Source organism: Lepidochelys kempii, chromosome 11 (genome assembly GCF_965140285.1).
Source record: "Lepidochelys kempii isolate rLepKem1 chromosome 11, rLepKem1.hap1, whole genome shotgun sequence".
Taxonomy (NCBI): Eukaryota; Metazoa; Chordata; order Testudines; family Cheloniidae; genus Lepidochelys; species Lepidochelys kempii.
The window spans coordinates 73,711,117-74,284,822 of record NC_136390.1 but is presented as its reverse complement, the minus strand read 5'-3'; the positions used below and the strand labels follow the sequence as shown (position 1 = coordinate 74,284,822).

At 42.5% G+C, this 573,706-nt stretch overlaps 1 protein-coding gene and 1 pseudogene across 11 annotated transcripts; both read right to left on the bottom strand.

Annotated features, from left to right (window-relative positions):
* Nucleotides 1–91,253: 91,253 nt before the first annotated feature.
* Nucleotides 91,254–93,712, bottom strand: LOC140895268 (uncharacterized; annotated as a pseudogene).
* Nucleotides 93,713–94,867: 1,155 nt separating this feature from the next.
* Nucleotides 94,868–563,217, bottom strand: HDAC4 (histone deacetylase 4). 11 transcript variants are annotated; one of them, XM_073306834.2, is made up of 28 exons: nucleotides 562,478–562,569; nucleotides 509,104–509,353; nucleotides 449,192–449,286; nucleotides 394,592–394,663; nucleotides 317,491–317,735; nucleotides 277,590–277,740; nucleotides 261,523–261,643; nucleotides 246,168–246,289; nucleotides 212,568–212,699; nucleotides 202,347–202,459; nucleotides 196,311–196,427; nucleotides 196,026–196,224; nucleotides 190,137–190,375; nucleotides 184,586–184,843; nucleotides 175,616–175,802; nucleotides 169,222–169,355; nucleotides 163,897–164,017; nucleotides 152,068–152,114; nucleotides 137,204–137,311; nucleotides 136,599–136,654; nucleotides 134,203–134,290; nucleotides 132,592–132,711; nucleotides 129,193–129,290; nucleotides 117,779–117,897; nucleotides 113,822–113,955; nucleotides 102,436–102,520; nucleotides 97,200–97,341; nucleotides 94,868–96,539 (listed from the first exon to the last, which is right to left on the bottom strand). In XM_073306834.2, the coding sequence occupies exons 4-28, from the start codon at nucleotides 394,602–394,604 to the stop codon at nucleotides 96,500–96,502; spliced, it is 3,189 nt and encodes a 1,062-aa protein (XP_073162935.1). In that variant the 5' UTR covers nucleotides 394,605–394,663; nucleotides 449,192–449,286; nucleotides 509,104–509,353; nucleotides 562,478–562,569; the 3' UTR covers nucleotides 94,868–96,499. The 11 variants fall into 11 exon arrangements, with proteins under 11 accessions (XP_073162935.1, XP_073162930.1, XP_073162929.1 ...); XM_073306829.2 differs by lacking the exons at nucleotides 449,192–449,286; nucleotides 562,478–562,569 and adding an exon at nucleotides 563,105–563,217; XM_073306828.2 differs by lacking the exon at nucleotides 449,192–449,286.
* Between the last annotated feature and the right edge of the window lie 10,489 nt (nucleotides 563,218–573,706).

Below are 573,706 nucleotides of genomic sequence, written 5' to 3'. Positions count from 1 at the left end.
CAAATCCTGCATGATTTGTTTCAAGTAAAGTCTGGATTACAGATTCTGCTCTCCATACACCCATCACCTCTTCCAATTGCTCCATGATTTGTTACAGCTCAACCCTTTGTTAATGTTTCATTTTCTGTTCCAGTGTATATGTTGCTTATTTGTTTTATTTATTGAGATATTTTTTAACAAGCTAAGAGACTGCAATGTGGCTGTGTATACTGCTTCTCTTGCCACTAAAAATAAAGATGTCCTGCAGCTACCGGAGGTATTTGATTTACTTTGTGATTTCACCGTCCAACACTTAAGCAAAAAGGACACTAAGTTCTTTATTTGTTACTTTCACCTTGTCTACATTTAAACTGCCACACCAGTCACTAAAATCAGTTTCACAGGTTATAGGGCTTACTACAGTGGTAATACAGTGAAATTCTATGTCTTGTGTTATGTAGGTCAGATTAGATTATCTAATGGTGCTGTCTGACCTTGGAATCAATTAAACCAGCACAAACCTCTATGTTTAATTGATTTCAGCCTGTCTTATATTTGGTTACTAACTGACTTAAGCTAAATGGATATAAGCCAAATTTAAACCAGTTTTAGAGTGTCCTCCCAGGGGTTTGCACTAGTTTAACTAAACTGATTTTAAATCATACCTTTGATGCAACTTTTATTAAAGTCAAATTCTTTCTTAAATAAAATATAATGCCACTTAACAGTGTATCTATTTCTGAATTACTTTCGCTAAAAATGAGCACTTCTTTTTTTATTGTGTACTATCTATATGATGGTAGTACCTAGAGGATTCTGTCAGCTAGGGGCTGTACTTAGTGGGTGAAAGTCCCTGCCCCAAAGAGCTTACACAGAACACATACAGATAAGTGAATTGCCCTGGGTCACAAAGCATATCAGTAGATAAACTAGGTCTGTTAACTGCCAGAGCAGTGGATTATCTCCCAGACCTTGGAAGTCTTCATGAACTATGTGTGTTTGGGAAGGCTAAGGCAGTAGTGGTGTTTTGCCAGTGAATGTCGTAATCATCTCTGTAAGTAGCAGGTTGACTCCAAAGCTAAGCTGCTTACAGGGAGGCTTAGTTCATCAAGTCGGTCACAAATTTTCCAATTCAGTATCAGCTCACAGTTGTTAGTGGTTTTTGCAAAAGCAATATTGTGACGTTAAATTATTGTACAGAGACCCAGGTCCCTGTCCTGCAAAGACTGGGTAGTCCCATTAACTTTAATGGGATGTCTAGTATGACCCAGTGAAAGAAACAGGCAGTTCCAACATAATCCAAAGTACTGTTAGCCTCTATTGTCAGATGGGACAACAAAATGCATACCATGTTCTATCATGTTGGTTCTTGTTACTACTACACGTTATGGCTGCTAAAAAAAACCCCACAAAGTATATTTCACAAAAAAACAAAAAATATTAAATTTTTTGTCTGGAATTTCCCGTAATTTTTTTTTTAATTTTTCAAAATTGTCTGAAAAGTTTTGTTTAATTTCAATGGGGCAGAAAAAAACTCACTTCCTTTCACTTTTTGACTTTTTTCTGTGTAAAGTAAATGATAAAAATGTGAGAGAAAGTGTTTTTTCTCCATCAAAACAGATTGAATTTCATTAAAATATTCAAAATTTTTCATTTCAAAAATTTTTTGTTAAAAATGCAAACATACTGAGCAAAATAATATTTTCTCAATTTTTTTTGCTGTGATCAAAGAGATATATTTCATCAAATTTCAACCAGCTCTACTGAACACCTATATTTAAAATAAAAAGGTATGTAGGAAAATTACAATAAAGTCACCTATTTTGGCTTTGGAATCATCATTCATCCATCCACATACACTCTATCTGAGACCTTTCTCCCAATTCGTGTTATCTACTCATAGGACCCGCATCATTATAGTATCTCAGCATCTCACAAGCTTTGAATGCAACCCCTTGCAAGGTAGGGAAGTGCTGATCTCCCATTTTACAGATAGGAAACTGAGGCACAGGAAGGCTAAATGACTTGCCCAATGTTCCACAGGAAATCTGTGGCAGAGCAGCAACTTGAATACAGATCTTCCAACTTCTAGATTAGTGCCCTAACCACTGGACCATTCTTCCTCTCAATGCTCCTATTTAGCTAAAGACTGTTAGATAGAACCTTGTGGAGCCAAAGCTGTGTGGATCAGAAAAGGTGTACTTGTCAGCATTACTTATACACTCTGTCTTCACATTCACCTTAGCACCAAAATAATAAACAATAGACCATAGATAGGGCCACTTTACCAGAGACTGACCTTCCTTTTAGCATCACTCAGAGGCTCTCTGTCAAACCTGTTGGTGCTACAGACTCTGAAGCAGAGTTTCCAAATTCCAGGCCATAAATAATGTGCTTAAGAAGAAATCATTCTGAATGGGAATTCCTTTAAGAAACATTCACCTTGGATTTGAAAACAGGGATTAATCATCAAAATTGACTGTTTGTTCTTATGCCCTAACTAACAACACCCCCAGTTGATTGTGCCTATTTGACAGCATCTGGATTGAAGTATTCAGAGACAACACAGGTGCCTGAGAGAAATTATTTTAGATTGATGAAATGGAGGGTCTCTAATAAAGGCAATGTCTGAGGCGCAGTGCTCAGTGATGGCAGTATCAATTCATTTTTGCAAAGAGCGAAAAGATAGCCTCCTACGAAAGACTGTGTTGGAAACAGACACCTACAACGTGTCCAAAAAAGATAGAAAAGGATGCTTTACTATGGTAAAAATAATTCTGTGATGTTTAAAGTTATTTAAAGCAGAGTCCATCTAATCTTCCTTCAGAGAGAAGTGTTTCTACACACTGGACAGAGAACATACATATGTGCATCAAATGCATTATTTGCTTGGTAGGTTTTAAAACCGTAATCCCAAATGTTTCCAGTTGCATGGAATAAAACAAACCAAACAATTAAAAGTCTTTATTGCCTCAAAAGGTAATTGACATCTCCGTCTGCATTCTGGTATCATTCAATAAGGTGTATTTAACACAGGTCATGCAACAGTGTAGTGGGTAGATTTTCACAGTGGGTGTCTGGTCTTAGATTTCTCACAACCCACGCACCACTCATCGTCATGTGTGCCCTTCCTTTCGCAATTGCTCTTTTCATGATGCTCAAAGATAAGTTGAGTCCAAATCTCAATGAAGCAAAATATTAGCCTGGGGGTTCTGATGAGCTGGGCATGGCTGGATAAGGCTGTGAGCCTTATCTGTGGAAAACACAGCTAAGCAGACGGATTTTCACAAGTGCCTCAACCCTGAGCTACAGGGAACACAGCTCGGAGTAAAAGGGTAATTCATTCTCTGTGCACATCCAGGCCAGGAGTCAGCCAAACACCCAAGCACATGCTTGACTTCAGTGAGACTTAAGCACATACTGTAGTTATTAACCACGTGCTTAAATGCTTCACTGAATCATGGCCTCAAACCTACCCTCTCTGCTAAGACTGCCATCTAATGTTACCTTAGCTAATGTTACCAAGGGGCACAAGTGCCCAATCCATAGCTCATGGAACCCAGTGGAATGGAAAGTTCTGTATTCTGCAGTGGGAAAAGACTTTTAAAATCAAATCATCCATGTTTTGCAGTTTTTTTCTGATGCTTTGGACTCCACGTTTCACAGTGATGTGCTCAAGTACACCGAATGACGGATTAAAGCTTTCTCTGTTTGTAGGACATACCACTTTTAAAAATCTATTGTAATTAAAGCTAGGCAAATAGTGAGAATAAATACTCACAAACACCCATTGGTATGGACTTTTCATGAATTTTTGGTCAAGTGAAGGTTTATTCACGTGAATATTCATGGAAAGCAAATTTGGGGCCTGTAGCCAATATTTATTTAATCATGAAACTAAATCAATATAATGATTAAACAAAATTATAAAGACCTTTTTCTGCCTGAAACGAATGGTTTGGTCATCCAATGAGAAAACAGAAGAATGTCATGTGATTTAAATACCCATTCCTTGATATTGAGTTGTGAATATCAAACACCCCAAGAAATACTGCCAGTTTGGGAACTGAAATTTGTTCATGTAAAACAATTCTGAGTAGCAAATATATTTGAAGATTAACTGTCAAATGACAGCTATTTTAATTAACAGAGAAAAAGGGCTACATTTGTCTAAGAAATTGTTCATTATGAATTGTAACTATTCAGTCAGCACCATGTATCAATTACAAACAAGTAAGCAGAAGCAACAGTCAAGGTGAAATAATGAACCAACAATACAGCTTTGTCCTAATGTGCTATAACTAACCACTCACATATTTTGTGTTCATTTTTATTTATAGTTTGTTTTTGATGCTCACTGCCACAGTCCCTGCTCCATTCACAAACATGAATGCATTTATCATCACAAACACGCCTGTGAGGTGTAAAACAAGGCAGAGAGAGAGATTGAGACCGAGATCCTTGAAAGTATTTAGGTAGGATGACCAGATGTCCCATTTTTATAGGGACAGTCCCATTTTTTGGGACTTTTTCTTATGCAGGCGCCTGTTACCCCTCACCCCCGTCCCATTTTTTCACAAGTTCCTATCTGGTCACCCTATATTTAGGCACTTAACTCCTACTGAAATCAGTGCAAGCTAGAAGCCTGAATACCTTTGAGGATCTCGGCCTAAGTGACTTTCTCAAGACAAAATCTATAGCAGAACATGGAATCAAATCCACATCCCATAATGCACTACATTAGCACTAAGCCACAAGACCATCCTTTTTCACAATAGTAAGTCCTTCAAGCCACCCTACACACACATCCAGGGACTGTCTAAATATTATCGCCAAACCGGTCACACACAAATGCAAGACTACAGAAAACATTCAACATGCACAGTAATGGGCTGTGAGTCTACAAAACAGCAAAGTAATCTTTATTCAAAAGCCGCCTTTCCACAAAGATTTACTGAGTTTTTACTCAAACCTTACTCAGGCAAAGGCCCACAAGAGCCTGATTTTCCAAAGGGAAAAGAGTTTTCAGACTCAAGTTCCCAGCTCCAAACCAAAAAAAATAACCCAACAGACTTTCCCTCAAAAGCAAAATCTTCTAACCCTCTCCCATCCTGAATTTTGACAGTGTGAAGAGACTAGGAAGGGCGTGCTCAGAATTGCTCAGTGATACTTATAAATGTCTAGCTCTTGCTCTGCTGAGACCACTCAAGTGACATTTCTGGAAAACACAATCAATCCCCATTAATATTTGACCACGAATAGAAATAGTCAATTTGCTGTTTATAACAAATGGTTAGCATTATTTATATAGCACTAACAATGTACTAAGCGCCGGGACGGCTCTACCAATTTTGCTGCCCCAAGCAGTCGCTGTCGAATTGCCGCCACCGCAACAGTGGCGGAGCTGCTGCCGAATTGCCGCCGTGGGACACGGACTGCCACCCCATTCAGACTGCCGCCCCATTCGGAATGCCGCCCCAAGCACCGGCTTGGAAAGCTGGTGCCTGGAGCCAGCCCTGCTAAGCACTCCAAAGGCACAGGGGAAGATGAAGCATCTGGTCTGAACAGCATACAATCTAAGGACCTCATCCTGCAGGTTGAGCTGCACTGATTTCAATAGGACTGCATGCAGGTGAAGAGGCATCCCTGCAGGCAGCCAGTTGCATGGTCGGGTCCTAAGGGTAAAACTCCCATTAACTTCAAGCCTTGGATGAATTGGAAGCTCATTGAAATTAAAACCCAACAAAAAGGAGAAAATTAAGGTGTATTCTGCAGTACAGCTACATACTGGCCCTTGCTCAGGGCTGGACATAAAGGCTTAATCTAGTCTTAAATCAGCAAGCAGAGTGGGGGAACATAGGTGTGGTATCACTCACTGCCGAACAGAAACATTGCACCCAGATCTCAGGTAAGAAGCCTGGCAGTTGACTTGAAATCTCAGCTCATTCTTTAAATCACATTGCAGTTTTAATTAAAAAAACATAGAAAGCTTGAACTCCTGTTCTTGCAGGTAGGCATTGTAACCACATGCGTACTTTAGAGGGAATCACAGGCATACACTCTGTCGCCCCATGGAACTTATCAGCAGGCTCTGAACCTACTGCCTGCAGAGTCCACGAGAGACCTCTTCCAGCTCAGCTAAAGTAGGAACCAGGCACCCACCTGACCCCGGTGCTACTAATGGTACAGTAGCAACCAGCGGCACAAATGAGATGTTCTCCATTCTGTGAGACAGCCCATAGAGGGAAATAATGCAGCCCTTCCCCAAGGTGTTGGTTTAGCCTTTTCTCTTTTCTCTCCCAGGTGCCTGTGATCACCAGTCTTTGGAGTGCCTCTCCTCTCTCCTTGCACATGGCAGGTCCTGGGTTCTTTTTACTTGGCACCTGGTGCCTCCACACAAAGCATCTTCCCACTGTGCCAGATACCCAGGGGTTGTGGCCTTGAGAAATCAATGAGAATACTACAAGCTGTCAAGGAGTGTAAAGCCCAGTACACTGGGGACAATAAATTAAACAAAACAACCCCTAGAAAAGGAATAAAATAACAGGACCACAGAGGGAGTGACTTTACTGAGAACAAGAACATAGGGTCTGGGGAAGTAAAGGGCTACAAGTTAATTAATATTTAACCAATATCTATAAATGAGTTAATTCCCACCTCTTAACACACTCAAACTCCTCCTACCTCAGCTGCCTTCCTGAAGTGGATGGCACTGTTGAGGTGGCATGTCCTGAGACAGTGTTACAGCAGTGTGGCATCAACTGGCTTAACCAAAAGCTACCTTATTTTCTCTTCAGGCCAGAGTCCTCTTCTGACTCCAGCTAGGCTCTTGGGTTTCCTGGTCTGGAATCTTCCTGGGGTGTTGGCTGGCTCTTGGTAGCCAGAGCTAGGTGGGCTTTCTCCTTCTCTGGATACTAGCTCCAGCATTGCAGTGACCAGAGTCTCAGAGCAGTGTGAGAACTCCCTTTGTGGGCAGTAGGCGCATAGCTGGGATGTCACGTGCCAGGTGGTCTCTCTCCCAGCTTCCAAACCAAAACCAAAGCAAAACTCTTTCTCCTTTGTGTAGTCAGGCTGTCCCCTAGTAGGAAGGGGGTCTGCACAGCTCTGACTTATCATTGGTCCAGTGGACAGTTCATCCAGATCACACCATGAAGAAAACTCCTTATCAGCCCCAGCAGGGGTTTCTAGTTCCTTCTGTCACCAACCCTGATTCCAAGCATGCTGGGAATGGAGTCAGACACTTTGGCAGCCATCTTAACTGGAGTCCTTTTGGTAAGGCCCCCTACATTCTCAGACCAGAGCTCCAGTAGCTGGGATTCAGAAAACCCCCAGAGGGATTTCAATGACATACAACTTGCCAGTGGGTTACACAGCAACTGGTGAACCAACACTGGAATGTTGTGTTTCAGAATTCCTGGCTCTGGGAGCAGAGTGTGGTCAAGTGGTTACAGATAACTCAGCCAAGCACATACTTTGGCACATACCTTCTTCAGAACAACGTGACAAAGCAAGACCAAGGCTTGGCTCTGCCATGTTAGAGGCTGGGATTCTAGTCATAGTGCTGCTTAACATGACCTGCAACTTCTCAGTTGTTGTCTCTGCAGGTGAATGCCTACTCTAAAATAAGAGAGAAGGCCTTACTTAATAAGCATTATGGACAGATGCATTAAGAGCAATCAACATAGAAGCTGGGACTAGAGTGCTTAGCCTTTTGGCTTGAAGCTCACTGAATACTCCCCTAGGCTACAGGCCATTGTATAATGGAGGAGCTCTCCCAGTGTCTTAAAAATATCTGACATTTTCCGTGAGAAGCAGGTAGGGTGACCAGATGTCCTGATTTTATAGGGACAGTCCCAGTTCTGGGGTCTTTTTCTTATGTAGGCTCCTATTATCCCCCACACTCTGTCCGATTTTTCACACTTGCTGTCTGGTCACCCTAGAAGCAGGCCAATATGACAGACCTGCCAACTGCATGAGTGTCAAGCGAGATACATGATGCTTAACAGGTCATCCTGGGGAGAGGGGGAGCCAAGGCTCACCCTCCTCTCCCCCCACTTTCCCTGCAATGCACTGGCCTACAGCAAAAGTGAGCCACCATACAGTAGCACGTAATCTGTGCCATAGGTTTTTCTGCTCACCGAGGCCTACCTACATTCTTTCCTATGGGTGTCTCCCAAATCAGGGCCCCCAAATGTAGCGTCCAGTTTTGAAAATTTGGGCCTAGGTTCCTTGAACTTTGGCGACTGCGCTTCAAAATGTCAAACAAGAGCAACAATTTACATTTTTGGTCATGAATTATATAGAGTGGCACACCCCAATGAAGTGTTGCCATTGACTTCAGGGACTCCAGATTGGGCGCCACGGGATTGGCCAACGTAAGCAGTGATGCACACCCATGAATCTCAGTGGAGAATCAACCCCTACAATGCTAACTGACCTGCTGCACAATGTTCAGATAAACCTAGTTTAAAACTGTTCCGAGTCTTTCAGTGAGTGCCTGAAATGAGAAATTCTACCAGGAGGTACAATAAGCCAGAGTGCAGTGCAGTGAGCTGTGAAACTATCAGAAGACTATTCCAGACCAGTACTTTATTATTTACATATGCAGTCCTCACAAGGTGGTAAAAGCTGCCATGTAATCTCTCATCAGTAATAATTCCCCCACTTTATAGCATAGCAGGAGACAGCTGTTTTGTAAGCCAAGTGAAAGGAGAAAATTGCATGTTGCACCAACGGTTTGTTCAGAATTCGAATGCAATCATTCCAGCTTAGTCAGGATTTCAGCCATGTCTTTACACTGTGATTTTAATGCCCTTTCAGCCTCAGTCTCATAGTCTCAGAATTTGTTTTGAATATAGTAAAGTGCACTAAGCCTTTTTATGATTTCCTGTAGTATTTCAGAGCCTTGGAGTGAAAGTGCCTTCTAAATCTTTTTCCAGGACTCTCCTGTGACTTTAAATATTTGCAAGTATGTTGCCAGTTTCAAGGTAAACCTTGAAAGAAAATGATGCAGTTAAAAGTAAGATAGGTGCTTGATTCATATTTAAATACAGATCTATCCGTTCAGCTTTGGTTTCTGTGGCAAAAGATCCAGAGCAGAGATGAGCTTTTTAATGTTCTTATTCCGGGTGAGACCAGATTTCAACTGATCAGCACCCACAGTTGGGGTCAGACTCTCAAAAAAATTCAGTACCCAAGAGCTCCTGCCATGCACCCAACATGCTGAGCTCTATTGAAAACCTGGCTAAATATTTTAGTGCATAAATGGGATTTGGGCTGTTTTGTCTTTGAAAATTGTGCCATTTAAGAATAAAAGCTGTGATTTCCGGAGACTACCTGGATTTAGGAGCCCAACTCCCACTGAAAACTCAGAGGTCTTAGGTCCCATTAAAAATTTCAGCCACTGAGACTTTCATGGGGTCTCTGGGGTCATTAGAGTGGAAAGATGATCCTGTGATTGGGGCATTAACTCGGGATTTAAGAGATCTCTGTTCTGCTCCTGGCTAAGCCACAGATTCCACGTGTGATGGTGGGAAAGTCACTTAACCTACCTTGTTCCACACTGTTCTGTCTGTAATGTGGGGAGAATACTTCTCTCTCTCAAAGGCAGTTGTGAGGCTAAAATCCATTCATGGTCATGAGGTGGTCAGATTTGGTGGAGGTGATGGTCACATAATTCCCTAGCTAGACAGTACAACGTGTGGTATCTGAGATGTCCCAGATTTATGTAGTAAGGGGTGACAAAAGTGAACCAGGAACTGGACAAAGGTCTTCACGGGATTTGTAAATTTTCTAAAAGGATATATAGATGCATTCCTGTGTTGAATACTCATCGCAGGCAGGTTAGCAGGAGCATTCTGTCCATACATCCTTGCTTGGCTCAATTTTGGGGTTTCCTTTCCTGTTCACCTTTAAAGTGTGAATCCTCTTCCAGTAGAGACCTCATAGACTGACTCAGGTGAAAGGTATATCCTTAAATATATTGAATACTTTCATTTTTGTCTTTTCCTACTCAAGTGCCAGTTGTCACGAATGGGAAAAGCCTGCTAACGCCAAAGGCTCTGAATTTGCCAAAACTCAAAACAAAATAAATATCTTTCTGCATGAAGCGTTTGCTGGAAAATGATTTATTTCTCTAAGACAGTAACATGGCCAACATTCTAAAAATGTTAGACTTTTAAATCTATATTTAGGCCCTGATACTCAAAAGGCTCACTCAATAAGTGAGGTACTAAATCTTTATGTTTCAGAGGCTGTGGATCTTCCATTGGCTCTCTCAATAACAGAAGCAATGGGTTCATTGGTAACTTGCAGTTCATGATATCTTTCATTTGTTTGCTTAGTTATTTGAAGAATCTGTCCAATTTAATATGTGGCCACCAGATATGGATGAAATTCCCTAGTGCCCCTTACTCTCCCTAACAGCCTTCTCTTGCCATGCATCCTTTTAGATCCAGCCAGTGGCAGGACACAGGGCTAGGCTGTGACTTGAACGACACTCCCACACAAGGAAGAGGTGGGCAGGGAGTGTGCGGAGAGGGTTGGCAAATAGGCTAAGCCTTGGCTCCACATTCCCATACTCACTGGCCAGTGCAGCCAAGCTAGCACGGGTACATACTCTGATGTGCTGTTGGCATATGCCAGCAGCAAATTACCCCTCACCCACCCCAACGCAAGGAGGAATCACGGAGAGAATTGAGATTCAGTGGTGTGTCTAGTTGCAGCCTTACCTTGGCCTATTCCTAGGATAAGGAGGCTTAGACCCCACCCCTTACTCAGCGCTAGCCTAGAGTCATCCTTTTGCAATAGCATGTACTGAAAGTGGGGCTTCCAATCTCCCCATTTGTTTCTGTTCATAGTTTTTCTCCTTCCCATTCATTCATTCCCTCATAGAATCATAGAATATCAGGGTTGGAAGGGACCTCAGGACGTCATCTAGTCCAACCCCCTGCTCAAAGCAGGACCAATCCCCAACTAAATCATCCCAGCCAGGGTTTTGTCAAGCCTGACCTTAAAAACCTCGAAGGAAGGAGATTCTACCACCTCCCTAGGTAACGCTTTCCAGTGTTTCACCACCCTCCTAGTGAAAAAGTTTTTCCTAATATCCAACCTAAACCTCCCCCACTGCAACTTGAGACCATTACTCCTTGTCCTGTCCTCTTCTACCACTGAGAATAGTCTAGAACCATCCTCTCTGGAACCACCTCTCAGGTAGTTGAAAGCAGCTATCAAATCCCCCCTCATTCTTCTCTTCCGCAGACTAAACAATCCCAGTTCCCTCAGCCTCTCCTCATAAGTCATGTGTTCCAGACCCCTAATCATTTTTGTTGCTCTTTGCTGGACTCTCCAATTTCTCCACATCCTTCTAGTAGTGTGGGGCCCAAAACTGCACACAGTACTCCAGATGAGGCCTCACCAATGTCGAATAGAGGGGGATGATCACGTCCCTCAATCTGCTCACTATGCCCCTACTTATACATCCCAAAATGCCATTGGCCTTCTTGGCAACAAGGGCACACTGCTGGCTCATATCCAGCTTCTTGTCCACTGTCACCCCTAGGTCCTTTTCCGCAAAATTGCTGCCTAGCCATTCGGTCCCTAGTCTGTAGCTGTGCATTGGGTTCTTCCGTCCTAAGTGCAGGACCCTGCACTTATCCTTATTGAACCTCATCAGATTTCTTTTGGCCCAATCCTCCAATTTGTCTAGGTCCCTCTGTATCCTATCCCTGCCCTCCAGTGTATCTACCACGCCTCCCAGTTTAGTATCATCCACTAATTTGCTGAGAGTGCAATCCACACCATCCTCCAGATCATTCATGAAGATATTGAACAAAACCGGCCCCAGGACCGACCCTTGGGGCACTCCACTTGACACCGGCTGCCAACTAGACATGGAGCCATTGATCACTACCCATTGAGCCCGACAATCTAGCCAACTTTCTACCCACATTATAGTGCATTCATCCAGCCCATACTTCCTTAACTTGCTGACAAGAATACTGTGGGAGACCCGTGTCAAAAGCTTTGCTAAAGTCAAGATACAATACATCCACTGCTTTCCCTTCATCCACAGAACCAGTAATCTCATCATAGAAGGCGATTAGATTAGTTAGGCATGACCTTCCCTTGGTGAATCCATGCTGACTGTTCCTGATCACTTTCCTCTCATGTAAGTGCTTCAGGATTGATTCCCTCTCCTAGATCAAACTCCTCATGGTTTCTGTATGCTCCAATCGCATGCATACCTGCAGCACTTCTAACTCAGTCACTGAACGAGTGAGCCCAGGTTCTGCTTTTGCCCTGCACATAGACAGCAGCACTGTTGAAATCCTACTGCAGTGATGAAGTCGCGCAGCCCCAGTGACAGTGCTCCTGTGGAGAATGGAGGCATTTTGAGCTGAGAGGCTCTTTCAGGCTTATCATCATCTGCTGGAGATGGATGGCATGCTCCAACGGGTTCCCAATACGCAGGCAACCAGGAAGTCTGCCTGGTGGGCTGTTTTCTGCGTGATCCAAGACCACTGAATTTGGATGCCACAAAAACATGCTTAAAGGATTTGGGAACCAGAGCTGGAATGCTGTGTCTTGGCAGCAAGGGAGGGGAGAGAAATTGGCTTTCATCTCCCCTTCTGCCGCAAAAGACAATAAATAACCAGGAAGCTTCAAATAAATTTAAGACTGAAGAATTTCTGCATCCTCCCGATCCAGGAACATTTCAGGGATTTCTCCTGCAAGGCCTCTCTCTCATGTACTCACTGGGAAGGTCTTTTCCTCCCCTTTTTATAATAATGGGTCAGTCTGCTTTTCTAGAACCTTGGGTGCCTGACCTGAGTCTTGATCATCTCAGCCATAAAGGAATATTAATTTCATTCCAATCTGCTTGTTTTGTATAGGGGATGATAAATTATGTGGGAGGAAGTGGTTGGGGAACCATTTTTCATGAACTTTCAGCTAGTGCTCCCATTTGACTATCCAGGTTTGGCTCACTAGACAGACAGGCCTCACCTTCCTGTTCTCCACTGTAAGAACAGCAAGGAAGCTGCCTTTTGTAAGGGCCATGTTATAACCTCATTCTGTGAAGAGCTCTCATTGATATTGACCATAAGCCCAACTCCCTCAGGCCCAGCTCAGCCAGATTCAGAAATTCCTCCTCAGATTCTACTTCCCGTGTGACCTTTGGCCAGTTACCTAGGCTGATGTTTCCATAGGAGCCTCAGAGACTCAGTTGTCCAAGTCCCATTGACTTTCAGTCTCAATTTCTCTGCTCCATATCCCCAAAGGTATTTAAGTGCCTAACTCCCCTGAAATGTAGGCCTCACTTGCCCATTTGCACAATGGGGGTAATACTGCCTGTCTGACTGGTGTGTGGCAAGCTGTTCAGATACTACAGAGATGAGCACCCCGGCAAAGCCAAAAAATCAATAGATTCCACATCAAAGGTCTTTGTTGTTACTGCATCTGGGCAATAAATATTGCACAAGTAGGCTCAGAAATGGAACCCCCCCGCTCCCCAATATTGCCTTTCCCGTGAAAGGTTCTCTTGATAGACCCTACATAAGATTCTCCTGATAGAGTTACACCCTCATCATCCTATGGGGATAGGAGGGTTGTCCCTTTGGAGGAATAGACCTACTCAGTCTCTGTCCCTCCCAGGGCTTCTGGCAATGTTGCAATACATTCTGCATTGGCTCCCAGGCTGGAGGGAATGGTGCCATAGAGGCATGGAGGGGCCCCTTGGCAAACTGAGCAATGATCCTACCCATTAGCAATATGACTAGATGGTATTCACTACTCTCGCATAACTCTCCCACTGCCTACTCTAATATGAAGTACCACTAATTCGGTGGTGGCTGAGTGCTAACTGTTTTTGCCATCAAATGGAAACATGTGTCTTTCATGCATAAAGCAAAATAAGCGGCGTGGAGGAAGAAAAAAAGTAACATCCAAGACAGAGGGAGGGTAAACAAAGAAACTAGACAGACAAGTTCTATCGACAGACCCATTTTACTAAAGAGTCACTGTCAGGTTAAAAAAATCATGGGCCAAATTCTCTGCTGGGGTAAATTAGCATCGTTCCATTGACTTCACCAGAGCAACACTGATTTACGCCAGTGGAGTATGTGCACTCATATTTTTTTAATGGCCCTTACCTGTGGGTAATAACAATAACCTCAGATTATCCCAACAAAAATATTGCTAAGGCTCTAGGTTTTGTTGCAAATGCTGCAGAGAAGTGGTTCAGCTGAGGGCGTAATACATTTTTAAAAGAGTCTTGAGAACATGTATTAATATTGGCTCATACTTTCAGGGGCCCTGTCACAGTTACAGCCTGGCTGCAGCTCTGACCCCCTCTGGTCTCTCTAAGTGTCCCCCTCACATGTCCTTCCTTTGTGTCCTATGTCTTCCCCTCTACCAAGGTGGACTCCCATGATTCTCCCACCCTTACACTGGACCCTGGGCTACAACACCCTGTGGTCAACTGTACTTACCCGGCAGGTCTCCCTGGGTATTTGCGGTTCTTACCACTGGGAGCTTGTGACCAGTGATGGATACAGAGACCAGACAGCCTTCTTAAACCCAAGGATTGTTTAATCTTAACAATAGGAAGAAGGCAAAACCTATGAGAAAAATAATTTTAACCCAAAAAACAGTGTAAATGCATGTCTATCATACAGGAGAGTTACCCCGCCTGTGAAGGGATCCTATGAAAGCCTAGCTCCTTCTGACACCATGGTGGGTGTCAGCCTGTTTCCCCCAACAGCTCACTGACCCCTGGCCATAGAGAGTCCTTTTAACCTGCCAGAAGTCCCTCAGACTCTGAGTTCGGGGCCTGTTGCCTAACACCAGTTTGGTGAACACGATGGGGGGGTTGAGCCATCCTCATTGAGGCTAGTTGCTCTCCCATTCTCTTGTAGCACCCCTCCACAATTTGGTAGATTAGCCGCTATCCGAAGGTGTTGTACTCTTTCCTGCCAGTCAGCCTCTCCTTGAAGAAACCCTCTGTATCTGTAACCCTTCCGCCAAAATGCCCCAAACTGTCAAATAGCTGAAATGCAAATGGGGCCTGGCCCATTCAGTCCTTTCCCCTTGTTCCCCAACAGATGGGTCTTTGATACTGTAAAAAATGACAACAGGTTTCACAAATGTGGGGCCAGATTTTCAGATGTGCTCTGTTCCCAACATGGAGTTTGGCCATTGACTTCCATGGGGCCGGGATTTCACTCTGGTCCTTACGTGGCCCAGATTTTCAAAGTGGCACATGCCAGTCAGGTTTGCACAGCTAGGAAGGTATTTGTACAGGGGCTCTGTGTTGGACGTGGGCTTGCTCTATCTTTATTTATGAATACTATATGTTCTGTATATTTGTCTTTTGGGTTCGAGGGTTGTGTGACTATGTAAGCCCTGTTGCCTGAACCCCGAGAGAGTTGGGAACTCACTGTTGACACCTGTTGGTGAATAGGGAGAAGAGTGGCCCAGAGCTGCTTGAGAACTGCAGATGGCCTGGGGTTTTGTTGGCGGAGGGAGCTCTCTGCTGCCATCTGTTGGGGGACAAGAGGAAATGACTGAATGGGCCACACAACATTTACATTTCCACTATGTTACAGTTTGGGGCATTTTGTGCTCGCCTGTCACCACTGCATCTCCAGGTGGGTAGGGGGAGCTGGGCAGAAATGCAGAATTTTAAAAGCAAAACCTCCATTAGCCAAGGCTGACATGACTGACAGGAGAAAGTAGGCTATTGATTGCATTCCCTCCACTGGGCTCCTCAGGTCCTGCTAGGGACAAAGCAAGCCAAGAACAATTTTGGGAGTCTGATCAGCAAGCAGTCGCTCAGCCCTCCCTGGGAGCTGTTACTGTTCTCAGCTCCGTCCTGGTATTCCTTTGCTGTGCTGTAATCAGCTCTCACCTTACCAAGCCTCATGCTGGGACATGTTTATATGACCAGGCCTTTTCCCCTTCATTAGTACCAAGGTCAGGAGAGATCAGAGGTCAGGCCCAAGCTGGATGATTTCACTTTTAAACAAATCCAACACCTCCCCCTGTCCTTCCCCTCAAAGAGGCTGTCACATAAATTTTCATTTTGTACCACTAGTTTTTCCTTTGCGTTAACAAAGGGGATATTTAATTCACTAAAACCATCAGGTCATTCCTTCTTTATTAATCCTAGAGTATTTGTGTAGCTCTTGTCAGTGCCCGGCTCCTGCACTTAATTTACAAAGTGTCAATGAGGAACTCTGTAAAAATAACAGTGGCAAAGGTTTTAAATACAAATACAATATGATCTCCCATCCTCACATACTGCAACGATTTTAAACTGAACCAGCTGGAACTCAGCAACCCAGAGATTCCTGGCTGCCCAATTTTATTCTCTCCCTCAGCTGTTTCTGTAACATAATTGCAGGGAGTAGCAAAACTGGTGCTATTAGAATTGGGATGTTTCAGTGAGCAACAAGGTAAAATGCAACAGACTCGTTTCATTTTCACTAGTTTCACTCATCTGAATCCAAGAGTTTGAGCTAAAACTTAGGTAGAAGTCTCTGAAAACTAAAGCCACTAAAATTTTGTGCAGCTTCTGAATGCTTCTGTGATTCTCCCTGGGAAAGAGTGATTGCAGGAGAGGAAAGAAACCTACTGCTAAACATTCTCTCTGAGAAGCAGGACACAAGGTTGCTGTAATGTTGCATTTCCACAGCATTATTCCTTTTTCTGGACTCTCGCATTCCACCTTTTCAAACATTCCAGGCAAGCAATTCACAGCGGGCACTTTGCTAGCAGTGCCCCCTGCTGTTTAAAAGGAAATTTCAAAGGCCGTTTGACCTGGGAAAAGAAATTAGCCTTCACCATATGTTGGGTTAGGCGATTTAGGTTGCAATTGCCAAAGGAGTTTAAGGGAGTTAGGTGCTCAAAGCCTACTCAAAGTAAAATTCCCTTGGTCTTCCTTGAAAAACCTGATTCTTCAAGATGCTTAGTGCACTGGAGGTCTGAGTTCAAACCCTGCCTTAGGTCACAAATGGAAATGAATTCTGTGGTTCCAACTTAGTCCCTAGTGAACACAAGTGCCATGGCACAGCCCTCTGTAGTAGGAAGAGAGCCTGAGACATAAGCCCTTGTACCAGGGGCCTGGTATAAGGCAGGACCTCCTCACAGAATCTGGCAAGATCAGGGCTGATATTGCAGAAATATACATTCCTAAGAAGTTCTAGTTACAGAGTACTCACACAAACATCCCGATACCAAGGATGGTACAAAAACATTCCCCAAGGATAACAGGAACACACTGACCCCTCCTAAAAGATAAGGTCAGAATGACAGTATGTAATAGAGATGTTTTGATCAAACCAACATGTACAAGGTGAGGGGTAATAACTAGCCATGTCAGGGGGCAGTAACTAACTATGTCAGAGGGGTAGAACTAACTTGTTTGTATTGGAATATAAAGATGTATCTCAGAGAGAATCTGGCCTAGGGAGGAACGGAAAGTCCCACCGTTCACTGAGTTGGTACATTGTTATGGGCATACGTGTATTAGTGGTCCGGTAGAGTCTGCAGGATACTAGTATTATGCTTCGTCGACAATTAGTGTGGCTGGGTGCCTTCATCCCTTAACGAATCTTGTGGTCATTGGGCGGTTCACTCGAGGTCTGCAGTGCCAGCTGTCCATGCAGGGATGGGGTAGCACACAAAGAGAACACACACACAGCCAGACATCTATCAACATGTAACCACACCACCAAGTTCCACTCAAGAGCACTGGAACAGGGCATGCATCTTCTGCTTGACATTTGTAGTTTTGTAACCACTAGTATAGTAATGCAGGTGAAGAATGAGGCCCAGGTATAAAGTTGGGAGCATACCACTTCCCCATGCCTGCTCACGGTAGGCCCAATTTTAGCTGTTTTTATTAGCCCTCCGTCTTCAAAAGCAAGCAACCCAAACATTACCTTTAAAAAGTACTCCAGAGAGAGCATTTCTAATCCAAATTACTTTTTAACAAAGTCCTTTGGGCTCTTCTGAAAATCCCAGGCTAAATCTATAACATTCAAATAATTCTAATAATAATAACTCTAATGAGGCAGGAAATAGAAATATACCCATCGTGTCACAGGCCAAGCGATCTTGCCTAATTTCTGTACTCCAATTAACGTCTAACTCGGGATGGCCTGCCTGTGCCTCAGACTCCACACAAAAAATCCAAAGGTCTCTCACTGACCTAAAGATGAAGTGCAGTCAGAATTAAGCTCTCACCAGGCTTGGCTTCTTGGCCAAAGGCAGAGGGAGGATCCTTCCACCCAACCGTTGGCTTTACCCAGAACTGCCCCCCTGATAGAAGCAGACAGCCCTTATCATCTGGCCTACTGAGCCCTAATTGGCCTCTGCCTGCTCCCACCCCTTCTAGCCTCTGGAGGGCTAAGTCTTCCTGACCTTGGGAAGCCTTTCTAGGCAACCCCTGGAGGTCCAAACTCACTGCCCTTCTTTTTCTTAAAGGGATGCTTCTGAAGACAGAGTGTGCTGAGGTAACAGGATCTGGCCGGGACAGTGAATGCCTGGCACATCACATTACCAATTAACCAGTCTTAGGAAGTGGCACTGTTTAGGACAAGACTTACCTTTGATAATGGCCTACAAATTGTACCTTATGTTGCTCATCTTCTTTTACTGACCTTTACTTTTTTACTCTTAGTAAAAAAGATATTGCCAGTGTGAATCGAAATCCTCTGTGTGTAACCATCAACATGTCAAAGTCAACTTGTATCTAAATATAAACTCCACACAGGAATATATGTATTAAAAATTACCTGATGCAATGTCACACTCATATTAGCAATGCTGGGACTTTGCTTTTATTCTCTGTTACACAGTTTGAATCACTTCATACCAGGGACAATCACAAGAGTGTTGTGTAGTACACACTATACAATCATTATTCTGTTCCCTTCTTTTCTGGTCTCCACTAGGGAATTGCATGGAAAATTCTCCACCAATGCTACCACCAGTGTAACTGCACATATCTAACAGGAACAGCAGAGACAAGAGGAAGCAAGCTAGAAAGTGACATGGAGACAGACAGTGATTAGTGTTGGGATATAGATATTCAGGCCTGCCTGTAAAGGCCTATACTCTAAGAATGTAGGTATATGTTTATCATTTAGCTAGTTATAGAGGTATAAAAGAAAGAATCTGTGTAAGGGCCTTCTCTCACTGTGACAGTCTGAGGCCCTGTTCTTAGGCCAATGCCTTTGGCTAAGCAGCAGAGGCAGCCATAAGCTGGGAAGCGACTGGTCTCATCCTCACATTCCAAACTAGTCAATATGGGGCTGTTAGGAAGGTGATCCGATCTATCACCTCCAGAGAAAGGGAAGAGCCTAGAAGATGTAAAAGGAAATTTAATCTGATAGTTTTCTGTCTGGTACGAACTCACTTATCAATAGACACAGCTGGGAAACCCTTATGTCTTTATAGAGGTAGTTGTGAAATCCTCACTTCTGTATTGTTTTGTCATTATAGTTCCTACTTTGCTATTGTTTATTTGTCTGGTTCTGTGATTGTTTCTGTCTGCTGTATAATTAATTTTGCTGGGTGTAAACTAATTAAGGTGGTGGGATATAATTGGTTAGCTAATCATGTTACAATATGTTCAGATTGGTTAGGTAAATTTCAGTAGAATGACTGGTTAAGGTATAGCTAAGAATATTACTATATAAATTAGGGGCAAACAGAAAGTAAGTTGGGATTCGAAAATAAGGAAGAAGGAACTTGGATTTAAGCTTGCTGGAAGTTCACCCCAATAAACTTCAAATTGTTTGCACCTTCTGATTTTGGGTATTGTTGCTCTCTGTTCATGCGAGAAGTACCAGGGAAGTGGAAGAGTGAAGGAATAAGCTCTCTAACAGTTAGGGGTTGTGTGAGTCATTCTCTGTATCCAGTTTCATTCATTATGATGCTGAGACTCTCTCCTTCCTCCAAGCAATTTCATTAATAAAAGTGATAGAAATGCCAGGAGCCACCAGAGCCTTGTCTACACTAAGGCACCTCCCATCAGATCACTTGTGGGACTTCTCCCCTACAGATACACAAGGCCTATGCAGTGACACAGGCTCAAACTCAGATCTTGGTGTCATGCTAAACTAAGCTCAAAAGGTTAAGGAGCTCACCCTTGTATAACTATCCAAGGTTTTTTTGGGCTGGAAACCTCACAGGAACATACTACCTCTCTCAGGGTTGGCAATGTTTCCTGGTTTCTGAGCAGGAAAATATTATTTTAAATGTTAAACAACCTTTTTTTAACCTTAGGCTAGACTCAGTTATAAGTTTTGTTCAGTGGTTCAGGCCAGTTCTCAGCTGCCAGAGCCTTGTTCCTCCGCTGGAAGCACATGCCAACACCATCCTCCAGTGTCGTCTCAACACCAAAAAGCAGCTAACACCAACGATTTACAGCCCATCGTTCTAAAAATAAATAGTCTGCAGGGCCCAGTCACTCCAGGGTCAGCTGGCGTGGAGGACATGGGGCCAGCCCCTTCTCATATTTACTATGAAAGATCACATGCTTCCCCCTCTCCTATTCCAGTCCAAATCGGAAACTGAGCCAAATGATGAACAGGGAAATAGTCGGTAACTATTGTGCATTCAAAATCCCATTCCAAGCCATACTCAGTGGTGCCTGAGGGAATTAGGTGCCGCCCACTGACGGTGGCAATTAGGCACCAACTCCTTTGAATATACCAGCCTTCAAGACGAATCCACCCTGACTCATCATTTCTCTCTGAAGAGGGTGATTGTTTTGGTTCTCAGAAGACTGGAGGGATGACTAAAGCCAGGCACTGTTCAAGCTCATGGCGTCCAGCTCAGTCAGCTCTGCCTTAATTCTGACCTCCGGCATTTCCCACACACACCACCTGCCCACCCCCGGTTTTCCTTCTCCCAAGCTATTTTGCCAAGGATTTTTTATTCTGGCTTTGTAACAGAGCCCGCAGGATATGAAGAGAGTGACTTCCAGCTGAGAGGAGCCTAACACAGCTCTGGCTGGGCCAGGGGAGGCAGCTTCTTAGCTCTAGGAGAGCTGGCCACGTGAGCCCTGGTTTGAATTAGCTGAGAGACGGTGCAGAGGGAGCACATGGCAGTACCACAGCCATTGCCTGTACATGAGCGGCGGGGAGAGTTTGCCAACAAGGTGCCTGCTCACGTGGCCTGGCCACCAGAAGTAGGTGTCACATGGGCAAACATCCAGTAGGAAATAGAGTGAGACCTCCAGTCTGTAGGCCCAATCATGCAAATGCTCACTCAGGGGGGTAGTCCCGTGGCAACCGATGGGAATATTCACATGAGGGAAGACTGACAACACAAGGGGTGCTGAGTCAGGCCGCAAGGGATTAGATGATTTGGGAATGAGTTTGTTAACTAATGGTGTTATTATTGCACCCTGCATTACCGCCCACAATCAGAAAGTTGTAGCCCATTAGTGAGCTGGAATGGTGTAGAAACAGTTTTTTCACAATATACATCCCATTACCCCAGAGAATTACTCAGCCTCATTGATGACCAGTCTTTGCTGTTTCAAAGTAAATATTTCCAAATGCTGCACACTGAATATGAATGTATTGCATTTTTCCCATATGTCTTTGACCTATGCAATGAACAGCCCCCACAATTAAAAAGTTACTGCCAGCTACTCTATGGCTTCATTTCTATTTCTTCAATGTTTCCCAAACCCCTTTAGAAGCTTGAAGATAAAGGCCCTGATTCGGGAAAGCATTTCACCACGTGCTTAACTCTGTCCCTGTTCAGGGTAACATGTAAGCACATGCTGATCTCTAAGCAGATGCTTACAATTAAGCACGTACTAAAGTGCTGATCTGAATTGAGATGTTTTCCTGAATTGAGACCAAAATTTCTTTTCCTCTTCATTAGTTCCTAGATTTTCCAATGCCACCCTCCGTTTTTGCACTAACAATTATTTGCAGGTGAAATTTCTCATGATGATGTTGAGCTACCTGATTGCAGCCATGAATGAGGTACTTCAATAACTAAGGGTCTGATCACTAGATAAGAGCTAGGTAGGTGGACAGGAACACTGGACTGGGACTCAGAAGACGGATTCTATTTCTGGCTCTGCCACTGGCCTCTTGGGCAAGTCACTTCCCCTCTCCATGCCTCAGTTTCCTCATCTGTAAAATGTGGATAATGATACTGACCTCCTTTGTAAAGCACTTTGAGGTCTACTGATAAGAAGAGCTAGGTATTATTAATAGTTATTATCCATACAAGTCTTTCATTGACCTCAGTGGGCTTTGGATCACATCCCAACTGAACCAAAGTTGTGCCTTGAGAAACAGATGCCTCCTTAAGGATGGGATGAACATATGGCTCTTATCTCTTTGTAAAATGTTTATTTTTCACTCCCCACATGCTTCAGAGCTGAGCAGAGGCATATATAGATGGACAAGAAGTGCAATATACCAGTTCACTTAGCAGGGAGGGTAGAGACCGTTCCTCGCGTGTCTGAAAATCCCCTAGCAGTTTGGAAGTGACTAGAGCAGTGGCAGCTACAGCTATAAAAAGGAAATGAGACCCAGTGCGGGTGTGAAGCCCTAGATTTCAGGAACAGCGTGGATGGAGTGTGTCAGCTATGCAGCACCCAGCACTAGAACTGGTCGCAGTTTTTCAAAAACTTCCACCCAACAATCTATGTGAACATCTCTAATTTGAGGATGAAAGTCCTTCACCATTTTTTAAACCAGCTCTCCCCCCTGCATGACAGGAGAGGGAGGAGCTGGCCGGCAGGCAGGGGGCACTGGGGGAGAAGGGAGCACTCATCTGCGGGGCTGCTGGTGAGAGCTGAGCACCCACTACTTGTTTCCGTGGGTGCTCTAGCCCCGGAGCACCCACTGAGTCAGCACTTATGCTTGCTCACATTTTTTCACTACAGCCTAGAACCCAACCACTGGTGGGGCAGCTGAGGAGCCTGCATGGGTAACACTGTGAGAACACCCCTTTCGCAAGCACACCTCCCTCTGTCACAGTAATGCCCCATCGGTGCCACCCGTTCCAAGGACACCTGGGCAGCTGAGCATATGCGGCAATGGAAGGTAGACTCCAGCTGCCCTATACACCGATGAGGACTGGATTCCAGCTGCCCTATACAATTATGGAGAGTAGGGAGGTAAAAACAGGGCTCTCTGACCTGTACCCAGGCTATCCTGTAGCTAGGTCCTGGATCAGGCCTTTAGGCCATATGGAGAGTCAGGCATAAATAGCAAGTGTTTGTACCCCCCAGGCACTCAGGAAGACACAACCTAGGGCATGTGCTCCGCACAAGACAGTGGCTGCAGCTGGATTGAACACCCCAGTTGTGCACTTGTCCTAAGAAGAGGGCAAGTGCATGTTCTGGCTTTTCATGTAGAGCCAAGACACCCTGCCTTCATCTCCCTTTGGTCATGTTCCTGCTGCCTGAGAACCACCTCCACAGTTTGAAGATGGACTACAGTGAAAGCACAGCACACTGACCAGGAGTCCCCCCTCCGCAGCCAGGCCACAGAGCAAGAGAGCTAGTCAGAGCTGAGTGCAGCCTCTGGAATGCAGTGGCTGGCTGGAATGACTGTAAGCAGAGCCCTGCCAGGACCAAGCAAGAGAAGCATGTTTTTATTTAAAAGCCACATGCTGGGGCGTATCAGCCAGCCCATCAAAGCCCTCCTCGGTCTGTGGATACCCAAGGCCTTGGTGAGCAGATGCTCTCACTGAGTCATGCTGATATCACCACCCTGTCTCACCTTCCACATAAGCACAGCAAGAAGACTCGATTTCTGCTCTGCCCCGGCCCAGAGGGCCATTGACGAAGTTCAAGAGCCATGGGCAAGAGAAACACTGTTAGCTCCTGAAGGTGTTTAATGACTGCTGACCCCGGGAAGGAGTGCATGGCAGCTCCGCCGCACAGCCACCGCTTTCCCAGCCAAAGAGAATGCTATGTTTGGTGAAGCTGTAGAAGTCTGCAGGGAAGGGCTGTCATTACTTGGAGTAACACCACCATGTTTATCCTTCCACTGAGGATAATGAGGGCAGGAGTTTAATTTTATATACTTACCTATTGTTCATTGGATGCTTTGTAATGCTGAGCTGTTTGGACAGCTTAGTAAATGCTCAGAAGAAACAAATCACTAAATTCTCACTGAAATCAGAAGGTATTTTGTTAAAGGGAAAATACCAGCAGTGGGAAAGCAGCCAGCATTTAATCCATTTTAAAGCCAGAAGTGACAGTAATGATCATCACTTCCGACCTCCTGCAGAACGTAGGCCAAGGAACTGTTGTAATAATTGGGGCCTAACAGACCTATCCGAAATGTGAACTCAGCTGTTGGAAAGTGGGTGAAAGTTTATAAAATGTTCCCGTCACCTATTACAATCAATGTCGATGGGATAAATTCCAAAAGGGAGACAGAAAAACTGAATGAGTCCAAACAATGGACACAATGCACGGACACGTCTGGTGAACAAGAGGAGAACGGAACCGGCAATGGATGAGCCAAAATTGGTGTGTTGGAAACTAGGCCTAACTGGTGGACAAAATAATGAAAGGATGGACAGTTCTGCCCACCACCTCGCCTTGGGGTCCTGAAAAGAGAGCCTTTGTGGGGATCAAACGGGGAATGGATTCCTGGCAGAGTCCCGAGGGACAGGCTGCCAGGCCTCTGCTTCACTACAAAGAAACTGTCCTTTGGCCACGAGTCTCGCGGGCAACTGTGTCATTGTGACACACAGACCTCAGCATGCCCATGGTTAGCCTCAGCTAACCATCACTGCTGCACCCACAAGGACCCCAGCCCAATACATGTGGACGTGTTATTGCTTGACTTTAGCAAAGCTTTTGACACGGTCTCCCACAGTATTCTTGCCAGCAAGTTAAAGAAGTATGGGCTGGATGAATGGACTATAAGGTGGATAGAAAGCTGGCTAGATCGTCAGGCTCAATGGGTAGTTTTCAATGGCTCCATGTCTAGTTGGCAGCCAGTATCAAGCGGAGTGCCCCAAGGGTCGGTCCTGGGGCCGGTTTTGTTCAACATCATCATTAATGATCTGGAGGATGGCGTGGATTGCACCCTCAGCAAGTTTGGAGATGACACTAAACTGGGAGGAGTGGTAGATATGCTGGAGGGTAGGGATAGGATGCAGAGGGACCTAGACAAATTAGAGGATTGGGCCAAAAGAAATCTGATGAGGTTCAACAAGGACAAGTGCAGAGTCCTGCATTTAGGACAGAAGAATCCCATGCACCGCTACAGACTAGGGACCGAATGGCTCGGCAGCAGTTCTGCAGAAAAGGACCGAGGGGTTACAGTGGACGAGAAGGTGGATATGAGTCAACAGTGTGCCTTTGCTGCCAAGAAGGCCAATGGCATTTTGGGCTGTATAAGTAGGGGCATTGCCAGCAGATCGAGGGACGTGATCGCTCCCCTCTATTGGTGAGGCCTCATCTGGAGTACTGTGTCCAGTTTCGGGCCCCACACTACAAGAAGGATGTGGAAAAATTGGAAAACATCCAGCAGAGGGCAACAAAAATAATTAGGGGACTGGACACAGGACTTATGAGGAGAGGCTGAGGGAACTGGGATTGTTTAGTCTGCGGAAGAGAAGAATGAGGGGAGATTTGATAGCTGCTTTCAACTACCTGAAGGGGGTTCCAAAGAGGATGGATCTAGACTGTTCTCAGTGGTAGCAGATGACAGAAAAGGAGTAATGGTCTCAAGTTGCAGTGGGGGAGGTTTAGGTTGGATATTAGGAAAAACTTTTTCACTAGGAGGGTGGTGAAACACTGGAATGGGTTACCTAGGGAGGTGGTGGAATCTCCTTCCTTCGAGGTTTTTAAGGTCAGCCTTGACAAAGCCCTGGCTGGGATGATTTAGTTGGGGATTGGTCCTGCTTTGAGCAGGGGGTTGGACTAGATGACCTCCTGAGGTGCCTTCCAATCCTGATATTCTATGATTCTATGTGGGATCCTTCTCAGTCTTCCCCTCTCTCGGGTGTTCCTTTCCATCCCCCACTAGCCTCCTCCTGGTCCTCTCTCTCTCCTGGCTTTTCACCTGATGCACCGCATGGCATCAGCACAATGAGATGAAATGGCCCATCCAGCTCCGCCCAGCCTGAGAAAGATCAGTGAAGGCGAGGGACCTGATCACAGGGGCAGTGGGAGCTAGTGCCCCTGCAATGGAAATACTCTTGCGGCTCTGCCGCTGCATAAACTCACCTGGAGGTGCCTCTGCAGCACCCAGGATCAAGCCAGCGAGCAAGTAAGGCTGCCTCCCCTAGAGCCAAGTTTTCTTTGCTCCCCATCCTGTCCTTCACTCCCCATTCACAGCAAGCTTCTGCCTCTCCTGCCTGATCAGACCAGACAGTTGGTGTCCCAAACTGGGTCTAGCGCAACAGCTGCTGTGGCCAACCTCCCAGCCCAGAGCACCCATCTGTGCCTGACTTGTTGGCCAGTATCCTGAGCACATCAGCAAAAGCCGTACTTCCCCCTCCATTACAACCCTAACTCTTTGTCCCTCTTATGTCTGTCTGTTACATCCAAGGCAGGGAAGGGACTGTCATTCACAACTCAGAACTGAACAGAGCTAACCTGTTCCTTCCCACCCAGAAGGACCCGGGTAGCTAGCTGAGCAGGGGCAGAGTGGGAAGTAAATTGCCCAGGCAAAGGGATGGCACTTATTGTTTCCTTCTGGAGCAAGGGGAAGCATGGCCCAAATTGTGAATTACAGTCATTATTCAGCCCCTGCTCTGTTCCTGGGGCAGCGCAACTTCCTGATTGTAATATGCCAATCCATCCATATGCATTTGCACAGTGCCTAGCACAACGGGGCCCTTATTTCAGTTGGACTCTCTAAGCACTACTGTAATACACGTACATAATAACAATACTAAAACAGTGCTGTGAAGGTGTCGCCATACACCCCACAGCCCCATCAGTTATCCTACTCTAGGAGAGTACCCAGCAACAGGCTCCAAGGGGTGTAACACAAGGGAAAATATCAATACGCATATCAAGCCAATTCCATGTGATTGTACAAGAATTCATCCTCACACCATGAGTGCCCAGAGTAAAGAAGTGCTGAAGCAGAGTTTGGGCTAGCTAGAAATTAGAAGTATTATCAGATCTTACATTGTCTACATAACATAAAGCAACAGCAAACCTAGGCCCTGACTTCTGTTGACTCCCAAGTCACAGTATCTAGGGTAGCTAGTAAGAACGTAGACTTATCCTGCCACTGAAGGTAATGTCTGCAGTTTGAATACCATATCCAAGTTAACCAGCACCAATGGAGAGCAGCCAGAAACAGTGGAAAGAAATATAACGTCACGCACTTTCTTGTTTATCTTTCTCTAGATACTTAACCTCCTCTCCTCCTTCTCTGCTGGTTCCTTCCCAGCTCCCAGACTCCCACCATGGGGTCATGGAATCATAGGGTTAGAAGGAACTGCAAGGGTCATCTAGTCTAACTCCATGCCAAGATGCAGGATTTGTTGTGTTTAAACCATCCAAGCCTGATGGCTATCCACCCACCTCTTGAAAACCTCCAGTGAAGGAGCTTCCACAACCTCCCTAGGCAGTCTGTTCCACTGTCCTACTGTTCTTACAGGTAGGAAATTTTCCTGAGATTTAATCTAAATCTGCCGTGCTGTAGTTTGAACCCATTGCCTCTTGGCCTGTCCTTTATGGCAAAAGAGAACAATTTTTCTCCATCTTTTTTATGGCAGCCTTTCAAGTATTTGAAGACCGCTGTCATGTCCCCGCTTAATCACCTCTTTTCCAAACTAAACATACCCAGTTCCTTCAGCCTTTGCTCATATGGCTTGTGTTCCATCCTTTTGATCATCTTTCTCACTCACCTCTGAATCCTTTCCAGTTTCTTGACATCCTTTCTATACAGTGGTGACCAAAATTTGACACAGTACTGCAGCTAAGGCGAAACCAACTCTGAGCAGAGTGGTACTATCACCTCCGATGACTTGCATGCTATGCCTCTGTTAATGCAACCTAAAATTACATTTGCTTTTTTTTTTTTTTGCAACAGTGCTGCTGCCAAGCCAGTTATCCCCCACTCTGTATTTGTGTATTTATTTTTTCTTCCCTAACTGTAGCACCTTACATTTGTCTTTGCTGAATTTCATTGTGTTGTCTGTAGCCCAGTTGTCCAATTTATCAAGATCCCTCTGAATTTAAGCTCTGTCCTCCAAAGTGTTGGCAAGCCCCCTCAGCCTTGTGTCATCTGCAAGTTTGATCAGTCTGCTCCCTGTTCCTACATCCAGATCATTAATAAAGATGTTAAACAACACTGGACCCAGAACAGATCCCTGTGGAACCCCATTTGAGACCTCCCTCCAATCTGACATCATTCCAGTCATAAAAAAAAGGAGGACTTGTGGCACCTTAGAGACTAACAAATTTATTGGAGAATAAGCTTTCGTGAGCTACAGCCCACTTCATTGGATGCATGCAGTGGAAAATACAGTGGGGAGATTTTATATACACAGAGAACATGAAACAATGGGTGTTACCATACACACTGTAACAAGAGTGACCAGGTAAGGTGAGCTATTACCAGCAGGAGAGCAGGGTGGGTAGGGGGGGAACCTTTTGTAGTGATAATCAAAGTGGGCCATTTCCAGCAGTTGGCAAGAACGTGTGAGGAACAGTTCATAGTTACTCTTTGTGATTGTTTAACCAATTATGTATCTACTTAATGGTACATCCACCAACCCCACATTTCTCCATCTTACTATCAGAATGTCATGTGGGACGGTGTCAAAAGTCTTACTGAAGTCCATGTGTGTTATGTCCACCACATTCCCCCATCCACCAAACCAGTTACCCTGTCAAAGAAGGAAATCAAGCTGGTTTGGCATGATTTGTTCTTAGCACGACTCTTCACAGCTTTCTGCCTCCTGAGCTTATGACATTTGATTATCCCTGATAAGTGTAAATTTCCCAGCCACCTCATCTCCCAGCACTAGTTTACTAACCAAATATCAAGGCCTGGTGACAATTTGGGGCACTGAGAGGCAGAGATGACTGGCACTTTTCCAACAGAACGTTTTTCTCTCTGAAAATGCTGATTTCTCAAACTGTTACATGAAAATACATTAACTTCGACAAAAAGTACATTTTGAAAGAAAAATTGAAAAAACCCCAACATTTTGACATTGAATGTTTTGATTTTCTGTTTTGAAACAACTTTTCATTTCAATTTTTTTAAAATTGCATTAAATATTATCTACAATGAAGAAAAGTCAAAGTCAGAACAATTCCTTGTTATCATAACAAACCATTTTGATCGACCCATAACAACAAATTTGTATTTTGTTTTGGAGGAAATGTAAAGGTTTGTTTTGTTTCAGTTTTGTTCCCTTTTGGAATAGGAGTTTTCAAAACCACAGATTTCCTACGAAGTGAAAAATCCAGTTCCTACCCAGCAATATTGAGCAGTTAATGTAGCACACACACACACCCCAGAGGAAAAGAAGTTATTAACATATGTGGGAAATGGAGCTAAAGGGGAAAAAAGAGCAGAGGGAGAAAGAGAGGACAGAGGCTAGAATTGTCTGTGTGCCAGTGGAGAGTGACTTGGCCGGAAGATGGTTTTTACTGCATTTAAATGTGTAAGATATATTTTGATTAATTCTACTAGACTACACCAGCCATCCTTACAACTCCCAGTGCACTAATTAAGGAGAAGAGGCGGACAGTGACTCATGCTGGAAGAAGCCCAGTAATAAAAAGAGGAATCTCAGTACTCATACAACTGAGAACATCCCCAGATCAGCACAGCTGGGAGAAAGGTCAGACTGATAATGGAGGCTCTTTGATAATGAAATGTTCCCAAGGAAGGCTGGCGCAGGAGCTCGGCATGGCCCACACAGGGACAAAACAGGGCCCAGGTTTGGCTAGATGGCCAGAATTTTGATCGACTCAGCTGAGTTGTCTTATTTATTCTTTGTGGGTTTCTTTGTCCTACGAACAACTAATTGAGCTGATTATACACAAAGATTGGGGATGTGGATGGGACCCTGGCTTTCAGCAGCCAACCGTATCTGGCATACAGCCAGCCATACCTGCCTTGGAGATGTTCTGGTGGCTTGGTTCCTTCTGACCCCCTCCTCTTTGCCTCCCTGCCTGGGAGAAGTAAGTTCTTCTTTTGCTCATCCCCCCTTGGAGCCTGATGGGAGATTTACCCTTTTGGGGGGAGCCCAGAGAAGGCAATGGAGAGTTTGGATTGGAGCCTGTGGAGATAGCACAGTAGGAAATTTCTCTTCCCACATGCCATAGTGAGGATATGGGCTCAGGACTAACAGCAGAAGTCTTCTTCCCTGTCCTCACTGGAGGAAGTAGGGATCTATGACATATAAAAGAAGTGCAGGGGAGAACAGATTGCAGGGGCGGCTGCTTTGATACGCTTCCAGGGGAGGGGTGAAATGGGGCTGGGAACTACAAACGGACCTCCTGCAGTTAAGCGTACGTCTACACTGCAGCTGGGAGCATGCTTCCTAGAGCAGGGAGGCAGACACGTGCGAGCTCTGCTCAAGCTGGTGCACTACTATTAGCAGCGTAGCTGGGGGTAGCACGAAGGGCAGCTCAGACGTACGTTCTTGGGTGGCTAGCCCGATCTGCTGCCTGCACTAGCCCCAGTGAGGCAGCTACATGTAGGTGCTGCTCGAGCTGAGCCAGCATGGCTCTGTGTACCTGGGCTGAGAAGCACGCAGCGTAGAAATAGCTTCCTAGGCACATCAGCACTGTGAAGAAAAACCCTCAGCCCTGTGTCTCAGAGCCTGGGACTGTTGACTTGGGCTCATGGGGTTCAGGCGCTGAAACCTGTCCAGGGTGGGGTGTCTCAGAGCCCAGGGTCCAGCCTGAGCAGGGATGTCTGCACTGCTCATTTTAATCTCCCAGCCCGAACACCGCCAGCCCGAATCAACTGACCCAGGTGCTCGTTCAAATGACTGAGACTCAGTGACACAAGTTGTTGGTTTTTTTGCAGTGTAGACATACCCTAAGAGGAAGGCACTCTTACCATGTGTCATTGAAGCCCACTACTGCTTTGTAAGGCAAGGAGATAAAGGATCAATGGAAAACTCATGCTGCAATGGAGACTGGTTTCTGGCCACCCAATAAGGGTTTCATTTTAATAGGGCTGTTGATTAATCGTAGTTAACTCACACAATTAACTCAAAAAAATTAATCACGATTAATGGCACTGTTAAGCAATAGAATAGTGAAATTTATTAAATATTTTGGATGTTTTTCTACATATTCAAGTATATTGATTTCAATTACAACACAGAATACAAAGTGTACACTGCTCACTTTTTATTATTATTTTTGATTACTAATATTTTCACTCTAAAATGATAAACAGAAGAAATAGTATTTTTCAATTCACCTCATACAAGTACTGTAGTGAAATCTCTTTATTGTGAAAGTGCAGGAGTGGGTGGGTGAGATTCTGTGGCCTGCGTTGTGCAGGAGGTCGGACTAGATGATCATAATGGTCCCTTCTGACCTTAGTATCTATGAATCTAAATGTAGATTTTTTTTGTTACATAACTGCACTCAAAAACAAAACAATGTAAAACTTTAGAGCCTACAAGTCCACTCAGTCCTACTTCTTGTTCAGCCAATCACAAAGACAAACAAGCTCATTTACATTTGCAGGACATAATGCTGCCTGCTTATTGTTTATAATGTCACATTTGTATTTGGCATTGCAAGATATTTATATGCTAGATATGTTAAACATTCATGTGGCCCTTCATGCTTCGGCCACCATTCCAGAGGACGTGCTTCCATGCTGATGATGCTTGTTAAGAAAAGAATATGTTAATTAAATTTGTGACTGAACTCCTTGGGGGAGAATTGTATGTCCCCTGCTCTGTTTTACCTGCATTCTGCTATATATTTCATGTTATAGCAGTCTCGGATGATGACCCAGCACACGTTGTTCGTTTTGCAGGAGGTCAGACTAGACGAGCAGGAGGTCAGATTAGATGATCATAATGGTCCCTTCTGACCTTAAAGTCTATGATTCTAAGAATATTTTCACTGCAGATTTGATAAAACTCAAAGAAGGTACCAATGTGAGATTTCTAAAGATAGCTATGGCATTCAACCCAAGGTTTAAGAATCTGAAGTGTCTTCCAAAATCTGAGAGGGTCAAGGAACATGCTTTCAGAAGTCTTAAAAGAGCAACACTGACACAGAAACTACTGAACCCGAACCAGCAAAAAAGAAAATCAACCTTCTGTTGGTGGCATCAGACTCACTTGATGAAAATGAACATGTTTCGGTCTGTACTGCTTGAGATCTGTTTGGGGATTGGTCCTGCTTTGAGCAGGGGGTTGGACTAGATGACCTCCTTAGGTCCCTTCCAACCCTGATATTCTATGATTCTATGATCATTATTGAGCAGAACCCATCATTAGCATGGACATATGTCCTCTGAATGGTGGTTGAAGCATGAAAGGACATATGAATCTTCAGGGCATTTGGCATGTAAATATCTTGTGATGCTGGCCACAGCAGTGCCATGTGAACGCCTGTTCTCACTTTCCGGTGACATTGTAAACAAAAAGCAGACAGCATTATCTCCTGCAAATGTAAACAAACTTGTTTGTCTGAGCGATTGGCTGAATAAGAAGTAGGACTGAGTGGACATGTAGGCTTTACATTGTTTTATTTTTGAATGCAGGGGGTTTTTTTACATAATTCTACTTTTGTAAATTCAACTTTCATGCTAAAGAGATTGCACTACAGAACTTGCAATGGAGGAATTGAAAAATACTATTTCTCTTGTATTTTACAGTGCAAATATTTGTAATAAAAATAAATATAAACTGAGCACTGTGCACTTTGTATTCTGTGTTGTAATTGAAATCAATATACTTGAAAGTGTAGAAAACATCCAAAAATATTTAAATAAATGGTATTCTATTATTGTTTAACTGTGCGATTAATTGCAATTTTTTTTAATCACTTGAGAGCCCTAAATTTAAAATTTCAAAAATTGTTCTAACTGAGCCTTCATCGATAGAGATAGGCAACATTTTTCCAACCAAACTTTTTTTTTTTTTTTTTTTGCAAAATGTGCAGCTTAGGCAAGACTAAAAGTTTTCATGAATTTGTGTCAATTTCACCGAATCATTTTGTTTAAAACAAAACAAAAATCTGAAAACAGTCAAACCATTTTGTTTCAGTATTTTGCAAATGATTTAAATTTGATTTTTTTAAATGATTTTTCGTTTCAAAATATCCTGAAAAAACGTTTAAAAATGATCAAAATCAAAATGAAACATTTTGTTTTAAGTGAAACGAAGTGTTCCATTCAACCCAAAATTAATATTTTTTCCAGCTTTTTGGTTCACTGACAGTTTTGAAAAGCTTCCTTTTTGTTTTGACCCAAAATGATACTTTTCCTCTTTTTTTTGGCATTGCCAGCAAACTGAAAAAAATTCTTATTCACCCAGCTCTAAGTCATCGGTACAGAATTCTCCGGAGTGGCCCCTTCTCAACAGCTCAGTAATTCAGCACCAGATTAATTTTCAGTTCATACCACTGCCCTATCAATGGGACAGGGTCTGCTTAGCTTTAGAAGCCAACACTGACTGAAGTGTTGCGGCCCTTAGGAGGGGGGTCTCTGAACAACAAATTGAAAAAGACTCGCCTGAAAGCCATGGAGAGTTCAACAGCTCGTAAGTGGTGTCACTGTCAATTGCTTGCCTCAGACCTCCTGTTAAACAGACTCTGTGCATAAAGTAAAAAATATTGAGGCTTTGAAAATCTGCGTCTGAGTCTGGAATGCACACACATCTGCACTGCATACAAATGGTACTGCCTAGATTTGATCCTACAGCTACTTTATGCAGCACAGCAGATTCCCAAGGAAGGCATTCAGTTCCCAGGAACAAGGAGGTGCTGATGGTTTGGGTGGGAGTGGAGAACTGGGAGTTTTTCAGTCCCATGCCTCACTTTCTTCTCTTCAATTCAAAAGTGAAATGAGCGTGGTAGGTCCTAACGTAAGCCCAAGTGGGGATTTAAACATTAAACCACAGTAGCGGTTGCTGCAGGACTCTTGCCTCAGACTGGACTAGTACATGAAGGTCCCACCTGAAATGGTCTGGCAATGTTGTCTGTAGACACTCACAGACCCTGTGTTAAGCCTGGAGCCAGCCAACATTCTCAGTTCCCTCACCATCAGGAGCCTATACAGTTCTCCCAAATGTTCAGTGAGAAGGAAATGCACAAAAATGGTTGGTTTGTTTGTGAAACACAGAGTGCAGCCACTTCTGAAACTTCTCTTGGGGCTACAGGAGGAAAACAAAGGAAGCTACTTGCATGATACTTATTATTCAGTCACCAGTGCAGAAGGCTGTATTCTCTCATAGTCATTTTAACTCCCGGGGGAACTGAGAGTATTAGAAACCTTAGCCACAGCATCAGATTAACAACATCATTCTCCTCCATTCTTTCTTCTACATGTCAGAACTATTGCACCACTTTTAGAATACCAAACATTCGGATTCAGCTAACTTGTATCGGGGGGGTGGGGGGGTGGACCCTGTTGCCAATTCCAATTTAATTTCTTTGGGTTCCCTCTTTAAACAAATCTAATTCTTGGCACTTTTGCGTTACCATGTAAGAAAGGAAGCTGCAGGGTGTGACTTCCCTTCTCCCCCACACCATGTCACAGGTCAAATTCAAACTTGGCAGCAGTGAAAATGCTCTGTGTGTGTCCACCTCAAAACTAAATAGACTCCAATCTCGCAGCATTCATACACCATTAACAAGTAACAACCCATTATACAACAGGATATTATTTTCACTTCCCCCTCTGTGGTCATTGACACAAGTACGAGTATCAGCTACTGCTACATACCCACTAGGGGGAGTTAGAGGGTAACTTGTTGCCACGCTGATTAGTATTGTAAACATATGCTTGGAAGGATTAATTTTTTTAATTGGTAAACATGGATTTCATGGTGCACACACAAACCAACACAAATATTTCCATTGATAAAATCAAATTTTTCAGATAGGCAAAGTAAAAAAATGCTGCTGGGGAACTTAATAGAGTTTGATTTAAGGATATTCACTTTATATCGTTTGACGTGATGGTGACAATTAGTGTTTTAACAGTTGTAAAGCTTTAACTTTTGGAATCTCATCATCTACTGTCATTAAAGCATTAAAGTCTCCCCCCCCACCCATGACTTCCCGCAGCTCTGAACATTTACATTGATAAATGTAAATACAAATGCTTAAAACCCATAACTTTGTGTTACTGTGAAAATGTACATTGATAACATTCTTAAAAAATGCTTAAAAATAAACACTGAGATTAACTATTGAAGTGATTAAATTCTGCCAAACCTATGTAAAAGGCTCTAGAGGCATAAGTAAGGTGCTCTCAGTTCAATACCTGGACATTTTCAGCATACGTTTCTATATAAAATAAGCTTACTTGGAAATTGCACTAATATTATTATTTAGTTGTAGTCCGTGACACAAACACATAGCAAACCAGGGAGCTTATAATATGTGGACATGAAGGCTTCCCCATACCAATGAGCACTGTTTATAGACTCCGCAGGAATCTCATCAGATCAGCATTCAACCTGGTGGAACTGGCATTCACTTCTCACAAGTTGAAGTGTCCAATTCTAATGTGAGTGGAGAAGATCTAACTAGTTTCAGGGGTGGGTGGCAGGAAAAGGGTGGTGGTTTTCCATGTTGAAGAAGACAACAATGATCTGATTTGGGCTGCGTTCTTTTGAAGAAGTCAGAACGACAAAATAAACTACAAGCTGGAGGGGCTGTTGAAACAGGCTTGAAAGTCAAAGAGAGGATAGCAAGGGTGGCACAAGGAAGAGTTGGCCTCTGCTAATTCAAAACATGTGTTTTTTCCCCTGACTGGATTCTGCTGCTCAGAGACAACAAGGGGTATTTCAGTTCCACTCAAGCAGGCATTCCTGGGCAGAAGGCTTGTGGCAGCCATCTTGGCTCCTGTGAAGATAAGTATCAAGCTAGTCAAGCAAGACTTGTGTTTTGGGGAGGTCAGAGAGGCAGAACAATTTCTGGAGAGATGTGGATGCTCCCTCCAGGCAAGAGAAATCAGCCAGAACACTGGACTATGATGAAACCTCAACTCCTGCTTGGCCAATCTGTAGCTGGCTGATTCTGCTGGAAGTCCCACACAGCCCATACATGGTTTACACATTACACATGAAGGGTATTTTCTAGGGCTGGCCAAAAATTTTAGAAGATGCCATAGTCCCGCCAGTGTTTGAAATATCAAGGCAACTTGAGCTTGCCCTCCCCTCAACCATCTTATCAGTGTGCTTATGCTGGGAGTCTAGACCCAATCACTCTTGTAAAAATAAGGTTCACATTATTACATCTGGTGATTTTTCGGTATTGTTTAGTTGTGTAATGTGCTTAAAAATCTGATAGACACCCACTGGGGGCAAACTGCTCACCCCACAGTAAATGAGTTTTGGAGTAGCTCATTCCCTAAAGCCATTATTGCATATGGGGAAACCTCCCAGAATACATCCAACCAGAGTTGGTAATGCTGCCTGGCCAGACTGCATATCCCATGATGCGCTGCAGTCTCTCACTGTGATTGAGCCGTTGCCTTGCCTCATGGGAGTACATTGGAGTGGGAGTACATGGGAGTCTGATTGTAGAGAAGGGCCATAGGGAAGAATGGGGTACGAAGAATCTGGAAATTCAGCTCCATGAGAGCTCCATGAGGCATGAGGGCAGTAGGCAGATGCAGAAATTAATGTCAACCTGACCAAAAATGAAACATTTCAACTTTACCAAACGTTAAAACTATATAACTGATATACTCATATCATTGCAGTTATTATGCTATTTTTAAAAGAACAAGCAAAGGACAAAATATAAAATCCCAACCTTGTAACGGTAGAAAGGCTCAGTCTCTGCGTTACCTTGTTTTTGTAAAAATTGTCTTTTTCACCCCATCACCCTGAACAGTTTGTTACACCCAGTTGTCATGTTACATTGAAAATGAACTTTTTGCAGGGACCGTTTACACTGTACAGTGTATAAGGGGGCACTGTTATAAAGAATATGTAAATAGATAAGGTTTTATATGAAAATTCTTTGGTATATCCATCACTGCACATATTGTTCACTAAGTGTGAAATCCTGGCCCCAGTGAAGTCATCAGGATTTATGCCATTGATTCAATGGGGCCAGGCCTTTACCCTAACACTGGTTCTCAAACTTCATTGCTCTGTGATCCCCTTCTGACAACAAAAATTACTACACGACCCCAGGATGGGGGACCAAAGCCTAAGCCCCACAGCCCCAGGTGGAGGGGGGCAAAGCCAAAGCCCAAGGGCTTCAGCCCCAGGCAGGGGGCCTGTAACATGAGTCCCGCTGCACAGGGTTGAAGCACTCTAGCATCGGCTTCAGCCCTGGGTTGTGGGGCTTGGGCGTCAGCTTCAGCCCCCAGAAGTGGGGCTTGGGCATTGGCTTCAGCCCCAGGCCCAAGCAAGTCTAGCACCAACCCTGGTGACCCCATTAAAATGGGGTCCCGACCCACAGTTTGAGAACCATTGAGTTGTCTATGGTATTAGCAGGAAAGATGAATGGGAAATGGTTTTCCCATCCCAGGAGAATGTTAGAAATTTTGAAAAAATTTCCCATCCGAAATTGGGACAAAAATGTGAAATCTCCGAAGTTTTCGTGAATCAATAATCTGAAAAGAAGTTTCAGATTGGGCCAGTTGAAATGTTTCATTTCAATAATTTTGGAATGATTTTTTTGGGTTTTGGCCTTTTAAATAAATTCACCGTTTGTTAGCCTACATTAACTAAAACTTTGAAACGAAAAGGTGCTTCCAACCAAATGTCGACACATCCTGTTCTGACACTTTAAAAACTACATTTAAACCTGTTATGAAGCAGGAGATTTTGCCAAAGCCAGCTCTTGGCTGCAAACAGTTTCAGTTTCAACAAATCAGGATGATTTCAGCAGGCGTTCAGTACCGAAATACCTTGAGGATCTGGGCCTCAATGTGAAGCTATCACAATCTGGTCCAATATTATTCAGTGTACTGTAAAGAACGGCTCCAAGAATAACCAGTGGATGTATTGAGCTCCATCTTGTAGTTTCCAGGCTGCCTCCTCAGGGATCCAGAGTTACTATGAGTGGAGAGAGACACTGGGGGCAAGGTGGGGATCTGGACAGGCCACAGGTGACCAGGGATGTGCAGAGGCAGTGAGTGCCAGAATGTTAACAAGAGTCTGACATGTGGCAGTACTGATGAGGGACCAAACTTTGTTTCCTGGCCCCAGCCATGGGTGAGGGTTACAAATGGTTAGTGCCCTGTCCCTGACTCTAGTGGCGGTTATTACAGAGCCAGGCTTTGGAGTGGAAAGGGCACGTGTAGGAGGCCCGGAGGAACGAGGTTTGGTGTTCTGTGCAGGTTGGAACTTTCTGCAGTAGTCCCGGCAACCTGGGGACTGAGGTGGAGATTTTCAAAGGCACAAATAGAAGTTAGGTTTCCTAAAACTGCTACCTTGGTAGCAAAATGCTCGTACAGCAAAATGCCAGCAGCCAGTCTCCACTATTGCAGCAGTGGAACTATACACACTGGTGAGAGATTTCCCACCCAGGATATAGGCAAGTTATTGTTACTGGCTGGGTTAAACCACAACTGGCGAGTGTAACAGCCACTCTTCATTAGGGATAAATATAAGAAACAATGACACTCCTTTATGGAACCAGATGGCCGAAACAATAGGAGTCTCCATCTACAACACAGACTCGTGCAAAACTGGAGTAGAAGCCAATCTGTGTGACCCACAGGGTTTCCCTGAGGATTGAGATAGTAAATGCAGGGGCAAGGGCATAGACCGGTGGATTTCAGCGGGTGCGGGGGGGAGAGAAGCAGAAGAAATCCCAGAGATGCTGAGAAAGAAACATCAGAAAGCCAATGATGTAGTTAGGAGAAGCATTGGGAACATGACCTGAGAAAAACCAAGAGAGAGAGAGAAAGAGAGAGAGAGATTTTGGGCTAAGTGTTGGCTGGAAAGTGGCGTGGAACTGTGATGAAGGAAATTGTTTCCTGTTGTTCAATTCCTGCCATGCTCAGGAAAACAGGACATTGTACATTCATTGTAACTAAACAGGATTGCATCAAAGTAACATCTGACTTTTATGACCGATTTCATCTCTTAACTGAAACAATCTGCCAGATCCTGAATTTTGGCCAACCTCTCAGGTCAAAAGGGGTAACAATATTGTGCTCATGCTTGTCATAGTTGCAAATACTTGTGGGCTAGATGGACGCAGTTATGTGTAAGTCTCCATTTTCTTCACCCAGGTGATGCAGGTGAGAGGCCAATGACCTGGAACTCAGGAGGAGACCTGAGTTCTAGTCCCAACTTTGCCACTGACCACAGAAAAGTCACTTCTTTGTTTCTCTCTCACCAGGTGTCTGTCTTGTCTATTTAGGTTGGGAAGTCTTCAGAACAGGGACTCTTGCAATGTATTTGTACAGCACCTAGCACAGTGGAGCTTGTAGATAAGGCCAGTAACAACACATCTAGCCTTGTCAGATGTTTTCCTTTCAGCTGGGAACCTCTGAGTGCAGGGGGCCAGCCATTAAAGGAGAAGCCCTCTGCGCTTTTAAGAAACATGATTTTCTCCTTCACTGCCTTCCTTTTTAATCTTCTCTCCTGTTTTTTCTTCTTGCTGTTGCAGCTGGGTGACTGAATGCTGATGAGACAGTATTAGGTCCAAACCCAGACAGCCATTTCCCAGTAATTGGTTCAGGTTGACAGAGAACTGACACCAATGTTTGCTTGGGTTATTGTTGAGTAAGGTTATCCCATCAGCCACAAATATTTTAGAGGAGGAGTGTGACTGTGGTATGTCTGAGGTATCGACTTGTGTGGAGATTGGAGAAACTGCTGCCCTGTGCTGGAATACGGTATGCTGCTTAATGTAGCAGCTCTCCAGCATCTGCTGCAAGAAATGCTAGTTCATCCCATTGATGTTATAAATGTCCGGGCCAGATTGTGAACCCCTTACTAACACTGGGGATCAGGCCTGTCAAGAGAAATTTGGGGCCACCATACTCCATACTTGCTGTGGCTTACCCCCTTCCATGTCACTCCTGTTACTGAGGTTTTTGGGGTGGGCCTGAGCTAAGGCCCCCAGTATAGTTGTCCCCCCCACCCCTGCCTTTCCTCCCCATATCAATCCTGCTGGGGATCAGTTACTCATATACGTAGCCTCGCTGAAGTCAGTAGGATTACCCCTACTGCTCATCAGTGTACAGGATTCACAATCTGGCCCTGATTTTCCATGACACCAAGGCCCCTTAATGCCAGAGTAGGATAAAAGGGGTCTCAGCATAAATGAGAACTGGGCCCTGTGAATTCGAATCTCCCACTCCCTTTGGAATTCATCTGATATCTATAAGGGCATGGCTCATCATGCAGTACGACATTCACATTTCAGACTTCCTGTTTCAATAACACTGCTAAGCTCATCTGCACTTACCTCGCAGTCTTTTTAAATATTTGAAAACTTAAAAAAAAAAAAAAAAAGCAATACTTTCTACTCATTGTTAAAATATGAAGTATGCCACTGTTGATCATGCTGCCCCAGAGATCACATGGTACAGTCTAATTTCTGTAAATATGTCAGGTTTCTGGGGTCTCTCATTAGACACAGTATGAAAGCAGTAAGTGACTGTGGTGGCTGGATAAACACTTTTCTGCTTGAGGGATGTAACAGGCAGCAATATAGCTTGTATCACTACAAATGCAGCTAGGAATTTGGGGTCTGATTCTTCTCTCTCACATACTGGGATAAAAATCTGTTGACTTTAAAGTTGCTACTCCTGATTTACACTGCCAAGAAGACTCGGGGCCATTTTGTCTAAGCTGATCTGAAACAAAAGCACTCAGAGAGATGTCAACATGTAGCTACAAAAAAGGTTTCCTAGTTTCAGCAGTTTTCCTTTTGCCCTCACTCTCCCGTCATGTAAAAGATTCCTCCTTTTGTTTTCATCATTACCATTACAACATTTCTTAAAACCAACCAAAAACAAGATTAGATGTATGCCTGGTAAGAGCAACTTTCAAACTATAAAACTGAAATCAGAATTTAAACTGGGAAAAACCTTTCCCTGTTGACCTTGTTGTTGCTGTTGTTGGCATCTCCCGTCACTTGACGGATGAGTGTTCAGCTGATGTTGACTTAAGTTCTGGCTTTGTTTCTATGGCTTCTCACATGGGAAGCGAGTCTGATCCTGGATTTGCAAATCATAGAATCATAGAATATCAGGTTGGAAGGGATCTCAGGAGGTCATCTAGTCCAACCCCCTGCTCAAAGCAGGACCACTCCCCAACTAAATCATCCCAGCCAGGGCTGCAACTTGAGACCATTACTCCTTGTTCTGTCATCTGCTACCACTGAGAACAGTCTAGATCCATCCTCTTTGGAACCCCCTTTCAGGTAGTTGAAAGCAGCTATCAAATCTCCCCTCATTCTTCTCTTCTGCAGACTAAACAATCCCAGTTTCCTCATGTAGTTGTTACTAGGGGGAGGGTTTGAGTAACTGCCCATACGACGTGGTCTCTTCTTCTGCAGAGACCTCAGACACCAATCCTCACAAACGGACATAGTCTCAGGGCACAGACCTCTTCATGTAGGGCTGTCCAGTGTAACGAGTCCACAGATTTTAATGTCTGTCTTGCATGCTTTGAGGTTGGCCTTCAAGGTATCTTTATATCTGAGGATGGGTTGACTCTTAGAGCAGGTTCCCACTTTTAGTTGTCTGCAGAGCACTGCTTTCAGCATACAGGAAACCTCCGCTGATGGGGGGGTCTATTCAATCTACAGCGACTCAGGGCCCACACCAAAGTAATTGAACAGCTATGAAGAGAGCTCCCATTTGCTGACGACTCTGCTCTCACACTCGAGGACATTCAGTTTATTGTGGACTGCTTTGCCTATGCCTAAAAATGCTTCAGTTTTACAGTCAGCCTAAAAAAATTGAGTCTTGTACCAGTCAGCATCGGCCCACCAGTACTCCGAGCACCATGATCCCATAGTCACAACTGACAAAAATCTCCCTCAACTTGGTCAGGAAATTCTGTTCTCTGGCTAACGCACTTTACAGCTATGCCACGTGGAATAAGACCATTCAGCACTTGGCAAAGGCCAGCTTGGCATTGGTCACGCTGACCCACAGATTCTGGAGGGAGCGTGGAGTCTGATAAAAACCTACCACGCTTTTGTACTCACTCCAGGGACGCTGGAACGGGGGGGCCACAGGGGGCCATAGTCTCCCCACTTTTTACCAGTCGTAAGGGCAAGCAATGGGGGCAGAGGGGGAGGGGTCTTGGGGGAAGAGGTGGCACAGGAACGTGGCCTCGGGGGAAAGGGGCAGCGTGGGGGTGGGACCTCGGGGGAATATGTGGCACAAGGGCAGGGGCTCAGGGAGAAGGAGCAGCATGGGGGCCGGGCCTCAGGGGGAAGGGGCAGTGCTGGGAGAGGCGGGGCCATGGTTCAGACGCCGGTGCCCCCCTCCCTCACACACACACTTTTAGAGACTTTGAGCTGGTCCTGACTCACCCCTCTCCTCTACGGCGGTGAGACAGGGATACTTTACCAAAGCCACATCAAACGGCTGGATAGCTTCCAGCTTCGCTGCATAAGATCCATCTGCAACATCAAGTGACAGGGCAGGATCCCCACCATTGAAGTCCTTGAGTGGCATCAGATCTGTGGCATCAAGAGCATGCTCCTCAGGGCTCAGCTTCACAGGGCTGGGCATGTGGCCCATTATTGATCGGCAAGGTCCGCAAAGAGACAAGGCGGGGGAGGTAATGTCTTTTATGGGACCAACTTCTATTGGTGAGAGAGACAAGCTTTTAAGCTTACACAGATCTCATCTTCAGTCACTTCAGAGCTCTGTGTAGGTTCGAAAGGTCTGTAAAGTAAGGCCTGGTTCTAGAGAAGCATGTACGTGAGTGCTTATCTTTAAGCACTTGGAAAGTAGCATGTTTAGTCGATAGATCACTGAACTGCAACTCCCATGACTGGAGGGCTAGACTTGACTCTGTCACTGACCTACTATGTGACCTTAGACAGCTGACTTTATTTTTAGTTCCCTACTCCACTTTGTTCGATTGGACTTTAAACTGGTTGGGGCAGTGACTGTCTCTCACTGTATGCACGCATTATTGATATTTAATAACATCTAGCTCTTATAAAGCATTTTTCATCAGTGGATCTCAAAGTGCGTTACACAGGATGTCCATGTCATTATCCCCATTTTACAGATGGGGAAACTGAGGCACATGGAGGTGAAGTGACTTGTTGTCCCAGGTCACCCAAGAAGACTAGTGTCAGAGCTGGTAATAGAACTCCATTCTCCTGAGTCCAAGCCCAGTGTTGCCTGTCCACTAGAGTATACTGCTCTGATGAGAAATGAATTTGTACTGTCCTAGGTGCTGTACAAACACAAGACAGTCTCTGCCCCTGTCATAACCATACAGCTAAAGGTAGCCTAGAATTCCTCCTTACCTGTAAGGGGTTAAGAAGCTCAAATAACCTGGTTGGCACCTGACCAAAAGGACCAATGGAGAAAGAAGATACTTTCAAATCTGTGGTGGGGGGGGGGAAGGCTTTGTGTGTGCTCTTTGCTTTTGTGTGTTCTCTGAGGAAGCAGAGAAGCATCAGGTCAGAAAACTCCTCCTCCTAAAATCATCCTAAAATGAGTCTCAATATTGCAAAAAGAGTAAGTAAGAGTAAGGCAAGACGTGTTAGATTATCTTTTGTTTTTAGCTTGTGAATTTTCCCTATGCTTAGAGGGAGGTTTATCCCTGGTTTCTGTAACTTTAAAGTTTTGCCTAGAGGGGAATCCTCTGTGTTTTGAATCTGATTACCCTGTAAAGTTACCTTCCAGCCTGATTTTACAGAGGTGCTTCTTTTATTTTTTTTCTTTATAATAAAGTTCCGTTTTTTAAGAACCTGGTTTACCTATTTGGTTGGTATATTATTCTCAAGCCTCCCTAGGAAAGGGGGTGAAGGGACTTGGGGGGATATTTTAGGGAACAGGAACTCCAGGTGGTCCTTTCCCTGAATCTTTATCTAACTCACTTGGTGGTGGCAGCAGTACCCATCCAAGGACAAGGAAGGATTTGTGCCTTGGGGAAGTTTTTAACCTAAGCTGGTAGAAATAAGCTTAGGGGGACTTTCATGTGGGTCCCCACATCTGTCCCCTAGAGTTCAGAGTGGGGAGGGCACCCTGACAGCCCCAAAGAATTTTCAAACTAAATACACTAGCACTGTGGGGCCCAATCTTGATCAGGGCATCTTGGTGCTACTGTGGTGAACCGTATTCGCTCAGTGCTTAAGGCACTTCCAAGAGCTCTGCTTTGTTCTGTGTGTGTCCAGTTCCAGCCTGGCAAGGGCAGCCCCGCCAATATCACAGTTACCATAATTAAAAAAATGGTTTCCCAGTCTGAGCCTATCTGAGGAAGTGGTATAGGCTGGTATGTTCCCTGTTAGTAATGGTACAGAACGCAGAGCAGAGCTGCTCCTTCACTCATGGCACCAGTGACTAGTTTTGTATTCCAGAGGAATGGCATTTGTGTCAGTCATTAGTGAAGCCCAAAATGGGCCCAAGGTTCAGCCCAGACAAATTGCCAAAAGTTCTTATTAGAACTGGGTGGATTTTTTAAACTGGAAAATGCTTTTGTTTCAAAATGGCCTTTTGCCAACATTGAAATCTCCCATAAAGATTATTTCTTAAGTTTTCCATGCATTTTTTGCACGTTTTATGAATTTTTTTTGTTTTCAATTTCTTCGTTGCTTTGTCATTTTCCATTTCCAATATAAGATGTTCAAAGATGGGTTTTGAAACATTTTAATGTATCTAAGCTGCCCCCAAAGATTTCTTCTTTTGAAAAGTGTTGAAGACAAAACAGAAATGGCTTTGAAATGTCTGAAAAAAGTCACAGCACTAGGTCTTATGTGAAATGGATACTTATATCACCAAACACAAAGGGACCGTAATGTTTAATTACTACTGATATGCCTCAGGTAGGTTGATATGCCCCTCCCAACAATCCTGCAAACAAAAAAACGTTTGTGATGCTAACAGGATAATTTTTCACTATGTCTTAGATAAGAGCAGAGTAGGAAAGAATGACCTGAAACTGAAATATTTATCTGACACTGGACTAGAAAGTCAGATCACCTTAAATCCACATCCCTGAGCAACGTACTTAAGCCAACTTAAGTTCCCATATAGAGAGCACTAGGTCTTCTGTTGACCTAGCTACCACCTCCCAGGGAGGTGGATTACCTACACCAATGGGAGGGGCTCTCCCATTGATGTAGGTAATGTCTACATTGTAGCATGTAGGTAATGTCTACACTGTAGCATTTCAAGTGTAGACAAGAGGTTTTTTTCTTTCACTTGGAGCTGTGGTCAGATGTTGGCTGCATGTGTATTCATTCAGCATGCTGTCCCAGCTCTGCGCAGATAGCGGAGATAGCAGACTCGGTTTTCAGCAAAGGCACCCAACCAGGTTTATTGTCGGTGAAGCAGGGTAATAGTACCTGGCAGGCACTCCGGAGAGAGTAGGACACGTATGCTCGTGACAATGGATGCAGCTCAGTCAGTGGCGGGACTTTCCATTCCCCCCTCGGCTGGGCAAAGACACTCCCTCTGAGATACATCTTTATACACCAATAAGAATAAATGATGTATTTCCCCTGATGTACCAGGGTGCCACCCTCTGATGTATCAGGGTGCCACCCATTGTCTGGTATATGTTGGTTTGATTAAAACATCTTTATCCATCATGCTGTCATCGTGACCTTATCCTTACGGGTGGGTCAGTGTGTTCCTATTCTCTTTGGGGAATGGGCTGGTTGTGAGGTGTTTTGGTACCACCCGACTGGAATGTGATTGCGTGAGTGCTCTGTGCCCAGCACCTCTTAGGAATGTGCGTTTCTGCAATATAAGCCCTGTGCTTGCCAGATGCTCTGAGCAGGGCTTGCCTCTTGCTCACAAACTGACTTTGCTTCATATCAGCAAAGTTTTGACCACTACTTTAGTTCAGGTCTCAGGCCTCATACCAGGCCTCTGATACAAGGGCTTATGTTTCAGGCTCTCTTCCTACTACAGGAGCAACCTGTTAGCAACAGCACCAGCACAGAAACGGTTGGAACTAAGGCCTGGTGTACACTAGGAAGTTAGATTGTTAACCTAACCCAACCTAACCCCCAGCATAGACAGCATTAGGTTGATGGCCGAATTCTCCCATTACCTAGCTATCGCCTCTCCGGGAGGTGGTGTACCTATGGGGGAATCGGCATAGGTAGTGTCTTCACTGATGCACTGCTGTGGCACGGCTGCAGCATTTTAAATGTAGATAAGCCCTAAGACGCTGTGGGAAGGTGAGCGAGAAGAAGGATGGCTCAGTGGTTCGGATGCTACCGGATCCATGGGTTCAAATCCCTGCTCTGCCACAGGCTTCCTGTGTGACCTTGGGCAAGTCACTGAAGCAAAGATTTTCAAAAGTGACATGATTCTGGATTCTCAGCCTGAGCACCTTTAGGGGGTTGGATGAAAAGAAGCGGTGAGTTCCCAGCACTTTCTGAAAATCAGGCTTAGAATCATAGAATCATAGAATATCAGGGTTGGAAGGGACCTCAGGACGTCATCTAGTCCAACCCCCTGCTCAAAGCAGGACCAATCCCCAATTAAATCATCCCAGCCAGAGCTTTGTCAAGCCTGACCTTAAAAACTTCTAAGGAAGGAGATTCAACCACCTCCCTAGGTAACGCATTCCAGTGTTTCACCACCCTCCTAGTGAAAAAGTTTTTCCTAATATCCAACCTAAACCTCCCCCACTGCAACTTGAGACCATTACTCCTTGTCCTGTCATCTTCTACCACTGAGAATAGTCTAGAACCATCCTCTCTGGAACCACCTCTCAGGTAGTTGAAAGCAGCTATCCAATCACCCCTCATTCTTCTCTTTTACAGACTAAACAATCCCAGTTCCCTCAGCCTCTCCTCATAAGTCATGTGTTCCAGACCCCAATCATTTTTGTTGCCCTTCGCTGGACTCTCTCCAATTTCTCCACATCCTTCTTGTAGTGTGGGGCCCAAAACTGCACACAGTACTCCAGATGAGGCCTCACCAATGCCGAATAGAGGGGAACGATCACGTCCCTCGATCTGCTGGCTATGCCCCTACTTATACAGCCCAAAATGCCATTGGCCTTCTTGGCAACAAGGGCACACTGTTGACTCATATCCAGCTTCTCGTCCACTGTCACCCCTCGGTCCTTTTCCGCAGAACTGCTGCCTAGCCATTAGGTCCCTAGTCTGTAGTGGTGCATTGGATTCTTCCGTCCTAAGTGCAGGACCCTGCATTTATCCTTGTTGAACCTCATCAGATTTCTTTTGGCCCAATCCTCCAATTTGTCTAGGTCCCTCTGTATCCTATCCCTACCTGCCACCATATCTACCACTCCTCCTAGTTCAGTATCATCCGCAAATTTGCTGAGAGTGCAATCCACACCATCCTCCAGATCATTTATGAAGATATTGAACAATCTTGCCTATGATGAATTTCTTGCCTAGCTTGCCTATGATGAATTTCTGCAGATGAAAAGCAAGATGCTGCAAGGAACCTGGGTCACCTGATATCCCCTATTAGAAGATTCTACATCACCCAAGACATGAAGAAGACTCTCTTCTCTGCCATGCTGCAGGACAGGGAAAGAGACAGAGGCCCAGGGTTTCCCAAGGGCTTGTACCCTTGGGTGAAAGTTTAAATACATATGTCTTTGAACATTAGTTTCCTCAAAGGAAAATGAATCAGTAAATATCTCCCAGGGAAATACAGGTTCCTTCATTCTATTCCAGAAGGTCACAGTTTAAAACGAACATTATGTCAGCAGGAGTGCACAGGTTTCATTTAATTATAATAGGTGTCTACAGAATGTGTTTTTACTGCATCCAACTGCCTGTATGCAAATTTTTAAACCAGTTCTGAACCTAATGCAATGATAGTATTTCACATATACATACATACCATAGTTAATTCCTTCGATTTATAAAATCACAATGCCCCACAACGTGTATATGGTTTGGAGGTAACTAGTTTGACTCTCAAAACGGAGACAGTCCATGCTACAGCTGCCAAGTGGATGAAAGAATTCAGGCTCTGAATCTGGCAGCTTTAATCACTTTAAAAATCATCTGTTGCTGCAAAAGATCTCCATTTCCTTTCACACAAGCTCCTAAATCAATTTCAAGTGCCCTACTCTCAAAGCTGAAGTTACTAGTGTACACAGACTTTGGGATCCTGCTGGTTGCGTTGGACTAAGTGCATCTGTTTTAAACTGTAATCATCTGGAATAAGGAAAATTAAATATATCATAAGGATCTATTTTTTTACATGTTGACAGGTTTAGGGTTATGAGTGAGGAAATGAGACCTTCAATGGGAGCTTATATAGTAGACAGAGGTGAAGTAGTCCAGTTAACACTGGTATCTAGCTTACCTGTTTCCTTTCCAAATGAAGCTGCTAGTGCCACTCCGTAAGATCACACATGAGTGTGTTTCCTGACATGTCTTCAGTCCTGATTATGCAAGGACTTATGCTCCCCTTGCACAACCAAGTAATTCCATTGACTTCAATACGATTACTCTCAGGCAGCCGGTCAGCAGCCTTTACGGGATCTGTGTATGCGTACGTGTATTCTCTGCTAGATGGGTAGGCACCATTTTTCCAAAAAGTGGAAAGGAGAAACTGCCTAATCCTGAGAGCCATAAGAGAGATGCCAGAGATGGCATGGTGCTGCACAGCAGCGGCCCACCGGGTCAGGGCTGGACAGCCCCAGTGGACAATGGGGACCACGTCCCAAACAATGGGAGCTCAGTCCTGGGCAAAGCTCACTTACCCCTGAGAGATGTCTCTTTCTTACCCTTTGGCAGCACTTGTGTAGCCTGGCATGTCTTGTTCAACTCTTACACACACACACTTTTGCACTGCTAGCTACACTTGCACCAAGACAACATGCCCATGCAGGCATATACTCATGCTGCCTTCATTGCCTGTCCCAGTCCCACCTGTTTTTGGCCTGCCCACTCACGCCCCTTGCACCTCTTACTAGTGAAGGAGTCCAGGAACTGCTGGCTAAATCCCACGTTACAGCTACCCTGACAATAACAGTCCACAAGCCAGAAACACATCATGTACTAGCTCAGACTGACAAAGGCTTTCACGCCCCGCCCCCATTTCATTCCTGTCCCATCCATCCGTCCGTCCCCGTGTCCCCCCGGTAAGGAGGAAAGCTGGCTCTCCCCCTTTGACTCTTGCTTTTCAGCCACCACACCAGAAACCAGCCAGGGAGTTCTGCAGGCCCCAACGTGGGGTGCTAGAATTTGGATCTCTGCAGCTAGACAGTTATCATTTGTGTGTGAGTCTGCACACTCCTTCTGGGTCATTGTAACTTCTGGCCATTGTTGGACTTTCAGCAGGGCTCTTAAGGGTTGCTGGCTCATCTGCTTGTTTGTTGTTATTCGAAGCTGCATCTTTCCAGGCTGTAGTATTTATTACCTCCCCAAAAGTGCCTTAAGTCTTCTTCAGGCAATCAGTTAGGATTCCAGTCTAATCACACAGTTACCCTTTTATCTCTTCGAGATCTAGCCAAGTAGCTCTGGAGTCTGTTAGCCCTCTGATGTCATATCTTGGCCCGTAGTTTGCATATTTGATTTTTGCCAGTATTAATCCTGTAAACATTTGCAAGAAATCACAGAGAATCCTTGGGGAAGCACTTCCACCCCTACCCCCCCCCATCCCGTTCCAGCAGATTCTGCCCATGCTTCACAACTCATATGGCAAAAGCCTGCCAGAAAAGGAGAAGAGGAAAATAAGGGGCTGAAAGGAACTGGACACAGGCAAGAGCGGAGGGGCATTACCCTCTTAATGCAGCAATGTCTAAATGACAATGAAAGATGAAGCCAGTCAGGGATTTGTTCCTAGAGTGACGGACCAAAGAGACAGCTTTAATATCTATGGAGATTAAACAAACCCAAGAATAAGGGAGTGAGCTATTTTCTTTCCAGTCAGTTGATTTTCACAGGGTTTGTTATTGGTTCATTTTATTTTTTGAACATTCTTTTCCCTGCTGTTTCAGAAGCCTTACAAAGCACAAGACAGACAATGCCTGGCTGGGGCCCACCAGTATTGTTTGTATACAGTAATGCCTAGCGGCCCCACTGAGATCTGGGCTCTGTTGTGCTAGGGAGCTGTAAGAGGCAGTCCCTTAGACGCTACATTAATTCTTCAGCTCCAGGAGTAGCAACATATGCTTTCCAAATTCAATCCCCACAGACAACCCAGGCCAGGGAGTTGTTACAAGTGAGTGTCTGCTGGGGACGTGAATTGCTGGGCATTCCTAATGCTCCAACCCAGGTGAGGCCAAAGTGTGACCCACATGAATACCAGGGTGAATCTATATCCCTGCTGTAGTGGATCACATGTGTCTCTGCAATTTAGGCCTTTATGAATGGACCGTGGTCTTTATCTCAAATAGGAGAGGCTCAAGTTTTTGCAACCAGAGCTGCCAGGCTCATTTCCTGCAGACAACCCCAACCAGAGGCATGGTTAAAAGGGGTGGTGGGAATACATGGGATTAAACCTCACACAGACAAGCCCACCAAGACAGGACATGTTAGCATTTGCATTTACAGATGGGAAACTGAGGCACAGATTAAAGTCTGTGGCAGAGCTGGGAATTGAATCCAGGCCCCCTGTCTCCCCATCTGGTACCTTTCCTGCAAGACCATCCTTTCAAGAGAGAAATAATTGAAGCAAGCCTACAGAACACGTGACTACCTCCACACCCTCCCTCCGGCCTGTGTGTCAAGCTACATGGGATTGTCCTGCAGGGAGGGAGGGAGAGAGAAATACTCTTCGCATTGTAAAGATTTTATTATAAACAAACCCACCACAGCACATTGGAATTTGTAGTGATTAAAATTCTTTAAGGAAGGGGGGTTGAACACAACACCCTGTTGCTGGTCCCACCTTCTTGTCTAATCCCTGGTGTTGCCATGTGGCTGATTTACTGGACCCAATAATGTCGCTCCCACTAATATAATGAGAAATCGCAGGCTGCACCGTATTTCCTCATGCATTTCACATCCCAGCCAGAGAAGTTCAGGGCTGGGTCAGATTTCCCCCCCACACCCCCCTTCAGCTGATTTCCCACCCCCTTTCTCGGAGCTGGGGTTCTGCTTCGTCCCAACTGAGTGTAATTCATAGCTCAAGAATCAAAGGAGCTGAGGATACCTTGATTGCAAGCAGGAGGAGGCAGCTCCCTTTGGGTTCTTTTCTGAGTCTCCTGGGTCGTGCTCATGGACAGTGCAGCCAGCACATACCACTTTGCACACAGCACAACAGAACTATAAGTGTTGCACACTGAAGTCTGCACAGCCAGACTGCCCGCTCCCAGCCACTCTGCGACCCACGTTCACCTCCATTTAAAGCAGGGAATGCTAATTCAATCAAGTAGAGCTCCTGCTTAATGACTTCAAAAGGAGATACAGCAGCTTTGGACTTCACATTCTTTCTCCCGCTTCCATACATGGCCCACTTTCACGGGTCAGGATCAGAAAGGGACATGCATTGGATAGGACATGCATTGCATTGGCTTAAATCCCTGCATTCTGCACCGCTGTCATGCTGATTTATCTAACCCTAAACTCCACTATGGGCGGCTAATGGCAGGCTACTGAAAGCCATCCACGGGAGATTTACAGGCCATGCCTTGTCATCACGTGATCGTGTCTCAGCGAGAGAAGATTTTGTCATAATATCGAGGGGGAGGGTTGAGGGAACAACAAAACCAAGCTCTGAAGTATCTTTACAGGGAGACATGCTTTTCCCAGTGGAGCTATTCCCCGGGGGAACAGAAATGATACAAAATGACAGTGACTAGGGTTAGTATTATTATTTGTATTATAGTAGCACAGTCAGGATCGGGACCACTTTGCACTAGGCACTGTACAAACATATAGTTAGAGCTGGCCCCTGCTTTAAAGAACTTACAATCTAAACAGACAAGGCAGAGAAATGGCATTGTTATCCTCTCATTAAAGATTGGGAACTAAAGCATAGAGGGACTAAGGCCCAAATCCTCTAAGGAATTTAGGTGCCTAACTCCTACTGGAAGTTAGGAGCCTAAAAACCTTTGAGGATCTGGACCTAAGTGATTTGCCCAAAGCCACACTGGAAGTCTGAGCCAGAGTCAGGACTTCAGCTCAAATTTCCTGAGCTGCTGCCCAGTGGTTTACTTCAATACTTCAATCGGCAGCCTCCTTGCCCCACCCCCGCGCCCCGTGTTCCCTTTCCCGTCACTGCAGCTTTTTGTGTCTGATTCAAATGTCCCTTCCCCTGCAAACAAAGCCCACCTCCCGTTTGATCTTGATGGGATGCTGCAATTACCAGGGGTTCTCTCACTGCAAGCAGCTGTCTGGTCAAGCACTCAGCATCGTGACTTCCCTGAAAACGAGGCAAAGCTTTTTAAGAAAGCCCCATGTCCCAGGTAAACGGAGTGACTCAAAACTTGAGACATTTCCCCCAGAATGGGAAAAATTCAAGTCTGTTGAGATATGGCAAAATCTAGTGTTATTTAGTCATGAAAAGGAGAAGGGATAGACCCACGAGCAGAACACTCTTCACTCCTGGCACGCTGCATGGCCATCACTGTCTGCTGCTCTGTAGCATCCTGCAGGATCACAAGCTTAATTGATTACAATGGTTACACCGCATGTGGTGAGGGGTCAGATCAATCTTGTTACAAGGACCCAACCTCCCTTGCAGGTGGCCATGTTATGGGAGATTTTCGCCTTTGGAATATCAGTCATTCAGTCACTGCCAGAAGCCAGGCTCTGGACTTGGTGGGTCAATAGTCTAATCTGGTATGGCCTGTTCCTATGAAAATCCTTCTTTAACACCATCAGGCCCATAGATTTGCACTAGAAGGTGTGTAGCTACAGGGGTGGGCTGGACAGGTATAGAGTCACGCAGCCAGTAGACTAACTACATCCACCTTCTGCAGCTCTCCCAGGCAGCCTGAAAGGGCTGAGCTGGAGCCTGACTGTCAGATCTCTGTCCACCACTCCTGTTGGGTTCATTGACTGCTGCTGGAAGCTTAGGGGTGTGACTTTAAGCTCCCAGTTTTGAAAACTTTGCCCTCATCCAGGTGACACATTCACATTTAAAAACACAGCCTCAACAAAATCAGCCCAGCAAAAATCTTCAGTCAAAGTCCCATTCTGGAAGAGATCAGGAAGCCAGATGCCAGGTCTGGCCATCGCTACAGGCCGGGAGCACTGTGTCCCACCTCTGGGCAGGAAGGAAGAACTCCCATCTTTCTACTGTGACTCCTCCAGTCATCTTTGTAATGGGGGAGCCAGCGCCAGATCTCCATCGCTATGACCAGAAGAGCAATAGGACTGAGGGCTAGGTTGTGTGGAAGCAGCAATTAAACTAGCAGAAACCCTCACCCACTAAAAGGGGTTTGGACAACACACAGCCGCAGGACAAAAGGGAAAAAGACTATCCATGAGTCTCAGTTCAAACCAGCCCAGCTATAGCAGAGACACAGCTCACACAGTGGCCTGAGCTATATACATTGATGCTTAGATTTCCTATATCTAAGTGCATGTGTAGTGTGGGACTGAGGTATGCAGACTCCCAATGCACATCTGCAAGCTAGGTTTGCACACACACATCCCGACATGCCATGCTCAGCCAGGGGATTGTGTCCCTCTTGGGAAACAATAAGTCATCTTCAGTTCTCATAGCTTCCCCCCCACATCCAAAAAAAATCAACTATATTTCCTCCTCCCCATGCTTTAGAACAATAAACAAAGAAGCTAGAAGCTGACATAGGTTTCCTTTCCAATTCCCCCACCCCATCCCAATCACAAATGTAAACATGAGCTTTGTTAGAGTACAGTTGTTCATAATGGCTGAGCTATCCCCATTGGTTTTATGTGTTTAATTCGAGAAAGAGAAGTGTTTGGCTGATTTTACAGGAATCCTATGTAACAGAGATGTAGCTGTATGTATGTGAGTATATGCAGACAGTTAATATAAAGTACGCCATCTACTGGTACATAAAACTCTCTAAGATTGTTCATTTGTAGGATCAATAAAGCTATTGTTGATGTGCCCTGCAAATGGTTTCCATGTTACACAGCTCTTAACTGTGTGACATGGATTGTCATGTCTGGTTGAGATGGGTGAAAGGATACTGCTACCCAGGCATATTCTTGTTTGGGGGTTCTATTATTCACAAACATCAATATTCTTTCCCTTATCTGCTCCCAAGGCAGATCAAATAAGCCTGCCTAAACTATGCTGCCCACTTATAAAGGACGTTTCCAAGAGTTTTCCCATTACAAACATTAAATGTACTGGCAATCTTAATGGTTAATATTTTCCAAGTTTGTCTCTCTGTGTGATGTCTATGTGGGGCTTTTTGTTTTGTTTTTCTGCTTTTTTAAATAATGGGCACGGCTCAAACAGTTTTAGGAGACAAAGGTTTGTGCATCTTACTCCAGTTTCTTGGGAAAAGGCAAAATCCCTTGCTGCTGAGTTTCCTTACTAATACGTGTTAGGATAATGCCCAGAGGCTCCAGCTGAAATCAGGGCCCCACTGAGCCAAGTGCTGAACAGACACATAGTAAGATAGAGTCCCTGTTCCAAAGAGCTTATAAACAAACAAAGACAAGCCAAATCGAAAGCAGGCGAGGAAACAGGTGCAAGAGGTGAAGTGGGTTGTTCAAGATCACACAGCAGATCTGGGACGAGACAGAGACAGAATACAGGGTGAAATCCTGGCTCCATTAAAGTTAATGGCAAAGCCACCATTGACGTCAGTAGGACCAAGATTTCTCCCCAGATCTCTTAACTCTCTGTCTGCTAGACCACACCACATCGCTTACCACATCACATTGAGATGCTATAGTTAAGGTGACAGTATGTCTGAAATAAAAAATAGGGACATCTTTTAGGGTCATGACTTACTCATCTCAAGATCAAAGTATGCTTTTATTTAAAAAAAATACATGCTGGTGTCACCACTGCCAACTTCTGACTCCACAACAGCACGAGTATATTTATCTCCCAGTAATCAGGGCCCTTACTCTCAGAAGTATTTAGGCACTGTACTGCCATTGAAATCCATGGGAGTTTGAATCACAGAATCATAGAATATCAGGGTTGGAAGGGATCTCAGGAGTTCATCTAATCCAACCCCCTGCTCAAAGCAGGACCTATACCCAACTAAATCATCACAGTGAAGGCTTTGTCAAGCCTGACCTTAAAAACTTCTAAGGAAGGAGATTCCGCCACCTCCCGAGGTAACCCATTCCAGTGCTTCACTACCTTCCTAATGAAAAAGTTTTTCCTAATATCCAATCTAAACTTCCCCCACTGCAACTTGAGAAAATTCCTCCTTGTTCTGTCATCTGCTACCACTGAGAATAGTCTAGAGCCATCCTCTTTGGAACCCCCTTTCAGGTAGTTGAAAGCAGCTATCAAATCCCCCCTCACTCTTCTCTTCTGCAGACTAAATAATCCCAGTTCCCTCAGCCTCTCCTCATAAATCATGTGCTCCAGTCCCCTAATCATTTTTTTTGCCCTCCGCTGGACTCTTTCCAATTTTTCCACATCCTTCTTGTAGTGTGGGGCCCAAAACTGGACACAATACTCCAGATGAGGCCTCACCAACACTGAATAGAGGGGAATGATCACGTCCCTCAATCTGCTGGCAATGCTCCTACTTATACAGCCCAAAATGCCATTAGCCTTCTTGGCAACAAAGACACATTGTTGACTCATATCCACCTTCTCGTCCACTGTAACCCCTAGGTCCTTTTCTGCAGAACTGCTGCCTAGCCATTCGGTCCCTAGTCTGTAGTGGTGCATGGGATTCTTCCGTCCTAAGTGCAGGACTCTGCACTTGTCCTTGTTGAACCTCATCAGATTTCTTTTGGCCCAATCCTCTAATTTGTCTAGGGCCCTCTGTATCCTATCCCTACCCTCCAGCGTATCTACCTCTCCTCCCAGTTTAGTGTCATCAGCAACGGTGAGGGTATAATCCATGCTATCCTCCAGATCATTAATGAAGATATTGAACAAAACCGGCCCCAGGACGGACCCTTGGGGCACTCTGCTGCCAACTAGACATGGAGCCATTGATCACTACCCGCTGAGCTCGACAATCTAGCCAGCTTTCTATCCACCTTACAGTCCATTCATCCAGCCCATACTTCTTTAACTTGCTGGCAAGAATACTGCGGCATTTAAAGTTAGGCATTTAAATACCCTGGAGGTTCTGTGCCTTACTGTATCTATGTATTTATCATGAAACACTAACAGAGTCTTAACATTCATTTTGAGCAACAGAATAGGATCTACAATCATTCAGCTTCTCTCTACACTCCAAACACTGGTCATTACACTGAACTGTGGCTCCTGATCAGCCCAGAGCAAATTCTACTCCCTCTAGCTATACATCTTGTACAATTGTTTCTTAGTTATAAAATAAATTCCCCAAAGTTCTGATTCAATTCAAAACTGGAACATTTCCAAGGTCCCAAATGATGTTCCCAAGATACAGACATGAAGGACTACAACAGTCCCATTTGAACAGTTACATATGGTCACCTTAATCAGGGTGGCTTAGAGACTCCTAAAGGACAGACAAATTGATTGCTATGAAGTACAACATTAGAAAAGACAATGCATCCGATGAAGTGAGCTGTAGCTCACGAAAGCTCATGCTCAGATAAATTGGTTAGTCTCTAAGGTGCCACAAGTACTCCTTTTCTTTTTGCAAATACAGACTAACACGGCTGTTACTCTGAAATGGTCTAGAAGTGGCCGAAGCAACCAATATGAGTCACTTGTAATATTTTAAGCCAATGAATTTACACAGTCCTGAGATAGGAAATCATTGTTAAACAATTTAGACAGTAGTATTATTATTACTGCTAATTATTTGTGTTACATTAGCACCCAGAGATCCCCCCATCATTGCTAGTGCTCAGTTGTGCTAGGTGCTGTACAAACATGCACTAAAGATATGGTCCTGGAGTCATGAGAAAGGCTGATACCTCCTCCAACTTTAACCAGTCACCTGCCTCCCCAGTCTGGCCTCGCTGCTTCTTTGCCCTACAGGGATTTTCGGCATCCTGCAGATTATTTCCTGTAGCATGCCAACAGACCAATGGAGGATTGGGTTGTTTAGTGTCTCTGCAGGAATGACCTTCCCTTTCTACATATTTATTTCAAATCCATTAGATCTCCCTTTGTGTGAGACAGGATAATAATTAGCCAATAGATTTGATAGCCTTGAGTGATAGAGGATTGAATGTGGGTAATGAAGATTTTGACACAGGAGCAAAGCAGGGAAACATTCTCAGAAGGGTGTTTGATTAGAGCTGGCTGATGGAGTGACATAGATCAGAGCATCAAGGAGAAGACAGTAAAGGAAAATACATGGCTAATCATCACATGGCCCTCTCCCCCAAATGAAAGACATCCATCCCCTCTGACCTGCTCTGAATCGGAAACATTAAGCAAAGCTCCAAGACTAAGGGAGTTGGTGCCCAATGCTATCGACTTTCCATGGCTCTAATTCTCCCATGTCTCCTTACTGAGAGCAGGGCTGTGGGCCATGTCAGCAATGGGGTGGACCTACAGGCTCAAGATGTGCAGAAAAACAAATGAGAATAGGAAATGTCACTCCCTGATTGGCTAGGATTGATATGACCTATGTGTGGGGGGCAGGGGGGTTATAAAAGACATTTTCTGGGATAGTTATGGCATTACACATTTCCATCAGTTTAAACTCCTTGGATACGAGCAAGGCACTGTTTGTTGGTGCAGGGGAGGGGAGGTGGGCCTTGCTTTATTTAGATTTACTGTCTCTGTGAACCTCCAGGAACTTGGTAACAGAAAAAAGGAGAAAAATTGGCCCAATTCTCCAGCTTTGCATGGCTCTGCGAGCCCAAAGGGGCTGCAAACCAGATGGATCCGACCAGCTGGGAATTTCCCTGGTGTAGGAGGAACGTCCAAGCTCATGCCAGCTGCACTCCTGGGCTTCTAGTTTAACGGACATGGCCCGGGCTTGTCTGTACTTCCTGCTGCTTCCAGCTACAAGAATGGGCCATTGAGGCCATATGCAGACAGACATGTTCAAACAGCCCTGAGCTGTGCAAATGATCTTAATACTTGAGTACCCCATGCATATAGACTGTGGCTCTCTGTTCTCCCCTAGTGGTTAATCCACATATAGGGGTCTATGAGTCTGCAATAGCCTTTCAGCTGCAGAACATGGACACAGAGAAGGGACATGACATACCCAAGGTCACATGTCAATAAAGCACAGCTGGGACCAGAAGCCAGGTTCCCCGATTCCTAGTTCCCCTCTGTAGCTGCAGTAGCTTCTGTTCATGGGAACAATCTGGATTTGAAGATTAAATGAATCCAAGCCACCTCTAAACTGGAAACCTGAACTGAATCATTTAGAAAGAGGGAGAAAATGTTTATTGTATCCAAGAAATTCCGGCTCCCCATTACCTAAAAGAGAGAAAGAATCTTTAGTGAAATATAAAGCTCTACTTCTGAATGTGTTGCTGGCCTGGGGTGCTTAGTCTGGAAGAGCCCATAATTCTTTGACAAATGTATTAGAGAACAAGGCTCAAGCCACCCAGTCAGGGCCTGTACTCTAAGCAGTCTTTACCACAACGTCAGAGACTGTTTATTTTCAATGTACTTCATTTTCCATGTCATTAATCTCTACAGTCTCTGGTTCCAGGCAAACGACAGCCAAGTCCCACCAGACAGGTTCCAAGTGAATCCAAGAATTTCTTGTCCGGAAGTCTTTAACAAAGATTATGGAAGCATGGGAACTCAGAGCTGGTTCTAAGAAAACTCCAAATGGGGCAACTGCAAGTAGCTTGAACCTGGCTGAAATGTTTTCATTTGAAATTTTTTTTAGATGAAAAGTGGCTTTTCAAACAAAATTATGTATTCTTTTGCAGAAAAATTTCATTTTGGCTTAAATTCTTGCTCTCTTTTAGAGGATAAAACGAAAACCAAAAACTTTGGTGGGGAAAATTCTCAGTTTTCAGTAAAGTGTTTCATGTTACCAAACCAAAACCTGAAAATTGTAACCAAACATATTTTTTTCAGAGGAACAACAGAAAATTCCCATGGGAAATTAAGAATTATTTTAGTTTCCCCCCAAAAATAATTGGCTGTTTTTGAACAGCTCTAACCCCCATTGAGCAAAAAACGCCACTACTCATGTTTGAAGTAAGTGATGTGGACTGTATTTGTATCAGTGTTGCTGTAGCCCTGTCAGTCCCAGGGTATTACAGAGAGAAGATGGATGAGAGAGGCAAGCTTTCAAGATCATACGGAACTCTGTATAAGCTCAAAAGCTTGTCTCTTTCACCAACAGAAGTTGGTCCCAATAAAAGATATTACCTCACTCACCTTGTAAACGATATTTCTCTTTTAAATAAGACTGGTGAAAGCCTCTTGAGGAGGACAGGTGAGCAGCCAGGTTTTTCTTGTGGGGGATTGGAAATACTGGTTCTTTTCTCTTTATCCTCAGTAATTTCACACTTCCTCTAATACTGTAATGCTGGCACTGTCTGAAACTTCTGAGATTTCCCCTTGGCTAGGGCTGGTTCATCTCTGCTAGCAAGGATTATGTTCTGTGCTGCAGAAATAAACTCTAGTCTCTAGCTCTCTCTTTCCAGTTAATCCCAGCTGTGTGTGTGAGAGAGAGAGAGAGTGTGTGTGTGTGTTTCCCCCCAATCAGTGTAAATCAGAGGAGGTTTTGTACGTGTGGTCATTTGTCATCATGAGATCATTCATTTGCTCTCAGCTAATTCTTTACAGGCATCTCCACCCCCAATTTTCTATCCCTCCCTTGGCTGCTCAGCGCATGTTGACATCTCTTCGTGCTCTGTAATTTCAGCTGGCAGGGCAAACACCTATTTAGGGAGGGCCGAACCAGCTACCTGCTGGCTGACCTGTTAGTGAACTCAGGAAACAAGCTACTCCAGATCCAAGACAAGAGTCAAGACTTCATATTTTTAGACTAGTGGGAGACTGGGAGACATGAGGTTGCGTGTTTGTGTGTTATTTTCCTCTCTCCAGAACCAAATGCCTGCAAAGTTTAACTAGAGGAGTTTTATGGCACAACACTCGGAATAAATTGCTAAACAGACTAGCAGCATCAGGACTTTGAACATGGATTCTAAGAAACAAGGGCTCTGACAGACTGGACCATGATCGATTGCATCACCGTGCCAGCTTCCTTTAAGTGAATGTGAGATGGAATTCTAATGAAATCTGCAGATACTTTACTGCTTTGGTTGTTTTGCACCCCCTCCCCCACTTCAATGCATATCTTGGAAACAGCCTGTGATACTTAAAGATTTAAGTCCTGCCTTTCTCAACTCATAAAGGGAACCAAAATAAATTGTTTTGAAATAACAGTTCAAATCAAATTACCCATTATAGATAAGGGGGACAAAGGTCAAATATGAAAAGGCTTTAGATGAAAGAAGAATTAGCCTGCAACCCACAAGGAATAATTCAATTCAAGTCTGGTTTTCAGCACCCCTAGAATCTGGCGCAATGAAGGTCCCTAATGAAACCAAAAGATAAACTTGGCCAAGATCATATGTTATACTGCAGACGCAGAACCATTTCACCAACCACATGCTAAGCATCAACAAGCCCATAAAATGGTAAAAGTGTATTAACAGGTTAGAATCTACTATCAATCATCAAAGATGACATAGAAGTCACCAGGCTGCAAGTTGGGGTTGTCGGTGATGACAGTGTTGGGATTCGTTGAGCTGATGCTTGTGGAATTTGGCTCGCTGGTTGGATCATTAGCTTCCCTGACTGCTATCAGGTACTGGCAGGTGGTGTGATGAGGACACTGATCCATTCATGCACACAGAGTTACCATGCCCACCTGAAGAAGACAGCAGCTAAAGTTAATATGCACAACAATCTTCTTAGCAAACTGGTAGGTTAGTCATGGGGTGCCCGTGCTCCAACTTTGTGGATATCAGCTCTTGCCACCTCGTATTCGGTAGCGGAGTACTGCGCACCAGTCTGGAGTCGATCGTCACACACCAAACTGGTGGATACACAGTTACATGCCACCATGTGTATCATCTCCGGCACCCTGTGTCTGACTCCACTCCCATGGCTTCCAGTTCTGAGCAATATTGCTCCTCCTCATATCAGACGAGAGGTTGCCACTGGCAAGTTACTGGAGAAAGTACTCGCCAACCCAAGCCTGCCGCTGCACAATGACCTTTTTAAACCGCCAGGTGCACATTTGCCATCACGTCACCCATTATGCTTTCATTTGCCACACCAGGGTGTTAGGGCAGAAACAGTCTGGAGAGAGGGATGGATATCTGTTATAATCCCCAACCAGTCCCTCATCGCTGACCCCACACTTTGCCCTCCTGGTTTTGACCTGCCCTGTCACCAATGGTCCCTTTTGAACAGGTTCCGGACCAGGCAAGATCTCTGTGCAGCCAACCAGTATTGCCGGGGCCTTTGTGACAGCCCTTTGTGCAACTGCGGCGCAACACAGATGATGATGCACATTGTCGATGAATGCCTGCCGACTAGGTTCAGTAGAAGTGGCCTAGAAGAACTGCATCACGCCAATGAAGATGTCATCTCTTGGCTAGATGACTATGCACACGCTAAATAAAATATATTAAAGAAGAAACTAAAAAATACTGATTGGGTTCCTACCAGACCTATTTAGCATTGTGATTTGGACTTGCAGGGGTGTCAATCACCTTTGCTTTTCCACAGGCCCCACCTGGTCTCCAGCTCCTGAGTTTGGCTGTGAGTTTGGAGTATAAGCAAACAAAATTCCAAGTGAAGTTGGGTAAAGACAGTCTGGTTCTGCATGGTTTCCACGTGGGAGCAAACAATCCTCTCCTCCTTCTTACACTCGTTGCGTTCTTCAAAACTTACCCAACGCCACAGAATCTTGTCAAACCTTCTGATGAACCAGGGACAAACCTTCTGTACCACCCAAACCACAACTTCATAGAAGCTGCAGCTTTACCAAAAACTTAGTAATCAGTTTGTTATAATGCTAGTTCTCCAAATAGTCAACAGAAATCAATTTCTTAACTGAGATATCCTGGGATATCAAAGTTGGACAATAGTTAATAGATTTGAAGGCCAAACTGACCGCTCTAATCATCTAACCTGACCCCCGACCTCAGGCAGGTCCTACAGCTTCACCCAGTGATTCCTACAGTGCTGAGAATTCTTCTTCCTTAACACTTAAGTGAATGTCATTGAGCCCAGTAACACATATGTTAAGTCTGAGTTGACTTTTCTATTATGCATGGGGGTTGGGATGAATTTCAGAAATTGTTATATGTAGTGAAGAGGGGATCTTAAAAACATAAATCTATATAATTTAAGGGTCAGATTTTTTGGAATTGCCCATTAAAATGAATGGGAATTGGGTGACTAACGCCCATGTGCCACTTTGAAAATCTCACCCTCAATCTGTTATTAGTGATAAAGCTTCAGCACAATTACAGCTGGCACTTGGATTGTAAAATATTCCAAGAGCCATGCCACAAAAATGTGTCCGAAGTTTGCAGGCACCAAATCCTTCCTCCTATTCTCTTGTGGCTTAAAAAAAAAACCTGTCCAAGATATTGAGGGTAAAGTTTTCCTCTCGCATCCACGTGGCAGATGCTAAGTGAGATTCTGCTCTGCCGATGCATTCAGAACTCCTGCTGTGAGAAGAATGTTCCTTTCAGCATAGTTATTTTAAAAAATCCACATACTCTGTTAAAGTCCCTGGCAGGTTTCTAAGACAGCAGTGACAAATTGCAATATGGACAACTCTTACACAGCCAGAGATCTGATTAGCACGTATACTTTGATGATTATTAGAGGTGGTCGGGAGATGTAGTTTTTCCCCTGTGGAAAATAAAAACCTTTGTGTTTGTTTTCACTGAATTTTTTTCAGGTTTTCATTTAAAAAAAAACAGCTACACACACACACCCCAAAACAAACTTGCTCAGTTTTCTGAAATTGCAGCCCAGGGGAGTGGGTTGTTTTTTGTTTGTTTGGGATTGGAGGGGGGGTTGTCAGAGAGCTAATTTTTAATCAAACTTTTCTCAGCTCGCTCTGGTTACTATTGATTTCTATTGTGATAGAATCCAAGTAAATGATCTGGAGGATGGTGTGGATTGCACCCTCAGCAAGTTTGCAGATGACACTAAACTGGGAGAAGAGGTAGATATGCTGGAGGGTAGGGATAGGATACAGAGGACCCTAGACAAATTAGAGGTTTGGGCCAAAAGAAATCTGATGAGGTTCAACAAGGACAAGTGCAGAGTCCTGTACTTAGGACGGAAGAATCCCATGCACCGCTACAGACTAGGAACCGAATGGCTCAGCAGCAGTTCTGCAGAAAAGGACCGAGGGGTTACAGTGGATGAGAAGCTGGATATGAGTCAACAGTGTGCCCTTGTTGCCAAGAAGGCCAATGGCATTTTGGGCTGTATAGGTAGGGGCATTGCCAGCAGATCGAGGGACATGATCGTTCCCCTCTATTTGACATTGGTAAGGCCTCATCTGGAGTACTGTGTCCAGTTTTGGGCCCCACATTACAAGAAGGATGTGGAAAAATCGGAAAGAATCCAGCAGAGGGCAACAAAAACGGTTAGGGGACTGGAGCACATGATTTATGAGGAAAGGCTGAGGGAACTGGGATTGTTTAGTCTATGGAAGAGAAGAATGAGGGGGGATTTGATAGCTGCTTTCAACTACCTGAAAGGGGGTTCCAAAGAGGATGGCTCTAGACTGTTCTCAGTGGTAGCAGATGACCGAACAAGGATTAATGGTCTCAAGTTGCAGTGGGGGAGGTTTAGGTTGGATATTAGGAAAACCTTTTTCACTAGGAGGGTGGTGAAACACTGGAATGCATTACCTAGGGAGGTGGTTGAATCTCCTTCCTTAGAAGTTTTTAAGGTCAGGCTTGACAAAGCTCTGGCTGGGATGATTTAATTGGGGATTGGTCCTGCTTTGAGCAGGGGGTTGGACTAGCTGACCTCCTGAGTTCCCTTCCAACCCTGATATTCTATGATTCTATGATTCTAAGTAGCCATTCAGGTTCAGGCCGTCATAGCATAGCTCGTGTGCCACGCTATAGGGAGACACAGTCTTGGCTCTAAAAAATGTACAATGAACTATTTACTTCTTGGGCTTTTTCTCAAGCTGTTTTTACATAAGAAGCCAGATCCTTAGCTGGTGTAAAAAAGTGTAGCTCCATTGACTTCAACCTGATTCACTCTCACTGCTGATCTGGCCCAAGATGGAGGGAAAGGAAAATACAAAATACATATGTTAAAATAACATGAAGGTCAGATCCAAACCAGTACAGACAAGGATGTTGTGGTTTTGAGTCCCTGGCTGCTGATGCCCCTCAGTCCTAGTCCTTATATATGTTTTATTAGTGGGGCTCGGAAGGAGTCAATGTGGTCATGATTGCTTCAGTCAGCAGGTGGATCTTAGTGCTGCCTTAGACAGACGAAGATGTTAGATGCTTGCGGAATGATCCAACCCCAGTTGATGGGATAAGTGGGGAAGAAGAAGAAGAAGAAGAAGTTGCTTCACTACATACATACAATGTAGTGAGTTAAGGAGAGCATAGCTGCAAAAATCTGTAAAGAGCAGCTGAGACAAGCTCAGCACAAGTGCAGAACTTACTAACAAGGGTCTCCCGTGTGGCTTGCCTGTACTTGAGCTTCTGCCTTGGGAAACAGGATGCCAATGTGTAGTGTGGCGGAGTGAGCCGATGGAACTGCTGCTGGCTATCTACCCAGGGGAAACGGAGGGGACCCAAGTACACACCGAGGGGAGGGGAGGAAATGACCCAGGGACAGAAGACTCTAGTCTGGCTGTGTTGCTGTTAGAAAGCTGGTCAGCATGTTGCGGCTGGATTCCCCGCTGACCCAGCGGTGGAACACTCCGCCACTGTTAGGGCCCTGGACTGGGACCGGGTGGAGTCAGGCGGGCCCAGGTCCCTCTACCTTCTGCCACCGCACCAGTGGGGTGGCAGCCTCCCCACCTGAGGCCACAAGGCCCGCATTTGCTTGCCGTCTACCTGAATCACGATGTCAGGCAATAGACTGCCTATGGCTCTGCCCCACCTTAGAGACCCAAGGTAACAAATTGCTCGTTTGCTCTGTCTCTGCCTGAAGGTCGGAGCTCACAGATTGCTCGTTTGCTCTGCCCCTGCCTGCAGGCCAGAGCTCACTGAGTGCTCATTGTCCTGCCCTGCCTGAGGGCTGGAAGCTTCGAGAGGGTTTGGTGCTCTGCCCAGCCAAAGGCCTGAGCCATGCACCTTTATGGCTCTGCCGTGCCTGAGGGCCAGAGCTTATGATTGTTTACTACTCTGCTAATTCCCTGACTGTGGGCAAGGCAGAGTGGCCTCCCACTGACTCAGAGGGGGAGGCCCCACCGCTAACCCACTGCCCAATGGAACGAGTCTCAGCTGTGATAACATGCAAGACGCACATGCAGTAGGAGTTTCTCCGCAGCATGGGGACAAATGTTTGCTTGTCTGTCACCAGCTGTCCAACAGCAATGGCAGGCAGGAGCTGAGCTAAATCAGAACCTGGCACCCAGGACCAGATTTTTAAATGCCGTTAGGCACCTAAAGATGGACATCCAATGGGATTTTCAATGGCAGTTAGGCACCCAGGAATTTTTGAAAACCCCACTTGCCACCTATCTACACAAGTAGGCTTCTGAAGGCCTTTTAAAATCTTACCCCCCCTTTGTTTGCTTTAGCCGCTGTGCTTCCTGACAGGATGGGTTTGTTCCTTCAAGAGGAGACTTCCCAGAGCAGCCATTCATTATGAGTCTCATGCAGCAATGTTCCAGCAGTTCTTCCCATAGTTGACAATAAACAGCCCCTGCTCCTCTAGAGTCAGTTCAGCCATTGAAGTGGGACCTAGGGTAGCTCCGAAGCAGGAGGAGTAATATCGCAGTGTGACATTTCTTCCTGTGCTCTGTCGTCCCCCAAGCTCATTTCATCTCCATCGCCATCTGTTTTCCTTTCGCAGATAAAATCTATTTTGAGCTGAAAGTATGTGCTCTGCGCTGCCCACAATCCACTCCTCCAGGAGTGGGAAGAGACTTGTGACTGTGGGTGGCTGCAGCTGCAGTTTCTTTTGCTCGGCTTAGTCTGCATCTGTGCAGGGGTGGCTGATAGAAGTACTTAGGAAAGGGGGGGGTGCTCTGCTCCCCTTTACTAGACTGGCAGCAGTGACAGGGAACGGACATTGCTCCCCCCCCCAGCAATATACTCTCTTGGGTATAAATTAAAGGCTCCATCTTGCTGTGCAGTGTGTTTTGCCTGAGCTCAGCACACAGATCAAGGGACTGTGCTGTGTTATTATTTGGCATTAGTCAGCCAGCAGAACTCTCACCAGGGGGTCCCTGCTAAAACCTACCAAACTTGGCACCACACCCTGCTTCCTTCTCCCTCGCAAACGGTCAGTTGTAACAGCTCCATTCAGGTTACGGGTAGCGGCACCGGACTGGCTGTGAAGCATTACACTCTGCACCCCTCCGCAAGCCACGCTTCTCCGGCAGGAGCATCCCAAACAGAGGGTGGAGCAGTTTACTCAGCTGTGTGTCAGTCTGGGCTCCTGAAGGGCTAACGTAAAGCTCAAATCCATTAGGAACCTGGAGGAACTCAAGTTTGAATGACAGCAGGGCTGCAGCCTTGTGGAACTCTTGTTAGCAGAGGCCCTTCAAACACAAAAGCCCTGGAGGCTATTTTGGGAGGAGAGCTATGGGAGACTGGTGTTATGCCAGCTTCTTCCCCAACCCAAACTTCCTGGAAGATCCTCCAGGGTCACCCCTCCCCCAGACCTTCATGGCATCAAGTAGGTACAGCTGGATGCAGTTTCCTCTGGACCCCTGTTGTTACTGCTCCTGAAAAGAGCAGATGGGACCACTACAGCACATGAAGCACTTACCCCCAACCAGCCTGGAAGGGAAGTATTGTGTTTACAACGTACACACAGAGAAATTGGATACACACAAAAAACACTCTTGCTGGAAGGTGGCACTGTACTTGTGTTGTACACAGTGCTTATTTTGTGTCAGGGCTGAGCCCCGGCCCCTCTGGGCCTGGCAGCTCAGAGCCCCGGCCCCTCTGGGCCTGGCAGCTCGGAGCCCCGGCCCCTCTGGGCCTGGCAGCTCGGAGCCACGGCGCCTCTGGGCTTGCTGCATCATTTATGAATGTAAAAAAAGTTGCTTGAGGCCCGGCACCTCTTTCACTATATATAAATTAAGCACTTGTCGTACTGGAAGTCCCCTAGGATGTGCAGAGATGCCAGACTTCCAGTCCACTGTAGATCCACTGCCTTTGGTTTGCACTTAGACGCACTTAGAGCCCCGGGCTGGGCAGTCAGAGGCTGCAGCTACGTGGGAGCAGTAGGAAGTTTTGTTGCCTCATTTGTGTAGCTAGTTCCTGTTCATAATAAAGGGTTTATCTTGACACTGGATTCGCTCGTCAGCGAGACTCTAGAGTGGAAGGCACTGATTGCTGGAAGGCCCAGTGAGAAGATCACATGCAGTGCCTGCTACAGAGCCTGTGCAACTGAGAGCAGCTCCCCCACCTGTGATTCTGGGGAAGTGCTGAACATGCCTGGAAACAGCTCAAACAGCAATGTGAGCTGTATGTAAATAAGGCCTCCTAGAAGTCTTTGGCAGAGTCCAGGGCAAAATCTGAAACTGAGGCCCCCAGTTCCAAAATAATTGCCATGGAGGTGAAAGAGTTTGGGGAGAATAAGACATGTATAGAGTACCTAGCACAATGGAGCCCTGACCTAGGAGAAGCCACAATACAAATCAAGACCACCACTTTTGCATTATACCTCAGTGTAGCGCTCTGCATTTAAAGGACAAGACAAAGGAGATGAAGTGGCTTGCTGATCTACAATATACAACAAGAACAATTCACCAAGTGGCCGATCCGAGTTTGGAAAGAAAATACTCAACTTCTTCTCAAAAAAGATGAGGCAAAATCTCTATGAGCCATAAGGCAAGCTATGGGTTTCCACAAGTGACTTGGCCAGAGACACAATATACCACATTTGGGGCTATTACAGTTACCTCATGTTTTTCAAAGAGAGGAAGAGTCCTATTCAGAAGTGTTGTCTGTCACACAGATCGATTTTCCTTATGCCATGCACCAAGTCCCCACTTGCTTAAATACAGTTAAAAATACTTCCAAATAGACTCCTCCTTTCAACTAGCCCAATATGTGACATGTGGAAATGACTACAAGTCAGGCAACACAAAGGTAAACCTGCCAGAAGAGAGAAAGACAGATATGTGTATTTTCAAGCTGTATTCAAAGGCTCCTTCTGTCGGTAAGGTAAGCATGAGCTCTGCAGAGTCTCATGGAAGAGTTTAATAACAAGACAGTGCTTTCAGCAAACACAAGGAAAGAACTTAGCACAAAATTTGACCTAGCCCTTTGAGAAATAATTAGCTGCTACTGACCCTCAAGTTCCTCCAAGTTCATAAACACACTCCTAATTATCCTGGTTATAATTTACTATACAGAAGAATAATTATGCCAGACTCTGCAGCCATTTTTCAATGTCCACTGTTTCCCTCCCCACCCTCTGTGCCCCACATCCAGCCCTGCTCCTCTGCAGTGAGTTGCCATCACAGCATGGAGCTGGCCAGGCACTTCCGCCCCACCAGCTGTGGCCCAGGCTCTCCTTCCACCCATTCCATCCCTCCCCCTGCAATGTACTTCCCGCCAGACAAGGAGAACAGCCTTGTTTTCTCCCTCTCACACATACATCCCTAAACCCATATGCCTCCCCCTGCATGCTTGGTGCTCTCGACCAGTGTTCGACACCCAGAGCAGCTGCCACAGGTTCTGAGAGGCAGAACAGGTCAACCGAGTTCCTTCCAAGCAGGAGGTCCCATCCACCATGCTCCATACCCCTTAAGGCTCCCCCACCACGCCAAGAGGAGCTTCCAAGGTGGAGTAGGACCTGGGTGCTGACCACACTCCCAGCCACATGACATGTGTGGAAGCATGCACACAACTTAAAAGGGAATGTGGTCACAAAACCCCACAATCAAATTTGTCCCAACCATCCCCTATCATTTTTGGAGCCCTCTCAAACAGGGCACAAGGGGCAAAATGCTCCTTTTGCCTTACACCCCTTCTGGGCAGCCCTATATATGACAGCCACAAGGGCAAATAAACTAGATATGAGCAAAAGATTGCTCTACTCTTAACACTGGCAGGCACAGAAGTCCTAGATAAGTAATGTGCATGTCATACAGATGCTGGAGGGGAGAGAGGAATGCTCCGCAGAAATAACAAAAACGTTGGAGGATCATTGTGTCCCCAGAAAAAATGTTACTTGCAAAAGATATATGTCGAGATGACATGAAATGAGAGCACAGAATGAAGGGGAAACAATAGAGGAGTTTGTTACACACTCAAAACTACAGAGTCAGTCCTGTGAATATGGACTATTAAAAGGCTCTCTCATTAAAGACCAGATTGTCCTGGGATGTAACAATAACAGAGTCTATGAATGACTACTGATAGAGATGGCTCTGACACTAGAAAGGGCAATATGTATATGCAACCTGCAAAACAAACAGAACTACAAATTAAAAGCTTAGCAAAGGGCACAGAGCATAAGACTGTGAGTAGCAGAGTTAAACCACCAAGTGAAATGTTCACAGAAATTAAGTTGGCCAGGGACAGATGCATGAAAACAAGAAACACCGCCCCAATGTGGCAACCAGAATGATTACTGGAAATGCCCAGCATCCAAGTATAGAAACTGTAATAGAAAGAAAGAGGGAAAGTGCATGTACTATGTGCAAAAGAGGGTTCCTCAAGTGAAGAGGCAGACCTGTTCTTACACACAATCATGGAGGAGGCTGAAAACTCAAAAGCTTGGCTCATTAAAATGTGCACAAGTGACACTTGTATGGCACAAGGTAGATGCTGGGGCACAAGTAAATGTAACAACAGAAACTGAGAGAGAGAGATGTAAGGCGCATATAAAAGTGGATGAGTCAAAAGTATCTGTGAAAGACTATACTGACAGAACAATTCCATGGGAAATTGGGAGAGTTCACAATGACACTTAAATACAAAGGGGAAATGATAAAAGAACTTGTGGTGGTAGACACGGGCAAGCAACCAGTCTTGGGCCAACACGCACGAGGTGCTTAGTCTTAAGTGAATATATGCCGTAGAGAGACAAAAAGATGACCTTGAACCAGATATGAAAATATTAATAGCATCATGTGAAGATGTTTTCCCAAGAAATGGGAGCCTCCCACTAACATGCAAGGTACAGGTAAGAGAAGGTGCAGAACCTGTAGTACGCGCTACTGAAAATGTCCTACCAGCTTTCAGAAAGAGCCTAGAACTGGAAAACGTGACAGCAAAGGGTGTCCCACAGAGACCAGAAGAACCAACCTATTGGATTCAGTCCATAGTAACTGTAGAGGGAAAAAAGGAGGGAGTCTATGGCTGCATACAGACCCTAAGGACTGTATTTCCCACTTTATGCATCCGATGAAGTGAGCTGTAGCTCACGAAAGCTCATGCTCAAATAAATTGGTTTGTCTCTAAGGTGCCACACGTCCTCCTTTTCTTTTTGCGAATACAGACTGACACGGCTGCTACTCTGAGACCCTAAGGAGTTGTACAAAAACCTAAAAAGAGAATACCTCCACTTTCCCACAAGAAGTGAAAAGTTGTCAGATATTGCAGCAGCCAAATTCTTCAGCAAATTAGATGCATCGGCAGGATTTTAGCAGATCCCCTTGGACACGGAGAGCTCCTAGATCTGCACTTGGACCACACTATTTGGCAGATACCGCTTCCGAAGACTGCCTTTCCAATTACGTTTGGCTCCAGAAGTAGCTCACCATGTAATGAGCCAGATGCTGGAGGGTCTAGCAGGCGTGAAAGTGTACATAGATGACATGATAACTTGAGGCAGCACTGCCCTTGAACATTAGGAATGAATGACGAGAGTACCTAAAATTGTAAGCGCTAATAACCTTAAACTGAATGAAGCCAAGTAACAATGGAAATAACATACTCAGGAGAGAGACGGGTCTCAAAGGACATCTTGTCCAATGAATCAAAGATTCAGGCAATACTGAAGATAAAAAGGGCATTCAAAGACTGCTAGGCATGTTGAATTCTGTGAGCAACTTCATACCTAACTATAACACTTGCACAAGCCACCGTAAATCTCTCCTCTACAAGGTTACCAAATGGCCATGGCTGCCTGAGCATGGAAGACAGTTTGGTGAGTTAAAGCACATTCTAACATCAGCTCCAGAGCTGCCACTTTTTGACTCATAGAAACTCTCCACAGATGCCTCAAAAGTTGGGTTGAGAGCAGTACTATTACAGAGCCAAGGAACTGATTTGTTAGCAGGCTCATATGCATAGACTATGAGGCCTAATCAGCGTGGAGTAGAGTGGAAGAATTATTTCTTGTGCGTGCTTACAACACTCTTGCTAATACATCCAAGAACGTTTGCTTTTTTTTTCGCAAAAGTGTTACACTGTTCACCCATATTTAGCTTGAGAATTTGTCTAGATTGGTACTGGCCACTCAAAGCTACCGTGCTCAAAGAGGACTTACCTCTCTCATACTCAATTATCACACACAAAAGGTAAAATCTTACAAAGGAATGATGAGCATCTGCTCCAGATACCTGACAACTTGGCCAAAGACAGTGAAGTGAGAACAGACGTACACGTTGAAGGCAATTCACAGACTGACCATGTTATTGACTGTGATAGGGTGTACTCCCCACACTGGCCCTGAAAGAGCTAAATTAGGCCAAGTGGGCCTAATCAGCCAATTAGATTGCAAACTGGTAACATTTAGGCTGAGGGAAGCTCAGCTCTGAGGGACAGGTGGGGATTCTACAAAGCCAGGAGGCTGGCAACAGTGTGAGGGGCTGCAACAAGGTAGTCTGCAGTCACTCCCTCGGAGAAGGGAGATGGGTTTGGGGGCTACAGAGCCAAGGTAGCCTACAGTCACACTCCCTGGGAGGAAGGAGTCTGGGCTGGCAGACCCAGAAGAAGGCTCTGGGAAAGGCAGCTGGGTTCAGTAGGGAACAGACTGATTAGAGGGTTCCTGAGCTGGAACCTGAAGTAGAGGGCAGGCCCAGGTTCCCCTGCCAGTCACTGAGGGAGGGGCACCCCTAGGACAGTGAATGGGAAGACTGCCTGAGACTGCTGGAGAGAAAGGATTTTGATACACACCCCTGGAAGGGGAAACCACGTGGTGACCTGACCGGATGGCTAAGTCACAAAGAGTAGGCTGCAGTTCCTAGAACAAGAGATGGGCTGCAGACAGGAAAAGAAACAGAGTTATGGAGTATAACCACTGGAAGGAGCATTGGCCTGGCAGAGCTAATGGCCAGGAGTAGGCCTGTGGTGAGTAGAGTATTTAATCACATTGATCATGAGATGAAATAGTCTGTTACAGACAAGCCTAAACAGGATTTTGCAATACAGCAGATCAGGAAGATTGCTGAGACATGTTCATGTTCTGTTGGAGCAATTTAAAGAGGTGTTAAATCAGCTATTATATTTGTAATAGTTTTAGTTTCATTTAACGGCATTTTAGTTCAGTAAACAAATTTAGAAGGGACCTAAAAAGTGGAGGATGTGCTATAGAGTAAATCCTCCAGGAAATGCAGAGATGACACATTTCCTGTACACTCCAGATCCAGTCTTTGGTTTCCAATGACACTTCCTGCAGGGGCAGAAACAAGAAGCCTAGCACAGGGCAGTTCCCGGCTACTGCTACAAAGAACAGCAGGAAGTCTGTTGTCTCATAGGAACACAGTTTCTATTCATAATAGAGGGTTTATCTTCTTGACACCAGTCTCTGGTCATCAGTGAGACTCCACAGTAACACGGCTTTATGTCTTAGAATTCAGAACAACAGATGAGCTCAAAAACAGAGAGACAAAACAGACTGCTCCCTGAGGCACAGAGCTTACCCCACTTTGCTGTAAACTGGCTCTTTCCAGACTGACTGTGCTTGCATATTTTGCTATAGAGACCTCTAGCCTGCAAGTAGGACTAGGGACCTCCCCCAACTCTTGAAGTGTTAGCTTGCAGTTCCAACACAGTCCCCAGTACACCACAGGAAGGGCTATGTTGGAGGGCATGGTTCTGCTCTCTCTTACGCTGGTGTATATCAGGAGTGACTTGGCACGATGCATTGGAGCCAATGGAGTTGCCCCAAATCTCTAATGGTGATCCTCCACTTGTAAGGCAGTGTGTTTGCTATCATCTACGCACCGGCCTGACCACATTTACCAAGGGCCTGGTGTGATACCCTAACTCATGCCGCATAGTACCTTGCACCAGGCATCAGCCCATCAGGATCACTCCTGGTCCACAGTGCTACGGAGTGTGAGTAAGAGCAGCTTGGAGGCAAACATCTGTGCAGTCCAGAAGGACAAGCGGCTGAATTGATACACATCAAGAAGACAGGAAGGAAAGCTGAGCCCTGGTTCTCATGGGAGACTTCAATCACCCTGATATCTGCTGGAAGAGCAATACAGCGGTACACAGGCAATCCAGGAAGTTTTTGGAAAATGTAGAGGACAATTTCCTGGTGCAAGTGCTGGAGGAACCAAGTAGGGGCAGAGCTCTTCTTGACCTGCTGCTGACAAACGGGGAAGAATTAGTAGGGGAAGCAAAAGTGGATGGGAACCTGGGAGGCAGTGACCATGAAATGGTGGAGTTCAGGATCCTAACACAACGAAGAAAGGAGAGCAGCAGAATACAGACCCTGGACTTCAGAAAAGCAGACTTTGACTCCCTCAGGGAACTGATGGGCAAGATCCCCTGGGAGAATAACATGAGGGAGAAAGGAGTCCAGGAGAGCTGGCTGTATTTTAAAGAACCTTTATTGAAGTTACAGGGACAAACCATCCCGATGTGTAGAAAGAATAGTAAAAATGGCAGGCGACCAGCTTCGCTTAACAGTAAAATCCTTGCTGCTCTTAAATACAAAGAAGAAGCTTACAAGAAGTGGAAGATTGGACAAATGACATGGGATGAGTATAAAAATATTGCTTGGGCATGCAGGAGTGAAATCAGGAAGGCCAAATCACACCTGGAGTTGCAGCTAGCAAGAGATGTTAAGAGTAACAAGAAGGGTTTCTTCAGGTATGTTAGCAACAAGAAGAAAGTCAAGGAAAGTGTGGGCTCCTTACTGAAGGAGGGAGGCAACCTAGTGACAGAGGATGTGGAGAAAGCTAATGTACTCAATGCTTTTTTTGCCTCTGTCTTCACGAACAAGGTCAGCTCCCAGACTGCTGCACTAGGCAGCACAGCATGGGGAGGAGGTGACCAGCCCTCTGTGGTGAAAGAAGTGGTTCGGGACTATTTAGAAAAGCTGGACGTGCACAAGTCCATGGGCCCTGATGCGTTGCATCTGAGAGTGCTAAAGGAGTTGGCGGATGTGATTGCAGAGCCATTGGCCATTATCTTTGAAAACTCATGGCGATCGGGGGAAGTCCCGGATGACTGGAAAAAGGCTAATGTAGTGCCCATCTTTAAAAAAGGGAAGGAGGAGGATCCTGGGAACTACAGGCCAGTCAGCCTCGCCTCAGTCCCTGGAAAAATCATGGAGCAGGTCCTCAAGGAATCAATTCTGAAGCACTTAGAGGAGGGGAAAGTGATCAGGAACAATCAGCATGGATTCACCAAGGGCAAGTCATGCCTGACTAATCTAATTGCCTTCTATGACGAGATAACTGGTTCTGCGGATGAAGGGAAAGCAGTGGACGTGTTGTTCTTTGACTTTAGCAAAGTTTTTGACACTGTCTCCCACAGTATTCTTGCCAGCAAATTAAAAAAGTATGGGCTGGATGAATGGACTATAAGGTGGATAGAAAGCTGGCTAGATTGTCGGGCTCAACGGGTAGTGATCAATGGCTCCATGTCTAGTTGGCAGCCGGTATCAAGTAGAGTGCCCTAGTGGTTGGTCCTGGGGCCGGTTTTGTTCAATATCTTCATAAATGATCTGGAGGATGGTATGGATTGCACCCTCAGCAAGTTTGCAGATGACACTAAACTGGGAGGAGAGGTAGATAGATACGCTGGAGGGTAGGGATAGGATACAGAGGGACCTAGACAAATTGGAGGATTGGGCCAAAAGAAATCTGATGAGGTTCAACAAGGACAAGTGAAGAGTCCTGCACTTGGGACGGAAAAATCCAATACACCGCTACAGACTAGGGACCGAATGGCTAGGCAGCAGTTCTGCAAAAAAGGACCTGGGGTGACAGTGGACGAGAAGCTGGATATGAGCCAGCAGTGTGCCCTTGTTGCCAAGAAGGCCAATGGCATTTTGGAATGTATAAGTAGGGGCATTGCCAGCAGATCGAGGGACATGATCGTTCCCCTCTATTCGACATTGGTGAGGCCTCATCTCGAGCACTGTGTCCAGTTTTCGGCCCCACACTACAAGAAGGACGTGGAAAAATTGGAAAGAGTCCAGTGGAGGGCAACAAAAATGATTAGGGGACTGGAACACATGACTTATGAGGAGAGGCTGAGGGAACTGGGATTGTTTTGTCTACGGAAGAGAAGACTGAGGGGGGATTTGATAGCTGCTTTCAACTACCTGAAAGGGGGTTCCAAAGAGGATGGCTCTAGACTGTTCTCAGTGGTAGCAGATGACAGAACAAGAAGTAATGGTCTCAAGTTGCAGTGGGGGAGATTTAGGTTGGATATTAGGAAAAACTTTTTCCATAGGAGGGTGGTGAAGCACTGGAATGTGTTACCTAGGGAGGTGGTGGAATCTCCTTCCTTAGAAGTTTTTAAGGTCAGGCTTGACAAAGCCCTGGCTGGGATGATTTAGTTGGGGATTGGTCCTGCTTTGAGCAGGGGGTTGGACTAGATGACCTCCTGAGGTCCCTTCCAACTCTGATATTCTATGATTCTATGCTTCTAGATAATACTTAGTCCTGCCTTGAGTGCAGGGTACTGGACTAGATGACCTCTTGAGATCCCTTCCAGTTCTATGATTCTATAATCCTTCTCCCGATACCTCACATAGTCTACTTTATATGCAATATCACTATTATATATAAATAAGGAGCATAGGGGTTACAGGGTGCTCCCCCAAGATACAGAATGTCATACTCTACATATTTTTCTGATTCTGTGAGTGTGCAAGAGCAAAATGCCACTGGCTTCCACTCAGAGCCACACTGTGACAATACACCACCTACGCCAGAGTTGCTGGCATGCACACTGACCATCGTGGCTTTGTGCACATCATAGGACTTGAGAACTGGAGTTGTTGAGATCATTTCTTTTACTTTTCTGAAGGCAATTTCTTGATTTGCCCCCCCCCCCCCCCATAGCCAAGATATGTTGGACTTTCACAGTTCATTCAGTGGATCTGTCACTTGTAGGTATCCACCAAGGTAATTTCCCATTCCCAGCACACGCCTCACTTCTAGTACATTAGTTGGTGCATTGAATTCTTGAATTGCTATGATTTTCTCAGGGCTAGGACTGATTCCATCTTTATTCCAGCTTGATCTGGGTTAGGCAGAACACACATTTTCCCTTGTTTAGCTTCAGTCCAGACTGACTGATTAGGCTTAGGACTTTGTTGAGGGTTTTGTTGTGTTCTGGTATTGAAAATACATGTATCACAATTCCATTTGTGTTTATTAACGGTTCTACCATCTTTCCCTGGAAAGTTTCTGGTGTACTACTAATCCCAAAAGGTGACCTTCGAAAGCAAGATTTCCCAAAGGATGTGCTAAATGCAGTCGGTTTAGCACTTTCTTTGGCTATAGGTTGGGCCCTATCAAATTCAAAGCCATGAAAAACACGTCATGGATCATGAAATCTGATCTCCCCCTGTGAAATCTGGTCTTTTGTTTGCTTTTACCCTATACTATACTGATTTCACAGGGGAGACCAGAGTTTCTCAAATTGGGGTTCCTGACCCAAAAGAGAGTTGCAAGGGGGTCACAAGGTTATTTTAAGGAGGTCGCAGTATTTCCACCCTTACTTCTGCATTGCTGCCTTCAGAGTTGGGCTGCCGGAGAGTGGCATCGCTTGGCCGGGCACCCAGCTGTGAAGCAGCACCCCACCAGCAGCACCACAGAAGTAAGAATAGCAATTCCAGACCAGGCCTTCCTTCCTTCTGCGCTGCTGCTGGCGGCGGCGCTGCCTTCAGAGCTGGGCTCCCGGCCAGCAGCCGCCACTTTCCAGCCGCCCAGCTCTGGAGGCAGCACCCCCGCCAGCAGCGGCACAGAAGTAAGGGTAGAAGCACCGCACACACCCCGCCCCCAATAACTGCAAATCCCCCCAACTCCTTTTTGGGTGAGGACCCCTACAATTACAACATCATGAAATTTCAGATTGAAATAGCTGAAATCATGAACTTCATGATTTTTAATATCCTAGCACCATGAAATTGACCAAAATGGACTGTGAATTTGGTAGGACCTTAGCTATAGGAATTTGCCAGAATCTACTCAAAGCATCCAGCTTGGAGAATACTGTAGCTCCTTTCACGTTGGGGAGGATATATTTTTTTCTCTCACAATGTCTTCAATCCACACAGATAACATATTTTTACGTTTTTCTTTATAACTGGTACCACTGGGGCACACCATGCTGTTGGCTCAGATTTTTGTAAATATGCCAATCCATTCTATTCACTTTAACACAATTCCCACTTTATGAAGAAACGGGATAGGAATCCTGCAATGTGTATGTACACTGCCTGGGTCAGCATTGTCTTTTAAGGTTATTTGTACTGGATCTCCTTTCAAAAGTCCAATATCACCAAATATTCCATTGAGTTCTTCCACCTTTCTAGCTAGGCCCATGATGGCTGCCTCACTGGGGTTGAGAAGGTTGTTGGTCTGTGGTCTTTTGACCCCATGCAGTCTGAATACATAGCTTTCATCTTTGTAAGTTGTTTCTGTGGTGAACTGGCCCATACAATTCAGAATACCTCCAGGGCAAATCAGAACGGTCTCAGGTGACTTTAGCTCCAGGAAGGGGTTGAAGGTTACCATATGTCCCTTCTGAGATGACTGACATCAGCCCCTGAGTCAATTTTAAAGTCAATGGTCTTTCCTTGAATATTCAGTTTCACTCTCCAGGCAGGCTCTATGTCATCACAAATGATACATCCTAGAAACAATGGCTATTGATTGTCATATGAGTCAACTCACTGACTGCTTTCATCTGGTAAACAGCTGCAAAATGTCCATATTTTGGGTATTTATTACACTGTGTGCCTCTGGCTGGACATGCATAATCAGCCAATTGGGTATGATTTTTTCCCCACACCTTGTGAGTATAGGCTGGAATTTGTCTCTCTTCTAGGGTTGCCAGGCGTCCGGTTTTTGACAAACCGCTCCCCAGGCCGTTAAAAATAACGTCGATAGCTCAGCGGGGCTAAGTCAGGCCCCCTGCCCGCCCTGGCTTTGTGCAGCTCCGTGGAAGTGGCTAGAATGTCCAGCCCCTAGGCGCAGGGGCGGTCAGGGAAGCTTTGCATGCTGCCCCTGCCCCCAGTGCCCATTGGCCGGGAACCATGGCCAATGGGCGCTGCAGGGATAGCGCCTGCAGATAGTGCACAGAGCTGCCTGGCCATGCCTCCACCTAGGGGCCGGACATGCTGGCCACTTCTGGGAGCAGCATGGAGTCAGGGCAGGCAGGGAGCCTTCCTTAGTCCCGCTGTGCCACTGACTGGGAGCCACCTGAGGTAAGAGCCACTCAGTGGGAGCCCGCAACCCAAACCCCCTGCCCCAGGTCAGAATCCCCTCCCGCATCCTAACTCCCTCCCAGCCCCCGCACCCACACCTGCAACCCAAACCCCCTGCCCCAGGTCGGAACCCCCTCCCCCACCCTAACTCCCTCCCAGACCCCGCACCCACACCTGCACCCCAGCCCTCTGCTCCAGGTCAGAACCCCCTCCCCCACCCTAACTCCCTCCCAGACCTGCACCCCACCCTCTGTTAAAGGGTCTGGACTACAGCACAGATGTGTATTAAAACACCCAAAGGACCTCTGGACAGCCTTCTGCTTGGCACAATAGACGATCCCTTCCTTCACTGTCTGCCTGCAGCCAGTCAGCAAACATTCCCTGATCCTAGGTTGGAAAACAAGCTGCAATGTGGGGCAGTCTTACAGCTCTTGCTTACATTCTAACCATAGCGGCCAGGCATGGGGGATGCATACATTCCTGTCAGGGGTCCACCCACCACTAGGGCATCTCCCCCTGGCTGCCCTGGGGCTTAGCTCCACTCATGTCTGATACCCACTTCTGCTGCTTGTTCGTACACCTTGCCACACCCCGTCGTGCAACTCGGGGTGCTCTCTCTTCGTAACTTGGCCCTCCAGCCAGGTCACTATAGTCCTCCCCTTCTGGGGTATTAAAGTCCCACAAGATGAACCATCTCAGGCAGTCTCCAATTCCACTGTGCCACTTCTCCAGTGGCTGGTAGGGGAACTCGGGTCTGCCCACTACTCCAGCTTTCAGCAGAAAGGCCTCAGTCCAGCAGTCATGGTCTGCTTATTCCCCGACCCTGTTGCTATTTCCCTGTGTACCTTCCTGTTTGTCTCCTCTAGGTATGCCCTTCCCTCAAGGCCAGGATCTCAGAGCTTCATCTCACTCCCTAATGCCCCAAGAGGGGCTGCTGAACAAGGAGTAATGGTCTCAAGTTGCAGTGGGGGAGATTTAGGTTGGATATTAGGAAAAAAATTTTCACTAGGAGGGTGGTGAAACACTGGAATGTGTTACCCAGGGAGGTGGTGGAATCTCCTTCCTTTGAGGTTTTTAAGGTCAGGCTTGACAAAGCCCTGGCTGGGATGATTTAGTCAGGGATTGGTCCTGCTTTGAGCAGGGGGTTGGACTAGATGACCTCCTGAGGTCCCTTCCAACCCTGATATTCTATGATTCTATGAAGCCTGCAGTCACTTCCCCTTCTGCTGTCAACTTCCTGGCTTTATCATAGCCCCACCTAGGCCTTCTCCACTGGGCTCTAGTCCCACTCAGGGGTTGCTTATTCATCTTAATTCTCCTCAGGGGTGGCCTATTGAGCTAATTGGCCCCCTTTGCAGCCTCATAAACCCTTTCAAGGCTGGTGTGGGGTGAACACCCCACCACAAATCCCTAGCTGTCTGAATGCGCTTTAGAGCATACCACAAGGGGGTCAGACAGGCACTGTTGCTGACGGAAAGCTTCCACTCAACAGAGGCCCATATCCCAGCCTGAAAATAGGACACCGTTGGCACCGCCTTAACAAAGGCCCCCTTCATACATATTTTGTATTGGACTTAGCATTGGACCTGGCTATTGTTCTCTCCTTGTAATGTTGCTACAAAAACGCTCATTTAAAGCAAAGCCATAGACTCATAGAATATCAGAGTTGGAAGGGACCTCTGGAGGTCATCTAGTCCAACCCCCTGCCCAGAGCAGGGCCAATCCCAACTAAATCATCCCAGCCAGGGCTTTGTCAAGCCTGACCTTAAAAACTTCTAAGGAAGGGGATTCCACCACCTCCCTAGGTAACGCATTCCAGTGTTTCACCACCCTCCTAGTGAAAAAGTTTTTCCTAATATCCAACCTAAATCTCCCCCACTGCAATTTGAGACCATTACTCCTTGTCCTGTCATCTGCTATCACTGAGAATAGTCTAGATCCATCCTCTTTGGATCCCCCCTTCAGGTAGTTGAAAGCAGCTATCAAATCCCCCCTCATTCTTCTCTTCTGCAGACTAAACAATCCCAGTTCCCTCAGCCTCTCCTCATAAGTCATGTGTTCCAGACCCCTAATCATTTTTGTTGCCCTTGACTGGACTCTCTCCAATTTCTCCACATGTGTGGAGCCCCAAACTGGACACAGTACTCCAGATGAGGCCTCACCAATGTTGAATAGAGGAGAACGATCAGGTCCCTCGATCTGCTGGCAATGCCCCTACTTATACGCCCCAAAATGCCATTGGCCTTCTTGGCAACAAAGGCACACTGTTGACTCATATCCAGCTTCTCGTCCACTGTCACCCTAGGTCCTTGTCTGCAGAACTGCTGCCTAGCCATTTGGTCCCTAGTCTGTAGCGGTGCATTAGATTCTTCTGTCCTAAGTGCAGGACTCTTCACTTGTCCTTGTTGAACCTCATCAGATTTCTTTTGGCCCAATCCTCCAATTTGTCTAGGTCCCTCTGTATCCTATCCCTACCCTCCAGCGTATCTACCACTCCTCCCAGTTTAGTGTCATCCGCAAATTTGCTGAGGGTGCACTCCACATCATCCTCCAGATCATTAATGAAGATATTGAACAAAACCAGCCCCAGGACCAACCCTTGGATCTTGATTTTTTAACCAGATCGAAACCAACTCTCCCCTTCCCCCCCCCCCCCGCCCATAAAAACTGCTACATAAAGCCAACAAGGAAGTAAACCTCCTCCCTGCAGGACTAGATTCATAGATTTCAAGGTCAGAAGGGACCATTGTGAACATCTCGCCTCAGCTCCTGCACAGCACAGGCCACAGCACTGCCCCAAACTAGAGCAGATCTTTTATAGAAACATCCAATCTTGATTTTAAAATGGTCAGGGATTGAGAATCCACCACAACCCTTTGTAAATTATTCCAGTGACTAATTATGCTCACTGTTAAAAATGTTCACATAATTTCCAGTCTCAATTTGTCTAGCTTCAGCTTCCCACCACTGGATCACATTATACCTTTCTCTACTAGATTGACAAGCCCATTATTAAATATTTGTTCCCATGGGAGTACTTTTAGACTATAATCAAGTCATCCCTTAAACTTCTCTTTCTTAAGCTAGATAGATTGGGTTTATTGAGTCTATCACTATAAGACATGGTTTCTAATCCTTTAATCATTCTTGTGGCTCTTCTTGGAACCCACTCCAATGTATCACTATCCTCCTTGAATTGCGGAGACAGTTTTCCAGCAGCAATTGCACCAGTGCCAAATAAAGAGGGAAAATAATTTCTCTCCTCCTGCTCAAGATTCCTCTGTTTATGCATCCAAGCATCGCATTAGCCCTTTTGACCACCATGTTCAGCTGATTATCCACCACTGCCCCCAATCTTTTTCAGAGCTCCTAGTCATTTTCAAGCAGCATCAAGCTAAAATAGCTAGGACTTTTCTTCAATCTAAATAGACTCCCTTAACTCAGTATTGTTGAAACACAAGGCAATGGAGATAACAGGCATGCTGGGAACTACTGTAAATATTTTGTGGTACATTAATTATGGCACAACACTATTTTCTTTGGGACTAATAGATTTCTGGCTATAAAAATTCCATGGCTAAACAAGCAATTATTTAAATATTTTATTTCATGCTGAAATCCCAGCTCTGGTGCCAGTGGTGTTTAGTTCATTCCTCCTGAAAGCAGGAGTCAAAAGGACAGGCACGCCAGTTTCACATCCATGCAGTCAAACTGGAACAGAGGAGCATCAGGTACAAGGTCTTTTAGTCAAGGTTTGGCAGGTATGGATTGGAGATGCATGTGTGTTTGTAGACACTCAACAGTACATATACAATTAAATTAGTACATTCCCCAGCAGGGTGTATGCCCTGGAGTTTACAAACACATTGCAAGGGAACTCCCCTTTTGAATACACAGTTTTGTATTCGCAAACATGTTGCTGCAAATATGTATACCCAAAGATGGTAATTCTCGTTAAGGATCCCAAGCGAGGGCACGATTTGTCACACCATGCCACTCTAAATAGCATCTGTGCCCGCACATTGTTAACAGCATCTCTGCTGCACTTGGCAGGTGTTAACTCTTTTGACCCAAGTGACTAGCCAAAAATTCAGGATCTAGTAGGTTGTTCCTGTTAGGAGGAGAAATTGGTGATCAGTATTTTTTTGATGCAGTTTTGTTTGCAAAAAATGTACAAATATCAGGAAATGGTTTCTTTTGCTCACCTCACCAAGAACACTCTTTTCAGCCTGCATCCTGACCCAAAAACCTTCTTCCCAGGCTTCTTCCAGCATCAGCCACTTTGCTTTCAGCTGCTCCTTTAGCCTGTATCACCCCCAGTCTTTTCTGTCTGCTCTGCTTTCCTTTTCCCCATCTACCCAAAACAATACTCAGCAAAAGCCCTTGGGCAGGTTCATATGTGTCTTTTGTCTTAGATGGGACTTATGTTTACCATTATGTTAATTGAAAGGTGAGTTTGCACTCATCAGTCTCAATGGGGTTTTATCAGAACTCATAACAAGGTTCATATAGATTCATAGATTCATAGATATTTAGGCCAGAAGGGACCATTATGATCATCTAGTCTGACCTCCTGCACAATGCAGGCCACAGAATTTCACCCACCACTCCTAAAAAAGACCTCACACCTATATCTGTGCTATTGAAGTCCTCAAATTGTAGTTTGAAGACCTCAAGGAGCAGAGAATCCTCCAGCAAGTGACCCGTGCCCCATGCTACAGAGGAAGGCGAAAAACCTCCAGGGCCTTCCAATCTGCCCTGGAGGAAAATTCCTTCCCGACCCCAAATATGGCGATCAGCTAAACCCTGAGCATATGGGCAAGATTCATCAGCCAGATACTACAGAAAATTCTTTCCCGGGTAACTTGGATCTTACCCCATCTAAAAACCCATCACAGGCCATTGGGCCTATTTACCATGAATATTTAATTACCAAAACCATGTTATCCCATCATACCATCTCCTCCATAAACTTATCGAGTTTAATCTTAAAGCAAGATAGATCTTTTGCCCCCACTACTTCCCTCGGAAGGCTATTCCAAAACTTCACTCCTCTGATGGTTAGAAACCTTCGTCTAATTTCTAATCTAAATTTCCTAGTGGCCAGTTTATATCCATTTGTTCTTGTGTCCACATTGGTACTGAGTTTAAATAATTCCTCTCCCTCTCTGGTATTTATCCCTCTGATATATTTATAGAGAGCAATCATATCTCCCCTCAACCTTCTTTTAGTTAGGCTAAACAAGCCAAGCTCCCTGAGTCTCCTTTCATAAGACAAGTTTTCCATTCCTCGGATCATCCTAGTAGCCCTTCTCTGTACCTGTTCCAGTTTAAATTCATCCTTCTTAAACATGGGAGACCAGAACTGCACACAGTATTCCAGGTGAGGTCTCACCAGTGCCTTATATAACGGTACTAAAACCTCCTTATCCCTACTGGAAATACCTCTCCTGATGCATCCCAAGACGACATTAGCTTTTTTCACAGCCATATCACATTGGCAGCTCATAGTCATCCTATGATCAACCAATACTCCAAGGTCCTTTTCCTCCTCCGTTACTTCTAGTTGATGCGTCCCTAGCTTATAACTAAAATTCTTGTTATTAATCCCTAAATGCATGACCTTACACTTCTCACTATTAAATTTCATCCTATTCCTATTACTCCAGTTTACAAGGTCATCCAGATCCTCCTGTAGGGTATCCCTGTCCTTCTCTAAATTAGCAATACCTCCCAGCTTTGTATCATCTGCAAACTTTATTAGCACACTCCCACTTTTTGTGCCCAGGTCAGTAATAAAAAGATTAAATAAGATTGGTCCCAAAACTGATCCTTGAGGAACTCCACTGGTAACCTCCCTCCAACTTGACAGTTCACCTTTCAGTAGGACCCGTTGTAGTCTCCCCTTTAACCAATTCCCTATCCACCTTTCAATTTTCCTATTGATGCCCATCTTATCCAATTTAACTAATAATTCCCCATGTGGCACAGTATCAAATGCCTTACTAAAATCTAAGTAAATTAGATCCACTGCGTTTCCTTTATCTAAAAAATCTGTTACTCTCTCAAAGAAGGAGATCAGGTTGGTTTGGCACGATCTACCTTTTGTAAAACCATGTTGTATTTTGTCCCATTTACCATTGACTTCAATGTCCTTAACTACCTTCTCCTTCAAAATTGAATAATGTAATGTAAGACTATTAATCTTTACACACCGCTTTGCAGTTAGAGCAAGATAGGTGACTTTTTTAAAGGATGAATAATGTTTACCAACTCTGAAAAACTAAAATTATATTTGAAAAATGCTTTTTAGTGACTTTAAGACCTGGGTTTGGTTTCCTTGCTGTTGGATTTTGAGAGCGTGCTGGCTTTTCGTGCTCCTTTCATTGCTGACTCCCGCCTTTTCACCGATTGTCTACGTGATAGTGAACCCCGAGTCTGATGCTATTCTTGCCTGCATGCTCTTGCTAAAATAAAACTAAATAAATGTGTGTTTTCACTTCTTTGGAGGGCTGCTTTCTGTTAGGAGCTGATGTAAACGGCTGCCCAAAGGAAGCCACACGTGCAGCACAGGAAGAATTGCTTTTTTGATGCCGAAGGATGACGCTACCTCTTCTTGAGCACCATCTCCTGGCAACTCAGATTAACTAATTTTGACCTGTATGCAGATGAAGCATACTCCCATAACACTTTACATTTAAATACATTATTGGCCAAACAACGCCAGGCCCTACATGCAACTCAATGGTATGACGATGACAGGTTAATAAGACTGGGACTTCTCAGATTGGAAAAGAGATGACTAAGGGGGGATATGGTAGATGTCTATAAAATCATGACTGGTGTGGAGAAAGTAAATAAGCGTTATTTACTCCTTCTCATAACACTAGAACTAGGGGTCACCAAATGAAATTAATAGGCAGCAGGTTTAAAACAAAACAAAGAATTTCTACACAGTTGACCTATGGAACTCTGCCAGAGGAGGTTGTGAAGACCAAGACTATATATAATACGGTTAAAAAAAAACCTAGATAAATTCATGGAGGATAGGCCCATCAATATTAGGCAGGATGGGCAGTGATGCAAAACCATGCTCTGAAGTGTTCCTCACCCCCCTTTGCCCGAAGCTGGGAATGGGTGACTGGATGGATCACTTGATGATTCCCTGTTCTGTTCATTCCCTCTGAAGCACCCGGCCCTGGCCACTGTGGGAATTCAGGATACTGGGCTAGATGGACCATTGATTTGACCCAGTCTGGCTGTTCTTATGTTTTCATTTCTCTGTCTGTTTGGATGTAACATGATAACCTCTGAGGATAGGACAAGAAACAATGGGCTTAAATTGCAACGAGGGCGGTTTAGGTTGGGCATTAGGAAAAACTTCTTGATTGTCAGGGTGGTTAAGCACTGGAATAAATTGCCTAGGGAGGTTGTGGAATCTCGATCATTGGGGATTTTTAAGAGCAGATTGGACAAACACCTGTCAGGGATGGTCTAGGTAATACTTAATCCTGCCTGAATGCAGGGGATTGGACTAGATGACCTCTCGGGGTCCCTTCCAGTTCTATGATTCGGTAACTTCCAAATGCAGCTTCCAATCAATTCCAAAATGACAGGGAAGGTTCTAGGCATCAGTGGGCAGAATCCTACTGATTTAGGTGAAAACTGAAAAACCAGAAAAGTCATTAGCATTTAAAAGGTTGGTCCCTTGCTCTCCTTGCTGAAAGCTGCCTAACAGCTATTGGGTGGGTGTTCAGTCAGCAAGGGGAGACAGAGGGTGAAGAGAGTGAAGGAGGCTTCATTCCTTCCTCCCGATGTTAGACGGACAGAGAGACAAGTGAGCCAGCAGATGAGTAAGTGAAACCAGGTGCCCTGTTATTCACAAAGGACAGGGATTTAGAGGACCCTTATTTCCATAGGATCTGAACATCTCAGAATGGTGTTTCCTTTCACACTTATGGGTGATGTAAGGATACCTTTATTAAAGAGTCTATGTTGCTCATTCGGTATGCAGATCAGGGTCTCTAAGTTGACAGAAAGTAGGGCAATGTTTCCAGTCCTACTGGAATCCTCAAGCATAAAGTTAAGGTTGTGTGGTTGTCTTGCATGATGGACGACCTCACCTGTGAAATTTCGAATGTTCTGACATTTGAGGTTCCTGGCGGGGAACTGGATATACAAAAGCCTTACCTTAGCTGAGCATTTCTCTGGCTTTCTGACTTAAGTTATGATTGTGAACTTCCAGTTCAGCAAGGGGTGGAAGTCTAGCCTGTCCAAGTCCTCAAAAATAATGAGTTGAGCCCAAAGAAATTGAGAGATTCTTTTTAAAAGAAATCATGAGATTTAAATAAACTTGAGGGTTGTTGTTTTTTTTTATTTGCCTTCCAGGTTTAGCCTTTTAGAAGTTGCATTTTCAAGCTCTTCCCTACTATCATGAGGGCCAGAAACTTACTTTACAAAAAATGCAATTCTCAGAGTCACATGATTCCAGGAACTGGGGCTTTAAGAAAATACACCAAATAATATCGCAAGCCTTTTGATAAAATCATGAAAGTTGGTGACTTGGGTAGCAATCTTAAAGTTGCTTTCACAGGGCAGCACGACAACAGCACCAGCCATTCTCTGCAGCATGAGCCAGTCTTCCTTTCCCAAAGCTGCACCTGCTGAATCCCAGAAGGATCTAGACTCCCCACCCTTGCCCTTCATTCTACATTAAACTGTGTAGAAAGCTGGTGGGAGTCCATGGACTTTGCTGTCAACCCCACCTTGATGACACCTGTTCCAAAGATTAATCAGCACCACCACGATGCCTAGATGAGATCAGCATCTGGCTGAAGAACAGCTGACAGAAAAACAACCCATACAAGTCCAAAGTGAAGCTGGTCAGAAGGGGAGAGTGAAATTATCCGGAGAAATGGCCATTTTACAATCTCCATGCCCACACTCCACCTTCCACTGGGGGCATCTGTGAAACTTCCAGGTCCTGTTTGACTTCATACCAAGCTTACAAGAGCAGGTAGCTTCAGTGGTGATGAGTTCCTTCTCCTGGCTCCAATTCCCCAGGAATCTTCACCCCTACTGTTCAGCAGAGACCTGGGCCCAGTGATCCAGGCATTAGAAACCTCCAGACTGGACTGCTGTAACTCTCTGTATCTGGGTGTGAAGGTGACTGCAATGCGGAGGCCCCAGCAGCAGTCCCTGTCCTCAGTGGGATTGGCCACTGTGAATGCAACAGTCCTGTGCTGTCAACCCTTTACTGGCTCCTATGCCTAGCTCTTAGTCTTCATCTTCCAGGCCATCAACAGATTACTACCCAGCTCCACCAATGACTACATCTACATGTACAACCCGCTACTAAAGCCAGCTCCACTGGGATAATGCATCTTTCAGAGCTCAAGGTGAAACATGAGAACCAGAGAGGACATTCTTGATTGATGGGATTGGGCTATGGAACAATTTTCTCAAGAAGATTAGATTAATCTAGAGCCTGACCACTTATGGGCCACGGTGCAAAACCCTCCCACCAGAGCCAAATTTACTGGGGGGGGGGAACGGGCACATGGAATACCCCAAGCAGAGCCTCATCTACCATGGAAGAGCAGAATCCACAAAAGGCCTGCTAGGGACTTTGCCATGCAGATCTAATTTACCTGGGGGGCACTTATGTAGTGCAGTGATGGGCACTCTAGAGAACTCTGAGATAGATTATGCTCTCTTTGAAGCTTTTCATTATCTATAATCACCATTATCACCTGCTTCATGCCTCATTCTGGCATGTTTCACACTTATGTGGTGAAATGATGTGTTCTGTTTTATTGTAGCTGATGCAGAATAACCTCAGAAGGCTGCATGATGGTGGTAAAGATGCAGAATGAAGTCTTCTCACATGTTAAGCACCCACTCGTGTATGAAAATAAACCTTCGGGTCATAAACTGTGAAAACCTCAGACACACTATATCTACTCCCTCCCCCCATCTTCAACGAAGCCCTCCATCTCCCAGAACTTTGTCTTAGAGAAATGCCACCTTTAACACCATTTGTTGTGTTTCTGCTCTGTTTCAGATCTCTTCTGTAACCCCAGAACTATAGCTTATGGCCCCATTATACCCAGGAAAAGGAAAACACTTTTGCCTCTTTGCCCATTAATTTCAGCAAGATTTTTTGGGTTTTGAGAGCACATCCATTCCTTATTGGCAGTTAATGTTTTTGTAACATTTTAACGCTGCAGCAGGCTTCTTTAAGAACAATTTTAAAATTATTGTAAGTCTATATAAGTTGTTTACACAACTTGTTTGTATGTTTGCATACAGTACACACATGATTTGTTAAAATGGGGGAAGTTAGTTTTCTGAGTAGCATGTATGCTGGTTGTATTCATTTTCCTCTTCTTTTAGATTTGCACAAGAGATCTGGAAAGACAGACTTTCTAGCTGAAAATGTTTTGGGAGAAAATTAAGGCCCTGATCCTGCAAACACCCATACATATTTAACTTCATGCACTGTGAACTCAAGATCTACAAGATCTCTGTCAAGCTTTCTTACAACTACAATACCCACCTGCAGAAGTAAAGAAACAGATTGATAGAGCCAGAAGAGTTCCCAGAAGTTACCTACTACAGGACAGGCCTAACAAAGAAAATAACAGAACCCCACTAGCCGTCACCTTCAGCCCCCAACTAAAACCCCTCCAACGCATTATTAAGGATCTACAACCTATCCTAAAGGATGACCCAACACTCTCACAAATCTTGGGAGACAGGCCAGTCCTTGCCTACAGACAGCCCCGCAACCTGAAGCAAATACTCACCAACAACCACATACCACACAACAGAACCACTAACCCAGGAACTTATTCTTGCAACAAAGCCCGTTGCCAATTGTGCCCACATATCTATTCAGGGGACACCATCACAGGGCCTAATAACATCAGCCACACTATCAGAGGCTCGTTCACCTGCACATCCACCAATGTGATATATGCCATCATGTGCCAGCAAGGCCCCTCTGCCATGTACATTGGTCAAACTGGACAGTCTCTACGTAAAAGAATAAATGGACACAAATCAGATGTCAAGAATTATAACATTCATAAACCAGTCGGAGAACACTTCAATCTCTCTGGTCACGCAATCACAGACATGAAGGTCGCTATCTTAAAACAAAAAAACTTCAAATCCAGACTCCAGCGAGAAACTGCTGAATTGGAATTCATTTGCAAATTGGATACTATTAATTTAGGCTTAAATAGAGACTGGGAGTGGCTAAGTCATTATGCAAGGTAGCCTGTGTCCTCTTGTTTTTTCCTACCCCCCCCCCCCCCAGATGTTCTGGTTTAACTTGGATTTAAACTTGGAGAGTGGTCAGTTTGGATGAGCTATTACCAGCAGGAGAGTGAGTTTGTGTGTGTATGGGGGTGGGGGGGATGTGAGAAAACCTGGATTTGTGCAGGAAATAGCCCAACTTGATTGTCATGCACATTGTGTAAAGAGTTGTCACTTTGGATGGGCTATCACCAGCAGGAGAGTGAATTTGTGTGGGGGGGTGGAGGGTGAGAAAACCTGGATTTGTGCTGGAAATGGCCCACCTGATTATCACTTTAGATAAGCTATTACCAGCAGGACAGTGGGGTGGGAGGAGGTATTGTTTCATATTCTCTGTGTGTATATAAAGTCTGCTGCAGTTTCCACGATATGCATCCGATGAAGTGAGCTGTAGCTCACGAAAGCTCATGCTCAAATAAATTGGTTAGTCTCTAAGGTGCCACAAGTACTCCTTTTCTTTTTGCGAATACAGACTAACACAGCTGTTACTCTGAAACCTGTGAACTCAATGGAGCTACTCATGTGTGGATAGTTAAGCATGTGTATGAGTGCTTGCAGGATCAGGGCTAACATTTTGAGACTAACTCAGCAAGTGCCATTCCGTGGCATCCATTGTTCCGAAGTCCTTACACAGTATAAATGCTTAATTTATTGCCTCAGTGGTATAGTCTCTTACTGATGCGCATACAGATATTTTCATTAACATCTTTTGGGGGGTATATACCTCTTAAGATATACAGCAGACAATTGTGGGTTTGACCTCAGAGAAATTTTACATTCAGTTCACTAGTAATAAGAAATGTGCTTAAATGTCTACAGATTAAAATGATCAACCTATTGCTGCTAGCAGAATATCAGAACTTCTTTTGTTAGACCAAGAAATATTTGGAAAACATTTAACCAGGCGAACAGTTATGAGGCCTCTGATGGTCGGGCAACAAGACTGATCCAAGCAATTAAATAGGAGACATAAGCTATGAAGAAGATCACTAGCAGAAACAAAGACGGTATTATAATTAACTTTTTCTTTTTATTTACACCACAAGAATAACAAGTTGTCATAATGTGGTACAAAATACTGGACTCCTAATAAAGTTGAAATTGAAATTGGTACTGTCGGAGAAAGACACCATTGGCCAGTAAAAAAACAAAACCAAAAAAACAAATAAAACAAAAACAAGAATGAGAAAAAAAAATTCCAACTCCACCAAGTAAAAGAAAGGACCATCAGAAAATTTTAGCACAAAGAATGCTACCATCACTTAAAGTAGGGTCCATACAATAAGAGTGAAATTGTGTCTAAATTACAGAGTAAACCGGTAGCTGCTACCAATGGTGACATCATACTGAGCATGTATAGGTATAAAGTAGAATATAATATAGTTACAACTTTGATACTACATATCTGTAATAAGCTCTTGGGTGAATAATGTTCAAACCCACCCCCCCCCCTTTTATATATATATATATATATATATATATATATATTATATATATATAAGTTTGTCATTCTCATAAATTGGAAAATAGCGCCTCCACTATGGAGCACAGAAAAGTGTTAATTTATTTTCTTTCAATAGGATACTTTTTCATCAATATCAAAGTACATGAAGCAGAGCTGAGAACAAGCCCAGCTTCGTCACAATGAAGAAACATTTTTATTCCTTTTGATGTAAAGTCTTATTTTAAACCACAGTGCTTGCACAGTACACGACTGTTTAAAGTGAAATCTAGTGAGACATTTCAAAGTAATGAAAAAAGTTAACACAGCTGTGCTGAAGACTTAACCCTTTAAAATCCTTTTTTCCCCTCAGAATGAATGATTAGATGTGTTAAAGGAATGAGCCCAACTCCCCGCCCTCCCAGCGAAGAGAAAAACAAAACAAAAAAGTCAACAAAAAGAAAAAACCCAACCAAATTTTTGTTTTAAAATGACACAGGCAGTTTACTGTGTGTGTTCTGTGTAGTTTCCCTAAAACACTGTTTTCCACATAAATACAATAAACTCTATTATTGGTATGTCACAAGTGCTAGATAAAATTTTTCTTCTTAAAATGAGAAATGTATAAGTAGTCCTTTTTATTTATCTTTTTACAATAAAAAGCACAATTTCTTAAGTTCAGTAAGATGCAATTCCCCCCACCCCCACTCTCCTTCCTTTTTTGTGTGTGTTTGACAGAAAATTGCCTCAACCTTTGTCTCTGCAAATCCCATGAGAGGGGAAATTTTGTTTTTCAAAGCTGCCAAGTTTGGCGTGCAAAATCTGTAGACAATATAAAGACATGCCAACCTTACAGACCATGCAACCTCAAGGTGTAGGAAACTTAAAAAAATATATTCATATATATTTATATATATATATATATTTATATATATCAATGCCCATAAAACACATGGGCCCAAAAAGTTTACAAAAAGGAAGAATGGAATGAATACACGACTGCGACTAATAAAAAAGGAATGTTTCGTATTGAAAGTAAAAAACAAAATGATCAATTGTGTACTGCAAACTGGGACTCGCTTCTCTGCAAAACAGTTTGAAGATGTTGCTTAGTTTCCAAACAGGCAAAAGAAAAGAATTATTATTGTACTGGGCTACCCCAAAGGCTTGGCTACAAAGTGATGCACTGTGTTGCTGGCACAACTTCTGGTCTCTTGCTGGTGGAGCTGAAGTGCATCATGTTTGGGTTCAGGAGGGGAAATAGTAAGGAAAGGGAAGGAGTGCTCATTTAATCTACCTGCAATGCACCTCTTTGGTGGCTACTCCAGAGAGTTTGCTAGCATTCCCCTCAGGACTGGATGCTCACTGACCCAGGGCTGAGCAACATTTTCTTAGAAGGCTACTGAAATGAAGAGGCCAAAAGCTCAAGAGGTGAAAAAATGGTGGTCTCCAAAACGAGGATCTCCAAAACAAGGACCTCCTTTCCCTTCTATCTGCACCAGTCAAGGTCAGACAGGCCACGGAGCACCCAGACATGGCCTGTTGAGTGAGTGTAGCCAAGTAAGGTTTTAGCCAATCCAAGTGATCTAGACTTTGGAGTAGACTGATGAGTTGTAAAGTCTTGGTAAGTCTTTCCATTGATGGCAATAACTTAATGAAATGATTTAAAATAAATGAACAATGCATCTTGAAAGTGACAAGATGGAAGTGTACTGAATATTTCAGACTATTGCCAATCATCTAATTTTAAAGAAATCAACTCAATCTGTCAGCAATTGTTCACAAGGAAAGAGGAACACAAATATTTTCCACAAGTGATACCAAGATTGTTAATAAAAAAAGGGTTAGGACGGTCTGGATACAAATAGGATCGTGTATATGTTGATATTGCCAACATTTATGAATGGGTAAATGATTTAAAATATGAAATCACAGGATTCCACAGCCAAATTATGTTTTAGATCACAGCAGCAAAGTGGTCATTTAAAAAACCAATGCATACACATATTTTGCATTTTTATATTTGAACCTTACTGTTAGAATATGCTGAAGACAGTTCTAATAACCAAAACATTTCATAATTTTAAAGGTACTTGGGTTAGCAAAAACTCAAATACAGTAGTGTCTGTTTTTTAAATTGCATTGTAAAACAAAGCAAAGAACCCTCTTGCGCTTGCTCACTTGTATGGTATGTTTCAAATTCTTTCCACAAGCCTGAATTCAGTATGTTCTGAATGGAATGAAAAACCTACATCAAGAACTGGAAAATAAGTTAATACAAAATGACCCTGTCAGTTGTCATAATAATAAAAAAAAATTAAAAATACCCTTGGTTGTTCAGATAAAGGATCTGTACTATCCTACTCTGCTTTGAAAAGGTACATGTGTCAATTTGGTCTCCTTTAGTCACTTAACTCCACAACTCAAGGATTATCTGCTTATACTGAGGGCCAGCTCCGAAAGGCAATAGGGAAAAAATCAATGGAGCTGAAGATTAAAACTCTCTCACCCAACAATGACTTCATCTTAAAAATAAATTTGAAAAAAAAGTTCTTTGGAGGACTAAAATTACAATTCTAGCAATGGTGGTTCAGAAAGATGCTTAGTGTGCGTGAGTGAATGCTAGTTGCCTCAATAGTGTCTGGCAAGCCTTCAATATGGTAGCTACTAATGCCATATATAATCCTCACCACAATCCACATGGAGGATATGATACATTACCCATTGTAATACTACTATGCTTAAGGTAAAACTCCTTATTTTCTTTACACAGCTTCTATCACAGAACTGAGGAAATATACAATCATTGGTATCATACAAAAGAGACCATTGGATTCCCCTCTTTTAGTTAAATGCACGCTTTCTGAAAATAAACTCTGACAATCTGCAACAGTTCCTTACATCTGTGAAAAGCTGCTCACTGTACAAGAGACTTAAAAAAATCCCCACAGAAAGTAATGTACATGCATGAGATTAGGGAAGAAAAATGTTGACATTGTTACCATTCAGAAAAACAACTGCCCAATGTAAAATAAATGTAAGATTCACACAAACAAGGCTTCTTTAGGGTTTTTGTGAAATATCAATATAAAAATTAACAGGAAATTCATAATCTTTGCTTAAAAACTCATTTTTTTTGATAGAAAACCTTAAATTAAAATACAAATGTTTAGGGTAGTTGCCCAGTGGCTAATGTGTTGGTGTTCTGAAAACTTTCCAAACTGTAGTTTGAAAATGCTCAAGTTTCAAACTAGATCCCTCTCCAAAAGCACCTTTACATTCCAATTAACAAATAAATCTTTCATTAGAGACCTTTCAATGGCTACTTTTATAGTCTGCATTTATTATATATATTTTATATAAATGCATTATAAATATTTATCAATAATTCATAAGAATCAGATTTTTAAGCTTGGAATACATTTGTTTTATTTATATATATATGTATATATATATATATGTATGTGTGTGTATATATATATATATATATACACACACACATACACACACTCACACACACCTAACAATTTAAGCAATATCTCATGCTAGTTGCTTTTAATGAAAAGCATTCCAATCTTAAAACTGCAGTTGTGTCTATTGCATGCTTCAACAACCAGATTGGTAAATTCAATTTCTACATAATGTCTGAGAGAGAAATGTTTGAAAATGTGTTTTCAATATTGGTTGAATTTCAAAGATCCAACAGTATTTGCCACTTCCTTGGCAACTACCTTAATTTTTTTCCCCACAGCAATAAAACAAAACAAAAAAAATCCAAACTTCAGACAGTTTTGGAGATGCTCTATCCAGCTGATGCCTGCTTCCAGTAATCATGCCAGCACAAACCAGTCTTCCTTCCCAATGGCAGTTCTTGGCTTTCCCAGAGGAAATATGTTGACAAACTGCTGCTGTTCTTTTTCTTAAGGCATTGTTCCTCAAACTTCAGAAAATCCAGCTGCACCAAATCCATCAGCTCAATTAAAAAAAAAGGCACAAACTCATCTTCAGATGGCTTTGGAGTTACTAAAGCCGACTCCTTCTGAGCTCCATTTCCTCCTTTTTTTTTTTTGTATTTTTTTTAAATATATATGTGTGTGTGTGTATGTATATATATATATATATATATATATATATATATATATAGACTAGTCCTCTTTCCCCCACCCTCCCCATTAAAAATACACCATCTTGCATTGGTTCTGGTTTTGAAGAGAATGTCCGACTCACAGGTAGGCGAGAGCCATTTAAAAAAAAATCCAAGAAACAAAACTACAAGATGGGTTGAGTGGTTCAAACGGAGATTGCTGAATTGTGGGTAATCAAACTTTAAGCACCAGTTTTAAATGAAGTTTGTTTGTTTTTGTGTTGTTGAATCTTTAATTATTATTTTTAGAAAAAAATTGACAACTTTGCCAAAGACTTTCATGGGCTTTGTTCCCCTTATGGCTTCCATTGAGGAGCAGAAGAAGAGTGCCCAGCATACATGCTTGTCTTCAACACTGCTGCTCTTCACCAGCATTTTTCCTTTTCTGTATATACTGTATACGTGTGTATATATATGGAGAGATTTTTCTGTTGCTGTGTTTTACACCTGGTTGTCCCTTCTGTATTCTGTAAGAAAACCATGACAGGACGCAGGAGTAACAAGAGAAAGCTTCTTGGCAGAGCTTCAAGACAAAGACGAACAAACAGGAGAACTCCAGTTCAAAGGTGAATGCTACAGGGGAGGCTCCTCTTCCATGGGTTCATCATCTGGTCTGTAAACAATTTCACCCAAAGGAGGCAGGATGGGTGGAGGGAGAAAAAGAAAAAAGGGGAGGGGCATGACAAGGATGAGAAATTCACAGTGTGCTGTGTACAAAAGTGTTACACTTTCTCTTCCGCACTAATGTGTGTTTTACCCAAAATGCTCACTAACACCCAGTTTGCAAACCCTCCCCTACCAACCCATGTAAGTTTTACTCACCCAGTCTGTTAAGAATTAAACTGTCTTTCAAACTTTTTGGAGAGTCTGCTACAAGTGGAAAGAGAAGCATTTCTCCAGGTTTTCTAAAGTTCAAGATCATCACACTGAGGAGCTGACACCCCTCCAGTCTTGATGAACGCGTGTGCTTGGCTGCTTTGGACCGGACGAGACAGTGTGTGCGTAACATATTAAGATTCAAGACATGGTTGGCACTGTCAGCATTGTTCTGGCTAGTCTGAGGGGGTGTAATAAAACAGAGGGGCAGGAGCCACTTACTGTTGAAATAATTACCCTGAAGATACTGGGAATGTGTCCAGTTAAAAGGAAATGACAAAAAAATGAAGTCAGACTCTGCACTGCATCACCAGATGGTTACACACATCATTGTCCACCCTACTAACGGCTCCTATCTCTGAGAATTGTTAGATGGATGGAAGTGAAGGGAACTCACCTCTTGTCAGATGGCTTCACGCCCACTGACAGAGATGCCATGGCTGTTACTGTTTCTGCTTCTTCAGTCTCACACTTCTGTGCCTCGATCAAGGAATACCCCACCGTGGAGGAGTAACGCTGGAGAGAATGCCAATACTTGCCTAAACGAGACATACGAAAACAGACGGTTAGGCCAGCTGTTGCACCACACAGTTATGATGTTATGAGTTATTATGAAAAGTGAGCAGACTTGGGGCTTGGTCTTTTAGTGTCACCACAGTCTTGCACTCAGATTGAGCCTGATACTTGAAACCTTATGGGTGAGATTTTCAAAGCACTCAGCATTGGCCTATCTGAGATCCCATTGAAGCCTCTGCTAAAACTCCCACTGGTTTTTCAAAGCCAACGCTGGGCACTTTTGAAAAACTCTCTCTACACATATAGGAATCATATCACCTACCAATTAAATGCAACCACATCTGAGGATGTCTCATCCCTTCTCTCCAGAGCCTATGGAGGGCTGGGGTTTGTGTGGGGAAGACACATCCATCCTTCCTCCTCAAATCCTATGCAGCTTACAAGGAGAAGTAAATACAGCCTGAACCTGTATTAATTTATTACGGGCTCCCCACTCTCAGAGTTGCAGCTGGGAGCTGCAGCCTGGTGGTGGGGTTCTTGAGGAGGTGGCACTGGAGTAGTCTTGGCTAGGGTTACCATATGCCCGGGTTTTTCCGGACATTGCCTGTTTTTTGAGCCTTCGTCCTCCGTCCAGGTGGATTTTTCAAACAACAGGCAATGTCCAGGGGGTTTTCTGAGCAGACACTGCAATTTAGACAGGTTTCAGAGTAACAGCCGTGTTAGTCTGTATTCGCAAAAAGAAAAGGAGTACTTGTGGCACCTTAGAGACTAACCAATTTATTTGAGCATGAGCTTTCATGAGCTACAGCTCACGGCATGCATCCGATGAAGTGAGCTGTAGCTCACGAAAGCTCATGCTCAAATAAATTGGTTAGTCTCTAAGGTGCCACAAGTACTCCTTTTCTTCTTTCTACTGCAATTTAGAAAGAGCTTCGATTGGTTCGCTTCCTGATTTGTCCCTCCCCCGCATCGACAGCTGATTGGTCCATTTTCCTGTAGCCACAGTTGTCAGATCCCACCCACTCAGGCCTCCAGCTTGCAGCCCTGGGGCGAGGGTCCCACAAGGAGGCACTGACTGACAGATGTCACTGCATCCTGGGCTTGTGCCAGCTGGTTGACAGGGATTGACACTCTCCCTCCGCCCCACCTCCAGTGAGTACCCCTGCTGCAGGCACTTCCTCCAGCTCCCCCAATGTACCCCCCCACAATGCTCTCTTTTTGAGAACCTGAAATATGGTAACCCTAGTCTTGGCTGATGTGGGAGGATGCAGAGACCCCAGCAAGCCATCCACACTCAGTGCTCCTTCCCCGAGCTGTGGACTGGGAGCAAATGCAACCGAGCTCCCCTTCCACGGCTCCCCTCACACATGGAACATCTCTTGGCCTTTGCCTGCTCCATTTAGCCGAGTTGATCATGCTGAGTTTGGGGCTGAGTGCGGGGGAGGAGGGGGGAAAAGGGACACAGAAGGAAGAGGCTTAGTGTTGTTCAGTTCAGAGGATTATCCATGAAAGAGTACCTTCCCCACAGACTGGGGATGGGATGAAGTGGAGGATACTACTCCCTGCTGCCCCTAAGTTTGGCTTCCAAATCCAAGTTAGCAACAGATAAAGGCAGGAGTGCTGAACCACTGCTCTGTCTCCATGGCCAGAGCCAGAGAAACCTTTGGCAAGGTGGCAAAACATCCAGAGACCCATGGATAAGTCTGAGCTGCCTCTAGTATTTGCCAGCAGAGCGGTACAGCCCAAATGTCTCAGACAGAGGCAGAGGTCATGGTTCAAAAAACAGAACAGTTCATCAGCGCTTTTAATGTATTTGTTCATTTGCTTTTATGGCTCACAACACAGTGAGGGGGAAAATACCATAGTAATTTTGCAGCCCTGGATACATGAAGACTGGAATACAGACATGGTTGTAAAATCATCACTGTGACCAATTTAGTATCAAGAGCTGCAGAAAGGAATCTGGTACATGAGTGCTCAGTCTGAAGATCTGGTTATCCGATAAATATGCTGGCCAATCTGAGGTAACGATGGCCTCCCAAAGCGAGAAGCTGAGGAGTTCTCCATATGGAAAAGCCAGTGGACTTCTACATGGTAACTATGATGATTCACAATGATAAACAGTCTGGCTAATTCTACAGCAACAGTACAGTTATTAGCTGAATATCTGGCATTAGTACCATGCTGCTTTGTTAACATATGTTATCACAGCGGTGCTGTCATAATAAAGATCTGTTTTTAAATAAGTGTTTACTGTAGCTATGGAAACCAGCATATAATTAGCACAAACAGTTTGTTTGCTAAGACATTTAAAGTATTTAGAGGCAACAATTTTTCACTATATCTGAACTTTACACCTGGGCACAGCACAATGGATGCAGAAGCAGTTTTAACGAAGCAGTTTCTTGGAAATCGGGGTAAAATCTTGGTGCCACTGAAATCAGTGGGAATTTTGCCATTGGCCTGGGGGGGGAAGAGAGGGTCAGGATTTCACCCCAGTTTGTCTCCTTCAGACAATAAGGTGCATTTAAAATTAAAGTGGAATGAAGAGGCTGATATGTCAACACAGTCCAAAGTCAGAATTACTGTCCGCCAAGAACCCTGGATTCTGTGGCCATTCAGCACTGGAAGAAACATGTGAAAACAAACTTCTGCCCTGCATTGCCGAAGACTTTGTTGAATATGCTTTCCCAGCATCCTTCCAAGCAAACTCTGATTCAGCTCTGGTTCTGGATCCACTGGTTGTGAATGAAACTGCTCTTCTGCTTTGAACGGCTAAAGACAGGTGGAAGATACTAAATGGAGAGTTCACCTGCTTTTGCTGCTTATTCCTCACCTGAAGCCCCATGGCAGTTTGGAAACCTTATAATTCCTGGTTGTGAAAAAGTTTAACGTCACCAACACCTGAGCTAGGTTTAGGTGAGGAAGCAGCAGTGACAGTTGGATTCTTAAAAATCCTCAGAAATTTAGAGCTAAGGAACAAGAATACAGAAAAAGGAAAGGTTGTTTTGTGGTTAAGGCACTGGACTGGAGAAATTGGTTCAACTGCTGACTCTGCCACAGACTGCCTGTGGGACCTTGGGCAAGATACTTTGGCAAACTTTTCAAAAACACTCAAATGATTTAGGAGCCTAAAGTCCATTTTCAAAAGTCACTTAGGTACTTAGGAGCCAAAATCCAAGTAACTTCCAATGTGACTTAAAACTCCTAGGTATCTTACTCACTTCTGAAAATTTTGCCCTTAATTTCTCAGGTCCTTGCTTCCCTACCTGTAAAATGGGGACAACACTTTCCTTCTCCAACTTGTCTTTTCTATTTAGATTATAAAATAATCTAGGAATAGCTTCTTCTGTGTGTATGTGTTTGGCATATTGGAGACCCAATCTTGCTTGGGGTCTCTTGAAGCTACAAATAAACAACACCATTAGCAGAAGAGTTCAAAATGTTCCATGCTGACACGGCAGCATTTTACTGTTAAAAGCGTAGGCAAGCCTATGATTCCAGTACTTCTACCCAATGCTGGGTTTAAGTTCTATTAATGTTCGTTCGTAATTAGAAGCTGTAACAATTCCCAATTCCACTTCTTTAATAGCCATGATAGGCTGTACATAAGCACTACGGATACATCCCACCACACACAGCACAAGGAGGAAACCTGATGTTAACCTGTGTTTAGTTCCTTTAACAAATGGCCTCAACTTCAATTTCTTCACCAACAGCAGGACAATTTGCTTTATGTGTACGATTACTAAGAGAAATGCATCACTTGGGTTTACAGTTGGTTTTGGGTTAGGGTGAGAGAAAGGAAACCAAAAGATAAACCCATCCTCCTCCAGTCTGACCTCATGTCTGAACACTACAGGTATGTTTCACAGCCTGGGGCAGCAAGGCAGGCTTGTGCTATCGTGGTAAGAAAAGCTGCGTAGACAACGCTTTGAAGTTGTGCCTTAAGCCTCCCAGTCGATGGGTGATGGATTTCAGAGCCTGGGCTCCAGCCTGAAGCACAATGTCGACACAGCCCTTTTTAGAGCTATCATAAATATAAAGGGAAGGGTAAACCCCTTTAAAATCCCTCCTGGCCAGAGGACAAATCCTCTCACCTGTAAAGGGTTAAGAAGCTAAAGGTAACCTCGCTGGCACCTGACTAAAATGACCAATGAGGAGACAAGATACTTTCAAAAGCTGGGAGGAGGGAGAGAAAGAAAGGGTCTGTGTCTGTCGGTACGCTGCTTTTGCCGGGGATAGACCAGGAATGGAGTTTTAGAACTTTTAGTAAGTAATCTAGCTAGGTATGCGTTAGATTATGATTTCTTTAAATGGCTGAGAAAAGAATTGTGCTGAATAGAATGACTATTTCTGTCTGTGTGTCTTTTTTGTAACTTAAGGTTTTGCCTAGAGGGATTCTCTATGTTTTGAATCTAATTACCCTGTAAGGTATCTACCATCCTGATTTTACAGGGATGATTCCTTTACTTCTATTTCTATTAAAAGTCTTCTTGTAAGAAAACTGAATGCTTTTTCATTGTTCTCAGATCCAAGGGTTTGGGTCTGTGGTCACCTATGCAAATTGGTGAGGATTTTTACCAAACCTTTCCCAGGAAGTGGGGTGCAAGGGTTCGGAGGATTTTGGGGGGAAAGACGTGTCCAAACTACGTTTCCCAGAGTTAGAGTTTGGTGGTGGCAGTGGATATTCCAAGGACAAAGGATAAAATTAATTTGTACCTTGGGGAAGTTTTAACCTAAGCTGGTAAAAGTAAGCTTAGGAGGTTTTCATGCAGGTCCCCACATCTGTACGCTAGAGTTCAGAGTGGGGGAGGAACCTTGACAAGAGCACTGGTGCGAGCCCACATCTATCAGCCTGTGCTGGGAGGCTTGCTGCTGTGAGCTGTGTAGCCGTACTCTTTACAGTCGCGCAATTCTGCATCTTGCATGTTCAGCTCATGGCTGCACAGGGTATGTTTACTGTACACTGACCATCAACAAACCAGCTGAAGTAAAGCTAGCAGACCTTGGGAGAATTTATTTACTATAATCATTAAGATGATGGAGGTGTCAAAACAGTGTTGCCTGAGACAGCTCAGAGGAGAATTATCTGAGTCAAGCTTATATATACTCACTGTGTATCTCAATTACTTTTTCCATGGAATGCACTGCATTGGCATTTGCCCTCTGCTGCAAGACGTTTTCTGGAAGAGGATCAAGCTGAAAAAAATGGAATAGAAATAGCAGAGAATTTTAAATTCACATTACTGTATGTACTCTGTATCCAAGTGGTCTTCAAGACACTGTATATACTGTAATCTGTACTGAGTGCCCAGTCCCTCCTTTGATTTCCATGATCTGACCCTACTTAAAATTCTGGATATGAAAACTTCCTAAATGGTCTTCTCATTATTGTACACTTCAGTTTTGCGTGCGCACACACCCAGAGCCTTACAGATGTACTAGATTTAATGAATGGAAGCTGAATAGAAAACTTGGGGAATTAAATTGTTCACTGCCATGAACATGTAGCAGTACTTTTTGAAAAGTTTAGGCTCTGGATGAGAGTTTCCAAAGTCATGACCCTTCTATCAGCTCCCACAGAAAACTGTATGTGCAGAATATTAAAAAAAGTTACGAGCTCCAGTCCAGTTTAAATTTGAGTGACTCCTTCCTCCCAGCCTATTCTCTAACCTCCTTCTCACATGACCACATCTTATACCAGATCTCCTCCTACTTCTTCCAGAATACCTGCCCACTACTCCCCCATTGCCATGAGCCATCGTGTGGCCCAAGGATGCTGCCGGCCACAGAATGTGAATATCTACATGCCTCCTAAGGTCCACAGGATGAGAGCTCCACTAGTGTCCAGCTCAGAAATAGTGCAGGACAGAAGCAGTTTTTAAGGATCTTAGAACATGTGTAACTGGAAAGGATGCCTGAGCTTTGACAGTCATAAGCACTCTTAGAATAGCTACTCTGCTTTGGTGAGCTAGGCAGAGCCCTGTTCTACAGTCTTCCCCACCTTTCATTTGTCAACCAACCTATTTCATTTGTCAGTCATTGTAGCGCAGAGAGAAATATTAATAAGGGAGAAAGTGGATAACTTTACTGTTTTTTTTAAATAGCCTGTATATAAGATGTAGATCTATTTCTATGTAACGTTTGAAGTGGAAAAACAAAGCCGTATATAGGTTAAAGGGGCCTCAAAAAAAAGTTAGATACCAGCCAAAAGAGAAACTTTTAAACGGCTTGGAACTCCTAATCCAATGAATGTATTTACTTGTAACTTTCCCCAAAATAAAATTTGTGCCCTCCGAGTAAATGTCATAATTTTGGTTAGGATAAACATGACTTTTCGTCCATTACAAAGGAACTGAAACCCCGCTTAAACTCTAAACTGCACAAAACCTTAAGTACAAAGCCACCAGTAGCGCCTCCATAATAAGGAGTTTTTTGTAGCTCTTACTATCTGCTGGGTCAATCTTACCAGGGCAGATAAAGATTAACATATGGATTTAATGCCTATGAAATTTGTGCTGAAGTTACTGTGTGTAGAGAATTGTGTTATCAACCTTATTCTCTGTGATGCTGGGTTCTTTCCCATCCTCCTTAAATAGCGAGAAACAATGAGAATAATGTGACAGAATTGAAATTGCAAGTTGAAAGGTGATACAGAGCTTTTAAAAAGTTCCTAGATTTTAATTTATACTATGTCCACATAAGAATGTCTTTTGGGGCTCAAGTGTCTTTGCATTCTAAATGCACACAGGACATGAACTGCTTGTCTCTGTTCTTATCCAAAGTCACACCTCTCAACCCTGGTGATAAAAAAAAAGTTCGTTAATAAGTTCCTGAGGAAAGGGAACATCTTTTTTTCCCTAAAAAGAGATGTGTGTATGTTTAGCAACGAGAGTAACTTAAAGAAGCTTTTCTGACACCTTGTCTGTACTAGTTATACTGGCAAAACCATCCGGGGTGGATGCAACTGAATCAGTGTAAATGTACTGATGCAGGCGTAGCTTATGACAGGTCCCGCAGAGAGCATAAGTTATACTTTTGGCTAGGTTTATACTATGAGTGCTTTTTGATATAGCTACACCAGTATACTATACTGGCAAAGTGCTCCTAGCGTCGGCACAGCTCATATTGGCAAAGATGAGCTTTTGCTGGCTTAGCTTATTTCAGTCTTCTCCCCTCACCAACCTGAGCAAAATAAGCGATATCAACAAAAGCTCCGTTTTGCCATTATGACTCCATATATAACTAGAGGCTGTTGGTGGCACAGCTCTGCTGGTCACAAATCACACTTTTTCACACCTGTGACCAACATCGATCTGGCTGGCAAAAATCTGTAGCGTAGACCTGGTCTGTATAAGCACAGTTATACTGGTATGATTGCATCTATGCTAGGGATTTTAGCGGCATAGCTGTGTTGGTTAAAACAAACAATCACCCCCTAACTGGGCAATAATTCTTAGCTCAGGCCTCACAGAGAACAGCAATGTTTAGAATCTAACACAATACAGTGCCAACAAACTCAAACATAACATAATTCAAGTTTAAACATATGCAGGCTGTCCTACTGCATAGGGCCCGTAGCCATCTCCCAAACTGTGGGTAAGTATATTGCAGATGTTACAAGGGGCCAGATTTAATTTGGTGCATTAGTGAATAGTGAATTTCCATTAACAATGCATTTGCTGTGAAAAAGTTCTTGAGCACACCCTTTAGAAGTAAATGGCACACCGTGTACAGGCCATTTCACTCGGCACGCACAGAACCTTTGTGGCACTTGGGGGTAGGGGAAGGAAAGACTGGAAAGGGAACATGGAAACCTCCCCTCTAAACCTCTCCCTTGATTACATTTCCTTCTGTTTTTCTGGAATAGATTTTCCTCATGTCAGACAAAAAGAAGGCCAAAACTGTTCATTGTAAAGGAATTCCAAACTTTCAAATGAGAAGCATGCCATGAATATGCTGACACTGAGAAAACCACACTATTTCACTCCAATGTGTGGGGAAGGGGAGTCAGCAGACCAAAGACAGCAATATGCCCATCAGCAGGACTTGGAAGCGGCATTTCAATTAACTACATGGTGGGGGGGGGGGAAGGAGGAGGACCCAGCTAGCACCACAATACACTGCATTCTGTAGTGAAGAGCCTCTGTAATCCAATTGTGGCATGAGAACTAGCGTGATCAAAAACTCTGCTCGTATCCCGTTCTGATCCTGCAGCCTTCAACCAATAAAAGAAATTTTAAAAAACCCACATTAAACTGTTTAAAGCGATACTCTTTTTCCTGAGGTTTTCATATTATTTGTTTGGGCGTTGAAAGACACAGAGAATGAGGTTGCGGCGATTTGAGCAACAGAATGTCAAAACCCCTCCTTCTCCCGTGTGCACAAATCAAGAACAAATGGACTTCTGCCAAAGGGTTTGTTTAGCCAAAGAGTCTGGGCAGGAAGTGAGAGATGCAGCACTAACAAATCTCATTTTGTTCAAACAGCCCCAGACATTGCCAGGGACAACAGTACAAGGGGTTTTTTTTGTATACAGAGGGGCAAAAACTTTTTTCTGGATAACATTTTATGCTGAGTTAGTCTGTTCAGGATCAGAAAACTGCTCCTTAAAAGCTATGGCATCCTTTCCCTTTTAATAAAGTCAATCAAGGCATTTCAGTTACTACTGTTATACCTATAGCACTTGCTTCAGTTTCCATTAAGACTGATTTCAGAGTAGCAGCCGTGTTAGTCGGTATTCGCAAACAGAAAAGGAGGACTTGTGGCACCTTAGAGACTAACCAGTTTATCTGAGCATGAGCTTTCGTGAGCTACAGCTCACTTCATCGGATGCATACTGTGGAAACTGCAGAAGACATTATATACACAGAGACCATGAAACAATACCTCCTCCCACCCCACTCTCCTGCTGGTAATAGCTTATCTAAAGGGAGTGAGTTTGTGTGGGGGGGCGGAGGGTGAGAAAACCTGGATTTGTGCTGGAAATGGCCCAACTTGATGATCACTTTAGATAAGCTATTACCAGCAGGAGAGTGGGGTGGGAGGAGGTATTGTTTCATGGTCTCTGTGTATATAATGTCTTCTGCAGTTTCCACAGTATGCAGCCGATGAAGTGAGCTGTAGCTCACGAAAGCTCATGCTCAATAAATTGGTTAGTCTCTAAGGTGCCACAAGTCCTCCTTTTCATTAAGACTGAAAAATCCTGCTTCAAAAAAACCCCCAACACATTGTGATAAGAAAGGCTTTTTCTAGGGAGCCATGCTGCCAGGTGAGTAATCTTCACTTTTATCTTCAGATACCCCAAGGTGCACACTGATCACAGGGGATCTGCCAATTCTGGGAGTGTCACCCCTAGCCTCTTTGGCCCACACGCAGGAACGTTACAAATATTTTAATACAGCATATCCATGATTCTGAAAGGGGTATGTTAAGTGTTCATGCTACATCAGGCTAGCAGAACAGTATGTCCCCTCTGGAAGAGAGATCAGATCTGGAGTATATTACAGGGGAAAATAAGAGTTTGGTTTGTCGCTGTTCTTTTTAACTATAGTCCCTTTGTAGGTATTTGTTCCCTTTATTATTATTTAATATTAATTTTGTGGTCGCACAAGACTACAATGCCATCTAGCTCAATTCACAACACTACTCAAACGAGAACTGGAACAACAGGGGGCTACTTGCTAGGATCAGGCTGTACAGGCAGAACCGCACCTGGGTAGCTTGCAGTGCGCTATAGATATTATTTGGCTTTCCTTCACATAAGCTCTAAATGCCCTGACAACTAGTTAAACTCCCAGGCCGAGGGTTTCAAACAATGCCTGCCATTTCAGGTGCCCAACTTGGAACACCCAGTCGGGGCTGGATTTTCAGAAAGTCCAACCACTGAAAAGTAGGGTCCTTTAACATGCCTCAGGCCGGGCACCCACAAATGGGGGCACCCATGCTCATTAGCCATGTCTGAAAACCTCGGCCACCGCCCAGCAACGTAAAAAACAACAATTTAATCAGCCACTAAATCATAGTACCACAGCTTAGCCATCCAAAGCCCTGGCTTGTGACTATTTGCTTGCCATTTGTATGGTACTTCCATGAGCACTGGAAACCATTTTGTCCCAAATTAAAAAAAATATTAATGAGACAAGGTGGGGGTGGTAATATATTTTATTGGACCAATTTCTGTTGGTGAGAGAGACAGACTTTTGAGTTTCTCAGAATTCTTCTTCAGGTCAGAAAAATTACATAATTTAAAAATCTGCCTACTAGAAATGATACAGGCTGAAACAATTTATATTTGATTCCTGTCTTATGTCAAGTGCTTGTTTTTTGACTCTGGGAGAAACTATTCCTCTTCACCTCATTTGTACAGAACTATACTGAACTCTTTATGAATACCCTTCAACTTCTCTTGATGTAGCAGTGCACTAAGCATTATCAAAGGCAGTGCTTGACTCTGAGCTGTAGACTAGCGGCTGCTCTGTCTGTGTGGTATTCTTTATGATGTAACTGCTGTGAGCAGTGGAATTGCTTATTGACAGCTTGTTTGTAATGTTCAAAACCTTTTATTTTAAGGGGCATGACTACCAAAGCTGGCACTAGACTGCGTGCTTGTGGTCTGAGGACCGGCCCAGGCACTCTCACTCTGTTACCGGCAGCCCTGTTTTCTAGGATGATTGACATTACTCCTTCTTCACTGGAGTTTTCTTCCACAATACCAATGACGGTTCCATGTCAGATAATGAGCTGTGGGACAAAAAAGGCTGACGTTCACACGGTTTATTATCCTATGTGCAAGACCTCAACCAAGGTTCCCAAAGCTGGTCAGGACCTTTCGCCTTCATGATCTAGAGTGTAACATTTACACTGTCTTTTCAGAGACTGGCACAGACGTATGTATTAACAGCATTGCTGACTGTTGTTTTCAGGAGGAGGTTTTAGCAGGTGGTTGAGAGGGGTGGCCAGAGCCCACAGCGAAGCCAGGACAATCATGGCCTGGAGGTGTTTGACAGGAGTGGCACTGAGGAATGCCCAAAGGTATTCATGGCCATATCAGGCCAGCTCTGAGCATTTCATTCAATGTAGGATGACCAAGGTTCTTGGGAGTTTTCAGCCAGTCCCCCTCACCAAGTAGAGCAGTTCACTGCTGAGTCTGAGAAAGACTACCTCACTCATTCCCTCATGCAATACCCGGATGTGCTGAGGTGGCTGGTTACATGAAGCCATGTTGTGTGGCTGGCTTGCTGTTCAGACACCTGCTGCGGATTCATGGTGTGGAGGATGCAGGGGTGTAGGTTGGGTGCCAAACCCCTTGTTACAAAGTATTATATAGCTCTGGCCAGACAACTGTCTTGGGGACACAGGCTCTCCTCTCTCAGGCAATCTTCTCTGCGGTCTTTCATGGTGCACTGGGGATGGTGAGCTGGTGACTAGGGCTTGAAGCAGGCCTCAGCCTGGCAGTCTCCTCATGGATGATCTCTCTTAGCCCTGAAGTTTTGGCCTGCAACAATGTTATTTCAAAATGAACCAAGCGGGTGTTGGATTGTTGGTTCCCCTGTGGCAGGTGCTCAGTGAGCTTGCCCTACTCCAGCCATCTCAGGCCATAGCATCCCGTAGACGATATCCTCTTGTCTCTGCTTGATAAGTCTACTCTTCCCCTCTCCCTTCCCCGTGGAGTACTAACACTTTGCTACTTTTAGGGTAGAACTGGCCTTGGTGAACTCAGACCACAGAGCACTGAGATCTCTTTTATTCCTTACAGGTATCACTGCCCCTATTGCTGGGGCTAGGCTCCCTAATCAAGATGCCCAGGAACTGGATGGGAAGTGTTCTGCTAGGTTCAAGATTACATCTGACAGGACACAGCGTCCCCTCTTCCAGATGGGTCAATCAACCCTTCATACTTATCTGTCTTGGCACTATCATTTTGCATCCTGGCTGGGACTCTGTGCTTGCATTTTCTCCTAACCTTGGAAGGACTGTTTCAGTGGATTAAGCATCATTCACCAGGATTAAGCATTCACCAGTGGATTAAGCATCATTCACCAGGTACATTAACAAGCAGCTGTTCAGTACCAGCAATCACAGCTTGGCTTCCCTTTTGGACAGAATCCAGTTTTAAGCAGAGCATCTGGTGGTGCATGCAATGGAATCGGTGGATTACCATCATGTGCAAGCTCTGGCTATGACGCCATCCCGACCCATTTGATTGTGGGTAAAGCTCAAATTATGAATTTGGATTAAGTGATATTGGATTGTACTGAAACACAGCCTTGAGTTTGTCCTGGAGATGTGCCAACAGATTGGTGGACCATGCAAGGAAAGCCATCAACTGGGAATGGAGTGTTTTTGTGCTTTCTTTTATGGAAAGATGCTGAAGCATGAGTGCATTACTTATGACCATCCAGCCTCAGATGTGACCTATAACACTGAAATAGGTAGTGTACTGAAAATTGGCTGGGTGAGTTGCAGGTGGAATATACCAGCTACACTAGAGTCCAGTGCATCAAAGGTGGCTTCCCAGGTGAAGGTTATATTCAGCGGGGATAATGGTGGTTTGATTTCACTGGAGTGGTTGGGAAAGGCTGGTACTTCAAACCCTCAGATCTCATTGCAACATCTGATGTTTCCCAGGTGCAGTAACTTGCCTAGTATCTAAATCATGTAAAAACACAGGCTTTGAAATAAGGTGGCCTGGTAGAGCTTGGATAGTTAGCATGTTTGGTACCTAAATACTGAAGGTAGAAGGAGGCCAGGTGTCTGTTCTGTGCTGCTGTTGCCTCCCCTGATTTTCAGAGCTGTTAGCACATGCTGCCTTTAGGCGTCATCCCACTATGCTATTTAATAAAAGCTGCAGCTTGTTGGCCATAAGTTACATAAATTTAAGAAGTCCTCAGTGGATCCTGCCCTCCACAACCTTTATTTTTTCCAAAAGAAGTCAAATTATTTGTAGTGGCTTTGAACAAATCAAAAAATGATAACTAAAAAAATATTAAAAAACTTCTGATGCTGCTAAATCATTTTACATTAAAATATTCTGAGGTGCATAAAGCTTGCAATTATGTTTTAATATCCCTGATACTTGGGAATCACCCTGGGCACTAGGCTTTGCAGCCCCACACAGACATTTTCTTAAAATTAAAATTTTTATTTCAGCTGATGAATTTAATTTCAGCTTGTGGGGCCTGCATTTCCCCCTCATTTCCTTCTGTTTCGCTATATAATTTAGTCATATCTTAAGTTAGCAAATTTCCCCTGCAGCCTGTTGCTATCCACAGCTGGCTGTCCATGTGCGTGCATGCAAAATTGTCTAACACACTGTATATCAAACTTCATCAAAGGGCCCGCAGGATACAGCAACGGTGGCTCACTCCAACTTCCTTGCATTAAAAAGATTTTATAAAAGACCTTGATAAGACCAGTGTTTCCTGCTTTTTGATGTGTGTAAGTAAAAGAACATCGTCATGGTATCTGCACAGTCTTATAATCAGCTTAACAAAACCAAGAACAGGTCCATCCTTAAAAGCTTTTAAGTTCTTTACTGATATTCTGATGTAATTACAAAAAGAAAATAAAACCCACCCAAAAAAACAAAACAACAAATCGAATGTTCCTCTTTAAATTGTCTAAATATATGAACCATTTCAACTTAGCAAAGTGATTATTGGCAAGACATAATATAGGTAAATAAAATCTTTGGAGCACTTAAACTCAAAAAGGTGTGTGTTATGAAAGATGATTCCAACCAAGTTTATCACTGGGGAATAATGCTTGTTCAGAGCCTTAAACTGCGTGTTCTGCAAAGGTGGGAGGCTGCAGAAGAGCAGTTTTGATCCAAGGTTTGGATGAAGCCAAGGAAATCGCCTCTGATTATGAGGGGTCTGAGAGTCTGTAGTACAAGAAAACGAGGGGCTCTGACAAGCATCATACCACTGAACTGGGTGGTATGCCAGTGTCGCTGGTTCCCAAGTTACTGGGGGCCAAAAGAAGGACAGAGCTCCTTGGATAGAGACTGGTTGGCTCAGTCACCCACATTGGGGCATGTGACAAATCTGCCAAGCCAAAGCTCAAGGAATCAACAGCCTTTGAAGGCTCTGGTAGAGGGGAAGTCAGAGAATTCGGAACAGGCATTATGATATCCTGACTATTCTCACCAGGGTCCACTGGATTTATTAATAAGATCTTCTCCAGAATCATCTTTCTCCCAGCAGAAATGCCCTTAATGTTTTGGAATCCACAGCTATGGAGTTGGCTGGAGCAGTCATTTATCAGCTATAGGTTGCCCACGCTTCTATGCAGAATCAAACCCAGCACTGGTGACTTCTTGGACAAGAAAAAAGCAGGTTCCTTGTCATTATATTGCAGCTCCACATCAAGGAGCTTTATGACTTGTTTATGGTTCAATATCAGCTTTGAAGTCATGGTTCTCAACTTAGACAGCTCTAGAACCGAAAGATTACTCTGGTTTTCCTCTGTATGGCTGTGCACCTGGAGGCTTTTAACCCTATAGTCCTCCACCTGTTGCCTCCATAGTCTCTTCAGCAAGGAGGGGTGACAAGAGAACAAACTCTCTTCCTCCAAGGAATGCAAAGACTCCTGAAGAACTCCTCATCCTCCTTCATCTGATGGGCAGTCAGACTTGCTCTCTGGGGAAGGTGAGGAAATGGCCTTCAGAGGTGCTCCTCTCTATATTATCCCACGAGACTGTCTTGATTGCTTCCTTTTCTCCTCTACGGGATGTCCGGGCCTTTCAAGATTTGCTTGAATTCATTACATATTTGTCTGGATGTCTCAGGACTCACTGAACTAGGGGCCTTCATGTCATCAGTTTGCAGTTGTATTGAGCATGGGTGAGTAGATCTGCCAAGCCCTGCATGGGAGTTATCCATGCATATCCCATGCAGAATGACAAATAGATCTTTGTGTTTAAATACACTGCAAAGTATGCATGGTGATCCTTTAATCGAAAAGACAGCCCAAAATAATTCACACAGCACACTGATTCAATCTGTGATGATATCCCACTTTAATAGCATAGCTCCAGTTTGAAAATATATCTAATCACTTTCACATGCTGCTGCAAGTCTCAGCTGTGTATGATACAGGCAACGAATAGAAGTGACATTGCTTTTCTTCACTCATCTTCAACATTTATGTTTTGAAAGGCTCTTGAGAGCTTTTGCTACAATGACATCTTCTGAGCTAATAGTGGATACTTCCTATTCCAGTCTGACCTGACTTGTGCTTTGCAGCATTAAGCCCAATTTTCTTAAATGGAAAAGTGGCGTAGTACCGTCCTGTGCATGCCATTTGGAGTCTGGCCACACATTGGAAAGGCATTTAGTATACCATGAGGCATGTGGGCGTTCAAAAGGGGATGAATACACCAGAAAAGCTGGGTGAAATCAAGTTGTTCATAAAGCCTATAGCTAATTCCCAAAATACAACTTAAAACTGACCCTGGGCAGCTTTAGTATATGCCACAGGTACAAACCTGTCAGGTAACAGAGTAGATGATTTACCTGTGCAGTATGGGATTATGTTGGCTGCACAATTAGTTCTTGTTTAGATTTGCTGCATAATTGTGCATTTGAATCTAAGCTTTATCAGGTGTTGACTATGAAGCCTAATGATGATTCTAATGTTAACTAGTTCATTGCTGATAATTTTGGTAGAACCAGCCCACTATAATGTACCTATTTCTTGTTGCTGGATGCAGTGGCAGGGGGCAATAAGGTTGCCATCAAAGGTTGCAGGGGTGGGGAATGAAGAATTCAATTCCTTCCTTCCATATGCTTACCACCCCTGCCCACAACAGAAAGGAAAGTGGCTTCCCCATACCAAAAGGTTCAACTGTTTCCTGGATGTCAAGAACTAGACCTGCTTTTCACACTTCCATGGGGCCCAACAGCTTAAATGGTCCCTAATCCAGCTATCAAACCCTCCAGCCTTCCGCTGACAACTTTCACAGTACAGGTAGGCACTTTCAATAGAGAAATCTGCAGCACACTGAAAAACTGAGGGCAGCAAAAAATAAAACTGAACGAAATACTGAAACAAACAGCACAAAGGACACTATACTGACTGCACTGGGTAAGGACAGCAATGAGGAGGAAAGGGGTTGGAGGATGGCCACAGACACACATTTATTTGGATGACAAATTTGTTGTCCTTGTCCAAGATGAGGAAAATGCAAAATACAAACAAGTGGCAAAAACAAATTTTGCTTTTAAAATTCATTCAATTCTTATTGCGTAATTTGTTATAAGAGTGGCAAGGTATGCTTTTTAAAAAACGCAACTGTTCTCTACACTAATACTGTTCCTTTAAAGGAAGGACTAAAAACGAAGACCAATCAAAGTTTCAGAAGTTTAGGAACCCACTAATCAATGCTGGCAAAATGCACTTGGATAATTTTCAGTTTTGCAATATAGTTGTTGAACTTGTAGCATCTTAAATTTGTCAACATACAGCCATTCACAGTGCCTTTAGTTTTTTGTATACCTCATTTCCCAGCAAAGCAGAAACACATGCCTCAGACGCATCACAAATGGCTGTCAGGTCATGACCTCCTTCGAGGGCCAGAACAATTCGACCTCCGGCCAATCCCATCAGCTGCTTCGTCAGGTACCCAAAGCCTGTAACAGGGAAACAGGAAATGCAATAAAAGGGCAAAGGTTGACAGAGGAATCAGACTCCTGGCAAAGGATCAAAGAATTATAAAAGGAATTACATCATATTAAAAAAACCACAGGGATCTGGGAGGACTAAACACATAATATAAGCCAGGTTTTATTTTAATACATTTGTTTCAGAATTTCAGCTATGGCTCCCCTTTGGATCCGATTACATGTATGCATTATGGGACAGATTCTGATCTCACACGGGTGAAAATCTGGAGTACCTCCATAAACTCCACTGGAGTTACTTCAGATTTACACCTACGTAACTGAGGTCTGAATTTGCCCCATTGTGTTTTAATGCTTTGAATTATAGTAGCAAATAATCACACTGGGAAGGAAGGAAAGAGACTAGAAGGAGGTCACTTGTACCTTATTTGACCTTTATGTTATATTATATATGATATGCTCTCCAGAATTAATGCCGTACAGGAGACAGAGGAAAAAAAAAACAACCACCTGTGGCTTGTGCTTCTATTTGTGGAAAAAAAATGGATTATATTGTTCCACAGGAACTGATGGGCAGGATCCCCTGGGAGATGAGGGGGAAAGGAGTCCAGGAGAACTGGCTGTATTTTAAAGAATCCTTTTCGAGGGTGCAGGAACAAACCATCCTGATGTGCAGAAAGAATAGTAAATATGGCAGGTGACCAGCTTGGCTTATCAGTGAAACACTTGCGGATCTTAAACACAAAAAAGAAGCTTACAAGAAGGGGAAGATTGGACAAATGACCGAGGAATATAAAAATATTGCTCAGGAGTGCAGGAGTGAAATCAGGAGGGCCAAATCACACCTGGAGTTGCAGCTAGAAAGAGATGTTAAGAGTAACGAGAAGGGTTTCTTCAGGTATGTTAGCAACAAGAAGAAAGTCAAGGAAAGTGTGGGCCCCTTACTGAAGGAGGGAGGCAACTTAGTGACAGAGGATGCGGAAAAAGCGAATGTACTCAATGTTTTTTTGTCTCTGTCTTCACGAACAAGGTCAGCTCTCAGACTACTGCACTGGGCACTACAGCGTGGGAGGAGGCGACCAGCCCTCTGTGGAGAAAGAAGTGGTTCAGGACTATTTAGAAAAGCTGGACGAGCACAACTCCATGGGACTGGATGCGCTGCATCCGACGGTGCTAAAGGAGTTGGTGGATATGATTGCAGAGCTATTGGCCATGATGTTTGAAAACTCATGGCGATCAGGGGACGTCCCAGATGACTGGAAAAAGTCTAACGTGGTGCCCATCTTTAAAAAAGGGAAGGAGGAGGATCCGGGGAAATACAGGCCTCACCTCAGTCCCTGGAAAAATCATGGAGCAAGTCCTCAAGGAATCAATTCTGAAGCACTTAGAGGAGAAGAAAGTGATCAGGAACAGTCAACATGGATTCATCAATGGCAAGTCATGCCTGACTAACCTAATTGTCTTCTATGACGAGATAACTGGCTCTGTGGATGCGGAGAAAGCAGTGGATGTGTTATTCCTTGACTTTAGCAAAGCTTTTGACATGGTCTCCCACAGTATCCTTGCCAGCAAGTTAAAAAGTATGGGCTGGATGAATGGACTATAAGATGGATAGAAAGCTGGCGAGAGCATCAGGCTCAACGGGTAGTGATCAATGGCTCCATGTCTAGTTCTCAGCCGGTATCCAGTGGAGTGCCCCAAGAGTCGGTCCTGGGGCCGGTTTTGTTCAATATCTTCATTACCGATCTGGAAGATGGCGTGGACTATACCCTTGCAAGTTTGCAGATGACACTAAACTGGAAGGAGTGGTAAATACGCTGGAGGGTAGGGATAGGATACAGAGGGACCTAGACAAATTAGAGGATTGGACCAAAAGAAATCTGATGAGGTTCAACAAGGACAAGTGCAGAGTCCTGCACTTAGGACAGAAGAATCCCATGCACTGCTACAGACTAGGGACCGAATGGCTAGGCAGCAGTTCTGCAGACAAGGACCTAGGGGTTACAGTGGACGAGAAGCTGGATATGAGTCAACAGTGTGCCCTTGTTGCCACGAAGGCTAACAGCATTTTGGCCTGTATAAGTAGGGGCATTGCCAGCAGATAGAGGGACGTGATCATTCTCCTCTATTTGACATTGGTGAGGCCTCATCTGAAGTTCTGTGTCCAGTTTTGGACCTCACACTACAAGAAGGATGTGGAAAAATTGGAAAGAATCCAGCAAAGGGCAACAAAAATAATTAGAGGGCTGGAGAACATTACTTATGAGGAGAGGCTGAGGGAACTGCAGAAGAGAAGAATGAGGGGGGATTTGATAGCTGCTTTCAACTACCTGAAGGGGGGTTCCAAAGAGGATGGATCTAGACTGTTCTCAGAGGTAGCAGATGACAGAACAAGGAGTAATGGTCTCAAGTTGCAGTGGGGGAGGTTTAGGTTGGATGTTAGGAAAAACTTTTTAACCAAGAGGGTGGTGAAACAGTGGAATGCGTTACCTAGGGAGGTGGTGGAATCTCCTTCCTTAGAGGTTTTCAAGGTCAGGCTTGACAAAGCCCTGGCTGGGATGATTTAGTTGGGTATTGGTCCTGCTTTGAGCAGGGGGTTGGACTATATGATCTCCTGAGGTCCCTTCCGACCCTGATATTCTATAATTCTATCTGACATCTAATGCTCAATATCAGGTTCTTCACATATGCAACACGCTATAAAAATCTCTGGGGCACCTGGGCTTTGATCATTTGACACACAGTATATTTAATTCTACTTTAAAAAAAACCCCGCAAGGATTAAATGACAGATTCAGAATCTGAAAAAAACTCAGTGCATCACCTCCTCCTTCAGACTTCTCTATTTTCTGTTTTACTAAGTAACATAGGCACCTCTGCAGCAACAATATTGTATGTATTCTATTGTATGTATTTGTACTGTAACGTATTAATTAACAGCCTTGGGACAAAACCCACTGACTGAACCAACTATATAATAATCCCCCTTAGTTCAATTTTACATATTACGAGAGCAGTATAAAATTAGAGAAATTCCACAAAAAGGCAAACAAGGTATCACCATTTACAAAGTGTTTGTGGATACCTTTAAATAACTTGTCTTTTACAGCTCTCTTATTTCATTTAAATCTTTTTATTAAAGTCATGATTTCTACTTCCTTTTAAAAGTTTTTAAAAGGACTTTTAAGGATGTATCTTAGATAATCACCTTTCTAACAGACAGACATCAAAACCCTAAAAATTCCTTCTGATTTTTAGAGACTGTGAGTCAAATCCTGTTTTCTGCTGAATTACATGGAAAGAGTCCAGATTTACACCAGCATAACTGGGGAATGCATCTGTGCAATGCACGTTGTGGATCCAAAGGAAAAAGAATGAGATCTGAATTATATAACCTTTTGACAAGGCAGAGTAAAATCATCAATCTAAATTGTTTACAAGTCTGGGAGGAAAGAATGGACAGCTAAACACTCTCTCCTTACTTTTGACATTTTGCTTTTCTTTATTTCTGCATGAACGAAACGTAACACATATTGTTATTTAGCATGTATCTTTTTCTATATTTAGAATAGAGTATGAATGGTGTTTTATAAGAATAAGATGCACCAACAGACGAACAGAAGAAGAATTTTTCATGTTATTTTTTTAGGTGGTCTGAAACAAATACTACACAAGTAAATAACAAAGGTACAAACAGATTTCTGAAAATGTTTACATTTAAAGACCAAGGGACAGAACCCCGGTGTAAACTATAATAGCTCCATTGAAGTTAATGGGGCAATGACAGTTTACACCAGTTTAGGATCTGCCCCCTTGAAAAGCTGCAACTTACATTTTGCTGATAGATTATATCCTCCAAGAGGCGTAGGATGGCCTTCCACTGCATCAAAACCAGATGACACCAGCACAACATCTGGGGCAAATTCATTGGCAATTGGCATTACTACCGTTCTGCAACAAAAATGTAACAATGGCAGACTGATTACTTTGTCTGGCTCTTCAATGAACTGAGGAACATTGAGATCACCTTGAGCAAACGATTATAAATTGCACTATTTTTGAAGTTGGCTAAGGTCACATCCCCTTTTCTCTTCTCACACGATGAGAACACTAGGAACTGGTTAACAGAGCACACTGGTATGTTATATCATGCAGTTCTATTTTAAAGTCAAAGCTTGTTTGTAATGTTGCTTATTCAGTGGGGTTGATTATTTCAACCACTAATAGTATAACAATCCAAATACGGAAATAGCCCACCATGCAATAAAGTTTAGATTTCCAGGCGTGACTGACTCTTTGTTTGGTCATCTCAAATCTTTTGTTCTTTGTGTACTGGAGGTGAAGTTAGAGATGTGGAGAGGGACAGAAGGGGAAAGGATAGGGTAAGCTGGCAGAAACTAACTGAAAAAGCCATAATTTAATAACCTCACTGCGTGGCATTTGTCTCCCTAGATACAGCAATGATGCTTCTCCAGTATTTGCAAAGGCACTTATTTTTTCCATCCTACAGCTTCATTAACCATAATTAAAGGCTGGCATGCAACAAGGACTATTGAGTGCAGAGCTGTGTGTGGCTGGGATGGAGGAAAACCACAATGTCAATTTTTCCCTTTATGGAACTCGCCACTCAACTAGTAATAGAGTAAAGTGGCTAATACATGGATAGACCAAAAGGAAGCTTTAATATTGCTGAAATTAAAAAAAAATATGTCTTTTACCTACTTTTATATACAGACACAAAGCAACTCAATCCATTTTAAGGTGGTACAATGTCCGAGAGGAACAAGAAATAAAACTAAAATGGAATATGGAAAATATTTTATGTGCAAGTAGGTGTCGACACACACTAATCTCAGTGTTGTATTCCGTAGAAAGGTATCATCATATTGGTTTATCTTTTTTCCTGCCCCCTAAAAAACTACCCAACCTTAGTTCCTACTCAAAATATACTCTAGATTGAAAAAAAAATTCAGATGTCATGATGCGAACTAGGCAAAATGAGCTGCTGAATAGGGAATAAAAAATTGCAATTTATGCCAAGCTCACTATTAAAGGCATTGCAGAACTGAAAATATCCCATTTAAAGTTTTAAAACAGAGAACCAAAGCTGCCTCAATAAAAATGTTACAGACCCACAAAATCCTGTGACTAGGAAAGCTTCCAGAAAGTATTCTTGGATGAATGCCTTCGTAAATGGTACAGTTCGATAGTACACTCACTTTGTATTCGGTGTACAGTAAATGAGCAGACACACACTCACAAAACTGTCTCGAGTGATTGCACTCATCCACAGCGTCACTGGTAAGTGACATGAATGGTAGGAAGGATACATAAAAGGATGGATAGGATACATAAAACCTACATTCCCTATAAAATAGGATTTTCCAGTGCCTGCTCCTGTTTTCTGACGAGATGTAACGATTACTATGATGATTAAAGAATCCAGGACACTCCTGGAATGACTAGAGGAAACTGGGTAATGAAATTCCACCTTTCTGAAGTCTTATGTCAATTAAACTGGAGATGGCAGTACTCTATTTCCAGTTTCTAACTCTCTCTCCTAATTAGGAAAACCCTTAATAGCCAAGCATGTGATTTTACATTTTGTGTAAAATAAATGTTAACCCTCTCTTCAAAATATGCACACAAAGGGACCGGTGATCATATATATGCACTTATATTGGTTTCCTTAAAGCTTTTTAAGATATTACTGTATTAGCAGTATATACTGCAAGCTAGCACAATGAACTGATGTCAAATGCCAATTTTCATAGGTCTTTAAATAATGTCTGCCATGTCAAAGGGAATCCCAATGTATACCAGCTAAAACTGGGGATGGTCCTACTGGGATCCAGGAAGTGGGCGGGCAGAAGGGTCCCGTCCGCCCCAGCCTGATGGGGGGATCCACAGGACCTGGAAGCCAAGTGATTTCGGGGGACACCTAATAGAATAACAGGAACAGGAGTGCGGTCAAAGGGTCAAACAAAGGGAGCCTGACAGGGACACCGAGCAGAGAACCCTGGACAGTGCCCACTGCTCCTCGAAGGCAAGGAGTCAGTGGACACTGCCCAGAGGAACTCTGCCCAGATGCGTGAACGGACAGAGGATCGGAAATAGGCCCCACAGTCACAGGAGTCTCCATCGGCCAAGCTCCTCTCCCTGGTTTGGTCACTAAAGGTGAACAACATGTGACATTCTTGCACAGGGAAAGATAAAAAGTTTCAGAATGGTGAAAGAAAAAAACTGAGTAGTGTGTGGTCTGACAAAAGTCTTTTGGTTTCATTTCCTCACATAAGACTGCCACGGTAATCTAAGGAGCTCCTACATTTATTACTGGTGGTCCATCAGCACTGTTATAAAGACATATAGAAGAAACTACTTCACCCTCCTTACTCTGTCAGAAAAAACAATTTTTTTTGCAGTGGTTGTGGGTCAAAGTTCTAATTTAAGCGATTGCAGTTTGCTGTACTGCAGAGGGCTTTTAACGGCGGTCATAACTCCAGAAAGACCAGATTTTATTTTTTTCCTCAATGTATTTATTGCCGTGTAAACTTTTCCTCCACACACATTATTATTTAATAAAGCCTTAGTAGGACTTTTTGCTTATGACTTTAAAGCCAAGAAAATCTTTTTACTGAAACCCACAGACATTCTAAGTAAAAACCACCTCATTCACAAAGAACTTAAGCAGCAGTTTCGAAGCAAGTGCATGTGGCTAAGTTTTTTTTCTATGCTTTGAAGTACTGCTGAGCTATTTAGTTTCTAGCCAAAGGAAAACTGCTAAACTCATCAGATTTTTTCAGAGCTAGGTTATTATATTTTGAGAGTTGCTAGTATCTGTTCCTGCTGTGTGGTATCACCCCAACTCCAATTAAAGTGAAAACCAAAATCAACTTTGAATTGTGTAATATTATAGTTTTGAACAAGCCAATACAAACAGTTGATATGACCAATGATTGACAATTATTTTCTTTTTTATGCATCACTGAATACTACACCCTGTTGATTTCCAAATATTAGCATACTGGAGTAATATGAAATAGCAGCTAATATCAGGTGAGCAATACACACAACTTACTCACATCAACAGTGGCATTCAGCAATCACATGCAGACCAGACAGAAGTTAAAAGATACCCTCTAGTGGCATGAAAAATACATACACCCATATGAACTGCTAAGAGTTTGTTGAAAATTAAGAACGTGAAACTTATTCGAACACATCGAAAAGAGGACGCACCGTGGTTACCCTTAAAACGTCAGTATTTGCCAATCACACACAGGTATCTGAGATCCCCAGTTTCTCCCTTTATTTAAAAAAGGAGATTTCTTGTAACAGTATTGTAATGGTTGGCAAATGTAAGATTTTTAATGCTACTACTGCATATATGTAAGTGTTTTAAAATGTAATTAGCGTTGCTCAATATTTGAAATAACATTTCAGATGATGATTAAGCCCTCAAAAGCCTGAGAAATTTGAGCTGCAGATGACCTGGCCAGGGCAATCAGTGTAATTAGAATTGGGCCAGAAACACAACTATGAGTTTGAACTACCTGTCAAATCTGAAGGCAGGGTTCAGATGCAAATCCTAGGATCTAAGCCTCCCTCCCACTCCAATTTTGGTTCTAGGCTGATCCAAAATTTAGAGTGGGTAGATTTCCCACTCAGATGCAGCTGAAATCTCATGCAAAAAGCCCAAGGTGATTTAAATAGGATGATCCAAGGAATGGAAAACTTGTCTTAGGAAAGGAGACTCAAGGAGCTTGGTTTGTTTAGCCTAACCAAAAGAAGGTTGAGGGGAGATATGATTGCTCTCTATAAATATGTCAGAGGGATAAATACTGGAGAGGGAGAGGAATTATTTAAACTCAGTACTAATGTGGACACAAGAACAAATGGATATAAACTGGCCACCAGGAAGTTTAGACTTGAAATTAGACGAAGGTTTCTCACCATCAAAGGAGTGAAGTTTTGGAACAGCCTTCCAAGGGAAGCAGTGGGGGCAAAAGATCTATCTGGCTTTAAGATTAAACTCGATAAGTTTATGGAGGAGATGGTATGATGGGATAACATGGTTTTGGTAATTAAATATTCATGGTAAATAGGCCAAATGGCCTGTGATGGGATGTTAGATGGGGTGGGATCTGAGTTACCCAGGAAAGCATTTTCTGTAGTATCTGGCTGGTGAATCTTGCCCATATGCTCAGGGTTTAGCTGATCGCCATATTTGCGGTCGGGAAGGAATTTTCCTACAGGGCAGATTGGAAGAGGCCCTGGAGGTTTTTCACCTTCCTCTGTAGCATGGGGCACGGGTCACTTGCTGGAGGATTCTCTGCTCCTTGAAGTCTTTAAACCACGATTTGAGAACTTCAATAGCTCAGACATAGGTGAGAGGTTTTTTGCTGGAGTGGGTGGGTGAAATTCTGTGGCCTGCGTTGTGCAGGAGGTCAGACTAGATGATCATAATGGTCCCTTCTGACCTTAGTATCTATGAATCTATGAAATAATCAGAGAACCCTAAGCTAACAATGCCTGATCAAACCTGTGCAAAATTCCATGAATCCAGCGCATGAGATTTTAGTGCACTGTAATCCAGACTTGAATCCTTTCCTTGCTTCATGTCTCAGGTCCAAAACTCTAGCCCAAGCCTTAGGTCAGCTGTTTTTAAATGCATTACTCCCTTCATTACAGTAGTGCCCCAAGACTCCAACAGGATTGAGCCCCATTGCACTACCTGCTGGATAAACACATTAGGAAGACAGAATCTCTGCTCCAAAAGTTCACAAACCAGACGTGACTGGCGTGACAAACAAGAGGTCTAAAATATTGCTCTGGTGCTACAACTGGATCTAAGCAAGCATATGCCAGCATGTCCCAGCAAGGGCACCGGTCTCCATCCACATTGATCTGACTGCAGGATTGGGGCCTATGGCACCATCCACATGATTTTGGACTGTACTAAGTGTACTCTATGGGTATGTCTACACTGCAGCTGGGAGAGCCTCTCAGCCCAGGTAGACAGACTCATGCTAACGGGAATCGAGCTGGAGTGCGAAAGAATAGCAGTGTGGATGTTGTAGCTCTGGTGGGACTTGGCTAGCCAGGTGAGCTCGGACCCAGGGGGAACCTGAGCCACTGCCCAAGCTGCAGTGTCCACACTGCTGTTTTTAGAAATTGAGAGTCTGTCTACCCTTCCTGTGAGGCTTGGTCCCAGCTACCCTCTGTTTAAACACCCATTGCATTCTAACCTCTTATTTTAACTCCCCAATAATGCTCTCAAAAAATTCCTTAGGCTAAAGTTTTGTCTGTGAACCTTTTTTAAGGTTTGAACAAAAGCAACAGAGCAACTGAGCTGCATTTCTAATGCTTTACTTGTTGACAACATTTTGTCAGATGCACCCAACATACTTGCTCTTTTCGGGAAATTAAGTACATGGGGGAAAATACTCTTTTGTCTAAGATTGAGCGTGAACCCCAAAAGAAAATGCTGGAGAAATCAGAAGTGATTCCTTGATACTGTGATGACAGGTGCATTTTGCAAAGGCCATAGACAGAAAGGTAGGGGAATAAAACCAGCAGTTTTATATGGAATGGGCTCTGTGTGTGTGGTGGTCGCTGGGATTGTCAGAAGAACCTAGAGGATTGCAACCCAGATTGCTTAGAACCTTAAGTATTTTTTTTCAAATGTTGTGGATTATATAAATTACAAGCACTAATTACACTTTTTAAGCAACACTTTTCTTTCTTAAACCTTTTCAGTTAATCTTAAAACAATCACAAATAAGCTGAACAGTTATGCAGCAGTTAAAATTCACTGTAGTAAATCTTCAATTAATGATTTCACTATTGTTTAATTTGAAATTTTGATAATTTCTTTAATTGATTTAATCTATCTACTTCTGCAACTTTTTTAACCTATTAGCACTCACCTCATAAATTAAAGCACAATGTATAATACTGTACAATTCACTGAAAAGAACACTTACATTTTCTAACTGGTGAACAATGCTAAAATCTTTAGGGCTATTGATGCCTGCTGGAAAATGATGCATATCATTTTATTTTATTTAGAAACATTTCCCCTACTGTTGGCATCCTATAACAAAACATCATCTATACCTGCTGCTAAACTCTCCCTGGAAATCATGCCCTCCATTTATAGCAGTAATCATCTCTACAGTAATTTATTATGCCAAATAGACTTCGGAATTTAGCTAAGAAGTAAGTACACAGAGCACATAAAATTTAAAATATAAAGATGACATTTCTATGGAAAAAGTTTTAGAACAAAACCAAACCAAATGCAAGAAGTACAGTTCTGCATACCTCTCATATACATTTTTTGCATAAATAGATGATTTTAAAAAACCTAGTTTTCTATATGTACGTGAGTCTTTAAGAAACCTAGAACAAGGAGAATCTTCCAACAAACAATACTCATTTGACTTATAATTTAAATTAAAAGGTGAATAACATTAAAACAAAATTATACATAGAATATTAATGCTCCAGGAGATCACTGTCACGTAGCCAAGGTAAACCAAAGACAAGACAACACAACTGCTAGCGCTCCATTGGGGATACATTCTTACAGTGAATTACAACATGTGCTAGAAAAACCTTATTTCATGTATTAATGGTAATTGTTCTATCCTTGTAATAAGGACCTGAACACAATCTTCACATTTTTACTAAGGTTTTCCTTGCCAGGTTTGTGTCCCGTAATTAAACATAACCTTTTAAAATGTTATGAGAGTTTAAGGAACAGGAACATTATTTCCTCTTATAAAACAAGTTAGGAAACAACAGACACTGGTAAAACTACTGACTGAACTTTACAAAAGTTTGTTTCTATAACTATGTAACAACAACAATGGATTCCAATAACATTTTGATAATTTAAGGAATTCTTTTAATTATATGCCATACATTTTATACATTAGAGTTTAATACATTTCCTCATAATCTATGAAATCTGTATTGGACAAATACTTTGGTGGTGAATTCAGCTGTGGAATGTTAGTGCAGTACATGGTTAGCTAGATTATAATGTTATATACTGTTTTAAGCAAGCATACCCATTGTTACAAAACCATGGAACAGTGCCAAGCACTCAGAGAAATACCAAATCAGTTTTGTCATACGGAATGTCCATTGGTGGTTGAAGTGATCTCTTTCAAAATTTATCAATAAGGATGTCACCCCAACTTCAGAACAAAGTGGAAACTACTCATGTTCTAAACAGTCTGTGATTTCAGCCTTCAGTTATGGATAGTACAAATGGATAAAACAGTTCTGCCATTTTTAACTCTTGCTTTTGAAACAACTCAAACACAATTATTTCCACTTCCCAAGGTATTAAGATGTCTTGGCTCTTCCTCTAACACAAACTTCTAGCTCAAACATGTTGGTTTATTTTAAGGTTATTTGTATAATGATCAATAGAAAACCCTAACCCTAAATTATTAATCTCCCTTTGGAACTAGGAAAATGGTACTATTTGAAATGCTTTTTGAACCTCAAGAAAACTAGGGATTTAATATGCAGCTATTGGGTTTATCACAAGGAGATTCCTTTATGATGCCAACTATCCCAATTACTTCCTCATTCGAACGCACGCTTTTATCAAACCTGGGCACATTTTTCTTCCTCGTGTTTTTACATAGAAATACATTTCTATTCTTAACATGGTGTAGTCAAGAATCGTAGGAGTTAATGTAGAAAAAATAGTGTACCAATATCTCAGCCTAGCTCAAAGGATTTCCACTGATTCCTCTACAGACTTCAAAGCTTCACAGTTTGGCATTTGGACTGGTTTGAATTAAAGTTCAGTTCTCCGCTGTGAGTTTCCAAGTTCATGGTGAAAGTGCCTGCTGCTTCTGGATTTCATTAGGGCCAATTTTCTTATCTTTTTTTCATCTTAGGTTTGATCCCCTGCAAATGCAACGTGGCATTCGATGGGTCGGAATAACAAGGTGCTGCCTTCAAGGCATGTATTGTCTCATGGGGCTCACACACACACACAAGGATATATGACCCATTCCCTTCTCTTGTCTAACTTTCAGGGGACTATAAATTTTAAACTTCAAAGCATTATTTTACATTAAAATCAATAAAAAAAGATTCAGGAAAATGTTTTTCAAAGAAGCTGGATAAGATTTAAAAAGGTCACTTGATAATGTATTATCATGAACAAACTTGGCATAAGATTAAAAAGGTTTCCAATTTAACTTATATGCTGAAGGTGTGTGCATGTGTGTATATGGCTGGCGTTACTATGTATAAGATTGGTCAGGCAAGGAACTTTTCTTCCAACAGCACTTGCAAAATGATGGCCAAGACCATGTTTGGTGTATGTACCCTGAATAGTTGTATTTTCTGGTCAATAAGTGTCGGCATCAATTAGGCAATGGTTGGGTATGTTCTTTTTTTGAAGATTTCTGAACAATTTTCCAGTAGCCTTGAAATTCAATTAAAATGTAATAGCAATTTGCCATTCAGCTCTGGGCTACAGGTTTTTCCTAGGATGAAAAGATCAGTCTTGTTTAGTGCTAGGATAAAAAGACTTCCACTTTGCACAATAGTATAACACCATTGTTTTCTTGTAAGTAGAGGAAAATGGGAAGATAAATGACAGTTACTTAATTATATATTATTGTAAATTATATAAATTATTTGTAATCTTTTAAAAATCTATTGAGTTAAATCTCTATTTGTTAGTAAAATACATTAATATTTTTAGGAGATAAAAATGTGCACACAATGAATAAAGGAAATAATGTTCCTGGTTCCACTCGATTGAAAAGATGCAATGGAACCTCATGAAGCTGATATTCCATCTGTGTATTTTCAAAAATGTCCAGATATTTGCATCTCATACTTTGCATGTTTATATCGCCCTAAATTATGCAGACATTTGCCAGAAGTCCATTAAACCTGACTTGAAGTCAGAAAACCACATCAACAAGATGCAAATAGGGGAAGACAGAATGATCTCTGGGAAAGATGAAACCTACAAATACATCAGATCACTGACCTTTACATATTTTCACATGGAAAGAAACTAGTAAAAAGATTAAGAAAGGACTGTGTTGTCTCACACACGGTCGTCTACGTACCTGTATATTATGTAACACTTTAGTCAAAGTTGGTTGTCCTCATTTCACCCTGTTATTCCACAGTTTTGACAGTACCTGTTATGCTTTCCTTTTATGCTGCCCACATTCACAAGGGGAAAGTGCATTACTACAGACTTCTACTAAGCTCTAAACTAAGCATCAGTGACGTAGCATCAGCCTACCCTGAGCTTTCCCCTTGCAGCTCAACAAAGCACTATTGTAAATCTTCAATACAGTTCCAGAAAGGTGCTACTGGACAAAAATTCTCTCAAGTGAAAAAGCTCCAGTATTCTGTGCATCCCTTCCCACAATATGATAAAGTCAAGACTCTGAAAAGTCATTTTCTACCATACTGCACAGCCTTGTTCTGTCTTAATCCTTTTATAAACGGTAAGAGCAGAGCAAAATGAATGACCCAGAAAGTCTCCTGTGTTAAAGAGAGAACATGAATGGAAGAGAATATTTCTACAAAAGAGCTGCTTCCCATAGTTACATAAACACCAAAGGCAGTGGTGAGAGACTTATTTTCAAAGTCAGACAACCCTGAGCTAGTGACAATAGTCTGCAGCTGTGGCTTCCTGCAGCATCATAGGACTTGTGTTGATACAATTATCCTGCCTGCCTGTCTGATGCTACTAGAGCAGCAAGACTGACCAAAATGCAGCCTTACAGTACTCCTATGGTGACAATGGAATAGAGCTACAAAAGACATTTCATGGGTGGCCCAGGTATTGACCTACAAGTACAGCTGATTCATGTGGAATCACATGTCTCTCTGGTTTCTTGCGTTGTTGTGGTGGGTGAAGATGGGACTAATGGGAATGGAAAAGAAGAATCTGCTCACAAACTCCGACCCAAGAACAAAAGGCAGTTGGAAAACTCAGTAATTTTTATAATATATTATAAGGTTGTGTGTGCCTGTGTCAGCCACTGTGTGGAGAGCAGTGACTGCACCTGGTCAATTCAAAGGGGTTTGAAGACTGTCGGCTCTTTGGGGCAGGGACTGTACTCTGTGTTTATACAATGTTTAGGACAATGGTAGCCCAATTTTGGTTGGTCCCCAGGGACTACCCATAATAAAGGCCCAGAGCATTAAACTAGTCAAGAAATTCCCCACAGACCTGGCAAGGGGTGAGGCTATGGAGAACAACTCTCTCCACAATCCAGAGGGAAGTCAGAATGCATTAGCTTTATCTGAATGGAAGGGGATGAACACAACAGATGGCATACTGACTCAGCTCCCTCTGACAGATTAGGATCAAAGGAGCAGATTTTTTGCTCTTATTCACTCTGAGGTGAAAACTCAGAATGTGCTAACATGACCCTGAGTACCAAAAGCATATATTAGATGAGAACAATATGTCACCAGCATAAGGCCAAGCAAATATTAACAGCAAGAGAACTGCAGAATAATTCTCAGTGTTACAGAATGGGATACTCACCCCTGAAATAGTGACCACATGGGGTACCCCTCTGCTCCATTCTCCCATTCCTGTGCTTCCTGTCCCACTCTTCATTCTCGCTGCCCGCATGCCCTATCCCTCAAAACACTTCTAACACAGCTCCTACCCCTTGCTAACTCCAGCTGTATGAGATGGGCAGGGTGAGGCGGGAGTGCTGCAGTACCAGTGTTGTGGGAGCTGCATGAGCAATTCTCCCACACCAGGAGAAGGAATGGCAGTTGAACAGACTGGACCAGAATAAACTCCCAAAATTTGATTGGTCTCAGCAACGGTAACTCTAACGGCATCTCAAAACTCCTACTTGGAATGACTTGGCAAAAAGCCTTTCTGGGTCCATCTCCCTCTAGAGTGGCTTGTTCATGATGAGACAGAGAGAGAGAGAGACCAGAGAAGAGCTTATTCATTAAAGCTTACTGTAATTTTGTACACCAGACCAGCACAGCTTTTGCTGAGCAGTAAGTGCCAGTCATTCGGCACCTTGCTCACACAGATCCATTGCTATGTGCAGGCACACCCCTCTCCTTTCTTTGCATTGGCTTTCAGTCACAGAACACTCAAGTAACTGCAATCTTATTTTTAGTTTACTAAAAAGAAAAGAGATTTCACTGCAGAAAGATCTGATTTCAGCCAAGATGGGTTTTGTGAAAGGAAGGCTTGAATGTTACCTGAAAGCAGTCAAATATTCTGTGTCTCCCATCGGTGGTTCGAGGCCACCAGTGAACGCCATATTAACATTGAAACCAACACCTGGTCCTGTGCCGACCTGAGAAAAGGGATGAAGGAGTGGACAAATATAATGTGTTAAATTCATGGACATTTTGTTGATGCTGGTAATATATCTTTGTAGCCAGCCATTTCTTTAAATCCCATCGATTTGCTCTGCTCCTGACTGATTGATCTATTTAGAATGCATTGTTGGGATGCTTTCTTTTTTTCTAGAGCTTTTTGGGTCCCCAAATGGAGGCAGTTATTAAAGCTTTCATATTCTCACAAGTGCTGAATTCTATGTGAGCACCCACAAATATCTGACCACTGGTAGCCCAACAACTGCGTGTTATCTAAGCATGTAGTCCCATCATTAATATACCAGCACCTTTTCCATTTTCAAATGGACAGACTGCCCTACTGAAAGAATAGTTTTATATAATTCATCTTCAGCTTTATCACAAAACTCAGAAGAGTACTTTGTAGTCTTGCTTTATTATGTGAATTTTCTTCACTCAGCTACAAGGGCAGTTTACTCAGAGTGAGGGCCCCCTCTGCTGGTGGAAAATATGACTTGCAACAAATAGTTACATTGAGCTAACTGGCTATTGGTAGTATGGGAATCATTATGTGCACATTTGTGAACATTGTCACAGCGTGCATGTACCTTTATTAGAGGTGACAGCTGAAAAATAAACACATGACATTTACGGTAATTAATCTGAAGAAAAATGTGAATCTCCTTTCTATATCATATCTAAAGTGAAGTGCTGGTATACTGTTGCTACCTAAATACAACCAATCTGGAGATTCAATTTAGATGTACTATACAACTACATAAATTGCTATATCAGTTTAAATAAATTGCAGAATCTGGGATTCAAACTTTTCTTTGGCTGCCTTACCATAAATACTAGCTACTAGAAAACAGTCTGTCCATCCATCCGTTTAATTTTAATACATATTCTACTATTATTTCCTGTATTAAAATTTCTGTTTGGCAGAACTGTACTTTGTAAATATTCCTGCGAGAACATCAGGAAACCGCACCACTTTATGCTCCATATTTTACGAGTTATATTCTAGTGAAGAGTGAATGTCCTTCCAATCCCATATATTTATTTTTAGACAAATCAATCACTACATTATTAAATTATTTTAAAGACTCAGCATGAATATAAGTACAGCAGAAGTCTATCACTTTGTACTCCTTGTCCATCCTGCAGCATCAGTTAAATGCTGCATAAATGTTTGGTCATTGGCTATGATTATAATACACAAACAAGGTACTAGAACAAGGCTGTGCTTTATATTCTTTAGACACTGGAAGGAACATCAACATTTGCAGAACAGAAAGGGTAAAACTGACAGGGCAAGAAATTCTATGGATTTTCAAAATTATCAACATTTCAAAATAAATATAGTTAATTAGTTAAAATATTTTAATTGCCCTTTGAATCATGTATACAGATTTTTATAACTGCATCTCCATTAGAAATGAACTACTTTGTTCAAATCAATATGAGTCAAAACTATGGAGTCTTTGTGATAACTTTACTAATTACCTAAATTAAACACAGCAAAGTTTGGTTCATTCATGACCTTTTTTTTCCCCTTTCCATTTACATCTGCCAAAACAGAACTCATTTGCAGTTCTGTGTAGAATTTATCAATAGGGATAAATAACCTACAAGCAAATTGAAATAATCATCTGAGTTAACAGCAAACATTTTCTGTTAGCCCACTCTGGTAAATCAAACATCCGGTCTTGTGTAATGAAGTCAGCTAACAGTGAGGTTGGGAACCACTGTGCTATAGGATTCAGAGTAACAGCCGTGTTAGTCTGTATTCGCAAACAGAAAAGGAGTACTTGTGGCACCTTAGAGACTAACCAATTTATTTGAGCATGAGCTTTCGTGAGCTACAGCTCACTTCATCGGATGCATACTGTGGAAACTGCAGAAGACATTATATACACAGAGACCATGAAACAATACCTCCTCCCACCCCACTCTCCTGCTGGTAATAGCTTATCTAGCGTGATCATCAAGTTGAGCCACACACACACACACAAACTTGATCATCACTTTAGATAAGCTATTACCAGCAGGAGAGTGGGGTGGGAGGAGGTATTGTTTCATGGTCTCTGTGTATATAATGTCTTCTGCAGTTTCCACAGTATGCATCCGATGAAGTGAGCTGTAGCTCACGAAAGCTCATGCTCAAATAAATTGGTTAGTCTCTAAGGTGCCACAAGTCCTCCTTTTCTTTGTGCTATAGGATTCTGTGCAAAGAATGACTTCTGGCTTGCTTAAGATTAAGATGGGCAAACTAACGTCACAGGTATTTTAAAACAAAATTGACTTTTTCCTGACAGCTGTTTTCTTGTGAAAACCAGTAAAGGGTCCATAAGACAAAGGCCACAGGCCCTTTGTAACAGAATAAACAATGGAAAGGAGAAATAGATGACAGGTATGCTTTCAAAGGAGAGGTCTATGATCAGCTTCTTGAAGGATAAGGCTGAATGTAGAATGAAAAAAATAGTACTTGATGAATGTGTGTGTCCATCTGTGTGTCCAAATAGAATGCGTGTGTCCAAATAGAAAAATGCTTCCATTCTAATTCATATGCTTTGTCTGTAGAAGGCTTATGGGATTCTAAGAGTATGTTTTGGACATTGTCCAACAGTTCTAATGAACATGTAGCTAAAAATCCAATATCCAAGCTTTTGAATGCAGGAAAAGCAGGTCTAAATGCAGCACTTGTTCCTCTGAGCAATGACAGGGCATGGCCAGCAGAAAGAGATGGATCCCAAGCCTGCACCAGGAGATCAGAGGATTGGTGAGCCCATGGAGTAATTGTAAAACCATGGGCACCCTCTTCTTGTTTTGTCTCACAAAAAGCTTGCATTGTTAGATGGAAGGAAATGCACATGAAGTTGTGTTCTCCAATGAAGAGAAGACTTTAGTCTGTTAAGCAATGGGGTCTGTTTGAACAACTGTCCAATAATGACTTATGAGAGACTAATCATGTTGATCCTGATTCTTTGAATAAGATGCTCTACCAAGATGTCTCTTTTCCTTGCCACGACAAAATGTAAATTTTACGGTATTGCTAGAACTTTAGAAACACACAAAAATGGGTTCTTAGAGAAGCATTAATAGGCATTCATGTGAGCAAGGGCAGTACAAGCTTTCCTATAGTGCCCTGTCATTTCACTTCTTGACCTATGGAAGTCCCCCCCAATTTTGTCAATGCATCTCACTCTTGACCAGCAGCAGATTCTACCAATAAAATCCTGGGGTGCCAATCATAGTAATTATATGGAGGGCAGGTATCCTGCTTATTTATGTTCTTACCTCATCAGGAGCTCCACTGCCTGGGAAGAAGTTTCCATCATCATAGCGATGTAGTGAAATATAAAGAACGTTAGGATCACTGTAGAAAGCCTGCTGAGTACCATTCCCATGGTGCACGTCCTTCAGGGACAGAGATTGTATTAGATAAGGAGGATTAGTACACTAGTAACAGTCCAGATGAAAAACATCAGGATGGTTCTTTCTAACCCAAGTGAAGCAGTTTGTTGAAAACTAAAATGGATTCACACAATACTAAAATTAGCTTTGTTATACAGTACAATCCTTATTTTACTAGTTAGCTGGGGACTGAGGAGTTAATGAAATTGAAGAGTTCATACAAATAACCTCACAAAACCACAGTTGGTATGGTGCGTAAGTGGCAGCAGGATGGTGCACTGCCTTGCTTACTTTACAGTGGTTTGAAGGACAAGAAGAAATCTCCAATGTACTGACCGTATCGGAATATGAAGGGATGTCGACTTGTTTTTCATCTGCACCACTTTTGTTATGTGATTCTCCCCCCACATCATGAAATAAGGTTTGAATACAACTGGCTGTTTGTAAAACTGAGGTTCTACTGTCCTTTCAGTTCAACATAACTGGGTAATTAACTAACCTCAATTATACACCTGAATGAAAACAGGATGTTCTCTTGGACAGAACTTGGAGGAGCTATGTTAATCACCATAAGTCTGACCAGGCAGCCTGTCTGCAGGTCAAACACCCATTTAAGCTCTGTGCAGGAATGAGCCCCTATGAATGAAATTTAACAGCAGTGCAAAGAAAACAAAACACAATGATCTCAATCAAACAGGCCAATTCCCCTATCACCCAGGTACTGAGGGACTAATACAGCTTACAAAAGGGGACATTTCTCCAAATTGTCCTTTAATTTCTGCTACAAAAACCAAGTCATTGAGAAGGGAAGAAGAGTAAAATGAACTCTGAGAAAAGTGATGGACCCAAAGTGGAAAACTTTCCTGAATATTTTTTTTTAACTTAGATAGATGAATGAGTCACATCCTGATGCTGAGAAAGCAATCAGACTTCCAAAAAGGAGTATTGCAAGTTTGTTAAAATTTTAGCTTCTCTGTTGAGTGACCCACTAGTGCTGCTGGGTTGCCCAAATGTGAATAATGTTGCACCATCCCTCAAGCAGGTTACTGAAATTGTCCAGAACGCTGCTCAAGCCAAGCCAGTCAGGGACCCTGTCAGTTTCAATACTCTGTCAGCTTATGAGAACAGAGTTGGGATGGACATAATGTTCATGCCCAGTAATCTCAACCAGCGCCTGGTGCAGTCACCCATCTTGAAGTTTGGATCTGATCTGTGTTACAGGTTTTGTTTTGAAGGGTTGATAGCTTCTTCAGGATTGGGGGGAGGGGAGGATGGGGGGAAATGGAAAAAATTAGGTAAATTTAGTGCTGTGACTTTAAATCTTGATGTTGCCCTTAAAGAAATGTTTATTGTATATAAACCACTTTAAAGTGAATTTCAGTTCTGAGCTTCTATAGTCAGATTGTGTTCACTGAGTTATAAATAATGGCTCTCCTCTGTGAGGAATTGACAGAGCTTCCATTGTTACTTTGGTGAAAATAAATGTTTACTCACCCAGTCCACTATAAGGATTTTGCTAACGTTGAGTCTCTGTTGGAGAAGCTTGGCTGCAATTGCCACCGAATTAAAATAGCAGAACCCCCTGGAGGTAATGAGCGAGAGAGAGAGGAAAAAAGGGGTGTTAATTATAGGTTCACCTCGGTCCTAACATATATATAATTTGAAACATAATACAGTAAGTAGGAAGAAATATCTATTGCTTTGACTATTTCTTCCTCCCTAACAGATACATATGTGCTCGATTACACACAAAAAATAACCACACGCCAACAGGTGACTCAGTGATTTCATGGGAAATGGTGAACACTATTATATGTTCCAACACTCTTTACTGTGAGATGCTGCTGAAGTATACAATCTGCCAGTCAGTGATTTTTAAAGTTTCAGGGCTCTCACAAGTGAGGGGAATGGGGGTGCAGTCAGAGAGAAAGAAAGGGATTTTAGCAATACAGATGAAATCATCTGAAACACAGGGGACCAGTTCGGAGAAGCTTCAAAGAACTCTGCTTATTCAAATCTGGTAGTAAATACTCTCTGATCTCACACCAACCAAGTATCAAGGGACCAAAGGATCTGAGCATTGGTCATGAAGCCAGGCACGTACTAGTTCAAGAAACAAATTATATCCAGGGTTGAGGGAGATGCAGTCATTAATATGGTTTATTACCCTCTTACCTTTTGGGAACCAGAGTTGAAATCAGCCCAACCCAATGTGGCCAAAACATTTTCAACTCTAGGGGAATAAAATCCCAGCAAAGCTAAATGAGTGGAAGATTTGACTTCAGTTTCTGTTTTATGAAAAAAAAATGCTTTTTATAAATTGGTGTTATATTCCCAAAATATAATACTATATCAGGCATAACTTTTATAAGTGGCATATCACTGTTCTTCCATATTAACCCCCCCCCCCCCCACGGTGTACCTAACTTACAAACCACTCTTTATCCACATAAACAATAGATGTGGATGATGGAATTAATAGAACCAATGTAGCTTTATAAATAGACGCAATCTCTAAGCATGATTCTAACACAGACTGTATTAAACAAAAAGAGGACTGGAAACTTTCCTGCTTCTAAAGTATTAGACACGGTCTCCCATAGTATTCTTGTCAGCAAGTTAAGGAAGTATGGGCTGGATGAATGCACTATAAGGTGGGTAGAAAGCTGGCTAGATTGTCGGGCTCAACGGGTAGTGATCAATGGCTCCATGTCTAGTTGGCAGCCGGTATCAAGTGGAGTGCCCCAAGGGTCGGTCCTGGGGCCGGTTTTATTCAATATCTTCATAAATGATCTGGAGGATGGTGTGGATTGCACTCTCAGCAAATTTGCGGATGATACTAAACTGGGAGGAGTGGTAGATACGCTGGAGGGGAGGGATAGGATACAGAAGGACCTAGACCAATTGGAAGATTGGACCAAAAGGAATCTGATGAGGTTCAATAAGGATAAGTGCAGGGTCCTGCACTTAGGACGGAAGAACCCAATGCACAGCTACAGACTAGGGACCGAATGGCTAGGCAGCAGTTCTGCGGAAAAGGACCTAGGGGTGACAGTGGACGAGAAGCTGGATATGAGTCAGCAGTGTGCCCTTGTTGCCAAGAAGGCCAATGGCATTTTGGGATGTATAAGTAGGGGCATAGCGAGCAGATCGAGGGACGTGATCGTTCCCCTCTATTCGACATTGGTGAGGCCTCATCTGGAGTACTGTGTCCAGTTTTGGGCCCCACACTTCAAGAAGGATGTGGATAAATTGGAGAGAGTCCAGCGAAGGGCAACAAAAATGATTAGGGGACTGGAACACATGACTTATGAGGAGAGGCTGAGGGAGCTGGGATTGTTTAGCCTGCAGAAGAGAAGAATGAGGGGGGATTTGATAGCTGCTTTCAACTACCTGAAAGGGGGTTCCAAAGAGGATGGCTCTAGACTGTTCTCAGTGGTAGCAGATGACAGAACGAGGAGTAATGGTCTCAAGTTGCAGTGGGGGAGGTTTAGATTGGATATTAGGAAAAACTTTTTCACTAAGAGGGTGGTGAAACACCGGAATGCGTTACCTAGGGAGGTGGTAGAATCTCCTTCCTTAGAGGTTTTTAAGGTCAGGCTTGACAAAGCCCTGGCTGGGATGATTTAACTGGGAATTGGTCCTGCTTTGAGCAGGGGGTTGGACTAGATGACCTTCTGGGGTCCCTTCCAACCCTGATATTCTATGATTCTATGATTCTATTACCAACAGCTTTGAATTTGATGCTCTATTGTACATCACTCAGCAAGGAAGTCTATAATAAATCAAATAATTAATTTTCTAGCTTCCAGCTCCATATCACGTACAGAGTTCTCTTAATTAAGGCTATAAACACTGAAGCAAACCAATTAAAGCACACACATACTTACATGGGTGTACTCTCTTCAGCATGATGACCTGGAGGTCGAACAACAGCAAATCCATTCTACACATAAAAACCAACAAGAATACAGAGGGGAGATCAGACAAAAGAACATTGGTAGCTCACAGAGTGTGCTCAGAAGCTGCAGTCAGAGTTGCTAATTCAGTTTTGTAATTATTCGTTAGTTCTTGATCACTCAGATGAGCAGTCTTTGCTTCCACTCAAGCCCTTAGCAATGTGTCAACTTTCCTTTCATTTTTAAGGGACAAAGGCAGCCTGCATTTTTTGGAAACTAATATTTTTAACTGAGAGTTTCTGGTAGAGCATACTTTGAACAACTGTATTGAACTCTGGCCCTGTTGAAGTCAATAGCAAACTGACTTGAGTGGCATCGGGATCTTATCTGAGGTTGATTTTTTTTTAAAACCCATCCTTAAGGTTAGTAAATTTTGTGTTCGCTTGCTGATGTTCATAAGGGCCTTGTCAACTAAGGCAAGAAGGGACCATTACAATCTTCTAGTCTGGCCTCCTGTATAACACAGGCCATAAATCTTACCCTGTCATTTCTGCACAGAGCCCTATATCAGAGCTGAGTGTTACTGCTATACCAACCTTCAATTCTCCTGTGGCCACTTTAAAAACAAGTTCAATGAGACAGCCCACAGCCAGGCGAGCAGCACCAGATGAATGAACTTCATTCCAAATTGTGTCACTGTCAACCTAATGAAAACATATGAACAAATTCAGTTTTCAGAAACAATGAGAAGAGCCTGCAGTTGGACTCCCTAGATTTACAAACCAGTGAAATGTATAAAATCTGTATCCATAGTGATCACCCCAATGACCATGTTAAGAGCCGGAACCACTGGGGCCTTACATACACATATGTACTAGTGCTGGCTGCTAGCATCACTCTGCTCTGGTGGTGGCACACCTGTCTCCCCATGTGAAGAGAGAGAAACTATGACACCGGTGTTGGAGCTAATGTCACAGTAAGTTCATATCTATCCATATTAACACCACTGAAGAGACAGGATTTCCAGTTGCTCTGTGGTGCTGAGGGATTAGCAATAGGAAGGAGGAGAGTTTGATCCCATGCAGTGTAAACTATCATGGGCTTCCTTCTAATATTCTTATTTGAGTGTTTTCTCTGTATTTCTTTTTCCCATCGGGGTAAAAACTGACCCAAGATCAAACGAAAAGCTTTAAGAAAATGTAAAACAAAAAAACTACTAAAGAGGGAATAAATCAATGAAGAATCATGTTTAAGAACAGACAATTCTCTAAATCCTTGTCAAATCTATTTTGGCTAGATTTACACTGAAATTACTCTGCTAGAGAATGAGAAAATAAATTTTAGCTAGCTTAGGCTCAGAATGGCCCTACAACATCTAGGTGCTAACTGTGGACATTTAGTTTAAATGCCAAATATTTGACAGAATTAGAAACAAATCCCTTTGACAAAAATGTAGACCAGACAAAGGGAGAAAATTTCTTTCTTTCTTTTGAAATTCTCTGGCTGCTCGTTATTGTACAAGATCATGTTCTCATTTAAACAGAAAGTGTGGAATGTTGGCTTTTACCACAACAAGCCCAACAATGGCACAAAGCAGGGATTTGGAGCAATCAAATTTTTCAATTGCTCAACTCCAGCTCTGCTCTGACTCCGCTCCGTGCTCTGACTCAAATTAATTTTTAACTAAATAAAAAAGTGCATCCTGTAATTTTGAAAAAACATTATTTTTATTCAGACTTTTAAAACAATTTAAATGTCATCAACAATGATACAAACTAGAATCATTCATAATTCATTCTGTAAAAAATTATTGCAGCAATCAAGTCGTCTTTCATAGCCTGCCGCAAATCATTTAAAATTAACTTTAAAGCTGAAAACAGTCACTCTACACTAGCTTGAGTTGTTGGCATGCTCGAAGCAATTCTCGAAGCAGCCTGAATGCGGTGTGAGTAGTTGTGAATGGCCTCAAAAACAGACTTAACTTTTAGCCTACCAATAGGCTCCATTACCACACAATCTTCCTGAAAGTTTCTCTTGAATAATGCTTCATTACAATTATGAATCGCAGAAACTCGCTGGTATCTTTCTTGTTTATCCAATTCCTTTTTGAAGGCATCATCTTCTGAAGAATTGGTGCTTGAATTATCTCCATTTCCCTGTGATGGTTGAAGAGGTCTCAGGGATGGACGCTCGAACAAGTTCAGAGTGGAGACGGAAGTTTGAGAACAGCCTGCTATTTCTGAAGGATGTGAACTTTCCGAAACCACAAATTCGATTGTTGATGACTCCTTTGGTTGTAAAGGAGTACTTGTGGCACCTTAGAGAACAAATTTATTTGAGCATAAGCTTTCGTGAGCTACAGCTCACTTCAGCGGATCAGCTGTAGCTCATGAAAGCTTATGCTCAAATAAATTTGTTAGTCTCGAAGGTGCCACAAGTACTCCTTTTCTTTTTGCGAATATAGACTAACATGGCTGCTACTCTGAGACCTGTCCTTTTGTTGTGTTTCATTTTCTTCAACCTCTGTCACCGAGTTCAAATGTAGCAATAGATTTTGTTTTTCATGTCATTGAGCAATATCAAGGAGCCCTTCCTTTGTCTTTGGTATTTCCCTTGAGGTAAGAAGAATCCGATACCGTGGGTCAACAAACTCCAGCAAGGAAAGGAATATTGTCAAAAAGCTTCTCATCGTGTTTCTGCATGAAGAACAGAATTCCTTCTACAATTTGTCCACCATTTTCTTGCAAGAATTTTCACAGTTTTCGCCATTCCTTCATTAAAACTCCTGGGGTTACATCAACAGCTTGAAGATTCACGGTTGTTGGTTTGGCTTTGCCAAGAGGTCTCGCAGGTTCTTCACTTCGTCCCATTCAGCTTTTGTTAACTTGAGTTCTCTTGTTTCAGCAGCAGCCCATTGTTCACAGTAAGATTGAAAAACGAAAAGCCGATCAATCATCGCAAATGTTGAACAGCTGTGAGTCACAATATCCAATGATTGAGTTACCCCATGTAGATCAAGCAGAACACTTTGAATACTTGGGGTTCGTAGTTTGACAACAACTTGTCGAATTTTTGCCAGAAATTTCTTCACATGTTCTTTGTTCAGTCCATCCCAGTTTGCCAACTGAAGAGTGTGAATACCACACCTCATCAGTTGGACTTTTGAGTTGTCCTCATGAAGCCATGTTGGAAGTATGAGGCTAGGGTCATTAACCCATCGCACAGCAGCATCCATGTTGAGTTCGATTTTATCCATTCCTTTAGTTCCCTTCATCAGGTAAAATAGCTTCAGTTCTGTCCACATCCCTGTTCTCAGAGGTAGAAATGGTTTCATTGTCCTCGCTGAAATTTTTGATGGCACATGTCATGTTTGCTGCATTGTCAACGCAGATGCTCAGCACTTGCATTTCACTGATCCCATTTTTTTCTAAAATAGTTTTTACTTGACTTTTTACATACAAAGAATTGTGACGCCCTTCAGTGTCGATTATGTCCAAGGTTTTTACCACAGCTTTATCTTTTCCTTCTTCGTAGTACTTACTGATCATTGATTGCAAGGAAATTTCTGTTTCCATAGAATCACAGAATATCAGGGTTGGAAGGGACCTCAGGAAGTCATCTAGTCCAACCCCCTGCTCAAAGCAGGACCAATCCCCAACTAAATCATCCCAGCCAGGGCTTTGTCAAGCCTGACCTTAAAAACTTTGAAGGAAGGAGATTCCACCACCTCCCTATGTAACGCATTCCAGTGTTTCACCACCCTCCTTGTGAAAAAGTTTTTCCTAATATCCAACCTAAACCTCCCCCACAGCAACTTGAGACCATTACTCCTCATTCTGTCATCCGCTACCACTGAGAACAGTCTAGATCCATCCTCTTTGGAACCCCCTTTAAGGTAGTTGAAAGCAGCTATCAAATCCCCCCTCATTCTTCTCTTCCCCAGACTAAACAATCCCAGTTCCCTCAGCCTCTCCTCATAAGTCATGTGTTCCAGTCCCCTAATCATTTTTGTTGCCCTCCGCTGGACTCTTTCCAATTTTCCACATCCTTCTTGTAGTGTGGGGTCCAAAACTGGACACAGTACTCCAGATGAGGCCTCACCAATGTCGAATAGAGGGGAATGATCACGTCCCTCGATCTGCTGGCAATGCCCCTACTTATACATCCCAAAATGCCATTGTACCGTTGTTGCCAAGAAGGCCACTGTTGACACAGTTCTTTAGCCTGAAGGTAGTGATCGGTGTTGAACTCAAGCAAACCATTTCCATCAGCCCTTCATGGAAAGTATTGGCATCCATGGTGACAGTAACCTTTGAAGACTTCAAATCTGAGTCAAGTTTTGTTTGCTCAATTTTGGGTTTCTTTTCAGATGAATTTCTGCAAAAAATCTTTTCTCCAGGAGTTTTCAAAGAGCCAGATGAATGTTGTTTAGCCGCGTCAGCTTTCTGTTTTGCCTCATCTTCCTGGAACCTTTTTTGTAACCAGAGCTGCATGGTTTTCAGGATGGTTACATTTTACATGCCGCCAAAGGTTGAAACTTTTCATGGCACTTGCTTCACTTGTCTTGAAGCTACATAGTTTGAGCTTGCCATTCACTTCCTTTTCCACCTTGCACATTGCCGATTTCTTCTTTGCTTTTCCCCAAAGCCCAAATTTGGGTTTTTCAAATTCAAAAGTAAAGACGTCGTTGAGATCCTTTTTCGTAAATCGACTATCAATCATGGGAGGGAGGACGGCAGATTTGATTTTTTTGTTGAAGCCATGACCAAATCTTCTTGTGTTGCTACCACATCCAAATGTTTCTTGCTATGATCTTCGAAAAGTAATGAACAAAAGCATTGCATTTTTTTATAATGTACCTACTTGTGATATCTAAATTACTTAAGGTACTTCGAATTTATTTTGGATTTTCTGGACAAAAATGATCACATTTTCTTTTTACACAGAATTATTATTAAAGTATATTTTAATATTTTAACATGTTTCTTGCAGTTTTAATGATGTAAGAAGTATTTTAATATACATAATTAATATAAATTTTTATTTATAAATTGCAAGTTAGTTTTTCTTATGAAATTTTGCGGTAAAAACATTCAAAATATTTTCCAAGTTTTTAATTAATATCTCAAAAATGCTTTAATATAGATATATCAGTGAAATTTGGTATGTGTCGTAGTGTTAGTACGTGCTATCGCTGTTCTACAACATTAATTGTTGAGAAGTAATGAGGCTACACGTTACAAGGTTGAAAATAAATTTTAATGGGAAAGCGGATTCAAATTGCAAGCACAGTCCTTTCAGTAAAGAGAGCAAATTTTTGGAAATATGTTTTTGCTTCATCAGCCTGAATAGATTATACAAGATAGAGCAAATAACAGGTTCTATCCTGTACAATGTTTCCAGTAGCAAATACTAACGCTAAGACACAGACATAAGGTCCTTACTTTATATTAAAGCGTTTTTGAGACATTAATCGGAAATTAACTTTTCATCACCTCCTTGAAGGGACTGTAGCTCCCTTTAGGAAGAATTTTAGGACACGTGTTCACAGGAACGTTTTTTCTATAAAACGACCTAAGGATTCATCCCCAAAGTTGTGTTGGACATTTTCCAATCATTCTGGATACATCACAAAAATCACTCCTAATTTATGCAAAAACTTTTACTGTATATTTATATGCCTGCTGCATGCAACTTTTTCAGTAAATTTAAAATTACAAACAATGCTACCAAAAGACTTAATGGAACTGTTCCAAGCTGCGGGTAGTCTAGCTAGCCGGGACAGGCTCAGAGTAAGCATAGAGTATTTGTTGATGTGAAGAACTGTCAGATTTTATTTCTAAAGTAAGACTGACTGGACCTGAACTGACCACTGTTGTGGGAACAATATCAGAAGGGGACTGAAGAAAAGGAACATCTGTATTGCTTGGTTTTCATCAAATTTCACTTGCAGAGTTTTTGATAGATATAAACCAATGTGAGATCACAGAATCATAGAACTGTAGGGCTGTAACGTATCTCAAGAGGTTATATAGCCCATACCCCTACACTAAGATAGGGCTATCCCTAGACAGTCCTTGACATGTGCTTGTCTAACATGTTATTTAAAACCTCTAATGATGGATCCATTTCTTTTATGGCTGACTAAAGCCAGTGGACTCACAATCAACGAGGATTGTTAATGCCTCCTGTTATAAGGGTGAGTTGCCAGCCACATTGAAACAAGCAGTGATTATGTGAGATCCTAGCTGAAGAAGTCCCTTTTAGATAATGATACCAATAACAACATTGTCTCAGTCAGCTACTGGGACTGAGAGTATATTGAAAGTAGAGCTCCTTTTAGTCATACGCAGTGGTATCAGGAGTTGTTATGTTGCTTGCATTGGGCCTATCACCAGCTATTAATATATCACTCACCACAAGATACGGAGGACTCACCATGGGGACGTGGCCCTTCATCTCCAAGAGATCCCAGAGGGTAATGAGCAAACTGGCTGTCCTCCTTGTCAATCTGTCCATATTGGGCTCTGCAAGGTTCCATCTTTTTGCTTTTCCTTCTCAGTGTTTATGTGAAGCCATTAGAGATAACCAAGTTGTTCTGGGGCTGCAGTGTTGTCACTATGCTGATGCTCAGTGCTACCATGCCTTTTCATTGAACCCAGAGTCTTTACGGCCTCATTCTCCCAGTGTCTGAATGGGGTGGTGATATGAAGTAAATATTTATAACAATGAGGGAGGTGGTGGCTCTCCACCTATGGAGAATGTCTACCAGTCCTTCTGCTCAAATGTTTAGCAGCCTCAGCATCTGCCACGATTCAGCACTACCCTGGATTCTCAGATAACTGATGGAGTCCATGTTAGCAACAACCATCTACTTAAGGCCATGAGGCTACTGCCATTCCTCTTTAGTGCGCACCACACAATGGTCACTCATGTTTTTGCTACCTCCAGACTTCATCAATGCAGGGTGCAACTGCAGCTGCGCTCAATCCTTGTCAACAGCCCCTTATTTGCTTTTAAGTATAATATAATTTACCGTATTTGTAGTGATCCTTAAGGACCTGAATGCACTGGGACCCCAGTTGATGAGTGACTGCCATCTCCCCTCTATTACATGGCTTTTACTGTTGACCTGACTTTGCAGCTGGTGGCAGTTCTCACAGTCTGTCCCCCAAGGAAGCCCATCACAACCAGAATCAAGTAACTCTCAGGACACAAATTAAGGCTCATAAGTTTTAATATCGGATGGCTTTTTAGCTAATTTGTGTTTTAATATCTGTGACTGAAGAACCTAGTTGTGAGCGATATTATTGAAAGTTGTACAAAAAAAAGACACTGGATCTTCAGAGATCACAATGGGGTATTTGATGCAAGCCCGCTTCTTTTTCTACTGTAGATCAGGTAGAACCTGTGCAACACAGTCGGTCTCCCTAAGTTGCCAGTTTTGGCTCTCTTCTCCCAAATGCCTGAAAATTCTCACAAAATGCCTGAGCTGAATGCTGCTAATTGCAGGCGCTTTAATGCCACTACAAGCTAGGCTCACGGTGGCAGTGTTTCAGGAAGAATTAGGTGGGGAGGACAGAGAGGTTTTAGAAGTTTTTATTCCTGCAGAGAGAATTAAATACTTAAAAAAAAAATCTTTGTGCAATTTGGAAGCCAATTTCCAGGATGTTGCCGCATTCTCCAAGCAAGAGAAGGATTTAACCACAGGGAGTCTGCTGCTGTCTGCTACCTTCTGCATCTCTGAAACAAGGATTTAACACAGCCAGCCACCTGTTTGCAGGGTGGCCGGCTGCAAACTATTAGGCCCTGATGCAGCAAAGTGCTCAAGCACCTAACTGTAAGCGCATGAACAATTCCATTGATGTGATCTGGATTACTTTGCTGTATCAAGGGTTTATACTCTACTGGGATGGCAAATGTTACTAGCGTGGCCATGATCTGGACTCCTCTTCTATTCTGAAGTTGCTGCTGTTGGTGTATGGGCTGCTGTTGACCCATTCATCATTCTGGATTTATGAAGTGCATTACTGAGCAGATAATATTTGGTCTCCCTACCTCTCCTTCCCATGAATTCTCTGGTGGCCATGAGTGGAGTTGTTGCTGGGACTGCACATCAGCCCTATCCTCTGGAAGGATTTTAAGGAGAAGAGAAGTATATTTCTTGCTCTTTGATAATACATTGTTGGGTTTCTCTCTTTTTTCTTGGGTTGGATGATGTTATTGTACTAAGAGCAGTTGGACTGCCTTGCTTCTTTGAATCTGCTGTTGTTGGCTTAGGAGAAGTTTCACCGTTCATCACACTCGTCTTCTTGAGAACAATATTTGCACTATTGGCATTTGGTCCCCCCTCTCCCATAAAGTTGCTGCCACTGCTGTTCCACAAATTCTTGGAAGATCTGAAGGACTTTATAAGAGTAGGGAAACTCAATGCTCCTTGACCCTCAATCACACATTTGAAGTTTTGCAGCTCCTATGAATCTTTTTGTTGGCAGAGAAGTATGGGCAGTGTGAAGGTCAGAAGTCTGATACTACCTTTCCTAAGAAGTGATACTTGTGGGACTCCGAATGTAGCGTTGTTTATCCCTTATGTAATCTGTTTTTTAAAAATTAGGATATATCACAGGGTTACTACTGGCTCCAGGCGAATCAAGAGAAAACAGGTCTCACTAGGGCAACCGATGCTTGATATTATCAAATATTCCTATTTAATTTCATTCTGTTTTTTATTTAAGGGCTTTTTTTTTTTAAGTTTTAATTTTTCTAGGCTTCTTTTGTCAATCAGAAATTGAGATGTCTTCAGAGAGTCAGATATCCAGTTAGAAATTTTCTGGGTGGAGATGTCATGATCCCTGACTCACTCTGCTATCATAATAAACAGTCCCTGGGACTTTCTGATTGGTCTTGTTCTCTGCAGGTAAAGGGCCAAAATCCACTGCACATTGAAGGAATGGGGTCTATGTTCTTCCACTGATGGCTACAAGGAAGGCGACCTTCTTGGAGAGAAAGGACATGGAGCAAGTAGCTAGAGGCTCAAAGGGGGGGCCTTGTTAGTGCTGCGAGAACAAAGATTCAGTTCCCACTGGGGCATGATCTTTTGAGGACGTGGAAAGGTACTTATGAGGCCTTTCCAGACTCAGTTGATTAGTGGGCTTGCGAAAATGGAGTAGCCCTCAATAGGATGATGGGATGTGCTAATCACCACTAGATGGCCTCTCAGAGAGCTGAGGGAGAGACCATACGTCTTTACAGACAGGATATAGTCTAAAATGAGGGATATGTCTGTGGCTTCTGGTATAATGCCTCTTAGTGTGTCCAGGAGGAGAAGAATTTCCATTTAGCCAGGTAACATTCTCTAGTAGAGTCTTTTCTGCTATGAGAAAGGATGTCCCACGTGGCCGAGGAGCATGCCCATTCAAAAGACAATGCCCATTCAAAATCCAAATACCGTGCCCTGAGGTGGAGGGGTTGTGGATTAGGGTGTTTGCACTGGATCAGGAGGTCGGGAAATGCAGGATGGTAATCGGTGGACGAGACAACGTGAACAACAGGTTCAGGAAAGAAATGTATGGGACAGAAGGGGCTGATCAGGATGACCGTCGCCTTGTCTTGTTGGATCTTGTGCAGCAAATCCATGGTAGGAGTGGTAGTGGAGGGAAAGCATATTTGAGCTCATCTGACCAGGAGCAAAGGAGAGCATTGCGCTGGGGGTGATAATTTAGGGATCCTCTGGAGCAACAGAAGGCACACTTTCTGTTAGTATGAGAAGCAAATAGATCTCTGGTCAGGGTTCCTCATTGCATGGAAATGTTGTGTAGCACGCTGTTGTGGAGTTCCCACTCGTGGTCGATTGCAAAGTGTCTGCTTTGGGAGTCTGCAAGCACATTCTGCTTCCCTAGTAGGTAGGCTGCAGATAGAGTGATCTGATTGGTGGGGCACCAGTTCCAGAGATTGACTTCTTCTGTGCACAGGGAGGCAGACTTCGCTCCCTTTTGCTTGTTGATGCAGAATATGGTAGTAGTGCTGTCTGACATTATCAGGACATAGCAAGAGTGGATGAATGGAAGAAAGAACTCAGATGCCTTCTTACTGCTCGAAGACATTGATGTGCATTCTGAACTCTCGAGATGGCCAAGTCCCTTGTCATGAGGTTGTCTATATGGGCTCACCAGCCTATTAGGGACGTGGCGGCAATAATGGGTTCTGTCCGGAGAAGAGGGGACAACGGGGACTCCCTCCAGAGGATTTGTCCACCACAGGAGGAAAGACAGTACCCTTGGTGGGAACTGCGAGCGGAAGGTTCATAGAAAGACAGCTTGGTGAGCATGCCGACTGTAGCCATGCCTGAAGACAACAAAGATGGAGTCGTGTGAATGGAGTGATGTAAGTGCAGGAGGCCATGTGGCTGAGTATGGACAGACATGTCTTGGCCGTTACCTGAGGAGGATAATAGGAGCTATGATAAAGTTCATAGTCCAGAATCTGTCTGTGGACTCTTGTGGTGATACACCCTTGTGGTGATAGAGTTCAAAGTTGCCCAGATGAAATCCAAAGACTGCATGAGGGTGAGGATGGACTTTTCGATGTTTACACTGTGAGGAAAGGAGGTGGAGCATTACAGAGGTCAGTGCAGAGGCCTCTTGGTGGGAACCTGGTGGTGAAGAGCAACTCATCGAGGTACTGAAAAACAGGGAGGCCATCATGACTGACATGAACTGCCAACCCTGAAAATACCCGGTTAAAGACTCTGGGGGTGGTAGCTATCCCAAAGGATAATATTCTGTATTGGAAATGGTCGGATTCCACCATAAATCTGAGACAACATCTGTGGGCGGATGAATATCGACATAAAGCAAGCATCTTTCATATCAAGAGCCATGAACCGCATGCCTTTTTCTAACGATGGAATTATCGCTGCCAATGTGACCATGAGAAATTTGAGTTTTCAAATGAAGTGGTCGGGGTGATGGCGGTTGATGACTGGTCTCCACCCACCCCTCTTCTTGTGTATTAGGATGTAGGTCAAGTAAAAACCTGTTCCGTGATATAGTGGAGGAATGAGTTCTATTGTTCTTCGTGGCAGTATGGAGCTCAACTCTTGGGTGAGGATATTATTGTTAGAGTGGTCCCTGAAGTGGGATGGGGGTGTTTTTTGGAGGAGGTAGCGTTACAAACTTGATTCTATAGCACAGTGGATGACTTTTGGCACCTGCTTGTCCATTAGCATCGCAGTCCAAGTGTCCAAAAAAAGAGTGCTAGCTGACCCCTGAATGGAGTAGTGGGGTTGTGAGGTGCTAGGCTCAGTGGTTTGTGGCTTTTGGGCTCACGTCAAAAATATCTTCTGATGAGGGGTTCAGATTGAGATAGAGGCCAATGGGGGTAAAAGGAAGTGGGACCTTTGAAACTTCTGCTTTTTGCATGGCGGTTTGTAGGGTCTCTGGCAGTGTAAGTGTTGAGACCTGTACAGCAGTGTGGTTGGCAGCCGATGAAACTTCATCTTAGGTGCAAGTGTGTAGATGCCCCACAACCGAAGGGTAGCCCTAGCCTATAGGGTGTCTAGTGACACATTTGTCTTTTGTTTGAAGGGATGAGATTCATTGAAGGGGAGGTCCTTTGTGTTCTGGACCTCCCTGGGTAACGCTAAGGCATAAAGCCAAGACAGTCACTTTACATAACAGTGGCTGTAGCCATGGCTCTAAAGGAAGTATAGGCCACATTGACTGCAAATTGGAGGGCAGTTCTCGCTATTAATTTACCTTCCTCAATGAGAGTTTGAAAATGGGTATGATTATTTTATGAGTGGTTGTTGGTGAATTTCTCGAATTTAGTATAGTTCAGAAAATCATATTTAGCCAACAGCGATAATTGGCTATCCTCAACTGTACCATGGAGGATGAGAAAACTTCCTCTCCTGTAGATCTAAGCGTCCTTTGTTTATCTGCAGGTGTAGATCTACAATGTTGCTGCTTGAACCTTTCCGAAGCAGCCTGAACCACAGTTGGGAGCTGGCTGCAAGAATAAAAATTCTGAGCCCTTAGCTGGCACATAATAGTGCATCTCCACCCCTGTGGGGGTGGGAGCATAGATGTGTGTATGGAGGGGTGCCACACACTCTTAACTGGCTCCAGTATGGCCTTGTTCAGAGGCAGGGCTATTCTTGTAGACCTGAGGTGTGGAGGATGTCCAAGAGCTTGTGTTGGGAGTCCTGGATTTCCTCTAGTGGGATCTGAAGTTCCCTGGTGACTCTGTGCAGAAGTTCTTGGCACTGCTTGAAATCATCTTGGGGGGGGAGGGGGGGAAACGGGGATGTCAAAGCACAGTGGAATACAATTGGGACCATCACTTGAAGAAGAATTAAACCTTTCATCCTCAGACTAAAGGACCAATGGAGGAAGAAGAGTCCAGAACTGCATCTTTAATGAAAACTCTATGCCACCATATCTTTCTTTTTGAACTAGGGGGCTATTACCTTATGCACCTCTGAAGATCACAACTGCAGTAGCAACACATAATGAAAGAGGCAGTCAAGTCAAGGCCCACTCATTTGGGGTCATATGCTCCAAACTAACTCCTTAAACCCCACTTGGAAACAAATCAACAGCCCTTGCCCAGTACAGATCACCAGTGTAATGTGCTCTCTCTTTGTGGAAAACACCTCTTAATAAGAAGGCAGACGCATTTTCTGCAATAGGTTAAGTTCCTTGGTGGGCTCATTGTGTAACCCCATGTATGGTCACTGCAGTAGCCTAACTTCAAGGTGACAAAGGCACAAATCCACACCGAAAGGGAAGATTTATTCAAGTATGCTTCGCCATTACCTGGGCATTCCGGAGCAACAAGGAATATAACACAACCCCCAAATTGTGAACCTACATTACAAGTACTGGGCGCACTTCCTTAATCAAGGCTACTGCCATTTCTTCTCCCAAATTTTCTTCCACCATTATCAGAGGCTTGCGTGGACTGAATCTCAGACTAGTTCTCATTCAAACCCTGATCTGAGCCAGTTACTCAATTGTCCTAGTAAGGTCAGAAAAGATGGAGACAGAGCTTGGTGTCATCACCACACTGAAGGCTGTATAATGCATTCCTCCTTACAAACCTTCCTAACAGCCTTACAAAAGGAAGAATGACAGAAGCCTCAGGGCAGTCAAGCAATTGTCTAGTACTGCGCATTTGATCTTCATCCATCACCAGAAAGACACTAACCAGAGCAGTTTCAGACCCAAGCCTGAAATCAGACTGACTTGGGTACAGAGAACCTGAGGCCTATAACAGTCTTGCTTCATCGCAACCTCCCCAATTATCTTTTCTCACAAACAGTAGAAATGACATCAGTTGATATTTCACTAGATTATTCATGTCTGTACATGTCAACAGATGATTTCTGAACAGAGGCCCTAGGAGTGCTGCCTCACTGAGCCATACGAGCCAATACTGAAGCATAGAAGCTTTAGCATTGTTGCGATGAGACTCTGTTCTACAACTTTAGTGGCAGACAATATAGTCAGGATCCAAGATATTTTATTTTTTAAAAAAATCAAAAACAAAAAAACCTACATGACAATGCTGGGTGGAGGGGCAAATCCCACACTTCTACGTAATCAGGGGTTCTCAAACTGTGGGTCGTGACTCCTTCGGGGGTCACAAGGTTATTATGTCAGGGGTCACGGACAGTCAGCCTTCACCCCCCAAGCCCCATTTCACCTCCAGTATTTACAATAGTGTTAAATATTTAAAAAGTGTTTTTAACTTATAAGGGGGGGTCGCATTCAGAGGTTTGCTGTGTGAAAGGGGTCACCAATATAAAAGTTTGAGAACCACTGATCTAAAGGGAATTCATACCGGAGAAAAGGAGAACCTATTTTTCTGTATTAAGAAAGGAAGTGGCAAAGCTACCCAAACAACAGGCTAATTATCCCAGAAAGGGATTTGTTTAAGGCATATTTTTAGGAAAAATCTTAGATGTCAGCTTGATGTTGATAGATAGCTATTAAAGCAAATATATTCATCTTGGGCAATCTATACACACTATTGTACCATCAGTATGTCTGAAACAGTAAACAGATATAAAAGATACTCTGAGAAAACTGGCATCAGGATGTTAACTACATGAGTACAAATACTGCACACATCATCCATGGAATAGTTTCAGTAGTACCAACATCATGGGTTTTTGTTTTTGGTTTTTGTTTCAGAACTTAATTCCTTCTGTGTTCAGCCCAGTTGCTGTCTCTGCTAGTTACCATTCATTTTCCATTTGCAAATGATAATTTTTGCTTTGAATGGCATGCCTGGCTGCAGGGCAGAGTAAATCCAAACCTTTTCAAGTGCAGCCAAAAATTTGCCATGAATTAGAAGACTGCAGTATATTTACAATACAAAATAAAATATCTCTAGGAGTGCTTGATGGTGGTGACGATGGTATGAATAAATGCAGATTTTTTTTTTTGGACAGGATAATTTTCAAAGGAGCAATTTTGCAAAGACTCAGGAAGAAAACAATTTTGTTTCATTTCCATAACAGAATCCAGACCTCCAGATTCAAGCTCACGAGCTATAATTATGTATAAGAACCACCAGTGTGAGGTTTCAAACACAATGCCTTTTCTTTTCTCTTTTCTTTTCTTCCAGATTATTTTCTGTATTGTCACTCTATGCAAAGTCTTTATAGCAAAAATATTAGCTTGAAAGAACTCTAGGCTTTAGAGTTTCATCTCACTGTATCTATATGTTAACATTATGGGAGCAGGAAAAAATCCCTTTATTCATATGCAGTTTTGACTGCTGAAAACTGATGTTCAGCTGTTCATGAGGGATGGAAATTTTAGTCACCTCTTTCATAATTCAGGCACGATTGTCCTAGACTCCACACTGAAGGATGCCAGATGCTAAAAACTACAATTCTCTTCTGCAGTGCAACTTGCAAGACATTTCACTCCAGAACAGTCAGGTAGCCCAGAAACAAAACCAAACTACTGCTTACAGCAACATCTAAGATATTATCCTTCAACCACCATTGTTTTAATAAAATATTTTCCACCTGTAGCACTATGTAGGCAGCTCTGAAGCACAAACAAACCACCTACACAGTCTGAGTGACACAGAAAGTACATCTTTCTTTCTCTATATCTGCAGCACGTTGTTGATAGTTATTTTAAAATGTAGTCATCTAAACCTTAAACATCACTGCTTGGAAAATGAGGTTTCTCTGTTAAACAGTCAGAGACAAAGCATGCATAATAGATTTCAGTGCTCAAAATAGTTAAAACTCTCACACTGCTTTTGAAGCAACACATGTGAGGCTGTCACTGCAATCCCACACCCCAGAAGGACCCTGTTTATGGATAACATCTGGTAGTAATCATCTGCCTGGCAGAAAACAAGGCAACAATTTTTGTTACCATTGGGGCTCAGAGAACAAACAGGGCATTATTTACTCATTAAAGAAAATACTTACTCCAACACCACCACAAGGGAGCCTGACAAACATTGATGTTATAGAACCTGTGGAAAAAATTAGAGCAGTAAGTTATCAAAAAGACAGAGTTCACAGGTTTGGTGGATGATTTTTATGGTAATGCTGAAACCTTTTCTAACACAGTGACATGCTTCAGTTTTATGACTCTGTGTTGAAAGGGACACAAAAAAGATGATATTTCAACATGTGCATATATAGAATATACAAGAGTATGAACTATACATACCTGCATGGACAGTTCCTAGATTTCAACCAATCACAGTGAATATAAATAATGAGTCTGCTGAAGTCTTGTTCATAGAAATAAAATTGGTAGCAATAGTAGTGACTGCTAATAGTGAATCCTGAACACGTCTGCTGAGACTAAGGCTGCAGTGGGGACTTGCTACTTTAAACTAAAGGGGAACATCAAAGCATGAAAAACCTAATTATTAGCTGATTGCACTTGTTTATTCAGAACTCCATAATATGAAAATTAGTCAATATAGTACAAGAGATTTTTGGACTGTATTAGACACTTTCAGACAGTGCTATTAAAAGAGACAAATACCATAAAATAAATAATTAGCCAGCAGAGAACATGAGTTGCTTAAGACAGAAAGAGGGAAACCACTTTAAGAGTTCCAGAAAAACAGAAAAAAGATGCTGGGAAGACATTGTGAACTGATGAGAATCGCAATGTTATTTTCTCTGCCCATACATCAGCGATAATATTCTTTGTGCCTCAGAATACTACATCATGATGGAATGTAATCTCGATAGCTGTAATATGCACAAATCTTGAACAAAAAGTTCTGAACAGAGAACATCTGTATTACAATTCATTACTATTATATATACAGTGTGTATAGTTATATCTATATACACACGCATATACAAACACATGGCAGGAAGAAAACGTATATAAATAGATACACCCACACACATTAAAACCCTTGGAGCGATTTGCCTGATATTAGTTAGCTCTGACTACATTTAGGTACATCTCAGCCAACAGTGAAATAAGTTTGATGGAAATGTTTTCACCAGATTGGGTTCTTGTTATTCTAGTTGGTCTATATTGAAATAATACAATGGAGGAAGTTTCCTTAAAATGCAAACAAACTCCTTTGTAGATCATGCAATAACAGTGATGGAAAGCACACTTTAGAGTCTGAGAACCATGCTGGAGTGAAACATATCTCAGACACTGCTACATAAGTTTTCCCCTTCAGCTGAAAGTGAGGTTAATACTTCCACAAGATTCATTGTTTGAGGAGATCCATATGGAAGTACTCACATAGCCTTGCCTGAGATCTCCGGCCACATCTTCAACTGGTAATCCACCTATTATTTAATATTAATTGTTCTGACAACATTTTATGTTTTCAGTGCATAGATTTAAAGTAGCCTTATTCGCCTACATTTAAAAGCTGTTCTGCAAGTTCCATAGCATTAAGCTATCAGATAGCAGAGGTGCCTATATATTTCATCCAAAACTTTCAAGGGTGGTAGAAACACCTAAGCAAGTTTACATATCCTGCCAGGAAAGCCACGAACTTGTCACAGCTAACCATGAACTTCAGACACCATCGGATAAATTGTATTTCTAACATAATAAAAATATTCAAATTTTACCAATTCAAATGTCAGTAATGGATTTAAATAGGTTTCTTCCATGTTAACAGAGGATTGCAAAGTCTTTTAAAATTTGTTTGAATCAATCAGATTCAAAGATGATTCAAGAATAAAGCAGTTTAAAAGTACAATTAATTTGTACTAGACTTCTACAACATTTGAAAGAACCTGTTTATAATGCTGAGAAAGTTGAGATGCAGACTTCCTGGTTTCTCTGAATAAATGCTGCTAGAATAAATGACATCATAGCCATCAAGAACATATGAAAAGTCATTCCATGCAAGCCCCTTGTTTTCCTTCTCTCAGCTTTCTAAATGGCTCCCTTTGGGCTGAAATTCCCAACTCCCAGACCTATTTCAGGAGGAAAGTTCAAACAAAATCAGTTGGTCCATTTTAATGGCGTGAATGGTAGTATACACATCTCTATTAACAAAAGTAAAGATTCTCTGCATGCAAGTAATTCAAACACAGGTTTGTTTTTAAGCTTCAAACTTGCTGTGGGTTTAGTCCTTTGATATATTTTAAAAAACTTGGGTCATAAATTAAGAAAGCACAATAAGCAGAAATGGGCTTGCTTTCAGGAATATTCATCTGATTATAACTTCTCAAACTGTTTTTTTCAAACACATCGAAGACAGCTGTTCTCATTGTGAACTAGATCCATCCCAAAAGTAAACTCTAAACCAATGCTGGGTTGTTAAAGACATTCTCATCCTCTCCATCCCTGCTCCAAAAAGTGGCTATCTACACAGGGCTTCTGGAAATGTCCCCATTCCAAAGTTATGTCCCAGCTAGGCTTATGAAACCTGCAGTTTTCTCCCCCCTACAACCCAACCCTGTGCATCCGTGGCTGCCAGGTCCTCAATTTAATTTCTCTCTGCAGGATGACTGGCAGCCACATTGTGCTGTGATGTGCCCTTTTCCTTTGTCTCTGTGGTTATTGCTACAAAGAATAGTAAATGCTGGCAGCTACACGTGCAGTGCATGACAGAACCATGACAACAGCAGGAGCTCCACACTAGGAGAGGCCAACCAGGTAGCGTGGGCAGGTGGTGATAACATATGCAGTAAAGGGCAAGGATAGTCACATGGCTTGGGAATGAGCCACACATCCATGGCACCGCACAACTCTGGGCTAAGTGAGCAGGGAAAGTAAGCTACCTGGCAAGGTGGGAATTCTCTTGTAAGCTCAGTTAAGCCTCTAAACTACTGGTGAGCCCCTCCCAATGGAGGTCCCAGGGGCCCTCCCATGGGTGCTGCATGCTCCAGCAGGGCATTTAAAATGGCTCCTTAGAGAGTTGTGGTACATAGCTAGAGTACACAGTACAGCACCACATGGGCTCCAATGTTATCCATGAATATTATTCTTACAATCAATTCTCATTCCATCAGAAACATTATCCCCATCAAGCTCATCTCTCATTCACTCTTTTTCTGTTTGCTCAACAGGGGATTACTGATTTGCTTTAATGAAAGATTTAAGAGTTGTATTTTTCTTGCTGTAAGCCAAGAGACGCCTAATGTCATTGGAGCCTAAAATGGTCCCATGGGTAGAAATCCCATGTCACTGCACTCTTCAGCTTGGGGTTCTTTGTTTTATGGGGGCTGGATTGTGTTAATATTAGATTTAAAATTTCCGTAACTCTGAACAAAGTGATGAAAAAAACCGGTTACCTACCTTTTGTAACTGTTGTTCTTCGAGATGTGTTGCTCACGTCCATTCCATTCTAGGTGTGTGCACACCCATCTGCGCAGTTGGAGACTTTTACGTTAGCGGTATCCGTACGGTCGGCTGCAGCGTCCCCTCGAGCACCGCGCTCATGTCAGTATATCAGGTGCCACCGACCCTTTGCCTTCTCAGTTCTGTCTTGACGGCACCTCTGACAGAGGGGCAGGAGGGCAGGTAATGGAATGGACATGAGCAACACATCTCCAAGAACAACAGTTACAAAAGGAGGTAACTGTTTTTTCTTCGAGTGCTTGCTCATGTCGATTCCATTCTAGGTGACTCACAAGCAGTATCCTCAGAGGTGGGCTCGGAGTTCACAGTCTAGGAGCTTGCAGTACTGCTCTACTGAAGCCAGCATCGTCGTGGGCCTGCTGGGTAAGTGCGTAATGGGATGTGAACATGTGGACAGATGACCAAGTTTCCGCCCTACAGATGTCTTGGATAGGCACTTGGAGTAGGAAAGCTGCGCATGAAGCTTGCGCCCTTGTTGAGTGGGCGGTGACAATCACCGGAGGTAGCACTGTCACCTGGTCAGAGTAGTAGCGAATTGAGGCAGTGATCCAAGAAGAAAGTCTTTGAGCGGACACCAGACGACCTTTCATTGTGTTGGCCACGAACACCTGCGTAGATTTGGGGAATGGCTTGGTCCATTCAATATCAAAGGCCAGCGCCCTTCTGACATCTAGGGAATGCAGCAGACGCTCCTCCTCTGACTCATGCGGCCTTGGAAAAAAGACGGGCATACAAATGTCCTGGCCCATATGAAACTGGGAGACTACCTTGGGCAGGAATGCTGGGTGTGGACGCAGTTGGACGTGGTCCTTGTAAAAGACCGTATAGGTAAGTACCCGAATCTCAGAGACCCTGTGGGCCAAAGTGTGCAGGCCCAAGGACTGGAGGGTAGCACGGGAGTCTTTAAGGCCGTGGAGCTGTGCATCAGTCTGCTCCAAGAAGAGCCCTGCCCTCTCAAACGGGAGATCGTGGGGGTAGACTGCATCTCCTGGGACAGTGCGGAGGACTGTAACCAGGAGCTACGCCTCATGACCAGTGCAGAGGTGACCACTCTGGCCACCAAGTCTATAGCATCTGAGGCCATCTGGAGGGCACCTCTCGCCACCGCTTTACCCTCTTCCACCAAGGTGGCAAACTCCTGGGCTCAGTTCTGTAGAAGGCCTCATTGAATTTGCTGATGGAGTCCCACAAATTGAAGTTGTACCTGCCAGCAGGGTCTGATGGTGAGACACCCGAAATTGCAGGCTGGTGGTTGAATAAATTTTTCTGCCAAATAAGTCCAGTCTCTTGGAGTCTTTATTTTTGGGTGTGCCACTGGCCTGTCCCTTTTGTTCATGGCAGACACTACCAGAGACCCTGCTGGAGGGGGGGGGGGTGTACTGATAGTCAACTCCCTTTGCTAAGACATAATATTTCTTTTCAGCTTTCTTGGAGGTAGGCAGAATGGAAGAGGGGGTCTGCCACACAGACTTGGCACTTTTCAGGACCCCTGGTTGGACAGGCAACGTGATCCAAACTGGAGTGGAGGCATGACATTGAAGAGGTCATCAGACTCCTTCGCTAGCTCCTTGACCTCCAAGCTCAGATTAGCAGACACCCTTTTGAGCAGTATCTGGTGCTCTATGAAGTCGTCGGGGAGCGCTGCTCGCTTGCGAGGGGCCCGCTACTGGCTCGTCTGGAGATGATGAAGAAGACTGTACCGCAGGAGAGGCGTGGCTTTCCCTTGCCTGTCCAGGGATGGCTCCTTGGGTGTTGGGGCCCGCTGTGCCGCACCTGCATCGGACTCAGCACCATGCTCCTATGCTGGATCTGACTGGGCTGGAGGCAGTTTGTCTGATGCGGCCTGAGAGGAATGGTGGGAATACGGGACTGGCATGACAGGTACACCCCATGGGCTTCAGTACTGCCACTGAGTGGGCCACTGCCCCTCCTGCCATGCCACCACCACCGCTGGGACCATGCTGGTCTCACAGGCCATCGGTGAGGGGCTGAACTCTCCCTCCGACTCAGACCAGTGCCCTTCCGGCAAGCAGGGAGGAGCATAGATACCTGAGTCTGTCGGCTGACCCTTGTCGGTGACCGGTAAGGAAGGGGTGAGGAATGGTGCCAGCCCAAAGAGCGGTACTGGGCAGTCAGAGACTGGTGCCGTGACCGGGAACAATCCCGCACTGAGGGGGATTGACGCTGGGGGGACTGCCTAGGAAATGGGGATCTGTGCCGCAGCGATCTCTGGCAGGAGGCCTTGTGGTACCACGGGTACAGGGAATGGCATCATGACTTGGGTCCATACCCTGGGTCTTCTAACCAGAAGCCAAGGCTGTGGTGAGGGGGATCAACGCCTGAAGTCCGGGGACTCTCCATTGCTTTAGAGGGAGGTCCCATAACTGGCTTACCCTTAGGATCTGGGCCTTAACCGGGTCCATTGCCTGGCTTGGCATCTGTGGTGCCAGCCAGCCTACTTGGTCCTTGCCTGCCAGGGCTGCCTTGGGTACAGGGGTCCCCTGCCGCTCCCGGGAGTCGGATCCCTGGCTGGGTTAGGGGGTCCAACCACAGTGGTACTCGTGTGTAGCTCCGGGGTGGGCACGGGGCCTAACACAGGTCCTTTGCCTGAAGCCTCCTTGTCTTGCGGTGCCAACGGGCCCTTGGGCTTCAGCTGCTTCTCGGGCACCGACGAGGGGGAACGGTGCCAGGTGGGTTCTGGTGCCGAACCCAAGTACTAGATGTGGAGTCCGATTGGGAGGGTTCTGAGGCAGGACGAAGCGCAGCCTCCATGAGGAGGACCTTCACGTGGAGATCCTGCTCCTTCTGAGCTTGAGGGCGAAAGGTTTTGCAGATCCTGCGCTTGTCTTTTCTGTGTGATTCCCCCAGGCACTTCAAACAGCTCTTGTGGGGGTCACTAATGGGCATTGGCCAGGTACACGATGAACATGGCTTAAAGCCTGGGGAACGGGACATGCCCCTCTCCAAAGACCCAGCCAGGACTCTAACTAGTAAAACTATTACCTAACACTTAATGATCAAACGAAGCACCTAACAACTAACTATAAAGGAGACAGAACAATGGGCTGAAAGAACCGCTAACACTCTTGCAGTGCAAGACAAGGTGCTCCGACCAACCGTCAGGGGCGGTAAGAAGGAACTGAGAGGGTGTAGGGTTGGCAGCGCCTGATATACCAACTCATGAGTGCGGAACTCAAAGGGGCACCGCAGCTGATCCTACGGATACCACTAAGGCAAAAGTCTCCAACGACTGTGCACGTGGGGGTGCACACACCTAGAATGGAATTGACATGAGCAAGCACTTGAAGGAGAACTAGCTTTGTTAAAGGAAAACAATATCCACTAGAGAATATGTAAACATTTTTTTGGTTGGTTGGTTTGGACTATAAAACATACCACTTTGATAACATATTGCTGAAGGATAATCTCTTCAGCCATTCATTCTGCTATTCATTTACTTTCACGTCATCTCCCCTATTACTTCCTTTCCCCATCTCTTTTCTTTCTCTCTATCCTACTTTACCTGTGACCTTTTGCCTTCCTCTAATTTTCGTAATTTACTTATAAGTATTCGCAATATTTTAATCCTATCTCTTCTATTTCTCTGTTTTTCCCTGTCTCCACTAGAGAGACACTATTGTCTCACGGATGTCCTCCCCACCCCTACCACAGCCTCCTTCCAAGCATGTATGTCTGTGGAATCTCTATTCTTTTCCAACAGCTACTTATGAGTCTTTTCAGTTAAACGCTGTGAATGTGACCGATCACACACTTCTAAATTGTGAATGTTGAGGAGGGATGTCTTTCATGGTTTACATTTAAAAACTGTCATTGTAAAATGGTTAAATCTAAGATCATAGAATCCTAGAATATCAGGGTTGGAAGAGACCTCAGGAGGTCATCTAGTCCAACCCCCTGCTCATAGCAGGACCAATCCCCAATTTTTGCCCCAGATCCCTAAATGACCCCCTCAAGGGTTGAACTCACAACCCTGGGTTTAGCAGACCAATGCTCAAACTACTGAGCTATCCCTCCTCCTCAAGATCTCCCTGGTAGTTTTAAAATTTCAATCAAGAAACATGTACAAGTTGGCAAAATTGTCCAAATTGTCAGAGTAGGCGAGTTTCAGGCCGGAAGGGACTGACAGAACAGAATGGAAGTCAGTAATTGTCAAGCTATCCTCTAAACAGGGTACAATTTTAGAGATGTGACATGCTCTGTGTTTAGAATTATGTGTTTCTGAACTGAAAAAGCAAGGATTTTTTTGAAAACAAGTTTTCCCTTTTCTGATTAGTTTATACATGTGGGCAAAGAGAGACTGTTTCAAAGTCCTGTCTAATTGGTGTTTGCTTTTAACTTATATTTGTGTATTTATTTTTTTCTTTGCCTTAAAATTACTCTGAAGTGTTTGGAAATTTTGATTCAGAAACTTTCTTCTGAATGCGAAGTAAAATACACGGTATTATATGTTTGGTTTTATGGGGCTAATTATTTTTGAGGTATGATTGCAGGATATATCACTACTTTTGCCAAATCAGGGCCACTTTTTCCTCTTTTTCATTATGTGGAAATCCTGTGGCCACAACCGGGATTTCTATATGAAGACAAAGGGTAGTACGCGTCCCAGTGTGAACGTCAGGTGTTAGGGTTTTCAGTAATAAGTACTACTGCGGCAGGTCACTGTGGGGTGGTAGATTAGTCTCTCCTTGGCAATGTGGCAAAATCTAAAGGTCTAATATTCCTGACTACTGTTTTTCTATGGATTGCAATTTTCTATGGATTGCAGCTGGCAGGGGCAGCTATAAACTTAAGTGCAGGTAAAGGGATATAAGCAAGTATCAAATACACAATGAAGAATAGCAATAATGATAGTTTTTTGGAAGACAACACATGGATTGCTAAATATTAATAAAATATTTATAGTGGCCTACTTTGGGGCCCTTCTAATACCAGTGTCAAAGATGATTGATTCAAATCAAAACTATTTACATAATCAAATTTAATCAGTGTTTAAAATCAGTAAACAGGAAACTCTGATTTAAATCATCAATTTTAATTCTTGTTCTACATTTGTACTTTTTTAGTTACTTTCCTAAAGAAAGATAGATTCTCACTTGTTGATATAATTTGGTACTAATTTGCTAACCAGAAAAATATAGTATATCTATACACATTTATTTAAATTATATAAAACTTAATATACATTTATTCAGGGTCTTGATTTTTTTTTTTTTTTACACTTTTTGTTAGAGAAAGGTGAATGACATTTCTAATTTACTAGATAATGATTATCTGGTTGAAATAAAAATTTGATTTTTTTTTAAAAGGCTGATTTTTATCAACCCTTTGTGTTGATAAAATACTTTATATCTGTCAGGAATCTTAAGACGGCATCATGTTTCTGAACAGTCAAAATGTGTAAGTGTGCCCATCATGAAAACAGACATCTAAGTAAAACATTTAAAACTATTTCTTTTCACAACAGCAACGAACTTAGAGAAAAAGCAAACAGCATCCGTAGATGGATTTTACACTGCGTGACTCGCAGGACAATTTTCCAGCAGGGAAATGATGAAAGTATAGAAAATGGTGAAAAGTAGATTGGGAGCTTTTGTTCTCCCTGTCTTGTACCAGAAGAACAAGAGGACATTTAATGAAACCAAAAGGTGCCAAATACAAAACTGTTCAAAGGAGATACTTTTTCTGAAAGTGCATAATTTGACCATGGAACTCATAGCTACAGGAGATCATCGAGACCAAGAATTTAGCAAGATTCAAAGAGGGAATTTTATAATATTTATAATAGTAAATTGACAATGTACAAATGTGATATTTATAATAGACTACCTAAAGACGATTTGGTATTTACATGCATAACAAGAATATCCAGTTATAATAACCTGTATGAAAAAAGTAGATTGGAAAGGATATTAAAACTCATGCCTCAAAGTTTAAAACAATCTCTAATTATTAGGGATTAGAACGAGACCTTTATGGGAGCAGATTAACCCACATCTACCTACTGTGCAGTTTTTTCCATTTTCCTCTGAAGCCGCTGGTGCTGGCCACTGTCATAGACAGGATACCGGACTAAATGGACCATGTTTCTGATCCATTCTGGCAATTCTTATATTCCTATGAATCGTAAGTGCTTGGAAAATGCTTGGATTACATCACAGACCTCAAGGCAATCCAGACCTCAAGGCATATGGGTGGGGCATAGGCAGCCGTCCTTCGCTTCTGTACTACTCCAAGTATCAGATACACCTTTGGAATAGCACTGTTCTACCTAATAAACACCACCCCCAGCTGCCCACGTTTTTGATGGCATGCTCGGTTTCATTTAAAAAAGGTGGCAGTCATGATCCAGTGGGGGAGAAGATGTATATGTTGCTTATTTGTCTAACACAGAGCAAGAGTTTTATACTGTCAAAGACATGACGTTTGACTTTCTTTACAGAGTGCATGTGCCACTCACACAGCCAGAAGTTCGCAGCTCAGATTTCTCTGGATTTTGAAGAGGTGGTAACTGTCTCAAACTTAGCAATAACCACAGTGCTGGCTAGATTTTTAAACACCTGCTGTATAGTTTTCCTCTTTGGGGTTTTTACGTAGCTACTGAACTTGGAGCAAAGCCTTGCCAGCTCTCTTACTGTGAGTATTAGCTCCACTGAAGACCATCAGGTTAATCCCCTTTTCACACCATCAATCCCAGCTATGGCTTTCTCAAACTGCAGATTCCAGGACCATGTCTCTTACTCTGGACTCCCAGATGAGAACTTCCAAAACTATTATTCAAACCTATCACCTGATGCTGGTAACAGGCACTTGAAAATTACAAAAGAAGAGAAGGTGTCTGCATGAGTATACTCAGGTAAGACGTTCATTTAAATGTGACTTGGGTGTTACTGGTACAGTCTTTTTCTGAGCAGCAATCCCTAGTTTGTACAGTAGGAAAGAGGGAAAGTCTACAGTCTATGACTAATATACTCTTCCTTATTCAGGAAGGCTCCAATCTTCAGAGGGAAAAAATAACCTCAGAGGATCCACTATATAATTACAATGAATGCTTTGCCACTCAGCCAGTAATACTTGGAAAACAACCTAGCAACAAGCAGTTACTCTGCAGATCTTCCTTTTCCCACCCAGCTCCCAGGAACTAGCTTGGTGAAATGAGCACTCTAACAGGGCTGCGTAATTTTAATATGATACATATCACATATAATACACACAAAATTCATCCACTTGACAACAATGAAGCATGGGACCATCAGAAAAAGATGAACATGGGACTAGATGGGTTAGGGGACTGGTAAGGGGATACAGAACCTCTCTCTTTTAGACCAGTGGTTCTCAACTGGGGTACTTGTACCCCTAGGGGTACACAGAGGTCTTCCGGGGGTACATCAACTCATCTATATATTTGTCTAGTTTTACAACAGGCTACAGAAAAATCACTAGTGAAATCAGTACAAACTAAAATTTCATACAATGACTTGTTTATATGGTTCTATCTACTATACACTATATGTAAGCACAATATTTATATTCCAATTGATTTATTTTGTAATTATATAGTAAAAATGAAAGAGCAAGCAATTTTTCAGTAATAGTGTGCTGTGATACTTTTGCATTTTTATGTCTGATTTTGTAAGCAAGTAGTTTCTGAAGTGAGGTGAAACTTGTGGGTACACAAGACAAATCAGACTCCTGAGAGGGGGACAGTAGTCTGGAAAAGCTAAGAGCCCTCTTTTAGATCACCATTTCAAATCTGCCTGCGGTCACCATCTCTCACCATCTGACAACTGTTTGATGGTGTGAATCCGGTTCTTAGGGGGACAGGACCAGCATCACAAATTCTATACACCAGCTGGTATCCTGTGACAAGCACAGCAGAGAGTCCAAGGGTAAAATGGGTATGGAGACTAAACTACCTTCTCCTCCTTGGTGGCAGTCCCTCTAGGTCTTTGGCACTTTAAATAGAGGAAATAAAGGTATTTCTATATTGCAAAAAAAACAAACCATGGCAGTGAGTCTCAGGAGTCTGGGTCAACTGACTCGGGCTCACTCTACAGGGCTAAAAGTAGCAGAGTAGACATCCCCACTCGGTCTGGAGTCGGGCTCTGAAACTCAGTGAGGGAGAAGGATCTTGGGCTCCCACCCGAATAGGAACATCTACATTGCTACCTGCAGCCCTGAAGTGCTGGCTGAAGTCACCTGACCCAGGCTCAGAGGCTCACTGCCATGTTTTTTTCCCCAGCATAGATGTACCCTGGAAGGAAGAGGAAACCAAACACTCTATCACCCGTCCCACTGAAGCGCAGCAGAGATGACCTGTGGCATTCAGAGTGGTGTACACTCAGTAACTACCGGGGTCAGTGTTATAGCTAACTACGTTACTTTATGAATATAGGACCAAAGAGATAGTGAAGCACGATCCCCTGCTGTACCTAGAAGTTTCTTGCTGTCCAGTTTCTGTCTGTTCAAAGGGTTTGTGCCATACAGCAGCGTATGCGCCTCCGAGTGAACTGTCTGTAGCTCTTCTAGAGTTGCTTTTCTTCCACGAATACACTGCAGGGGGAAAGGAAAGAAGTGGTACAATTATATTTACTACAATTGCCTAGCTTGTCTCTTTATTTCCCTTTGGCAAAAAGGAATTACTGTTGGAAGTTATATTGCACTAAGGGTTTGTTTTATTTAAATTACAGGTTAAAAACAATTTTCTGCTGACAAATATTTTTATTTAACTGATGCAAAAATTCTTATTTTGTTTACTCACAAAGATACATTTTTAGTCATGAGAAGGATTTCTGCTTAATCCCATTAATTTATATGTAAAATAACCTTTTGGACTTCTTAAAAAATACATGCGCCAAAACCTTTGCTGAATTGCACAGCAGCTATTCTCATATTGATGTGTCAGGATTTAGTAGTACAAATCATTTCCATGAATAAGAGGCACCCACATAAGCTGCTCCCTGATGGAAGAACAGTGTTCCAAACCTGCACAAAGAAATCCCACCACAACTAATAATAGCTGAATGGCAAAGACTTTGGGGCTTCTCTTCAGAGGAGCAACTAAGGATTAATCAAAATCTTTTTGCTCTAAAAACTGGGCTGGAGATCATGCAAGGTCAGACTTGAGATTCCGACCTGATTTAGGGTATGCCAGAAAAAAAAACAGAACAATGTTTCTCCTCCATGCTCTTATTTACAGCTGGAACCAGCAAGTGTAGATGAACACAGAGAATGAAATCCTGGCTTCAGCGTAATCAATGGCAAAACTCCCATTGACTTCAATGGGGCCAGGATTTCACCCAGAAGGTTTTACAACTTGGACCTTTTCCCTAATTTCAAAAAAAGTTCAGTCTGCATTCCGGGCAAGGCTTAATGTTTAACTCATTTTCACTCAGGTCTAATTGCTACGACTGAAATTCACCTCTGTGCAGTGGGCCAGCAGAAGGCCTGTGCAACAATGAAGTGCTATTTTGAGGTGTGGAGTGGGACTTAAGCAGTGCACAGACTTTGGCCTGATCCCCGATATAAGAATGAACTTTACCCAACATGAAAATGGCATTTGGATTCTCTCTCATTCTAGGGAAAAGGCAGTAACTTTCCAGAGCTAAGGAAGTGACAGACTTTCCATTTTAAGTAGGGGTTTGTAACCTTCTCTAAAATGTCACAAAGGAAATACACAGCTTGGACAAGAAAGCGTTACGTTTGGTGATGTGGAAACGAGAATTTTTGGGGGCTAAGTGTGCTGCAAAAGTTGCTTTGTTTATGAAACATATGAGTGTAAAAACACAAGTGTTTTAGGTGGTTCAGAATTTATCCTAATGTGCTTGGGGTATTTTTGGTCACAGTGTCTCTAAAATGAGTTATTTTTTTTTGTGTGGCTTTCCTTTAGAATAGAATGAACTTTGGCATTTTCCTGACAGCATGATTTGTATTTTCAATATACTAATATGAGAATTCCTGTATCAGTGTGCTCTGTTCGCAGCATGTGGAGGTCCCAGGAGCACCAGAAACTACGGAATACTCTGCCAAAGGATTGGCACACTGGAGACATTCACAAGGCCGTTGTGCACACTTTACAAAGTGCTCAGCAGATTACACACCTCTTCTACAGACCCACTGCAGCCTAGACCAAGAAGGGACAACTTATTAAAACTCCCATAATCCTGCCTTTTAGCATTATATGTCCAAAATGTACAATTTAAAAACTTCCTAGAAGAGAAAGGCAGAACTTCCTCTAAAGATAGGGCCAAATTGTTCCTCGCAGTCCTGAAGAGATGCATATGGGAGCACAAGCCAAGGATTATCCCTACTGTTTTGAAAGGACTGCCATGAAATATCTTTAATTTTACATGAGGGCAGTCATCAGGACTACAGAAACTGGAAGGATGTGGTTCACATCTCATTCAGAGCACAGCAATACTTCCAACAATTCAGCACCTGTTCTAGTGCAGAAGTCTCCCCACTGGCTGTGGGCTCAAAATCTTGGGCAACTACAATGTCTGATATTCCAGAGAGGAGTGCACTACCTAGTGAGCCACACTGACACCTGTTAAACTGTACAAAGGCAGCATCTTCTTTCAGACAACATTGTAGGGCATAATGCTGGTACACAAATCAAGCTAATCAGAAGGGATGTCTCAAATCCGTGGTGCAAGCCGTATTCTGGTGTTTAAAAATGTATTTGCACAGGAGGTAGTTTTATAAAGTCCTTAAGCCTTAAACCAAGAAAACAAAGCATAGCAGGAAGCTTCTTCCACTCTCATGATTTGAGTCACCTGTCCAGTTAAGTTCGGCTTTTGTTTTTATTTTCTTTAAACTCTACTGCTAAGATTTTCTGAGGATAAATGCTGATGCAAAATACACAGTCATGTTACAGACGAAGTAGCTGCAAAAACACTAGCCCCAACGAGTTTGAAAATAACCTCCAAGAAAAAATTCTTTCCCCTCTTTTCTGCCTTCCCTTCCTGCTCATGATCAATCTGTTTCAATTATTCCTTTATCCCTTCTCTCTTTCGTGTTTTCCCCCTGCCTAGATGCCGTTCTTGTTCTCTGGACAGATGAACTGACTTGTCCTCAACTGCTGCCTTTTTTTTTTTTTTTTTTTTTAAGATTTTCTGGAATAATACATTGTGTTAGTTGTATTATCTGACTATGCACAAATAGAGGAGAATGGTAGCAGTTCTCCAAATCTTCATCTGGAAAACAGCTGCATCTCTGCTGATTTCAAAGGAGAACTACCATTAACACCAGTGGAGGACTTGACCCTACATGTGTAATAAAAAAGTAAAGTGAAGCTCTGAGTGTGTTTGTCTCCCCAAAGTCTGTGCCCAATGGGAGGCTAGAAACACCACTCTCTCTTCTAAATAATATCATAGTCTTCTTAGATACTGTAGATTTCATGTTGTTCAAACCTTTTTTCTGTATTTCCAGTAAAACGTATTTTATTCTTCTCAGGAAACACATAGTTGTACATATACTTTGTGGAGACAAGCACACCTCAGAGCTTCACTTTACAACCAAAACATCCTTTTAATGTAGAGTTTTTGTATTTAATAAGTATACAACGTGCCTAGGAGGAGCTTTCTATTTCCAATGTCAGGAATGAAAAATCAAGCCAAACTCTAGGACACTCCTACCAATTCCTCTGGGCCATTCAAGTTCCCTGACATAAGACCTATAGATGAAGCTTGATATCTGCAAGAGTTTGCAGTGCACCCCAGCCTTATGGGGAAGAGAAAAGGGTTATTTAGAGTCAGTGCAAACAAGGGACAGGCAGACTCCAACATGCCAGCACAAGTCACTCAAACCTGAAAATTCTTCCTCCCCAGTCACCTGTTATAGACATTTTGCATCCTGCATTCTGATATTGCCTAAATACAAAACAATATATTGTATACATAGTCTTAACTGCACACCAGTGTGTAACCCTTTACAGAGCTAGAACCTACTGGAGAGTTTTAAGAAGAGATGAAGAGGAAGGATGTGACTCAGGGGCTTGGAAGTTCCAGAGAGATGACTCAGTGGGTCAGTACAACTTAATGAGTGATCCCAATTAAAGTGGCTCAGAGGGGAGGAAAAGAGGAACTCCAAGATTAGGAATGAAGTGAGTGGGTGGCAAGGAGGCAGATGAGCCAGGAGATGGAAAAGGGGGAGGAGTCCAGGCACCATTTTGAAGACAAGGAAGGGGCTGTGAGACGGGTTTGGAGAGAACTAGGAAAGCAGTGGAGAAGAAAGAGCAGGAAGACCATTGGAATCTGGATGCTGCAGTGGAGTCATAGCATTCTGGGCACCCGGAAGGTTACAGACTAGAGACTGAGGAAGATCGTAAGAAAGGACATTGTCAAAGGAAAGACAGGATGTGATTAATACATGGTTAAGGCTTTCAGGAGAGCAGGGCCAAGATGAGGTTGTAGGCTACCAATGTTCAGAAGATAATTACAGACCAGGGAAATGTGGGAGGAAAAATGTTGAGTGTCAAACATAACTCCCATATTTCCGCTCTTGGGAGCAGTGTGAAGGGCCAAATTAAAGTGGGTAACAGTTGTTTAAACTTTACAGATCAAAGCACTTTATTGCCACGTGGAGACTGACTGCGATACAGAGGTAGGAGATGAGGCAATTAATACCGCATGGTTTAAGCATTGCTCGTAAAAAGCTGACCTAAATGACAATAGTTTGTTTGTCTTGTGTATATTTTTCAAAAGAGAGAGAGAGAGAGAATAATCCCAAAGTTCCATTCAATTTGACTTTTTAGACACAAACCAGTCTCAACTCTTTCTTGTTCTCTATATAAAGATGCAAGCACTAGAAGTATAGCTAATGACAATGCTGCCCCCAAGTGGTTAACCTTCCTTACTGCTCAGAAATTATTTCTAATCAAACTAGCTTAATCAGAGGAAGCTGTGCAATATGCAGTTTCCTCAAGATAAACCAATATTATAGGAATTTAGTTACATCTGTGTGCCTTCGTTAGTCTCCTCCTGGTCTCCACAGCAGAGATGGACAACTAAATTAATACAAACCATACTGACTCTCTGATCTGCAGGACCATAAATCCCATTAAAACCCCTTCTTCTTTTGCAGGACATCAATCTTAGCTAGACCATCAAGTTCACCACAATATTAAAAGGAAAAAAAATGCCACAGAAGCACTGGAAATAGCAAATTAAGGATCGAGTTTAACCAATAACTCCTGTTATTATGGCCTGGGGTTAAAATACAAAACTTAATTTACAATAGCAATAGATATTGAACTCCTACAAGAGTCAATGCTATATAAGTATTTCATTTTAGTGAGAGTAATACCAAAAAATTACACGACTGACTCCTACTGCAAATATTGCAATAACTGTTGGCCAGACATACACTATGGAGTTCTATGAATTCTGTGATTGTAAAAGTCACAGTAATGCAATGAAAGTGGACAACCAGAAAAGCATTCATGGCAGATACAAACAGACAAATAGAAACAGTTATGTATGAATGGGTTAAACATAAGACACATTTGGAAGAACCCAGCCTGCAGTCAGATCCATGAAAATCTAAGAACAGAATCTGGTACTAGTTTGTGTGCCCATGTGGCAATCAGAGATCCAAGTTGCAAATTCAGGATGCTGGTCTTTAAAAGCAGAATGTTGGAGTCCCTTAAAATGCACACATGAAAACCTGCAGCAGAACCAAAATGCCAAGTCTGTTCTCTCCCTCCCAAACACATGACAAACTACATGTCTGCCCATTCCTGTGGCAGTACTTATTACCTCACACTTGCCACGGAGGCCTGTTTCTTGAAGCCGGGACCAGATGCTCTGGATTCTCCCTGCATGCTCTGGGTGGCTGTTTGTGTTTCCACAGGTACACTGGTGTTTCAGCATCAAGGTGTCATAGACAAGGCCTGCAGCAGAAGTTACAAAAATTGCTTGCAATAAAGAAACTATCTCGTGAGACATGAAAAAAAAAACCCTCTGCTGTGGACTAGAGCACATTGTATTGAACAGAAACCCTACACAATGGAAATATTCATTCCACAAGCGGATGAAGAGCATTAGGAAAACAAAATTGTAGTAAAATTGTGGGGACTGGAGTCAGTGATCCAGGATTCCAGTCATAGTATATATATCAGGGTTGGAAGGGGCCTCAGGAGGTCATCTAGTCCAAACCCCTGCTCAAATCAGGACCAATCCCAATTTTTGCCACAGTCCCTAAATGGCCCCCTCAAGAATTGAACTCACAACCCTGGGTTTAGCAGGCCAATGCTCAAACCACTGAGCTATCCCTCCCTCTCTCTGTCCTGTGTTCTTAACTTCTAAGGTGGCATTGTATTATCAATCATGCACTGACTTCTCCCTGTTGGAAATTCTCAGTGTATTTGGAAAAGAAATGAATCATTAATACTAATAGAGGACGAATCTGTACGGTTTATAAAAGCAGATGTACAAATGAAAGCAGGTGAAAGCACAGATTTAGGCAGACATGAGTATAAGAAAGCATTATAAAAGGACACTACATTTCTATGACTCTCACATTAAGTGCTATTACAACTGCTGATAAAATGCTTCCAGGTTTTTGGATTAAGGAACAAGCGGATACATCCCTGGAAGGGTCTTTGCTCCATAAAATAGTTTGCTTTAAAGTCTTCACATCAAGGTTACTTGGCAACACAAGATTCAAGGTACATGGAAAGCAGTTTATTAGCACACACTTAGGGATAACTATTCAATGTGTTACATGGGAATTTAGCAGTGTTATTTCCTTTAAACATGGGAGTCAAGAGGCTGAATCCCTGTGAAACAAGATTTATCCAATCTCAACAATGTAGGTGACTCTGATACATGTTACACTTCCACCCAGTTACACTTCTGGACCAGGATTTGAGAGTTTAGGTCAAATACACCACTGAACAAAACTACCAGTTTTTCCACAATTGTGTACTTTGGGGAATAAAGGATGGCATTTTTTGCTTAAACAAAACGGACATAGTGAAAAGTTTAGTTCTAGCCTTCCCTTAAGTCAGAGATAAGTTTATGTTGGGGAGCACCCAAAAATCTTTGAAATATCAGGGGGTCCAGAGGATGCAGGATAGATTTGCTATTAGTGTTGCTCCTTTGAAAGCCAACCAGTTTGCCAAAGCTGTCTTTCCACTGTGCACGGGGGCCAGTGCTGACCCTTTCAGCCATTAGGGGAAGTTGTCTGGCAATTCCTCACTCTGCTCCAGGTTTTGGAACCTCTGAGTGCAGGAAAACACACAGTACCGCTCCAGAGGACAGAATGGAGCTCTCGTTAACTAAATGATTAAGTTAACCAAAGTTCAATTAATCAGGGCTTTACAACAAATATTTATAAGAGTGCCCACCTGTCTGCTTCTTTCTGAATTATTCTGCTCCATTAGGAGCTGTTTGGGCAATACCAAGCAACACAAACTGAAGTTGAAGAGAGGATGTGGGCTAGTATAATGGTTAGCTATTGTTTTTGACTTCAGCACCAGGAAAGAACACTGGATTTTGCTCTGTCTCTATCTCAAATATATACCTATTATATATAGGGGACATGCATGTACATATCACATGGGTGTGTGCTTACGGATAAAAAACAGATGGTACAGTATTTTATATAGATAAATTCATACATTTACAGAAGAGGTGATGGTAGGATGGGCTACATATTCTCCTTAGGTAAGTTTGGAGAGGAACCATAATTCAGAAAAAGTCCAATCTAATTCAATTCTAAAACTCTTCCCACCCCTGGTTAAACAGTGACAACAGCAGTAATTCACTGAAGTTTATCTTGTATAGTATTTATGCATTATTCCCCGTTTTTAACATCTATAGCTACGGGAAAGAGTAGGACTGAACTTCCTCTAATTGAGGACACTGTGTTGCACAGAGAAAAAGTAAATGCTTGACCATTTAAATTTAAAATACAAAACTACTTTGGCCATTACAGGTTCATTGCTGGAAAAATATTCCCCAAGGTGTGGGAACAATCATTTTTAAAGGTCAGTACTAAAGCCAACCGGCTTTTCTTGGCAGGATAAACATATGATTTGAGGTTCAGATCATTATGTTGCTTCTGCAGAGAAGAGAATAAATGCCCTTCATCAGAAATAAAAAAATGCTTTAACACAGAATATTAGAATAATTTATGGAATTCATCTTCACAGGAGATCAGAAGCTGGATAACTGCAAACCAATGGCCCAACTCGGGAATCCTTATTCAAGTGAGTAAAATTGTACATGCACCAGAATTCCAATTAATGTCAATGGATCTACTTGTGTTAGCAAGAACACAGGGTCAGACCTCTAATGTAACCAACCTTATGCTAGTTGTCATTTACCCTTGTGCAAATGCAAACTACTGCCATTCCGAGTTTGCAGGGTTTACATCTACTTTCCTCTCACATAGCGCAAGTACAATGTCATGCTTCAGGACATGAAACTGATTGCCTGCAATAAGCAGGAAGGGTTGTTTTCAATTTCGTATGTACTAATGCAACACACTCCTCAAATATGCAGTATGCACCGCACCCCTCCCCCCCCGCATATTTTCCCTGCAATATACCCTTCAAGCATTAGGAACTGGTTACTGCTAGAGACAGGATAATGAAATAGAAAGACCCAGTGATTTGATTCTGTACGGCATATCGATGTTCCTAACTCTCCCAAGAAAATGCATTAGAAGGATTTACTATACACTTTAGAAATAAAAGTGATAAAAAATTAGAGGCAATTTTTAATTCATTTGCTTAGTTTACACGAGGCTGATCTTTTAAAGATGCACTATTGGAGTCTGTTGACCTCTTTGGTCAGTTTGGTTAGGACCTCAAACCCAGATTCTCTTTTCAAGCCACTTCTTAAAAAGTGGATTATTTAAAAATTAATTTCAAATCCTAATTTACTGTAAAATTCAAGGCACTTAATTACAATATTAGACTTCAAAAATAGTCACCATTACAACTGAATCTTTTCCAGTATAACTATGGCTGTGTGTATGAGACCATGTTGTGACAGAATGCCCTAGAGCTTTTCTCTGTTTGTCCTTACAAATATCTTAAAAAATTTTCATTCCCCACCCTCCAAATCAGTATTTTCTATATCAAGTGGGCAGAACTTCAATTCAAGAAAGTAACTCTCTGTACCAAATCTAATCGGGTAAATCTCTTCTAGAATGTGAATGGAGTATGTCTGAAACATTTTGCTTTTACATTCTGTGACTATCTCACTGAAATATTAATGTTTTAAAATCTGAAAGCTCTTCTGTTACTCTGAGCTGCAGTAATAAAATGGAACATTCCTTTCCAGCCAAGGTAATAAGATATGTACCAAAAACACTTGTCTAAAAGATTCTCCCTCACCCCCGCTCAAGAAAGAAAAAGAAAGAGTCACAATTCGAATAAGGGCAGAGGAGGATTTAAATGCACCATTTATAATGGTATAAGGAAAAAACAAAAATATTCCTTTTCCTCAACATTTTCTATTACCCAATTGCAATGGTACAGATAGCAGGATTGTGACTCTCCTTGCACCTTATGTTGGTTGTCATCTGTACTTGTGCAAGTGCAAAATGCTGCCATTCGAATTTTAAAGGATTTTACACCCCACTTTCCACTCATTGCATGAGTATAAATGATGCACAATGATGCGCAATAATGAGCACAATGTTCAAGGTAGCGGAGAATCGGGCCCCTAGAGTTAAAAACATTTCACAAATTAAATGTTGTGAAAAGGATATTAACCAGATAAAATACATTAAGTACTCTGCACATTATTGTCTTGTCACAGTATTGTGTGTCTCATACAATGTAAAGGTAATGTGGGTTTCTTCTCGTTTTAAGCAATTTTTTAATCCTACCTGAACACTTATTTTCTTTAATTTGACGTCTACAATTGTAGAATTTTGAGCAGATTTATTTACAGTTTTCAAAATCACTACTCTTATTGTTCCACTCTAATAGATAATTACAACTGAAATTACGAGGCACATATTTAAGTAAAATGTAAATCCCATGATAGTAAATGTTACTGTACAGTCAAATTTTGTAGAGATTCACATGACTGATACTGCAACTTAAATGATGAAGCTGGAAACAGATAAGGGCAAGTCATGACTCAACATCTAAAATGTATGTAGGATCCATAATCTTGAAGACTGGGATTTTCAAAGTGGCCGAAGAGAACTAGGTGCTCACTGACCACTGACCTTCAATGGGGTTTGGGTGCCTAATTCCCTTAGGATCCTTTGAAAATGCCAACACACACTATTGTATCCTTGCCCTTTCTGGTGCCACTACTGACTGCTTATTGTTGTTTCCATTAGAAATCCAGGTATGCAGACATTATAAAAACTTGACATTATAAGGCCTGATTTTCAATAAGCAGGCAACTGCTTGAGCATGTGCACTGCTAGACATGCATACCCAAATTCCCAGCCGGCATGCACAGGCACCAAAGGCTCACACTTTACATCTAACTGCTGTTATTAATGTAGGCCAACAAACTTACAGACCAAGCTGATTGTCTTTCCTGGTGTGGGAAAATACTGGTTTATCCACTTAAAGTTATTTAGCACAAAGAAAAGAAAAACAGGAATTGTGATTTGGCCTGAGACTTTTTTGCACACAGTCACATTCATTAACGGCCTTTGGTACGTTGGGAAGAAATCAGTTACAAAACTCTTTGTAACTACCTAACATAGGAACTGAAAAACTCCATATAATGACAGATTACCCAAAACAGAATTTACCAAAGAAAATAGAATGGTTTCAGAGTAGCAGCCGTGTTAGTCTGTATTCGCAAAAAGAAAAGGAGTACTTGTGGCACCTGAGAGACTAACCAATTTATTTGAGCATGAGCTTTCGTGAGCTACAGCTCATGAAAGCTTATGCTCAAATAAATTGGTTAGTCTCTCAGGTGCCACAAGTACTCCTTTTCTTTTTTCAAAGAAAATAGAATGCATTTGAAAGGATTTTGATGATGGTCCTTAATGGCTTAGGAAGGAGCAAACTTTTCTTTCTTTTGGTCTCTGGGGGAGAACAGCATCCTACAAATATTTACACACTTTGGTAGCTGATCCAAGAATGAGGAATTGTGCCTACCTACCTTCCATGATGGGGCTAGTTTGGACTATAACAAGAAAACAATATTATAAAATGTTATAAAAAAGCCCATTATTGCATATTTACAATTTAAGCTCAGCTGCCAGACCACTTACAGTATGGACTGAATATTTTTCTTTTCTTTCTCTCTCGCCCTCTCTCTTGCAATGCAACAGTGAAATCAAACTGTAAAAAATCTATTTAAAACCAATGTCTCTCTCCTACACAAATATCCATTCAGTGCAGGAGGGTCAGGCCATCAGGTAATCCGACGGCTATCCTACCTTAAGACAACTGGCTACCATATGCCATCTCTAAAGTGATCTGCCTCTGACATACCCCCTTCCTGCTCCTTATACCAGGGAAGAGCAGGAGCTGATTGGCAGAGCTAGCTCCTATGTCAATGATACAACAACTGAGAGTTTCCCACGTCCCCGGGAGGAATTCACAACTAGGCTGCTGCAGCCAGACCACAGCCTCTTTGTGACACTTAGGAGGTGCAAAAGGGCTTGAACTGGGGCAGAGAACATGGTCCAAAATCTGCTTGGAAGTAAATTCAGAGTTCAGGCTAGAAGCGTTGCTTGGTATATTGTCCTTTATCAATCATGCTGTGCTTCTTCCTTCCTCATGTTTACATCAACCGCCTGGTTTAGTCTGAATTGGCCTTGTTTCTGGGAGTGTACAGTCATAACACTGCATCACTTTCACTTTTTTTTTAAAGCTTATTTAAAATACATATATAGTATTCTCCCTTTTTAGGATCTCTCCCTTTGGTGATGGAGGGTGTGGACTGGGGGAGGGGAAGAGGATGGGGAAGAAGGAATATGATGTATAATGACTGACCCAGATTGTTCCACCCCTACTTAGCCACAGATCCTGGGATTAGCCACAGCCAGAATAATGTCCTGGCCTCCAACTGATAGTTGGGAATACACCAGGTTTGGGGGTGGCTTTTTCACGGGAGGGCAATCCTTGCCTCCTCCAACGATGTGTTAGTGTTACCCATTCCACTTCTACACGGTCACAGCCACATCCAATCACCCTCCAGTGCCCTGAAACATTACCTGTTGTGAACCTTGGCTTAGTGGGTGGCTCCTGTACGGACATGGGGAAGGTGGCAGATGCAGGTGAGGACTGTGCACGAGACAGAGGCCGATGTCCTCCAAAAGACACTGGGATGCCAGCTGCCTCCATTGATGCCTGGTAGTTTCTCAGCTGGTGAATGCGTTGCTGCTCCAGTAGAAGGGCTTGCTGTTGGGGAGGATGGAAAGGAATATAAGGGGACGGTTCATGCAAATATCACAATAAAAAAATGTTGGCGCAGAATTTTAAAAACAATTTTGTTTGGAGTTTTGGTTTGTTTCCTGGATACAGTGAACACACACATACATTAAAAAAATATATGAAGGTGTGCTAAAATAAAGGCCTGATCCAAAGCCCAAGGAAACAGTGGAAAAGGTCCCATTAAATTCCATGAGCTCTGAATCAGGGACATAGTACACACTCACTCACACTACAGAGTCTACGCACCCTTACACAGCTATTCAAGTGCAGCTTTTAAAAAGCTCGAATTTGCTTTTGGATACAAACCCACATGCTGACTTTGCAGCCTTACATGATTTACATTTTTGCTACTCAAGACCAACACTCTCCTTCTGAATGTGTGTAATAGTTGAGAGCTGCACATGAGTTATTACCCAGAGGCCCTACCTGTGAATGGATCAGGGCTGATGGCAGAATGTTCCCAGTGGAGGACCCTTCACTAAATGGCTTTCCCATATTGATCTATCAGACAAGGGTCAGGACCAAGGCAGTGCCAAGCTCATATACTTGTGCGGACACCCAGAAACAATTAAGACAAATTAACTGAAGGTGTTAAGTTAAATCACATTAAAACACTGCATAGACTGTCTACTTTAGAAATAGTCAAAGAATTTAAGGTGAGTGTCACCTTCTGTATATCACAGGCCACCAGGACGACCCGACACGCACACACTAAACCCAATAACTGAAATTAAACCAAAGTATTACAGACATCAGGAGACCAAACTATTATGTGCCACATGTGGAGAATAGGGGGTACTGAGGTGTACCAGTGCCTGAGGTCTTTGCAATGGCAGGCAATTACACAAGATACATCCAGATGATCCCAGCAAGAAACCTGCAGAGGAAGGCAAAATTTACCTCAGGACCCCTGCCAAGCTGACCTAGGGAAAATATTCCTTCGCTACCACTGGGCACTGGGTGGGACAACCTTTTCAGTGCTGTGGGCTGGATGCCAGTTGTGGGGCACCTCTGCAGTCCACATACAGAAATACATGGTGTAGAACATGGTGTCCTCCATGCAGCATAATTGTTCACATACAGCATATGAGATTATGCTGCGTGGATGATGCCATTTTGCAGAGCAGGTGTGCTGTGGGGTGGGACGTTGGGTGTGTGTGGACGCTTCTGATGGCCATATGGAACCGCACTGCAGGCCAGATCTGGCCCACTGGCTGCCAATTAGACCACTGTTAGACCAATCCTGTGCATGTGGCAAGAACCAGCCAGCAAGCACCTGAGGGAGAGAATGTCCAGTGCAACCTCAGAGCACTGACTTTAGTTCCCAAAGTGGATTAAACTAAAATGAACTAAGACCATTTTACTTCTGAATGAGAGTGTCCACATGGGAGGTTAATAAGTTTTGAACTAATGCACTTTAACTTCATATCTTTAGTTAATTCCACTTAGCTTTTCGGAGTATCCCCATATAGAAAAACACTCAGTCTTTGTCTGAACGGTGAAGGATGTTTTCTTTTTAGGGTTGCTCAGGTAATTGTCTGTGATTAATACCTTATGTCTATATTTTTATTATGGTGGGGGAAGCTGTACATTTGGGAAGGATTCTTGCAGCAGCCAGTTGTTAGCACCATGATGGTAAATGCTTCTTAAGTATGTTTTATTAATGCAAATGTGCCCAAATGGTCAGGCAATAGGCTCATGTTTGTGTAAATCAAATAAATAATGGGCAACAGGAAGCATGGCTGCAAGCTGAAATCTAGAACGTAACTAAAGAACTCAAATGCTAGAAAAAACAGAAAGCTCTTACACTGGTCTCTGCAGCTCACCAAACCTAGGTACTGGCAGACTGCAAAGGGGAAGAAGTTCAAAAGCACAGAACCCTCATCTAGAGGGCAGACAGCAAGATCATCCCCGTCAATATGAACTGCCATGAGAGGGAATCTTCCAAGTAGCCAGGTACCAGCACTCGCACACTAAAGACTCTCAAACATCTCACAGTTGCAAATTAAAAGGAAACCAGTGCAGAGCTTTGAGCACAAGTACTATGCACTCAATGTGGCCCTCATGCTTGGAAGGGCAGACACACTCTGTACCTCTGAGTCAGGACTGTCCAATCTGTGGCCTTCAAGGCTCTAGACTGTGACCTGCAAGGGTTTGAGAAGATAGCATGGATGGGATGATGAATTGAAAATATGCTCCCTGATTTTTATGTTGAAGTGTTCAAATCAAACCCAGCACACTGGGGAGAAGTCAGGGGGCAGCTGGACTCAATTAGTTGCATGGAGCAATTGATTTGCATTTGACTCACAAAGGGCAGAGGGGCCCAGCCACTTGCCCTCAAACCCTTTCCTGGTCTGCAGGACATAGATGAACCTGGGCTAGGTAGGCTCTGGAAACATTAGGTTGCTTGGGATTTAAGTACTGAAAAGTGAGTGGGGCCAGTAACACAACTTGGGTCAGCTGACACCTTCCCCCTTTTTACTGCTGCCAGGACATGATGCCTTTGGGAGATATTTGAAGGTAATGATGTTACAGCCACTTGAGCCTCATTTGGCTCCCTGCTATTCGTAATGCACAGGTCTCGCAGCATTTCCACAAGGTCAACAAACTTCTGCTGTGCTAGTCCTACAGAGGAGGCTGCTTCCAGGGCCGAGGATTCCGTACAAAAAATACCCTTCCTCTTCCCCCTTCAATCTGGGGCTGACAGCTCGACTTAAACAAAATCCTCAGCCTGCTAACATCTACTAATCAAAGATGTATTTGTTTATTTTAAGTTTCAGAGTAACAGCCGTGTTAGTCTGTATTCGCAAAAAGAAAAGGAGTACTTGTGGCACCTTAGAGACTAACCAATTTATTAGAGCATAAGCTTTCGTGAGCTACAGCTCACTTCCTCAGATGCATATCGTGGAAACTGCAGCAGGCTTTATATATACACAGAGAATATGAAACAATACCTCCTCCCACCCCACTGTCCTGCTGGTAATAGCTTATCTAAAGTGATCATCAGGTGGGCCATTTCCAGCTGGAAATGGTGGGCTGGAAATGGCCCACCTGATGATCACTTTAGATAAGCTATTACCAGCAGGACAGTGGGGTGGGAGGAGGTATTGTTTCATATTCTCTGTGTATATATAAAGCCTGCTGCAGTTTCCACGATATGCATCTGAGGAAGTGAGCTGTAGCTCACGAAAGCTTATGCTCTAATAAATTGGTTAGTCTCTAAGGTGCCACAAGTACTCCTTTTCTTTTTGTTTATTTTAAGAGACTCACTTTTTCTCTTATATAGGAGGAGTAAAAGAGGCCCACAACTACAAACATGTGCACTATATTTTGAATAGCTAATACAGATTCAAAACCAAGGTGAGGTGAACTTTAACAACACTTTCAACTGAGCTTTCACAGCATTTAGCTCCATTTTAGTGACTGCTTCCCACACCACACCTTCTGTTAGTGGGTATTCTATTGCTGGATGTGGCCATCTATCTACATACACAAACATACTTTAAACAGCATCCACCATACTTAAACAGCCATGCAGGTCAGGAGGACAGTCCTGCATGCACCTTGCACAAGTTTTCCCCACTCCTAGCCACTTTATGCAATGTTTATTAATATATGAATATGTTTTTTTTTCTGCCCAAGTATGGTGACACACTGAGAAGTTACTACTATTTTCACAGATCATGGCTTTTTCTGTGGGCTGGACCATAAGACACAGATTTCTGGAGTTAGGAGGCAAAAGAGTATATATTTTATCTTTAAAAACCAAACTAGAACTGTACAATGCCAGAAACACACACAGCCTCCTGATAAAAATCAGTGATTTACAACAAATGTTACCATACTACAGCAGAAAAGAAAGGACCAGAGCCTCAACTGGCGTAAAGCGGCACAGAATCACTGACTTCAATGGAGCTACATCAATTCTCACCAGTTGAGAATCTGGCCAGTTATATTAGCAAAGGGAACAGAGAAGCAGAATTATGACAAGTGACCACTGGCAGAGATGTCCAGGTCTCGAGCACAGGCTTACGTAACACCTACTCTGTTTACATTCAAGGCCTAACATGATACCAAACAAGTAAATGAACGCTGTTTAACAGTCACCTTTGGAATTCTAGGTATTCCTGTGCAGAAGTCACAATTTATTTGCCTGTATTATTCACAGTTTACAAGGCTGATCTATTTAATGAAGGCATCTCAGGATTTTTTTTTCTAACAGTATTAAGTATTTTTCTGTTTTCTTGACTTTCTAGGTATGGATTAGATACAATCAGGCACTTGTTTCCTTCATCTTTAATCCACAGACCTGGCCTACAAGGTATACAGAACCCAGTGCAAAATACTCTATGTTAATTTATATATCCTAATTGTATTGCATGCAATGAGCATCCTGTGGTCTGGAGGCTGCTCTCCTTAACGCTCAGGGCTGCTCCTGTAGCTGTGGATCAGCTAACCAAAGGAATACATCTGTGATGCCGCCTTTCTGTGCTGCATGGAGGGGAGGTAGCATAGGAGCAGTTTTAGCACAAATATCACCTGAAGATTCCTTCAATTAGGAGGAATCCTCGAGCAGCCAGATGCCCTAGCTTTAAGATTGTTTTGTGCTGTCAGAGTGGCGCAAACCAGTCACGCAGGAATTCCACTTTATTTTCTAAAGAAATGACATTTGTTTCCTAGGGTTGGCACATTGTTCTTTAGTGGACAAGTCATGTGTTGATGGTACGGCGGAGAAGGCTGCCCTACAGTGTCTGAATCTGACAAAAGCAGGGGCATGGACATTAGAAATAATCACTGTTTTCTTTCTGCCTAAATACAGGTCCAATTTGCATACTTTCAACCAAGCTAATAAACCTGGAACGATGTGTACTGTGTATAAGTCGTTACAAGGAATATACAGTTTTGCCCTGATGTTTCGCTTCCCCCCGTCAATCCAGCCACACTTCCTGTATGCAACGTCTGCAGATGACTTGGTATGCTGGCCAGCAAACATCTCATGGTGAAGAGTGTTGTGTTCCAGCTAAATCCCAAAGGACATGGAAATGTTTCCAAAGGTTGCATCATGCTGCAATTACAGCTAACATTTTCCACAGGCAATGGGGATTCACCAATTTGTAACATACCTCTCAGTTGCTTTAGGTAAAGCCCATGGAAGTCAATGAAAAAACTCTTATTGACTTAAATGGACTTTGGATCAGGTCCTAATTGCATTGTCTTGTGACAGTACCTCCCCTCACTCCCCGCTTGTACTGAAGCACATAATACTATATTCATAAAATTCAAGTGCTCTCATCTCTGTGGACCATACATAGGTGCACTGCTGTCCTTCCTCCTCTTCTAATGGGGTTCAATATACAGCCATGTAATGATACCTCTAACCCGTCTATCTTCTAACCATATTTAGACATGGCAATGTGATGATGCTTATTGATATATTATTTAATTTCTATAATTCTAAGGATAAGTACTTCATTATTCTTTGCTTATTAAACTTATTAGATGACTGGGTTAATTTTAGAAATGCTTTCATAGAATCATAGAAGATTAGGGTTGGAAGGGACCTCAGGAGGTCATCTAGTCCAACCCCCTGCTCAAAGCAGGACCAACACCCACTAAATCATCCCAGCCAGGACTTTGTCAAGCCGGACCTTAAAAGCCTCTAATGATGGAGATTCTACCCCCTTCCCCCACCCCCAGGCAACCCATACCAGTGCTTCACCACCTTCCTAGTGAATACGCTTTTCCTAATATCCAACCTAGACCTCTCCCACTGCAACTTGAGACCACTGCTTCTTGTTCTGTCATGTGCCACCACTGAGAACAGCCAAGCTCCATCCTCATTGGAACCCCTCTTCAGGTAGTTGAAGGCTGCTATCAAATCTCCCCTCACTCTTCTCTTCTGCAGACTAAAGAAGCCCAGTTCTCTCAGCTTCTCCTCTTAAGTCATGTGCCCCAGCCCCCTGATCATTTTTGTTGCCCTCTCTCCAATATGTCCACATCCCTTCTGTAGTGGGGGCCGCAAAACTGGACACAGTACTCCAGATGTGGCCTCACCAGTGCCAAATAGAGGGGAATGATCACATCCCTCGATCTGCTGGCAATGCTCCTACTAATGCAGCCCAATATGCCGTTAGCCTTCTTGGCAACAAGGGCACACTGCTGACTCATAACCAGCTTCTCGTCCACTGTCACCCCTAGGTCCTCTTCTGCAGAACTGCTGCTTAGCCAGCCGGCAAAGTTAACGTAGTTCATGTAGTTAATCAACATGTACTTCAAATGTATACCAATTATAAATACTCTGACAGGTTTCAGAGTAGCAGCCGTGTTAGTCTGTATTCGCAAAAAGAAAAGGAGTACTTGTGGCACCTTAGAGACTAACAAATTTATTTGAGCATAAGCTTCCGTGAGCTACAGCTCACTTCATCGGATGCATTCTTGTTAGTCTCTAAGGTGCCACAGGTACTCCTTTTCTTTTTATAAATACTCTATGATTCACACATACTTGTCCCTTTAAAATCAATTATAATTGTACAGTAAAAGTTTTGTTATCCAGCATGTTGGGAGAATGGGGGTGCCAGTCAGTCAAAAATTCCAGTTAACTAAGTTATCCTTACCAATGGAATAACAATTTTCAAAGAATTAGAATACAGTAAAATGAATAAAGTATAAAAGAGGAGACAGGTACTCACCAATCCAGGAGTAGTACTGCCCTGCAGAGTGGTTGGTTTCTTGAAGCACTTAGGTATATACAGGTAAAGTTTTCTATACAGGAGGGTATCTTATGACACCACATATCACTATGGGCCACGCCTGGCATATACCCAGATCACTAAAAATACATTTAATACTAAAACTATATTGAACACAACTGAATCTTCCTTTGATGATTCAGAAGGCACTTCAGGATCTTGCAGTGCTCAGGGTCGTCATTATCAACATCAATTATCATTGTAAATATAGATGGTGTAGGAGATTGGGCTGAATCTGTCTGTAATGACCCTATGACACACCTGGAAGCGGCTTTTTTGAATCAATCCCTGATATCAGCTTGCTGACTTGTCTTCTGCCTCTTTTCATAGAATCATAGAATATCAGGGTTGGAAGGGACCCCAGAAGGTCATCTAGTCCAACCCCCTGCTCGAAGCAGGACCAATTCCCAGTTAAATCATCCCAGCCAGGGCTTTGTCAAGCCTGACCTTAAAAACCTCTAAGGAAGGAGATTCTACCACCTCCCTAGGTAACGCATTTCAGTGTTTCACCACCCTCTTAGTGAAAAAGTTTTTCCTAATATCCAATCTAAACCTCCCCCACTGCAACTTGAGACCATTACTCCTCGTTCTGTCATCTGCTACCATTGAGAACAGTCTAGAGCCATCCTCTTTGGAACCCCCTTTCAGGTAGTTGAAAGCAGCTATCAAATCCCCCCTCATTCTTCTCTTCCCCAGGCTAAACAATCCCAGCTCCCTCAGCCTCTCCTCATAACTCATGTGTTCCAGTCCCCTAATCATTTTTGTTGCCCTTCGCTGGACTCTCTCCAATTTATCCACATCCTTCTTGAAGTGTGGGGCCCAAAACTGGACACAGTACTCCAGATGAGGCCTCACCAATGTCGAATAGAGGGGAACGATCACGTCCCTCGATCTGCTCGCTATGCCCCTACTTATACATCCCAAAATGCCATTGGCCTTTTTGGCAACAAGGGCACACTGCTGACTCATATCCAGCTTCTCGTCCACTGTCACCCCTAGGTCCTTTTCCGCAGAACTGCTGCCTAGCCATTCGGTCCCTAGTCTGTAGCTGTGCATTGGGTTCTTCCGTCCTAAGTGCAGGACCCTGCACTTATCCTTATTGAACCTCATCAGATTTCTTTTGGCCCAATCCTCCAATTTGTCTAGGTCCTTCTGTATCCTATCCCTCCCCTCCAGCGTATCTACCACTCCTCCCAGTTTAGTATCATCTGCAAATTTGCTGAGAGTGCAATCCACACCATCCTCCAGATCATTTATGAAGATACTTTTGCATAAAAGTAGAGTGCAGAATGTGCAGTTGCATAACGTGCTGGGCAGTAAACTAGTCCCGGTTACTAGATTGAAAATTTGCATTGGGGGATATCAGAAATGCCAGTTAAAAGAGCTTTCTGGTTGATAAAGTGACGGATAACACAGCTTTTACTGTATATGATCTGAATACAGCACCAAGTTATAGTGTGTACAGCAAAATGATGATAACACTGCTACCGAGCAAGCAGTTGGCTCAGTCCTCAAAATGGATCAGACCATCGTATGGTACCGCCAGGGCTTCAGTCCTCTGCCCACTACTGCTCTGTCCTACTTCGAAGGGGACCTATCCAGCATGCAGCTCACTGTGCTGTGGGGTTTTCCCAGGCATCTGTGCCCTTCACACTGCTGGGGATGTTTTGGCATGCTGGCAAATATTAAAAAAAAGCAGCAGCTCAGCACTACTTCTGCCTCCACCAAGAGGAAGATAGTCTATATCTCTCTCATTGAAACACCCTGCTGAGCTATGCTAGCATACACTGCCCTTCTAGCTATTTCATTATTACTGATATTAATCCATATTACTACCTCTGCGAACTTATCTCAAATACCCCATCTTTCTTTACATAGCCACAAAACAGGTACAGAGCAGACGGTGGCAGCAGAAGCTTACCAACAGTACAATGCCAGTCTGCTTCCATCCTATTCTAAGAGACCACTTTGTAGACACATTCTCACTCGGTTGTATCTTACCTGACGGAAGAGCAGCTCCTGTTCAGCTTGCCTCTGCCCTGGCTCTACTTCCGGTGGTGGCTCTGTTTCCTCTTCATCGCTCTCAAGGGGCTCTTGCTTCACCTGCACCATATTGGCCAACCCTTGCATCTCCTTTTGGCTTGAGACTCGGTCACTGTATGGCTCCTCCAAAAGCGCTTGGTGTTCTCGTAACTCCTCTTCTGTCTCCTCAGGGTGGCTTTCATGCTGGCGGGCTGGCTCGTTCGGTTTTGGTATCATCTGAAAACATCCCAGAGGTTAACTGATAAATAAAGTGTAACACATCAGAGTTAAAGCTGACTATGTTCTCAACTAAAGAATCAGCTTAATGAAAGCAAAATAAAAAGTGACTTAGTATTTCTTACAAACTAGCTCCAAAACAAAAGGATAATTATAGTAAAGAAAAAGACTGGGTTAGCCTATTAATCTCTTATCGGGGAAACAATGTCCTAAGTAACAATGATCCTCTTTTTTTGTTGTTTGATTTTTCTCTCAAGAAATTGGAATCCCCTAAAGCCTGTATGCTTTGCAGGCTGCTCCACTTCATTCAACGTCCGCAAGGAAACAACCATTTGGCAGTAAAAACCCAGAAGCAAACGAGTGACAGATTTGTTCTTGTCTGGGTTTCCTGTTTCCCTGTTTGCCAAGCCTCTTTCTGACATACTCATAAATTGCATCTTACAAAATGAAGCTGAAGTCGAGTATTTTAGTTGCTATAGGAGAGAAAAGTTGTGCTTGGTGATTTGTACCACAACTACAAAAATAAACACCAAGATTCGTGCTGCCCTGTACTTTGTCAAGTGCTGCTAATAAGCTTGTTTCCTCCAGCTGTCACACTCGCTTTGCAACCTCAGTTCCCAAATGTTTGGGAGTCCATGTGACTGTGACCTGAAGAGCCCCTCTGTACCAACTGGCAAAGGGTTTCCTGTTCTGTCAGCAACTCCTACCACGCCTGACAAATTCATTACACCTAACACACTGCTGTTGCAGAATCTAGCTATAAAGAATATCATGTGAGGTGTCAAATGGAAGTTGGTGACACACGGGTCACTAATATCACTGTGAAGTTTATGTACTAACACTACATGAGAAATTAAATATACAAACTAATATTAGGCTTTAAAGTCTGTAACCAAATAAAGGGAGAAACAAGTTTCTTCCAGTTCAGAGGCAAAGTAGTTATCTCTCTGTGTTAGGCAGATTAAGCATTGTGAGCCAAAAACAATGGGAGCTATACTGGCATGCAAAATCAATAGGGAAAACAAACTGATGGGAGGGGGGGAGAAATGTGAGCACAATATGGCAGCAGTACACCGGGGAACAACCATAGGAATGCATTTCAAAGGGCTACTGGACTATAACAGGGTTCAAGGAGAAAATCATTTCACTGAGCATGCTATTGGCAGGGGAGGGAGGGGAGGGAGGGAGGGGGTGATTCATGAAGGAATGGATCCTGGATTGACTGAAAACCAACAAACTCTGCAGAAAGACTTCAAGGGTGAGAAACTGCTTTAGACAAGGGTTGTAGCCTATTAAGTCAAGTCTTAGTGCTGATCTACACTGGAAACTTACATTGACAGAGCTATGTCTCTCAGAAATGTAAAAAAATCCACACCTCATAGTGGCGTAGTTAAGCCTATTATGCAGATGGGAACTGGGGGGTCTGGGTGCAGGAGGTGAGGCTTGATGGGATGGGTGTTCCGAGTGTGGGGGGTGAGGCTTAGCCGGGGGGAGGCTGGGAGCGGGCGGGGGGGGATGGAGGGAGGGGTTGTCCGGGATGCACGTGGATTGGGTGAACAGGGGAAGCAGTTCCCCGTACAGTGACCCCTCCTCGCACCTGGAACCCCTCAACCAACTCTGCCCCCCGTATCAGGAGCCCCCTGCACCCAGAACCCCCTCCACCAAGCCCTCTGAACCCCCACCCCACTGAGCCTCACCCCCTGCATTGGGAGCCCCCTTTACACTGACCCCCACCCCACTGAGCCCCAACCAGTTGCACCCTGACCCACCAAGCCCCACTCCCCCAGCCTCCCACACTGAGCCCTAATCACTTTCACCTGAACTCCCCTGCAGAGTCCAATTCCCCCTGCACCCAACCCCCCCTACCGAGCCCCCGTGCATCCAGATTCTCTCCTCCCCATACCCAGACCCCCCACCGAGCTGCCTGCACCCAGATTGCGCCAAACAGAACCCTGGTACTCTTGAGGGAATTCTGCGCCAAAAAATTAAACATTTTAAAATTCTGCATATTTTAGTTGTTCAAAATAGCACAGTAACACCATAAAAATATAATCACACCTTTTTCAATTATTTTGGTAATTTATTTCAAAATAGTTGTCAGCAAATGATTGAAAATGGTGTGATTATATTGTCTTATTTTGAAAAATAAAATATGCAGAATTTTAAAATACTATGCGCAGAATTTTTATTTTTATTTGCACAGAATTCCCTCAGGAGTATCATATGCATAAAGTGGGTGAATTAAAATTGCAGTCAACTTTATTTCTAGCATTTCCTACCTTCTGAATGCTTGACTTTGCAACCTTAATGTTCTTTTAATTTACATTTTTGTGTGTAATTTCCAAGTATCACAGCAGAGACAGGCTCACTGCTCTCAGTTCCAGTGCTCAGCACCACCCTGATTCTGAGCAATCATTACAGGGAGAACATGGCTTTGCTCCGTATCCCTAGAATGGAGCACGCACAGTCACTCTGTGGGGCAGGCACAAGCATTGCTTCCCATACACAGGAGCTGTGAGGAGATGGTGCATGCTCAGCTGCTCTGTGAGGACGGCACATGTTCAGTCAGTGCTAGGAGCTGTGAGGGGATGGCATGTCTTCAGCTGGGATGGCACATGCATAGTCTGGTCATCACTAGGAGCTGTGAGAACTCACTCCATGAGGACTGAATCTTTGGAGATTTGAGCAACTAAACTCTAAGAAGTCTCCACTGAGCCTGTACAAATGGCAATTTTTGAAAGTTCAACTTGGCCAATTTGGGTGGATTTTCATGGGGATGGCAAAAGGCACATCTGTGACACAAAGGCCACCTTGCATTCAAATGTCAAGTCCCTGCTCCAAAGGATGGGGGACTAGAAATTTTAAAGAAAACATTGTCAGAATTTTTTTAACATCGGCAACGCATGTTTTTTCCCCCCAGCCTTGTTCTCAGAAAAGTTTGAACTATTTTGGCAGAAAAGTTTCCTCAAAATTCAGCCTGAGGCAGACATCTGACATGCAAAATTTGAAAGCAAATTGTAAACGTTTGGCAAAACCATAAGCAACTGAAAACAGAGTGCCATGAGCCTTGCCTATAATTAAAAGACAATAATCCATTACGTGATTGTTAGTTATGCTGCTACGCTACATAGAAGGGCCCTAACATATCTGAGTGTTCTGAGAATACACTTTTCCATGTCAGCATTTGGATGTTATCCGATGTGATAAAACTGCCCCACACGCAGTATTTTAAAGCATTTTAACTCATTACTTTAACAAGTAAAACAAATGGAAATTGTCCTCGTTGAGCTATGTTTTTTTTTCCTTTTTCCATGGACATGACACATCACAATTTTATCTAGGTCTGAGTTCAGGCTACTGAAAGAGGCATCAGTCTGCACAATATCACACACGCACGTCAAACTCCTGGGAGGTCTAAATGAAAGCCTCAATGAGTTCAGTAGGTACGTCACAGTGAAGTCTTTGGACACTTACAAGTGTTGGCAAGGGAAGTCTTTAAAAACTCAACAAACAAGCCACTGAAGTGCAAGTTACTTACTAACAAAGAAACTGAACCTACTGCCTGCTTCCAGCAATCCTGATTTTGAACTTCACTACACAAAGCATGTTTAGAGTGAGGTAAGGGAAATCTCCACAGCAACAGCAGCTCCACACCACATCAGTACGCTAGCCTGAATGACATCCAGGGCTGGCACATGCACAGCGAAGTGGCAAATATCCAGAAGTACAAGATTGACGTCAGTAGCTTGTGTAATCATCCCAACTCAGCTTTAGTCTATAAACAAAGTGTTTGGGGGTTAAATTGTGACTCTCTCTTTTACTGGAAAGATTTTATATGGGCCACCACTCAATGAGGCTAATCCAGCTTCTAGTAGTTATATTTTCTCATATAACTGGAACAGTGAAAATATTTGGAGAAATGTCCACCCGAAATCTAACCACAGCACTCTGAAAATCAAACTGGCAGGCTGAGTTTTCTTTCAGAATCTGTCAGTGTGGGGGGATTTTTTAAGAAACCGCAACTGGGGCTCCTTGAGAATTTTTTTTTTATTTTTAATACTAGTACAACTATGACGGTCAGAACAGAACTAAAAATAATTATAAACATTTATGATCTATCCCACACTCAAAGCAGCTTTCTTTTTATTGTAATGACTAGCTGCTGACTTTACCTTCCAAAGAAGTGGGACAGATTAGCAGATGGGGTAAATTGCCATAGCTCCACTTACACCAGCTGAGATCTTCCTCCATGTGTTTCAAGGACAAGTTTTAAATTCAGATTCTATCCTCACGTATGAGAACCATTTTGTCTTTGAAAAAACATACCTGCACAACAAGTTGAAATAACCTCTTCTTTGCTACAGATAATCTATCTGTACACCATAATCTATCTGACCTGCAAAGTGAATGCAATATTTGTGTACTGGTGAACAGCTTTGTGCAACATACGTATACTTTTCAGCTGTTCTCCAGGTGCTTCATGGAAAGTGAGATAATACTTAAACACAGATAGCACTTTCCATCTTCAAAGCACTTTATAAATATTAACTAATTAATACTCACAAAACCCCTTTGGGCTAGGAGAAGTCCCCATTTTCAGATGGGGAAATGGAGGCAGAGAAGATAAATGATGTGCCCAAGGCCATAGGTGGGGGGGTTGGCATTGGAGCTGGGAATGGAAGTCAGGAGTTTCTGGCTCCCACTCAGGTGCTCAGTCCCATTACTCTCTCTCAGAAGATTATCCTGGTGAGCAAACCTTAAATAACTCTGAACAGCCTCAAGTAGAAACACCCTTTCCCCAATTAATTTTTAGTTTATCATCAATGGAATCTTTTACTTTACTTCTATTATAGTATACCGCTTTATACTACATTCTTTCTCCTCCTTCTTCAAGCAAAATATAAGTACAATATATCCATTTTCCCCTATATTCCTTGACAGCATTTGTATGCTCTCCTCTCTAGAGCTGGATATGATGCTGATGTGGATGAATGGCAGCATAAAGAGTTTTGAAAATATGATTGGAAAACCAGTAGCTTAAATTGTACTTCCTTTCCCAGCATCTGCATCAGAGGTATCATTTCTTACCTAGATGATAATATGAATAAACCACTGTATGTAGCCTAATATATTTCACAAAATTATGAAAAAGAGATCTAAGGATGAAGAGTAATTGATTATATTGTTAGAGGCCATACATATTATAGTGAGAGAAACCATTATATAAGAACGTTAGCTAAAGGCTACATTAAAATTGCATGAGCAAGAAAGCATTTACAATCAGTTTGCCTACCTTGTTAATGTGAAGTTGCTGTTGCTGGAATTGCTGTTTGTGTTTCTCCAGGAACTGTTGATGCTGTTGCTGGATCACTAACTGCTGGAGGGCCTGGGCATTCTGGGGAAGGGGAGCAGACTGCGTGCGCCCCAAGGGGCGGTGTTGCCGGAGTTTGTGTATTGAGGGGGAGACCCGATCTGCACCAACCAGAGACTGTGCATGGAGGGGCAGTGGCCCCAAGCCTGAAAGATACCAGTCTGAAGATAATATGGAGGAAAAAACAGCAGAGAAGAAAGGAAGAAAGGAAGGGAGAAAATGGCTATTGAGTAACTCTGATGGTGACAATAATATACATATTGTTAAAACCAACCACCTTCAGTTGTCATTTGCAGCTGAAGTATCATCCCTTAAAAAGTAAACAAGAACAGAAAGTATTAGAAAAAAGAATGTTTGAAATACTCCTGTGATATATGTATATATTTTAGTGCTTCCAGGGAATTTATACCAGCTCTGGGAATTAACAGTGAGATATGAAGCCTTTCATCTCTAGACCGCTGTTTAAGTTAAGACCAAGGAGTTAAAATGTGACAGCTGAACTATGTGAAATGACAGGGTTTTAAGCCTAGTTCCACATGAAAAAGTTTCATCACAATACATCACAACTGGTATCTGCTCACTTTGTTGGGCAATCTGTAGGGATAGAAGAGACATGGAGATGGAACTACCTTCTCACCCCAGATCAGGGTTACGCACACTGGGGAAGCTTGCATTGAAGCTGCTGTGGTGTACCTACTCTAGAGAATAAACTGGAGATGACAACTTCCAGTATGGTAAACCCAGCACTTTCCATGAGCATTAAATACAGTGGTTGCACTGTCAATCTAGCCAATTCTGCCTCTGATAAATAATTATGGTCACCTCAGTATGATGCATACTTGGAACATGGAATGCAGTGCATATTGAGTTAAAATTATATAGTTAACTAAGGCAAAAATTTTAAGATTGACCACTGTATACTTTAGGAGGTGGGGAAGATGTTTAAAATATGTTTACAGTTTTTAGTTTAAACTACTATTTAGCAGTAATAGTGCTGATGAAATTAATGACAGGATTTCCTGGTAAATATTATTTAAGGTTATATAAAAATCTTGGAATTCATTAGCATTTTGGACAGTTTATCCTAGTCTGCATTACTTATGGACTTACAGTTGCTAAATCATTCCCCTGAAGCACTTCAAGAATATCAGAACTACACAAATCTAGTACAGTTACTGCAGTTAGGAAAAAAAAATGAATTACTATGGGGCAGACTGTCATGGCTAAACATGTAATGGGATTTCCATTGTAATCCCATGTATTCATACACATCTTCATGAAATAGTCACCTTTTCGTGTGGAAATGTTCACACTTGGTTTTTGCCCAACAGGGGATGTTTTTGGAAGATATTAGCAAAATTCTTTTAGTTATTTTCTTATGAGAAGGGGAAAATATACACACATATATACTGTAAAATATCTAAGGACACTTGTTAAAAAACTACATCAGAAACAGCCTAAGCATAAATGAACAGTTGCCTTTCTTTTGTTTTATTTTAAATGCTGCTGCTTTTGATGTAACACCAATATAACCATTTGAAAACTGAACACTGAGCATCAGCAGTAGAAAAATGTAGACAGCTCCTAGGGGGACAAAGAATGCCCTTAACACAGGGGATCATCACAGTGCCTGGACACCATCAGCCCATCCTTCACGCTTCCCCTGTGCTTACTGCTCTAGCCTCTTCTCCATTCGTCTCCCTCACAGATCTTTCACTCCCAGACTCAGCAGAGGGCCTCACTGGAGAACACTCTACTGCTAACTCCCTTTGTCTTTTAAATCAGTGGTTTCAACGTGTGGTCCCCCCTCAAAGATTTTCAGGAGGACCCAAACCTCCATTTGAAAATGTTTAGGGGTCCGCAAATGGAAAAAGGTTGAAAACCAATGTTTTAAATCAAGAAGTCATGCCGATGAGAGCTGCAGCAGCATGGCACGGGGACAGAGGTGCTCAAGTTGGGTAAGTCGCAGGCTATGTAGAACTTTATAAGGAAAACGCTACGCTGTAAATCCCACCCGAAATCTGTCCTGCACTCCCAGTGACCAACTCAGAACAGGCTGCTGCCTTTTGCACCAACTGACACTTCTTGGGTCCACTTGCCTGTGCAGAGAGGAGAATGTGATTCCCCGCCTAATGACTCAGAGGGATGCTGCTCCTTCTGCCACCTGGAAGGGACTGCATACACAGCAGACCTGGCAGCCAGTCTGAAAGGGGCCTTGGAAGCTTTTGCAAACTCAGTTTTGGCTTGCTGGGTATTGTGGTGCTGCTCCTGGACAATGGAATGCTGTGACCTTTGGTGACCTCTTTGTTGCACGGGAGGGGAGAGAAAGGATGTGGTTGGGGTTAAGGGGGGAGATCTAGCAGCTTCAAAGAAAACCCTGTACACAATATTGGAGGTTTTCCTCCAGTTCCAAAGGGGAACAATTTCTTTTGCTATGCTCTGGAAGAGCACAGGACAGACTTTTCTTCTCCTCGCTGAGAAGATGTGTCATTTTTGAATGGTGGTCAAGACACCAGCAAGGAAGAGCCATAGCAACACTTCAGAAAAACTGATCAAAACTAAAATCCAGCAAAAATTGGAGCCAATTTGATTAAAAATGCCTTGAGTCCAAACTGCAGCAAAGTTAAGGAACTCTGGAGGGAAAAATTAGAGGGTTCCCTGTCCTCCTGCTCTGTAGCAGATGGTGTCCTATCTCCTGCAAAATTCTGGAAACTGAACAGACTGGACAGCTGGTCAGTGGAAAGGGCTCTGCCTGCCCCCAGAGCAGCAAGGTCTATTGAAGGCCCATTGTTACAATCTACATACCTGCCTGAGAGAAAGAATTGCCAAGTACTTAGAACCAAAACCTCCTGCTGAGCTGCTCATGGCAGAGAAGGGACTAGGGAAAGGATATGTGGATAAGGAGAAAATGGCATTAATGCTAAAATAGGAAATCACTTGTTTGTTCTAGACGGGTAGAATATCAAGGATGTACCAATATAACAACAGTACATACTAATTTAGAATTCTGTGTTCCGATGTTGATAAGCATAGAAAAGTACATTAAGCTTCATAAAATGTGTACATACTACTAAATCTCATGAAATTGATTCCCTCTGAAGCACTATGGAAAATCACTATCTCTGCCTCAGCTTCCCCACACATAAAGGTTTATTATCCTGACACATTGGGAGTTGTGGGGATTAAAACGTAGAACACTGTCTATAAGGGGCAAAATCCTGAGACTTCGATGTGAGGTTTTGATAACCAGCACCGTTAAGGATTTTGCTTTTCAAATTTAAACATCATCCAAGATATAAAAACCAAAGTTTCTCAGCAATTTAAGTACCACTGCATGCTTTCTTGCATCTTCCACCTTAGCCCGATATTGGAAAGCATAGACCAGAAACATGATTCAAAGGTGGCCACTGCTTTCTATTTACTCTTCTTAGAGCAAATATGTGTCTCCAGTCAACCACTCACATAAGAACATAAGAATGGCTATACTGGGTCAGACCAAAGGTCCATCCAGCACAGTATCCTGTTTGTCAGCAGTGGCCAATGCCAGATGTCCCAGAGGGAGTGAACCTAACAGGTAATGATCAAGTGATCTCTCTCCTGCCACTCATCTCCACCCTCTGACAAACAGAGGCTAGGGACACCATTCCTAACCCATCCTGGCTAATAGCCATTAATGGACTTAACCTCCATGAATTTATCCATTTCTCTCTTAAGCCCTGTTATATTTCTAGCCTTCACAACCTCCTCAGGCAAGGAGTTCCACAGGTTGACAGTGCGCTGTGTGAGGAACAACTTCCTTTTATTTGTTTTAAACCTGCTGCCCATTAATTTCATTTGGTGGCCCCTAGTTCTTATATTATGGGAACAAGTAAATAATGTTTCCTTATTCACTTTCTCCACACCACTCATGATTTTCTATACCTCTATCATATCCCCCCTTAGTCTCCTCTTTTCCAAGCTGAAAAGTCCTAGCCTCTTTAATCTCTCCTCATATGGGACCTGTTCCAAACCTCTAATCATTTTAGTTGCCCTTTTCTGAACCTTTTCCAATGTCAGTATATCCTTTTTGAGATGAGGGGACCACATCTGTACGTAGTATTCAGGATGTGGGCGTACCATGGATTTATATAAGGGCAATAAGATATTCTCCATCTTATTCTCTATCCCTTTTTTAATGATTCCTAACATTTGGTTTGCTTTTTTGACTGCCACTGCACACTGCGTGGACGTCTTCAGAGAACTGTCCACGATGACTCCAAGATCTTTCTCCTGATTAGTTGTAGATAAATTAGCCCCCATCATATTGTGAGTATAGTTGGCGTTATTTTTTCCAATGTGTATTACTTTACATTTATCCACATTAAATTTCATTTGCCATTTTGTTGCCCAATCACTTAGTTTTGTGATATCTTTTTGAAGATCTTCACAGTCTGCTTTGGTCTTAACTATCTTGAGCAGTTCAGTATCTTCTGCAAACTTTGCCACCTCACTGTTTACCCCTTTCTCCAGATCATTTATGAATAAGTTGAATAGGACTGGTCCAAGGACTGACCCTTGGGGAACACCACTACTTACCCCTCTCCATTCTGAAAATTTACCATTTATTTCTACCCATTGTTCCCTGTCTTTTAATCAGTTCTCAATCCATGAAAGGATCTTCCCTCTTATCCCATGACAACTTAATTTATATAAGAGCTTTTATATAAGAGCTTGTCAAAGGCTTTCTGGAAATCTAAGTACACTGGATCCCCCTTGTCCACGTTCGTTGAGCCCCTCAAAGAGCTCTAATAGATTAGTAAGACATGATCTCCCTTTACAGAAGCCATGTTGACTTTTGCGTAACAATTTATGTTCTTCTATGTGTCTGACAATTTTATTCTTTACTATGGTTTCAACTAATTTGCCAGGTACTGACGTTCGACTTACCGGTCTGTAATTGCCAGGATCACCTCTAGAGCCCTTTTTAAATATTGGCGTTACATTAGCTATCTTCCAGTTATTGGGTACAGTAGGTGATTTAAAGGACAGGTTACAAACCATAGTTAATAGTTCCGCAATCTCACATTTGAATTCTTTCAGAACTCTTGGGTGAATACCATCTGGTCCCAGTGACTTGTTACTGTTAAGTTTCTCAATTAATTCCAAAACCTCCTCTAGTGACATTTCAATCTGGATAAGTTTGAGAGTACAACACAGGGCTCAGATTCAAAGGGATTATTGACAGTTTTTGAAATCTTAATAATGAATATGAAACACCACTAATTTATTATCTTTTGAAATTTAACAGATTTAGTTACAATTGAAAGACTTATTATTATTAGACAGACTGCTTTTAATATTACATTTTAAAATGAAAACACGCTTTTGGTTTTGTAAAAAGGATAGCAGCTATGCAGTAATTGTAAGTACTAAACACAGTAAATTGTAAAAAAAATTGTAATTTTTGCTAAGAAAATACCTTGTCACTGTTACTTTGATCAAACTGGGTAGGGTTCTACTATTAAAATACTAACAGATTTATATTTATAAACTAGTTTATCTTAATCCTGCCAAAATGACAAACAACGTTAGCCTCCTCCTATCTCTTAAAGATGTGTAATTTGGCCAATCACAGACCTTTTCCAATGTTGTAGGTGCCCATGACATCAACAATACATGCTCCATGTCATAAACATATATGATTTCAGAGATAACTGGTATTCCCTTATTCCTTTCATGAAGAAGACTGCAATAAATTGAAATGGATTGTACCACTCCCCCAGTTAGGAGCTGCATATCTTAGCCTTTGCACACGAGCTTTGGTATGCTCACCTGTGACTAAGGGAGTTTGTGCAGTTGGTTGTTCCAGTAAGACCATGTGTTGCAGAAGAGAGTTATGTGAAGTTCCCCCATCCCTTTCCAACGTCGTAGTGCTCAAGTAAGGAGTGAGGTGAGTGCCAGGAAATAAGGAAAGCCGCTGTTGTAGGGTTGGAATAGCAAGTCTCTCGGCATCCTGCTGTCCTGATCCCCCCTGCAAATATACAACCAGTAAAGTGTTCAGCTTATGAACGAGTCAGTGCAACCACAATCCCAAAGACAACATTAAACATCACTTACACTTGCAGGTCCAGTTGCAGGCAAGCCTAACGTTATGTTGGGCAAGGAAGGAGATGTGTACAGAGGAAGCTGTGTTACTGAGCCTTCACGATTCACTAGTCTGTGAGCCAGGCTGGTCTGGAAATTGAATTAAGAAAACTGGAACAATCAGATAATGTAAAGAGGATAGACAGGAGCCACATTATAGTCTGCCTAATTCGTGAATCACCTTAAGTATAAAGCACATCAGAAAAGGGAACAAGAAAGAAAAATAGAAGGCAGACAACTTCACTTCTGATACCAAAAGATTCCGAATGTAGGGGCTAATCTGTGCCCAGTACCCAGCCCAAGTAGATGGGATAGGCATGGGGTGGATTCACTTATGGATGTGTAATCCTCCCACAAAGGTAGCAGAGATGCTCTGATAGGGCTAATCCAACTGAATGGCTACAGTAGCCTCTGACCCATTCATAGCCCCAACATGAGCTGAGAACTGGAAGATCCATGCAGCAATGGTTTCCTCCCACACGCTGGAACACCTTTCCCACCCCCCACAAACTGCTCTACATGACCCTGGAGAGGGTGTGGGGATCATCTGTGCATCCCTTCCAGAATCCTGTTTTCTTTAACCCTTTGTGCAGGAAACATCGGTTTGTCTATCAAGGGAGCCTCCATGGCTCTTTTGTTCCTTGAACTACATGGCTAAAAAAGGTGTTTTTAAAAAAACAAATTTTACGTTACACAGGATGGATGTTCTCGTCAGCCAGGCCAAGGACAGTATGAAATGCATCATTCAGCATCAAGTTGGTTTAAACACAAGGTAAAGCTCCATTAAAGAGCCAGGATGTTCGTCTTAGGTGGATATTTTTTGATTTTCAGGGAAGGAATGTGCAATTAACTGGGAGGATTACGTTATAGCCAGCTAATGCGGCACCACGGAACTGTAACAGTTATTTTTAATTTCACAGCAGTGATTGCTTACAAATACAGACTAAAATATTTATTGCAAATATTAACTGTAGTTATTGAAAAGTGTCTGAAGCCCTGATTAGAAAATAGTTATGTTGATGGCAATGAATTATGGAGTGGATATTGTTTACAATCCTAGGAGTTTAAACAAATATATAAAAAAAGACATTTTCTATAACATTTCTCATGCAGTGACAGTTTTTAACTCTGATGCTTAGAAAAACAGGTATATGATGGGTACAATAAAGTATTTCATCATTCTATAGATTGATACATGTCAGCATGGCCATGAAGGGATTTTAATCTTCTGGAGTTTTAGAGGTTGTTGCCTCATATTATGCCTGATTCTGTAGCACCGAAGTCAATAGGAACTTGCAATTGACTTCAATGGGTGCCGGATTAGGCCAATTTTGGATGATGAAAAGAAAGCTAGTTATCTTTGAACTCCATTGAAGGAACTCGCACTGAACTTTGCAAGATAAGGTAATGATGTTGCAATCCACAAAAGGAAGAGTACATGTTTAACATTTACTATTGAAAAGCAAGTCTTCTATATAGAAATATTCTCTAAAAGAAAAATCTGATGTATTGACGAATGAAACTGGAATTGCTGAAAACAGTAACATTAAAGCTATTCCTGTGAGAGAGGATCATAGACAAGTGTAGCAATGATATCTTTACAAGATTGCATTTGCCATCTTTACAGCCAAAGACTCTGCATTTCCAAATAAATGGTTTAATTTGACATTAGTCAGTTATTCATTTCCTTAGTAGTAAAGGTATCTAGTTCTCACATATGCTCAAGCTAAGTTCAATTTGCCAAGTGAGGTTCTTTCCATTTCTAAAGTCTCCTCCTGTGTAATTGCAATCTTGTCAATCATAATTATTAAAAACATGTTGAAGATCAGATCTATCACAAAGGTCTTGTCATTGCTAATTTCTCTGTAGTTGTTAAATATTTCCACTGGCACACACACGAACACCAAGGCAAAATCGTAAAAAACTTGTTTGTGTTTCCACTCACTTATTTGCCAGGGTGATTTTGAACACTTCTTAGAAATTTTGCTTAAAGCGTAAATGCAACGTTACTGCACCACATGCTGAAAATTAGGCATGTACTGTGGGTGAGGTACTGACATCTTTTCCTGACTTTTACGGGGTACTGATCTCATAAAAGTAACAAAATTACATCAATTTACACTTTAAACAGTCAAATCCCCATTTAGTTGTGCCTCAAATAGTCTCGGGGGGTTTATTTGTATTAAGCACAACTGAATGAAAAACACAACAGCTTGAAACTAATTGCGCTCACAAAATTTCAGTTCCATTATCATCATCTTAAATATACTGAATCTGTCTATGAATTGTACATAAATGCGGTAGAAATACAGAGCAGAGCACACACCCAGCAGCTACAGCTTTTGTCTACTCAGGCAGCACTTTTTAAAGCTTTATGTGAAATAAAAGGTCAGTGTCTGTCAAATAGCCTCGCACAGGTGGAAAAAACATTGTTAAATTTAACACAATATTTAAAAAATAAATGCTATTTATCCACTGTGAACAGAATGGAGCTGTATGCTTTCTACACTTGAGGCAAGTATTTTAATTTAAATAATATAAAAATGATCAGTTTTCCCATTTGGTATGGGTCCAGAGATGAATCTCTGATCAACTGATATGCAAATATACACATTTCTCATTTAAAACCAAACACTCAGGTAAATGTGAAACTATCATATTAGAAGATTAATTGCTCAGAAATTGTTGACTATTTACAATATACAAAGTGGAAATGGGTCTGATTTATAGGAGACAGTCTGTTATTTGGGGTAATACAGAAATTGGAGTCTGGTGTGTGCATTACATTGGCCTTTTACAAGATACATGGAAGCAAGCAGTAATTGGGTAATGTTATTTCCTGATGTATACAAGCTTCATTTGAAAGGAAATATCTGCATTTAAAATGCTGTCTTAATTAACTGCATTTGGATAGCCCCTGACAAATGCATGCAGAAAAGTTTAGAGGAATGGCTCAGTTACCATCATGAAATATCCAGTGCTTACAGAAAAGAATTGGTAACGAAGGGCATGACCAGTTTTCGGCAGATGAGAATGTTGAGGATAGGGAAGATTTAATTAACAGAATAAATTTTAAGATCTGTAGACTGCAAGAGAGTTAGTGCAATAGGTTATCAAAAATGATGTGTCATCCATTAGTGGGTTGTGAGGTTTCCTGTGGACTGTGGTCTCAAAGATCTAGTGGACTAATTGTTCATATCACACCTACTTCTAAAATCACTACAGCACCATAGCTTGCAGACTATATTCTTGCTCTCTTCCATAAAATCATAAAACAGGTGAGAAAATTCTGGGTGCAATTTTCAGAGAAACAGCAGAAGAACATTTTTTACTTTTCACATAGGTTGCTTTGGGAGGCTACATTAAAGCGTTTCAGTTTAAATTAATTCATAGATCACAATGGAATTCTTCTCACATGAACTAGGACTAAGGTGTAGAAAAAATTAATAGAAAAGTGTTATTTACCTTTTACACAATACAAAAACCAGGGATCATTTGATGAAATTAAATAGTCAGAAGGTTTAATACAAACAAGACAAAGTACTTTTTCACACAACACAAAATTAACCTGTGAAACGCATTGCCATGGGATGTTGTGAAGGACAAAAACATAATGGGGTTCAAAAAAGAACTAGATACATTCATAGAGGATAGGTCCATCAATGGCTATTAGCCAAAATGGTCAGGGATGCAACCCTATGCTCAGCGCGACCCTAAACTTGTGATTGACAGAAGGCAGGAGTGTAAGACAGGGTGGATCACTTCATAATTACCTTGTTCTTTACACTCCTCCTGAAGCTCTGGTACAGGCCACTGTCAGAGACAGGATACTGGGCAAGAAGGACCGCGGTCTGACCCAGTACGGCAGCTCTTATGTTTTTATGAATGAGACACTGTAGTAAAACTGTGAAACGGGTGGGGGAAAGAGACAGGTATCTTCACATGTCTGGAGAACTGTTTTGGCAATAGACAGACTTTACATGTCTGGCATCACTCATGCCTCAATCTTAAAATTATGACTTCACTGCTTTACAAGACGGAATAGGTAGTCACTGAAACTGGACACCAAATGCTTGCAACAGCATGTGTATCTAAAAGATTTTTTCTGCAGACCTTACTAACGACTGGAATTATAGCCTTGGTGAAGTAATACATTCATTTGCAAAAAGCAAAGTTATTTGGAGAGAGTGTTGCCTCTGCATATCCACACTCGTGGGATGAGCCCTCCCAGAACACTGATTTTGGGGAAGCTGTGCCCTTTGGAACAGTGCAAGCTTTCCTGTGCAAGACTGAATATTTGTAGCTGAGGTTATGAGTCTCTCAGCAGTCCCCAACTGCCTACGCTCCTTCTGCTAAAGATGCAATAAGAGCAGGACGCTGAGGGGAAGAAGGACTGGCTGTAGTAACAAGTCATTGTTATTACTTTCACTCCTGGGAGCAGTGTAGAGTGAACAAGTGAAGTGTATGCCTCTACTAGCCAAAGGGCTACAAAGACACATGAGCCCAGAATCCAGCAGTGATTCAACCACTGATACTGGTGAGTCTGACTTTTGCTATCAGAAGTGAAACTTCAGAGAGAAGGGCAGCTGGATTCTCTTCTGGTTCACATATCAACAGAATTGGTAGCTCAGTTCCATTTGGGAGGATACCAAATCCTCCGGCAGCTATACTAGAGCAGTCTCACTGAACAAAGTCAGGAGCAACTGAAATGAGGGTTTTGTCATGGAAACGCATACAGTATGTAGCCTTAAGTAAAGCTGTTGTTACTGTGGATGCTATAATTACCCTTCCCCATGCTGCCAGAGTTCTACGAAACACATGAAATAGAACTATTGTTCCTTTTATAAAGCCCAAACCAGAATCTCAGCCAACCTCTTTAGAACAGCCGTGGTGTATTGCGTCAGGCGAAGTGACCAATGCTGTACTACATGAGTGACTGTGTTATGAGGTCCATGATATATTTTGATTGAAGGTTTTTAAAACTGTGTGTTATGCAGTATTAGAAATGCTAATTGAGCCAAAGTCTGTACAAACTTAGAAAGCTCAAATAGCTTGGATTTATGCTTCAAAAAACACCTTTCCACTCTCCAAAATTACAAGTTGGAGGACAGTGTGATTAAACCAAAATTCTGCTTTGTCAGGAAAGTTTATAAATGTAAATGCATGAATAATATTTAAGGGAAACAGCAAATGTGAAGCCTGCAATGCGAAATACAGCAGCAGGGTCTGGATAATTACACACCACCTTTCCAAACGTGAAGGTTACAAAATGACAGAGAGGGTCACATATTTTCAGATTCAATAACAGGGACGTAGGAATTGCCAGACTAGATCAGACCCAACTCTAGTCTAGCATCCTGTCCCTGACAGTGGCCAACACCAGATGTTTAGGAGGATGGTGCAGACACACTGCAGTTTAAGGGATTATTTATTAATAATAATCAGTTTTGGAAAGATGCAATTTAAAAACAAAGGTTAACAAAAGCTAAGATTTAAACTGCATAAAGGTGGGAGGATGCTAAAATTTGGTGGCAAACGTCAACACACTACAGGAAGCCTTTGAGTACTGAGCGGGGGAGAAGGAACTTAAACCAGGTAATATTATATTCCTCCATCCCTGTAATTGAACAGTGCTTGTATTAATCCCCTGTATAAAATGAAGTTATTCAACATTGTAAAGCATGAAAATAAATATCCAGCATTTTAAAATACTCAAGAGAGTTGGCAACCTGTATTTGAGAAAGGAACCCTCTTCAAGATTTCCCCCCAATGTTCCTTTCCTTTTTTAAATCTATCAATCCATATTATGGCTACTGCCAGTTACCCCAAGCACAGATATTTATGAGCAAATGCAGACTAAGCATGTTACGTTTCCAACACATTCAAATCTTCACTGGTTAGGAGAGTAGCCATCCAACTCAAGGTTCAGCTTTCCCTGTATATTTTATAGCTCCCACAAGTTCATTGGAAGCACAAGTGTTAAACCCAAGGTAAAGAGCAGTTCTGTACCTCTGCTTGAATACTTGTGACTGATCCTGTAATTCCATTCTCAGCACTTATATTATTAGAGCTGTTGTTTGGAGAACTGGGACCAGATCCAGGAGCACTGTTGCATGCAGAGTCTAAAACACATTCAAAAACAACGCTTAGAAACAGTACAAACTATCTCTGCAATGCTATTTGGAGAGATCTATCAGGGAAAACAAAAACCCTGAAGATGTAATAAAACATTTCTATATTGAGAACATACCAACAAAGATGTACTTTCAAACAGAGTGTCCAAATACTTATATCTTTTCTCTGCAACCTTTTTTTGCATAGTGTGTCAAGAACTTTAAATATGATTAAGCACACAATAAACAATTTAGAAAGCATGAACAAGCCAAGTCAGTCTATGTTAAACTGTTCTACTATAGTTTTATGAAGTGCCTCCTCCAATCCACTTTAGCATTTTATCTTAATCATGCTCTCAGTCTTGCACAAGTAACTAACTTTCTGAGCTTTGACATTTTCCCATGCACTTTTCTTGTATATTTGAATTTATTCATGTTTTAAATGGAAAGATACTTTCATTACTGACCCTTGACAGCTTTTTCACACCAGCACCAACGTTCACTTATACAAAAAGTGCCCCAATGAATATAAGTGGTCATGCCCTTAGTGGTTATTTGTTAAGAGCTGACGGTGTGCTCAGCATTCTATGAGAAACAGTTACTTTCCTGAGGTGCTGTCAACTACAGAATTGTAGCTTCAGCAGCACACAGGACCTTAACACCAATCTGGAGCTCTGGTCCAGTACTGAGTTAAAGGGAACAGTACTAATTAGATAATTAATACCACTTCCCACAGCACCTGGGTTTTCCTTAGAAGTCTCCCATCCAAGTACTAGTTTCTTTCCATTCCCAACAGGGAAGCGCTAGGAAAGGGCTGGAATCAGAAGAGTGTGAGCAGGTCTCCAGGATTCCAAGTGAGGAAATAATGAACACAGAGGGTGAAGTCTGACTTTCAAGTATACATTTTTTTTGCCCCTGGATTACTGGTAGACGCCTCCATGTGCTGCATTCATCCCAGGACAGAAAAATGGGAGGATAATTGAGAAAATAAAAGGCAACCTCATAAGAGTTGTTTTGAGTGTCTCCAAACATCGGTCTCTTTACACTTATTGTCCTGCAGCACTAGCTGGACAACTCTTATCATCATGAAAACGTGCAAAGTTCCCAGATATTACACTAAAAGTCCTCCATGTAGACAGTGGTCAAAGTCTCTCAGAGGTAACAAAAACCCACACAGAGTTTGTCCCTCGGGAATCCTAGTCTGTTCTGGCCACTCACTAATTACTGATTGAGCTTTCCCTTCCCGCTGTCTCACTTGCAGCGCTTGTCCCAGGCCTACACATCTAGAGCTCTAAGCCTCTAGAGATGGGTGTTCTCTTGTTCAGGGAAACTGTCTTTGAGGCCTTCCACACCCACTTTATATTATTATTCCTTCCTAATTACGTACAGCTTGTTACTTCTGACAGGGATGGCAGGATAGGACAGATAAGTCCCTGTCTCTAGGACAGTTTTTATCTTTGAAAACTCATGGCGATCGGGGGAAGTCCCGGACGACTGAAAAAAGGCTAATGTAGTGCCCATCTTTAAAAAAGGGAAGGAGGAGGATCCGGGGAACTACAGGCCAGTCAGCCTCACCTCAGTCCCCGGAAAAATCATGGAGCAAGTCCTCAAGGAATCAATTCTGAAGCACTTAGAGGAGGGGAAAGTGATCAGGAACAGTCAGCATGGATTCACCAAGGGCAAGTCATGCCTGACTAATCTAATTGCCTTCTATGATGAGATAACTGGCTCTGTGGATGAGGGGAAAGCAGTGGCCGTGTTATTTCTTGACTTTTGCAAAGTTTTTGATACGGTCTCCCACAGTATTCTTGCCAGCAAGTTAAAGAAGTATGGGCTGGATAAATGGACTATAAGGTGGATAGAAAGATGGCTAGATTGTCGGGCTCAACGGGTAGTGATCAATGGTTCCATGTCTAGTTGGTAGTCGGTAGCAAGCAGAGTGCCCCAAGGGTCAATCCTGGGGTCGGTTTTGTACAATATCTTCATTAATGATCTGGAGGATGGCGTGGACTGCACCCTCAGCAAGTTAGCAGATGACACTAAACTGGGAGGAGTTGTAGATACGCTGGAGGGTAGGGCTAGGATAAAGAGGGACCTAGACAAATTAGCGGATTGGGCCAAAAGAAATCTGATGAGGTTCAACAAAGACAAGTGCAGAGTCCTGCACTTAGGACAGAAGAATCCCATGTACTGCTACAGACTAGGGACCAAATGGCTCGGCAGCAGTTCTGCAGAAAAGGACCTAGTGGTTACAGTGGACGAGAAGCTGGATATGAGTCAACAGTGTGCCCTTGTTGCCAAGAAGGCCAATGGCATTTTGGGGTGTATAAGTAGGGGCATTGCCAGCAGATCGAGGGACATGATCGTTCCCCTCTATTCGACATTGGTGAGGCCTCATCATTGGTGAGACATTGGAGTACTGTGTCCAGTTTTGGGCCCCACACTACAAGAAGGATGTGGAAAAACTGGAAAGTGTCCAGCGGAGGGCAACAAAAATGATTAGGGGACTGGAACACATGACTTATGAGGAGAGGCTGAGGGAACTGGGATTGTTTAGTCTGCGGAAGAGAAGAATGAGGGGGGATTTGATAGCTGCTTTCAACTACCTGAAAGGGGGTTCCAAAAAGGATGGATCTAGACTGTTCTCAGTGGTAGCAGATGATAGAATGAGGAGTAATGGTCTCAAGTTGCAGTGGGGGAGGTTTAGGGTGGGGGACATTAGGAAAAACTTTTCACTAGGAGGGTGGTGAACCACTGGAATGGGTTACCTAGGGAGGTGGTGGAATCTCCTTCCTTTGAGGTTTTTAAGGTCAGGCTTGACAAAGCTCTGGCTGGGATGATTTAATTGGGGATTGGTCCTGCTTTGAGCAGAGGGTTGGACTAGATGACCTCTTGAGGTCCCTTCCAACCCTGATGTTCTATGACCCCTTCCTACACTCATCCAGTGTGGAATGTACACAACCCATCACAACACAACCACGAGGATTTTGTACTTAAAATAAAACTTCACTTTATAATTCTATTGCTGTAAACCCTTATTATATGACCAACAAAATGCCCACAACTTCACATATGTTACCGCTATGTTCTTAACACCCCCTCTTCTAACCAGGGCAAGTGGGACATCCGACCTGAACCCAAAACTTTTTTTTAACAGCCTATAAAGCTGCATTTCCCAGCTCCAGTGCAGCACTGCAGATTAGTTGATTTCGCGGCTACCAGAAAATTCTTCTGGAGCACAGAGCAGGCCCATAGGAGCCTCTTATTTTGCATATAGCACAGTTTTCAGTGTTTCTCTTTTTATTATCTAAGAAGTATGCTTGGCAGAATTCTGCTGTGTTATTTTTTTATAATTTTGACACATGACATATATGTTCATTTTTAAACATTTTTATCCATGTAAATTTTCACTGTTGAAGGAAATTGTATGAGCGGGGGGAAAGGAAGTAGACTATAATTAAATGAGAGCAGCCATTGAGATTCAAAAAGTTAAAGCTTTATAACTGTTAAAACACAAATTGTCAGCATCACACGTCAAACTATATAAATTAAATAACCTTAAAATCAAACTCTAATAAGTTCTCCAGCAGCATTTTTCTTATTTTGCCTATCTGTAAATTTTGACGGTCATCACTCAAAATACTTTTTTTTGTCAGTTTGTGGTTGCACAGTGAAATCAATGTTCACCAACATTTACCAATAGCAATCTAAGCCTTCCAAGACTAGTTAGAAAGCAGCAATCACTGCGACCTTTTGACAGCCACTCCAACTATGAGAAAATAGGATTTGGCTGACCCCAGTATAATTTTCAGGTAGTTTTGACATAACAGCCTGATGTAATCTGGGACATTTCACTGGGATGTCTCCGTGGAAATGGAGCCAACTGGTATGACTTTGGGGACATGAAACAACTTTGTTTTAGTTATTTAATTGCTGAAACCCCCTTAAACTGGTTAGTGGAGTAATTCGGCACATATTATGGTAGGAGTAGAGTAAATAAGTAGATTTTACTGTCCTCTATAATCAAGAGAAATTTAAGGATTAAGTAACAATCTAAAACTGACTGCCTACCTAGTAATCAATAGACGTCACATACTCAAAGGTATTTTCTTTCTATAAATCTGCTACTAATCTGATTATTCCAAGCACTATGCATTTTACCTATGTGACTCTATAGGCTCTAGTGGATCGACATCCATTTGCTACCACATGTACCAGCCATGAAACTATGGAACCGTCTCTGAGCTTCCGCAACTATCTTCTCCACACCCTCCAAACAATACTATGACTTCTCAAGTCATGCTTCCCAATACACTTGTGAAGAATGAGAAGCCAACAACATGACTTATTTGAGTATCTATATGTAATAACGACAGACCCTGGTCGTCGGTGGGTGGGATTGAACCGGGGACCTCTGGAGCTTAGTGCATGAGCCTCTACCACATGAGCTAAAAGTCAACCGGCTGGGAGATAAGGCTGTAGAGCAAACACACTTATCTCTCTCTCTCTTTAAGTGGTCTCCATGCCACTAGATGGGACAGAAAAACACATACATGTATGAGCATGCTTACTGAACAAACAGGAGAACCTTTTTCCGCTGCCCAAAGCCTTATTCTTGACATTGTAAGCAAAAATTAGTACTCAGCACTATTCCTTCCTATATGAAGTTAACCTACAAACAAAAGGAAATTCTTTTCATCCATGGACTTGCCCAAAATAGCAATGTATTTTCTATTCTATTGCAAAGATATGAGAGCTATGACATTACCAAGATGCTCATTTAGTTCAGTGATGACACTGGAAGTGGAGAAAGGCTCTTTCAAAGTGACTATTGGAGAGTTGGAGAAGAAATTAACCAAAGACTTCTTTTTAAAATGCTGATCAAGGATGTGGTTCCTCCTTAATTAGACATGTGACCATCACCCCAGCTGACAGGAGCGCAGACACTCAGCAATCAGAGCACTGAGGCAGAAAATCCTCCTTTTTTTCCCCCCAACATCACTGTGCTTTGAAATAAAATTACTTTCTGAGGTTGTGAGATCTCTGTAGCACTCCATAACATACTGCTTTATTCATGAATGTAAAGCCGGCCTTCATACCTTTAGAACATAATTTTGGAAATAAAAGGTGATTCTGTGTAAAAACAGCCTCATTACTCTTTCTTGTGCCTTGCCTCCTGCTGCCAGTGTTGGTCTTCCTCTGTCCAATTAAGTGAGCACTAAGCACCAACATTTTGAGTGAAGAAAATCCAATTAACCTGAAGTTTCACTACTGCCCTTCAACTTTCTCCACAATGGGCACATGTGGCTCTTAATGAAAACCTAGACTTTGTAGAAAGAACATTTTGGTTGGATAGAAAACACATGCACTTCTGTAAGTAACAGGTCATAAGCTATGATTTATTGGATTCCACGTTTATTACCTAAACAAAAGAAAAACATGTGGCACTCAATTTATCTTTGTGATACATTCAAGCCTTAATTTCATCCAGGGATATTCTCTGTGGATTAAAAGTACACTTTTCCCCTGAAAAGTGGCTGTAAAAATGGCATTTTCAACTCAACACATGAACTCCGTATTTACCTAGAGTCTGACCCGCTGACTGAAATGACCAAAATAAAACGTTCATGCTTTTCATTCCTATTAGTGCAGCAGGAACCCAGGCAGCTAAGAGCGTAAGCAGGAATCTATTCCTGGCTGTTGATCAGCCGCCTCTTTTTTTGTTTTTTTTCAAAACTTAATTCCAGTCAGTTACATCTGTAGACACCCAGCAAAGACGGGTGTGCACAGGTGTCACAGAGGGCACCATCTGAAAACAATGAAGTTGCACAAGTGTTACAAAGGCCCTAATTTGGCCTGCAGAACCTTTGTAACAGGCAGTAGCATAAGAAGGAAAGAAATAAGCATGCTTCTCAGCTCTGTTGTGGAGTTTGCAGGGCTGCTGGTTAGAAAAAGCATCTCCTGCTTGTAAACCAAGAACATTTGGTAAGGAGATAACACACCCACACATACACTCATGGAACCCATGATGCCATTTCTACTGAGCCACTTTTCAGAGCAGAGCTGAATTTTAAGCTGCATGAATTGTGACACTGTGCTCTGAAGTGCCAGGGAGGTCTGAGAAAAGCAAAAAGTGGTTGTCTAAATATACTTACACACAGCTCTCTCTAGATGGTGCTAAAAATTAAACTTTATGATAATCTAGAATCTTACCTAGTCTACCTCCTAATATGAAATTTCTCCAAAAAAGAAATGTTGATTACTTTTTGCAAGAGGTTGTGAAATAAGTAACTTCTGAGTATATCATCATCTATTGTAAAACAACACATAGCGTGTTTTTATATTTAAAGTAGGACTGTCAAAAATCGCAGTTAACTCAAGTGATTAACTCAAAAAAATTAATCGCAATTAAAAAAATAATTGCGATTAATCACACTTATAACAGTAGAATACCATTGAAATTTATTAAATATTTTTGGATATTTTTCTACATTTTCAATATTTATTTCAATTACAACACAGAATACAAAGTTTACAGTGCTCACTTTATATTATTTTTTATTACATATATTTGCACTGTAAAAATGATAAACAAAAGAAATAGTATTTTTCAATTCACCTCATAAAAGGACTGAAGTGCGATCTCTTTATCAAGAAAGTGTAATTTACAAATCCAGATTATTTTGGTTACATGACTGCATTCAAAAATAAAACAGTGTGAAACTTTAGAGCCTACAAGTCCACACAGTCCTATTTCTCATTCTGCCAATCGCTAAGACAAACATGTTTGTTTACTTTGACAGGAGATACTGCTGCCTGCTTCTTATTTATGTCACCTGAAAGTGAGAACAGGCGTTCACATGGAACTTTTGTAGCTGGCGTTGCAAGGTATTACATGCCAGATATGCTAAACATTCGTATGCCCCTTCATGTTTCGGTCACCATTCCAGAGCACATGCTTCCATGCTGATGATGCTCGTTAAAAAAAAAAAATGTGTCAATTACATTTGTGACTGTACTCCTTGGGGGAAGAATTGTATGTCTCCTGCTCTGTTTTACCTGCCTTCTGCCATATATTTCATGTAATAATAGCAGTCTCAGATGATGACCGAGCACATAATTGTTTTAAGAACACTTTCACAGCAGATTTGACAAAACACAAAGAATGTATCAATGTGAGATTTCTAAAAAATAGCTACAGCACTTGACCTAAGCTTTAAGAATCTGAAGTGCTGTCCAAAATCTGAGAGGGACGAGGTGTGGAACATGCTTTTAGAAGTCTTAAAAGAGCAACACTCTGATGCGGAAACTACAGAACCCAAACCACCAAAGAAGAAAAATCAACCTTCTGCTGGTGGCATCTGACTCAGATGATGAAAATGAACATGCATCAGTCCACACTGCTTTGGATCATTATCAAGCAGAACCCATCATCAGTGTGGAACCATGTCCTATGGAATGGTGGTTGAAGCATGAAGGGACATATGAATCTTTAGCGCATCTGGCATGTAAATATCTTACAACATCAGCTACAACAGTGCCATGCGAATGCCTGTTCTCACTTTCAGGTGACATTGTAAACAGGAAGCAGGCAGCATTATCTCCTGCAAATTGTAACCAACCTTGTTCGTCTGAGTGATTGGCTGACCAAGAAGTAGGACTGAGTGGACTTGTAGACTCTAAAGTTTTACATTGTTTTATTTTTGAATGCAGTTTTTTGTACATAATTCTACATTTGTAAGTTAAACTTTCATGATAAAGAAATTGCACTACAGTACTTGTATGAGGTGAATTTTTTTGGTTTTTACAGTGCAAATATTTGTAATAAAAAATAAATATAAAGCGAGCACTGTACACTTTGTATTCTGTGTTGTAATTTAAATTAATATATTTTAAAATGTAATAAACATCCAAAATATTAAAAATAAATGGTATTCTATTGTTGTTTAATCTCACGATCACAATTAATTTTTTTAATTGCTTGACGGTCCTAATTTAAATTAATTGTTTGATGAAGAACAATGGAGGTCTGCATAAGGCCCAAAATAATATGGCGTCAAAAGCATTTATCATTGGAGTGGTACAGTTATGAATTATGCTTAGCACCTGGATCCATGGACATTAGTAGAAATGCCTTTGAGACATTTCATGCTGTATTTCCCAACAACCCGTAATTTCTACCATCTTGAAATACTGCACTGGCACCATATCTATATCTGATTAACACAAGATTAAAAACTAGAGTTGTGAAACAGAGCCTGTGGACTTGGAAACAATGCCTTCATTGATGAATGTCCAAGGACTAAAGGGTTAAGGGTGCCAAAGGGAGTACAGAAATCCTGACTGAAGAATTAATCAGATATATAAACAGGTTTTAAAGCTGGGAGCCTTCTATAGAATGCGACAAGAGGCATGGCTTTCAGTTGCTTATCCAACAATTACCCAAAATTGGAATTAATTGAGAAACTTAACAGTAACAAGTCACTGGGACCAGATGGCATTCACCCAAGAGTTCTGAAAGAACTCAAATGTGAAACTGCGGGACTATTAACCACGGTTTGTAACCTGTCCTTTAAATCACCTACTGTACCCAATGACTGGAAGATAGCTAATGTAACGCCAATATTTAAGAAGGGCTCTAGAGGTGATCCTGGCAATTACAGACCGGTAAGTCGAACGTCCGTACCGGGCAAATTAGTTGAAACCATAGTAAAGAATAAAATTGTCAGACACATAGAAGAACATAAATTGTTACGCAAAAGTCAACATGGCTTCTGTAAAGGGAGATCATGTCTTACTAATCTATTAGAGTTCTTTGAGGGGCTCAACAAATATGTGGACAAGGGGGATCCAGTGGACATAGTGTACTTAGATTTCCAGAAAGCCTTTGACAAGCTCTTATATAAAAGCTCTTATATAAATTAAGTTGTCATGGGATAAGAGGGAAGATCCTTTCATGGATTGAGAACTGATTAAAAGACAGGGAACAATGGGTAGAAATAAATGGTAAATTTTCAGAATGGAGAGGGGTAAGTAGTGGTGTTCCCCAAGGGTCAGTCCTTGGACCAGTCCTATTCAACTTATTCATAAATGATCTGGAGAAAGGGGTAAACAGTAAGTTTGCAGATGATACTAAACTGCTCAAGATAGTTAAGACCAAAGCAGACTGTGAAGATCTTCAAAAAGATCTCACAAAACTAAGTGATTGGGCAACAAAATGGCAAATGAAATTTAATGTGGACAAATGTAAAGTAATGCACATTGGAAAAAATGACCCCAACTATACTCACAATATGATGGGGGCTAATTTATCTATAACTAATCAGGAGAAAGATCTTGGAGTCATCGTGGACAGTTCTCTGAAGACGTCCACGCAGTGTGCAGTGGCAGTCAAAAAAGCAAACGGAATGTTAGGAATCATTAAAAAAGGGATAGGGAATAAGATGGAGAATATCTTATTGCCCTTATATAAATCCATGGTATGCCCACATCCTGAATACTGCGTACAGATGAGGTCCCCTCATCTCAAAAAAAGATATACTGGCATTAGAAAAGGGCAACTAAAATGATTAGAGGTTTGGAACAGGTCCCATACGAGGTGAGATTAAAGAGGCTAGGACGTTTCATCTTGGAAAAGAGGAGACTAAGGGGGGATATGATAGAGGTATAGAAAATCATGAGTAGTGTTGAGAAAGTGAAAGTTATTTACTTGTTCCCAAAATATAAGAACTAGGGGTCACCAAATGAAATTAATGGGTAGCATGTTTAAAACAAATAAAAGGAAGTTCTTCTACAATCAGCGCACAGTTAACCTGCGCAACTCCTTGCTTGAGGAGGTTGTGAAGGCTAGGACTATAACAGGGTTTAAAAGAGAATTGGATAAATTCATGGATGTTAAGTCCATTAATGGCTATTAGCCAGGATGGGTAAGGAATGGTGTCCCTAGCCTCTGTTTGTCAGAGGGTGGAGATGGATGGCATGAAAGAGATCACTTGATCATTACCTGTTAGGTTCACAGGCACCTGGCATTGGCCACTGTTGACAAACAGGATACTGGGCTGGATGGACCTTTGGTCTGACCCAGTATGGCTGTTCTTATGTTCTTATGTTAACATACCTGTGACATCCAGGGGACGCTTCTTCAGAGCAGTAACCACTGGGCCATCTTTCCTGCGTAACAGGGGACTGCTCCGTCTTTCAGCAACTTTCTGCTTTAATCTGGATCGTAACTTCAGGTTGGGTTCAGATGCTGTACAAAGAAAGGAAAAGTCATCACTGAATGCAGAGTTCCATTTAACATCATCTTATTCATCGTTTTCTGCTAACTATATTGGCTAATCTTCAGTGAAGTATTCCACAGAAATGTAAGGGAAATTAATTATATGACATAATAATTGGAATGAAGCATTATCAGTATAATGAAAAAATACCAACAGATACCTTCTGCACTAGTTCTGTTAAAACACTAATGATCAGGATTAATAGTGCTTTTTATAAAAAAGCATGTTACAATGTTTTACCTATGGACTGGAGATAATGGTTTGCAGTATGATTTGTTCTAAAGTTCATGAGATCTAATACAAAGTAAGATATTCACCTATAATATATTTATAATCACTCCACTGCTGACTACTAAGCTTATCACAAAGGCAGAGCCTTGGAATGGATATTCTATAAATTAATAAATCAATGGGCCTCTATAGCGGATAACAAAAGAATAATTATCTTAATTTCCCAAGCATAGTTCAAGGATTGTCGTATGACTAACACACACACAATACTTCAAAAGTTTATCTTAAAATGTGTAACTACCTTAAGGTCATCAGGACTGCCAAGAGGTTTGTGGCCACAGGAAATTTGTAAAATTTGAACCCCTTTACATCATATGATACACATTTTAACTATCCCCTTAAATGAAAGTTTCAGGCATGGGAATGTTCCAAGACGCTATATTCATCAAATGGAAGAGTCAGGAGATGTGCACAGAACCCTCACCACACCCTCCTAAGTAGGAATCAGAGAAGAAACTGAACTGCCAGCACTATGTGTCTCATATAAATATTTTTCAATAGGTAAGGAAGCCATGAGAAAGGGAAAAGATTCCCACTGGAAGACATCTTTTTTTGTAAACTTTGTGCTCTCTTGAGTATGTTTGAAATATTTCCTTGAGTGCTTCAGGGCTCCTAACATTTACTGGATTTGTAAACTTACCCAAACTTTCTCCTCCTCCACTCTCCAGCAATTCTGCTGTCTAATTCCTTTTACTGGCAAGTTCTATGCTCTCACCACTAAATACTGATACACTTGATTCTTTGTGCCCAAGGGTTGACAATGTAAAACTTCTTCAGCAGACTTGAAGTCGGATTTACAAACTGATTTTGTTTAACAAAGTCTGGCTACAGATTTATTTCCCTCTAGAGTGTGTAGAATGGCAACATAGAATGTTTTAATTGAGAACAGCACACAAATTGGAAGTTGACGACTTCATGATCAAATGCTTAAAAGTTCTCATCAAAACTGTTCTCTGATGAGACTTTAGAGAAGGAGCTTTTCATGAATATACCATGGACAGAAAAAAATGTCTACCTAAATTTGCTTTAAAAAAAGATAAAGGAGATACTTTTAAAAAGTGTCAGGCTCATCAAGATGATTTTAAAATTCAATTTGAAATCCATTAGTGAAGGGCAAAATCACGTTATAGGCCATTTACATAAAGACAGCAAGTGGAATGAATATAAATCTGTTGTTTGCCAGAAGGACAAAATTAAAGAGGGGGCTATTTAAATATCAATTGCACTTTCTTCCACGTTAGTTCAGAAAAAAAAGAGCTCTGCTTTAAAGGGAAGGATCTAATATTAGTTTAAAAGTAGACAATAGACATGAGAACACTCAGAGCCTCATGGTATAGTCTTTATTCTTTAAGGTAGATAATTTACAGTTACAGCCAATTTACATTTTAAATAAATTAATTGATTAGATGTTTGGGTCTACACTTTAAAAAAAAGTAAAGCAATGTTTCATATAAATGTGGCTATGTATATTGTGCATATATATGGAGTATCTACATATGCATGCAATGTATGAAGTGAGCTGTAGCTCATGAAAGCTTATGCTCAAATAAATTTGTAAGTCTCGAAGGTGCCACAAGTCCTCCTTTTCTTTTTGCGGATACAGACTAACACGGCTGCTACGCTGAACCATATTCTACAGTTGGTTAAAGCATCTGACTTCTGACAAAGAAAAATACGACAATATAAATTACATTAAAATGAGGATTTCATTCATATTATTTATTCTTGTATGGTATTTGTCTGAATTACGTTTTGTGTTTGGAATAGAGAAATCACTGTATTTTAAAGGTATAAAATGAAGAAAGTGTCTAAGTATGAAACACCTTAAAATGGAGAAAAAAAATCAGGGTATCATAGATTAGCTAATACAGGAACTCCTCACTTAAAGTCGTCCCGGTTAACGCTGTTTCGTTGTTACGTTGCTGATCAATTAGGGAACATGCTTGTTTAAAGTTGCGCAATGCTCCCTTACAATGTCGTTTGGCAGCCGCCTGCTTTGTCCACTGCTTGCAGGAAGAGCCGCCCGTTGAAGTTAGCTAGTGGGGGTTGGGTGGGTTAGCTAGTGGGTTGCCAGGGTGGACCGGCAGCGCCCCATCAGCTCCCTGTTGTTCCCCTAAGTTCCCTGTGCCGCAGCTGCCCAGCAGGCTATCAATTGCCAGCAGTTCAGCTGTCCCTCCCCCCACTGCCATGTGCTGCTCCTGCCCTCTGCCTTGGAGCTGCTCCCCGGAGCCTCCTGCTTGCTGTGCAGGGGGTGTGGGGTGGGGTCTAATGTCACAGTGTCCACCTCCCCCTTGCTCCTGCACCCCACTTACCCAATCTTCCATAGAGTGGGGGGGGGGGAGAAGGAGAGGGAGAGGGGAGGACACAGGACAGGGCTCAGGATGGAGGGAGCTTCCTGGCAGCAGCTGCCATCTCAGCTTGCAGATTAACTTAAAAAGACAGTGAACTTAGAGTGGGCTCAGCGAATTTAAAGGAGTAATGTGCAGCTCTCTCTCTCTCTCCCACACACAGGGTGTGTGTCTCTGTCTCCCCTCCCTCCATTCATGCTGCCTTGTAGAATGTGAGGCTACATTAACAAGTTAACCCTTGAAGGCTCAGGCAATTGCTAGTTCATCATTTAGCAGTAAGGCATTCCCTGGGAAATATCCCACCCTCTGACTTCACTACCTCAACCAAGCTTCACAATCATCATCGCTGTGTACCAGTATTAAATTGTTTGTTTAAAACTTATAGTGTGTGTGTGTGTGTGTGTATCTATATATCTACATAATATATAGTCTTTTGTCTGGTGAAAAAAAATTTCCCTGGTACCTAATCCCCCTCCCCCATTTACATTAATTCTTATGGGGAAATTTGATTTGCTTAACACTGTTTCACTTAAAGTTGCATTTTTCAGGAACATAACTACAACGTTAAGTGAGGAGTTACTGTATTACAAATGATGCTACAGGTCTGAATATACTAATAAGAATCATTTCCTGTAACAAGAATTTCAATGTGAATGAAAATAAGGAACCACATGCTTAAACAAAACATCTCCAAAGGAAGATATGACCATCCAAAGAAAACACATGGAATTTCCCAGACAAATGTATTACATGGTGTTCTTCATCCCCTCCTCATCTTGAGATAAGTTTCAAAATAGTTAGTAGTTGTTTAAACCCTTACCATTCTACAACTAAAAGTTTAGACTTTGTTCTACAATATTGTTTTTTCTTTTTTTTCAAAAAAAATACTAATGCTATACAGAAATTTTTATCAAAACTCCAAGGAATTTTTAAACATTGGTATCCCATTTCACCTGTCATTCATATCCATGGTACATGAAAATATCTGTATACATTTCACTAGGTGTTACGTAAGTCGGAGTTAAGTGAATTAACAACACCCTGCCAGCAGCACAGAATTATCTGAAATTCTAGGTATTTACATATGTTATTTCGGAATGTCTCAGTGTTATAAAGAATTTCAATTTTCAACAATGCATATTGAAAGCTCAGTCAGGGCCAATAAGCTTATTTGTTTTTTTTACTGTCATCTAATGAAAAAAATGCTGCCTAAATTTAAGAGACCTATACTTCAAAAGTATAAATAAGAAAATAACATGAATCAGCCAGCACATAACTCAAACGATATTATGGAGTTTGAGCGCATAGGTTCAATTTTCTTTAAGAAACATCAGTTCTACTGAAAATCAACTGACATTCATCCCACCATACAATGTGTCCAAATGAAGTGTTGTTTCATAGATTCATAGATTCATAGATATTTAGGCCAGAAGGGACCATTATGATCATCTAGTCTGACCTCCTGCACAATGCAGGCCACAGAATTTCACCCACCACTCCTAAGAAAGACCTCACACCTATATCTGTGCTATTGAAGTCCTCAAATTGTAGTTTGAAGACCTCACGGAGCAGAGAATCCTCCAGCAAGTGACCCGTGCCCCATGCTACAGAGGAAGGCGAAAAACCTCCAGGGCCTTCCAATCTGCCCTGGAGGAAAATTCCTTCCCGACCCCAAATATGGCGATCAGCTAAACCCTGAGCATATGGGCAAGATTCATCAGCCAGATACTACAGAAAATTCTTTCCCGGGTAACTTGGATCTTACCCCATCTAAAAACCCATCACAGGCCATTGGTATCCCAGAGTCTTAATGCAATCTACAATGCATGGAAGTCAATCTCAAAAGCTTTGTACTCTTTAGGTCACGTAATGTCTTCTTATCAAATGGTATACACTTATTAATTCAAAAATTCAGTTAGGTATTGTGACAGGGTCGGGCCAGATGGCAACAGGAGAGTAATAGAAGGCAGATATATTAGCCCCAGGTTAAGTAGGTCCCTTTTCCCTAGGTAAGGTAACAGGGAAGGTTCCAGAACAATCACGAACCTTCTGGAGACAATTAAGACAGAGAGGCTGATTAGAACACCTGCAGCCAATCAAGAAGCTGCTAGAATCAATTAAGGAAGGCTAATCAGGGCACCTGGGTTTAAAAAAGAGCTCACTTCAGTTTGTGGTGCGTGTGTAAGGAGCTGGGAGCAAGAGGCGCTAAGAGCGAGGACGCATACTGTTGGAGAACTGAGGAGTACAAGCATTATCAGACACCAGGAGGAAGGTCCTATGGTGAGGATAAAGGTGTTGGGAGGAGGCCATGGGGAAGTAGCCCAGGAATCATAGAATATCAGGGTTGGAAGGGACCTCAGGAGGTCATCTAGCCCAAACCCCTGCTCAAAGCAGGACCAATCCCCAACTAAATCATCCCAGCAAGGGCTTTGTCAAGCCTGACCTTAAAAACTTCTAAGGAAGGAGATTCCACCACCTCCCTAGGTAACGCATTCCAGTATTTCACCACCCTCCTAGTGAAAACGTTTTTCCTAATATGCAACCTAAACCTCCCCCACTGCAACTTGAGACCATTACTCCTCATTCTGTCATCAGCTACCACTGAGAACAGTCTGGATCCATCCTCTTTGGAACCCCCTTTCAGGTAGTTGAAAGCAGCTATCAAATCCCCCCTCATTCTTCTCTTCCACAGACTAAACAATCCCAGTTCCCTCAGCCTCTCCTCATAACTCATGTGTTCCAGTCCCCTAATCATTTTTGTTGCCCTCCCCTGGACTCTTTCCAATTTTTCCACATCCTTCTTGTAGTGTGGGGCCCAAAACTGGACACAGTACTCCAGATGAGGCTTCACCATTGTCCAACAGAGTAGAACGATCACGCCACTCGATCTGCTGGCAATGTCCCTACATATACATCCCAAAATGCTATTGGCCTTCTTGGCAATAAGGGCACACTGTTAACTCATATCCAGCTTCTTGTCCACTGTAACCCCTAGGTCCTTTTCTACCGAACTGCTACCGAGCCATTCAGTCCCTAGTCTGTATCGGTGCATGGGATTCTTCCGTCCTAAGTGCAGGACTCTGCACTTGTCCTTGTTGAACCTCATCAGATTTCTTTTGGCCCAATCCTCCAATTTGTCTAGGTCCCTCTGTATCCTATCCTTACCCTCCAGCGTAGCTACCTCTCCTCCCAGTTTAGTGTCATCTGCAAACTTGCTGAGGGTGCAATCCACACCATCCTCCAGATCATTTATTAAGATACTGAACAAAACCGGCCCGGAGTTGTACCTGTTGCACAGCTGTTCCAGGAGGTCACTCTAGACAGCTGCATTCCACAGGGCCCTAGGCTGGAACCCAGAGTAGAGAGCGGGCCTGGGTTCCCCGCAAACCTCCCAACTCCTGGTCAGACACAGGAGGAGTTGACCTGGACTGTGGGTTCACAAAAACGGCTAAACTGAGGGCTGCCGTGAAGCTCCAAGATGAGCAAATCTGCCAATAAGCGCACGACCCACCAAGGTAGAGGAGGAACTTTGTCACAACTGATGTCAGCAGTGGGATTTGGTGTGCAGAGCGCGACGGAAGGAGGCGGCTGTTTGGGGGGAGAAAACAAAAAGGAAAGGTTTTTTTTTTTTCACCACAATGGAGGATGTAGTGCGAGCACTGATACAAGCCACAGCTGCCCAGCAGGAGACTACCCATGTCCAGGCAGCCGCCCAACAGGAGGCAGAGCGGCTACAGCAAGAGACTAATTGCCTGCTGATGGACCAGGCTGCTCAAGAACGGGCTATGTTGCAAGAACTGGTAAACCAGGTAAAGGCCCTTACAGAGCTGAAACGTGGCCATGATGGGACGCAGATCATGCGGGCCAGCAATTGGCTGCAGAAAATGACGCGGGGGAATGATGTAGAGGCATACCTCCTGGCCTTTGAGAGGACAGTGCTGCGGGAGGCTTGGCCTCGAAAACAATGGTTTGGCATCTTCGTTCCATTCCTGTGTGGGGAGGCCCAGAAGGCCTATGATTTGCCTGAACAGGCTGCGGCAGACTACCCCCAGCTGCAAGCAGAGATCCTGGCCAGATCTGCGGCCGCAGTGCGGGCCCAGCGATATCATGAATGGAGATACCAGGAAGACAAAGACCCCTCATCCATCTCACACGAAAGTGGTTACGAACTGAGTCCCGGAGTCTGGAGGAGATACTAGAGGTTCTGGTCATCGGCTGATACATGAGAGGACTACTGCCAGACCTTCATGCCTGGGTAAGCCAGAACAAACCCTCCACCTATGATGAGGTTGTCACGCTGGTAGAAAGGCGAAGGACGGCAAGGGAGCTGACCCGACCAGTTAAGGAAGAAGCACCCCAGGTTAAACTAGCAGCACCAAGCCCTCGAGCTCGGGTGACTGGGCCACGAGGAGAACCCAGGTGGAAAAAGAGAGGGGCTGAAGGCCCACCAGAAGCCACAAAGAGTTGGAGCACTGAGGGGGAAGAGGATCATGATGTTAGACTGCCCAAACCAAGAGACCAGGGAACGCCTAGGGCTCCATACGGATGTTACACCTGCGGGGAATGGGGGCGCAGAGCTGCACAGTGTCCCAATGCTGAGGAGCCTATGCAGTGTAACCTGGGGAAGTGGGCAGACCCATGCTCCCTAATCTACCTTGTGGGGTCTCACTTATCCCACATATGTATACCAAACCAGTGAAGCTAAATGGGGTAGAGACCACAGCACTGGTTGATTTGGGGAGTGCTATCACGCTTGTCTCAGGGAAGCTCGTGAAGCGTAGTCAGCTGCTGTGGGCCAAGCATATGGGGATAACATGCATCCATGGGACAGTTGGTTATTACCCCACCATCCCAGTAAAAATCGAGATTCAGGGGAACATTACTGAGGTAGCAGCAGGTGTAGTCCCTAAACTCCCACACCCGGTGTTCATAGGGAGGGACTTCCCAGGGTCTGAAGACTTACTCCCGGTAGGGGAATTGGAGAAAGGGGGAAGCCCTGAAAGTAGTGAGGCATCCACAGTAGACTGTCAACCCCCAACCTTCTTTGAAATGTCCCCAGATTTGTTCTCCACTCCCAGACGGCGTAGAAAGACGAAAAGGGAAAGAAGGGCAGCTAAGGCCCTGGCAACCTGAATACTGGCCCAAAGCCAGAGGGTAGCTCTTGTAGGTAGGCGGACCCGAGCAGCTGAAAAGGAGGCCACCCAGGAGGGAGAAGCACCCGAGTCTGACCCACACCTTAACGCCTCCGAACCAGTAGATGCAACAGAGACTGGCCCCCTAGATCTTGGGCAGATTAGCCCCGGGAGAGCAGATTTTGGAAGGGACCAGGTGAAGACCCAAGGTACGACTACATTAGGAAGGAGGTGACCGAAACAGATGAGGTTCCCATGGAAGGGAAAACCCAAGGACCAGGACCCTACTTCATAATGAAGAAGAATCTCTTATACCGGGTTATATCAGTATAGGGGCAGAAGATACAGCAGATCCTAGTACCTCAAAAACACCCGAATGCTGTATTAAGTCTGGCCGATAGTCATCTTTTTTGGGGGCATTTGGGAGTAAAGAAGACCCTGGCATGGGTCCTGCGACGATTCTTATGGCCCGGAGTACATGAAGAAGTTCGGCGGTACTGTGCATCCTGCCCGGAGTGTCAGCTGCACAGTCCCTGTCCCCACTTGAGGGCACCTTTAGTACCCCTTCCCATCACAGAGGTTCCCTTTGAGTGAATAGCCATGGACCTAGTGGACCCCTGGAGAAGACAGCCCGGGGCCACCAATATATACTTGTCATTCTGGATTATGCTACTCGCTACCCAGAAGCCGTCCCCCTGTGGAACACGGCCTCTAAAACGATAGCTAAAGAGTTGGTGGGGATCTTTGCCCGAGTGGGGCTACCAAAGGAGATATTAACAGATCAAGGAACCCCTTTTATGTCAAAGCTAATGAAGGACCTCTGTACACTGCTCCATATACATACCCTGAGAATTCTAGTCTTTCATCCGCAGATCGATGGGCTGGTAGAAAGGTTTAACCAAACCCCCAAGGCAATGATAAGGAAAGTGGTAAGTCGGGACGGGAATGATTAGGACACCCTACCTTATGTTTGCAATCTGGGAGGTACCTCAGGCCTCAACTGGGTTTTCCCCCTTTGAATTATTATACGGACGCCACCCCCGTGGCATACTAGATATCGCAAAAGAAATCTGGGAAGAAGAACCCAGTGAGGGGAGAAATATAATTGACCATGTGTTGCAGATGCGAGAACGGACAGCCCGGGTCACCCCTATTGTACGGGAACATTTGGAAAAGGCGCAGGAGGTCCAGCGAACCCATTACAATCGCCAGGCAAAAATCCGACAGTTCCAACCAGGGGATCGGGTGATAGTGTTGGTACCCACGGCAGAAAGCAAGCTTTTGGCCCAATGGCAGGGGCCCTATGAGGTAGCTGAACCCATGGGGGAAGTAACATACAAGGTGCGGCAGCCAGGACGCCGGAAACAAGAACAAATTTATCATATTAACCTCTTAAAGCCTTGGCATCAACGAGAGGCATGTGTAGTGGCCCAAGAGACCCCGATCCAGGGAAATAACATGCAGGAGCAGATCAGGATATCCACTGATCTGACACCAAACCAGAAGAAGGACATAACTGAGATGATCAACCGATACCATGACATGTTATCAACCAAACCAGGTGGGACCACCGAAGCATATCACTACATTATCACAGACCCTGGGGCAAAGGTAACTTTAAGGCCCTATCGGGTCCTAGCAGCAAAAAGGGAGGAGATCAAGGCAGAGGTAAGAAGGATGTTGGAGGCGGGAATCATAGAAGAGTCCCACAGTCAGTGGTCAAGCCTGATTGTGTTGGTGCCCAAACCTGATGGCACCACTAGGTTTTGTAATGACTTTCGCCGGCTGAATGAGATATCCAAATTCGATGCATACCCCATATCGATGAGTCAGTTGACTGCCTGGGCAGTGCCCGATTTTTCAGCACCCTTGATTTAACAAAGGGATACTGGCAGATTCCCCTTGCCAAAGATGCGAAAGAAAAGATGACATTCTCTACACCAGAGGATCTGTTTCAATATACTGACAGGTTTCAGAGTAACAGCCGTGTTAGTCTGTATTCGCAAAAAGAAAAGGAGTACTTGTGGCACCTTAGAGACTAACCAATTTATTTGAGCATAAGCTTTCGTGAGCTACAGCATCTGATGAAGTGAGCTGTAGCTCACGAAAGCTTATGCTCAAATAAATTGGTTAGTCTCTAAGGTGCCACAAGTACTCCTTTTCTTTTTTCAATATACTGTTCTTCCTTTTGGACTGCATGGGGCACCTGCCACCTTCCAGCGTCTTATGGACAAGCTCCTATGGCCCCATACCAGTTACGCAGCGGCATACCTGGATGATGTGATTATTCATACCCCCGACTGGGAAACCCACTTAGGAAAGGTGGAAGAGGTTCTGGACACGCTAAGATGGGCTGGCCTCACAGCCAACCCAGCCAAGTGTGCTATAGGGCTAGTCGAGGCTAAATACCTTGGCTACATTGTAGGAAGGGGCATGGGCAAGCCTAAACTAAACAAACTAGAGACTATCCAAAATTGGCCCCAGCTGAATCGGAAAAAGCAAGACTGGGCATTCCTGGGTGTGGTGGGGTACTACCAATGATTTATTCCCCATTTTGCTACCAGAGCGAGTCCCCTGACAGACCTGATAAAAGCTCGGGGTCCAGACATGGTGAAGTGGACAGATGCTGCAGAAAACGCATTCATGGATCTACGGACAGCCCTCTGCAGTAACCCCATGCTTATAGCCCCAGACTTCAACAAAGAATTCATTTTACAAACAGATGCATCTGAAGTAGGATTGGGAGCTGTCCTATCGCAGATGGTCTGAGATGAACACCCAATCCTCTACCTCAGCAGGAAACTCCTCCTGAGAGAGCAGAAGCATGCCACGGTTGAAAGAGTGCCTAGCTGTGAAATGGGCCATGGAAACACTACTTTATTACCTTCTGGGATGACGGTTTACCCTTGTGACCGACCATGCACCCCTCCAGCGGATGCAGCAAAATAAAGAGAAGAACGCAAGGGTGACTAGATGGTTCCTGTCCCTACAATCTTTCCAATTCACCATACAACATCGGGCTGGAAGCCACCATGGCAATGCAGATGGCTTGTCACGAGTACACTGCCTGACGTCCCAAGTTGCCAAACCCCGTAGTGTTGAGCAGTGGGGGGATATGTGACAGGGTCGGGCCAGATGGAGAGTAATAGAAAGCAGATACATTAGCCCCAGGTTAAGTAGGTCCCTTTTCCCTGGGTAAGGTAACAGGGAAGGTTCCAGAACAATCACGAACCTTCTGGAGACAATTAAGACAGACAAGCTGATTAGAACACCTGCAGCCAATCAAGAAGCTGCTAGAATCAATTAGGAAGGCTAATCAGGGCATCTGGGTTGAAAAAGGAGCTCACTTCAGTTTGTGGTGCGCGTGTAAGGAGCTGGGAGCAACAGGCGCTAAGAGCTGAGAGTGAGAATGCATACTGTTGGAGGACGGAGGAGTACAAGCATTATCAGACACCAGGAGGAAGGTCCTATGTTGAGGATAAAGAAGGTGTTGGGAGGAGGCCATGGGAAAGTAGCCCACGGAGTTGTAGCTGTCGCACAGCTGTTCCAGGAGGAACTCTAGACAGCTGCATTCCACAGGGCCCTGGGCTGGAACCCGGAGGAGAGGGTGGGCCCGGGTTCCCCGCAAACCTCCCAACTCCTGGTCAGACACAGGAGGAGTTGACCTGGACTGTGGGTTCACAAAAACGGCCAAACTGAGGGCTGCCGTGAAACTCCAAGGCGAGCAAATCCACCAATAAGCGCAAGACCCACCAAGGTAGAGGAGGAACTTTGTCACAGTATTTATTCAGCCAGATAATTAAGGACACGTCTACCTTTAAGCATGTCATTAGTCTTACTGAAGTCAATGGGGCCATTCGTATGTTCAATTACATTACTGTAATGTAATGGCCTTAGTGGAGTGGCCTTAGTGCCTCAGTTTATTCAGAGAAAATATGATACTCTTGGGGCACATGCAGAATTTGTTTCTCTTGCAGTTTTCTTTGCTTCCCCTCAGAAAAATGGGGAAGCAAAGAAATCTGCAGGGAACAAACACCCTTCCCTAGCAGCCCAGGCGTGTTGGTTCGAGCACCCATAGCACCTGGCAGAGACATAAATGAGCGCGGGAGGAATGGGGGTTGGGCGTGCATGTGTGGAGACGTCAGTCACCATGAGGGAAGGCAGGGCTGGGCAGCTGTGTGCGCAACCAAGAGAGACTCTCGCTCAGCCTTGTGTGGAGGGATAGGGCTTCAGGTTGTTTGGAGGTAGGTATTAGGCAGTCTCTGTCCCCTAGGGCAGAGCAGAAAATGTAGCAGCCTGCCTGCATAGTTGTTCCTATTGTTGTTAGTTAATTGTTCCCATTTATAGTGAATTCCCCCAGGAGCATAAAAAAAGGTGTAAAACGTTTAAGGATCCTTTACATTGCCAGAGTGGTGTAAAGGAGCCTTATTGTAGATGACAGTAAGGGAATCCTCAGTCAGGAAGATCTGTGTGCTCTTTCGCTTTTTTCCTGTGCCTGAGTGGCACAATGGGGTAGATTACAATTCAGGATCTATTTTACTTACCCATTTAAAAAAAGACTGAGGGAAAATAAAATGTTTATAAAAGCGGTCAATAAAATGTCAGGACAGTCAGAACCAAGCACTCTTCAAAGTAGCTAGCGAGGATTATAGCTGGAATGCAGGGTATTGGTTACCAAGTATTTGTAACTTGACACGCATGTGTTTAGAAAGTCCTGAATAGTTAGTGACGTTTTTCTGTACTGTAGTTTAAATAAATTAACAAAATAATTTAAACTGGCTTGATTATATTGTGTTATTCTGACAAATAAAATATGCAGAATTTTTAATTTTTTCATGCAGAATTTCCCCAACAGTAATATGTTCTCTATTCTCTCTAAGGCCTCTCTATTGCATGTGGAACACAGGGCCTTCACCACTGCCTTTATGGGGGAACACAAGCCTTCCTGCTATGTCAAAGCATAGTCCATGGGCAAGGAGAGGGAGAAAACATACTGTGAGTAAATTAACAATTTAAGAAATTAAGACATGTAGAACAACTGCTTCCCCAGTCCATAGGGTCTCCTAAACAAGATACCCATCATGTGCTTTTCCACAGGACCCAATATGACTTGAGACGTTCTATCTGGCTTCTTTCAGCCTCACTGTTTTACCTCCGTAAAACTATTCATTTTAAAGTGGGCTTCTGAAGTAACCTTACATACTGCCTCATTTGCATAAGAGATTTAGCATTTTTCATACTCCCCATACAACGCATTTATGGGAGAAATAATCAGACAGATGTGCCAGGAGTATACCTATCTTTACAGATATTAAGGGTAGTTCTTTAGTGTTTCTAAGTAATACTGACTTTTACAATAAGTTTGGCAAAGCGCAAATGCTATCCTGGGATGTATAATCAAAAGAATCTCGAGTAGAAGTAGAAAGGCTGTTTTACCTCTGTATTTGGCACCAGTGCAATACCAGATCCAATTCTGGTACACAGAACTCAAGAAGGGTATTAAAAAATTGGAGAGGGTTCAGAGAAGACCCACAGGAATGATTAAATATGTCATCTAGTGATAGATTCCAAGAGCTCAATCTATTTAACATATCCGGCGACAGTGGTGCTGCCCATAGGCCTGGTAATAAGCCAGGGAGCGATGCCACCTGCTTTGAGGATAGCGTGCAGGCTCCAGCGACTGGGAACATGGAGATTGTCTGACGCTCCGGTGACTAGCTCCGGAAAGCGCCGAGGAGGCTCTGGCAAGCGGCGCCTATGAACCAGGGAGCAGCGTCTGTCGGGTGACTGCTGCTGGGGTTCCGGTACCACGAGTGCGGTGACTGATGTCGGGATCCAAGGGATCGGTGCCTGGAGTCCGGCGTTCTGTGCCAGGAACTAACCGAGTGGCCACAGGGTCTGTGGTCTGAGGCGTGGCTCCGGAGGTTGTTGGCACGGCCCTGGTGAGTAAGATGGGGGAGTACAATGCTGCAGGGCCAATTTTTGTAGGGGTGCCATGAAAGGCTTTACTCTAGAAATGGTTGGGAGTGAGGGGTCCTTGGGCCTCTCTTCCTGAGGAGTAGGCGGCACTGGGAGGGAGAAGATGTTCTTTGTTGCTTTAAAGGCTTCCAGGATGGACGGCTCCATGAGGTACCACGTGCCTCTATCACTCCCTGGAGTAGGAGGCAGATTGTGGGGCAGACTAGACCCAATAGGTGAGGTGACCGCCTGGCTGCCCTCCTGTGATGGCGAGATGGTCCGAGCCAGCCTAGGCTCAACTTCTCCCTTATCCTTGCCCTCATGGGTTCTCTGAGAGTGCCCCCTTCCTGTGTGCTTTCTGTGCCTTTTGGCTGGTACCGGTGACGTGGGTGGACGGAAGAATCCCATGCACTGCTAGGGACTAGGGACCAAGTGGCTAGGCAGCAGTTCTGCAGAAAAGGACCTATGGTTACAATGGATGAGAAGCTGGATATGAGTCAACAGTGTGCCCTTGTTGCCAAGAAGGCTAACGGAATTTTGGGCTGTAAAAGTAGGTGCACTGCCAGCAGATCGAGGGACATGATTGTTCCCCTCTATTTGACATTGGTGAGGCCTCATCTGGAGTACTGTGTCCAGTTTTGGGCCCCACGCTACAAGAAGGATGTGGAAAAATTGGAAAGAGTCCGGGGAGGGCAACAAAAATGAATAGGGGGCTGGAGCACATTACTTATGAGGAGAGGCTGAGGGAACTGCAGAAGAGAAAAATGAGGGGGTAGCTACCTGAAAGGGGGTTCCATAGAGGATGGATCTAGATTGTTCTCAGTGGTACCAGATGACAGAACGAGGAGTAATGGTCTCAAATTGCAGTGGGAGAGATTTAGGTTGGATGTTAGGAAAAACGTTTTCACTAGGAGGGTGGTGAAGCACTGGAATGCGGTACCTAGTGAAGTGGTGGAATCTCTTTCCCTAGGAGGCTTTTAAGGTCAGACTTGACAAAGCCCTGGCTGGGGTGATTTAGTTGGGGATTGGTCCTGCTTCGAGCAGGGGGTTGGACTAGATGACCTCTTGAGGTCCCTTCCAACCCTGATATTCTACGATTCTTTGGGCTTCTTACAGTGATCGCACAGCTTGAAGCCCGAGGAGCGGGGCATGCCCCATCCCTGGGCTAAGTCCCTCAGGGGACTATCCATCTCTAGAGTAAAATTTTTTATTAAAGCTAATGTTTAAAATCAAGATTACACAAATTTAAGAAGGAAGGTACAGTACATCTGAGGTCAGGCTCGAGTTATGTGAGATTACAAGTATCGATTACAAAGTTCACAAGATACATACATAGTACATAATCAGCATAGACCCAGATTGGGGTGCTGGAGTTTTTAAAGCGTCAGTGAATAAGTGATCTCAGGTATGCCACCCACAGAATGTATTTAGAGTCCAAGTCAGTATTGGTATAGCTAATAGGTACATGGGTGGGGTGCGTCCCTTGGTTTATCAGGGAAGGAAGTGGGTTATTTCCCTGATCGGTGGTCTTGTTTACTCGTCCTAGTACTCACAGTGTCCCATGATGTGCTCTGTGTAGATGTTTCTGGACCACCTGATGGTGTCGGACACCATGACCTGTCTCATGAGCTGGGCTGTTAACTATCGCTAATTACAACTATTTACAAAAGTTCAAAGAACCACTGAATAAAAACCACTTGGCTAGAGCAAGAGGAGTGTTCCAGCACCAACATTAAGAAGGAACTGAGGGGGAGAGAGGGGATTGGCAGCATCCCTTATACTGGTGCATATGAGCCGGTCCCCTACGGACACCAGAGCCGGTCCCCTACGGACACCACTAAGGGTATAAATTTCTGGCACCGGTACATGTGGCGAGCACACACACACCTACAATGGAATGGAACGCTTGTTTTCTGTGCTGGCATGGGCAGCTTAGTAGAGCAGTGTGGAAGGGCTTCTTCTGTATTTTTATGTATGGCTCTTCATCCTAATTAAAATCTAATTAATGACTTGTGCTGGGGGTTTGTTAGGACAAAATGTTTATTAGTGGTCAAAAGAAGCTTTGATCTTAGGATGAACAAAGGTTATTCACACTTCTTTTATAGTTTTGCTGTAGTTTGCTTGTCTGACTGTAGAAGAAATCAAAACAGCAGTAGAGTAGAGTATACTGCGGGGAGTTCCTTTGTAACTGCCCAGACATTTCATGAGAATGCCTAGAACATACAGCTTCACATGTGGAAAGGCCCTAAACTAGTGATGCTGCTGCTCTTGTGCTGACGTCACCCCTACAGTTACAGAAAAACACCACAGTCTTGCTGTGACTATTCCCAGGGATACCCAGGACTGTGTGGCACCTGGCTACCACTTGCCCTTAATATAAGGAAGCCTTGTCTGGTACTGCTCGGGTTCAGCTCCCCAACTCCACTGGCCACAAGCAACACAAGTGCTCTCCTCTAGGCCTGCACAAGCCTTTCTGCCTCTCTACAGAGTAGCGATTGACTCATTCCAACTCTGAGCCCTCCGAGTGTCTCCGTGGAATGTCCAGCCTCTGCTTCACTGCACACTCACAGTACTCACAGATCGGCTGCTTCCAAAGGAATAGTACACCCAAGCTTACCAGTTCCACTGCTGAAGACTTACATCACATCTCCGCTTAACACACAGTTTTGATACTTTGTTAAATACACTTCTACTTGTTTTCAGGATACACATATCGGGATTCGAGTCACAGCAAGTAGAAGTACTGGAAAAAAATGGCTATAACGTTTCCCCTTCCCCAGAATACACCCACATCTTCAGTTGTGCTTTTGAGACAAAACCTGACTGCTCTTTCTGCTACAATAAGTGGCCAAAAGACCCTTTTTCAACTCCCACCTACTATTATAAGCAAAACATGGGGAATATTAAATCTAAGTTAATATAAGCAATACTCCCAATTTAATTTCTGGAATACGAAGTGGGAGCTCACCAGGGGCAAAAAGGGCAGCTGGGTTCATCACGGGGGCCAGAAGAGGCAGTTCAGAGCTACTGCTCCTTTCCGCATCTGCTACCTTCTTTCCCCAACAAAAGTTCATCCAATAAGGTCAAGAAACTAAGGGCAGCTCTTAGTTCTTCCTTTAGCTAGAGGCTATTTCAACACAACTCAGCTGCTTCCTGAGCACCTTGGAGCACTGTGGTAGGCTGGGAGGGGAAACAGTAGCTTTCCTTTGGTGCATCACTATTCATGCTCCTTTTCCATCAGGACATCAAAGGGAAGCTATGGCTCCCCCGCTCTCACCCCGTAGCACTTAGAAGTGCAAGAGAGCTGGCTGGAGTGCTTTACTGTGGCTCCTGACTGAGGAAGCTGAACTAGTGACTGTACTAAAGCCTCCTCATTCAGATTCTTAATCTAGTGTAGGTGGGCTAGGACAGAAGTCAGCAGGTGGTAAGAGAGAAGGGCTCCATGGCAGGTGATTAGCAAGCTTTGACTGCATTTCCAGCTAAAGCCTGTAGCATTTTTTTAAAAAAAGAAAATCCCTAACACGCATTTTAGAATTGGTTTTCTAAAAGGACACAGGGGAAGATATTAAAAGCAAGCCTCATCCCGACGTGCTGTTTGGTTTCTTTTACTATGTTCTAGAATTTCTACAGTTTGACCTGAATAGATGTTCTACAGAACTAAAATATTAGGCAATTTTTATGCATTTTAAGAAGTTACCTTTAGTAACATACACACACACAAAGGCTATTCCCCTCGCCGCTTAGTACAGGAAATACAGATGTCTTAATAGGTCGATGGCTACCCCTCATTAGAAGAGTATGCCCTGAAGTAATGTGTGGATACAAAGCATGTAATGCAGGAGAACCAGAACTTGGATCACGTCAGCATCAGGAAATACAATGTGGGTGAGAAAACAAAGGTTCTCTGAAACTTGAGTGACACTCAATGTAGCACAAAACTCAAAGACTTTCTCTAAATTATACTCCCACACGACGTTGCAGTTTCTACCTACTCTATTTTCCTCTAAACAATCTTTGTCATAAAACAAGCCACTTCACACATCCAAAGGATCAGAATCAGCTCAGAGAGGTACGATGTGTTTCTTGATGAATGCTGTGTTTTAATTAATGACAAAATATAATTTCTTTTTAACACAAGGTGTTCAGCACAATTCTACCAGTTTAGCAGTATACCACCCTACCCATGTTCTTGCAACATCAAAGAAACAAACAAAAACAGTTTTTTCACTCTGTAGCTATTGGGCATGTTCCCCTCCTGTTCTCCCTGACAGACTCTTGCCTGATGCATGGAGGCACATGGGAATGAGTGCTATTCAGTAGGAGATCTTTGTTCTATTACAAGTATGCATTTTCTTATCCTGCATCCATCACCACACAATCTGAGCATCTATAAGACCATATTCTTCTCCCCTTTAGAAAACAGTGTGTCAATACAGTAGACATGTCTTTTACATTGTTATTTAGAAATTGGCCAGCTCAGTAGTTTAAACATTCCATACGATTGACAGCATGTGGAGTGCATGGGCCAGTCCTTTCCTGTAACAGGCTCCACATAAGCAAATTCAGGAAAATTACTGACCTGTTGTTTTGCTCCTCTGAAGTTGGCATCTGCCAAGATTTTCATTCTCAGGCCTCAGCTACCTAAAGCAACATAGGAGGATCTACACGAGCTTCTGAAGCTGTGGGATTTGAGTTTTTTGGTTTTGTTTTGTTTTTTTAATCGCTAAAGGCAGCAGCAGTAGCAGGATGGAGCACAAGCCACTAACTGGCAGTGACCCAGCACTAGCTGAGAAGCCGAGGTAAGCTCAGAACTGCTGAAAAGCCAAATCAAGACACAGAGCACTGAAAAATAGATGCTAAGGCACCAGGGCAAATAGTGAAGCCATGAAGAGTAAATGCCGAAGTGCTGGTGACAAGCACCACAGCACCCCTGCAAAGGCATTGAAGCACGCAGGCAAACTAACAAGTAATTTTTCAATAATCTGGACGTTACTGGAAGACTGGGCTATGGAAAAGAATCCCCAAAGATGAGTAAAACAATTCAGATCAAAGAACCTGAGTAATAATAGGGAAAGTGCACCCCCCCCCGCCTCCCCCTCCCCCACATTAAGGAGGATCTGACTGGAAGAGTCCAAGGGCAGCTGTTAGTCTCAGTGGGCTGGGCTCACGCTCTATCCTGCTACCCCTCCTCAGGGAATCAACATGTCAACAATTTGGAGATTTCAGTTGTCTCACACTGTGGAGCAGAGAATCAGGAGTGAGACAGATGGTATCTTTAGAGGAGGCGGCCTTGTTTTCAGAGGCTTTGAGCATCTATACCTCCCACTGAACTCAATGGGACCTCAGCACCTTAGAAAAGAAACCATTCAGGTTCATCTTCATTGTGTTCTATAAAAGTGCGTCTGTGTTAAAGAGACTTAGGAAATTTAGTACCAAAGTTCTACCTTTTACGCATGTAAGTAACCAGCACATTAAAGATCAGCCTATCTTTCTTCGTTTGCTTTATGGATGGATGGGGAAACGGTGGCAATCTGAGGTTTGTAAACGTGAACAAGTAATTTATGAGCATTGTTGGAAAAGATCCCAGGCCTACAGACTCCAAGACTCCCTGGTTAGCCAGTAGACCAAATTACAAACTGATATATGTTGAGTCCTGTAACACTCTACGCCTACCTGTGAGAATAACTCTGCTGAGCCAGTACCGTTCTCAGTTTGGCTGTGATGTGTGTATGACAGAGAAGAGGCGTCTCATGCTGAGGAGAAGGAAGGGAATTGGTATAGGGGTTATACAAGAAAGCCCATTCTGCGTACTCTGGCTTTAGCATCTGAAGTTGGAGTCCCATGAGCTGGATTGGGCTGGCACTTCTCTCTCACCCCTCAGTGGTCAAGGGTAATGATGGTTCTTGGTAGTTCCTAGCCAGCCTCTCTCTGAGATCCAAAAGAGTTGTACATAGGGTTAACAATTTTCCATTTTTTCAAAGCCAAACACTACAGGCCCCTCTGTCACTTACTCCTCCCTCCCCCGGGACTCACCTGCCGTCTGCAGAGCTGGGGTGGGAGGATCTGCTGCTGGCACCACTCCTCAAGTGCCATGCACTGTCAGGATCCTTCCTCCTCCAGCAGCAGCTGCTTTTCCTGCCCTCTGGGTGGCAGAGGCCGATTGTGGTTACTGCGGTAACTGGACTTTTGGTGTCCAGTCAGACATTGCACAGGTCCCCTTTCAACTGGACGTTCAAAAACCTGAGACCTGGCAACCCAGTAAATTTGTACAGGCTATAAACTATAGTTTCTAATGGCAGCCATTTTCATAGTCCTAGCTTTGGACTGATGGGAAGTTGGTCTAGGTATACCTTTCCTGTTAGGAGTCAGGCTCTCCAGTCAGTCTTTACTGGAAAGAGTGGACAAGTGCCCATTTCTTTATTTTGTTTTTATAACCATTTTTATACTAATGATGTTGGAGGGGACACCTCTGATGATTCACTGGAACGAACCCTGAGATTATATTGATTTGCTCACTTTTGGGAAAGGCTCAAATACAAATACCTAGACAAAGACAATTTTTACTGTTAACAGATTTCAAGGACTTATTTTTTATCAGCTGACTTGCTCCTAATGAGGTGCTGAGTCCCTCCAGAACTGCTGAATTTCAGCAAAAATTAAATGCATTTAGCATCTTGCAGCATTGGGCCCACAATACTGTAGTTACTGTAGAGTTCAGTCTGGTGAGATGCTAACCATTCTCAGTTCCCATAGAAGTCAATGTAAGTTCAGGATACGCAGTGCCTGACAAAGGGTGGTTGGCACCTTGCAGGATGGACAATCCACAAGAAAAAAATAGGGTCTTTTCAGATATACCGAACAGTAACACCATTTCTCTTCCTCAGTCTCTTAAGAAAAGTCTCTGTGTGCGCATTTCAGGACAAAGCAGGACATTTCATAATATTCAAACTTCTCAAAAGTCAAGGGACAACATGAAAGGCAAAAGCAAAAGAATCTGGATATAGGAATAGTAGAAAGTGGGAACCTATATCCCTAATCATGTAAACCTGAAGAACAAAACTTCAACAAATACAAGAGAGTTTCTGACATACTGCAATGGACGTTGGAGAGGTTACAAGAGACCACCAAACCTCAGGCCTAGCAAAAACAATCAAAGATTAGCTGTCAGTGGATATTCTGAGACTTCACTATAATAGGCAGCAATTGTTTTAGCTCAGTGCATGGCACCTCAGCAGCTATATTAAATCTGAATAAGAGTCACCCTCATTTTAGGAAAACATCACTACTCTTTTCTCAACAGCTGTGAGCAAGACCTGTGCGCTCAGACCTTCATAAAGGAACCTCAATGAACGGGGAAAAGGAGTTGCTATTAAATTCTTAGACCAGGATTATTACACAGTGGAAGAAAAACAAGTCGTGAGAGCACTAATCTATTCACTTTTCAGTTACAAAATGAGACCGGATTTGAGCTAGTACTGTAAAATGTACCTAGCAGCAAGACTGAGAACAGGGCACAAGTAATGATAAACTGCATCTCCAAGGAGTCTGATAGTAGAACAATTTCATGCAGAAACCAATGGCCAAGAAACAGTAACAGATCAATCTAGCCCTACAAAATACATTAGAACAGGACTTTGGGAGATAGGATGTACCAATGACAGGCTATTAGTATTTACTGTTTCACAAACTGAGTTTTGCAGGAACTCTTCTTTAGAAATTATTCATGCCCTTAATCTGAGTTTTTCCTGAGGCGATACCAGTTTATATAGGGATCTGACCTTGTTTGTTTAAAAAGGAAAACAATGCTATGCTTATGTCTTAATTTTAAAGTATGTGAAGTGCACAAAAGAATATAAAAGAATCCATTGCCCAAGATGTCATGATGCACCTAAAGTTATTGAAAAAGACAGAAAAGTGATACTAAAAATAACCTACTGTGGCTACATATTTATTCTCTGAATGACACCATATTAAAATTTGTCAGTGTACAAGTCAAATTGCCAGCACTGAACGTTTAATCTGGAATAAAAGAGTCAAACTGTGTTCTCTCAGCCTCCTATGTCAATCCACCTATATCAAAGATTATATGTTTTGATACCAGTTCTTGCACTGTGATGGACTTTGTATTTCAACTAAGAAATTTTAATCAAATTTAATAAAAGCTGAAAGGCATGGTATGGCAGTTTTGACTTACAAATACAATTAAAGGAAGCATTTTTATTGGTGCCAAAAGTCTGAAAGCTCACTTGCAGGGCTTTAGATATTAATAAAGATCTTCAGTTAGGATGCACTCCAAGTTTCCCTTCCCTTTGTTTACATCATACTTTGAGTTCTTTTCCCCAAGCAACTTAACATTCTTGGAAATGGGTTTTTTGTTTTTTAAATAGAATATCAGTGCACCAGAAAGTCAAAGAAAAAATTCAACGGTACTTGTATACATTGTACTCTGTTGCCAAAAAGGAACATCAATACTGATGTACAAAGAGGACCAATATCTGTACTTTGGATGATGATGTGCTAGTGTAGTATCAATTACTCATATAAAATAACTCTTATTGTAAATCAGACATTTTTTTTGCAGATTTATTTTGTTAGTTTAAAAAAAAATCAGCTTTGTGGTGCTAAAGAATTCCCATTCCTGGCAACTGCTATTCCCTGTTTAAGGACTACTCCCATAGCTGAGTGAAATAAATTAATCATCTGCAGTTTATTCTGTGCTCTTCAGGGTTCTTCTCTATCCAACAGCAGACTTATCCAGAACACCTTAAAATGTGGTCTGGAGACACAGAAACCCAAGGAGAAAAAGGGGGTGAATCATCTTGATGAAGACAGTGACATGGTACAGAAGAATGAGCACGGAAACAGCCACTACAGGAGTTCTTCGTACATGAGGACAGTGTCAGAACAGAAAGGTCAGGTGGCAGATGAAAGTGACCAAGCAAAAAGTTGGCAGAAAAACAAGCTAGTGGGATGGGACAGAATTCTCAAGGCACAGGGTGATAAAGTGGAGGACTTCTTTAGGACCAGAGATAAGACTACTTGAAGGCTGTGGAAAGGAACAAGAAGCCACAGGAAGACTGAGGACAATAGGGAGCAGCGGAGAAGGATTCATTCAAGGGATCATCATTTACAAGGGGGTAGACACAGTCAGGGTCTCTTATTCTCTCGAAGGCTGAGATGTGTGGGACTAGAGTTGGAAGAATTGCCAAGTGAGGGGAAACTGGCACAACAAATGGTGCCAGTTCTTAGAGCAATTGGTAAAATCCTGGATAGCAGAGGACACTAAGAATCAGCATCAGAGTTAACTGGACATCAGCACAGTCATGGGCCTTCCAGAGGCACTTAGCGAGTGAGTCTCATAATGGAGCAAGTGAAGGTAAGGGAACAGTGCAGATGATTCGCCCTTGACCCCAAACACCACCTTGAGTCTGGTGCCCTAACACCAGGGTTACTATCCCACTTCACCTCTTGGGGACATAAGGAGTCCATGACAGGTTCTCCCGCCTTTATAATACTACTGCTTAGGGATAGTTTATTACATAAAAAAAATCAAATAATCTGTTTAAAAAAAAGCCCCAAAACATAGTCCTTAAAATCCCATGAAGTCTAGTTCACCGACAATATGTGCCACACTCCATCTTCATCATACCTGGGCTCTTCTTTGGCCTCTCCCATTCTTCTGCCAAGATGATCACCCCAGCCCTACCAGACGGAGTGCAACTTTGCTTTCCCCAGCGGGAACCCCTGCAGCCTTTGTGCTGTGAGTTCCTCCTCCCCAGAGGAGCACCCAGAACTCTCCCTGTTCCGTTAACCTCTCCTCTCAGACAGGCCAGCAGGCATGCCTTTCCACTGCTTCCATAGCCCTCAGCCCTCTTGCTCCAGCTCTCCCGAATGGACACATCAGCAGATCACAGCCCCTCTGTTGTTCTGCCTCAGCCCTTTCTGGCACTCACTCTGGCTTGGGAATGTCAGCTGGCAAACTTGTTGCTCTCCTGTCGCAAGCCTTCCTTCAGCAACCTCCTCCAAGCATGGAGACATCAGCGGGTTAGCCCCTCCATTGCTCCCTTGCTTTCATCCCTTTCCAGCTCTCAGGTTTGGCTCTCTGGCTTGTAAGTCAGCAGACAACCCCATCTGCTGCCTTCAGCCTTCTCCCACAGCTTCCTTCTTTGGTACTCCCTGATCCCTTACAGTCCCAGGTAATGCACTGCCCTCTTAACTGGCCAAGCTGGGAGCACTTATAATGGCACAGGGGAGCTGGACCTGCTTCATTTAAAGGGTCAAGACACCCAGTGACAACAGCCAGAATTTGTTATGGGGAAAAGGGGGTAGTCTAAGGAGAGCAAAGGTGTCACATGCAGGAGAGAGAACAGAACTAGAGAGTTGATGGAGGGGGAGGAGGTAAGGGAGGGAAGTAGAGGTCTGACAGAGGCAGCCAAGTCAAAGAGACTTTGAGATTCACATCATGGAAGGACTGAGACTCAAGGTGTGACTGGCAGGAGAAAGGGAGAGTTTTCAGTATTGACGGGGAATTAAGAAATGGAGAGATGGAAGAAGCAGCAGTGTTTGGGTGAAGACAAGGTGACAATTTGCTCAATTTTGAAATTAAATTTTAATATTTAAAGTAACCTTTGTGAGGTGTGGGGCTCTAACATTTGATGGGATGCCACATGTTCTACAGGTTCTTTAGAATTTTCTAAAGCAAACAGGACAAAGTATTTATTTTCATGGTAAAAATCCTAGATTTTAATGGGTTAAAGCCAAGATGATGGCTGGGATGGAATAGAGAGAAAAATAAATTCAAGCATCAAAGTCACAGTGAGAGACTGAGGAAGGTCGGGGAGGGGGGAAGAGAAGGGTCTGTGGATGATTGCTCAGAAGGGTGGGGTGGGAGAGGAGAGGTTTTAAATAAAAATTGTGGGAGAGATGGGGAGTAGCTAGAAAAAACAGGAAGGAGCCAGTTCTCACCCTAAGAACTGTATTTGGGGGTTTCAGAAGCAGTGAAAATTAGATGCCCTGGTTCTCAAGATAAATTGAGAATCCAGAATATTTTTTCCAAATGAAAAACTAGAAACCTCTTGCAACACTCCAAACTAGATAGTGGATGGATGGGAGAACTATATTGCTCCTCAGATACAAATAAAAGGAAAGTTTTCCTATCATTAAAGAAAACAACCAATTTGTAGCTGAAATCGGAAACACAGACAAATTCTGTTAGCTATGAATGTTAGCTTGCGGGTTTTAGGACAAATGTATGCATCCAATATGTCCACTAATCTATTTTTTCAACTGTATGTTTCTCTTGATTATAGCTTTCTCCTAACAGAAAATTATTTTATAGGATGATTTTAACATTCTCCATGGATAGACCCAACAGTCCTAAAATGAATAGATCCAGTCTCACAAAAGAACAGAACTGATTGATGTTTATCACTATAAGGAGTGACTTTCTTTACTCCAACAGAAGGAACTCTTTCTTCCAGTTGCACAGGGTTTTGTAGACTCCTCCTTGCTAGCTACTGTCCCATCATACTACTCAAAACAGGTGTCTACAGGTCATTTATTCAGAGTGATCTGGGTTACTTGGTAAACTGGGTGCAAGGCAACAATTTTAACATGCATTAAAATATGGCTAAGCATAAATGTATGTATCTAGGAACAAAGAATGTAGTCCATACTTATAGGATGGGGGACTGGGAAGCAGTGACTCTAAAAAAGAGTCTCTAAAAATCACCTGAACATGCACTCCCAGTGTGATGCTGTGGTCAAAAGAGCTAATGTGATTCTGGGATGTATAAATAGGGGAATCTCAGATAGGAGTAGAGAGGTTATTTTACATCTCTATTTGGCACTGATGTAACTGCTGCTGCAATACTGAGTTCAGCTGTGGTGCACACACAATTCAAGAAGGATGTTGATAAATTGGAAAGAGTTCAGAAAAGAGCTGTGAGATCAACTAAAGGATTAGAAAACCTGCCATACAGTGATAGACTCAAAGAGCTCAATCTATTTAGCTTAACAAAGAGAAGGTTAAGGGGTGACTTGATCACAGTCTATAAATAGCTACACTGGGAACAAATATTTAATAATGGCTCTTCAGTCTGGCAGAGAATGGTATTACATGATCCAATGGTTGGAAGTTGAAACTAGATAAATTCATAAAAACAACAAGGAGTCCAGTGGCACCTTAAAGACTAACAGATTTATTTGGGTATAAGCTTTCATGGGTAAAAAAACCCACTTCTTCAGATGCATCTGAAAGCTTATGCCCAAATAAATCTGTTAGTCTCTAAGGTGCCACCGGACTCCTTGTTGTTTTTCTGGATACAGACTAACACGACTACCCCCTGATACTAGATAAATTCAAAATGGGGAAAAAAAGTGTAAATTTTTTAATTGAGAGAGTAATCATCATTGGAACAATTTACCAAGGGTGTGAGGGATTGTGGGCCTTGAACTTGGCCCTAGGGGGTCCCCAGACAGTGTTCACGCCATGACCAGGAACCAGCAGCTCACCTGAGTGACCAGAGAAGGAAACCAGCGAAGTGGTAGCTCACAGACGGTCCTGCCCCTGAAGCTCCCGATTAGGGGAAACATCCAGCACCCCCCATAGGCTGAGGAACTCTATATAAACCAGGAAGTAACTCAGGAGGTTGTTCAAGCAACTACAGGAATCCCTGACTGGCTGCTACTACAGACCCCTCTTGCTTACCTGACTCCTACATTCCTGCCTGCTCCTAGTCCCTGCCCCTCTATCTCAAACTCTGGTCTACTCCCAGTTCCTGCTTTCACAGAATCGTAGAATATCAGGGTTGGAAGGGACCTCAGGAGGTCATCTAGTCTAACCCCCTGCTCAAAGCAGGACCAATCCCCAATTTTTGCCCCAGATCCCTAAATGGCCCCCTCAAGGATTGAATTCACAACCCTGTATTTAGCAGGCCAATGCTCAAACCACTGAGCTATCCCTCCCCGCATAATTTTTTTTATTTCACAAGTTCTAGGATTGTCACCCCAGACTAAAGGTAAAATCTTTATTCTAACCAATGTCTAAATTATTGTTTTCTGGTGGTGCAGATCATGTGGCACAGATTATTAATAGCTCTGGTCTTTACACCATTTGACACTGCGCTCCAGCTGCCATTCTGCTCTCTGGCTCGTATGATTCTTCTTTCCTGCCTTACTCCAGTTCCCTGCTCCTATGCCTTACCCTTGACACTGTCTCCAGCTCTGACCCCTGCACTGACCACTAAGATTGACTCCTGCCCAACCGCTAGACCTGACCACCTACTCTCCGGTTACAGATAATGGTCATGGTGGATTCTCCATCATTGACAATTTTAAAATCAAGATTGGATGGTTTTCTAAAAGATCTGCTATAAGAATTATTTTGGGGAAGTTCTATGGCTTGTGTTATACAGAAGGTCAGACTAGATGATCAAAATGGTCTTTCTGCATTGGGACCAACGAATCTAATTCTAAATTACTCTCAGGTTGACTGGCGGGACTGATGCCAAAAATGATCAATCATGAGGTTGTCACAGACCTGACAGTGTAAGTCAATGGTTAAATATTCCCCACCAGACCTGGCTGAAGGTGGATCCTACAGTGGGCATCTTTAAACTGCATACCATTTTGAAATATTCCACTAATTCTAGCTGAAAGTCCATTAGAGAAATGAGGAATACTACTAGAAATGTTAGAATCTCTCATAAAGGAAGAAACATTTTTAAGTACCCGGCAACTGTATCTCGAACCTATTACTCAATGCAGAAAAGGCATCTGACTGGGTGGTATGGTCATGTCTTTTTTTTAACTATGCTCTGTGTGCAGCCATGGAGTGGAGGGTAGCTTTTCAAACACGGATTTTTGAATTATTCACAGACACTAGTATTTCTTTGCTAACAAATGGCTCCTGCTTTGTCTTTTTTCAGCTCAAATAGGGTGGTAGGCACAGTTGCCCAGTACTGAACAGAAGGAAAATCATCTCCACATCAGAACCTCTGGCTTGCTTCATCTGAGTGTATCTTTTAGCCATAAGAGTAAGACTGACAGAAAAGAACAAATTAGCTTTGAACGCCCTTCTTCCATACAAGTCCTACAGTGGCTATTCCGATTCTTTTACATCTCAGAGGATTATGATTTTCAATATGGTTTCAAGATGAAGGTGTCCAAGTTTTGAGGCATGATTCTCACTACTGACATGAAGACTTCATAGGAAGTAGCTAGATCCTCTTCCCTAATGCCCTGAAGGGATTTAAGTATCTCAGCCTCCAGATAAACTTGACCCTTCCCAAGTGTGTAAAACTAATTTTGAGCATTTCTTGCTGCTGATGTCATCATGACCTCACTGAATGGAATGACATTACTAGCAGCTGGCTGAGTCATATATTTGAGCTAAAATGGTAACCCCTTCTCATTCAGTCAAATTGCTTCTACTATCTGCCCCTAAATTCCTCTTAGAATTTCTCAAAAAGATCAGTACATTCCTATGGTAAAATTGGAAATATGAGTTAAATGTAGCTGGGACAGTTCACATCAGCTGACAATCTGACTCAAGATCAAATGGAATGTTCTTTGTAGCTTTAGGGAAAAAGGCAAAATTGCCTTGCCAAATTTTAAACCTTATTTAGAGATGTTATGTTAGAAAAATGACCTTTGACATGCTTCACACCACTACTTGTCCTGTGGGTACCAATAGAGAAGGTTCTAATAGGAACCGTCAAATTAAATTTAACACTTGTTCATAGAACTACATGGACTCCAGAGCTACTTGGATCACATCATGATTTTGGTTAACACAACTGGCATCTTTAATGGAAAATGAGACAAAAACTGAAATATCTCCTCAATGCCTTTCTCTGCTCCTACTCCTTAATAATCCTGATCTCAAAAGATCTAACTGTACAAAAGCGCTCATAGTAGATTGAACCAAATGTAATAGAACAAAATTAACCCAGTTTTATACAAGGAAAAATACAGGAACATGGAGAAGATGGTGAAATTAATGCACAAAACCTGTTCCGTCTCACCCCTTTCCTCACATATGCCATTATGCCTACTGTGTATGGTATGACTACCCACTTATTTTTGCAAACATAGCACTGCCTGATCACATAGCACAGGAAAAAACACCAATATTTAATTATTTTGCCTGCATAAGAAAAAAGTCATACAACTGAATTTGCGGAGGCAGACTAAAATTGCTATTCAAAGACTCACAGCCCTTAAGACATGCTCTATTTCTAATTCCATGAGAGAAATCCAGATTAAATCCTATGTAGATCTACATCCTCCTTGGTTAGGTCTAAGCAATTAACCTAGGCTTGTCTCCTCTTTCCTGCAAGGGCTGCAGTTAGTAAAGGTTCTTGATGTTCATGTACAGGCTACACCCAAAGAGAGGTTCCGTTATTTTGGTCAATTGTTCATATATTTGTCACACCTATGCCTAATATCCAGCTTCTCTACACCCTCTTTGTGTTTGATAACAGCCCCTCTGTGGGCCTCTAATTATGGCTTCTAGAAATAAATGAAAATTTACAGCTTTTCTCTTTATTCTGGGCATATCAGGGCACAAAGAACACAATGGAAGTGGTAAAGCTGAATAAGCACGGACAAAAATATCACAGTATTGACTCCATTCCATGAGTACTCTAAGACCAAGTGGATCACCAGCATTTTTACACATTTAGGCAGAAATCTGAGCAGTCCCATTTTTCCACCTCTTACTTCCATCTACGAAAGCAAGTCGAGTTCTTTCCTCTCATTTGGGGTCTGATTCTTTCACTTGTAGTTGGGTGTTAGGTTGTTTCTCCTCACTCCTCCTGTTGATTGCTAATACTTATCTCTGTAAATTTGTATGTTTGTCAGTGTTGCATCGTTTTTATAATCACAGAACTAGTAATGTTAAAACTGGTATTCCTTATCCTAACATTTATTTTCTTTGGCCTTTCCCTCTTTCTGCTTCTTCTGTGATAAAATTTGTTTGAAACTACGAAGTGAGAAACTTTTTTCCAGCTACACAAGATGAAAGCAGTTTATTTATGTCAGAGTAATATGCAAAAAATATAATGTAATTAGCTGACAAAAATATGGTTCTAAAGTTCTATGGTGTACAGAACAATAAGTGCCAAATAGAGTGACAGCTGTCATACTGATTTATTATACATGATTTGCATTAAAATTCCAGTGCTGTAGGGCTTCACAAAAACAACAATTTAAATGATTGAAAAAAGTGACTAAGAACACTGCAGGCAGAGACTATGTTAGATACAGTAAGGTGTTAGAAAATAATTGGACACTCCACCTATAAACTAGTTTTTTAGGCAACACTTTTGCAAGAAAAAACATCTGTATTTTAGTCCCAAACTTTTAGTTAACCTTCCATATGTCACGAAAATGGTGCATTGAAAACACAAAGGACCAACACCCATACATCTTCACAGACACAATCTTTAAATAGAGCCTAACTAAAGAGAAAACAGGACATACAGAGAGGATTTCCCAAAGCACTATAAATGTCAGAGGAACAGGATGAATTTGGAAACACAAAGAGCATCTAAGTCAAAGTCTTCCACAGTAGCAGAGCAGATACAGATTTATTGTACAATTGCCTCGAAGTGTGGTTCTGCTCTGAGAAATGACTGAAAAAACAGCATAAGATGTTTAATATTTATTCTCTCTCATTGATTTACATAATAAAGTTTTTCTTTTTAATTTCTGCCAGACTTGCAAACTCATCCCGGACTCCAAGTAAAGCTAAAATTTTCCTTCTCATATAGTATCTGTAATAAAAGCTCAATAGGCTATATGAAGCTCTCAGTTGTCTCATCTGTGTAACCCCTTTAACTTTCAGTGGGTTTGCATGAGTGTAACTGATTGGAACTTAGTAAAGAGTTCTACTGCTGAGTTCAAAGAATACAATCCAGTCACACTCTCTTCTCTCTGCTGGCTCATGCAGCACTAACAGGAGCAAGAATAAATAATGCAAAACAGTTCAGGTAAAATTAGGTCTTCTTTTCGGTCTGCTCTTGCCCTAACTGTGACAGAAAAATGAATCCAGAAGCCCTGTGCATAGGAGTGTGGTGTCCAGAAGGACCAAACTTAGATTTTTCAACCAAACATGAAAATTGTAGGGCCAGAGATCCAGAGAGTGAGCCAGAGATCCAGCTTGATTTACTGTACTTATGCTAACCGAATACCAATCACCTGTGCAACCATTTTATCCTAAGAGAACTGTAGCTCAACACTATTAAGACAGCATTCCGCATCTTGAAACTTCAGACTATTTTGGCTCCAAACGGGGAAGCTAACTGAAGCACAATTAACACATATACAGGGACAGGGAGAAGGGGTGGTTGGATGTGGCAGAGGTCCCGGGGTGGGCGGGGGGGGGGGGCAGTCAGGAAGGAGAGAGGGGGGGTTGGATGGGGTGGCGGGGGGGCAGTCAGGGGCAGGGGTTCCTCGGGCGGTCAGGAAGAAGGGGTGGTTGGATGGGGCACGGGTCCCTGGGGGGGGGCAATCAGGAATGAGTGGAGGGGTTGGATGGGGTGGCAGTGGGCAGTCAGTGGTGAGGGTTCCTTGGGCAGTCAGGGGACAGGAAGCAGGGGTGGATGGAGCAGGAGTCCGGGGGAGTGGGGGGGGGCACATGTCAGGGAACGGGGGTTGGATGGAGCAGGAGTCCGGGGGGAGGGCGCGTCAGGAGGCGAGAAGTGGGGGTGGGGGGATCCGGGGCAGGGTCTGGGCCACACCTGGCAGTTTGGAAAGGCAGTATCACCCCTAACCGGCCCTCCATACAATTTCCGAAACTCGATGGGGCCCTCAGGCCAAAAAGTTTACCCGCCCCTGCTGTAATGGCACTTTACTTAAAACTCGTCATGATCAGACCATATAAATAAAGGCATCTCAGTAAGGGCACTACAATTCACTAGTGGGGGGGCAGGGGGGGGAGGGCAGTTTAGGGTGACCAGATGTCCTGATTTTATAGGGACAGTCCCGATATTCACGGCTTTTTCTTATATAGGTGTCTATTGCTTCCCACGCCAACCCGATTTTTCACACTTGCTATCTGGTCATCCTAGGGCAGTCCGTTGCAGGTAAACAGCAATTGAAGTATGGCAGCTAATCAGATCACAGAGTTCAGTAATCAGAGTACAGAGATTTACATATTTGCAACATGGTTACGGTAAAACAATCATAACACGATTATGGAAATCACTGCACATTTTTGGCTGGTGGCTGTTAGCCAATCAGAGTGCAAGGATTTTCACGGTATACAGTTAGAGAAATAGCCATGAAGGCTGGCAGTTTTCAAAAGAAGCCGAAGTGAGTTCTGTAAGCAAATCCTTTGTCCAAATGCACCTCTGCTTTTAGAGTCAGAGTTTATTACAGCCAGAAGGGACCACCAGATCATCTAGTCTGACCACCACTGTATCATAGGCCATCACCACTGAACTGAGACCAAGGTTTTACAGCCCACAGGAAACTAGACTATTATGTGCAACAGGCAGAGAACACGAGGGATAGAGGTGCAACAGTGCTTGAGATGATTAAGTGAAACATACCCAGATAATTTTGGAAAGTGATTTGAGCCCACATGCTGCAGAGGAAGGCAAAACACCCTCAAGATCACTGCCAATCTGAGGTAGGGGAGAATTCCTTCCTGATGATACACCTGGTGATCAGTTAAGACCCTGAGCATGTGAACAAGAACCAGCCTGCCAAGCACCTCAGAGAGAGAATGCTTGGTCCCACCTCAGAGCCCTGGTCCTCCCTGTCTAATGTCCCATCTCCGGCTGTGGCCAACTCTGATGCTTCACTGGAAAAGGATATAATTGGGGGGCTGGGGGTGGGGGGGAGAAAAATCCCTTCCTGACCCTTGCAGGTGGCCTGCTGAAATCCTAAAGCATGAGCTTTCTCCCCTTTTCCTTTCCCCTCAAAAAAAATCAAAAAGAGCACTTTTAAATAGGGAAGTTTAAAATTAAATGGGTAATTTTAAAGTTCCCTATTTAAAAGGTACTTTAAAGACACAGTACTGTGTGCTCAGTCCTTCCCAGCATGGCTGTTAGTGAAATCAAGGGGAGCCCATCAGGGTTTATTTATTCAGAGAGTTTTAGGCTGTTGAGGTTAGAAGCGAAGGTTCCATGTGATGTGGAGTTGATGAGAGTAGCCAATCAAAACAGATATTTGCATAATATATAGCTGAGAAATAACTGGCCCCTCAATCAAAGCACAGGGAATAGCAAAACTCAGAAACAACCATACACAGGTATGAGCCAGTAACTTTACTGTAAATCCTCATGCTTTGACTGGCAGAGATGATTATTTTTTGCATAATATACTACACGCAACAAAAAAGCCCTTAAAATAGTATTAAGAAATATGCTTTTTTCTTGTTTAATGAAACACTTATTGACCAAAGACAAATCTATTTTAATTTTGCACTTGTGAGGATGACAAACTCACAAATGTCATTAAATTAGGCTTCCATGTGAAGTTTTTATAATTCTTAATAAATTTCTGCCTGGCCAAACTAAACACTAAACACTTTTCATTCATTCTACACTGCTACAGGGGTAGAGGTGTTTATAAAAAAGGATTACATGTTAAAAACATCACCCATGATTTTAGTTAACATTTACTCCTTTTACAAAAGGACAGACTGCCACAGTAAAGATATTTAGGGTGCAAGACAGAAAATTCATATTGGATTTACCTGTTTTTCGGAGTGGAAAGTCATCTTTGGAATCGTACATCCCCAGTACAGGGTGATTGTAGGTGCCTGATACTCCACTTTGTGGGGGGGAACTCTGGTCAAGAGAACTGTGCTGCGTTTTCCTATATAGGAAGGAGTAGAAAGAGAAAGTGGAAACTTTACAAAAGTTAAGTGTAAGGGGAGATAGTATAGATTAATCTTCTCTGTTTATATTAAAGGATCCTGTACTGACATTCAAAGCAGTGAGAGTTAACCCTGGACAATGTGGTCAGACAAAAAGAAGGTTACTCAACTTGTGAAGTAACTAGAGTTCTTTGAGGTGTGACCCCCTGCAGGTGCTCAACTTCAGGTGTGCACCTCTGCGGAAAGATTTTTGGTAGCAGTTCCCATTTGGCTTGCAAATGTGCCCTACACATCCTCATGCCCTGCAATGAGGCTATATAGGACTGCATGGGTAAACCACCCTGAGTTTCTTCCCACACAAAAACTCCAAAGCAGAGGGGAAGGAGGGCAGATAGTGGATCACCTATAGGGGAACACACCTGGAAGAACTCCAGTTACTGCAAAAGGTGAGTAACCTCTCCTTCTTTGAGTAGTGTCCCTGTAGGTGCTCCATTTCAGGTGACTTCTGAGTAGTAACCGCTTTAAGAAGGTGGGAGGTTCAGAACCGAGTCCAGCACTAAGGAGAGGACTATGTTACCAAACTGCAGCATCCAATTTAGCAAAGTGAATCAAAGCATAATGGCTGGAAAAAGCATGCACCATGGTCTATGCTGCAGATTTCACCAACTGGAACATTCTTGAGTAGGGCTACGGATCTTGACTGTAATCTAGTAGAACGTGCAGTCACTCATAGGGGAGGTTGAGCATCAGCCAAGCCATACCAGGTAATAATACATCCAGAGATCTTCTTAGACAGTCTCTGCATGGAGACAGTGAATCCCCTAGACCTATCTGCAATAGAAACAGTCTAGGGAACTTCCTGAAAGCTCTGGTTCTCTCCAAGTAAAAAGCTAATGCCCTTTTAACAACCAGTATATGGAAGATGGCTTCCTGTGTAGTCTGATGTGGCTTAGGAAAGAAAACTGGAAGGTGAACAGACACTAAGTGAACCTTGATGGAACTCATATAGACCTGATGTCTTCAATTTCAACAGGTAATCCAAGATTGTGGAAAGACAACTGAATAGGTGAAAGTGGACGGCGGTTACACCAAACATGATACCTTCTCCATTTCTGAAGGAAAGTGTGTCTTGTAGATTCCTTGCTGCTATTTAACAGCACATTTTACTTCTGATGAAAGGATGCGTCTAGTCCCAAGAACCATTGAGGAATCATGCTTGGAGTTACAGAATGTTCAGACTGGGGAGAAGTTTTCTCCCTGTATTCTGATACAACAGTAAAGAATTGATCAGGAGTCTCTACAGAGGGCGAGAGGAGAGTCTGATGAGGTAAGGAAACAAAACTCGTCTTGGCCAGGCTGGTGCAATCAAAGTGACCCCGGCTTGGTCTGACTTGATCTTGCTGAAAATCTTTCAAAGCAATGGAGTTGGTGGATATACATACCAAAAAATAAATAAATAAAAAGATTCCTTGTCCATATAATGAGAAAGGTGTCTCCTAGAGGTTCTGGATTGAGTTCTCCTTTGGAACAGAATATTCTGCACTTTGTGTTGGCTACAGTGGTGAAAAAGTCAACTTCTGGAAACCCCCCCAGCTAGAAATATTTTCTTAAAGACTCAAGAGTTCAATTCTCATTTGTAATTTGGGGAAACAGTCTGCTGCGGTAGTATGCCATAGTGTTTTGTCTACATGGGACATAAAAAACCGAAATGGCAATCGGACTAGCTATGCACCAATTCCAAAGCTTTATCACTTTGCACATATGCAAATACGCTCCACCCTGACTACTGATATATACACAAGCTATGTTGTGTGTCCTGATCTTGAATGACTTGTTTTTGATTAGGGGAAGAAAGTGGAGGCAAGCATTTCTGACCGCCCTTAACTCCAGCAGATTGACAGGCAAGTCTTGCTTTTGCTTTGACCATTTGCCTTGGGCAGCGTGTGGACCCATATGTGCTCACCCTCCCGAGAGGGAAGTATCTGATATTATCATGACAATAGGGGGATTCTGGATTTTGGGATTCCTACACAAACCTTGAAAGGATCCTTCCACCAGGTAAGTGACTGCAGGACCCGACTGGGTAAAGACACCTGTTTGTTCAGACTGTTTGTGCTCGGCACAAACTGTCCTGAGCCACCCTTGGAGACATCAAAAATGTAATCTGGTGTTCTGTGTTACCAAAAAGGCAAGCTGCTACATGGCCCAGAAGCAGCAGACATGTCCTTGCTGGAACTTGAGAGCTGAGCTGCATTCTTAGGATAAGGTTCTTTAGAGTGAGGAAGCTGTCAGGAGGGAGATAAACCTTGCCTGTCACTGAATCCAGAAATACTCCTATAAAAAGTATTCACTGTGCAGGAGTCCAGGCCGATTTCTCAAGATTTATTTGTAAGCCTTAACCGCAGAATAATCAAGTTGTTTGAGCTGTCAACAGCAACTCCTGGTAAGCTGGCCTCTAATGAGACAGTCGTCAAGGAAGGGAAAGACAGTTATTCCTATGTAACAAAGGTGGGAGGCTACAATCACCATGATTTTTGAGAAAATCCCTGGGGCAGAAGAAAGGCCAAAGGGTAGGACCTGGTACTGGTAGCGATTGTCATCAAATGTGAAACAAAACATCGTTTGTGAGAGGATGAATTTTTTATGAATTGTTATATGGAAGTAGGAATCCTTGAGGACGAGAGTCACAAACCAGTCCATGGACTCCATGCAGGGAATTATAGCTGCTAGGGATACCATCCTGAATTTCAGATGTTTGACATGTTTGTTCAATTGTCTGAGATCCAGTTTCTTGAGTATTAGAAAATATCTTGAATAGAACCCTTTTCCTGTGTTGAAGTGGAACCGGTTCTGTGGCTTCTAAACTTGGGAGTAATGTGATCTCCTGTCTCAGCAATTGATCGTGACAGGTGTCCCTGAAGAGAGATGGGGAAATGGGATGGGATGGCAGGATGGAGACAAACAATCATGTAATCAGATTTAATGGCCTTCCGTACTTACCTGTCTAATGTTATAGTCTCCCAGGCATGTTAGTATAGAGAGAGGCAGTGTTCAAACTGAGGAAGAGGGTTGGAATGATACAGCTAAGAAACCCTCACTATCGGGTGGTTTAGACTCTGCACAAAATGATCAGAACATGTGTTTGGAAGATGCTGATAGCTGGGATGAAGCAGCTGAGGTAGTCATTGGCTTTTTTTTTTAGAAAAATCTTAGCCGGTGGGGTTCAGATGGTCTACGGAAGGTGGAAAAACTGAGCAGGACAAGATCTTTGCGCCGACTGAGACCGGCTAAATTTCTTTTATTTGCAGGTGTGTATATCCCCAAAGATCTAAGTGTACTACGAGTCCTTAAGGGTATGATGTGAGTCTGAAAAGACCTTGTGGCCATTAAATGTCCTCAGCAGCCGATTGTACTTCCCATAGGAAATTAGACAACTTAAGCCAGAAAGCTTGTTTCATCACTGTTGTGGTGGAAATAGACCAGACTGCAGTGTTGTCTGCAACAAGTGAAACCTAAAAGACATCTTCACCAAGAGCAGACCCACCTTTCTTTTGGAGCTAAACTGACCTCAGTGTTCCTACGGTAAATGGTCAATAAAAGCATTAAACTTCTCATAGTTCAGGTAGTCATATTTCAACCTCAGGGCCTGGTGATTTGCTATCCTGAACTGTAACATTGTCAAAGAGAAAAGGAGTACTTGTGGCACCTTAGAGACTAACCAATTTATGTGAGCATAAGCTTTCGTGAGCTACAGCCCACTTCATCGGATGCAAAGAGTAGCTTTTATGACCAAGAAGGTCCAGACACTTCTAGTCCTTGTTATATGGAGTAGATATTTGAGCATGCTGTCTCATTAACTGTATCTACAACCAGAGAATTTGGTGCCTGGGGTGAAAAAAAACCTTTGATTTCATCACCAGGATGTAGTATGTTTTATCGGCATATTTGCCTGTAGGGGTGACATTGCTGGAGTTTGGAGTTTACCAAGATGGTCTTGGCTGGCTCTAAAAGAACTTAATCAGCAGTGCCACTCGTGCTGAAGTAGAAATATGCAATATGCCCAAGAGCTTGTGATGTGAATCCTGGACCTCTTCCAGGAGAATCTGAAGAATGTCTACCATCCACTTCAACAGTCCTGGAACTGCCAAAAATCATCAGCTAATGATGGCGGTGGTGGTATTACTGCCTCAACGGGTGATGAAGAAGAGATATTTGTAAGGAAGTGACCTTTTCTGCCCTCACCTCTTGCAGCTCACAGGTCTCCTCTGCTGATTCAGAGTGGAGGGGAGAGGTAGACAGTGCTGGAGAAAGAGCTCTTTTATGTTTCTTATTAAACTGAATCGAGGCCCCTCAAAACTGCTGGTGGTACATTGCCTATGGGTCCAAATAAGGCGAATGAGGAGGACTAGAAGGCATGGGGGTAGGTAGCTATCAGTCGTTGTCTCAAGTATCAACTGGCAGAGGTCATGTATCCTGCCTTCCTTGCATCTGCAGAGGAGAATAACATCTCCTTGAGTAAACTGGAGCACTTTGAGCCAAAAGCTCTGAGTCTGAAAGCTCTTCCACATATTGTGCAGGAGGCGACAACCCTACTTCCTGAATAGTAGAAGCTGGGCAAGCCGTGGGTCTCACTACATGTGTGGTCAGTGACCCAGCAGATCTCAATACTGAGAGATGTCCAGATGTTGCAAGGAGGGGCCACTCGGGCTCATTTGGTAACATGAGATCTTTTAAGGTACCGTGTGGTACCAGGAGCACAGCAGATTTTGGTATGGGCACAAAGGTTGTTCTCGATATTGTTGTCTGAGACACTGATTATGGCACAGAGGGTACCGCAGATTCCTATGAGATCAGACTCTTATCATCATGGGCTTTGATGATATCAGTCTTTGGAACCATGCCCTTTACCATGGAAATATGGGACTTCACTGAAGTCTTGAAGTGCTTCACTGAATCCAAAGTGCTCAGAGCCTCATTAGCAATCCTTCTGGGGCCTGAGGTCTCTGGTGACCAAATCCTCTGAAGAGGAAGTCTTCATTGTGCTCCTCTAATCTCCTTCCTTAGTCTTTGAGTGGGAAGCCCTCAGTACTGCAGTAGTGGTTATAGATACCTCGCTCATGGAGAAGGTTGGGAGGCTGGGGTCTCCACACTGTCTTCATTTTGGAAGCTCTTGATGACAGTGATCATGATATAGACAGAGCACTTACAGAGGTACAGAGTCCCTGTAACAGGAAGATTCTCTGCACCTAGGTCCAAAGCTGGTTTTAAGACATGCTCATCATTAATAGTCTATACTTAATTTCCCTGTTTTTATAGGATCTTCCCTTAAAAGAAGTGGAAATCTTGCACTTGTTGGGGATATGCGAGTCTTCCAAGCAATGAATATACTGAGAATACCCATCGCTGATGGGCAAGGCTTCTCTACACAAGAGGCATCCTTTAAAGCCAGCATCCCAGATAAAAGGGAAAAAAAAACGGACTCCCCTCAATAGGGGAAAAAAAAAACAACAAAAAATATATTTTGGGGGAAAAACAAAATGAGAACAGTTCCAACAACTATAAAGTATTAAATACCCTACAGACTACTGAAGAATTAACACTATACACTATTCTAACTCTAGAGAGAAAACTAGCACACACTAAACTGGCCGATGGCAGTTGAGAAGGAACTGAGGGTGGTTCACACTCACAGCCCTATATAGCAGAGGTGGGCAAACTATGGCCCATGGGACCCTCCTGCCCCTCCTGGTTGGGCCACGCCTGGCTGTTTGGGGTGGCATAGCCTCCCCTAACTGACCCTCCATACAATTTCAGAAACCCGATGTGGCCCTCAGGCCAAACAGTTTGCCCGACCCTGCTATATAGCCTCAGTACGGGACACAAAGATGTGTAGGGCGCATCCGTGGGCCAAACGGGCACTGCTATCAAAAATATCTGATCAAAGGCACAGGGTGCACGCACATCTGAAGTGAAGCACCCACTTGGATACTAGTCGAAGAAGAATCTCGGTCCTTTTTCTTATTTATATTCTAATGTCTTTTTGCTTTGTTCCAGTTTCCTTTTTCCTACACACCCACCTGAAACTACACTGAAGAGAAAATTTAAGAACTCAGGCACTGATATTGCAAGGCAACTAAGGACATGCAAAACTTTAAGCATGGGAATAGTCCCAGAAAATAAAGCCTAAGTTCAGCAAGATTTTTAACCAGGTGTGCAACTTTTAGCATATGCTTAAGTACTATGCTGAATTGGGGGTCTACTTAGTGGGACTACTCAGATTCTTTAAGTTAAGAACATGCTTAAGCACTCTGCTCAAAGCCTGAGTTAGTTTTCGTTTCTCCCACCGACGGTTCTTTGCTGAACTGGAACACAAACTGGAGCATAAATATGATGGTAAAATTAGAAGAAAAACATTAGCTACAATCTGTAGACTTTACTAACAGCAGCAGTGCTGGATAGGTGGTGTCCTGGAGATTGCTTTAAGCACATACGTAGGCCCCAATTGAGAAAAGTACGTAAGTCTTTTGCAAGGTTAGAGCCAAATTGCTCAATACCTTTCAGAATCAATCCCGAAAACTGATAATTTACAGTTTTGGTTTTTTGTTGTTTTATTTTGTTGGTTTTGTTTTAGAAGGCTACTGGATGTAAATTATGCCAAATTTGCTAAAGATATTCAAGTCATTATTTTTCCAAGCCTTCTGCAAGTACGTTGGATGAATTTGTTCTGGTTAATGAAGTGTATCACTTTTGCCAATTTATTTGAAGTTTATAGGCTGATTTTGAAGCCTGACCAAGATACAGTTTTGGAAATCTCCAGATTTTCCATATTAATAGTCTGCTAATCCTTTTAGCAATGTATAGGTTAAGCAATGCAGCTGTCAAACAATTTTCACAGAAATATTTTTCACAAACAAGAAGTCCGGATGCCCCAAAGCAAAGTTTACTACCAAGAAGCGTCAATCCACCAAGGCACACTATGTAGAAAGCCACTCTTTGGTCTTGTCCATACAAGAAACTGTTTATCTTATTGTTGCTTAAAGTACACAGTGATATCAGGTTAAACTGTTTTCACCACTTTGTTAGAGAATGTACACTAACTTCAAAAATGAGTTTAGAGGTGATTTCTCAATCACAGAAAAAAGGAAGACCTGAATACTCCAAACATTTATACATCGTAACTGTTTGTAGGACTGGGATCTAAGATGTGACACCCCTATGCCACCTCTATGGCACTATGGGATATATGCATCCATACCCTTAAAAGAATTTCACAAGTCTGGTAACTGATCACACCTTGAAACATCTAAAATTGCACAGTGAAGTAAATTCAGGAGCATTTCTGATCATGCATGTCTCCAAATACAAACACATATAATTTGAACTGCTGTGATCCTTCTCACAGGTTTGCACAGTAACTCTATGTATGATACTCCAACTATACACACATGGCATTTATGTCTGAATGTACATTCAGTTGATGTATCTGTGATGGAATCTCATGCATACATAGAATGTATGCACCCGTGTATATTTGATTAATCTCAGTCAATGCAATCATAAGTACATCTACCCAGAGACTCACTTAGTAAGTTTGGGTTCCAGATGCATTCATAGTAAACTTCCATGTCTTCTTCCTTTTTTTGGGAAGCAGCCACTCTCACAACTCAATTCCAACAAGATAGGTAATTGAGAACTCCCTCAGAAAACTTAACAGTTCTGCCACTAACCCTACAGTGCCCTGTCCATATTACAATGAAACCAGCTGAATCAACATTATAGCATGTTTAGACCGCTACAGAATTATGACTGTCAAATTAGTTTTAAAAGTTATACAGTGGACAACAATATCATGACAAATTTTGAAAGTAGTTGTGTTATGCCTCATTACCACAAACTGACAATTATAGTATGGAAAGGACATTTAAATAGTTAAGAATGAATGTGAAATATGAATCTAAAACAGTTTACAAAATGGCATGAAAGCATTTGTTGCATGTAAATACAGTCTAAATATGTATTCCATAACAAACCCTTGACTAAATAATATTATTGAGTTACATCTTTGAAGAACTGACAGCTTCTGTCCTTCATTTAATAGATCCTTTAGTGTACAGCTGTACTCTGAAAAGCCACTGTGTAAAATTGGCCCCTTCTCAATCAGCAGATGTTCTGCCTGTGTGTATTCAGAATCACATCTACTTACTTCAGTGATCAAAATAAATAGTGACAGCTTTTTATTCCCATTAGCCCTGCAGAGCCAACAAAGCTGACAGAGAACTGGAGTCAATTTCTTCTTGTGCATCAACAAAATTCTAACACATCTGAAATCCCTTTGAAGGCAACAGCATTCCACAGGGTTCACTCATGACAATCTGAAAACAAGTGGTGGTATGCGTGCAACTAGGAGCAGAATTCAACCTTTATTACACATTGCAAGAGGAGCCAGTTTGTTTTTCATATCCTAGATGGAGTTTGAAACTAGAGCAAAGGAAATAATTTCCCTTGTAAACTGCACACAGTTGATATTGAAGTTACTGACAAACAAACATGAAATCCCATAATGCCATTTGTACAGATTTGCTTTTCAGAGCAATGTCTTCTGCATTAAAATTCTGGATCTCAATAAACCTTAACAAAGAGAATGAAGTAAGTGACTGTCTAGAGGTATGTCAATTTTGTGTCTGTTCTGGAATCTGGCTTGACTGTTCACAGCACAGATGTCATGCTTCTTTTCTGCTGCATTCATTTTGTGTATTACATATAGTTACTGCTGATTACTTCATGTCAAGAGTATGCCTATACCTAAGTATCTAAATCAGTGACTTGGTAGCCTATGTGATTGTATACATACATGTGCCAGTAATTTGTTAATTTAAAAGGTCCTCCTCTTCCCTTCTGAAAGAATGGAAACTGAAAAGTTAGCCTTCTGACTGAGGCCTCAACAAGCAAAGGGCTCTCTTTTTAAAAAAAGTCCTGCAAGTAAGAATGAACATTTATTTGCTAGGGTTGTCAATTAATCGCAGTGAACTCAAGCGATTAACTCAAAACAAATTAACTCTATTGAAAATTAATTGCGATTACGCACAATTTTAATCACGATGTTAAATGATAATAGAATACCAATTTAAATCTATCATAAATATTTTGATTTTTTTTTTTTTACATTTTCAAATATATTGATTTCAATTACAACACAGAATACTTCCATGCTGATGATGCTCATTAAAAAAAATAATGCATTAATTAAATTTGTGACTGACCTCCTGCGGGGAGACTTGTATGTGTCTTGCTCTGTGATTGTACACCCATTCTGCCATATATTTCGTGTTATGGCAGTCTCGGATGATGACCCAGCAGGTGTTATTCGATTTAAGAACACTTTCATTGCAGATATGACAAAACACAAAGAAGGTACCAGTATAAGATTTCTAGGGTAGTTACAGCACTCGACCCAAGGTTTAAGAATCCAAACTGCCTTCCAAAATCTGAGAGGGACAAGGTGTGTAAGATGCTGTCAAGTCTTAAAAGAGCAACATTCTGATTTGGAAACTACAGAACCTGAACCACAAAAAAAAAGAAAATCCATCTTCTGTTGGTGGCATCTGACTCAGATGATGAAAATGAACAAGCATCCATCTGCACTGCTTTGGATCGTTATCTGCTCAAACCCATCACCAGCATGGATGCCTCTCCTCTGGAATGGTGGTCAAAGCATGAAGAGGCATACGAATGCTAGCATATCTGGCAAGTAAATACCTTGCAACGCCAGCTACAAGAGTGCCATGTGAACGGCTGTTCTCGCTTTCAGGTGACACTGTAAATAAGAAGTGGGCAGTACTATCTCCCGTAAATGTAAACAAACGTGTTTGTCTTGGCGATTAGCTGAACAAGAAAAATGACTGAGTAGACTTGTAGGCTCTAAAGTTTTATATTGTTTTGTTTTTGAGTGCAGTTATGTAACCAAAAAATCCCCATTTGTAAGTTTCACTTTCACAATAAAGAGATTGCACTACAGTACTTGTATGAGGTGAACTGAAAAATACTATTTTTTTTGGTTTATCTTTTTTACATTGCAAATATTTGTAATCAAAAATAATATAAAATGAGCACTGTACACCTTGTATTCTGTGTTGTAACTGAAATCAATATATTTGAAAATGTAGAAACATCCAAAAATATTTAAATAAACGGTATTCTATTATTAACAGTGCAATTAAAACTCTGTGATTAATCACATTTTTTTTAATATCATGATTAATCATAATTAATTTTTTAACTGATTGATAGCCCTATTATTTACCTTTAAGAGGAGGGACTACTGGGGATAATCAATGCTGCTACTGGCTTCTAGCGTGTCCTTGAAAGATAGTGAGTAATGCTGCTCTCCCCTATCCCACTTATAACAAACAGCTCCCAACTTCCACTATGAATCTTAACTATACATTTAATGTTGGTTTCTTTACTAAAACCTAGAAGAACCAACTTAGCAACATTTATCACACAAACACTGGCTATTTGTTAAGCACTAGTGCTAATCAAGCTTCTTCATTGGAAACATTTTTTCCAAAGACAAAAAAAAAGTTTTTCAACTGAAAAAAGATTGCAGAAAATATTTAACTTTTCCTGACTAGCTGTATTAAATGATCATCCCCCTAGGTAGTCCCAGTCATCCTTCACTAACTGATAAACAACCACTGTACCACATATTAGTTAAATCTTGTAATGGATTTATAACAGAATTTATAAACTGATTCTGATTAACAAGACTGACCTTGTGCTCATCTCTAGTATTCAATATCATATCAAAGAGCTATAAAGGTATGTTTTTTGCAGCTTACAGATGGAGTAAGTTAAAGGAGTGCACTTTAGCCATTTTGTAAATTACTAAGTATTTTCCTGTCACATGAACGTAATTGGGTATTAGACTTGAGAGGAGTTCTGGAATCCCAGGATCTGGAAGGCTGGTTCAAAATTACTGGTTAATTAAAAGTGTATGTGTGTGTGTGGGGGGGGCATTATTATTTTTGGTTTACTTGCTCTTGTGAATGTATTGAATCATACACTGTATATTTACAGTCTGACATTTTATAACGCAGTCTTTAATTGTCCTAAATTAAATGGATTCTGATCCCAATGGGAGGGGCTTCTGCCTTGTCTTGCCCAGATGCCCTAGCTGTTGAGATCTCTCAGGCTGATGTCGTCTTGTCCCCCATTTCCTTTTCATGATCCCCACGACGGGCAGGATACCTGGCAGTGGCCTGAAAAGTCTGGTGTGGGTGTCCCAGTGTCAACCTCTGACTGTTGGTAACTCTGTGGAGGATACAAATGGGGATGGCCACAAAATTTGGGATCTCAGTCCTATAAGGTTTTCTGGGGCCTCCACCCTTTCCTTCCCCCCTTTAGTCCCCTACGTCAGCAGGGTAAAGTACGATCTCTCCACTTGCTGCAGAGAGGATTCACCAAGGGAAGGTCATGCCTGACTAATCTAATTGCCTTTTACGATGAAATTACTGGTTCTGTGGATGAAGGGAAAGCAGCAGATGTATTGTTTCTTGACTTTAGCAAAGCTTTTGACACGGTCTCCCACAGTATTCTTGTCAGCAAGTTAAGGAAGTATGGGCTGGATGAATGCACTATAAGGTGGGTAGAAAGCTGGCTAGATTGTCGGGCTCAACGGGTAGTGATCAATGGCTCCATGTCTAGTTGGCAGCCGGTATCAAGTGGAGTGCCCCAAGGGTCGGTCCTGGGGCCGGTTTTGTTCAATATCTTCATAAATGATCTGGAGGATGGTGTGGATTGCACTCTCAGCAAATTTGCGGATGATACTAAACTGGGAGGAGTGGTAGATACGCTGGAGGGGAGGGATAGGATACAGAAGGACCTAGACAAATTGGAGGATTGGGCCAAAAGAAATCTGATGAGGTTCAATAAGGATAAGTGCAGGGTCCTGCACTTAGGACGGAAGAACCCAATGCACAGCTACAGACTAGGGACCGAATGGCTCGGCAGCAGTTCTGTGGAAAAGGACCTAGGGGTGACAGTGGATGAGAAGCTGGATATGAGTCAGCAGTGTGCCCTTGTTGCCAAGAAGGCCAATGGCATTTTGGGATGTATAAGTAGGGGCATAGCGAGCAGATCGAGGGACGTGATCGTTCCCCTCTATTCGACATTGGTGAGGCCTCATCTGGAGTACTGTGTCCAGTTTTGGGCCCCACACTTCAAGAAGGATGTGGATAAATTGGAGAGAGTCCAGCGAAGGGCAACAAAAATGATTAGGGGTCTGGAACACATGACTTATAAGGAGAGGCTGAGGGAGCTGGGATTGTTTAGACTGCAGAAGAGAAGAATGAGGGGGGATTTGATAGCTGCTTTCAACTATCTGAAAGGGGGTTCCAAAGAGGATAGCTCTAGACTGTTCTCAATGGTAGCAGATGACAGAACGAGGAGTAATGGTCTCAAATTGCAGTGGGGGAGGTTTAGATTGGATATTAGGAAAAACTTTTTCACTAAGAGGGTGGTGAAACACTGGAATACGTTACCTAGGGAGGTGGTAGAATCTCCTTCCTTAGAGGTTTTTAAGGTCAGGCTTGACAAAGCCCTGGCTGGGATGATTTAACTGGGAATTGGTCCTGCTTCGAGCAGGGGGTTGGACTAGATGACCTTCTGGGGTCCCTTCCAACCCTGATATTCTATGATTCTATGAACTCTGAGTTGGGAAGGCCCTTACATAGGTAATGGGATGAAATCACCAAAATGTGTGCGCGCACTGTCTATCTGCTGGCAACAGCTGGACTAGCAAAGAGGATCAAAAAGAGGATTTGCAATTTCAGAAATTTAAAACATCACAATGTATTTAACCAGACTATCTGTGTTCTGTACTTCAGAATGATTTGAAGAATTCACTGAGTTGTCAGCATTTGCTGTATCAAAGGACAAAAACACTTGTTAACTAACATGCTGCATTACCATGGCCCTTTGATGTAACAATTTAGACTAGATTTAAGACTTTGATCTTTAAATCAATTAAGGGTGCTGGTTTTTATTTTTATATATACACACAGGCATACGTGTATACACATATACACACACACAGACACAATATATGTAATACCAATCTTAGTTTTAATAAATGAACTTTTAAGGCCAGATTAAACAGTACACTCTAGCTGCTGTATGCAGCTCTGGAGCAGCACAAAGCAGCCAGAGCATATTGGTCAGTTTTTCCCAACCCCTGATGTCTACACTCACCTGTACTGATACTGGTCCCCCTCCCACACACACAAGCTTCCCCTTCAGCCCTGACTCCGGACAGTCCCCTGTACACACGCACACACAAGTTTATTCTGAGAGTCTGAGCTAATGGTAAATTGGTGGTGTGCAACCAGTAAATGGGGTCAGGCAGTGTTTCTAGCTGAGTTACTACTACCTCAGGGTGAAAAAGCTTTGAGCTAGGTCAATTCCATTCTGTTGCAAACTGGGAGGATGAATGAGAATGGTATCTTTAGTTTTCTCCTCTTTCGCAATATTGTCTAGGAAGTCTCAGTCAGCAGAAATGTTGTAGGTGCAGGAACACTGAAGTTTGCCTATCATCACCTGGAAACTGGGTCTAATATTTCTCACTGTGGTGAATTTATTATCTTCATTTTGGATAAGAATAAACAGACTGGAATAGCCAAATCCACAGGGACGCATCTATGTCTGGAGGGACAAAGCCATCTCAGAGTTTTAACTAGTTTCACTCACCAACATCCGTCCTGAAATGAGGGCAGAATGCCAGCATCTTCTGAAAAACTGGTGATAAGGTGATTGCTTAAGAAACCTTTTCCTGACATTTATGGTATCACTAATGCCCCTTTTCCCCTCTAAATTTCTCCAGCAAGGATTTTCTCCCAGCAATGGCTAATATTCATGTGTCCAAGCTAATTCTTTCAGATATGCCAGCAGCCTGTGGTACTGCTGACTGAAAGGTACTTGTATGATTTATTTTAACATTTTACTGTGAACTCTGGTCAGATTGCTGGAAAGCACATGGAAGTGGTTTCCCCTCCTCCTTTCAGAGAAGCGGTGCTGAGTAACTGTTGGAAGAACAATATGGGAAATGTGGGAAATATTTAAGAGTGTATCTAAGCAGCTCACACCCACCACAATAAAGCATCTTCTCTCGTTAGTAGCGTCCTGATAATACTTTCATATACAAAGAATGGGATATTGGGAAGAAAATAGCTATGCCTCCAGCCCTCCCAATACAAGCTGTAAGTCATTTACCATTTTGTACTTTTCACTGTCTGTTTCCTTATAAAAAAATAAAAATAATAAATATCAATCACTGCTAAATACAGGTTGGGTTATATCTCCTTGAGAAACCTCTTTCTTTTGTGTGTGCCACTGTGGCAGTTGAGGTCTGCCAGCACAACCTTGCTCACAGTGCCTGTTTTGAATGCCCAAAGGCCAACAGTTAGGCATTTTCAGGACAGGGCCTTCAGCTCCAGAATTCTTTTCCACATTTGGTCCACCACCACCAGACTCAGTTGACTTGCAGGCCATAGTTTCTTCAGGCTTTTGTCTGATTGGAGATGTAAATAAGGTGCATTTGGTATTTTTAATAGTTTAATTTTAAGGGCCAAATCCTTTAATTTTTGATTGGATACATACCGGTAGTGTCAGAGTGCAATGTGAGGAGTAAACTTTAAACATTTTAAAATACATTTAAAATAACTTGAGTGACAATCCAGTGAAATGCAACAGTAATCTTCCCATTATACTAGAGTCCTGATTTTCTAGTATCATATGCTGAATTAAAGAATTTTAGATGCCCAGTAGAGATTGTTCTGTAAGTATAACTACACAGAACAATCCACTTTGAGTGATCATAGATTAAAGAAAAGAATATCAAAGTCCTCTGATAGTGGAAACATCATTATAGACCCTTACATTAGAGACCTCATCCTTGTATCATTAAACACAACAGTGCTTGAATTTAACAGTTATAGGGAAAGGATCTTCATCCACATGCTAATTAAGAATATCATTAATGGACTATCAGATCATTCCTGTCACACCCATAACAAATTTTGATCTAGTTACGTTACAATTTAACTAATTAATTTTGCAACACCCTTATTTGTAACATACTGTTCATCCATTAAATGCATTAGCCCCTTTCCCCCAGCCCTCCAGCAGTTGTGAACAAAGGAGACGCTGGCTGAATCATGATAAGTCCAGTACCACTTACCCATACCAGAAGCGGGGATCATTGGAAATGCAATGGTTGAGATTCCGGTGTGCCAAAGCTTTCTTTTTATTTAAGACAAACTCTTGTAATTTCATTTTTACTTCTGTGCTTGCCACTGCACCTGAAACATCCAAAAATAAAGAGAGGTTATTTAAGCAACTTCATTTTATGAAAGCAGCAGCGAATTAAAAGTTGAAACTTTCATTCACAAAGCAACAAAAAAAATATTTAAAAAGATTGAGAGCTAAATCTTTGGCTCTCCAAGCAATGTAAAGGCTTATTTCAAAGAATAAAAGACAAAGCAGCTCCAATGAAGAACTCTTCTTTACTATCTGGCTTTGTACATAATTGCAATCTATGTCTGAAAAGGGAGATATAATCAGAGTTTTCTCATTTTCCTAAAAAAAGGTTTCTGAAGAGGATTTTTGTACTTGCATAAAAATACATGTAGAATAAAGCACTTGTAGTAGGTTTCCCAGCTTTCTTTTAATCAAAGGTATTTAGGATGAGGGGTCTTGTGCATAATCAAGTTTTTAAAATGTCACATCTGCAAGCAAAAGGGGAATGCGATGAATATCTCATATGTAGACTTTGTCTTGAGAAATCTTTCAAATAAGGATCTCTTTGTTCTATGCATCGGTGTACAATAAGACCTACACAATATTCCAATTCATTTACAAGTCTGCAATCCATTTCTTCAAATAGAAAATCTAGCATTTTAAAAAATATCTGAAATTTCAAAGCGCAGAGTTAAAATGTCAACTGTGTAATTTCTAATCATTATCTACTTCACAATAGAGACCAGTCTATTTTACAATGATGATGGATTAAAATTATCCTTCAGTTGGCAGAACTGATTCTCAGAGAGCGTTTCTGATGGAGTAACACACAGACATTTTGGTAATCATAGCAAGTAGTATATGGGGGCTCATCTAAACCACAGTGTAAGCTAATCTTCCAAAGGGATAACATCTGGAATGCAAGAAAGTCATCTGGACAGAAATATACACTGCCAAGTCATGGGTAGAAAAGTCAGCCAATATGAGCACCAGCTTTTGCTTATTATACTTAACATTTTGATGCCACCAGAGAGTTTGAAGAAAACTTTTCATTCGTCCGTGAAGAAAAAGTCCTCAAAGTTATTTGCTGAGCACTGTTTGAAGGTGCAGCATTGCTCAACGTTTTATAGGGAGTCATAAATCTTAGAAATTCTTTTTTTTTTTTTAAAACAGCATTTCTTGTTACTTCTAGATAAAGTAGATTGGGTGGAGATCCAAAAAGGTAGTTAAAATGAGGAAGGTTTGTAGGAAGAAACATAGTACAATGATGGAGAAGGTGAGAAGGACTAAAATGTGACTAATAAGACCACACGTCTTTAAAAATACTGTCTCACTAAACAATTCTCATGTTTAATCTACTAACATCTTCAAAATAATCAAATGTGGCTAGGTTCTGGTGGCTTTGGTTAAAGATGACGGTATTTAGGAGCATCAAGCCAAATATTTGTACCGCACAGTTTTTACAAAATCTCCACTGGCAAAAAAATTTTTATTGTGAGCTGAAAGGCACCACATACATACCAAAGGAGAAACAAAAACAAAAGGTCTTCCATTCTTGGTCCAGTTCTGGGGAGACAGACAAAAATGATCCTGGCTTCATTAGCTTTGGCAATTGACTTCACCCTTCTCCAGTGTTACCTCTGGCAGAATTGGAGCTGACTCCAGAGGGTTTGAACTGGAACGCCCACCATTCTGTTACTCTGGGAAAGCATCCAAAATTAATCTGTACATCCATCGGTTCCATTCAGATTTCTATCCCACACTTCAGAAAATGGGTGAATACACAGATGTAAAAACTGATTAATTATCCTCCCTGTATCAATGTAACACATCTAAATGTCACTTTCATGTGAATTAAAACATTTTCTGTTCTCTAGTTACAGCAGATAACAGCACGTCAAGACAGGAGACAAACTAAAACATAGTACATAAACAAGATTTAAAACTAACATTAGTAAAAAGGCAAATAGCTAACAGGACATGTCCATAAATATCACCTCGACATTCCCTTGTTTATTGTCTATTACATTTATTCTTGGTATTATCACAGCACGTAGGACCCCCAGCCACGGCTCGGGATCCCACTGTGCTAGGTGCTATACAAACAGAACAAAAAGACAGTCCCTGACTCATAGAAATTATCTTTATTAGTCCCAACGCAGCAAAACCCATTGTGGTTCCACTGAAGTCAATGAAATGCCACACTGGTACAGAAAACTTTTTGCAGCAGGGACTGTCTTTGTCTACTGCCTAGCAAAATGAGGCCTCAATCCTTTATTGAGGCCATTAAATGCTACCCTAATAGTAATAAATAATAATAGGGGGCTATGTAATTGTACTAGATCAAAGAATGCCTCAAGAAACTAAAAGGATAAGTTAGTTACAGCAAAATCTTACTCGTGTGCATATGGGGGATGGTAGGAACATTGTGTCTGCAGAACTTTGCAAATTAGCAGGTTAGTGAACAACGCAAAAGCAATGCTAATACTTCCAAAAAGATGCTTTGTACTACTTCTGAACGTTTCAGTAAATCATAGAATATCAGGGTTGAAAGGGACCTCAGGAGGTCATCTAGTCCAACCCCCTGCTCAAAGCAGGACCAATCCCCAATTTTTGTTCACAACCCTGGGTTTAGCAGGCCAATGTTCAAACCACTGAGCTATCCCTCCCCCCCCAATGGTGAAGTCCAGTGTATTTTGTAAAAAAGCAGTAGCCTTGGGAATATGACACCTAACACATTAACTCTGCTATTAATCTGTACTAAGAAGCTGGGAGAAAGCGTTCTTATTGTGTGTGAAAATTAGCCATGTATGGACTGGCAACGTTCTATTGTACGGTTAGTTTAAATTAAAGGTGACCAATTGGAGGTGCCCCTTTTTTTTGTTCTTCTAGGATATAAAAAGGCTTGAACTTTTTTAGTCCTCTTCCCCTCCTCTCTGTCTGCTTAAATGGATCTCTTAAAACTTCAGGTCTTATTTACCCGATTTTTTCCTAAATGATGCTATATAAACATCACTTGCCCTTCCACACAGCATCTAAAACTGTTTTTGTTAACAGCTATTTGACTCAGATGCCTGAGAAATGCTTAGGAGAAACTCCATCTTGGTTAGACTAAAAGCCTCTAGCCCTTCAATTAAAGGCAGAGACAGCTTCACCATCCACAGCTGAGGTCCTCCAACAGAACAAGGGAAGACCAGGTGACAGTAGGAGCTGGAGAGTAGGAGCCCAAATACCACCATGACCTCCTAGGTGGGAGGAGGAGGAGGAGTCCTCCCTCCCCTCCTAGGTAGGGGGAGGGATAGCTCAGTGGTTTGAGGATTGGCCTGCTAAACCCAGGGTTGTGAGTTCCATCCTTGAGGGGGCCATTTAGGGATCTGGGCCAAAAATTGGGGATTGGTCCTACTTTGAGCAGGGGGTTGGACTAGATGACCTCCTGAGGTCCCTTCCAACCCTGATATTCTATGATTCTATACGTGTAGAAGTAGTGTGAGAAGGGGGGAACCAGGTTTCAATGAATGCAAAGAAATAACGGGATAAAAGATAAAGAGACCATGAGTGGTGGTGTATTCATTTGAGATGGACAGGGTATTGTAGAGGGAATGGGAGACAGGAAGAAGGGAGTGGGGATGTCAGAATTAGACTGGTTTATAAAGGCTATGAGGAATAGAAGTTGCGGTAAGAAAAGGTTCTGCAGAGGGTAAAAATGGGACTAGAGCCTGAGTTGGAGCAAGGTTGGCACATGCATGGAGGCAGAAAGAGAATCCAGAGGTGGAATATGGTTTTATTACAAACTGCACATGGGAAACTGACCAGAGGTGCAGGGAAGTAGAGATGGAATGGTGAAGAGGAGAGGCGAGAGCTCTGAAAAGACAGGAAATAAGGACAGGAAAAGCGCAGAGCTGCTGAAGCCAGAGTGAATCCAGTCAGCATCATGGGAGAGATCATACAGATATGGTGCAAATAAGGCACACAACCAGATAGAGGGACAGGCTAAAAGGGAATTAACAGGCCAAATCAGCACATTAAGGTACTTAATTATCGCTTAGACCGGGGTCCCCAATGTGGTGCCCACTGGGGCAGCTGTGTGCGCCCGCAGGACACCGCGCTGCCGAAATGCTGCCACTGAGCTCGGCTGCCGGAGAACCGCCCGCCGAAATGCCGCTGAGAAGCGTTGCCGTTTCTCAGCGGTATTTTGGTGGTGCTGCTTCTTTCTGCTGACGCTTCTTGGCAGCATTTCGGCAGTGAAGTGTCTGGCGCCCGCCACGGTCTTCTGAGAATAGAAATGTGCTATTCCCACAGAAAGGTTGGGACTACTGGCTTAGACTAACTAGGGTTGCCACAACTACAGTGCCACAGTTCAGAGATGGAAGGACTGCAAGCTGTGACAGCTGAAGGGCTAAGTGTGTCAAAGGCAGCTTGTGCTGCGAAAGATTGTGAAGGCCTCTGCAGCAGCAGTGGACTTTGAAATTCCATGCCTGGAAGGCTGGGGTTAGCAGAGGATTATGGGGCCATGTGTGCCTGACTGGATGTAGTGCTTAGAACCAGTTCTAGGTCCTATTGATAATGGTGGGAAGGTAGGACAACGACAGGCAAGGTCCAGCTCTCTCCTGCTGATGCTACTGCTTGTTGTATTGTAAGAACTTAGAAGTCAAGAAAACTGAACTTGCTCTACTCTGTTTGCTAAACATTCTCCTTTTGTACTGTTGTTGTGGAAGTTATACTTTTGGTCCAAACGCATCATGACAGCATATTTCAAGTCATATACGGCAGTTTTGGTATCCTGAGATGAGAAAGCGGGGAGATGTCATTATTACGTTAACTGAAATCTGTTGGTTTTGTCTTTTACAAAATAGTACACAGTGTATTTGGTCTCATATTCGGGGGTGGGGGGAGGAGGGATAGACTTTTCTTGTATCTAGTATTTCCTCCTTATTTTCTAGCTCAGGACCACTGTAGCTTAATTATGTTTAGCAAAATGTTAGGATATAAGAAAAATATTTTAAGTGTTCTAAAAAGTTTAGCTGCACTGATTATACAAACACTATACCACCTTTTAAATAAAAGTATTTAAAAATAAAGAGGAAGACTGTTTCCATGATTACAACATAACATCCCAGGGTTCTAGTCTTTCTTCTGCACTTATCTGAATTTCTTTCAAAAAATATTCTTAAGATCCTTTGAGTGTTTTGTAGCCAGACTGTTTTATTGATTTTTTTAAAAAATATTTTAAATAAAAATAAAATACACATTTTACAGAGCAGATAGAACAAAGCATATATGTCATCAACAATTGATCTGAGCTAACAACAATGGGGAGCGAAGATGAAATATTTAGTTTCCACATGGTAAAAAATGATTGTCATTATTTAGGATTTATACTAAAAAGCCAACTAAATAAGAAAAGGGGAAGTATCATCTCAGACGGCAGCCAACTGCACACATCCTTGTGGTTAAGCCACAGGATTGATCCTACATGGAAAATCATCTTCACCCACTCCTCAGCATCACCAAACTACCCAATTTCTTACTGTTAAATTCTGACTCTTTTGCTTCAGTCACACCATCTCATCTAAAATAGCTCTGACGCTACATAAAAGTGTTTTATTGGGGCATTTACCAAATCTACAGCTCCGGGGGCTTGGGGTGGGGGAAATCAGACTCTAGCAAAAAAGCAGAAAAAACAATCTCCCAGTCCTGGTAGATCCCGAAAGGCATTTTGTTTCTGGAAAAGACCTTTTGGATCCTATTTTATTACAGGTCCACCCCACATATCTTATCTGGCCCCCCATTAGTATCCCCTATCCTCTCACTCTGCCTCTTCCACCTCTCACTTCCTTTCCTTGTCTCACTTTCCTGATGGAAAATCCCTAGAGTAGTTAGAAGACAATTGGAAACTTTCTAAAGGGTTTTCTGAACCATAACATGAAACTTATTTTTCTTTCTTTTTTTTAAATAGTATATTGGTATTGCTATAAAAGAGTTCAAAATATTTTTTATGTCCTTTGTAATTCCATCAGAGAAAACAGCATTTCACAGCAACTGGAAGACTCTTCAAATTAGTGTCTAGTTCCAGCCACCAAGAAAGCATACTCCTTTATTCATTGTTTTTCCAATCAGGTAAGGAGGTGGGAAATGGCAGCCTCAGGAGGGTTGGTAATTGGACCCCTTGCATAGCTTAGTTACTAGTTCAAATCTGTAACAGGCTGTTCTGACAGTTATTTGCAAGCTCGTCAGTACCCTATAAGGAATGATTTGGTGAGTCAGTGAAGCTTCTAATGGACAAACATTCACACTGTGAAAACTACCTCTACAAACAGCACCCTTGTTGGCTGTCTCAGAGAAGTCGCTGACTGAATGGGCACTGAGTACCTCAAGTACCCTTTAAGCACTAGAGGTGGTCTCTCCAGGGCAGGACTCAGACACATTGGGAGGGAGCCTGCAGTGCTGCTGCTTGTGAGATCTATGTTCTGGGGTTAGTTGAGTTCAACCTTCAATGCTGCTGAGCACCTCTCACACGCTTCAAATCCATGTGCAAAAGGATAAGAATGAACAACTGAAATGTCTTTGATGGGGGATTTTTGTGGTCCTAAAGCAAAATACAAAGTAATGGACACTTGAAAACAATCCCAACTATACAAAATGAGGGGGTTAACTGAGCTGTTACCACCCAAGAAAGAGACCATGGAGTCATTGTGGATAGTTCTCTGAAACCATCCACTCAGTCTGCGGTGGCAGTCAAAAAAGCAAACAGAATGTAGGAACCATTAGTATAGGGTATATAAGACAGAAAATATCATAATGCCACTATATAAATCCATGGTACACCCATACCTTAAATACCTTATACCGTTCTGTTCACCCGGTCTCAAAAAAGATATATCAGAATTGGAAAAAGTACAGAGAAGGGCAACAAAAATTATTAGTGGCATGGAACAGCTTCCATATGAGGAGAGAATAAAAAAATGGGGACTATTCAGCTTGGAAAAGACAACTACTAAGAGGCAATGTGATAGGGGTCTATAAAATCATGAAAAGTGTGGAGAAAGTGAGTATTTTCTCCTTCACATAAGACAAGGAGTCACCCAATGAAATTAATAGGCAGCAGATTTAAAACAAACAAAAGGAAGTACTTCACACAACACTCAGGCAACCTGTGGAATTCACTGCCAGGAGACGTGAAGGCCAAAAGTGTAACTGGTTTAAAAAAAGAATCAGGAGAGAATCAGAAGGAGAACAGGTCCATCAATAGCTATTAGCCAACATGGTCAGAAATGACTCCCCATGCTATGAATCTATGTCCCTAAACATCTGACTGACAGAAACTGGGACTGGATGACAGGGGATGGATCACTGAATTTCCCTGTTCTCTTCATTCTCTCTGAAGCATCTTCCACTGGCCACTGTCAGAAGACAGGATATTGGGCTAGATGGATCGTGGATCTGACCCACTATGGCCATTCTTATGTTCTTATCATAGAATCATAGAATATCAGGGTTGGAAGGGACCTCAGGAGGTCATCTAGTCCAACCCCCTGCTCAAAGCAGGACCAATCCACAACTAAATCATCCCAGCCAGGGCTTTGTCAAGCCTGACCTTAAAAACCTCTAAGGAAGGAGATTCTACCACCTCCCTAGGTAACGCATTCCAGTGTTTCACCACCCTCCTAGTGAAAAAGTTTTTCCTAATATCCAACCTAAATCTCCCCCACTGCAACTTGAGACCATTACTCCTTCTTCTGTCATCTGCTACCACTGAGAACAGTCTAGAGCCATCCTCTTTGGAACACCCTTTCAGGTAGTTGAAAGCAGCTATCAAATCCCCCCTCATTCTTCTCTTCTGCAGGCTAAACAATCCCAGCTCCCTCAGCCTCTCCTCATTAGTCATGTGTTCCAGACCCCTAATCATTTTTGTTGCCCTTCGCTGGACTCTCTCCAATTTTTCCACATCCTTCTTGTAGCGTGGGGCCCAAAACTGGACACAGTACTCCAGATGAGGCCTCACCAATGTTGAATAGAGGGGAACGATCACGTCCCTCGATCTGCTCGCTATGCCCCTACTTATACATCCCAAAATGCCATTGGCCTTCTTGGCAACAAGGGCACACTGCTGACTCATATCCAGCTTCTCGTCCACTGTCACCCCTAGGTCCTTTTCCGCAGAACTGCTGCCTAGCCATTCGGTCCCTAGTCTGTAGCGGTGCATTGGATTCCTCCATCCTAAGTGCAGGACCCTGCACTTATCCTTATTGAACCTCATCAGATTTCTTTTGGCCCAATCCTCCAATTTGTCTAGGTCCTTCTGTATCCTATCCCTCCCCTCCAGCGTATCTACCACTCCTCCCAGTTTAGTATCATCCACAAATTTGCTGAGAGTGCAATCCACACCATCCTCCAGATCATTTATGAAGATATTGAACAAAACCAGCCCCAGGACCGACCCTTGGGGCACTCCACTTGATACCGGCTGCCAACTAGACATGGAGCCATTGATCACTACCCGTTGAGCCCGACAATCTAGCCAGCTTTCTACCCACCTTATAGTGCATTCATCCAGCCCATACTTCCTTAACTTGCTGACAAGAATACTGTGGGAGACCGTGTCAAAAGCTTTGCTAAAGTCAAGAAACAATACATCCACTGCTTTCCCTTCATCCACAGAACCAGTAATCTCATCATAAAAGGCGATTAGATTAGTCAGGCATGACCTTCCCTTGGTGAATCCATGCTGGCTGTTCCTGATCACCTTCCTCTCATGCAAGTGCTTCAGGATTGATTCTTTGAGGACCTGCTCCATGATTTTTCCAGGGACTGAGGTGAGGCTGACTGGCCTGTAGTTCCCAGGATCCTCCTTCTTCCCTTTTTTAAAGATTGGCACTACATTAGCCTTTTTCCAGTCATCCGGGACTTCCCCGGTTCGCCACGAGTTTTCAAAGATAATGGCCAATGGCTCTGCAATCACAGCCGCCAATTCCTTCAGCACTCTCGGATGCAACTCGTCCGGCCCCATGAACTTGTGCACATCCAGCTTTTCTAAATAGTCCCTAACACCTCTATCTCCACAGAGGGCTGGCCATCTCTTCCCCATTTTGTGATGCCCAGCGCAGCAGTCTGGGAGCTGACCTTGTTAGTGAAGACAGAGGCAAAAAAAGCATTGAGTACATTAGCTTTTTCCACATCTTCTGTCACTAGGTTGCCTCCCTCATTCAGTAAGGGGCCCACACTTTCCTTGTCTGCCAACTAGACATGGAGCCATTGATCACTACCTGTTCAGCCCGACAATCTAGCCAGCTTTCTATACATCTTATAGTCCATTCATCCAGCCCATACTTCTTTAACTTGCTGGCAAGAATACTGTGGGAAACCGTGTCAAAAGCTTTGCTAAAGTCAAGAAACAATACATCCACTGCTTTCCCTTCATCCACAGAACCAGTTATCTCATCATAAAAGGCAATTAGATTAGTCAGGCATGACTTGCCCTTGGTGAATCCATGCTGACTGTTCCTGATCACTTTCCCCTCCTCGAAGTGCTTCAGAATTGATTCCTTGAGGACCTGCTCCATGATTTTTCCAGGGACTGAGGTGAGGCTGACTGGCCTGTAGTTCCCAAGATCCTCCTTTTTCCCTTTTTAAAGATGGGCACTACATTAGCCTTTTTCCAGTCGTCCCAGACTTTCCCCGATCGCCATGAGTTTTCAAAGATAATGGCCAATGGCTCTGCAATCACATCTGCCAACTCCTTTAGCACTCTCAGATGCAACACATCCGGTCCCATGGACTTGTGCACGTCCAGCTTTTCTAAATAGTCCCGAACCACTTCTTTCTCCACAGGGGGCCGGTCACCTCCTCCCCATGCTGTGCTGCCCAGTGCAGTGGTCTGGGAGCTGACTATGTGATGAGGAGGTTACTCACCTGTGCAGTAACTAACGTTCGTCGAGATGAGTGTCCCTGTGGGTGCTCCACTGTAGGTGTCAGTGCGCCCCTGCACCGTTGTTCAGAGATTTTTCAAGCAGTACCCGCATCGGATGCGCATGCACAGAGCCTGCCTCACGTACCAGTCTTGTCTCAATAGTGCGCATGCGCGGCCGAACTCCTCAGTTCCTTCCTTACAACAGAGACCGCCCCAGTTCTGAAGTAGAGGGGAGGAGGCTGGGGAGTGGAGCACCCACAGGGACACTCATCTTGAAGAACATCAGTTACTTCACAGGTGACTAACCTCCCCTTCTTCGTCGAGAGGTGTCTCTGTGGGTACTCCACTGTAGGTGCCTGAAAAGCAGTCTCTCTCAAGGAGGTAGGGACTTTGGATCTGGAAGGAATGCAGTCGATAGAATAGCTCTGCCCACGTGTGTATCAGTGATGGGCCTTTGTGTAAGAGGATAATGTTTTGCAAACATATTTTCAAAAGCCCAAATGGCAGCTCTGGAAGCGTGCTTAAAGGGGGACGTTAAGTAGAAAGACCACTGAGGCCGCCATGGATCTGGTGGAGTGAGTCCTGATAAAAGTAGTAGGAGCCACGTTCTGTAGTTGATCAGACAAATGCAACTCGAGATCCAGTTAGAAAGTCTGTGGTTAGAGATAAATGAGCCCTTAGAGCATTCTGCAATGGTGACGAACAGCTTTTCGGAACGCCCGAAGGTTTTAGTCCTGTCGAAGTAGGAGGACAAAGCTCTGTGGACGTCCAAAGTGTGCATCATAGATTCAAAGGAATTCACATGTGGTTTTGGAAAAGGTAGGAAGATAGATAGGCTCATTGATGTGGAAAGATGAGTGCACCTTCGGTAGAATTTCGGGGGGTAAGCATAGGGGGACTTTCTCCTTAAAAAATATGGTGTATGGTGGATCTGCCATAAATACTGCCATTTCTCCTGCGCGTCTCACAGAGGCAATTGCTACCAGAAATGCAGTTTTCATTGAGAGATGTAGGAGGGAACATGTGGCTAATGATTCAAATGGTTTTTGGGTTAGGCATGTTAAGACTAAGTGAAGGTCCCAAGGTGGATTAGGCGGTTTGATGTCTGGGTATAGGGTTTGAAGTCCCTTAAGGAATTGCTTAGTAATGGAGTGAGCAGAGATAGTCCTATCGTTGATGGCATCAAGGAACATTGTAACTGGGGCCAAGTGGACTTTGATGGGACTCAGGGAGAGTCCAGAGAGTTTAATCTCTAACAGATAGTTGAGGATTAGTGGGAGAGGCGCGGAAAAAAGGAGCAGTTTCTGTGACAGCCTACCAGTGTGTAAATCTTGTCTGGTTATGAAGGCAAGTGGTGCATGTAGAATTTGTTGTGCTATAGAGTACATTTCGAACCTGCTCCGAGCAAGTTCGCTCAGCATGAGAGAACCATGAAGGAACCAAACCTTGAGGTGCAACATGGTTAAAGTGGGGTGGAGTAGTAGACTGTGTTGTTGGGACAAGAGATTCAAGCAGAGGGATAGTGGGATGCATGAGGAAAGCGACATCTTGGTAAAAAAAAGGGTACTATGACTATCTGGACCATATCATTCTGACCCTGGCTTGGTCTGTTCGAATTTTTATCAGTAATTTGTGTATGAGCGGTATCAGGGAAATGCATACATTACGTCGGTATTCTATGGAAAAATGAACACATCCCCCGAGGAGTGTTTGCCTAGTCCTGCTCTGGAACAAAATCTTGGGCATTTCTTGTTTGCTGCAGTTGTGAAAAGATCTGTGGTTGGGTATCCCCATGTGTGGAATATGTCTAGTACTATATCCTCGTTTAGTTCCCATTCGTGGTCTATGGGAAATTTTCTGCTGAGGTCGTCGCAGTGTATTGAAAGAGCCAGGGAAATATGCAGCTGATATTCAGACATTGTGTCTGAGACACCAGTTCCATTGCTTCTGTACAAAGGGAGTAGGATCACGCTGCCCCCTTGCCTGTTTACATAGAACATGCAGGCAATGTTGTCGGTCATTATCCTGACATGTTGGTTTTGTATGAAGGGGAGAAATTGGAGGCATGCATTGCGTATCTCTCAGAGTTCTAAATGTTGATGTGAAGGGACATCTCGGCTGGAGAGGAAAGCCTTTGGGCAGTGTATTGGGGCATGTGTACTCCCTATCCCGTAAGGGATGTGTCTGTAGTTATGACAACCGACAGGACATCCTGTAGAAAGGGGACCTCAGAGCAAAGATTGTGAGGCAATAAGGGAGTCCTTGACTCTGGGAGGTATGTATAAAAGTTTGTTCAGACCACGGATATTTGGACTGTAGACAGTGGACATCCAACTTTGGAAACACCTCATGAAGAGGTGAGCATTCCTGACTACAAAAGTGGAAGAGGCCACGTGGCCTTAAGAGTTGTAGGCAAGCTGGTGCAGCCACTTGTGGACTATTGCACAGCTTGGGAATGAAAAGGTTGATGGTGTTAAACAGGTGGAGCGGGAGAGATGCTATTCTTTTGCTTGAGTCAACAGTTGCTCCTATGAACTCCAGTTGTTGGGTGGGAGTAAGTGTAGATTTTCTTTGTTCATTTGACCAAGAGCATGAAAACATTGGACTGTCCGTTGTGTGGACTGAATGGCTTCTTGGTAGGTCCTGGCTTTGAAAAGGCAACTGTTGAGGTAAGTAAAAATTATGATTCCCTGCCTTCTTAGATGAGCTGTTATGACTGTGAGAAGTTTGGAAAAGAGACGAGGCGCAGTCGAGAGGCCAAAAGGTAGGATCCTGTGCTGGTAGAGTTGTGAGCCCAGAACGAAGTGAATAAAATGTCTGGGCAGGATGTATGGTCACAGAAACATAAGCATCCTGCAGGTTGAGGACTGAAAACCAATCTCCCTGTTGCAGTGCTGGAATTATGGTTACAAGAGTCATTTAAAAAAAATTATTTAACAAATTTATTGGAAGCATCTGAGGTCGAGAATGGGTTGCCATCCCCTGTTTTCTTTTGTGTTAAAAAGTAATGGGAGAACCACCCTTTTCCTCTGTGTTGGTCAGGCACTGGTTCTACTGCTCCTAACTGGAGGTGGTGATGCACCTCTTAGTGGAGAAGCTGTTTGTGAGAGGGGTCCCTGAAAAGGGACGGGGGGTGGTGAAAGGGGAGGGGGGCAAAGATAGGAAGGGAATGGGCACTGAAGTAGGGATGATGTTTTCTATACCTCCGATCACATCTTCAAATTTGCTTATTAGTGGGAGGGGGTTGACATGGAGCCGATGAATTGGTAAGGCGACATTGATATTTTGGTCACTGACATTGTTGTTTATATGGTCAATGACTTTGTTGAGTATACGTTGGGTAGCATGGATGTTGGTAAGGTTGGTATCTATATTGTCTCCTCCTGTTTGCATGGGTTTGGATACTGTGAGACTGTAATGTCGCTCTCGAGTCATTCATGGAGTGAAGCACATCATTGGTGTTACTGGCAAATAATTTTTCACCATCAAAGGAGAGATCTTCTATGGTATTCTGAACCTCAGGAGGAAAAGACAACGATGAAAGCCATGAAGCTCGACGCATCACGACTGCTGTAAAAGTGGACCTCGCAGCTGTATTAGCAACTTCAAGCCCAGCTTGTAGTGCGGTCCAGGAGACGATTTGTCCCTCAGAGACTATGGCTTTAAACTGATGTGGGGGGAGGGGGGTTGCCCTCTGGAATGTCACCAATAAAGTCCATGAGTTTCTCATAATTTTTGTGATCATATTTTGCCAGAACAGCAGCATAATTAGATATCCAGAATTGTAATGTGAACGAAGCATACACTTTACGACCAAGCAGGTCCAGCCTTTTACTGTCTTTATCAGTTGGGTAGACCTGGGAAACTGGTGTTTGTTCTTTTGGTTAGCTGCCTCTACTACCAATGTGTTTGTCGGTAGGTGAGTAAAAAGGAACTCAGACACTTTAGAAGGAATAAAATATTTCCAGGTAGCTTGCTTACAGGTAGGTGTGCTAGTAGCCGGTGCCTGCCATATGGTTTTGGCAGGATCCATAATGGCTGAATTTATAGGTAAGGTAATCTTGGATGTGGAGGAAGGTTGCAGGATGTCAGTCAACTCATGCTGGTTTTCAGAAACTTCTTCCAGGTTAATCCTCAACTCGTTGGCGGCTCATTTGAAGAGGTCTTGAAGTTTTAAGATATCATCCAACAGCATTGGTGGGGGAGGTAGTATAGCCTCATCCTGTGTGGATACGGGCTCCATAAGAGTTGGGGAAGCATGTGTAGCGTGTTCATCCAAGTATGGAGTAACAGCTTGTTGTTTGTCTCATTCGTAGCCATACGCACTGGTCATGGCGAGTGGCATTGCTCCTATTTTTGGCATCTTGGCGATCATAGTGGAACCACTTATATGGTGCCCATGGACCCCAGTATTGCCACTGACCAGGGAAAGGCATAGGTCATACCATCCACAGGTTTGTATACCAGGGAGGGAGGTCTTTGATGAGCGAAGACCTAGATTTTCTGTGACCAGTGCTGATCTGGGTCTGAGACTGAGAGAACAGGTATGGTGAAAAGTCTCCCTGCACTATGGTTTCCTCATCAGTAGAAAAGTGAGATAAAGCTAGAGACAGGTGTCCGGACCGCATGCGAATGTCCAGAGAAAAACAGGTGTCAAGTAGAGATGACTGTAAGTTAGGTGACACCTGTAGGTCCGGTGAATGAATGAACTGCAGTGCCGGAGAGCCTGTGTGAGATAAACCCTCCGCTAGGAGTGCTTGAGACACTGGAGGGCTGGTCGCCACCGATATTCTCTGCACCGTAGCGCTCAATGCATGCACTGAGGTCGGTGGTGCCGGGGAGGTAAGCGCAGCCCGCGTCTCTTCCGGCAAGGTAAACTGTGCTGGCACCGTGTCCACTGCGGTCCCAGATGGTGCCATGAGAGAGCCAGGCAACTGGAAGCCTGAAGCCTCGGCACTGGGAACTTGCTCTGTCGCCGCAGCCACAGGCGGGATTAGCGCGATGCTGGGGGAACCAATGCATCAAAAGGTACTGAGCCCGGGGAAGGTCTGCATAGAAGAAATAGACCTGCCCAGCAATCTTTTTGCTTATCTTTCCCTTCTGGGTGAGGGAGGCAGCCATTTTCTTGTTTCATCCTTTTTGGAGGCGGGAGGGCTGCGGTTAACTGGGGAGCCTGTACCTGGGTGAGAAGCAGGTCCGAGTGACTTCTGCCCAAGAATCATTTTCAGGCGGAGTTCTCTGTCTTTACATGCCCGGGATTTTAATTTGGAACAATGGGCACATTTTGAGGAATGTGGGACTCCCCCATGCATTTTATACACTGAGAGCGACCATCCAAGATAGGGATGACATCCCTGCACGTAGTGCACCGCTTAAATCCTGGGGAGCCAGGCATATTAGTGTTGGCTGGAGGGACAAGCGGGAACAATTTTTTTTTTTTAAAGGGATGAACTTATCTAGTAACTAGAGTGCTAAACTAAGGGGAAAAAAGACTGCAGAATGGGTAAGAGAAAAAGTTTTAAAGCGTCTGCTGTAGGTCCGACTTCGGCCGGAGACAGTAGAGAAGGAACAGAGGAGTTCAGCTGTGCATGTGCACTTTTAAGACAAGACTGGTAAGTGAGGCAGGCTCCGCGCATGTGCAGCTGATACGGGAACTACAGTAAAAAGCTCTGAACAACGGCGCAGGGGCACACCGATCCCTACAGTGGAGCACCCACAGGGACACCTCTCAAAGAAGAAAATAATTTTACTGCATCTTGTTGCACACTTTTCCTTGGGTACTATCACATACGCAAGAGCAAACTATACTTCGTAAGGTATAAAGAAATACTTTCAGAATTTAGATACTTTATTTTATGTATATAAAAAACAAAATTGAGGGCTCGGATACAGTTTCATCTTTTCTTTATTCTCAATCCCGTCTCACAGTTAACATGAGAATTTCATGCAACCAGTCTCTGTATGCAGAGAGCCACAGATGTTTCACGAGCTTTGTAAACTGTCTTCGTACAATCACAGTGTAAGACAGAGTGCCATGGGCACGAGTCTATTCACCTACTGTCAACTCCATCACTGAAATAAACTATCTTGCTGCTACTTACTTTCTTTTCCTTTCTCTTTGTTTTTTAGCTGTTGTAGTTTCTGTTCTCTATGCTGCTTCTCCAGCTCTTGTTCCTGTCGATGTTGCTCCAACTTTCTCTGGTGCTCCAAGAGCTCCTGCTGATGTTTCATTGCTAGCATTTCCTGTTGCTGCTGTTGAGAAGCGAAAGGAAAAAAGAAGTGAATGCACGCAATCTGACCACCCAAAGCCTTCATACCACAATGTGCCAAACAGAAACTGTTATACCTTGATGCTAATGTGTTTTAATACATTTAACAAAACAATGAAAGAACATTTCTCCTTGTGCAAATGGTTCCTGCATTACGATGGGCAGGTCACTCCACTCATCCTCATTCCAAATTTAAAAGAGAGTACATGCTAAATTATGGCTAGCCTCTTCGGGGGTGTGGTACAAGATGACTCTGGCTTAACTTTTGTGGCCCTGTGCAGGAGCTGGTTACAATCAGAGCCCCTGTACTTAGTGAGCAATGGACCAATTAGTTAAATAGCATTAGCTTCTCCAAAAGAGGTGGGGCTATGCTCATCAATCCACAGTTGGTTCCACATGGAAGGAAGGACAATGATCAGAGCCACCAGAGTTCCAGAAAGGCATTTTGTCTAAGCCCGTTTCAATGGCTCCTGGATCGCCCAATAGTGTAGCATGCATCTGCACCACCATCCACACAAGCCTGTGGCAGAAGAGCCCTAAAACAACTGTGCTCACCGACTGGTCAATTTCAGGCACTTCAGCAGGTTCTCACTTGAGTCAGGTTGACATGATCATTTTTAAATTATTCTCTTTGGAATCATGCCCTAAGGAAGTTTTGGAATAGCCTTCCAAGGGAAGCAGTGGGGGCAAAAGATCTATCTGGCTTTAAGATTAAACTCGATAAGTTTATGGAGGAGATGGTATGATGGGATAACATGATTTTGGTAATTAATTGATCTTTAAATATTCATGGTAAATAGGTGGCCTGTGATGGGATGTTAGATGGGGTGGGATCTGAGTTACCCAGGAAAGAATTTTCTGTAGGATCTGGCTGGTGAATCTTGCCCATATGCTCAGAGTTTAGCTGATCCCCATTGGGGCCGGGAAGGAATTTTCCTCCAGGGCAGATTGGAAGAGGCCCTGGAGGTTTTTCACCTTCCTCTGTAGCATGGGGCACGGGTCACTTGCTGGAAGATTCTCTGCTCCTTGAAGTCTTTAAACCACGATTTGAGGACTTCAATACCTCAGATATAGGTGAGAGGTTTTTCGCAGGAGTGGGTGGGTGAGATTCTGTGGCCTGCGTTGTGCAGGAGGTCAGACTAGATGATCATAATGGTCCCTTCTGACCTTAGTATCTATGAATCTATGATACATGAATAAACATTTCTTAACTGAGGCCCTACGTACGGTTAGGTAATTCAAACCAACAAACCACTACTGGTACAAAGTTCAGTTACATCGCTGCATACCGAAGTAAGATACACTGATGAAAACCCAGTTTTGTGCTGATGCAGCATATCTACATTACAGGCTTGCACCAGTGTAACCAACATCAATGTAATTGCACTGGTGAAAAAATTGCCTAGTTTAGCCTGGGCCTGAGTACTATATAGCTATTGTGCATTTTTAACTAACACATTTGCATTTGTAAGTATTCTTGATCAATTGAAATGGTTTATAAGAAAATTATTATAACCAAAAATACCATGACTATATTAAGACAATGTTATTGAGGTTACAAAATGAGACCCTCACAAATTAGTAAAGTGCCAGAATAAAAGTTGTCTGAGCCCAATGAATTTGAACTCATCTTTGCCACACCCCTCAGAGGTAGGTAGAGTTTTCACAGAAGAACTGAGATACAGGGAGATGAAGGCCAAAATCTGCAAAAATCTCCAATAATTTTGGGTACCTATCTTGAGACACCAAGACCTGATTTTTCAGAGTATTTAATGATTTTAAATAGCACTTCACATGTTCAAAGTACTGTACAGATATTACGTAATTAATCCTCACAACTCCCCTGTGAGGAAGTTAAGTACTGTTGCCCCTTTGGCTCAAGTGGTCAGCCAATATCCAGGGCCTTTGAGGCTGTTTTAATGAGGAGAGAGATGAGATGAGTCAGGTGTGTTTTTCGGTGCACACCTGTTTAGTTACAAAGACTGTACACTGTTTTCCCTGCACAGTAGAAAAAAACAAGAGCAAGCAGTTTCTTACTGTCGGTTTCCAAGTTTGCCCTTCCAGTCAGGTCTATGCCCAAGGAGCTCTGTCTCTCTGCTCACAACTGCTTCTCATGCCTTCTGCTCACCGGCTCCTCTAACACACACACAATTTGCCAAACAGTCCCCTAGTCCCTGCATTTGCACCAGTTCCAGAGAAATGTTCAGAGCACACAGTTTAGCCCTGTCCAGGTTTTGCCATGCAGCCCAGTGAGCTGGACAGCAGCCTGAGCCCAGAAGTCTATACAGCACTGAAAGCCCTGCAGCCCAAGTCAGAGCTGGATGGTACTGGCCAGCTGCAGAGGCTTTTTAGCCATGTAGACATATACAATAGCAAAGCCAGCATTAACACTGAGGGCCTCCTGAATCCAAGCACTCCATACCATACAGCCTTTACTCCCAGAGGGTCTGACATCCACAGCACCCACTGATTTCATTTATCACTGTGAGTGCTTAACATTTCTGAAAATCAGGTTTTTAAATTTGGACATCTAGAAGATGAGGAACACACAGTTAGTGACCACGTGTGAAAGTTTTGATTGAAGTGATTTGCCCAGCATCACATACAAAGTCCCAGCCCAGTGCACCATCCCCTAGGAAAATACCTAGCAAAAGGTATTTTCATGGGACATGGGGAGGTCAGCAGTAGGATGAGAATCCATTTAATCTCCTAGCGCACTAGGGTGGGTGAATGCGCAGCATTAACATAATGTTCAGTGTTGTAATGGCAAGCCAGGAGCCAGCTGCACTGAGCAAAAAAACAGATGAGAAATGACAATTTTTAGTAGTAAATAACTTGGCCACATGAGAATGGTTTTCCATGGGGACACAAAAAGGCACCTTCCTCATAACAGGACTAGTCTCCTGCCAAATTTCAAGTTCCCACCACAAATCTTGGAAATATTAGAGCTCTTTAACAAAGAAGCTCCACCTAAATATATGGGTTATCATCACTCCTACAATGCTTCCAGATTTCATTTGCATCTTGTGTGTTAAGACAGAATGTTCCGCGTACTTCAATTACATATATTACTATGCCGCAGATTACTCAGAGTACAGGAACATGTTTGCTCACTGGCTTGAGTTACCATAATCACATTACTCCCGCCTTGCATTCTTTACCTTGGCAGCTTATAAACTAGTAGATTGATTTTAATTTGGCACTGTTGACTTTTAAAACCCTTAGTAGACCCTGGCGATAGTTGAGGCTTCTTCCTTCAGCCTTGACTTAATGAGTATCTGTGCTCAGATACCACCCACTGTCAAAACTTCCCACCACCCTGTCTTAACTGGGAGGGGATTGGGCCAGAGCTGTGGTAGCTACTAAGGTATGGATTTCTAACTTGCCTCCCCCTCAAGAAAAAGAATCTCACTCCATCTCTCTCCAGTTTTAGAAAGTATCACACACCTTTTTAAAATCCAAAGATGTTTTGCTTATTTATAAAATACGTTTTTGCTACTGTGGCCCTGTATTGATTGCTTTTTTCCTCCCTTTTTTATACTGTGTTTTTATTTGTGAAACTTTTTGATAGCTGTCTTTTGTGTTTTTTTTTTAAGTGGTGCCATTGAGATTTTTAGCACAGTGCGCTTCTGTAGGGGGCAAATTATAAACAAAGTTATTATAAAAATCTATACAAGCATGTGGAAAGAAAGGAGTAATGCCTGTATATGCTGCAATCTAACTGGCTAACTATTCAGAGTTTTAAACATTCCTCTATCATTTTCTGCTAAAATTTTAAGCATATTAACTACTATATAATGCAGAACTTCTTACAATTACATTAATTGCAAATACTGTGGTCTATTCATAATGTTCTAGTTCAACCTACTTAAACAACTGAGAGCAATTCAGGATTTAACCACATAGAAAAATAAAACCTCCAGAAGTCCAATTTTTTGTTTTTTAATTAAGTAGCAGCATCCACTAACACTTCTCTGTTGGAAGAAAAAAATATCATTACAGACTTACAACAAGTCCACCACATGGTGGCTATTATAACCTAGAAAGTATGCAAATGAAAAATAATTTTTGCACGATGTTTAAAAAGATTTGGGGTTTTTTTAAAATGAAATCAGGAGCCTTTTTTCTCCATCTGCAGTCTGCTGGGCTTAGCATGTTATGCTTCCTGGAATGGCTTAAATACACAGATGTTTTAGAAGGAATTGTTTTTTCATGAACATCTGTAGTGAAATGTAAATGAAGAAGAAAAGAAGTGAAGACAGATTTGTACCGGATTTCTTCTAAAAATTTCATTAAAGATGTATTGTTTCTGCTGGAGTTCCAATCCACTCTCTAACAAGTATACTCGCTGTAGATTATGAATCTTTTCAGAGAAAAGAAATGAAAAAAAGCCTGCCTTATTGAAGAGAAAAGACAGCATTCTAGATCATGTTGTTAGGACAAAGTCAAATGAGGTCTCCTGTAGACTCTGGCAATAATGACAAACGCAGAACCCCAATATAGACACAGCAGAAAAGTGGATTTTTCCTACATTGCAAATAGAGACTTCCTTCTTTTCCTACTGTTTGTGTGATAGCACATAAAGCAGGAATATATTGCCCATAGTTACTATTCATAAGTGTCTTTTGAAATACAATTCTATATAAGCAAAGAAACGTTTAGATGGGTTTGTTAAGGCTTATTAGTTATCCTAGTAAGAACCCTCTCTCATACCTTTATAAAACAGTAGGAGTCACTATCACCAAACTCTGTTACAGGCAAGTCTACCAATTGCAATTCTGCAATGCTCATATGTTAATTGCACAGTTCTTTTAAAAGTATGTTTTTTCTTGCAACACAAGAAAAATTAAAAATTTAAAACAAAATAAAATTATATGGGATGGGCAAGCCCCTGCCTTAGGACTAATTCCAGAACATATCGTAATTTGAAGAGTGTACTGTGAAAAATATGGATACTGTATTAGTAAGAGTGCAGCAGGGAACATCTGAATAAGGGGCTCTTGCCAAAATAAATATTTGTAAATATTTATAACTATAGGGATTCCTGCATATGCTTAATATCACTGCTTCTACTATTCACGAAAAACGAACAAATGCTTAACTGTACCTGTAGCTAAAGCTTCTGAGGCTCCAATGGCATATATTAATGCTAATAAATGTATTCAGGAAAATTTAGTGGATTTAATGGCATTTATCATTTTACAGCTAAATGTGAAGACAACAGTACAACAAGTATCAACCACATTTACTAAAATGACTTTTTTTCCATTCTCTTCAATCAAATCAGGTTTATTTAGAAAACAGAGGGAAGCAAAGCACAGCATTTTAAATAAATACATTCTAAACTTATTTTCTTTTCAACTGTACCAAGTAAAGCAGCTAAAATAGAATCCCTCAGTCATTACAATAAACATGGAAACAGAGATACTGCTAATTAAAGTTCTCATAGATATTATTCCCAAAGAAATACAATATAGTCATGGAGACCAAGTGTCACTAAAACTCAATTTACCACAACAAATGCCACTACATTTCCTAATAAGATGGGGCCAGCCACAGACAGAAACAGGCCATTCGTCATGGTAGGGATTAGGCATGTCCATCAGTGATCCCTTGGAGTTCGAAGAAGATTGCCTTCCATGAAATCCGGGATACACAGATCTTGTCACAATTGGTGCAGACATTTCCCAGTAGAATGGGTGGGTCTGGATTGTTGAGTTGGGCTGCAGCACGTTCTTTCCTCTTTTCCCGTTGTCTCTGTTGGATCTCAAAATACTGGGATCTTTGCCACAAAGTCCTTTTCCATTTAAGTCATTCAAGGGCTTGGGTTTCCCATGAGTTTAACTGCACTTCTTCATATTGGCTCTGAAGATTACTTAGAAGCGCCTTTTTTCCCCTCCCCTTGTCCATTGACCATGGCTCAGTTATGAGAACATGATCTACTTTGAGAGTCAATTTTCAGGCATTCGAAGAACATGATTAGCCCCGTGGAGTTGGTGGTGCTAGAGGTTTTGGCTTGGGACAGAAAAGACAGTTACCTTTTCCGTAACTGGTATTCTTCGGGATGTGTTGCTCATGTCTATTCCACAATAGGTGTGCGTGCTCGCCACATGCACCGGTGTCAGAAGTTTTTCCCCTAGCAGTACCTGTAGGGGAGTGCCCCTAGCGACCCCTGGAGTGGCGCCTCCATGGCGCGGTACAAGGGGCGCTGCGCGCTCTCCCCACCCTCAGTTCCTTCTTGCCGGACAACTCTGACAGAGGGAAAGGAGGGCGGGATGTGGAATAGATAAAAGCAACATCTCGAAGAACACCAGTTACGGAAAAGATAACTGTCTTTTCTTCTTCGAGTGATTGCTCATGTGTATTCCACAATAGGTGATTCCAAGCTATATCCGTTGGAGGTGGGTAGGAGTTCACAAACTCTCGGGACGGAGTACGTTCCTGCCAAAACCCGGCGTCCTCCCTGGTCTGGGAGACTATCACATAATGTGAGGTGAACATGTCAACTGAAGACCACGTGGCAGCCCTACAAACGTCCTGAATGGGGACATGGGTCAAAAAGGCAGCCGATAACGCCTGTGCCCTAGTCGAGTGTGCCCTCACAATCGATGGCGGAGGGATTCCCACCAGGTCATAACAGGTACGGATACACGAGGTGATCCGATTGGAGAGCCGCAGAGTGGAGAATTGGCCAACCCTTTATGTGCTCGGCCGAGGCGATGAACAGCTGCAAGGACTTCCTGAACGGCTTAGTCCACTCCAGGTAAAAAGTCAGAGCCCGTCTCACATCCAGCATGTGGAGGCGGTGCTCCTCACTGGACGTATGGGGCTTGGGGCAGAGGACCGGCAGAAAAATGTCCTGACCCATGTGATAGGCAGAGACCACCTTTGGGAAGAATGAACAGTGTGGGCAGAGCTGGATCTTATCTTTATGAAACACCGTGTACAGGGGCTTGGAGGTCGGGGCTCTGAGTTCCGAGACCCGGCTAGCCGAGGTGATCGCTACCAGAAAGGCTACTTTCCATGAGAGCTGTGACCAGGAGCATGTAGCTAGCAGCTCAAACAGGGGGCCCGTGAGGTGGGCCAACACCAGGTTTAGTCCCACTGTAGGACTGGGGGCCTAACATACGGGAAGAGAGGATCCAATCCCTTAAGGAATCAGCCAGTCATAGCATGGGAGAATACCGTGTGGCCCTGCACCGTGGGTGGAAGGCCGATATGACTACCAGGTGCACCTTGACTGACGAGGGCACCAGGCCGTGCGTTCTAAGGTGAAGGAGGTAGTCCAGAATCAGCTGGATTAGGGCAGCCACCAGGGAAACGCCCCACTCATCCGCCCATCTGGAAAAACGAGACCACTTTGCCAAGTCGCCTGTTTTCTAAGCGGACGCCCTGAACCCCCTCCGAGCACATCCTTTCCTCTCAGTCTAACCATTGAGCAGCCACGCAGCGAGGTGGAGTGCTGCTAGGTTGGGGTGGAGCAGGCGGACTTGGTCCTGGGAGAGTAGGTCCGGGCAGGACGGCAATGGCCACAGCGGGGCGACCACCAGGCCCGTGAGGGTCCTGTACCAATGCTGCCTGGGCCATGTCCGTCTTTATCTTTTCCAGAACCTTGCCGATCAGCGGGAATGGGGGAAAGGCATTGAGAAACTGGCCTGGCCAGAACAGGAGGAAGGCACTGGAGAAAGTGCCCCGTCCCAGCCTGTTCGCGACTCGGCAGAACCGCCACTGCCCCCCCCCCCCCCCCGGAGCAGAACTGGGAACAGCGGCAGTTCTGCTGAGTCACGAACAGGTCCACCTGGGGAGTTCCCCACACTTGGAAAAGTCTGTGCACCACCTCTGGGTGGAGAGACCACTCATGCTGAGAGGAGAAGTCCCTGCTCGAGTTCCGGGCTCCCGGTAGGCCTGTAGGCAAACGTCGTGGGCTATACAAAAGTCCCATAGTCTGAGGGCTTCGTGGCAGAGGATCCCTTGGAGCATGTTTCCCAGGGAGGACCACCACCGTAGGGAGGTGATCACTGGCTCCGGGACCGTGAGGACTTTGTCCATCCTGTCCCTGGCCAGGGAGAACTCCGAGGCCAACCAGAGCTGCAGGGGCCTCATCATCAGTCTGGCATGATGGACCACATACGTGCACGCCGACATGTTACCCAAGACCTGGAGGCATGCTCTGGCTGTTGTCACCGGAAACCTTGTGATCGTGTCGATGAGCCCCTTCAGGGTCTCGAACCTGTCCAGAGGGAGGGAGGCTCCGGCCGACAAGGCATCCAGGACCGCCCCGATAAACTCTATGCGTTGTACCAGGACTAATGTGGACTTGCCGTTGTTTACCAACAGACCCAAAGTGGTGGCACATGGACAGAAGGAGCGCCATGTGATCACGTGCCTGCGACCGGGAGCTGCCCTTGACCAACCAGTTGTCCAGATAAAGGAAGATCTGGACCCCCTGGCGCCTGAGGTAGGCCGCTACCGCCAACATACATTTCGTGAATACTCTGGGGCCAGTGGACAGGCCAAACGGGAGGACCATAAACTGGTAGTGTTCCTGCCCCACCGTGAAACGGAGGAAGCATCAGTGCTCCTCGAATATATGAATGCAGAAGTACACGTCCTGCAGATCGAGGGCGGCGTACCAGTCCCCGGGATCGAGGGAGGGTATGATGGCGGCCAGGGAGAACATGTGGAACTTGAGCTTCATCAACTGGTTCAGGCCTCGCAGTTCCCAGATCGGCCTGAGCCCCCCTTTGGCCTTTGGTATAAGGAAATAGCGGGAGTAGTACCCCTTGCATTTGAACTTCCCTAGAATCGCTTCTAGGCCTAGGAGTGTCCCATCTCCTGCTCAAGCAGAGCCTCGTGAGAGGGGTCCCTCAGGAGGGATGGGGGCATAGGGTGGTTGGGCAGGGTGGAAATAAACTGGAGGGTGTAGCCCCAGGAGATGGTGTTGAGGACCCATCTGTCCGAGGTCAGCCGCGACCACTCCGGGAGGAAAGCACACAACTGATTGTAGAAGAGAAGCTTTATTGAGGGTGGATCCCTAATAAGAACTGGAAGGGAACCCCCGGGTGTCCCGTCAAAACCGCCTTTTCCCAGCCTACTTGCCCTTGGAGGACCCAGGCTGGGAGGCAGGTCGAGACTGCCTCTGTGGGCACTTCTTATAGTCCCGCAACTTTTTATAAGCAGTCTCGTATTTTGAGTGGGTGGCCTGGGTGGGAGTCTGCTGAGGCTTGAACTTAGGTGTAGCCGGAGCCGGAACATAGAGACCCAGAGTCTGGAGTGTCGTGTGGGAGTTCTTCAGGCCATGCAGTTTTGTATCTGATTGTTCCGCAAACAGAGCTTTGCTGTCAAATGGTAGGTCCTGCAGGGAGGTCTGCGCCTCACTGGACAGCCCAGAGAGCAAGAGCCACAACACCCTTCTCATGGACACAGTGGAAGCCATGGACCGTGCAGCCGTCTCCGCTGCATCCAAAGCTGCCTGCAGGGTTGCCCTAGCAGCCACTGTACCCTCCTCCACCAGCGCTTTGAACTCCTTCCTGTCGCGCTCCTGGAGGGAGTCCTCAAACTTGGGCAGTGAACCCCACAGATTGAACTCCTACTGACCCAGGAGAAGCTGGTGGTTCGCCACCCGTAACTGGAAGCTCGAGGAAGAATAATTTTTTCTTCCAAATGAATCCATCTTCCTTGAATCTTTATTTTTTGGGGTAGGTGCTTGTTGGCCCTGCCATTCCCTGTGGTTGACCAACTCAACCACCAGGGAGTTAGGAGCAGGGTGGGTGTACAAGTATTCATGCCCCTTGGCAGGCCCAAAATACTTGTGTCATGCTCTCTTGGAGATGGGGGCCAATGAGGCCGGGGTTTGCCATAGGGCATTTGAAATTTTAGCCACCCCTTCATTGGAGAGGCAAGGCCACCCTGACTGTCGCCGAGGTGGACAGTACATTAAACAGGGAGTCTGAGGGCTCCTCCACCTCCTCTGCCTGGAGGTTGAGGCTTGATGCCACTTCTTAACCTTCTTGGCATGCCCCATGGGCAGGAAGCGGTGCCGACTAGTCGATGGTGATGAAAGGTCGCTGCACACTGACACAGCGGTGCTGACTCTGAGCAGTGCACCAGGGTCAGCGCCGAATACATCAGAATAGCCCGGAGCCTAATGTCCCTTTCTCTTTTGGTCCGAGGCTTAAATGACTTGCAAATCTTGCAGCGATTGCTGAGATGGGTTTCACCCAAACAGTTTAAACAGTCCGCGTGCAGATCAGTCACTGGCATAGGTCACCTACAAGTGCTGCACAACTTAAAACCCAGGGCAAGGGGCATGCCCCGGCCCGGGCGCTCTTGCTAAACTAAACTAAACTAAACTAATCAACTAACTTCAGGTACCACATGCTGAACGAACAAGCAGTTCTGGGGATGAGCTACAGCAAAGCTGGAGCAGAGCAGTTTTGAAGCACCTTCACTGACGGCAAGAAGGAACTGAGGAAAGGGGGAGCACGTAGCGCCCCTTATACCGTGCCATGGAGGCACCACTCCAGGGGTCGCTAGTACCCCGTAGGGGTCACTCCCCTACTGGTACTTCTAGGGGAAAAACTTCTGACACTGGGACATGTGGCGCACATGCACACCTATTGTGGAATACACATGAGCAATCACTCGAAGAAGAACATTAATGTTGGCATGTCGGCTGTCCCACTTGATTTGGAAGATTTTACAGAAGCACTGTTGATGGTATCATTCAAGAACCTTGAGGTGTCTATTGCACATGACCCAGGTTTTGACACCATACAAGAGCAGAGATAACAACAGCCTGGTACATGAGAAGCTTGGTGTGATTCTTGATGTCATGATCTTCAAAGACATGTTTTCTCAAGTGTTCGAAAGCAGCACTAGTAAAATTGAAGGTGCTGTTGAATTTCCCCATCAATGTCAGCTTTCTGAGACAGACAGCTGCTGAGGTAAAGGAAGTGCTTGATGTTCTCCAGGGTCCCTTTACTGACCTGAATTACAGGAGCATGATCCTGGTGATTTGGATACTATTGGTGGAGTACCTTAGTTTTCTTGGTGTTGAGTGTGAGGCTGAGTTGGTTGTAGGACTCAGAGAAAGCACTGACTCTTTCGAAGATCTTCTTCTGAGTGGGCACACAGGGCACAATCATCCGCATATTGGAGTTCAATGGCTGATTTAGTGATCGTCTTTGTCTTGGAACGGAGACTACTGAGGTTGAAGAACTTGCCGTCCATTCTGTATTGGACATCAAGTCTGGAGGGGAACTTGTCAGAGATGGGGAATAGGATGACAGCAAGGAAGACAGAGAAAAGGGTTGGAGCGATGACACAGCCTTGCTTAACTCCTGTCTTGACTAGGAAGGGATCCGTTTTGGATTCATTGCTGATAACTGTCATAGACATGTTGCTGAGGAGGAGTCAGAGGACGGCAACAAATTTTGGCGGGCATACAAATGTAATGACAATTCTCCAGAGAGTCTCACGATAGATGGAGTCAAATGCTTTCGTGAAGTCAATGAAAACCATCTACAGAGGTTGATGTTGCTTGCAGCACTTTTCTTGAAGTTGGCAAGCAGAGAAGATCACGTCAGTGGTACTCTGAGATGGTCTGAATCCGCACTACAATTCTGGGAGGATTTTCTTGGCCAAGGGGAGCAGCCGGTTGAGGAGAATTCTCGCAAGAACCTTTCCGGAGGTGGACAACAGGGTGATTCCTCAATAGTTTCCACAACCTAATCTGTCTCCCTTCTTGAAGATGGTCACAATCATGTCATCTTTAAGATCTGCATGGATTTCTTCTGAATTCCAAATCTTGAGGATTAAGACATGAAGCTAGTGAGCCTGTTCTCCTCCTCCTCTGAAGATTTCAGTGGGGATTCCATCAGGTCCAGATGCCTTATTGTTCTTCATGCATTTGATGGCTTTCTTTACCTCAACGAACATTGGTACGATTTTGAGGTCATCCTTGATAGGATGTTGAGGGCTTAAGTCAAAGATCAACATTGAAGTCACGATTCAGAAGGTCTTTGAAGTATTCTTTCCAACATGCATTGATAGATAAATTCTCCCTGAAAAGTTTCGCTCCACCCCTGGATCGGAGTGGGGTTAGCCCTTTGGTACCATAAAGGACTTTGGTGGTGTTCAAGAATCCGCGCATGTTATGGGTGTTGGATCTCCTTCGCTTTGCACTCCCACTACTTGTTCTTCATTTCACAGGTTTTCCTTTGAACTTCAGCTTTGAGTTGATGGTGGACACATTGCTTCTGCTTCAAATTGATGTCATTCTGCCAACCACAGAAGGCCTTATGTTTATGGTCGATCGGGTCTTGGATTTCCTCATAGTTTTCATCAAACCAGTCTTGGTGCTTCCTGGTTGAGAAGCCCAGTGTTCCTTCACATGCAGCATGGGTGGAAAATTTGAGGGCTTTCCAGTGATCTTTGGGGCTCTCCATCTCAGTTTTGATATTCATCAGTTTCTTGGGGAGGCACTGCTGGAAAAGGTCAAGTTTAGTTGGTCTCTAAGACTCTCGACATTGATCTTCCATTTAGCTGATTTCTTCTGCATTTGTCATTTTGGTGTGAATTTGATGTAAGTGATACAGCAGATAAGGCAATGTTGCTCAGTCATCGCTTTGATGATATAAACGTCTTCACAATCACAAGCATGGACAATGACAGTCAATCAGATGCGAACGTTTACATCACGTGTGTTCCCACAATGTCTTCTACTTATTCTTTTGGTGGAAACATGGTGTGTGATAATTAGGTCATATTCCGCGCATTTGGTCAGGAGAATTCTGTTGAAATTGATCTTGCCCCTCCTTCCTTTCTAATTATGCCATTCCAAAATGCTGAGTCATGTCCAACTCTTGCGTTAAAATTGCCAAGGAGTATGAGCTTGTCCTCTTTGGGGATGGCGGAGAGAATCTGAACAAAGTTGGCGTAAAATCCTTCTTTGGTTTCATCATCAGCGTCAAGAATTGAAGCATATGCACTAATGAGTTGCATGTTGATTTTGGCAAGTTTAACATGAAGGGTCATGATGCTAATTGGTAATTCCGACAGTTGGTTGACTATTTCATTTTTGATAGCAAAACCAACACTGTAGATTTGGGTCAAAATTAGTCCCTGTGACCACCATACACAATTCATTTGCTGAACAAAGGGCTGCAGCATGAGTGAAATGTGCTCTGATCCTGACCAGACAAGGCACTTGTGCTGCTCTGTACCAATCCTAGATACAATTCCTAACCCACCTGGCAATCATGTAACTGGCGTAAGTATGAAGAATGAGTACATTGTTTTGGAATACCAAATAGGATAGAAATTAGGAAAGCGCTACAATCTCGCTTTCTTTCCCAGCTGAGGGGAGGACACTAACAGGACTATAGAACTATATTTAGACTTGGAAGGATTTGAATTTTATCAGTAAATGTTCATTTCACCGTACACACACAAACTAATAAAATAAATATTACCATCGATAATAATCACCATTTAAAGATAGGCAAAGTAAGAAAAATGCTTTTGAAAACTTACTAGATTTTGATTTAAGGTTATTTACTTTATTTTAACGTGATGTTGGGAGTTTGTTTTTTAACAGTTATAAACCTTTAATATTTTGAATCTTAATGTGTATTATCGTTAAATAACTACTGTCTGACCCCCTCCATAATTTTGCTCAATTGTGAATATTTAATTTGATGAAAAGAGACAAAAATGCTCAAAAATAGATCAAGATTAGTCGAAATTATAAAACACTAAAAACCAAATTCTGCCAAGCCTAACTATATTAAAAAACAATACTTAGGGAGGAATTTTCAAAAGTGCACTGTGTTGATCAAACTACTCTCAATGAAGTCAATGGAAATTTTAATATTGACATGAATAGGAGCAGAGTTAGGCCAGTGCTGAGCCCTTGTGAAAGCTTTGGAATTGTAATGGCTTGAAAATGAATAGGAGTACTTGTGGCACCTTAGAGACTAACCAATTTACTTGAGCATAAGTTCTCGTGAGCTACAGCTCACTTCATCGGATGCATTCAGTGGAAAATACAGTGGGGAGATTTATATACACAGAGAACATGAAACAATGGGTGTTATCATACACACTGTAAGGAGAGTGATCACTTAAGATGAGATAATACCAGCAGGAGAGTGGGGGGGGGAGGAGGGGGGATGAGAGAGAAAACCTTACAATACAGACTAACACGGCTGCTACTCTGAAACTTGAAAATGAATGGGTCTTTGGAGGGTTGGAGCGAGGGGTGTCTGTTAATCTTGAGAAAACTAGTAAACTGTAATCAGGCCTCAACAAGTTGTGGGACTCCAAACAGGGAAGGAAGTAGGAGTCCAGATGGAAATAACTTCCTGTGGCCCCTCCCACTGATCACACGAGGGTGCTAAGAATTGTGGTTTGTACTCTTAAAAAGCTAGGAGCTGTATCAAACCCTTCTTATGAAAATCAAAGTGCGTTGGAAATTTGGCCATGCTTGATGAGCTCCCCCTGGCCCAGCATCATGCCATGACCACCACCACGTGATATCTGTTCTGGAGCATATTTGCAGTCCAGACCACTTTATACAATCTCTCTAATTCTTTTAGGAAACAGACCAGAACAAAAGACTTAAGGTGCTTGAGGAGGAATGAAACACTGGACCCTGGTGCAGAAAGCCATGGAACTCAGGGGGAGGAAGATTTGGAATCATCCAGATCGTCTTAGTGAGATATTATCTCTAGGGACACTGGGAGCAACACAGATCAGCGGATTACTGAGAAGTGCCCACTTTCTTTACAGCCTTCCACATCACTGTACTGAGAGGGAAGTGAAAGGCAAAGGAGAAAATACATTCTTGTGAAAAGGCATCCTTAGTATCTGCTTATGGGTTAGAGATCTTGCTGTAATACAGAGTATTGTGTTGTATGCATCAAAAAGGAAGCCCATGGATGGAATGCCCTTCCTTGAGATGATCAGCCAGAATCCTTTTCTTCCTTTTCAGCTCCTTTTCCTGGAAAGCTCTGTGACCCGCTCAGCCAGTCCACTTGTCAGCAGAATATCTGGTACATATTACAAGCCTAAATGAATCAGAGTTTGGTCTCTACCCAAGTGCATAGTTTAAAAGAAGTTAAAACAAATAAAAAGAATCATTATCTTTAAGTACCACCAACATGCCTGGTACTTTACAAAACAATAATATATTTAGAAAGAGTCCCTTCCCCCAGGAACTTATAGTCTAAACAAGCTAGGAGTCAGCAGACATGTGCAAATGGCTGCTTTTGGAAGTTATATAACTTGTCCTCTCATCTGAAGGTTTATTTTTATTTTTTTGGCACTCACTCCTTGGCAGGATATTTATCTGCTTGTGTTAACTGCATGCAAAATGTTCTGTGAAAATTCTACAGATTTTTGGCTGAACACATGTATTCAAAAACTTTAAGCTCAGAACCTAAAAAACCTAACAAAATTGTAAAGATAAAACTTTGCAAAACAACAAAATATATTGATTGAAGGGGAACTATTTGTACACAGGATGATTTCTAAGTAGAGGTTTTATTTTTTTTTATTTTTAAGGATTTCAACATTGCCTATTAGCTGCTTTGACGTCTTATTTCAAGTTTCCACTTCCTTGTTTACTGAATTGTCAGGCTATAAGCTCCGATTTCAGGAACCTTTTTGATGACTCTTCTCCGATGTGTTTTAATTTAATTTTATGGTGGATTTCTTTCAAGGGCACAGGATGCTAGGTTGAGATAACTGGCTGAACTGGTAGAAAGAGAAAGTGCTGTGAATGTGAGAGGTTTTCAGAGAGAGAGCGAGCCAAGCAGTAAAGGTTCCCAGAAAGAGACTGAAAATACAGTCCAGAAGAACACAGTTTTCTCACGTTCTGTGATGGGGTAATACCAGAATGTGCATTCACTGTGCTCCTTCTCATCTCAGACAGTCAGTAGGCAGCCAACCTGATACCAGGACTCTCCACACCCAGCCCTTCTTCTCTCCAGCAGGAAACCTCTCTATCCCAGTTGAGAGCTTCCAGAGCTGGAGAATAAATTTGCTTAGACGGCCCCACATTGTCTAGCTAGTTACTGTGCCTGAGTCCGTTCACCCAATGGAGAATCCTTCCGTCAGAGTACAAGTTGGTGTAACCATATCTCCAAGACCAATTAGCAAGTAAGATAAATTGTTTTCTTTTGCAATATGGCAATCCTCAGTATATAGAATGGGTCTGACTAGCAGTGATAATATTCAGGAGGAAAAGGAGAACCAGAAGTGTAAGCTCAGAGGCTCTGCATAGGTAAAAGAAGAGGAACTTTCATCTTGGTGGTTTCTCTGAGTAGTTACTACAACTCCTGAGGAAGCTCATACAAGGAAGGTAATATGGATGGGGAGTGTTCAGCTGTTGTGACCTGCACTGGATGTACCATGTCTGTCTTTCTTCCACAGGACAGAAGCAACTTTGTCTGTACAAAGTGCAAGCTGGTCTCCATATTGGAAGAGAAGGTTCAAGGTCTGGAGAAACAAGTATCAACCCTGCACTGCGTAAGAGAAACTGAAGATTTCCTGGAAAGACGTCAGGATATGCTTCTACGGGCACAGTGTTCTGAAGATTCAGAGCAGACCGTGCAGCGGGGACAGGAGGGTGGTGAAGAAATTTGGCAGGATGTGACCTCCAGAAGAAGAAAGGGGAGCGTCCATGTACCAGCAATGCAGATACAGGTAAGCAACCGTTTTCATGTTCTCTCCACAGGTACTAATGCGGAGAGCAGACTAGATGATACATCTGAGGGAAGGGAACAGAAGGAGATTCCACCAATTGGAAGGCATGAGATGCACTGTCCTAGGGATGGGGGTTCCACGACCACCGCTCCCAAGAGGAGGAGGCGGGTGGTCATGGTTGGGGACTCTCTCCTCAGGGGGACTGAGTCATCTATCTACAATCCAAACCAGAAAAACCGAGAAGCCTGCTGCTTGCCAGGCGCTAGGATTCACGATGTGACGGAGAGACTGCCAAGACTCATCAAGCCCTCAGATCGCTACCCCTTCTTGCTTCTCCACGTGGGCACCAATGATACTGCCAAGAATGACCTTGAGTGGATCACTGCAGACTACGTGGCTCTGGGAACAAGGATAAAGGAGTTTGAGCCGCAAGTGGTGTTTTCGTTCCATCCTCCCTGTAGAAGGAAAAGGCCTGTGTAGAGACCATCAAATCATGGAAGTCAATGAATGACTACGCAGGTGGTGTCGGAGAGAAGGCTTTGGATTCTTTGATCATGGGATGGTGTTCCAAGAAGGAAGAGTGCTTGGCAGAGATGGGCTCCACCTAACAAAGAGAGGGAAGAGCATCTTCGGAAGCAGGCTGGCTAACCTAGTGAGGAGGGCTTTAAACCAGGTTCACTGGGGGAAGAAGACCAAAGCCCTGAGGTAAGTGGGGACATGGGATACCGGGAGGAAGCACGAGCAGGAGAACGCGAAAGGGGAGGGTTCCTGCCTCATACTAAGAAAGCAGGACAAACAGCAAGTTATCTCAAGTGCCTATACACAAATGCAAGAAGCCTGGGAAATAAGCAGGGAGAATTGGAAGTCCTGGCACAGTCAAGGAATTATGATGTGATTGGAATAACAGAGACTTGGTAGGATAACTCGCATGACTGAAGTACTGTCATGGATGGATATAAACTGTTCAGGAAGGACAGGCAGGGCAGAAAAGGTGGGGGAGTTGCATTGTATGTAAGGGAGCAGTATGACTGCTCAGAGCTCTGGTATGAAACTGCAGAAAAACCTGAGTGTCTCTGCATTAAGTTTAAAAGCGTGAGAAACAAGGGTGATGTCGTAGTGGGACCACCAGATCAGGGGGATGAGGTGGATGAGGCTTTCTTCCAGCAACTCACGGAAGTTACTAGATTGAAGGCCCTGGTTCTCATGGGAGACTTCAATCACCCTGATACCTGCTGGGAGAGCAATACAGAGGTGCACAGACAATCCAGGAAGTTTTTGGAAAGTGTAGGGGATAATTTCCTGGTGCAAGTGCTGGAGGAACCAACTAGGGGCAGAGCTCTTCTTGACCTGCTGCTCACAAACCGGGAAGAATTAGTAGGGGAAGGAAAAGTGGAAGGGAACCTGGGAGGCAGAGACCATGAGATGGTCGAGTTCAGGATCCTGACACAGGGAAGAAAGGAGAGCAGCAGAATACGGACCCTGGACTTCAGAAAAGCAGACTTTGACTCCCTCAGGGAACTGATGGGCAGGATCCCCTGGGAGAATAACATGAGGGGGAAAAGAGTATAGGAGAGCTGGCTGTATTTTAAAGCATCCTTATTGAGGTTACAGGGACAAACCATCCCGATGTGTAGAAAGAATAATAAATATGGCAGGCGACCAGCTTCGCTTAACAGTGAAATCCTTGCTGATCTTAAACACAAAAAAGAAGATTACAAGAAGTGGAAGATTGGACAAATGACCAGGGAAGAGTATAAAAATATTGCTCGGGCATGCAGAAGTGAAATCAGGAAGGCCAAATCACACTGGAGTTGCAGCTAGCAAGAGATGTTAAGAGTAACAAGAAGGGTTTCTTCAGGTATGTTAGCAACAAGAAGAAAGTCAAGGAAAGTGTGGGCCCCTTACTGAAGGAGGAAGGCAACCTAGTGACAGAGGATGTGGAAAAAGCTAATGTACTCAATGCTTTTTTTTTTTTTTGCCTTTTCACGAACAAGGTCATCTCCCAGACTACTGCACTGGACCGCACAGTATGCGGAGGAGGTGACCAGCCCTCTCTGGAGAAAGAAGTGGTTCGGGACTATTTAGAAAAGCTGGACGAGCACAAGTCCATGGTGCCGGATGCGCTGCATCCGAGAGTGCAGAAGGAGTTGGCGAATGTGATTGCAGAGCCATTGGCCATTATCTTTGAAAACTCATGGTGATCGAGGGAGGTCCCGGATGACTGGAAAAAGGCTAATGTAGTGCCCATCTTTAAAAAAGGGAAGGAGGAGGATCCTGGGAACTACAGGCCAGTCAGCCTCACCTCAGTCCCTGGAAAAATCATGGAGCAGGTCCTCAAGGAATCAATCCTGAAGCACTTAGACGAGAGGAAAAGTGATCAGGAACAGTCAGCATGGATTCACCAAGGGCAAGTCATGCCTGACTAATCTAATTGCCTTATGATGAGATAACTGGCTCTGTGGATGAGGGGAAAGCAGTGGACATGTTGTTCCTTGACTTTAGCAAAGCTTTTGACACGGTCTCCCACAGTATACCAAGTTAAAGAAGTATGGGCTGGATGAATGGACGATAAGGTGGATAGAAAGCTGGCTAGATTGTCGGGCTCAACGGGTAGTGATCAATGGCTCCATGTCTAGTTGGCAGCCGGTATCAAATGGAGTGCCCCAAGGGTCGGTCCTGGGGCCGGTTTTGTTCAATATCTTCATTAATGATCTGGAGGGAGGATGGCGTGGACTGCGCCCTCAGCAAGTTTGCAGATGACACTAAACTGGGAGGAGAGGTAGATACGCTGGAGGGTAGGGATAGGATACAGAGGGCCCTAGAGAAATTAGAGGATTGGGCCAAAAGAAATCTGATGAGGTTCAACAACGACAAGTGTAGAGTTCTGCACTTAGGACGGAAGAACCCCACGCACTGCTACAGACGAGGGACCAAATGGCTAGGCAGCAGTTCTGCAGAATATGACCTAGGGGTTACAGTGGATGAGAAGCTGGTAATGAGTCATGTGACAAAGTTCCTACTCTACCTTGGTGGGTCTTGAGCTTATAGGCGGATTTGCTCGCCTTGGAGCTTCACAGCAGCTTTCAGCTTGTCCGTTTTTCTGAACCCACAGTCCAGATCGACGACTCCTGTGTCTGACCAGGAGTTGGGAGGATTTGTGGGGAACCCAGGCCCGCCCTCTCCTCCGGGTTCCAGCCCAGGGCCCTGTGGAATGCAGCTGTCTAGAGTGCCTCCTGGAACAGCTGTGCGACAGCTACAACTCCCTGGACTACTTCCCCATGGCCTCCTCCCAACACCTTCTTTATCCTCACCATAGGACCTTCCTCCTGGTGTCTGATAATGCTTGTACACCTCAGTCCTCCAACAGTCCGCGTTCTCACTCTCAGTTCCTAGTGCCTCTTGCTCCCAGCTCCTCGCACGCACACCACAACTGAAGTGAGCTCCTTTTTAAAACCCAGGTGCCCTGATTAGCCTGCCTTAATTGATTCTAGAAGCTTCTTGATTGGCTACAGTTGTTCTAATCATAGAATCATAGAATATCAGGGTTGGAAGGGACCTCAGGAGGTCATCTAGTTCAACCCCCTGCTCAAAGCAGGACCAATCCCCAATTAAATCATCCCAGCCAGGGCTTTGTCAAGCCTGACCTTAAAAACTTCTAAGGAAGGAGATTCTATCAGCCTGTCTTAATTGTCTCCAGAAGGTTTGTGATTGTTCTGGAACCTTCCCTGTTACCCTACCCAGGGAAAAGGGACCTACTTAGCCTGGGGCTAATATAGCTACCTTCTATTACTCTCCTATAGCCATCTGGCCCGACCCTGTCACAGTCAACAGTGTGCCCTTGTTGCCAAGAAGGCCAATGGCATTTTGGGATGTATAAGTAGGGGCACTGCCAGTAGATCGAGGGAGGTGATCGTTCCCCTCTATTCAACATGGGTGAGGCCTCATCTGGAGTACTGTGTCCAGTTTTTGGCCCCACACTACAAGAAGGATGTGGAAAAATTGAAAAACGTCCAGCAGAGGGCAACAAAAATGATTAGGGGACCGGAAAACATGACTTATGAGGAGAGGCTGAGGGAACTGGGGATGTTTAGTCTGCGGAAGAGAAGAATGAGGGGGGTTGATAGCTGCTTTCAACTACCTGAAAGGGGGTTCCAAAAAGGATGGCTCTAGACTCTTCTCAGAGGTAGCGGATGACAGAACAAGGAGTAATGGTCTCAAGTTGCAGTGGGGGAGGTTTAGGTTGGATATTAGGAAAAACTTTTTCACTAGGAGAGTGGTGAAACACTGGAATGCGTTACCTAGGGAGGTGGTGGAATCTCCTTCCTTAGAAGTTTTTAAGGTCAGGCTTGACAAAGCCCTGGCTGGGATGATTTAATTGGGGATTGGTCCTGCTTTGAGCAGGGGGTTGGACTAGATGACCTCCTGAGGTCCCTTACAACCCTGATATTCTATGATTCTGTGAACTAGGGAATATAGAGGATGTGAGTGGGGGAGACTGCTCGGAACCCCCTTTTCAAGGAGAGAATTCTACGGCTGCTGGGTTACGATGGCTCTTAAGAACTCCTTACCAAAAGCCATGTCAACTCAACAGCAGATCTAATTGGTTGTGTCCAGAGGAAGTGTGAATTGAGTGCCAAGTGGAGCTGCTCACTTGTCTGCTTAGACATTAAACCACCATTGGATAACAGACCTAGAGGTATAGGAGGCCCAGATGTTGAGACCTAAGTGAGTTTTTTCTCATCATGCCCATCCATCTTCTGATATAGGTCTCTAGAGAGTGACATTGGCATCCAGAGGCAGGTCTGAGGGTTTGGAATAGTAAATCCACTGTGGAGTGGGCCAGCCAAACATTATGGAAGGCAGGATCTAGCATGCAGATTCTGTGGAGGTGCTTGGGAAGAGCTGATGGGGCCAAACACCAAATCTTGACCCTGGTGGAGGAAGGAAAGATGCAATTGGGAGCATGCTGCTGGTTTGATGAGCCCCGCTGAAGGGGGGGGGGGGAGTCCAGCAATGTTTACTGAGTGCTTCAGCACTATGGTGACTGTGTATGGCATATGAGAAGTTAGATAGGCTTCACAGCAAGATCAAATAGTTTTGTGAGGTGGGAGACGATTCAGAAGCATTCTCTTGGGACTTTCAAAAAAGTGAGAAGGAAAGAACTGAAGGAGAGGAAATATGTCATTTATTAGCCTGGGAGAAGTGAAAAGGTCCCCAAAGACAAGGAAGGAGGTGGCCGGAGAGACCCAGTGGTGAGAGAGCAAGTAGTACACTTGTTTGGCTGTTTCTTGGACACAGAGGAAAAGAAGTCTCCCAGAGAGGAGAAGATGCTCAAGGTGAATCTCTGGTTGATATAAGCTATGGCCTCTGACTAGAACACCTGCTCCAATGAGAAAAGAGCCCAAGGAGATACTGGATCTTTCCTGTGTCCACAAATCTCAGATTAGTCCTCCTGTGCCTTATCCCTCCAATAACCAGCATTGGCAAATGAACTGCTGAAGCATGATGCAAGCAACCATTTCAGCTCTGCTTCTGCTTCCTCTTGACCTGGCTGCAGCATCACTGTACAAGGCGGTGGTCAGAAGGAGGACTAAGTAGTGCTGTTCTTTGCAGATGTCCGTGACGAAGACATTTGACCTACTTTTGCAACATATTTGAAGAAATGTTGTGCATCAAAAATTAATTTAAATGTTTTATGTGAATATTAAATATAATTTGAAAGTTCACCCATGCACATATCACGTGCATTAATTTAAAGGTACCATATTGCACCATTCCATACTGAATACATTCATTTGTTTCATACAGACTGATCACATTTCAAACAAGAAAAGTAAATGTTGAAAATTCTCATGTAACATTACTGTTGACATTTTAACAAGTCAGGTTATTCAAAATTATGGTTTCCATTCAAATGCTAACTCTGTTCCCTTTCATAAATGTTGTAAACAAATTGCAAAATTCCTATGGGACCCATCATTTTGAATTTACTGTGTTTTGTGCATGTCAAATTTCAACAATAGCATTTTATTAATGGATTTTTTGTTTTGCTTTCTTTTTGCTTATTTTCTAGTGGTGGCATTTTGATTGTTTTTCACTTAATATATTTAAAATTTATTTTATACCGAATTAGATAAAAGAGTTGAGTTGAAAATTCATGAGAATTGTAATGTACTCTTCTTCTAATGTTTCTTATTCTAAAATCCCAGTACACATGAAGAGATACCAATATATACTTATTATATACAATATAAACATAATACATAATGCTCAGATTTGGATGGGAGACAAGTTGATGCTATAATGACCAAACACTCCAAAAATCATGCTATAACTTATACAAAACACAAGGAAAATGCAAATATGTTTTGGGTAAAGAAGCTTTTATATCTCCTATTAACCGACTAATGAACTGCCTTTCTCTGCATATTTGCTAGATAGTCTTGTGAATACTTTCAAAGAAACATCATTCCAACCTCAAACAGCACTGGGTAGGAAATGAAAAACAACACTGAACAGAAATTTACTTTGGGCAAGGAGGGCTCACAAGGAAAAACTTGAGGCATCAGAGATGATATGTGCAAGCTGAAAGTTCTGATTTCTTCTTTGTATTATAAATCAGACATATCTGCAAAATCTGACAAATTTCATATTCTAGAAAAAATTCTGGACCCAAAACTTAACTTCACAGATTAATGACCTCTAATTTATACAGTGTAACATGAGCTGTATCAGCAGGTACCTGAAAATAGGTCAAGATATCATGACATGATGATACAGTAACTACACTGAGTACCATTAGATGGTTTTATGATATTGGATTTTATTCAGACATTCATTCATGTTATTACTATGCATAGTTTATTGACCTCCTTCCTATCTGAAAGCAGGAGCACATCTTAGGGAGATAAAAATAGAGTCTCGTCTGTCAGTATTAGTCTTGTTTGATGCTTGTAAGTAAAAGGTTTTGGCCTTTACTTTTTGCGAATAGTACCTTTGTTACTCACCATGCATAAAGCAAGGGACCTGAGTAAGTTTTTGCATGATCAGGGCTTAAGTCTTTAAAATGGTTTAAAAATACTGGACTCAGTTGCTTTTAACAGAAAAACCAATGGAGACCCCTGAAACAGAAAAAGTAAGTAGCTTAAATTACTGTAAAAAACAAACCCTTAACAAACAAACAAAAAAAACCCCCTGAGCATGTGGAAACCTATTTAAATATTAACAAGGCACAATACATGGAGTCTGCTATAGCCCACCACTAAACCTTCAGGTGCAACTTTCTAGACTAATAATATTGTCATCACAGGATGCATTGCCCACTCTTGCACACCTGTAAGATTATTACATTTTGTTAGGTCTAACCTTAAAACTAAAACACTGCTGTGTAAGTGACCAAATGAAAATGTAAAGAGAATGGCTGTTGGGCAGTTATCAACTCAAGTTAACAGTTCTGAATTCTGTAGGAGACATATAAACCTATTTTGTGAGATTCCTAAAAAGGTATCTAGATCTCTCTCTTTACATCTCCTCTTATTGTAAGTTTGCAGTTAACACCAGTGGATATTAGCATTATTGCATTTTCAAATATATGTAGGAGGTCATATACAAATATTCACTAAATTCACAGATGAGTGCCTATAAATATATGCCTTTATGACATTAAGGGAAAATAACCTGCTCTACATGGCTAATAAACTATTTATCAATTCTTTTGACTTTTCCTTTTTACAAAAATAGAATACAAGTGATCAGCCTGACAGCCTTAAAAATGGAAGTCCTCTGCTCATGAAATAGGTACAAATAAGAATAGCGGCAGTGCTAGCAGTTCTATGTGACTTATCAGGAACACCTCTTGGAAAGAGAACAGCTCAGTTTCACTAGCCACTTAATAATTTGGATGTCCACAAGGATACCAAATAATGTCAGTTATGGTGCTGGTTTTATTATGTGGACACTTTTCTATTAGAAAAGCGACAGACCACCACCACATTTCAGAGGCCATTAAAAAGCCATCAGAGTATACTAACTTTTTAGTCACTGGGGAGTAGCCTGTTACCATAATGGCAGTAGACAGTACTACCTGAGACTGGTCATGGATGCCGAGTGGAGGTTAAATAACTTGGTAAAGCCCAGGAGTCTGAGCACTAAATAGTATAGTGGGACCCTAGATGGAGGAAAGGCCATTGAAAGGCAGAAGAGTTAAATCATGATTAAGGGTACGATTCTGTCACAGATTCTGTGATGGTCTCAGACCTTCGCAACTTCTGCAATGGCCGGGCTGGAGCAGCCGTCAGCCCTGGGGGTGCTGGATCAACCCCTGCTGCAGGAGCTGTGGCGGGGCTGGAGCAGCTGCTGCAGTCAGTCCTGGGGAAACTGGAGCAGCGACCCCCAGTGAGCCCTCCCCCTAGGGTATTTTTAGTAAAAGTTAAGGACAGGTCATGGGCTTCTGTGAATTTTTGTTTATTGCCCGCAACCTGGCTCTGACTTTTACTAAAAATACCTGTGACAGATCCTTCTCCATAATCATGATTTAACCAACAGCCACAAATTGGAGGGACATCTCTGTACTTTCTCCCATGAGAACTATTATGGCAGAACAAAGGCAAAGGGATCCACATGGGACGTTGGGTGGTTAAGACCCCTGGGCCAGAAGGCACAACAAATTATACAGGGGAAGAGGCTCCGGCCTTTAAAAGTGCAGGCTGTAGTTATGATGGTGCTGTACCAATCCTTTGGGAAGTACAGTGCCTGATGTTTGCACCAAGGAAAAGAAGGACCCAAACCTTCATAAACGAATCAGCAGAATAGGAATACTGAATGCAAGGAATATGTATGAAGGGAAGCTTGACACTGTGATCAAAGAATTGGAAAGTTGTAAGACAGAAATATGTGCCTCTGACAGGAATGTCAGAGCTGCATTGGAAGGGTAGGGTCCTTTCATTACAATGGATGCATGGAACCAAGAAAATTGAGTTGTGTGCATCTTTTCCAACATGACATCAAAGTCTATACTTGGATATAATTCAGTCAGCGATAGAATCATTACAATTCACCTTTGAGCAAAGCCAGACAATCAATATGTCAAGAATACAGGCTTGTGTCCTACAATGGTGGCTGACAACACAACAGAGGAGTTTTATGAACAACTTGAAAAGACACTAAAACATCAAATATAAATCCTTGTAATTGGGAAATTGAGAAACTTGGAGCAGCAAGCTCTAAAAGTAAAGGGAAGCAATGGAAAGTGTTCACAAAATTAGATAAGAAGGCATTTAGTTGATTTCTGCTGTTCTGATCACCTACTCATTACAAACACCATCTTCACCAAACATCCTAGATGTTTACCCACACAGAGGTCACCTGACTGTATGACAAAGAACCAAATCGACTATGTAATGATACAGCAAAGCTGGAGATCAAGTGTCCAAATGGACAAAGACTTTCCAGAGTGGAGACTGTGGGTCAGACCATCAGTTGTTAGCCTCAAACAAAATGATGCAGAGTGAATGAGAATGGGTTGGAGACAGAAGAACGTCGGAAAATAATATACAGGATCTGACCAGATAAGATTCAAAGGCAGACTAAATGTGATGAGCGAATATAAGATCAAAATGTATGGAGCCTGAGAATTATGAAAAGTGGTAATTCAAAAGAAAATGTCTGACTGCTGTGAACATATACCAAACAGTTTTCCCTGTATTGAAACATAATAAGAGATCATGATGGCAGAGTCCTCACTGAAGGTGATATTAAACACAGATGGAGAGATTACTGTGACATTCTGTATGCCTCACCAGAGCTACTCCACAATACAGGATGACCAAAAAAAGAGAGTCTGACGCCAACAGTCCTGCAAGAGGAAGTGCTGCATGCTATTATGAAAATGAAACCTGGGAAAGCACCAGGGGTAGATAACGTGCATGCAGAGTTGTTAAAAGTGATTGGTGAACACATTACTGATCTTATGTGGAAAATTTATAATGATGTATGGGTGACTAGAAATTGGCCAGAGGACTGGACAAGGGAAATTTTTCTGCCCAAAGAAGGGAGATATAACAGAGTGTAGTAATTATTGTGCAATCTCCCTGATATTGCACACAAGCAAAGTTCTGCTCTGTGTAATCCCAGAATCACATGAAACAAAGGACACAAGCACAACCACCACCATCACAAGCTGTTTTCAAAGTGGGACGCATGACCAGATCATGAAGATCTACCACATCACTGAAAAATGCAGCAAGTACAATCACTCATTGATCATGTCTTCATTAACATGAATCATAACATAAAAAGCTTTGATATCATCCACCTAACTGTCTTTGGAAAATACGGGCATATGTGGAGATTCCAAAGTATCTCACTGTATTCATCGCAAGCCTCTACACCAACAGACCATGGACGAACAACAGCAGGCAACAGTGAGTGGTTTTCCACCGCGCAGGGTGTGAGACAATCGTATCTTGTCCCCAACCTTTTTAACAAATATGCAGAATTTATTATGAGAGAAGTCTTAGAAGATTTTGACAATGTGGAAGCAACTGGGATTTCCACTGGTGGACATCTCTTAACCAACCTCAGATATGCTGATGACATGACTTTCTTTGCTACAACCACAAATTCAAGGCAACAAATGTTGCAGCCTATAAAAAAAAACTAAACAAAACTGAGTAATATGGACTATTCCTGAATGTGACAAAAACAAAAGGCATGGAAGCTGACATGACTAACAAAAACAGGAAGGATGCAGACATCACACTTGACAGACAAACTGTAGAGGCAGAAAATGAATTGATTTGGCATCCTATATTATATATCCCACCAAGGAGGCTGTTCCAAAGACATTGGAAGATGACTAGGGATGGCTCGCTCACTACAGCATCCCTTAAGAAATTGAAAAAAACTATGGCATCTGGAAATGTACGAAGATGCATCTGGTGAAAAGCATAATTGTTTCCATAGTAATTTATGGATGTGAATCACGTGAAGTTAATGCTGCTGACAGGAAGAAAACTGAAGCTTTTGAAATGTGGTGCCTGCAAAGACTCTCCTGGACAAAGTAAAAAGATGAATGCCTATGTTAGAAATATTCTTGGAAAGAAGCAGACTCTGATGTCAGAAATCAATGGACAAACTTATGTACTTTGGTCACATGAGGCACAGAGATGGAAATAACCTTGAGAGTTATGGTGGAAGATCATAATCATAAGAGAGGACCAGGAAGGAGATAGACAGCTGGTGTGTGGCACATCACTGGACGGTTAACTGTTGAGTGCTCAAAGTTAGTAATGGATTATGAAGGATTCCAAAACTTCTGCTATGATTTCACCAATATTCGGACATGAATAAATGGATTTACTTAACTTGGCTGTAATTGAAATGACCACGCCAAGAGAAGGCATGATCCCTAGCCAATGAACAAATCCTCTGAGCAAACCAACGATTTCAAAGTCAACTCTCTTCAACAAGGAAGAGCGCATTTTTAATTAAGGTCTACTAACTACACACACCAAGTTTAGAAGTCTTAAAAGAAAGTAATATTTTTACTCATCGAAATATGTCTAAAATATTCCCTACCAGTGTTTTCCCTTTAGATGTGAAAAATAGAAAAACGGTCAGATTCTCATGGTATGTTCTAGAACAATTGATTCTTTGATTTAGAACACTGAGGAAATGAAAATTTCAGCCTAGAAGATTGCTTGAGAAACATTGTAATTAAAAAAAATGGAGATTTTAGAATGCAAGGGCCATCTTTTTCTTAACCACGGCACTGCTACCATGATGTAAATAATGCTGAAAGGACTGTGTAAAAGAAGAAAATGCTTGTTTTAAAAGCCTGATGGATTCTTCACTTACTCTGATTTTCTGTTTTGTTTTGGGGCAGGGGCTTAGGGAGATAATGTCATCATATTATATATTGCACTGGTAAATTTAGGAAATAAATAATAATGGCTATAAAGAAAGGAATTTCCTTTGGAATCATTATTCTCTGAGAATACACATTGTACCAAATCAACACTTGGTCTCTTCCTGTGCTTAAAATTCTAAGTCTTTGTGGTCATGGCAATTGCTTGTCTCCATTGACTGGTCACCTTGTATATAAATTAATTCTATGGACTCTCTTGTATGCACAAAGTAGTACACACTAGTAGAAAAAGTAAACATGTGTGTCAAAGAATGTAGGTAAAAAGTATAGCTTTATTTGAGGAACAATATGAGATTATACAATTGAAATTTTCATGACAATGTGTACACAGAAGGCACAAAAGTTACAGTTACACATGCAATTTCCTGACTTGTAAATGTTTACCTGTCTCTCTGCCATAATATCTTCTGTCCCACCATTAAAACAACACTTTTGTGTATTTCATTTAGTGCTAATGGAAGTGCCAGTCTGACAGCACCTGAAAGCAAAGTCCTCAGTGTATCCAAAACCAGATACAGTGCAGCATGGACAGTGGCTGTGCAAGCTTCCTGATACTATGCTACCGAAGTGCCTGAATCCTGACCTGGAGAGCCCAGCTGTATGAAAGATAGGATAAGAGAGGCAATGTCCATTCAGTCCTCTGGTAAGCCCACCAATAAATATATCAGTTAGTGCTAACTGTGGTGGGTTTTTTAGGATAAACCCCTGTGTCCTAAAACTAGACAGACTCCTCAATCATGTCACTTAGGCTACTGATTAAAATGTAAACGGCAACAGCTTTGGGTCACTACCAACCAAGTTTGGATTGGAACTGGAAACTGAAAAGTGGAAAGTTCAGCACCAAGTCCTTCATAGACAAAATCTCAACAAAATTTCCACTGGAGTTAGTGGAAAGACTGATTTCATGGAGAGCTGGATCGGGCCCCAAGTCCCCATTCAAATTCCTATTATTCTTATGGTTTGGTTGTTTGTGTTTAGTGAAGTAGATTAGTGAGGACTACAAATGTTGTTACATGGCTCACAAAGCGCGTTTAAGTGGATAATCCATCTCCTTAATGTATCCATTTACCATCACTTTACAGATACGAACATTTCTCTCTGCAGCAAGTCCTCAGCAGCCACAGGAGCCATCAGTAGAGAACAGCCTTTAACTTGCTTTCTTGAACTGCTTTCAGATGTCAAGTTTTAGCAATTTGTGAAGTTTCACGATAGTTGTGAAAGACAGTTTTCTATATTTCCATATGGTGTGAAGCCTTCATAAGGCTGAGTTTATCTTCTCTAAACATGTTTGGGTTTTCTCATTACTCTGTGTATGCAGTGATCTTGCTTTTCTGATAAGCAGAACTCCTTAACTGTACCCATTCTACTTTCCCACCACAAATATTATTTCTTTCAGATTCTAGCCCTCTATGTAACGGGGGAATAGTCCCGCTATTGTGGGGAACTTTCCTGGCTTCTGCACTACCCCGGTGAAGTGGGCTAGTGAAAGGATCTGAATCCTCGCTCCCACTTCCTTTACCCAGAGGCCTCCCTGCCCTTGAGGACTCCTCTTCCACTCTCCTGTCTGGCAGAGTCCTTGTGACCCCAACAAGGCTGGGCCCAGGATTCCTGAGGGGCTCGACCCCCAACCCTGCTGTGGTTACCTAGGACAGGGGCTAGGGAGTCCCCACTCCAGGGTACTCTCTCTGCACTGGGCACTTCTTTGACCCACTGACCATTACATACAATTTAAAGCAAATGCAAGTTATTTAATCAACAATTAATTTTAAAAAGAGTAAGGAAAAATGGGAAAGGTTAAAGGAAACACATCACCCGGCTCTGTGGCATGGAACATCACAAACAGTGTCTCTGGAATGTCAGGGCCGTTCACAGTCTGTTCCTTGTAAGTCCCAGGCCTCCTTCTCAGGCCCTGGCTGTGCTGCAGGGATACTGTGGGTTGGACACTTGCTCTGGTGTTGGCCACATGCTCTCAGGCTCCAAGTGGTAGGACCCTTCTTCCCAGTGTCACCCCTGCCCTATCGGGGTTACGATCCAAGCATGGCCTGCAGAGCCTCTTGGCTGAGGCGTCTCCCTGTGCTGGGCCTGCTGCCCAGGGTCCCCCTCACTCTCCCCAGCTGCTCACCACACCCGGCTCCACCACTCTGTCTCTGCACTGCTGCTGCTGCTCTGCCTCCAGCTCCCTGAGCTGCTTCTTTGGCCCCTCTGCCTCTGGTTGCTACAGCTCTGCTCCCAGGACAGGTCTGCTCTGCAGGCTGCTTCTGTGACTCTGCTCCCAGCACTGACCTGCTTCCTGGGCTGCTTTTCTGGCCCGTCTGGCTCTGGTTGCTGCAGTTCTCCTCCCAGGGCAAGTCTGCTCTCTCTGGGCTGTGCCTCTGGCTTTGGGGCTGCAGCTCTGCTCCCAAGACAGGATCTGTTCTCTCTGGGCTGCTTTTCTGGTCCCTCTGGATCTGGCCCAGCTCTGCTCCCCAGCTCAGCTCAGGCCCCTGCTTTCTCCTTAGCTTGGCCCCACTCTGTCTGACCCAGGCAAATCCAGCTCACACGGAGGACAGGACCTCCCTAGCCTCCTGACTCCCTGATTAGCCTGCCCGCCCTGTCATTCAGGCTGACCTGGAGCTTTGGCCTTTCCCCATTGTTCCTGGGGACTGTTAGTCTCAGGGTCCTGATTTCCCATAGACCCTTCCCCTTTTAGTACTGGGAGCTAGCCAACCAAAACACCCCCACTGAATGTTACTAAGGGGGCAACAGTTCCCTTACATCTAGTTTTCATGACCTTTGTATTGACTGGACTTATGCAGAGACCAATTCTTCCAGAGAGCTGAGATGAAATACTTTAAAAGCAATCAACTGCTGCCACTGTTTTGCATTAAAGCAACAATTGTCAGCTTGGGTGGGAGGAAGGAAGGGGTCATGAATATATCCAGGAGGTTTCACAACCACATTCCTTTCCTTTATGGCTAGAACGGAGGATGGGCCTGAGACTCTTAGGCTCTAACATGGAGGCTCTAACATGGAGTCATGTTCTGGAAAAGGTTGAGTGTTGAGACTTAAAGGGGCACTGTCAATTTTAAAATTAAAAGAAAAAATATCACACTTCTATAATACTTTTTTAAACCAACTCTTGTTAAAAACAACACCTAAAATTACTATAAAGTGATTTATTACAGACAAAAAGGTCTCTTTCCCTTCCCAGTTTGTTCAGGCTGTATTTTTAACAGCATTTTGTGTATAGTCCATGTCACTGTTTTCTTTTAGTGTCAGTCATTTTTTCCCTGTTTTGTGAAAGTCTTTCACACAGCAATAGCAGATAGAAAAACATTTGACAGAAAATGGAAAATGTGATTGCCAAACTGCAGAAATTGGCAGGAGGGGGCTCAGGGTCTGAAAGCATTTTAACTACTTTTTGAAATGAGTAGAACTCAAGTTAACATGTCCTTTTAAATATTTACAGAACTATTTGCTGTAATTTATAGTAATGGAGCTGTATATATTTCTTTTAAAAGACATGGTATCCTCCAAATTTTCAAGTTATAAAAAGCTACTTAAGAAATCTATTCAAAATGTATTTAATTCTCTAGGTATATCCGTATACACCTATATAATATTTACTATGGTTAATGTTTAGCCATTCAGTATCTACTGGCACTGAAATTACTCACCAGCTACAAGGGCAATAGTGCAAAGCTATTTTAAGTTACATTACTTGCCAAGACAAACATGTAATGCAATATCTATTATTTATGTACTACTGTACACTGTGCTTTGCAGTATCCAAAATATGCTAAGCAAAGTTCTTGCCTGCAAAGGCTTGTAGTAATCTAAGGCAGGGGTGGCCAACCTGAGCCTGAGAAGGAGCCAGAATTTACCAATGTACATTGCCAAAGAGTCACAGTAATACATCAGCATCCCCCCATCACTTCCCCATCCCTCCCACCCACCAGCAGCCCCACCGATCAACGCCTCTCCCTCCCTTCCCACACCTCCCGATCAGCTGTTTCACAGTGTGCAGGAGGCTCTGGGGGGAGGGGGCAGGAGCAAGGTCACCGCCAGCTCAAGGGAGGGGGCAGGGCCTGTGGCAGAGCCAGGGGTTGAGCAGTGAGCACCCCCCCAGCACAATGGAAAGTTGGCACCTGTAGCTCCAGCCCCGGAGTCAGTGCCTATAGAAGGAGCCGCATATTAACTTCTGAAGAGCCGCATGTGGCTCCGGAGCCACAGGCTGGCCACCTCGATCTAATGCATAACTAGACAAAATACAGCAGAGAGGCATGTGAATATTATTGCCCATATACCCAAAGAGACATATAAGCAGTAAGTACACACATGCATTCACTGACTAATATGCCTGTCATTTAATTTAATGGAAAAGCACAGGAGAGCTAAATTCATAAATTCTAGATACTTATGTCACAAATATAGTACAGGAAAGCAGAAGTGCTTCCCCCCGCCCCCCCAAGATAGTGTCATAACACACCCACAGGATACAACAGAATGAATAATACTGGAGACCCTGATAGTTTTTGGGGAATTCATGACCAGCAGGGAGGACTTAATCCAGCCCATCGTTATTCTCAGGACTGCCACAGCTCAGTAGTTATTACTTACAGAAAATAACATTATATGAAATACTAAAATGTACTTCTGAATCTATAGCTAACTTGAAAACTGAAAAGAAAACCTCAAAAGTAGATTCAAAGCCATGATTATCTCCTCCCTGCACAGAAAGATATGCAACATAATTTCATGGATTTCTGCCTGTCCATATTACAAGCTTTATAATATTTAAACTTTTTTGTCCATTCAAAATGAGTGTTTTTCCCTAAGATATTTCAAAGGCTTCACTGCCTGAGTAAATCCATGTTTAGTTATTTTTAAAAAGTGTATTTTTTACCTGCATCTGGCATAACAGTCAAAAATAAAACAAAACTAATTAGTTACCCAGCCTTCTAGAACAGAAGAAGGTATTTTCAGTCTATTATATTATATTTTTACTGAAAACTTCCTATCTACATAATTACATAATCAATCAAATAAGTGCTTTTTCTATCAATCCATAGGATGTGCCACCATAATGTTTAATATGTACAGAGTTTTTCTGGTAATATTTCTGAACTTCCTGCAATAGACTGCTAGTGTTTGCTTTAAATACTGAATCCTATTAGTAGTTGTTGATCCTGCAGGCAAACGGTTAAATGGGCTTTGCTGATCTATCCAGACAGGCAACTTGTTGCCCCACTAGGATATAAGGGAGGTGGGAGTGGCTCCTTGGGGAAAAGGATCTAGGATATCTTTATTTGTCCCCTAGTTTTTGAAACTACAGTTCATGTTGCCAATTTAACTGAAAGCTGAGACTCATGTAATATGAATCCAGGAGCTGGGGCTTTCAGAAAATCACCAAATATCGCAAGATTGGTGATAAAATTGCAATAGGTGACAGTGCTTGTGTTCTCGGTCAACAAAAGCCAAACCCCAAGGAAGAAGCAAATCTGGAATCCACAGAGTGTGTCTATGGGGCAGGTTAGGAATGGTATCTGCTCTAGTTTCCACTAATACAGTGGTTCTCAATCAAGAGTCCGAGGCTCCCTGGAGGGACTGGGAGCAGGTTTTAGGGGGACCGCCAAGCAGGGCCAGCATTAGACCCACTGGGGCCCGGGACAGAAAGCTGAAGCCCTCCCACATGGGGTTAAAGCCCAGGCCCTGAGTCCCGCTACCCAAGGGCTGAAGCCGAAGCCTGAGCAATGTAGCTTTGCAGGGGCTCCTGTGGCATGCTACTGCTTGCTAACTCCTAACTCCCGCCCTTTTTATATGCAGAAAACCAGTTATTGTGGCTTTTATATGCAGAAAACCAGTTATTGTGACACAGGTGGGCCCTGGAGTTTTTATAGCATGTTTGGCCGAGGCGGGGGGGGAGGGAGGAGGGGCTCAGAAAGAACAAGGTTGAGAACCCCTGCACTAATAGAACCTAAAAGTCAGGAAAAAACAAATTTAAGTGTGAACATGCAACCCTTTCTTCCTGTTTCTGGTCTCTTCAAACCCTCCACCTCTGTGCAGTTAGAAACATAACACCCAAGCTGAAGGTTGGAAAAACAGACCTTTCATCTAATTTCAACATATTTTGTAAAACATACAAATCTAGCACTTTTTCCAGGATTGACTAGAGATACCCTGCAGACCAAAGTCCAACCTTCTACAAGAGTCGACTTCGTAATTCTGAATTCCCAAGTGGAGTGGTGAGAAAATGTTGTGTTTGTGGGAATAAACAGGAAATAGGCAGGGCTAACTCTTAATTGGTCCCATACAGAAGGATTAATTTAACACATGCATGTGGTCCAATTTGAGGAGACCTTTTACCTCAGCAGAACACAATCCAGAGTGATATCAAAATCTTCCCATTCCGTATTGATCCAATGTTCGTCTTTGTCTCTCTAAGTTATGTGAGTGAGCCTAATAAGTTTGGGCATGGCCAGCCTTCCTTCTTCCAAAAACTAATATAGCATTTTCATTTTCAAGGCCCATGTTGTATTACATTGACTGAAACATTTCTTTTGTCTCATGGATATAAGAATAGGAAGAGTCTGAATGATGAAGATCCTCTGCAAAAACATTATTTGCATTCATATTATCTTGCAAATCCACGAAAGAGACAATTGCTAAATGTGTCTGTTAAGATGAATTAAGAAGTGATAAAATTAACACCAAAAGTGGGAGGGCAAGGCAGGTGATGCGAATGAGCAGGTATCTCATGCTTTGCTTGCTTCAGTGAAATGGAGAAGATGTTAAGGCCAAAAGTCACTATTATGATCATCTTGTCTGATCTCCTGCAATAACATATATCCAGTTCAATGACTTGTGGCTGAACTACTTGCCTATCTTTTAGAAAGACGTCTTGGTTTAATGAGTACAAGTGATGGAGAAATCAACACATGCTTTAGTAATCTGCTCCAAAGGTTAATAATCTTTTCTGATAATAACCTTTGCCTTATTTTGACTTGAAACATCACACGCACCAAGGTGGCCTGTCAGCGTTTGATTGTGGGATCTTTCATACCCTCTGTGAAGAACCATTCTGCTATACCAACACCACACTTAAAGAAAAGTTTCCACAAGGCCCAATGGAGATTTGAATTGAGGACCCTAATTTAGAAAGCCAATGCTCTAACCTCCAAAGCTATGGAACAATTTAAGGATCTCTGAACTAGCTTGCTGAGGTTTTACTCTAACGTTAAACATGTTGAAACTAGAAACTTCTACAATACCTTAACCTCTCGAATAACATGATACTATAAAACACAGGGTCTATCTCCATTTTGAGCTGGAGGTGTAAATTCCATCTCAAGTGGACATACCCACAGATTGAGCTAGCGTGCTAAACACACAGAGAAGCCACAGTGGTGCAAGTGGTGGGAAGGGCTAGCTAACCAAATTCATGCTTAGCATCTTGGACAGGTACAAATTCAGGATGGCTAGCCTCCGCCCCCCACCCCATAGCCACTCTCTCTCTTTAGCGTACTAGCTCAATCAGAGCTAGCGTAGGTATGTCCACTCAAACTGGAATTTACACTTCTAGCTCACAGTGCAGACATACTCATAGCCAACACTGCTAACTTCTGCTCAGAACTCCGATCTGTCATGCCATGAATCAGATACGTCTACAGTGCAAAAGGTTCAATCACTAGAGCAAATAGGAGGGGTCATAAAGGGAATCCCTACCTGGCATTGATTGGTACTTTGTTTGGCTTTGTTTTTCAGAAAACACTTAATTTTGAAGGACTTTGAGAGACTGCTGGCTTGCAATAATCTACACACAAATCCCATGCTAGCTTTCTCCACAGTAACTCCTGCAGTACTTCTAAAGTGAGCAGGGAAGTCATTCCTCTCCCATACATCTTTGAAACTATATCTGTTTACAAAGCACTTGCTGATATTTCCTCAACACGCTCATACTTCAAGGTCTGCACTTATCCTGCCTCCAGCTACAAATGTCATATAATTAGCAGCAATATACCTGACTAGAACTTTCATTATGCAGCTAAAGATATAGTCATGCCCACAAGCACGCACACACACACAGCAAACCCTGCCTTACACACTACAAGTTTAACAGAACTCTCTTGCAAACGCTGAGCATCTGATTTTCAAATCAAAACTGATTTCCTCTGAAAAAAGGAAGGGCACTAGCCCTTCAAATCAGGGCTATTTCTATGCCAAGTTTTACCTTTCAGCTCACAGCTTGCTTCCCTGTCCTGGCTGCAAGGTTATTTGTTTGCTTTATTTAAAAAAAAAAAATGGGATGAGCATTCCCCCTCATATTTCCTATGCTCCAAAACAGGTCAACAACAATAAAAATAAATTGCGACCATCACTGCTATCTTTGGCTGTGTGTTTCATTCAAGCTCTTGAATGAAAACTCATATAACCTTAATGGTGGTTGGAATAAATACAGCTGCCAGTTTTCCAAGGTTAATTCAGCCAGTCATTTTATTAAATATCAATTATTTTTAAATGTAGGTTGAATTATTAACAATGCAATAAAAACGTGCCAAAACTGCAAACAATGATTATGACAATAGTATAGTTTGGTTTAAAGGGACTAGCTTGTTCAATCCGTGATCAATTTTTCTTTATCATGTAGACTTTTATTGAAGTCATAAACATAAATTTTATACAAATTCGATGATGCACTTTTCCAAGATACATTCAACATGTACATTAATTGTGGAGGTTCCATGTGATATGTTGTTGTTTTTAAGATTATTATTAACGGCCTTATAATTAGGTTACTAGCAGGAATGTCTCCTCACTTGACAACCACCATACCTTTCGTACAGTTCAGAATGAGCAGCATTTTTCATGCTCAGAAACCCAGAGTGCAATTTAAGTCCGTGTTGAAAGTCAGTACTGTGGTACTGACCGTACCATTATTTAACATGTATATTGTGGTAACACCCAAAGGCAACTAACACCCAGATTAGGCCCTACTGTGCCAGACACTGTACATACACATGGTAAATGACAGTCCCTGCCCTAAAGAGATTAAGTTCTTAACACCACACACATGCATGCACACTGCTGATGATCCACACAATAGCTGGCACTAAATCTTCAGTTTAAGTATTACTGCTGACAACTTAAGTCAATTATGTTACAATGGACAGTAATTAACTTAGGTCTATTCTGCTGTTTAGAAAGTCTGTAAATATAATATAGTACTTAACCTTTAAAAAGAAAGGATATGTGTGAAAAAGTTATAAGATTCAGGGTGCAATCACTTTTTAATGTTACACCAACACTATGTACCCTGTGCAATTCTAACCCCCCCCCTTTGAGAGCAAAGCACATTCGCAATTCTGAAAACTGATGTTACCATAGCAATACTCTGTTACTCTGAATATTTATATAATGTTTAACATTTTCACTGTGCAACAGCCATCTTCCAAACTGTACCTCCTACTTCCATTTGTTATGTTAGCTTTCATTCTGTTTGACAGAACAGTTTAAAACATTAGGGCAGAGGTTAACGTGCACTTAATATTGAAAGTCACACCTCTCTCTCTCTCTCACTCACACACACACACACACACACACCTTCCCACAAACCCTGCATGTGCTTTTGTGCTACTCTGGAGAAGATAACATCCAGGGGACTGCTTTATAACTTGCAGATGTGCAATGGACAACTTGTGCACTCGATTCTAACACCAAATTTCTCACATTAATCAAATTAATTAATGCTCCCCTATTCGGCACTCCTTACTCAGGCTAAGTTTCCTCTGCAGTTAATAGAGAATATGATCCACATAAAGTAGCTCTGGAATTCAGTTAACAATTTTTGACAACATGTCCTCTTCTCTTTTGTGGCATTTTAAAGGAATATGAGATCTGGCCCCATAAAATCCTGTGAACCCTACTGAAGACTGACTTTGCTAGAGGAGTAGAACTGTACTGTACTGACTAAAATGCTCTTTCGGTTAACAAACAGGAATGTTCACAAGATGAATTTATAATCTGGTACATTACCTACAACGACAAAGTATGACTACAGTTAATACTGGTAAAATATTTAAATTACATCATACTGCAAAGAAATTGAAGTCAGTATTCCTACTGAAGCTGTGTCAGGAAATCTCAGAAATCATAACTGATATTCCAACAATCCCATTCTGGATCAGAAACTTGGGTGTATTTTCACTGATGTCCACAGAACTGCACGTGTGGCTCTCAGCAGAGATAGGCCCCTTATGTGCATTATAATATAGATTTTAATGTCATTAACATTGAATAGCTTTAAACACTAGATGAGAGCACTACTAACCTAACCTGTGGCTTGATACTAACTGCTACCAAACATTGTTCCACATTTATATTACTGAAATGTTCACAGACCATTATAAAAACACCATATTTGTGCCCTGCCTCAAAGAGTTTATAAGCCATAGGAAAATAAACTGCAATGACTACCCCGAATATAGACTCTAATATCTCAATCACAAATGTTTACATTCAAACCCAATCCTTCGTTTGACTTTCCTACTGAATGCTACAAATATTGGCTATATAAAGCATCCATCAGGTGAGATTGATTTTGGAATCATATCACATACAAAATATTTTCCCTCAATCTAAAACTTATGGTCACTAACTTTTAAGTGCACTTTTACATTTAGATATTAGGCAGAACAGTAACATTGGTTTCCTACAAGTTCTATTCTCAATAGCCATTTTGTCAATAAAAGGGGCTCGGTTTCTTTATTTAGGCCAAGATTTTTCAAAAATGAAATCCTAACTGCAGGCTCCTAAATTCACACTTAGGCCTCTAAATAAGTGGGTTGATGGGAGTAGTTGGGCAGTTCAGCACTTTTGAAAGTCAGGCCACTTATTTAGGTGCTCAATAAGGACCTACGAGACTGGAACCTAAATTTAATCTCTCATTGTTAAAATGTTGGTACTTGGTTCTCTGTATTAAACCTATAGATATGATTCTCTAAACAGGGGTTACCAGTCCCACTGCTTCTCCACCTTTCAAACAAGTTCATCTGCATTTAGAGCATTTTTTTAAAATTAGTATTTCTACCCACTGCTCACAGCTGTGTTTCAATCACTTACTTTTATATGTTCATGTAGCTGAGCCTCATGCTGACGGGAAAGTTGCTCATGCTGCCTCTGGAACTCAGCTATAAGGATTTGTCTCTGAATTTGTTGTTTTTGTTTGAGAGCCAGGAGTTCCTGCTGGAGTTGCTGTTCTCGGAGTGTAGGTTCCGTCACTGGCATGGAAAACTGGTGGTCCAAGCGGAGATCCATGGGGACCGAAGTTGGTGCAACTTGCAAGGGCAGTGCTGTGTTCACATCAACTGCAAAATGGAAAAAAAAAAAAAAAGAAGTCAACCTATTTCCCATTCAATAGTGAATTTAGCTTTGGCTTTTAGAAGACATTCTAGGAACCACAATACCTGATTCAAGAACACCATCTCTCTTATATTTCATATTGTAAAAGGACACACAATCTAGGTTTGACAATTTATTCACTCCCTGAGATGGTAGCTTGTTTTAAAAGCAAAACATGCCCTCTCTCTTTTGGAAAAAACCTGTGTTATCCAAAAACAAGTATAGCAAGGAATATGATGTATGGTGTTTTCAACAAATTGCACATGAGCTCTCTTGATCTCATTGCAAGTTTGCACCAACGAAAGTTTCCCAAATAAACTGGGTTAATAATGCTTTTAGCCAAAAGCAAGCCAGTAAGTGGGACACTGGGCTTTAGGAAAACTTGGTAAAATAGAAGTGTACACCTCAACTGCTTTATGCAGTGTAATTCTAGCCATGTCAGTGTGGATATTAGAGAGACAAGGTGGGTCAGGTAATATCTTTTATTAGACCAACTTCTGTTGGAGAGAGAGCCAAGCTTTTGAGCCACACAGAGCTCTTCTTCCGGTCTGGGAAAGGAGGTACTCCCAGCCTCACAGCAAACTGCAAGGTGGAACAGATTGTTAGCATAAGTAATTAGCACATTTATTGTAAGGCGGGGTTCTCAACCTCTCTCTTTCTGAGGCCCCCCAAACATGTTATAAAAACTCCACGGTCCACCTGTGCCACAATAACTTGTTTTCTGAATATAAAAGAGAGGGCCGGCACTAGGGGGTAGCAAGCAGGCAATTATCCAGAGGCCCATACCACAAGGGACACCATAAGAACGGCCATACTGGGTCAAACCAAAGGTCCATCCAGCCCAGTATCCTGTCTACCGACAGTGGCCAATGCCAGGTGCCCCAGAGGGAGTGAACCTAATGGATAACGATCACGTGATCTCTCGCCTGCCATCCATCTCCACCCTCTGACAGAGGCTAGGGATACCATTCATAGAATCACAGAATATCAGGGTTGGAAGGGACCTCAGGCGATTATCTAGTCCAACCCCCTGCTCAAAGCAGGGCCAATCCCCAATTAAATCACCCAACAGATTTTTACCCCATATCCCTAAATACCCCCCTCAAGGATTGAACTAACAACCTGGGTTTAGCAGGGCCAATGCTCAAACCACTGAGCTATCCCTCCGCGCATTCCTTATCCATCCTGGCTAATAGCCATTCATGGACTTAACCTCCATGAATTTATCCAGTTCTCTTTTAAACCCTGTTATAGTCCTAGCCTTCACAACCTCCTCAGGCAAGGAGTTCAACAGGTTGATTGAGCACTGAGTGAAGAACAACTTCCTTTTATTTGTTTTAAACCTGCTGCCCATTAATTTCATTTGGTGGCCCCTAGTTCTTATATTATAGGAACAAGTAAATAACATTTCCTTATTCACTTTCTCCACACCACTCATGTTTTTATATACCTCTATCATATCCCCCCTTAGTCTCCTCTTTTCCAAGCTGAAAAGTCCTAGCCTCTTTAATCTCTCCTCATATGGGACCCGTTCCAAACCCCTAATCATTTTAGCTGCCCTTTTCTGAACCTTTTCCAATGTCAGTATATCCTTTTTGAGACGAGGGGACCACATTTGTACGCAGTATTCAAGATGTGGGCGTACCATGGATTTATATAAGGGCAATAAGATATTCTCCGTCTTATTCTCTATGCCTTTTTTAATGATTCCTAACATTCCGTTTGCTTTTTTGACTGCCGCTGTGCACTGCATGGACGTCTTCAGAGAACTGTCCACGATGACTCCAAGATCTTTCTCCTGATTAGTTGTAGATAAATTAGCCCCCATCATATTGTATGTATAATTGGGATTATTTTTTCCAGTGTGCATTACTTTACATTTATCCATATTAAATTTCATTTGCCATTTTGTTGCCCAATCACTTAGTTTTGTGAGATCTTTTTGAAGTTCTTCACAGTCTGCTTTGGACTTAACTATCTTGAGCAGTTTAGTATCATCTGCAAACTTTGCCACCTCACTGTTTACCCCTTTCTCCAGATCATTTATGAATAAGTTGAATAGGATTGGTCCTAGGACTGACCCTTGGGGAACACCACTAGTTTCCTACCCCTCCCCGTTCTGAAAATTTACCATTTATTCCTTTGTTCCCTGTCTTTTAACCAGTTCTCAAACCATGAAAGGATCTTCCCTCTTCTCCCATGACAACTTAATTTACATAAGAGCCTTTGGTGAGGGACCTTGTCAAAGGCTTTCTGGAAATCTAATTACACTATGTCCACTGGATCCCCCTTGCCCACATGTTTGTTGACCGCCTCAAAGAACTCTAATAGATTAGTAAGACATGATTTCCCTTTACAGAAACCATGTTGACTTTTGCGCAACAACTTATGTTCTTCTGTGTGTCTGACAATTTTATTCTTTACTATTGTTTCAACTAATTTACCCGGTACTGATGTTAGACTTACTGGTCTATAATTGCCAGGATCACCTCTAGAGCCCTTCATAAATATTGGCATTACATTAGCTATCTTCCAGTCATTGGGTACAGTAGCGGATTTAAAGGACAGGTTACAAACCAGCTAATAGTTCCGCAATTTCACATTTGAGTTCTTTCAGAACTCTTGGGTGAATGCCATCTGGTCCCGGTAACTTGTTACTGTTAAATTTATCAATTAATTCCAAAACAGCCTCTAATGACACTTCAATCTGTGACAATCCCTCAGATTTGCCACCTACAAAAGATGGCTCAGGTTTGGGAATCTCCCTAACGTCCTCAGACCTGAAGACTGAAGCAAAGAATTCATTTAGTTTCTCTGCGATGACTTTATTGTCTTTAAGTGCTCCTTTTGTATCCAGGGGCCCCACTGGTTGTTTAGTAGGCTTCCTGCTTTTGATGTACTTAAACATTTTGTTATTACCTTCTGAGGTTTTGGGTAGCTGTTCTTCAAACTCCTTTTTAGCTTTTCTTATTAAATTTTTACATTTAATTTGGCAGTGTTTATGCTCCTTTCTATTTACCTCACTAGGATATGACTTCCATTTTTCAAAATGTGCCTTTTTATCTCTCACTGCTTCGTTTAATGGTTGTTAAGCCACGGTGGCTCTTTAATTCTTTTACTGTGTTTTTTTAATTTGGAGTATACATTTAAGGTGAGCCTCTATTATAGTGTCTTTGAAAAGTGACCATGCAGCTTGCAGGGATTTCACTCTAGTCACTGTACTTTTTAATTTCTGTTTAATTAACCGCCTCATTTTTGCATAGTTCTCCTTTCTGAAATTAAATGCCACAGTGTTGGGCTGTTGAGGTGTTCTTCCCACCACAGGAATGTTAAATGTTATTATACTATGGTCACTATTTCCAAGCGGTCCCGTTATAGTTACCTCTTGGACCAGATCCTGCACTCCACTCAGGGCTAGATTGAGAGGTGCCTCTCCCCTTGTGGGTTCCTGTACCAGCTGCTCCAAGAAGTAGTCATGTAAAGTATCGAGAAATTTTGTCTCTGCATTTCATCCTGAGGTGACATGTACCCAGTCAGTATGGGGATAATTGAAATCCTCCACTATTATTGAGTTCTTTATTTTGATAGCCTCTCTAATCTCCCTTAGCATTTCATCGTCACTATCACTGTCCTGGTCAGGTGGTCGATAATAGATTCCTAGTGTTATATTCTTATTAGAGCATGGAATTACTACCCATAGAGATTCTATGGAACATTTGGATTCATTTAAGTTTACTTCATTTGATTCTACATTTTCTTTCACATATAGTGCCACTCTACCCGCCCTGCACGACCTGTTCTGTCCTTCTGATATATTTTGTACCCCGGAATGATTCTCCCCCATTGATTGTCCTCACTCCACCAGGTTTCTGTGATGCCTATTATATCAATATCCTCCTTTAACACGAGGCACTCTCGTTCACCCATCTTATTATTTAGACTTCTAGCATTTGTGTACAAGCACTTTAAAAACTTGTCACTGTTTATTTGTCTGCCCTTTTCTGATGTGTCATATTCTTTCTGTGAATGTTTCTCGTCTGATCTGGCCCATACTTTATCCTCTTCCATCCTCTCCTCCTGACTAAAACCTAGAGAATCTCTATCAATAGACTCTCTTCTAATAGAAGTCTCTGTCCAATCCACTTGCGCCTCTGCAGCAATCGGCTTTCCCCCATCCCTTGGTTTAAAAACTGCTCTGCAACCTTTTTAATGTGAAGTGCCAGCAGTCTGGATCCACTTTGGTTTAGGTGGAGCCCATCCTTCCTGTATAGGTTCCTGCTATCCCAAAAGTTTCCCCTGTTCCTAATAAATCTAAACCCCTCCTCTCTACACCATCGTCTCATCCACGCATTGCGACTCTGAAGCTCTGCCTGCCCAGCTGGCCCTGTGCGTGGAACTGGAAGCATTTCTGAGAAGCTAAGTTGCTCAGACTTCTGCTTCAGCCCCAGGTAGCAGGGCTCAGGGCCCCAGGCTTCAGCCCCATGCAGTGGGACTTGGGCTTTCTGCCCTGGGCCCCAGCAAGTCTATCACTGGCCCTGCTTGGCGGACCCTCTGAAACCTGCTCACGGCCCCCAGGGGGCCCCTGACCCCTGGTTGAGAACCACTGTTGTAAGGGACCACCTAAGGTACTATGATCACTCCAGAGCTGACCTATCAGTCCTCATCCTCAAAGGAAACCTGAACACTTTCAAAAAAGGAGCCCGGGAACTTAAATGCATTACTCTGCTAGACACTAAAAATCATGAACTGAACAGAGACACTCCCGGAAGGGCGTTTCAGTGCAGGAGGGGGCACAGGGCTGGGATATGGGGATGGGGTACAGGAAGAGATCAGAGGTGCAGCACTTACCTCTAGCGGCTCCCCAGAAGCATCAACATGTCCCTCCGGCTCCTAGGTGCAAGGACAGCGGCTAGGTGGCTCTGTGCAGTGCACTCTGCCTCCTCCCACTGGCGTCAACCCCCACAGCTCCCATTGGCCGCAATTCCCGACCAATGGAAGCTGCAGAGCTGGTGTTCGGGCAGCCCATGGAGCCCATCTGGCCATGCCTACGCCTAGGAGCCAAGGGACATGTTGTCGTTTCTGGGAAGTGCGGAGCCGGGTAGGGAGCCTGTCAGCCCCACCAACCGGACTTTCAATGGTCCAGTCAGCGGTGCTATCTGGAGCCACCAGGGTCCCTTTTCGACTGGGCATTCCAGTCGAAAACCTGATACCTGGTAATCCTAAAGAGGACCCACAGTTTAACAACATCATAGGAGCTGCACACTAAGTGAGAAACTCATATTAATCTAGGGAGACCTAGTACACAGAGTACTAACTGAAGACCTGATGTCAATTCCTGACTTCCACTGTTCTGATGGGTGATGCTGCCTAAGTAACTTTCTTCCCAATGCCTCAGTTTCCCCATCCACAAAAGGAGATGATATTGACCTTTTTAAAGATCTAAAGATAAGAGCTCGGTAGGGTATTAATATTATTACATACTTAATGCAAAACCGCTAAATTAAATCTATTTTATGGGATATAGTTGTGGCCAAAAATTTACAGGGAAATGGGAAAAATTCAAATGTCAGGTGAAGATCACAGATGTCCAAAGAACACTCCCTTTCCATGGGGGAAAAACCGTAGTGTAACAGAGAAGCACTAAATACAGTTCAGTGTACTAGCAGTTAATGCAGGGGTTCTAAAACAGATGGATACCTAGGAAAGCCACATCATACCCCTTTGTACAGCGTAGCATCTGTTGGGAGACGAGCCTTTGAATAATCAGGATCCAGGAATAAAGAGGGTATAAAAATGTACTTGAATACTTGGCATATTAAAGAATTAGTGATTTGGCTACTCAGAGCATGTCACTGAGAACTGGGAACTTTTCATAAAGAAGCAAACATGGCAGGTGTTTAGTGAAAACACTGCAGTAACATTGATCTCAATATATTTCCACTGTTTTTCCTTTTACAACCACAACCATCCACCATCATCTAAATATTCAAAATTGCAACCAAAATTCCAATTCTGTACCGAATATTACAGCTGTTTATATTTGCTGTATTTTTGATGTTTTGCTACATAAGAAAACTCAGTATCTCCTCTGATATGTTTATATTTATATGAAAACCTATATGTGTTAAAAAAAATCTTTAAAATATATGTAAATTTAACCTTACAAAAAATCCTTAGTCCTCTTCAGAACGATTTACTAAGTTTATTTACAATTAGAACATGCAACATCTTGGAAAATACTTCTGCTAACAAAACGTTTGTCAAATTATCGAAGTATAAAAATGTGGTCTTTGGGTAAATTTTCAATAATGTTTCTGCTTAGAACTACAAACATTTCAGGCTATCGTTTTTGATGAGACATACAGTGGTCTCATATAAGCCATTTTAACCTATTATAGGGTTTCAGTGGTACATGAGAAATTTCCTATACATGTAATGGGGAAATGCTGCAGCTGGGGGTGCAGCCATGGGGGGCGCACAGCCATGGGGAGAGCGCAGCCCCCACTCTGGAGCTAGCTGCAGCTGCGGGACAGGGATGTATGGCCCTGGCTGCAGCCATGGCGGGGGGGTGCCTAGCCCTGGCTGCAAGACCAGGATGCGTGGCCCCGGTGAAAGCTGCAGGGCCGGGGTGCACAGCCCCTGCTGCAGCCCTCGTCACACCCAGCCGCAGCCAGGGGGTGGGGCGCATGGCCCTGGGCATGCACTGGCCTGGCACAAGCCACAGGGCAGCGGCTGCAGGGTCCTGGTTCCAGCCCCAGCTGCAAGGCAGGGGGGCACAGTCTCGCCTCCAGCCCCATCTCCAGCCCCTGACAGCTGAAGCTGAAGAAGTCACGTAGGTCCGGTAGAATCACAGAATCTGCCCTCCGTGACTAAATCGTAGCCTTAACAATGTTCAATAAAGGAACAGAGATGCGTATAGTAGGTCACCATCTTGTAAATTTCTTCACATGAATTTTTTTCTCTGCCTGAGAAGCAGTCACTTCTCTGACTGAACTAGCTCAAGAAGGGATAAGAGAAATCAGTTGAAATGACTCAAAGGTTCTTTGATAGCAAATTTTACTCATGTGGACTGCAATATTTGACTGCTTATATGTCCTCTATAGAAAATAAACAGGGCTTTGTTTTTGCCCACATAACTGTGTTTGGGTCAGAAACTATTTGACAGAATCTGATGAGAACTGAGGCATGAAGCTAAATCTCCCCCAAGCAGCAAAGAATTAGGACAAACTAAAAGATGGATAACATCATGATTTACATAGAAGGGCAAATTGTTCTGAGAAACAAATTGGGGTGCGGGTCTATAAAGCACTTTGTCTAGGGAAAAATAAATCATTCCATCGTACATAAAACGGCCAGCTTGCTAACCATTCTAACTGAGATGCTGGCCACCAGAAAGATAACTAATGGTCATACAATACAAGGAAACGTCAACTAACATCTAAAATGAAAGCTTTCATTTTATGCAAGATTAAACTCATTCTACTTTAAGACTGGTTGCTTCATTATGGGTTTTATATCAGTCACTTCCCTATGGAAGTGAGACATGGCTGCAAAACAAGTTGACTTTGATGTGTCCTTAAATGTCACCTGCAAATATCTATCAAATATAAATACTAAGTTCGGGTTTTGTTCTAAATGCCCCACCGAGCAGTGGTAAGGGGAGTATTCTGTACACAAATCATCTTTTAAAATGTACTCTTCAGGGGTGAAAGTAACGTAGAGGACTTACCAGTACAGAGGCCCGACTCCTGGCCCCCAGAAGGGGCGGGGCCTTGGGCGGAAGGGGCAGGGCTGGGGGTCGGCTTACCCCAGCCAGCCCATCCACGCTGCCTGGCCCGGGCCGCTCGGGGCAGGGCCGCCAGCGGGAGGGGGCAAAAGGCACAGCGACGTTAAAGCGCTGCCGCACCGGCACTTTTACATTGGCTACATATGTGCCAATACTGGCGGCCACTTCTTACAGGTACGCCATACCAGCCTACTTGCACCCTGGTACTCTTCCTATCTCCCTCTCCGCACTGGTCTGGTCATATCCAACAGGATGGATGGCCAGCTCTCACTCCAAAGCTGTATTAGGCCATCAACATAACAAATACCCTGAAAATACCATTCACAAATATCCTTCATCATCAAATAGGGGTGATTTTATTGGGCCTTCCATGGGCTTAATGTTCTTCAATGTTTTTATCCATTATCTGGAAGTAAATATAAAACCACTACTGAAAGAAAATATTGAAGGAACGGCAAATAATGAGGAGGCTAAAACAGTCATTCATGGTGATGTGGATTACTTGGTAAGCTAAGGCCATTCACACAAAATACATTTTAATACAGCCAAGTGCAAGGTCAGACAGCTAGGAACGAAGAATCCAGGCCACATCTACAGAATGGGGAACTGTATCCTGGAAAACAGTCACTCAGAAAAGGATGTAGAGGTCATAGTGGACAAGCAATGCGAAGTTGTGGCAAAAAGGGCTAACACAAGCCCTGGATGTATAAAAAGGGGATCAGTGAACAGGAACAGAGAGGTGATTTTTAACTCTGTATATGGCATTGGTGAGACCATTACTAGAATGCTGTGCACACTTCTGGTGTTCACATTTAAAAAGGATGTTGAAAAATTGGAGCAGGTGCAGAAAAAAGCCACAAACACAATTTGAGGGCTGTCTTACAGTGAGAAACTTAGGACGTGTCTACAAGGTGGGGTAATATGCTTTTGGGGGTGGGGGTGTAATACCAACAGTGCACTAACAAGTTGTGCATTAATTGGCTCATGTAGAACCTGCTCGTAACACAGTGAAGGTTGCCTAGAGAGCAGTAGGGAACTTTCAGGAAACACCAACAGGGTCTACACAGACCAATTAGCATACAACATGCTAGTGTGCTTTAGATACCACATGCCTGTGGGGTGCATCATCCCACTTGTTAGAAATGTCCTTTGAGTGCTCAATTTGTTCAGCTTCTCAAAAAGGTGATCAAGAGCTGACTTGAATTACAGTGCATAGGAACCATCACAGAGATGAAATACTGGGTAAAAGCTTTTTCATCGAGCAGAGACAGACATGGGAAACAATGGCTGGAAGCCAAAGCCAGACAAATTCAAATTCGAAATAAGGCACAAATGTTTAACGGTGAGGGTGATTAGCCACTGGAATAAACTACCAAGGGAAGTGGTGGAGTCTTCAATTTTTGTGTCTTCAGATCAAAACTGGACACCTTTCTGGAATGTATGCTTTAGTTAAACACAAATGATTGAGTTAATTACAGGGATAAATGGTTGAAATTTTATGGCCTGTGTAATATAGGACATCAGACAGTAGATGATCTACTGATCCCTTCAACCCTTAAACAAAACAAATCTATGAACTGTTCTGGAGCCTGGTTCTGTCAGCCCACCTAAAACTGAGACCTCTAGGACCGAGTTCCCAGGTAGTTATTGACTTCTCAGCCCCCTATAAATAAGGGAAAGGAAACTGCAGCTACCGCTGAAGATTGGTTCTGGACCTTCTCCTATATGATGATTTTATGGACCCTGACTTTGCACATAATCAGGTAAATTGGAGGAAAATAGTGCTTATGATCTGAGAAGGTTTCCGTCTCCTTGTCCAGTTAAAAAAAATGTGATCATGTATTTAAAAAACTGTACTGTAATGCAAATGTACAAGCTGACAGCATTAATGTTGCATGGATAGCCTTAACTTTGACATTTCTTGATTTGTGATAGCTACACAGACAGTGCTAAAGTGCTGTCTTTTACATGATGTGCTGCTTTCAATGGGGCACCCCTGAAGGAATGAATGGAACACAATTTTTTTTTTTTTTTTAAGAGAAGATGATTGTTTCCAGGAATTTTTAGTCTTGCATTTAAAGGTGGGACATGGAGGAATAGTGGACAGGTTTAGGAAGAGATTCCTGTGTATAGGTGAGCTGCATGGAAAAAGGTCTACAGATGACAACTAAAGCAGAATATGAAGGGGGTGGAAGCTGTGGCTTAGGCTGAGGTGCTCCACTGCCAGAACTGTCTTAGACATTTGTCAAAAGCAAAGCTTTGTCTGGAAAAGCAAACTCTTATCCACCCCGTCAAAAACAGCACACTCTGCAAGGGAGCAGAGACTATTTTGGGGGTACAGTGATTCCTCACTTAAATTCCTCAGTTAATGCTGTTTTGTTGTTACGCTGCTGGTCAATTAGGTTATGTTGCTGATCAACATGCTAGTTTAAAGTTGCGCAATTCTCTCTTATAACGTCGTTTGGCAGCCGCCTGCTTTGTCTACTGCTTGCAGGAAGAGCAGCCTGTTGGAGCTGGCTGGGAGGGGTTTGGAACCAGGGTGGGCTGGCAGCCCCTCATCAGATCCCTGTTCCCCTAAGTTCCTTGTGCCGCAGACTACCAGCAGCCTATCAAGCCAGCAGTTCAGCTGTCCCTGCCACGTGCTGCTCCTGCTCTCTGCCTTGGAGCTACTCCCCGGAGTCTCCTGCTTGCTGTGCAGGGGTGGGAAGGGAACAGGGGGGATAACGTCAGGGTGTCCCCCCTTTCCCCCCCTCCTTCTGCACCCCACTTACCCCATATAGAGCAGGGTGGGGACACGACAGGGCTCAGGACGGAGGGAGCTTCTGCAGCAGCTTCTGTCTCAACTTGTTGATCTACTTAAAAAGGCAGTGTACTTAGAGTGGGGTCAGTGTACTTAAAGGGGCAATGCGCACCTCTCTCACACACACACACACTGTGTATGTCTCTGTCTGCCCTCCCTCCATTCATGCTGCCTTGCAGAGTATGAGACTACATTAACAACAATGGGTTAACCCTTGAGGGCTCAGTTGACTGCTAGTTCATCATTTAGCAGTAAGGCATTCCTGGGAAATATCCCACCCTCTGACTTCACCACTCAACCAAGCTTCCCAATCATCATCTCTGAGTACCAATATTAAATTATTTAAAACTTATACTGTGTACACACACACACACACACACACACAGTCTTTTGTCTGGTGAAAAAAATTTCCCTGGAACCTATTCCCCCCTTATTTACATTAATTCTTATGGGGAAATTGGATTCGCTTAACGTTGTTTCGCTTAAAGTCACATTTTTCAGGAACATAACTACAATGTTAAGCGAGGAGTTACTGTATGTTTAGAAGTGGAAACCATTGAAATGGAAAGTAAATTACGGTATGAAAACTAAGACAGGGAAGACAGACAGACTTACTCACACTATGGACTTGTGCAGTCTATCTGGGAAGAGAGGTATGCTGGATTTTTTTTGTATGCAAAGTTTTCAATTTGCCTAAATTTTACCAGTGACAGTAGCAGGTCAAAAAAGTGTTTCACATAAGCTGATATCCAAACTATACACAGGAACAGAGATGACATGACTGACACCATCAGTGAAATGCAGCCACGTCCAAGGTGGAATGTAGCAATTGTTTACCACACAAAAATGTAGTTTAGCAGATGAAGTTACTTGTATTAAAGAGAGAGAGAGATTCTCCAGATGGAAGTATTGAGGGAATTTACATGAGCAAAAGGTAATTATCTAGCCCAAGCACTACAGACTCAGAAGAGTGTTCTACCTAATGAATCACCAACACCACTTTCTGCAGCACCTAGTTGTTCCTAGAGGTTTCCCATATAAGAACATAAGAATGGCCATACTGGGTCAGACCAAAGGTCCATCTAGCCCAGTATCCTGTCTTCCCACAGTGGCCAATGCCAGGTGCCCCAGAGGGAATGAACAGAACAGGTAATCATCAAGTGACCCATCCCATTGCCCATTCCCAGCTTCTGGCAAACATAGGCTAGGGACACCATCCCTGCCCATCCTGGCTAATAGCTATTGATGGACCTCTCCTCCATGAATTTATCTAGTTTTTTTTTAACTCTGTTACAGTCTTGGCCTTCACAACAGCGTCTGGCAAGGAGTTCCACAGGTTGTATGAAAAAATACTTCCTTTTGTTCGTTTTACACCTGCCCACCTATTCCACTATGCGGAAGAGAGACTTTTTTTTTTTTAAGTGGATACTATGTCAACAAAAGGTCAGTTTGCTGGAAATGCTATTTTTCATCCTACAACTTGCTCCAGTCACTTTCTTATTGTTTTCCTTCTTGTCTTTTTTCCCTGCTCCATTTTTCCCCCACTCTCCCACATTCCTCTCCAGATCCAGAAGCACAAAAAAGGAAAATAGACACCACTAGAATCTTGTATGTGCCCTGGAACATACTGTAGAAAATATAGAAAATTTCCCATAGAACATCTGGCTTGGGAAAATGACAGACCATTACACTCTGTAGTTTCACACACAGTTGTTTACCACTAACAGCAGCATAGAGATAGCATCCTGTTTCAAATGCAGGTATCATCACAAAGCTAGATGAATCTAAGAATCTCGGTTGGAGTTCACTGACCATTTGTGAACAGGAGATTTTTGTATGGGTGATTCTAATTTAAAGACTGTGTATAACAGGTAAACAGGTAGTCATAGAATCATAGGACTGGAAGGGACTTCGAGAGGTCATCTAGTCCAGTCCCCTGTACTCATGGCAGGACTAAGTATTGTCTAGACCATCCCTGACAGGTGTTTGTCTAACCTGCTATTAAAAATCTCCAATTATGGAGATTCCACAACCTCCCTAGGCAATTTATTCCAGTGCTTAACCACTCTGATAGTTAGGAAGTTTTTCCTAATGTCCAACCTAAACCTCCCTTGCTGCAGTTTAAGCCTATTGCTTCTTGTCCTATCCTCAGAGGTTAAGAACAATAATCCCCGACCCCCCCCCCGTAACAAACTTTTGTGTCCTTGAAAACTGTTATGTCCCCTCTCAGTCTTCTCTTTTCCAGACTAAACAAACCCAATTTTTTCAATCTTTTCTCATAGGTCATGTTTTCTAGACTTTTAATCATTTTTCTTGCTATTCTCTGGACTTTCTCCAATTTGTTCACATCTTTCCTGAAATGTGGCGCCCAGAATTGGACACAATACTCCAGTGGAGGTCTAATCAGCGTGGAGTAGAGTGGAAGAATTACTTTCCGTGTCTTCCTTACAACACTCCTGCTAATACATCCCAGAATGATGTTCACTTTTTTTTTTGCAACAGTTTTACACCGTTGACTCATATTTAGCTTGTGCTCCACTATGAACCCCAGATCCCTTTCCGCAGTACTCCTTCCTAGGCAGTCATTTCCCATTGTGTATGTGTGCAACTGATTGTTCCCTCCTACATGGAGTACTTCGCATTTTCCTTATTGAATTTCATCCTATTTGCTTCAGGCCATTTCTCCAGTTTGTACAGATCATTTTGAATTTTAATCCTATCCTCCAAAGCACTTGCAACCCCTCCCAGCTTGGTACCATCCACAAACTTTATAAGTGTGCTCTTTATACCATTTTTTAAAAAATGGATGAAGATATTCAACAGAACAGGACCCAGAATTGATTTCTGCAGGACCCCACTCGTTATGCCCTTCCAGCATGACTGTGGAACACTGATAACTACTCTCTAGGAACGGCTTTCCAACCAGTTATGCACCCACCTTATAGCAGCTCCATCTAGGTTGCATTTCCCTAGTTTGTTTATGAGAAGGTCATGCGAGACTATATCAAAAGCTTTACTACAGTCAAGATATACCACATCTACCGCTTACCCCCTACGCACAAGGCTTGTTACCCTGTCAAAGAAAGCTATCAGGTTGGTTTGACACGATTTGTTCCTGACAAATCTATGCTGACTGTAACACTATCTTCAAGTGTGGGAGTGAAATATGTAATTAAACAACTGGCTATCTTTACAGTTTATTGGGTTAGATCAGTCGCTCCCAACCTAGTGGCCTAGGAAACAACTGATGGTTCATAGTGCTCATTCCTCCTTGTTATTAACTGTAACCATTAAAAGACATCTAAAATAAATTAAACATTAATTTTCCATGGAAGCAATTGCAATAGTTGCCATAAGGATGCAATGTGGCCAGTAATGCGGGGAGAGATGGCCATGAGCCAGTCTCTGTATTAAAATAAGGACCATCCTATGGAAAAGTCTGAACTCCTCTGTTAGATAGGTTGGAATGGTTATTTTATATATTATATTTGTGTTTACAATTCACTCTGCTGTGGTTCCAAGGCCAGCTAAAGTCTGTAAGTACTACCCTTTAAAATAGTCAAAAATCACAGTCGCTCCCCCAATGGCACTATCACATTCATAAATGAAAAAGAGAAAGATTCCAAAAACGAATTTACCACAAAACAAAAAACACAAAAACCCTGCCTTTGTCAGTAAAAAGGGAAGTGAGAGAGACACACCACTAATGTAGTTCTTACTCATGAGAGGTTCTCAGATGCTCTACAACATGGGCCATATGAGAATGGAGAGAGAGAGAGAATATGGGCCAGATTTTCAAAACAGCTCACCATACAACAGCTTCCCCCCCAAGGACTGATCTGTAGTCAAAGTTGTACCAGTTTTACTGTAAATCAGTTTAAACATAGATTTTGTTTAGCATGGATGCTCTTAATTTGAGTTTGTGATATAATGCATCAGTTTAGGTATTTTATAGCCAGACATAAAAGGGGGAGTTTAGAATTGTGTCAGCATTTAAGTATAAATTTTTGGAGGTACTAAAGTTAAACAATGCTATATGAACATTAATGGTTTGGGAGCAGGGGGAAGAAATTTTACAGTTTGAAATTAATATTCGGTTTCCTAGAGTCCAAAATCTGAACAAAAGCATTCAGATTCTTTTTTTAAAGACTGAAGATACATTTACTAATGTTCAACTAGTTCCCTCAATCTTCAAAAACTATTGGCTCACATAGAGCCATAAAATGTGCATTATAGCAGATGGGGAGAAATCATTTGAGAAGAAGTTTGGCCTAATGTTTCCCTTATGATCTCTTCCAACTATGAAGTCTGTTCAACAGATTCTGTTCACAGCTCTATGAGAGTTCTCTGATGGCCAGCTACACCGGAGACTAGGACTTCAGAATTAGCAGAGTAATGACAGACCTCCAGTGTTATCAAATATCTCTGAACATAAATACTAACCTGGAAAACACATACAAATGTATAAAATATTTTAAGGACAGGCACACAATTGATTTTCCTAAATATGGGATTTCCACCACCACGGTTACTTGAAAGTTTTTTCCCCCAAGATAGAACAAGGCTATCTTCACAGTAAGATTCCTAGAGTACATATCTTTGAGAGCCTGCCAGAACTCTCAGGATGCTTTAATGCAGACTAATGAAAATATCCACACAAAAAAGCAGGCAGCAGAAAAAAATTCTAACAGCTAGAGTATGCACAACGTATCTTCAGAAACAACATGTATTGTGGTTGTGAAGGAGCCAATTTACCACTTCCATCAAAACAACATTTAAGGGCATGTCTACACTTACCTCTGGAGCGAAAAATTGACTGCCGAGTGCTCTCCCGTCGACTCCGGTACTCCACCAGCGCGAGAAACATAGGCAGAGTCAATGGGGGAGCGTCAGCAGTCGACCTACCACAGTGAAGACATCACGGTAAGTAGCTCTAAGTACGTCAACTTCAGGTATGCTATTTTCATAGCTGAAGTTGTGTAACTTAGACCAACTTAGCTTGCCCCCCCCCCCCTTAGTATAGACCAGGCCTTAGATTTAATAGACAAAGCCTCTGCTCCAAGAGGACTATAGGTATGATTCATCATATTCACAGTGAACAGTATGAAATCTGCACGATAACTATATCTGAAATAGGTGGCAATACATTTCTCACAATTTGGTTTTTCATGTTATGTAATTCTGAATCTACTGAAGATAATTTACTGAGGGCAAAGTCTGATCTTCGTTATATTGGGGTAAATCTGGAGAATCTGTATTGACTTCATAACAGTGAGAGTCAGAATTTAGCCTCAAATTAGACTGTCCAACCAAATCTAGCTTCTGTCCATTATGAGATACAGGAATTTTGTATCAAATACAGTGTATGATCATAAAACAGTCCAAACCTTAAAGAAATAGTTAATACTAGAGTAGTCAGCTGTCTTTGGGTTCCCTCCTCAGAAAGCTTTTGAGAGGGAAATAATGAAAATGAACAATACTACGCACAATTTTGCTAGCTCTCACAATTTTACTGAATCTTTCAATGTTTGGTGTTTTTCTTACAGCCACAGCTTAGAATTCTTATGAGAGAATCCCACCATTTTTTTTTAAGTAAGTTTCTAGCCCTTATTGTTGCAGAGAAGAACTTGAAATTGTGAATGCTAAAGGATCAAAAACCAGAGGGAAATCAAAAGAACTCCCAAGTTTGTGTGCTTAAATTTCATGGTTTTTAAGTCCAGTGTATGACTTTTGTAGGCCTGACAAGATAGCTGAACATTTGGGGGTGGCAGTACTGCATACATCTTTATGGAAACACTAAATAAAGATTAGAATTTCTAAAATGCGGGTGGAAGTTGTTTACTCAGTCTGGCTAATCTTCAGAGCTAATCTGCATACCTTCACTTAGGAACCATTACATCAAAATTATTCACGTTAAGTGAAATTTCAGTTCTAAATATGCACCTAAAATTTCTTCACACACTAATTCATGACCCAAGTGCCAGAGTTACTAAATTTAAAAAATAAATGCTATTAAATGGCAAAAGAAATCAATACTTAAGCTGTTCTGCATTAGACCAAATGGAGTAGCTAAAGCTTTGCATTACTCAACCACTGGAGTATTTAGAAGAGTATAGTGAGCAATTCAGAGAGCTTTTCAGCTCTAAATTACAATTAATTTGCTCTGTAAAAACAGCTTAAGTTCCATTACGTTAAAAAAAAGACCGTTTAATATTCCTGAGAAAACTCAACAAATGTCACATTTTTAATATTGAGTAGAGATACAATGGAGCAACAAATCCACAAAAAATGTCTCAAGTCCTAGCACAGTGTGCCAGCTGCAGAGATCATAACCATAATTCTCATTCATTGTATTCAATGAGTGGTGCGTCAAACATGACTCGTACTATTTCAGTCTCAAAAACTACTTGAAATGCCATGAGTTCCCAACAGAAGCACTGAATGCTTCTGACCTGCAGAGCCCTCCTGAAAACAATAAAACCTTTTCTACTTAATGAACACATCATCAAAACAAAAAAGCCTGTATTCATGAATATTTTATGGTAGACTAGAAAATTGCTTTTATAGGTTCTGCCTTGAGAACATATTAATACAATCAGATTAATGACGTTAGCAAAAGCACAAAGCCTATATTCAGAGTTTTAATGAGAAATACCAAACCCATGAATTAAAAGACAAGATCTCAATTATGAATAATAAACTATCTTATGTTCTCCACATCTTTTCCCTCACTGTAGGAAAATAATCAGTAAAAAGGAGGACACTGCATTTATTTTTCACTAGATATGCAAGGATTCTGTTCAGTCTCTCCACTTACTATTACTTTCATAACATGCTAAAACACACTGTGCTATTCTTCTCCCCCAAAATAATGAAGACATTTAGAGGTTTCCAAGAAAATGTATGTTGTAAATTAGCTAAGATCTAAAGCATCCCACTCTTTACCGGTTGAAGTCATTAAGAGTCTGGCACTTAGTTAAAAATGTTACATCTGATAAATTTGGAAATTCATAGTTTGCCCAAAATATGATTAATGGGAGTCATTTGTTGGTTAAGAATTGCTATAATGAACTGTTCACTCTAAACATTGAATATTTTCACACAGTATGTTCCTCGTATATTTTCCTGAAAGATATCTTTTTACATTAAATTATTTCATATTAAGTCTATATATAGTACCACATTGCTGGATTTTCATGCACTAGTATTCTTTTTTTCTTCTTGCCCCAGCACACTGGCAAATAACTTTCTGCAATATTGCATCTCTGTCTATGTGTGTGTATAGATATTTTTTCTGAAAGGGAGTGGGGGAAGTGTCACATTTATACATAAAAAAATTACATTACATTTCTTCAAAAGAATTTGCATTTTTCTCTTTTCTGATATAGTGTTCCTGGCAGTCTTTAAAACACTGAACATTAAAGCATAAAACATGCATTAAAAAACACTTATTTTAAACAAAACATACCCTCAGTATCTAAAAATTTAAGAGCTCAATTAAAATCTTCTCATTTTCAGTGTAATGTTTACTTAGATACATTTTACTCAAAGGAAATTTATGTCCCAGAATTAATTTTAAATTGATAAATAGATTTCTCACAAAATAGTTTATGTAAGGTAAAATAGAAGACAATACCTTTGTTACACTTTGGGTGCAATGTCAACTTCAAACGCAGATGTATTAAACTAGTCTTTTGCTTTGTGACACTCTCACACGCACATGCACAGACAGACATTCACCTCAAATTCCACAGAATCTACAGCATACTAACTATCTAGCCACCAAGTCTGGTTTACTCCTCACTTTTCTCCTGATCCAAGGGAGAAGCTACATTAATCACCACAGTCTCCTATAAATACACCAAAGGTAAGTTTCTGCTCAAGGCTGGGGGAAGAAAAACAAGATTAAATAGAGTACAGACATACCACCACGTGCCTGAGAGACAGCAAGCTTTGGAGACAGAGTGTGCAAAAACCCAGCACAAGAGCATTTCAACACATACAGTAACTCTGTAGTCCCTGGTGTATTTCAAACCACAACACACCAGGGAGGAACACACTCCTTCTGGATCAATGTATCTGAATTTAGGAGTCCAGTGGTTTCCAGAAACTATTGGCTCAACCTCCCTCCCTTCATCCCCACCCTCTCAAGACTTTCTTTAGCTTTGTTTCTGACTAATGAGTTTGCCTTCCCTCTAATTACTGCCATGCTAGTGTTGCCCTTCAGATAAATTCTGCCAATACAGCTTGTCAAGTATTTCAGTATAAAATAAAAATAAAATGAAGCAGCCCCGGTCTCAGTCTTTCAGTTATTACCATGAAACACACTACCTTTCTGAAAAAACAAGGTATTTGCATAGTATGATGCACACAATAAAGGATGACAGCTATTTCTGATGCAGCTGAATGAGTAAGCACGTGTACAAATCTCCCCTAAGAATTATTTTCAGTGGTTTTCATTGCTAGATGGAACTGGAAATAGTACTGTATGTGTCGAGGTGTTTAATTTCACATTTTATTTCCTCAAGGCTGACCCGTTGCACTATTCAAAGCCTAAAAATGCAGGGTAATATTGTCAGAACGATTTCCACATGTCAGAAACATGTCACATAAAAGAACAAGTATACTGAACAGCTGGGAGACTTCAAAGGCATGAATGCAGTTTCCAAAAAACAGCATTAATTTGGTACAAATCATCTCGTAAATGAGGTAAGGATAGTTTTCTTCTGGGTGAAATTTTATATTTGCCTATCCTTATGTATTCTATTGGTGTCTCTTAAAAAAATTAAACACACCATATAATTTTCAAATACCCTTTTTCTGCTTCCATGCAGTGTTTGTCAGCACTAAAGAGAACAACGCCTGTCAAACAAAATAACAAAAACCCTAAAAAACACCTGGTACTGTTCTGAAGGGTTCATTGTGCATGCAAAGCACTCTTTCCACTGTCTACACTTCAGTAAATGTCAAAACTCGCCGAAACACTAAGACAGTGAGATCAGGGCTATTTATAGAAACAAGCTTCTGCAGTATCTGACTGCAGTGCCAACATAAAAGAATTATATTTTCCCGTAAACCATAATGAGACAAACGAAAACATGGAATTGCATCATAATCATGTTTGAAAGATTATCACATGAGGTGTATTTAGTCCACAATATGCTAGTTTTCTGCATATCATTGAGTTTGTTATTAAAATATGCTAATGAAATTAGCACACATTAAACTGGAAGTCAAGAAACCAGCTATCCATTTCAATGCAAGACTAGAAATGTTCGTTAGAAAAAAAAGAAAGAAAATAAATTGAGATTTATGTTAGCATGATGTCATAACCCCTAACCAGTGCTTCAGGTAGTGAGTTTTGAATTGGGACATTTAACAGTTAAAACATGAATGAAATATCAACTGCAGAGCATTGCTTTTTATCTCACAGAACCCTTAATATCAAATATCCACCTGCTCTTTCTGCATAATGTCTTCTCAGAAAATGCATTAAAAACACTACAAAATCTAGAACTATTAGTCTTTATTATGAGAGGTTTCCTACCATCAATGATCTTACCTGCGGACTGTATGTTACATAAAACAATCAAATATTTACAGTGTTACTAGCCACCTTCAAAGTCAGTGTTTGCTAAGAGACAGATGATCACAACAAAGGTTTTTAATTTAGAGACAATGTTGAGTGTGACCAAACCAGTGCATGTGTTTAAATGAAAAAGAGGAAATACTTATACAAACTATTCTGTTACCCACAAATCACTGGGCTAAAAAGACTTGCCTCCCACAGCACATTAATACTGGCTGTCACAGACTACAGCATTTCTGATAATTTGTCCATGCTCGAAAAGAAGGTATCTCAGTTCAACACAGTTGCTATTAGTTCTGCACAGCTCAACACTTGCATGCTTTGGATGTGTGTGGGGTGAATTCAAATACAGCCTTGGTCATCCTCCTTGGAATTCACACACATTTCTAGTAATGGCAGCACGGATTCCCTACAACCAACACACAGGTTGCAATGTGAACACGAAATGGAATATTTTTGGGATATGAGAAAATTTCAGCCTGAATTGGAACTGAACTTAATGATCCTAACACCCACTGAAAGTTTTCAAAATGAGGAGCTGAACTTTGGACAACAGATGGGGTTTTAATGTTACTTACTCATTGCAAAGAAACATCTCTTGTTTCCTCATATTTAATACAATCTAAAGGCATTCCTGTAAAATGCTTACGGAATATGTAATCACACCTTTTTTGTAAAATCTTTAAATTAAAATTACTTCCACTTGAATATAGATCCCTCTAGTAAGTTCTTAAGTTTTATTCAAACAGGAAACTAAAATTGAATCATAGAATCATAGAATATCAGGGTTGGAAGGGACCCCAGAAGGTCATCTAGTCCAACCCCCTGCTCAAAGCAGGACCAATTCCCAGTTAAATCATCCCAGCCAGGGCTTTGTCAAGCCTGACCTTAAAAACCTCTAAGGAAGGAGATTCTACCACCTCCCTAGGTAACGCATTCCAGTGTTTCACCACCCTCTTAGTGAAAAAGTTTTTCCTAATATCCAATCTAAACCTCCCCCACTGCAACTTGAGACCATTACTCCTCGTTCTGTCATCTGCTACCATTGAGAACAGTCTAGAGCCATCCTCTTTGGAACCCCCTTTCAGGTAGTTGAAAGCAGCTATCAAATCCCCCCTCATTCTTCTCTTCTGCAGGCTAAACAATCCCAGCTCCCTCAGCCTCTCCTCATAACTCATGTGTTCCAGTCCCCTAATCATTTTTGTTGCCCTTCGCTGGACTCTCTCCAATTTATCCACATCCTTCTTGAAGTGTGGGGCCCAAAACTGGACACAGTACTCCAGATGAGGCCTCACCAATGTCGAATAGAGGGGAACGATCACGTCCCTCGATCTGCTCGCTATGCCCCTACTTATACATCCCAAAATGCCATTGGCCTTCTTGGCAACAAGGGCACACTGCTGACTCATATCCAGCTTCTCGTCCACTGTCACCCCTAGGTCCTTTTCTGCAGAACTGCTGCCTAGCCATCTTGATCTTTTGAAGATCAAGAACAAAGACTAGATGGCTTATCCAACTCTTTCCTTTGTACTGGAATCTCAAAATACTATGGAAAGTTGGATTTTGTGTCTCCTACAAAAAATGAAAAGTAGTGAATAGTTTTTAGGACAATTCTGTCTTACCTATTAAACAATCTCCTCAGGGAATGGGCAAGCACCAACCTGGACACAAACATCATTCCACCTAACCTATGCATGGAGGCAGAATTATGAAAATTCTCTTTAGCGATCCAACAGCCTGCTTGGTGCCTTAGACCCCTAAGTGGGAAAACAAGGGCAACAACGTAGAAAAATCCAAGGGATGGATGTTCCTGATTGGCAGATGTGTACTTCTATTGGAAGACCAATTATCAGTCAAGACAAAAACAGTGTTACAAACTAGAAATGAACTAATTAGAAATCGTAAGCAGTAAGAGACACAAGAAAGAGAATAATCAGTTCTATGAACAACAAAGACTGTGTCCAAGATTAGCAGCATTTGTTTTAATTTGGATTATTTTGAAGGAAAAGCAAGACAGCAAGGGCAGGATCCTCTGACTAAAACCTGAGGAAGCCACCAAATCTACTTTGTAATGCATAATAAAGAAGTGGAAACCCAGGTAACAATAACTTTAAAAAGTCTCCTCTGAGAAGGTTTTGCTTCCCTCTGGCCAGAAAGTTGCCAAGATGGAATAAAGTGAGAGCACAGACCCTGAAGTCCAGATCTGTGAATTATATCCAGAAGAGCTTGTTTCTTTATTGGGCAAAATGATGGAGGTATGAAGAAAGAAATTATGTGTACAAAGGGTGATGCACTGTACACTCAACTGCATTACCCAGTCAGATTATCTTCAGGGCCCATTGGTCACAAGCTGAACTTGTCTAGACATTTAAGAATTCATTTAGCCTTCATCTTTAGGGATGAAGTGTGTAAAACACAGAGTAACAGGAAACAAATACAATATATTTTAGATCAAGCATGACAACTAAAAAGCCCTTCAAGAGTGTTTGAAGAGTTTTGATGTCATTGCCCTCAAAATGATGAGAGCACAGGCTTTATTGACCCGAGGTAACAGCTTTGGACGCAACTGCACAGGCCAAAGTGGCTCTGCGAGAAGATACTAAAGTTTCATAAGGCCCATTATAAGCCATTGCTCTATGCTTTTATCAATTGAGTCTTTAAGAAACGCAGTGCCTTTGAGTGGTATCAGCCTGGAGACAAAGAAATCTATCCTTAGAATCATAGAATATCAGGGTTGGAAGGGACCTCAGGAGGTCATCTAGTCAACCCCTGCTCAAAGCAGGACCAATCCCCAATTAAATCATCCCAGCCAGGGCTTTGTCAAGCCTGACCTTAAAAACTTCTAAGGAAGGAGATTCTACCACCTCCCTAGGTAACGCATTCCAGTGTTTCACCACCCTCCTAGTGAAAAAGTTTTTCCTAATATCCAACCTAAACCTCCCCCACTGCAACTTGAGATCATTACTCCTTGTCCTGTCATCTTCTACCACTGAGAATAGTCTAGAACCATCCTCTTTGGAACCACCTCTCAGGTAGTTGAAAGCAGCTATCAAATTCCCCCTCATTCTTCTCTTCTGCAGACTAAACAATCCCAGTTCCCTCAGCCTTTCCTCATAAGTCATGTGTTCCAGACCCCTAATCATTTTTGTTGCCCTTCGCTGGACTCTCTCCAATTTATCCACATCGTTCTTGTAGTGTGCGGCCCAAAAATGAACACAGTACTCCAGATGAGACCTCACCAATGTCGAATAGAGGGGAACGATCACGTCCCTCGATCTGCTGGCAATGCCCCTACTTATACACCCCAAAATGCCATTGGCCTTCTTGGGTACAAGGGCACACTGTTGACTCATATCCAGCTTCTCGTCCACTGTCACCCCATGGTCCTTCTCTGCAGAACTGCTGCTGAGCCATTCGGTCCCTAGTCTGTAGCGGTGCATTGGATTCTTCCGTCCTAAGTGCAGGACTCTGCACTTGTCCTTGTTGAACCTCATCAGATTTCTTTTGGCCCAATCCTCCAATTTGTCTAGGTCCCTCTGTATCCTATCCCTACCCTCCAGCGTATCTACCTCTCCTCCCACTTTAGTGTCATCTGAAAACTTGCTGAGAGTGCAATCCACACCATCCTCCAGATCATTTATGAAGATATTGAACAAAACCAGCCCCAGGACCGACCCTTGGGGCACTCCACTTGATACCAGCTGCCATCTAGACATGGAGCCATTGATCACTACCCGTTGAGCCCGACAATCTAGCCAACTTTCTACCCACCTTATAGTGCATTCATCCAGCCCATACTTCTTTAACTTGCTGACAAGAATACTGTGGGAGACAGTGTCAAAAGCTTTGCTAAAGTCAAGAAACAATACATCCACTGCTTTGCCTTCATCCACAGAACCAGTAATCTCATCATAGAAGGCAATTAGATTAGTCAGGCATGACCTTCCCTTGGTGAATCCATGCTGACTGTTCCTGATCACTTTCCTTTCGTGTAAGTGCTTCAGGATTGATTCCTTGAGGACCTGCTCCATGATTTTTCTGGGGACTGAGGTTTGGTATATTTGTGCTAGATAGACTTTATAGAGTTTAAGTCAAGTCCAGCTGTTGGTTTTATCGTGCTCTGGGCACAGCCCTTTGAAATACATTCTAGATTCAATGAAAAAAATATGTGGCTAAATCAAGCTCCTTTTTTGGATATTTTCATTTTTAGTGGATTCCTTTTTTAAACGAAACTTTGTCCTCTTCCTCATCTGACACATCCAGGGTCGACTGGACCTTTTCTATAATACAGTCCAGTCATCAGTTTAAAAAAAAAAAGGGGGGGGGGATGGCTTTCCTGTTGGATTCAGAGGAGAAGGAGATTTTGCCTACCTCTGAACAGGAAAGGCTATCGAGTTCTCAGATTTGTGTTTCTTGGTCATCCTGAATTTCTTGGAATGTGTGTTTTTAGCTGTCTACTTCGGGAAAGACAAGAAGGCAGGTGGAGAGGAGAAAACCGTAATTAACTTCATCTTTCTAGGTGGAGGTGGGATGGGACAGGAATATGAGCTTGCCCTGGAAGGGAAAACTTCAAATACATATGAACATTTGACCTGGGGGACATATAAAAGAAATAAAAGTCGCAGAGGCACCTTAAAACATCCCATGCAGGTCTCTAGGGAGACAGCATAGAGATGATACTTCTATGTCAATATGTCAGATAAGTAACTTAGCCTGTGTGGGAAGAAGAGAGTGAAGTCGAAATGACTAACAGCAACAGAGGGCAGAGGTGATGTTAACAAAACCAGAGGATGGAGAAAGGGGAGAAAGGTTTTAGAAGAAAATATAAGGAGCTCCTTTTTAGCCATTTTAAACGAGTTGTCAGCAAGACATCTAGAAAGAATTTTTTTAAAAAAAAGCTGAAATTTATGACAGAACAGAAGGAGACATGAAAGGAGAAGGTGTATTTGTCAGCCATTGCCATAGAGTTGAAACAATATGAGAGAGTTAGGTCTCCTTAGGATAAGATGCAGAAGGGAGGAAGAGGTATTTTTGTATTAGTCTGTAGAGTATAATGTTCACATTAGAGCTTTGAGGAATACATTTTGTTTTTCCTTGTTTTTTTAGCATAATAGGTGATGTGTTTTAGATCCAATTTTAAATTCAGTTGGATACATTTTTGTGCCTACACTAAAAGCATTCAAAACTTTAGCAGTTTGAACCACTGTGGTAAAATTGTCGCTTTTTAACTGTATCCCCACTTTAATTTTCCTGTATGCAATATGTTCATTTTCAGCTTTAAATAGGTTTCTTGTCACAGAATTTTTTACACTAGAATGGTGGTTCTTAAAAGAGCCTTTGTTTAAGGAATCTATTATTCTTTGAGAGATTTTGTGGAATTATTATATGGCTAAATTCTGCTCTTCATGTTTTCACAGACTATGACCGGTTCATAAATCGTGCCAGTATGGTTATAAAGGTTAGGTGCGGTATTTGTGCTCCATGTGGATTCGAAGCAGTATCATGTGTATATGGTGCGAATAAAACAGAACAGTGCTTTAGACTTCAGAGGATTTGCCAGTATTTTCAAGAAAATGCTGAGTGCAGTATGTATCTGTTCTGTGCATGCGAAGACGTGAGCTGATGTCAGTAGCTCTTGGAGCACGTACAAGGGCTAGGGAAAAGCTTACTCTAATTTACATTTATCACTGTGAAGATTTGCGAATTGGGGGGGGCAAGAAGAGGTGGGCAAGGGTTGGTGTACAGAAAATGGGCATTATTATTTTGTCTTTTGAGTCTAACTACTAAAAAATTGAATGTTAATGCCCCCTTATATCTATCCTGTGGGACATTATCAACAAAATACTTAAAAAAATTATTCTTGGATCTCCTTCATCTATCTGCATTGAGTGAAGATTAATTCACCTGATAGTTTTCATAAAGAAGCTTTTCATTTCCTTTTAAAATCTAAACTCTCAAATCTGGTTCACAGAGTTTGCACTAGGGGAACTGAAAGGCAACATTTGTTCAGTAAGCAAAATTAGAAAATGGATTTATTGTAATGTGTCTGCAGTATTCTAGAATTTGAATATATCAGGGTCCCATTAGCATTACCTGAAATTTTGATAGAATTACACTTTACTTCAACATTGTGTTAAAATTGCACAATTTGTTCCCCCTCGGGTTCAGTTTTTGAATGAATAAAAATAGTGTCTTGAGCACTAATCTAGCAAAGCATTTTAGTATGTGTGCTACTTTTAAGCAGAAGTCCCAGTGAAGTCAAGGAATGCTAAAAATCAACCGGACTACTGACCAGCTTGAAGCCATGCATGTGCTTTCCTGGATCAGGACCTTGTTTTCTCATGATCTACTGAAAATACTATTGTCTTGAAAGGCAAGGCAGTCTTGCATTCCTTGAGAACGGTCAGATTTCCCTCTTATCATAGCATGCTGTGTTATACTGCAATTAGTTGAACACCTTTTATTTTTCTTCTGACTATGGGAATCTCTGGATTAGTTTGTATTTTAAGGTAAATTGTACAATTTCTCTTAAACTATTCTGTGGGTCTACAGTACACCTCTGCTGAAACGTGATATCAATGGATTGACCAGGTCATTAATCAGCATTCTCAATCCATTCATTTACTATTAAAATATTTTGAGTACTCCTTTTAATATTATATGTCCTAGAAGGAGCATAGGTGACTTCTAACATCTTCTTGGTTTTTTTACTGCTTCTTTGATCTTCAAGAATTAGCATTTATAGGCTGCAGTTTCTTGACTTTTAAAGAAATTAATTCATTTAGACTGTTGAAACAGTTGCTAAAACATAAGTTCTTGTTAAATTACCATCCGCTGATTCAAAGATCTTTACGCTGCCTTCTGCATGGAGGCAAGATATTACAAATTTTCTCTCCAGGTACCTAGATCCATTCAGCAGCTTTGTGTTGCCTCTTTTCTGTCCTCTAAGTATTATTACTTTCTTCCTTCTTCCCTCTCAGGCCTGTAGAATCTATCAGCCAAAGCAGAGTAGGTGCTGGCTGTATGAGCTCCACGTGGGTTTGGCAGTTGACCAGCATTCCTCTTCAGCAACAGATAGGTGGTTTTGATTTCCCAGCTCAGAGTGCTCCAATCAAGCACTTCCATGTATCGGTACCTATTTTTATCACACAGCTCCTCAGATGCATGTCCCGTGGTGTGGATTTGTTCTCTCTAGAAGAGGAGGGACCTGATGGAAGGGTGAATCCAGATCTGGCAAGGCAAAAACATCTTAAGGCACAGCCACAGCTCTGGATCTCCCTGCTGCAAGAACAGGAGGACTTGTGGCACCTTAGAGACTAACAAATTTATTAGAGGCACCCTCTCTTTCCTAGGCATTGGTACTGTTGCTGTGGTCTTTCCCAGTACAGGAGGGTCCCACATTTTGTGGGGTACCAGTCATGGCGGTACTGACATATTAGTGTCCAGATCTGCTGGATTCCATTGCTTGTGGGTCTTTTTCTCGTGTCTCTGGGACTTGGTGCGTGCTTAGTCCCCTTGGCACAAACTAGTGGGAAGAGCATCCTTATTTTTTTATTTGGAGGAAGACTTAGTGCTTATGAGTGTGTTTCCTTACCTCTCGACTAGGCCTCGCAATGGGGCCTCTGGGTATGGTTTCGCTGACGCTGGGGTCAGACATGGTAGCAGGAATTATGCTCCTTACTGAATCAGGCTGAGGGATGGTGGGGTGGGGGAGGCTGGAAGGGGGAGGAGGAGGAGGGGTGCTCCTCAGCTTGGGTCCAAGTGAGGTCTCATGACGAATTCCATGAGATGCTTCCGGAGGCAAAGAGCACAGCCTTGTTAGGTGTGGCTGAGGAAGGACTGGCAAATACTGCTCCTGGATATGATGTGAGCTTCCCCTAGGCAGCAGAGACAGCGTTGGTGGTCATCACTGACTGAGAAGGAACATGGGCAAGAGGCGCAGTTTGAAGCCACAAGTCCTGGCCTATGTCCAGTACCTGCACGTGGGTGTAAAATCCAAAGTCTATCTAAAAGAAAGTACTAAAACTATTGACTATTAGAACAAAGATAATATGGTTAAACTACTATAAAACTCAAAAACTATGTACAACTATCTTTTTTAGAAGTGCATCAGAGACAAGGACAGTGAAAATTCGATAGACCAACTGAGATAGAGGGAAGGCAGACGAGACAGAAAGAAAGGAGTTATCATAAGAGTATGAACAAGTATTAGTTTATTTGGAAATAAATTGTTACGTATTTACCATCTTGAGATTGGAGCAATCTCTTTGTTCATTGCATAATAAAGCGTTCTCAAATATTTCCCCAAAAGAGAGCTCATCAGGCAGCTTTAATATCTGTCATGATATGACTTTAAAAAAAAGCTTACAGTATTTAGAAACATAACAGAGCTAGAAAAATAGGGTGCAATATGCAAACAAAAATTATAAAAGGTCAGAGAAAAAGATTAAGAGTTAGTGTTTTCTTGGGATTTTTACTGCATAGGATTCTTTGGAGGCAAAAAACAAAGAACAAAAAATCCTGGCCATCTCCAAACTTTCTCTTCCTTACACAATTCATTACTGGTTGCCAGAAATGTTATCTAGGAATTTTTATATGGCATCACAACATATGTGGTTAGCAGGCTTGTTACATTTTATAGGACACTTTGTTTTACCAGCTGCCTTGATTTTTATGTTTAAGAAGTATATGGTGTTTATGAAAAGTATTTTACATGACTGATATCTCAATATTGGTGAAATTGGCTCAGCCTCACCTGTACTAGTTATCTGATAGGTTATGGTGTGGGGTGCCTGGTCACCTGACCCAAAGACAAGTTATGATAACCAAGAGGCAGTACTTCCTATAAAAGGGAGCCTGCTCAGTCAACAAACACCTTCCGAGAGACACCTGAAGGGGTCCCAACACCAGCCACGGGGAGAGGCTTAACTGGAGTGACCTGTAGTGACGGTCAGGAGGAAAAAGCCTTCTAAGAGGGAACTGGAAGGCCCCGAAGAACAATATTTTTGAGAAAGCAGCAGCTTGGAGTAGGCAGTACACATAGGTGTTGAAGGGATTTGACAAGAACTCTTTTAGGGGTTATGTCCTTTTTATTGCCCAATGCCAACTGAATAGAATAGACTGCTGAACCCTGTGAGGGCACCGTTGGACTGAGCAGGGGGAAGACCTGCATTTTAATAAACTAATAACCAGAAAGCATGTTTACTTAATCTGCAAAAGAGTCTGGGACAGTCCTTCAGAACCCCAAGACTGGACAAACGGAGGCAGCAGCAGAGTCTGACACCAGATCATAGAATCATAGAGTATCAGGGTTGGAAGGGACATCTAGTCCAACCCCCTGCTCAAAGCAGGACCAATCCCCAATTAAATCATCCCAGCCAGTGCTTTGTCAAGCCTGACCTTAAAAACCTCCAAGGAAGGAGATTCCACCACCTCCCTAGGTAACGCATTCCAGTACTTCACCACCCTCCTAGTGAAAAAAGTTTTTCCTAACATCCAACCTAAACCTCTCCCACTGCAACTTGAGACCATTACTCCTCATTATGTCATCTGGTATCACTCAGAACAGACTAGATCCATCCTCTTTGGAACCCCCTTTCAGGTAGTTGAAAGCAGCTATCAAATCCCCCCTCATTCTTCTCTTCCGCAGACTAAACATTCCCAGTTCCCTCAGCCTCTCTTCATAAGCCATGTGCTCCAACTCCCTAATCTTTTTTGTTCCCCTCCACTGGACTGTTCCCAATTTTTCCACATCCTTCTTGTAGTGTGGGGCCCAAAACTGGACACAGTACACCAGATGAGGCCTCACCAATGTCAAATAGAGGGGAATGATCACCTCCCTCGATCTGCTGGCAATGCCCCTACTTATGCAGCCCAAAATGCCATTGGCCTTCTTGGCAACAAGGGCACACTGTTGACTCATAGCCAGCTTCTCGTCCACTGTAACCCCTAGGCCCTTTTCTGCAGAACTGCTGCCAAGCCATTCGGTCTCTAGTCTGTAGCAATGCATGGGATTCTTCTGTCCTAAGTGCAGGACTCTACACTTGACCTTGTTGAACCTCATCGGATTTCTTTTGCCCAATCCTCAGATTTGTCTAGGGCCCTCTATATCCTATCCCTACCCTCCAGCATATCTACTGCTCCTCCCAGTTCAGTGTCATCTGCAAACTTGCTGAGGGTGCAGTCCACGCCATCCTCCAGATCGTTAATGAAGATATTGAACAAAACTGGCCCCAGGACCGACTCTTGGGGCACTCTGCTTGATACCGGTTGCCAACCCGACATGGAACCATTGATCACTACCTGTTGAGCCTGACGATCTAGCAAGCTTTCTATCCACCTTATAGTCCATTCATCCAGCCCATACTTCAGACGATATGAGACTAATAGGTAGTTGAATTAAGCACATACTTGTAACTTCTTGTCCTTCTCTGAGGATCAACTTCTACTACTTCTTTTTTCCTTTATGCCACTTTTCCTGGTGAAGTTCACAGCGGCAGCATGGAGAGTAGGGAGGACCAGACCTCCTTTTACTCCTCAACAGGTTCCAACTCCTTGTGTGGAATTCCCCAGTGCTCCCACACCAGCCGGGAGATATAATCCCTCCAGCCTGTTCTGGGTCAGCCTTGAAGCCTACACCTAGTGGGACATACCTGGTAGAGTTCCAAGGCAAGCCTCCCAGGGGGCATCCTTACCAGGTGCCCGAATCACCTCATCTGGCTCCTCTCGATCCGGAGGAGTAGCAGCTCTACTCCGAGGCCCTCCCAAAAAGCCAAGCTCCTCCTGCTATCTCAGTGAGTAAGCCACCCTGCTTAGAAACCTCATTTCCACTGCTTGTACCTGTGATCTCCTCCTTTCAGTCATTACCCAAAGTTCATGACCATATGTGAGGATGGGGACGTAGAGTGACCTGTAAACTGAGAGCTTCACCTGAGAACTCAGCTCCCACTTCACCACCATGGATTGGTATAGTGCCCGGATCACTGCCACCATCACACCAATCCACCGGTTGATCTCACACTCCCACTTGCCATGACTCGTGAACGAGACCCCTAGGTACTTGAACTCGTCCACTAAGGGCAGCTGCTACTCCCTCACCTGGAGAGAGCAGTCCCCTTTCTTCTGGGAGAGGACTATGACCTCTGATTTGGAGGAGGAGGTTACTCACCCTGTGCAGTAACTGAAGTTCTTTGAGATGAGTATCCCTGTGGGTGCTCCACTCTAGGTGTTGGTGCGTCCCTGCGCCTTCGCTCGAAGATTTTTACAGCAGTACTCGTACCGGTCACGCACGCACAGAACTTGTCCCCCCGCTCTGAGTGTACCCTAATAGTACGTGTGCGCGACCGGTCCCCTCAGTTCCTTCTCTACAACAGAGGCTACCGCAACTCCGAAGTAGAGGGGAGGAGCGTGGGTAGTGGAGCACCCACAGGGACACTCATCTCGAAGAACGTCAGTTACTGCACAAGGTGAGTAACCTCCTCTTCTTCGAGAGCTGTCCCTGTGGATGCTCCACTCTAGGTGACTTAAAAGCAGTGTATCTCAAGGAGGTAGGGACTTCGGATTGGGTAGAAATGCAATAGATAAAACAGCTCTGCCTAATCCTGTATCCGAGAAGGGGACCTGAGTAAGGGCATAATACTTAACAAAAGTGTGATCAGAAGACCAAGTGGCTGCTTTACAGAGGTCAGTCAGGGGAACTTTGCATAGAAAAGCCATGGCGGTAGCCATCGATCTAGTGGAGTGAGTTCTGATTCCTGCTGGAGGCATAACTTTCCATACCTGATAAGAGAATCGGATACAGTCAGAAATCCATTTTGAAAGTCTCTGGGTGGAAATAGGTGTCCCTCTGGATCGCTCCGCAATGGAAACAGAGTCTAGAAGAATTTCTAAAGGGCTTGGTTCTATCCCAATAGAAGGACAAAGCCCTGCATACGTCTAGAGTATGCATTGTGGATTCAAACAAGTTTGCATGTGGTTTGGGAAAGAAGGTTGGCAGGTGTATCAGTTCATTGATGTGGAATGACAAATGGACCTTTGGAAGAAATTTGGGGTGTAATCGAAGGGTAACTTTGTCCTTAAAAATAGGGTATATGGTGGGTCTGCCATGAGAACTGCTATTTCTCCTGCCCGTCTGGCAGAAGTGATTGCCACTAAGAATGCTGTTTTCATAGAAAGGTGTAAGATGGAGCAAGTGGTTAGGGGTTCGAATGGTTGTTAAGTTAAGCAAGATAACACTAAGTGAAGGTCCCATGGATGGGTAGGGGGTCTAACGTCTGGGTACAGGGATTGAAGTCCTTTGAGAAAAGGTTTAGTGATCAGATGAGCAAACACAGAGGTACTGTCAATTTTATCGGTGGAAGGTTGTAATAGCAGCTAGGTGGACTTTAATGGAGCTAAAAGAAAGGCCAGATTGTTTGAGGTCCAACAGGTAGTCGAGTATAAGAGGAAGAGGTGTAGACATAGGAGGCAGTTGTTTAGTTGAGCACCATTGTGTAAATCCCTTCCACTTGTGGAGATAGGCGGTGCGAGTAGATTGTGTTCTGCTATGTAGGAGCACTCTCTGGACTTCGTCAGAGCATACTAGTTTGTTTTGGGAGAACCATGTAGGAACCAAGCTTTGAGGTGAAGCATGGACAGGTTGGGGTAGAGAAATCGGCCGTGTTGCTGTGATAGGAGGTTGGGAATGAGAGGCAACAAGATTGGTGGTCGACATCCTGGTGAGGAATGGGAACCATGATTGTCTGGGCCATTCTGGGGCAATCAGGATCACTTTGATCACTCTGTTCATATTTTTATCAGAACTCTGTGGAGAGTCAGGATCGGGGGAAAAGCATAGAGTAAGTTCCGGTGCCACGGAATCATAAATGCATCTCCCAGGGAGTGTTTCCCAGTCATTTCATGTTTTTCGCAGTTGCAAAGAGGTCTATGGTTGGGTAGCCCCAAATGCAGAATACATTGGTGATGATTGTTTTGTTTATCTCCCATTCATGGTCCCAAGGAAAGCACCTGCTTAATTCGTCTGCTGTGGTATTCATAGCCCCGGGAAGGTAGGCGGCTGATATCCAGATATTGTTCGCAAGGCATCAGTTCCAGAGTTTCACAGCTTCTATGCAAAGCAAATGAGAGCAAACTCCTCCCTGCCTGTCTACATAGAATATGCAGGCAATGTTGTCTGTCATTATCCGTACATGTTGGTTCCGGATTAACGGGAGGAAGTAATGGCAGGCATTGCTTATAGCTTGAAGTTCCAGGACGTTTATGTGCAGGGAGGTTTCCGACGGAGACTATAGCCCGAGCTGTGTAATGTAACACGTGAGCACCCCACCCTGTGAGGGATGCATCAGTAGTCATTATGATGGATGGAGCTTCCTGGAGAAAGGGAACTTCACAGCAGAGGTTGGAGGGAACTGCTCACCATAGGAGACAGTCTTTGACTCGGAAAGGTATGGACAGGGGTTTGTTTAGGGCATGCACATTGGGTCTGTAAACCGTGGCCAACCAAGCTTGGAAGCACATCATGTAGAGTCATGCATTTTGGACTACGAAAGTGCATGAGGCCATGTGACCTAGTAGTTGTAAACAGTCTCGAGTGGTAACTTGAGGACTGTTGCAAAGTTTTGTTGCCAGCTGCTTTATGGTGTTGAAGCAATCGGACGGGAGAGATGCTATTCCCGTCCGGGAATCGAGTTGTGCTCTGATGAACTCCAGGTGCTGGGTAGGAATTAATGTGGATTTTTCATTGTTTATTTGTAGACTGAGGGATAGGAAACAATCGACGGTGAGTTGGATGAATCGAAGCGCTTCGTCAAGCTTTGAGGGCTTTGAGGAGGCAGTAGTCTAGGTAAGGAAATATTATGACTCCTTACTTCCTGAAGTGGGTAGTAACTACAGCCAGGAGCTTGGAAAAAAACACAGGGGGCAGTGGATAGGCCGAAGGGTAGTACCCTGTATTGAAAATGTGTCGAGCTAAGGGTGAAACAAAGGAAGGGTCTGTGGGCTGGATGTATTGTCACATGAAAACAGGCGTCCTGCAGGTCGAGGGCTGAAAACCAATCGCCCTGCTCCAGCGCCGGGATTATGGTGGTGAGGGTCACCACTTTGAACTTTTGTTTCTTGATAAAGTTGTTGAGCCGCCTGAGGTCGAGGATCAGTCACCATCCCCCAGTTTTCTTTTCTGTTAAGAAATAATGGGAGTAAACCCCCTTCCCTCTGTATCGTTCTGGCACAAGCTCCACTGCCCCCAATAGAAGGAGATGTTGTACTTCTTGCAGGAGCAGTTGCTCGTGAGAGGGGTCCCTGAGGAGGGACAGGAAGGGTGGTGGGTAGGAGGCATGGATAGGAAGGGGATGGAATAGCCAAGTGTGACAACCTCTATAACCCACTTGTTGGTGGTAATGTTGTGCAATTGATGGAAGAATAGCCGTAGGCGGTATCCAAAAGTAGGGACAGGTGGTGTAAGCGCTGAAGTGGGAACATTGTTTTCTAAATCCTCAACCAAGGCTTCAAATCTGCTGGTTAGTCGGAGGGGGTTGAGACACTGATGTGGAATTCGGGCGGCGACACTGGTATCTGGGTCTCTGGTGTTGTTGCTGTTGTTGGTTGTGTGATCTCTGGAAGTGCTGGGTATATGTGGGGTAGCGTGGATGGTAGTAAGGTTGGTATCTATATTGTCGCCTTCTGGTCATAGGGGTTTGTATTCCTAAGGACCGGAGAGTTGCCCTTGAATCCTTCATTGAGTGAAGGACGTCGTTCATTGTAGAGACAACGAGTTTGTTGCCATCGAATGGAAGGTCTTCAATAGTAGTCTGGACCTCTGGAGGAAATGAAGAAGAGAGCCACGAACTCCGGCGCATGACTACTGCTGTAGAGGTGGATCTTGCTGCAGTATTGGCTGCATCAAGGGCTGCTTGAAGAGCAGTACATGATATGATTTGTCCCTCAGAGACTAAAGCAGTGAATTGTTGTTTCTTTGCTTCTGGATTGTCCTCAAAGTCTATGAATTTGTTGTAATTTTTTTAATTAGCCATTCAAAATTGTAGGGTGGAAGATGCATATACTTTACGTCCAAGCAGATCTAAGCGCTTACTGTCTTTATCGGCTGAGGTGGAGCTGGGATACTGCTGCTTGACTGCATCAACTACTAGCAAATTAGGTGCTGGATGAGTGAAAAGAAATTCAGAGCCCTTGGAAGGGATGAAGTACTTGAGGTCCACTCATTTGCAGGTAGGTAAGCTTGCAGCAGGAGTCTGCCAGATGGCTTTGGCAGGTTCCAGAAGGGCTGGATTGATCGGCAATGCAATCCTGGAAGGCGGCGGCTGCAGAATGTCCGTTAACTCATGCTGCTGTTCAGGAAACTCCTCCAGATTGATTCTTAATTCACTGGCCACTCTTTTGAAAAGATCTTGAAATTCTGAAAAGTCAGCTGAAGATGACGGGGGAGAAGGAAGCAGGACTTTGTCAGGTGTAACAACTCTGTCTGCTGGGTTAGAGACAGGACGTAGCTGATTCTACACTTCTGATGGTGCTGTCTGGTGACTGGCATCAGTGGCAGGTTCGTGAGCTTGTGGTCCAGGGCCGGTGTCGGGCCTGGTTGAGGTGGCATAGCGAGTGTGGTCTCGAGGACAGGATGCCCACGGGGACCAATATTGCCACTGTAGTGAGAAGGGCATAGGTGGTGCCATCTCCGGGTTTACACACCACAGGGCAGGATCCTGAGAGTAGGACGACGTGATGTTTCTATGACCTCTGTTAGTTGGGGTTTGAGGATGAAAGACTTCATATGGTGAAAAATCCTCCTGGAGACCAGCTTCCTCCTCACTGGAGGAAGGCTGTTTGGACCCCGGCTGAGCATTTGGTGAAAAGTAGGCATTCAGTAAGGGTGACTGCAGAAGGACACAAGCAGGTCACTTGACTGCATAAATTGGAGTGCTGATGCTCCTCTGTGTGGTGAGGGCTGTGCGAGAGGAATCTGCTGCGATGAAAAGTTCCTCTGCACCAGTGTCTTTAAAGTTGTTTGGCTGCCGGCCAGCTCAGCGGGTGTCGGTGCTGGTTCCGGGAGAGTGGTGATAGCCTGCAGGAGGTCAGGCATGTCCGCATGTGTTGGCACCGCTTCCACTGCGGTGCCGAAAGGTGCCATCTGAGAGGCAGGCAACTGGAAGCCTCGGCACTGGAGCTTTGCACTACCGTTGCAGCCGCAGGCGGGTTTCACGCGGCACCGGGCCCGGCGCATCACACCTGCTCAGCCAAGGGAGCGCTGGGAGGGAGACAGTAGACCTGCAGGGAGAAGCCTTCTGCCACAAAGTTCACTTTGCAGATGACAGAAGGTGATTTTTTTTGAAGTTTTCTTCATCTTCTTAGAGGTGGGGTGGCTGTGGTACGGAGCAGAGCTGGATTCTGCGCCTGGCTCTGAAGCTGACTAAGGATTTTTGCAGCAGAAGCAGCTTTAGCCTCAACTCCCTGTCCTTTCGTGCCCTAGACTTAAGTTTGCTGCAGTGGGCACATTTTTGGGGGATGTGGGACTCCCCCAAACATTTTATGCATTTTGAATGGCCATCAGAGGGATGGCACCCTTACAATTAGAGCAGCGCTTAAAGCCTGGGGAGCCAGGCATGTCAGAAGCGGCTGTGCTGACAGGAACTAAGAATTTTTTTTTTTTTTTTTTAAAGAAAAAAACACACTACTGGTAACACTAATAACTAACACTATTGGTAACAGGTTTCAGAGTAGCAGCCGTGTTAGTCTGTATTCGCAAAAAGAAAAGGAGTACTTGTGGCACCTTAGAGACTAACCAATTTATTTGAGCATAAGCTTTCGTGAGCTACAGCTATAGCTCACGAAAGCTTATGCTCAAATAAATTGGTTAGTCTCTAAGGTGCCACTAGTACTCCTTTTCTTTTTTACTATTGTAACAAACTATCAAAAAGGGCAAGAGTAAAAAGGGAGAAAAAGTTTTCTAACGAGTCTGCTGAGCTCCGTCTCAGGCTGGGGACGGTAGAGAAGGAACTGAGGGGACCGGTCGCGCACACGTACTATTAAGGTACACTCAGAGCGGGGGGGGCAAGCTCTGCGCGTACGCAACCGGTACGAGTACTGCTGTAAAAATCTCCGAGAGAAGGCGCAGGGACGCACCAATACCTAGAGTGGAGCACCCACAGGGACAGCTCTCGAAAAAGAAGTGCTGATTCTTATACCAGCCAGCTGCTTCACATTCCACCGTGAAACGTTCGAATGCACCTCGGAGATCGCAGTCTGAAGAAGCGAGAAGGATATCATCTGCAAACAGAGATGCCACCTCTGAGTCCCCGTACCGAATACAGTCCACATCTCAGCTGCGCCTTGATATCCTGTCCATGAAAATCACGAACAGGAGTGGGGACAAGACGCACCCTTGGCAGAGTCCAATGCCCACCTTGAACGAACTTGACAATGCCAAGAATCTGAACACAACTCTCACTCCATGAATACAGGGACCAGATAGCACACAATAGCAGCACCGGCACCTCATGCTCCCACAGCACTTCTCATAAGACATCTTGGGAAATGCGGGCATATCCCTTCTCCAGGTCTACAAAACAAAGGTGGACCAGATTAGCGAATTCTCATGACCCCTCTAGTATCTGCAAGAGAGCAAAGAGCTGGTCCATTGCTCCATGGCCAGGATGGAATCGGCATTGTTCTTCCTGAATCTGAGGTTCAACTAATGGGCGTAATCTCCAGCACCCTGGCATAGGCTTTGCCAGCGAGGCTGAGGAGTGTGATCCCTCTATAGTTGAAACACACCCTCTGGTCTCCTTTCTTAAAGATTGGTACCACCACCCCAGTTTTCCAGTCCAGAGGTACTGCACCTGCCTTCCATGCAACATTGAAGAGGCACATTAACCACAACATCCCAACATTGCCCAGTGCTTTCAACAGCTCTGGGCAAACCTCGTCCACCCATGCTGCCTTACCACTACAAAAGCACTTTACCACCGTATCGACCTCAGCATCAGGAATAGATCCAATCTAACCACAGGTTTCTGGTGCTGCCTCCTGGAGGGGAGGGGGGAGAGGGCCATGTCCATCCAGTTGAGAATTTCCTACAAAGTGTTCCTTCCACCTCTTGATGATCTTCTCGGTCAAGGTCAGCATTTCAACATCCTTACTGAGTTCAGCCTGGGCAACGTCCTGCTGATCCCTCCTAGGGGGACAAACGGTTTGCCAGAACACCTTTGAGTCCATCTGATAGTCATTCTCCATAGTCTCTCTAAACTCCTCCCAAGCCTGGGCTTTTGCTTCAATGACTGTCACAGCCCTCTTAGCCAGCCGGTACCTCTCAGTCATGTCAGGAATCCGGTTTGCAAGCATTGCTCAGAAGATGTCCTTCTTTGACTTGGCAGCTTCCCTCACCACTGGAGTCCACCAGTAGGTTCTAAGGTTGCCACCATAACAGGCACCAACCACCTTCAGGCCACAGCTTTTTATGGCTGCCTCAATGACCGAGGCCCTGAACAAGGTCCACTCAGACTCAATGTCCAAGACCTCACACAGAATACAGAAGTAGTTCTTCTGGAGGTGGGAACTGAAGTCTTTCCACACAGGGTCCTCCAACAGATGTTGCCAGGCTCCTGACAATGATCATTTGGGCCTCCCGTGTCTATTCAGCAGGCACCCCATGCATCAGATCCAACTCACCACCAAGTGGTGATTGGCTGCCAGCTCTGTCCCTCTCTTCACCTGAGTGGCCAGAACATATGGCCTTTGGTCCGACGAGACAACTATGAAGTCGATCATTGATCTTCGGACCAAGGTGCTCTGGTACCAAGTACATTTATGAGCAACCTTGTGTTCGAACATGGTATTCATTATGGACAATCCATAACTAGCACAGAAGTCCAACAACAACTCACCTCTCAGATCCAGACCAGGGAGGCAGTTCCACCCAGTCATTCCCCTCCAGGTATCTCCATAATTCTCCACATGAGCGTTAAATTCCCCTGGTAGAACCACAGGGTCGGTCAGGCTCTGTTGCGTGCCAGAAAGGCCAAGTACTCTCAACTGCTGTTAGGTGCATCAGCACAAACAGTCAGGTTTTTCCTCTCTGATACTCAAAGTCTCATCAAGGCATCCCTCTCGTCAACCGGGAGAAACTCCAACTGCACAGCACCTGAACGGGGACTTGTGAGTATCCCTATACCTGCCCAGGGACTCCCATGTGGGGCCACTCTTAAGTAGGAAAGAGACCACACTCGATCGACAAATTTGTTTCCAGTGCTATGTGTGGAAGTGAGACCAACTATATCTAGTCAGTACCTTTCCACCAACTCTGGCTCCTTTCCTGCCAGCGAAGTGACATTCCACATCCCTAGAGCCAGTTTCCATTGCAGAGGGACATTGCACCTGACGCTCACCCTTCGCCTCGCAGGTGTTGAGCCAACGAGACAGGTCCACATTGCCTTTTTGGGCTAGGCCTGGCTGGGTTACATGGGTAGCCCAACCACCAGATGCTCTACTGACACCACCCCCATGGGTGGGTCGTGGTATCTCTAGTCCAGGTGAGAGTCGCGTGGTCATTTTTGGGCTTTCATGAGGGTCTTCAGGTGGATCATTTTTAGTCTGGAACCTCCCCCCAGACCTATTCACCTAGGGTCATCCTACCAGGAGCACTAGGCTCCAGACGACATAGCCCTGGAGCTCATTGGAACACGCTCCCCCCCACCACCACAACACGGTAATGATCCTCAGAGGGGAGAATCAACTTTAACTCTTTATTTCAGGACAGTTTGCCTCTACTCAGTCTTCCGAAGGACAAATCCAATACACCCTTTCAATACTACTTTTTATAGCTATACTGAAAGGGCTTGAAGTGTGAAGCACATCCTTCACTTTTAGCCATAGAAGTTCAGGATATACACTACAACATATTCTGCTTTTCATAGCCCACGTAATCTCTGCGACCCCACACTATCACACCAAGCTTGAACTTAAATCTCTCTCTCTCAGGTAGTTATGTGGCCACCTATGCCATATTACTTAAATGCCATGTGAGCTTTCACGTATTTATCCTCACAACACTCCTGTGAGGCAGTCAGTGCTACTCTCACCAATTTGCAGAAGGTGAACTGAGGCAGACACTTAGGCCTGGTCTATACTAATGAGGTAAGTCGATCTAAGTTATGCTAGTTACGTTACTAAAATTATATAATTTAAGTTGATGTAGCTCTTACAGTGGTGTCTACACCATGCTTTGTCAAGGGGAGACACTGTCCCATTGACATAGCTTCCGCCTCTCGGGGAGGTGAAGTAGTGAAGTCGACAAGAGAGCACTCTCCCATCGACTTATCACGTCTTCACCACACCCACTAAATAGACGCACTGAATCGATCACAGCAGCACCAATTTAGCCAGTAGTGAAGATAAGCCCTCAGTCCTGGTCAGACAATTTTTATATCACTTTAACTATACTGAGATATGGACAGATCTAGTTTAAGACATAAAACCCCCCTCACCTGCATGCAGTTATACTGGTATTAAAGAAAGTTCCTTAAACTGGAGTTTTCACTTCTAAAAGTATATCTTATTCCCCTGAATCCCTACGAGAATAACCTACACTGATACGAGCACCTTTATAATGGCATAACTGTGTCCACACTAGGAGGACATACAGTTTTAGATTTGTTTCTAAATCAATATAGTATAGCTGTATAAAAACTGTGTAGACAACCCCTAGGGCTTACCCAATATCCCACAGGAAGTCTGTGGTGAAGCAGAGAATTGAACCTAGGTCCCAAGCCAGTGCCCAAACTGCTGAACCATTCTTCCTTCCTGTATGAGACATCACTGCCTTGGAAAGAGTACAGAAAAACCATTCAAACCTCCAGTTTTACCAGTGATTAAGACAATGTCAATGCTACTAGGTGATCAGGTGGCAAAAAATAAGCAATTCACGTCTCTCTCAACCAAGGACCTGGGATTTTGAGCCTACTACTTGACAGCAGCTCAATACATATCCAAACCTGAGGCATCATGTCGTGACATACACTGTTTTGCTTGAAGGCTTGTGAAAACTGCTGTCACTTAAAATTATTACTTTGGACCAACAAATCTGATTTATATTAAAATGAAGAAAATGTAAAATAATTTGCCTTGATTTAATTTAATTCCCTTTCCCCTGTGCACTGAATTACCGAAAATCTAAATTCATTTTGATCTGAGGGTTTGGGTAACAACTGAAGTCTAGCACTGCTTTACTGGCTGTACATGCTTTCCAGTGCTCAAATTCCCAGCTGTTTTTAATTTGTATTAGCAATGACAGATTTATTTCAGCTGATATTTGTAGTAGGATGTAAATGCCCAATACTACGCAAAAGGTCCCTTTGTATGAGATGATTGACTAACTTGACATCCCTCCAATATGGCTCTGCCTTGTCAGAGGAGTGGTGGCAGCAACTAGACGATTCAGTGTATTCAAAAATTACGTGACAACTTTAAAGGTAAGTTGCTTATATGTAATATGTAATAGGTGTATGAATGACTTTAGATTTTATCTATGGTGTAGATAGAGATGTGTGACAGGGACCCTGGGATGCAACCTGAACTGTGGGATCACTGAACCCTTCAAACCCACCAACCAGGGCTGCCACTCACCCTGGGAGATACTGCACTTACACAGTCATCCATAGGCAGGGACACACCCAACTGTGTTATATGAATGATCTCCCAATGAACTATCAATAGGGAGGCTCCAGTCGAATCCCCCCCGCTACCCAGACTTGCATCCCAGAACTGTACCGTCTTGCACTAGTCAGAAGCCTGGCCAGTGTAAGTTTTGAGTCAACAGCGTGCCCTTGCTGCCAAGAAAGCCAACAGCATTTTGGGGTCTATAAGTAGGGGCATTGCCAGCAGATTGAGGGATGTGATCGTTCGCCTCTTTTCGACATTGGTGACGCCTCATCTGGAGTACTGTGTCCAGTTTTGGGTCCCACACTACAAGAAGGATGTCGAGAAACTGGAGAGAGTCCAGCGAAGGGCAACAAAAATTATTAGGGGACTGGAACACATGAGTTATGAGGAGAGGTAGAGGGAACTGGGATTGTGTAGTCTACGGAAGAGAAGAATGAGGGGGGATTTGATAGCTGCTTTTAACTACCTGAAAGGTGGATCCAAAGAGGATGGATCTAGACTATTCTCAGTGATAGCAGATGACAGGGCAAGGAGTAATGGTCTCAAGTTGCAGTGGGGGAGGTTTAGGTTGGATATTAGGAAAAACTTTTTCACTAGGACAGTGGTGAAACACTGGATCTTCCCACTAGGGAGGTGGTGGAATCCCCTTCCTTAGAAGTTTTTAAGGTCAGGCTTGACAAAGCCCTGGCTGGGATGATTTAGTTGGGGATTGGTCCTGCTCTGGGCAGGGGGCTGGACTAGATGGCCTCCAGAGGTCCCTTCCAATTCTGTTATTCTATGATTCTAAGTTCATTAAGTAGTTTGCCACTCTCTCAGTGTGGAATGAATTACATATTTGTAAACTGAGCTGAGATTTCCCAAGCACTTCAACCAAAACACTGTTTTATATAAAATATAAATCTGGTTTATTAACTACAGAAAGATAGATTTTCAGTGATTATAAGTAGCGAGCAGAGAAATCAGAGTTGGTTATTTAAGAAACAAATAAATTTGAAGTTTAAGTTCTACATGTGACAGGTTGGATCACAGAAACCCCCTTGGGGGCTGCCAACTGATGTGCCAAGACTACGTCTGCCCCTGCCTTCCCTGCCAGCTTGGGACTCCACAATCCTGCCAGGTTGTGTGCCAGATATGCTTGCCGGCCACAAACATATACCCAGGTCTGAACCATGTCACACAAACTGCAAGCTTAACTGAAAGCAGCTTAAGAAGTGTTCCTGTCTTTAACACTCAGATGCCCAAATCCCAATGGGGTCCAAACCCCAAATAAATCCATTTTACCCTGTATAAAGCTTATACAGGGTAAACTTATCAATTGTTCGCCCTTTATAACACTGATAGAGAGATATGCATAGCTGTTCCCCCCCACCCCGCCGGTATTAATGCATACTCTGGGTTACATAATAAGTAAAAAGTGATTTTATTAAATACAGAAAGTAGGATTTAAGTGGTTCCAAGTAGTAACCGACAGAGCAAAGTGAATTACCAAGCAAAATAAAATAGAACATGCAAGTCTATGCCTAATACAGTAAGAAAACTGAATACAGATAAAACCTGACCCTCAGAGGTGTTCCAGTAAGCTTCCTTTTATAGACTAGTCTCCTTCTAGTCTGGCTCCAGCAATCACTCACACCCCCTGTGGTTACTGTACTTTGTTCCAGTTTCTTTCAGGTATCCCTGAGGGTGGAGAGGCTCTCTCTTGAGCCAGCTGAAGACAAAATGCAGGGGCTCTCTCTTGTGGGTGGATACTCCTCCCTCCCCCATGTAGAATTCCAGCTACAAGATGGAGTTTTGGAGTCACATGGGCAAGTCAGATGTCCATGCATGACTCAGAACTTACAGGTAGCAGCCTGGTTCACATGCTAGCTTGAACGTTCTCAAGCAGACTTCTTATGTGGATTGGAGCCTTCCAAGATCCATTGTCCATTAAGTGTTTCTTGATTGGACACTTAATTTGCACATTCCTTTCTCAAGAAGCTGACCAAATGCTTTACTAAGGTTACTTAAAATCAAGCAAGTACACAGCCAATATTCGTAACTTTGAGTACAAAAATGACACATGAATACAAATAGGATGAATATATTCAGTAGATCATAACCTTTACAGAGATATGGTACATGGCAGATGTAGCATAACACATATTCCAGTTATGTCATATATACATTCATAAGCATCTTTCCATAAAGCCTTTATGGGGTGCAACGTCACACTACAAACTAAACAGGATTTGAATCAAGCAGTGTCTCACCCTGACATATGGCACAAGCAGGTTACAGATCCTCAATATACATACTGGACTCCCTTTTCCAGCCTGGCACCATGCTTCCCCAGTTCAAGGTCTTTTGCCTTGCAGATGTTGATTTGGGGGATGAGGGGGAGGAAGGCAAAGTGATTATGTCTCTTCCCCTCTTATGTTTTCTTCCAGCTTGCTGGAAAGATCTTTGCTGTGATATGGGGATCAGGCAGTCCCCATTGGTCAAGGGGTCTCTATTACATATGTGCTCTGAGAAGTCTCTGGTATGGCCCTTGGGAGAGTGGATTCCCTTTAATGGGTCATCAGCGTGTCTGGCTAGTCCTTTGTTGCAACTGAAAGGTTGGCTGTGGGCATCTTACCAACATAGTTCAGTAACAAATAGCAATGCTTCATAAGTTCATATATAATGTTAGCACATACAATCAAACAGGATACTAATGTTCAACAGATAAAGACTTTCAAAATGATACCTCACAAAGCATAATTTGTACAAAACATATCATTATAGGACAATGGTGAATATGGGGGTTCCAGGGTGCTACTTTAAGGTACGGAGCATCATAAGATGCCCTCAGTACCCATTTCTGTCTATCACCTATGAATGCTGCAGTTAACTATCTGCTGAATATGAAATTCCACACCTTCAGCATACAGTTATGCTGGTTTTTCTCCTAAACATTTTTTTGCATTTCTTTGTAAAATGGAAACTGCTGTACTTTACATACCAAATACCAACGAACAGCAGGCAAATGTTCTGAGGTGCAAAATAACTTCTCCTGGTTTTGTATAACAATGTAGGCTGCACCTAAACCTCAGGTAAGTAGCCACCCATTTTTTCTTATCCTATGTGAAATCCTAGCTTCAAGGCTGGAGAAGAAATAGATCCTCAATCTGCACACCAATTTAAGACTTACAAATGTTTTAATGTCTTAAAAATACTAGAAATATTTCTTGAGTTGCTTTAACAGAGTTTTCCAACATTGTACTAGATAGCTTTGGAATGTACATAATTCTTGTGTTTCTGGCTTTTCCTCCACCTCCCCAAGTTTCATTCAAAAAACATTTTGATTTCATTTTTTCCCTATAATAAAATGACAATTATGGTTAAATTATAGAATAGCCATTCTGTAAGCACTCTGCACTGGCCAGCATGTATGGTTTTCATAGCTCACTCATTTGATAGTGATCTGAGTATTAATTGTCTAAATTCTATAAAGGTAAGCAGAACTGTCCACTAATAAGAATTAAGACTTTTCTAATTTATGCATTATTATGCAGTTTGAACTGTGCTATTTCTAAATATATATATATATTTTTTCACAATTTCAGAGAATAATGCATGAATCTATTTATAATTTTCAGGAAATACTGCACATTTTAGTGTTTCTTAAAAGCCACGTTGACAAGTAACTGCATTCTCAGTTTTTATTCTTGACTCAGCACTGCAGCAAGCCTGTTCAAATCAAATATACAGTGCCCTGCAGGAAAGGAATATCATTTTCAAGAGGATCTCAGTATCAGTCAATGGAATTTACCCTCCAGCACAAAAAGAACATTAAGGTTCCATGAACGTAGAAGGAGCATATTAAAAATGATCACTTTTTTTGTCTTTAGGGTATAGAACAAATTGGAAACAATTTTAGAGAGGAAAAATAACACATCAATTAATGTTTAAATCACACACACAGATGGCTTAACTACCCGAAATAGAGTTGTGATGACTGCAGTTAAATTATTTAATTTAGAGAAACAGTTCCTTTAAGAGATCATGGGTTGCCCTGAAACTCAAATCTAGAGTTGAAATTTATTTCTCAGTTTTCCATGTTGTGCTTAGGCAATACAGTGCATAACGCATATGCAATATTTACTTGTTGTTCTGAGGCTGCCTGATATCATCTATACATAATGGAGTGAGTGAACAGTGAAGTTTCAGTACTCTACCCTTTCATGTGGTGTCTCCTTCACCCACACACTTAAAGAGTTAATTTTGGGGAAAATCCTTCACAAAAGTCAGAACTGAAATTATTTTTTAAATGCTCTTATAGTAAAGGTGTCATTTAAATTTGTAAACACACCAGCAATGAGCAAGCTGCAGCTGGCATGGGTATGTCTACAATGCAGTTGGGCTCCAACCCAGGCTGACTAACTTGTGCTAGCACTAAAAATAGGCATGTGGACAGTGCAGTTCGGGATCTCAAGCCTAGGGAGCTGGGTGGGCTTGAGAACCCAACCTGTGACATCCACAGTGCTATTTTTAATGTGCTAGCTCAATCCCCAATAGCGTGAGTCTGTTAACCCGGGCTTGGACGTTATCTCCCAGCTGCAGGGTAAACATGCCCCATATCTCTCCAGAGCCACAGTAATTCTGCTTTTCTGAAGGGCACGTGTTATTTTAAAAAGCAAAAGAATGCTGAAAAATGTTCTAAGAGGACATTGTGGTATCCATTCACCCACTCAGACTTTGACTAGTGCTTCTCACACTGGAGTGGAAGGAAAGGAGGAGTGAGATGGCTGGGAAAGGGAGCTGTCCCCTAGGCGGGCACAGAACTATTTCCTGAGCTGCAGAGGTTGCAACATTACAATGTCAGATGCATGTGATCACCAGTATCACGTAGTCCTCAGCACTGATGGTGACAAAAAAGGGAAACTGACCTTCAAGGTCTGGCTCTTTTGTTCTCAAGTAACACAAGGAAAAAGGTTAGGAGAGCACCAGAAGCTATAGCTGATGCAAACTGCAGGCGACAGAAGTTAGCAGCTCCCTTTTAACAACTGACCTACCCATCTGAATTCTCCTCAAAATCTTGTGGTTGAGCTACCATCTGTGGGAGCAGCACAAGTTGGAGACTGCTCAGACAGTTGCTGACCTACAGCTTTTCGCTCTTTCAAAGAGCAATAAATGGCCCAAGGCCACCACCACTACCTGCAGAGATCCTAGAAGAGAGGAAAAAGATGGCAGAAAGGAAAACCGCTACAGGAGTGACAGAGAAATGGAGAAAACCAGCAAGAGATGGGAAGTTAGCAGAAGGCCAAACCAAACACACCTGACATATTAAGGTGCTTGTCACAACTCCATAGTTAAGGCTGTGTTGAGTTTTGCACTTAAAGCAGGTAGCCAACCTCAGTTATGTATAAAGAATACAGAGTATCCACCTCAAATATAGAGCACTATGGAGTACAGAATAAATTCCCTAAGACAAAATGCACATATACATAGTGAGACAATCCTTGCATTAAGGCATTTACAGCCTAAACAGTAACCTTAACTTTTTTTTAAACAAAGTTTGGTTTGGGGATATAGTAAGTGATATGTTGGTTTAGTCTTTTAAACCAGTTAAACATTTTATTTTCCCTGTTATTCAATGCAACTCCCCCTTCTTCACCCTCAAAAGGGCAAAACAACTTGATTTTAGTTCCTTTTCAGTCTTGATTTTAATATTGTAATTAGCAAGTATTATGAATTTTTAGTCTCATGAAACAATAATAGCAGTAATAATGGCAAGGTATACTCTGAACAAGCAGCACACTAGCTTCCCGCCAAAGATATGTCAACACATCAGTCTTGAGCTACATACCACTCTTTTATCCTTATCCAGATGCTGCTAAGAGAGTAAAGTAGCTAACCTGTGTGGTGCTTGTGGCTTTAGGAAAAAATCTGGAAGGAGATGACCTGGTCCAGAGAACACCTTAGATGAAAACCTAGAATGTGGCCAAAGAGACACTTTTCTTCAAGGCAAATGTAAAAGTTTTCTATTCAACTTTATTAGAAATAAAAACTCAGAAAAAGTTAAGTATCAGAGGGGTAGCCATGTTAGTCTGTATCCACAAAAACAACAAGGAGTCTGGTGGCACCTTAAAGACTAACAGATTTATTTGGGCATAAGCTTTCGTGAGTTAAAAAACACTTCTTCAGATGCATGGAGTGAAAATTACAGATAAAAGCATAAATATACTGGCACAGGAAGAGAAGTGAGTTACCTTATCACTGGTTCTCCACTTGTAAGGTAACTCCCTTCTCTTCATGTGCCAGTATATTTATGCTTTTATCTGCAGCAGTTTTTTTTACCCACAAAAGCTTATGCCCAAATAACTCTCTTAGTCTTTAAGGTGCCACCGGACTCCTCATTTTTTCAAAAAAAAGTTACTCCATTCAGACACGCATTTCTGACATGGTACAAATTTGTGGTATACTCTATAACTGAATTTTTACTATATTAGTCCCAAAACACTCTTTTAGTTACGGTATGAGCCATGATCCTGTATCTTTAAACTGAAAGTCTACTAGATATGACCCACCTCACTTCTGTGCAGAAATCCTTGGAACACAAACATCCTTTGCCATTTCTATCCCAGGCAAAAACAGTGAGGAATAAGAAACTAAAAACAGATTATGTGGTCATATCTAGAGGCAGGCAGTCCCTTGTTTAGAAAAAGGAAAATGTTCATTTTCAACTAGAACATGCAACACTGTTTAAAATTGCTTATTACAGCAGAGTTCTTCAATACTACAGTAAAAGCTCTGTTATCCGGCCCTACTCCAACCGGAAAGCTCTATAAACCAGCATTTGTAATCTTCACAGAAAGTCCGGTTTGTAGTCTGGTTGGTGTAGGGCTGGCAGGCTCCCTACCTGGCTTTGCGTGGTTCCTCGCAAGCAGACATGTCCCTGCTGCTCCTAGGTGGAGGAACAGCCATGAGGGGTTCGGAGTGCAGGAGGGGGTGCAGGGTTGGGGTGTGGGCTGTGGGAGGGAGTATGGGTATGCTAGGGGCCCTGGGGCAGGGCACGGGAGGGGTTTCGGGGTGCCAGGTCCAGGGGAGGCTTCCTTCTTGCTTTGATGTGGCTTTAGGAAAAAATCTGGAAGGAGATGACTGGTCCGGAGACCACCTAGAATGTGGCCAAAGAGACACTTTTCTTGAAGGAAACAGAAGGGGTGAGCTGCCATTAGTGCCCCTAGTTCTCCAATTCTTTAGGCTGAGGTTAGAGCCACCAAAATGGCCATCTTTGCAGACAAGTATAGAAAAAGAGCAGCTGGCTAGTGGCTCAAAGGGAGGTTTCATCAAACAGTTGATGACCAAATTCAAATCTTATGCTGGGGTGGATTCTCTAACTTGTTGGAAAAGGTTAATTAATCCCTGGATGAACCTGAAAGTTATATGGGATGGGCAAACACTGAAAATCCCTTTATAGGGAAGTGGAAGACTGTAATACCATTAACAGACTTTGATGGAATTCAGAGAAAGTCCTGACATTTTAAAATCCCACAGTTAATCTAGATGAGCTGAGAGGAAGGAATGGACAAGTGAGAACTGTTGCTGGATATACCAACGGTAAAATTTCTTCCACTTTGTTAGGATATAGATATTCAGGCCTGTCTGTAAAGGCCTATACTCTAAGAATTTAGGTGTATTCTTATCGCTTGGCTAGTTCTAGAGGTATAAAAGAAAGAAATCACTGTCTGCTGGTGTAAGGGCCTTCTCTTACTGTGACAGATTGAGGCCCTGTTCTTAGACTAAGGCCTTTGGCTAAGCAGCAGAGGCAGCCATAAGCTAGGAAGCAAACAGTCACATCCTCACATTCCAAACTAGTCACATTGAAATAAAGTGCTATTGGGCTGTTAGGCACTATCAGGACAGGATTGAATTCCTATCACCTCCAGAGAAAGGGAAGTGCCTAGAAAATATAAAAGGAAACTTAGTTTGATAGCATCCTGTCTGGCAAGAACTCACTTATCAATAGCTGGGATGTGAAATCCTCACTTCTGTGTTGTCTTGTCATTGTAGTTCCCACTTTGCTATTGTTTGTCTGTATAATCTCTGTCTGGTTCTGTGATTGTTCCTGTCTGCTGTATAATTAATTTTGCTGGGTGTAAACTAATTAAGGTGGTGGGATATAATTGGTTACATAATCATGTTACAATATGTTAGGATTGGTTAGTTAAATTTCAGGAAAATGATTGGTTAAGGTATAGCTAAGCAGAACTCAAGTTTTACTATATAATCTGTAGTCAATGAGGAAGTGACTGGGTGTGGGTGGGCATGTGGGTGTGTGTGATGGGAACAGGGAATGGGGTAAGAAAATTGGAATCATGTTTTGCTAAAGGGGGAAATGGGAACAGGGAATGGGAGTAAGGAAGTTGGAATCATGTTTGGCTAAGGGTAGGAATGGAACAGGGACACAGGTGTAAGGCTCTGTGGTGTCAGAGCTGGGAAGGAGGATACTAAGGAAGGAAACTGGAATCATGCTTGCTGGAAGTTCACCCCAATAAACATTGAATTGTTTGCACCTTTGGACTTCGGGTACTGTTGCTCTCTGTTCATGCGAGAAGGACCAGGGAAGTAAGTGGGTGAAGGAATAAGCCCCCTAACACACTTCTGCAGGTAAGTATTTCGATTTGACTCTTCTAGCGTTTAATAAAACCTGCCATACCTCTCTTGAGCAGGAAATCTCAGAACCATCAAGGAGCCAAGCCCTGAGCTATGGAATGTTCAGCTTGGGATGGATAATCTAACCTGAGTCTGAGATAGCAAGATGGAACAGTCAGAAGTTGCAACACCAGGCAGAAAGCAAGGTGAATCTGGTGAGGAAACCAAACTTGCCTTGGACAAGTTGGAGCAACTAGAACGACTGTCTCTGTCTTGCCTTACCGTTTTTTTTTTATTATTATTATTTTTATTAAAACACTTTTAGAATCAACAGCTTTTTGGTATATGTGTAGATAAGGCCTCTTGTCCAAGGCACAAGGAAGGTTTGCTCAGACCCAATTGCTCAGACCTCCTCTGAGGCAGGATATTTTGCACTTCCTGTTGACAGTGGTGGTAAAAAGGTGCATTTCTGGAAAACCCAGGTTAGGAAACTTCACTGGAGGATGAAAATATCTAGTTCCCACTCATTCTTGGTAGAAGTACCTGCTCATATAGTCAGCCATTGTGTTTCGAATTTCTGGAAGATAAGATGCTGAAATGAAAACGTGATTGGCTATGCACCAATTCCAAAGCTTTATTCCTTCCACACAAAAAAGGAGACCTCACCCCTCCTCACAGATTTATGCAGAACATACTGCCTGTCATGATGTTGACTGATTGACTCTTGATTACAGGAAGGAAGTGAAAACAGGCACACCTTACCGTCCTGAGTTCCAGGAGGATGATATGGAGAAGAAACTCCTAGGCAGATCATTTGCCTTAAATAGTCTGTGTACTGAGATGGACTCCTCATCCTACTAGGGATGCATCTGAAGTTATAGTGACAATAGGGTGAGGTTGCCACACCTGCCAGTGTGATCATGCACAGTAGGTACCATGGCTAGCTTTGGTACGGAGGCATGCTTGGTACCATGAGTCTTAGAATACTTTTAAGTCTTGAATGATGAGATCCCAGTAGCAGAGAAACCTGGAGTTTCAGTGGTACCCTTTCTGGGACATCAGGTCTCCAAAACAGTCTCTGAGGAGAGAGGGGCATTTTGGAAGCAGATTCTCTCTGAGGACATCAGGTACTCTTCTTCTTAGAAACCCTGCTGGTCTCCTCCAAGTTCTTGTCCCACAAAGATCTTGTGGGTGAGCAGGGTATGGAAGTCAACAGGACCACATGTTCGCTCGGAGGCCATTGTGTAGGGGGATATCTGGTTCTGGATCCAAGGCAGGTTGAAGGAAGCTCTGCAACATAAGTAGCCTAAGCTTAACCTCCCTATTTTTTCTGGCTCTGTTCTTGAATTCCAAATAGATCTTGCATTTAGATGGCATGTGTGCATCTCCCAAACAGTGAATGCAACAGTATTGCCCATCGCTGCCTGTGATAGATTCCTGGCAAGCGAGGCAGCTTTGAATCCCAGGGATCCAAGCATACCCTGAGAAAAAGACTCTTGGGGAGAAAGCCCCGCAAAAAAGAATGGGTAAGGGAAGAAAGGTCTGTTTAATAAACTGAAGAATTCTAAAAGTAAAACTAAACTAGCTAAACTAAAACTAGACCTAAGTTTAAGGCTAAAACTGAAGCAAGTTATTCCTAGAAGTGGGCATGCAAGATACTCCATCTCAGGCCACAGGTGACTGAGAAGGAACTTGGAGTGGATCACCCATGCAACTCTATATAACCTCAGTACAGAGCAGGAGAAGATCAGGAGTCCATGAGCGAGCCACACAGGCACTACTACCAAAAGAAATCTCTCCTCAGAGATGCACAGGATGCATGTGCACCTAGGAAGTGGAGCACCCACAATGGGACATTACTTGAAGTAGTTTGGTTTCAGGTGCCTTTATTCCTTAATTGTAATCATTTTATTTGGTTCACAACATTGTTGATATTCATAAAAATGAGTGCAATAAAAAGGTAAACAGATGAACTAAGCCAAGACTATCATTCTCCAAAATTCATCAAAATATTTTATTAAAGCTAATATGAAAAAAAAATTATAGTACACAGGTTAAGAAAAGAGTGCCTGTACATCTGCGTATAGTGCTTAGATTATCAACAAATACAAAGTTTGTTTTAAAAGTCATAAGATACATAGAGTGCATAATCAGCAATAACCCAAATTTAGGTGAATACATTTAAAAATACAGTTAGATATTAGCATCCAAGCATTCGGGTATATCACTCATGAAAAACTGTACAGAGAGCTAGCTGTGGAAAGCAAAATATAAGATTGTCCCTCAGTAGTTGAGAATTGAGGGTAGGTTGGTCCATCAAGGTGGATAATTTTTTTTTTTAAATCAAATGGATTTTTTTAATTTCATTTGGATTTTTTTGATAAAATGCTTTTTGAGGGAAAAACTATCATTTTCTATCTTTTCAGACTTATCTGCCAATGATAGTGTTTTAGTCAAATATATGTCACATAGCCACAGTATATCAGCAAAAAGAAAAAAATCTCCATCATCAAGAAACAACCATAGATAAGTTTGTGATAAGAACCAGCAAATTACAAAAAGAGGTAACTGATGAAAATATAGCCCCGTTTGTTTATGCAACAAACTCTCCTTTCTGTATGACTGAGAACCCACACTTTATTAACATGGTTCAGTCATTAAGACCAGGATACAGGCCCCCCCCAGAGCAGATGTCGCAGGCAAATTGCTGGATAAAGTGTATGAAAGAGAAATTGAGCAATGCGCAAAAGGTTTAGAGGGTAAAATTGTTAACCTGAGTCTTGATGGGTGGAGCAATGTCCACAATGATCCTGTTGTATGTGCTTGTGTGACAAAAGAAGAAGGGAATGTCTTCTTTACAGAAACAATTAATACATCAGGAAATGCACACACAGCAGCATACCTACAAGTAGCAGTAAAAGCTATAACAACCTGTGAAAAAAATGTCTAGTATGCAGCTTGGTCACAGACAATGCTGCAAATGTATCTGAAATAATTTGTTCTTATCTTGGAGAGTCCCAAGCTAATAACATAAGGTTGCAGTGCTCATTTGATGCACCTCCTAGCCAAAGACTTCAGTGTTCCAGAAATAAAGGCTAATGTTGTTGAAATTGCAAAATAGTTCCATAACAACCACTTTGCAGCAGCTGCTCTGAAAAACAAACAAACGAAATATTTAAAAATCCAAAACCAAAAATTTAAATAAACTATTTTAGTTAAAAAAACCTGATTTTAAAAAAACTTGAGTGTTTAACTACATTCAAAAATTCATATGCTTGTTTTGTTAAAATATTATATGTTTGCTGTTGAAGAAAAAAATCCAGAATACATAACATTGTTTTAGTTAAATAAAACAATTTAAATGTCTGTCTGGTGATGTTCTCCTCCTAATACAGCATGGCAAGAAAACCCTCCAAATATTAATGATTAACCTGTTGAACTGGAGATAGTTCACCTCCCAATGACTTCATAAATATCTGCTTCAATTACCCTTGGTAAATGAAATAACCATTCATTTTCTGATATAGCTGTAAAACTAATCTGAAAAGTTTTCAAAATAAATTCCTTAAAAAATGTACAGTGTGTACCTTCTAAAAATGAAGCCTACATCTATCTCTGAGTTCTGAAGAAAATGTATTACGGTTATAACAACCAACCAGAATGCACTTTTATGTAGAAATCCATGATTAAATTGAATCTTGCTGACTAGTGATTTAAATCAAATCCACCCTGTTGTCTATTATAAAATACAATACATCAAGGAAGTATTTCAGTTACTTTCCTATTTCCCAAAGACTGAATACTCATGGAAACTAAGCTACTTTCACACTACTGGAGGTCTCCTCTCCTGGTCCAGGTGAATACACACTGATTAGAAATTATAGATTCTAAGCCTTCTCCTAATTATCAGTAGCAAGACTGAGTCACTCTTAGTTTAGATAAAGTTATACCTAGGTGTTTAAAAACGAGAACTAATGAAGTGGTGGAGCTATAGTGGCGATGACTCATTTTGTGAGGATTCAGATACACAGGAAAATCCTTCACTAGCTTGATCCACTGCCTTTAGAACAGCTCTGTGCCAGGAGACCATGCTTAGAACGGTTTGTTTTTCATTCATCGTTGCATTGAAATTGCACTATTTGGCCCTATGTTACCACAGCACAACACTCTCTACATTTATCGGAAGATTGCAACTCGCCTGCCCTCCAATACTGGGGTTTATGGTCACCACCCTTTTAATTCAGGTCCCAAAATAAGCAGAGTTCTAGTCCCCGTTTTCTGCAACCTCACCCAGAGAAGATACAAAACAATCATGTAGCCAAGTCAAAGTGAGAATATAGTAAAGTTTCCCTTTGTATTAACAGTCTAGAACAGAGGTGGGCAAACTTTTTGGCCCGAGGGCCACATCAGGGTGCGAAACTGTATGGAGGGCTGGGTAGGGAAGGCTGTGCCTCCCCAAACAGCCTGGCCCCCACCCCTTATCCACCCCCTCCCACTTCCCGCCCCCCTCAGAACTCCTGACCCATCCAACCCTCCCTGCTCCTTGTCCCCTGACCAACCCTGGGACCCCATCCCCTATCTAACCCCCACTCCTCCCCTGACCCCCCCCCAGAACCTCTGCTCCATCCAACCGCCCCCTGCTCCCTGTCCCCTGACTGCCCCCCGGGACCCCCTGCCCCTTATGCCACCCCCCTGCCCCCTTACCATGCTGCTCAAAGCAGCATGTCTGGCAGCCACGCTGCCCAGCCAGAGCTAGACACCCTGCTGCTCTGCCCTGCAGGAGGGCACAGCCCCGCCGCCCAGAGAGCTGCCCGCGCGGCAGAGTAGCAGGGGAGACAGTGGGGGAGTGGCCAGGGCTAGCCTCCCCAGCCGGGAGCTCAGGGGCCGGGCAGGATGGTCCCGCAGGCCGGATCTGGTCTGCAGGCCATAGTTTGCCCATCTCTGGTCTAGAATATTGCCCTGTATAAGCAAGAGCATTAACTCCTGAATTTCTCTGTCTGAGCCTGATTCGAGAGCCTCAGGGACTAGGAGAAGGTGAGAGCACTTATTCTTCCTTCTCAGATACATTTCCCTCTCACACACACACACCCCACTCACTTCTGGAAGTCACTTCTCCTCCTCCTCATGTCACAAGTTAGGGTACAAAGATGTTGCCTCCACCTCCCAGCAACCTTACAGGCCACAGCTGTCGGCTTCTATCTCCACATTTGGCAGTTCCTAAGGGCTAGGTTTCCCATAGCAGTCCACCAAAGGGGGTTTAACCTATTTCAAATTCAAGACATAGCACATTCCTGCTACAGGGATACATACATAATAGGCAACAATGTTTTCATAGTGAACATGTGGTTTATAATTTCTTTTTTTTTTTTTAATTGTCTAGAAATTGCTCCATTTGCAATTTGCAGCACACCATGTTCTCTATCCATGCTGCCAGCAGAGCCTGGCTGCTTTCAGATTTTACACACTACTGAAGCAGGGGAGGGCTATGGTGAGCAACTCTCTGCAGAATGTTGTAACTGGTTTTAGAATCCAGATACTAAGTAGTGAGGTTAAGCCCCCCACACTTCAAATGGAGTGGAAATCTTACCTCCACAATCTGTTTAAATTTCAGTGACCAGGGGCCTTGCATTCCATGTTGAGCTCCACACCTTCGTTACCCATTCGGGAATGTGCTGTGGTTACCACTGAGCAAACAGTGTGGTGACTTCTGTTCAATTTTTATAATGATACCTTTCAACTAAGAATATAGTAATAATCTCTGTTTTGAAAAAAAGCCACAAAATGTTCAGCATATCTGCACAAGTTGCAGAGTGATTCCTGAAGCAGCTTTTTATTTTTGCATAGAATATTACATCAAATTTCAGGATATTTAGGAGCAAAGACCTCCCCGTTCATAAAGAGAACCTTCAGTGCTGGTCCTGGACTGTCTCTCTCATGCTGCTCCAGACAATAGAGATACACATCATAACTCAATTAATGTAAAGGGGAGGCTTTACTTTTTCACACCTACTGGGCTTTTCTTTTTTAATCATGTTGCCTTTAAAAGGAGGAGAACAAAATAGCTCAGGTACATTACCTCAGGTTTCCTCAAGGTATCTCAAAGACTTTGGGTTTAGATTGGATATTTGGTAATACATTTGAAATTCTCTACTCCAATACAGTCCATTCCATCTGCAGTGAAAAGTAAACCTTAAGCTACAGTACCTGTATGCTGTCATCCCTCAGAATTGTGAGCATGACAATGCTGCTAGGTTAACTGTTAAGTGAAATGCCTAGTCATCCGCATTGTGCTGACACAGACAAGACAGCTTCACAAATGTTTCAGAAACTCCAGCATTTGGTAAAAGGCATATTAATAATGAGGAGTTCTATTTCCCTGCTGCCCCCGCTCTGCCTAACTCGCCTTACCACTTTACCTTCCACAAAACCTATTGAGGGAGACCCCAAGTCACCCCAGCCAGTAATATCGCTCCCATTTTACAAGCGCAAAGGCAAAGAAAAAGCAAGCTTTGAACACCAGAGAGCGAGTGATGCAGGAATAGAATTCAGTTTGCTGGTCTGCTAGACTTATGTTTTATTCAGTAGGGCCTATGGCTGCAACTCCAACTTATCTATTCAGTCTGTGAATCGGGTATAAGCATTTCTCCATTTTTGTAAGGTATATTGAAATACACAAATGAAAGAGTGGTACATAAATACAAAATATTATTATTGCCCCCGTTTAAAAGAGCACTTCTGTTCTGAAAAGGGAAAAACACAGCATCATGGAGTTCCAAGTCTTTTTCCCTAAATGCCAGCCCTGCAAATTCATCCTGGGCTCTGGAAGGCAAGCTAGATTCTTTCCATCTCACTCCTCACTAATAGTAAAGATTCTGAAGGCCAAATCAAGCCCTCAGTTACACCTGTACAATCCATTTGCCTATAAGCATACCAAATTTCAAACAAAGGTTCAGTTGTTTTTCTGACTTTCCCTATGGGCGTGTGGGAAAAGCATCACAATTATTAAAATGGGTTTGCACAGACTAAACTGATTAGAGCTTAGAAAATCAAGTTAATGATAATGTACAATATGGAATAGATTCCATTTCACTGTTCCAATGACACTAAACTGGAAGGAGTGGTAGATATGCTGGAGGGTAGGGATAGGATACAGAGGGACAGAGACAAATTAGAGGATTGGACCAAAAGAAATCTGATGAGGTTCAACAAGGATAAGTGCAGGGTCCCGCACTTAGGACGGAAGAATCCCATGCACCACTACAGACTAGGGACCGAAAGGCTAGGCAGCAGTTCTGCAGAAAAGGACCGAGGGGTTACAGTGGACGAGAGGCTGGATATGAGTGCCCTTGTTGCCAAGAAGGCTAATAGCATTTTGGGTTGTATAACTAGGGGGCATTGCCAGCAGATTGAGGGACGTGATCGTTCCCCTCTATTCATCATTGGTGAGGCCTCATTTGGAGTACTGTGTCCAGTTTTTGGCCCCACACTACAAGAAGGATGTAGAAAAACTGGAAAGCATCCAGCGGAGGGCAACAAAAATGATTAGGGGACTGGAACACATGACTTATGAGGAGAGGCTGAGGGAACTCGGATTGTTTAGTCTGCAGAAGAGAAGAATGAAGGGGGATTTGATAGCTGCTTTCAACTATCTGAAAGGGGGGTCCAAAGAGGATGGATCTAGACTGTTCTTAGTGGTAGCAGTTGACAGAATGAGGAGTAATGGTCTCAAGTTGCAGTGGGGGAGGTTTAAGTTGGATAGTAGGTAAAACTTTTTCACAAGGAGGGTGGTGAAGTACTGGAATGCGTTACCTAGGGAGGTGGTGGAATCTCCTTCCTTTGAGGTTTTTAAGGTCAGGCTTGACAAAGCCCTGGCTGGGATGATTTAGTTGGGGATTGGTCCTGCTTTGAGCAGGGGTTTGGGCTAGATGACCTCCTGAGGTCCCTTCCAACCCTGATATTCTATGATTCACAGTTGTTCAGCTGTGTAGGCTCAGCAGGGCTAAGAGGAGTGAAAAACAGAAAATATCCCAAACTTTTGTTGCTAAATTCAGCAGCTTTGACTGAATACATGAAAGAAGCAGATCTATTGAGCAAGGTAGTTGGTACTTTTATTGTTACTTTTCAAAGAGGAACAGAACTTTAAAGAAGGGACAAAAAACTGGGAAGCATGGTGGTCTCACGGATAATTCGGAAACAAGCTAAGAGATCTGGTTTCTAGTGCCAGCCCAGTGATGCGGATACTAAATACTTCACATAAGGACTGTGAGGATTACATGTGTATGTATCACAAAATCAATCAAACCTTTTGAAAATGGAAAGGCTCTAAGTAATAATTGGGGATATCTTTCTAAAAGATGAAGTTATGAGCCCAATGCAGAGATTACAAGGTGAGCTCCTCTAGCCTGTGTTTTGCAGGTCGGACTACATGATCACAGTGTCTCTTTCTGACCTTCAAATCTATGAATCTGTGACTCAACTATTTCTGTAAAACATGCAGTCCCACTACCAAAGGTCCTGCACATCCATAACTCCCACTGACTTCAGCTGCAGTACTTCTGAAGATCAGGCCAGATTCATCTCAAATTGGGTACCCAGAACTTTAGAAACACACAACTAGTGGCCACTTGTGAATACTGTGGTTTAAGTGACTTGCCCAGCATCACATGGGAATCCTTTAGCACACATAGAACTCACTTCCCCTGGACAACATTCAGTTGTCTTAATCCCAGACTATTCTTGCTCTTCCTGCAGTCCCCCTGACTCATTTGCTATATACCTTCCTACTTCAGGAGTTTTACAGATAGCAACTTAATTCAGCAGACCATCGTTCACTCCCTGAGCTCTGCCCACATGCATCTCTTTACAGGATCTGAGAACAAAGCACCTAGCCCAAGAGTTGATACACAAAGTAGCACCAGTACAGCTTTTGAACACTCAAACATAAAAATAATGTTTTACTGAAAAACTACATGGTTTATATGTAATATATAATAGGCTAATAAAGTATAAGGATTGTATTGACATTCATTTGGGATCATCTGCATAAATCACTTGTGGCTTCATTACTTGCAACAGAACAATTCTAGGTCTTGTCTACATTGAGAGGGGGAGTTAAACTAAATTAAGTCATGTGAACCTGGTTTGAAAATGCTTGTGTACACAAGATGAAAATCATTATGTGCACTAAGTCTGAATTTATCATGAACTCTGAAGTCCTCTTTCAAAGTGAGCTAATTGCTGCAGATCAAGTTAGTTCGGTCTATTCGTGTATACGCAATGCTGCTGCTCACTACTTGGGCTGTCCTCCAATGGCTGTCCCACACTACTTTGTGGACAACTGTTACTGACCTATGTGTTTACATTCCTGCCCTCGCTCTACTGTAAAGCTGACTGATACCTCCTCCCCAGTCTAGAAGCAGGTACGAGCCCAGATTTTGCCCTTGGATTCAAGTATATCAGAACTGCTGCAATATCACCCCAGACACCCTACAACATGCCTCAAGCAGCTGCTTGGAGCTGTACTGAGACCCTGGATCTCATCGCCATCTGCAGAGAAGCATCAGTGCAGGAAGCTCTTGTGGCTAGCCACCTGAATGGACTTGCAGATGTGAGGGGTCATGACCAGGAGATCAAATAGCACTGGATAAAGAGTAAACTGCTCAAGAGGACCTACATTTAAAACCATGGATGACAGGAAAAAAATCCAGCAGGGGACAAGTAACTTATGTATTTTGAAGACCTGAACAGGATTTTGCATGACCGCATTACAACTCAACTCCCAGGAAAACTGTGGAGCCTGCTGCATGCCCCCTCTATCCCAAAGAGGGCCAGCAAGCTCATCGGAAGAGGAGCCCAAGCAAGCCAGTGAGAACTTCACAGAAGTCAGGATCTCTTCAGAACTCAGGCAGGACCATGATACCAGCCCTGCAGCAACAAAGCCTGATTCCTGCTGTACAATAACCGAGCCCAACTCCCAGGAAGCAACCCAGGCTGGGTCTGAGAAGCCAGATCCTATGGAGGGAACCTCAGCATGTAAATATCTATTTTTAAAAAATAATGTATTGTTATTATGTCACAGCATCATGTCAGCTTCTGTTCCAGGTGCCCCATGGCTGCAGTCATTTTAGATGGAGTGAGCTAGGAGTCTTTCCTAGTCCAAGGTCCTCACCTGCCCTCCCTCAGCCCACACTGTCTGTATCTTTCCCTCTCCCTCCCAAAATGTTGCAGCCAGACCATCAGCCTCTGGCTCATGTTAAAGCCCCAACTATCAACCATTTTAAGTCCTTGCCACAGAGAGCACATACCTATTTTTTATCTGCCCACTAATGTGTCCGTTCACCAGTTCAAAATGGCAGCCGCAACCTCTACCCCACCGCCTTCTGTGGCGGATTCCAATAATGAATACATTTATTTAGGCTAAATGCAAAAGTTTGAGACAATGATTACAGGAAAATAAATTTGGTTAGTGTTCTCAGTTGACATGAGACAGATGTGGATACTGTAAGCCCACAAAGTTACAAAGAATACAGTTCCCTGTTAAGGTATAGATGACCCGTAACATGCATTTTTTACAGGCAAAGAGCTTTACCATAGGGATACCAAAGCTTCTCATGGCTTTTCACAAGCTTAAATAGAGAAAGACTGGGAACAGTGAGCTTCACACAATTCTTGCAGAATTCCATCTCTTTTTCTCTGCAATTTCACTGTGTGAGAAGGGCAGATAAAGCAGAATCTAAAATTGAGAAATTGCTCAGTTTTTATCCAGACATTTAGGGTTAGCTGCACAGTTTGTTCCCCTGTTATAGCTTGCAACTCCCTTCCACAACTGCAGCACTTCTGGGGTGGACAATCTTAGTGAATAGGTTTACAGTGTCTCAATGATTTTCCATTTTGTCTTTTTGAATAAGGCCTCTCTTCCTCTCAGTCACCCGCCTCACCGTAATGTTATCTAGAGTCAGGGCAGCCTAAAGGAGATGTAGAGGGATTACTATACAGCTTGCCCCCAGATAGCACCTCCAAGGCACAACAAAACTTTCCTTATACTCACAAATACTGGACAAAATACAACATACTTGTATAATTTTTGGCACCTTTTTCCCCCTGCTCCTTCCAAACCATTCCACAAACAGTGCCACCTTCCTTTCAAATGGCCAAATGCACACTCCATTACCATTTTGCAATTACTGAGGAGGTAGTTAAACAGTCCCTTCCCTCCATCCAAACACCCTATGAATGGCTTAATTAACCTGGGTGCTGGGTCCTCCCAGAAAAACTGGAGCAATCTCCACACCATTGATGTCCATTGTGTTCCTGGGGACAAAGAGTCCTTTCTAAACTGAGGTACACAGAGCTCAGTTCTGAAAGACCCCAGCACTGCGGACCCTTCCAGGCCATCCAGTGTTTCTGTCCATAAGTAAGCCCTGGATTTCACCCAGCCCTGGAAGCACCATGGAGAAAATACCCCTTTCGTTTATGAATTCTGAGCCCCAACATGGGAGGAGCAGGGAGGGAGGGGAGTACCAAGTAATTGGTACATGCATCCCATCACTACACCCAATATAGTCTGGGAACCCCATGCATGCAAAGCAACTCAGTCATTTCCTCAGCACTACCAAACTTTATAACTCTGTGCAACAATACCTCTTCCATGGCATCACACACCTGCATGACAATGGCCCTCAGTCTACTTTCCCATGTCAAATTGCTTGTCTACAGACTAGTAGTATTCAGGGGTGATTAGCGTTCAGATGGCAATGATAACCACTTCTCAACAGGCAAGGAGCATCACATGTTGGTATGCTACCACTGCGGCTCCAAACTAGTTCAGCACATCTCAGAAAAAGACTGCTCTCCCCATCCTGAAATTCTCTCACCACTGCTGGTCATCCAAGTACTGCAGAACAATCCTTTCCCGCCATACCACACTGGTTTCCTAAGCCCAGAAATGACATTTCACAGTATGAGGTTGCTCCAGTAACCACTCAGGGCAGATTGGAAGAGGCCCTGGAGGTTTTTCGCCTTCCTCTGTAGCATGGGGCACGGGTCACTTGCTGGAGGATTCTCTGCTCCTTGAAGTCTTTAAACCACGATTTGAGGACTTCAATAGCTCAGACATAGGCGAGAGGCTTATCGCAGGAGTGGGTGGGTGAGATTCTGTGGCCTATGTTGTGCAGGAGATCAGACTAGATTATCATAATGGTCCCTTCTGACCTTAGTATCTATGAATCTATTATCAGCTGCTCAATGTCCTCCGCTTCTTCTTCTTCCTGCTTTCTCCGACTCTGAACCTCTTCAAGCTGCTGTCACATCACCTGGCCCATGATGCAGCAGGAGGAGTCCAAAGCAGAATTCATTCAGCTTTGAGCAATGAAATACAGCTCAAGCAGCCTCTGGGTATTCACGGTTACCAGCATAGCGGAAACAGCTTTGCTGGGTCCTATGCTGGCTGACAGCATTCAAAAATGGTGCTGGCCCACCCAGAAAGGAAGGCTCGGGGCAGAGACCATGGAAACATGGGTTTTTTTTTAATTTTTATATGCCTGTTTCCCACTGTGCATCCCATAATGCACAGAGAAAAATACCAGGGTGAACACTGTTCATCAGCAAAGCAAAGGATCATGGGATACATTCAGATAATACCACATACTTAGTACACAGCAAGGTGGCACCACATGTACACAACGTGTTTTAAAAGCGGGTACAGACATCCTCTGTGCATGCTATTAGTGCATCTTGCGTACTGTGGGCTACCTGACATCAAAAAGCTGCAGGTTAAGCCTGCCATGTATAGAAGCCCACAGAACTGTATTCCACACCACTGTGGCTTGTATTGTATAGATATAGATATGTTTTTACTTTACAGCTGACCAAAAATGTTCAAAGTTTTAAAATGTGCTGGTTCTGAATTTGTTGAACTTCTGTGGAATTGCAGAAATTTTGCACAACGCTTTTGCAGAAACTTGAGTGAAAGGTCACAGAATATTTCCAAGCTGTATAGTGACACGACAAGTTGTATGGTATTGGTTCTTGCTTCCTGATTGTCTAAGCTTATTCCACATGGCCAAAAGAGTCAACAGAAACCATTCTATTTCTCACAGCAATAGGATGCAAATCTTCTTCCTTCTGAAACATTACATTTGTACTTTGTTTTAAAAAGTCCAAGTATCGTTTTGATTGACTCACATTTTATATATTTTTTCATCACGTTATATAGGCACCATCTGTGTGCAATCCTTCCTGAGCCCTTATGATCCGCCTTACTTGTAATTTCCAAATCAAAATAAATATGCTATCAAATAGTCTGAAAGTAACAGTTTCCTGGAATACATACAACAGGACTGCAGCACAAAGTTTTTCATAATTTCCCAGTACAGGTCAAACAAAAAACGATTTTGGACAGAAAACGAAGTTGCTCTCATTAGCTTTTTCTAATAAAGTTATTCAAAGAAAGGTTTGCAGCACACACACACACAATGTGTAAAGAGTTGAGTTCCAAACACTCTTCATATTCCCAGTGTCTGCTGAGACTCAAAATTATCACTGAAGGTCCAAGGTCCCAAAGAAGTTGCTGCTCTAGCTCCTAGCACCTCTTGTCTATCCTTGATATATGCTGGCAACTCAGGACTTTGGAAAAGATCCATTAACGGTACCATCATAACGAAGATCTTTGTGAACATGACGGGGATGTGGCCAGGATAAAAATGAGGTTTGTTTAAAACATGTGGCCCACAGTTGCCATGAAGAACGTCTTAAGTAGCTGCTACAGTTGCTGCTGAACACTCTGAGTACAGATAAAGTTTAGTCTTCTCTCAGAATTTTGTTAGACGTTTCTATGCAAAATTGGCTTATGAAATTTACTGGGTAGAACTGCTGTGGGCATGAGCTTCTTCCCAGTATTAAAAAAAACGTCTCTAGCAAAGGACATTAAATTGTAAGCATATTCTGTGTGATATTCCAAACATGTAAATTAGATAATAAAAACTTAGGACTATTCTATAATGAAGTACTTCTAATCAAACATGAATGATTCTCCCTCTGTTTGCCATTTGTCAGCTATTTCATATTGGATGAAACGAGTAACAAAAGAGTAGCTTAGGTCGAAAGGTATTAAGCTTAAGCAAAATGAAAGGATATTTAATTACAGAGAGTGTTCCAAGAAAGAACATAGGAGCCTTTGGTTTAAGGCTGACCTCAAATTACTATCCCAGAGGCAAGCAGGGGCCCAGCACCAGCCACAAGCTTCTTTCAGGAGTTGGCTGTGGCACGAGTCTACTCAAGTAGTGTACTACAGCGTACTCAAACAGAAAATTATCCAGTTCCCAACAGCATTTAGCGTGGAGCTGACAAATTTCTGGGGCTGCTGGGAGGTAGGTTGCAGAAAACTTCACTCTACCACCTCACTACTCTTCCTGGGCCAAACCTCCTACCAACTTCTGCTGTCACATCCTCCTCCCTTCCCAACAGGACAGAAAGCAACAGGGGAAGACAGGGGCTGGGGTTGGGCAGGGAACCCATAGTTGCTCCATGATGAAGAGTCAGCTGGTTTGTCACAACAGGTAGGGAGAATGAGGGTAGATATTCGCTCAGGGACCTTCCAAAGTCTGTAGAGCAAGCAATACAGGAAAAGGAGGGGGAAAGGAGGAAACTGTAAGGGGAGGTGGAAGTGGCTCTTGTTTCCACTCAGATCTCAGCACCTCTGATTTGATGAAGATACCATATCTCATCTCCAAAGCCCTTCACAGTAAAAGTCAAAATAACACTTGATGGTTCAAACTGAAAAAATTCCTACATTTAATCAGGTTATCCAATGAAAAGCTATGTTGCCATTCTTGTTTGGGTTGGACCTTGCACCTTCCAGCACAAGAGTAGGGGAAGGGGAGGAGAGTATTCAAGTCCTGCATCGAGGCCACAGCTCAAAACAAAGTAACTCTTCAGAGCAATACATGGGAACTGCTGCAGTGTGTTAGAGGTGATTTCAGGTAAGCCATTAAACTAGGGATCCCTTTCCGAGTAATATCAAAAACATAAAGCAGTGGTACTCAAGCTTCAAAACTTGCAGAATATAACTGACGGAACATCCCACCTTGTGCAAAATGAGCACAAAAATCAAGATGTTGAGAACAGAATTAATCAAGGAACCAAAGGATATGACTAGAAGAAATTCTTAAATTGCCTATAACATCAATGCTATGAACCTGGGTAACAACCAAGAGAAAGCAGAATTGCTCATTAAATGAGCATAAATTAGATTTAATTGCTATTACCAAAACCTGCTAGGATAATTCACACAAACAGAATGTTAAAATCAATGGTTATGACCTCCTTAAGAAGGATCCAGTTGGCAAAAGGGAAGAGGGAGTGGTACTCTATATCAAAAATGGAATTACCTGTTTCCAAGTCACTGATAATTCAGAAGAAAATGAACTTGAATACTTATGGATCAATGGCCTAACAGATAAAGCACAAGATGAGTTGGTGTCTGCTACAGACCACCAAATCACACTAGGGAACATGATGACTTCCTCCTTTTGCTCCTATCTATAATTGGTAGGGAAAATAACTGACTATGGGGGGACTTAAATTTGAGTGACATATGCTAAAGGTTTCATGTTACCAGTACTAAAATATTCTTGGAATTTCTAAACATTATAGATGACAATTGCCTAACTCAAAAAGTGTGGCAGCCAACACAGGGGAATTCTTCATTCCTTGTGGTAACAGATAATGAGGAACTAATCACAGAAGGTAGCTTAGGTACAACTGATTCTCACTTGATTTATAATGCTCAAGCAAAATAAAATCTAGACCAGTAAAGAAAACAAAAGAGAGAGAGCACACACTTTAACAGGGCCAATTTCACAAAGGGAAAACAATTATAAGCCAAATCAGATGGGAAGAAGTAGTTAATCAGAAAAATGTAACTGGCAATTGGAAATCGTTTAAGAATGCATTACTAGATGCCCCAGAAGCCACAATCCACAGTTAAGGAAGAAGGCTGCGCTCGTTAAAAATCGACATGGTTTAGAGGGGAAGGCAAGGCAGCTAGAAAAAAATTTATATATATTAACAAATGAAAGAAAGGGGAAGTTGATAGTAATGAATATAAATCAGAATTTAAGAATTACAGAAAACTTATAAAAGAAGCCAACGGACACAAGGATAAATCTATGGCCAACCACGTTAAGGATAATAAGGAATATTTTTAAAATATATAAGGAACAAAAAAATTCTGGACAATGGTATTAGTTCTTTAGTAGACAGAAATGGTAGAATTATCAGCATGACTGCATTAAAGGCAGAAGTATTCAATAAATATTTCTGTTCTGGCTAAGGGGAAAAAAATCAAATGATATAGTCTCATACTGATAACTCTTTCCATTCCACTAGTATCTCTGGAGGATGTTAAACAGAAGCTACTAAAGTTAGATAAAGTTAGAGGGTGGTGAAACACTGGAATGCTTTACCTAGGGTGGTGGTAGAATCTCCTTCCTTAGAAGTTTTTAAGGTCAGGCTTGACAAAGCCCTGGCTGGGATGATTTAATTGGGGATTGGTCCTGCTTTGAGCAGGGGGTTGGACTAGATGAGCTCCTGAGGTCCCTTCCAACCCTGATATTCTATGATTCTGTAAGGTGTTTGACTTGATATCCCCCAACAGTTTGATTAAAAAATTACAAAGATATCGAATTAACATGGCACATACTAAATAGATTAAAATCTAGCTACACAATAGATCTCAAAAATGTAATTGTGAACAGGGATCATCATCAAGCAGGTGTGTTTCCAGTGGGGTCCCAAAAGGATAGACTCTTGGGCCTACGCTATATAAACATTTGTATCACTGACCTGGAATGAAAAAAAAAAATCACTGAAAGTTTGCATGTGACACAAATATTGGGGGAGTGGTAAATAATGAAGCAGATCCATCATTCGTTGTGAACACTCTGGATCAGTTTGTATATCAGGTGTAAGTGAACAATATGCATTTGAATATGGCTAACTGTAAATGTACGCATACAGGAACAAAAAATGTAGGCCACACTTACAAGATGCAGAGGATCAGCCGTGTTAGTCCGATGAAGTGAACTGTAGCTCACGAAAGCTTGTGCTCAAATAAATTTGTTAGCCTCTAAGGTGCCACAAGTACTCCTGTTCTTTTTACTTATAGGATGGGAGACTACCCTGGGAAGTAGTGACTTCGAAAAAGTTTTGAGGGTCACAGTGAGTAATCTGCTGAACATGAGCTCCCAGTGTGACACTGTGGCCAAAAGAGCTCATGCAATCTTGGAATCCGTAAACAAGGAAATCTCGAGGAGGAGCTGAGTGGTTATTTTACCTCTCTATTTGACATTTGTGCAACTACCACTGGAATACTGTGTCCCGTTCTGGTGTCCACAATTCAAGAAGGATGTTGATAAAGCAGACAATTCAGAGAAGAGCCACGAGAATTAGTACAGGATTAGAAAACATGCCTTATATAGTAAAAAGAAAAGGAGTACTTGTGGCACCTTAGAGACTAACCAATTTATTTGAGCGTAAGCTTTTGTGAGCTACAGCTCACATCCGATGAAGTGAGCTGTAGCTCACGAAAGCTTAAGCTCAAATAAATTGGTTAGTCTCTAAGGTGCCACAAGTACTCCTTTTCTTTTTGCGAATACAGACTAACACGGCTGCTACTCTGAAACATGCCTTATATAGTGAGGCTCAGAGCTCAATCTACTTGGTTAACAAAGAGAAGGCTGATTACAGTCTATTAAGTTCTACATGGGGAACAAATATTTAATAATGGGCTCTTCAGTCTAGCAGAGAAAGGTATAACAGGATCCAATGGCTGGAAGCTGATGGACAAATTCAGATTGGAAATAAAGGTATAAATTTTTGTCAGTGAGAGCAATTAGCCATTTGAACTATTTACAAAGTGTCACGGTGGATTCTCCATCACTGATTATGCTTAAAATCAATTCTGTATATTCTTCTAACAAATCTACTCTAGAAATCATTTTGGGGAAGTTCTATGGTCTGTGTTATAAAGGAGTTCAGACCAGATGATCACAGTAGTCTCTTCTGGCCTCGGAATCTATGAAAGACTGCATCAAGAAGTCATGTCATATTGCAACTGGAAGAATAACATCAGTTTAATACCTAGGTACTGGGAGTGAAGAGGGGTTCATGCCTCCATCCTTCCCCCCTTCCCGCCCTCCTCCCCCCAACTATTATAAGAGGATATTTTTCCTCCCTTCCCAACCCTTCTATCTACCCTCTTGCTGGTCTGGGGGCTTTTCTTCTCTCCCTTGCTTTGTTTCTCTATTTCTCAGTTCTGCGAAGAGGGGAAAGGAGTAATGAGAGGTAGGTTCAGTGTCAGATGGGGTGGCTGACACATTGTTCTGATTTTGCGTTCAAACGCCTTACCCTGAAAAGCTGTGTAGATGATCAACTCTGATGTCCTGTTTAATATGTACTCTCTCAGTAAAACAGTTTCCTACGCCCAAGGCTGAATGCTGTTGCTGAGCATGTAACAGTTGCATTTGCTTATGTGGTCACTGAACTACACAGATCCAATTAATTATGAATCCCTGAAGTATGAAGTACCATCACAAAAATCTATTCTGGATCAAGCCAAATCTTTTTGTGGAAAAATATGCTGTGAATAAAATAATTTTTTCCAACTTGAGGCTAACTCTGTGGACTATCAAAACCAGCAGATACTTTCTTGTCATGTGTTGTGAACATTTTTTGCTAAGGAGTTTTGGTAAGTGTTACCAGCATAAAATCCCATGTTGAATACAACTACTGAACTTTCCTGCTGTATTCATTCTTTAGAAATTATCAAAGCAATTCCTTAACTGTATGGTAGAACTGACAGTCAGAACCTAGCAAAATTTAAAGTTTGATCATGGTCTGAATCAGGGGTTCTAAATCATCTCAAGTGAAAAGCAGAATACTGATGGAACATATGTTAATTATATGTATCCAAACAGTACTGTCCTGGCATGAAAGAAATCAGAGCCCGGTTCCTTTGACTTCCATTTTCTCCAGCAGGGATGTAGATCCAGGCAAAATAAAGACGTTATAATTATATATATAGAAAGTAACTGATAGGTCACACCTGAAACCTGAAGAATTTCTTACTGAAAAATTCTTAAGTTCAGGACCAATTCCCCATGAAATATTAATCAGTTATTTTTCACTCATGGCCAATTAACATCATTTTTAGAAAACCCAGAAGAAATGAGAACCAATTACTGATTAAAGATGTAAATGATTCTTTAAATTTGTCTTCATATCTTTAATTTTTCTTCTTCCCCTACAAAATCTGAAAGCTCGGTATAAATACTGTCTTGCATTCAAAGGCCCTCTTCTAACATTGTTTTGCAGATATATAAATGCAAATTCACGTTTTAGATTTTTGGGATAGAGAGGAAGTTGTGCAAGTCACACTTCTGTGCCCATTCAAGACTGTGGTGAAACCAAAGTATCTGCAGTGGATCAACATAGGGAATTTTAATAACCTGAAGGGAGGGGTAAATAAGGGGTAAATAAGGCCAGGGAGGGGTAAATAAGCAACTGGAGCCTTGTTGTAATGGGAGGAGAAAGAGAGAGAAGTTGCTAAGGATGTATATTATTCATCCTATGTGAATTGTACTAAGGCATAAAAATAATACTTAACATTTAAATGCTGCTTGACATTTTCAAAGACATGAGCAATTATTAATTAATTAACCCTACAACCCCTGTGAAATAGGTAAGTGTCATTTCCATTCTTGTATATGAGGAAATGGACACAGAAAGGTTACATGACACATCCAAGAACAAACAGCAAGCAAGTGGGGCAAAAAAATATTAGAATTTAGGAGCTCCCAGTTCTCAGCTCTGTCCTTATTCCACAAGACTAGGCTGCCTGAAGACTAGATACTATGAAAATCAAAACGGGGTCTGATGAGATTTGAATCCAGAAAGTGTACTAGGAAATATATAGGACAATTTCTGGATTCAAATCTCATCAGACACTTGAGTGTAGGAAGGAGTTATCTTAAGGCTGACATAATTAAATAATTAATTTGTTTTAAGATGGAAAGTGTAATGAAACTTTGGCAGTCCAACCCTGCCATTTTTTCCATCTTATGCAATATCATCTAAAAATGCCACCCCTATGTGATTTAATAAACATACCAAACCTAGGGACACAAACAACCAAACAGCAGTAGAGGCATAGGCCGATTATACAGTTATCACTAGATAACAATATAGTCACTAATGTTAACAAGTACACTTGTTTAATTGGGTTACCACATGGATGCCAACAAATGTGCCGTTTTACAGTAACTTGGTAGTTAGCCTTTGTTACCACTATAGGTTCAGTCTCCATGAAGGATATGCCATGTACTATACAAAGTATAATAAAACACTAAGCTTGGTCAGCTTGAGGAATCTTCTGGAGTGTTAATAATCCTGCGTGCTATCCATTTTAATCGTCTCCTTTCTTGAACAAGACTAAGTAGCTCTGAGTATCCAAGAATTCTAAGTGACCTCTCTGAAACCTGAACCAGGTTCAGAAAAACACAGTGAACTGAGCAAACCTCTGCATTTTCTTTAAAAGCTTTTGGAGTAGAGGAACTAGAGGCAGTGATCTGATAGCTGGAAAGTTTCAATGCACTGAAAAGACACCCCATTCCTTTTGGATATCTAAAGCAACAAAAAGACGATAAACTTCTGTCCATGCTTGACAAACTGCTCTATTACAGAGTCCATCCCCTTGTGATGGCCAATTTCTAAACAGCTGTAGCTTTTTAAAAAAGAATCTGTGAAAGTGACTGGTTAATTAGGTCCAAGAACAGGCTGAAGCAAGGAGCTGAAATTTCATGCATCCTATTGCTATACCATAGAGGTTCTCAAACTGGGGGTTGGGACCCCTCAGGGGGTCGTTAGGTTATGTGTGGGGTCGAGAGCTGACAGCCTCCACCCCAAACCCCGCTTTGCCTCCAGCATTTATAATAGTGTTAATATATTAAAAAGTGTTTTTAATTTATAAGAGGGGTTGCACTCAAGAGGCTTGGTATGTGAAAGGGGTCACCAGTACAAAAGTTTGAGAATCATTGCTACAGAACTTTTCTTTTGCTGAACTTCTTTTAAAGGCATTATGCTGCAGTCTCAGAGTCCAGGAAAACTTCCACAGTAATATGCTGACAAATTTTGATTGTGTAGGCTACTAAGACAGTAGTAGAATCTATTTTTTTCTTTGCTTACTACCAATCCCTAGCATTTTGTGAGGACTACTCTGTATCTTGGGCAGCAACAGGCTCTGTTTAGCCTACTGAGACAATGCTGAAACCTCCCATCTCTGGTCTGCTACAGTCCCTACAACCACCAAGATTCTCCATCAAACCATTGAGGAGTGGTGCTTAAAGTTGCTATTGCTGACAATCTTGATATGCCTTTTGCACTACAACATCCATATTACAGAGTAAAAGCATCTGTTAGCTATGCTTAAACGCTGTTCTAAATACCTGCTTTATAAGCCGCATATTGTCTCCCTCATTAACCAACTCTTTTACAGTGGTTGGTATGACATGTCAAAGTAATTGCTTTGTTCCTTGAACGCCATCTATGAAAAACACAGCCAAAATGTTAAGGAATGCGTTAATACTTTCCTGGAACAGACAAACTCAGTCAATGTACTGGAATATGCTACAAGGACACACCCAAGTCACCCTTAAACCCTACAGATCTGTCATGACTTGCATAGTAGATCAGCTGTGGGAAAACTAGTGCCAATTTGCACAGTTTTGCTACTCAAAGTAAAAACTTTTGAGTTTAAAAAGAACATGTTCCCATGGTGCATTCTAGCATTTTCCTGGCAAATTATATACACCACATTGTTTTCATACTTCCAGTAGTAGAGAAATTGCTTAAGATTACTTTCAATTGTAGCAAAATGAGCAACAATAAAGTTTACACTGACAAGAAAACTACTTCACATAAGTGTTTCCAGCTTAAACGGCATGAAACGTGATTTTTTTAAAAAATCATACTCATTCTAGTGCTAAAATGAAAGTACACTTAATGTAGACCAGTGATTCTCAACTTTTGTACTGGGGACCCCTTTCACACAGCAAGCCTCTGAGTGTGGCCCCCCTTATAAATTAAAAACACTTTTATATATTTAACACCATTATAAATGCTGGAGGCAAAGTGGGGTTTGGGTTGGAGGCTGATAGCTCACGACCCCCACGTAATAACCTTGTGACCCCCTGAGGGGTCCCGACCCCCAGTCTGAGAACCCCTGATGTAAATATTATTGTATTTGATCAAACATGCAATGAGGGCATTCTACGAAACATTGTATTTGATTTAAATCCTGAAGAGGCTTACCTATATATTTTACATAATGCATCAATTCTGATTAAAATGTTGGAGATTCTAGTTTTACAATGAAAACCTCAAAGCAGCTTTTATTCAAGTGGCATAGACAGACATCATTAGTACTAGCTCACACATTTTAATATATAGCTAAACTCCTGTGTGCAGAACCTCACATCCTCACCATTGATCCAAGTTCATTGAATAAGCAGACTGACATCTAGTGAACATTGAGAACTAAAACACAGACACATGTAAAGCTATTTCTCAAGCTATGCGCGTTTGGTTCATGCTGCTTGAAAACCTAATCGGTTTCGTCAGAAGACTTGAGAACTGCCTATTAACTTTTCTGAATTCAGCAAATAAAAATACATGAATATATATATGAAAAAAATTCCCTATCACAAGTATAGCATTTTTTGCCTCCCCTAAAGTTGCTACTCACTTAAAAGTCTTTTAGGTCCGCTGAATACTATTGCAGCATTAATGTGCTCCATTAGTTTGAAGACTAAAAGAATTTCCATCTAAACTTATTTATATATCTTTTTTAAAAATCAGCAAGATCAATTACAAATAATGCCATTTCGAAGAGAAAATGTTTCCTTTCTTCACAATCATTACATATTAAGTCTTCCATTAACCAGGAAGAAAAAGTTATATTTTAAGAAATAATTATCCCACAAATTAGATTTGAACATATACATATGAAAGTATTTTAGTTTTGCTATGCCAGTGACTGAACTACAGAAAAATGTTTACCTAATCCACCTCTAAAACTCAAAGAAAATGTTCGTTTTATATATTTAAATGATGTACTTGAAGGACACTTTCATGCAACTTTGAAAATAGTAGTTAAAAATAATCTCTTCTCCATTATTTATAACGCCCTCTTAGATACTGGAAAATCACCTGTGCCTGACAGATTTTAGCCTCTTCCGAAACGTTTTCTTCTCTGTTCCTAATGAAGCAGAAGTCACCATTGCTTCATTTATACTTCTTTCTTGTAATGCAACATCATGAATCACATCAGCAAGGATATGAGCAACTTTGGAAATTATGTTTATTTAATAAACTGCTACTTCACAGCTGACACAGAGTTTACATACTGTGTTATCTTGGTCCTGCAAAATGGTAGCTTTAAAAAAACCCCATATTGTAACAAGAAATTGTAATTGTGATCACTTACAACATAAGGTAGATGGAATTATGTTCCTAAACTGTTCTTCAAAGCCACTAACAGATCAGGTTCCAGCTACATTAGAGACCGCAGGCAACATTTTCAAAAGTGCCTACACCACTTAGGCACCTAAATTCCACTGAAATTCAATGGGAATCAATGAGAGAAGTTCCAAAATCACTTAGGCCCTTTGAACTATTTCACCCTGCATCTCCATCTATTGCATTCAGGATAGTTATAGCCCTGTCAGTCCTTGGATATTAGAGAGACAAGGTGGGTGAGGATAATCTTTTATTGGACCAAGTTCTGTTGGTGAGGGAGACAAGCTTTCAAGCCACACAGAGCTCTTCTTCACTTCTGGGAAAGGTACACTCCCAGCATCATAGCAAAATGCAAGGTGGAACAGACTGTTCACAATAAGTAGTTACCACATATTTTAACAGGTTTCAGAGTAACAGCCGTGTTAGTCTGTATTTGCAAAAAGAAAAGGAGTACTTGTGGCACCTTAGAGACTAACCAATTTATTTGAGCATAAGCATCTGATGAAGTGAGCTGTAGCTCACAAAAGCTTATGCTCAAATAGATCGGTTAGTCTCTAAGGTGCCACAAGTACTCCTTTTCTCTTTTCACATGTTTTAAGGTACCACTAACCCCCTCTTTTTGTTTGATGACTACAGAGACGTTAACATGACACTCTACCTTGAACAGTCCCTTACAATATGTACTAAATATTTATACTAAGCAATCTTGTCCACCTTGTATTTTGCTGTGATGCTGGGAGCATACTTTTCCCAGTCCTGATGATGAGCTCTGTGTGGCTTGAAAGCTTGGCCTCTCTCACCAACAAAACTTGGTCCCATAAAAAATTATCCTCACCCATCTTGTCTCTCGAAGTCACTTGCAGTCCTTTATGACACTGCAGATCACAAAGGCCGGACTGAAGCATTCAAGACACAGGGACAAAGCATTCCCAGCTGAGGGGATCTGGCTGTGGAATGAACCTTCAGAGGAGAATACAGAAATCCAGAGTCCAACCGTCTTTGGGAATGACAAAACATTGCCGTTCAATAAAGCTTTTCTACCATTACCAGAATGACCCTGATAGCATCTAACAATATGTCTTCCCTGCTCAAAGTTATTTTAAGCAAAGCTTTTTATAACCCAAAATGGAAGAACCAAAGATGACTCCATTAAGTGCACTAGGGAATTTACTATCACCAATGTAATTGGCGTGAAAGGCACACCGAAGCTATGGTGATGGGTGACAGTACACAAACCTAAAGGTAAACAAATAGATACAGCTAGATAGTGCCCAATGACCTCTACATCCAAAACCACGTAATGATTTCACTTACATTTGCTTGTCCATAAAAACATGCTAACCTATTTCTTATGCCCTCCTTGCTGAAACATGTCAACCTAGCCCTCTGGTCTTTTGATTCCAGGGAAGTATGGAACAAAGCTCTCTCCTGTCTTTCATATAGTGCCACATGTTTTACAAGGAGGGGTTAGTTTTTCTGCAAAACCTCTTCCTTGATATTACAAAACCCAAGAGCATCCTTGGGTGCTTAAGAGCAGGCCAGATTTTAGGAAAACATGAACTTGTAACTTCAGACAATGGTCAGGATTCATGTATCACAGGTGACTAGGGGTCATCAGTGACATAAAACCTCCAGTCTGCCTCAAACAGAGAGGACCTGAACATTACTGGTAATTGCAGGCAGGCGTAATACTATGGAATATTTTAAAAACTCTTGTGATTTTGGTGCCTGGTGAAAAATGGATTAAGGGCCTGTGAAAGCTCTCTACAGAGAGACTTCACCATTCCTCCAATGAAGAAAGGACCTGAGGGAGGGAGGAATAGGCCAAAGTGAATCCAGGATGGCCTTTTTTCCATAACGCTCTGCTCCGCAGCATATAGCTGATCTTCAAGCTCTCGGCACTTCTTAGTGGAACCGAGATGCCTGTAGCCCAGCAGACCCGCAACAATACCATTCTCATTGAAGACTGCTTGTGCTTGATGCCAAAATCAGGTCTTGTCCCTCATAGACAAGCTTTTTAAATTCCTGGTGTTTCTATTGGGGAAAAGTCAACCAGGTTTGAGATCTCTATCCATATTGCCACATGACCCTTGACCATGAAAGCCTGGTACTCCAGCTTAAAGATAGCAGCTGTGGATTTGGAGACACTTTTACCCAGTACCCACCGATGTCATTGATCCCGGGGGTCAACATTCTAAGAGCTGTGGGAATTCTGCACATTAGAAAATCAAGACCCAAGAGTGAGAATTCTCCCAGGTGGTATCTTTAAAAAGAATCCTGTTTAATTAGTTCTGCCATCCCCAATCAATCATGCTAGTCTCTACCTCTCTGTCAGTCCTCTCTGATAAACAATGGCATAAGGCGGCACTCTGCTCCTCGCTCCTCACTCTTTCTCCCCAACTCTTAAGGAGCAGCAGCTCAGAGGCCACTTCACTTCGTAATTTCTTCCAGCCTGTGAGAAGACCAGTAATTCAGGGGCTACTCTGCTCTTTGTCCCCCCCTCACTTTCTGTGAATAACCTCACAGCTCCAGCCACTCTGCTCTCTCCCTGCCCCCCTAATAAAAAACCCAGGAGCACCTGGACTGTTCTGCTCCTCGAGAAGAGCCAGCAGATCCCCAATCATACTCACTTGGTCAGCATTTTCACTCACCATGGAAAAGTGACTTTTTCCATAATCATCATGATCATTCAATAAATTTATAGCTATAATCTGCTAACCCTTTTACAATAGAAAATAAGACAATACTCTGTATGCCTTTCTTCCTGGAGTAACACTCAACAGAAATGTATTTTTCTTCTTACCAGAACTGGGCATATGGTTCACTCTAGGTGGATTTAGCAGCTCTACTGGCTGATCTCGGCCAGAAAGTCCATCTGGAAAACACAAAAAGGATTTGATATCATCACCTGTTTGTGGAATGTCTAAATTAGTTCAAATAACCAAAGTCACTAAGAGAGCCAGCACTAGGGATATGCAGACTAAGCAATTGTTTTGGACACCAAGCAGCTCAACGGTTGCGGGGACGAGGGGCCTTTAATTATTAGCATGTGTTTGGAAGGGGGCAAAAATATTCCTGCTTAGGGCTCACAGTAGGCTAGCACCACCTCTAGTCACCAACTAATTATCAGTGCAAAGGGAGAAAAAATACAAATATCAAAAATCACTTTAAACAATGATGCTCTAAAGTCAGCACCATAACATTCACTATATGAAATCTACTTTCATCTGTTCTGCTTTGGTTTTTATTTAGTACTTAGTTGTACTGGTCAGTCTTGCTACTAAAAAGGTACAGTAAATAAGTCCTATCATTCAATAAATAAATGGCTATTTATTTTTCTATTTAACAACAGTATGGTGAAGTTGCTAACAGACCTGGGAGGCATATTCTAAGAACACCTGTAGTATGCTGAAAAGATAGTAAAGAAAACAGAGCGCGTTGCAGGAGATTAAAATGCACAGACATGCATCATGCGCCCTGTTTGGCACTGGTTTGGATGTCAGAAAAAGCACTCTAAAAAATCACAATTTTTTTTTATGATATGTAGAAGTCCATCTTGTCAAAGCATTTTTCTATTTTAAAGCTTATGCCTTCCATACAAAACAAGTTGAGGTATAAACAGAAGTTGTTACAAACTACAGCACAATGTCACACCAGACTTCTTGACTTTTGCCCAAAAATGAAAGAGCAAACATCTGAAGTATTTGTTGACCATCCAACTATGTCCCACACCCACTTCCCCACTTTTGTTCATTCTTCTCCAACATCCTGCTGTCTTCTACCTTCTAATATCATGTGAATCAAGCTATATACAGTTCTAGAAACATCAAAGCAGATACCATCTTTCACAGTCAAATCAAAAGACAGTTTGATAAAATGAGTTTATCATTTAGATGTTAATGTTTTTTTTCATTATATCAAGAACACTGGCTCATCTTTTCTCTACTCCAAAAAGTTTGAAGAGAAAATGTAATTAAAAGTTCTATCTGTTGTTTGCATCAGTGGTCTCTTAGTACCACTTTCTATTTGGTATAATCTCAGCTACAACATGTCAATAAAATGAGCTGTGTCACGAGCTTTTCTTTTAAAATGGAAGCAATATTGCCCCTCGAACACATGCCAGTTAAACAGTTTGCGTGTTCGTTTTTTATTAAAGGAAATAGAATAGCCAGTAAAATAATGGATGATCCCACAGCTGCAGTGGAAGGACTATGAGAGATTTGTCTATAAGAGACTGGTGTTTGGAAGACTAGGTTCTGCTGAGGGTTAATCTGGACTGGAGAAGGGAAATGGGAGAACTGGCTAAACTTATATCAACATTAGCAGCAGGTGGTGTGCAATCAGTGAACAGGCTCACAGCTTTGTGGCTTTATTAGAACGAAGGTTCCGTAGCAAAGAGCCCGCTGTTCCACCTGTGCTTAAGAAGGAGAGTGCAACGTTTTGTTTGGGATGTGGCACTTGGTACGCTTATCTATGCATTTGTCACCTTGCTATTAGACTACTGTAATACTATTTAGGGCTACCCCTCAAATTATTCAGAAGCAGGAGACCCTCCAGAATGCAGGAACCCACGTATTAAGCAGAGCTTTGCACTCAGAATAAATGTATTCTGCAAGCTTTGTGTAGGTTTCCAGGTGGCATTCAGGGAACTGGTCTTAATTATTTGGATCTGGGTTACCAGAGTGAAGGCCTCTCCTTCCTGTACTACACTGCCAAAAGCTTTAATCATCAGAGATATTAAAAGTGAAGCTCTCTCAATACAGAAGGAGGGCGCTGGTGGCAGAGGATTCTCTGAGAGCGCCTCCTGTCTCTGGAAGGACTTCTCCCCAGCCCCTTACTCTGAAGGGGTGGGGAACCTTTTTTCCTATCGCAGGCCACTGACCCACAGAAAATATCACTCATGGGCCACACACAGCCCCGCGGGGGGGGAGAGGGGGGGCGCAGAAGCTTGGGGATTCCCCTACGCTCCGGGGTGGGGCCAGAAATTAGGAGTCTGGAGTGCAGGAGTGGGCTCAGGACTGGGACAGGGGGTTGGGGTGCGGGCTCCGGCCAAGCAATGCTTACCTCAGATGGCTCCTGGTCGGCGGCGGGGCTAAGACAAGCACCCCCACCACCGCCCTGGCCCCGTGCCATTCCCAGAAGCAGCCACAATGTGGCTAGGCAGCTCTGCGCGGTGTCCGTGCTCACAGGTGGTTCCAGGCCAATGGGAGCTGCAGGGGTATTACCTGCAGGCGGGGGTAGGTGAACCCAGACTTGGAGTTTTCTTGATCGCCCCTGCGCTTAGGGGCCACCGACCGACCAGCCTGGCACCCTAGCTTCCCCCCCACAGTGGGGCAAGCTGGCGCTTGCAGCTCCAGTCCCACAGGGGGGCACTGAGGCTCAGGGTTTCCAGCCTGTGGCGCGGAGACTTGCCACAGGCCAGATGAAATTAAGCAGGGGGCTGGATCTGGCCTACAGGCTGGAGGTTCCCCACCCTGGTCTAGAGTTTTAGTATTGGAGACATTCTGATCTTTATGAAGGGTATTTGGACCGTGGACAGAATTACAATTAGCCACAGTTATTTACTGGCATAAGATAGTTACAGTCTGGGGCCAGCTCAGATTGTAATTGTATGGATTCTGCTACTGACCTAAAGGATTTAGGATTTTTTATTATTGTGAATGTTAAGTTTTAGAAGAGCTGTCTGATCTTGTGATAGATATTTCTAATATCTTTTTATAAATCTAAAGAAGAATAATGCCCAAATAATTGAGTTTTCAAAAAAGCCACATACCAAAACAATTAAACCTTTTTGTTACTCTTTTATTCAGCCTCAATAATATGCTCAGTTCAGTACAAGAGCAAATTTGTTTTAAAAACCTCTTCCATAAAACATGGAAACCTTAGAAGACAGAAGTATATTGAGTTAGCCAAAGTTTTTGTTTTTATAAGTTATGAAATTACTATTTAGCATGGAAGGAAATGAGTTACTAGGACAAATTTTCATGGAGAGGACAGTAGGTTTGCTAGCACTTAGAAGTACATATGTTTGATCCTGAAACATACCTTATTGATATCCAACTCCGTTTCAGAAACCAACCTAGAGTTCACCAACACTTTTAAACCATTTAAAAAAATTTAAAATGACATTTGAAATTTCAAAAAATCCTACTTCCTCCCCTTAAAAAGCCAAAAAACACAGACACCCTTCTGCTTCCCCCTCTCTATCCCACCCATAGCTCCCAATGCATCAAAGACAACAAGGCCTTGACAGGGGACAGTGCAAATATTAACAAATGTGAAGAATAACTGAAGTGATGCTATGATGAGAGAAAAGAGGCATTTCAATTCACTCGTCCTACAGTATCTAGATAGGAGTCTCATGACAGTATTGTTTTTAAATTGAATTGGCTGAAACCAAATAACCTATACTACTTTTACTTTTCTCGCTACTCCTATAGAAAGGAAACGGCAGTAAAAAAAAAAGCTAGCACCAGAGACAAGACCACCACCAACACACATGAAATAAATACTATATATATACATAATCCTATTGTGTTGATGCTCTACGTCCCTCCACTTTAACATTAATTCTTGAAATAGACTCTTGGCGAATACACCAGATTCTCCCCACTTTAGTTCCTGGAAGTAACATTCTCCTTCTTTGTTCATATCAGCCCTCATCTGAACACCTGGAAGGGATTCTAGAATTCTTTTGTTAACTCAGAGAAATATAACAGTGATTAAATTTGTGGAACAGGAAGGGCTGTTTCAATGGTTAGTTTAGCGAGCTTAATGGTTGGTGATTACATAGGATGGAAATGATGCACTTTAATTATTATGGACTGTATATTAAGTTATGACACAGGCACCTAGAGCGGATAGATAGATGTTTCTGTATGGGTCTCAAGCAATAAAATGACAGGTTTCAGAGTAACAGCTGTGTTAGTCTGTATTCACAAAAAGAAAAGGAGTACTTGTTAGTCTCTAAGGTGCCACAAGCAATAAAATGTTCAGTTTATATGCTTATATTTGATCTAATACTCTTGCTAAAAGGATTAGCATAAAGAAAAGTTTGTAATTACCATGCTTAGAAAATGTAGAGTCTACTTTCTTTCCTATAACTTAACCGCCCATGACATAGGCACCTGCTGTTCTGTAACAGATCATGACTACAACAAGGAACTTACTCCCCAGATTCTAAGCACAGAGCTCTCTCCCTTTCCTCTTGTATGAATCTCTTTACTTCCCACTTTTTAAAATATATCTGCAGGGTTTTAAGGAAGGAAACCCAAGGGAAGACTGCAGAACCTTACACACAAATGTCATACCAGAGGACGACAGCATGTCCGTTTTACAAGCTTCCTGACTGGAGACCCCTAGAGAAGTGTCTACTTCTCTGAGTGGCAGGGAGACTGATGAATTAACAATACTCTGAACACTTCTCCCTGCCAGGATGAAACTGAGAATCTCAGGGAGGAGGAGCCCCTGTGCTTGAAAGATGAAAAGGAAGAACCCAGTCGTAATGGATCAGGATCATCTCCATGAGTTTTAATTCATGTTCCATTTCAACATCAAACCAAGGGTATGGATAATATGCAATGGGATGATCATCAAAACAATGTCAATGATAGCCAAAACAAAGTAAGTTATCCTTCATATTAACTAATTTTCTGCTCACTGCTTTATAGAAGTAAGGTATCTCCTAGGCAATTAATTCCTCATAAAAAGCAAAATCAGTTTTTTCACCTGGAGTTTTGGTTTTTCCTAGCACTGTTATTACCTGAACAGGCCAGGCAAAGCAGAAATCCTTCTTTTCCCAATTCAGCCATAACCCAATAATAGAAAAAGAGCAGTTGAACATAATAATTCAGCTGTTGCCAGGACACTAAAAATCTCTATTTTAAATCAGCAGACAAACACAAATCTGGTCTGCCCGGGGAAATCCGTTTTAGTAGTAAGATAAAGATAGAATAGAAAGCTAAGTTTTAGGACCAAATAGCAAACTGGGGCCGGAGGACATTTTCTATCAAAATTATATCATACAACTTAATACTGTCAATGCATTTGCTACAGTAGGAATTAACATTAACACACAGTAAAATGTGTAATGTTACATCGAAAATACATATGAAGGAGCTTGGTCATGTATCACTACAAGTTAGCTGCTACATATTAACCACAATCACAAAACTGAATAAAAAATAGAAAAGTCAGGTGTCACCTCCCAAAAGCAATTAAATTCCCTTAAAGATACACTCAGGAATTTCCAAAAAGCAGCTCAGGAAAAAATATCTAACAAGCACTACAAAAGCTGCTCTGATCTATTGGTTAGGGTTTCCACAATTTTTGCTGTGAAGATTAAAATTCCACACCATGTTATTAAATATGCATGTCTATTGCTATTAGAATATTTGAAGACCATTATTTAAAAATATTTAAAAAAAACAAGTTACCATGTGTGCTTGAAAGAAGAGATTTTTTTAACCATAACTGCCAAATCAAGTCAGATTTTCACCAGATAACAAAAGACCACACATATCCAGTTTAAGAGCTCTCTTCCCTGCAAAATATCAACATTCTTCCTCCTCCTTCTGGAGTGCTACAGCTAATCAGAGAAGATGAGAAAATTGGCTGGATTGTCTTCACTCTCAAAAAAGATTTAATCATACCTGAGCAAACATTAAATTAAAAAAAAATTGAAACAAAATCATGATTCTGCCAACCGCAAATCTAGTGAAAGTTTGAGAAAGCTATGAGCAACGGAAAAAGGGAGCCATTGGAAGAGGACTGATTAGGCAACCTTACAGCTGTGACTACACACTCTAGGTATATTAGAGAAAAAACTGTAAAATGTTTTTTAAAAGAAAAAATGTGTGACAACAGCCAATACAACATACGTTGTGCTACCACACTGAAAATAACCTGGCAGTCTTGATGGAATTTTACTTCAAATCCTGAATAAAAAAAGCATTTTCTCTGCTCCTGCTGAGCTGCGTTCCCTTCTTACCATGGTTACTTGAGATGTTCAGTTCATAATTCTGATGACGTGTAACTGACCTTTACAATACAAGAGAAATGCTTTTACACAGTGTTTTATGCCAACATTCATGAATAAGCGAAGAGATAGGAGACATTCTGGATTGAAAAATGAATAATAGCTTCCATCAAAGACATTTTAACCCTTTCTCCCCAGCCACCCAAATAAAACAAAGAAATACAATCAGATTAATCCAGGCAAATTTAATTGAAGGGGGGGAAAAAAAAGTAGATATTTCTCCAGGCTGTTTTACCAAGTCACCTGTACGCCCCAGTTTCTTTGTCCTCTCTTTCCCTTTGTGTTCTCCAGGAGTGGGAGCCACACGGGAGTAATATCTCATGCCAAAGTTACACATCCCAGAAAAACATGGAGGGGACGGGATACAATAAGTGATGCCTCACATGACAGACTAGATAACCTGAGCAGAGTGTACTCAGCCTGATGTTGGTTAAGATAGTTAATACCTTTCTATAGGAGGGCCTGGTATCAATCTCCTTCAAATGACAAGTCATTAGACCAATGAGGCTAGTGATCATGTCAATTTCCACCCCATAGCTCTATCTTTTTTTTTTTAAACTCAAGTTATTGAGTAAGTAGTAGTGAGACAGCTGTGTCATCTCAGTTCCACATAATTTGACGTTCCCTTTCAATCTGGCTTTTGGGCTGGGCATAGCACAAAAAAGAGAACACTGCTCGTTAATCTGTCTGCAGACTTCAATACCATGGTATAAACTGAGAGTTTTGTTTACTTGCCTGTAGACTGGATCACTCTTCAACAGTTCTGTTCTCAAAGAGCTTGTAGAGCCTACTATCAATAGTTCAAATGACACTCACGTGGAGTACTATGCTGTTCTATTCCATCACCCAGATGGTGAGGCTTTTGGGTAGACAGACATTTGGGGCTATTTTGCCATAGGTATGCAGATGATACACAAATGTGCATCTCTTTCATCAAGCCCAAATGAGGAGAAGTTCTGCTTTCCGAGTATCTAACCAAGAAAAAGCTTTAGTTGACAAGCTAGCTGAAGCTCAGCCCAGGCAAAACAGACACTGCTCAGCGCCTGAGGGCAGCATCCAGAGGACATGGCAGACAAGACTCTGACTAAACTTTGTCTGAAAAGAGCAGTGTAGGAACACTTAGGTCTGATAGCTCCCAAATCCTCACTTGGCACTAGTGAACAGAAGCATCTTCCCCTCTCCCCCACTGGTTTCTAGTAAAATGATTGTGACTTTGTCTGTCTCTGATGTAGACCTTCTCAGAGTTATTCCTGCCTTTGTGATCCTAGCATTGGATTATTGCTTTGTTCTCTGACAGGGCCTAATTTAGAAGGCCACTCAGAACATATACTTAATGGAAAATGCAGCTGCACACCTGTGGAGTAGAGCTAGGTTACATTTAAAGCAAGCATGTCACACTTATTTGGTAGCAACGATTGCATTCTACTAGTGCTGTTATTTGGGCCAAGTCATAAATTTAGTACTCCATACCCCCTGCTCCCCATCCACAACAGAATGCCCACTCATGTCAAGGAGGTGTTTGCACAAAGATCAAAGATACAAACAGCAGACTGGACTTCTACATAGAGTGCTTCCGCCGACGTGCACGGGCTGAAATTGTGGAAAAGCAGCATCACTTGCCCCATAACCTCAGCCATGCGGAACGCAATGCCATCCACAGCCTCAGAAACAACTCTGACATCATAATCAAAAAGGCTGACAAAGGAGGTGCTGTTGTCATCATGAATAGGTCGGAATATGAACAAGAGGCTGCTCGGCAGCTCTCCAACACGAGTTTCTACAAGCCATTACCCTATGATCCCACTGAGAGTTACCAAAAGCAACTACAGCATTTGCTCAAGAAACTTCCTGAAAAAGCACAAGATCAAATCCGCACAGACACACCCCTGGAACCCCGACCTGGGATATTCTATCTACTACCCAAGATCCATAAACCTGGAAATCCTGGGCGCCCCATCATCTCAGGCATTGGCACCCTGACAGCAGGATTGTCTGGCTATGTAGACTCCCTCCTCAGGCCCTACGCTACCAGCACTCCCAGCTACCTTCGAGACACCACTGACTTCCTGAGGAAACTTCAATCCATCGGTGATCTTCCTGATAACACCATCCTGGCTACTATGGATGTAGAAGCCCTCTACACCAACATTCCACACAAAGATGGACTACAAGCCGTCAAGAACACTATCCCCGATAATGTCACGGCTAACCTGGTGGCTGAACTTTGTGACTTTGTCCTTACCCATAACTATTTCACATTTGGGGACAATGTATACCTTCAGATCAGCGGCACTGCTATGGGTACCCGCATGGCCCCACAGTATGCCAACATTTTTATGGCTGATTTAGAACAACGCTTCCTCAGCTCTCGTCCCCTAAAGCCCCTACTCTACTTGCGCTATATTGATGACATCTTCATCATCTGGACCCATGGAAAAGAAGCCCTTGAGGAATTCCACCATGATTTCAACAATTTCCATCCCACCACCAACCTCAGCCTGGTCCAGTCCACACAAGAGATCCACTTCCTGGACACTACAGTGCTAATAAACAATGGCCACATAAACACCACCCTATACCGTAAACCTACTGACCGCTATTCCTACCTGCATGCCTCCAGCTTTCACCCTGACCACACCACACGATCCATCGTCTACAGCCAAGCTCTGCGATACAACCGCATTTGCTCCAACCCCTCAGACAGAGACAAACACCTACAAGATCTCTGTCAAGCTTTCTTACAACTACAATACCCACCTGCAGAAGTAAAGAAACAGATTGATAGAGCCAGAAGAGTTCCCAGAAGTTACCTACTACAGGACAGGCCTAACAAAGAAAATAACAGAACGCCACTAGCCGTCACCTTCAGCCCCCAACTAAAACCCCTCCAACGCATTATTAAGGATCTACAACCTATCCTAAAGGATGACCCAACACTCTCACAAGTCTTGGGAGACAGGCCAGTCCTTGCCTACAGACAGCCCCGCAACCTGAAGCAAATACTCACCAACAACCACATACCACACAACAGAACCACTAACCCAGGAACTTATCCTTGCAACAAAGCCCGTTGCCAATTGTGCCCACATATCTATTCAGGGGACACCATCACAGGGCCTAATAACATCAGCCACACTATCAGAGGCTCGTTCACCTGCACATCCACCAATGTGATCTATGCCATCATGTGCCAGCAATGCCCCTCTGCCATGTACATTGGTCAAACTGGACAGTCTCTACGTAAAAGAATAAATGGACACAAATCAGATGTCAAGAATTATAACATTCATAAACCAGTCGGAGAACACTTCAATCTCTCTGGTCACGCAATCACAGACATGAAGGTCGCTATCTTAAAACAAAAAAACTTCAAATCCAGACTCCAGCGAGAAACTGCTGAATTGGAATTCATTTGCAAATTGGATACTATTAATTTAGGCTTAAATAGAGACTGGGAGTGGCTAAGTCATTATGCAAGGTAGCCTGTTTCCTCTTGTTTTTTCCTACCCCCCCCCCCCAGATGTTCTGGTTTAACTTGGATTTAAACCTGGAGAATGGTCAGTTTAGATGAGCTATTACCAGCAGGAGAGTGAGTTTGTGTGTGTATGGGGGTGGGGGGGATGTGAGAAAACCTTGATCTATGCAGGAAATAGCCCGACTTGATTATGTAAAGAGTTGTCACTTTGGATGGGCTAGCACCAGCAGGAGAGTGAATTTGTGTGGGGGGGTGGAGGGTGAGAAAACCTGGATTTGTGCTGGAAATGGCCCACCTGTTGATCACTTTAGATAAGCTATTACCAGCAGGACAGTGGGGTGGGAGGAGGTATTGTTTCATGATTTCTGTGTGTATATAAAGTCTGCTGCAGTTTCCACGGTAAACATCTGATGAAGTGAGCTGTAGCTCACGAAAGCTCATGCTCAAATAAATTGGTTAGTCTCTAAGGTGCCACAAGTACTCCTTTTCTTTTTGCGAATACAGACTAACACGGCTGTTCCTCTGAAATCTGGCCTTAGTAATAACTAAAAGTATAGTAACTATACAAAGTAACTAAGTATGTATAAAGCACTCAGTGGGAATATATGTCCTCTCCTCCACCCTGGGACACCACTATTTCTGCCCTCTTCCTTCCCAACCCCTACTTTGTTTTACATCCCTGAGTCTTTATATTTTCTCTCTTCTGCCCTCTGCACTTCATTCCCTACAGCAATTCCCAATGCCAGGGCTTCATTCCCACCTCCTTCCTCATTCCATCTGCTAAAAATGATCAATAATGCAGTCATTAATGTGACATTAAAATATCATTTCAGGAATTCATGCCTCTCCAAATCTGCAGGCATAGGAAGGCGAGGCTATCGGTTTACCCTTAGTTTATATTCAGAAGAATTTCTTCACAACCATGTGGCCTAGAAGTCTCTTTTTTTTTTTTTAAGGGGAGATTCTGGGCCACAGAAGTAAATTAGGCAGTAGGTCAGATCTGAAAACTGCAGTGTCTTCCCAGCTGTTTCAAACTGTAATTAAAGGTATTTGCATAGAGCTCAAACTATACAGTATTTAATTGGCAAACTCTAACCTGGCTTACACCAGGATAGAAAAAGCTATCACAGCAAATGACATCATACTGTACAGTCTTGCTCAGTGCTTACATTTGAAATCTTGGGGACTGAAAGCAGGGTGTGCTCAGAAGGGTCCTCTAACGTTGCATTCATTTCTCCCAACTCTCCAACATAGCCTGAAATCTGTTGACCTACAGGACACAGCAAAGCTCACCTATTTTATCAGAATTTCTTCAGATGTTTATAGTGTGGTATGCATTGTAACATACGCATTGATCATTGAATTGTGCGTTTTAATTGTGTATATGCACCCAGGGACTATGTGATGGACATGTTCCAAACCTAAAAACAACTAGATATGCGTTTCTGTTATAGGTATACATGAATTGTGATCACATATAACTTCCGTTTATGAATTTATAAAAGGAGCATAAAAGGGAGGGCTAGTTCTTGAATAAAAATGCCCACAATAGGCATCCGCACGTTTTATTTCAAGGAAACGGTTCAGTTCATGGATGATTTAGGTTTTTGTCTTCCTAAAATGTAGTGAGAAACAGTGCCCTTCTGTAGTATTATTGGAATGAAAGAATGCTGAACTGGGATATGTGAGAGGAATAAAACCAGCATAAATCTTCAATTAGTGCCTGCCAATTAAATGTGGTCCACTACTATTTCCTGAATTACAAATTGCTATCATACAAGGTAATTGAGAAATATAACACCATGTTAAAATGATATTAGCAATGAGAAGAGTAACTTTTGTGAATGTATTATTTATCTGCCTATTCACTTGAAGTTTACAAGATGGAAAAAAAACCTGTACATTTACGAGTGAGAAAGCAATTAAAGGCAGCAAATACATTATTTGTCCATAAACCTACGAAAAAATGCTCTGTTTCCTTTCTAATTTGTCTGCACTCAAGAATCTATTTTTGGAACTCTCCCTGGACTGGACTATAGCATATGTACTGTAATGGCATTGTAATTAGCCCAGAGAGCTGGAAGATGCATTGCACATCCAAAAGGGAAGAAGTCTAACAGAATGAAAGCATCCTTCACTTCCTTCTCAAAATGTGATTTATAGCAGTTACCAAGAAGAAACACATTCAATAGCACATTCAATTGAACTGACTGCTTAGTCTATTATTAAAATCCAGTGTATCCTAACAGCATGCAGAACTCAGCAGAAACCATCATAACAAATATTTGCTGTAAGCAGCTATTACTGAACAAGCTCTATTTACTATTATTACAGCAATTGTGGGATAACAGATAACTGGGGATATCCACAATAAGAATTGGGAGTGGGAAGAAGGGAAGGGTGTAAGAGGAAAAAAAGAGTTAATCCAACATTGCTCTTGATTTTACATGTAGTATTAGCATTAGAGACCTTTCATTGCTTATGACTGACATGGTGCATAAATTACCAGTGCTATCTCTTAGGAAAGCCCTGAGTATTTTCAGAAATACTCGTTTTCTTCCATAACACTTCTTTTCTTTTGTTTAACAGCAACAGAGTTACAATGTTGTCTTCTCTCTCTACTATACAAAAGGTTTACACAGATTTGAGTTTTAAATCTCCTTCATGTCCCTGACACAACTGATTACCCAAGAGACATTACTATGTCTAAATGTCACATGGACGGCAACAAGTATCCCACTGAAGTCAGTAATAGCTCAGCAGCACCTTGCAAGAGGAGTACCATAAGTTATTTTCTGTAGATCTATTTTGCCATATAAACCATGAAGATTTGGCAAACAGGATCAGATGATGCTTGGGCTGCATCGGAGAGTGCTAAAGGAGTTGGCGGATGTGATCGCAGAGCCATTGGCCATTATCTTTGAAAACTCATTGCGATCGGGGGAAGTCCCGGACGACTGGAAAAAGGCTAATGTAGTGCCCATCTTTAAAAAAGGGAAGGAGGAGGATCCTGGGAACTACAGGCCAGTCAGCCTCACCTCAGTCCCTGGAAAAATCATGGAGCAGGTCCTCAGGGAATCAATCCTGAAGCACATAGACGAGAGGAAAGTGATCAGGAACAGTCAGCATGGATTCACCAAGGGCAAGTCATGCCTGACTAATCTAATCGCCTTCTATGATGAGACAATTGGCTCTGTGGATGAGGAGAAAGCAGTGGACATGTTACTCCTTGACTTTAGCAAAGCTTTTGACATGGTCTCCCACAGTATTCTTGCCAGCAAGTTAAAGAAGTATGGGCTGGATGAATGGACTAAGTTAGTTAGATTGTCGGGCTCAACGGGTAGTGATCAATGGCTCCACGTCTAGTTGGCAGCCGGTATCAAGTGGAGTGCCCCAAGGGTCACTCCTCAGGCCAGTTTTGTTCAATATCTTCATAAATGATCTGGAGGATGGTGTGGATTGCACCCTCAGCGAGTTTGCAGATGACACTAAACTGGGAGGAGAGGTAGATACCCTGGAGAATAGGGATAGGCTACAGAGGGGCCTAGACAAATTAGAGGATTGGGCCAAAAGAAATCTGATGAGATTCAACAAGGACAAGTGCAGAGTTCCGCACTTAGGACAGAAGAATCCCATGCACCGCTACAGACTAGGAATCGAATGGCTAGGCAGCAGTTCTGCAGAAAAGGACCAAGGGGTTACAGTGGATGAGAAGCTGGATATGAGTCAACAGTGTGCCCTTGTTGCCAACAAGGCCAATGGCATTTTGGGCTGTATAAGAAGGGGCACTGCAAGCAGATCGAGGGACATGATCGTTCCCCTCTATTTGACATTGGTGAAGCCTCATCTGGAGTACTGTGTCCAGTTTTGGACCCCACACTACAAGAAGGATGTGGAAAAATTGGAAAACGTCCAGCAGAGGGCAACAAAAATGATTAGGGGACTGGAACACGACTTGTGAGGAGCGGCTGAGGGAACTGGGATTGTTTCGTCTGGGGAAGAGAAGAATGAGGGGGGATTTGATAGCTACTTTCATCTACCTAAAAGGGGGTTCCAAAGAGGATGGATCTAGACTGTTCTCAGTGGTAGCAGATGACAGAATGAGGAGTAATGGTCTCAAGTTGCAGTGGGGGAGATTTAGGTTGCATATTAAGAAAAACTTTTTCACTAGGAGGGTGGTGAAGCACTGGAATGCGTTACCTAGGGAGGTGGTGGAATCTCCTTCCTTTGAAGTTTTTAAGGTCAGGCTTGACAAAGCCCTGGCTGGGATGATATAGCTGGGGATTGGTCCTGCTTTGAGCAGGAGGTTGGACTAGATGACCTCCTGAGGTCCCTTCCAACCCTGATATACTATGATTCTATGAAAATATTTACAATGGCTGCAATATGCATTACTGCACAAAAACAAGAGACAAAATCTGATCTCATTTCAGTTAAAGTTGAGACACTAATGTTGACTACCCACAGTTAATGTCACCTTCACTATATTACTAGGAAGTTTTATAATTTCTTTCCTTAAATTATATTCCATTTGTCAGTCAATCACGAGAGGACTAAGAGCTCAAGTTGCTGATACAGACCACAAAAATATGCAAAACTTAATATCCAAATGACAAAAGTAATATTTTTAAATGCCAGATGTAAATGTGTTGTCTTCAGCTTCCTGTGCCATTACTTTTTAATTGTTTGTGGGCGGGAGAATAAAGCCACTCCTCTTAAACAGGAGAATCGTAAGTCAGTTCAACAGATTTGACCTGTGCACACAACTGAATATATATTTCAAAACTCTGCTATGAATGAGGAAAACAATGTACTTTTAAAAAAGTATTTGCAAAGCAAGATGGCACTTTGCAAGGCTATTAATTAGGTTAAAAGCTTTGAAAGTTAGTTAAAAACAGTCCAGGATAAGCATGATAAAAGGAAATTTAGCAATTGTAATGTATACGTTCCTTAGGGGAACAAGGGATGTTAGGACTGTTTCACACAGATCAGGTAGCTTTCAAATAGGTGAATTAGGAAACTGAAGGCAAATGAAGAGAGAGAAATGGAAAAGAAATATAATTAAAACACTGAAGAGATACGTTTCAGAGTGGTAGCCATGTTAGTCTGTATCAGCAAAAAGAACGAGGAGTACTTGTGGCACCTTAGAGACTAACAAATGTATTTGAGCATGAGCTTTCTTGGGCTAACCCCCACTTTATCGGATGCATGCAGTGGAAACTACAATAGACAGAATGAACGTGAAAAAATGGGTGCTGCCATACCCACTATAACAAGAGTGAGCAGTTAAGGTGAGCTTTATCAGCAGGAGAAAAAAAAAATTGTAGTGATAATCAGGATGGCCCATTTCCAACAGTTGACAAGAAGGTGTGACAGGTTTCAGAGTAGCAGCCGTGTTAGTCTGTATTCGCAAAAAGAAAAGGAGTACTTGTGACACCTTATTTAGCGACTAACAAATTTATCTGGGCATAAGCTTTCGTGAGCTACAGCTCACTTCATCGGATGCAGTCAGATGAAGTGAGCTGTAGCTCATGAAAGCTTATGCTCAAATAAATTGGTTAGTCTCTAAATAAGGTGTCACAAGTACTCCTTTTCTTTTTGCGAATACAGACTAACACGGCTGCTACTCTGAAAGCCTCAGATAGCGTGGCTGATGTGATTAAGTCCTATGATGGTGTCCCCTGAATAGATATGTGGACAGAGTTGACAACGGGCTTTGTTGCAAGGATAGTTTCCTGGGTTAGTGTTTTTGTTGTGTGGTTGCTGGTGAGTATTTGCATCAGGTTGGGGGGCTGTCTGTAGCAAGGACTGGCCTGTCTCCTGCGAGTTGTCTGTGGGCGAGGACTGGACAACGATCCCCCACTTTCACAGGCCTTGGGAGGCAGGCCAGTCCTCGCCCACAGACAACCCGCCAACCTGAAGCATATTCTCACCAGCAACTACACACCGCACCATAGTAACTAACTCAGGAACCAATCCATGCAACAAACCTCGATGCCAGCTCTGCCCACATATCTACACCAGTGACACCATCACAGGACCTTACCAGGTCAGCCACACCATCACCGGTTCATTCACCTGAACGCCCACCAATGTAATATACGCCATCATGTGCCAGCAATGCCCCTCTGCTATGTACATCGGCCAAACTGGACAGACCTTATGTAAAAGGATAAATGGACACAACTCAGATATTAGGGATGGCAATATACAAAAACCTGGACGAGAACACTTCAACCTCCCTGGACATCGGGGGGAGGAATAGCTCAGTGGTCTGAGCATTGGCCTGCTAAACCCAGGGTTGTGAGTTCAATCCTTGAGGGGGCCATTTAGGGATCTGGGGCAAAAATTGGCGATTGGTCCTGCTCTGAGGAGGGGGTTGGACTAGATGACATCCTTATGTCCCTTCCAAACCTGATATTCTATGACACACAATAGCAAATTTACAGGTAGCCATCCTGCAGCAAAAAAAACTTCAGGACCAGACTTCAAAGAGAAACTGCTGAGCTTCAGTCCATTTGCAAATTTGACACCATCAGCTCAGGATTAAACACAGACTGTGAATGGCTCGCCAACTACAAAAGCAGTTTCTCCTCCCTTGGTGTTCACACCTCAACTGCTAGAAGAGGGCCTCATCCTCCCTGACTGAACTAACCTCCTTATCCCTAGCCTTATTCTTGCTTGCATATTTATACCTGCCTCTGGAAATTTCCATTACAGTCATCCAACGAAGTGGGTGTTCACCCACGAAAGCTTATGCTCCAACACGTCTGTTAGTCTATAATGTGCCACAGGACTCTTTGCCCATTTTATTTAGTTAGCATGTTTCTGATGGCACACAATCACGGTGACAATATTCATTTTGCCATGAGTTTCATTCCAGATGTGCTTTCGCTGAAGCTGAGGTGTTTCTGGAGGCCTCTCCAGAGGGAATGATGAATTTAGGACCCACTTCCTTAATTACCACATCATTTTCACTGTCTGAAAGTTATGCGTGCTGCACTCTCCCTTTCTTCTGAGCCTGTGGAGCAGAGTTTTTTTGTGTGTGACTATCTTCCTTTTCTCATTTCCTAGGCAGGCCTAGACCGTGCACCACCAGCAGCTCCATCCCTCAGGGCATAGCTGCTAGCAGAACCAGTCATGCCCTGGATGTACCACTGAGTGAATGACTAAGTCTGAGCATTTTCATCTGTGTACATTCACAATTAACACATTTTTATCTGAGCTAGGAGACTACTGCCACTGAGCACAGGACAAGACAGATTTTTGCACACATGGGATCTTTAAAGATCGTATTTTAGAGCAAGTATCATCTTATGATAAAGGCAGGACTGTGTCAGAAGACTTTCTGTACGACCTGGAGCAAGCTACTTAACCTCTGTCTCCGTTTCCTCTACCATAAAATAGACTTTACTCACTGTTAATTCTCTAAAACCCTGAGAAGGGAAGGTGCCATAACAGTGCAAACTATCATTTTATTTTACAACTGAAACGTTTTTAAAACATTGGGCCATAGCTGAGTCCAGAGAAGTGAAAGAACGAACGAAGGCATATGTTGTTGCTATATTTAATAAATGATTCAAATATTCATTTCCATTTAAATATGCATTTTAAATAAAAAAACAGAGTTAAAAAGGCTGCATATTGTTTACAGTATTTTACACACCATAATTTAAGACATCCTCTAGCCCTCTCTTCCTTTACCTTGACAATAATCAGAGTATTTTCAAGAGTAATTCTTTAACTGGTTATTTGCAAAGGAAACTTATTGTATTAGTAATAAATTGGTGCCATTTGCACTTAGCCAGGTAACTCACCTAATTCATTAAGGGTATATGTGGCAAGTTAAAAAGACATGTTACCACTTCAAATAATATAACAATTTGCAATGAGACTCACTAACCTCCCCATTGTTTCTTTCAAGTGATATTTGCATAATCAGATAACTATGTCCATACCAGTCCTGTAGACAGCATAGACCTCAAACTAGAAAAAAAAAAAAGCATAAAAATGTTTCTACATTTACTACATTTCTACAATGCTAACTACCTAAAAAAGATTTTTCTTATTTCATATGTTGGATTTCAGGACTGGCCAAACTGTGGTCAAGTCTCAGTATGACTAAACAAACAAAGAGGATGTGCTTGACCTATCATTCAACAGATTTCACAAACTGCAACAGATATGCTGTTCAACTGTGGAATTATAAAGTAGGGACTATGCCAATATTTGAGTAAATATATTAAGTAGAATCACAAAATCTGAATCTTATTTTGAGGATTAGCTAGCATTCAAGAGACTGAAAATCCACAACTCCATGCAAATCAGATAAAGATTGTTTAGTCTCAGACTATTAAGGGCTTTTTTTTTTCTTTTTAAACTCAAACTAGTTTCCTCTTCCACAATTCTGACTACTTTAAAATGTGATAAAATATGAAGTTCTTGGCATACCGTATGTAATTCCATAATTTGGGCTTTAAAATATTTCTAAACCTGAGTGAAAAAGAAAATGACTACATTTCAATAGTATTCTACGTGTTTATGTCCCTTCATAAATTTAGTTTAAAGACTTGTTTCCCTTGATACTGTAGGAACAGGAATGGGGTTCTACTGGATTTGTCACTGTGCGAATACCTAGTTAGACATGGTCCTGGTCCATGCAATGAAGTACTTCCATGATAAAGAGAGGAAGCCCTAGTGCTCTTCAGAGATAATTATCTCTGCAGCTTTTGTTCTGACTCTGCCAGTCCACCTGACTAGGAAAAGGAGAGGTGCTGGCAACCTCCAAAAAGGACCTCTTCCTCTACTATGTCTGGAAGAGACAGATATTAGTATATATCCACATACAAACTTTAATGGTGAAGCACTATACTGTATCTTCTTTGTGCAATACCAAGTTCTCGTACAAGAGGCACTTGCCATAAGACAAAATCAGATTTCTTTAGAGAAAGAAATCCAAAACAAGCTCAACTAAAATTGCATTTGAAACCTATAGTTAAAATCAGAGATCTGTAACAACTAGAACACTCTTTCTACATTGGCAAAAGTCAGTCTAATTTTAATCATCTCATAACTGTACTGCTTGTGCACACTGAGTATCCATACTAAGCATTCGTACAGGTAACTGAGGTATAAGATACTCAAATTGTATTAATCTCTCCACAGCACTCTAAGATCCTGTAAGAACAACAAAACAAAACAAAAAAAGGTCTTCCACAGGGCAGCACTACCCATTACCCCTATGTGATCAAGTAAAATGCACCTAATGAAATATCTTGAGCCAGGAATGTAAAGACTGTCCTCCTGATTTCAACTGTAAAATATTTTCTTATCTCTTGACAATAGCAGGATACTGTATGTTTTAACAGTGATTTATAATGGAAGTTGATTTTTAAACTATTACATAGTTTGATTAATGTTTGAGATAAAGCCAACATTCTATATGTACATCTAAACATTTAGAGCAAATCAGTAGTATAAAAGCAAAATACTCAGAGTCTACAAAGATAGAACTTACAAGTTGCTGAAAGAGACAAGCTTTCAAGCTTCGCAAAACTTTCTCTCTCCAACGAAGTTAGTCCAATAAAAAAATATTACCTTACCCATCTTGTCTCTAATATCCTGGGACCACTATGGCTACAACAGCACTGCAAACCACAAAGTTTCGTAATATTGGATTGATTGCGGTCTTTTACAAACTATAATTACCAACATTCCTTTGGTATCTTGGAGATACTTGCAAAAGGACCGGTTAAGTCTCTAAGAAGCGTGGACCACTCAATATTATTTAGAAACTTACATTACAAGGGTCTAATTTTCAGAAGCAATGAGCACAGCTCCAATTGAGTTCAGTAGAATCTGCATATAACTCAACACCTCTGAGAATCAGACACAACATCTCCTGGGCTTGACAGAATTGCCCAGAAAAAAGGAGAATGAGAAGCCAACTGAGGCCTGTTCCAAAACTAGTTAAGAATCACAAGTTTGTTCAAAACAGAAAAAACATGTATTCTGAATTTACTTTATTTTGATTTTTTGTGTGTGTTCCAGACTGAATAGCAAAAATAGCTATACGTAACTGAAAATGTTCACTTTCCTCCAGGATTCTAGGATGTAGTAATTGAAAGAGAGGACAAGAAAGAATCATGACGACACACAATCCTTTGAATGGATGTTGGCATTCTGCATTAAAGCACCCACTGTTTTCAGAGGCTAAGGAAGAAACCCAATTTCTCTCAAGTTTCCTCATACAAAGTTTAGAATTAGAGAATACATTGCTATCTGAGCAGCAGTCATGCAGCAGATGATTTAAATGTACATAAAGTAGAAAAGAGATTAACACAATCAATGGCACAGCCCTGCTCTCAAAGTTTGCAAGTAAGACAGTCAGATGTAGAATTTAGGCATTACCATTCTGAGTCAGACCAGTGGTCTAGTATATATAGTATGTCTGTTGTCCACTTACAGTTTGTCTACACCCGCACTTCATCAGCAAAACTTTTGTTATTCAGGGGTGTTAAAAAAAAAAAACACACAACTCCGAATGACAAAAGTTTTACGGATGAAAAGAGCTGTGTGTGAACAGTGCTTTGTTGGCAGGAGAGCTCTCTGCAGCCAACAAACAGCAGCTACACTGCGCGCCTTTTAGTGGCGCAGCGTGAAGCCATAGCCTTAAACTACGTATTCTTGAGGATGAATATCTTAGTACATGTTTGTACAGCACCTAGTCTCACAAAACTGGGTGACTGGGCAACAAAATGGTAGATGAAATTTAATGTTGATAAATGCAAAGTAATGCACACTGGAAAATATAATCCTAACTATACATATACAATGACGGGGTCTACATTATCTGTTACCACTCAAGAAAGAGATCTTGGGAGTCATTGTGGATAGTTCTCCAAAATCATCCACGCCATGTGCAGCGGCAGTCAAAAAAGCAAACAATGTTGGGAATCATCAATAAAGGGACAGATATTAAGACAGAAAATATCATATTGCCTCTATATAAATCCATGGTACACCCACACCTTGAATACTGAGTGCAGATGTGGTCGCCCCATCTCAAAAAGATATATTGGAATTGGAAAAGGTTCAGAAAAGGGCAACAAAAATGATTAGGGGTACAGAAAGGCTTCTATATGAGGAGAGATTAATAAGACCGGGACTTGTCAGCTTGGAAAAGAGGAGACTTATGGGGGATATGGTAGAGGTCTATAAAATCATGAGTGGTATAGAGAAAGTAAATAAGGAAGTGTTATTTACTCCTTCTCATAATACAAGAACAAGGTGCCATGAAATGAAATAGGTAGCAGGTTTAAAACAAACACTAAGTATTTTTTCATGCGATGCACTGTCAAGCTCTGGAACTCCTTGCCAGAGGGTGTTGTGAAGGCCAATACTATAACGGGGTTCAAAAGGGAGCTAGATAGATTCACAGAAGATAGCCATTGATGGACCTATTAGCTAGGATGGGCAGGAATGGTGTCCCTAGCCTCTGTGTGCCAGAAGCTGGGATTGGGTGAAAACGCATGGATCACTTGATGATAACCTATCTGTTCATTCCCTTTGGGGCACCTGCCATTGGCCACTGTCAGAGGACAGGATACTTGGCTTGATGAATCTTTGGTCTGACCCAGCATGGCCATTCTTATGTAGTATAATGGCTTCCTGATCTCAGTTGGTGTCTGTAGATACTACCATAAAACAAAAGATATAAACCACTACTACAAATGAGATAGCTGGGTGGGCAGGCACCTTCAATGAAAGATCTGCATGGATTCCTAGAGTGTTATGGGGAATTTCTGGCACACAGCTTGAAAACACTGCTACCACACTAATAACTCACAAAGTCTAATATGAGGGAGATCATACAGAATGAGACCTGCCATTCCTTACAGGAAATCCCTTTGGCCAGGCTTTCAAGAACCAATGACAAATTGGCCATGCTTTTTAGTGGCCAGATCCATCAATCAGGCTGGGTAATCTGAAGATCTGCAATAAGCAACAAACGACAGTTACCATACTCAAAGTGTGCTCTACTCAGAGGAAAAGGGAAGCAAATTAGCTATTATACTTTTTTTAAAAAAAATGTGCCCATTACACAAATAAAATATATATAAAAAAGATAACTATGGTCAGCCAAAAACCAAGCTGAAAGCACATTATACATATATGTGTCACACTCCACCATAACCCCCATCACGCAAAAATGTAAGTGAAAGTATAGCAGAGTAACGATCCCAGCTTTGTTTGGCCCAAAGATGAAGTGAAGTGAATAGGCGTCAATTCTGTTAAAGATGAAAACTGATGGCAGGACATGGAGATACATTCCTATACTTTCCATTGCCCCGAGAGTTTGGAAATGGACAGAGTATCTGGAGGAAAACCTCAGAACTCCTCTTACACAGTAATTACATACCAGCATTGGAAAGTAAAGAAGAGCCTGCAAAAAAAGCCAAGATCAGTACTGAATTTTACAATGGCATTGTATTTAAGACAGCTACTAAAGAGAGATTTTTAAAAAGTGTACAGATGGAATTTTCTAAATCCTCTGGTTCAAGGAATTCACAATTCAAACAGACTCAGTGGCCATGGAGGGACAATTGTTTAAACAAGATAATCAGTTTTAACTCTGAAAAGATCCTAGAAAGAACAAGAGCAAATAGAAATCTGTTTGTTTTTTTTAAACAGGTAATAAGTTCAGAACAGCTGCCACCAAACACTGAAGTTTCCACAGTTAACTCTTCACACACAAAAAAAAGCAGCAATAATATTTTAGACCCACAAGTTTAGTCAAATGTTTATGTTTAATGAAAGGCAGGCATATCCGAACTGGAACCATTAGTCAAAAAAATTGTTCCAGTTTCACCATTTTCCAACAAAAGCTATTTTTGTGGGGAATCCTGCATTTAAATTAGAAATGTTAAGAGGGCACACAATGTGTAAAACAGCAGTGACTGATATTACGAAAATTGATCAGACATGTACTGCACAATCTGATGTGTCCTTATTGGGGTAAGAGGAAGATTGCAAAGGGACTTTTTACTACTGCCATCTGCTGTCTTGATGACACTGCAAGCGTGAACAGCCGCTCATTTATTTACAGAGTGGCAGAAATCCACTCAAAGGCCTTTCATTCAACCATGGGCACTTGCAGTTTAAGAGAATTAAGTGTCACTGTACCAGCTGAAGTTTATAAAGCAAACTGTGACGGGTTGGATCACAGAAACCCCCTAGGGGTTGCCACCTGATGTGCCAAGACTACTTCTGCCCCTGCTTTCCTGCCCAATCAGCTTAGGACTTCAGTGCCCTGCCTAGTTTGAGCCAGACCTGCTAGCCTGCTGCAAACCCAGACCCAGGCCTGAACCATGTCCCCTAACAGCTTTAAGCTCAATAGAAAGCAGCTTGCAGAAGGGTGCCTGACTAACACTCAGATGCCCAACTCCCAATGGGGTCCAAACCCCAAATAAATCCATTTTACCCTGTATAAAGCTTATACAGGGTAAACTCATAAATTGTTCGCCCTCTATAACACATAGAGAGAGATGCACAGCTGTTTGCCCCCCACCCCTCAAGTATTAATACATACTCTGGATTAATTAATAAGTAAAAAGTGATTTTATTAAATACAGAAAGTAGGATTTAAGTGGTTCCAAGTAGTAACAGACAGAACAAAGTGAATTACCAAGCAAAATAAAATAAAACACGCAAGCCTAAATCTAGTACAGTAATAATAACTGAATACAGATAAAATCTCACCCTTAGAGATGTTTCAATAAGTTTCTTTCACAGACCAGACACCTTCGTAGTCTGGGCACAATCCTTTCCCCTGGTTCAGCCCTTGTTCCAGCTCAGGTGGTAGCTAGTGGATTTCACATGATGGTTCCCTCCCTTTGTTCTGTTCCACCCACTTATATATCTTTTGCATAAGGCGGGAATCCTTTGTCCCTCTGAGTTCCCACCCCTCCTTCTCAATGGAAAAGCACCAGGTTAAAGATGGATTCCAGTTCAGGTGACATGATCACATGTCACTGAAAGACTTCATTACCCACCTGCCAGCACACAGGTATACAGGAAGACTTACAAGTGAAACGGAGCCATCTACAGACAATTGTCCTGGTTAATGGGAGCCATCAAGATTCCAAACCACCATTAATGGCCCACACTTTGCATAATTACAATAGGCCCTCAGAGTTATATTCTATATTTCTAGTTTCAGATACAAGAGCAATACATTTATACAACTAGGATGACCACACTCAGTAGCTTATAAGCTTTGTAATGATACCTTACAAGAGACCTTTTGCATGAAGCACATTCCAGTTACATTATATTCACACTCATTAGCATATTTTTATAAAATCACAGAGTGCGTCACACAGACATCTTCACATGCATCTTCCTGACCCTCAGAAAAAGTATCACTCCATGGTCACAAGAGCACTTTCTAGGTGGCCAGGATTTTTTTTGAATTAATAATGTGAGTGGACTTTAACACCATGGAGTAACTGTTCCACCAGAAGCCCTTCAAGTTTCTTACTATATCAATCACCAAAATATGAATTTACCAGTTGACGTTAACTTTCAGCTATTTAAAATCTTACTGATTATACTTTTAACCAGGAATGGGCTGATTTGCAGGTAAGGAATATGAGATCATCAAGTTATTCTAGAGGGCACTAATAAAACCAACATAAGGGCACCTGGCCAACATAAGGGCAGCTCTGTTCAAACTTTCCACTCCCTCCCACCCCCCAACACACACACACACAGCTGCTGAACACCTGTGCTTCTCACTGAAATTAGTTGGACTTGTGAGTGCTCACAATTTGTGTATCAAACCCAGGGTTCTCTAAAGAACAATAAATATTGACAGCTAGATGACAACGCCCAGAAAGTAAAAGTTAGTGGGTTACTGTTTTTGTTGTGTGATGTGTGGTTGATGGAGAGTATTTGCTTCAGGTTGGGGGGCTGTCTGTAAGCGAAGACTGGTGTGTCTCCCAAGACCAGTAGTGTCCAGGAAATGGACATCACTATTAAGCGATGGTCACATAACCACCACCCCATACCGGAAACCTACTGACCGCTATACTTACCTACACACCGCCAACTTCCATCCAGAACACACCACACGATCCATTGCCTACAGCCGAGCTCTAAGATACAACCGCATTTGCTCCAACCCCTCAGACAGAGACAAACACCTACAAGATCTCTATCAAGCAGTCTTAAAACTACAATACCCACCTGCTGAAATGAAAAAACAGATTGACAGAGCCAGAAGAGTATCCAGAAGTCACCTACCACAGGACAGGCCCAACAAAGAAAATAACAGAATGCCACTAGCCATCACCTTCAGCCCCCAACTAAAACCTCTCCAGCGCATCATCAAGGATCTACAATCTATCCTGAAGAACGACCCATCACTCTCACAGATCATGGGAGACAGGCCAGTCCTTGCCTACAGACACACCCCCAACCTGAAGCAAATACTCACCAGCAACCACACACCACACAACAGAGCCACTAACCCAGGAACCTATCCTTGCAACAAAGCCCGATGCCAACTCTGTCCACATATTTATTCAAGTGACACCATCATAGGACCTAATCACATTAGCCACGCCATCAGGGGCTCGTTCACCTGCACATCTACCAATGTGATATATACCATCATGTGCCAGCAATGCCCCTCTGCCATGTACATTGGCCAAACCGGACAGTCTCTACGCAAAAGAATAAATGGACACAAAACTAACATCAAGAATCATAACATTCAAAAACCAGTAGGAGAACACCAACTACTCTGGTCACTCAGTAATAGACTTAAGGTGGCAATTCTGCAACAGAAAAGCTTCAAAAACAGACTCCAACGAGAAATTGCTGAGCTTGAATTAATATGCAAACTAGATAACATTTACTTGGGTTTGAATAGAGACTAGGAGTGGCTGGGTCAGTACACATATTGAAATCTATTTCCCCATGTTAAGTATGCCTCACACCTTCTTGTCAACTGTCTAAATAGGCCATCTTGATTATCACTACAAAATTTTTTTCTCCTGCTGATAACAGCTCATCTTAATTAGCCTCTTACAGTTGGTATGGCTACTTTCACCTTTTTACGTTCTCTGTATGTGTATACATATATCTTCTTACTATACATGTTTCATTCTATGCATCCGATGAAGTGGGCTGTAGCCCATGAAAGCTTATGCTCAAATAAATGTTAGTCTCTAAGGTGCCACAAGTACTCCTGTTCTTTTTTGCAGATACAGACTAACATGGCTGCTACTCTGAAACCTGCTTACAAAGAAGTTGCCTTATTTTTGTATGCAAGAATCCATCAGTCTCCAGAAAGAGATTCTGGGAATTAGCAAACAAGGGACAGCTTGAATAGTAAGAGAAAGACACAGTTACGAGTTCACAGCACACCGCAGAACCAGACTGCCTAACGCAGCATAAGAGCCGTTCCTTTTTGTAATGTCTAGTGGACAACTGAGCAGATAAGTAATGCGCCTATCCGCAGATTTTATTCTACGCAGCTCTATTTCTCTTCACCCATGAAGTGGCAATAGGGTTGCCAGGCGTCTGGTTTTCCCTGGCGGCTCCAGTCAGCACTGCTGATAACTGGTGAAGCACGAGTATCAAGTGTTTTCTCCTTCCTACTAACACATTTGTCTTTTGGGGGTGGTTTTAAACAGCCACTTGTCATCCATGAGCTGCCCAGGTGTTAAAGCATCTTAAATGATGATGGAAGCGATGCAGAGTTTTGTTTCATCTGTATATTCCTAGAATGAGTCCATGGAACCAAGCCTCGTGATCATCCCACGCAGTCTCTTGTACATGTCAAAGAGGAGGGGAGAGAAAAACTGAGCCTAGGGGAACGTCACAAAATAGAGTCAGTGTTGAAGAGCATGTGGCCATCACCATTCTCTAGGATCTGATCTAAACTAACAGATCCAGCTGACTGCTGCCTCATGCAGAATTTCATCCACACTATAAAAGCAACTTTGTCAAAGGCTGCAGAGATCTAGCAGTAAGAGCTTGCTTTCTGTCCAGAGGACCAATAGGCTGTTTTCGTACCATGCCCTGATGTGAAGCCCAATTCTGAGGGATGCAGAAGGCTGGCAAAGGATAGGTGCTATCTTGGAGCTTAGATGCCACTGCCTTCTCTATAACCTTGCCAATAACCCACCCGGGAAGATAACAGGCTCCCAGACAATCATAAGAAATTGACATAAGTCTATTATATTAGTAATAAGAAATTAGTATAATTTCAAAAAATTGCTTTAGTTTAAGGTTAAAAATTACTGTGCGTGCAATCCATAGCCCGTCCAATGATTCTTAAAACTAATCCAGAAGCTACCCCACATGCTCCTATTAAACAGAAGTTTATCTTTACAAATAGGTGCATCAAGCAGTGACTCAAGGTGAACATTTTAAACTTTGTTTTGTAAGGAAAACTCTCAAGATATTTCAAGAGTTCCTGCATTTAACAAGCCTTTCTCCAGTAGATGTCACTCTTTCCAATAGATAGTGAAAAACTGTAAATTTTCTCCAATTAAACTAGATACACTTCAGGATGTAGTTACACAGTAGGATCTCCCTCCTAGGTAGCCTGATTTCATGTCAAAGACTGTCCAGTGTATCCCACATTTTGTCCCCCAAATCCTCACACAAATTATTTTTCTTTTTTGACTGAAAACATGAATCTTGTTTAATGCTTTTGTAAGTAAACCAATATGAAAGAACACAGGAAATTAATGCAAAGCAGATTGACTGATTAACATATTACTGAGGTTAGCTCCAAAAACCTTTGGGGCAGGGAATGTGTGTGTTTGTAGAGCACTGTGTAAATGTACTAACATTAACTTGTAAACAATCTTGTGATTGTGGTTCTGGGTACAGATAGGATATTCCCATTAACATGTAAACAAAATGTGCAGTGTGCTGTTCTAAACATGTTGGCCTAGGAAATATCTACATTAGGCTAGGGAGCACTTCAGCATAAAGGTCTAAAAAGCAGCACCAACAACAACAACTTTGAAACAATTTGACGACAAAAAAGTTTAGCAAATTATTGCTCTGCCCCAGAAATCTCTATATCTAATATAGATCAGTGTTGTCTGACCGCTATTAAGAAAGTGTACCTGTCCATTCCTTTGAAAGCACAAAATTAGCATTTTGCGTTTAATGTAAGCTCTGTCCCATGCAGGACTAAAAGAGTGAATGGGGAATGAGAGGTGCCAACAACCCCACGGGCTATGTTTGCATAAATACTTTAGCCACCTGGATATACACATTACATGATGCCTATCCAGAGACCCAGCTTAGTCATCATAATGGCAATAGGAAATCTCAGTAGATTTTTTAACATCTAGGTGAGGTCTGAAGTCCTTAAGGATTTCTGTTTATGTCTGAATTTTAAACTACCATCAGATGATTGCATGATGAAATACTTTTCACGTGTTACAAAAAAGAAAACAGTTTAAAAGATTTAGTGCTTATCAGAATGAAGGAAATATCTGTTTCATGTCTCTCAGTATCTGCTCGTTCTTTTATCTGCACGATTTCTTTTCAAAACAATGGTTGCCAGTTATCTGCTACTGAAGTTCAGAAAAATAAAAACTTCTGCTGAATTAGTTTCAAATATACTGTCAGCAGCCAACAATATTATATAAGTTTTACATTGGGAAACCGTTATTCCTAGGGTGGGTTGTTCAGGTGGGGCCAGAGGTAGACAGCTGCAATCACCAGAGAAGTATATTAGATGACACAATAGAGCATCTTCTTGACATTATAAAAGCAATGTGCAAATGTTACCAAGTTTATTTTCTCCTCAGTCCATTACTAAAGTAACAGATCCTTATGCCAAAAACCAGCCTGAAAAATTAAATGAACAAAAAATTGAACAAGCTAAGAGAATTATCAATGACCTGCTTTTCTTGTTTAAGAGCTTTGCCAAATATGACACTGATTTATGGTCACTGAAAATATAAGTTTTAAAGTCAACAAGTCCACACATAAAAGCCTCTGTAGGTTATATTTAATACAATAACCACATACTTTAAATTTGTATAGTGAAGTGTTTGGTAAGTCAAACAGTAGTAATCTGATAACTGCTACCGGAAAGGCAATCCACACTACCATAGCTATGCACTATTTTAAAGAACAAGTAACCCACCACAAACAGGAAATTAAAAGCCACAGCTTCAAAAAAGCCCACAAAGAATGAGAATCACAACCAGCGCAATAAACCAACTTTAAAAAAAGTAAGGCTAAGGAATTACGATCATTCTTAGTAAACAAAGATTATCTGAAAAAATTAACAGCACTTTTTCAAAGTATCATTTATTTTTAATCAATGCAAATAGCTAGAAAATGTGGATTAAGATGTTGCCTTTGTTTCTTAAATACATTACTCTACTTTCCAAAGACAGACACTTGTAGGTTTTTTTAAATGTATTTAACTTTCCTTGCAGTTTTAGGTGGCCTATTTATTTTTTTAAGATGATAAGACTTTGCAGCATTTTCCTTCCTCAACCAAATCTCAAGGGGCAGTGGAAAGCAGATAAACCAACCACAGTTTACTCCAGGGCAAATGATGGGGCCTAAGACACCAACTTCTTAGCTAAGCTAAGAACATGCTTCTTGAGAATTCAAAACTGATTTATGTTTCTAGCCCTATCATTGCAAAGCTACATTCATTTCACGTGTAAAAAGTTAAATGGACACACTAAACTTCCCGAGTCTGCAGACAGACTGCTTCAGTGCCCCTGCTGCTGAACATACTGTAATGCTGTTAAAATATAGCAGTCAATTTTACAAGACTGATCAATATAATTAATAATATTCAAAACCCTGCAGGCAGCAGTAAAAATGCCAAGAATCACATCAATTGCATGCAGATACTCAGAGTGCTATAAGAAGAAAGGGAACCACTGGATAGGGAGAAGTTTGAAATCGGAAAAACCTTAGTTAGAGACTGATACAACAGTGTCCAGGAACAGCATCATGGTAGAAATCCCACTTCTATTCCATGGTGCTGGAAGTGGGCTTCTTAAAAGTTGTTCCTGTATTGTGCTGATGGAACCCCATCTTTCATATCTACCTCTGATTACAGAATTAATCTGCAATAGTAGGTGTCAATCTCTGGATTACCGACTCTGTTGTCTTTGCTAACTGGCCATTCAGATGAAATGGTTCTTTGAACTTATAAAATCCACTGATAAAAAAGGCTTTTTAATAAAGCTAGTTATGCTTTTCTAGGTTATAGGTCATTTTGCTTTCCTAAGTGATAGTCTTTATTAAGAACAAACTTTGGCTGCCTGAAGATTTTTCAGGAGTGCTTCACTGTATTGTGAAGTTGGCCTCCATGGGAAATTCTCTCTTTTCCAAAGAAAATGCAAGTAAATCCAAGAAAAATTCAGGTGTGTTAGTCTAACTTAAGTTTTCATTTTGGACTACAGAAACCAATCCATATGATACATCTTCAATATCCAATACTGCATTTGCTCGGTATTAAGTAAAATGAGCCAGCCAAAAACTAAATTAACTGGCTGCTACTGTCCATTGATTAACATTTGTTTTGTAAAATGTACCATTCCCCTATCAAATATTACATTTTAACGTATAATTCACAAAATAAGAAATGAGACAATGCTACCATGTAAATTGAAAAATACAAAATGTAAATAGGATGGTATTGTCCTCATAAAATAAAAGTATATCCCACTAGTCTGCACAAGTAGTAAACAACAGCACATAAAGTGAACTCAAAATACCTACAAGCAGCAAAGAAAAAGGAGTAAAAGAAAGTGTGATTTCAGCATAAGAAGTATTTTATAGTAGGTTGTCATATCATTTCTTGGTTAGGTTGTTTATGGAATGTTCAAAGTACCACCATCTTTCATGAAGTCAGTAAAGACGCTCCAAATTATTCTTTCAGCTGGTGGTCCCCAAACCGGACAGTGCTCTCCACTAAGGGGGCACAGAGTAACATTTGGGGCATAGCAGGGCCCCGGGACAGGCCCCACAGGGGGCAGGAAGGGAATGCCATCCAGGCCCACTCCATCCTCAGCCCAGTCCCGGCCCCCACTGCAGCTCCGTTCAACCCCCAGCCCAGCTCTCACTCCAGCCGCAGCTCCGCTCCGTCTCCTGCTCTGCCCCCAGCCCAACTCCCACTCCAGCCCTGCTGCACCCCCTTTCTCTACCCTCAGGCCAGCTCCATCTCTAGCCCCAGCTCCGCCTTCAGCCCAAGCTCCCGCACTGAGCCAACTGTGCAGTAATGGAGGGGGACGCGGACAGATTTCCATTAGTGGTAGGGGGAGTGCAACAGGCAAAGTTTGGGCATCACTGCTCTAAACCGCAATCTGTATTTTGCCTTTTCCATGGGTAATATGGAGTGCAAACTCCCTGGCAATTTCCTTAGATGAAGGGTTGTTGGTTTCCATTAAAGAGCAATGCATTCTTTAGGGTACTCTGTTGCAAGCAGCTTATCTTTTGACTCCTAGCAGCGTCCATGACAGCAGCCGTCTGTGTGTGTCCACCACCTCGTGAAAAAGACCAGCTCAAAAAAATTTCCATTTCAAACCTATATTTTTCAGATAGTTGGAGATGGTTGAGAAGCTAAAAAGGAGGGGACATTTTATTTTGCAACCTCCCTCTTGCTGTCTTGTTTCAGACGACGGAGGGGTTGCTTGACCTTTTATTTAAGCACTGACTTTCCGATTGTCTGTTGTGACTGATTTTTGAACACAGAGGGTATACAGTGCCTGGGACAGACATTTTATGTTGATAAAAGTGACACAGGATAAACCAACGACGTCGTTATCTACACATTAAAACCCCAGTGGCACTTCAACATTAGTAGCATCCTCCATTGGAAGTTTACCTGGTAAGACCAAAAATCTCCCTTTCTACATCAAGCAGTCTGCTTAGTGCCCTATGCTTAGCAGTAGCCCAAACAGGCTTAGTAAGATGGAAGAACTGACGGTAAGTGCTTTGGACAACTACTCCTACTACACAGCCAAAGCATCAAATAAAAAAAAAACAAAAAAAACCCCACAACTGCTCCCCCTTGCCGTTGGCTTTTCCATCCACCAAAACTACTTTCTTCACCTACAGTGTCCCTGTAGAGGTGGCCATTTGTTTATTGACAATCTCTAAAGCACTTCATACACTGAATCGTTAGCAATAGTATTAACAAGGCATACATCCTAGCCAACTAAAATCTATAACTTGTCACCTGTACATGATTGGACAACAGCTTGAAACTTTTCTATACTTTCAAAAAGGATACATTGAAGTGACCTGAGCAAGGGAAAAGTAAGCATGTTGCATAGCCACTGGCACAAAGGCCAAGAATTACAAGAGTCAGCATACTAATATTTTCTACTGTTGACGAATACAAGAGAAACTTGCAATTTTGCATAAATTGTTGCCTTCACCACATACATTATTTAATATCCTCTTATCTTACAGGATACGGTGGATAAATGGCCTGATTCGCTTTTGCTACACTGTTCAATTTTGCATATCCTCAATGATTATATCTATTCTTTTTCCTCTTTTCATGATCAAAAATTCTAGTTTTAAAAAAATCTCTCCATCCCTGGAACAGGTTCAATTCATTCTTCACTGTAAACAGCAAGTACTGTGTTCTGATTCTAAAGCATTACTGTACTTACCTTTTCCTCGAACAAATAGCAATATTAAAAGGCAATGCCACAACAATACTCTAAAAATATGTAGTACATTATCAAACTACCAGCTAAAGCTCAGACTGAAGTCTGGGGTTTCCACAGAATCATAGACTATCAGGGTTGGAAGGGACCTCAGGAGGTCACCTAGTCCAACCCCCTGCTCAAAGCAGGACCGATCCCCGACTAAATCATCCCAGCCAGGGCTTTGTCAAGACTGACCTTAAAAACTTCTAGGGAAGGAGATTCCACCACCTCCCTAGATAATGCATTCCAGTGTTTCACCACCCTCATCGTGAAAAAGTTTTTCCTAATATCCAACCTAAACCTCCCTCACTGCAACTTGAGACCATTACTCTTTGTTCTGTCATCTGCTACCACTGAGAACAGTCTAGAGCCATCCTCTTTGGAACCCCCTTTCAGGTAGTTAAAAGCAGCTATCAAATCCCCCCTCATTCTTCTCTTCTGAAGACTAAACATCCCCAGTTCCCTCAGCCTCTCCTCATAAGTCATGTGCTCCAGTCCCCTAATCATTTTTGTTGCCCTCTGCCGGATTCTTTCCAATTTTTCCACATCCTTCTTGTAGTGTGAGGCCCAAAACTGGACACAGTACTCCAGATGAGGCCTCCCAATGTCGAATAGAGAGGAACGATCACGTCCCTCGATCTGCTGGCAACGCTCCTACTTATACATCCCAAAATGCCATTGACCTTCTTGGCAACAAGGGCACACTGTTGACTCATATCCAACTTCTCATCCACTGTGACCCCTAGGTCCTTCTCTACAGAACTGCTGCCTAGCCATTCGGTCCCTAGTCTGTAGCGGTGCATTGGATTCTTCTGTCCTAAGTGCAGGACTCTGCACTTGTCCTTGTTGAACCTCATCAGATTTCTTTTGGCCCAATCCTCCAATTTGTCTAGGTCCCTCTGTATCCTATCCCTACCCTCCAGCGTATCTACCTCTCCTCCCACTTTAGTGTCATCTGCAAACTTGCTGAGAGTGCAATCCATACCATCCTCCAGATCATTTATGAAGCTATTGAACAAAACCGGCCCCAGGACCGACCCCTGGGGCACTCCACTTGATACCGGCTGCCAACTAGACATGGAGCCATTGATCACTACCCGTTGAGCCAGACAATCTAGCCAGCTTTCTATCCACCTTATAGTCCATTCATCCAGCCCATACTACTTTAACTTGCCAGCAAGAATACTGTGGGAGACCGTGTCAAAAGCTTTGCTAAAGTCAAAGAACAACACGTCCACTGCTTTCCCTTCATCCACAGAACCAGTTATCTCATCATAGAAGGCAATTAGATTAGTCAGGCATGACTTGCCCTTGGTGAATCCATGCTGACTGTTCCTGATCACTTTCCCCTCCTCTAAGTGCTTCAGAATTGATTCCTTGAGGACCTGCTCCATGATTTTTCCAGGGACTGAGGTGAGGCTGACTGGCATGTAGTTCCCAGGATCCTCCTCCTTCCCTTTTTTAAAGACGGGCACTACATTAGCCTTTTTCCAGTCATCTGGGACTTCCCCCGATCGCCATGAGTTTTCAAAGATAATGGCCAATGGCTCTGCAATCACATCGTCAACTCCTTTAACACCCTTGAATGCAACGCATCCGGCCCTATGGACTGGTGCTCGTCCAGCTTTTCTAAATAGTCCTGAACCACTTTTCTCCACAGAGGGCTGGTCACCTCCTCCCCATGCTGTGCTGCCCAGTGCAGTAGTTTGGGAGCTGACCTTGTTCGTGAAGACAGAGGCAAAAAAGCATTGAGTACATTAGCTTTTTCCACATCCTCTGTCACGAGGTTGCCTCCCTCCTTCAGTAAGGGGCCCACACTTTCCTTGACTTTCTTCTTGTTGCTAACATACCTGAAGAAACCCTTCTTGTTACTCTTAACATCTCTTGCTAGCTGCAACTCCAGGTGTGATTTGGCCTTCCTGATTTCACTCCTGCAAGCCCGAGCAATATTTTTATACTCATCCTTGGTCATTTGTCCAATCTTCCACTTCTTGTAAGCTTCTTTTTTGTATTTAAGAGCAGCAAGGATTTCACTGTTAAGCGAAGCTGGTCGCCTGCCATATTTACTATTCTTTCTACACATCGGGATGGTTTGTCCCTGTAACCTCAATAAGGATTCTTTAAAATATAGCCAGCTCTCCTGGACTCCTTTCTCCCTCATGTTATTCTCCCAGGGGATCTTGCCCATCAGTTCCCTGAGGGAGTCAAAGTCTGCTTTTCTGAAGTCCAGGGTCCGTATTCTGCTGCTCTCCTTTCTTCCTTGTGTTAGGAGCCTGAACTCGACCATTTCATGGTCACTGCCTCCCAGGTTCCCATCCACTTTTGCTTCCCCTACTAATTCTTCCCGGTTTGTGAGCAGCAGGTCAAGAAGAGCTCTGCCCCTAGTTGGTTCCTCCAGCACTTGCACCAGGAAATTGTCCCCTACACTTTCCAAAAACTTCCTGGATTGCCTGTGCACCGCTGTATTGCTCTCCCACCAGATATCAGGGTGACTGAAGTCTCCCATGAGAACCAGGGCCTGCGATCTAGTAACTTCTGCGAGTTGCCGGAAGAAAGCCTCATCCACCTGGTCTGGTGGTCTACAGTAGACTCCCACCACGACATCACCCTTGTTGCTCACACTTCTAAACTTAATCCAGAGACTCTCAGGTTTTTCTGCAGTTTCATACTTGAGCTCTGAGCAGTCATACTGCTCCCTTACATACAGTGCAACTCCCCCACCTTTTCTGCCCTTCCTGAACAGCTTATATCTATCCATGACAGTACTCCAGTCATCTGAGTTATCCCACCAAATCTCTGTTATTCTAATCACATCATAATTTCTTAATCCATAATTCCAGAATCCAGTCTTCCTTTTGCCACCATAGATATACCCTTTACACCAATAATGTATTCGTATCTCCAAAGCATACAACATATAGCTGCTAAAATACAAACATCTAAAACAATATATATGAAAGTTATAAAATTACAATTAACAGATATTCATACACACAAATATTGTATATGCTCCCCATCTTTTGTATGCTGCTCCCTTTCTTGCCTGAAGGATCAAAGGCCATGTCTGTCTCTCTCTTTGTGCAGCCCTAGCACAAGGAGGTCCTGATCAGGACTGAAGCCTCTGACTACTACATTAATACAAAAATAACCACCCTTGCAGCTGGACTGCAGGAGCAGTTTTTCCTTATGGAGAGAAACTCAGTGATTGCAATTCTAGGCTGCATATTAACCGATATCAACAACATACTCAATATGTATCTTCCGCAGTTGAAATACAGTCACCTCCTACTTACAATTTTGCTACCCTTCTCTAGGCAGATGTTCTGCCATGTTCTCTGTGAGATGAGGTTTTTCCTCCTTTGGTGCACACTGGAGTAGAGATCTTCATTGAGCTGTCCCAGATGAATTCTAGATCCTTTTATTGAGGAGTTCACAGTGACAGGTGAACTTCAAAATCGTAGATTCTTCATGTATTCTAGTTTCCAGCGTACACAAGGTTTGTCCTTTTCACGTATGTATTTGGACTGTTCAGAGCCTCCCAGAGCTCTTGTAAATACTGTTGTTACACACAAGGATGAACTGAGAGGGATCTCTAGAATGACGACCAGGCTACTGAGATTTCATGAAGCAAAGAAAACACTTGTTGCATCAGAGTCTTAGTAATACGCTAGCAAAATTGAGACTGAGAAAAAAGGTTGCTTTTGGCATTCAATCCATTTATAATCTTGGAAAAAACAGATTCAGCACAGACTCTCTTTCCTGTGTGTCAGTGGATGTAAACTTCAACAGTTAACCATCAAGGAGATATAAATAGTATTTTTCTTAGTTTGGAGGAATGCAACAAATCCAGACTGGCAAATGCATTTTCACAACAAGAAGTGCTTCATATGGAAAATGTTTTGCCACATCAAGTCTTAGGTATTTTACTCCCTGTAATGCACTATCCTCCTTTGCATTATGGATGCTATGTATCATTTGTTGTTTATGAAGCATAAAACTAGATGCAATACTGAAATAACTGCGTGAAAAAATATATACTGCAAGTAGTATTTCCTCGAATACTGTATGTTCCAAATTACTCAGAACAGGTACATTCCCACCTGCAAGTTTTTTTTTTCTACCAAAAATAATTGTATAGGTTTGTTCTATAATGTTCATTACTATAGTGTATCAGTATCTGAAATACATTAACGGATTTAACCTCTCAACAGCTCTACTGACACAGTAGGTGTTTTCCCATGATTTTACAAACACGTGTCAGGTCACACAGGAAGTACAGAACCCATACAGCCCAAGTCCTGATTCAATGTCTTTAATAAATTATCTTTTCTTTATGCTTGTACATGCTCCAGTCCACAGCATGTTTGAGGGAGTTAATCCACTCAGGACAGATGACTGAGGAAGCCTGTGTCTTTGATGCACACTTAACTGTCAATCACTTCTCTAAAGCACCCATATGCAGAAGTACTTCCAAGCATACACTACAGAACACAGCATTATTACTAAAGCTAGATTTGGTAGGGAAATATTACTTTCTTCAGGAAGGAGCTCCAGATTGCTGGTAAATTTACACACAAGAAATTATCAACTCACAGGAATGGATATTTCCGACAGTGAGGATATTAAAGGAAATAGTGCTGAAGAGTAGAGAATTTAAGGAAGGAGAACACCGCAGGGCACTTTTTCCCCCACACATGGTGTCAGACCCTGCCACAACTACTTACTAGGGCCTTGTAACTGAACACCTGAATGTGGATCCCAAGTTTCAGCTTTGTAGGTATGAAGTGTGTTTCTTCTCCACCCTACTTGAGTGAGGACAAATTCTTTCAAACAATTATTTGATGGCTTAATCCATCCAGATGTAAAAGATTTAAGCTGCGTTGCCTTTATTTCCCTTACCATAGAATAAATATAAGGAACCAGTTACCCTGACGTCTCCTAAGGAGCCACAAGATAGTTAACTGCTAAGAAAAATCTCACTTCTTTCAAATATGTTGGACAGCACAGAAGGAGCATAGGGGAAAAATTAAAGGAAGAGTCAATTTTTGAAGTGAATACAGACTGTTTGCCTGGCTGCTTTCACAAGGACACTGACAGGAATATGTGCTTGACACTAGCTGATGAAAGGTTTCCAGGCACAACCTCACTACCTGTCTCATTTTGCTAACCTGCAAACCTCACAACTCCCATTATTTGTAATGGTCAGTGCTCTCAACACATTTCTCAGCAGATATTTAATAGCCAGTGAATTGCAAATTAATAAAATTTCTGATCGATACATTCTAGTCTTATTTTAGGTAGGGCTGTCGATCACAGTTAACTCATGCAATTTACTCAAAAAAATTGATCGCGATTAATCGCAGTTTTAATAGCGCTGTTAAATAGAATACCAATTGAAATGTATTAAATATTTTGGATGTTTTTCTACATTTTCATACATATTGTATTCTGTGTTGTAATTGCAAATATTTGAAATCAAAGTGTATATTTTTGCTTACAATCTCTTTGTAGTGAAAGTGCAACTTACAAATGTAGACTTTGTTACATGACTGCACTCAAACACAAAACAATGTAAAACTTCAGAGCCCACACGTCTACTCAGTCCTACTTCTTGTTCAGCCAATCTTTAAGACAAACAAGTTTGTTTACATTTGCAGGAGATAATGCTGCCCTCTTCTTATTTACCATGTCACGTGAAAGTGAGAACGGGCGTTCACATAGCACTTTTGTAGCCGGCATTACAAGGCATTTACGTGCCAGATATGCTAAACTTTCATATGCCCTTCATGCTTTGGCCACAATTCCAGAGGACATGCTTCCATGCTGAGGACGCTCACTAAAAAAATAAAGCGTTAATTAAATTTCTGACTGAATGCTTTGGGGTAGAATTGTATGTCCCTTTCTCTGTTTTACCTGCACTCTGCCATATATTTCCTATTATAGTAGTCTTGGATGATGACCCAGCACATGTTGTTCATTTTAAAAACACTTTCACTGCAGATTTTACAAAATGCAAAGAAGGTACCAATGTGAGATTTCTAAAGATAGCTACAGCACTTGACTTAAGGTTTAAGAATCTGAAGTGCCTTCCAAAATCAGAGAGACAAGGTGTGGAGCTTGCTTTCAGAAGTCTTAAAAAACCAACACTCCGATGTGGAAACTACAGAACCCGAACCACCAAATAGGAAAATCAACCTTCTCCTGGTGGTATCCGACTCAGATAATGAAAACTAATATGAGTCGGTCCGCACTGGTCTGGATTATTATCGAGCAGAACCAGTCATCAGCATGGACACATATCTTCTGGAATGGTAGTTGAAGCATGAAGGGACATGGGAATCTTTAGCACATCTGGCATGTAAATATCTTGTGATGCCGGCTACAACAGTGCTATGAGAATGCCTGTTCTCACTTTCAGGTGACATTGTAAACAAGAAGCAGGCAGCATTATCTCCTGCAAATGGAAACAAACTTGTTTGTCTGAACGGTTGGCTGAACAAGAAGTAGAACTGAGTGGACTTGCAGGCTCTAAAATTTTACATTGGTTTATTTTTGAAGGCAAGGTTTTTTGTACATAATTCTACATTTGTAAGTTCAACTTTCATGATAAAGAGATTGCACTACAGTACTCCTATTAGGTGAACTGAAAAATACTATCTCTTGATTTTTTACAGTGCAAATACTTGTAATCAAAAATAAATATTAAGTGAGCACTGTACACTTTGTATTCTGTGTTGTAATTGAAATCAGTATATTTGAAAATGTAGAAAACATCCAAAAGTATTAAACAACAGAATACCATTTATTTAAACAGTGCAATTAATTGTACGATTAAAAAAATTAATGGCTTGACAGCCCTAATTATAGGCAACATACTCCATAGATATTTATACTACAGCATAAATTAAACCACAAATCCATTTTTCAAAATTAAGTATATTGAGATGCATTAGCCTCAATACGCTTTATCTGCTTCCTTGAAAATTTGCAGAAATTGGTAACCCACAGGTGAACTCTCAGTCAGCATGAATTAAAGTTTTACAGTAGTGAAGACATAGTAGTCTTACTTACTAAGAAGTTTAAATACCAACTACATACTATGATCTCTTTTTCAATTTCCATGTTATGTCTGAATTTGGATGGAAACCTGACAGTTGTGAATGACAGCTAGGTTCATACAGCTTTTACATATTCCCCCAAATGACAGGCATCTGAGAAATACCCAGTATAGACAATGAAAAAAGCAGCCACGGTCATCCTTGATGGGTAGCTAAAAGTCAAAAACATAACGAAGAGTGCGCCATTTTGGTTTGTTTTCATTGGTGCAAGAAGAGAATAGACGGGCAGTCTGATCATTTAAAGGTTTTTCTACTGAGGTCCTTATTCCACGCCTATCACTGTCATGTCAAATGTCTTACCAAGGGTTGTGGTGGATTCTGCATCACTGACCATTAAAAAATCAAGACTGGATGTTTTTCTAAAAAAAAAAAAAAAAAAAAAAAAAAAACTTGCTTTAAGAATTATTTTGGGGAAGTTCTAGGACCCGTGTTATACAGGAGTACAGATGAGATGGCCACAGGAGTTCCTTCTGGCCTTGGTTAATGAATATCTTGGATGACTAGCACCATTTTGCATCTTGGACGAAGTTGAAATAAAAGTCCAATTCCAAAGTTTCCTGAAGAATGACTACAAAATTCATATTCTGTTTGTACCACTATTGCCAGAACTATTAATATATGAATAATCTATTTAAAAGAGGACGAAAGTAGATGAAGCTACTAGAGGTCATATGTATAACCATATGACCTGTTTGGTGTATCAACATGCTAGCAAATGCTGCAGAAGCAGCATGCTCAGCTCTTTAAGCAAGATGGAATAGTTCACATTGCTCAAAAGTTACTACATTTCAAAGAGAAGGTGAATGACTAAAACTCGTCACTCTCAATGAAGGGAAATCCAAAATACTCTTGATGGGTGGATGCAGAAACCTAGAAAAAACACTCAATCTATGTCATTCTGGACCTTCTCGTAGGAGTGAAGTAGTATCTGAAGAAATAGTGCTCTCCTATCTTCCTCAGATGGAACAGCAATCACCAGGGCATATATCACAATAATGGAAGGGAAGGGGATGAAATGATAATTGTATAGGGCCTTATACGTGCTTTTTGTCCATAGATTTCAAAGGGCTTATTAAAAAAGCCAATAAGCAGTTTAGTAAAAAATAGAAGTTTTTCAGGGCTTAAAGGGTTTCAACAGTCATAGTTTCAGGATTAAGAATCTACACACTGACCATTTAAAAATAAATGATTTACACAGTACCAGTGTGCACGGTGCTTCCCTGAAAATTTATGATCAAGATCAACAGCGTACCACCACCACCACCAAAAAAAAAAAAAAAAAACCACACCAAAGGAAACTGGAAGGAATCAAAAGCATGAATTGTGACGTTAATATGTGTAGTTTTTGTCAGAATTTAGGACAGTCCATATATACAAACTACAATAAGGGGTATCCTCAATAGCCATTTAAGACTTACGACTAGAAGTGAACAGTTTTCATAGATAGAATTAAGCCATTCAAATGGTTAGAATTTTCTTATTTTGGGGATGGTGGGGGGGGACAGCTCTTGAAAAGATAAACAAGACAGTATTATTTAGGGTTTTGTAGTGAGGCAAGGTAAAGCGAATAAGGATGAGCAGAAGTACAGAGTTTAAGTATGTGTAAAACCTGCTAACAAACATGAGATACTTTAGTTTAGCAAACAAAGAGGCGAGGATAAAAAATGTTTTAAATTTAAACAAGAACACTTAAATGTTAAACCCCATTATGTAGTAACAGCACATGAAATTTCATTTCTAGGTGCAAGTCAAATAATTCATAAGCAAAGCTGACAAGTAGGACAGAATAAATAGAAATATGCACAGGAATAAGAACAACTCTGGTATATATCTACAAAAACTTTTCAAAATTTAAAACATTGGTTTGAGTCACACATTGACTGGTTTCAGAGTAGCAGTCGTGTTAGTCTGTATCCACAAAAAGAAAGAGGACTTGTGGCACCTTAGAGACTAACAAATTTGAGCATAAGCTTCCGTGAGCTACAGCTCACTTCATCGGATGCATTCAGTGGAAAATACAGTGGGAAGATTTATATACACAGAGAACATGAAACAATGGGTGCTACCATACACACTGTAAGGAGAGTGATCAGGTAAGGTGAGCTATTATCAGCAGGAGAGCGGGGGGGGGGGGGGGGAAGAAAACCTTTTGTAGTGATAATCAAGGTGAGCCATTTCCAGCAGTTGACAAGAACCTCTCAGGAACAGTGCAGGGGTGAGGGGGGGAATAAACATGGGGAAATAGTTTTATTTTGTGTAATGACCCATCCACTCCCAGTTTTATTCAAGCCTAAGTTAATTGTATCCAGTTTGCAAATTAATTCCAATTCAGTAGTCTCTCGTTGGAGTCTGTTTTTGAAGTCTTTCTGTTGAAGAATTGCCACTTTTAGACCTGTAATCGAGTGACCAGAGAGATTGAAGTGTTCTCCTACTGGTTTTTGAAAGTTATAATTCTTGATGTCTGATTTGTGTCCATTTATTTTTTTACGTAGAGACTGTCCAGTTTGACCAACGTACATGGCAGGGGGGCATTGCTGGCACATGATGGCATATATCACATTGGTAGATGTGCAGGTGAACGAGCCTCTGATGGCATGGCTGATGTGATTAGGCCCTGTGATGGTGTCCCCTGAATAGATATGTGGACACAGTTGGCAACGGGCTTTGCTGCAAGGATAGGTTCCTGGGTTAGTGGTTCTGTTGTGTGGTGTGTGAATGCTGGTGAGTATTTCCATCAGGTTGGGGGGCTGTCTGTAAGCAAGGACTGGCCTGTCTCCAAGATCTTTGAGAGTGATAGGTCGTCCTTCAGGATAGGTTGTAGATCCTTGATGCGTTGGAGAGGTTTTAGCTGGGGGCTGAAGGTGATGGCTAGTGGCGTTCTGTTATTTTCTTTGTTGGGCCTGTCCTGTAGTAGGTGACTTCTGGGTACTCTTCTGGCTCTGTCAATTTGTTTCTTCACTTCAGCAGGTGGGTATTGTAGTTGTAAGAATGCTTGATAGAGATCTTGTAGGTGTTTGTCTCTGTCTGAGGCGTAGCAGCAAATGTGGTTGTATTGTAGAGTTTGGCTGTAGACAACGGATCGTGTCGTGTATCCTGGATGAAAGCTGGAGGCATATAGGTAGGCATGGCGATCAGTAGGTTTCCGGTATAGGGTGATGTTTATGTGACCATCGCTTATTAGCACCATAGTGTCCAGGAAGTGGATCTCTTGTGTGGACTGGTCCAGGCTGAGGTTGATGGTGGGATGGAAATTGTTGAAATCATGGTGCAATTCCTCAAGGGCTTCTTTTCCATGGGTCCAGATGATGAAGATGTCATCAATGTAGCGCAAGTAGAGTAGGGGCATTAGGGGATGAGAGCTGAGGAAGCGTTGTTCTAAGTCAGCCATAAAAATGTTGGCATCCTGTGGGGCCATGCCGGTACCCATAGCAGTGCCACTGATTTGAAGGTATACATTGTCCCCAAATGTGAAACAGTTATAGGTGATAGTCTCTAAGGTGCCACAAGTACTCCTTTTCTTTTTACATTGATCGGTAGTGATGAAAATACATTACCATCTGATGGCAGTGAACTCTGTAAATTCATTGTCTCATTTCTCTTAAACTTGGATTAAGATGAACAAACTAAGGCCACTTTTTGCTTCTTAATGAGAGCATCCCGATAGAGGTTTAATGAGACTGAATTTATGCACTTTAACTTCACACCTTTAGTTAATTCTCTCACCATTCCAGAGTATCCCCATGTATAAATGCCCTTTAGTTACTAGCAGAAAAGTCCACATCACCAAAAACATCACCATTACAAGTGCAAAGGTTACAGAAAGTCCAGGGACTAAACTTCTATAGTTAAAACTTTGTTGGTGATGCTCCAGAAGAAGAGTTGGGGAACATCAAATTAGTGCAGAAAAAATTTGCACTGATACTCTCCTGTGGGAACAATTTCCTTTTTCAGGGTTATCGATATAACAGTTTTTACCAGCAGTAACATACTTAAAATTTTAAAATAGTTAAGACGTAGCCACCTTGACATACTCAAATCCAAGGAATTACCACCACAGGCAGTCTTGCAAGCAGAAAAAAAACTGGAAGCATGATGGTATCAAACTTCCAACAGCAAATATAATACTTGATTTACTGTCAGCCTTTGAAAGTTATACTGCCATATCACACATGCTCACCACTATAAATGCTTCTACAATAATTGAAATTGGTGTTCAAACCTGTAGCTCTGTTGTCATGTGATATATATTATGTAATGTGCACGATTTAATTTTCTCTTACACTAGGCCTCATTCTTGAAAGCTATTGCATGACATCTCCACAAATCAATACGGCCGATTTACTTAAATGGTGACACTACCCCACATGTTTTATTAATCTCTTAATAATAAAGTGAATTATAGGACATGGGTGTGGTCAGTTTCTTGGGTAACATGCAAATTTAATCTAGCTGGAAGGTACACAGTGAGACTAGAAACTGTGCCTCAGTTAAATAGGGATGTTATTTGCTGTCACTCCCTTTTTAAAAAGAGTTCACAATTAAGCAATGTTAAACATTACAAGCAGAGAAAAATACATTTACAGCTTAATCCAATCAGACCAGTTGTCAGAATAGAATACTATGAAGTTACACAAAATAAAATGTGCAGAATGCTGTTTATTTTGGAATAGAGGAAGGTTAAATTAAAACAGTAGCTGAAAACTGAAGCTAAAGAATCAGCAACTGGAAGAAAAAGGGAGTGGATCACCTGGGTCTCAGCAGAACAATGATGCATAGTGCACGGAGTACTAAATTGTGCATTTCAAAAGCTTTTCTAAATGTAATTCGGTCAAGGTCAATTTCTTGTTCTATACATACACACACTAAATTTCTCTCCCCTGCTGTATATTCCTATTTGTGTCCCCTTCTTCTTTGGAGTGGGATGCAATTTCCCTCTACCCTATGCCATGCTTACCAGATTTTGGCTCACTTTCAGTTTTTGTTTACTAAATAGAGATGAAGTATAAAGATTTATCTCAATGCAAAGACAGGCAGCCTTGGTTATTGGTTTTAGATTTTTTCCTCTGGATTAGTTTAGCTTGGTATGATATGAGTTGCTGTTGGCGGTTTAGGTAGCTTGGCAACCATCTGCTATAAGGAGGAGCAGTAAATCTGTCATTACTACACTGACAATCTCCTGCAGGACTCCCTAAGCATTCAGCAAATGAATGAAACAACGTAAAAAAAAATCAAATCTTAATATGGTGGACACTACCAGAAACCACCATCACAATGTGGAAATTTAGAAAAAAATATATATACAACTATCACCAACTCCTTGAAAAAATAGGTAGAATATACAAAAACTATTAAAGAAGAGGGAGGGCTTCCCAGACTGCATGTTCAAAAAACACTGATCAGTGGGATTTTTGTTTATGTATAGCTGGGTGGGTTCTCCTTTTAAAAGTCAGACCAGCAATAAATTAATGTAACTGCATAGCTGAGATTTTATGAGCACTGCTAGAGATTTTCAAATAGTTGTTCCCACACAGTAACCATAACTACCACTATGTTATTTAATGTAATATTAAATGACATAGTGGTATCTATTCATAAGACACACACATACATATATATATTCATTCAAATTGAATAATACTCAGCAAAACAGGGTACTAGACATGTATATATGTGTTTATATAAAATAAGAAGAGTTATACTTCTCATGGGACAACAAACTCTTTCCTGATTTCTGAGCATGTAACATATCTGAAAAAAATCACTGCATGGCTTTTGCATTTAAACCAAATGGGTACTTCAATTCAGAAGTGTTTTTGTATTTACAGAAAAAACGGTTTGTCTGAGTACAAATACAGTCTTTTATGGAAGGCAGGCACATTGTACTACCACAAAACATACCCATGGGTTAAAAAAGTATTAACAGATAAAAAGTGATTGTCCAAATTGCAACAATTAATGTTATAGGGCTTGAGTTTCACATGGGGAAATCTTCTGGTCTTTCCCTGCCTCCCTACCCCAAAAAAGATTTTAAAGATGACAGAATTGTAAGTTTTAGTGGGTAAGATCTCATTCTGAGTTTCTTTAAAATATTAATTTAACCAGTACTGGGTAAGAAACTGAAAGCCTGATAAGCAATCATATATGCATTGGATCATAGGTATACGTAAAAGCTCTAGTCAGGTGCTTCATGAATACGTTTATGGCTGACAAGCCCAATTTGGGAGCGACACAGCTTGTTACAAATTTCACAGATCCATGTGTTATCTGAGTTGGAATCTAAGATTACAGCATACTGCTTTCTTCTCTCCCACTTTGTTTCCATCCTCTGGATCAAAACCACTTTGTGTTGCGCTGCACCCAGTGCCAGATTATTGCCTCCAGATTGCACACTCCTTCCAGCTTTCTACATTGATGCTGAACTGCTGGGAGAGCAATACAGCGGTGCACAGACAATCCCGGAAGTATTTGGAAAGGGTAAGAGACAATTTCCTGGTGCAAGTGCTGGAGGAACCAACTAGGTGAAGAGCTCTTCTTGACCTGCTGCTCACAAACCGGGAAGAATTAGTAGGGGAAGCAAAAGTGGATGGGAACCTGGGAGGCAGTGACCATGAGATGGTCGAGTTCAGGATCCTGACACAAGGAAGAAAGGAGAGCAGCAGAATACGGACCCTGGACTTCAGAAAAGCAGACTTTGACTCCCTCAGGGAACTGATGGGCAGGATCCCTTGGGAGAATAACATGAGGGGGAAAGGAGTCCAGGAGAGCTGGCTGTATTTTAAAGAATCCTTATTGAGGTTACAAGGACAAACCATCCCGATGTGTAGAAAGAATAGTAAATATAGCAGGTGACCAGCTTGCCTTAACAGTGAAATCCTTGCTGACCTTAAACACAAAGAAGCAGCTTACAAGAAGTGGAAGATTGGACAAATGACCAGGGAAGAGTATAAAAATATTGCTCGGGCTTGCAGGAGTGAAATCAGGAAGGCCAAATCACACCTGGAGTTGCAGCTAGCAAGAGATGTTAAGAGTAACAAGAAGGGTTTCTTCAGGTATGTTAGCAACAAGAAGAAAGTCAAGGAAAGTGTGGGCCCCTTACTGAAGGAGGGAGGCAACCTCGTGACAGAGGATGTGGAAAAAGCTAATGTACTCAATGCTTTTTTTGCCTCTGTCTTCATGAACAAGGTCAGCTCCCAGACTACTGCACTGGGCAGCACAGCATGGGGAGGAGGTAACCAGCCCTCTGTGGAGAAAAGTGGTTCAGGACTATTTAGAAAAGCTGGACGAGCACAAGTCCATAGGGCCGGATGCGTTGCATCCAAAGGTGTTAAAGGAGTTGGCGGATGTGATTGCAGAGCCATTGGCCATTATCTTTGAAAACTCATGGCGATCGGGGGAAGTCCCGGAGGACTGGAAAAAGGCTAATGTAGTGCCCATCTTTAAAAAAGGGAAGAAGGAGGATCCTGGGAACTACATGCCAGTCAGCCTCACCTCAGTCCCTGGAAAAATCATGGAGCACTTCCTAAAGGAATCAATTCTGAAGCACTTAGACGAGAGGAAAGTGATCAGGAACAGTCAGCATAGATTCACCAAGTCATGCCTGATTAATCTAATTGCCTTCTATGACGAGATAACTTGCTCTGGGGATAAGGGAAAGCAGAGGACGTGTTGTTCCTTGACTTTAGCAAAGCTTTTGACACGGTCTCCCACAGTATTCTTGCCAGCAAGTTAAAGAAGTATGGGCTGAATGAATGGACTATAAGGTGGAGAGAAAGCTGGCTAGATTGTCTGGCTCAACGGGTAATGATCAATGGCTCCATGTCTAGTTGGCAGCCAGTATCAAGTGGAGTGCCCCAGGGGTCAGTCCTGGGGCCGATTTTGTTCGATATCTTCATAAATGATCTGGAGGATGGTATGGATTGCACTCTCAGCAAGTTTGCAGATGACACTAAACTGGGAGGAGAGGTAGATATGCTGGAGGGTAGGGATAGGATACAGAGGGACCTAGACAAATTGGAGGATTGGGCCAAAAGAAATCTGATGAGGTTCAACAAGGACGAGTGCAGAGTCCTGCATTTAGGACAGAAGAATCCCATGCACCGCTACAGACTAGGGACCGAATGGCTAGGCAGCAGTTCTGCAGAAAAGGACCTAGGGGTTACAGTGGATGAGAAGCTGGATATGAGTCAACAGTGTGCCCTTGTTGCCAAGAAGGCCAATTGCATTTTGGGATGTATAAGTAGGGGCATTGCCAGCAGATCGAGGGATGTGATCGTTCCCCTCTATTTGACATTGGTGAGGCCTCATCTGGAGTACTGTGTCTAGTTTTGGGCCCCACACTACAAGAAGGATGTGGAAAAATTGGAAAGCGTCCAGCGGAGGGCAACAAAAATGATTAGGGGTCTGGAACACATGACTTATGAGGAGAGGCTGAGGGAGCTGGGATTGTTTAGCCTGCAGAAGAGAAGAATGAGGGGGGATTTGATAGCTGCTTTCAACTACCTGAAAGAGGGTTCCAAAGAGGATGGATCTAGACTGTTCAGTGGTAGCAGATGACAGAATGAGGAGTAATGGTCTCAAGTTGCAGTGGGTGAGGTTTAGGTTAGATATTAGGAAAAACTTTTTCACTAGGAGGGTGGTGAAGCACTGGAATGGTTTAGGGAGGTGGTGGAATCTCTTTCCTTTGAGGTTTTTACGGTCAGGCTTCACAAAGCCCTGGGTGGGATGATTTAGTCGGGGATCGCTACTGCTTTGAGCAAGGGGTTGGACTAGATGACCTCCTGAGGTCCCTTCCAACCCTGATATTCTATGACTCAGACTGTAGGTTGGGACTCTCCCCTGAAGAATTAACCCACAGAGGAATTTCAGAAGTGTACAAGAAGTGAGAGAACGGGCTAAGAAGGGCACAACCCTATACATATTCAACTCCCCATTTCACTTGCGTATATTTTTTCCTGGACAGCTCAAAGTGCAGTGCTAATCTGCAAAAGTCACTATGTAAAAATGCCACCTTCTTACTTAAGAGATCTGCTCCTCTCACGTCTGCAGTCGTATCTGCTCATTTTAGTGATTAAACGGTGTTTTTACTGCACAACCTACACAGCTAACAAGGTGAGGGTGGGACTCTGCCTTCTTGTGAATCAAACAGAATTGTTTACAAAGTTTCAATCAGTTACACCTGTGCAAACCCACTGGCACTAATGAGATCACAGAGATGTCACTGAGGACCTAATTTGGCGTGGAGAACCTTAATTACGGGTGATCATGCGCAAGAGGGAAAATTCTCATCCTCAATCACATCCAAGGCTGAGTCTGCAGCACTGACAATTTGTCTCAACACTTGCATGCTAAGCGCATTTGATAACGAATCACCAAACCGCACGATATCACTTTTTTCTCCAATCACTTTTCAGAGTACAACTGTATTTTCTCAGGATGCAGTCTATCAAACTAAAGCCTATGTGAAATTGCTTTTTCCTTTTTAAGAGATGTGATACAATAAACTATGATGTACATTCTCCAAATAAGAAGGAAAAACAGAAGGAAGCAGTACTGCAAGTCTCTTTTTCTAAAGTAAAGGTCATTCTCATTTGCTTTAAAATCTTCAGTAAAATAGAAGTGTTACTTGCTCATTAGTCTAAATTTTAGCCATTTGCTACATTTGAAAATCAGCCGTTCTTAGGTCAACATTCAAATGGTATCTGAAAACAATTTACACATAGTAGCCAGTAATTGTTGGTCTCTATACATTTAAAATCATATTAGCTTCTTTAGTATATGATTACCCTTCAGATGACGGCACAAGGCACTAATGCAGCAGTCTAGCCGTACTACAGAATACCCTTCATGGGAATTAGATCCAAAATTGTTAGTATATAAAAGCTAGGTTGCATAGCAGTAACTAGAGTTCAGACTACACTGCCTACACACATCTATACTTCTGGATATTAATCAGCAGTGGGTGATTTGAATGTTCAATTAAAGATGATCTACTATAAGACAGCTCTCCAAAGCTGGTGCCAAAGTAGTTAGAAAGTTCTGTCTTGGTTTAATAAATTAAAGACATGGATGTTGCAAAAAACAGAGAAAAAAATTCTAATAAACCACAGATGGACTTCATAAAGCAACAGGTGATTTCCAGACATCCCATGGCATTCAGAAGAGCTCTCTGCTGTATAGTCTGACCTGACATCAACGGACTCCCTTCCCTCCCTGGCTCCCCCGGCCTCCTCAATTGCAGTCGGACTTGCCAGGTGCCTTCCAAAGTGCACTGAACAGTCTTGAACACCCAACACCACTCGCTACTAAGGACTAGTTTCCCTCAGATGCAACACTCAAAAAACAAAACAAGTTCCTGTCTAAGTTTTTCACATGTTGCAGGGAGAAGGGAAGTTCCAACCCATCATCCTTGTACAAAACTATTCCCAAGGACTCAGACAACAGAATCCTACCTTCCTATCATATCTGCAGAAGAGAAGAACGAGGGGATGAGAAGGAGATGGATGGAATAGAGGCCTTAGATTTGGTGTACCAGGCCCTTTGAGGCCCACTGCTGGAGGTCTTGTGGTCCTGCCACACCCCACCCGAGAAAAAGAGGCAGCGAAGGGATGGGAGAGGGCCAACCATTTGTTGGACTTTACCTCAGAAGGGATTCCTTTAAGTGTTTATACTGTGTGACTTAGCCAGTGGGCTAGGCCTCTGAAGACCCACCTAACAAGGTTAACAACTGACAAGTGGGCCGAGAGAGAGAGAGAGAGAGAGAGAGAGAGAGTTCACAGGTTCACACTCAACCACCAGGAGGCACACATGAGAGGTGAGTGTTCTTGTCAGAACTTTGATACCAGAAGTGGGGTATTATAAACAAAGTAGGGAAATACAACCTAGAGGGAGCTACTAGGTGGATGCATAACTGGTTAGAAAACCATTTCAAAAGAGTAGTTATCAGTGGTTCACAGTCAAGCTGGAAGGGCATATCAAGTGGGGTCCTGCAGGGATCAGTTCTGGGTCCAGTTCTGTTCAATATCGTCAAACTGGGAGGGGTTGAAAGTGCTTTAGAGGGTAGGATCAAAATTTAAAATGATCTGGACAAACAGTAGAAATGGTCTGAAGTAAATAGAATGAAATTCAATAAGGAAAAATGCAAAGTATTCCACTTACGAAGGCACAATGAGTTGCATACATACAAAATGGGAAAGGACTGCCTAGGAAGAAGTACTCTGGAAAGGGATCTGTGGATCATACTGGATCACAAGCTAAATATGAATCAGTAGTGTAACTATAGTCAGTGTTACAAAAAAAGCAAACCATTCTGGGATGTATTAGCAGAAGTGTTGTAAGCAAGATACAACAAGTAATTCTTCCGCTCTACTCCGTGCTGATTAGGCCTCAAATGGAGAATTGTGTCCAGTTCAGGGCACCACATTTCAGGAAGGATGTGAACAAACTGGAGAGTCCAGAGAAGAGCAACAAAAATGACTAAAGGTCTAGAAAACCATGACCTATGAGCGAAGATTGAAAAAAATGGGTTTGTTTAGTTTGGAGAAGAGAAGACTGAGGAGGGACATAACTGTTTTCAAGTACATAAAAAGTTGTTAAAAAGAGGAAGAAAATTTGTTCTCCTTAACCTCTGAGGATAGGGCAAGAAGCACTGTGTTTAAAATTGCAGAAAAGGACAATTTAGGTTGGACATTAGAAGAAACTTCTTCACTGTCAGGGTGGTTAAGCACTGGAATAAATTATCAAGGGAGGTTGTGGAATCTCCATCATTGGAGATTTTTAAAGCAGGTTAGACAAACACCTTCCCAGGGATGGGTCTAGGTCAGCAGTTCTTAACCTATTTACCACTGTGGGCTGCATATGCAGCTCTCTCTGTGTCATGTGGGTCACATCCACACAATAAATATACCACCTGTATGGCCCTGAGGATATCATATGGGCTGCAGCTGTGTGCCGATTGGGCCGCAAATGGTCTGCAGGTTGAGAACCACTAGTCTAGGTAATACTCAGTCCTGTCATGAGTGCAGGGGACTGGAATAGATGACCTCTCGAGGTCCCTTCCTGTCCTACAATCCTATGATTTTCAGGCCAACCCCTGAAAACAAGGGGACAATGGAGCTGCTGGAAAGAGCTCTAGTCTAGCAGCAGCACAGCTCAGCTGAAACTCAGCAAGTACTAGCAGAAGGGCAACAGGAGGCACAGCTCTCCTCCAACCCCCCTGCCCCCCAAAAAGGGGAAAAGGGGAAGGAAAAGGAAAAAAGAAAAACAGCAGGACATACTTCTGGAAGTACTTCAGCTACAGCAGCAGTAAATGGTTGGTGATCTCCAAGGTCTTCAGTCCCGTCTCTAGGCCCATATAAATTCTAGTCCCTGTCTTGGGCTTTTGGTACTAACTTATCTCCTTCTTGGGGCTTAGGCCACTTTCCCAAATGCCCAGGGGAAGACCCTCGCCCACCCACTAATCCGGGTCCCAACCCAGGGATCCTGTAAATAGCAGTCACATGCTGCTTCCTTTAACTCTGTTGCTATTTCCTGGGCTATTTCCCATGTAAGCCCATTCCTCTTCACCTGTACCTCAGGGCTGAAGTTCTCTGTTCCCTGCTTGAGCAGGGTCTCTCCCAGACCAGGCCTCCTTGCCTGGAGAGTTTCACAGCCTTCCAGTGTTCCTCACCCTTCTGGTCCTAGCCAGCAACTGAACTTCTCAGCTCCTTTTAGGTGAGCCTGCTGCATTCTGATTGGCTGCTTCCCTGCAGCCTTTCTAGGCAGGTCTGGAGGACCCATATTCACTGCTCCTTTTTCTGGGACAACGTGTGGAAGGACTACCAGGCCTCCAGCCAGGGCTCAAAGGGCCAGGTACACCCAATCAAAAAGTCATAAAAAGACTTTGGTGAAATAAGTTTCAATGTAGTGCAGAGAGCAAAAACCAGATTGAAGAGGGATAAGATCAAATCTGGAAGAAACTAACTTAAGCCAGCAGTTGTAGACAATGCATTTGAAGAGTATGAAGATGAAAAGAGAAAAGAAATTAGGCAATGGAACCTGTTAAAAGTGAGAGGAGGGGCCAGGTAAGTTAGGAGACAGAGGCGGGAAGAAGAGTTGGGGGACAAGAGAGGGCAGAAAGGCTCTGTCAACACAAGTGGGGAGTGGCATACTAGGGAGCAAGGGGAAGAGGAAAGTCACTGGATCTTATGTATTGTGCTGACAACTGTTATACTGCAGAGCATGCTACCTGTCCTACTGCTAACTAAATCTGTACTCTCAAACGGAAAATGTAGGATTTTGCCCTTTATTTCCTAGAAAAGGTCCAATGTCTAGTTTTTGAATTTTCTTCAAAGAAGAAAATAATGACATCTCGCCAGTTACCAGCAATTCCAAGATAACGGACAGACAAACAGCAAGAGCGCCAGGAGAAGGGCAGGCAACACCTTTTATGAAGAAAGTGTCCGAACAAAGCTGTGTATGTGCAATGCCATGAAGCTCCCTCTTAGAGCTAAAGCCACTTTAAATCATAGAATCATAGAATATCAGGATCGGAAGGGACCTCAGGAGGTCATCTAGTCCAACCCCCTGCTCATAGCAGGACCAATCCCCAATTAAATCATCCCAGCCAGGGCTTTGTCAAGACTGACCTTAAAAACTTCTAAGGAAGGAGATTCTACCACCTCCCTAGGTAACGCATTCCAGTGTTTCACCACCCTCCTAGTGAAAAAGTTTTTCCTAATATCCAACCTAAACCTCCCCCACTGCAACTTGAGACCATTACTCCTTGTCCTGTCCCCTTCTACCACTGAGAATAGTCTAGAACCATCCTCTCTGGAACCACCTCTCAGGTAGCTGAAAGCAGCTATCAAATCCCCCCTCATTCTTCTCTTCTGCAGACTAAACAATCCCAGTTCCCTCAGCCTCTCCTCATAAGTCATGTGTTCCAGTCCCCTAATCATTTTTGTTGCCCTTCGCTGGACTCTCTCCAATTTATCCACATCCTTCTTGTAGTGTGGGGCCCAAAACTGGACACAGTACTCCAGATGAGGCCTCACCAATGTCGAATAGAGGGGAACGATCACGTCCCTCGATCTGCTGGCAATGCCCCTACTTATACATCCCAAAATGCCATTGGCCTTCTTGGCAACAAGGACACACTGCTGACTCATATCCAGCTTCTCGTCCACTGTCACCCCTAGGTCCTTTTCCGCAGAACTGCTGCCTAGCCATTCGGTCCCTAGTCTGTAGCTGTGCATTGGGTTCTTCCGTCCTAAGTGCAGGACCCTGCACTTATCCTTATTGAACCTCATCAGATTTCTTTTGGCCCAATCCTCCAATTTGTCTAGGTCTCTCTGTATCCTATTCCTGCCCTCCAGCGTATCTACCAATCCTCCCAGTTTAGTATCAGCCGGAAATTTGCTGAGAGTGCAATCCACACCATCCTCCAGATCATTTATGAAGATAAATCATTCTAGGTCCAGATAACACTGGATGTAGGGACTCCCAAATTAAGACCATGACAGGGAAGTTAATTTGACAAAACCAATTCTGATTACATGAAAAATGTTTCCTATATTTAACTAGCACCTAGATTTCTGTAGCAGATAAAAAGGCTTACTTATTTGCCCCTAACGGAAAAGGCCACCTTAGTAAATATTCTGTTTACCAAGAGGATTACACTAAAAGGAAATTATTAATTCTTCTGCAAAGGGAAAGTCCAGTGTTCAGTAACATAACTGTAATTATAATTTCAGCCAATACACAAGAAGAAACTAAAAATGTTTCTAATTTAACCTCGTGCATTTCTCTAGAGTATCCATCGTCAGAGCACTGAAGCCAGTTCCAAGAGAATCTGTTTGAAACTTTCATTAGCATATTTCCCTGGGTCCTGCATTCCAGACTATGAGCAAAGCCTCTCTTACATGTGGTCTGATGCAAATCAAGAGCTGAGCAAATGATTCACAGTTGTTGGACCATAACACTTGTATAAAACATCATGAGGCCAAACTTGCCGATTCATTCCACTACTCAGTATGTACCAGGATAGGTATTAGATTTGAACACTCACCTATAAAACGATCTCTTTAGGATGAGGCTCCTTTCATTCTCTGTAAGAAGGGAGTTCTGATTTTCCTACCAACATGTCAGATTGAACCACACCACCTGAAGGATTGTTACAACAGAAACATGTAGAATAAAATTTTGGTATAAGTATTTTTCTACCACTTGGCAGGCCAGATTAGTGTGTCCAATGGTGTTAAGTGTCACTGCCCATTTCATTTCTACAAATTTTATCAAAATCTGACAGTATACCTGATGGCTACCAATTCTGACCCCCAACCCATTTAAACTCATTCCCTCCAACACTGACTCCTTTAAAAAACAACCAACCACCATCACCCTTCCTTTTCCCTTCACTTCTAAACACTCTCCCACAAACTTCAGGGGACCAAGAGCATCTTGGACATGTCAACTAGCGTACCCAGGAACAATGAGCCCCAGGCCGTGGACGAGGCTCAGAAAAGAAACTGGAAGTAACCATTAGACCCAACTCCAAGGTGCAGCTACTCCTGTCTGGCTCTACAGATGCCTAGATGAGTGGATCTCCTACACGCCTAACCAGCTCCAAGGAGGAGATATTCTTCCTGTCCCTCTTTAGTGCTCCTCTATCATGGCTCTACATAGGGCACAGCAAGGAAGATGAAACCGATTGGTCCTCTTGCACATCACTTGCCTCCTATAGAATCCTTACTCCTACGGTGTTGGGAGACTAGGAAGAGAAGAGAGCCAGTTTGATCTTGCTGCTCCTCCCCTCCCTCTATGTATAAGTGAGATGGTGGGGGAAGGGAGGTGGAAAGTCCCCAACTGTTTCCTTCCTAGGCTCCATGAAAGGAGTTATGAGGAGCCCCACTCCCCAAATTTCTCCCCTTTAAGCATCTAGAAAGCATGGGAGAGAACAACCTCCTGACCACATCCCAGCTCCCCTCCCAGCTTTTACAGTTGGCATCCTCCCAGGACCCAATCTCAAAACGAGCAACAATGTGCCATATTACTGTTAATTACTCTCTCGCTATGCACAAGGAAGAGCATATATATGAACTCCATCCAAAGCAGCGCACGAGAATGAAGCCATTATGCTAGGAAAGAGACTAGAAGTGGAACAGACTATACATAAAGTGCTGCCAAATAAACACAATTTAGACAGAAAACAATATTTTCAGTGATCTCTCTCCATTTTAACAATCCATTCTAAGACATAATTGGCAACAGTAGGTAAAACAGTTCAGACAAATGTGACCTTAGAGGTGACAGCATCCCTTTGAATTCTATTTTAGAAACACAGGTTCTAAGCTAGGACAATACAGTGAAGGCTAATACATCGTACCCCATTTGTTTCATTGTTGGATATTTCATACCAGGAGGTAGATGCAATATTGCACTAATCCAACTCTACTAAAGGAAGAAGGGAACTGCAAAACCATTTCAACATCCAATCTCTCTGAGCACATGGTTTTCATTATATAGACAGAGGCAGATTCCAACAATGCTCAGCCACAATATAATTATTAATGGGGTTCCAATTTACCCAGATTGGCCCTCCCAACTGTTTAGGAAAGGGTCTCTCCAAAATTTTTTGTGAATTTAGGTATCAGAAGTCATTAAAAAATAACAAAAAAATCCTCAGACACTGCTGGTCTGCAGTTCCAAAAGCAAAAACCATCTCTAGGTCATGTTGAGAAAACAAGGCCATGACAGGTCATAAGATATGTTACATCCTGATAATGACATAATTGTTTAAATTATACCCTACACAGGAGTGCAATCTCTCTTCAAAGAATAGAGTCATTATGAAAAGTCTCACATATTAACCAAGCTACAATGCCTTTCATACTGTCACTTTTTTACATTACAAATTGCTGACAAGGGTATAATGAAAACTTGCACTATAAAGAGGCAGCATATCAATGTTGTTCAGCTAATAAATAATTTCAAATTAGGAACCGACAATGAAAAGCTTATCAAGACAATACATAGCTACGATGTTTTAAATCCCTTTAGCTGGTTTAGCAATCACAAACTTACTAAGATACGTTTTACAGCATCTTCGTCTAGGACATGGATTCTCAGATTGGGGGTTGGGACCCCTCAGGGGGTCGCAAGGTTATTACATGGGGGGTCGCAAGCTGTCAGCCTCCATCCTAAACCCCACTTTGCCTCCAGCATTTATAATGGTGTTAAATATATAAAAAGTGTTTTTAATTTATAAGCAGGGGGTCACACTCAAAGGCTTGATATGTGAAAGGGGTCACGAGTACAAAAGTTTGAAAACCACTGATCTAGGACACCTCTAAATTACTTTTTAAACCAATGGAGTAAATTCTTCTGGTTAACAGCTCATTCAGTGTGGCATTGACAGATTTGTTATTAAAGCAATACATCTTAAAATAAGCAGTTCAAACCTTCCTCGTATGTCATCAAAACTGCATAAAGATATTAATAGTTTCAAGATACCTGTGCCAGTATAAGGAAGTGACAAACCTCAACCAGTGGAGAGGTTTCAGACAAACCCTTAGGGCAGTAGGATGAGACTATATTACTCAACTATTAGGGTATGGCTACACTAAGGCCATGTCTACACCAGCGAGCTTCCAGCAGCACAGATGTACCACTGCAGTTGCACTGCTCCAAGATCACTCATGTAACTGCTCCATGGTGACAGGAGAAAGCTCTCCAGTCAACATAGCACTGGGCATACTACCACTTACGCCGGCGAAACCTGCATTGCTCCGGAATGTGTTTTTTTCACACCCCTTGGGGACATAAGTTTTGCCGACAGAAGCAGGAGTATAGACATGGCCTTATCTGCACCACCGTAGCACTTCAGTGTAGACATTACCTACGCCAGAGGTAGACAACAGGCGGATTGCGGGCTAAATCTGGACTGCCAGACGCTTTTGAATGGACCATAAAATCTTTTACTTATTATCATCATCATGAGTGTTATTTTTGTATTATTTTCTCGGGAGTCTGGACCTTGACCAAGAAATTTGGACCCTGACAAAAAATAATTGATTACCACTGCCCTATGCTAACAGGAGGGATTTCCCCATTGGCACAGATAATCCACCTTCTCAAGAGACAGTAGCTAGGTTGACAGACGAATTCTTCTGTCTACACTGGGAGGCAGAACAGCATAGCTATACCTCTAGGGGCATGCATTTTTTACACTCCCAAGAGACAAAGCTATGCTGATGTAATTGCCGAGTGCACACCAGCCCCTAGACAATGAAGAGACAGATGTGTTAGAGGGGCATTAAAAAAAGCAATTAAAACAAATCTTAAATTACATAATTGGAGCAGTCACATCTCCTCCCTTTCTTGGTTAGTCACCTTAAAACATCATTCAGATACAGGACACAATTGTATAAATTAACTGATGAGGCCTGTGAACTGTGAAGAAGTATGGGCTGGATGAATGGACTATAAGGTACATAGAAAGTTGGCTAGATTGTCAGGCTCAACGAGTAGTGATCAATGACTCCATGTCTAGTTGGCAGCCGGTATCAAGTGGAGTGGCCCAAAGGTCGGTCCTCGGGCCGGTTTTGTTCAATATCTTCATTAATGATCTGGAGGATGGTGTGGATTGCACCCTCAGCAAGTTTGCAGATGACACTAAACTGGGAGGAGTGGTAGATACGCTGGAGGGCAGGGATAGGATACAGAGGGACCTAGACAAATTGGAGGATTGGGCCAAAAGAAATCTGATGAGGTTCAACAAGGACAAGGACAAGTGCAGAGTCCTGCACTTAGGACGGAAGAATCCCATGCACCGCTACAGACTAGGGACCGAATGGCTAGGCAACAGGTCTGCAGAAAAGGACCGAGGGGTTACAGTGGACAAGAAGCTGGATATGAGTCAACAGTGTGCCCTTGTTGCCAAGAAGGCAAATGGCATTTTGGGATGTATAAGTAGGGGCATTGCCAGCAGATCGAGGGATGTGATCGTTCCCCTCTATTTGACATTGGTGAGGCCTCATCTGGAGTACTGTGTCCAGTTTTGGGCCCCACACTACAAGAAGGATGTGGAAAAATTGGAGAGTGTCCAGCAGAGGGCAACAAAAATGATTAGGGGTCTGGAACACATGAGTTATGAGGAGAGGCTGAGGGAACTGGGATTGTTTAGTCTTCAGAAGAGAAGAATGAGGGGGGATTTGATAGCTGCTTTCAACTACCTGAAAGGGGTTCCAAAGAGGATGGATCTAGACTGTTCTCAGTGGTAGCTGATGACAGAACAAGGAGTAATGGTCTCAAGTTGCAGTGGGGGAGGTTTAGGTTGGATATTAGGAAAAACTTTTTCACGAGGAGGGTGGTGAAACACTGGCATGTGTTACCTTGGGAGGTGGTGGAATCTCCTTCCTTAGATATTTTTAAGGTCAGGCTTGACAAAGCCCTGGCTGGGATGCTTTAGTTGGGGATTGGTCCTGCTTTGAGCAGGGGGTTGGACTAGATGACCTCCTGAGGTCCCTTCCAATCCTGATATTCTATGATTCTGTGATTCTATGAACTGGAAAGGAGACCAAGAAGCCAATAATCAGACTGACTACATGTTCATGTTGAGAAATGGCAAGAAATAGTCAAACAACCTAAACAATACCAGGCTGTACAAAAAACAGTTTAACCTTTTTAAGCCATTAAAGTATCCACAAAGTCCATAAAGGCCTTCTTTCTACAGTCCATACATCAGGAGAGCAACTACAAACGAAAGCAAGGCTAGGGCCTACAAGGGAACTGGAATATTAGAACAAGGTCCTTTATAAAACAGTCCCAGAAACTAAAGTTGCTTGCAGTGTTGCAGCCATGTTGGCCCCAGAACATTTACACACAAGGTGGGCGAGGCAATATCTTTTATTGGATCAACTTCTGTTGGTGAAAGATAGAAACAAAAGTTTTTTCCAATAACCAGAAATGGAAGAGTTCTGTGGGATGCCCTAGATTTAAGAAGCTCCATATTTTGTTTTTAAGTTTGAATCTTTAGCTATATTGTGTGAGTAGCTTTGAGTTACTGGTTTGCTTGCGCAAGTAGAGAAGTGTTCCATCTAGTATGGCGGGGGTTGGGGGGGGGGGGGGAGAGCATGCATTCTTAACAGTTACACTGCTGCCCAAAAATCTGGCAAGATGAAACTTCAGCTGTGCTCTCCAAACAACAGATCACTTCTTCTTTATTGGCCATGAGACGACAGGAAGGGATTTTCAGATAGGACACCACAGGCAACTGTCTGCACGTTTCAACAGCTGGAAGCCTAAACATGTTCTTAAATTAAAAGGGGGCGGGAAATAGAATGCTAGTATTTGAAGTTCATGGACGAGATGATTTCCAAGAGAAAATAAGTATCAAAAATTGTGTCAATATAGTAAATTTCTTTAGCTCTCAAATTGCGGCCTTAAAAGAAACAAACAATGCACCACTGATACAGTTAAAAAGTAATAGAAATGTTCGACTCTCTTTCAGTGTTCACCAGCATTTGCAACTTAAACACTAGGTCTGTGAATAAGAAACACAGAATCAAAATGAATGTCATTGACCGGGCTGAGTGAACTGCAGAAAATAAAAGAAAAGGAGGACTTGTGGCACCTTAGAGACTAACCAATTTATTAGAGCATAAGCTTTCGTGAGCTACAGCTCACTTCTTCAGATGCATTGAAGAAGTGAGCTGTAGCTCACGAAAGCTTATGCTCTAATAAATTGGTTAGTCTCTAAGGTGCCACAAGTCCTCCTTTTCTTTTTGCGAATACAGACTAACACGGCTGTTACGCAGAAAATAAAGTAGGCTTATTTTCATTTTAAGTATTTTGGATAATATTACTGGAAGGAGTTTAAAAGCACAGCATACAAATTATAGCCTTTTTGCAAGTATCTCTAACACTTCCCCGGGAGAATTAGAAATCAAGAAAATATAATAATACAGGCAGAGTTACCTCAAAGTAAGATACGATATTAAAGTTCTCCTTTAACAGAAGAGACAGCTTTAAAAGGTTTACATAAGGTATGTCTACACTGGCAAGTTTCTGCACCACAAGTTATATCACTTTTATTAAAACGCTGGAATTAAATCGTTGTTGCATGTCCACACTCTGCTGCTTGCGCATCCACATTAGCAGCTCTTGCAACGGCAAAGAGAGCAGTGCATTGTGGTAGCTATCCCACTGTGCAACTGGCCGCAGGCTGCTTTGGGAAGGGTTTGCAATGCCTCATGGGGCAGGCACAGTGTCACCTGATGCAGGTTTCCCAATCCCATTGTTCCATGGGCATCCGACTACATTGCCAGCTGCTTTTCAACTGAAGTGCAGGGGAGGGAGATCGTGTGACAGGAGTGTGTATACGGAGGGGTGGGAAGAGAGACAGTGCGTCAGCATGCTGTCTTGTAAGTTCAGAGAGTGGCAGGAAGCAACCAGTCCTGAGGCAGGGGGAGGGGGAAACCTCGACATCAGTCCCCACCTCACTCCCTCCCTCTCTCTCTCTCACACACAAACACACACACACACACACACACACTCCCATCCCTCCCTCTGTTCAACAGCACAAGCATTCCACATTAATGGTTTGCTTTGTGTCCCGGAGCAGGTCAGCACAGCATGCAAGGGCTGTCAGAAAGGGTGCTTTGAAAGGGAAGGGGTCCATGTCTCCAGGGCAGCTGAGTTCAAAACAATGAGCAGAGTGGTCACTTGAGGCATTACGGAACAGCTCCAGAGGCCAATTACAGCACAGAAAGCAATCAAGTGTCTACACTGGCAATAGAGCGCTGGAGCCTCTGTGCAAATAGCCTTATGACTCATTGACGTGGTTTTTTTGCAGCACTGCAACTGAGGAATTTCTGTGCACAAAGTGGCTTGGCAATGTGTACATTTCTGCGCAGTAAAGCAGATCTTTGCGCTCAAACTGCAAACATTTGCCAGTGTAGACAAGCCCATAGTATGGCAATACACCTATCCCATATTAAATGGTAGTTAGCTAAGCAGGAGACCGAATTCTGGCACCCTGTCTATGTTCCTTTCTAGAAGGCCTTGTGAAGTGGCTCATGCACCTCAATGGGATGGGGTCAGATGAATGAGAACACCTCTTGGAGATGAATACATCCAAAATGCACAATCACTCAGAGGTGTGAACTAACCCATTCATCCGAATGGGTTGGTCTCGGCTGCCATCTCCCAAAGTCTGTCCCAACCCATGTTGCGGAATACCAATTTTCCAGACATTCCCCCAGCGGATATGGATTTTAAAGCACTTTGATTCAAATCAGCTCCTTACGGATAGGGAGAAAAGGGAAGGGTCTGTGCCTGAGGAGCCCCTTGACTGAACGATTCCATCTGCAGCAGTCACTCTACCTTGAGTAGCAATGTCTTTTTGGCAGTAGCACCACCTCAGGTAAGACTGCACCAGGATTCCCACTTTCACAGGGGTGAAAAGGGGCTACAGCAATTGCCCTTGGGGTTACATCATCATCTAAAAAAACTGTTTGTTCACTGCTTGATTTTTTAATACCAGTTTTTGGGTGAGATATCATTTGAGATTTAACAACCATTTTTAAGAGACCATGTGACTAGCATTTTTCCAAGTGTCTAAAATTTCCTTCAGACCCCTTTTTCCAATAACTACAGTACTGAAGGATGAAACGGATAGATGTGAGCCCTTGGTTTGTGTAGATTGGATGGATTACTGTAGGAAGCTGACATTTGTTCTCTATGTACATTTTTCATGATAAACATAATAGGATCATGGCAACACATTATTAAATGTCAGCATCACACCAGCCCTTAGAATAGGGCCCTCTATTACAGGTGGGATTCCTAGTGCTATGCAACCTTTCTGAACATGCTGACAATGAAGAGAGTCAGATACTTGCTTTTTTTCCCAATCACAACCAGTCTCATTGTTCAGAAGATGAGGGAGGAGCATGAGGCCTTACCCTAATGCTGCTACTTAACAGTATTTCATCTTCCTTCTATTTATATAAATTATTTTTTCCCCTTGACAATACTCACAAAGTAAAAATCCAAGTATGCATGTGGATTTTAAGGCACTTTGAAAACCAGAAACTTTGCTATCAGGACACATTTCTAAGGAGAGGCCCTGCAGAAGAATGCAGTTAGAGAGCAACTAAGGTGCACAACATACACTCTAAAATATGCAAACAAAAGGAATCAAACTTCCAGTAAATGGGTTTTCCTTGGGTTCAATGGCCACAACATGTCACTTTGAGCCACCCACCTACTCTGATGGCAGGCTACCTGCAAACACTCTGGTTTACACATGTGCAAGCAACTCTCTCTGGCTCATCATCTCTGCCGACGCCAAACTGCGGATCCCAGGATTTACCCAGACTAACTTTTTAAATATTGCTTCCCAAAGGGCCATGGGTGCTGGACACTAGCAGAAATCAATCCCAAACCAGTGACATTAGTTTGAAGAGAATCAGAGCCACAATAAGCCCCAGGCATACACAAAAATCTGTTATAAGAATGGTAAGATTTTGATGTCACATGATATAAAATGTTTATTTTATTTTATTTGAGGGAGGAAGAGACTCTCAGAAAGATTTTGTTCAAACAGCCTCAACATTTGGACCACTAATCCTACTCTGGACATCATGAAGCACAAGTTTTCAAGAAAAACCCAGCAAGCCTGTGAGGACTTTGACAAGAATGGATAAGCAGTATCCTAGTCTCATGCTTAACCACAGCACTGCTACTGTCCTACTATAATCCAGGTGGGAAGGCATATTTTTGGTCTGGCATAGCTATATGTAAATACAGGTCCTGGTGTTCAGTATATTATGCTACAGAAGTATATAAGCAAATGTTGGAAAATAATTTTAGCAGATAGGTGCATGGACAATTCTAATCCATTCTGGATAAGCATTGTAGCTATTAGTTCTGGTTTCTTGCATGCTAGAACATGTTAGCTAAAGTCCAGTATTCTTCAAACTTACCTTGGGACTGGGATTCAAACAGTTGTTTGTTTGTTTTTCCCCATTTCTCACATTTCTTTGCCTTTAGAACATCTTAGTGGTATATTTTTCTTTCATAAACCACAATCTGGCGATGTTCATGCAGTCATTATTTTCAGAGTCTCGCTCTTTCCAGGATATCAGAGATTGGGTTTCCTTTCTTAATCTGAGAAAGCCTTTAACATGATTCAGGAACACTTAATACAGTTCTCTCCATAAATACAGCAAATTTGAGCCACTCTACCTAGTTTCCCCAGCAAAGTTTCTGCATTCTAGATGGACATACTGTGAATTGTGTGTGAAAAGATATTCGCTATAAAAGCTTCACTGTGCATAGTGATATCTGAAAGTTTTCAGAGTATTTCAATTTTTAAGCTTATTTTGAGATTGTCAAGTAGTTCAGTACCAATATTAGGGTATTTATAAACAAAAAAAGTGTTTTACAAACCCTAAGAGAAATCTATTAAAATGTTTAAGTTTTTAATTTATTTTTTTTTCAATGTAAAGAATCTGCATTGTCCCACTAAATGTGAACCAGAAAAGCTTTTCTAGGAAGGTTTTACATCTTTAATTGACTCTCCTTTGAGTCCTCCACAGTGGTAACCAAGGCATCTGACTACAGGTGCCAAGATGTAAGAAAAATTGACAGGAATTTTTTTTCAACTCTGAAGTATTTTTTAAATTGTTTTTCAGAAAAGTATGGCATATACAGAGCAAACATTGTGACTAGAAGGTTTTATTGGCACTCATTTGGAATTACCTGGATAACTCTTGTGGTTTCAATGGAGACATTTAAAAGTAAAGTCAATAAAACATTTTTATCACATAATCAGGTCTATCAAACACAAACATAAGTGTGGCAGTCAAGCACTGATGGCTTTTTACCCCTCAATGATAAGACTTGGTGGGACCTTATTAAATTGTGAAGGTTTCTGTCCAATTTGTTGCACATCACAATATACAACAACAAACAAAATGGTGGATGAATTACATGGTATAGGGAACCATCTTCCTATTTTATGGGGAAATTAAAAAGCTTTTTTAATTAAAAAATTAAAAGCTTTTTGGGCTGATGTTAGAAAACTGAGGCTAAAGCTATTGCAACTACATATTCGTCCTAGGGTTTTGTACTAGTGTCCATTACATGACACCTGGGCATCTTTCTCAGAAGATTGGCAAAGCAAAGTCCCTAATAAACTTCATAAGGGCTTCAGCTCCTCTTCTGTGTGGTGATAGGAAGATCTGCCTGGGCTAAGGGTTGTTTTTTCATTTGGGTTTTTTGGGTTTTTTTTGGAGGGGGGCGGGGGTGTTGAGAAAGGGATGGACAGTTATAAGCATCATTCTGGTTATGGTGGAAAAGCTTTAATCAATCAGAAATGTCTTGCAATATAGCAAGTAGGTGAGATTCAGACTGGATCTATCTGATCTTTTTTGGGACTTTGTAATAAGGATTGAGGTTCCAGGTGTGGAGCAGTGTTAAGAAATTCCTCATATAGCGTTAAGGAAATGTGCTTATTTTCAATAAATCAGGAAAAATATACCTCCTCAGAGTCCTTGCGACAGTCTCCAATATGTATATTTCATTACATTACATTTCATTACTCTGGTTCCAAAAAAGTCTCTCTAAAGAAAGTGTGATTCACGAGAATAAAAGGAGTATTTGTGGCACCTTAGAGACTAACAAATTTATTTGAGCATAAGCTTGCGTGAGCTACAGCTCACTTCATCGGATGCATACAGTGGGTGTATTTTCCACTGCATGCATCCGATGAAGTGAGCTGTAGCTCACGCAAGCTTATGCTCAAATAAATTTGTTAGTCTCTAAGGTGCCACAAGTCCTCCTTTTCTTTTTGCGGATACAGACTAACATGGCTCCTACTCTGAAACCTGTCACAAGAATAAGAGATTTAAGAAATGGAACGACTTACTACCTGTCTAACTATCTGTAACTAAACTATTTGAAGAAAGATGGGATGAAGTGATTAAAAAGAAACTGATAACAGCATGTACACATAAAGCTGTCTGTAGTGTCACAACTCTACTATACCTTGTATAGCTGATAAGGTAACTAAATATTTTTCTCTCTAATAAACTAATAGCAAATAAATTAACTGGAATACAGTAACAGATTGGAAATTCTCTAATTGTTTAGAATGAATCCTCAAGTGTTATTTTAAGTGAGTTAGCAATGGGACCAAAAAGTCCCTGATGCTGAATGTTTAAACAAAATCAATCGATTGAAGTATCTGGGCTCTTCAATAAAATGTTGGAAAGGACTGTCATAGGAGTTTTGGATGGAAGCTTACTTAAACTGCTGAAGAGCAGCAGGTACCGATCATGTTTTTATACAAGACATTGCTATTAGTGGTATATTACTGTGCAAGATAAACACTGTTCTTATAAGTGAGACAAAGTGGGTGAAAGTAATCTCTTTTATTGGACAAACTTCTGCTGGTGAAAGAGAATCTTCTGAGCTACATAGAGCTCTTCAGGTCTGGGAACGGTACTCAGAGTGTTCTCATAAGTAGATAAATTTGTGTGGCTACCCTTTCATGCCATTTACTCCCAGAATACTAGGGAAAGTGGTTCAACTTCACAGAATGGTTTAATATTTTTCTTCTTATGCTCTCATGGTACAAGACATTTAGCTTACACTTCTTGGAAGACAATGTTGTATAACGTTAGTGCTATTTATAGAGTGAAATAGTTAACTGTTTGCAGCAGACATGCACCTTGGAGTGACTTGTTTTCATGGTAATTGATCTATATAGCATGGATTACAAACAGTTGTTTCGGATTCATTCTCACTCTGCTAGCATCTCCCATGATAAAAATGGGCTTGCCAATACAACAGCTGCTATTGAACAGGAAAAATGCTAGCAGCTGCAAAGCCTTTAACTTGAAACTGTAGGTAAATTTTGTAAAGATGTTCAGCAAATACAGCTGTTCGAAGGTTTTGCATATGATTGTGCACAACACAAGAAGAATATAGTATCTAATCAGTTTCCATGCATTTCTTTTGTAGAAATGAGGAGGACTGGCTTTATTGACTGGACTAGAGTCGGGATTTAAAATTACTGTTATAAATCTTCTTTGAATACATTTAGGGTAAACCTGCTGTTCAATTTGCATTTAAAAAGTTATGTTGTCACATTAAAAATCATATTACAGAAGCATTTTACTTCTGCTCTTAATTTAGATTATTAAAGTTATGCATTTAAATCTCATTTACTTTCCAAAATGTCTCTTTCTGTATTTCAGCATGGAAGAGATCACTAGACTGACCTCTGGAAGCAAGTGCCATGTTTCCCAATCTGAAAAATTTCCCTCTTTTCCATGTTGTAAGATGCCAACTGATAGCTTTGCAGGATTGCAAACTATCAAATCTTAAACCAATCACTAGTGTAAGATCAAGTCCTGGATCTCAGGAGTATTTTTTGTGGGGAAAATTCACATTTGGGATAAGAAGATGTAAGGATCTGGGGGACAGGATTGTTTTTGTTGTATTTTTTTAAAAGGTGGCTGTTGCTACACAGATTTGGAATAATAAATAGATGGATTACTGGGCAGAAAGCAGCATGTGGAGGTAGTCAAAGATACATGATAAATGCAACTGACTGTATAGTGGTCAGCACTAAATGTGATCTATATACATATGCATGCACTGGAGAGAGATTTGTTATTGTAGGGGTTTATATATAAAGACAAAACAGAATCAAACCCTCAATCCAGCAAAGCAATTAAAACATGAGTTTAAGCACGTGAGTTGTCCCTCAATAGGACTCCATGTATTTTAAAGTTAACCACGTTTTTAAGTGCTTTGCTGGATCAGGACTCAAGAGTTCAACTATATCCCTACTGTATAAGGAGAGAAGCAACAGGTTGCTTAACACTTTGCATCATAAAAATTCTTGCATTAATTTCTTTGAAGGGAACTTCTCTGCAGTTTGCAGCAGGATTCTGAAGTTTGGCAGACGGATAAGTGCTGGAGTCCAGGGGCATAAAATACCTTTCAGATTTGCAGTTATGAGCTGGTGAAAATCATAATTTTCAAACCATGATTTGCATAATATATCTTGATTTCATCCTGCTGTGTGAATAGGAAAATCTATCCCTGCTTACCTGAAAGTTGCCTTTCATCAAGCAATAAGATCCACAGCTCTGTTACCCATCTGTTTCGATGGGTACTTCAACCTGCTTGCAGCTCAGGGGCAGAACCAGACCTGCCTGTCACTGACAGCAGGGGAACGACCCACCTCCTGAAGTTCCATCCAGTTGAGATTATTTCCACAACCAGGAAAATTAAAATCTACTTTCCTAATTTACAGACTGTGTTAAAATGTAATTTGAGGGAAAAGCACAATAACTTCACCCAGTGGAGAACATGTTGAATTTCACCTAAAAACAAAAACTTTAATCCTTCGATGTCAATATTCATTTCTATTCTGGATTACAAATTTCCCTCCTGGGTAGATCTGTGGACTTTATTACTTGAAGAAAGGAAGTTTGCAGATAATCACAGGTACATTTTCCCTTTTTTTTTTTTTTTTTTTTTTTTTTTAATATTAAGGTCCACCAATCGGTTCCAATGGGATTTTCGTAGCAGTGTGCCTCCACACTGGGAAGTAGGATCACTGAGTATGGACATTCAAAAGGAGCTAGATTATATCTCGAAATCTCTTCCATCTTCTCCCAAAAGAAAAGAAATGGCACTGGCTAAAACTGAACGACCAACACGCAGAATTTGGTGAAATAATGGCTGTCCAGAAGATCTCAATACAGGAGACACGTCTACTCTGTCCTGAGATTGTCAATGATCCCAAGGACTGGGCCATAATACTTATTTGAAGAAGTATTTACTGAATTTACTATGGGAATTAATGTTATGACAACGGTAAGGACTAACTGTCTAAATTAAAAATACAAATAACCAGTGCTTTCTCTAAGATAACCATAACGTCACATAAAAAAAGTTGTCTGATGGAGACAGCAGCCACTGGGAGACGTACTATAATGGATCGGAAATATAATGAGGCCTCCTGCAGAGGTTCAATCTGGGCAGTGCTGTAAAGAGCAGAATGAGGTTCCGAAGATCATGCTCTATAACCTTCCAGGCTTGGGATAAGGTTGCTGCCCCAAGGAAGTATTTAACATTTGCATTGATATAAAACTCCTTTTTTTAAGAACATGCCGAGAACATCAGAATACAGAGACTGGTTCTTTTTGCTAGCACACTTATACCCCCATAATAAAGGGGTACTTGGAGGAACGCAAAGCTGTGTTTCACTGGTTTAACATGGTAATTAAAACTATGAACTTAGGACTTGTTCTGCTGGGTAGTGCAAATTGTTGTCTGAGGCACATGAGAGAAATAATGACTTCACCCAAGTATGGGTTTTTAATTGGTATGGTCCTGGATGGAGGACTCGCCTTGCAATAACAGACTTTCTCTGAGATAGACACATCCAAGGATCCAATACTAGGTTAATCAAACCTGAGAGCCATAGCCTCTTCAGAGAGAAAAGAACAAACATCACTGCTGCTCTCTTGTTCCTATCCTTCCCACCTGCTCCCAGGACAACAAGATAGATATTGTGGGGACCTTGCCCAGCTTCAGAAGAGGTCATTCGCCACTTAACATCCATCCTGGGTCCTGACACAGAGAGGGCACAGGGCACTTTATTTATTGTTTCAAGATGCAAAGAGTTCCATCACCAGCCCAATAAGTTGTCTTACAATGGAGTAAAATAGTTCTGGGTATAGGATCCACTCTGCTAATCCAACTTCTATCACATTAAGTCTTGGTGTTTATCTCCCCTTGGTTGGCAGTGCACATACAGGTAGGAATCTTAGTTCCATGTAGGACAGGAGAATCTCTCTCTGGGATAGGGCTGATTTTGTCATCCCTGGTTATTATGAAAATCCTATCAGACATGTTGACTGTCATATCCAAAATACACCTGTTATCTATATAAGGAGTAGTACTCAGACCTAGAGGAATCACTGCATTGCTGGTGGATGCTGCGCCCTCTCTTCCTAGCACCCAATTCCCTGAACTCAATCAAGAAGATCCCTTCCAATAAAAACACCCTGATTCTCTGCATTCATTAGTTGAGGGAGCAGAGAATATACAACTGGAGCTAGATCTCTGCCAATGGATGAGAAAACAAACATTTATTTAATTCTCATTCTCCTGCATCTCGACAAAGCTATGAGCAGTTGCAGAGGCACCAGAGCTCTGTCTGCAGAGCAGAGAAGATGGCGCTGCATTAGTATATATTATGTTCATGTTTGGGAAGTTCTCTTCACATCCATAGAAGCTACACTGATTTTTTTTTAAAGTGATGAAAGCTTAATTTATTCAGAAGCAGACTATCCTGGTTCTTAAGCTTATCTGTGACAACATCCCATTCACCAATGACTTAGTTTTTCAAAGCCCTGGGTATCTTTTTTTGGACATCTGCACTCTATGAATGCTCAGAGTAATACATTTATAAATACAAAGATTGAGCGCACAAGAAGTCTCTCTCCTCTCAGGAAAGACATTACATATTAGCTTACACCAGAAACCCAAACCTCCCCTACCCTTCCAGGGCTTATCAGAGATCAATACATCTGTTCTCTTCCAAAAGAGAGACACAAGAATATCCCATCTACTACCCCATTAGAAGTTGTAGACCAAACTGTTCCCCATTCACTTCCTTAATATCTGTCAAATGAATGATCCACCAAAGCACAAGCCACAGATCAATATATACCAGATGGAGCCCATACACAAATGCACAAAACAAACATAGGCTGAAACCCACTTTGTATCCGCAATACCCTACATGTGCAATGTTGTGAGGCTCACTATTCACAGAACAATGAGATCCCTGTGTGAAAGATGCACACGTGCTCTGAAGCCATGCCATTCGACCTCTTCAAACGATCACTGGAAGCCACCTGTCATTTAAGTGAGCCTAGAAGCCTTTGTAATTAGAACAAAGTTATCCTGCTATGGTGGTCTGCCTAGTGGTACCAAAAATGGTGCACCACTAACCTATCCTTCTCTGTCCCTCTTTTCCAAGCATACTGCCCAAATTACTAGAGTAAGACACACTGAGAAAGTGGTAAAAATATGAGGCAAAAACGATCTCAGAATGGAAGCTTGTTTGATCTGCCTCTCCTCAAAAAATCAGGAGAAAGACTGTTGAGAACTAGAGAAGCTGGCATAGCTACCTGGATGAGAGAGGTGAAAATAGAGCCTTTTGACTGGTTGCATGTGTTAAAGTTTGCATAGAGGAACTACGATCTTTACTGGTGGCAATTGACTGGATGGGGAGTGTGTGTGTGTCCCACCCACCATGGGAAATATATGCATGGCTTTGTGGGTGAGCTGCTACATGGTATTTTGCAAATCAGTTCAGCACACTTAGTCTGGTATAAAGCTTGAGGGAGTTACTCACAAGCATGTTATATGTAATCTCAAACTAGTACCAATAAACCTTAAGTGCATTGATAGAACACTATCAGATAAGACACTGTTTAGTATCTCTTTCACAAAAGGACAAAGAAAAAGCCCCCATGGCGAAGACTATGTGGAATCTCTTTGAAATCCACTAGTAAGTCAGCACTTCAAATGATGAGATATTTAGTACATTATGTTACTATTACACCTTCATAAAATAGCAAGATTTCATCTTTTTCCACAGCAAATAGACATCAGCGGCATCCTTTCCTACTGAGTTTAAAAGGCTCAGAGTTAAACCCACATTTCAGTAGAAACAGACTACAGTGGCACCTTAATAGTATTATGATAAACTGTCAAAGTCTACAAGCCAATTTCACTTGTATCAATCTTTAACTAAGACAGTTCCTAGTGCTTTTAGGTTTATTACAGTTTCAAAGTCAAGGACAAATCAAAATTGGCTGCAAACAAAAATGGATCATGACAAGCAAGAAGAAATGTTCTGACATTCATTACAACTGCAAAACAAAAATCGGTATGTTTCAGAAGTAAGCTTATAAATATTCCAAAAAAGGATGCAAAGTTGTGGAACAAGCACGAAAAAAAAAATCTATTTCATAACCTTTAAATTATGCACGCAGGGAGATTCTCTTACCTACACACTTGATTACTTTTAACTGTCCATTCACCAAGGGCTTCCTTCTGATGTTATCCACAGGAAGACAACAGCCCTCACCAGACCAAGAGCTTCCTATAAATTAGAGCTCTCCTTTGTGGCTAGCTTGGCAGAAGCCATCAAAAAAGTTCCCCTGTAGCTCAAACTAAGTGCAGTTCTACTCCAAACTGATTATGTAAAAAGGATATTTTCTTACTCAGAGCTACTCGGTATTCCAGAGAGTTATCTGCTTACTTCAGTGACAAAAGAAGTCCCCAAGAAAAACATTTTCCCCACTACTTTTTATTCCTGACTGAAGGGATGCAGAAGCACATCTCCCTTCTTCACAGGGCTAAATTCTCACTGCTTGAGCAGATTTCCACATCAGTTTCTCGTCCTTTGACGATTGTCACCATTTCAAGGCAAAACAATGGCCATTAACTGGAAAAGTTCTCAATTTTAAACCATTCCTTTTCAATATTTGTTCATCTGCTTCAAATACTGCAACTGAGTTTCTTTCAGCTTGTATGTGGCACTGCGTCTCTGTACAGTATACATCTTTGTGTAGATTTTACATTTTATATGCTCGTAAGACCTAGAGGCTGGTTAAGCATAAAAAGACAGGAAATGGAAAGTCACTCATTCTGCCATCTGCCACTTACACTAAATTTTTTGAACAAATTAGAATTTGGTACATGCCTCCATTGGCTGTCACATGTTCTAAACTGCAAGAACAACAAGGGGAGATTTTCAAAAGCAAATGGCAGTGAGCCACTTAACTACAATAGACTTTCAGGGAGTTAGGCACTTAACAGCCATCTGTGTCTTTGAAAATCTCCCCCAGTTTAACTTTCCTGCTTGTTAGTTAGTTTATTATTGCATTGAAGCAGAACAGATTTCATTCTGGCAATTTAATTCTTTGGTTTTAGCTGTATTTTTACAGCTATCAGGTGTTCCAATACCAGTAGCATCGGCAATTCCTAAGTCGACATACTCCAACTTTAATTGAAGTTGCCAGGGGCATATAAGCAATGGGATATTCACGACCACTTGAATGTTAGTGTTTTTGATTGTTAGCTCCAGATATGAGTCATGTTAGCACTCATTTAAAATCCAAGAATATAAGACTTAGAAGTATATAAACAGATTTGTACTATGTGTCCAGATAGAAACATCAGCTGGTTTCAAAAATAAGAACCGATGGTCAGAGAAGTTATTCATCTCACAATGGCTCTTTGCCAAAGGATGAGACACTGCTGTATTGCTTAGTCTCCATATGGGTTTTGTGCACTTCCAGCAGATCTACATCTCTTTGGACTGAGCTGTCTAGTGCAGCGTTTCTTAAATGTGGCCGCCAGCAGATTTTTGTGTGTGGCCATGACAGCCTCCAAAGGATGGGCGAAGATTTGTGGGGAGGAAGCCCCTCCCTGCAGCACCCAACTGTTGGTCCTGAATTGTTGTTACCAAGAGCAGTGAGATGTGCTGCCTTAGTGTTTGCACTAGCACTGCCAGCAGGAATCAGCGCTTTGCACCACGCGCAGCCTCCTCGGGGGACTCTGGGCAGCACCTCTGGAAACGTGGGGCTGGTGTGCATGGCGCTGGAGGCAGCTCGTGTCAGTGGAGTCAGCCGCAGCATTCAGTCACTGCGACACTCCCCTGGGCAGCTCACCCGCTCCCACCTGCCAAGAGCACAGGGAGCCTGGAACTTCACAGGCGACCGGAGAGTTCCCAACCCACCTTCCCCAGGGCAGAATCTCAATGAAGGGCTGGGGGAGGCAGGGACAGAGAGATGGATTTGTGAGAGCAGCCATCACCAAGAGCTGGTGGCTGCACTTGGAGGCCACCAAGAAATTTGTTGCAAGAATCCCTGCTCTACTGTTCTATTTTAACTCATGCTGACACTATGTTTGCTTTTCTTCAGATTTGAGCTATGTCTTTCCAGGGTTGCAAGCTCCCTGTACCAGTCACATTAAATGTTCAAGTCGCATTGTGGACTTTTTAAACCAGCTGCCCTATTCTCCCCTTTTATGGCTTTCTTGTAATTGTGACATTTTCAGCCTCTTTCAGATCATATCGGGGGAACACACTCACTTGTTCCTGCTTTGGTATTTTGCTACTCAAGTAAATAATTCGCACTGCTTTGAATATTGTTTGGTAAAATTTTGCAGAGTACTGTAACTCAACTTCTAATAAGGTTTTAGTGGGTAGGACGGAGTCCTGAATATTTGTCAAAACCTAAGAGTGGCATCTGCCATCACAGTGGGATTGTGTAGCCTCAATACTTCCTTTCACTGAACCACCTCTTACTCAAGTGGGTATGTACATGCACACAGAGTAATAGAATAAATGAAGATCTATTTTGAATAGTCAATTTTCTCCTGTTTTGATGGGCTTAGATCAGACTATTTGAAAAATTCCCATATAGTCACTTTAAAAGTTGCGTGGCAGTTTAAATTCAATTATTTGCGTAAGATTTTGCATGGTCATTTTAAGAGCACTTAAAACATGTTTTTTCCTCAATGGAGACTTCATTTTCTGTTTCACACAATGTACCCTACTAATGTTTATAAATCTCTGTTCAAGTAAGTCTTGGTACATCAAGGGGAAAGAACTATGTATGGTGTCATTAGAAGTGTTTTGTGGCTACCTAAAATGTGAACAATTTAGTGAGTTAACAATGAGAGTCCTGATAGGTATTCCTTTGTCAAAGTGTATATTTGAGTTTATGTTTCCCTCCTTTCCAGATGACTCTGCACTTCTCTGCCCTCCCCCTCCACGCTCATTTCAAAAACTGAAAGATCACAAAACTACAGAACCACCCTCCTAAGAGGGAAAGAATTAAGGAAGTAAGGGGAAAAAATAGGAAAAAGTATGCAGAACAGTTGTATCATGATAACATATGCATTTAACTTTGTCTCTACCTGCTAGATTGGTATATAGAAAATACTATGCATTATTCGTTTGAGTTTAACTTCTACATACAGAAGATTAGTATATTACTGCACCACTTTTCCAACACAATCTTTACCAAAACCAAAGTATTACAGCTGGTCAGATTTTCCAATGAAAACCTGACATTTGAGCAACTATATTAAGCTTTTCTGTTGCTTTACACAGTACAGCTAAGAAGCAGGATTCTAAATATACTTTAACTGACAATGAAAGTTACAAGGGCATCAGAGTCTGTTGTAACAGCACAAATTCCAGAGCACTTGTTCTGATGCTTTCCCCTTATTCTGCTACTTTTCTCCAAGTCAACCAACCCAAAAATAAGAGCACCCAAATCTGAATTCTATTGGAAATTGAATACTACAAGAACCAGGTTGTGGATACAGTGGTTATGTGCATATTATTTCAGCTAGTAATATAGCACAAGACGACCAAGTGGGGTGGGGGAAATCAGTAATGTTGCTCTGTCCTGAAAAAGATGATCTGAAAAGTTTCAGCTGCTGAACATCTAGAAATGGCACATTTACAAGATCAATTGCTGTAGACTGGACTTTATAGTATTCAGAGCAAGTCACAGCTCCATCAAAATTAGCTCTAATTCTGGACAAACAAATGTTATGAATTACAATCAAAAGGATTAATGAGTAGATATAGTACATATGGAAAGTACAGGGAATGTAATTAGTTATGCTAACCTACAATTGCTAGTTTATTTACATTTCATGTCAAGCTTTCAGTGGAAGATTACCTGTTATTTTACTGGTGCTGGAAACTGTACAGTGATCTTGATATTAGACAATAAGTTATGTTAAACTTCTCTCTGTTAAAAAAAGATTCCAGTGACAGGAAACTCATCTGCCTCCAGAATATATCTCTGTACTAGCACCATGCCTCACCGCAGAAGCGTTCCAGTTCCATGACCTTCATGATAATGACGTCAAAACCTAATATAAAAAAGATGTCCTTACTTTAAAACCAATATTTCTGCCATACAGCCTAATACTAAGCAGAATGTTAGCGAGCACCAGGACCAAAAAGCATTTCAAACAAACATTCTCCAAGAACACAAAAGCAAGGAGCTGGATTAGCATGTAAGAGGTTCTTCACCCCTTTCCCAATGGGCATAAATATCTTCCTATTGTGTAAATACAGCCTTAGTCAACAGCGTGACAAATCTGCACATAGACAATGTCACATGTGGATGCCAACGTCACAGCAAATTAATCAAAGTACAGGTTTTCCAGCCTTCATCTATTTTTAAACCTGGTTAGAGTATAAGTATTCAGCTCAGCTGGTTTTCTTTTTTATTATTTTATTGTTTTTAAATACACAAACAGAAAAACAAATGTTTGCAGTAGTTCCTTAAACAAGAATACCAAATTAAACCAAGCCATTTATTTGTACACAATAGAGAGAAAAATTAAGCCACATTGTACACTAGTGAGTCTCGAAACATGCACTTTCAGCTGATGTGTCATGCCCAACAGAAAGCAAAAGGTAAGGATGGAGGAAACCTTACACTGTACACAATAGACTGGCACTGACATTTATACTGGAAAATTACAGAGATCGGTAAAAACAAGACCAAGAATGCTCACTGCCATACTGAAGGTCACTTTCCACAGGACTGATTTTTAAATAGTAGAAGCCTCCAGTCTAGGTCTGAATTGAGAGTGGGCAAGCACTGTCACCTGCATACACACCTTAAAAATCATGCTGAACTATCACCTTCCCTTGGCTGATACTTAAGGTGACCGAATCTTTTAATAACCAACAGCAGTATTCCAGCAGAAGACATGAATTAAGTAAAATATCTACTCAACTTATTTTTAAATCACGGACCATCATTTAATTGTTTTTGTTTTGTTTTGTTTTTTTTAAATTGCAATCAATCAGTTTTGTTGCTTTCTCCCTCTGCCCCTGTTGCCTTTGGCATTGATCAGACTGGTTTTCCCCAGGTTCCCAAGTTCCCCACTCTTGTTACCATAGATTCAGCTCCAGTGGTTGCAATAATGGGGGCAAGGAAAGAAGAGATTGAGTGCTAATGTACACAAGGTGCCAGAAGCAGCTGTTTTTGCCATGACATCAATGAGATATGCACAAAGCAGAATTAGGCAGCACTGTGACACCTTATTATATATATATATTTTTAAAGACTACTATAGGCAGAGCCACAGAGTTAAATTAAAATTATCTATCCTTCATTTACTCCCTCTGCCTCCCATTTGTTTCCTACAGGGTAACTGACAAGATTTAAAACAGGAACAAAAAGAAGGTCCTAATGCTGCTACTAATGCTTGTAGTCTACACTACAAGCGCTACAGTGGCACAGCTGCAGCTACGCTGCTGTCGCACCCTCGCGTAGATACGCGCTATAGTGAAGAAGGAGGTTTTTCCTTCACCATAGTAAATTCACCCCCAAGAAGCGATAAGTAGGTGGACAGAAGGATTTTTATTGTCAACCTACCGACACTGGGACTTAGGACAGCTTAACTGCATCTCTCAGGTGTGAATCTTTCACATGCTGAGTGATGCAGTTCAGTTGACCTAAGTTTTAGGTGTAGACCAGGCCTTCAGCTGAAATTCACACAGATACAGAGGGCCAGAATGAGATCTAATGCAACACTTCAGTCCCACTTAATTGCTATCTTCAGAACTTAAAAGTGATGCATCAGGCTTCCTGTTGGCCCTCTGCAGTGGTGTGACTCTACATCCAGTAAGTGACTTAGAAGGTTTAGTGTCTCAAATACAGGTGAGTTTGCCCCGAAAGTACTGCAAATTTATTCCATGTTGAAGCCTCTATTTCAGGTCACAGTGGTGGTTCCCTATTTCAGCCAATGGCAGCAGACAATGGGCCAAAAGAGGATAGAAAAGAAAAGCTACTAGTGTACACTGCATTCATCTAGCTAGAGTTGGAAAAGTATAGTCTACTGCACACCTGACAAATTAGTATTCTAAGACAGCACCCTAATATTCAGGACAGATTGGAGTCATGGGAGAAAAGCAGCTAGCCTAAGAATTGATTTCTTCCCACTCCCTTTTGATTGATCGGTTAACAAGAACACATGGGGGTCAAAGCTCGATTCCATCTCTCCCCTTGATTTTCACACCACCACAAATTAAAATATTTTCATTATGGACTCAGAGTGAAGTACTCCAAAATATATTACTCCTGGGGGGATTCAGCGCCGACGCAGGAGTGCAGAATTCATATGGCCTGCATTTTTCTGTGCTTCCCGTGCAGAAAAATGCAAACAAAATCTGCCAGGAGACATGTGCCTCTTCCCTGGCAGTGAGTCTGTTCCAGCGTGCCTGGAGCAGCCTCAGAGATCGGGGAGGGGGGCTGGGCATGCGTGATCACCATCGGGGGGACAGGGCTGAGTGTATGTGCGTGCCAGTACTCCTGGTCCTGGGGGAATTCTGTGGGACTGCATGCCCATAGAAACCAACGCCCCACACACTTCCTGTTTTTCCTCTGCAGAAAACGGCAGGGAAGTCTTGTGTGCAGTTTTGGGGGGGGATTGCCCCCAGAGAGGGGCGAGGCATGGGGGGCACATGGGATTACGTGCCACTGCTCCCCTCCCTCCTCATTTCTGCAAACACAGAGCTGCCCAGCTCAGAGGCGGCCTCTCCGCTCGGGCTCCGCTGACTCTGCAGCTGAATGCAACCTCCTGTGTCTCGGTGCCAGTTGGGCTCCCCTTCTGTGTCCTTGGAGCCTTCCTATCATCTGTGGAACAGTGAGTGGGATTGGGTAAGCAGGGGTGGGGGAAAATGAGGGAAGCGGGGTGGAATAGGGCAGGGGGAAGGGAATGTGGGAGTGAGGGGAGGGGGATGGAGAAGAACAAGGGGATAGGGGAATCACAGGGGAAAGCGGGATCCCGGGATCTAGCATCCCCTTGGCAGCAACTGGGGTTCCCCATTAAGGAGGGCCCATCAAACCCTCACCCTGACAAGCCTTACCCCCCTACACTTGGGCCCCTCTGACAAGCCCCCCACACTCAGACCCCAACCCCATTGAGCCCCAACCAGCCACATTTATTGACAAATGTTGCAGAATTTTGCAGAATTTTAAAATATTGTGCACATAATTTTAAATTTTTTGGTGCATAATTCCCTCAGGAGTAATATTTGTTATTGAAAGTAGTTATTACATAAAAAGGTAGCTCAATGGGCTGCCTGCAACAAGTTCAGTACCATTCCTAGTGAAGTGTTCACATCAAAACCATCACCACAACGGATATCTTTATTGTAGCACCATCAGAAATGAGGCCAAGAACCGAACTATCCTCAGAGACATCTTTTCTACCTTATGTTGAAACACGGTGGCAAGGCTATATGAGGAAACTTGCACTGACCATAGCGTATCTGGGTCTCTGCAGAAATGTAAGATTTCAGTGTCCTGTTTTGTTAGCCTGCCACATTTCATGAACACTAAAATTCCATTACATGCAAACTGTCAAGGGAGAGTTTAAAACATCCTGCTGGTTTTTAAGACAACTATACAGCAAAAGTTTGACAACTAACAAATTCTGAACTTTCTTTTCAAGTATTTTATTCAACAGTAGACCAGCAAAGCCCATATATGTGATCTTCAGCGCATAACGCAAGGTCTATTTTCCAGGTTTTCCCTGAATACATGAAGATTGGATTTTATTTGTGGGGGCTGATGGAATCTCAGGAAGCTGATTAATTGTTCTAATCCTTGTACGTGTTTTTAAAGGAACAAAGGGCATATGGGAACTAGGAAGGCAACTAGGAAGCCTTGCCACGGGTAGTGATCAATGGCTCCATATCTAGTTGGCAGCCGGTATCAAGTGGAGTACCCCAAGGGTCGGTCCTGGGGCCGGTTTTGTTCAATATCTTCATAAATGATCTGGAGGATGGTGTGGACTGCACTCTCAGCAAATTTGCGGATGATACTAAACTGGGAGGAGTGGTAGATACGCTGGAGGGGAGGGATAGGATACAGAAAGACCTAGACAAATTGGAGGATTGGGCCAAAAGAAATCTGATGAGGTTCAATAAGGATAAGTGCAGGGTCCTGCACTTAGGACGGAAGAACCCAATGCACAGCTACAGACTAGGGACCGAATGGCTAGGCAGCAGTTCTGCGGAAAAGGACCTAGGGGTGACAGTGGACGAGAAGCTGGATATGAGTCAGCAGTGTGCCCTTGTTGCCAAGAAGGCCAATGGCGTTTTGGGATGTATAAGTAGGGGCATAGCGAGCAGATCGAGGGAAGTGATCGTTCCCCTCTATTCGACATTGGTGAGGCCTCATCTGGAGTACTGTGTCCAGTTTTGGGCCCCACACTTCAAGAAGGATGTGGATAAATTGGAGAGAGTCCAGCAAAGGGCAACAAAAATGATTAGGGGACTGGAACACATGAGTTATGAGGAGAGGCTGAGGGAGCTGGGATTGTTTAGCCTGCAGAAGAGAAGAATGAGGGGGGATTTGATAGCTGCTTTCAACTACCTGAAAGGGGGTTCCAAAGAGGATGGCTCTAGACTGTTCTCAATGGTAGCAGATGACAGAACGAGGAGTAATGGTCTCAAGTTGCAGCGGGGGAGGTTTAGATTGGATATTAGGAAAAACTTTTTCACTAAGAGGGTGGTGAAACACTGGAATGCGTTACCTAGGGAGGTGGTAGAATCTCCTTCCTTAGAGGTTTTTAAGGTCAGGCTTGACAAAGCCCTGGCTGGGATGATTTAACTGGGAATTGGTCCTGCTTTGAGCAGGGGGTTGGACTAGATGACCTTCTGGGGTCCCTTCCAACCCTGATATTCTATGATTCTAACACTAAAACCAGGCAAGACCCTTCATTCAAATGCCTAAGCCAAGTGCTGTAAATAGGTTCCACAACTAAATGCTTTAAAGAATTCTTTTCTTAAAAATATCAATATGTTTATCAAAATAAAGATAGGGTTCTTTCATAAAGCTGCTGTCTCATCACTCAAGAGAAATGTATGAAATCAAGACCTATTTAGCAGCTGAGCAAACCTAAGCAGCAGCAGCCCCACAAAAACAAGCTGTCAGTGCAAAATAAAAAGTTTTTTATTCAGTAGATTCTGCAAGCTTCCTCCATGACATACTCCACAGCTGTCAATGAAACAGAGCACAAGAGGAACTGGAAATCAGTTGTGTCAAACACCCAGCCTACAGAATGCATCTGGATTCCTTAACATACTTATGTGGCCCATGAAACAGTCTGATTCCACAGAATTCTAGCTTTCATTAAAAAACATAGAAGTTTCTAAACCTCATGGTTGTGGAGAAAAAAGACCCCTTCCAAACGTGAACTGAATGTAAATAGTGCAGAGTTGTGTCTTCTGAGCCGGCAACTAGAAAGAATGGCACTGAATGGGGGAAGTTAGAATTTGCTGCAGAAAGGGAAATACTGAAGGAGATTAAGAAAGGAGGAGATACAAACGTGGAAGGGAAAGAATGGTAAAATTCAATCTGTGTCCCACAATTTTATGTTCTCTGATACTTTGTGAGCTCACACAAGTTCCTCCCTGGTCATCTGTACAAGTATATGGCACAACTATATATTCATATATAGAGGTTTAATCCTAGATTTAAGTGCGAGTCTCAACACAGCTTTAAACTATAGAATTGCTATTAAGCATTCACAATTAAATACCTTAAATCTGAAATAAGGAAACAAAACCTTTATTAGATGGCATCAAATACTGTATTAAGGTTACTATACCTTCAATTCTAAAAAAACTTCAGTGAGAGTCTAATCTAGCAGAAGAAAATAGAACTAGCTAGTGAAGAGGTTCATCAAAGGAGAAATCCATTTCCCCATCAGGGTGAGGGTCACTGGTGGCCCATTTTCCTTTTAAATCCCAAATCCTGTATTCAAGAGCAAACAAGCCAGTTGTAGATCCTAAAAATCTCTGTAGCAGAAGAACTTGGTGTAGGATTTCATCTCAAACTTCTCTCCACAAGATTTTCTTACAACGTCTTGCCAAATCAAAATGGAAAAATCAAGAAAGCTTCACTTCAGACGGGTAAATTCCTTGAAAGCCTGAAATCCTGACTATGTAGTTAATACAGTGAGTAGGTAACACTATCCAAATTAACAACCATTCTAGCTAATTAATCTTAAACTGCAGCTAAATTGACTAATTGAACAACATACAGAGCTTCATTACATGAAAAAGAAAGGCTAAGACAAAGGAAGATTTGGAAGATCAAGAGAACATTCTTTTAAATATAAGACAACGTCATCTTCAGCAAAGAATCAAGTTTAGAGCCCAGAAATCCCTTCTGTACATTTCCAAAACAAAAAACAAAGAAAACTTCTTACAAGAGAAGACGAAAAAAGCCCATTTACTCTAATACTCCTGGATGAAGAATTATAATTGCTCCACCCTGACATCTGGTTTCTATTTCACTTCTATTATATCAGATTACGTAAGAAGTAGACAATGCGCAGGATCAACAAAGTTTCTCTGCAAGTCTTGTGCAGCTCTAATATTTACATTCTTGCTCATAAAAAACTCAAGCTATGTTCTACATACAGACATGTTTCACTCCAACAAAAGCACTGAGACCAAATGACCAAGTCCATCAGGGAAAAAGATAAACATCATTTTACCTGTATTTGTAAACTACTTTTTTTAATCCTCCTCACTTCTGTATTAGCTAGGTATTTCCTTATCCCTCGCTCTACTAGGAAGTGTGTATGTACCCCGAACGTATGCATGTTATTATTTCTGCCTACACATAAATGTATATAAATCTCTTCCATCAATGTGGAATCTTAAATTTGGACAGTTAAGCATTTGTCAGGAAGTGACAAAATAATGCATGCATAAACTTATCTACTCCTTCATACGTATGAGCTGTTATTAATTATAGAATCATAGAACCATCAGGTTAGAAGGAACCGGAAGGGTCATCTAGTCTAATCCCCTCCTGAGGTGCACAATTTGTTGTGTCTAAACCATCCAAGACAGGTGGCTATCCAGCCTCCTTTTGAAAATCTCCAGTGAAGGAGCATCTACAACCTACCTACACAGTCTGTTACATTGTCCTACTGTTCTCACAGTTAGGAAGTTTTTCCTGAGATTTAATCTAAATCTGCTATGCTGTAGTTTTGAACCCATTGCCTCCTGGCCTGCCCTTTGTGGCAAGAAAGAACTTTTCTCCATCTTTTTTATGGCAGCCTTTCAAGTATTTGGAAAAGAGGAGATTAAGGGGGTACATAACCGTGTTCAAACTAAACATATCCAGTTCCTTCAGCCTTTGCTCATATAGCTTGCATTCCATCCATCTCTTTCACTTGCCTCTATATTCTTTCCAATTTCTTGACATCCTTTCTATACATCAGTGGCCAAACTTGGACACAGTACTCCAGCTAAGGCCTAACCAGCACCAAATAGAGTGGTTTGCATACTATGCCTCTGTTAATGCAACCTAAAATTGCATTATTTTTTTTTGCAACAGCATCACATTGTTGACTCATGTTGAGGTTGTGATACACCACAGCTCCCAGATCCTCAGCTATCCCCCATTCTGAATTTGTGCATTTGTTTTCTCTTCCCTAACTGTAACACCTTATATTTGCCTTTGTTGAATTTCATTTTGTGGTGTATATCCCAGTTCTCCAATTTATTAGGATCCCTCTGAATTTTAGCTCTATCGTCCAAAGTGCTTGCAACCCCCTCCCAGCTTTGTCTCATCTACAGATTTGATCAGTGTGCTCTCTATTCCTACATCCAGATCAATAGTAAAGAAGTTAAACACTGGACCCAGAACAGATCCCTGTGGAACTCCACTTGACACCACCCACCAATCTGACATCATTCCATTCATAGTTATTCTTTCTGGTTGTTTAACAAATTATGTATCTACTTAATGGTAGTTCAGCCAAGCCCACATTTCTCCAGCTTACTTAGCAGACTGTCATGTGAGACTGCGTCAAAAGCCTGGCTGAAGTCCAGGTATATGATGTCCACTGCATTCCCCCTATCCACCAAACCAGTTACCCTGTAAAGGAAGGAAAACCAAGCTGGTTTGACATGATTTGTTCTTATTAAATCCATGCTGGCTGCTAGTGATTACCCTTTCATCCTCTAGGTACTTGTTCCAGTAGCTTCCCAGGTATCAAGGTCAGGTTGACTGGTCCATAGTTTTTTTTAAAAGATGGGCACTACGTTACCCCTTCTCCAGTCTTCTAAGACCTCTCCTGTCATCCATGAGCTTGCAAATATTATTTCCAGTGACTCAGATTTCTTCAAATGATTCCTTCAGCACCCTGGAGTGAACAACATCAGGCCCCACTGACTTGAATTTGTTCAAATTAGTCAGAAGATCTCTGGCGTGTTCTTTACCAATCCTGATCTGCATCCCCTCCCCTTTATTGTCTATGGTAACTTTGCTAGTCATCTGGTCATGTTATTTTTTTGTGAGAAGACTGAAGCAAAGTAGGCATTGAGCAGCTCTGACATCCTATCTTCCATTACAGCTCACCTTCTCCATTGAGCAGCAGATCCATACCATCCCTGATCTTCCTTTTTTGTCCATCATATTTCAAGGATCCCTTATTGCCTCTAACATTTCTTGCCAGCTGTAACTCATTCCTTGTCTTTCCTGATTTTGTACCTACACACTTGCGCTATTCCCATGTATACTTCCTTGGAGACATGCCCTTTCTTCCATTTCCTGTAAGTATCCCTTTTGGGTTTTAGAAAGCTAAAAAGCTCCCTCTGCAGCCAAATTGGCCTCCTGTGGCTCTTGTCATCTTTTCGCTGCATAGGAATAGCATGATGCTGAGCCTCCAGTATTATATCTTTTAGGAACTGCTAGCCCCCTTCCACTCTTTCTTCCTAATTAGTCTTTCCATGTGACCTTGCCTACTATGTCTCTGAGTTGGTTGAAATCCACCTTTCTGAAGTCCATTGTCCTTGTTTTCCTGTTCTCATGTCCTCCTTTCCTCAGGATCTTGAATTCTATCAGATCATGATCACTTTAGCCCAAGTTCCTGAACACCTTCACATTCGCAACTAATTCATCCCTATTTGTCAAGACCAGATCCAAAATGGATGATCCCCCTAGTTGATTCCTCAACTTTCCGAATCAGAAAGCTGTCCCCTACACATGCAAAGAATTTGCAGGGCATACATTTTGCTGTAATAGTCTTCAAACAGATAATCAGAAAAGTTAAAATCCCCCATTAATATTACCTCACATGTGTTAGCTAATCTTGTTACCTGCTTGTAGAATGCCTCATACACTTCCTCCTCTTAATTTGACAGTCTACAATTAAGGCTATGATTCAGTCACAGGGGTTGTGGAAGTCACGGAATCTGTGACTTCAGCCCCTGCAGCTGGGAGAAGCAGGGTACTGCTGCCTCCCGTAGCAGCAGCGAGCGGTGGCCTGAGGCAGCGGGTCCCCAAGCTCCCAGCCGCAGTACTCCGCAGCTCCACCGCGGAGGCAGCAGGGTGATTTCCACAGCTCTGCAGGGGGAGGGAGCAGGGGGGACCCTGGAGCTCTGAGCCCCTATGGGTGGTGGGGGCCCCAGAGCTCCCAGCCCCCGCAGCTGCCCCAGTCCCTTCCCATTTTATCATGGCTATTTTTAGTAAAAGGAACAGGTCACATGGTTCTGTGAATTTTTCTTTATTGCCCATGCCCTGTCCATGACTTTTACTAAAAATATCCATGACAAAAATCTTAGCCTCATCTATAATAGACCCTTGCCATAACATCGCTACTATTCTTTTCCCTTTTTTATACTCACCCAGAGACTCTCAGTAGGTCCCCCGCTCACTTCCTCTTGGGCCTCCGAGCAAGTGTATACATTCTTGATGTACAACGCAATGCCTCCTCCTTTCCCCCACCCCTCCATACCTGTCCTTCTGGAACAAGCTATATCCCCCCATGCTGGTACCCCAGGCATGGGAGCTGTCCCACCAAGTCTCTGTAATGCCATTAAGTCATAATTTTCTTCATATACAATGACTTCCCATTCATCCTGCTTGTTCCCCATACTCCTTGCATTGGTATACAGGCATCAAAGGTATTTTGTAGACTGCCTGCTTGCTTTTCTTCTTGTCTCTTTAATGCAGTTGTGGTTCCTAGTCCCTTCTCCAGAATTTAGCCCCTTCCCCTTGTCCTCATTACTTAAGCCTAGATGTGCATTGGCTGAATTTTTGTCACTGTACTCTATAGGACCTAGATTAAAGCTCTCATCAGGTTAGCCAGATGATGTGTGAGACAGTGCCTCCCATAAGGCTTTATGGAAATATGCTTATGAATGTATATATGACATAACCAGAATATGTTTTATGCTACATATCCCATGTAACATATCTCTGTAAAGGTCATGATCTACTGAATTTATTAACCCTATTTGTATGCATGTATCATTTTTGTATTCAAAGTTAGGAATATTGGCTATGTACTGGCTTGATTTTTAAGTAGCCTTTGTAAAGCATTTGGTCAGCTTCTTAAGAAAGGAATGTGCAAATTAAGTGCCCAATCAAGAAGCACTTAACGAACAATGGATCTTGGAATGCTCCAATCCACATAAGTAGTCTACTTGAGGATGTTCAAGGAAGCATGTGAACCATGGCGGCACCTGTAAGTTCTGAGTCATGCATGAATATGTGACTGGCCCGCCCATGTGACTCCAAAACTCCATTTTGTAGCTGAATTCTACACAGGGGGAGGTAGGTGAGTCCACCCACAGGAGAAAGTCTATTTAAACCCCTGGGAGACCCCTCCATTTGTGGTCTTCAGCTGACTAAAGAGATCGCCTCTCCACCCCGAAGGATACCTGTAAGAAACTGGAACAAAGGACCGTAACTACAAGGGGTGTGAGCATTGCTGGACCCAGACTAGAAGGAGACTAATTTGTAAAAGGAAGCTTACTGGAATTTCTCTAAGGGTGAGGTTTTTATCTGTATTCAGTTTTCTTACACACAGACTTGCGTGTTCTATTTTATTTTGCTTGGTAATTCACTTTGTTCTGTCGGTTACTACTTGGAACCACTTAAATCCTACTTTCTGTATTTAATAAAAATCACTTTTTACTTATTAATTAACCCAGAGTATGTATTAATACCGGGGGAGGGGGGGTTAGGGAGGAGAAGAAACAGCTGTGCATCTCTATCAGTGTTATAGAGGGCGAACAATGTACGAGTTTACCCTGTATAAGATTTATTCAAAGGTAAAACGGATCTATTTGGGGTTTGGACCCCATTGGGAGTTGGGCATCTGAGTGTTAAAGACAGGAACATTTCTTAAGTTGCTTTCAGTTAAGTCTGCAGCTTTGGGGCATGTGGTTCAGACCCTGGGTCTGTGTTGGAGCAGACTGGCATTTCTGGCTCAACAAGACAGGGTGCTGGAGTCCCAGCTGGCAGTGAAAGCAGGGGCAGAAATAGTCTTGGCACATCTGTTGGCAGCCCCAAGGGGGTTTCTGTGATCCAACCCATCACAATATGCAAAGATGCTCTTCCCAGTACTTGACAGACTGAGTCCCTGCCAGCACAGAAATCCTCTCTTTCTTGGAACATCAGCTTGCTGTTGAACAAGCCAAAGTCCTCTCACCGACACCACCTGCATAGCCACACATTTAGTTCAACAATTTGCCGGTCCCTGCCCAAGCCTTTTCCTTCAACAAGGAAGATGGACAAGAACCTCACTTACACCCCAAACTCTTTTATCCTTCTTCCCAGAGCCATGTGGTCTGCAGTGATCCGCTCAAGGTCATTTTTGGCAGTACTGTTTGTGCCCATGTGGATAAATAGGAAGGGGTAGTGGGCTGAGGACTTGAGTCTCTGCAGACCCTCCGTTACATCCTGAATTGTAGCTCTAGCCAAGCAGCACACTTCTCAGGATTCCTTGTCTGGACAGCAGATGGATGACTGTCCCCCTTAGGAGGGAATCCCCAACCACCACCACCCTTCTCCTCTTAGGAGCAGTGGTCATGGAACCCACATCCCAGGACAATGCATTCCACGCCTTCCAGTCAATGGGGGTCTCCTCCTGATCCCTTCCCTCAGATGACTCTTCCAAGGCATTCTCAGTAGTACTACCTATGACAATTACCTGGAGGGGGTTGCTTATCGCCATCTGCGTTGAGGGTATATTGGTTCTCCTCCGTCTTCTGGAGGTCACACGCTGCCAATTTTTTTCCCCCATTCTTCACTCCCCCTACACTGCCCTTTCTGAGTCTTTGGTGTGCTGTGCCTGCAGTACCAAATCCTGACTTCTATCCAGGAAGTCTCTTTTTCTGTGATGCAACGCAGGGTCAATACTTGGGGCTCCAGTCCTTTAAATTTTTCTTCCAGTATGGAGACCAGCTTTCACTTCACTCAGATGAATTCGCTTCTGTCCTCTAGGGGAAAGACAAACATGGCACACCCTGTGCAGGTCACAACAATTGATCCCTCATTAACCATATTTTCTTCCTTGTTACGTACCAAGATCCTCTTCAGATGATGTATTTACTGTTCCCAAAAGCCTGAAAGGCAAAAACTCTGTGGGCTCTCCCACAACATTTCTTCCAATGGCTTAGCCTCTTTGTAATACTGTTCTCATTAGGGCACACGTACACCAATTTTATGGTAATAATTGCCCAGTATGTCTTTAGCAACAGACTAATATAAATCCTCTTTTCTCAAAGGCAACTATTTTAATGGTGTCGTCCCTAACCACATCTATATACATTTTCTTTTGACTTAACAGTACAGCTTTCTTTTGCTGCAATTCAGAGGATGAGGCACTTAAATTTAAAGCTAGCTCAGGTGAAAAAGTTGGTGGTCTGTGTATACGTGCATGTATGTGTACACACACAAGTTTTCATTATTACTTTTCTATGTTTAATCTGTAAATGTCGTGTACGAACAGATGACGGTGCATTTTTCAGAGTGAACTTGTGTGTGCGCGCACACACACACACTCACTCTCTCAGTACTGGAAAATGTAGAAAAACATATATTCTGTTGTATGTCCGAAATAGCATAGAATCATTAAATTAATGATTTGTAGAAAAACCTGAGTGTCTCTGGATTAAGTTTAGAAGTGTGAGCAACAAGAGTGATGTCGTGGTGGGAGTCTGCTATAGACCACCGGACCAGGGGGATGAGGTAGATGAGGCTTTCTTCCGGCAGCTCAGGGAAGCTACTAGATCACACGCCCTGGTTCTCATGGGTGACTTTAATTTTCTTGATATCTGCTGGGAGAGCAATACAGCGGTGCATAGACAATCCAGGAAGTTTTTGGAAAGCGTAGGGGACAATTTCCTGGTGCAAGTGCTAGAGGAGCGAACTAGGGGGGGGAGCTTTTCTTGACCTGCTGCTCACAAACCGAGTAGAATTAGTGGGGGAAGCAAAAGTGGATGGGAATCTGGGAGGCAGTGACCATGAGTTGGTTGAGTTCAGGATCCTGATGCAGGGAAGAAAGGTAAGCAGCAGGATACGGACCCTGGACTTCAGGAAAGCAGACTTTGACTCCCTCAGGGAACGGATGGCCAGGATCCCCTGGGGGACTAACTTGAAGGGGAAAGGAGTCCAGGAGAGCTGGCTGTATTTCAAGGAATCCCTGTTGAGGTTACAGGGACAAACCATCCCGATGAGCCGAAAGAATAGTAAATATGGCAGGCGACCAGCTTGGCTTAATGGTGAAATCCTAGCGGATCTTAAACATAAAAAAGAAGCTTACAAGAAATGGAAGGTTGGACATATGACCAGGGAAGAGTATAAAAATATTGCTCGGGCATGTAGGAATGATATCAGGAGGGCCAAATCGCACCTGGAGCTGCAGCTAGCAAGAGATGTCAAGAGTAACAAGAAGGGTTTCTTCAGGTATGTTGGCAACAAGAAGAAAGTCAAGGAAAGTGTGGACCCCTTACTGAAGGAGGGAGGCAACCTAGTGACAGAGGATGTGGAAAAAGCTAATGTACTCAATGCTTTTTTTGCCTCTGTTTCCACTAACAAGGTCAGCTCCCAGACTGCTGCGCTGGGCATCACGAAATGGGGAAGAGATGGCCAGCCCTCTGTGGAGATAGAGGTGGTTAGGGACTATTTAGAAAAGCTGGACGTGCACAAGTCCATGGAGCCGGATGAGTTGCATCCGAGTGCTGAAGGAATTGGCGGCTGTGATTGCAGAGCCATTGGCCATTATCTTTGAAAACTCATGGCGAACGGGGGAAGTCCCGGATGACTGGAAAAAGGCTAATGTAGTGCCCATCTTTAAAAAAGGGAAGGAGGATGATCCTGGAAACTACAGGCCAGTCAGCCTCACCCTCAGTCCCTGGAAAAATCATGGAGCAGGTCCTCAAAGAATCAATCCTGAAGCACTTGCATAAGAGGAAAGTGATCAGGAACAGCCAGCATGGATTCACCAAGGGAAGGTCATGCCTGACTAATCTAATCGCCTTCTATGATGAGATTACTGGTTCTGTGGATGAAGGGAAAGCAGTGGATGTATTGTTTCTTGACTTTAGCAAAGCTTTTAACACGGTCTCCCACAGTATTCTTGTCAGCAAGTTAAGGAAGTATGGGCTGGATGAATGCACTATAAGGTGGGTAGAAAGCTGGCTAGATTGTCGGGCTCAACGGGTAGTGATCAATGGCTCCATGTCTAGTTGGCAGCCGGTATCAAGTGGAGTACCCCAAGGGTCGGTCCTGGGGCCGGTTTTGTTCAATATCTTCATAAATGATCTGGAGGATGGTGTGGACTGCACTCTCAGCAAATTTGCGGATGATACTAAACTGGGAGGAGTGGTAGATACGCTGGAGGGGAGGGATAGGATACAGAAGGACCTAGACAAATTGGAGGATTGGGCCAAAAGAAATCTGATGAGGTTCAATAAGGATAAGTGCAGGGTCCTGCACTTAGGATGGAAGAATCCAATGCACCGCTACAGACTAGGGACCGAATGGCTAGGCAGCAGTTCTGCGGAAAAGGACCTAGGGGTGACAGTGGACGAGAAGCTGGATATGAGTCAGCAGTGTGCCCTTGTTGCCAAGAAGCCCAATGGCATTTTTGGATGTATAAGTAGGGGCATAGCGAGCAGATCGAGGGACGTGATCGTTCCCCTCTATTTGACATTGGTGAGGCCTCATCTGGAGTACTGTGTCCAGTTTTGGGCCCCACACTTCAAGAAGGATGTGGATAAATTGGAGAGAGTCCAGAGAAGGGCAACAAAAATGATTAGGGGTCTGGAACACATGACTTATGAGGAGAGGCTGAGGGAGCTGGGATTGTTTAGCCTGCAGAAGAGAAGAATGAGGGGGAATTTGATAGCTGCTTTCAACTACCTGAAAGGGGGTTCCAAAGAGGATGGCTCTAGACTGTTCTCAATGGTAGCAGATGACAGAACGAGGAGTAATGGTCTCAAGTTGCAGTGGGGGAGGTTTAGATTGGATATTAGGAAAAACTTTTTCACTAAGAGGGTGGTGAAACACTGGAATGCGTTACCTAGGGAGGTGGTAGAATCTCCTTCCTTAGAGGTTTTTAAGGTCAGGCTTGACAAAGCCCTGGCTGGGATGATTTAACTGGGAATTGGTCCTGCTTCGAGCAGGAGTTGGACTAGATGACCTTCTGGGGTCCCTTCCAACCCTAATATTCTATGATTCTATGATTCTAATGACTAGCACAATCCATACTTACAAGGGGCAGAGTGAAGGTTACATGCGCAACCTTAATTCTGGAATTCTCACTTGTGTGCTTAACTGCACATCATAATTAATTAATTTAAATGGGATTTCCTAAACACCACTGGAATATCATATCTCCCTCCAACCACTCCTGAGACAGACCAACACACCAACCCCTCAGGAAGTCCACAAATCAGCCTGCCTTCCCTCTTAAGTTCCTCAGGAGATGTAAAAGTTATTTACCTTCCAAGAATTCTTATGGATTTATGGCTCTGTGCACTTTATTGAATGAGCAGAAGTTTGTGTGGAGGAGTTTTGGCACCTTGCACACAAATGCTTCCTCTGCTTTGGGGAAAACTATGCCCACAGAAGATTTTTCACAGAAATGGGTGCACTGAATGGCCTCATAAGACACACACCACTCAATTTTTCATTACATATCTAAGTTAATAGCATGTGCTACTTTAGCTGTACATTTTACACATGTAGAGAAAAAAAGCTGTGCAAAATGTGTTACGTATGCACAAAGTGTAATCAGTCTCATAACTTCGTCAACTGGAAACTAATTTTCACTGGATAACTCAAATGCACTTCTCACTGAAGCCTACTTCCATACAAAAAATTCAGCTTTCTACCCTTAATTATTTTAGTGTTAGAATTTTAAAAAACAGAACAAGACCAACCATGCAGTATTTTACGGTGGGGAAATTTTTCCACTACTTAAAAACAGCTGAATATTTTGCTCCAAAAGTCTCCTTTGGACAGATTTTTGAAGTTTCAACCATGCAGGTGAAGATTTTGTAGCTATGAGTGACTGCTAACAGAGATAAGACTGGAAACTGCTATGAAAACTTAATTACAGAACAGTAACAATTACTATAATTCAACTACATATATATGGCTAAGCTTGTTTCCTGTAGTGTGAGTGGCAAGACATAATAAAAGCATGCACTGTATACATAATGAATATGATGCACAACCAAACATACACATCATGCATACATCAAGCAGACATCACTTCAGGATATTTTTTAAATAACCACTCATAGCAAACTTTGAAGTATGAAATGTTCTTTTGATATTTATGAAGCTTTATGGATTGAAAAAAACTAAGTTGTTGGCAACTTTGTTCTCTTGTATGTCTAATAAAGAGTTCAAGGAGATCATGGTGAGATGACAGACTCCTTTAAGCATTTCTTATCCATAGTAATCAAATTCATATGCATCTGAAATCACCCTTTCATTTGACTGATTTTTAATCTAGCTAATGGAACAAAACACCAACCAAATCAAGTATTAGATCAACAAAAAACTGAGGAAAAGGAACTTATTTTCAACTGACCATTTTATTTGCAAGTACAGAAGTCACCTTCTTTACCAAAAAAGCCTTCAGAATCTGAAGGCCTTGAAAGGAGTTATTTTCCAGTAGTTCATATCCATATAAACAAGCCAAAGAGAGCCTATACTTGGCATGCACCCCTGAACCTTCCTTGTTAAGCTAAACATGAGTCCTTGAGTCTATTACAATGAGACAGGCTTTCTAATTCTCTATTCATTGTTATGGCTCTTTGTTGAACCCTCTCCAATTTATCCTTCTTGAATTGAAGTAATCAGAACTGGAGAAAGTATTCAGCAATCACTTTGGATGGGCTATCACCAGCAGGAGAGTGAATTTGTGTGGGGTGGGTGGAGGGTGAGAAAACCTGGATTTGTGCTGGAAATGGCCCACCTGATGATCACTTTAGATAAGCTATTACCAGCTGGACAGTGGGGTGGGAGGAGGTATTTTTTCATATTCTCTGTGTATATATAAATTCTGCTACAGTTTCCACGGCATGCATCCGATGAAGTGAGCTGTAGCTCACGAAAGCTCATGCTCAAATAAATTGGTTAGTAGAAGATCTTTTTATATACACACGAAGCATGAAAAAATACCTCCTCCCACCCCACTCTCCTGCTGCTAATAGCTGATAGGAGGTATTTTTTCATGCTTTGTGTGTATATAAAAAGATCTTCTACACTTTTCACAGTATGCATCCGATGAAGTGAGCTGTAGCTCACGAAAGCTTATGCTCAAATAAATTGGTTAGTCTCTAAGGTGCCACAAGTACTCCTTTTCTTTTTACATCCCCATGAGTTATGGATTAATGGTCAGAGAAGGTTTAAGTGAAGCTACTGTTCATCTGAATATTTTAAAATCGCCATCTTTTTTTGCCTCTGAGCCACAGGCATTCCAGACCTCCTGTCTTTTACATATACATCACCATTTGATTCCTTTGGCTTGCCCACACATTGTACTGTAGCTCTATCCTACTTTCCTTCTTGGTAGGAAATACTACATTTTCTGCCTCTTTTACTACACATTAACAGGCGCACCTGGTAGCAAGTCATCAAGTTTGGCTGCTATGCTGTGGTCTAGCAACTTTTCAAATGGTATTTATGAAATGTGTAGCGTCAGGACCACATTTCAACCAATAAAGGGCTACATGTGGGCTAAAAACCATGGCTGACTGTACAGCTGCTGAAATGGGTATCCAGTTTGTGTTTGATACACAGAACTTTCAACATTAATGTCACCTTTAAACACAAAAAGGAATAAACTGCCACAATTATTCACTGTCAAACTATGCTGGACAGCCAAAGCCTCAGAATCCCCCCAGCCCTCCTGTCTATTTCCACCAGCAATAATTTTTCACTTCTGCTTGAATGCCAGACAAAACATCTTTAAGCTGCCAACATGCTCTCTCTACTGGCATTGCTGAGAGCATTCTGGAAAGGTCAGTGGTTTGAAAAATCTGTGCAACGTATCAGAATGCCCTATTAATATGTGAACCCTGGAATGAAAATCTGATCCCTCATTATTTTAGTATTTGTTATCCTGGAAAGCGCACCACCATGGTATTTCATGAGCCCAAGCAAATACAATAAGCAGAATTTATTTTCCTCACTTCTAAAAAAATATTGGTCTAATATGATACTTAAAAGGGAGGGACTGACAGCAGTACACATTGCCCGAGCTTGTGCTGTACTCCCTGTTCTGCCAGTGCACCTCAAACTGCAACATTATTGCTTTTTTAATCCTAGACACCTCCAAGGAAACATCTAACAAGTGTACTAGTCTCTGTAGAATTTCTGGAGATCCAGATTCTATCAACATCATTTTAATCTAGAAGTAAGATAGAAAATGAGAAAGATGACCCGCAGTGCCCCTTCCCCTCTCCATCTCATTTTAATGGCAGGGAATCATCATAGCGGATTACTCCCACCCTTCCAATACTCCAGAAAAAAGGCAATACTCCCTCCACAAAGGTTAACCAATATAACTGAGGAAAACAGGAACAGGAGTACTTGTGGCACTTCAGAGACTAACAAATTTATTAGAGCATAAGCTTTCGTGGGCTACAGGGCTGTCGAGGGTTGCACCCTCCGGGCCACTATGGATGTAGAAGCCCTCTACACCAACATTCCACACAAAGATGGACTACATTCCAGACCTTGGATTTAAACTTGGAGAGTGGTCAGTTTGGATGAGCTATTGCCAGCAGGAGTGTGTGTGTGTGTGTGTGTGTCGGTCGCCCGGGGGGGGAAGGGGGGGGTGAGAGAGGCTGGATTTGTGCTGGACATGGCCCACCTTGATTACCATGCACATTGTAGGGAGAGTGGTCACTTTGGATGGGCTATTACCAGCAGGAGAGTGAGTTTGTGTGTAGGGGGGTGGAGGGTGAGAAAACCTGGATTTGTGCTGGAAATGGCCCAACTTGATGATCACTTTAGATAAGCTATTACCAGCAGGACAGTGGGGTGGGAGGAGGTATTGTTTCATGATCTCTGTGTGTATATTATATCTGCTGCAGTTTCCACGGTATGCATCCGATGAAGTGAGCTGTAGCTCACGAAACCTCATGCTCAAATAAATTGGTTAGTCTTTAAGGTGCCACAAGTACTCCTTTTCTTATTCCAGACCTCCTGTCTTTTACATATACATCACCATTTGATTCCTTTGGCTTGCCCACACACTGTACTGTAGCTCTATCCTACTTTCCTTCTTGGTAGGAAATACTACATTTTCTACCTCTTTTGCTACACATTAACAGGCGCACCTGCACACAACAGTATCCCCAATAATGTCACAGCAAACCTGGTGGCTGACCTTTGTGACTTTGTCCTCACCCCCAACTATTTCACATTTGGGGACAATATATACCTTCAAGTCAGCGGCACTGCTATGGGTACCCGCATGGCCCCACAGGATGCCAATATTTTTATGGCTGACCTAGAACAATGCTTCCTTAGCTCTCATCCTCTAACGCCCCTACTCTACTTGCGCTACATTGAGGACATCATCATCTGGACCTATGGAAAAGAAGCCCTTGAGGAATTCCACCATGATTTCAACAATTTCCATCCCACCATCAACCTCAGCCTAGACCAATCCACACAAGCGGTCCCTTTCCTGGACACTACAGTGCAAATAAGCGATGGTCACAACCACCACCCTATACTGGAAACCTACTGACCGCTATACTTACCTACACACCGCCAACTTCCATCCAGAACACACCACATGATCCATTGTCTACAGCCAAGCTCCAAGATACAACCACATTTGCTCCAATCCCTCAGACAGACACAAACACCTACAAGATCTCTATCAAGCAGTCTTAAAACTACGATACCCACCTGCTGAAGTGAAAAAACAGATTGACAGAGTCAGAAAAGTACCCAGAAGTCACCTACTACAGGACAGGCCCAACAAAGAAAACAAAAGAATGCCACTAGCTGTCACCTTCAGCCCCCAACTAAAACCTCTCCAGCGCATTGAAGATTTACAACCTGTCCTGGAAAATGGAGAAGGAGAAGAAGTCTGGATATAAAATGTGAGAAGGGAGGGACAGGCAGTAAAAACAAAAGTGAAACTGTTTGACCAGAATATTCCAGAAGTCTTTGAGTGTAGACTTCATTGATTTGAGATCTACCATACCATTCTCTCGTTAGAAGGGAAAACCTATAATGGCAGCAGGCCGTAAAAGAGACCCAGTTTGGGAATATTTTAATGAAGTTCTTCTACCTGTGAGTAAGACAGGCATGAATGCAAAATGCAAAAAGTGGGGAAAAAAAATAAAAATGCAAAGCCTGGTTGCCCAAATGAAACATCATGAGAAGTGTCCCTTCTCAGGAGGAAGCTGTGCTGAAGATGATGAAAGGAACACATCTGAATATGCAGGATCTTCAGGTTGGTAAACTTTATTTCACACTTCTTTCTTAAGGACTGCCTGTCTTCCTTCTGGACTATTCTTGAATTCTCATGTTTGAGCTAAAAATATAGTTTTTATTCTATGGTACTATCATTTTAGATATAGTTGTGATAAAAAACAAACAGCTAAAATAGGCAAATCTTCCTTTTACAATTTCACCTTTAAAATAGTAGTGAGTGTCAGTACTAAATGAGCAGTATGGTAAATAATTAAATAACTGCATTGACTTATTTTGTTTAGGAGAATCCATCCTCAACATACAGGATTCTGAAGACTATCCACCTTTAAGATCACTATCATTTTCTATAATTTCAGAGTTATCTGCCAATGATAGCGTTTTTAGTCACATGTATGTCACATAGCCACAGTATATCAGCAGCAAAAAGAAAAAAAAATCTTCATCGTCCAGAAACAGCCATAGATAAGTTTGTGATAAGAACCAGCAGATTACAAAAAGAGGTAATTGATGAAAAAATTGCCCAGTTTGTTTATGCAACAAACTCTCCTTTCCGTACGATTGAGAACCCACACTTGATTAACATGGTTCAGTCATTAACATCAGGACACAGTCCACCCAACAGAGCAGATGTCGCAGGCAAATTGCTGGATAAAGCGTATGAAAGAGAAATTGAGCAGTGTGCAAAAGGTCTAGGGGGTAAAATTGTTAACCTGAGTCTTGATGGGTGGAGCAATGTCCACAATGATCCTGTTGTATGTGCTTGTGTGACAACAGAAGAAGGGAATGTCTTCTTTACAGAAACAATTGATACATCAGGAAATGCTCACATAGCAGAATACTTACAAGCAGCAGCAGTAAAAGCTATAAAACTGAAAAAATCTCAAATGTCTACAGTCACAGACAATGCTGTAAATGTATCCAAGATGAGAAGAACTTATTTAGAAGAGAGTCCTAAGCTAACAACATAGGGTTGCAGTGCTCACTTGATGCAACCCCTAGCCAAAGACTTCAGTGTTCCAGAAATAAAGGCTAATGTTGTTGAAATTGCAAAATAGTTCCGTAACAACCACTTTGCAGCAGCTGCTCTGGAAAAAGTGGGAGGAACCAAGCTAACTCTCCCACAAGACGTGCGATGGAACTCAGTAGTGGACTGTTTTCAGTACTATATCAAGAACCGGCCTAATCTGATGACAGTTTGTGAACAAAATCGTGAAAAAACAGATGGCACTGTCATAGCCAAAGTTCTCAACAGGCTTAAGACAAATGTTGAACACATGCTGAGTACCCTGAAGCCTACTTCTGTAGCCTTGAACAAAATGCAGGGGAATAGCTGTTTTATTGCTGACGCTGTTGAAATTTGGAAGGAACTGAGTGAGAGCTTAAAAAGACAAATATGTAATGACAGAGTTAAATTACAAGCATTAAAAAAAACCACACAATTGGGACAAGCACTATCTCCAGCTCGTTTTCTTGCAAATATTCTCAATACGCGGTATCAGGGTCAAACCTTAACTGCTGAAGAAGAGGAGCTGGCTATGACATGGACATCCAGCAATCATCCCTCCATAATGCCAATTATAGTAAACTTCAGAGCTAAGGGTGAACCATTCAAGAAATACACTGGACCCTCACTAGAAAGTGGGATTTGGGATCCATGCACAGTACCGCATTATAGCTGGGACCGTGTTAAAATGAATTGTAATTAAAGTAATTAAATTTGGGATCCATGGCCGCGACCGTGTTGTATGCAAATTCATGCTATACAGACGCACGTTTGAGTGCGGGTCCGGTGTATATGTTTGCTGATGCTGTTTTAAAGAAAAAAGTCACACCAGTGAACTGGTGGAAGTCACTTAAGCACTTGGATTCAGAGACCATTGAAGTGATAATCTCTTAACAGCAGCATCTTCTTCTGCTTGTGTAGAAAGAATATTTTCTTCCTTTCGACTAATTCATTCCAAACTGAAAAATCATTTGGGACCTGAAAAAGAAGGAAAGGCTTGTTTTTCTTTTCTAGATTATGAACAAACAGGAAAATGAAGGTGAAGACGACTGAGTTAGCTGCAGAAGCCAATATTTTAAGTTTCTCATGTTGACCTGGCTGACAGTCTACTTAAATTGTGGGTTTTTTTGTTTTTTAAAAATTTCATTTAACTATTTTAGTTAAAACAAACAAAACAAACCGGATTTTAAAAAACTTGAATGTTTAAATTCAAAAACTCATGCTTGTTTTGTTAAAATACTGTGTGCTGTTGAAGAAAAAAATCCAGACTACATAAACTTTGTTTTAGTTAAATAAAACAATTTTAGTGTCTGTCTGGTGACGTTCTCCTCTTAATACAGCATGGCAAGAAAATCCTCCAAATATTAATGATTAGCCTGTTGAATTGGAGACAGTTCACCTCCCAGTGACTTCATAAATATCTGCTTCAATTACCCTTGGTAATTGAAATAACCAAACAATCATTCATTTTCTGATATAGCTGTAAAACAAATGTGAAAAGTTTTCAAAATAAATCACTTTAAAAATGTACAGTGTGTACCTTCTAAAAATGAAACCTACATCTATCTCTGGGTTGTGAAGTATATGTATTAAGGTTATAACAACCAACAAGAATGCACTTTTATGTAGAAATCCATGATTAAATCGAGTCTTCCTGACTAGTGATTTAAATCAATTTGATTTAACTCAAATCCACCCTGACTGTTGGTGATTATGATTTCAGTTTAAGATAATTACTTTTTTCCCTAAAAAAACATATGCACCAACATTCAATACCAGGAAGAAAAAAAAGACAACCTTTTATCTTGTGATCTTTATCTTTCAGTTGCTTATCCAGCTTACTGTCTTATCCAGATTGAGCTTTGACCAGCTAGCCTTTACCCATGCCCCAATCTCTACCAAATGCTAGCTACTTAAGTCATTTGACAGCATTGCTTGGAAGTAGGGAGACAAATAGAAGGGGTTATCAGTGTAGACCAGGCTTCCTCACTAACCTTCCGAGCTGCCTAGTGTACATGAACTGGGGAAGCAAATACGGAAGGGGAAAAGAGACAAAAAAAGAATCCTATAGAAGCTCACCATAGAGCACCCACTGGATAGAAAAGCAGTTCCTCAAAGCTACTCATTAGAATCTGAGGTAAGAAGAAAAGCACTAACAGGCAACCCAGCCTACTCCTGCGAGCATTGCTGGCAAGTCTTGCCAGTGATGCTGATCCCTAGCAGCCAGTCTGGCTGCCCATCTATGTAGTTACACTACCTATCCACTTTCTCTTCTTCAGAGTTCAGTTCTTAAGGCCTGGGGCATTAAGTAAGAGGAACTGAGGCAGTTGAGGATCACACAACCTGTTAACTATCACTCCAAAGGAGAGAGTGTGTTGCTAATAAGTAAGGCTACGTTTTAGTCACAGGTATTTTTAGTAAAAGTCATGGACAGGCCACAGGCTGTAAACAAAAATTCACTGCTGCTTGTATGTCCTATTGAACCACTACGGACATTTCACTGTACTGCTATGATCAATGCTATAAATCAGTAAGAGCCTGACTAACTTTCTGGACTTGTGCGGGACCTTTTCTCCTCTGCTGCAAATTAAAATGAACAAAACTGTATTAAAGCTACTGAAAGTCTCAAGTCATTCTATGAAACTACCACTAAAGGCACATATGGTGACTTTAACAAGCATGCCCCTTGGACAAAGTAAACTATTGAACAACAAAAATGTATGTACATTTAAACGCCCTGGAGGATCCCACTGCACTTCACATACTATGTACTGTGACTATTTTACCCTGCCTTGAAAATGACTTCTGAATTATATATAGTAGCATACATACACATGGGGGTGACCAAGATCAACATACTACGTAGTGCCTCTTCAGAAGTCTTTGGACAACTTAAACGCACCAACTTTCCAAAAACAACCCTGAATGCAAGTTTAAAGCTCAAGTTTGTGTGTTGCTTATATTTTCACTTTACTGCCCAGTTATAGCAGGTGCTCACACTCTAAATAGGCCTCAGTGAATATTCACAGCTGAAATTAGAATCAATGCTGTATTTTTATTGTTTGACTGAACTTAGACTTGCAACTCAGTCTTTCAATAGATGTCCATGTATTAATGCAATGGTATGAACTCAGGGTGCTGTTATCCTGCCAACAAATCCAAATTGCTGTCCTTTTTTCTTACATTTTTCAAGTTAAGAGTTTTCTTAATTGATTTCTGTGGTAGATATGGATACTGTTTTCCATGCGGGGATAAAACTCAATTATATCTTTGAAAGCTGGTAACTAGTTTAAGCTACCTGACAAATTTCCTGCCTTCCATTTCCTGCAACATGCAGTGTCTAGAGTGTATAATTATGATTGTTATAGGAAATGGTCAAGTAGATAATTTCACTCATTTTAGATGGTTGTTATGAAGACATATTATAAAGAATGTATCTAGGTATTTGTATAGCCCACAGCACAAGGCCATCTGAACATCTCACAGGAATTAATGGGATTTTACAGCACAGGATCCATGACAAAAGTATTATTCCCATGTTAAAGATGGTGAACCTGAGGCACAGCGTATATCAAAGTGACTTGCCCAGGGTCACACAGGAAGGTTTGTTTCTGAGCTAGGAAATGAATCCAGGTCTCCAGAGGCTAGTCCAGTGCTCTAACCAAAGATGCAGAAAAATGTAAAACATGAACTGCAGTAAGGAAGCACCATTTCAGACTGGAGATCAGATCTCTGCTGACTCACAAGTGAAACGATTTTGTCAATCACTATGTACTTCTGCAACATAAAATCCCCCTTAGTCATTAACACATGGAGCTACTCATATCTTCTGAACTCTTGCTATTCCAGTGCATAAGACTTAAAGAGCAGTGAAAATTGCTCTGTAGAGAACTAAGCAAAACCTAGAGAGCCAGCCAGAAGGTGATTACACTCAATATATCTTTCATAGCCAAAAAAACCCACACAACTTAATTCAAATAGAATGAAGTATGGTTACTAAAGGCATTTGGTATGGTGATAAATTCTAAAAATTTACATAATTTACCCTATTAAATAAGACAAATTTCTATTTAAAAATGCCCACTCTCATTTTGGAAATATTTGCAACAGTATCCTGTATAAAAAAACTAATCCACAAATTCCAAAACTTAATTACCACTGAGAAGTAACTTGTAACCTAAAAAATTACAGCTTTAAAACCACACCACACAGAGCAGTATTCGTTCAGATTTAGCTGTTCTGCAGCTGTAGAGCTAGCAACCTCTGGCCTACTTTCAGGCATGGTGGAGTCTGGCTTTGCTGTTTATGTTTGATACCAATAAGCAAAGGTTTATGACAATTTATTGACGCAAGCTATTTCATGCTACATGCCAGATATTAATCAGAGGAGGAAGAATTCTCTTCAGGCAGCCACTTGGAGACTCTTGACTTGTTTAAGTGCTAGAGAACATAAGCTGAGTTCTTATATGATGAAAGCCATGTGGAAGAAGGAACACAGAACTAACAATAAAAGCAAGTACAAAGCATACAGATGAACAGTAATGTTGAGTCAAGAAGGAGGCCAGTAGAAAGTGGCTCTGATTTCATTGGTAAGTTATATCCAATCAGCAGCTGGAAAAGAAAATGTTACGACTGACTATTAGGTATATATTTTCTCATAAAGGAAATAAAATGCTATGCTGTATTAACAATTATTAGAAAATACTCAGTATTGTACTGTCAATATAAATCAGTGCTATGTCCCATCACGAATACGGTATTCGGTTCTGGTCACCCTATCTCACGTTATAAGTGACAAAATAAGAAGCGTGGAAATACAAACTGGGCCTGCAATTGCGGGTGTCAAGAGCAGCCTGCAACAGTTGGTCACTTTTTGCCTCTTTTTGTATGAGGATTTTCAGCCATAGCTTGTAACAGCTGCACCACCCAATGCAAAAAGAGGCAGAAACAACTGAGGAACAAAGTGAATGAATACCCACTTGAGGAAGCTATCTAGAACAATCCTTTCCTTCTGATTGGTTGAAGCTACGTAGGAGAGAAGGCAACTTTAAGCCATATACCGCTGACTACTGCACCAACACTACCTGCTGTTGAGCCACCACAATAAAACGTGCCAAGAAGCTACGAATCAAACAGACCTTCCATCTGCTGGAGAGAATAAAAATTGAATGCCAACCAGCTTGTCTCTCTTCAGAGAGGCAATGTCGTCTAGGGTCTTGTTTCCAGCTGGAAGATAATATCCCTTTATCTGAGAAGGGATAGGAATGTGTTCGCTTGCTTTAGGATACTACAGCAACACAGAGATTGACGTGTCATCTTGGGAGTAACAGGTGGCAGTGATCTAACATTTGATGGATTGTCAAATAAGTTTTTGAACTCTTCAATCTTTAATGAATTGTGTACATTTGCTTTCAAAAAAGAGCTGCATAAACACTTATAGCCCTAACAGAAATCTTAAATTGGGATTTGAAAAGATTCAAAAGAAATAACTCCTGTTTCTTAATACCCAACCTGTTTTAAATAAAAGTTTACAATGTTTAAACAAAATCCAATTCCTTCGTAACTAGAAATGAAATGCAATATCTTTTATACAACATAAATCAGCAACAAACAAAAAAGTAGGCAGATTTTTAAAATATCTTTTGCAAGTTTCATTTTTAACACCTCTTTAGCAAAGCCATATCTGAAAACTAGCAAGTTCTAAAAAAAATGTTCTATCTGAAGATAGATCACTTGATTAGGGAGACTCACCAGAGTGGATCAAAAGTGCTGAAACCAGGGTTACAGGGGGTAAGAATTACCCCTCTGGTCTTCCATAAAAAGCAACAGGAAAACTTTGCGCTCTTCTAATTAAAAACCCACCCTCTTACTAGCTTATTCTCCAAAACAACTGTGTGTAGAAAAAGCAGTTGCATTTATCCTGCATTATTGATTAAAAGTGTTGGAAGTGGCATCAAAGTCTTCACAAAGTAGTTCATTTGAAGTGAAGTGAAGGTATCACCTGGAATCAAAAACCATGCAACCAAGTACATGGCCAAAAAGTAAGTGGTGCACTCTGCTCTGAAGGTTGCTGCAGTTGTCATGGAACAGCCTCAGATTTTTAACTGATAGGAAGAAATATAGGTAGCAGCCGTGTTAGTCTGTATCCGCAAAAAGAAAAGGAGTACTTGTGGCACTTCATCGGATCAAGTGATGAAGTGAGCTGTTGCTCACGAAAGCTTATGCTCAAATAAATTTGTTAGTCTCTAAGGTGCCACAAGTACTCCTTTTCTTTTTGAAGAAATAAAGGTAATTCCTGAACCTTTTCTTTAGAAAATGTGGTAAAGCCTTCCCAATACTTTCTATTAAATGTTTTTCCTGTTAGCCGTTGCATTGGCCTGGAGAGTTAGTAAGTTTTGGGATCTTATTTATCTGGAATCCTTATGTGCAGTTTTCCCCCCAGGTGAGATGGTAGCAGGCCTGCTATCAACATTTCATACCCAACAAGTGTTTTGAAGGAAAATAGGTTCCTTCTGTGCCAAGTTCTTCCACAACTAGGAGAAGGAGTTGCACTCCTTAGATATGGTCAAGTCATTCATATTCAGTTTATGCAAAACAAATCCTTGAAGTAAATTGGGTGTAATTTCAGGATTGTATTGGTGACCTAAGAAGGGCTGGCAAGGCATCCATATCTACCATTTTCAGATGGATAAACTCAGTAGTTTGTCAAGCCTACAGTCTGTCCATAAAAGATTACCTTTCTTTCAAGGCTTGCTCCCTCAGGCCTGTAGCCGTTTCCTGTGCAGAACAGCACAATGTGTTTCCCCTCCCAACCCCAAAAATAATTTTGTTGTATGACAACCTAGTCTTCAATTTGTTCTCTTAACCATCACTTTAAAATAGATGCGTTTGTCTTTATCGGATGAAGCTTTTGGACAAAAAGATTCATAGTCTCTCTCGGCTTTCCTTCACTAAAACCCTCCATATAGTGGGTAAAGGAAGAAGGAAAAAAATTCTGGCTATGTTTTCTCTTGGTTCAGTTTTCTTGTTTGTTTCCTTCCAGTTTGTAAAGATTGGCTTTACCATTGGGTACTTTCCAGTTCTTCTTCAAGTGCTTGCTCATGTTGATTCCAATTAGGTGTGTGCGCACCACATGCACAGTCCTTGGAAGATTTTTCCCCTAGCAGCACCTGTCAGGTAGGCCCAGGTGCTCCCTGGAGTCACGCCTTCATGGCACTAAATATAGTGCCCTGCCAACCTGCCGCCTCTTCAGTTCCTTCTTACTGGCAGTGATTGTCATTGGAGTGCTTTTTCTTTATTGTTTCGAGTGATCCCCTAGTAGTTTTCTTTAATACCTGCAAATAGTTAAAATAAGCTAGTTATAAGTGTTAACCAGGATTCAAACTAACGGGTTTCTCCCCTATTCCCTTTCCTCTCCCGGGGCCAGGACATGCCTCAATTCCAGAGGTTTAAACCATGTGGGGTCTGCCAGATGCCAAGAGGCAGATCTGCACACGTCCTGCCTGAAGTGCCTGGGGGAATCCCACCAAATGGACAGGTATAAAATCTGTAGAGGATTCTGCCCCTGCCTCAAGGAGGAGAGGGACCACAGGCTGAAGCTGCTGCTGATGGAGGCAGCCCTGTGGCCACAATCTGAGTCGAGCCCCATGGACCTAGCACCGGGCTCCTCAGCATTGGTTTGCTGCACTGTCTTCTGTTACTCTGGGGTCAGAGACCCTCAGCATTGACACTCCCCGGCACCGAAAACTGCCTCGTGGGCAGAGTCTCCGCACCGCTCTCAGTCACCGGTCCCACGTCAAAGAAACACAGGAAGACTGATGGGGTGCTGCTGCACTTGAGCGTGAGTTTGCCAAAGGAGTGTGACTTGTGCCGGGACACTCCTCCTCGCCTGTACCACAGCCGGCACAGTCGAGTCCAGGCCCACAGAGAAGTCTGTTGAGTCCGGCACCAGTGGAGCAGGGTCAAGTGGAGAATTTAGACCTTCCCTCCATCCTAGAGACCTTCAAGGCAGTCAGGGATCTCATAGCCCTGACGGATCCACACTCTCCCGACCAGCATGAGAGATCTGTAATTTTGGGTTGTAGTGGAAGTTTTTTTGTCTGTTCGCTGGTGCCAAGGCATGCCTCTTTTGGCCGGCTTCAAGCCCTGTGCTTCATGCAACAAGGACAGACTTGTCATCTTCCGAGTTGGAGATTGGGTCTTACTCCTCCCGTCCGAGGAGTCGTTCTTGCTACTTCTCCAGGCATTTCTACCGTCCATGGACCCAGGCACAGGAGTACCATCAAGTTCATGCTCAGGAGATCACAGTGGCCCTTTTGGAACCCACAGTGGTTCCCCCCAGTTTCCAAGGCTATTAGGTGTCCTGGGAAAGGCGGAAGACCTCATCCCATCAGGCTCAGGACCCATTTGTAAATGTTTATGGCCTGTAGTGACAGTAATTTGTCTAGGGGTGGAAGCCCTGAGGTGGTTTTGGTTGGATCCTGCCCTGTCGTGGGTTGGGTCCTGCCTGGCACTCACCCCACAGTGGCAGCTCCTGCAGCTCCTGTGCTGTGAGGCTGGCTGGGCTTAGCTCTCTGCTCCAGGCACTGCAACCTCCAGGGTCGCAGTGCTGCTCAGGTTTCTCCTCACCCCCCTGAATGGGCCAAATTTGAGAGAGTGGAGTTGTGATCTGGCTCACGACATTGCAGTCCCATTCACTCATATTTGGCCTACCTGGACTCCCATCATCATGACAGCTGGGCCAAAACTAAGTGGTGATGGGCTCCCAAAGGTTGCAGTGCCTGGAGCAGGGAGGCAAACCAGCCAGCCCTTTGGGAAAGGAGCTGTCATATGACCCACTGAAACATCCTGGCAACCAATTTTGGGTCCCAACCCAAGGATTCATAGAATATCAGGGTTGGAAAGGACCTCAGGAGGTCATCTAGTCCAAAAACTCTTGCCTAGAGGAACCTCTTCTTTCTTCCCATGAAGGTGAGACATTGAGGGCTGGTCTTCACTACGGGGAGATAGATGCTGCTGCAATCAGCAGGGGCTGTTTTAGCGGATCTAGTAAAGACCTGCTAAAATCGACGGCAGAGCGCTCTCGTCGACCCCAGTCCTCCACCTCTTCGACAAGTTAACCTAACCTACATCTACTCCAGCTACATTATTCCCATAGCTGCAATAGCGTAATTTAGGTCAATTTACCCTGGTAGTGAAGACAGGCCCTGAGTTAGAGGCAGTAAATTCTCTGAACAGCTCTACTTGCTAGCACTACATTGTAAACCTAGAGCAAACTTAAAAACAGAGGAGCTTCCATAGTTGGAAGAGGAGGAAGAATAATCCAGTTGTAATGGATCATGGAATGTCGGGTGCCCAGGAAGGAAAATAAGAAGAGAAGAAACGCACTCTTCTGAAGTACAGTTCAAAAAGGATGATGATACTTGGACACACTGTGCTTAGACAGGTTTCAGAGTAGCAGCCGTGTTAGTCTGTATTCGCAAAAAGAAAAGGAGTACTAGTGGCACCTTAGAGACTAACCAATTTATTTGAGCGTAAGCTTTCATGAGCTACAGCTCACTTCATCGGATGCATTCAGAGGAACATACAGTGAGGAGATTTATATACACAGAGAACATGAAACAATGGGTGTTATCATACACACTGTAAGGAGAGTGATCACTTAAGATGAGCTATTACTGTGCTTACAGTTTAAGACTTTTTTTTTTCCTGTTTATTGAAAGACCATTTTTGCCGCCCCAATACAACTTTTTCAAATGATTCTTTATTGCCAGAAAATAGGTCTCTCATTTAAAACTTATTTTGAGATGCATCTTTAACAAACTTCTTAGCCTTTAAAAAAAAACAGCATGTAAAATATTTAATTTATGGCACAAAATGCTTCAGAGAAAATAACTGTTTAAACAAGAAAGAGGTTTGTATGTAAACTGCATGAAACGGTTTTCCATGTCTCATTGAACTATGGAATAAAAATAGAGTGGCTTCTTACGCCTGGTCAGATAACATGTCATAAGAAAGTACTTTATTAATCTAGCGGATCACAACATATGACTAACTTGTTTTGCCAGTGCCCTGCAATTATGAAGCTTTCTGCTCTGCATATGAAACTGCTCTCACTTTGTTTTTAAAAGATCTTTCTGCAGAACTTTTGTATATTCTTAAGAACTCATTCTTAAAATTCAATATTCTTAATCAAGCATTGAGTATTTCAGAACTTAAAATTTGCATCTCTGCAAAAGTAGCTTTTAAGAAGCAACATGAATGCAAATGTTATAAAAATTAGCAAGAGAACATTTCATAAACAAAACGCTTCATTGAACATGAAAATATTCATTTTTTACAATAAAGTGAATTTAAGACACATACAAATCAGTTGAGTGATTAACTTGAAGTGTTTCTTTTAAAAACACTCTTTATGGATAATATGTCCCCTAAAACAATCTATGCTGATTAAGGTACCAAACATTAAAAATTAAGGTTCCAGGATTTTTTCTTGGGAGCAGGGGAGGGGGATAAATCATCTGGAGGGCCAGGACAGTTAAACAATGGGCTTTGATATACTAAAACATGTGTATTTAAAACATGTTTCAGAAGTGGGATTAAGGAATGATAGGGAAGACATACCCATAAAACAAGTAGTCTCCTTGAAGTCCACTGAGAATATTGCCATGCGGATTTAATTTATCTAGCTAGCATTTAGACCAGAGGTGGGCAAACTACAGCCCGCGGGACCGTCCAGCCTGGCCCTGGAGCTCCTGGCCAGGTAGGCTAGCCCCCGGCCCCTCCCCCATTGTCCTCCTTCCCCACAGTCTCAGCTCACTGCGCCACCGGCAGTGTGGCTGGCTCCAGCCAGGTCGGGGGGGGGGGAGAAGATAAGGATCTGGGGGTCCCAGGGGGCAGTCAGGAGACAGGGAGTAGGAGGCAGTTGGATAGGCATGGGAATCCCGGGGGGCCTGTCGGGGGTGGGGGTGTGGACAGGGGTCAGGGCAGTCAGGGGACAGAGAGCGGGGGGCTTGGATAAGGGGTGGGGTCCCGGGGGGTGGTTAGGGGCAGGGGACCTCGGGAGGGAGCAATCAGGGGACAAGGAGCAGGGGGGGTTGGATGGGTCAGGGGTTCTGAGGGGGGCAACCAGGGGGAAGGAAGGAAGTGAGAGGGGGCAGGGGCCAGGCTGTTTGGGGAGGCACAGCCTTCCCCACCCGGCCCGCCATACAGTTTCGCAACCCAGATGTGGCCCCTGGGCCAAAAAGTTTGCCCACCCCTGACTTTGAGAACTGCTGCTGTAGTGTCTAACTGTGGGTTGGGACCCGAAAGTAGGTCATGACCCCATTTTAGCAGGGTCACCAGGGCCAGCATTAGATTTGCTGGGACCCAGGGCTGAAGCCCAAGCTCCACCCCCACACAGAGCAGCAGGACTCGGGCTCTGGCCCCATCTACCCTACCCAGGCCAGCCAGGCTTGGGATCAGGCTCTGCCCGCGCTCCCTGGGGTCATGTACTAATTTTGTTGGAAGAAGGGGGTCGCGGTGCAATGAAGTTTGAGAACCGCTGCACTACAGTGATGAAAACTACAGAGGACAGTAAGATAAATAGCCCCCACATAAGGAAAAAAAAAGCTGAGAAGTCTTACATTATATATTCTTGTTTACCTAAAAAGTAGAGTTCCAATCAACCACTCTTATAATGCCAGCTAATAGCCTTTACTAAAAGAAATAGTCAATAGATTGTTAGCAGGATAGATATGTAGAATTACATATGTATTATTTTCAAGTAAAATATCTGAACGACAGTTTCTTCCACTTTCTTTTCTTTCCAAGTCCAGACTTGAAGATTGTGCATTTCATGGCTATCTAAAAGTGTGGAAGAAATGTCACCATCCCAAATAAAAGGATTTGCTGGAGGGCAAATAAAGAAAGTGCGATTTCCAAATATCCTTTCATTTGGAATTTAAGTTTGCAAATAATGAGCAACTAACATGGATCAAACCTTTCTCTTTATATATCTACACACACACCCCCACACACCCCTTTTTGTCACAGGAACAAAGTTCACTGAAGTGGTCACCAGCAACACATTCTCTTGTGACAAAAGTATTTGCAACCAAACCTGTTGAAACCTATTCTCAACGTTCTACAACCAGTCTTACTGGAACTAAGACGCCCCAAGGAAGGATCAAGTCAAAGCACCTAAGACTTTTTAGTTGATACAAGATGACTAAATACTCACTATTCCACTTCCATTATGAAAAAAAATGAGTAGAACCTTTAAAAAAAAAAGTTAAGAAAGTATAGGTTATAAAGCCCAGTTTGCTACAAGAGTGGAAGTCAGACTCACTAGCCATTACTCAGAAATTATGTTTCAGTGTCTTGGGTAGCATATTGACAATAGTGCTACAAGCCAATTTATAATGCTGGAAGTAACAGAGGGGTAAATACATGATAATGAGGTCCAGTCTAACATGTTTGCTTAAACAGCTGGTCAAATACCCACAGGAAGGAAGGAAGGAAGGAAGGAAGGAAGGAAGGAAAGATTTAAATATAGTCTTTTCCACTAACATAGCAACATGTTACAAAATAATCACTAAATATGTTGGTTTCTAAAAGAAGCTGTTTATTACATGAAGACAAGCTTAAAACTACAGGGCATGTCACATCACTAGATGTGAAATTAGATATGCCTTTGCTCACCTTAAGCTTTATGACCCTAAATATTATCTTGATTAGCCTAATTTTCTTCGTTACATTTTGCAATAATCTCAATATGTTCTATTCCAGTATTAAATAATTCTTCCTACTCCAACTTTTTCTTTCCCAGAAGGTGAGAAAAAGCAGCACTATATTTTTCTCCAACAAAACTGAATAGTGTAGGAATTGGTCACAATATCTACGAGTCCTCAAAAAACATAAGCTAATTACTGTACTCTAACAAGGAAGTTGTATAATCCAGCAATTGAAGGAGTAGTTAATTCCAATTATTTTGCATCCAGCCAATGCACTAAATCTGATGCTCTATCTTCACATCAGTACCAGCACGAGACCACAAGTTGGTTCATGGTTTTCACCACATTTTTACACAACCTCAGGCATATATCAGGGATGCAGTCTTGCCCTGGCACTACCCTGTCAAGCTATTGTCTGGATATCAGGACTTGCCACTCCAAATACCGGAATCAAGGTTGGTCAAGGCAAGTTTATGGCCAAGACTATGCCGATGACAATGCCTTGCTTGTAGAGAAGTCAGAGAATTTCAGCCCTGCTTTCCAAGGTCTCCAAGACACCACCCACACTATGGGGTTGAACATCTCATGGCGGAAGACCAAGATCTAGAACCTGAGGGCTATGTCACTAGAACCCCAAGTGCAGGTGGAGCCAAGTACTGTGGAGAACATTGAGTAGTTCTTCTACCTAGGCTGTAGAGTTCAAATGGTCACAAACCAGACATTTTTTGATAAAGAGGCCTTGCAACCTCCTGCATGAAGTCCAAGTCTTGCACATGGATGCAAAAACATCTTTGCGCTGAGACAAAGTTCAGGATATATCAAACTACTGTATTACCTGTACTGCTTTATGGGTCAGAAACCTGGACCCTCTTACCTGGATTGGCAAGAGGCATTCCATATGTGCGGTCAGTGCCAAATCCTGAGAATGTATTGGTTAGACTTTGTATGAATGTCAATCTCAGATCTGGCATTCCTTTAGTTGCTCATTATATTGAAAAGCAGCATTGTGTGCTCTTCAGTCATGTCTCCAGGATGGACAAACATCACAGCACACTGTGCTCCCAAACTCTCCAACACGTGAAGAGATGCAAGCCCTGGCCCTACCTGGTACCACCCACAGGGCTGCCCCAGAGATTCATGGATTTGCAGGACTGAGCCAGGTTTGGGTACTTCTCTACACAATGCCTGGTGTGGCGCCATCCACTGTGGTCACTCTGGATGGTGCTACAGTCCTTAGTAGACCATGCATGTTTGATTAATGCTCTTCAACGTATTCCCACTCTTCAATATATACTGCCTTTTCAAGCGAAGTTTTCAATTCATCTATACCACAACCTTGTTATAGCCCTGTTTCTACACATCCCAGTGGTGGTAAGTTTGGGGAGGGAGGAAGAAGAGAAAGCCTTCTGTCACTTCATGTTTACCAAAAAGCAAGTTTTCAGCATCCATTCAAGTTGAGCCAGAGCCTTCCTTTAGGCTGTGTACATCATTAGTAATAATTATTTGGAGCAATATCACCAAAACAGCTATCAGAAGCTATCTTCAACTATCTAGAAGCTGGCTTTGGCAAGATTCAGAAGAATTATCCCAAAAGAATAAAATTTCTACCTAACATTACAGAGCATATTTTAAAAGAAATAGGCAATAAGAATATCCCAGGGTAAACCAGTGGAAAATAAGTCATGAGTCACCACAGAAGTCTAGCTCAACACTTGGCAAGATAATTGCCTCTCTCGTCAAAATAAAAGGTCAGGATTAAAAGTGAGGCAAACTAACATGTCTGAAGTCAAAATTTCATACTTCACAGGTATTAAGGTAACATGATAGGATGTTCAAGATTAAATGGTCCCTTCTAAGAGCTGTATAAAGTATGCACTGATCATCACTCCACACACACACACACACACAGGCAAGGTCATTCTCCCTCTCACCCCAGATTGCCCTAAATACCCTACACTGAAAGAAAAAAGGAGCCTAGAATGAAACTAGAATCATGCCAGCAGAGATGAGGGCTTCAATTGTATCAGAGTGTTTCATGTTTCCTAAGGCACTGTCATTCACATCAGTAATTACACTCTACATACAACTCCACTTATGTACCAAATACTTAATTTGCAATACATATTCCATGTTTGGAATGACTAAGTTTGGTCATTACTCCAAACATTCATAGAATTTTCAAGTGCTGATTTAAAAAACCTTTACCAGATCTTTTATCTCTGAAGAGTACAGATGGCAAGTGCCAAAACAGTTTAAAGTAACATACAAGCAGGTGAGTGGGAGCATGAGTGGGACTCATTTTAGGTATATAAGAAAAGCATTTCAGGATCAACTGTGCTAGAATTATTTGTCTGGTGACTGTGAAAGAGTGAAGGTCATAATCAAACAAATACAAAATCAAACCTGGTCTTAACTACTTCATTTTTAGAGTTTCCAAATGCCCCTCCTCCTAGTGGCCCCTCCTCCTTGCTGTGTCATCAGTAAGGGGTGGAGCCAGGAGTAGCAACTACCTATAAAAACCGATGCAGACAAGGCTCTGGATGCTAATATCTCTAAAAGCAGCAGAATCTAGATGAGCTGTGGCAAGGGATGGAAAAGTGAGAAGCAAGAAGCACCTGTGTTGCTACCCCACCCTCACCAAGACTTCTGGTAGCTGCGTAACTGAAGGAGATTCATCCCCTCCCGTAACATCACCAGTAAGTTGCTCCTGGGGAATAAGAAAGGCATTTACTAAGAAGATGTTCTTTTTACAGAAGTTCTCTGAGAAATGTTCCACAGCATCCCACTGATGTGGGAAAGCCCAACAGCCACAGAACTCTTATTCCTTCAAGTGAAAGACAGAGAGAAAGACAATATAACTATCCATTAGTTTGGAATACAGTTCATCACACAGCAACTACTCAAACTGGAGTCATTTGTGCAATTTCAGTTTTGCCATGCAAATATTTCAACACAAATTTTGTTTTTAAAAAAGCAAGACATATCTAGTCTCCTCGCTGCATAATGCCAAGTGCAAACTTCAAGAGCTAAAATAAAGAAACTGCTTCTTCTAGTCACCTGCTAACCTCTTATTCAGTTCTGGGCCAAGATTTTCAAAAACAGGAACCTAATTTTAGGCCCTTCCATCTTGATGTAGGCTCCTAAATCAGTAGAGGTGATTCTCAGTATTACCCCACCTAGTATCTCCCACTGACTTCCTTGGCTCTACACCCAGCATCAGAAACATTTAAAAGAATACTATGCCAAGTAATTTAGGCCTAGAATAAAGGTTTTGCCAAAAAAAAAAGTTTTAAAATGCCATATTTTGGGGGTTCTTTCCATTTTTTTAAGAACGGAACATTAACAAAACACTGTGTTAGTGCAGGACAACCTGAAAGCAGAACCAACCAGACTAATTTCCCTATCCAAACTGAATAAACTGCAAAGAGTCATCCTTTTTAGTTAGCTGAACCATATCATCCTTTCAGAATGTCAATATTCCCCAATTTATTTTAAACCTATTAAAGACTACGCATGAAGTTGCGGAAGCATAGGTTTGTTTCATCTATGTCTATCCGAGGACAAAGTTTCAGAGCCACTAGCCAGTTTAAACTATTAAAAACACCTGTCTCTCTCACACAAAAGAGTCAACTGGGATCTGTTGAATACAGAAAGTCAACAGTAAAATTTAAGCTATAAATTGTTGGGTAGGCTCAGGATAACTACAACTTTTTCCTGCAGAAAGTAGTAATAAATAATATTTTTCATATAAAACTATGTAACCATGGTGCGCTTGACAAAAATACACCAGTGTTACAAGGTTCAAAGATATTTTGGCAGTCAACTTCTAACAGAAGTATTTTTGCCCATTAAAGGGGAAAGAGGGTGTTAAGTCACCTAGTTTACTTGTTAAATAATTGATAAGAGAAGCACCAACAGAACCACAATCCCCCAATCATGTGGAGACTACAAACCCATTAACATACATAGAGTACAGTATAATGTATTTAATTCTAAAAGGAATTAAATGTGAGCAAAAGGGAGTTCCTCAGCGAAACGGCTAAAAGGTTTAATTATACATAATTTAACAGATAGAAACGTAAAAGAGAAAAATAATTCTCCGCATTCTTGAGTGAGATTTAATATGGATACAATCAAAATCTCCAGTTTTATTGTAAGTTTCATCTTCAGATAAAATATGTTCATGCAGAGAAGTTAGAAAATAAAAAACTTACTGTAACCCCAAAAATTGTTCATTCAGCACAAAGTGAAAGTACTTTCAATACAACAATAAAAAAAATCCACTTGCAATTAGCAAAATATAGCTCATATTGTTTTTCTTTTGCCAGCTCTTCAGATTATTTCGTTCCTATATTGAAGGAAAATTTCCCCTTACCTGGATGGCTTTGGGAGCTCATTGCTAGCAATGTCTAGTCCTTTGGAAGGAATTCAAAATGGATCCGTTTCCACACAAGTAACAGCAGCCCTGCAGAGTTCCAATGCTTCACCAATACATAGACATACAGAGAAGGGGAATTAAATCATAAACACCATATTAAATCCAAGACAGAATAACATTCTGTGCTGTAAACACAGTAATCCAATAGGATGGCAGAATATCTTCAAATGGTTTTCAGAATGTGAACCTGTAATTATAAGAAAAAGACTATATTAGAAAAGTATGTTTCTTACAACTGCAGAAGTTATACAATAAACACCACATTGTTTCTTTGGGAGAATTTTTTTAAATTAAGGTATCATTTAAAGGTAAACATACATATGTTCCCAAAAAGAGACTTCAAAACGTGTAGATGTGGCCTTTACTTAGAAGTTTTGTAACTACTGTACAGGAAAAATGCAAATAAATATGAACCATAGTAAGAAAGCCTCTCAATACACATATTTTAAACAAAAATTTGTTTATTTTTAAATTAATCTGATATTTCAACAGTACTGCAGGAAACCACTTCTTTTCCAATAGTTTCCATATTTCAACAGCCACATTCAGCCATATGTATGAAGAGTAACTGCTCTTCATCCATCTGTTCTCATTTGCCTCAACAGAAATCTAAAGAAAGATCTCTAAATGGCGGGTCACCATATTCCCCTATGCCAAGTTATGGGGAAAAATCATCAGGCGTGAAAAACAGGAATAGCGCAACACCAGCTCATGTTTTCTATAAAGAGAAAAGTAAAATTGGCTAAAAAATAATCAGCTGTTTTCAATCTTATGCTGGGTCACACAGTTGAAGACGACTTATTATCTTATCTGGTATACCCTCTCAAAATGCAACTTTATCCCCTGAAATATGTGGTCTAGCAAGTACGTCCAGTATAATCTTAAAATGCTCCACAGACAGTGCTTCTATCACACAGCTTGAAAGATTTCCACAGGGAGATCTTGCTGCGAGGAATTTAGTCCTGATATTTAGCCTGAGTTTTGCCTTTTCACATTTTATTTCTATCTATCCTATGTATCTATTTATCCTAGTTATAACCCATTATATCACCCAAAGACATTCTTTTGTATTACACCCTTCAAGATTTTTAGATAGCTGTCATCAGATAGTGATACCTGTGTAAAGAGCAGGCCTATTTTGTATGAGTACAAGACTCAATACTGATGCAGTTATACTGGTATAAAGGTGCCTTATACTGGTATAGCTTATTCCTCTTCCCACGCAGGAATAAGATGTCCAGATATAAACACAGTTATATAGGTATAACTATCTACATTAAGGAGGTTTTATCATCTTACCTATACCTGTACTGTTAAAGTGGTTTAGATTATGTTTAGACAAACGCTTAGGTCAACCTAAAGCTTCATTATTTTACTTTTTACTCACATGGCTGACTTAGAACATTCAAAAACCAGTCGGAGAACACTTCTACCTCCTTGGACACTCAATAAACAGACTTAAAAGTGGGAATTCTTCAACAAAAAAACTTCAAAAAACAGACTCCAATGAGAAACTGCAGAACTGGAATTAATTTGCAAACTAGAGACCATCAAATTAGGCCTCAATAAAGACTGGCAGTGGATGAGTCACTACAATAACTAAAAAAAAAATAAACCACACAAAAACCCTAACTTCCCCATGCTAATTTGCCCCTACTGTTACTCACACCTTGTTAACTATTTGAAATGAGCCATACTGATTACCAATATAAATGATTTTTCATGCTGTTGATAATAGCCCACTTTAATTGATTTGTCTCGACCCCCCCACTGAGTAAGGCAACTCCAATCTCTTCATGTACTGATTTTATATAAAATCTTCCTACTGTATTCTCACTCCATGCATCTGATGAATTGGGTTTTAGCCCACGAAAGCTTATGCCCAAATAAATTTGTTAGTCAATAAGGTGCCACAAGTACTCCTTGTTGTTTTTGCTGATACAGACTAACACAGCTACCACTCAAACCTTTTAAAATGATGTTCACTCACTCTTCCAGAGTAATAAAGACTACACCAAAACAGATTTTTGCAGCACACCAGTAGACACTTCCCAGTAATCCCACCCCTCAATTTGCCACTCTGTTTATCATTATTTTATCCAGTTTTCAACACATTCCTACTCCACCCACCCCAGTTGTTAAAGGCACCTCTATAGCAGTCCTCATATGACAGTCCATGTTTTGCAAGTGTCTCACAAAACATATCAAATGCTTTCTTAGAAGATATTGCATATGCCATGTTCCTTTCACTGACTAATACTGTATACATCAAAATGCAATCAAGTTTTTCCAACAAAGTTTCTTTGTAAAGAAGTGCAGCTTGTTTTGTTCACAATTTAATCATCCTCTACATGTTTAGAGAGTCTAAATAGTTATTCTATGTTTACCTAGGAAGAGAAGTTACTTCTAAAATACTCCTTTCCTATATTCTAAGTGCATGTACAAGCTGCATACTCAAGTGCTAACAGAATACCCTCTCCCGCCCCCAGTCGGATTTACTGGACCCACAATTGCTAGGATCACACTCCTTTGAGTCAGAACACACCCCCATTCTGCCCCCAATTCCTCTGGTACCTCCCTTGTTTTCAAACATCTTTGAAACAGGAAGATATTAGAGGACTAGATGAACACCTGCTTCAAGCTATTTCTAAGAGGATACGTCCAACACAATTCTACAGCAGGTCACACTAACAAACGGCCTTGTTACTTGATAAATTACATCTTTACCTGCCAATCTAGTCTTTGTATCTTTTATTTTGAAGATATTAGCTGAATGGGATCCATTTAACACAAGAAATGCTGGTGACAATTTCCATGATCCTGCTAATTAGAACCTTGAAGTTTAGTGCATTAATTATGGAGAACTGAGTGTAGGAAAAATAAGATTTGACCTTTAAGATATATTCATCAACTCATTCATTTTTTAATCTAGTTAAATTATATTTATTTTTTCTGTGACACAATCACTTCAGGCTTCCAAATGGAGAAGTCAGTTGATCGAGGTTACAAGCTCTATACAAAGAAAATTATCAATAACTCATGTAGTCATTGACATTGTTAGCTACATGTACCAAAATACAGTCACCTAGTTTTCCACACAATTATAGAACATTACCATCCCAGTCACAATTGTTTTGCATCATTATTGTGACCATCTCCTTATGAACTCTAGTTGTGATCTTGAGATGTTACTTCTTCACCTCAGGTGAAGACCAGCTTTATCTTGTTTTGGGTCCATTATAGTTTTGCTTTCTTCATGAGTGCCCCAAACGGTTACACATTCTTGTGGAAATTTTCACATTCAACAGAAGTTTTACTGATTAAAAAACTTCTCTTGGGACACTGTCATGGGATATTCACCCCACACTTACTCTGAAAGAGTCAATGCAGACTGAGATGGGGCTAATTAACCCAATAGGTCACAGCTGAGGGGAATCAGGTGGTCAAGTAAGCCCCTGACTAAGTGAAGGGGCCCAGCTGAGAAGGAACAAGCTGGGTTAGGGCTATAGAGGCAGGAAATTCGGGGCAGAAGGGGGGCTGCTGGGAAAGTCTGCAGTCACTCCCAGGCAGAAGGGAGGTGCATTTGGACTGGGAGAGCCAGGGAGATAGGACAGGGCTTAGGGAAAGACAGTAAGGTGCATCATAAAAATCACAGCATATCAGGTTGGAAGGGACCTCAGGTGGTCAGCTAGTCCAACCCCTGCTCAAAGCAGGACCAATCCGCAACTAAATCATCCCAGCCAGGGCTTTGTCAAGCCTGACCTTAAAAACCTCTAAGGAAGGAGATTCCACCACCTCTCTAGGTAACGCATTCCAGTGCTTCACCACCCTCTTAGTGAAAAAGTTTTTTCCTAATATCCAACCTAAACCTCCCCCACTGCAACTTGAGACCATTACTCCTTCTGTCATCTGCTACCACTGAGAACAGTCTAGATCCATCCTCTTTGGATCCACCTTTCAGGTAGTTGAAAGCAGCTATCAAATCCCACCTCATTCTTCTCTTCCGCAGACTAAACAATCTCAGTTCCCTCAGCCTCTCCTCATAACTCATGTGTTCCTGTCCCCTAATCATTTTTGTTGCCCTCCACTGGACGCTTTCCAATTTTTTCAAATCCTTCTTGTAGTGTGGGGCCCAAAACTGGACGCAATACTCCAGATGAGGCCTCACCAATGTCGAAAAGAGGGGAACGATCACGGCCCTCGATCTGCTGGCAATGCTCCTACTTATACATCCCAAAATGCCATTAGCCTTCTCGGCAACAAGAGCACACTGTTGACTCATATCCAGCTTCTAATCCACTGTAACCCCTAGGTCCTTTTCTGCAGAACTGCTGCCTACCCATTCGGTCCCTAGTCTGTAGCGGTGCATGGGATTCTTCCGTCCTAAGTGCAGGACTCTGCACTTGTCCTTGTTGAACCTCATCAGCTTTCTTTTGGCCCAGTCCTCTAATTTGTTTAGGCCCCTCTGTATCCTATCCCTACCCTCCAGCGTATCTACCTCTCCTCCCAGTTTAGTGTCATCTGCAGCGTAGAAGGGAACTGATCTTGACTGCGAGCTAGAGGGTCCCTGAGCGAGAACGCAGAGTAGAGGGCAGACCACTGAGGGAGTGGCACTGCGAGGCAGTAAACAGGCAGACTGCCTGAGTCCGTTTATGGGAAGAGACCTTCCAACCCCCGAAGGGGATACCATTTGGTGACCTGGCTGGAGGGCCCAGTCATGGAGAGGCAATAGCAGCTCATGGAGCAAGAGAAGGGCTGCAGACCCAGAGAGAGGTAGAGAGAGAGCATGCAACTGTGGGAAAAGGCATTGACCTGGAGAGTTATTCCCCAGAACGGCCACAAGGAAGTGCCATCTTACTGATGAGTGGAGCACCAGTCACACACAGGCTGTTCATACAACATTACTTTTTTCATTTTTCCCAACCAGATACTACACAGTTGTTTTGGGTGATTTGGATAGCTCAGACAGCCAGTCTGGCATAACTATCTATTTATTGGAAGTGTGATAGTGACCCAAGATCCCAATCAGAATTCCATTGTGCTATACCCAATACAAACATCTATATTTAGCTCCCTTCCCCCCAAGGAGCTAACATGTAGGTTGAGTCTAGACAATAGTAGTACAAACTACAACCAGAGTGAGCAGGGTGATGGTAGGCACAGGCCATGCTACTTCCAGTAAGCGGTATTCCGGTAGCCATGTTAGTCTCAGGATTAGAGGGAGAGGGGGAGAGAGAGGTAGGTAGTATCTCTTATTTGACAAACCTCTATTGGTAAGAGAAGCTTTTGAGCTTACACAGAGCTCTTCTTCAGGTCTGGGAAACGTACGCAGAGTGTCACAGCAAAATACAAGGTGGAACAGATTGTTTAGTGTAAGTAGTTAATCTGTTCTAACTTGAATTTAGCTGTGTTATTTCCAGATTTGACGAAGTAGTTTATATATATTTTCTCTCTCCTCAAGGTTGTATATACACACAATGTAGGGTTTTACTGGAGGGCACTAGAAGTTTAAATTAAAATTATTAAATGTTAAATTTGTTTTAAAAGGAAACAAAACACTCCTTCCCAATGATGTCAGTTTCTTATTCTGCAACATTGTTATAGCAATAGGAAGCACAGCAAACACTTGTTTCAGTAACAGAGCAAGCAGAGCTGAAGTGTAGACGAGTTCTCCTGTGTCTGTGTAGATTAGGAGGTAGACTGTGCTACGACTCTTCCAGTTTCACCTTTTAGACAGCAGGAACTTGGGGTTGTGCTTTGCCTTAGCTGGGGATGGCAGACCTATCAAGTGGTATTTTGTTCATGAAAAAGATTCTTACTGAATTACTTCACTCTTTGGTATCATTTGCCTTTTTAAAAGGATCGATTTGCTTTAAGAACCACAGCTTTCTCAAAACACAATATGAAGCCAAAAAGCAAGCCACTAAAGTACAGAAACATTATTTGCCCTAAATTAGAAAGTGTGTTGTTAATAGGGGGTTGTCTATGAGAAGCATCTGTGGGTTGGAAAGCAGGCCCTTATAATAGCACAGCATGCAACACTCTCTCATACAATAGGAAATCCTTTAGGTTGGTATGAACAGTTGGGTGGACCATGGTCATCTACACTGAGACAGCTCACTGATGGGAAGTCTCTGCACCAAACAGCTCCCCCTATCTAAAGCCTGGTAAATGCATCAAAGATCCAACAGACTGTCTTATAAAAACTAAATGTTGGAATTTTTCTAACATGTTTACAGGGGCAAGGAACAATTGATTTCCTGCCATGAGAAGACTTATTAGTCTCTAAGGTGCCACAAGTACTCCTTTTCTTTTTGCGAATACAGACTAACACGGCTGTTACTCTGAAACCTGTCATATAGGTAAGAAAGTATTATCTACTCTCATTCATAGTCAATCCATTAGCCTAGAATAGGCAATTTAAGCATTAAAAAGCAGTCCGGATAGTAGAACAATATTCCTTTTTGTCCAAGCACTAAAAACAGATCTTATGCAATGTGCTCTCAAACTTGGGAGGAGAATATCTTCAGCCTTCCCATAGGACTCAATAACAGAATCCACCAATTGTTGCATCTAAAGTCTCTAAACCTTTACTCCTGACAACTTAAGACATGAACAAGACATCTGACTTCTTGAAGAAAACAGTAATGTATGGGTAGGATTTGATAGTTCCACAGACATACAAGCACTTGCCTACATGTTGAGTTAACTCACAGCAAGCCAGGGTGCAAACCTACAACAATCAAGTTTGCCGTGCATAACTCACTGTGTGGACCCTGCTACCGTGCACTAAAAATTCCCTAGTGCACCATGGCATACTACCGTTTCAAAGACCAATATGTCAAAGTGCACTAGGGAATTTTTAGTGCACTGTAGTAGGGTCCACAGGGTAAGTTAGTGCATGGCAAGCTAGAGTGCTGTAAAATCATACTTTGGCTTGCTATGCAATAGTTTGCCTTATAGACGAGCCCTAAGTGATGCAATCATATTTCCAGAGGATGAGGAGAGAACGATCCTATGAATTATATCCTGATTTCAACAGTAAGGAGAAACACCTTTGAAAAGAAACTCTAGAGTTGTCCATAGTGCCAATTTGTCAGGATGGAATTTTAAGAAGGTTTTTTGATTGATTTACAGTATTCAGATCTCTGATTGGTCTGAAAAAAAGTGACTGCCACAAGAAAGGCTTCTTTAGTCAAAAACTAAGTTGTAGTATCCAAAGATTCTAAGGCAGTAGTATCTGATCTTTTCAACCACTGTGTGCCACAAAGAGCAGAAAGCAATCCACAAGTGGATACCTCCAACATGGGGAGCCCCTGAAGTGCACAGAGATGATCTACTCTGCCTCCCTAGCCCCTGGTTCAGGAGGTATACCAAAGGCAGGGAGAGAGACTGGCACGAGTTCACTGCACTCAGACTATCACCAGCTGACCTATGGTCCTTAAGGGAAAAAGGAAGTAAGTGCTTGTTTCCAGGAACATTACGATAGGACCATTATCAGATGTTCTCCAATAACTAAATTTCATTTCAGAAGCCTAGTATTTTTCCTCATCACTGTTCTTCTATAACTAGATTTTCAGTGCACTTTTTACAGTTCTTAGAGTATTTTTTTCACCCCACACTTTCCCCAGACCACTTTTCTCCCTGGTCAGCCAACTAGCCAACAATGGGTATAGGTTCATATATTGACAGGAGAAGGTTGTATACAGTAAGACAGTTTTCCAGATATGCTTGTACACATTTTGTGTCCAGGAAAGCAGACAAAGTTTTCTGTACTGAACTGAGTTAATTAGTATCCAAGAATCCTATGCTGTTTTAACATGAGTATGTTTTGACAATCTGCGTATCTCTTCCTTCCCTCTACCCACACTACAGCTGTGTCACTGCATTAGTTATAGCTACACATTTGAACTAACCAGTAGTTAAGATTATGACAGCACTTCTCTTTACAAACCTCTATTTTTTTAAAGAGAGAGTTTAAATAGCTACAGACAAAAACTAAATTTATGGGTAAAGCGCCAAGACAGACTTAAAACAAAGAAAACTGGGTTGCTTCAGGATGCCCATATAGCAGTAGTGACCTCATTTCAGATTGGGACCTTGTCTGATGTCCATGCCTTTGATGCTAAAAGATGGGATGATTACAATATGCTCTACGCTCAGGGTTAAACAAAATATCATTTTACAAACTTCAGTTAGTACAGAACGCAGCCATCTGACTATTCAGTGTAGCACGCATGGTGCATATTACACCTGTCTGCTACAGACTGCAACCGTTTCAAATTTACTTCTGTGCCCAACGTAAGGCCTTAAACCATACAAGAGTTAAAGACAACTTGTGTCACAGCCTTGTATAACCACCAAGCTTTGTGGAAGACAGTTGCTAAAGAAGGAAGAAAGACTAGACATCTCCAGCAACTGATAACAGGATATGGAACCTTTCACTGCTAGGCCACTTTTGGCTAAGTTATTTCCATCTGACACTGTACAGTGGCCTTTGTGAAAAGGCATAACACTTTTACTCAAGTGGTCCCCAAACTGTGGGGTGTGCACCTGAGGGGAGGAACATTGTTGGGTGCACGGAGAGGCTCGGACCAGTCCCCACAGCAGGCGGAGAGGGAGCACCACCTGGCCCCAGCTCTGGCCCCTCCCCCGCCCATAGCCACAGTGCCAGCCCCGCTCTGCCCTCATTCCCTTTCTGCCCCCAGGCCAGCTCCGCCTCCATCCCCAGTTCCACCTTCAGTCCATCCTCCTCTGCTGAGGAAGCCTTGACTGTGCAGTAAGGGGGGGTGGGGGGGGAATGGAAGGGGGTGTGCCACAAACAGATTCCATTACTGGTAAGGAGGGGTGGGAAAGTAAAAGTTTGGGCACCACTGTTTTACTCCAATTCTAAATACAGAGGTGTCCCCATGACAGAAGTCATCATAAGCAACAGATTTTCTGAATTTTTAGTAAAGGTGCAAAGGATTAAGGGCTTGATCCAAAGCCCACAGAAGCCAATGGTTGTTTTGATTTCTCTAGTCCTTGGAAAAGGCCCTTAGCAAACAAGAAAAAAACTTCATTCCCAGAGGCAATCCCTCTGGAACAGAGATGAGGTAAAAGTTTTAATCCTACACAACCCTTTCCATACACAATGCTTTCCTACACAAACACATTTCACATGGTCAGTCATACTCTGCCTCAGACTATAACATGGGGGGAAAAAAAAATTGAGTCCTTGTGGCACCTTAGAGACTAACAAATTTATTTAGGACTCCTCGGGTTTTTTTGCTGATACAGACTAACACGGCTATCTCTGAAGACTAACATGGTAGCTTCTTCGTAGCTTGTGGAGAGAGGGATAGCTCAGTGGTTTGAGCATTGGCCTGCTAAACCCAAGGTTGTGAGTTCAATCCTTGAGGGGGGCATTTAGCGATCTGGGGCAAAAATTGAGGATTGGTAGGGGGTTGGATAAGATGATCTCCTGAGGTCCCTTCCAACCCTGATATTCTATGATTGTATCTTCTGTATTGAAATTATTCAAATTAGACTTTTCTCCTTTGTAATTAGAATCTTCAGCATTACATTGCAGCACCCACTAACAGCAATTACAGAGGTACTAGTCAGATAAGACAAAGGAAATAATTTATCATATAACTTAAATATCTACATAAAGAATGCAGCAAAGCAATAGCAATTGGAGAGTTTTCAAAATATCAGCACGGTACAGCTGGATCTATTAAATAATTTTAGTGTGATAGTGAAAGACCAGTAATACCAAAGCAGATACTATTTGCAACAGCATAATACAATATGACATGTTCTATGTCATGACAAATGTTATCAGTAACATCTTAAGACTTGTTTGAGGACACAATGGTTAAGATATCACACCATATGAATACTATCTTCTCTAACAAGGCAATTTCTACACTTTACTAACTAATACCAATCATTATAGAACTATCCTCATGACAGACTAGAGAAGGGCAAACGTGCCGTTTTCTCACCATCCTTAAACCTTTGTTTCAAAACATATGCTGTGAAAAGTTTTGCTCCTATTTGCCCACTCACAATGACGTTAACTTTGAATTTTTCCCCTGAAACCTTTTATACAATATCAAAGGTGTCCCAACTGTTAAAACTGTAGGTGTCTGTCAATCTCAACAAGGCTGTGTGCACCTTAAGGATAAAAACAACAACATCTACTTTATATTTATTTACTGTATATTACTGCAATTGCCCCAGAGATAATTATAACTGAAAAAAACATATCCAGTAGGTGATTTTGCTGTAGTTTGTGTATCACGAAATAATGTGCTTAGCCAAATAAAACCAGAATACGAATACCAATATTATACATGCACAGAAGCCACCATCTGAAGTTTGACTGAAGAAACCTAAACAATTGCGCTAAGTGCCAAGAGCAATTAAAGATTACGAACTAAATAGTTTACTAAGTTAGGATTATGATTCAGACCTATTTTATTCCTGACACGTGACCCTGTAATCACAAACAGTACGTACTGAATTATTTCAAATAAATCCCAAAAACTCTTAAGAAAAAAATCAAGTATCAGTAAGTAATCTTACAGCTCCCCTTCCTGTAACCCCCCGAAATAGAATACAAAGGGCCTGGTGGCTGTGGCAGCACTACCCTTAAAATACAAGGGGTGGGCTTACCAAGAATAGCTTTGAAAGCTAACCAAAGTCAGCCGCTTCAGAGAAACGGACACCCATCTGGTGTTAGATGATCAAAGTAGAAGAGAAGGCCACAAGTTCCAGTCAGTGGGCACACAGCCAGGTGAAGACTTGCTCACCTGTTTGCAAGTTAGATTAGCACATGCCTTTAAACCAAGTGACTATACCAGCTTTGAAAACTGAAGACCCTTTCTCTGAGCCTTAGAAGCAGTCTTATACCTTCTGAAGGGCAGAATGTGTTGCATGTAAAGTTTAGTGGCTCTTTTACACGTACTTAACAGTAAACAGTAAGCTAAACAGTAGCTAGATCTTAGTTCTACAAGCACAGAATTCAGGGGGGAATCCCCAATGGTAAAGCCCTATAACAAACACCAATAAGAGGAGCACGAGAGGTCAAAAACCCAAAATGAGGGAACGTTTACTTTCCTAGTAACAGCAACAGGTGTGGCCATAGAATCAGTACAGACCACAATGTTAGAAACCTCAAACACGTACAGGCCACAGGTAAAGGGCTTTGGAAAAGCGTCTGACAATCACCCGTCATTCCTACAATACATAACCCAAGATTCTAAAGGCCACATTGCTGCATTTAAAGTCTCTCTCAGAAATACCCACCTTGGACTCAGACTACAGGTTCATCACCTTCAAACTGAGGGTGGTCAGCAGCCTGGAAATTTGAGAAGTCAGGTATTCCATATATGTGACTCATTGACAAACTCCAGTTTAGGAAAATTTACACTCTACCTGCAATGCTCTTTCTACGGGACCAAAGAATTCTCCTACAAGCAAGACCCAGGCAGGGGACTAAAGAAGTGGGGAGCTTAAAAGTTTGATTAAATTCAGAACCAAGAAGAGCAGGAACAAGCAGTCTCTCAGAAGAAACTATGTGGGAGGGAGCAAGCATGCAAGTCTGACTGGGCAGCCTGCTTTCCTGCTACTGCAGCCTCAGAGCTACTGAAAGGGCACCAGAAGTTAAGGAGCCTTGATAGGTCTCCATGGAATCCACAGTGCTGTCAGAAGTGAGAAACTACCACTATAAACTATAGTGTGCTGTGCAGTCAAGTCAGAGGGTACAGTTCTCTCTGCTGTGTGGCGTGAAAAATGAGGCAATCAAAACAGGGAAAACTCAAATCTGAGGAGAAAGTAATAGACATCTCTACTGAACCAAAAAAAAAAAAGGGGGGGGGGGGAGGGTTGTACTCCCAGTTCGACAACAGGAGAATGGTTGGCAAAGACTCCCTTACAACTTGGGGAAAAAGAATGGATACAGGCCTGAAGAGCTGAAGGTAGCAAGCCCTGCAAGATGACTGCTGAGCAGCAACGGTACTACTTACAGATTAGTCTCAAAGCAGAGAGAAGGGACACTACAGCAAAACTCCTGCAAGCACAGAGGAACAGACAGGAGGAGGGTACCTGTGCTCAATCCACTCTACGGGGAAGCTGCAAGGGCTGTGTTGCAGGGAAGAAAAATAGGATCCTCAAAGAGTCAGTCAGTTAGTTAAGACTAGGCAACAAAAGTGCATGCTGTGCTGAAAGTTAACTGCATCTGCTGAGGAGATAGGTCTCTATTTGACAAGACTGTCAGCTGGGGTGAAAACTAAGCATTTGAGGGAAAGGTAGCATCGTAACCAACTCCACTGAATTCTCTCTTAATTTGAGTATCTTATGTGCTGTTACTCCTGGTTATAGATTCCAAAGAGTTTGGATATCCTTTTATTTTTTCTAAAAGTTTGGTTTGCAATGCTCTCAGTGCTAGAAAAACAAAGTTGATTGGTGAGTAAGAATGATGGAATATTCCAATAGGATAAAAACTATCACGACAATTCCATCAAGAGTATTAGCATCAAACCTCAGAAGTGTAAGTACTGCACAGTGTATGAGTGCCTGAACCACTTCGTTTTTGAGCATCAGTAACCCGTACCAAAATAGGTTACATTCAAGTCACTGAAACTTCAGTATTCACACAGTGGATGATTATTCAGCACTGCACATGCACTTATACGATGGTACTAAGCGTTGCAGCCCCAGTTCTCAGCTGCACTGGGGTGACTTCAGTCTACTCTGCCATGCTCAGAGCTTTAAAGCACACTAAGTCAGCTACAGAAGCATTTTCCTTACACCCCTCCCAGCACAGGAGAGGCAATTGGAGAAGCTTGACGTAGCTGAACCATACTAGCCCCACAACAATTATCAGCTGCAAAACAGACCTTGGAAGACAGCATGATCTGGTGCACCCCATAGGCCTGGTTCAGAACCCAGAAGGCCCATGATCACAGGAGCATAAAAAGGGTTTTTGCACATGTGCACATACCCTCCAACCTGCATAAAGAATTACTCAGCTGCTCATGCCCATAGCATGGAGAATATTCGCTAGGTACTATGTCGAGACACATTTCATATGCTTTCCAGAAATGAGTCACATTAGAACTCAAGTCTCCAAGCAGCTTTTTACTTTCAACTACTGTACTGTGCTACCTAGGCACCAATTAATGGTTATACTCTAGACTGAATTAATGGAAATGGATATTCCTTGATGCTTTACCAAAACTAGCTATGCTTTTTACACAACCGTTATTCATACTGCAGCCTACAAGTGGAAAAAAAGCCACACAGAGAAAGGCAATAAGAGAGAAGATATTACTTGTGTGCACCAAGAACACAGCAGCTACCTTTCCTATTTATACACTTCAGCTTTTACAGCACACCTCTGAACTTTTTGTTCTTTATGTTGAACTGTTCAAACATTATTGGTCACTAGCTGTGCCTGGCCTACCTGGTCCACTGACATAAAAACAAAGTAACTGAGTACATTATATATGTGTCAATCAATCATTGCTACCTACCTCAGTAACTTCGACACAGGGACTTTGGCCCTGCAGGGCCGCTGGGGTTCTGAGTGTCAGCCCTATGGTTCTGCTCTCAGTTTCAGCCTTGTGGCGTTGCTTGGCTCAGGTCTTCGGCCCCGCAGCTCCGTTCCTGGTTTCTGCCCCACAGCTGCTCCCCACAGCTCTGCTCCCGGTTTCAGCCAGGGAAGGGGGGTTATGCTGGGGCTGAAACCAGCGCTCTCCTTGTAGAGAAAGCCCTGGCACCCCCCAGGGGGGCTAAAGCCAGGAACGGAGCTATGGGGCTAAAACTTTGAGTCCCAACACCCCATGTGGGGCTGAAGCTGGGAACAAAGCCAGGAGCCCCAGCGCTCCCCCCAGGCTAAAGGCCTGCGTCCCAATGCTCCAGTGGGTCAGAAACCCCAAGCCATACACACCTAACCCCAGAGCCCCAACCCACCCCCATCCTGCAGCTGCAACCCCAACTTCCCCCACTTGGCTGAAGCCCTTAGCCCCAGGCAAATTCCTGAGACAATACACTACTTGTGTGTTGTCTCCCTGCTACCTGATTGCTTACTTCTTGTTCCACATGGTGTCTGGTTGACCGGTAAGTCCCTAGCTCTGGTGTTGATATCTTTGAGGTTCTACTGTACATATAAGTCTGGTGTCTGGCAGGATCTAGTTTTCTTTTTAAGGTCACTATGTTGCACTGCTGGCTTCAGGCAGCACAGGAACATCAATATGCATATTGCTAAGCACTCCATGCATATAACAATTTTCATTGCACATCTATTCCAACCCATGTACTTTTGTGTGGTGAAAGTAAATAAAGGAAGTGTTATTTACTCCTACTCATACCACAAGAACTAAGGGGCATCAAATTAAATTAATAAACAGCAGGTTTAAAACAAAAAGGAAGTATTTCGTCACACAAGGTACAGTCAACCTGCGGAACTCTTTGCCAGAGGATGTTGTGAAGGCCAAGACTATAACAGGGTTCAAAAAAGAACTAGATAAAATTCCTGGAGGATAGGTCCATCAACGGCTATTAGGCAGGATGAGCAGGGATGATTATCTGTTCTTTCCATCTGGGGCACCTGGCATTGGCTACTGTTGGAAGACAGGATACTGGGCTAGATGGACCTTTGGTCTGACCCAGTATGGCTGTTCTTATATTTTTACATTCTTGGCCTCTGTCATTCACCTTGAGAGAGAAAGTAAAACTATGGGGCTCAAAAGCAGCTGCATTTGCTTTATGGAATCATTTAGAAGCGGCCCATTTTAATTAAATGCCTATTTCAGCCACCTGCTGGTGGTCAAATAGTGCTGAGAAGTGACATCTGTCACACAGGCACCATGGGAGCACATTTTCTGAGGTTTTAAACTACAATTTAGATAATTATTATTGCTAAAAGTGACAGACTAACAGCAGTGGCTAAAACCAGGCAAAATTTGTTAGGTATAGTGCAAGATTTCCCCCGCAACTCAGACAAGGCTCCTCCTACCTGAGGAGAAATACCCTCCAACACATTGCCCTCGCTTCTCCTTTCCCATAACAGGTGGGATGATTCCTGTAAACCCCTGCGTGCACTGAGCTAGGGGACAGAGAATCCACCCAATACATCATTTTTTATATTTGGGAAGCAGACAGCATTCATTGATTCCATGTGTTTAGTGCTGGGGCAACATTAACTAGGGGGTCAAAGTTCAGCCATGGTCTTCATGACCAAGCAGCAAAGGACACAACCAGCAGAAGACCAGGCAGAAAAGGGCATGATCTGGAGCACCTACGTATGTTAGCTTAGTTCCTGGTTAACAGGCTTTGGGTAAGTTATTCAAGTCCTGACTAAGCAATTTAACCTTTCATGGAAGGTTTCTAAACTTTCAAGACACCATTTCAATTGAAGTACAAGCACTCACTGCTTTTCCACATCCTAGACTCCTCAACGGCGCTGGGGAAAAACTTTCATCAATGCAGCTCCACCAGCAGTAGCAGCTATTGGGCAGGCAAAAAAAAACCAAAAAAAACAAAAACAAAAAAACAGTAGTGGAAACAAGCTGACAGCATTTTAATGGTCTTAGCAGGTCTGGACAACAGTGGCTAAACCACCAGCACTAGCTTGTATCTTGTCTGCAACTAGAACTCCCACCATGAGCAGAGCTGTAGCTATAGTGGATAATACTGAAAGTCTTGGTAGACGAAAAAGACTAGTAAATACAAATGGGAAAGGTTTAAATTATGCCTAATGGCAAAATATTAACGGTTCCTCTGTCTCTTAACGGGAGAGATTTGGGCTTGAAAAACAGTTTCTAAAGAGAAAAAAGTTTCCAGGAATTTGGATCCTCATATTTATTTGTGAAAGGGGGGGCGGGGACATTAATGCATTTTAAGCCTAATAAAGGCCTTTGTATGTGCATGACATCCTTCATTCAGCATTTTAACTAGAGGAATCCATTACTAACATTAGGTATCCTAATTTCCATTGATTCCAGGAAGTCTTCTTTCATTTCTTCATTCTCTAAGTGGAATTCCCAAGAAGGTATCTAGGTCAATAGAAGAATTCTTCCATCGACCTAGAGCTGGTCTACACCAGGGGTTAGGTTGGTGGTATAAATGCATCTCTCAAAGGGTTGGATTTTTCACACCCTTGAAAGACGTAGCTATATAATAAATTCCTAGTGTAGACCAGACCAAAAGGTAGCTCGGCATCAGGCCTCAAGCTTAGCAACACCATAGATTTCACCAAGCAACAAATCAGGAGGCACTGCAAATACATTTTACAATATCTGGGAAGAATTAGAAAACACCTACACTTATATTAGCCAGTTTGGTTTATCTCCTTACAAGTAGAGCTCCGAGCACTACATAGACTACAGTCTCCCACAAAAAAATTCTGAGGCAGTAGAAGGGCCCTTTAAGAAGACCCCAGCATGAACTTTCCCTGAAAATGAGTGTCTCGGCAGCAGTACTGGCTGCCTGCAACATCAAGGTCTGGGACTAGCCATGCCTCAACTTCTTGGAGGAGCCTGGACTTTGGGACACAGCCCTAAGAACCTCCCATTCTTCCAGCAGCCAAGAGCACACCCATGACAGCCCCAGATACCCTCTTGTCAACAGTTCTGGACTCCAAGTTGTTCCATGGATTGGAAAATTGACTTGGGTGTGGGAAAGGCTTTTGACACCTTCAGAGCACTTTACCAGTGTAACAACAAAGCATATGCTCCATAGATTGATTCCTTTTTTGGCCCTCTTGCATCTCCAGGCACCCACACCTATGGCGGTAGAGCACGCTTGGTACCCTGTGGCCTAATCACTCAATTTGCAGGCATCCCGCAGGGAGCGGCACCACTGTCTTGAAGGAGCTGGGAGCTAATGTGTATTTTTACAAAATATAATTTAATGTTAAATAGAAGAGTAATTAACAATCTATACAGAAAGTGGAAAACCTATATCTACCTAAGATCAGGTAGCATGCCCATGATCACCCTCTGCAGGGGCAGAGAGTAAATATTAAAGGTGCATAAAGGGATACTGGTTTGGTATCTTTGAATCTTTCCAATTTTTAAAAAAGTCTGAACTATTGCAAACATTAAGTTGGACACACTTCCCCATATAATCTTCTTAATGGAACACTAATCCTCCCTCCTAGCTATCATTTGTAACTCTTGCACTGCCTCTTACCTTTGCTAACAAACACCAATGATAAATGATAATTAGACAAGGCTCTTTGGGGTAGGGACAGTGTCTACACAGGGCCTAACGCAATGGAGTTCCAATTAGGATTGTAGCTTTTGTGTATTACCATAACAGTTATCCCCATTTTGATTATTTTGTTTTTATTCTCTGACAGCCTCTAGAACAGAGAAATGCAGATACCATAATTATAATTATGGTAAGTTTGGACTCCTTTTGTAAAGACAGGTTTTACAATAAGGGAGCCACTAACAAAACAAAAAAAAAAATCTGATTAAAGTCTGTTTAAATTGTCAATAGGAAGCATGTCATCAATTTACAGAATGCAGCACTGAACAAAACTACAGCTTTCCTTTCACAGCAAAAATCAATATAGTACTACAACTCCTCTCAACATCAGTGCATGAAAAATGTCTGACACAGTTGCATGTCAACATCAAACTGGGGAAGCTACAGTAGGTACAGGGCTGGATTACCCAATAGGCAGGCTAAGCATGTGCTTAGGGCACCAGCAAAGCAGGGGCACCAAAAAAGATTTTTTTTAAATTTGATATTTCAAAAAAAGCATCGAAGTAGTCATCATGGGAAAAATCAGAACTTTGTTAGATTTCCTTACACTCCACACTTTCCCCGTTTTTCTGTTCTCTTTTTATTACTTATCCCCACCTGCTCACACTGTAAATAGGAGAAAAGATCCTGGTATGTGGGTTGATTTCAGTACCGATGGTGTAGCTTACTGGATAGATCGTGGACCAAATGATTGTAAACACCACACTGGGCCATTTGAGAAATCACATCAGACTTTTACCAATGACAAATAAACAAGATATTGTCCACAAAAAAATTTTTCGGCATGAAAGAGAATGGTGAGAAATACACTCAAGAATGGCTACTGTATTCACCATCAACAGGTGATGTGTACTGTTTTGTTTGCAAACATTTTGCATATAAACCTTCAACATCCCGGTTTGCTACAGATGGATTTAGTGACTGGTGGAATACTGTTTTAATTGAACAACATGAAAATAGCTCTTCTCACAGGAGATTCAATGTTGACATATTTAAATCGAAGACAGGGCTTTGGATTGACACAAAAATTGGAAAACAAATCAAAGGGGAGCATGAATACTGGCAACATGTTTTGCAGCATGTTATAGCTGTTATTCAAACATTAGCTGAATGTGGTCTGCCTTTCTGGGGATCAAATGACACATTTGGATCACTGCAGAATGGAAATTTCTTGGGATTGTTGGAGCTTGTGCCTCAGTCTGACCCATTTTTAGTAGGCCATATCTCAAAATATGGGAATGCTGGCAAAGGTAACCCATCATACTTATCCAAGACAATATGCAATGAACTCATTGGTCTAATGAGTGACAAAGTTCGTTCAGCTACTGTGGATGAAGTAAGTACTGCTGGGTACTTCGTTTATCTGTCGACTCTACACCTGATCTTTCACATATTGAGCAATTGAGCATTGTACTAAGATATGTGTCTCCTACAGATGGAAGACCAGTTGAACTATTTATAACATTCCTCAATTTGAAAAGCCACACTGGGTGAAGAAATGGCAAATCAAGTACTGTATTATCTGTGCCAAGTTTGCAAAATAGAGTTCTCAAAGTGCAGAGGTCAATCTTATGATGACGCTGCCAACATGTCAGGGCGTTAGCAAGGAATGCAGAAGAAGCTTTTAGAACAGAATAGGTCATATTCATACCATGTGCTGCACACACTCTCAATCTTGTTGGCCGCGGTGCTGTTGATTGTTGTCCGGTGCCAGTAAGTTTTTTCTCAACCGTCCAGTTACTTTATATATTTTTATCTGCCTCAACACACTGATGGGTAGTTCTTAAAACATATTTGGGCAATGATCGTCTGTTGAAATCTCTTTCTAATACTCGCTGGGAGGCACATGCCATGGCAACAAATGCAATTCTGGAGTCCTACTCAAAGATTGTGGATGCATTAGAAAGTATAACTGAAGACCAACAACAAAAGGGAGAAACTATATGAGAGGCAGAAAACACTGCAAACAAGATGCAAGAACTAGAGTTTGTATTCATGTTGACCATGTGGAATGAAATTTTACAACACTTTTACCACACAAGTCAAGCTCTCCAAGAAAAAGAACTGGATTTGAAAACATGTGCAGACCTCTGTCAATCATTAGCAGACCACTTACGCACTTTGAGAAATGATTTTGAAAGATTTGAAGACATATCAAAAGATATCTTGCCTTATACTAACTACAAAGAAGCCCAGTCCCGCAAGCGAATCAGGAAAAAACAAGAAAATGATAGCAGTGCAACACAAACAGCATTGAATCCTAGAGACAAATTTTGTGTATCTACTTACCACGCTATAATTGATACACTTGAAGCTCATATGAAGAGGAGAACTGAAGTGTACAAAGAAGTATCAAGTAGATTTTCTTTTCTAAACGATATGGACTTATCTGACAAACAATATTCACGAGGTTCCCAAAAGCTAGTTGACTCATACCCTGTTGACTTGAACATGAATCTCTGTGGAGAAGTACGGCAGTTCCACTGTTATACGTGCTCAAAGTTTAATGAAACAGGAAAAATGAAATTCAGTCACATTGAACTTCATGACAGAATATTGAAAGACTGAATACAATGTGTATTTCCAAATGTAGAGAGCGCACTACGTATTTTTCTAACATTGATTATTACTAACCTCTCTTCAGAACGCTCTTTTTCTCAGCTGAAGAGAATACAAAACCCTCAGAGAACAATGTATCAGGACAGACTTGATTCACTTTCCCTATTGTGTATGGAAGCGGACATGCTTCATCGTGTCAGCTTCGATGAACTTATCCAGAATTTTGCAAATCTAGAGAGAAGCTATTTTAATTTCAGCACACATGTAAGTTGTGTCATTTTGAAAAATAAAATTTTATTTTACGGTATAGTATTGTTTTTATTTTGAATTACATATGGGGGGCACCATAATCTTTTCCGTACGTAATCCGGCCCCGAGTATGCAAGTCACATGGGTAAAGTTAAAGCCAATGAAATGGGAATTTAAAAAGCCAGTTCACACTGATTAAGCCTGAAGTTTCAATTGTGGTTAGTGGCATTTTCTACAATATGTATAGTGTTATTTCAGCTTTATTCTTACATAAACGTATTCCCTTTCTAGCGGATTTTTCATGGGGATTATCTGGAGCATCGTCTTTGCAAATCCATGGCTTTACTGAACCTGAACCAAGACAATGTAAGCTTCCCATACCAAAGTACTAATGTGCCTCAAGCAGGATCTATAGAGACCAACTCCAGGGATGAAAGATAGTTTTGTCTCTATACAATTCAATTCCTAGCCTACCTGCTTAGGCTGCTAATTGTAATATACCATACCCATCATCACAGAAAAAAAATTAAGCAGACAAGTGGACAAAGCCATGTGTCCACTAGAAACTGAACCAAGCATACTAAAAGGTGACCTGCAAAGTTGGCTTGTGTCCTTTGCTTCCTTAAGAGGGACAGCTTGAATTTCTAATATAAAACAACTTAAATTCAAATTCTACCTAGCTATGAGAGAGTCTTCCAGGCTAAGAATTGGTGAATTCTTGACTACCAAATTCACAGCCATGAAAAACGCATCACGGACCATGAAATCTGGTCTTGTGTGTACTTTTACCCTATATTATAAAGATTTCACGAGGGAGACCAGCGTTTTTCAAATCGGGAGCCCCCACCCAAAAGGGGGAAATGGGGGGTTGCAAGGTTATTTTAGAGGGGGTTGCGGTATTGCCACCCTTACTTCTGCGCTGTCTTCAGAGGTGGGTAGCTGGAGAGCGGCAGGTGCTGGCCAAGCGTCCAGCTCTGATGGCAGCACCCCGCCAGCAGCAGCGCAGAAATGAGGGTGGCGATACCGTGCCATGTCATCCTTCCTTCTGCGCTGCTGCTGGTGGCGGTGCTGCCTTCAGAGCTGGTTGCCTGGCCAGCAGCTGCCGCTCTCCAGCCGCCCAGCTCTGAAAACAGTGCAGAAGGAAGGGTGGCAATACCGCAACCCCCCCTACAATAACTTTGCCCCCTCCCTGCCGTCCCTTTTTGGATCAGGACCCTTAGAGTTACAACACTCTAAAAATCTCTAAAATCATGAAATTGACTTTTTTTAAATCCTGTGACCATGAAATTCACCAAAATGGACAGTGAATTTGGTAGGGCCCTATTCATGACAATAGAGAGCTAAAGCCAAGCAATAGGAAGGCCAGGAATTTTTATCTGAATATTAAACTGTTACCACCACTTATTTTACTTCAATGCCTAATTAACATTTTGGGACAGGAGTGACTGTTAAAAGATTCAGCGCTGCCACTCCTTCAGTTAAGGTGCAAGAGCTCACAATACACACCAAATAGTCCAGCAAAAGTCTGGGAAGAGCAGCAGTCACACTGCTAGTACTTCTAATGGTAAGCAAACAAACAAAGAGCATACCTCAAAACACTAGGCCCTGCCTGCTTACCTATCAAACAAAAAAGTGCACAAGGTTTTTTTTGTTTTTTGAAGAGGCCTTTGCAGGTCACTTTTAAAAGTGATACCATCAAACACTTGACAGTTTTACATAGGAGATATTACAAGTAACACCAAGATTACTATTTAACTCAAAGTATAGAAAAATAATTTCTCTGTTTACTTTGTGCTTTTGACTGCACTTGATATCAGTTTCCCCTCTTTGTGTGGGTCTTTCACACAGGAACTGGGATAGGAAATTAAAAAAACAAATAGAAAATTGGATTGTAAAACCATAAAAACTGGGAGCAAAATTCAAGGAAAGATTATCTGATGCTATTTTTACCTTTTCTTAATTAATTCTTAAGATTTTAAGACATCGCTTACCTTTAATTCACTTATCACCCAACATCTGACAGACTTCAATCACCACCTACAAGGAGGATTAAAGCTCTAGCTTAGACATGTGAGTTAAATAAATTTCCATGATCCATCCTGCCCCCATTAAGGGGTTGTACATTAAGTTGTACACAGCTACATTTATAGCTTTTCATACTAGTTAACTGCGTACATACAGACACGCACGCGTCTTAAATTCAACTTTCCTTCCTGGAGACTAGAAGTAGAGCGTCACAGCAGTTTAAGCTTTGTGTTGTTCCTTTTCACTTCTGCCTGTTGCAGTATACCAAAATATCAGTAAAGTCATACATTCGTGTTCTGTTTGTATATTCTTTTGCTGCATTATTTGCAGACACCTTTGTATGTTCCAGATTAGCATGAAGACCCAAAGGAGGTAATCTTTTCGGGTGATAAGACAGAAAGAACAGCTTAGATTTCATGTTCCACAGCTATTAGTCACTAAATCTAATATTAGAGTTTCAAGGAAGCTGAAAAACAGAAAACACTTTGCTTTATGAACCAATTTCTGTTTTACTCTGAAAAAAGGGGGTGCATAGGGATACAATGTACTTTCAAAATCTTGGTTTTTTATGATAATCTGGATACTTATTGCTGTCACCATGAACACACTATGATTAATATGTAACATTATGATGAAGGGAACATAGCCTAGAAATTGAGATTAACAACCATTGCTTACACTATGACACCTTTCTCTAATGCCACAATGAAAACGTATAGCTAGTTATGCTACGGTACAGAAGACAAATGACTCCTTGGGACTTCATTTCAGTATTTTCTTAAAATGAAATTTACATTTTAGCAATATCCTTATTATGCAGTAACCACAACACAAATATGCTTCTTTAGCTCTAAACACATCTGCATTCAAAGCATGCTCAGGCTAAAAAGATGTAGATTCTAGAAAAATGAAGACTCTTCTGTTATGAAATGGAGATGAGGGACAGAAATGAAAAGAGGCAGAGGCAGTATTTGCATGCATAACAGCGAGTGAAAACATAGGTCATCTCGCTCAACCCTACAAGAAGCTAGGGTATTTTAGTGGTTTGAAAATTATGGCACGTAAGCAAGTTATCAAACTGCAGTGTGGAACTAAATCCATCTTGGTCAAAGTGAAGCATCATACTTACTTCTCACTCTTGAGCAAATAGTTCTCTACTCTCAAAAGATTGCCGCAATTCAAAGTACAGTCAAGTATTTATGAATCACACTTTGAAATGGTATGAAGTTTTTATTGCTCCAATTTACCATTTACCAGTGCTACATAATATTCCACATCAGTAAAACAGATGAGCACAGTATAACAAAACCATCTGTATTCAAATATTGTAAGAGCACAATATGATAGTATGAAAATACACCTGCCAGAACTGAAGCACTATTAAGTGTTCAGTTCTTATATCTCATGAGCTAACCTATCTCAGTATTGGCTGTTGTGCCCAAGTGCATAAATAGTATGAGAGTTCACAAGAAGGTACAATGTGCACCCAGGTAATTAAGATTATATCCCCTTATATACTAGGCTTTCAACATTAAAATGAAACTATCACTTTCACCTGCACAGGAAATGTGCGTGCACACGTTTTCAATTTTGATGTAAGCAATGTCCAAAACAGAACTACTAGGACACTACAGAGGAAGAACTGGAAGGTATTAGCACCCTCTCCATTCTTCACCATCTTATTAGTGCAGTTCCCATAACATTAGCAGTTACATATTTTTAATATGGCAATACTTCATAGTAGTCCAGAAGTCCAAGTAAGAGCTTAAATTACTGTATCACTAGACCCATATACAGAGAAGTAGTATCACCCCCTCTGCAAAGCAGTAGCAGATGTTTGGGCCTTACAGGTTGGTTCCCCACTGGATGAGAAGTCAGCAACCTGGAGTCTGGGTATTTTATTAGTGAAACTTTATTTTCACTATGTACACCAGTCCCTGAATAAATGAGGTGTGAGCACACAGCAAAAATCTCAGTCCAAAACACCAATGCCTGGTTAGAGAAGTTATGGCAAACAGCTTCCCCCAAATAACCTATATCACAAAACTAAAGCATGACACTTTTTCCCCCAAGTCTGTCCACCGCTTGCACATTGAGAGAGAACTTGTAAAATTATATGTAACAGCACCATCTGGTGACTCCCACCATAACAAATGGAAATTCCACTGGGGGGGTGAGGGGAGGAAAATTCACTGTGAGTTTGAAGCTTTTTTTTTTTTTTTTTTTTTTTTTTTTATTAAAGCTTTCAGACTTTTCCTTCCTTTCTGTAGTTGAAGAGGACTGCACTATGCTGTGCTCACCAGCACAAAAATGCTCCCAAGAAATGTTGATCAGAAAAAAAAGTCTCCTGAATAATTCCTTGAAGTCATGTATAAATACAGCAGAGGAGTGGCGACCAATGAAAGTTCAGTACTGGTAATTTCTTATTCTTCCTTGACAACTATTCAGCCACTAAGAAGTGATGAGGTCAGACAGAGGTTTTTCCCCAGAGATTTGGTTTCAAAATAGAGGAATAGCAAGAGCAATAACTTAATTTAATTGCTCTGCAGATGTTAAAATTATAAAGCGATCTATACAAACTTGAAGACAGTGACAGTGCCAAAGGATGAACCATACAATGTTTAAAAAAAAGAAGTGTTTCCACAATGACTGAGGAGAATGCTTTTTTGCTAAAGAGCACTGACACCATGGCAACAAATTCTGTGTCCCACATATGGAAGAAGTTTGTAAAATTAGAATTACAATTTAAATGGCTCATTTTAATATTTACTTTAAGTTAGTCTTTCAGAGAAGGCAACATATACACAAAACATGTGCCACCTCCAAAAGGATTTCTGTCCTTTGGTTTTTCTTTGTTTTTGTTTGTTTGTTTGTTTTGGGGGGGGGTAAACACCTAATGAAGAATACAGAAATAGTATACAAGGATACTAAAGACCCAAGTAAAGAGGCTATGGTACTTCATTTTACTTATATAGCACCTTTGAACCAAAGGGCTTCATAGGTTTAACAGAAGGACAAAATCTAGAATTCCTTTTGGATATAATATTTGAGTCACCTTGTGCTGGCACATACAGGATGGCTCTGAACACAGTGGCTTGAATGGAAACTTGATCAGATATGACCTGAGGTACTTGCTACCCGATTTCTATTCGCTAAACTAACTGGATTAGTCCATTTCCTACTGGACGAGCATGCATGCACATCACTAAAACTACCAGCACACCTGGCCCACCTGATGGGCAGAGAGGCCAAAGATTGAATGTGCATGGAAAATTAACTATCCTCTCACCCCAAGAGTAACCTCAATAGATAAGAGCTAAGGCCCCACAGCAGTGGAAAGTGTCAAAGCTTGCAGCACTGCTGACTATTCTGCACTTGTTTTGCATCTACGGGACTTCAGTCTGGCATGCTTCATAAACAATAACATTCATATAAAAATTGTAAAGACAAAAGAACTGCAGCCAGGCTGAAGTCTCCCATTTCCCAAACAAGATTTTTTTTTAAAAAAATGCCCTTCATGTTACTGCAAAAGGTAAACTGCCTTAAATCTTTGTAGCAATTTGTATTTCTTTAGAAATAAGCCTTCCATGGAAGTGAGGATTCCAAAAGTGCTATGTAGAGAAAAATAGGTTTCCAGACCTCTCCACAGAGACTCAACTAACGTGACAAAAAACACATGCTCAAGTGTGTGATATGCTCAAATATCTTTTCAGAGCTTAAGCTGTTGTGAGCTACAGCTCCCTTCATCGGATGCATTCAGTGGAAAATACAGTGGGGAGATTTATATACACAGAGAACATGAAACAATGGGCGTTACCATACACATTGTAACCAGAGTGATCACTTAAGGTGAGCTATTACCAGCAGAAGAGCGGCGAGGGGATGGGGAAGAAAACCTTTTGTAGTGATAATCAAGGTGGGCCATTTCCAGCAGTTGACAAGAACATCTGAGGAACAGTGGGGGGGGGGGGCAAAATAAACATGGAGAAATATAGTTTTACTTTGTGTAATGACCCATCCACTCCCAGTCTCTATTCAAGCCTAACTTAATTGTATCCAGTTTGCAAATTAATTCCAATTCAGTAGTCTCTCGTTGGAGTCTGTTTTTGAAGGTTTTTTGTTGAAGTATTGCCACTTTTAGGTCTGTAATCGAGTGACCAGAGAGATTGAAGTGTTCTCCAACTGGTTTTTGAATGTTATAATTCTTGACGTCTCATTTGTGTCCATTTATTCTTTTACGTAGAGACTGTCCAGTTTGACCAATGTACATGGCAGGGGGGCATTGCTGGCACACGATGGCATACATCACATTGGTAGATGTGCAGGTGAACGAGTCACTGACAGTGTGGCTGATGTGATTAGGCCCTGTGATGGTGTCCCCTGAATAGATATGTGGGCATAGTTGGCAACGGGCTTTGTTGCAAGGATAGGTTCCTGGGTTAGTGGCTCTGTTGTGTGGTTTGTGGTTGCTGGTGAGTATTTGCTTCAGGTTGGGGGCTGTCTGTAAGCAAGGTCTGGCCTGTCTCCCAAGATCTTTGAGAATGATGGGTCGTCCTTCAGGATAGGTTGTAGATCCTTGATGATGCACTGGAGAGGTTTTAGCTGCGAGCTGAAGGTGATGGCTACTGGTTTTCTGTTATTTTCTTTGTTGGGCCTGTCCTGTAGTAGGTGACTTCTGGGTACTCTTCTGGCTCTGTCAATTTGTTTCTTCACTTTAGCAGGTGGGTACTGTAGTTGTAAGAATGCTTGATCGAGATCTTGTAGGTGTTTGTCTCTGTCTGAGGGGTTGGAGCAGATGCGGTTGTATCGTAGAGCCTGGCTGTAGACAATGGATCATGTGGTGTGGTCTGGATGAAAGCTGGGAGGCATGTAGATAGGAATAGCGGTCAGTAGGTTTCCGGTATAGGGTGGTGTTTATGTGACCATCGCTTATTAGCTCCATAGTGTCTAGGAAGTGGATCTCTTGTGTGGACTGGACCAGGCTGAGGTTGATGGTGGGATCCATTGTCTATAGCCAAGCTCTACGACTTCAAAAACAGACTCCAATGAGAGACTGCTGAATTGGAATTAATTTGCAAACTGGATACAATTAACTTAGGCTTGAATAGAGACTGGGAGTGGATGGGTCATTACACAAAGTAAAACTATTTCCCCATGTTTACTCCCCCCGCCCCGCCACCGTTCCTCAGACGTTCTTGTCAACTGCTGGAAATGGCCCACCTTGATTATCACTACAAAAGATTTTCTCCCCTCCTCCCCCCCCGCCTTTGCTGGTAATAGCTCACCTTAAGTGATCACTCTGGTTACAGTGTGAATGGTAAAACCCATTGTTTCATATTCTCTATGTATATAAATCTCCCCACTGTATTTTCCACTGAATGTATCTGATGAAGTGAGCTGTAGCTCACGAAAGCTTATGCTCAAATAAATTTGTTAGTCTCTAAGGTGCCACGAGTACTCCTTTTCTTTTTGCGAATACCGACTAACACGGCTGCTACTCTGAAATCTGAAAAGATAGTTGCTTTAACAGTGGGCTATCCTGAAATGCTGCCCCACACCCCGCAAAAAGGAGAGACCTCAGGCAAAAAAGTATGTGATACTTGACTCAGGAGGATTTAAGTTGTTCCTGTATGATCTCTTACAATCTCCCCCATTCCGGGTTTGCCCTGCAATAACTGCTGGAGAGCTCCCCAGCTGACATGGCCTGCAATAACTGCTTCTCCATCAATGGTTTTCTTGCATCCACATTAAAACATTGTTATCATTTCCTCAATTTGACCAGCGTGTGGGTGTGAAATTCCAGGACAGCATATGCTCAGAAAATTACAGTTATCTGTATTTACAGACTGTTTCAGAATCTGAGTTTTCTTTGCCAGTATTAAGAACAAGCCTCAGTGCTCTACATGAGGGTACTGGATTTTAAATATACGATAACACTAAATGAAACTAAACAAATTCCTTAAGGAAAACCTCTAAGTATGCCAGATCAGTTCTCAGTAGTGGTTGCTCTACTTTGAGCAGAGATAAATATTTACAGTCTGGAACAGAGAAACACCACCTTATGTTGCAATACTAGGAACGCAAGCCCCATCAGTCTTTAATATACTTTAAAATCCCAGGCTCTTTAAAAAGAGTGAGAGTACTTGGAAATGCATACATTAAAAATTACCCATTACTCACAACTTTGGTACTTCTAGTACCAAAAAAAGAAAAGAAAAAAACAGTACAATTATGCAGGGAGTTTGTCTAATATGCACTAAAAACTTGGAACTGATCTTCATGAGGGGGGACCTCATCACTCAAGTGATGTTATACATATACACACACCCCTCTCTAATGGTTAGTCTTATCTGTTTATAGCTTCAACTCATTCCTCTTTAGAGCTCCCCCTTAATTTTAAAATCATTCACTGCTCTGAATCGTAGACTATTAGGGATTGGAAGAGTCCTCAGGAGGTCATCTAATCCAATCCCCTACTCAAAGCAGTACCAACACCAACTAAATCATCCCAGCCAAGGCTTTGTCAAGCTGGGCTTAAAAACTGCTAAGAATGTGGATTCCACCACCTCCCTAGGTAATCCATTCCAGTGCTTCACCACCCTCCTAGTGAAACAGTGCTTCTTAATATCCAACTTAGACCTCCCCCACTGCAACTTGAAACCACTGTTTCTTGTTCTGTCATCTGCCACCACTGAGAACAGCCTAGCTCCATCCTTTTTGGAACCCCCTTCAGGTAGTTGAAGGCTGCTATCCAATCCCCCCTCACTCTTCTCTTCTGCAGACTAAAGCAGCCCAGTTCTCTCAGCTTCTTCTCGTAAGTCATGTGCCCCGCCCCCTAATTATTTTCGTTGCCCTCCGCTGGACTCTCTCCAATATGTCCACATCCGTTCTGTAGTGGAAGGGACCAAAACTGGACGCAATACTCCAGGTTTGGCCTTACCAGTGCCAAACAGAGGGGAATAATCACTTCCCTCAATTTGCTGGCAATGCTCCTACTAATACAGCCCAATATGCAACTCATATCCAGCTTCTCGTCCACTGGAATCCCCAGGTCCCCCCAGAACTGCTACTTAGCCAGTTGGTCCCCAGCCTGTAGCGGTGCATGGGATTCTTCCATCCTAAGTGCAGGACTCTGCACTTGTCCTTGTTGAACCTCAGATTTCTTTTGGTCCAATCCTCCAATTTGTCTAGGTCACTCTGGACCTATCCCTACCCTCCAGTATATCTACCTCTCCCCCCAGCTTAGTGTCATCTGCGAACTTGCTGAAGAGTGCAGGCACTAGATTTTTCTGTTCCAGAGCTATGCTGAATTAGCCGTTCTGAGGTTGTCCTTCCTGACCAGGGTCAGTGCACCCAAATCCAGTACCCCTTTGAAACACATCTGATTGTGCATTTTTTGGCAATTCAGTGTATGGTTCCTCAGACCCACTGCTCCCTGGGGTTCCTTTTAGCAGCCTTTCTAAGCCAGTTCATTTCCCTAGAATGAAGAAAGGGATGTGGAGAGCATTATACATGATCCAAGAATTGAAAGTAGTATCCAGCTGTACTACTACACAATCTCATTAATATGGTATGACAGTCCCCATGCAGTCAAACTCATACACAAAAGCGCTCAGAAAGTACTGCATCCAACACGGGGGAATTACATCAGATCTTGTCTTGACAGATAAAGAAGAACTGATCCCAGAACTAAAATGTTAATGCTAGCTTAGGTACAAGTGACTGTGACTTGATCACATTTACATGCAAACAGAATGAAGTCTAGACCAGTGATATATATTACTTAGTGGAATAAAAGGGCCAATTTCACAAAGCTGAAAACAATTATGAGCCAAATCAGCTGGGAGGAAGAATTTAAATCAGAAAAATGTCATTGATAGTTGGGAGATATACAAGAATACTATACTAAATGCCCCAAAAGCCCCAATCCCACAGTTGAGGAAGAAGGTCATATTAGTTAAAAACATCCGGCTTTAGATGGAAAGTGAAGGCAGCTATAAAAAAAACATCTATTTTATATATAACATTGAAAAGGAAAGTTGACAGTAGTGAATATAAACTAAAAGCTAGGAACTGTAGAAAATTATGGGAAGCAGAGGGACATACGGCCAGCAGAGTTAAGGACAATAAGAAATATATTAGGAACAAAAAGAATCCTACTAATGGTACTGATCCATTACTAGATGGAAATGCTATAAATTTTAACACTTCTTCCTTTTCTGCATTCATACCCTATATTACCCTCCTTAAATTCTTTAATAAATCAACCCAGATAGGTTTATGGAAAACAGATCCTGTCAAACTTGATATCTTCTTTTGATGAAATTACAAGGTTGGCTGAAAAAGGTAATAGTACTGATGTAATATATTTAGCCTTCTGTAAGACATTTGACTTGGTACCCAACAACATTTTGATTAAAAAACTGGAAACATATAAAATTAGGATGGCACATATTAAATGGATTAAAAGCTTGCTAACTAATAGGTCTCAAAATGTAACTAATCGGAATCGTCATCCAGAGGGTGTTTCTAGGGGACGGTCTTGGGGCAAGGATCGCTTCCTGGCCCTACGCTATTTAACATTTTTATCAGTTACCTGGAAGAAAACAAAGTCACTGAAAGTTTGCGGAGGACAAAAATTGGAGTGGTAAATAATGACAAGGACAGGTCACTGATACAGAGCAATCTGGATCCATTGGTAAGCTAAGGGTAAGCAAACAATATGCATTTTCATATGGCTAAATATAAACATATACATCTAGGAACAAAGCCATACTTGCAGGATGGGAGGCTAACCTGGGGAGCAGAGACTCTGAAAAAGATTTGGGGGTCGTTGTGGACAATCAGCTGTACATGAGCTCTCAGTGCAATGCTGTGGCCAAAAGTGTTAGTGTGATCTTTGGTTGCATTAACAGGGGAATCTTGAGTAGGATTAGAGGTTATTTTAACTCTGTATTTGGCATTGGTGTGACCGCTCCTGGAATCCTGGGTCCAGAATTCAAGAAGGATGTTGAATAAATTGGAGACAGTTCAGAAAAGAGCCACAAGAATGATTAAAGGATTATAGAACTTGTTTTATAGTGATAGACTCAAGGAGCTCAATCTATCTAGCTTAACCTTTCTTTGTTAAAGGGTGCCTTGATCCCAGTCTATTAGTACCTACGTGGGGAACAAATATTTAATAATGGGCTCTCCAATCTAGCAGCAAAAAAGTATCCTTGATCCAATGCCAGGAAGTAGAAGCTAGACAAATTCAGATGGGAAATAAGGTGTACATTTTTAATGGTGAGAATAATTAACCATTGGAACAATTTACCAAGGGTCATGGTGGATTCTCCATCTCTGAATTTTAAAATCGAGATAGAACCTTTCAGAAAAACATTCAACGGCCTATGGTATACAGAAGGTCAGACTAGATGATTAACATGGTCCCTTCTGGCCTAGGAAACTATGATTCTATGGCACATACATCAGATAAATCTCTCAAATAATTTTGCTTCTACCACCATTTTATAATTAGATAGTTAAATGCATCGTTAATGTATGCATAGCATTGTCTTTGTGCTTACCTATGTATGGAATGGATTGGAACTTTATTTCAAATACTGAACACATGGAGTGAGCATGATCTAGTGCAGTGGCTCTCAACCTTTCCAGACTACTGTAGCCCTTTCAGGAGTCTGATTTGCCTTGAGTAACCCCAAGTTTCACCTCACTTAAAAACTACTTGCTTACAAAAATCAGACAAATACAAAAGTGTCACAGCACACTATTACTGAAAAATTGCTTATTTTCTCTTTACCATATAATAAAATTGGAATAGAAATATCGTACTTACATTTCAGTGTATACTATATAGAGCCCTATAAACAAGTCATTGTCTGTATGAAATTTTAGTTTGTACTGACTTCACTAGTGCTTTTTACACAGCCTGTTGTAAAACTAGGCAAATATCTAGATGACGTGATGTACCCCCTGGAAGACCACTGTGTACCCCCAGGGGCACAGGTACTCCTGATTGAGAGCCACTGATCTAGTGGTTGTACCAGGGGATTTGGTGTCAGGAGTCTTGAATTCTGTATCTGACTGCCACCAGCTCAATTTCTTGCCTTCCTGCTTCCTTGTTCATGTAGCGGTATGTATGCCATGTGAGTTTTATGGCATCCCTATAAAAAATGTCTCCATCATTAATGTAAGGACTTTAGTTTTCTTACTTTTGACTTATTTTCTCCTAAAACATAATCCTCTTGCATATTTTTGCACTTTTCCTCCCTAGGAATTCAATTACACTATGACCACTATTACTGAGATTCAACTATAATGATTTCTTAGGCAACTTCTAAGTCTTCCATTTTGGTCTATTGTGCCAGGATTTTTCCACTTTGTTTTCAATGTACCTGATCTTATGTGTTTAGTTCAGTCCCTATTATAAACTAATATGCCACTGCCACCACCAGTCTGAGATTCAGTCAGAAATGCGACTATGTAGTAATTTCAAATTAAACATTTTTAATACTACAACAATATTCTGGACAATGGCCATGTAGGATGCAGTCTAGATCCAGTCATGCAGAAAAGCACCAACCTAGTGCTCTACTATTACTGCCTGTTCTCGAATATTCACGATTATCGTCCCTGATTTTTTTCCCCCCAGTCCACCTTCAAGCCCATAGAGAATAGCCTGATGTGGCTGGAAACATCTCTACTTGGGACATTCCCTCACATTTGCATCAAGTGTTGGACTTTGTTTTGTTTCACAAACATATGACTTGTTTTGCTCAAGTTTTGTGGCACAAACCAAAATCCATATACTTGACTCTGCCACTGAACATCAGATTCACCAGCTACAGCAAACCACCATTTACATATTTAAAGGTTGTGACTCTACACAGTTTGATGATAAAAAGAGAATTGGCCATTATGGTAAACACACAAACTGATAAATGACTTTACACAGGTATTAAGTGAGGAGGAAAATGTCCCTATCATTAGTGTTGCCCTAAAATGATACGTAAAAAGAAAAACCTTGGCCCATTTCAAGCAACACTGCACATGCATGTTAGAGAAAGCTTTCAACCACCAGGCCACATGTAATGAGTCATCACTGAGCCTGATAAGTGCTACTGAGCCTGATAAGTGCTACTGAGCCATACCTGAGCCTGACTGACTTGGAGCCCTCAGATAATCAACCAGGCCAATCTACAGGTGAAGATTTAACCAGATGACCACAAGGCCAGGGATATAGGATCCCCATGAGAACAGCCATTCTAGCTTGTTCAATGTTGCAATCTTGCCAGAAGTATCCCCTACTGCTTAGTGGTTCTGAAAGACTGCTCCTACTCCAGCCCCAGCCAGTGAGCCTGCCCCTATTCCTGCTCTGATCCCTGGCTCCAGTCCCCAGCCTGACCACTGTTGCTTCAACTATTAGTCCTGACCATCCACTTCTCACTTGCTGACTACTGGAGCAGACTGCCTACTTATGTCGCTGGCTCCAGCAACTGAGATGGAGACCCCTGGAATGACCATCACTGATAACAGAGTTGATCCAGAGCCTTTGGAGTCAGCTCAGTTGAATCTGGATAATGCTTCCCTCCACTCTCAGATCCTGTCAGCCACTGTAACCATAATAGTATAGGAATGGTCATACTGGGTCAGCCCAAAGGTCCATGTAGCCCAGTATCCTGTCTTCTCACAGTGGCCAATACCAGGTGCTTCAGAGGGAATGAACAGAACAAAGCAATTTATTGAGCGATCCATCCCCAGTTGTCCACTCCAAGCTTCTGGCAATCAGAGACTAGGGACACCCAGAGCATGGGGTTGCATCCATGATCATCTTATGCTAATAGTCATCGATGGACCTAGATTCCATGCAGTTATCTAATTCTTTTTTTAAGCCAGTTACACTTTTGGTGTTCACAACATCCCCTGGCAATGACTGGTTGACTACTTCACAGAACGCACTTTCTTTTGTTTGTTTTAAACCTGCTGCCTATTAATTTCACTGGGTGACCCCTGGTTTTTGTGCTACGTGAAGGAGTAAACAACACTTCCTTATTCACTTTTTCCACACCATTCACAATGTTAAAGATTTCTATCATATCCCCCTTTAATCTCTTTTCTAAAATGAAAAATCCCAGTCTTTTTAATCTCTCCTCAGATGGAAGCTGTTCTAGACCCTTAATCATTTTTATTGCCCTTCTCTGTACTTTTTCCAATCCTAATGTATCTTTGAGATACAGTGACCAGAACTGCATGCAGCATTCAAGGCATGGGCGTACCACAGATTTATATAGTGGCATTCTGACATTTTCTCTTATCTATCCTTTTCCTAATGGTTCCTAACATTTTGTTCACTTTTTTGACTGCTGTGTCACATTGAGCACATTTTCAGAGAACAATCCACAATGATTCCAAATCTTTCTTGAGTGGTAACAGCCCATTTAGACCCCATCATTTTGCATGTATAGTTGGGATTGTGTTTTCCATGTGCATTACTTTGCATTGATCAACATTGCAGTTCATATGACATTTTGTTAACCAGTCACCCAGTTTTGGGAGATCCCTTTGCAACTCTTCAGTCTGCTTTGGACTTAACTATCTTGAGTAATTTTGTATCACCTGCAAACTTTGCCACCTCACTTTTTACCTCTTTTCCAGATCATTTATGAATATGTTGAACAACACAGGTCCCAGTACAGATCCCTGGGGGACACCACTATTTACCTCTCTCCATTGTGAAAAATGATTTAGTCCTACCCTTTGTTTCTGGTCTTTAACCAATTACTAATCCATGAGGGGACCTTCCCTCCTGTTGTCAGATGTTGGCTGTGTGTGTGTGTGTTCTCTCTGCGTGCTGTCCCAGCTCTGCAGAGAGTTGGCACAGCAGACCTTGATGGAACTGCCCAATAACCACAAGCTCATTAATAGCAAAGGAACTCGGTCAGGTTTATTGTTAATGAAGCATGGTCCTAGTATCCCATAGACTCTACAGGACCACTAACACACGTATGCCCATCACAATAGACCAGCTCAGTCATAGGCTAGCCAAAGACACTCTTTGAGACTCCACTTTATGCACCAATTCAAACAAGTTACGTATTGCCCTGCTGACATGGTTAGCTACCACCATCTACCTTGTACACGTTGGTGCAATCAAAACATTTCTATCCATCACACTGTCATCCTGACCTTATCTTTAAGAGAGGTCATCGTGTTCCTGTTATCTCTTAGGAATGTGTTTGTATCCACTTGGTATCAGGGTGTTCTGGTACCACCTTTCTGGAATATGTTTATGCTTGTGTCCTGTACCTAGCACTTCTCAAAAATGTGTGGTTTTTTGCAATACCAGACCTATTCTTGCCAGATTCGGTGAGCCTGCTCACAGCCTCTCTTGCTAACTTTGCTTTATATTAGCAAGGCTTGACCACTACTTTAGTTCAGGCCTCACACCAGGCCTCTGATACAAGGACTTATGTCTCAGACTCGCTCCACTACTTACCCTATGAATGCCTACTTTGCTTAAAAGCCTTTGGTGAGGGACCTTGTCAAAGGCTTCTGGAAGTCCGAGTACACTGTATCCACTGGGTCACCCTTGCCCACATTTGTTGACCCTCTCAAAGAATTCTAAGATTGGTGAGGCATGATTTCCCTTTGCAAAAGCAGTGTTAACTCTTCCCCAACAAATCATGTTCATCTAGATGTCTGATAATTCTGTTCTTTACTACAGTTTCAACAAATTTGCCTGGTAGTGAAGTTAGGCTTACCAGCCTGTAATGGCCAGGATCACCTCTGGGGCCTTTTTTAAAAAATTGGCCTCACATTAGCTATCCTCCAGTCATCTGGTACAGAAGTATAGCCAGCCATGGTACCTTTAGAACTTGGCCCAAAGGTTCCGCTGCCAGAAAGATTTGATGGGGACCACCAAAGTGCTGTGGTTTTCTTAACCAGTGCCGCAATGTATCTCAATGATGGGATCAAGATGGGGTTTAATATCAGTTTATTGATCGGTGAAGCACTGAACTGGGTCTTGCTCCTCCTGGAGCAGGCCAGCCCAATTCTCAGTAATGTTGACGAGTTCACCCATATCTTCTTGGTAGTACACTTAATGATACAAATCACATCTTTACCACTGAATCTGCAGTGCAATTTCTCCAACAAGGCCATCAGCCCACCTGAGTTTATACTGTCCATTTTCAGCATCAAAAACTTTTCTCCCTTCTCCTGAACTTGCTTGCAGGCTATGAGACATTGCGCAGGCTCTGGTGAGATGTAGTATTAGTTCAAAACTGCTCTGTCATTGTCTCTAAGCGATCCTGAAGAGATAAGGAGCTGCTGAGAACCTCTGACTATGGGTAAGAGTTGGAGAAAATCTTTTGGTGACAAAGGAATCTGCCCCAATCCTTGCTTTTCATTTCAAATACAAGACTCTGGGGGAAGGCGGGTGAGGAAAACAGAAGCTAAATTCCTAGAGGAAGGAATCCACTGTAAAAAAGCTCTTATTCCAAACAAGAGGAAAAGAGAGGCAGAGGCACTGAGACAAATGTCTATTCAGTAAACAACCAGAAGGAAGAGCTTTCATTACCAAAAATCTCTGCTTTTAATCCACTGGATTTAGAAAGAAGTTTAACTCACAGGTTTTGTTTTCTAGCAGAGTTCTAGATCCTACACTGGAGAAAGGACTTCCAAACACTTGACTATAGTTGAAAAGCAGAGACACAATCTTTCCCTTTTCACAGTCACCACAGACCACTGATCAAAGCACTAAAAGACAGTTAAAAGATTTAGTATTGAGCCTACTCTGCAGGATGCATTTCTGCAGGTCCTAAGCCAATTCCTGAGTGGCTGAGGCTTGCTGGTCAGTGCCAGGAGCAACAAAAAATTGAACTTTGCAAGATTTCAGGTCCATTTTACTGCTGCTGATTACAGGCAGACAGCAGCAGTGAAATCGAAGTTCACAAAAATCTAGTCACTGTTGCTGTTCAGGAAATATAAGCAGCCAAGACAGGAACTCAAACCATTTGCTCCTCTGACTGCATATGCAGGGAAGGGAAGACCTGCGTTCTCTTACCACAGCCACAAGCTTCAGAAGCTGAACTGTGAAATTAACAAGAATGGAGAGGTTACTCACCCTGTGCAGTAACTGGGAGTGCTCCAAGATGTGCATCCCTACGGCTGCTCCACTTCAGGTGTGCACACGCACTATGCACCTTTGATTGGAGATCTTCAGTGGCTCGTTGGCTCATGCATGTGCCCTATGCATCCTCATACCCCATGCAGAGACTAGACAGGGTATGTGGGCAAACCTTCCCCACTGCACAGTCTCATAGAGAAAACTCCAAAGCAGAGGGGGAAGGAGGACCGGTAGTGGAGCACCCATGCGGCACACATCTCAAAGAATTCCAGTTACTGCAAAGGGTGAGCAACTTTTTCTTCTTTGAAGTGTCCCTACTGGTACCTCAGGTGACTACCAAGCAATACCCCCAGGTGAAGGGGGAGTTTCAGATCAGAATCCAGGACTGTAGACAAGACTGCATTCCCAAGGGCAGTATCCAATCTGGAAAAACAGACCACCACACATTTGGGAAAGGTGTGTATTGAAGTCTAAGCTGCAGGCTTGCAGACTTCAGCAACAGAAATGTTCTTGATCAGTGACACTGCGGTAGAGTGCGCCCTTGTGGATTGGGCCAATGCCCTAGAAGGAGGCTGTATATCAACAGATTCAGAACAGGAAATGACATCCAGAAATCCCTCTAGAGAGCCTCTGTGTGGAGACTGTGGACCCTTTAGATCTGTCAGCAATTCACATGAACAGTCCAGGAGACTTCCTACAGGACTTGGTTACGTCCAGATAGAAAGGTAATGCCCTCTTGACATCCAGTTTATGTAAAACAGCATCCTTCCTCATCTGGTATGGTTTTAGGGGGGAAACACACATGGATGACCTGGTTAATCTGAAACTTGGACAATACCTTAGGTAGGAATTTAGATCACAGACATAATAAAACGTTCTTGAAAAATACTATAAAGAATGGGTCTGCCATTAGTGCTCCTATTTCCCCAACTTTTCAACCATCTTTGTGGATAGGTTAAGAAGGGAAGAGATAGTCATCGATCCAAAGGGAGGTCTCATGAAAGACACCTGATTATGAAGTTCAGATCCCAAACAGGAGTAATTCTTTCACTCAAGGGAAAAAAGGTTCCCCAATCCTTTGATAAATCTCATTGTTGCAGGGCTAGCCACACTGAGAATCCCTCAACTGAGGAATGAAAGGCTGTTATAGCCACAAGTGGATTCTGATAGAAAAAGATAATCCTGTCTTTTGATTTCAGGAGGAAGCCTTGAACAGCGGAGAGGGAAGAATAAGTAGGTGGAAGATGTTGCTGTTCATACCAATCGTTGAATCATCTCCACTTCGGAAGGGAAGTATTTTGGGTGGATTATGTCCTGCTGTTCAACAATACCTGTTGTACTTCCACAGAGCAAGCAGTCTCTATTTCCAGGAACCACTGAGGAGTCACGCCTTGAAAGAAACTTACTCCTAAACTGAAGAACCCAACCAGCATCTTAAGGAAGTAGATGAGTAGCAGCCAGAAGGCTGATTGTTTGGCAGACATCCAGGTAAGGTCATGCCTCTCTTGGCCATGTTAAAGTTGATTTCCTGCCTCAATAAATGCTCAAGAGAGGGGTCCCAGAAGAGGGTCGGGGAAGGGAGGTAAAAATGGATGGAGCATCTCAATGTTAGGACTTCCGAGATCCATTTGTCAGATGTAATCTATTCTCAAGACAGTTGAAAATGGGAGAGTGTCCCTGAAGGGAGGGAGGTGGGCAAACTGTTGCAACTGGAGAAGCAAAAACACAGGGATGATTCAGACCCTCAATCTGCCCGTCAAAATTGATGTTTTAATAATGAAAAGGGTTCTGTAGTTGAACCAGGTTTAGTGGATTGTCTATTCTTCTGAAACTTTGGATTCCTCCTCAGAGGCTCGGGTTGGAATCCAGACAACTGGATGGGGTGGGATCTCTGAGCTACCCGGGATCTCCATTTACTTGCAGGTGTGTAGATTCCAAGAGATCTCAAGGTGGCTCTCGAGCCTGTCAACACATGGAAATGACTCAGTGTTCTTAGTAAAAAGTTTCAAACCATCAAAAGGAAGATCCTCAACTGTATTTTGGACCTTCCTATGGAATCCAGAGAGCTAGAGCCAAGATGCCCGACATGTAACAATTGTTGTGGAGATGGAACAAGCAGCAGTGTCAGCAACATCCAGGAAGGCCTGTAAAAGTGTTGGCAAGCAGCCAACCCGCAGCTATGATGGCTTGGACCTACTCTCAGTGCTCTCTCTTGGAAGGTGTTCAATAAAGGAGTGAAGCTTGCAATAGTTGGTGTGATTATGCTTGGCCATAAAAACTTGGTATAGGCAATCCTAAACTGCAAGGTTGCAAATTAATACCTTTTACGTTCAAAAAAAAGATAAAGATATTTGAATCTTGTCGTATGGTATCAATTGAGTGTGGTGCTGTCTTCCACACCCGTTTATAGCTTCAGTGATCAAGGAATTAGGAGAAGGGTGGTAAATAAAAATTCAGAACCCTTGGCTGGGCAGAATACTTTATCAGTACACTTGCAAGTAGGTGGTACTGTTGCCAGGATCCAGAAGTGCCTCATAAATGGGCAAGGCCAGTCAAGCAGACAATGCTGTTTGTAAAATGTCCAACAGTTTGTACTATGACTTCAAGGGATGCTTGCAAAGAATCTGCCACCTTCTTTCACAAGGCCCTGAAGCCGTCTGAAGTCATCAGCCAGGGAGAGTGGGGGAGACATCATGGCCTCATCTGGAAGAGATTAGCTGTGAGGTGGCGTCCTTTTCCACCGTAGCCTCTTCCTCTTGCTGCTCAGATAGCTGAGCAGAATCATAGAATAGAATCATAGACTTAGGGTAGGAAGAGACCTCACGAGGTCATCTCAGCCAATCCCCTGCTCAAAGCAGGACCAACGCCAACTAAATCATCCCTGCCAAGGCTTTGTCAAGCCAGGCCTTAAAAACCGCTAAGGATGGAGATTCCATCACCGCCCTGGGTAACCCATTCCAGGGCTTCACCACCCTCCTAGTGAAATAGATTGAGGAAGAGACTGTCTGTCCAGATAATCCCAGCAAGCAAGGCTAGAGGCACTAGAAAATTTCTGACAGTAGGCTGCCCAAGGGTCCTAATATGACCACTGAAGGAGACCATACAGAACAGAGGATGGTATCAATTACTATTCATACCAATGAGGAGGAGCTTCAAAGTGTATGCTCCAAGAATCACCCCTCTCCCTGTAGGTGTCAGTAAAAGGGTTCCTGTAATGGTAAGTAAGGTACGAGAGCCCGGCACTGAGATTTGAGGCACTGAAGAAATGTCCTCATCATCTAGTGGGGGAGTACCACCAGAGAACAGGGAGAATCTAGTAATTCCAGGGAAAGATGTAGTTCCTGTGATCCCATGGATCTCGGTACCAAGAAATGGTCAGTTTCACTGTTCCACGGAACACTGAGCAACTGACTTCATTCTTAGAAATTACATGCTCTGCCTAGGTAAGCAGACCAACAGAATAGGAGAGAAACTTTAGAGCCACACAAATCTGTTCTTCTATTTGACAACTGGCTTCATAAAAGATATTCTCTCACCCATCCTGTCTCTCTAATATCCTGGGACCAACACAGCTACAATTACACTGCATCTGACAGATAAAGAAGACAGAGTTCCCTGCAGTCTTGTGGATAAAAGCTACTTAGTTCATTACATAACAGATGAGAATATTTTTTAATAAACCTCAAGAGTTAAACATAATACACAATATGGGAAAGTTAGAGAATTTATAGTCAAGAAGATTACTGGGACCTTCCATGTCTGAATCTGAACTGTGAGGTGTACCCTTCTCCCTCATTCTTGAGAGTTAGATAACCTTTAGACTGTTAAACTGAAAACCCCAGTAAGAAAGCTGAAAGTTAAGGCTGATACTGGTGTGAGTGAAAGATGGAGTATGTTTAACCCTTCCTCTTTCAAATTATTGAATAGTCACTAAAAGCAGAACAGAACCAGCCTTAATTTCAGCATTAATCCCTCCCTATCGCTCCTTTGCGCACACCTTCCTTCCTAAGTTAAATTGTCTCAATCTTCCAGTTCATTCTGGTTTTTAAAATTATACAGGCTGAATAATGTTTAAATTAAAATGTATACTGTTAAATAAGCCAATACTAAATAATTAACATCTGCTTTTTACTTGGCTATGCTGTACTATTTAGACATAATACTAGACTGGCAATTACATATTTTATAGGAAACTATGCCAAAAGAGTCAGTCCAGTTTGACTGATAAGAAGAACCTATATTCTGAAGTTCAACACAATCTAGAACAAATACCAACACACAACCAGATGACTGCGCAATTCCCTAGGGAAAAAGTAATTCCATAATGGTTTGAACAACACTTCCACTTTGAATGCTGGTTCAGGCTGTCATACAATAGAACTAACTTATTGTTTCAGGCTTAAGCGTCAATCCAACAAAAGCATCTGAACTGCATAAAACTAACTGCTTTATAAACAACGCTAAGCCAGAAACCCCTAACATGCACATTTTTATTCAGAGCAGACTTAAAGTGTTTCTATAAACCATATCAGCGTAATTAACACTGAAACTATGTTAACAGAGTACAGAGTTTTGTAAAAGCTACAAGATTAACCCTGTGTTAAAATGAAGTAAATTATTCTTCAAGATGACTATCCCCCTGAAGAAAACAGAAAACACAGAACATTAGAAAAAGTTTCCTTGGCTAGCGTTCCTGTTTTTCCCTTTTGCCATTAGAGGCTCATGGTTTTAAAAGGGCTCTCTCTAGTATACTAGATTCTCTTGCTTCAGGTAGTTTGATATTGGAAGTTATTAGTAGGGATGTAACCCCAGTGCTACAAATTCTGCATTTTTCCCTGCAGGACTGCAGAAAAGATGGAATACAGAGCTTTGCAAAAGCGGCAAAGAGTCCTGTGGCACCTTATAGACTAACAGACATGTTGGAGCATAAGCTTTCGTGGATGAATACCCACTTCATCGGATGACTGTAGTGGAAATTCCCAGAGGCAGGTATAAATATGCAAGCAAGAATCAGGCTAGGGATAAGGAGGTTAGTTCAACCAGGGAGGATGAGGCCCTCTTCTAGCAGTTGGTGTGAACACCAAGGGAGGAGAAACTGCTTTTGTAGTTGGCGAGCCATTCACAGTCTGTGTTTAATCCTGAGCTGATGGTGTCAAATTTGCAAATGAACTGAAGCTCAGCAGTTTCTCTTTGAAGTCTGGTCCTGAAGTTTTTTTGCTGCAGGATGGCTACCTTTAAATCTGCTATTGTGTGTCCAGGGAGACTGGAGTGTTCTCCTACACGTTTTTGTATATTGCCATTCCTAATATCTCATTTGTGTCCGTTTATCCTTTTACGTAGGGACTGGCCAGTTTGGCCAATGTACATAGCAGAGGGGCATTGCTGGCACATGATGGCATATATTACATTGGTGGACGTGCAGATGAATGAATCGGTGATGGTGTGGCTGATCTGGTTAGGTCCTGTGATGGTTCGCTGGTGTAGATATGTGGGCAGAGTTGGCATCGAGGTTTGTTGCATGGATTGGTTCCTGAGTTAGAGTTACTATGGTGCAGTGTCTAGTTGCTGGTGAGAATATGCTTCAGGTTGGCAGGTTGTCTGTGGGTGAGGATTGGCCTGCCTCCCAAGGCTGTGAAAGTGAGGGATAATTGTCCAGGATGGGTTGTAGATCACTGATGATGCGTTGGAGAGGTTTTAGCTGAGGACCGTATGTGATGGCCAGTGGAATTCTGGGGGTTTCTTTCTTGGGTTTGTCTCGCAGCAGGAGGCTTCTGGGTACACGTCTGGCTCTGTCAATCCGTTTTCTTATTTCCTTGTGTGGGTAGTGTAGTTTTGAGAATGCTTGGTGAAGATCTTGTAGGTGTTGATCTCTGCCTGAGGGGTTGGAGCAAATGCGGTTGTATCTCAGCACTTGGCTGTAGACAATGGATTGTGTGGTGTGTCCAGGATGGAAGCTGGAGGCATGAAGGTAGGCACAGCGGTCAGTGGGTTTTCGGTATAGGGTGGTGTTAACATGACCATCACCTATTTGCACTGTGTTGCCTAGGAAGTGGACCTTCCATTTAGATTGGTCCAGGCTGAGGTTGATGGTGGGGTAGAAGCTGTTGAAACCATAGTGGAATTCTTCCAGGGTTTCCTTCCCATGGGTCATCATCATCATCACCACCACGATGACATCAATGTAGCATAGGTGGAGAAGGGGTGTGAGTGGACGAGAGCTGAGGAAGCATTGTTCTATGTCAGCCATCAAAATGTTGGCATATTGTGGGGCCATGCAGGTGCCCATAGCGGTGCCACTGGTCGGGAGGTGTATATTGTCACCAAATTTGAAATAGTTGTGCGTGAGGATAAAGTCACAGAGCTCAGTAACCAGTTGTGCTGTGGCATCATCACGGATACTGTTCCTGACAGCTTGTATTCCATCTGTGTGTGGGATGTTTGTGTAGAGAGCCTCTACATCCATGGTGGCTTGGATGGTGTTTTCTGGAAGATCATCAATGCATTGTATTTTTCTCAGGAAATCAGCGGTGTCATGGAGATAGCTGGGAGTGCTGGTGGCATAGGGTCTGAGTAGAGAGTCCACATATCCAGACAGTCCTTCAGTGAGTGCCAATGCCTGAGATGATGGGGCGTCCAGGATTTCTGGGTTTGTGGATCTTGGGTAGTAGATAGAACAACCCCAGTCGGGGCTCTAAGAGTATGTCGATTTGTTCCTGAGTTAGTGTAGGGAGTGTCCTGAGTAGATGGTGCAGTTTCTTAGTGTATTCCTCAGTGGGATCTGAGGAAAGAGGCCTGTAGAATTTGGTACTCGAGAGTTGTCTGGAAGCCTCCTTTTGGTAGTCAGACCTGTTCATGAGGACAACAGCACCTCCTTTATCAGTCTCTGATTATTTTGTCAGGGTTGTTTCTGAGGCTGTGGATGGCATTGCGTTCTGCACTACTTAGGTTATGAGGCAAGCGATGTTATTTTTCCACAATTTCTGCTTGTGCACGTCGGTGGAAGCATTCTATGTATAGGTCCAGACTGTTGTTTCGACCCTCAGGAGGAGTCCATGTGGAGTTCTTCTTCTTGTGCTGTTGGTGGGAGGGTATCTGTGTATCAGTGCGCTGTTCAGTGTTTCTTTGCTGCTTTTACAGATCCAGACTAACACGGCTACCCCTCTGAGAGCTTTGCAAGTTAGGAAAATGAATGAATACAGAGGAATCTAACTTGTGCTAATGATTGGCCTATGATGAATTACTTACTGTTTCTCAAGATTCAGTTAATGCAAACTGAATAAGGAAACCAAAGCTATTTTGTTCATTTGACAAGTGTAATTTAGTTTTATTTATAATAAATCAACGTACACTGATAAATGTTAACACACTTTGTAAAAGTAATTAAATCTTAATAGGAGACCTCACTACAGCACTATTAAATCTTTCCAAAAAGTAAGGAGTATGAATTATCAAGGTTCTACTGTATATGTGAAAGGTAAATTTATACAAATGTAATCAGATGCTAGTGCTTTCCTCAGAATGAAAACGCATCTTTAAGAGGTCACCTCAAACACCATATAGTGCTGCTATTATTCTGTTCACTGTACAGATACCCAAATTACTGATGTTCCAATCCTGGAATTTATTTTTAAAGAAGTATTCTGCTTCATTACTGTCTCAGCTCAATAATTTACACGTTTGTTATAAAATCCTAGCCCTCCTTATGCAGATATATATATAGGACAGGTCTGTAGGAGGTCAGACTTTACAAAATGAGAGGTTCAACACACCAGCAACCACAGACATGACAACCGGATTGCACCTGAGGCATTGTCTTGGGTATTCAGTTTCAGCTACACAGAGAGAAGAGGAAAAGTACCCAGCTATACATATTCCCCATCTGATCACCTGCCTGCATCACACACACCCCCCTACGGCTCCCTGCCCCCCCCACGGCATTACCTCCTTGCTGTCTCTCTTCTGGAGACATATTGTTAAAGGAGTATAGTAATTACCAATTCCTTAAAATAGGGTCAACATATTCAGTACCATCTTGAGTTAACACATGATGGAATCCTACTAAGATGGGCTTTTCGATTGGGGGGAAGGAGGGTGAAGCTGCCACCACCGGGGACCTGCGCTATGCTTCACTAGCTGAAATTAGGAGACTGCGAATGTGCACCTGAAGTCTTCAGACCATCCAAACTGGTTTCCAGCTCTAGGCCCCTCTATCACACTAGGGAACAAAAATTGTATGTGTAGTAGTCAAGGCCAAACAAAAAGTTTGTCAGACAAGTGTGAGGTTCCTCTCTGATGATGTTATTTGAAAATACTTTTATATTTGAAACTATGGTTCGATTATCAGAATAGGGGACATAATTGTCATAGGTCTGTGACCCCAAATTCCCATACATTCCTCAGTACTACTACAATGCCATCTGAAACAGTTTGTCACCAAAACTACTCTCAAATGTATCCACCAGGAAAACAAGAGGGGAAAAAAAAAAAAATGAACTGGATCAAGATGTGCACAACAGTAAATACCACAACTGAGGCTGAATTTTTATATTTACATAAAAGACAGGCCAAGCATAAATTCCTTGCAGAGGAAGAACTATAGAAGCTTTCCAAGGGATTTTATAGTCTGTTCTTGTTTCTTCTTTTACTGCCTTTCTATAATCTTGTGTGTCCCCCACCATTTTCCCTCTCATACTTTTCTCCCCTTCTCTAACTTTTTCTAGGACTGTCATGACAACACAAGAACCCCATCAAGGAAACACAAGGCAGTATTTGTTTTCTTTTCTGAGTTTAACCGTGCAAATCCTTTCCAGGTAAAGAGGCATTACCCAAATATCCTGCTTACTGGTTAGACAGCACTGTTGAGGACAAGAATCACTCCATACATATATCACACATCGCCTGATCAACATGGCCCATTGTAGGATAAAGCATCCCTCCACTTCAGTTTCCTAGTTAACACCATCAAATAGCAAGAAAAATTGCTTATCCAAGACACTCAGATACTACCGTAGCGGGAAGCATACAAGAACTTGAACAGAGCATGGCAAGCAGGAAGTTTGCAGAAGGTAAGTTTTCATTTTTAAAAAAATTATCTAGCTCTTATGGTTGAGGCGGCCTGCAAAATGTGAACTGAATAAAGTGATGATGTACTGCTGTGTTCCTGGTTCTACAGACAGCTCCAATACCCGTGCTGCTTCTCAGCACCCACAATCTGTAGCAGAGTGAAAACTGACCCAAAGTCTCACCAGTTTTCACTGCTTTTTTCAGACCTCTAGGCAGCAATGAAACTGAAAAGAATCAGGTCAATTTCATTGTGCCAACACTTGAGAAAGTTGAGAGCAACAGCAAAGTCGGACACCAAAGCTATTATTTGGGGAAATGAGCTAAAAAAATGACAACTAGGAGAAGGGTCAAGTATTAGAAACTGACTCTCAGCAGCAACAAAGCAGAGGGATGAATTCAGGAAAGCTACCCCTGTTCAGTGCCTGCCACTTATTTCATATCAGTCTGAGAGCTTGTCTACACTAATACACGGGGTCACTTTAAGATCCGCAACCTCAGCTACATGAATAGCATAGCTGAAGTCAACATACTTAGATCTACTTACCACGGTGTCTTCTCTGCGGTAAGTCGACAGCGGATGGTCTCCCGTTGACTCCGCTTGCGCTTCTCATTCTGGTGGAATACCGGAGTCGAGGAGAGCGTGCTCAGTCAATTTATCGTGTCTATACTAGACACGATAAATTGACCCCCGCTGGATCAATCACTGCCTGCTGATCCAGCAGTTAGTGTAGACAAGCCCTCAGATGATCGATTTAGTGCTTCAGCCACAAGGAGTCTAGTTAAAATTTTAACTCCAATATGTGGCTTTATGGGTTGGGGAGAAGCAGAAAGGAGACATTATATAGGAGACGGCAGAGAACATAAGGCAAGGAAAGGAATAAAAGAGGTAAGAGGGAATTAACCAAAAGGTAGCTCAGGAAAAACGAAATGTTGAGTGAAGACAGGAAGGAAAAGAAAATACCAGAGCATGTAGTAAGTAGTACTGATTGAAGAAAACTTGGCAAATAATTAATGGTATCAATGTTCATCAAATACTGTACTCCATTAATACTTTTTTGTGGTTTTCAACCAGCACAGTAGCTAGGCAAATACTATTCTGCACATACACTACTTCTGGGGGTATTATCAAATATAGTCAATGAATATTTCTTCTACTATTCATTCAACTGTAGTAATAAGTCACATTTAAAAATATCTATTACACTGAAAGTTGTTAAATACCATATTTAACAGTATTTAAAACATACTATCAAGTGGCCTGGAGCGATTTTCTTCTTTAAATTGCAGGGAGCATAGTAGCAAATATTTTCACCCAGGCATATTAGTTTAGGCCTTGGGCTATAAGTATCAATTTTTTGAAGCCCTGACTTTTCTTCTACATAGACTACTACCTTGATAATTATTTCCTCCACTTGGCCAATAGGACACCATACTGTACTTCAGAAAGAGTGCAGGGGTCTAGTTACAGTCGACACCTTCCAAAAGGTTAGTATGAGCTCTAACTGCAATTTCAGTAGCATTTTCAAGGAATCTAAGAAAGGCAAGTTTTCATCTTTGGCCTTAGGTTGCATGTACCCAAGCATTCAATACACCCAGGATTTAAGTGCATATAACATCATATTATTGTTTACCCTTCCCTCAAAGACCAGTGATTTGAACATATCTTACAATAAAGAAAATATTCAACTTAAAGAAAAAAAATTAGGAAAAATGCCTCTCTCAGGCAACAAGGTTTGAGATACAGACTACCTTTGAAGTTACCTTAAAAAAAAAAAAAAAAATCATTGACTACTCCCCACTTCTCAAAATTCTGAAGGGCACTAGCAATAAGAGTTACACCTATCAAGTCCAACATTTGTACCGACTAGTTTCTTTGATACGTTTTATGCATTTTCAAACAAAATAACTGCTTATAACTTCCTTAAACTACAAGCCTAGGCCCCAAGCCTGCAGGCAGACTGCTGAGCCCAGGTAGAGTGATGTGCAATTTATAGTGCATAGGTGGTACAATCAGGGCCCGAACGCAGAGATTTCATACATTCTACATCTTCAAAGCAAGGACACAATTGGACACAGCTTTAAAAATCTACCCCACAGAGGTAAGTGGAAAGCTGTCTCTAGCTGTCTAGCCAGGGGATAGTGAGCTTAAAGTCATCAATTTCTGTAAAAACTAAGTTTTTGTTTTTTAATAAGTTCTTATTTCACACATGATTGCAAAGATAGCCCAGATGCTAAAAGAATGAGAACTGATTCCATGTTTTCATGAGCCTGCGGACAGGCAACTCCTGAACCTCTGCTGATGTTCATAGTAGCATCAGAGTATATCAAGAAGAAACTGGAAGTTTTAATGTGTAATATTTGAGCAGAAATAAAACTCAAATCAGGTCAATTCAAGCTGCTGCTGCTTCAGAAAGCTACCTGCAATTGCATACATAAAAGAGTAATTCATGGTAGTGAAGAATTTTGCAGATTGCATGGAGGACTTGCTCCCAACCCAAATCCACACAGTAGAAAGAAGGTTCCAAGAGATGGATGAAGTACTAGAAACCCTCCCCCGCATACACTGAAGAAGCTCTAAGGAAAAGTGAAAGGGAAGAGACTGTTTCTTCTTTCCAGCAGCTAGAGGGGAGCTGAGCAGTAACTTTCACCCACGTTTTATCAGAAGCTGCTGTGACAGAGTGGCTCAGGGACAGCAACCTCTCAAAAGCTGTGTGTGACAATTCATGGACATCACTTGTAAAGTCCCCACCCTCATCTTTCATATCTACCTCTGGCTCACAGTCACCTGTTTTTTCAAGTGTGTCTATTAATTTTGAGATACCAATAGTTCAGAAACTGGTTCAGAAACTGGTATGGAAGAGACCTCCTTTTTTCCTTTTGTACCATCCTCTATCAAAGTATTTGAATCTGAAGTCATTCTTGAAACTTTAAAGCTTCACAATCAAGCTGAAATTTGTATGTTGACTGTACAATTTTGTATTGTGTTCTTATAAATTTAAACAATCTATACAAGTAACTAGATTACTGAAAATCTGTAATATCCATCACGACCTTGTTTAAAAGGTTTTTTTAAATTGCTGATTAACTTCAGTAGACAAAGAGATCTAATTTATGTTGTCAATCCCGTATCAGAAACTTTATGCACAGATCCCGCTGTTCCCTAATTTTTGGTTCCTAGCTACTCCTTATAAACAAGGCATCCTGGGATTCTACTTTCACTGCTTTCTTACCACTGACCCCCTAAAGTTATCTTCTGTTCAGACTTGTCTGATTACATCTGTTGTACTTACCAGTATGTTGAAAATCTTGGCCCATGAACACTAAATTCTTCAAGTGTGTTCCACCAGATGAGACAACGGCTTTTACTCAAATTTGTTTTTACGTTACCTCTATTAAATAATTGACAAGTTTCCCCTCTATTATCATTTTATTTCCAGAATATTTGTGTGTTGGTTTAATCCACTTTACCTTTCTAAACTAAACCCTGAAGGAAAATTAAATACTGAAGTTGAAAGATGGCATTCTAAAGGTCCAAAAATAAGTGAACACAACTGATATTAATAATGAAGGATATCTGATAAGATACACATGCAAATATAAAAACAGCACAAGATTCATGAAGTTTCTCTCTTACATACTTTGGTTTATAAAAAAAATGTGGTCTCTTCTAACTGGGTGGCATTTTACATTTCCAACTGTAATTGAGTGAACATGTTGCCATGGTAACAATGGAATTGTGCAATAATTTTGGTGCCTTGTAATTGCTGGATATTTGTATACAAGCAGCTGAGCTTTCTTAATTCAGTGCCCCCTCAAATCTTTCAGGCAGACTCTGGAGCTACAACAGCATCTTTTAATGTGAAAACTCAAACAATTTCTGGTCCTTCAGCCACTATTAGAATTCAAAGCAATGACAGGTCACATTACAAAAAAGAAATCCTGTCAAGAATCAGGCTACTTAAATTTTTGTGTTCCTTAGCTATTTAAAAATATTGCCCTTTTTAAGAAATCTTATTAAGATAGATAACTTCAGGTAACTTTTGGCCGCAACAGAAAGCGCTAACAGTAGTGAACACCATACAAGTCACTTTTATTGATGCTATGTAACAGCAGTAAATCCAGATGTACTCTGACACCTTCCTTCAAGAAAGGTGAAACTCACCTTAGGTACAGAGTGCAAATACAAGACTCTCTACATGACTTAAATCTCGCATTGGGGCTATGCAGAAAGTAAAATACAGGCATCTCTACACTAGCCCAAATAGACAGATGTGGATGAGGTGAAACCAGAGGATCCATACTGTGATGAGTGACCCCAATACACAGCTACTACGTTCTGGGTGCCCTGATTCCAGGTTGGTGGATGACTTTCACCTGCCCAGTCCACCCACACTTCTCTCATAGACCGCTCAGCTACTTGTGAAATAAAACTTCCATAAATTCCCCCCTAAAATATTAGGCAAATCTATAGTAAATGAATGTCAACATTTTAAAAGTGACAACTCTAATGTATGCAAAGCTTTATATGAAAGTTGTCACAGCAAATCTAATGACAAACTGAAAAAACCTTCAGTGTCATGCAAATACGTACATAAGCCACTTAATAGCATTACATGTACTTCGAAGAAACGAATGGATCAGTTTTACCTCCCCTCCAAATGGTATGAGGTGTCTTGGTATAATATTAAATAATCATCATGTAATAAAAGTGATTTTGCTTAAGAGGTCATGCTGCACTTACAATGCCACACACACACACAAAAATCAAACGATTAAAGAAACTCAAGTATTGCACACAGCATTTTTCCTGATAAATTCCTGCAGCATAAACCCACACACAACAGTTCAGTAACACCTCTCTTCCCATTGCTCCCAATACATTATAATTAATTTTTTTAAACTATGACATGAACATTGTTGCACAAACCAACATTTCATACAGTAAAACTCCCTTTTAAACACACAGCAAGTCAGGGGGAAAAGGGAACAAGGCACAGTGCGGGGGTAGGCCAGAATGTTACCCATAAGTTTCATTTGATACTGTCATTGTGTGTTATATATTAACAGCCTAAAAGTAATCATGAAAATTTGTTACACAAAACAATCTACTGTCCACTCGTTCCATAAGAAGACAGAATTATTTTGTTTGCCAATCAATAAGTATCTATTTGGCTCACATAAGTGGACAAGCAAAATTTTGTAATGCTGATTTACTAGTATCTCAACCAAGGTAATAAAATACAAGTTATAAAAACTATCATAAGCATGAAATGCACAAGACTCCCACATAAGTCCACAGACACTTTACATAAGATACATTTTATTTACTAAAAAGATCAAAACAGCTACTTTGAATGGGTCAGCATTAGATAAAGTCACTTTTGAATAATACATGCATGTACGTATAGCCTGGACTATCATCATATTAGCACAGAAACATGTGCAGAAGGGGCAATAGGGGACAATAATCATATTTTTAAAAACTTTTACAAGAACACAGGCCACTCACTGCAAAGCTTTGTTTTGTGTCATCTCCCAAATACTGGAATTATAACTAAGCATTCAAAACAGTAATCACTTACAGTTTAAAGAGCTATCTGCACCTCTTTATCCCAGCAGTCCCCTTTAGGTTTTATTTCAGGGCTACGAATAATTCAACTACGAAAATTCCCATTTTATCGAAGGGTTTATTTCCTAAAGTTAATATATACATAGTACTATCCTATGTATCAGAATTTTTTAATGAATTGTCACTCATAATTTAAAGGGCAAATTTGGGGGTGGGGAGGGCTAATTGGTTTAAAAAGCAGAATTGTAAACAGCTTAATCAATTTGCAAGTGAGCTCAACCCTTCTAATTCCAGAACCCCCCACCCATACCCCTGCCCCTTCACAGAACATGTCTTCGCTATTAACTTGGTGAGACAGACACGCCTCTGCACAGGGAAGGGAGGGAGATATTTGGGCAGTAGGAGGGATGGGGGATGTGAGCACACCCAAATCCTCACTGCCTCCATCTGCAAGGGTCACCCTGCTGCACGGACAGATTCCCGCACACACCCCAGTGCCTGTGACAGCCTGTCAGCCCCCCAACGCACACACAGCGCTGGACGGACAGCCAGACACCCAGCGACCCTACACACACGGCGCAGCTGTTGGGCAACATACACAGCGACCGCCAGACAGACAGACAGACACACACGCACCGGGGCTGCTGGATACACAGACAGGCAGACACAGCTCCCCTCTTACACACCCAGTGACTGCCAGACAGACACACGGCCGGACCCGAACCCGGCCCCCACAGCCAGTGACTGCCAGACAGACACACGGCCGGACCCGGCCCCCACACGCCCCCACGGCCCCACACCCAGTGACTGCCAGACAGACACACGGCCGGACCCGGCCCCGGCCCCCACAGCCCCACACCCAGTGACTGCCAGACAGACGCACGGCCGGACCCGGACCCGGACCCGGCCCCCACGGCCCCACACCCAGTGACTGCCAGACAGACACACGGCCGGCCCCGGACCCGGACCCGGCCCCCACGGCCCCACACCCAGTGACTGCCAGACAGACACACGGCCGGCCCCGGACCCGGACCCGGCCCCCACGGCCCCACACCCAGTGACTGCCAGACAGACACACGGCCGGACCCGGACCCGGCCCCCACGGCCCCACACCCAGTGACTGCCAGACAGACACACGGCCGGCCCCGGACCCGGACCCGGCCCCCACGGCCCCACACCCAGTGACTGCCAGACAGACACACGGCCGGCCCCGGCCCCCACACGCCCCCACGGCCCCACAGCCAGTGACTGCCAGACAGACACACGGCCGGCCCCGGCCCCCACACGCCCCCACGGCCCCACACCCAGTGACTGCCAGACAGACACACGGCCGGACCCGGCCACACAAACGGCAGGAGGCTGCCGGCCAGAGAGACCCAGCCCCGCCCCGCCCCCTGCCCTGCGGGCGGCTCTCGGGCCACGGCCCCCGGCGCCTCGGCCGCTCCACTCACCCCGGCCGCATCGCTCCCGGCCGAGCCCCGCTCAGCAGCGAGGCGGCAGCAGCGCTGCTCACTGGGTGGGGGGGGAGGGCAGGGGGAGGAGAAGGTGGAGCCGCAGAGACCCGGAGGGGGCGGGACGTATCACAGCCCCGGCCCCACCCGGCTCATTCACAAAAACCCAAGGCACGCCGAACCGCCGGAGAGCGGAGCCCGCAGGCCCCGCGCTGAATGGCCCCGTCAGGGGTCAGTCACCTCACGACCCGCCCCCGACTCCACCTCGTCCTCCCCTATTGGTGAGCGGACGGAGCCCCGCCCTCTCATCGCTGCTGCCTAATCACAGTGCAGCGTGAGCCTTCAAGCGGCTCAAACGCACCCGCCACTACAGCGGAGACGCCCCCCATTGGTGCTTCGACCTGCCCATCAACCTCCTGCCCGGAACCCTCCGCGTTCTCCACTCAGACCAGAGAAAAATCGCCCTGCGCGACCCATCCCTTTAAAGACCCAGCGGTCTGGAGCGGCCTCAGCAGAATTAAAAGCCGGAGGACAAAAATACCCGCAGCCTTAAAGGGACCGCACAGCGCCTGCCTCCGTATAGATGCGGGCACACGTTGCGCGGATCGGGGGAGCCTGGGTACTGACCTGTGCGGCGGCAGCAGACGCTCGGGGCGGCGGCAAGGCACGGGGAGGGCCAGGCGCTGGGGGAACACAGCGGCGCGCGCGCCACCAACGGAATCAGCCTGTGATGGGATCCGCCATTTTGGAATTTTAGATGGAAAGTCACGTGGTGCGACCATTTTTTCCCTCCGCCAATCAGCAAGCGGCGGCTATTTTTAGCACAATTCCCTGCTCCATGGACGAGGTGCGATGGGGGGGAAGCGGGGGCGGTGGGGGGCCTGTGAGCAGGGCCGGCTCTAGGCACCAGCAAAGCATGTGCTTGGGGTGGCACAATTCCGGGGCGGCGTTCCAGCCCGCCTGTCTTTTTCCTTTGGCTTGGGCCCTGCTGCTCTCGGAGCTTGGGGCAGCAAAAAACCTAGAGCTGGCCCTGCCTGCGAGCCAGCCGTGGTGGAGAGCAGTGGGATAGGGCGGCGGGAGCCGTGGGGAGGGGGTGCAGGAGCGATGGGGCGCAACGTGGAGCAGGGACCTGAGGGGGTTGTGGGAGTGATGGGGTGCAAGGTGGGGCAGGAACCTGGGGGATGGGGGGAGGGATGGGTGCAATGTAGGGCAGGGAGCTGTGGGAGGGAAGGGGCGGTAATAGTGGGGTGCGAGATGGATGGGGTGGCAGGAGCAGGGGGCCGTGGGGAGGGGGTGCAGGAGGGATGCGGCGCAACGTGGAGCAGGGACCTGAGGGGGTTGTGGGAGTGATGGGGTGCAAGGTGGGGCAGGAACCTGGGGGATGGGGGGAGGGATGGGTGCAATGTAGGGCAGGGAGCTGTGGGAGGGAAGGGGCGGTAATAGTGGGGTGCGAGATGGATGGGGTGGCAGGAGCAGGGGGCCGTGGGGAGGGGGTGCAGGAGGGATGCGGCGCAACGTGGAGCAGGGACCTGAGGGGGTTGTGGGAGTGATGGGGTGCAAGGTGGGGCAGGAACCTGGGGGATGGGGGGAGGGATGGGTGCAATGTAGGGCAGGGAGCTGTGGGAGGGAAGGGGCGGTAATAGTGGGGTGCGAGATGGATGGGGTGGCAGGAGCAGGGGGCCGTGGGGAGGGGGTGCAGGAGGGATGCGGCGCAACGTGGAGCAGGGACCTGAGGGGGTTGTGGGAGTGATGGGGTGCAAGGTGGGGCAGGAACCTGGGGGATGGGGGGAGGGATGGGTGCAATGTAGGGCAGGGAGCTGTGGGAGGGAAGGGGCGGTAATAGTGGGGTGCGAGATGGATGGGGTGGCAGGAGCAGGGGGCCGTGGGGAGGGGGTGCAGGAGGGATGCGGCGCAACGTGGAGCAGGGACCTGAGGGGGTTGTGGGAGTGATGGGGTGCAAGGTGGGGCAGGAACCTGGGGGATGGGGGGAGGGATGGGTGCAATGTAGGGCAGGGAGCTGTGGGAGGGAAGGGGCGGTAATAGTGGGGTGCGAGATGGATGGGGTGGCAGGAGCAGGGGGCCGTGGGGAGGGGGTGCAGGAGGGATGCGGCGCAACGTAGAGCAGGGACCTGAGGGGGTTGTGGGAGTGATGGGGTGCAATGTGGGGCAGGAACCTGGGGGATGGGGGGAGGGATGGGGCGCAATGTAGGGCAGGGAGCTGTGGGAGGGAAGGGGCGGTAATAATGGGGTGCAGGATGGATGGGGCAGCGGGAGCAGGGAGCCCTGGGGAGTGGGGGGTGCAAGAGATATGTGGCAGCCGAAGATGGGAGCTGGGGGGGGGGGGGTGCAGGGAGCTGGGGGCGTGCAGGAGCAGGGAGCCGCGGGGGTCGATGTGTGGGGCGGGGTGAGGGGAAGCAGGGAGCCGTGTGGGGTGATGCAAAGGGTAGAGTGCAAGCAGGGGCAGGGAGCTGTGAGGGGCAATGCAGATGTGGGGTAAGGGGAAGCAGGGAGCCACGGTGTGCTGGAGGGGTGATGGAGTCATGTGGGTGGTGATGGGGGGGCGCTAAACTGACTAACCCCCATTCTCTGCACTGCACCCCTGACCCCAAACACAGTGGCCCCAGCTGAAGTACTGTCTGCCATAGGCCACACAGCCCTTTCTCAAACCCATGGCCCCTTTAACTAGTGGCTGACCCAAACCCAACACAGGGTGTTCCAGACCATCGCAGCCCAAATTATCTTAGGAGTCAGGGAGAGTGGCCCTTTCCCTCACACGTCTCCTGGATGTGACTAGCTGGACAACCTCTCCCATCTGCAGGAGGCTTTCAAAGGTGGACACAGCTCCTCAGTCCTCCAAGGAATGTGTATGAGTATTGCTGACTCTAAGGGTTCACAGATCATGAGCCAAGCCCTCCAAAATCAACATTTTAAAAAAAAAATGTTTAGTCATTTTATGTACCTTCTGATTTCATGTCTTCAGAGTTTACACTTTCAAGCTTGTCTCTACAACCACAAGGGCTTGAAACATACTCTTTCTTTAAATGAAAGCTGAGATTGTCACATGCATCACATGACTCCAGGAGCTGAGGCTTTAAGAAAAACACCAAATATCATGACTCTTGATATCATTGCAAGAATCGGCAATACTGTGGCAAAGTCATTGCTTTTGTTCCGCTGGAGCTCAGGCAGAGCTTGGAAGGATTTTTTGGCAGGATTCTCCTCATAAAAGCAGGGAATCCCTAAAAACAGATAAACTCCACCCACTTGGGTGGGATTTCCCCTGTGCAAAGGAAGACCTGCCTAATTTGGTTTGGCTTCCACTAAGCACAAAGAGCCAGATCCACAAATGTATTTAGGAGGAAGTCAATGAAAGTTAGGAACCTAAATACAATTATTGATCTGGGCCAAAGAAACTTTGTCCACTAGGAGTGGGGTTTTCTCTAGGCAAGGGAAACCCCACCGAATGGTATTAGGGCTTCCCCCTGAAGCACAGGGAAATCCTGTCCACTAAGGATTGTGTCCCCCCATAGGAATGAAAAGACAGTCTATCTGGAATAGAGCTTCCCCATGTTCAATCTCAAGCTGTGGCTCATGAGCCGCTTACAGCTCTTTTACAGTTCATGGAGCCCACCCCCAGCCCCGTCTCCCCCACCATTCTCCATCTACCAGATTGGGCAGGGTGGGGGAGCTTGGGGCTTCTGCCCTACAGTGGAGTGGTGGGACTAGGGGATTCTGCCCTGCAGTGAGGGGGGAGATCTAAGGGCTTTAACCCCAAGGCCTGGAAGGCGCTACCCAGTGGGGCAGGTTGTGCATGTCTTGTGGCTCTTGAGCTTCTGAAAATTCAAACATTCAAAAACCAGTCAGAGAACACTTCAACCTCCCTGGACACTCAATTACAGACTTAAAAGTGGCAATTCTTCACCACAAATCTTCAAAAACAGACTCCAGCAAGAAACTGCGGAACTGGAATTAATTTGCAAACTGGATACCATCAAATTAGGCCTGAATAAAGACTGGGAGTGGATGGGTCGTTACACAAACTAAAAACTATTTCCCCTTGCTAATTTTTTCCCCTACTGTTACTCATATCTTGTCAAGTGTTTGAAATGGGCCACCCTGATTACCACACAAAAGTGATTTTTCCTCTTGCTGATAATAGCCCACTTTAATTGAATTGTCTCGTTAGAATTGATAAGGCAACCCCCATCTTTTCATGTACTCTGTATATATATCTTCCTACTGTATTTTCCACTCCATGCATCCGATGAAGTGGGTTTTAGCCCACGAAAGCTTATGCCCAAATAAATTTCTTAGTCTCTAAGGTGGCGCAAGTACTCCTTGTTTTGTTTTGTTTTTAAATTATTGTATGCAGGTCGAAGGGTCAGTAAGTTTGGCCACTCCTGTTCTATCTATTCAAAGCAGGGGCTGAGCTCCTTTTCCCCTAAGCTTACACAGGAGGTCTTTCGGCAGACTCTTTCCCTCCTCCACCCCCCAATGTACTTCCATTCACTGGTGGATGGGAGGAAATGCATGTGTGTGGAATAAACATAGCAAGGGCTTTGGATGACTTCACATCGGTTGCAGAGGGGATAAGGATGAGGGGAGACTGGGGCATGATGCTGAGTAGGCGCATGTGGAATGTGAGTGGGTGTGAAGTGGGGGTATAAATGACAGTAAAGGGGGTTGAAGTTGGTGCACTGGAGCCTTGAAGTTGGTGCACTTAGGGCTTGTCTACACTGGCGTTTTATAGTGCAGCAACTTTCTCGCTTAGGGGTGTGAAAAAACACACCCCTGAGCGCAGCAAATTTCAGCGCTGTAAAATGCCAGTGTAAACGGTGCCCCAGCACTGGGAGCCGCACTCCCAGCGCTGGGAGCTACGCCTCTCGTGGAGGTAGTTTTTTTTAGAATGCTGGTAGAGCTGTCTCCTTGCGCTCTGCCGTGACTACACAAACCGTGTTAAAGCACTGCCAAGCATTGCCAGTGTAGACTAGCCCTTAGCTTGGAAAGCACAGGGAGCAGTCTCTCCTCCCCTCCACACATTCACATGCTGATTCTGACTGAGTGTGGGAATGGTGATTGTGCTTTCCCTTTGAATGTCTTCTGACCCATTGCCACATGTTGCATCTTTTCTCAGCACCAGGAGCTTGTGTCTATTCACTTCCCCTTTTCCCCACTGACTGAAACTGCTCTCACTAGATGACAATAAGAGCGAGAAGCCAAGGAGAGGAGCTGCAGAAGCAGGGAGAAGAGAAGACTCCAGGGCAAAACATTGTCCATGTTCTCTAGTAGTGCTTTTAGTAGAAGCTGCCTGGTACCCTGCAGCTCTCATCAGGGCTGCCTCACAGGTGCACCATGCCCTCTACTACCTGCACTTTCTCCCAATGTTTCCATCTGCTTCAAACTCCTGAGTTTTTGTGGGAAAGTTTCTTTCATATCCTCCCAGACAAACCTGCCTTTGGGGAGATGACACGGAACATTGCAGGTTCTGTTCTGATACAAACATCAAAGCACCACCTCCAGCCCTTTTCCCCCAAGGAAGTGGAAATAAGGTGTGGAAAAGTTTAAATTTGGATCAGATTTGGATATTAAAATACAAGCCCAAAAAAAGAACCAAGCACCAATGGATAGACTACTATAGCTAATTTTTACCGTGTTTTACACACTGAATTTCTTTAAAAAAATAAAACTTCTTGTTTCTATTCCAATTTTAACAAAAATTAGGAATAAGACAAGCTATAGAAGATTGTCATACTATATATGACACATATGTATTTAGCCAGTGCAGGTAATATAAATTTCAGCAAATCTGAAATTACTGATTTTTGATTGTTGGAATAATGGGGGAAAGAAAATGCAAAATATTTGGACATATACTACCTGTTCAATTATTAGCAGACAATCAGACTGTTAATTCTTTCTGAAGAATTGTCTATATAGGATCCTGCTCTTGAGATGCACTCACCCTTCTGTTTTGCAGCTAGTATAGTCTGTAAAAGGGCTGTCATGCACACCTCATGGTATCAAACATCCACTAGAGGGTATAAAAGAGACCCTTATGTGAATTGCCATAAGTAGCAATCAGTAGTCCTCTGTGCCCCTTTTGTTTACCTCCATACTTTCTTGGCAATCATTTAATGTTTAATTGGATTTTATACTTTAAACAGTTATTCTAATATATTGTAGGATCTTCACCATCTGTAGTTTTTTGCTTGGCCTGAGGATTTGGTTGGCAGCACTCTCATTATGCTTGGAGTCATTCAGCACCATGCCTGAAACTAATAAAACATGCTTCAAACATTTTATCCTTCAATATTCATAAGAACATCCATACTGGGTTAGACCAATGGTCCATGTAGACCAATATCCCATCTTCCTATAGCAGCCGAGCCTTGTGCTTCAGAGGGAATCAACAACAAGGCAATTTATCAAGTGATCCATCCCCTGTCATCCAGGCCTAACTTCTAGCAGTCAGAGGTTTAGGGACAACCAGGGCTTTGGTTGAATCACTGACCATCTTGGCTATAGCCATTGATGGACCTATCCTCCATCCAGTTATACTTTTGGCTTTCACAACATCCCCAGGCAACAAGTCACTTAGCCTTCATGAGCATGACCTCCTGCCATTCTCATCTACACAATATAAAATAGATTCACAATTTCCTATTTATGTGTGATCATCCCAGCATAGTGCTTGTGATGGTTGTTTGGACTGATCAATTACCTTTTGCTAAATCTTTTTTAAGCTTCCAGATCTTCCCAAAGAAAAATAATTCTGTTGCCTTATAGTTCCCACAATTCACTTGTCTGGGGTTAAGTAAAAACTGGGACCTGAAGGAAACTAATAGCAACTGTATTTTTATTTTTTAAAAATCACGATATGTATGATATGAGACAGTTTTCCATACTGGTTATGTTCAATCTCTCTATTGTGGTGGTGGGTAGCTCCTTAGCTGCCAGGAAGAGCTTCCGGTATAAAATATTTGCAGGATTGGCTTGTCACCCTTGGTGGTTTTTTTACTCCAAACAATGTAATCTCACATTCTGGCAATTGTAAGAATTGTTTTTTTTCATCTCCAAAGCATCTAGATGTAACATTTTTCCCGAGGCTCAGGCTTCTCCCTAGCACTCCACTTGTTTAGGATAGATCCCTGTAATTTTACTTGGGGTTATTCGTGGACACCACTTGCAGATTGGAACTATTGCAGAATGTGGCAATTCAACTACTCAAGAGCCTTAATCTGAAAATTTCAGTGATGCCTGTGCTCTGGGAACTGCTGTATCTTCCATATTCAGCGAGGGCTTAATTCTGCTTCCTTTGAAGTCAATGGAAAGACTCCCACTGACTTCAAAGGATTCTGGATCAGGTTTCTAGTCTTTTATTATTCAAATATTTCTTCAGTAAGGTCAGTTTATCCAGTTTATCTGACCTTACACCCCACACAAACGCACACTTAAGATCACCGAACATGGGACTTCTTGTCATCCTAAGCATAAGAAAATAGGTTTCAGAGTAACAGCCGTGTTAGTCTGTATTCGCAAAAAGAAAAGGAGTACTTGTGGCACCTTAGAGACTAACCAATTTATTTGAGCATAAGCTTTCGTGAGCTACAGCTCACTTCATCGGATGCAAAGTGAGCTATAGCTCACAAAAGCTTATGCTCAAATAAATTGGTTAGTCTCTAAGGTGCCACAAGTACTCCTTTTCTTTTTATAAGAAAATAGGAAACAGAACCTTCTTTGTAGAAGAAGACTTGAAACTTTAATATATGCCTAAGTACATCATTGGCATCCTTCTGCATAAGGCTGAAGCCCTTTTTTGTCTCCTTTTTAATTTATATTGGATTAGGGCCTTGTTTGCCTATTATTCTTTAGTTGGTGAGGTTTTGGGTTTGCTTCTGAGGTTGTTCTGCTATCTACTTTTTGGGGCAAGTTGTATGCTCATTTGTGTGTTTGTGTGTATGTATGTATATATATATGCTTTCAATTTTTTTAAGTGCTAAGAGACATGGGTATAAGGCCCAGATCCTCAAAGGTATGTAGGTGCCTAAATACCTTTGAGGATCTGGGCCTAAGTAACTTGGGTCTTAAAGTTTATTAATAGTGGGTAGTACAATTGACAGAGTAATATTTGGAGGCTCTAAAGGTTCCAATATGGGTCTGACTGAACTGTGATCAATGCTGACCTAGGTGGGGGAACAAGGTGGCTTTATGTCCACTTTACTGGCTTTCCATTTTTGGGTACAGCTGGGAGCTGGTTTGGTCACTAGCATAAATTAGAGCAGGCCCACCGCCCTAAGGGGTCAGTCCTGCATCTGAACATAACTGGAGCCTTGAAACACTCTGCCCACATCCCATTTCTCCTGATCATTTCCCCTTATGCTTGGAAGTGAAGGCTGTGACATGGACCCATTCCTTTAGCTCTACCACTGGAGGAATTCATAGCTGGCCAGATTTGCTGCTTCACAGTCTTTTTGCACTGCTGAAGTAGCACACAAAGATGATAGCAGAAAAGAGAACTGTACCCTAGAAGTTGCCTTACAGAGTGGCTATTATTTTCAAGATTTAATTGATGTACTACGAGCGGGGGGGGGGGGTGGAAGGGCAGGGGGGTGTAAATCAATTAATATCCAGTCTAAGCTAACCAGTGCTTGTGCACAATGATTGAAAATTCAACCTTGTTGCTGTCCCTTTAAATTAAAAATCAAAAGTAACATGAAAAAACATTTCTACTATATGTTAAATTCAAGTGTATTCAGGGTAGTCTGTTTTCACTCTGTAATTATTCTGAAAATTTTGCTTAAAAGCTATTGAAATCCACAAAAATTCAGCATGGCTAATTCATAAAGGCTTAAAATAAGATGCAATTAAAGTACTTCCCACCCACCTCCACCTTATCTTTAGTTGATTGCTACTTCTTGTTTGACAAAATGGTTACATTTTTGATGTTCTGAATAGGGAAACAGACATCACCAGGCCCCAGCAAGTCTCCCTCCCCAGTCACATGGACTGGGTGAAAGTAGAGTAAGGCATCTGGGCTGTTTCCAGGATCAGCTGCAGCAGGGTGGCCCAGATGGGGGTTCCTGCTGTACTTTCACCCCTGCCAGACCTGCACCAGGCCTAGATGTCGGTGATGTCACACTGTTTTATACAATTTAAACTTTGGACACAAGTTTCTGCCTGCTGATTGGTGGTTTCCCCCAGCATTCTCCTCACCCTGCTCCTCACAGTCACTCTGCTACCATCCTCAGTCTCCCTCACTGTTCAACTCTGTCCCCTCCTCTCCTCATCTGTCTCCTCCCCTTCTTTCCACATTCCCTGGATTCTGTTTATTTGCTCTTTCCTGCCAGCCCACTCCTACTGCCACAAAAAACATTTAAAAACCTTTCAAGAGTGAACTGATATAGCTCGGGCCTATCATCACATTGTTTGTCTTGCCCTTTTCCCTACAACTTATCTATATTTTATCTTGTTAAAGCTTTTCTGGCCAGGATCTGTGTCATCATGTGTATTTGTATGGTGCATAAAACAGCAGAGCTCCTGAACTCTCTTCCCATGCTACTAAATCTGTCTTCTGCATGCCATTCTCTACCCTGACCAGCACAAAGGAACCAAGGTTTTTCTGCTGCTTAGGATTCTCTGTGCCCCTAGAGACTGTAAGGCAGCATTTGGCTCTGAAAGCTATTGTTTCAGGTTGTCTGCAACTTCAACACTGCATTAAATCTTCACAACCATAGGATGAGAACCTTAATTCTTTTTTAATGAAAGTTTAAATTTGGAAACAATTGATAGGGTCACCAAAGAAATATGCCTATTGTCTCAGACCAACTCAGCCTGACCCCAGTTTTAAAGTAAGGAAAGGTCAATTTCAGGTTGCATGTGCAACCTTATCTCTGTCCCTTCTGCAGTCTTTAATGACATGATCACATATAGTTTCTCAAAGCATCCCACTGCTTTTTCAACAATTTCAAATAAACATACATAACATCTAGTACTGTACTCCTCTGTATGCCAGAGTCAACGAAAGCAACAGAGCCCGGAACAGCCCTACAGCCCCTGCGGCCAATGGGAGCTGTGGGGACGGTGCCTGTGGGCAGGGACACCTGGAGAACCCCTGTGTCCCCCACCTAGAAGCTACTGCTATAGGCGTGTGCCGGTCGCTTTCGGGAGCTGCCCAAGGTAAGTGTTGACCCCCTGACCTCCTCCTGCACCCCAACCCCCTGCCTCAGCCTAGAGTCCACACACCCCCCACCCACTTCCGCCGGTGGCCCCGCCCCTTCTGGGGGCCGGAGCTGCCCTGGCCCCAAACTGGTAAGTGTCCTCAATTACTTTATTACATGACAACTATGTAATAAAGTGTACTTACATCGTATACACAGATTAAGGCTAGGTATAACAGAGAAAAATTGAAAATTTTGCTGTCACGGGGCGGGGGGGCGGGGGGGAAAGGGGTCAATTGCCCAGGGGCCCAGGCGATTTAAAAGGGCCCAGGGACCGCTGCTGCCATTGGCAGCACAGCAGAGCTAAGGAAGCCTTCCTGCCCGCCATCACTCCATGCTGCTCCCAGAAGTGGCCGGAGCCCGGAACAGCCCTACAGCCCCTGCGGCCAATGGGAGCTGTGGGGGCTGTGCCTGTGGGCAGGGACACATGGAGAACCCCTGTGTCCTCCACCTAGGAGCCACTGCTATAGGCATGTGCCGGTCGCTTTCGGGAGCTGCCCAAGGTAAGTGTCGACCCCCTGACCTCCTCCTGCACCCCAACCCCCTGCCTCAGCCTAGAGCCCACACACACCCCACCCACTTCCGCCGGTGGCTCCGCCCCTTCTGGGGGCTGGAGCTGCCCTGGCCCCAAACTGGTAAGTGTCCTCAATTACTTTCACCCCTGGCTTCACAGTTAGATATCTCCATCCCTGACTTGCACCGAAAAATGGCTATACTGTGCATGCCTGCACAGCTTAGTTAGATTCATAATCAGCAGCTTTATCCCTTGGATTGCAATGAAGTAAAGTTATGTTGCTGTTTGAAAAGTGTCTAGTACTGTACATGGGGACTGAAAATTTTTAATAAGATATTTAGAGAAAAGGACGCTTATAGAAAGAGTGCCAATGAAGATACATTGGATCATTATGACAATTTCTTTGGTCCTAAGAAGAATACATTTTTTAAAAATATTTTTCTTGTAACTGGGTCTCACCACACATTTTGATTATTATTTTATTCATTTAATATTTAA

Bases quoted from the DNA above. Each gene is read 5' to 3' on its own strand.
- HDAC4 (XM_073306829.2), bottom strand. From the start codon at position 509,125: ATGAGCTCCCAAAGCCATCCAG. The intron at 169,356-175,615 runs GTAATGTTTCAG...CTTCTGCTGCAG, and splicing joins TAAGCCAAGGTTCACAACAG to GCCTTGTCTATGACACCTTG. The intron at 102,521-113,821 runs GTATACAAAAAA...CATTTTTTTCAG, and splicing joins CTGCTTTGCTGGGAAATGAG to CTTGATCCTCTTCCAGAAAA.